This window comes from Pipra filicauda, unplaced genomic scaffold (assembly GCF_003945595.2).
Source record: "Pipra filicauda isolate LSUMZ 115617 unplaced genomic scaffold, ASM394559v2 scaffold63_size3267554_pilon, whole genome shotgun sequence".
In the NCBI taxonomy this organism is placed as follows: domain Eukaryota; kingdom Metazoa; phylum Chordata; class Aves; order Passeriformes; family Pipridae; genus Pipra; species Pipra filicauda.
The window spans coordinates 1,507,177-1,914,875 of record NW_024104798.1 but is presented as its reverse complement, the minus strand read 5'-3'; the positions used below and the strand labels follow the sequence as shown (position 1 = coordinate 1,914,875).

The 407,699-nt window shown below is 41.0% G+C and overlaps 2 protein-coding genes and 1 long non-coding RNA gene across 5 annotated transcripts; 2 read left to right on the top strand and 1 right to left on the bottom strand.

Moving 5' to 3' along the window:
* Positions 1–15,118: 15,118 nt before the first annotated feature.
* Positions 15,119–50,382, top strand: LOC120324654. Its single transcript, XR_005566140.1, has 4 exons — positions 15,119–15,167; positions 21,067–21,190; positions 22,341–22,436; positions 50,292–50,382. It is a non-coding gene; the product is annotated as an uncharacterized LOC120324654 (long non-coding RNA).
* A 4,614-nt stretch (positions 50,383–54,996) lies between these two features.
* TAFA1 (TAFA chemokine like family member 1) lies at positions 54,997–274,995 on the top strand. The gene is made up of 5 exons (XM_027723039.2): positions 54,997–55,751; positions 57,849–57,969; positions 229,703–229,843; positions 267,261–267,385; positions 271,154–274,995. The coding sequence occupies exons 2-5, from the start codon at positions 57,852–57,854 to the stop codon at positions 271,169–271,171; spliced, it is 402 nt and encodes a 133-aa protein (XP_027578840.1). The 5' UTR covers positions 54,997–55,751; positions 57,849–57,851; the 3' UTR covers positions 271,172–274,995.
* A 58,386-nt stretch (positions 274,996–333,381) lies between these two features.
* Positions 333,382–405,923, bottom strand: TAFA4 (TAFA chemokine like family member 4). 3 transcript variants are annotated; one of them, XM_039388363.1, is made up of 6 exons: positions 405,783–405,923; positions 380,807–380,942; positions 377,679–377,794; positions 343,394–343,549; positions 339,211–339,294; positions 333,382–335,343 (listed from the first exon to the last, which is right to left on the bottom strand). In XM_039388363.1, exons 2-6 carry the CDS (start codon positions 380,884–380,886, stop codon positions 335,246–335,248), a joined length of 534 nt encoding a protein of 177 aa, XP_039244297.1. In that variant the 5' UTR covers positions 380,887–380,942; positions 405,783–405,923; the 3' UTR covers positions 333,382–335,245. The 3 variants fall into 3 exon arrangements, with proteins under 3 accessions (XP_039244297.1, XP_027578844.1, XP_027578849.1); XM_027723043.2 differs by lacking the exon at positions 405,783–405,923 and adding an exon at positions 405,322–405,422; XM_027723048.2 differs by lacking the exon at positions 405,783–405,923 and adding an exon at positions 405,322–405,422 and having other exon boundaries at positions 335,251–335,343; positions 339,170–339,294.
* Positions 405,924–407,699: the final 1,776 nt, after the last annotated feature.

Sequence of the window (407,699 nt, the reverse complement as noted above, 5' to 3'; positions counted from 1 at the left end):
TGCTCTGATCTTCTGCCTGTCTGGTTTATGTAACTGCTACACTCTGCTGCAGGAATTAACCTTTATGGTACATCTATACATTACGCAGAATAAAGGGTGTTAATCTCAGTGGGGGCCTTTGGACAGTATCATCCTGCAAGGAAGAATTTAATCTGTAACATATCTGACCCTGTTGTTTTCAGTGCTTCTCTGCATCCAGAGAAAAACTAATAACAACGGGAAATAGACTCAGTTGTCATAGAGGAGATGTGAATTCTTAAATATCTGCCTGCTCTCTTTCATATTTTTAAGACTTAAAGGCTCATGGGTTTTTTTTCCCCTCTTGTGTTAAATGAAAACATCTTTATTTGATATTCATCATTCGACAATGGCCATTTTATCACCTAGACAACATGAATAAAAGTTATTATTCTTACTCATTAGTCACTCAGTCAGGGAAGAGAAAAATTGAGCTTTTTAGAACATTTTACTTTTCTGTCATTTTAGAGTAAATGACACTCCTAAATGATGGCCAGTCAAACCTACAGAATCTATTAGTAACTTGATAATAAGTGTGAAGGGATGCTGGGACCCAAAGGAGTCTTAAAGTGGCATTTATCAGGCATGTCACATCATTGCTACTGGTAATAAAAGCATTTTTGTTTTATGCTGCAGCGTCTGTAGAGAATAATATTTTTTGTGCTATAGCCAAAAGTGATATTGCTACATTCATCATACTGTTTGATATGAAATAGCCTAAAAGCACTGGAAATTGGCTGTCATTATTTGTTTCTTCCTTTTTTTTTCCCTAATCAAGGAGCGTTCTACAGTGATGGGAAAAGTTTTCCTTGTCTTCAGTACAGACACACAACAACTGTAACATTTCTCCATCAGAAATCTAACCCTTTGTTTGTAGCACCATCTTAAAGACTTAGTGTCCTCTCAAGAACATTTATGATTAACTCATTTCATTTTCATCTTGTTTTTCCTTATGAAAATAAGTTTCAGTGTGTTTGGTTTGCTGTTACAGTCTTTCCTGGCAGAACCTTTGTTGTCTGTAGTGAAAATTTGGTGTGTTTGGGGACTGTGATATGATAACTTTGGGTGTTGGCTTCCAACTATAAATATCAGAAAGTAACAGATGCCTGTGAAAGTGATACAATTATTTGGTTTTCTCTCTTTATTCAATATTTTAAGGAAGATAATTTGAAGAAGGACACAAAGGGAAATTATGAAGATCCCTGTGCTATAGCACTGTTATAGAAACCCCTGGTGAAGGGATAGTGTACACTGCTTATAATGCTGAAAATTGTTTTCCCTGCTGGCATAGCTACTGATGATATAAACTAAAGTCTTTTTAAGGGGATTCTTGAATTATATACATTTTTTTTTTCAGTCCAGAAAGACACAGTGAGACCAAGCTAAATGTTTCAGTGTAGCCTTGGCTGGCAGCACCGTGGGAAACTGTTACTGAGCCATGACAGTCCATGACTGTGATAGACTCTGTTCTTCCTAAAAAGTAAAACATAGCGGTAGCAGTAATTAAATGTTAAAAGTGGGGAAAACAAACGAACAAACAAACAAACAAACAAAAACCTCCCCCACAGAGAAACCCAGAAGAGTTTTTCTTCTTTTCAGCTTCCTTCCTTTGTAGGAAAAAGATTCACAAGTTACTTTGGACTGATGGGTCAACCCTGTGCTCTCTATTCCCTGCTGCTGCAAATTTTCATGGGAAAGCTTGTGCTATTTCCTATGGAAATGTAAGGCTGGGATAGACAAATGCATCACAGGAGCTCATTTAATAGCAGAGAGGAAGCATCACATTTATCATATTGAATTCTTTCCCTCAGATATTCATCATTTGCATGTAAAAATGCCATCTGATTTTCCCCCTCATAAACCCGGTGTGATGTTTTCCTGTTGTTGTTATTTTGGTTTGGATTTAAATCTGTCGCTTTTCAAAACTTATGCTTTGTAAGCCCCACTGCACTTCAAAAGTGCAAAAAAAGAGATTTTTGAAGGACTGGGAAAGTTGAGATACTCTTTGTTGAGTGTGCTTGTGCAGCAGAGTAGATTTTATAACTACTTGAGTCTGTTCTGGTGCTGGGGTTGCTCTTTGAAGATGAGTTCTGCCCTGACCATTTTTTTCAGACTATAGGATTTGTCATATTGACTGGCTCTGCTAAGATCTGGCATGTCTTATTAACATTCTTCAGCAAAGCAACCCACTCTGTCTGAAACATGTAGTCAGGCAAGTCTGTTTGAACAGCAAGAGCAACCTTTGCACTTCTTAGGGGCACGATGGTGCCAATATTGTGAATAGCTCTCTTCACTTCCCTCACATTAATCTTATTCTGTCTTTATAATGTGCTGACATATCAGCTGACTCCATGGGTTGTTCAGTCCAGTGAGAGTATGATGCTATGACAACTTAGTTCAGGTTTTTAGAAATTCATTCAACCAGACAATAAAAAAAAAGCATAACATGCAGAAATGTGGAAAAGCACCAAAAATGCAGGAATGCTGTACCATTACTATGGATCTACATTTAAAATGGATGAGCAACTTAGGCCTGCCTTTTCCTCACTTCTGATGTAATTATTACTGGTTTTTGCACAGCGATTAAGAATTTGCAGATGAAACAAACTGTCACTTTGTGGTCAAATATGTCAATCCTAGAGTATGGTGCTAAGGAATGGCCCTAAACAAGTAAACTAATTTGTAAATAACACTAATTGATTGAACTCAAGAACTCTCTGTATGAAGCTGTTCAGCCTTTCTCAGGATACCACATGCCTCAAACTACTGGCTGAAATACCCATCTGTTGCAACAACCTGCAGAGCAAACTGAGAAATCCCAGAATCATAGAATAGTTTGGGTTGGAAGGGACCTTTATAGGCCATCTAGTCAAACCCTCTGCAATAAGCAGGGTCATCTTCAACTAGGTCATGTTTCTCAGACCCCCATCCAACCTGACCTTAAACATCTAGGGTTGGAGTATCCACCATCTCTTTGGGCAACCTGGGCCAGCATTTCACCACCCTCATCATAAAAATTTCCTTCCTTCTATTTAGTGTGAATCTACCCTTTTTCAGTCTAAAACCATTACCCTGTCTCCTATTACTACAAACCTTATTAAAAGTTCTGTCCCAATATCTCATAAAAGCCCCCTTTAAGCACTGAAAGGCTGCAATAAGGTCTCCCAGGAGGGTTCCCCAGGCTAAACAACCACAACTCTCTGAGCCTTTCCTCATAGGAAATGTGTTCCAACTCTCTGATCATTCTATGAATGCCTTCACAAATAAACACTCATATCACCCTGCACAGACTTATTTTCTTCTATTTTCCTTTTTCCCAGCAGCATGTCTTTCTGAAGCTGTTTCTGGCAGAGAATGGTTTGTGTGGCCTTAGGGTGACACTTTTGGGTGCTGTTTTCTGCCAGTGGCTGTTTTCCCAAGCATTCCCTATCCCTTACTCTGGTTGTATGTGCTGATTTATTTCTGTAAAGATAATGTATATACACTATCAGACAGTTCTGTAGTAATCATGTCTCAGCAGTTGTCTTTGGTCACCAGTAATGAGAAGAAAGGGATGAGCTCGAGAAAATGCTCTAATTAGTTCCTGTAGATCAGAACACTTCTCAGCTGAAATAAGCCATGTGTCTTCACAGAGCTAATGTCACTGCACTGAAATGTGGGGATTTTTGGAGGAAGAAAATTGCAGTATGTTTTAATGGACAAACCAAAATAATTTTATTATGCAAAACAAACAAACTGCAATAGACCAAAGAGAGGAAGTTCAGAGTTTGTATCTGAAAATCTCAAAATCAAATATGCTTGTATTTATGTATTTATGTTATGTATTTATAGCTCATATTTAGTTTGCTGTGCTCTGTGCTCTATGGCTATTTTTCAGACTGAGTTTCTTAAGGTCTTTGCAAAAATTCTCCTTTTGTTTATTTAGTCCTCAGTGTCTTTCTTGCTGGTTTCAAACATCACTCCCTCTCTTACCGGGTTTGAACTAAGCAAATTGACCCACTTTTCCTTTTATTAGTATTTGCCCGCAAAGCTTGAGGTATTTGCAAAGAATCCGTGAATTTCTTGTACAAGAATATGCTGCTTCTGTTGCAAGCAGAGACAGTTTTTGTGTGAGCACAGTGAAATTTCACCAGGAGCAAGCCACAGATGTCTTTCACTGAGGCAGCTTGCCATTTGCTCAAGGAAACAGTTTGCAGCTCCTAAAATTCACTTCTCTCAGGAGCAGCTGCCTCAGTCCCCTCTGTGTGCTGTGGTGAGGAAGGCAGGTGTGTGTATTGCTGTCATGCACTGCATACACACATCAGTATGTGCATGCATTCACCTTATCTACCTATACCCTCTTTAGACAGAAGGAAAGCAGAACAATGACTTTTTCCTGCCCAGCTATTTCTTGGCATACATTTACCGCTTTGCTCAAGGTGCTTCCCCTGCCTGCCTGAGTTGTGAGTCAAACAAGGACCATCTAAACCAGCACATTGTCTCTGACACTTGTCAAAAACTGATGTCTGGGAAGGAGTAGAAAAAGGAACATATTTATGACTCTCCTCCCAGAACTCTGGCCAGACTCCTGCACTTCTTAGTATGAGTTTTTAGAAAACCTGAATGAATTTTGATTCCATGAACTTACCTGTCTTCCCTCAACCCACTCTACACTGACACTGATGTGATTTTTCCTGGTCACTCGAGCAGGAGAGAAAGGCAGCCAGGAAGTGTCTAAAGGTCATCAAGCCTATCTTGTTTCATATTTCTGTCTGCAGAGCAGGTGTTTCCTCTTCAGTGAACCAATGGAAGGAGACTGGTATCCCTCTGTCTCATCTTTCCTGGCTCATATGGCATTCCTAAGGTGTTTCATAGTTTGGATTCCACGGGGAATGGAGGCGGAAGAAAAGTTCAGAAACTCACCAACAGGTTTAGTAGAATTTAATAACAAACTCAAAAATGAAATCAGATCTATTCTGCATGTCAGAATTGTAATTGTTGTCCTTTTGTTATCAATGGGAAATGCTTTTTTCTGATATTTGGCTGAATGTTTTACTGTTTCCATTCAGTCGGGTTGTCTGTCCTTAAGAATGGCTTACAAAATTGAGACATAGCAATCTTATTTCATCCAGGCAAGTGAAAACTCTTTGGATTTGGACAAACATCTGAATTCTTAAATTCTTCATTCTTGTGAAACTTTGCATAAGAACTGATACCCTAAACAGTTCAGCTAAAGTAGAGTCAAAACTGGAAGAAGGCTAGAAGGAGTATCTCTGAAGTTCTTAGTTTTTACTGGATGTTTGTTAACAAGACAGTTTCCTAACCAAAGGGGAATGAAGGATATCATTAAAGCTCATCAATTTATACTGATAGCATATCACTGTATTTATTATCCATCCTTACAGAGTTCATTCATTAATTTGGTAGAGAACAGAGCCAGATGCACTGTGTTCTGTTAAAGCTGTGAGTGTTAAAATGTCACTCATCCATAAAAAGAAAACCACTGAATGTTTTTGCATGTTCACCAGTTTGCTGCAGTCTTATATTACTTGTGAAATGTATGTGATGGCATTTCTGGGACAATCCTGCATGCAAGAAACTCAGCATTTCCATCTTCTCGAAGAAGCACATCCACTGGTGACATTAACAATGATGCTTAAACCAGCACTGATAAATTAGACATTACACTTCCCAGCCTAACTCTGAGTGATTATGCTTTGAGAGACACCTCAATTTCTTCAGTTGTTTCTATAGCATCTTTGTGTTTGTGTATACAGTCTGTGTGTGTGTGTAGCTCCAAATCAAAGCTGATGAAGGTGGGAGGAATATAGAAAGATGGAAGAGTAATGTTTACAGGAAAAGAGCTGAAAAAAGGAGATTTTTACTTATCTGGACAGGTAGATTGCTGTGGAAGGCAATATTTGATGGAAGACCCATGCAAATGTCAGGCAAGAAAGCAATACATTCTGACAGCTATCAGAGGTCTAGCAGAAAGATGCCTCTGAAAAGTAAAGTGAAGATCTACAGCAGCAAACATCTCCAGTGTTTCCTGTGGAGTGGAGATGTGGCAGGTATGACAGTAGAAATTGGATGATTTGGTACAACATGTCTAAAATCTGTCTGGACCTGCAAAGCAGGGAGGGAAATTGTTAAGCAGATTTTTTTTGCAGATCTACCAACCATATATTTGAGCTAGACATTGTACAGGGAAAAAAAAAAAGGATACAATTTCTAGTGAATTCATTGCTTTTCTATATTACTCAAAGCTTGAATAAGCAAGTTGTCAACTGTAGCTCACAGGGACAGTGAAGAAAATGGAAGACAAGGCTATGACAGGTTGGGGTGTTGGAACTGAATACAGAGAGGGAGAACATCTGTGAGCTGAATTTGAACAGAGTCCAGACAACTGAGATGTGAACATGTCACCTCCCAGTCTCTCTGCACAAAGGAACTTACATGGTCAAAAGTCATCTGGTCACACAGAAAAGTGCCCTATTACTGCAGAATGGTTTGAAGAGGTACAGTGTTATGACCTTTCTACTTGGGAAGACTGATACAGATATAGTAGCTCGAATAACCACTGCTGCAGTCATTCTTGTATCAAAAATAAATCAAGATTCGTGCTTATCTTTCTGGATAACAGTTTATATTCCAGTGGGAAGGTGTCTGTAAATCAATCATGCTTCAAAGACCTTACCCCCTTGTTTAGCCCATTCTCCTGGGTAAGCAACAGATGATATAATGCAGTCCCTGCAGCTTACAAAGGATCAGAGCCTGCTTTCCTAGTTGTAGGAAGAGGGCAGTGTTTCTTTCAGTTCTAAGCTTGCCTCTTCAAGGAGGAAGGGGCAGTACGAGTGAAATATCAAAGATTTTAATCAGGAGGAGGATTTTTATCCCATGTAGAGATACTTCAGACAGGATAAAGAATAAATATTCAGTCTTGCTCACATAGGGAAATATCAGAACCACAGATTTAAGGGAGGAAGCATGTATCTAGCCTAGGTATGTTTCCTGGCACTTAATTTTTGTATCTACATAAATTCCTGTCTGCTTTGTGGGTAACTGTTTGCATCTACCCATCTGATTAACCCTTGGAAAACTCTTACATACAAGTGGAGGCAAGAAGGTAATTATTTAGAGCAGCATTTTGCATCAATTCTCTTCAGCTTAGCTATGGATGGGTTTGTGTAGACACTAAGATATAGGTTAGACTATATTACTAGATTATGTGAGATTTAAGTTACTCAAATATAGTCTCAAAGCATATGAGTATTTGAAAATCTGATTCTAAGTATAGTGCTGTATTCCATTCCATTCATTTCCAATACTAGTCATCCAGGCTATTTGGTAATAGGAATCTCAAAGCCTAAATACTCAGGCTGAATATTCCTTTTACTCTTGAAATTCCTGTCCTTTGAAAACCAGTGTTAAGCAGAGGTTGCTGAGTAGTTTTTTTTGTCAGATGAGCTACCATGTTATTTATACCACTTTATCCCCCCTGTGCATCTAAATCATCCCTGACTTAAAGATCACTGTTAAATAGTGTATTTTTATAACATAAATAGGAATGATTGCTATCTGGCCAAGTGGAACTGAAATAAAATCCCACAGTTTGTGATAATAGCTTCACACTGTGTCCTGAGGGCTGGTGAGCCACTGCAGCTCTATTGATTTCAAGATATTGCATACAAGTTCTTAAAATGTGTTATTAAATAGGATTTTCTCCTATTATTTGGTATAAGTAGAATGTGAAACACCCCACAAAATGCCACAGTGAAGGACAGCTGAGGAGGCAGGTGAACATGTCAAGAGTCATTATAATACTGGTGGTGCTCACCTTATTCTAACAGGGCCAGGTTTGTGTGAAGCACAGCCACAGCAGCTCACAGCTGGACCTTTCTATCTCGTTGCATCCCAAGTTCATACTCCTTTGACTCTTTCTTGAGATTTTTTAATCCTGCAATTTAAGGGAAATGAATTTCAGCCACCGGGTTCTGCATTGCTTTCTAATAGCTGTAAAATCGCCCAGGTTCTTTGGAAATTACCCAAGAAGCATGAACTACAACAGACCTTTGGAAAATATTGTTATAAGTTCCAGATGCTCTTAGGAGTGTTTCCAACAGCCTTCAGTGATAAAGCCTGGAAGCTTTCCAAAACTGGTAAGTGCATCTAATTCCCTCCAGGTCCAATAGCTGCTACAACCTCCCTCTGAGCCTTGAGCCATAAGCACATTGTATTTTTGTTGGGTAACTCAGACTCTTCTTCAGCAGATGATCAGAATGTAATCACGTTAGCAGTGAATTTTACATTAAAGCAATCCCAAAAATACTACCAATCACTTTAAGTTTATGAACCACATCTCTCAGAAATGAACCTGAGTAACGGGAATTGTGTGAGAGTCAGATAATCCTTCCAGCTGAAGAGAGCTGTTCTAGCAATTGTTTTAAGCTGTTATTGTGGGATGAAAGCACTGCTTTAGCTGTCCAACAGTAATAAATGGGGCTTTTTCTTACAGAGCATTTCTTTTTCTGACCATCACTTGATCAACTGTGTATTTTAATCTGATGCTGTAATGGTTTACCTCAGTTTTTCTGTTACTGCTTTTCAGCCCAGAGGCATTTTATTTCATTTACTTATATTCCCTATTACTTCCCTATTATGCATTTCCCATTATGATGATCACTATTGTTTTGAATGGTTCTTGGTCTGAAAGATACTGCAATTATTTTATCCACATGAATTTCAGCCTTGATGGGGTGCAGAGCAGGATTGCTGTTTTGTACAATAGGAGGCTTTATGTGTTAAATCCTTCCCTTTGACCTGTGCCATAGAGCATTCAAGCCTAATAATGTAAAATATCTGGCTGTGAGCCCATGACTGACTGGGTTGTAAGAACTAACCAAGTCCACCTGCCCAGTCAAGGCAGAGCTGGGGGCAGTAACATCAACTTTGACAGCTAAATCCAATTGGACTATGTGTTGGGAAAACCAAGAGCAAGTATCTATTCAGCTTCAGAGCTCAGCAGAGCTGTAGCTGCCAATCTGAGACTTTTTTCACTGGATGGGACAACCTATGCAGATGCAGGTTTGTGTATGTACAAGTCCAAAACAGCAGAGACTTCAACATTTATCTGGGAGATTAGATTTGGGTTGCAAGTGCACCTAAACCTTCCATCTCTCTGCCTGATCCTGGTTGGTATGTCTTCTATTTGCAGAGATACCAGAACATTTTGTGAAAGATTCCTAAAACTACTGATTTGCTAAGTCAGTGCATCAAATGAACCAAACCCAGCTTATCTAACAGACCAAAAAGAGATCTACTGAGTCTGCTGATTCCTCACAAACCACCCAGTTATCCCCACCATGGTGACATCCACCATCCAGGTGACAGGGGACAAGCTGGGGGCAGTGGTCTCTTGGTCTTGAACAACCCATCCTGTTGTGTAGGGCACAATCCCATGGTTTCACTGACAGTTTAGGAGCCTGAGCATCCATGTAGACAAGCTTCCGAACTTATAGTCCACAAGGGATCTTTTCACATCATGGATTGTGATCAGTTTTCTTCGAAAGGATTTTATCTCCCTGGATCTATATGAGATTCTGGAGAGGTTTTCTTGCTCCAAGTCCTTTTCTGGCAGAAACTTCAGGACAATAAGATAACCTGGCTCTAGTCTCATACAGGTGCATTTTTAATCTCCCCTTATAGGAGAACTCTAAAAATCACTAAATGCTAGAAAAGAAATGATGAAAAGAAATCTCTTATTGTAACTTTTTAGGGATTTTTACTTTCACCTGCTTCCAGTAACTCATTGGTGCATGAATTATTAGGATTTGAAGCTGTGTACTCTGCTTGGGATTTAGGTTTTAAATATGGACAGGTTTCAAAATGGAGTGTTAGACTGCACCAACAATGTTTTTCATCACACAAACTCTAAATTTTGTGTGTAAAACTATATTTTCTTGCAATTTTTCTTGAGTGTTTGTGGTGACTGTAATGTCACCATCTGTTCAAGAAAAAACAGCTCAGATGTGTCAGAGAGATTAAAGCCCTATAATGTTCAAAAATTTCATATTATGATAAATCTATTTGTTTTCATTTAATATATGTCTATACTGTTTATTGTTGATAGTCAAAATGCCCAGCTATAAGAGTCATATGTGAGAAACTCAAGACTAACTGGATACTTGCGGTGAAATCTTCCAGGGAAGTTGAAAGCAGGTTGGTTTTGGACTTCAGTTTGAAATGTTTCTGAAATTAGGTCTAAAAATTACCTGCTTATTTTGGGCCTCTTTAATAAAACCCTTCAGTTCAGAACAGACATTGCCTTGTCTGATCAAGTTGTGTTCAGTCCATTCCTGCATTTCAGCTGCAGCAATCATGAACCTTGATGCTTTAGTAAGAGTGATGCTTCTATTTTATCCTTGCATGAGACAGCCTATTAGAGACAGGATTATACCAGGTTTAAAGTCTCACACCTTGGCACACGCAGTTTTTAAGTCCAAGTTTTGTGACTGAACAATTAATTGTGCATACTTGTTTTATCTAGTGACTTTAGGGTCAGTGACCCCTTTGAAAAATTAGTCATAAGATTTTTTTTTTTCTGCAATAACTGTTTCTATTCTTAAAATATTTATAATGGAAATTATTTAAAGAGGTCCCTTTATGTAAAGGGATATTTGCCAAACTGCATGGGAAGCAGTGATTATGAGATCTATTTGTAAGTTGCTTGTTTCTGTAAGAGAATCCAACAGGATTTATGTCCCCTTTGGAAAGCAAACTAGAACTTACAAGAGGAACCAAATCTGACTATATTTTGGCAGGATCCTCTTCTGGCATTCAGATCCATTAATCTGCACAATCTTATAGTTTCTAAACTCTTCTACTCATTCAGTGTCCAAATCACATATGAGATTCCCTCTGCCATGAAGAGTCCTCTTCTTTGACAGTGAGAATTCGAATCATAAAATCGTAGAACAGCTTGGGTTGGAAGGGCTCTTAAAGAACATCTTGTTCCACCCCCTGCCATGGGCAGGGGCACCTTCCAGTAGACCAGGTTGTTCCAAGTCCCATTCAACCTGGACTTGAAGATTTTCAGGGGTGGGGCAGCCACAGCTTCTCTGGGCAACCTGTGCCAGGGCCTCACCACCCTCACAGGGAAGAATTCACAGTATCTAACCTAAACCTACCCTCCTTCAGTTTAAAGCCATTCCCCTTGTCCTGTCACTCCATGCTCTTGTCAAAAGTACCTCTCCATCTTTCTCTTGGAACCCCTTCAGGGACTGGAAGGTTGGAGTGAGGTCTCCCCAGAACATTCTCTTCTCCAGGTTGAACAGCCCCAACCCTCTCAGCTGAATGCCCTCCCTTGCCAAGGCTCCAGAATTTGTCACAGTGTTAAATATCAAATGACAGAAAAGAATGAAACTCTGGTAATGGTGATACTGGCATCAGCAAAGAGCACTGACAGCTCTGTGCATCTAGTGAGGTTCTCAAGGAACCTCAAATCTTCAAAGTTCTATTAGGATCTTTCCTATTCTGCCCCAAATAGAGTTTCAACCTGCACACTGTGATTTTAAATACATTTTCCTGCCATTGTGGAGTTGGTGAAGCTACTGCAAGTTCAGAAGCAATTGTAGACATCAGAAAGGAGCGTGAAGGTCTGAGTGAGGAGCTGTCCAGCCTTGCAGAGGTTTTTAGATGGCTAAATATCTCTCTTAGGCTGACTTTTAAAAATGCTTTTAAGGAGATTTACATAATAGTTCCCCTCCAAGTGCAGAAGGAATATGTCTCAAGATTAATGTTGCAGAATTTATAAACAATGCCTGTACTGATGACTGATGCCTGACTATTGATGGCAACCAGTCAGAGGGTTAGTGCTCAGATTATTCCAAGGCTCTTCTCCAGAAGTGTTTTCTTACTTTGTCTTCTGAATCTGGCCACTATTTGATAGAAGACCCTCCATAAGAAAACCTGTTTTACTAAATACTGGCATAACCAAATAGAAATGGAAAAGATACACGAACAGAAATAGGCTTTTGCATCTAATGAAGATAAGCAGAATATTTACCATAAGCACCTCACTAGAGCTATCATATATTGTCACTCTCCTTCAATAAACAGTTGGAACTTAAGGCTTAAATTCAAGAAAGGTTTAACAAAAGCACTGGATAGTATGAAGATTTGACTAAATTAGCTAGGTAATAAATCTGCCTAATTTCATTCTAACGTAAACCAGACATCAACTTCATAAATGCAAGGAAATGCAGTAATTTTCCCTCAGGCAACCAGGCCAATTTGTGGGAGTGCTGTGTGGGTAAGGAATGGATGTACCTTGTTTGCAAGTATATGGTGTTGAAATAGTTCCCCTCGTTGTTTATACAGCAGATTCAGCAGCTATTCTGTGTAAGAAACCTGACATGTACTTCAGGATCAGACATCATTAGAAGAAACAGCTATGTTTTAGAAAAATCTGTCTCACTTTGGAGAAGAATTAGTGCAACAGAAACGATCATTTTTTTCTAGGTGGACGATAGGGTTGGCACATTCCTGGTGAAAGGCAATGGGTGGGATTCAAACAGCTTGTAGGGTTTGGAGGTCAGGAATGCTCCTGAGACATTGCAGATTTTGTCAGCTCAGCAACTCCTCTATTAAAACAAATAAACAAAGAAAAAACCCCACAGTTGCAATGTTACTAAAGTGCAAATTTGTATGAGTTGTGGTATGTAAAGTTCAAGCTGAAACATAAAGCATGCTTCAGCAGTTTACATTAAATGCAATACTTCAAATCTGGATACTTTAGTATAGCTACAAAATGAAAGTAGGAGATGATAATCTTCAAAATCCCCAAGGCTGCTTTTTTCTTGAGCAATTTCAACCAAGACTTTAATCAGGACAAGTAAATGGGTGAAAAAGCCTTTAGGCATATATAAAACAAACCAAAAATCATAGTGACAAATCTCATGCAATGGACAGGATCGGATGATACATGCAACCCTGTCAAAATCCTTTTTTACACTAAATTAAACAAGTCTCTGGGCATGTGAGCTCAAGCATGTGAAGAAGCGAGCAAATGTTTCCAGAGAAGTTTTTTCATAACCTGTTGAGTTTGTTCTTTTAGTTGGCTTTAGCATAAGATGCCTAAAGCTGTCTAGGGTACAAAGTAACAGGTGCTTAAAAACTATAGAGTAGTTATGGAGAAGGCAAGATCTGAGGTCAGATCTCTACATTTTAAAATAGTTTTTTCTCCTGTCATGCTGTCAGTCATATCTCTATTAGTGGTTGGTACCTAAAACCAGAAGGACTGCATAAAGAGTATAATGGTGTAAACCAATTGTTCCCTGATGTATAAAGGGGGAAAATAATGTTTGACCCCTGTGAGCTGACTGGCGTATGTCTGGAAGTATGAGATTTAATTAAACAGATGGTAGCATACATTACTGCTTTAGAAATGTGATTAATCATTATAAATGTTCTAGGTCCTTTAAAAGAATGACTAGAGCATCTGGCTATGCACACTGCAACCGTGTACACCCACCTGACAGGAATCCATCTCCATAACATAGATGATACTTGTGTTTATGTTAATTATTCTGAATCTTTATGCTTCGGTTGAACGGACAAGTTCTGGCACATTCTTTTAAATAAGGCAGACTCATTCTAAAGTTAGACTGCATTGAGATTCTTTCTGCTGGTAAATTTTAGCATCAACAAAAAATATGTAGCGAAAAAAATCCAACCCTAACCCACCAGTTTTCAAGAAGCCTGGAGATGAAATTTGATGTAGAGTTTTAGACTAGGAAAAGGCAAACTGCCTTTGGCTGCTGTGGGGATACTTTTCTTCACTGAATCATTTGGTCAGTCAGAAGCCACAACATGCAAATCTCAGGCAAGTGCATTAACATTATTCCTGACGTATTCTGGGTGACTGTGATCACCAGCTCTTTTCAAAACAGCTCTCATGTTACACATACTGTTGATCCAAATTTATCAGCAGTCAATGAACAGAAGAACTTCCTGGCTGCAGTTCTCTGCCTTTCATGTATGTCACCCTAACACTCCTTACCACAGACCAGGTGTCTGAGGAGTATTCCTTATGCAGGAGCTTGACAAGTGCCCAACAACCTGCCTGTTCTTCTGAGGAGGAAGCATCAATTCAGGAGGAGCTTGCTACTGCTGGTCAGCTCCTTCTGGTGGATACCTTTGTTTATGAACTTGGTGATTTATTTGCTTCAAATAGATATTATATTTTTTAGTCTTCTATATTTATCCACATTCCGTCATTTAGTTCCATCTGCTGTACATGGGAAATGGAGTCTTTATTTTAGAATCCAAACTGCTGTCAGCTTGAGGCTTTCAGAGACTGAGTGTTTAGGGATGGACAGAAGCCTTGTTTTCAGTCTGTTCTCTGAAGTGCATTCTACAATTCTGTGAATTTATGTCCTTTTTACTTAATTCATTTGTGTTCTCTAATTGCACATTGCTGGCTGACATCCAAGTTACACAACAAACATGCAGGAGATGTTTGGTGCCTTGCAGGATGGGGAGGTGTCCATGCAGCTCTCTGAGATTCTTCTTCTTGGGAACGTTTAAATCATGGTCAGAGAAATAAGGGGTAAGACAAGCCTGAGACTGAATGGCAGCCATCAGGACAGAGCCAGTGTTGAAAAACAAGTACTGTAGACTTAACTGATAACCCACCTCTGTAGGTGTCTATACGTTTTCATTTGCCAAAGTCACATTGAGAGCCAGGGGTACTCAAAGCAGCCAGTTTGCTCTGTTTCTCTTGCTCAGCAGATCAATGGATTAATACTCTCTATCATTTTCATATGACTCTGAAAGGCTTACAGAAATAAACTTGCTGTAGAGGATCACCTTCCAGTTTCTGTGCATTTATAAATGCCATCTGTTCATATCTGAGAGCTGGGTGTTATGGTAACCTGAGTTTTTAAACTTGAGCTAATTGCAGAGTACATGCCCATACTCAGGGAGCACATATGCATGTGGGTGAATAATGCTGGCACAAGGATGGGGACAGGGAAAATCCAGAATATGGGAAGCCTTTGAATGATCTCTCTTTCCACAGTGGTCCGGTTGGAAGCAAGGAGGTCGTCTCCTCCACAAGCCCAGCAAGCAAGGAATGTTACTTGTAGTACTGCCAGATGCCCAGAGGCCAGGTAAAAATGACTCTGCTTTTTTTGACCATGTAAATTGAACTTTGGGGAGAAGATGAGGGCAGGGTGAAGCCTCTATGTCAAAATTTTACTTTTCATGTAAACTTTGAGATACCTTGTGTGTGATTGAATGTGAAAGAGCCACCAGTTCGTTCCATCTGTACAAAGAAAAGCTCTTGATTACTGTGGCCATGGAGTGAATTTGAATCACCCTGCACAAAACTCCATGTGCATTTACTGAACTTATAAGGTTATTCTTCATAGAAAGTAAATTGGCATATGTACATAGAATTTTCCCAAATGCCTTGTGCTTTTTAAAGTGGCTTTCAGCATGTGGCCATGTAGATCTAATAGAAGTTAATAAAACAATTTCCAAAAGTTGGACAGGTACACAGCCTCGTTCCCCAAAGTGGACTCTGGTATTAGCTGTATCCTGCTGCTGTTTTCCTGCTTTGTGTGTCCATTAATTATGGATCAATTATTCAATTCTTTAGGAACTCAGGTGATAGCTGGGCTACTGAGTTGTGAAATTAAAGCAATGCCACAGTGAACAGGAAAGAACATGCATTTACTTCAGAACCATCCTCCTTCTATACTAATATTCCTGGGACAAAAGCATTTTTCTTCAATCAATAGTTAAGCCGATTCCTGTGATTGTCCTTTTCCCCACACTGCTTCCAACTCTTCTAGCATATCATTTATCAAGGCCTTCTTTCTGAGTAACAATCTTTCTATATCATTTATCAAGACCTTCTTTTTGAGTAACAATCTTTCCACATTTTTTAATGGCACAATCAAAATCTGAAAGCCAAATGCCTGTTATCATCACAGACACAATTCACTCTGCTCTGTGTTTCCTAAACAAAGCACAGCACAATTATCAAAAGGACAACTTCTTTACAAAGTGAATCTTGAACTTCAGTCAAATTTAGCCACTGAGGATCAGCTCAACAAATAGAGTATTAATTTTCTATTTGACAGGCTGGAAAAAGTGTCAATCCAAACCAAGAGCAGCAGCTTCTCAGCTACTGGGACCAGGAGGAGCAGCACCCTCCAACACAGCTCATTTTGCAGTCACTCTCTTGCTTATGATTTCAATTCAATTCCTTTAATATGTGGCTGGTGAAGTCAGTTCCTCTTTACCTTTGGGGAGTGAAATTTCTGGTGACAAGTCTTTCATTAGTAAGAATTGTTTGCTTTTGAAAAATGCTCTCTAGTGTAAGAACCTGAATAAATTTGAACACAAATATTTACACAAAATCAAACTATGCTAACAAATGAAGATAATGGCCTGTTTTTCATTGCCTTACCCTTTGTTCAGTCATCTACATCAATCAAGTTAATCAATTAAGCAAATTACAGGAAAAAATCTAAGACTTTATAGCTTTTTTGCATAGGAAAGAAAGGGAAATTAAGTTGATATTGTTTTCAAATATCTGTCCTTCTGCTAAAGTGCCAGGTCTTTACAGAGTGCTGTATTCAATGCCCAGCCTCCCTGCTAATAACTGCTGTATTGTAAGTTATGTTTAATAATGCAGCATGAAGTCATGGCTGTATACATAGGGAGGAATGTCTGTGCTGCTGAGAAACAACCTGCTGGTGTCAGAATTCTTTAAAACCTCAGGACAAGGGGTGTAAACCAGTTTGTGCCAAGGTTTCCTCCAGTTCTATTACAAAATGCTGCTTCTGTGGTATGTAACAAAGGGTTATTCACACCACCCACCTGAGGCTGCCTTGGACGTTTCAGCAAAAGGCTGCTTAGAGCACCCAAATTTGGGACCCAACCTTAGTCTATGGTTAGTGAAAAAAAATTAAGGGCTTCTATTTCATTTCTGACACCAAGGTTAGACATCAGATGCTGTGCACATTTAAAAAACTCTTTACTCTCTAAATCTTCCAGTTGCAAACATTTCATGTTTGGCTCTTGCCAAATCTTTCAGCTTATCTTAGTGTTCAGTCTCGAAAGTATAATTTAAATTTGTGACCCAGAAGGCCAGGCTATAAAAAAAGTTGATTTTCTTGGGTTTTTTTCTTGCTAGGTTACCTGGCAATTCCAACTTGAGTAAAGCAGAGCCGTGGCCTGAAAGACATGTTTGTGATTCAAGTTTGTGTAGGAATAAAAATGATTTCTGGACTTCTTGGGGTTGGTTTGGTTTGGTTTGGTTTGGTTTGGTTTCCAGAGAGGCTATCATGACCTTCTGTGATGGGAAACATTGTCTTCTCTCATATGGTCTGTGAAGGTGTGAAGTATATAAAATGAAAGCTCAAAGTGTCTCTTTTCTACCTTTTTTTTGGGGGGGTTGCATTTTAAATGGCAAGACAACTTACTTCAGGGTAGTCACGTAGCAATGTTTTTTGGGTTGTGCAAGTAGCCTGCAATACTGTGCTGTTTTGTCTGGGCTTGTACATATGATACTTTCAGTTCTCCCTGAGTGGGAAGCAAGAGTGTGCTCTAGGAATTCAGAGCAACTTTTTGGTTGCATGACTGACATAGAGTTACAACATAGAGAATTTTTTTTAATTGAAATCTTTAACCTGTGAAAAAACTGGGCTGAAAGTTAGTTTGTCAATTTAGAAATGAAAGGGTAAAGCTTCCCTTCGTTTATTTTGAAAACTTCAGCCTACACATATTTGCCAGTTTCTTCCAAAAAATACTGCTCAGGTGTAATAGCTGCCAAAGGATGGTGAGATGGTGCTCTGCTCTGGTGGTTAGTCATTCATTGACAAACTGCCTGCTTTTGCCATGAGATATATATGGCTTTTAAAGAAAGAAAATTTAGGACCTTAGACTAGACAAGAGCAGCATAATGTGCTATTTCTCCATCTAATGAAAATGTCAGCTTCTGTGGCCACTCTTCCTTCTGCCCAAGAAATTCTGTGCCTTTGAAAGGCAGGAGTGTTTTATACAGGACAAATCTTATTAAAAGGACTCTTTCCCTCCTAATGGAATATTTCTTGAGGTCTTATATTATCTGTCTTTATGAGGTTCATCCCCACTCTCAGGGTCAGACTCATCCATCCTCATTGGTGGCCATACTAAGTGTCCATGTGTGGAGGTCCCTAGAAAGAAACAGACCTGGAGGGGACCTGAGCTTTGTTCATTCCTATGGTCTGTCTGGAAGGAACACCAATAAACTCAAGACCAGTCCCCTTCAGGTTTCAAATTCATATTCATGAGGTGAATACAGGCATCTTCAACTTACCTGTGCCATAAGGCATATTGATCCTATGGATGAGTTTGCCCAAATCTGCTACCAAACTAGAATTCATCTTGCAGCACAGGCACAGCAGGATCACCTACAGAAATCGGTTGGGAACTGCAGGAACCAGGGACTGCAAGCTAAGAAAACTTGCATCTTTAGACCTCAGTTCAGCAGTCCTTTTAATGGGGCCAATCATACCAGCTTCAAAAAGCACCTTGAGCAATTTAGATAAGCTATTTAGTAAGCAGCACTATTAATAGACCCTCTGACAGCCAAACGGGGATAACACTTCTCACGGCTATAAATTAGAGAGTTTTTTCCCTTTCTCATGAGGAGTAGTGGAATAGTGCTACCAACCATGGCAAACACATTCCCTGATTGCTTTTTCCTTTCTGTCTAACTTCAGAATGCATCACTTCGGGGACTGTGTATCACTTACTGAATTGCTCCTGTTTGCTCCCCCTGCTGCTGCCTGCTCTGTCAGCAGTCTGGGATCCAGCCGGTGACATTTTTCACTCCTTGCCTCAGAGGCACACGGTGCTGTCCTGCCCAGATGCTCGTGCACGCCTTCCTGTGAAGTCTAATGATAGAGCTGTTCAGCTGAGTGATACTCGTAGCAAGAGGGGCAGGACTTGAGGAAGAAAATCAGACAAAAAGCAGCCTTGCCTCAGATGTTGAAGACAATTGGGGAAGAACTTGATTTCTATTTAAAGGGCACTTCTGCTTTGCCAGTTCTGAAGTGCAATGTGTGGAAAGGAGAGATGATTATGCCACACAATAGGCTGCATATAGACACAAAAGAAGGCTGAAATTAAAACAGATTTCATCATATAAGGCATGATGTAATGATTTCTGTCCTGCTTACAGCCATAACTGAGAATAACAATTAATTACATACCCAAACAAAGAAAATAGTTGAGGCTGCAGGTAGTTCATAAGTAATAAAACCAAAGCCAATCTAAAGGCCAAGAGGCTGAGTGCATTTTCTACTTTATTAATTAATTTTGATCCAGACCAGAACAGACTAGACTAGAAATAACCATCCACCTGCTCTGAGCACCCTGCCAATTATTTCAAACTACAGACCCAAATTGCAATATGAACAGCTCCCTGCTTCTAAGAAAGCACAATACCCACTCAGATATTCCTACCTCTGCTTTTCCACCAGCACTTTAATTCATTTCTCTTTCTCCCAGTGCCAGGTCAAGTAGATGAATATTGCAAGCACTGCTGGTAGATGCAAAAGCAAAGTATTCTTTTCTTTTCCTCACTTTTCAATGAAAAGTAGGGAATGTTGCCTAAAGTGCAATGAAAATACGTTGCAGTGTCTGTTTTTAGAAGCAGGCTTGTAAATTATTAGGCTTTTGTTCCTTGTTCTGACTTTTCTTGAGAGACTGCTTTTTCTCTTCTTTTCTGTGCTTAGCTACTCTGTAATATTTTGACCTAAGAACTTCCTCTCTGCTCTCTTCTACCTTTTAACTCACTAGAGCTCGAGAGGATGAGTAGCAATATTGCTTTTAGCAGGAGAAAGGTATCTGAAAATCTGCCAGTGTTCTAGCTATTTAACCACCACATCTTTCTCTCTTTTAATCTCAATAGAGGTTAAGTTCAACAGTAAATCATGTATTATCCTAAAAGAATGAACACCTTAATAGTTAAGATTCTTAACAATTAATTTAACAGGTGTTGCTATTATGTAGATATAAACCAAGCAAACTGTTTTTTCCAAACACATGAAAGTGTTTCTGTGTTACAATAGTTGTGAAGCCATAGGTGAAAACCTACCACCCTGGAAATCAATGGCAGAACTTCTTAGAGTGCCAGTACCTAGATTTTCAAACAAATTAAGTGCCCGAATCCCTTTGGAAAGCTCAAATCAGTCACAGGCAATGCCACCACAATATCCAGATGGTTTGGGTGGGGTCTGTAAATCAGTTTACAGTCTGCAGAGTAACCCCATGGCAGTGAGAGCAGAATTTAGCAAAGGACTGCTGAAAGAGTTTAAGAGATTCAGATGCCCATATCCATAATTCCTCCTTCCACTCCTGCTACAAATATTATCCATTCATGCCTCATCTGACTTCCCACAGCTGGCTGTGAGGCTGCAGACACACATTCTCTTCTGGAGTATCTGTGCTGCTTGAAGAGGTTCTGCCCCCAGCCCAAACCCATCTGTCTGCTCTCCCTCTTGCTCTCTCCCTAGTTTTCAAGTCACCTGATATCCTCCAAGTCTTCCAGCTGTCTGTCCAAATCTCTCTGATGTTACCAAGAGCCACTAAAGGCTGGGCCACAAAGTAAGAAATGAGGAATTCTTTCCTCGAAAAGGAAAAACATTTTTTTTCTTTTCTAATCAAGGAAAAAAAGTGGAAAAGATGACATCTATTTTTTTTTTCATCCCAAAGTCCAGGACAAAAGGTGGATTTCTCCTTGGCTTCACCCTATTGTTTCCTTCATGTTTTATAGAACAGAAAAGCCAGCATGGTAAATGTATGTTGTATTTCAGATCTGATCTGAATTATGCTGCAGGGAAACCCATCCCTTCTCCAGGGGATGCACAGGATCCCCAGGGATGAGAGGCTCTCTGTATCTTTCCCTCTCTCCCCTACTTCAGTATGGAATCCTTAAGTTTTGGTACAACATGTGTCATACAAGCTCTGAGCTGAAACTTGATGCGCATATTTTTTGCTGTTTCATTTCAGGAGATGAGCTCTCCTGGTACATAAATAAATCTGAAGGTGACTGCACCAGATGAAATATTAATAAAAACTCCTCCTTCCCACTTCTCCCATATCTTTGGTGATTCTTCGTGTCCAGGCAAACCAGGTAAGTGACTTTCTGAGCTGCAGCAGATGCTCCTTCTGCCCTTATGGCTCCTCATAAGCCCCTGCTGCAACTCCTGAGCCCTGGCTGGCTGCTCCCAGTATTTCTGGTCCCTGTGTTTGCTGCAGGCTCCCGGTGCCCTGCTGTGCACAGCTCCTCCCTGCTCACCATATGCTGTATTCCCTGAAACCTCTTTCTGCTCAGGTTTAGTTACTCTCTTGATCAGGAACAATGTTCCCCTTCCCAAAACATTCACCTAATAATGCCCTTTCAAAGGATTTTGCTGCAGAGACTGTGAATAAACAGATGCTCTCACAGGGAAACTGAAAGTCTTTGCTTAATCAAAGGGTGTTGCGTGGCCTATTTAATATTAACAAAATTGACTTTTAAGCATAATTCTCAGAGAGCTTTGATACACAACTTGCCTTCTCTGTTTCATAAAAAGGCTGAAAAGTGCTTCAGCATTTCTAGGCCGTTGCCTTCTGTTGTTTGAGTAGCAGCAAACAGTTTTGTGTTGCTCCTAAGTACCTTTGCTTGGATGCAAAAGCATATTTGAAATGGTATCAAGACCTCCTTTAAATTTCCTATCCAATAAAAGGGGAGGAAAAAAGGTATGGATGTGGTTTCTAAAATTCCATATTTGGTGCCCTTTAAGTTTTGCAATCCCATGTTCTTGAGATTCCTTACAGACATATTGTAAGGTTTAGAACTGACTAAAGGTGAACTTTATTAAATAAATTCATTATAATGGTATTTCATAGGTTTGGGCTTGCGATTAGTGGATTTAAGACTAGAAGAACATGATCATATAAATCGTCTTATTGAAGTTAACAGGGCTGTTCTTTGAAGAAAAATGCCACTCAGCAGAACACTTAAATGTATGCATAGCTCTAAGCATATGTTTAAGTTCAAATGAAGTCAATCTTTTGGTTTTAAGAGGGCTCGACTGTGCTTTTTTCCTTAAAACATTTATATTAATATACAGGGTGGTTGCTGCAGTAGCCTTGGGGTGTCATTAATGTTTTAAAAACAATAGTCTTTCTAAGCACTCATGAACATTAGATAAGAGAACTACTATTAGTTGGCAGCAAGCTTAAGGCCTTAAAAACTCTGTCATCTGATAGTTTATTAAACATTCATATGTATTTTACAGATGCAAAGATGAGCATTTAACTGCATCCCAGTTGCTGAAGTACTACTGCCATGTGTTGTAAATAGAAAGTTGCCAGAGTGCAGTTCAAGAATGGTGGTAAGGAAAGGATTTGCTATTTCTAGTGTTTCTGCCTACATACTCAGAAAAAAAAATATTGTGGATTTGCTCTGAAAGTCATTTTCCTTGGATTGTTTTGGAATATCCCTTCCCTTGTAGACTAATATGAAGGGATGGGAAATCGCTTCCTGTGGTTATACTTCTCTGTGGTGGGCACAGCACAGCGTGATGAAGGAGCATTGCTGACACAGCAGCCACTTCAATGCATCTCCCTTACAGCAAAAACTGCACTGCATAGGGGTAGTTTGAAGGCAGAAGTTAATTTATTATATTTCTGTAACAGAGGCACCTAATGTCTTAATTACAAGAAAGTGATACAGAACTAACAGGAACATTCTACATTATTAAACAAGGGTATGGAGGTTGAATGTATTTTTTTCTCTATACACGTAGGGCGCTGTATATACAAAGGAAACTTTTAAAGTAAGCATTCCAAATCTAACTCTCAAGGTCCTTATCATAGGTAATCTATCAAGAAATGCAAAACAAACAGCGCTGTTAATCCCCCTGCTTCATAAGTGTATCTGCGAGTTACTTGGCAGCACAAAGCTCCACAGAGCACCATTTCCCTGACTGAGGGAGAAAATCATCCCATAATTCTTTCTCCCCCTTAATTTCCAAATCAATTTTTACAAGAGACTCAAATTGTTTGATATCTGCAGCCACCACTCTCTCTAAAAGTGAAGGATACTGCTACTGTCCTGTTGGTGGCCATAGTTCATACCTTAAATTGTCCCCAAACCTACTGACTATCCTTTAGTAAGGAGTTTCATTCACATCAAAGAACTGAATGAAACATTATATCAAAGGTTATAGTCCCTTTGGCCTAAGGATCCTTTTATCTAAAGTAAGAATAATGAATGAAAAAACAGCAGCAGTGATGATTGAACAAATCTGGCCCCTTCATATTTGAGCAAACCTTCCTGGTCATCATTTTACATGACTGAGATTAGCCATGTTTTTGCAAATGACCAGGTACATTCATAAAACCAGGGAGAGGGAAGGACTGTAATCACATAACCCAGGAGCCCTTCGTTGCCATCTCTCATCTGGAGCCTGAGCTCTGCAATATAACACCTCGTTGCTGTTGTCTTGAAAAACAACATTCTCATTTGCAGAAATGGGCTGATAATATGATATTTTTTTAAAGTTCTGTTCCACATAAATGCACAAAAGTAGCAGGTTCACATCACTGTACTTTCTCCTGGATATGAAACGGTGCAATTCAGAAGAAATTCAACACTGCCTCTCCTTTAAAGCCATGTACAGATACACATGAATTGAAAATAGCAAAAGTCCTTCCTTATCTGGCTGTGGGTATTGAGAACCAGTACAATGGGTAAATGTTGATTAAATGTCAGATACACTGCACTGGGCAGTGCTTTAGTTAGTGGTTTCTATATATTCAAAAAAGAGATGCATACTTTCAATTAAAAGCTCTGTGGAAATAGGAAGACAGTAGTGCTCTTGTCAATAGAATGCAGAGAAATACCAGAAGTCCCATTCAAACATTTCCAAGCTTTTATACAGCAAAGTTATGCAGCTCTCAGAAATATATAATATCAGAAATGTAAGCTTTTAACATTGTTGTTCTGTTCCAGTGAATGGCAGTAAGTAAGATATTTATAAAGTTTTGTTTTGCCACTCAAGAACCCAGTATAAAACCTATTAAATTTGTAATTAGAAATATATTTTATTCTTTTTCCAAATTCCAGTCTGTACTCTGGAAGTCAAGATGCAAACTTCCTGTCACAGGCATTGAGAATAAAGAAGGCTCTTTGCCAGAGTAGGCACAAATTGATACCTGAATAGCTTCATTTTTTTAATGCATTTGCACAAGACTAAAACTTATTAAGCAGCTTATAGGATGCTGGTGCAAAGGAGGTAACTTCCATTCCCCTCTTCCCTCTGATCTGGTTCTCAGGAGCTGAGAAAAAAACAAAATAGTTTTTGTCATAACAATCAGCAGGATAAGGTGAGTGGTGTCTGAAGAGTGCACAGGGAAAGGTGGTGTTCTTACATGTTCTTTTCCAACTTGAACCAAAGTTTGACTTTCCCATACAGAAAATTCTCACTGAGCTGGTGTAAGGGAGCTGTGAGCAAGTTATCCTCTGAATGTTCATGGGTGGTTTCACCTAGAAAAACAGAGATTAGATCTAGTCCACTCACAGCTGGATTGAGTGGACAGAACTGGCTGGGCATTAATCCTTAAAATACACTGTGATATGCAAAAATTAGGCAAGTGTGATCAACCAATATGGCATACATATGCTCACTATTGCCAAAGTTCAGAGCTGTTGTGGTCTAAATAATTATCCAACAGAAAGATGGAGATATTTGTTTTGGAAGATCACCTCAATATTTGGCACTGTACTTCTTAACAGATTATTTGAACAGCATTTGGGAATCAATCTATTGTTTTATTTAAATTAAAATTTACAGAAATAATGTAAAGTTGGCCTGTGAGTCTTCTGAGCATTCTTACAAATTTCTTTTGTTTTCAGTTCTTCCTTGAATTAAAAATAAAGTTCCCATGAATGGAAATTTCCTCTGGCAGTTGGTATTTAGAGAAGCACTTCTATAGCTGCAGCTTAGCGTGGATGTTAAGGAATAACAGAAACTTTTTAAATTATAGAACTAATTATCTACACGCAGCTGATCAAACACTTTGCACTTCTAGCTGTGAGCACAGCTCACCACATCTGTTGGCCTCTCCCTGGGTGAGTCTGCGCTGCAGTTGCTGCTGTGAATGTTATGGAGTGGAGACACACCAAAGGCAGCATTAAACTAACCAGCCTTGGATTTGTTAGTGTGACAGCACAAAGCTTAGTGGTGGCTTTTTGCCTGGAGTCTCACCCAGCCACTTGCTGGGTGTTGGAGCCAACAGTGAGTTTTGGGGGTGCCACAGAGCTGGGCAGCTGCAGCTGCTGTCAGCTGTGAAGGCTAATGCTGCTTGTCCTTCACAACCTCTTCCTTCTACTGTTTTTTGGTTTGTTTTGATTTTTTTTAAGTTAATTTAGTTATACAGAAAACTCCCTGGACCTACAGATTGAACTTAATGTTCTTAGAGGACAAAGGGATGACTGTAAATTGGCACAACATCAAATAGGGAAAGAATCCAAGCAGACTTGAGGTAGTTTATCCCTCCATGAAAAAATTGAGTATCCTTGACTTGTAGCTAAGTGAAAGAGGAAATTTGTTGGGATAGGTCCAGTGTTGTCATGAGTATATTGTATTGTGACTATTATTTAATATTCAAAATATCCTTTTCTCACTTAGGTTTTGAGGACTTGTAGAGTTGCAGAACACAAGCACTATTAATGTACAATGTACTTACCCTCAACTATCACACAAATGGACTGTGTGTTAGACTGCAGGAATAATCTATCTGAAAACACAGAGATTTCCACATGCAGGACTGGAAATGCTTTCATCCATATGCCTTGGGAAACCCTCCACTCCTATCTTGTGCATAGTCACTTACTTGTGCTGCATGTCCAATAGTAATCCATATATCCATAGTAATAAAAAGGCATGTGGTGTTCTGTTCCATGTTTATGGATAAGAACAGTGCTAGAAAGCTTTATGATGCTCCATATTCTCTTTGAAAGTAGAAATGAAAAAGCAGTTGAATCCTTTTTCTTCAGCCTCCTGCCATTCTTCCCCTTTCAGGATTAGCAATTGTCAGCCCATTGTTTAAAAATCCCTTGTCCTGGTGCTGTTTGCAGTGCCCAAAGCACTTGCTTTATCTGACTAACAAAAAGCTTCTTTTTATTGTTACTTTTCCCTCCACTGGGTGAGAGAATAAGGGCAAGTGATTTTTGATTTAACCTCCTGCTGCTGAGTTTTCAAATTTTAAATTGTTAACAAAAAAGAATGCATGTTTTCAGTGCTAAAAGCTCTGATTATACCACAGCACAAATTTATAAAAATCAAAGGCAGGCAGAGAATAGCAAGCTAGAGATACGTGACTCTCTATCTGCGGGCCTCCTGTAATACAAATTGAACTTTCTCAAGAAAGCAGCTGCAAAGAGAGAGACTGTTTTACCAAGTCTTAGACTGTATCCATTTTTGATAGATTTAGTTAACCTACAAGGGAACAACAGTATTGACATATATCACTTTGAAAAATGCCAGCTGAACGAGGTATTTTTGTTTCCTGGGTTACATGCTGAAGCCGTGTCATTTATTCTGCTTTTTTTTCTGTCCCTGCTAACACATTCTGTTCCTGTATTTTATGATTATATGTTCACTCTCTGAACTACCCCAGAGATATCGATTACATTTTTGGAGAGTGAACAGTATTTCAAGCAGCCTATAGGGAACTCTCACTTTTGTTCCTATTTATGTAATTGTTTGGACTGGAAATATAATTAGATGAGTAAAATTATTATCCTAAGGCTCCTTTAAACCTGGTGAATAATTTTTGGTTGGAAGATTTCTGGTTCCGTAGTTTTCCTCACCTGACATCACACATGAGAAAGAATTGCTCCTAAAGAAAAAAACTGATGAGATTAGTTAAATTTGGGTGTTGCCTCAGTGGGTTTTTCCTAAGAATTAATCACTGCCTAGGCCTGTGCCTTCAGAGTCTCCATCCTGGAAGGATAATGAATATTAAGGAAAGGAACCTTTAGGTTTTTTGAGTCTTCATTAAAACTATGGATACAGTTGCCTGCTGAGGCACCTCATGATGCAGACCCGGCTTTGGGATTTAAGGTTCAGATCTGTTAAGATTCGAAGCATGACCAGAAAACTAAAACAATATGGACAATGTCTCCACTGCTTTTACTCACAGCCTGTCTGGTGAGAGGAGTTTGGGTCAGGCTTGTCGAGAACATTTGATGTGAACAAAGCTTTTACACGAGAGTTGTTCTGCTTTCCTTTCATTCTCTTTTCTTCTATTTCCTACATGTATAGGGCAGAGTCTGCTCTCGCTGTGGTGTGCTGACACCCCATCACATTTGGGTGCACGAGGCACAAGCACTGCTGTGATTCACACTGGTGTGGCTCAGGACTCTGGTTTGAGCTTGCAGCTCCTTTCCTGGGAAAGCCATCACTTGTTATTTAGGAAGGGAGTTGATGGTGTTGATGGCAGCTCGGAGCAGCTCTGCTCCCAGTCCGGTGCCAGAACACAGATGTGTGACGTGCCATATCCTTAACAGATGGACATGCCATATGCCATTAAAAGTGGTTATCCAACTTTCTCTCACACTGTGGGTGAACAGCTCTTCTCTTTTGCATCAAAGCCTTAACAGGCAAAAAGCAAGTTAGCTCCTAGAGGAGGTAAGAAACTCAAAGGAGGATTTTGCAGATGTATCCCAGAGTTTCTCAGTGCAGAACATTTGTGACCCTTTCCAGGGTCCGTCTGCCTGAGAGGTTGCTGTACCCATATTCCTGGCTGAGGGAGTTATCTACTCTAACTCATAACCCTGGGATTACTCTAATGCACATCCAAGTCTGAACTAATTTGCTTTGCTTTTCCTAAGGCAGGCCTGGAGCGTGGCTAATGTGGTCATGGAGCATCTGGAATGGCTTGGCATACCTGAGGAGCAAGCTCCCATCTCCACCGAGCAAAGGCAGGGCTTACAGAAATAAACTTGGGTATATAACTGAACTCGAGGAAGGAGTAGTTCCAGGGGAACTTAAAAAGGAGTAGAAAGCTGCACAATGGCCTAAAAACAGCTACACACATGATTTATGTGCTGATTAGATATCTTGGTTAGGTGGGACGCTTCCCGGCCAGGCTTCAGGTATTGAGCTGTTCCTGTGTTTTCAGCTCCCACTTGGTTTTGGACCCATGAGTGATGCTGCAGAATTGTGTGGTTAAGTAGTTTGATGGACTATTGTATAGGTCCTTTCTGATATTCAGGAGGAAAAATTATTGCCATTCCACCAGTCGGTGGTGGCCTTTATGAGAAAGCTGAGATGATCCATGTTTTATCACTTCAAGGTATGATCTGTGTCACAAAAGGGACTAACCCCATTTTGGTGAATGGCCAAAAATGTTTACAGTGGTAAAAAATTGCAATTATACTGAGAAATGTAGCTTTTATAAAATAATTTGTCTTAGAAGACAAGTCTCCTGTGAATAGCATAGACTTTTGCTGGAAATATGCCAGAGCAAGACTGTTTCAGAGCTGATTGGTTTAACTTTCCTCTCACTATAAATTTAGTTAATTCAAATGAATGACTGAGCTTTGATCTGGTTGCTATTTTTAGGTGGAAATGATACAAAATGGGAATCAATTGGAAAATATTTGGGGAAAGTCTTCATAGGTAAATTCTTCTTAGACCCAGGCCAGCTCCTGAGAGTTATTGTTTTTCTGTCCCAGGTTACTCAGAAACCTGGAAATGTGGGAGGATTACAATGAATGGCTTTGATTTGGAGAGTCTACGGCATAATGTGAGACATTAAAACCTGCATATGGAATTGAATAATGAAACTACATACAGATTGAATAATGCTGAATCAATACATGAATGGAAGTGTGTGACAGGGGTTGCTATGGCATCTCCCTCATTTAATAAAGGAATAAATAAAGGAATGGAAATCTCCATAAATTGTCTCGGCAGAAATTAGAGCTGTTCCTAATGACTCTAATATATGCAGTAGCATCTTTGAAAATTAATTATCTTCCTTCATAAACAAGAATGGGGGGGGGGGTTGATCATCTTTAAAATTATTTTGTCTAAATTTATGCCAATTCCAGTTGAACAGTCCCTGAAGCTTCACTGAGGGAGCAGGGAAGTTATGAGTAGAGATCTGTATGAGTGTTTTGTTCAAATACTTTCTACTGTGTGCTGGAAGTGTAAGAGGACAGGGATAAATACACCACAAAATACAGTTTCTTGGAGAATATGGAACCTGAGTCTGAAAGCACTTGGGCCATTAATTTTATTACTTGACTTAACAGACGAAGGGTAGTAACAGGATTTACTTGGTGCCCCCAAGCTGGAAAACCCACACTTATATTCCAATTGTGGATGTGGGGCTGCCAGACCACATCCTTCCATGTTTAAAACCAGGGTGTACACGGAATTAATAGAATTACACAATTTGGGTGTGGAGAGATGAAAGGGCAAGCAAGTTATATACAATGAATAATTAATCTCTGAAGTTATGATCCGGTTTTACTTGTCAAACATTGATTTTCTCATTTAGCCTTGCTAGGATGTGATAATATCACACACATTTGAACAGTTTAGCCTGATCTGTGACTTTCAGGGTATGGTGTTTAATTATGTGTAGTCAATCACGTGCTGTAGTTCTTCATGTTGAACAGGAAGTGCTGAAGCTGCACATCACATCTTGTAGCTGTTCAGATATGTAATCTACTGGCAACAAATATTTTCTCAGTAAAATCTTTTATTGGTAAAATCTCAATTATTTTAGCAAACAGCAAATGAATAGCAAAAGGACATGTTATGGCAAAAGTGAATATAAAGAAAATTTGGATGAAACTTCTTAATATGTTTTTTTCTTCTGTTTAAAGGTTGAGTGGTTGAGTGGAGGTTTCTCTGTGCTTGAGCATTTGTTACCCCTTAAATGTATCACACCCACCACATCTCCTACTGTTCCTGGAGAGTGTACCAACCTTTAAATGAATAATTTAAAGCTAAGTTAACTTTCTGGAGAAGGAGTCTAATGAATAGATGTAACTGATGCCTGCTAGTTATCACATTCCAGGGTACTTGATGAATAAATTATCTTTTTTTCCCCTAGCATGAAACAGTCCTAATTTTTGGAAATGCATTTGCTCAAAATATCCCTCAAAAAATGCATGCAAAATCAGGCATTTTTATGTGCAAAAGACCTTCACTCACTTGAGTCACAGTCAAGTTTGTACTTCAACAACAAAATGTAAAAACCAAATGACAAATGATTAATGCTTTCTTAGGAGAAAATATCATTGTTTGTTTGCAAAATCAGACATTTTTATGTGCTTGATTTAAAGCCTACCAGTCACATGAAGGTCTCCCACTTCATGCAGGTCAGGCAGATGAAGAATACGTCTTTCCCCAGATCTTTGTGAAAAGAGAAAACAACTCTTTGATATTCAAAAGTAGTCAAAAAAGATCATTCAAATGGCTTCATATCTCTTGCTATTTACCTCAATTACAACACAGCAAAATAGAGAAAATATATAAGAAAACCCTTCACCTTATGAGCTGTGGGCCCATGTGACATCCCTGTTACAAAGGGGGCTGCACTTTCAGTTACTTACAGTCAGTGTATTGCTGGAGTTAATTAAAAGTATAAATAATTTGCAACAAGGGGATGAATGGGGTTGGGAAAATTGTTTGTCCACATATTGATTGCAAATGCATTTTTCAAATTCCTCATGGTCTGATAAATCCTACAGGTGGCAAAAAAATTTAGGCCAGTTCATTAGCTGAAGACTCAGCACCATTTGAACTGAATTCAAAATTGCTGAGCAGTTTTGCCTTTTTGTGGCTCTGCTCTGTAAATCAGCAAACAAAATTTGGCAGCTGAGTACTTTATTCCCAATAATAAACTATGCTTGAAAATGTACTTGCTCTCTTCTATGGATTTGCACAGATGCAATTTTCTTTGGCATGGTGTCACTTTTCTGCCAAACTGTATTTTGAAATTTAATGAGAAGCTAAAGGATGCTTATTGACTTATTAATTGCTTTTCACTTATCCATTAGGCTGCATATTCACCTTTTTACAAGAAGATATGCAAACACCTTTTGGCCAAAATTATACGGTAGGAAAGGTTATAGCCACCCTGATTCACAAGGGGATTTTACATGTGCCCCAGGTAGGGACAAATAAACAACTGAATTCACTATAATATCACTTCACGCAACTTTCTCTTGCCACTAGTTAGGCCTTAATATACTTCGAAGGTTGCTCTTCTAATTTGAGCTGTGTGAGACTTTGGCTGGAGGCTACTTCTGTGTCCCAGTGATAAAAGAAGACATAAAACAACCCGGTGCCTGATCATGCTCCCTGGCTGTCAGTGAATCATGTTTAATAGCATCTCCATTGCAGTTTTGGCCAATTTGCTTGCAATGGCATCCTTTTCCATGGGCTTGCTGCTCAGCAGGCCCTGAAGCAATCTATGAATAACTTCCCAACAGATGCTGTTTATGAATTGAAGCAAATGGCTTCCCTGTTTCTCTTTTTTCTCACTTCAATAATTTTCAGTTACATTACGATGAATATTTATAGTCCTATAGCAGTGCATAAAAATGGGAACAAGCAGACCTGTGCATTGTTTCATACGTGAGTGCTGTTCTAATGGCTTTTGGCTCAATGGATTTAATAATGTTCTGTTGATGGACTGAAAAGGGAATGCAAATTGTAGATCAGTCACTTCCATTCACAGTGTTAGCAGGCTGGGCATTGATGGAAGACTGTATTAGGAGCATGTACAGAGCATCTTATCTTCTGGAAATAACACACCCCCTAATACAAACCTACAATACCTTTCTACTCAGCTTTACCTCCTATGAGTAATCCCAACTAACTTCACTGTTAAATGCAGGATTTAAAGTACTGCAGCCATTTCTTAGTGGGTGTGTTGGGTTTGAGTGGCCAGATTTTGGTGTCTTCTGTGAGAAACTGCCAGAAGCTTCCCCTGTGTCTGACTGAGCCAATGCCAGCGGCTCCAAGAGAGACCCACCACTGGCCAAGGCCAAGCTCATCAGTGACAGTGACAGTACCTCTGGGATAATGTATTTAAGGAGAGGGAAAAAGTATCTGTGCAACTGAAACTGCAGCTGGAGAGATGAGGGAGAACATGTGAGAGAAACAGCTCTGCAGGCACCAAGGTCGGTGAAGAAGGAGGGGGAGGAGGCATCCAGCCCTGGTCAACCCAGCACAGTGAGTTTGTCAGGCTCTGGCTAAAATGTCGTGTGATTTACCATAAAACTAATGGTTAGTGGTAGAAGTACCCAGTGTTTCAAGTAATTAAGTTGGAAAGTGCAAAGGAGAAACTGGTTTGTTATCAGCCATCATTCTTTAACAGAACAGAGCAAAATTCTTGTTCGATCCTAAAAAGGCCGGTTTACAACATTTTATAATTCTGTAACAGTTCTTCAATGTTGTTTTGCCAAGAAAAGTGGTTAGATTTACAACTGTAGATGTTTATTGAGTTTTTTCCAAGGGAACTGCTCTTGGTGCTGCTTCATTCATCTCCAAATGTCTGAACTACTTGTCATTTCTATTAAACAATAGAGAGGCTGAAGAAATAATGCTTTTACTATCACAGTAATTCCAAGATTAATAAACGCCTCTAACTTACTAGATACACTTGTACAAACATATTGTCTATAAATCTATGCTAGATACAAAGCATGCATATTTAAATACAGAATATGTCAAATTGTGGCATTTTCCAGTGCTCTATAATAAATTAATTTGTACAATAAAAATAATTGGAGATATGAATGACCACACACATTACTCACACTGCACATCTTTAACACAGCAGTTTATTCCCTAGCACAGAAGCTGGAAACAGGAAACAATCTGAACAATTTCTTGTAGCCTAATATGATGGCACTCATGTGGATTGCAGCTTTTAAAAATCCACTGTAAATAGGGCACACTAAATAAATATGACTGTTGTGCCTATGAAACTCAAGCTGTGTGATTTCATCACTTTGGCTTCCCATAAATGAATAAAAAGCATATACCATGTTAACTTATATCATCAATTGCTGTCTCAGAAAAGTAAACTGAGACGTGTACTATGTCCTCAGTTCTAGGCCATTAAGTAGCAAAATAATACAATTGCAGCCATACCAACCTACACTTCCAGAAACATTTCTTTATCAATCTGAAGCCTCTGCTAAAAGGCACGAATTGTAGAAGGCTGGTATTTGTAATGGACAGGATGATTTGACATTCGAAAATGTTCATTTGTTCCGTTTTTCACCAAATCAATAACTTGAGGAGCTGTCATGTTGGGTTGTTGAGGAGGCCAGAGTCAGACACCAGGTTTAGGTCTGGCTGCCCACACTGGGTGATGGGCCCAGACCTGGGGCTGTTCAGAGAGTTTGGATCCAGCCTCCTCCCTGCATCTCTTGACCCACTCGTCTTCTTCTTTAGCCTGTACCATCTGCAACAATTTCTTTATAAATTCATGGCACTTTTTTCCTGCTTCTTTTACAATGTACCTGCGTCTTTCTCACGTCTTTGCTGGTGTTTTTCCTGGTCTCCTCTAAGCAGTCCTGCACACGGTATAGAGTCATAAACAACTCCTTCCCTTGAGACTAAATTTAATTAAGAAAGGTACCAAAACCACAGTAAAGGCCTAATTTGCATTTTTCTGTATCCTTTAAGAATGAAAAAAACACAGTAAAATGTTGACTAGATATTCACAAAAATGTCTTCTTCCTGTCAATCACACACAGGGGTTTTTTATTTAATTATTCCATATAATTTATCTTCACAGTTCCCTCTATAATTCATTTCCACAGCTCCTTGCTTCTTGGACAGGTTATTGATCTACTGTGTACAGAGGAGGTTTTTTAAAGTCAGTCTTTTAATAATAATTACCTATGCACGAAATCAAGGAGCTTTTTAATGCAAGCAGTTGTAAAAATTTGATCAATGTGGGCATTACAGCATTAGGCCTTAAATTAATTGTTTCAGCTTACAGTTTAGGTAACTTTGACATCACTTTAATATGTGATCTTTTCAGAATTTTAACATGTAGGAAATGCTATCTTCATAAATCACTGTCAGCTAAGAAAGCATAAAACAAAGTAAATGGCCTGAATGATTTTCCAGTTGCAACTGAAGACTGAACTAGCCACTGCCCTAGTTTACAGCCCCTAAGATAATGATTTAATATCTCAAAAATACCAGGGAAAGCAGTGAAAAAGCTCCACCCACAGCATTTGACAGAAATGTTTGTAGTGTGTTACAGAAGCATCACTCGTAAAGTGCCACTGGGACACAGCAGAGATCAGCTGTGCTGAAAAGGAAGATTGAGTCTATATCTAGGAACTCTTTGCTTTAGTTCACCATACAAATTTTGTTAAGGAATATATCAATTAAGTTTTCATTAAAAAGAAGAGGTTGTGATTCTTTTTAACCACTGGATTAAAATTAAAAAAGTGTAGCACTATTAGTCCCTCCTTATTAACCTCAGTTGGGGGTGGTAAATAGAAGCTTTCTCAGACTGATCACAGATCATTTGTTTTAAAAGCAACACCTGAAGTAACATCAAGACAGTGCACTGTGGGGGTCGAGTGTGAACACATTTTGGATCACACACTGGTCAGCTTCCCACTGCTCCTCAGGGACCATTGCTGTGAATTGCCCTCAGGAGCAGGGATAATGGAGCAGTCAGTGAGCCCCAAAAGATGGAAGAGAAATGGATGAAATGGATGTTCTTTCCAGGGGGAAGAGATATGTATATAAAAGCACATATATTCCTTTGAAGTGATTTAATGGTTTGCATGTTGTGAACTTGTGTACAATTAAACAATCCTGATGCTTAGTGTTTCTAATGAGTTGTTTAATACTGTGGGCCTTCAATTTGCCACACACCGAGCAGGCTATAAATACTGATTTCTATAAATTATTAATAAAATCAACATCTTTTATCACTTTCTTGCCTGACATAAACTACGATGAGCTGAAAGTCCCACAAATGCTTTTAAGTGGTTCCCACTCTGCCCTCCCAGCATACATGAAGAAAATATTTGTTTTTATAAAACAGTGGAAGTGCTTTTTCTGTGGCTAGAATAAATTTCCTCAGTGTTTCTATAGTGGATACTAATAACCAAAGTGGCTTTGTTATTACCTAACAAAAGGCTAACATGCTTCATTTATAAAAAAATTGTGTCTTTTCTCTTGTCTGTTCCATCTCATCCTTGTTTTCGGCTATAGTTAATTATTTTTCTCATAGACAAATTAAACCCCATTAGTACTAACAAGGGAAATTCAGATTAAGGGCTCAGGGAGGCTTGGATCTTAGTGTTAACATTGTTGTGTGAGCAGGAATTTATCAATTTGGGATTAAAAATTAATCAACAAAAATGTTTTAGGAGCATGATTCATAGTCAAACCAAAATACCAGAATGTTTGTTTGATTCCATAGAGAAGACAAACATCTTTATCTTAACTCTATGGGAATTGCATGGGAAAATCAAAAGGAATGTATCTTTAACAAAGCCAAATTTGAACCATCACGTGTGATAATTTATTTTTTTTCTTTTTCTCTTTGCCTTTCCCAGTGTGAAAGGACTCAAATGAAAATAGCCAGATAATATCACAGATGTTTACACCAATCACTGGTTATTGCTTATCCAAATGATGTTTTAATACAAACACACAACTGCTCTTTCTGCTTTATAGATGTCAAAATTTCGTTTCAAATGTAATAAATGCAGAAGTGTGAGCAGATGTGGCACTGACAGTTTGCTTTCTCCACTGGGCTGTGTAGCAAGCTCGAGTCACATCTGCATTTTTAGAATATTTGATTCTGTGACTTTTTGACCCAGCCTGGTGCTCCTCAGTTGGCTGCTGAGGCTGGTGTGGATGGGCTGTGGCTGTGCAGGAGATCTGGAGAGCTACTGCCAGCTCAGAGCTCTGCAAACAGCAGCACCTCCCGTCAGGCAGCTCCTGGAACCACAGGCACCTGATTGACTTCTTGGAGAGCATTGAGTAAACTCACTTTTCCAGCCACAGAGAGTCCCTGAAAACTGTGACTGTGTTTATCCCAGATTTTTCCCAGTGTTTGCCATGGTCCTGCAGCATCCCTGACTGCTGCACCACTTTGGTTTCGGTCCCAGCTGTGCTCTGATAAAGCTCTTGGAAAGACTGGCTGCCAAAAGCAGCGGGACGGGAGTCTGCAGCCTCTGGCATGGCTGGAATTTCAGAGAAGGATTTTCTTGTCAGGTGGAGGTGTTTCAGGGCATATTGCTGTATGGTGGCCAGGAGAGTCACCTAAGTTCTGTCTCTCAAGGATCCCATAATCTATGGAAATGGGCAGCCTATAATTCTGGGAACCAGGCAGAGAGAAATCCCAAGGAAGAAACTATTTTAGTGTAACAACAGCTGAAGCCATAAACCACTGTGAAATAAATACACTTTATAAACATAAAGTGAAAAAGTAGTCCCTCACTAACAGTTTTTATGTGATTTATGTCTTTAATTTATTTAAATCAGTGACCCATCAAATGCAGAGAGAAAATTAGGAATTCAGCAAAAATTTCGGCAGCCACAAGGAAATACTGAGGTTTTATTTGTTCTCCTCCTGCAGCTGCTTCTCCATGTTACATGAATTTATCTCAAAGTGAAGCATGGTGAGGAATCATCTTGCCAGAATATTATTGATCTGTGATTTGGGTACCAGGCTCACTACCCTGTAGACACTGTAGATGTGAATGAGAAAATTTACTCCCTCTCACCCCCAAATTTTTTCAGAGAGTACTTTGTTTCAGATATATCATTCTGTAAGCTTTTCATAGCAGTTTTGTGACCAAATATGTGCCACTTATAGTACTTCTGGGATTTTTCAGTAGACCAGGAATGAGTCAGGATGCTTGTATTAGTCAGCTGGTCATGGCTTGAGAGCTGCTGATATCCGTGCACAGGGCCCAGAGGGCTCCACATGTAACCAGGCTGGGCTCTGAAGTGCTGAAGGGAAGGGGTTTCTCTTTTTTTCATTCCTTTCTTTTTTTCCCCCATTGGTTACACAGGGATTTAGTTCAGGCTCAATAAATTCAACAACAAGTACCGGATCTTCAGCTGCTGTAAAATTTCACACATTTGCTTCAAAAGCAGACGCTGCCTTTCACAGTGGGAATTTTCCTGCTATCTTGGGTATACACAATTTGCAAGTGCTGAAGTTGGAGTGTCCAGCTCTGAAACTTTGAAAAAGATACTGAGATTTTCCCTGCATTGCTGCTCTCCGCACTCTGAGCAGTACTCTTCTCCTTGTTTTTACTGTCTTTGTTGTTGACTAGTAAAATTATTATTTTTACAGGCATTTTCCAGAATTATGTGACCATATTATGCCCATGGCATTTGAGAAAAACATAGTCCATGTATCAGGACAAAGCCAAAAATTCACAGAATGAGATTTTCGTTAGCCAGCTCTACTTGATTGTCTTTTAGGACATCATAGTGTTTGTAACAATCTGGCCCTCCCTACCAAAATCATCCAGTTGTCTCTCCATATTTACCAGGAGAAATATATCAGTCATTAAGCATTGAAAAAGAGGGAGTTTCAGTGTTCCCCAAGATACTGATTCCTTTTGAAGCCTCTGAGCTACAAACAACCTGTTTGCCCCTGCAGCAGCCACTTGGTCAGGATATTGGTGGTCGGGGAGGAAGGGCTGATGGGATAGGGTATGAGTGTGGGCACATGGCTTGAATGAAGCCCCTCCCTCTGTAGTTGCCTCAATAAAAAATGTTCACTTTTGAAGGCTTGGAACTGTACAAGTACTACCTGGAAAAGCTCTTTTATCTTCCATAGAATAGGGTTAGTTCAACTCATGAGTGCATTTATTCCTTAGGAAGATATCTTTAGGATTAGACTCTTTGAAGTGCAACAAATACAAGTTGCACTTTCTCAAGGCTATGTCATTATGTGTAAGAGCTCCTTCTGGAGTTTAGCCATTTAAAATATTTTTAAAGTATTTTTTTGTTAATAGAGTGAGCCATAAAGATGAGATAATGGCATTCGAATATTTGTTCTTGCTCCACAATGACTACCTTTTTACCTTATCTATGTCAAGGAAAAGCTCCTACATTCATAATGCAAATTTTCTGCAAGTGGTTTTTAAGAGCTGTGCCCAGCTCTGCACAAAGACAGCATCTTCCTGAAGGGCCATTGAACTCTGCTCTGTAACATTCTGTGATGGTCACAGAAAGTTCTACCTCAGCAAGACAATAGAATGAAACTGGTGATTTCTGCAAGACAAGGACCAGTAGCTGCTACCTGTTGTACCCTACCACACTGTACATCACGTGAGTGGTACCCAGCTATCCCAGGTGTACCTGTGCAATCTCGGTCTAGAGGTGTGTACTACAGCCACTGGGCACAGACCTTGGCAGCTCCACAGTCCTTCTAATAGGCAACCCATGCTGAGAGCCATAGGAGACAGGAAAGGCATTCTAGTTCATCAGTTATGCCAAAATAGAACCCAGAAATATTTAACCGAGGTTCTAGCATGAGTGGGAGAATCCTTATGGTGTAAGATCGGATACTGAAAAACACACACTGCCCTATCCTTATCCAGGGGGGGATCAAGTAGTGCCTTTTGAGTCTATTGTCCTGACCTCAGTTTTTGTCTTTATTGTCACAGAAGCTTTTCTGATTCTTTTTTTTTTTATTATGTTGGAAAAGACCTGTGAAATCATAGAGTCCAACCTTTGACGAGACACCACCATATCAACTAGATCATGGCACTAAGTGCCATGTACAGTCTTTTCTTAAACACCTCCTGGGATGATGACTCCACCACCTCCCTGGACAGTCCATTCCAATGTCTAATGACCCTTCCTGTCAAGAATTTCCCTTATGACCATGTGCTATTCCCAGGCTTTCTGATCCAGGCTCCACTGCCTGGTGTCATGCTGCTGTGCTGACAGCTCCTTCTAGAGTTCTGATAGTGAGGGACAACAGGCATGGCATGCAGCTGTGCCTCTGCAGTTGTTAGAGCCAAGTTTAGATGAGATTTAATCTGTATCAGGCGTGGACACTCCCTGCATTTGTGTCTCAGTAACAGTATTCCCTCATAGATGGTGTATGCCAGGTTTTTCTGAGTCCTGGGAAGACAGATGATGCCAGTATAACACCAGATCCATCATGATACAAGAGAAAGAGATCCATGATGTCTGATCTCCTCTCGGTAACACTGAGCCCCCTACAACCTTTGTAAACTCACATGAACTAGTAGAATGAATATAACAGACCAACTCTTTGCATTTTCAGCTGATGCTTTTGACTTCAAAAGCTTCAGAAGCTGAATCTGCAGCACCATCAAACCATAACTCCAAGAGGAGTCAATAATTCTCTTTCCAATGTCATCTCTATTGACCTCAGAATGAGATTTGCTTTTGCCATACTCTGGAATATGGAGCCCTCTAATGTCAAGAAGCTGCACTGGGTAAAATGTGTCCTCCACAGCTCAGCTCCTCACCTTTGGGCAAGTTGTGGATACTGCAGATTCATTCTACTGTGCTGAAACACGGGATGATATCCTTGGTGAATGAAAGACATGTATTATGTATGCTGGCTCCACATGCAGTCTTTCAAACTGCTCCTGTTTCTACTCTGGTAACAGCTGACTCCACTGGTACTTAATCAGGCCTGAACTCAGCATTGTATCTTTAAGAAACTAATATTTTTCTAATTATAGATGTTTTTTACAGCAGTGGTGGCACACACCATTCCAACAAATGCTGATGGGAAAATGAGGTAAATAAACACATTGTGTTGCATGACAGTTTTATTTGCAGAATGGATACAAGGCAAATTTCTGGAAGAAGCCGGTAAGTTAAAGTTAGAAATTAAATCCTGCCAAACCCATAAAGTTGGGTAAAATATGTGACTACCAAAGAAACAAAGAGTATGAAGAGATAGCCATGCCACTGAACCTCAAACATTGTCCAATGGCCAAAAGCAAAAGTAAGGCTGTATTAATAGTAGATAGTTTAACATGTAACAATGAGAAAATCTGTAATAATGGCTTAAAAAGCCAGTCTAATTTTCCATGACCCTCCATAAGCCCAGTAATACTCATTAGTGTCTACATGAATTTGTTAAACCTCCTCAGCATTGAAAAAACATGACTTCATTCAATTTGGATTTGTGTGCATCTAAAACTTTACATGCTGCAGCTTCTCTGGGAGTGACAATAACTTATATTTTAGGATTAAGGAAACACATGATATATTCCACATCTCCAGAACAGTAGCTAAATAGTGTAATCTGCCACATTTCAAAAAGCAATCAAATGCACAGATCCCTGCCCTTTTAAGCAAGCAAGCTTGCCTGTGAGAGAAGCATTCTGAATTTCATAATCAAATGAAAAATGAGCTGAATGCAAGTGAGGCTACGAGCTGATGCAGCTTCATTACAATAACAGGGTCATTAATAGTTATTGATGATAACTGGGATAAACTGTCAGATATCATCCATGTGACATGAACAAATGATTACTACACGGAATTCTTTAAGGAAAGAAAAATCCTTGGGTGAACTTGCAAGCTGGGAGAGGAGATGCAATAAAATACAGAAACAGGGTGTTTGCTTTAATTTTGGACAATCTGTATTTGAGTAAGGAAGCCAGCATCCCACAAGGACCCTCCCTGGCACAGCAATGTTACGGATTTCAGGAGTAAGTTGTGATGAAACGCCCCTTTCGGCTCAGGAGCCTGCGTTCACCCCTGACTGATTTCATAACGCTGCTCAAGCTGACACGCTGATTAAAGGAAAGTCATTCCATTTAATCATTAGGTAAACACAATGCAGAGTGCTTGGTGGGCTTGGTGAGTGCGGAGCAGATCAGTTATTGCTCCTCAGGTGCTGATAGTGCTATCGGGCTGGATCAGCTCCTGCGTTATCAGCACCCTGCTCTGCCCTGAAGAAACTTCTTGAAATCGTAAACAAGAAGCCTTTGGGTATTTGCTTTTCTCTCTTTCAAATACACATAATCGCTCAGCAATACCAGCATGGTTAAATTACCCCTAGAGCCAAATGACTTTGAATTAGATTTGTTCTCTTAAATACATCAGTCCCCCCAGGCCACTGGTACCTGTGGAACTCAATGCACCAAAAGATCTCTGCTGGGGAGATATTTTGCCACCCAGTTACAGCCTAAGGTGCATGTAGTGCATAACCCCCCCCCAATAGCTCATGCTATGATACACAGACTGTGTATTTCTCCAGATGAAGAGGTGGCTGAGCCCACCCACACCGATGTTCCTCTGAAGGCCATCAAAGAGTCTTCTCCTGTGTCAGTACTGTCACCCCTTACTGAACAAGGACATTTTTAACTTAGGTGTATGACTTTCAGTTTTCAAGGCAGGTGAAGGCATTTCAGCACTAGGGTAGGATTTTGCAGAGCACTGCTATAGATCCAGCTCTTCAAAGCAATGGCAACTTTCTATTGATTTCCATGAGAGTGGAATTAAAGTACAGCTTTCCAAACCCCTTCTGTGCAAAAAATGCAGACTTCATTTTAAGATTTAGGAATCAGAGGATCATAGAATTTCTTGGCTTAGATGATCATCTAGTGTCAACCCTCCTGCCATGGGCAGAGATGCCTTCAACTAGACCAGATTGCTCAAAGCCCTGTCCAACCTGGCCATGGTGATGCCATGAGGGCTAAGCTAAGCCAGACTTAAGCACTGATGGGCATCCTCCCTGTTATCTCAGTCTTGGCCACAGAGAACTGCTTCTCTCCTTGCATTTGCACTGGCACCTTCTGACCTGAAAGCCCAGGGGAAGTGATGGGCAGCATGCACAGAGCTGGAGGGGAAGGCACTGCAGCACAGTCAGTGGTTTTCCTTGGACAGAGCTGATCTTTCCCTCAGACTCACACAAATATGGAGCCTTGCTATGCTGCCTTGAAGGGGCACCACACAAGAGGACGTGTCTAAATCCTTCTAAAAAGGATGTTCTGTCATTCTACAAGAAACAGCCTCCAAAGGTCCCTCAAGTAGGAGTTTTGAAAAGGCCTAACTTTGCAAATTAATACTTTTCAGGCAGTTCCTGTCATATTTATTATTATAATTACTATTACAGCTATTGGCATTTTTGCCCATAGTTGCTCATGCATTTTCACAGAACGAGGATAAAATTGGAACCCAATTAATTTTTCCAATTCTACTCTCACACCTTTGAAAACCAAGAAATTCTGCAGTTGTCACCAGCCTGCCTATTATTTTGTTTGCTGCTTCCCTCCTGAATAGTGACATCAAGATGAGCTTATTTTTGATACCTTGTTGTCATTTCTCTTTGTTTTCTGCTTGCAAGATGCTGATGGCTCGTTGCAAATTGGAGAAGGCTCCCAGCATGTCAGCTGTCTGGACAAACTGTGGGAGCAGGTTAGCTGGGAATAAAACCTCCCAAAGACACCGGTGTTACTGTTTGCATGGCTTTACCTCTTCAGTTTCCAATGACTCTGACTTCAAAGAAGTGCTTTACAAGTTCCTACATTCAGAGCTTTGTAGATAAAAATATTTGTTTCATCTTCCCATCAGGTACTCTCAGAAACAGCCTTACAACAGCTGGTAAAGGGGAGGGAGGCATTTTTAGTGTTCTGATTCCCTTAAAGCAGCAACACCTTGCAAAACTGCAGGACAATTAAAGGTGCTGTGATTTTTCTGCTTATCATCCTTCCTACCTTGTGTATTCCAGTTTAATACATCCTCACAACTGTGATTTTGCATGACCATACTTAACATTTTGCCTTCTGAATACAAAAAGATGCATTTCCTGGTCTGCCTGGATACTGTGCCAGGGAGCGTTGTTTCCCACTTGATAACATTTGAACGTTCTTGGGAAACACTGGTCCATTTGTTAGAATTTTGTTCAAATAAAATCTCAGTCAAAAGTGCTGTAGGGCCTTTCACATGAATCTTTCCAATGGCCTTGTTTAAACCATGAATTTTCTTCAGGGGCTGTTGTATTAACTTATTTACTTATTATTAAGGACATTGAAGATTGAGAAAAATAAAGGCAAACCTGCAGAGTGCTGAGCTGAAAGACATGTATCCTAATCACAGCATACAGTAAGGCGTAGAGTGTGTTATTAGGATAAAAGTCTGACCATGAAAAGTGACAAAACACTCATTACCTTGAGAAAGATCAGCATTTCTCCAATGTCTCTCTTGTAAGAACAGAGGTTCTCCTTCTTTGGCTAAACCTTGTTTCTAATTAAGTCAATGATTTCAACCTCATGATGAACTTCATCTATTTTTTCCCTTCCACTAAAAAATTAGACTACTTTAAAATGAACTGTGAATTCTACGGAAATATTCTGGTTTAGATAAAATTGGCATTGAGTTACTAGGCATTTTTTTGTCAAAAAGACAATGAGATAATGGCACTGATTTTACAGTGGTGCTGAGAAAATTTACCATTCAGGCCTGTGTCTGAGTCTCCTGTTTGCTTGATTCATTGCAGATTTTCCCCTCATCGGATGAGTGGCTTGACCATTTGATTTTATTGTTGGTTTCTTTCCAGATGCCAGAAGTACTGAGTATTTAAATATATATCTGGAGTTCAGCAGGAAATTGAAAATTGATTCTCTACAGCAGTTATCTGAGATATGGTTCAAGTTCTCACTTCAAGTTAGCCAGAGCAAAGAGCTAAGGCAGTCTCAGGGGAATGCCAGCTTGACAGATATTCTGGAGTGATTTCTGTGGTATCTTTGAAGAGAAATTCTGAAATTATGCTTTTGTTTAAAGAAGTCTCCTGTCTACTCTCAGCTCTCTAAATAAGCATGGAGGGTAAGAAGATAACAAAAAGGATTTTGGGTTTTTAGTAATACACAGACAGCTTTCAGTGGAGACATGAGTGATGAACTGTCAAATAAGGTGATGATCAGATCCAGGCTCTTTATGATTTTCCTTAGCAATGCTGTGGCATGGCCACAGGCTGTAGTCACAGCTCAGCCTGCTCATGTTGGATATCACAGATGTAGCTGTACAGGGGGTGGCTTCTTCCCAAAGTATTAATCCCTGGATTGCAATAGGAGCCAGCGGGTTGGACAGGAGAAAAAGGAGGACACAAGATGACAGCCCACTGCTGGAACTGGGATATCCACAGAGACAGTGTGTGGATGGCTGTTCCTGCAAGCACATCCACTGCTGAGCAGTGTTGGAGACTCGTGGCTCAACCTCTGCCACAAAACTGAATTTACCCTCCCTCAGTTCCCCAAGCAGTTCCCAGGGCTGTCCAACGCTGCTGAAGCAGAAGAGGCTCCAGTAGAGCCAAGTCCTTCCTGTAAAAGTAAGTGGCATGTAAAAGTCCTATTTTTACCAATGTTTCTATGAATTTGATATACTGGCAGAGATGTACTGACTCACAGTGGTAACCTTTGGCATTCTGAGATGTATATAAATGAATGCTTGAAACAACACTTGGGAGCAGAGTTGAGAGATGTTTTTCTCAGCGAAATGAATTAAACTAACCTTGGGTAAAACATTTGCAAGAATATAATAGTGACTTAGATACTTCCCTGCCTCAGCTTAAGGTGTCTCCAGCAGCACCTGCAGTGGTTGCCTATCAAATGTCACTTGGCCTCCAGAACCTGTGATACATGAGAGCTCAAACCCCTTTTATGCTCTGGCAGGAGAGTGAGTGCAGTAATGATTCACTATTACAGGCCAGTGTTAGTTCAATACAGATTGATTTGGTTCTGTATCTTTTTCTTTAAAATGCATCTCCACACAAATGGGTCTGGTGTGTTCAAGCTTCCTAAATAATCATTTCACCAAAATTCTGTAATAAATAAATTACCCTCAAAAATCTACTGGAATTACAAATAAATCAGCAGATTCTCTGTTCAGCAGCAGCAATAAATCCTTCTTCTATCACAGCATACAGTGTTTACATTTGCCTAGGGGCTCTAAAACATTATGAGATGAAATGATTTTCCTGTTCCTTGGTGTCTGACTACCATAGAATTTAAGTGTTTCGTGAATTTAATTGTGAAGAGAACAGTTTAACATTTTTCAGACCCCTGTGGGAAAATGGAAGGAGGAGCCAACTGAATATTGTGCTGCCTGGAAAATGATTCATATTTAAAATTTAACAATGATGACTGTACCGGGGGAGATTCAGAAGGGCAGCAAATGACCCCATGCCCATTAAAGATCTGTGCAAACTGGCAAAAGAAGGATTTGGTATCATAAGTAGGGCCTAGCCTTCTGCTTGTGGTAGAGTTTCATTCCAAGTTGCATAAATATCTTTATTTATGCAACATTAAGCCAATTTTCAGCATTTTCCTGGAAATCTATTAGTTGCTTTCAGGCTCTCTGAAAGGTATCTTATTTCATTGCAGGAGAATTCATCTGTCATGCTCTGAAGAGAGTGTTTATATCTCTAGCAACTAAAAGCTTGCAAAAAGGCAGCTGCAATCTTTTGCTGGAGCAGAAGCAGAAGACACAAAAACTATTACTGTTTCTTAGATGTAAGAAGAATTCTATTTTCAGTGGAAGAGATTGTCCTGACTTACCTTGATTACTGAAATCAAGGAAAACATAACTTCAGTCTACCAAACCATTTTTGTAGAATTCAGGGAATGAGAGAGGGGATTGCTGTACAAGCTGAGAAAGAAAACAAAACTACTAGTTTTATCTCCTTTGAACACACAGCCCTTTATATTTTCATTTTCCCATCTCTATTTTTTTTCTTGGCCCTCTTTTATTCACTTTCTTGCTTTGAAAAAAAAGCAGGGAGGAATTCTATGCTATTGTGTATGATCCCTTATTCTGACTTCCATGCTTGGTGCACAGAAGTCAGGGTGTGACATGAACAACAATTTGATGTACAGAGCCTGCCATGACAAAAGATTTTTGGATTTTATTCAGGAGTAAATGACAACAAAATCTTTGAAAACCTGAGAAGAAGGTGGGATAATAAAAGGGATGTGTGGGAGAAGATGAATATAAAAAAAGGATCAAAACAGATAAATTTCAGTTGGCAAGTGATAATATACTCTTCAGTTTCCTAGAGTTAAAATTGTAGCTTCCAATGTATTTTAGTGATGGATCCTGCATAGGAAGTTTAACGTGAATTAGCTGCTATAAATTTGTTTTCTAACAAAAAAAAATAAAATTAAATATCATCTATAAATTTTGCTAATGTGCTTGGTAGAGAAGCAAAATCAGCAGCAAGAAAAAGAGTACTGCTGACAATTTCAGTGAAGAGGACAATCAGTCAAGTATCATGTTCATCACTCCTTATTTACTGTGATAATTAGATCCCAACATTCTGCACTGCGACGTGCATGACTTGCTTTGTTCAAGATGTTGCCCACATTATGTGTTTGGGAGTTGTCTCCTTCCCTTGCCACCAACTTAAAATACATCCTTTTAGTGTCCATGCCCTGGAATTGAGTGCTTCCACAGTTCCTGATGGTCCCAGCACCTCTCAGCACCAGCTGACACGGAGACAAATGAATCTGCTTCCAGGGACACCACAAAGGATTCCTTTGGTCCACTATAACAAATGCCTGGGTACATCTTCAATAAATTCTCTTTATCACTGAAAATTAGCAGTGGTGTGAGAGGGTCTCTTGAACTTTGTAGCTACAGCCAGGGCTAAGAATGACAGAATCTGACTGCTGGGAATTGGAAGAAATAAAAGAGTAAATCTGAAAGCAGAACAGCCCTGAGACTGGAGCATTCCTGCATCTCTCTTAGGGTGGGACTGTGCATTAGCAGATGGCAGCCTAAAAACAATATGTGCTGAGAGAGCTCGAGATGTATGGCAAGATTTTCAACACCTACGCAACCGCTCAAAGGAGTATTGTCTGTCAGGGGTGGTGCAGGGATTTACAAGTTGCTTTTGTGTGGATTTCTGAAGCTGTTATCTGCACACCATCAGCCAGGAGACGTTGGAGGCAAATTCAAGGCAAATTTTCACAAAATGGAATACGATAACTAGTCACAATATTAATCCATAAGCTTTGATGTGAGCGTTGTAAAACACATATAAAGCAGCCCAGACCCCTCTCATTGGTAGATCAGGGAGTTCTGTTGGTTGTGAGAGGCAGCAGAAAATTGCAACTGAAGAGCAAATCATGATCTTGCCATCTGCCTGGAAGGAACTATTATATAGGGTTTGCTGTCAATCAACCAACCTGTTTTGAAGCAAAGGAAGAACAGTACATGATTTTTTTTTTCCATGCTCATTTCATGCACTAATTCCTTACTCAGAAACTATTTCCAGCACACAGGGCTCTGTTTGCAGCTCCCTGCCCAGCCCTGCAAGCAGGGAGATGAGGTGTGGAAGAGAGTGTTTTTCTTAAATAATGACAAAGCTCATAGCTGTGACAAGGAATTAAATCTTAAGGTATTGTATTTGTTAAAGTGATGGCATCAGGGAATATTGGCTGCTCTATATCCCATAATCATGATAATTCTCACTTTTTTTTTGTTCCAGTGTGAGAGTTTTCCCCAGTCTCTCATTTCCTCCTCTTGAAGGGTGTATTTTGTGTTGCTTTATGATTTTTTTTTTGGTTGGTCGGGGGTGGCTTTTTTCATGAACATACCTAAGGCAAAAATTGTTGCTGTCTACCTGCTTCATCTTTTCAAAGATTTTCCTGTGAACTCTAGGCTATAGTATTGCACAGCAGTGTATTTCATCCATAACTAAATTTCCTTATGTAGCACCTCTAACCTGAGGATCTCCAAGCATGCTAAAATAGGTGTGTGAAAGCCACACCATGCCCCTGCAGAATCCAGGGCATTTTAGAAGTAATAAACTGAAGTATAATTTAATATCATAGAGTGAATCCGTTATAAGGGTTCACACTGCAGGGGACAAGCAGCAAAGAAACCTCTCAATTTGTTAATAGTTTTTTTTTTTCCCTCCACTGACTTTCTTTGTGATAAACTGGAAGCAAAAACATGGGTTTGCAAATAAGCTATTTGGTCAATCCCCTGGTGTAATGTAAGAGCTGAGATTTGCTCTGCAGCTGAGGCTGAGACAGAGTTAAAGGACTTTGAAGTGCTATTTTCAGGGTGGCACCTGGACTTAAAAAAACCAGAAATGCAACACTGCAGAGCTGATCTGGCCTCTTGCATTTTCCTTTGGCAGAGGCACCAGCCAAATCTTCTTTTCCAAAAGAGGTGCTGGGCTATGTCAGGATGTGCATTTGCTGTGTACTGGAGCACCCAGGCAGACCTGGGTGTCTGGAAACATTTCACAGCCAGGAGAGGCATTGAGCTCACAGCAGAACTCCCTTCAGAGTTCCCTGGCACACAGCACAACCACCCTGGCCTGTTTCCCAAATCAACCCAGTTGTGCCTTGTCACTGGGATTTACTATACTCAACAAAAATTTACTATAATCAAAAAAACCCTCGCACCTGATAGTGTTTTGAACCTTCAAACCAGCTCCTCCCTGTGTTCAGGTGGTTTGAGTTTATAAAAGCTCCCAATAGGAGGGAGGAAGAGAGAGGAGTAGAGTGATGGTGTGCTTTAGGCTGTTTCTGAAGTGAGAGAAGCAGCCAAAAGTCCATGGAAAAAGTCTTTGATCTACAGTGAGACAGAAACAAGAACTAAACCTGCCTGTGACCCCAGTGTTTTTGGGGTTTTTGAGGTTGGTGCTTGGGAACCAGAATTTTGGAACTTGTGGAGTGGTTTCCTGGTTGTGTTTCTGGTTTGGGCTTTGAGCTTTCATGGTGTGTTGGGGAAGTTTTGCTCTTCACAGTGATGGGAAGTTTGGGGCTGACTGGGAGAGAGTTGATGTATCTTTGATCTTTTGTCTGTGTAGCAACTTTTTTGTCTGGCACCTGGCTGCTCTTCCTACAGTTTTCCCTGAGTCAGGAGAAGGTGGGAGGTTGACTGGGCTGGGGGAACCTGCCCCAGTGCAGCTGGGCAGGAGATGGGGTATCAAGCTGGGAGTGACTTGCTGCAATATTATAGGGAGAAATTTGTTTCCTAGATAACCTTGTTTCTATGCTGATGCCTGAGATATGTCAAATTTGACAGAAGAGGCTTAATTTAACTGCTGTTGAAACTTCTTTTTTTTTTATTACCTTGGCATAATGACAGAATCACAAAATGGTTGGAGATGGAAGGGGCCTCTGGAGATCATCTAGTTCAACCCTTCTGCTAATGCTGGTGAAATAATATTGGAGACCTATTGTTTATTAAGTTTAACTGAAATTTAGGAACATAGCAAGCAAGAGGGAGTGAAGATAGCCCAGTGACCAAGTCTGAGCTCACCACAGTGATTTTGCTTCCCACAGTGCTAAATGGCCTTGCTTCTCTTGGATTTATTTTATTTATGTTATGAATATTAAAACACCTGTACCTTCTCGCAAAAATTGACTTTTCAGCAGCAAAAGCAAATGCTAAACCTGTGCTTGAAGACTGATGTTTGACATAATGAAAGAGGTAAATCAAATGCCAAGGGTCCCCTCTGGCTATAGGTACACTCACTTTCAGTTTATGCACTCTGACCCGTGATTTGCCCACTGTAGATGGGTCTTGCATGTAATGTGGTTTTAGCTGGTCTGGAAAGGCAACTACAGGCCAACAAAAGTAATAGTTTGTTTTCAAATCAGAGCTATTTCAACAGCATTTTATGTAATGGGTTCACCCTGACTAATCTAAGAATGGGCTGGAGGCTCTTGAGTTTGTGCTATGCAGAAGTTGAGAATCCATGTTGTGGATTTTCAGATCAGAATGATCTCTCCAGCTAATGTATGGCTGATAAAGGATAACAATATCACAGGAAACCATGAACTGGCATCACTCAAGCACTGCTTTAACATTTATTTCTCTGCTTTTTGGTATATCTGAACTGAAACTAAATGCAGAACTTGTCTCCATTATGTGATGGTTATGTTTACCTGCCATGATATCCAGAGCCCACTCATGTTTTTCTGGTAATACTTTAAATATATTGAGTGCTATTGAATTTTTTTTTTTTTTGCATGATGATAATGTACTGCACAGATAATTTTTCTTGTTAATCCTTAGCAAATGCTGATCTTGTCATCTTGTCAGCTAATGACAAGTTATAGATAAGGGTTGAGACTTTTTGTGTGTGTTGTCCTACATACTTTAAAAATAACTAGGACAAAAACTTTTTTGATATAAACTTCCCTGACAAATATAGATGTCTTCTTTTTTATTTCTCTCCTCTCTTAGGCATGGAAAAACTGCAAAAGGCAGAATTGTTGCCTCCCAAACACAGTATTTGTGAAGACTAGATGTCCCTTTAACAAGGAATAACAGCATATTTAAGGTAGGCTGGGAAGAATAATTGTGAAAATCCTTCTTTTTGTGCTCTGCTCTCACTTATTCCTTTTGTCAATATTCAGACTTGTTATTTTATTCTTTGTTTTCCCGTACAAGCTACTTATTGTGCTCTTGTGGTTTGGTTTTTTTTTCCCCCCTAATGGCTTTGGTTATGTCATCTCCCTTAGTTGGATCTTCTCTGTATATTTAGGGGTGGCTGATAAAACTGCTGCTTCTGCCAAGCAAGTTTGGTGTGGCTGAGGCAGCAAGGAGAGAAGTATTGCAGTGATGTGGCAAAAGACAACAGGGTGGAAAGGAGCTGCCAGGTCTGGGTGCCAAGTACAGCAGGTGGAGCGTCTCCACCGAGTGTGTTGTGCTGTTCCCTGTTGCTGTATCCTTGGCTGGTCCTCCATACCCATATGTCTGCACCTGTGCTGGAAACAGAGCAAATTTCCCAGCCTCCTGTACTTGAAGTGGGATGACAACTGCCTGAACCAGCCTCTGGGTTCCCATGGTCAGTGGTTTCCCTGAACATGTTGTTCAGCTCTGCTGCTTCAGGCTTCTGGTGTGTGTGGTCTGTGTTGGCCAGCAGAGGCTGTGGTCACAGCTGGAAAAATCATCAAATATATCCTTGATGTTTTTCCTTCTTGAAAGATTGTGTACCTTCCTAGCTAAGCTTTTCATGGTCAGCATGTTTACCTCCAGGAAAAGCAGTGCATCTTCTCTTGCCCCTGGAAAAGCCACAGGAGAAGAAAACATGATAATACAGACAAAAGGATTTAATGCTGTCATGGTAGATATAGGAAGGGCAGGAAAGGAAAAGGGTTCAGCTGGGTCCCTGAGGTTGGACCAGACCTCCTACAAGAGAGGGAGAAAAGTGATGGGGACTGGAAGTCTCAGGACATGAAAGGTTTTCCTTATAATATATAAAAAATGATCTGCAGGGAGTGGAGCACCTGCATGAGCACAGGGGAAGTGCACGTAGAATGTCAAACATTGCTACACTCACACACATTGAATGTGGCTTAGAAGTATTTTAGGGCAAAGCTGCATCCACAGCTGATGTCCAGGGAACCCTAGAACTTGTACTCTCCCTGTACCAAAGTAATTCTGCTTTACTCTTCATGCTTCTTGTTCCATTGGGGAAAAAAAGAAAAACAACCAAGAGCAAGAAACACAGGGAGGCTTTGGGCCCTGGCTGAGGATTTCTTGGCTGGTTTTACTCTGGGCTTCGTGGTTGCTGTTCAGGCAATCACATGTAGGCAGCTCAGTCTTCACACACTCAGCTGCTGGTTTTCCACGTGGGCTGGTTCTCAATGGAAGAAGGGCTGTGTGGGGAGGTGAGGGGGCCAAGAAAAACTTCTGCTCTGTCAGATTTTTTTTAAAAAGCTTCCACAAATGTTGTGAACCAAAGACAAAAGAGTAAGAAATTTGGCTTTTGGTGGAATTAAGGTAAAACTTACTGTGAGACTACACTTGGCTCACCTGAGTAGGAACACTTTGGTAGCGAGGAACTGCAGTGTACAGTGCCTGTTGCCCAGGCAGCAGCCAAGGCAGAGTTTGGGATATGGAAAGGAGCTTTTTAGGGGTGGGTGGAAGCAGCTGGGAGGGATGGAGAACACAATCTGTGAAAAGCAAAGCTTCATTGTCCCAGAAGCACTAGAACTAATGAGCTTTGCATTTCCAAGGTGGTGAGCCTTCTCCAGACCCTGTGAAATACATGCCTGGGATGTGTTGTGTTCAATCTCTACATGGGGAAAAGGGGTGTGTGGGGGAGGAGGAGAGAGAGGCAGAGGAGGCAGAATGCAGAAAGTAGAGGCCAGAGGCCCCTCTTTGGGTGCAAGCACCAATCTGCTGTCTGCATGAGCCTGCCTTAGTTGCATATGCTCTCCTTTTCTGTGTGCCCAGAAAATTGTGAAAAATAGAGGTTCAGGCAGGGAAGAGCATTTATTTTTATTTGCCTATTTTTGTCATTCACTTGGCATCTCTAAATGAATGGTGGAACCAGGAGGGAAAAGGCTATTCTCCCTGTGCACACAGCCCTTGTGTGTGAGGCAGACTGTCTCAAAGACAGTTGGATACCTGCTGACCTCTTGCAACCCACCTTCACCTTGGAAATATCATGCCAGTGTCTGCTTTTGGCAACTGTGCCAGCAACCCCATGGAGTCTTTCAGTCAGAGCTGTGGAAAAGCAGTTTTCCATGCTCTCCAGCTGGGATAGCTCAGCCTCTGGTCTCTGTTCTTTCCTCTGTGTGCCATGAGGTATCAGAGTGGGGGTGGAAGGACCTCCTTCTGACACTTCACCTCCCAGCAGTCAGGCATAGGCTGTGTATCCCAAAGGTTGTTCTGTCCCTCTGCAGGGCATGGATTCATCCTGCCCCAGTGCTGGTGGGAGATGCCATTGCACAGAATGGTTGACACAACCTTTTGTCCTGTCTCCACTCTATCTAGAGACAAATTACTCTTTCAGCCTTCCCTTTTCATAACAAAGGATTTTGAAATGTGTAGACTGCTCACTTGTGTCTTATTTTTCCTTCCTATTTTCTCTTTCCAGTGTGTCAGTAGCCCCACAATTGAGTACAGGCCCAGGGGCACATGTAAAATATCATCCCCTCCCTGTCATAGCCAAGTGAGGAGGCTGAAATAAAACCCCAAAGCATCAGGTGAAGATGACACTGTGCTTAGCAAAGAGGGTAAGAGGAGTTGTTTTGTGTCTTGTTGGTCCACTGAAAGTTAAACTTGGCAGCAAAGACATCAAAGCAGGTGTGAGGATGCTTCTGCAAGATTTGCCAAGGACTCCTGTGTTCCTGTTTGATGCTGGGAGCCAGGGCAGGGGAGAGGCAGCAAGCACAGCCTGTTTAATATTCTCCCTGTCCCTCTGATCTCCCCCTTACCCTGCAGAAGCAACATGTCCCATGTTTCTGCAGAGCTTGTCCTGAGCAATAGCAGCATCTGTCAGGGGTTAGGTGGCATTAGCCTTGTGGAGCTGGGAGTTAGCAGCGCTTGGCAGAGTGACAGTTGTGCTGTACCTTACATAAATCTGTATCTTGCATAAATCTGTCTCTACCTAGTCTGCCCAGGTGTATGGTCACAATTTGTCTGATTCTTCTTGCTGTCTACAAGGCCTTTCAGTTTCTTAGAAGATTATCTTTTCTTCTTGAGGCCCTTCTCCCTCATCTTTCTTCACAACTCCCACCTCCTTACCCTTTCCCTTCTATCTTTCCCACAAGTCCTAAAGGGAACATATTTTAAACAGGTGTTATTTTAAAATAAATTCCCATCACCTGCCCTCTTCAGTGCTGCAGAAAGCTCCCAGTATGCCCATGGAAAGGGGGAAAGTCTTGAAACTCCCTATGGCTTTGGCAGCAAACCCCAGCAGCCCTCTATTCACCACCTCCTGATATGGGCTGTGCCTGATCCCAGGCCCAGGTATCTTGCTCATCAGTACTTCATGGTACTTGGTTGTCTGTCATCTGCTTTTTTTGACTCTTCTAGACCCTTCTCAGGCCAGAAAATAGTAACTGCCCCAGTTCTTGGCCTTCCTCCAGTGTCTGAGGGAATTCTTCAGGAAAACAAGAAAACCTTTATTAAGCAGATCATTACATCCCCAACCACACTGGTCACCATGAGGCTTGTCCTGAGCCACCCTCTCTTTCCCATCTCTGCTCAGGGACCTGGCACGAGCCCCACTGTGGGGAGGGTCTGTGTGCCAGTGCTCTCCTGTGTCACTGTCACACACCTGCCACCCACTGCTTTATTGTTTTAAGGCTATATTAAAGAGCTGCTCTGAACACTGTGGCAGAGACCAGTATAATGTTCCTGTCGGTCTGCAGGGCCAGGTTCTTAGTATGTATTGCCCAATAAAGTACAGCAGCTCTGAAGGAGTGTGTGATCTGTCAAGGAAACTCATTGCACCTCTCAGTGAGAGTCTCCACTGAGATATATGTCCTTGGGTGCTGAGAAGGAGGTACTTAGGAGTAAGGGTACTCATTACTGTTATTATTTACTATTGTTTGGTGCCTGGTGCTGGTAAGCAGTGCAGGTGGCACACACTTCTACCACAGCTCATCAAGGGGGGAAAAAAAATCCCACCTTGTGCTATAGCACACATCCTGAGCTCTTAAAATAAAAGTTTCTGGTCTATCTCTAAGCCTTATTTCTTTTGTAGGCAGAGGTAAGAGTTGCAATGCCAAGTGAATGGTATGTACTGAGTCCATACGGTGGCTCTTTAAAAAATAATTACATATGGTGCAAGAGGGAGAGGAAACCACTCCATTCCTGTAAATGGCCACTTAAGATGTGGAGAATAAATAACTGTAATAAATAATCTGGTGTAGCTGAGCTTTAGCATTTAGGAATAAATCAGAACTCTTTCCCCATTGTCTGCCGAGGTGCATTGGAAATGGAGTTGGAAGGACAGATTTCCCTCAGAGTTGTGGCAAGGTGTTGGAAAGCCCATGGGAGCGTGTAGGAATCTCCTGTACTCCCGTGTGTTTTGTTGCACTTTCCCTGCACCACCCTTCCCCGTTCACAAGCATGTGCTGCTCTCTGTGAAAGAAAGGAGACTCCCTTAAGTCTCGCTTGCCTCTTGTGAATAAGTGCAAGAACAACGCCGGGGAATAAAGCCTCTGCCGGCGGAATTAACGCGTCCCCAGATCGCTCCTTGGCTGTTCGGTCCCTCACCTCTCCATCAGCTCTGCCTTCCCACCGGCGCTGGTCCACCCTCCTGCCCATTCATTCGCGCTGCCTCTCGCAGCCGGAGCGGCGGCTCCTCCGCGCCGGGCACAGTCTCAGTGCCGGTATTTAAATGCAGCTCCAGTCGCTGGCGAGCGCCTGGCTGGGGCTTGTCACCGAGGGCTGTGTCGCTTTAAGGCATGTGATACTTTCCCGAGCAGGGATGTATTGAAATAGGCTCCGGTACTTCCAGCATCGTAGAGCAGTGTCGGAACCACCGCCTTCCCCGCACTGCCCGCGCCGGAGTCAGGCTGCTCTGCCCTCACACACAGACTGCTCCTCGTCCTTAAGTATCCTGGAAGCTGCAAATTATCTCAAGATCACTTCAAAGGTCTCGTCAAGCAGAAGGTGATGCTAGGAGATGATTTAAAGGTGAAAATGAGAAGGTTTCCACCCCTCAAACCTTGGCCACTTTTCTGACGGCAGAGTCTGAGAGCTCAGATGTCTTCTTTACTCTGGAAACAGGATTTGTAACGAAAAAGAGATTTTTTTTTTTTTCTACTTTTAATCCTGATAAAGAAGATTATTGGGAAGCTATAAAAAAATCCCTTATTGTGATACAGATGGATTTAAAAAAGTATTAGATCTTTCCGATGAACACTACTAGAGTGCTCTGCTCTTGGTTGGATTACTCAGGTAAGGAGCTTCTTCAGGATTTAAGATTCAGAAAGCAGATCTGGAACTCATCAGATAATAAGTGGAAAATACTCAGTGCTGTGTTTCTTTACTAATGATAAGATGATCGGTATGTGAAAGTGTATATGTGACAGCACCTTGCTTACAAACAAGTGCGTGAAGAAATGTTTGTGAGAAATGCTGGTGTTTGAGCAAAGGTAGTTTGAAATAGTGCAGTTTGAGAGAGGTTTTCTGTACAAAGAAAAAAAAAGCTAATAATTAAGGCTGAGAGGGTTAAGTAAGTCTGCTGTCCATGTGCTAAGAATATGATGAGGAAAGACACAGGAGCATTTAGCAGGCTGTGGAAGTTTGGCTTTGCTTTGCTCTTTGACTGGGATTCTTAAAGTTCAGTTTAAATAACCTGAATAGCTGAAATATCCCTATGTGAGAGTTCACCTTTCCCCTCTTACCTTGTGGTATAAAAAGCACAGGAGCACCAAATATGACAAGAAGGCGTTAATTCCTGAAGACACTGGAAGCCTACTGGGAGCTCCCTGGTCTGAGGGGGTTGAATCTATTTTGCAAGATAAATAGGTCTAAAAAGAGAGGAGAAAAAGTGCATTATATACTGCAAAGCAAACAGCTTGAAATGAAATTAATTATACACTAAGCAGTGCATCAAGCACTCAGTACAGAGAAAGGAAGAGCCTCATGCTGATCAAAATAATGTTTTGGTATTCTCTATTAATTATGCTTGTCAGTTTATGTGGTTCTTTTTAGCTAATTAGACTTAAAAAGCTGTGCTGCTTTAAAATCAGGGGCAAAAAAAAAATCATATGCATATATTTTATTACCACTGTATTTCACTATTTTAATACTGTTAATTTTCATACTGCAGAAATCCCCCTGATATCACATACAGACTTTTCATTTTTTAAATTTTTTATTTTTTTATTTCTTTTTTTAGCAAAGGCATGGTCTTTCCATGTGAGAGATTTAATCTTTCAAAGTCTTTCTTGCTCTGTGAAAATGATGTTCAGCTGATTGGGTTATTAGATAGAGAATAGCATCCCGTCATTGGCTGAACGAGGAGAGTGCCTGAAGTTTGATTAATTTGGCAATATGAAATGCAGCAGAAGGTGTTGTTAAGGGAACTGGACGATGTGTAGCGTAGCTGAGCCTTGCAAACCTCCCAGTCCTTGCAGGCATTGAGAAAGAGCTGTTGAAGTTAACAAGTCAGAGGGAAATTTAGCCAGTTAGTACAGCCATGAACACAAGTATGAAAAAACATGGTTGTCTGTGTTGGGTGGCCAAGTACAGCAGCACCAACAGACAAAGAAATTGCTCTTTCCCTCTGCAACGGGAATATCATTAAAATTTTGACACAATCTGCTTTGAGAAAGCATCAAATCTATGGAATCCATCTGAAATTCAGTCTGACCATACTCTGGACCCTGTGCACGCACAGGTCGAACAAAAGGAAGCTGATTTCATCTGAGGATTAGAATGTAATTTTGAGAAACAATTGCTTTGTTTGGTAGACAGAAGCATGATTAATAATTAATGCTTGCAAAAGTAAAGAAACAAACAATAAACTGTTAGCTTCTGGGTCAGCATCAGCCATCCAGTTTTGGGAATGGAGTATTTTTGCAATTCATCTTGAATAGCTGAGGATTTTTATGCCTTTTTGTAATGTGTTTAAAGTAGCTTTGATGCTGCCTGGGCATCATGTGTTTCTCAGCTGGCACTGTGATTTTTTTTTTAATTTAATGTATATTTTTTTAACTCCCTTGTAAATGCAACTATGGATTAGTGTGGGAATGTTTTCCAGCCTCTTTTTACATTGTGGCTTTTTTAGTCCTCAGATTATTACAGTTTGATTTTTACCACTGAATTATTAAAGTTATCCAGGCTCCTGTGTGATGTCTTGTTACCTCAACTGTCCTTTTTGGGCATGACCTTTGCTGTATAACAATTGCATCCTACGGGGGGAATAATAATCAAAAGAAATTTAGCGAAAGGAGTGAAAAAGGAAAAAAAATACTGTTGTAATGGAATCTGACTATTCTGTGTGCTGTGAGGCATTGGGTAATAACGTCTGTCTAATATTTTGTTTAGAGAATGGCAGTGGTCTCTGCAATGTCCTGGGTCCTGTATTTGTGGATAAGTGCCTGTGCAATGCTGCTCTGTCAGGGGTCCCTCCATCACACTTTCCAGCAGCATCACCTGCACAGACCAGGTAGGACTGAGCTCAGCTCTGGGGTGCCGTGAGATTGCAGGTTCTCTGCCCGTGCTCGTGTCTGTCTTGATAAATGACTGAGTAATCAAAAATCTTTTTATCATTTAACTTTTATGAGTTGCTTGCCTTTATATTGCACAGCATCTGTTTTTTTTGGTCAGTCTAATGTGTGTTGCTGCTCTGCCAATCCGATGTTGGAATAGTCATCCTTTAATGTCATCTTCTAACAATTTCCCAACACAGGCATCCCATTTTGGATAACTTTTCAGTTTCTGTGTCCTTATCTCTATCTCCCCTTCTCCTCACCTGGTGAAGTTCTGGAATGGGTGTGTAACTCAGACATTGTGACAACACAGGTTTGGATAACTTTGCAGTTATCTGACCCAAACTGGGTATGGGTTTGTTACTTGAAACGCTGGCACCAAATCTCACTCATAGTCACCTGTGTTTACTGGAGGTCAGATGTTTGCATAAAAGCACTTATTTTAAGGTTCTCAAGTTTACCTCTGAAAATTGATGGGGTCGCAAAAGTGCAGCCCAGAGGAGAATTTGGGACTGTCTTTCAATGGAGTTAAATGCCTATAAATCAGAATAAATCAGAGTGGAGAACAGAGCTGACTTTGACTGTTGGATCTGCAGGGACAGCACATCAGTGGTTTTATTGTGTTTTTATTAATAGAAATAGATCACGTAAGTTTTTCAACTGTTAATTGCACTTCAAAGAATGTGCTATGCTAAAAATTGAGGTGTTGGCATATTCTAGCACAGTATTATCATCTGATTAAAATTAGATGGGCCAAGAATGTCACTTAAACTTGGATCCAAAGAAAGGTAGGAAAGGTTTTAAGAGACATAGAAATGAAAGATGGAAAATCTTAACTCACAGTGATGAATCATTTAACAGTGTGGCAATTAATACTTGAATGTTTTTTGATCTCATGACATCCCTTCAAAGACAGATGGTCTTGAATCACAGGGCTTTAGTAACCTTAAAACTCAAAGTTTCCCAAGTACGTTTTTTGCCCAGAAGTCACAGATATTGGCTTTGTCTTGCTTTCTTGTAATAAAGCATATAATGTATAGAGGAATAGAGCAAAATCTTTGCTAGCCTAGCTCTCAGTACCCATGTTAAAACATCAGCTTAGCCAAAAGTATTTACTAGCTGACACTGGAAGTTTGAGAGTGTTTGAAGTTTGAGTGGTGAGGGTCTTATTTGGGACTTGCAGAGATTTATTACAGTGCAATTGTCAGTAATGCTGCTGGTTATTTGAGTCTGTCCCTAGTGAAGGAAACGGGGAAAAACCAGCCCAGCTAAACAGATATGTAAAAGGAAAATGTAATATCGTTTTAGGGAATCAGTTGAAACAAGTGACATTATGAGAAAAAATGAGAGCTGGGCACATCCAGAGCTCAGCAACATTTGCCTAAGCTTGAAAAATCACTTTTTTTATGAAGCAAGAACAGCAAGACACTGAATGCATACCAAATGTTGGGGAAATGTGAAAAATGACAAAATCTTTCACTCAGAGATGTGCTACAGATAGAGTGAAGGTTTTACAGCTGCCTCATCACCTACTTAGAAGCAGCCAAGCTTTCCCTCCTGCGAGCCTGGCTCAGGCAGCTTCTCCACACCCTACACGAACAAGATTGATGGTGTTCTGATCCCAGGCAGCCAATTTCAGTCTCTCAAGAAATAATCCACTACACTGACAGATGAGTGGAATTTGACATGATGTTCACCTCGAAAATTCAGATTGTGCTGCACCTGGGAAGTACCAGCTACTGAGTGTCCTTTAGGGAAACTGTTAGGTATTTTGGACAATTTCTGCTGTCACAACAGAAAATCAAGACAGTGTTTTTTATAAGGCCAAGAATTTTCAGTCTGCCAACTGAATGTGAAAGGTTGTACATAAAAGGGATGGAAATATGTTAACTAGCAAACTGAGTATTTTAATGTATTCAACTGCAGTCCCTGAGCACACCCTATTTTTCATACTTATAATATTAGGAATGCGTCGTTTACTTTTGGTTAGTCACTGTGTAAGTAAGATTAAAATGTTCAGCCAAATAAACGTGAATAAAAATGGATGCAGATGAGCCGGGATATAATTTCAGTAATTTAATATTTGGTATATGAAACTTCAACTTATTGAATCACGACAAATATAGCTGTAATCAATAGCATGCTCAGCATATCTTTTCTTTCAGTTTGTGGTCTTCCATAGGTAACGAGATGCTCTAAAATAAGAGAATTTGAGCAGTTCAACTCGATTGTGGGGCCACTGTGGTACAGGATAATTAAAAAGGCAGGTTTCACCCCATCTTGTGCTTCTCATACTTGATGAATAGAAGAGTCTCACTGAGCACAGGAAGGTGCAGGTAAAAGATAAAATCCTCTTGGTGTGTATTTAGCATAATAAACTTGAAATGAACTCAGTGGATTAGCACAGTGAATGTATTCATCTGGACTACTGCAGTAATCCAGTTTTGAAACTCTGGAAATCAAGGGCAATATATAAAAATGTTAGTTTATCATCAGAGATTTCTGAACTTGTTCTTCTTTTTTTTTTTTCCCCTGAAACTTTCTTAAGTGTCTGAATGGGCTGAGCTAGATGTCCACGCACTGTGCAATCACAAAAGCTTAAAGCCTCCTTTTAGTGTAGTATAATTTTTCATTTTTGTAATTCAGTACTTCTTTATTCAGTTAGATGGCTTAGCAGAAGGTATGAACCTGGAAACAAATGTCATAAACAGCTCTACCTGACAGTGTTTTTGATTGACTGTAGCTTTATTTTCTGTGAAACATTGGCAGGTGGGCATAGGTAGTAAGGGCATGGTGAATATTGCTTGCTTATAAGATGAACGATGCTATGTTATTTGTGCTTGTTCATTAATTCTTCCTTGTCTCATTAACATGCTGAGAAGTTTGAATGCTGTTGTTTAGTACCCTTAAGTATTGGTGCCTTTTCCTTTTGACTTGGATGGGTGAGGAGGAGGAGACTTGAGAGTAAACTGGCAGAACACCATTGCAGTGTAATTCCCCTTGGGTAATATACATGGCTTTCTGCAGGTTTTTTATGACAATATTTCATTTTCATGAAAATCATGTTAGGCAGAGGATGTGTGAAAGCATTCACAGGAAATAACTTTATGTGGAAACAAATCTCCATCTTTTTTCCAAGCATGTCATTTCTGTGTGATTTAAGAAGAAACAGTGGTAATGAAAAGATTTCCACACTGGCTCTTAGACTCTAAGATACACAGAGTTGTAGAGCTGTTAAATTGGCCTGAGGGTTAAAGTGGACAGGTTGTGATTTGCAGAGTTATCTGAGTGCCTGTGATAGTTCATTGATCATCTGATTGACAGGATTGACCCTGCCCAGAGGTAGGAAGTAGATGCTGGCATTTGGTGAGACAGCAAGATATCGGCAAAATACAGGATTCAAGTTTAAAAAAAAAAAAAACAAAAACCCACAATAAACAAACACCACTCTTTCAATCATGCAATTTTTGACAAAATTTTGGCTGTGTTCCATAATGAGGTATTATATGCATCAGCTATTTAATCACAGTGCACAACATTGGCCATGTGTTCCTTTTGAAAAGACATAGGATTCACCTGTAAGTTTGTGCAAAATGAATTAGGTACACGTTAAGTTAATCTTGTACACAGTGTAAAGATGTGAGACAGACACAAGCAGAAACATGTACCTACTGTAGCAAATATGTCAATTAAAAATAGGCCTATTCAGAGGAAAAAATCATGGAGAGAATCAAGGCTGGAATTTTATGATGCTAAACATAAAGTGCCTTTTATTGTGACAGTAGTTAATGATGTGCCCATTAAAAATCATCTCAAGAAATGTTTCTCTGTACTTCATCTCACGAGGTGGAAAAATCGGTCTCAAAGCAATTCTGTACAAACTAACAAGGAACATCAACCAAAGGATGCTCTGAGCATGTTTCTCAGTAGACAGCATTTTGCAGAAAGTGGAGTCTGTGGCTGTGAGCAAAAAATGTCTTAGTTCTGATCTTGGCCTTCCCACTGATTTTTATAGCCTTGGGGGAAATTGCATATTTTCACATTTCAAAAGGTCTGCTGTATTCATACGCCCCATATATGTGGCTATTCAGTTTAAAACAGACTGGGAAGAATGTTGGTTTGGATCTAACTCCTCGGAAAAGTGTAAATAAAATGTGTTGTTACTTTGTAGAACAATTGAGATTTAGAAGGTGAATTCAACAGGATTTTTGCTCCTCGTATTGATAGAAGCAAGTCTGGGACCAGGTAGTTAATATGTAAAAGTATGCAGTTTCTCTGATTACCAAGAATTGTGTTTCATTAATCACATGGTGTGAATGCAAACTGTTGCCTTCAGTACACAACGTCCAAATTGCCATGGGGCAACATAGCCAGTGTCCAGCAGATCTTGTCGTGGGCATCAAAGGTGACAAGTAGTGTTTCTTGCTGTATTAATAAAAATGAACAAATTTTTAAGCCCTAAGGTCTGATTCGGTTTTCACTTACACCAGAAATGCACAGGGAGCACAACAGTGTCCTGGTTTGTTCATGATCAGAAAAACCTGCTCGTAATGAGCTGTTCCAGTCACTCACTGGAAATCATCTCTCTTGTGATGCCTTTGTTATACACACCTGGCCTTCACAGGCTGTTTTTGAGAATGTGAAGCTACCAACTGCTAAGTAAAGAAATCCAAGTTGGAGGTACCTACTGTGTTCCTGGTCACATAAAAAATATGTGTGTGTATGTGGGCATGTATTTTGTGTGGACAGAGAACTGATGTAACAACTCAACACTTAAGGATGATGTAGGGTTTCTAAGCAGCATGATAGCAATGAACTGCCTGCTGTGCTTGTGTGATGCACTTGTTTATAGCAGCAGACCTTATCAGAAGTATTGTACCCTGTAATCTAGGGGGTTTTATGTGGGTTTTTTTGTTTGTTTGTTTTGTTTCGTTTTGTTTTCTGAGAAATCAAACCTCCAAAACAAAACTGGCATGGCTACAGGGTGTGCTTGCAGGCAGTTAGCTGTGGGGTTTTGGGGGGGTTTGTAAGCTGTTATTTAAGACACAGAAGCCCTTTGAAGTAAAGGGGGAAAAGTGTAGGTAGGTAGTGCCAGGGAGCAGCCAGAGCTCATGGGATGGTCAAAGGCAGGAGGAGAAGGGAGTGCAGCTGTGAGGCTCTCAGCAATTTTGCAGGTGGAGGAAAGCTGTCACCAGTCATGCTGCTGGATGTGATGCCTTGTTACTTCTGATCCAGGGAGATGAAGCAACCTGAGGGGGAGCAGGTGTTGCAGCTCAATGGACTGTGAAGAGCAGCATGGCCAAGGTGTGCAGTGGGGCACTGAGCAACTGCTGTGCCCAGCAAGGCTCTATGGGAGCTGCTGGAGGAAGGGCTGCATTCCCTGTGATCACCCTCGCAGCACACCTGGTGCAAAAGAGCAATGGCAGGGTGCTCATGGTGATATTTGGAGAGATGTTATGTGCCTCCCTCATGTGTGGTTCACACGGGCAGTGCCAGTGCCCTGGTTCTGTCCCCTTGCTCTGCCTTTTCCTGCTGGCCATGCTCCCGTCCCCATCCTGTTCCACTTCAGCTGTCCCTAAGGCCCCTCTGCAGGCAGACACTCAGGCAGGTGCAAAGCACATCCCTCTTGGTGTGACAGAAGCTGTTCTAGGGAAATAGGGATCAAAAATCACCTCTTGCTGCACTGGCCTCGGAAGCACCTTCTGCTCCCACCCCCTGTGCTGAGCCTCCAGCTCCAAGTGCAGCCCTGGGGCCTGGGTGAGTCATGCAGGGGCTATTTGGAGCTCGCTGTCATGGCATTGAAGATTGTGGGGATTCATACTATGGTGGTGAAGTCCCAAGGAAAATTTGGCACCTACAAATATAAGCCCCAAAAGCAAACTGTGTTGCTCTGTGCTGAAGTATTTCTGCTGATAGCATCAGAAACCCGCCTTTAATGATTAGCCTATTTTATCCAAGACTCATTTATATTTTAAAAGGCAATATCCAAGTGCATTTCCTCATAAGACAGATGTGTTTTCTCCCATTAAGTTTCATATTGTTTTATCCTATCTTGTCTATAATCTTCGTGGTTTCCTTCTGAATGTTTTTGTTTCCGCTATGTTGTGAAACTAAGCTTTGCTGTGAGCAAGATTTATTTTCCTGGTGGGATTCAGCATTTTTTGCTGTTTTCAGATGCTCTATGCAGATTCTCTCCAGCTAAACTTATTCTTTTGCATGGGAGTGATGCTGGAGATTTCTGTTCGTGGAGCCCTAGGTAGGGACCACAAGGGCTGCAGCGCCACTGGATTCTAAATTTATGAGACTCAGTCAGTGATGCACAGTGGGGAATTGGGGGTGTAAATTAAGCTGAATGGAGTTGCAAAGCCCAATGTATGTATCTGTGACTCATATTTCTACGCTCTATTTAGAAGATTGTTTTCTGACATCTCTCTCTCACCTTCTATATCTGTTTTGGAATAGCAGTTTTTCCTTTTTCCTTCACAGTGGGTAAAGAAACCAGTCCCTGCCCTTCTTGAAAGGTCAATTCAGTGACAGCAGGTGCAGGATCACTGTTGCTGTCATGCTAATCAATAACTGTGTCCTAGTATTCCATTGTAATCCTTATATTACTTTGAGAGAACAGCTTCGCTTGGGAACTGAACTGATGGCAGGAATGGAGGATTTGAGCAGTTTTTGGATGATGTGAAAATGATTCCTTGAGAATCACCAGGTGAAGTGCAGTACACAGCCAATCTGTTATCTGAGGTGGGTGCTCTTGTTGTGGTGTCTTGTCTTTGAGCTACAAGGTGAATAACCTGCTTTCCACGAGCAGCTCCCCCCAGCCACATGTGCTGGGTGCTTCTTGAAATTGTGCATAAATATTTCTTCCATGAGCAGTGAAGTTTTAGTGTATATCATGCACCTTAACTCTCACTAAATGAATAGGCAATTAAACCCCAGCTTAAGTAGTGATCCTTGTCTCTTGATTACTAGGGGAGCTGTTGGTTCAGATCAAAGAATGCTTTTAATTCATCCTCTTGCATAATCCAAAGCTCCTACTGGATTAATTTTGTTTTCTGTAAATGACAAATCTGAATCAAGAGCCTTCATTGTGAACCTTTTAAAACATGATGAGCAAAATACACTTTGCAGTTAAATTGTGTGAAAGTTATATTAATGAAATGAAGAACTTGATTGGAAAACTCCTGTGAGCATACATGTCAGTCTGTTGGAAAATGGGGAACCTGGGGTTGTGATTTTCTATGCTGTAAATAATGTCAGCAGCCAAAGGCTCTATAGATCAGCCTGAGTGCAGGCAAGAGCCTCAGGATCTAAACTGCACACACTCTGATAAAACTTTCTATTATTTTTTTTGGTGTCCTCATTAATGCTCTCCAAAACTGCTGTTAAATATTTCTGGCAAGCAAGGCTTCAGTGTAATTGTACTGTGTTGTTCAGGATTTATTAATTATAATCTTTTCTTGCAGAGTCTATTTATATTTGATCATGACATTAATTGGTTGCCAAAACAAACTAGAGTTAATGGTGTTTAATTAAGTGGCTGGGAGCAAGCAAGGACAGTTTATTTGGAAAATCGGTTTCATTGATTTATATGTTTGTTTCTTAAAAGAACATGCACAAATGAAAGGAACCTTTTGGTTAACACCTCTTTCCCTACATGCTGCCCAGGAACCACCAATAACACAACTGTGGCTTTGAACAGATTCAAGAGTTGAGAAGTATCTCTAGTGTATATGTTTGCCTAGATAAACGTAGTAGGAAGTAAATGTTCACATTCTGAATCATTCTGAATTTAAATAAAACCTAAAACCATATGGAAATGAGATCAAATAATACTGAAAATAGAAGTAGGGTGTTCAGAACACTGTATTTTGAAAAATGCATCTCTCGTCTGGCTAAAGGTGCTGTGGGTAAGGAGGGTATGGTAAAACACTAAAATATGACAAGGCAAATACCTCCTATAATTTTATTAATACAGTATATCATTGTATTTCTATGATATAATAATTTCTATGTTTTCCATCATATGTTTCAAAATTGACTAATTTTACAGTTCAGAAGCTCTTGAACTTCTGTTTCCTGTTTTAATATTAAAATTGGAACTGAGTCAAAAGTTCTGAGGACTTAACATCCAGGGTCTTTCTGTTTTGGTCAGTGGTTTCACTGTTTGTTTTGTTTAGTGTTTTTTTTAATGGAGAATCAGTTTCCTAAGTTGAAACCGTGATTGAAAAAGTAGTTTGATATCTTTATGCCTTACTTTTGCCCTGATATTCCTCATTGGCTGTGTAAGGTATCGGTAGCTACCCAAAACAATTCATCAAAATCCTGTGTGAAAGTTTAACTTTAGATCTGCCAGTGGCTGTTTCTTTCCCAAGGGGAATCAAGACCTCACAGACTTCAAATCTGAAACCAATGTGAACATGAGGAAGGTCCTGTGTGTCCTTCTGGCTGGTACCAGCTCTTGTTTTGGTTTAGAGTAGCACTGAAATGAAAGAAAGTCTAGTATTTACAGAAGTTGCCTTTTTTTTTTTTTTTTGACAAGGATACAGCTTTTATTAAACAGCAGAGATCTGGGGGTGGGGAAATCTTGCTTAAATCATAAGCTATCAGGGCTACACTACCACTGTTTACTGTGACTATCATTAGTTCATTAAATCCCTCTTTTTGGTTACTTGCATGGGAGACTTTCAAATTTGGGGAGTCAGTCAGCCTGAAGTTGCTATTGTGTGTTAAACAAAAAAAAAGGGATGAGTTGAAGCTAACAGAGGTTTTTGAGTTTGCAGTTGGTTTCAGTGTGCCAGGGCAGAATCTGACAGAGAATGACTGTCTAAGCCAGCTCCCACATCTGTAGTATAATTATTTCTGTAGTAATATCCTCTTTTTGTGACGTTTTAAAATGCAGCATTTTTGGTCCCTTAGGTAATTAGAAACTGTCTTTCCACGGCTGAAATCTCAGCGCTTTCTCCATCAAGTCAGCTGCCTGGGTGGTGTTTATCTTAACCTTGTTTTGAGTTTCTCCAACAAATAGATGACTCCTTTAGTTCTAATTTAGTTTCTCTTGGTATTTCTATTATCTCTTTCTAGTTGACAGGAAAGGAAATCAGATGTGCATCGAATGAAACCATTTGTCATGGATTAGTGCATGCAAATGCCTTGATAACAGCAGTAGACCAAAGCTGTGAGTGTCTGAGTGCTGACTTAGGAAGAGAAAATTAACAAGGCCAAACCACCACTGATAGCTGTCCCTAAATGAGATTATTAATGCCTAGGAGCAAGACGAGGCTTTTCTGTGCCCTCCCTTGACATTTGTCCCCGTACTGAAATCTTTAGACATTAGGGAAATGGATGGGGAAGTGTCCATGGGAGTTCATGGCTTTCCCAGGACTACACACCAACAGGATCTTCCCTCTGTCCAATAAAACCTGTCTGTATGCCCAGCAGAGGGGAGGGATGGGGGCTCATAGCTGGCCAAAAGAGAAAATCATAAATGATCCTCCAGCGTGTGTATCCCTATCACAGCACACTGGGAGTCAGGAGAGCTGCCAGGCAGGATACTTAAACGAATCCTCTTGAGGAGGAATGTATCTTCCTCAGTGTCTTCTTTGGAAATGTTTTGCATTTTCCTCTTTCCCCGAGGGCAGAATTGGGTAATTGTTTAATGCTGATCTCCTACTGTTGATAACAGGCTGAATTGAATGAGTTGACAGCAGTTTTTAGATATTTATCTCATGCTTGTCGTTGTTACTCCAGTTCCTTTATGAGCCTGGACTCTTTTCAGTCCTAAAAGGTGAGCTCTGCGGAGTTCCCCACTCAAAGGATGGTGTGAGGAAGAGCTGAAACACAGTTGTAGGAAGGGAATTTTGAGACCCCCTGAGTGGGAGGAGACTGTGAACAGTGAGCATCCTGAGCACATTGTATTTCTAACCATCCCAAACCACCCTTGGGAGATCACCAAACACAGGTGCTGTAATTCAGTGTAAGGTCCACAACCTAGGCAGATAACCTGCTGTTTTCTGTAGGTTTTCACCCTGTTTCAATCTCTTTTTTTTTTTCCTCCCCTTAACTGTTTTGTGTATTTCTAGATTTGTCTCCTTTCCTTTATATCAGTTTCCTTTATTTTCTCTAAATCTTCCTTTATGTAAGCTCTTATGGCTCTCAATTTTGGAAAAGGCTCTCTGAACTTCCTCCTCTTAGTCAATGCACCTTGATGTGATGTTTAAACAACAAAATTCCACTTGATTTCATCCCAACTAGAACACCAGTGATATTTTAATGAAGTAAATAGTTTAAAACATTTCTATTTAGAAAGAATCAAAATGTAGCTATTTCACCAAAACATTTGAAATGCTAAAATACATCTACTTCCTGATGGTGACACCACAGTTAAAGTGTTTTCTAAGAAAAATCGGGAAAAATATAATTTATAACCTTTTTCACTCATAGGAAATACTGTTGATCAGAATATTCCAATGGAAAAAATTTCACAGCTACTTTGTGCCTGTCTCTACAGAGTGTATGCAAGGCAATATTACTATCATAGTGGTTTTTTGTTTTCTTACTTCCTCCCCCTCTGCTTTTATGCTTTGATTTTGTGTATTTGTATTGGAACCAAACCTTCATCCCTTATATCCCCCCAAAATTTCTCCCTGTTTCCATGCTGCACTGTAGTCAAGACCCCTTGCTGAGGTCATGATGTTACCACAGACACAAGCAGGTTGGTCAGACAGGGTGATGCAGACTCTGGAAAGCAAATTCTTGACTGAGCAGGACCAGTTCTGAAAATGAACAAATGCTGGTGATAAAAATAGGTGCAAATTAAAGGGAATGGGATTCTGCTTCAGTTGTAAATTATCTGATGGCTTCCTCTAGTAAAAGAGTTCCCTGACTTTTTAGAGTGCACTTAATTGGCTGTGAACTGCCTGTTGCTGCAGCATTTAGTGGTGATGTACCTTCTATGAGCAGGGTGGTATCGAGCAGTTCTTTGTACCAGTCCTAATCCTCTGAGGTTCAGGCTGTGCAAGTCCCCCCTAAACCCTGTTCTTATGTAAGACAAATTCTTTCCTATGTTCCTTTTTTGTTTTCTAGTCTATCAAAGGAAAAGGTGTAATCTGTAGTGTCTAGAGATGGAAACAAGCTACAAAGCAGTATCACATTTACACTGAAGTCCTTCTGAGGAGGATCGTATGTCTTTAGTATGCTGCTCCCTACATCTGAGGGGCTGTGTTCTTTAACAGGTGAGAAGAGATTATCCCTTAGTCCTGACAGAATCTGTGAATCAAAATCTGTTAGGAGAAAAACTCATACAGAGTTTAAAATGCAAACCTGCTTTTAAATGTAACTATAGCAAAATAGTTTTCTCTGAATAACACAGTATATGAATTAGTATCTTAAGATTCAGAGATCTTACTGTAAACTGTGTCCTGTCTGATTTTCAGGTGCTTTAAAGTCCAGATTTTATATAGGAACCCAACAAAGATATGAACAAAACTCAAATATGCCTTTATCAGGAGAGATTATTCCATGTTCTGATGGAACATACAGGTCTCAGAACATCATCATTGCTATACAGACAGAATAGTTTTAGGGGACCCAACCAACAGTGGCCTTTCTGTTTGGTCCTTTTCTTTCTCTTTCTGGTCGACTCAGGGACAGTCGATCCCCTGTGCAGCATCCAGCACTGGAACAGACCATCTGAGAGAGCAGATCTCCACCATGATCATTTTTATGGCAGCTGAGATGTAAACAAATGAGGGTTTGTTACTCTGTTCCTAACTTGGTCTCTCTAAGTGAGAGGGTGGCTGCCAGACACTGTCCTCCCAGCTCGTACCCAGAGCAGGCATCCCATCCCTGGTGCTCTGTCCTTGGCATGGCTTGATGTGCAAGTGCAAGTGTTGCTGTGAGCTGGGTGATGGATCATGGAGCCTCTCAGCTCCCTCTTTTCATGGAATCAAGTGCTTTGCTGTAAGCCAACTTCACACTGGCTTAGCTTCCATGGTGGTTAAGCTGTAATCTATCAGACTGCCCTGGCTGGGAGGTGTAAAGAGCCTTCAGTTCACTTACTGCTGCTCAACTGACAAACAAGTTGTGCTGTTGCAAGGAATGTTTCCTGTGTCCAGGCTCTCAGCTGAACAGGCAGTGCAGGGTTTATTCAAATGTAGACCTTCCCACTTGTTACTTAATTGCTTCTTTTAAAAGATGAGATTGGGCTTTTCCTAGGACAAAAAGGTTCCTCTTTAATTATGTTTCTCACTTGAAGACTACACTTCCCACCAGAGTTTAGTGCTGTGTTTCCAATCCTTCACAGGCAGTGTAACATGGATTCTGCATAACTCAGTGCATTTTTTTGAAATGTGTCTGACTTGCAAATATTAACTGCCTGCTGCTATCTCAGTGCACTTGCAGGCCAGCTACAGCAGCATGAAAACTTTCATTTTCTATAATTGTAAAAAACCCCCACCTTAATCATAATCTCTTGCTTGCTTCTGAAGACATAAATTGCTCCAGGGAAAGACCTAGTTCTGTCCCAAAAGAGGACTGTGATCTGGGAGTCCTGAATGGAAAAAAACCTGTGAATGATGTCTTGTTTTGTCCAGTCAAAGGTGTGAGAACATGCACACACTTGGGATAGATGCTGTTAGGGTCCTGCATGTCATTCCCCACTAATGACCATTTTTGGGCTGCAGCTGTGGAAGCTGACTGCAGAAGTTTTTCTTCTCACTTGTTGGAAACTGGGAAAGGTCTTCTCCATAATTTATCTTTGTTTTGGCAGCACAGAAGCTCAGAGGTTATGTAGTTATTGACCAGTATTTTTGTTCCTTGTCAGGACTCTGTGCTTTCATAGAGGCACAGCATGAGTCCAGTGTACCAGTCCAGATGGGGGCCACCAGCTTGGACTGTGGAATCCTGGCAAGGGATCCTTTTCCAGAGGGTCCTTTTCCTCTTGTGCAATGGCAAGATGACTGAGCATCAGCTGATGCCCACTGCCTGGCTTGCAGAACGTATTCAGAGGCTCTTGGTAGGCTTTGGAATCAAACTAGGATTTGATTCCATCTGTACTGATAAATTAATGTGAAAAATGCTCATTGAATCTCTTGTGGAGATAAGCTTTCATGTGCTTGAGTAATTGTAGCAAATTTTCTTTTCTATTGTGACAATTGTTTGTTTATTTTTGCAGTTTGATGGAATACAGGGTAACAGTCTACACTGTGCAAAGCAGTGTTCCTTTTGTTGTGTGACTAAAGCAGTGTAAATAATATAATTCTTTTCTATGTGACAGCCAAAGCAAGATATCAAGTGTTGGTTTGGTGCAGTATTTACATTCTGAAGTTAGTTTAGAACAACTCGATTGTTCTTCTGACTAACTGGAAAAGAAAAAAAAAAGAAAACAAAATCTGAAACAATTTGACAAATTTATAAACACTGAAAGAGCAGCAAGGAGAAATCAAGATTAAATTAATAAAAAAAGTCTAGAGATTGTACTTCTTCTTTCCTTACATAGATTTAATTCAGAGTATCTCTGACCAGAAACCACGTTCTGCTGTAGAGTTGACCCTTCATCTTTCTTCCCAAAGTAGAGCTGTGGAGTTAAGATATGACTGGTAGGGAGAGTAATTTCCAATGCCTCTTCAGTTTTCCATTTCAAATAAATAACTAAGAGAGCAGGGGTGGAACATCAGGATTTTTCTCCTTCACCTGCTATGAGACAGCAAAAAGAGCCAGTCCATTGCTCTCAGTCTTCCTGGATAAGGTGCTGTTTTATGGAAGGTTGGATGGGCTTTGAGACAGCCCCTGACCCTGCCAAAAACTGAGGAGATGAACAAGACAGATCTAAAATCCCTGTCCCTGAGGCTGAGTGCACAGAGCTGTGATCTGAGCTGGTGGTGGCAGATGCTGCTCATTGAGAACTAAATGCGTGTGAAAAAGAGGCTTCAAAAAACAAAGGATGTGTATTAAAAGCACAACTTCTTGCAAAGTTTACCCTCTTTGGGTAAAAGCACACTTTGGCTGGTTTTGCTTCTCTTGCTTTCAGAAGAAAGCTGAATCACTGCCCACTAATTCTCAGCGTGGTGCAGGAGGCAAAGCCTTTCTGCCGTTGTGTTTGAACACAAGGCTTGACCTGCGGCTTCCCTTCTGCTCTGTTTGTGTTCTGGATGAGGCCAAGGCTGCACCAGCCACAGCACAGCCCTGCTCATGGCCTCTCTTCATCCATTCAGAAAGAAGCAGGAGCCCACAGAGAGGGAAAGCAAAGCTTTGACAAACCGATGTTTGTCTGCAGTGCTGTTGTGTTTTGCTGACTTCAGTCGTCTCGACCTTTGCTAATTGAATGAGCCCATTTCACTGGTCAGGGTGACAGTTATCCGAGTCAGACACCAGTACTCCTTCTCCTTTAATATACATCTGCAGCAGTTAGTTTGCTGTCCTTGAAGAAACACAGACTGAAGTATAATTTTATTTTGAGAGTTGCTTCTGGGAGTTTTTTTTACAAAGTATTAGAAATATGTTTCTTTATCTCAGTGATAGCATCTGCTTTTGTCATTTTTATGTAAACTCAGCTCTGATTTGCACAGCACCACTGTTCTCCTCTTCCAGGGAAAGCACGATTGTCTATCAGCAGTGAAGCTCTGTGCAATCTAATATTAATCATTGACTCCAGCAGTTGTTTAAACTGTATCTAATTGTGCCTTTTTCATTGCAGGTTCTTGGGAGGGTGGAGGGGATTGTAGTGGGATTCCTACCTGGATATATTTGTTTTAAAATAGTAAATGAGTTACTTAGAATAAATGAGTTGAGGGTTATGTGTCAGGAGACCTTTACTGAAATATGTAAACTTGTAACAAAAAACCAAACCAAACCCCCCCAAAATAAGCAAACCACACATAAAACAAAGAAAAAAACCCAAAAAAAACAAACAAAAAAAACCAAACTCCAAAGAACCACAACAAACTTCTGATGGGAACAACCAGTTTTAGCAGGATCCAAATGTTGGTAAAACAGAATGAGAGGTTGAGTGATGGAGTAGCTTTGGTAACCAGCTGGGGCCAACCCACCCCACCAAGGTTTGTTATTTCTTCAGCAGCACAAAGCACAAACCTCTTTCCAAAGCTTTGTGATTTTTGTAGAAGGCCCATCCCAGTTCTGTGTGATGGCTTTTCATGTTGTTACCCAGCTCAGTGGATGATCTGTAGCTGTCAAATCTTAGAGCCCCAAAGTTCTGCTATCAGAAATAGAATGGGATGTAAAACACTTAGGATTGGTTTTGATGGCCCTTCATGTGGAATAGAAAATGTAGATTCATTTCATAGCTGACAAAGAGCTGATTATTTATGTTTCTTAGAAAACAACTAAGAACGTCCAAGAATCTTTTTTTACCGTTATGGATGACTTTCCTTGTATTTTCACATCGTTCTTTTTGAATCATGACAAACTGAGATTAAACAACAAACAGCCCTGAGATCTGTCATTTTTTCCCAATGATTTGCATAGGATGGTGCCCATAAATTATAAAGGCAGCTACTGGATACTGTGAATGTACAAGTACTTTATTTGTGATAGAGTTTTGAGAAACATCCTGTGAATTGTATCTGTGGAAGATAAAGGTGCTATCCCATAAAAAAGGTGCTTAACATTTTCAGGATGCTAAACCACGAGGAAAGAGTGCTAATTTCTTTTTTTAGTATGAAGTTTTATGCTGGATTGTATCACTCTCTGCTCACCTCTCTTCTTATTTCTTTTAATGTTAAAAGAACAAAAATCCACCCAGTTTAGGCCATCCTCTGTCTGAAGCATCTCCTCCTTCTGTAAATGGGAAGTTTGGGAAAGACGCTATAAGAAAAGGAGGCTTAATTTTTCTCTGCTGCAAAGCCTCCTTATTTATGTCTGCTGTTATTTTATGCATTTCCTTTCATTACTCCTTGAGGAGGATAGAGGAAGGGGGCAATGTATTATCACTCAAAATCAGAATGTGTGGATATGCACATGGCCAGGCATGTCCAACCTTTTTGTTCTCTGTCGTGCAGGAATATTCACTACAAGCCTCTGTATGTAGTGCAGAGTCCCATTTTTAGTGCACAGAGCTGGTTTCATTCACTTTCTTCACATAACATTGTCCTTTCTCCTCCCTTATTTCTTGTCTGCTCAGTGTGGTCCATAGTGGGGATGTTCACAGCAGCAGCGTTTGTCACTCTCCTGGGTAACTCAGTGCCAAAAGTTTCCCGTCGACTGACCGGGTCTTGCAGTCAGTTGTTCAAATCATCACAAGGGTTTGGGGTCTGGCTGTATTCCTGCTGGTCCTGATGAAGACTGCAATGTTTTCAGTTGTGCTGTTGCTGAGAGCATCTTTCCTCATTGTACAAGTGCCAGTCTGGAATGAGATGTTTCCCCTGGGACTGTGGCTTGTCACGGACCAAAGCAGCGGGAACAGCACTGTAAGGGGCAGCAGAAAATCCCTGGTGCTGCCTTGACTGGGGAAATGGATGTTACTGCCTTCTTCAGATACTTTTTCCCACACAGAGAGAATTTCTGCAGTTCCCCAAATAGCAGTGAAAACATCTTTGTAGCTGCAGTGACAAGGTGTGGCAGTCACTGCCCTGGCCAGGGTAGCAGCGGCAACACAAAGGCAGTGCAGGAGCTCAGCATACCCTAATTTTCCTTGTTTCTTGTCCCTGCAGCCGTCAGGGCAGTCTGGCTTTGTCTGCCCTCAGGGCACAGCTCTGTCAAGCTGTGAGTGGTGAGCTGTGGACCCAGTGGAACAGACACTGTCCATGTCTCCTGCAAAGGCAAAGCCCCACTGACCTCAGGGATGACAAGGTGCCATCACAGGTATTCCTTTAGGTTATATGCACTCACTCCATGGACTGGAAACACTTCTCAAATTCCCTGTGGTTTTGTTTTTTTTTTTTTTTAATCTGCCTCCCCTCACCCCAATAAGGAAGCTATCCAGTTATCCAATTCTAATGTTTTTGGTTTTACTTTCTGTGTTCTGGTGGCCACAGCTAGGCAGACCTCCCAGGGATCATGTTGTCTAAATGAAACACTTAAAATCATAAAGGACAGATGTATGAAACCTGAGAACAGTATCAATTATCCTGCCTTTTTTCATCTCTAGAAATGTTTTTCTTATTATATTTTGAATTAGGATTCCTGTAACAAATTCTAAAATATAGATATCGACTCAAGTGCAGAAACTGCCCAAAGTGTCATTAAGTCCACTATGACTGTTTCTGTCAATATTTAATATTTGGGTAAGTGCAATTCATGCTGTAAACAAAGCCATGGTAAATTGGGGGAAGGTAGTGCTTGTATGTCCAGAACTCAGCTTTACATCCATAGCCTTACTATAAGCCAATTAATTTCCTGCTTCGCTTTTCCCACGTTCATATGGATTCCTCCCATGGAGGTTTCAGGCACTATACCCTTCTGTATGTGTGGTAAGATTAAGAAGCTTCAAATCCATAAAATCAATCCACTTGGTGATCTTCTGATAAATAACGCCTGAGTTTATAGTTTTTTCAGCTTTGTAATTCGGATTTACAGCTGTTTGGCCGCCTTGGCGGGCAGAGGGGTAAATCTCCTGCCCTCGGGAGCTTCCAGCTTGGCAGCACCTCTCCTGTGTGTGATGCTCAGAGCCTGGCAGAGAGAGGATGCTCCTGTCCTCCCCAGGAGAGACCAATGATTCCCTGCTCCTGGTAGTTGGCTGTGACTGGGGATTTGAGGTAGTAACAGGTTTTCTTTACAATAAGCATGCCAAACATTTTGGTTCCATCACACTTCTGGCAGTGATAGATATATTAATTAGCATTTTTATGGCATAATAGTCTATAGCCTTAAAATGTCAAATTGTGAGCACATTTGTAGATTAGGTTTAACTATTAGTGCTTTTCCAGGAATTTATATGTAGATATGTATTATTTCTTTAATAGCAATATTAAATCATTGTAGTTGAAGAGTTATACATCTGTTCTTTATTCATTTTTCCCCTTCCACCAGAAACATGCAGACATCACAGCATCTTGCCCAGCTGTCAGTATTTGAAGAATTTGAAGATATTTTCTCTTTTTAAGTCTCTTATGTAGTTTTATAATATGGAGGAGTGGAGGATGTAAAGGTTTCATCAGTATGATTTCCCCTAACTTAATTTATATTTCTTAATTTTTCAAGGAGGGAAACTTCCATACCTGTCAGGAGAAAAAAAAGAGGTAGACTATGAAACATTGTCCTTAATGGCAGCAATGAAAGTGTTCTGTGATTTGGGATGTTAGAGCAAGTCTGCTGGGAAATGGATTAGTAGGCCAGGAGAGGGTATTGTGATCAAAATGCATAGTAAATTAATTTACCTCACACTCCTGCAATTTATCACATAGGTATCACCTCTACACGTGTAAAGATATATGAGTATGGATGTGATATTGCTCTAGTGCTTATAACTTATTCCTGGACCTAAATAATTTAACACTCCTGCTTTAACCTTATTGAAATATTAAAACTCTGCCATTCCTTAGATTTGCCTTTGTTACAACTGTTACATTACATTTTTGTGTCATTATGACACCGGTTCATAATTGCAGCCCAGACAGGTCTTTGGCTGTTTGAATAGAGAGCAAAGCTGGTTTTGGCTGGTAAATGCTAAGCAATTTCTTGATGAACAAGGACACACTTCATAAAGAAGGAGGAATGACAGATTCACTGACATCAGGAGCCTTTTTTAAAAGAAGGTTTTCATTTGCTCACTCTTGCAACTTTTGGCTTGCAGTCATTTCCCATCTCTAGAGCAGTTCTGAGTGGTTTTTCAAGTTGCTGTAGTTATGCTGCTCAATTAGACTTGGCTGGTAAACAGTTCATTAAAAATATCTACTTCAAAGCAAGATGAAAGAAGTCTGTCAGAGGTTTTGATGGAGAATGGAACAAAATAAAGATCCATCTATTGTTGAAGGGCCTCTAGGTCGGGAAGTGGAGGTGGTGCAGCGAAGTTGAGCATGGGAAATTCACAGTTATGCCCTGGCCTGAATTAGAGGGGGGAAGACTTTTCCTTTTCCACTCTTGTGCCAGGGTAGTGCCCTGACAAGGGGCTCTGCTCTCTCTGTGCCTTTGACCAAAAACTGGCTCGTTCTTTAGCACCTCTTTCCCGTCAGACTGGCTGCCAAGTGACTCTCCTCCTCAAAGTTTAAGCTGTACAGGGGATGTGCTACCAGGTGACAAAAAGATTTCCTAAATAACAGTCACAATTAGCTTAGGGACTGTGCTCAGTTCAGTTAAAGTGAGCTGATCCCTGTTGCTCCTGGAGCTGGCAGGTAGAATGCTGCAGAGGAAAGGGTCTGCTCTTCTTCTGCCATCCCACAGCCTCTTTCCAATGATTCCTTGACTCCTGTTTGCAGAACCCACAACTTCTTCAGCTGGAATCCCTTTATTGCCTGCGTTCCTCTAATTAATTGCTTATCTCCAGGTCTTTTAAAAATCTGTTAATTGGTGTATGTAGCTGTCTGTTTCCCCTAAAGTCTGAAACCATTTTATGTACATCTTATCTAAGTGTACAATCAGCTAAATTAATACTAATTACAGTTTCCAAGGCTCTCTTGATTTCATTTTCTGAAGAGAGAAAAGTTTTCTTTATGGTTATTTATGGGTAGAGGTCATGAATATCTCCGTATTAATCTTTTTTGATTGCTAACACCTGATAACTCAGATTGCTTCTTCCTACAGTATTTTTTGTTCAATTAATTTACTTTTACTGCTGGATCTAACACACATGCTGCTGTAGTAAATCACCTGCTAATGAAAGTACATCTCTTTAAATCAGTTCAGACCTGCCTTGTTAGACTTCCCCTTGAGGAAAAATGTGTACCTGAAAACACTTACAGAAAATTCAAATAAAAACCCAGTTACTCAGATATTTCATTTTATCTGAAGTTTTTGGAGTGAAACATTGTCACCTTTAACTTTTTTGAGATGTTGACATCAACATGAGTGGTTCTGACCATCCTCTGTATATTTTTTTAAGTGTATTTTTTTAGCATAGAATTATTAGTGTTTCCTGTAGGTTTTTGTTTATTTAAGTCACAGACCTCAGAAACGGCACTAACAGTGTGAAAATACAACACATCAGGTATCAGGGCAGCAGAACAAGGCAGATTCCATCACCTGGGATTGGCTGCAGGGAAGTCTGTGGGAAAACAAACAAAACCATGAAGGTGGCACTGTTTCCAGAAGATCAAGGAGTGATGAGGTGGTGTAAACATTGGAACTCAGACTACAAAACTGGCAAGAAAAAGGTGATAGAAGAAGTTGCTAGTCTTGTGTAAGGGTAAATCCTTCCCAAACAAGCAATTGGCTCTCGGTTGAGTTTTCATCCCAGTGTTACTCCATGAGCAGGATGGAGTAGGTACCAAGTAAGACCACGATGATTCAATGGCATTTTAACAGCACTACCCAAAAGACTTAGGGCAGTAGGTAACTGTGTTCTAGGGTTATAGATAAAAGCACCTTTGGGCCCTCTACGAAATGAAATTCATTGATGGCTCCTGTGAGGGATTTCAGGTGAGCCAAGTGACTCATCAGAGAAAGGAGTAAATGCTTAATCAGGACATTTCGTCTTAACCAGGGCAAAATTAATCTCTTCCACTGAGGTAGAAAATTTGTTATGACAGCTTTTGTTCAGGTCCGTGAGAGTGAGTGGTGTGTAACTGGGTCTGCAGGTGACAGAGGTTTTTGGGCAGTCAAAAGGGAGGAAGGGTGTAGTGATCATAAATGGAGTCCAAAGCAAGAGAAGCACTTTGCAATGTGTCAGTCTATTCATAAACCAAGAGTATTCTAGGATTCAAAAAAACTGGTGATGCTTGCACTAAAATCTGCACCTGTTTCCCTGGTGTCCATGACATCTGGCTTTTAAGTCTGATACAATATAGCTAGAACAAAATTCTTCTCTTATCACAGCTGTAGCAGGACTCCTCATTGTGTCAAATCTCAGTTTTCTGTACTGTCCACTGAGAATATTTTCATCCTGCCTGTAACAAAAGTGTCATGCTGGCCGTGTCTGAATCATGCTGCATGAACCATCTAAGATGCAATCATTGAAGTTTAGATGTGCAACCAGAAGTCTTATTAAGGCTCTTGTTTCATACCCTGATTATTTCCACCTTCATTTTTTTGTTCTTCATAAGTTTTGTTACACTGTGCTAGTGTCTATCTGCAATCATGAGGCAAAGAGTGTCCTTAGCCTGTACCTTGTCTTCCCTCTGTCCTGGTGTCCCCTTTGCTATTGCATCAATTGTAAACTATCTGTTTTGATTTTTTTTTTAAATATCATTGTAGGTCTATTCCCAGCAGTTTTATTTCCTGTTTATTGTGTTGAACTTGCTTTCGTGGGTACCTTCCATTGTGCAGCTTTTTGTGTTGTTCATTCCCACAGTACTTTCTGTACCCTTTCAAAGCACCAAGCCTTTTGGTATTGGGGTAATGGATTAGATGTAGCAATTGGTCTGATATTCTGTAATAATTTCTCTATAACTGTATAAAGATAGACTTTCTTTAGATATCTATCTTTAACGATCTGTACTAAGGACAACAGATAAATTAGTCTTAAACTCAGGTGACTGTACCTGATATATGAAGGCATGTCCTGGGACTTAGTGGTTTGGGTACCCAAGCACAGGCTTGTACTTATCGAGGTTTTCAGCCACAATAAGTTTTCACAGAGCCACAGAGTTTTCAGGCATTTAGTTTAAAGGATCCAGTTGCATCAGGGTTTCATTTCAGTGGGTCTTAGTTCTCTGAATATCCCCTTCCCCTAAAAAGAAGATTTTAGACATGTCCACACAATGCAAAGGAAACCAGAGGTGTCCTATTTGGAGCCTATACCAACTTAAGAGCCAACACAGGTGCATCAGAACATGCTCACTTGTATGCTGTGTTGATTTGGTATCATCAGGTGTTCAGTGTAGACTAGTTTTCAGCCATTATATCAGCTTAGGGGATTATAAAACCAAAATTCAGTGTTTTGAGCATTGCCTTAATTGCACACATTTGTTCATGTTGTTTCTCAGATTTTGTTAATAAACAGTTATCCACAATTATTAAAAGGTGTAGCTAAAATTTGATATTGGCTGACTCACTTGTGCCTGTGACCAGGCATAATATGGAGTGCCTGGGTTTATTAATCTGAACCAAATTTTACTCTCTGAAAGAAGGAAGATGTTATTAAAGTGAAGTATATGTGTATAACCAGGCTATTGCCTTACAAACTGTGGTGATAAACCTGGGGCTTAGGTACTCCTGAAAATATCCCCTATGGAGAAGGACACACATTTGTTTATAATAAGTCAGGGACTCAGAACAGGATTTCTGCTGGTGTTTTTAGCCCGTGCCCTGGCAGCAGTCAGCAAGCTCTTAATTAGCATCTAAAGCCAACATTAGGGCCTCAAGGGTGACCTTCAGTAGAGGGGAGCAATCAGACACTTTTAATTTCCTAATTACTGAGTGGGGCTAATGGATGTACGCCGACATCAATTCCACAAAAACTATTCTAGTTCCTCTTGGGTTCCTCAGACTTCTTTGTGTGTATTGATTGCATCTTTGCCCTGAAAAACATATAGGCAGTGTGAAGGAAAGCTATTTTGGCTTGAGGGGCTGTGAGATCAACACTGTCACTGTATACATAGTGATTTAAATGCAGTATTCCAAACAGAGGTCAAGGCACTGTGCCCATCTCCACTGAAATAATAGTTATTAAGTGTGCCCTGGTTTTAAGGAAATAAATGTGAAATAGGGAGTTTCCTCAGAGCTGAGAGGTTTAAATTGCTCCAGTGAATAGCAGACATAATACCACCAGTTACAAGGAGCAGCTGAGGTCGCTTGATTGCTTCTCCTGGAGAAGTGGAGACTGAGGGGAGATCTCACTGTGGTCTTCAAAATCCTCACGAGGGGCAGTGGAGGGGCAGGCACTGAGCTCTGCTCTCTGAGGACCAGTGACAGGACCCAGGGAATGGCCTGAAGCTGAGTCAGGGGAGGTTTAAGTTGGATAGTAGAAAAAGGTTCTTCACCCAGAGAGTGGTCAGGCACTGAACAGGCTCCCCAGGGCAGTGGGCACAGCACCAAAACTGTCAGAGCTCCAGGAGCATTTGGACAATGCTCTCAGGCACATGGTGGGATTCTTGGAGCTGTCCTGTACAGGGCCAAGAGTTGGACTCAATGATCCTTGTGGGTCCCTTCTAACTCAGGAGAGTCTATGATCAGTAATACTTATTAAAACAACTCTCCAAAAAAAAATAAATTAATATTTTTCAATGGTTTGTACAGAGAGCATGTTCACAAGCTATCCTTTGCTCACTGTGGACTGTTTACTAAATAAAGTGACTTAGATGTAGAAGCCAGCAGGTTCTGGGGTTCAGACCTTGCTGTCAGCTGCTGCCATGGATCAGGGACCTGGTGTTGGATTCAGAAGCCACACAATGAATTATTTCCTCTGCAGCACTTGGATACAGAGTCCTTTCCTCTCTCTAGTTTTCTACACCTCTTGGTAGCATAGCTCAAGCTTGTGTAGTGACCTGAAACTAAGCAATTACTGTGCATAGAAGTACATATATTTACTGGTGTAAAATGCCAGTAACTGTGCCATATAGCAACTATGCCACTTCAGAAATTGCTCTTCTAAATCAGTTTGACATTTGATGCCTTTAATGCTTTTCACCAATTTTGCATTATGAAGAATGGTAAATAACTTCTTGGTCTTTCCATGTCATCTGCTATTTTTCAGTGTCCCTCCCCTTTATTTGTTCCCGCTGGAAATTAAGTGTTTAAATTCATTTAGTGCCCTTGATTCCCTTTGGTCCTTTTACTGGTCTCTCCCTCTCTTGTTTTTCCTACTTTGCCATTTTTAGGGTGGAGATCTTAAGTCATACTAAAAAAGAGTAAAATTTAAATACATTCCTCCTCTACTTCCCCCCCCAAACTATTATATTTCTAGCTCTTAAAGTGATAGATGTTATGGCTGAACTGTCATTTTTTTCCAACCTGACATTGTTTACCTTAGAAACAGCTTGGAGAAGGTAGAATTGACTTATGACTTCAAGTAGAATTGCATTTGTTTTGTTAACTCTTGTATCATTTAATGATTTTTTTTCCCCTTTAAAAAAAACCAACACAAAAACAACTCAAAAAAAAAATCAATTGCAATGCAGTTCAACAAATGAAAATAACAATTAATGTTGGCCTTCAAAGTGAAGCAGGGGGAGTGAATGCTGGTATTCCCTCCAGAGCCCAGTGCTATTTTTCTTCCTTTGATAATACCAACAAAGTGGAAGCAGCTTGGGCAGATTTGTGTGGGGAGGTGTAAAAACTGTGGGAGTGTGGAAACAGCAAAATAAATTTATCTTCATCCCACTACAGTGTGTCATTGCAGCTGTTTATTTCAGTAGTTGTTCCACATAAAATTCCAAAGCTTCTCCAGTGCCTCAAAGTGGCTGCAGCACAGGGGTGTTTTCAGGTAACAGGAACAGTGAGTCTGATCACTGCCCGTATTGCCACATGTGCCCCAGACAGATGCAGGTCCTGCTGCTTCATCAGCACACAAAAATCTACTGCCAGGAGCTGTGCCTGTAAACAGCAAAAAATGTGAAACCCTCTGAGGAGGAGCTTGAGGTCAGAGGATGCTCTTGCCTCACAGATTTGGAAACCCACATCCTGTGTTTTTTTTTTTCCCCGTGTCATTGCTGAAGGGAACATTGGGACAAATGTTGAAAAGGATTCCCCTGTTTCTCAGCTGTCTTCTCCCTCTCACTGGGAAAGTGCCACAGTGAGTCACTTTTAAAGGCAAGAGGTGACTCCAGTAGTGTTGCTGCTTCTATTGACTGTATACAGGGAGAGCTCCAGCATCTCTGCCTCTGCAGGGTTGTGTGTTTTGGCTCTGATGTAAATTAAAGCCGTTATCTCTTCCCCAGGTCTCCAAGGGCACCTGGGAGTTGTTGCATTGGAAAGCAACCTCACCATCTGCTCCCGGCTTCTCATCATCCCTGGCCAGAGACAAACTTTTACCTGAGTTGTGACTCTGGGTAGAAAGGGGAGAGGAGACTTTGGACAATTAAATACATGTTCTTTGGTATTTATTAAAACATAGTAACTCTCATATTTAAATAGAAAAATAACTGTTGCAAATACAGTTTTTTCCCCTAAAGTTCAGCTGCTGCTATATGTAGTTCTGGTGCTCCTATACTTAGAAATGCTTAACATAAATTATGACCTAATTAACATTTGCATGGTAATCTAGACTTCCTACAGCTTATTCTGCTAATTAACACATGACAAATGATCAGGAATTAATATTTCATTGAAACATAACTTGTCCAAGAAAGCCCATTAATGCTGTGGAGAACATTTCATTTCCTTATAGTTTTATAGCTGAAAAGTGTTAAGACTATTATATAATTTTGTAATTAAAATTATTTTTATTAGAAAAATTGCTGTAATAACAATGAGTGCAGGTGTTTTAATTTTTTCTGAAGTTGTGTTTAAAATAGATGAATACATGTCCTGACATGATCAGCTGGGCTAATTAGGGTTAGGGGTAGTTTGGATTGCTGTCATTCCCCACTGGACTACAGTCAGCTTCCAACAGGTGTCTGTCCTCTCCTTTCCTGGGGAGATTGGTTACCTCCTTGAAGGATATGAAGGTCTGAACTCTAACTTCTCATCTTAAATGGATGGCAAAGTATGGCTAAAGCAGAGAGCTGAGTCTTCAGAAAAAAATAGTTCCTTTAGATCTACAGGAAAAGAGCCTGAAGACTTAAGTAAATGTGTATAGGCTAGGGATAATTAACACTTAAATAATAATTAACTACTAGCTCACACAACTAAGAAACTGAAGTTTTAAATCAAGGTTGTAATTAGGGTTACATGATCAATGCAGCACAAAAATACAATGAGGTAGTTCCTTGAGTTCACAGTGATTAAGAACTGGCCACTTTTGCCATGTCTTTTCAAGCATTCCTGTTTCTGAGCACTGCTTATCCAAAATTCGAATACAACTCCGTCTCCTTGGGCTGAAACAGTAAGTTTGATTACCCTTTAAAAAACTCCAAAAATCAAGGATAATCAAATGAAAACACATTTTCTTCTGCTGTATCTCTCTGTAAATACGCCACTTAAACAACAGATATCCTTTTGCAGGAATATAAACCTCACCTACACTGTTTGTCCATCAGACACATGTCTACAGGCACCACTTGCTCCATTTCTTTTGGATAATATGTCATCATTTGTTCACTAAGCAATAAATCCTTAGTGGTTAATCAGTCAAAATGCCTGTTGGTTTCAGAAGGAAACTCAGCTGCTTGCAAAATATGGGATCTGCTCTCTAAGGAAAGTGCAGAAAACATGCACATATTAGACTAACATTTGCTTTGTTTTAAAGTCAAATTAATTTTTCCTTGCCTGAAGCCGAGAAGGAACTTAATCATATAGAGAGCCTGTAATAAATCCTGCTTGACATATGGTATTTCCTCATGAGCTTCCAAAAAGGAGGGGGAGGCAGGAGGCACACTGTTCAGGGACAAAGGCCTGGTAATTTCTCGAGCACCAGTTGAACTCCGACATTTTGTGTTTGCTTTTGTGCTCGGGCTGTGTGTGCTTTTCCTGGAAAGAGCTCCCGACTCAGTTTTGTTGCGCGAGGCCGCTCGGCGCTGCCCTCGCACGCAGGCGCGGTGCAGAGACACACACCCCAAATTCTGTCCCATAGATCAGCAGTCAGCTCACCTCCAGTGTATAAGGTCAGTGTTCAAGGCTTCAGCTTTACAGCTATTGTTTTATAAAACTTTGAATACTTATCTAATTATAAATTACCCATAGGCTTTTTAAGTCAACCAGCAGTAAGGATATTTGGGTCTATGGATTTCTGGTTCTGGGGTTATGAACGCCGACCTAAACAGTTCAACGTGCCCAAACTTCTGTAAATTAAGGATGAATTTTTCAGAACTCTGATCATGAGGAATCATGACTGATCAGGTTGGAGAGTCTGTTTTCTCCCTCATCGAGTTAAAAACACAGTGAAACGATATGGGGGGGTTGGGACAAAAGGGAAGGATTAGGTTTGTATCTGAATGGTGGCTTTCCGTAGCACATCATCTCAACTACCAGTTAGGTACAGAAATGCTGAGAATCCTTGTGTGTCATTCCACCATGGTCTTCTTGGGAGAGGCCTTAGTGAGTACTGGGTATCACTCATTTTTGCTTTAATATTACAGTGAACTGAATGTTGCAGAGTCGCATCTTTGAGTTTGTTATAACAGTAACTGTTAGAAGAGTTCCCTTTGTCCAGGGATGGGAGTGCAAATAGAAATTGGTAATATTGATCTACCAACAGTGATGTATTTTACAGTTGAGTGTGAAGCATATCACCCCTTTGAAGCTCTCTTTCTTGTTTGGCTATTTTCCCTTTGTTCTAGTCATTTTTTATTTTCTAGGATTGATGCCCACGATGCAAAGAGAACTGAATGAAAAGCCCTTCAGAAATGTAGCAGTTCATGCCTGTTTACATTCTTCTGTTCTACTTAGAGATACTCAAACACATTTGACCCTGGAAAAAGGCTTCCTTTAGGGCTTTTGATTCACTGTGACATATTACGTGTGTCTGCATTATGCAGGTGCCATCATGGCATTTGCCCTCTACTGTTCTGCTGGAGGAGAAAAGTAATAATGCAAAATTTCATGTCATTTACTTCAACTGTAGGTAATCTTTCAGCGCTCCCAAAACCCAGATGTGCGTATTTTTTTTTCCCTGAACTTCATAGAAAACAATAAAAGATTGTTTCTATGGAAGGGCGACAAAGCTGGTGAAAGGACTAGAGCAGGAGTGGCTGAGGGAGCTGGAAGTGTTTATCCTGGAGAAGAGGAGGCTCAGGGGGGACCTCAAATTCTCTTTACAACTACCTGAAAAGAGGGTGTAGCCAGGTGAGGCCAGGTCTCTTCTCCCAAGTAACAAGTGACAGGATCAGAGAAAATGGGCTTGTATTGTGCCAGGGGAGATTTAAATTGGATATCAGGAAAACTTTCTTCATTGAAAGGGTTCTCAAGCACTGGGATGGGCTGCTCAGGGAAGTAGTGGAGTCACCATCACTGGAAATGTTCAGAAAATGTGTGGATGTGGCAGCTGGGTGTATGGTTTATTGGTGAATGTGGAACTGCTGGGTTAACAGCCAGTGGCCCAATTTTATAAAGCAGTTTCCCTTGAATTCAAAAGGAAATATCCTGAATGTGTTTGATTTATGACAAAAGGTCAAAAGTCTGAGATGCAGGAGATATGGCACAACACCCACGGACCTGGGGATGGCAGAAATGTCAGTCAGGTTCCTGATTGTTTTGCAGTAAGAGTGATTTTACGTCCCCAGTGGTCCTGGGTCTTCCAAATATAGGATGATCTCACACTTTTGTTCTTCAGTTTCTTCAGACTTCTGAAGAGTGATTCTAACTTGGCCTCCTGACTGAAAGGAATTGTGAATCATTAACTCTTGGATTATATGGTTATTTTGAATTGAATTATTTTGGATACAGTCTCTGATCTGTATTGGTTACTCAGAGTGTTTGGAGAGTCAAATACCTTGGAACGGTTTTATTTCTTTTACACAACAAACAGCAATGTCTTGTTTCTGCATTGTTAAATCCTAACTCCCTTAGATCTGCAAGGAAAACCACAGCCCTGACTGCTTCAGAAAAGGTTTTACTACTTTCAAGTTGTTTGAAGCAAAACCCATTTGCAAATAAACAGTGAGCTGTTAACTGTGTCCTGTAAAAAACGCTGGTCAGTGCAGTGAGGAACTGCTCTTCCAATTTGTCTGTCTAAATGCAATTAGATGCTGCAAGACTTGCTGTAACAAACTGCTAAATTGTCACTGTCATCTACTGAAAGAGACACCTCAAGTTATTGAGGGCACTGTTCATTTCCTCCTGGCAGATAAGGGATCTGCTGGGCTGTCAAGTGTCAGTCGCTGTCAGGCGATGCTGCGATGTGCCCGGACTTCAGAGCGTGCACGGACGGTGCTGTGGTGGCATTTTGACTTATCCTTCTGCCTGGGTTTGCTGCCTCAGGGGTGCATTTGCAGTTTCAGCTTCCCAGAGAACGACTTCAGGTTGTAACAGGTGGGGGCAATTCCTCGGGGGAAGAGCAGAGTGGGAGCGGGAATTTAAAGGGGTGAATATTTGGGTTTGGTTCTTTTTGTGAGACGGGGCACAGCTCAGTTCCCTGGCTGTGGTGAAGGAACAAGTTGTTGTTTTATCATTTTGGGTCTGTCTGCAGGAACTGGCAATCACAAGATCATTTTGTTTTTACTGCTCAGATTTGTGCTTTGTTCTAAATATCTCCATTTACCATCACAAAAGTTAAAAGGAGGGAGAGAAAAAAATGTCTTTTTTTGTTGAGTTAGCTGTAAATGCATCATGGGACACTCTTTTCCTATTGAGAACAGAGGCCTTGCTACTTGAATTTGGTCCGTCTGCAGTGTTGAACTCTATTACTTGTTTTACCTTTTTGCTTCTCATTTCTCTTCTGAAATGGGAAGAGCCCACCAGAGGCTGTTTTCAGCATTAATTACTTGGCATGATTTGAGATGCTGAGGAAACTCATGGCAGTTCACACGCTTCATTTTGGGCTACTGCCTCTCTTACTGATTGATGTTGCTCTTTCCTCACATACTAATTTAATGGGGAAAAACACACCCCTTTTCCAGTTTGTTGTTAGACTGATTTTTCTTTCTGTCCTCTCCCCTCCAAAGCATCTGGAAGCAGCTGTCTGAGTGCCAGGCCATTACCAAGGGAAAGTGGCTGTGCACTGCTGCACACGTGCATTCCTTTCTGACGTGTTCAGCTATACTGATGTTGGAAGGCAATATTTTGGCTGCTGGAGCTGATATTTACATTTAGAGCTGAACTGTCAGTTTGCTTCATGGTTTGGAGATGTGAGGTTGTCCATCCATAGACCCGGCACGAGTGTTGGAGAGCCCTTCTGCTCTCACCCATCGCACAGGGATTTCTTTGCAATGAGTCATCCAGTCACACAATCCAAATGTTTATGGTGTCTGTGTCTTGGCAAGGCCGTCTGCGGTGCCCCAAACACAAATCCATCAAACAGATTGTTGCAGAGCAGCCATGTGTATTAACTCTGTTTATCAGATAATTAATTTTGGTAGCAGGGAGAAGGGATGACCATAATTTACAGTGCAATTCAGGGCCACGTGGAAGAAAGAACAACTCTGTAGTATTGTGGGCTGCGAACAGGAATTTTAAATACTTCTTAGTATCTCACTGAATATAGTAAATGCATTAGGCAACCTTCTAACCAGAAGGTCATCCTTATGCTAACAGGGGAGTCCAGTTCATGTCCTGTTTCTGGCAGGACAGGACTAATTTCCTCCTGTAAGTGTCTCTTTGGTAATGGATGGGGTCTAGGTTTTTGTCTGGGATTTTTTTTGCCATTTTAGTATTCCATAAATTTCAAGAGGCAATATTATCAGTTCTCTGGCAGCAGTCATATTTTAATATTCTTAAACAATATACTATTTATAGGTCTGCAGAAGAATCAAACGTTGTTTTAAGCCACAAATTCTGCTCAGACTAGGAGATATGGAATTGTCTCAGACAGGTCCTGAACCCTATAAATGTATAATCAGCCCCACTGCTATTTACTGGATGCATTTTTTTGCTGAATGCCCTGCCAGGGACTGTGAGATGACTTCACCTTGTTTTCCCTGCTCCTTGGCAGGAAGGAAGGAGCAGAGATCACCTGTATCTTCTCCAGAGCACATGGAGTGCTTCTGCATTCTCCCCCTTAGCAGCTGCACAGATCCAAGGTGCAGAGGCAGGAAGCATATTTTTCCTGGCTCCTTCTTTATTCCCTTAGTATTGTCAGATTGAGCACTCCCATTTGATTAAATGTGTACAACATGAAAAGCTTCATCTAATTTTTTTATCATTGGGGTGACCTCTATTTATCAATAGCTCCATAATTATTGATATTGCATTTCCTGCTGGGCAGGTAACATCCTTTAAAATTTATTCTTCCTCCTTGCAGTTTTCCTTTCCTTTTCTACAGTCTCTTGCTAGAGGGGAGAGAACCAAACTGAGCATTCAGTTTTATTTTCCAGTTCAGCATCCCTTGTGCTCCTGCAAGCAAAGTGCGGGTCACACTGCAAGCACCAGATAAATGGCTCATTTTACCTCATCACAGAGTGAAATGTTCTCACTCCCTTTTTTCTGCTGTTACAACGTGTTTGGTGTGTTCCATTTGCAGCATTTGTAACAAGTTCCAGCGTGATGACCTCCTGTGATCCTCTTGGCAGTGTTTCCAAGTGCTGCGTTGTTAGAGCAGAAGGGGGAACGGGCAAAATTCCCTTTCCTGCTTTAAGACTCTTCAGAAAGGCCAATGCCTTTGGAATGCACTGCATTGTCAGTTTGCCTTTTATCTTGGGTAGCTGTGATGGGTTGCACAGATTGTTGTGAACAAGTTAAAGGAGTCAAGGCTTACACCAGTTAGTGTTTTAGACTGAAAAGCTGACTGTGTACTGGGAAGGAGCAGGAAGTGGGATCCCTGGGCTGGGAAGTGATGCAGCTCAGGTTCATGCAGCATCCCAACTGACTCCTGCCTCTTCCCCTCCACAGGTGTGCACAGCCACAGGCTTCCAACAGGATATCAGAACTTGGGCTGGCTAAAATGTGGGATTTCAAATTTTAATTTATTTTTTTCCCATTTTTTATATTCTATTTATTAATTTTGCAGTAATTTTTTACAAGTGCGTGGTGGTTCAGTATTTCATGAACTCGTCTTTCATGTTGTATCTTCGCCATGTTGCTTTGAAAATCATTGCCTTGCATTTACCAAGTCGCAGTGCCCTTTATCAGAGCAAAGTGTCTGCTTTGAACTGCAATGAAGGATTTGACACTCGTACAAAAATCCTACATTAAGACATGTCCACAGTAAAGTAATGCAGGCTGTTGATACCATCATGTTGGAAAAGGTGCGAATAATAACCATGTAAATTGTAAAATGTATTATTTTGACAGTTCACTTACAAATCCTTACATTTCATTTTTAAAAATGCCTAATTGGCATTTTATTCCACAGTATCTTTGTTGATAGAATTACCAGAATTTTTTTTTTTTTTTTAACAAAGACCATCATTTGGATCCAAGACCCTACAAATAAACAGTGTATCCTAAGGAGTAAAATGCCCTTCATGCCTCTCAGGTCCTTACCAGAACTTTGGAAGATTGGTGTTAAACACACTTTCAATTCTTGCCAGCTCTTTCTCAATCAGCCTCTATTGTGGGAGAGAGAGAAGGGAGAGCTATTCTTTCCTAAAGCCCTTTCATGATGATCTGAAATCCAAGACTCAATCAAGTCTTTATATACCAGGGAAGTGTGTGGTGGATGCCAACCTAAATAGATGAGATGAATTATTTATGTGCATATTTGTGAGATTGACAGTAATCGGTCAAAGACGACAAATCTATTTTGCAAAATGTGACCCCAGAGACAGGATCAAATGCAGGGGCTGGGCTGGGGCCCCTCAGCTTGGAGAGAAGGTTGAGGGGGACATGGACATGTCTTGCCGAGTCACAGTGGCAAGAGAAACAGCCAATGTGGAGCTGTTCATCCTGTCCATGAAAATTAGAGCCGTGGGTGCCAGTGAATGAGCAGGAAGCTGATTTTAAGGGAACATTTGTCCTCTTGGATGTCCCCAGTGTAGGGGTGTAGGGGCTGGGGAAGGAGGAGGGGATGGGATGGCACAAAGTGGCAGAGGCCCACAGGGCAATTCCTGTCATCTTGAAAAAGTCCTCATTCTCCTTGTTTTCCTGCTTTTTCCAAATATTCTGGGAAAGGAGAGGGACATATGAATTTGAGCTGAGAGAGGGAGGGTTCTTCAGCTGTTTTCTGAAGAACTAAGAAAATACCATCGTAATAATGTGGAAAAAAAAAATCCTACGGTTTTTCCAGCTCTTCTTGTTTACTTCCATGACAACAGTCGTGGAAACTCAGCTCTGGTTGTCACCAGAACCAGGCTGTTTCTTTTGAAGAACTGAAGGGAATGTCAATGATATGGGCAAATACTTTTGAGATTGGTTTGCAACAGGCTTAGCTTGTTTCTAGAGCCACTTAATCTCAGATTATCCAATACAAAAGATTAATCTTCTGCTTAGCTTCCAATTCGTCTCAGTATCCCACGTCCAAGCTTTCTGTAAGGAATACAGTGTAATACTCTAAATTTTGGTGTAATAATATAATGGGGAATACATGCATAATGTATTAAACCCATACATAAGCAAATACTGGCTGATATTTACCAACATTTGCTTTGTGTCCAAGTCAGTCTTTTCACCTCAGTTTGTATTGATCTTTCAGCCTGATTTCCCATCTTTCCCATTGGGGTTTTTCTGAACCATTCGTTGACCTTAATTTTGTCTTTTGGAGCTGTAAGAATGACTGAAGTGATGCTATTACTTTGTTCTTTGGGGAGCTGATGGTGACAGTGGCAGCTTTCATTTCAGGTCCCCAGAAGCCTTCAAGTGTGTGAACTGATATTCCCTTATCTCTCAGGTCAATTCCAAAAAGAAAGAGCAGTTAATCCAGAAACTATATCACCCCCAAAAGGAGAAGAGTGTACAATGGAAGTACACTACATGTTGGTAGAGCAGACACCCCTGCTGCCTTTTAGAGCTTCTTATTTCAAATGACATGGATACAACAGCTTTACACTCTGATAGGGAGCAAAAATGTTAAAATTAAATGTGATGGAACACTTTCCCACTTGTGGGGATGTCAGGAACTTCAGCTGCACCCTGAAGAATGAGAAGGATCTTCTTGATGGGACAGCCCCTAAATCCCAAGGCTGTATTCAGTGCCCGAGAGGTGGGATTCTCTGATGCTTGCACACATTTCCAGTTTGGCACTTGTGGCTTTAAGAACCATATGAAATATTTATGTGCTGTGCAAATGGAACTGCTTAGTTACTATTGGATACCTGTTGTGGTACAAGGCTGGAATCGGAATTACACGAAGCCTGAATCACAAGCTGCAAAACCAACTCCTGAAAACAATCCCATTTTATTCAAAGAAACTGATCCTTTAGTTTGAGGCTGGAGGAAATTCCTAATTCTGCCCATTTCCAGAGGGATTGTGCTTTTGTCTGGATTTGCTGTAGCAGGAAAGAGATGAATACTCAGCAACATGTTTTGTGAGAACATAAAAACCACATCTTCACTGGCATATTGTATATTCTTAGATCTACTGCAGAGAGAGGAGCAGGTCACAAGGACCATCCTGATAGCTTTTAGCTGAGTCACAGTGTGGTTATCAGTAAACTGATAAACCACCACACTCTGCAAGATTTTTTTTTTAAGAAGAAGTAATTACCTTATTTCTTCCCTGAGAGCTGAAAATGCTGAGTGTCTTGCATGTTATGTTTGGTGCTTTAGAGGACTGGCTCTAAAGGTGATGTAAGTATATATTAGGGTTAATTTTAGGTGTAAAGGCCCATGGAGAGAGGCTAAAAATCAGGACACTGAGCTGATAATCTCAGCCCCACAGCTGTCCTACAGCACCTGACTAATTTGGTGGTCCTCTGAGGAAACTGGAAACAGGGTCACACCTACAGACTTATGTGGGTACATAAAGATCCAGCAAGATGGTACCAGAAATCTTCCTGAATCTGTTTCCCTATAAGTCAATATTTCACTGTTGCAAATCTGGCCCTCTGGCTGTGGCTCTTCCCTCAAGCCCTGTCTAAAATAATCTCGTTTTGTGGTAGTACTTTGAGTTAAATTTCTGAGTTATATCTTCTCTTTGGAAGGTTTAAATTTTTTTTTAATTATTATTTTTTATTTTTGATACTGTGAATTATTTCTTGCCTATCCTGACGTGTTTTTTCTCTTTGCAGCCCTGCAAGATTGATGGGCTTGTTGTCATTTTGAGAGTAATGTACAGCTGTCAGTGCCACTTGCTCACTCAGGGATGAAGGGACCTTTAATAATGAAAAATGGTTAATAACATCAGCTTTTAATGTCTACTATCTGGAATTAGAAATCTCATGAAAGCTTTTACATGCTTTCAAATTGTGGTCGCTTAGTCCCTTTGTACTTTTACGTGCTAGAAATCTAACAACTATCCCCTTCATGCCTGCTGAATACACAGTTGGCTGACAGAATGAAACCACAAAAATTGGAGCTCCTCTAGCAGTTGCTTGAAGATAAATTTTCATTTATATTACTTGGTGATTCTAATCTTTGTTTCAATTATAGTAACAAGTTGATAATATGATATCTGGGCATGGATATAACCCAAAATTTATGTATATGTAAATTTAATAGGTAGATCTACCTCTTTATCTGATGCAGAATTATTTTCCTGGATATTAATTGTGTATAAAAAGTGGTGCTTCTGCAGAATTTTCGAAACCAATTAATGCATAGTGTCACAATGCACATCTTTGGTCACCTCTCAGTCTGTTCATAGTTTGTTGTGCCATAAAGCTCGGTAGTCTCAGCCTCTTTTACCTGAGTTGCCAGATTTAGATCAAGCTACCCTGGAAAGCTCTCTGGTGTCTCTGTCAGTGAGGAACAGTGGGTGGGATCAGTCTGACCAGAGGTGCAAGATCAGATGCTTCTGGATTCACTCTTGGATCTATTGGAGGGCTGAGGGGCAGTATCCAGTGGCCCTGCTGGATTAGCAGATGGAAACAGGTTCCCTCTTTCCCAGAATGAGAAGTAACTAAAATAAACCACTGGTGTACGGGAAGTTCAGTGAAAAGTTGTTTTCTGAAGTTTTTCAGATAAATGTCAATATATACCTGGTACTAAGTTACACCAGGGATTTAGTTGAAGCCAAAAGAGAAAATCACCACTGTTGACTTCAAACACTCTAAAATTTTTTTCATGGTGAAATATATTGCTTGTGGTAGTATGGTTTAAGCATTTCAAGGAGTCTACAGACATTAGGATGACCTTCCTAAATTCCTTGGGAGTTTACTATCTGCAATGGAGACGTGTCCAATGAATGCCAATTAAATATTTACACCAAACATACTATTGCACAGATAAAGTGCTCACCATCAACATCTCAAAATTTATCTACAGGGGCTTCATTCTCATCACAATTATTTGCTGATTCAGACGTAGGCACAAACAAATGGTATTTCAAATTTTTAATTGTGAGCGCTGTGCATATATATATATATATATATATATATGATGTGTAATGTTATTCTTAAATAATTGGGAGCAAAATATCCAGCTGAGAGTAACAATCCATTGTAGAAACTGATGTTGGAATCTGGCCAATTGCAGTAGGAGAGAGCTGCCACTCAGAAAACCATTGAAGATTGTTGGGTAAATGAAGGTATCTGCTAATTGAAGGCAAATTGAGGACATTCATTCACTAATTGTGTCAGTGTAGGATGTGAATTTAGGCAACAGCAGCAACAGAAATAATGCACGATGTTAAAAGTGACTTTAAAGCTACCAAGTGATGTATCCTTACGTAGTTTCTTCTCACTTTGGATTTGGAGTTAAATGCAATTTACAGTCCAGTGCTTGTAGTGAAAATTATGTTTCTTTTAAGTTGCAGCTATTTTTGTGCTTTAAGGGTACAGCTTAATGTCTACTTAGTAAGACACAGCTTCCCTTTGAAATGTCTCTTGTCAAAACTAAACATTCAGAAATTTTCAAACAAACATCAGATGAACTCACTGTGATTAACACTACTGTGTTGAATATAAAGTACTCTTGGAGGTTTCGTTTTACTTTAACCCAGTATCTTGAAATGAATGCATTCTGTGCAATGAAAATGTTTGGGGGCAAGAAAAATAAGTGGTGAAGGAACATGACTAGTGGCAACAATTAAAATGTGAGAGTAAGTGCATTCACTATGCTACCACATAAACTTTATCCAGGTTAAGTAGACTCAGTTTGCACCTGTTTGCTGAGCACTGCTCAGTTTCAAGATTTGGGCTATTTTCTGTCCTGTATTATTGCTGATTTAATAATATATATATTTAAGCAGCAGCTATTACCTCTGGTTATACGGTCCAGGTGAGAGCTGGGCCACAGTGGGAGAGCTCAGGTCCATCTGCACTCCCCAGAGAGGTGCATCTTTAAGTGGAAATGGGGTATGGAAAGACTGGTAGGGGAAGACAGGATGTGGCTGAGAAAATGTTAAAAAATCATAGTGGGAAGAAAAGCAAAATAAATCAAACTAACACATAGAGAAGTGAAAAGAAGACATAGCACCCTGGAGGCAGGGACATAAGAACTGAGATTAAATTAAATTGCTATAAAGTATTACACCTGGAATACCCCTACTATCTAATCACAAAAATAAAACAAGGTTTCCAAGAAGACCAGGATTGACATGGAAAGGAGAAATGGAAATAAAAACACAATGTCCTGAAAAGGAAAGTCATGGCATGAGCAACTTCAAATATTTCCCCTGTCATAACTCAGGGGTAAGACCATCTGTCCTTTCAGAAGGCAGAGGGTTTTGGGTTTTGTTTTTTTTGTCTGAGAAGGAATGAAGTAAAATATTTGGGAGCAATGCAGTAACTAAAATCAGTTGCATACTTAAAATCAAAATATTTAGGGTTGTTTCTTGATTTCTTCTTCAGCTTGAAATGAAACTGAACTTCAAATGTATTCATGCTTGGTGATGTCAGTCACCTCCTGGAAAAATCTGTTAGATACTGGTTTAGGTTTGGGGGTTTTGGGTTTTTTAAGAGCTTATTAGCCACACAATACAACATATTTAAACAAAGAGGGTGGCCCAGTAGGAGTCACTGGCTAAAAAAAAGCCTTTGAGTGCCTAGCAATCAGATTTCACTTGACCAACACATTAGGAATTGGAAAATAGACTTGGTGGTTCGTCTTGGTGGCTGTTGGTGGCTTCAGGTGTGGAGGCTGCAGTGGCACAGGTGCTGTACATGAGCCAGTGACACTCTGCATTGCAGGGGTTTTGTCTTTGGTGTCTGATAAATCCCAATTCACTTCGTAGGATACGCAATGGGAGTGGAAAATTTCCTCTGTTGACCAAAGTACTGTTTTGGGGAGGGGAAGGGAGAGGGGTTTGTTTGAGGTTTTCTTCCTTACAGATCTTATTAGTTGAAAATAAGCACAGTGCCTGTGTCCAAACTCCACAGCTATTAGAGAAGGTTGCAGAATTAACCCATTTCAGTATTACTGGGTGAGTGGTGGTCTTTCACAAATGATGATGGGTATCTTCTCACAAAGAGGGTCCTGCTCTGTGTGCTCACCTTCCCCTGCTCTTTTCCATTCCCTCACCTGTGGGTTTGTCACCTGCAGTCCCAGTCTTACTTCAGAGAGCCATTGAGGGCGGGTACCTTCATAGAGCTCCTTGAGAGGGCAGGCACAGACCTGGGATGGTGAGGGATTCTTTACAAATTGAAGATGCTTTGTGCATGACAGGTGAATTTAAACTCTTTTTGAAAGCAGAGCCTTTGTGAAGGGACTGTGGGCCAGCTTCTACATCCCTTCTCATCCTTGCCACTGCTCTGCTCCCTAAACAAGACCTATTTTTTCAATTTTTCCTCCCTGATATGCAGCACAAATATAAGCCACACAGGCTTCCTTTCCCAGGAGCATCTCTCCTTAGGGACAGACAAAAATATAACTGTGAAGAAACACTACCCCTGTCGCTGAAGGTACGTCACAGCCCCAGGAAAGATGCAATCCTGCAATCCTGGTAGCTCTGCATTTGCTGGCTTTAGTCTGGTTGATGTGAGGAAGGCACAGCATAAATTCCCACTCTGCCCCCTCTGCTTCTGGTTGTGCATTTTGGTTGCTGAGCTGTTACTGATCTGCTGGGGTGAAATCTGTGCTCTGCCCCTCAGGAGAACTGGGCTCTGCATAAGAACCAGCCACACTAAAGCACAATGAATTTCACTCCTATACAATTAATCACTTGGTTCTCTAGGAATAATATAGATTATGTGAACTTGCATTAAAAAACCTCCTCCTGACAGTGCTGTTTAGAAATATGTCAGCTTCTGACATAAATGCTTGAAGTCTTTGGTTGGGAAACCTGCCTTTCCAGAATTCTTTTCTTGCTAGAAGACAATATCAAAGGTGGCATCTTAACCTCCTACTAATTTGCTTCTAGTCAGTGAAATTATGAGTCTAGCTAGGTTCTTTTTCCTTGTAACTGGCACTTTAAGTTAACATCTACTTTTTATCCCTACATAAAGCCAACACCACATAAATGCCTCCTGACTAGTTGTGTGTGCATTAACAATACAGCTTCTTAAATAATCTCTTCTCTAAAAAGCACTAAAATCTATTGCTTGTAGAGTTTCCAAATACTTAGTCTAAAAACCATGAACAATGAGGATCTGGGGTTAAAATCTACTGGAAGTTTTGTTTCGAAAAAACCCAAAGAGTAGTTTTGGGAAAAATTGCAATGGAAGAGTGACACAGCAGTTCTATTCCTGGGATGTATTCTGGGTTGCATCTGCTGAAGGTGGTCACAAAATAAGTTTATGCAGCTCAGAGCCAGACACGTCCTTTCCCGTACATCCATCAGGAATGGGGCAGAAGTGCTTCTCACAGTCTAATCACTCCAAACAAGCATGCCCGGAGCAGACAGGATTATAGGGATATTAGGAAGGGCAATCAGTTTAATACTGGTACTATAAGAGAAGCCAAGAACTTGATGTGCCTTTCAACTCAGAATTTGAGTTTCTGGCGTTTGAATTTGGGATGTTTCTCAGACTGCCTGGAAATCACTAACTTGTGACATAGAAACCCAAAACAGAGTAACTGATTTTTCAGTGCTTTGAAATGAGGCTGTTTGTCCTCTCTTTACATTCCTTTTAGAGGGCTAGGGAGAAGCAGAATAATTAGTTTGCAGTGCATAAAGCATTCACACGGTGAAAAGAGGCAAATGAGTGCCTCAGGGAGGATGTGGGATGCACCTGAATTAGCCTGGGTGCCCGATGTGAATGATAAAGCTGACCCCAGCCTGGCACAGGGGCATTAAACACCCATCGTCACGGAGAGATCAGGCAGTCACACTGCTGTTTGCTCCAGTAAATCACCCGGTAAATGAGAAGCAAGCAGGTGAACGGGATTTACACAGCGCTGCTCTGTCATCCTTTTACACGAATAGGCACTTAAGACGTTTGGTGCGGTTATGTCTTGCTCCCCTGGGAGGCTGGAATCATTTTTTGTGGGGGTAGTTTAGTTCAGCTCTGAGGAGGTTTGTCTGTGCCTTTATTTTATGGCTCAGCAAAAGCTGCTGATCTCCGTTAGCCTGTCTTGGCTCGCAAGCACTTGCTGTTGAGCTGCATGATACCTCTGTTTCCCCAGCAACTCCATTAATTCATTTAAATCTTTCTTAAAAAGTAACTTTTGCTGTCTACTTCAGGATAGGGAATTGTAAGGAAATTACAAAATCAATATACAAAACAAACACAAACTACATTTAGAGAGACCGCTGCCAAAACAATGCGTGTTTGTGTTCCTTATCTAAGAAAGATTTACTTTTTGCATTGTTCACTTTCTTATCCCTGCATCTGTTTCTTTATCCATCATATCAAATGTAGGAAAAATTGCCAAAGCCACTGAGATATGAGTTTCTGCATATATTTGGTGTGTGATGGATCCCTGTTATTTTATTCATCGATCTATGTCTTAAATATAGATCAGAGTTTGCGTGGTATATAAATTGTATGGTGCATTTATATGGATATTTAGGAAGTACAGAGAATACTTTGAAGAGGAGAATTCTGTATGGCTGGACAGAGTGCTGGGCAGAGACTCAGCTCCCAAGTCCAGCCGAGATGATTTATGCAGTCACAACCAGCAGAAATAGGGATGTCTAAATCTATTTTGTTAATGATTAACTAGGGGATAAATATTGTAATTCAGGGAAATCGTGATGTTTGGTGGATGCACAGCTAAGTGCTCTGCCTTTGGCTCTGGTTTAGAAAACATTGGCACGGAGATGAGAGGAGTTTCCCCCACAGTGCTGAACTCCCACTGCCTGCCCAGTTTGATTCCTTAGCACTCTAAATAAAACCCCCAGGACGCTGGCAGAGTCTTGAAATTTCCTTGGAACTCAGGGAAACATGAAAAATAATGGGAAGTTATGGGCATTAGCTTTTAATCTACTGACACAAACCCTTAAAAACCAAATCCTTTCTCTTTCCACACTGTATGACAAAGCCTCTTGGGCTGCAAGAGCCCTTCCGGTCTGGACCTTCGTGGTGGCTCAACCTGTGCCAGACTTAGAAGATGTGTGAGGTTCCTTCTTGTGCTGAGCAGATCCCAGGCCTTGTGTTGTCCATATTATCTTCCTAAATGCTGAAGAGCAGTGGCCAGGGCACTGGCAGTCTGCCCCAGGAGAAGTGGCAAGAGCCACCTCTGCTCTGCATTTTACAGGTACTCCCAAGGAAAGCAGTGAGGGACAGGCTGAACTGGTCTCTCTGGTAGGGAAAGCTGGGCTCTGTTGTCTCTGCATCCCCTGTCTGCTTCTAGGGGATGAAAATTAAACTTGCAGGAGCGTATCAATCCTGAGAAAGTTGTGCACAAGCCTATTGCCTGTAGTCTGCACAGGGGCCAATTTCACCCTGCGTTTCTTCATAGCCCAAGGCTGTCAGCTCCGTGCTTTCCCTGAGCCATGAGGATTCAAAGGAGAAACAAGATAAAGAAAACAGCTTTGATTTTTATATTTTTGCTACCACCACCAAGCAGCATATAATTAGCCTTTCTTTTACATATTAAAGCTAGCCTGATGATGCAATATCCATTATAACTCTAAAAACTTAATCTTAAACGGAGCAAAAAAAACCCCAGAGGAGGATCATATGCCTAGAAATTAGCATAGGGTTTTTTCCTCTTTAGAGGAATGCCTGAGTGCATGGATGCTGAGAGGATGTGACTCACACAGAATGAGAACGAGTTGTTCCTCAGCCTCTTGATATAGTGCCTGTGATATCAAATCAAGTCCAAGCCCTGATTTGAAACTCCCTTGGAGGACCAATTATTAATTGGATGTGAACTACTTTTAATGATGGAAGGACACTTCTTTTAGTGCTGTATTTATGTGAAAAAATGGAAAAGCAATTTTATACAGGCAGTAGCACACTCCAGGGCATGCAGCCACAATCCAGTAGATGTTTCCTGACTGCTGGATTCACAGCTGAACCACAGTGTGCTGAGTACATGGGCTGCACATTTCATCTCACACAGGGCTCAGTCCCGTGATGCTGCTGTTAGTATTTTGTACAGGCAGCTTCCATCTCAGGACAGGAACATTTTGCCACGTTTTTGGTAAGGAAAGACTAGATCTCCCTAGAGTTTCCTCTGTTCAGTGCATGTGAAGAACAAGTTGCTGACTGGCCCTCAACTGCCCCTTTCATCAGACCCAAATTTTTACCATATAGGCTGTGCTGCCCATTGCACCTCTGCATGTGCTCATTCCCTCCCTCAGTACAGTATGCAGGTCTTGGCACCATCCTGCTGGGGAACGGGGTCAGGCAGTTGTGACTCATTCCCGTGCAGCTCCCCTACTTACTGGCTGCAACCATATCGTGTTTTGGGTTACCTTTGCTTCATACAAGCTTTTTAGGAGATGCCACCTTCCATCCTGTACCACGTTACAGTGCAAGAAAAGCACTTTCCACCCACCAGTTACAATCAGCATAAAAAGTTTGTCAAATGACTCATGGGTAATTGTTACTCTGTCATAGACAGCAGGTTTTGCTGTTGTTTTTTTTATTGCCCCTCTTATTAACCAGCTGAATAGTGGCTTATAAAAACTAACAATTAGAACCCCCCTTCTTCAATGGTCATAACAAGTACCAATTTGAATTAGAGCACTGCTTTTGAAAGAAAAAAAAAAACACACCACTTGGCCTTTGCCTTATTCTTTTTACTTTTTTCAGAAATAATCAACAAAGTACCTGGCTATTTAAAAACCTTTCATTCTAAGAACTTAGTTACTTGCCTACCATAGCCTCATTATTTAACTTTAACAGAAGTGTTTTGCTATGCAAAATCTCAATACCCTTTCTACCTACTGCTACCATTCTATCTGAGAACCCTCATACCAGTTGATTTTCTGACTTTGTTTTTATGGTTTAAGCAAGTTTAGTATTCTACCCTATGCTTTCTGTGCTCTGGATGTCCTCACAGAGTTGTTAGCTAGGGCAGGCTACATTTATAATTTGCTTCCCAGTAATTTTCTTCTGAGCAAAAAGCCCTAAAACAATTATTTTTGAGCTAAAGGTCTTGGAATTTTCATTTGTCTATCCAACAAGAAAAGACTTGATCTCAGGGTTGACTGCACCCACCTCATTCTCCCTGTTCTCTAAAGCTTTCTGTACCCACATACTCACAGCTGCACCTGAACACCTTTCAGTGTGTATTCTGCAGCACAGTTAATATCTGGCGTGTATTTTGGTTCTCACTTGCTCCTTGGGAAGGGAAGTGTGAGCTGCAGGGTTCCCAGACTGGCTTATGCAATGCAAACATTTCCCTCAGTTTGTTCAACTCAAGGGATTGGTTTTGAAAGGGAGATGTTGAAGGGACTGTAACTCCTGTGTCAAACTGGGAGGGCTGAGCATCTCCCACACATGAACCCACTACTCCTTAGAGCAATTTTTTTTCCACAGAGTGAAGTCCTCAAAAATGGGTTGCAATCTACAGACACCTTGAGTTCATGCATGTTGCAGGAATGATGAAGCTCAGGAGTGTCAGGAGGGAGCAGCACTGTGTGTGTCAGTGCCTGCTGGGTGGGCTGTCCAGGGCTTCACGGCTGTGCCAGGAAATTCCTCCACTGTTTGATCTGGTTATTTGGAGAAACTGGTCATAGTACCTTGCTGATACAAGTATTTCACTTCTAGTCTAGTTAGTTTGGTGGGCACTGGGTGGTACAGCTTCACACCCTGGTGTAGGCAGTCAATTGGAACTCAGGCTGTTCAAGCAGGGGTTTGAACCTTTTCGGGGATATCAGTGTAGAAAACAGAAGACTAACCTGATTTACTTACAATGGAAACTAAAGGCGTTGCTGCAGCTTCCTTCCTCAGTGGGATTTCTCTGACCAGACCTTTCTGCCCAGGACTTTTGCACCAGTGCAGACCTGGCCAGGTTGGGATTAGAGGCCTCATCTCAGCATTGAGGGGGACAACACAGGGAGCAACCCTTGTGTGTGCAGTCACTTGTAGCCTGGGGTTCCTTGAGTCTTATGGAACTCTTCTCTAGACAGTAGAACTCTTGAATCCTGTTTCATCTTGGTCACAAAGGAAAACCTCCAACCAATTTCTTTGCTTCCTCACTGGGAGTTGAATAGACCTCGTATTAATTGTGACAGTGCTTCAATTTTCCATTAGTATATGCTGTATCATTCTTTCATGTCAGTAATTCTTTGTTTGGTCTGCCTCACTGCAGGAATTTATTAAGAATCCTTATAGCCCAGATTTAGACATGCTTAGGCATGATGATTTTTCATTTATTGTTATAGAATGAACACTGCAGAGCAAGCAGGAGGCTAACCATTTAACACCAAGTGTCTTATTAATCAGCTTTTGTTTATTTAATTTAATAAGCAGCTTTTGATAGCTGTGAGAATCTGGTTGTATACTTAATTTAAGCAGCACTTACTGCTTGGGTCTTTGGAACATACAGCTTCAGCTTTCCTGATACTTTGCTACTGTATAGTGGCCTTTGGATCTCAAAAAATATGTTTCATCTTTTCTCCTTTTTCACTTGAAAAAGGCAGTAAGTATTCTTTCATTAAGATGCCACTTTCTTGAGCTGCAAGTTTAATACTGTTTTCTCCTTAATTTTGGGAGGTATGTGTAGGCCCCAACACCAAGGGAATCGCTTGCTTTTTGGCATCAAATCCAGAGAAGCAATTGCTGGAAATTCCTGGTTTTGAAGCCTGTCTGGTCCTTTGGGAACTTATAGAACCTTCTTACCATCTTCCCCTCCTTCCTGACAAAAATGAGCTTTATCACATCTCTGCCTTTAATAAACCCCAAACTATTTCAAAACCACTATATCATGTGAGGGTCAGAATCCACCTCTGAGACCACTCTCTTACAGTCCTCTAGTCACATCTTCCATGGGCTCTCTCACACACTTGTTTTCAGAGCCATTTAAAATTCTTCCCAACGTGCACTATGCTGCATTCCTGTGCCTGGCACTGCACACCTTGTCTCCTTAGGGATTTGAGGTCCAGGAGATGATTGTCACTCTGTTCTCCTCAAAATTGCCCAGGACAGAAATCAGAGACCTGCAGGGTAACAGGGCTCTGGGAAGCCTTTTTCTACTTTCATTTGCATTTTGTGTAATCATTACTTATTTATTAAGTAATTAATCTGGATTTATTTTTCTGAACTAGAGGAATGCCATATGGCTTTGTGTCTTCCATTAGTTCAATCATGTCACATTAACAGGATGGGTTTGCATGTGCAGCCTGTAGTTCCAAGTGGCCTTGGGCAGTTTTTTCATAGATCCAGTAGCTGAAGCTGAACCTGATTTTATCCAATGGAAACTAAAGAATTCTCCTTAATAACCAGTGCAGGATTCAGTAAGATCTTGATAAATTGAGGACAAAACATTACTGACATAAACTCACATACATGTGAGTTTCATGATGTTGTTTTTCAAGCAAAAAAAAAAAAATCTTCAGTTACTCACAAAAGTCATATTTTTGTAGTTTTGCAGCACTAGATTGACATGGAGACTGTGTATTAAATTTAATATCTATACATATACACATGTGCCTAATTCTATTCACAGTGCTGTGGGCTACACTACTTTATTTTGAAAGACTATTCAGGATTAAGTCTCTAACTTCACAACTCCTCACATAAATTATTTAAATAGTGTCAAGGTTGGGAGGGGAGTTTCAGCAAAACAGATAATTGTAATTGTCTTGGTGAAATATATATTGACAACATTAATGTTTGACTATTTGATAAATCCTTTGGGGAAAAAAAATGTACTATTTGCTGTAATTGGCAGATCCTAATGCAATCTGAGGAACACAGAGTGATACAAGACTGCAAAGTGCTTTATGTCCTTGGCTGTGGCCCCCAGTACTGCAGCTCTACAAGTAGCCCTTATTGCACTATTCTGATGCCTAAACAAGAAGATAAGTGAAGGACAGTTATTGAGTGCTGAAGAGCTAAAAAAAACCCATCCCAAAACAATAATAGCAACAAAACCCTCCAAAACGGTTACACAATTTGTTATATTGCCTGTTAAAAACACCTAACACCCAAAATTCTATGCTTGGCAGAAAGCCAGGGGCAAGGTTCAATTTGATTTTCAAAAACATGGGTATGTAAGTAATTGACAAAGCAAGCTTTTAAACCCAATTTGAAAGGAAAGAGGGAGAAGAGTTTTGAAGCACATAATCCAGCTTTCAGTTTATTCCCATGCTTTCATTGGATTTTAGGGCTGTTCAGTAGTTCAGTTGAAGTCATTAGGATCCTAATTCTCTTAGGTACTTATTAAGCACTAAATTGCTGCTTGTGCCAGTTCTTAGTAACTCATTGTTCTGAAATGAAAAGAGAAAGAGCACAGATTGAGTTGTTATTTTTCCTATTGTGTTATCTGGCAGAACAGTAAAATCAGCACTTTACATCATTTTCCTCTCTCTGCCCTATAATCAGCACGTAAGACATCTTTAGTAATGACGGAGATACCTCATCTGAATGGGAATACTTCAGTTTCTGTTCCCATGACTGTTTTATCCTTCAAGGAACAGGCAGTCACGCAGGATTCTTGACACCCAGCTCCCTCTGTTTCCAGATTTCCACAGAAAAAGACCACGGTGCTCAAGAGCAATGGCATGTTCCTTTATCCAACAACAGTGGGACTTTAACAGGTGTTTCCAAATAGGATCTGAAACAAAGACCTCAAGCACTAATTGGGAGCCTCAGCTCTTCCTTGCAAGTGAGAAGGGCTGTTGTGTGCAAGCAGTCATGGAAAGGTATTTTCCTATGTCCATCAGCTACGAGAATGGACCATCTCTTACCTGCTATGCTCGTGGGGCATATATGGACATCTAAAACCCATTTCTGATGCAAATAATGTCAAAAGGTCCACAAGTTAATTATCTCTGAGCATTACAGTTCCATAGGGAGGCATAAGCATAAGGCCAAATGCTGCTGTGTGCATCAGACACAGCAAGAACAGCAGTAATGGTTTGGGCACAGATAATGCCAAAGTGAGAAGTTATCCCACTGCTGAGCCTTGGGTACTTTGGCTTTCCCAAAAAAACAAGTGGCCATCTGCAAATTAACCCGAGATGGGTCTGCTCTCTAATGGAATAGCTGGTACACAGGAGTGTCAACAAGTGCTCCTTGACAGAAGAAATTCTTGATGAAAGATGCCAAAAGAGTCTCCTGGGGAAGGGGAGAGAAATGAAAAGCTCTGGTTGGACAAAGAATCAAGCAAAGGGTGATACCAAGCTCCCTTCCTGGGATAACAGGCGGGAACTGATCCTGAAAAGAACTAGGACTAGTTATCCTTTAGTGACCTGAAGGGATGTTGGCATGAAGGAGCTATTAAAGGGCAGTGGAGGCAGAGGAAAGAGACTCCTCTTAAGTGAGAAATGAGTCATTTGAGGAATGTGTTGGTTTTATCTTTTTTTTATTTAATTGCTTTTCTCTCTGTTTCTATTAGTTAGATATCAGCTCTGAAAAATGTGCTGTTGGGGCTTCTGGGAATTCATCAACAGTATTTTGAGTTTGTTTGTCTATTGTTTTTATAGATTTATCAACAGAAAATCATAGAAGAGTGCAAATCAGAAATATCTCTAATTGTGTGTAACTTTTCAGTTCATTTCCGTGTGTATTTCTCAGTCTTATTTCCACAACACTAAATGCACGTATGTGCTTTATTTTATTGTGTTTATTCATTGAAAAGCTGTGTTATAAATAGAAAAGTGCTTTCCTAAATGCCATCTTGGCAGAATTGTAATGTCATGTCTCTGGCACTCTCAGTAATGCCAATGAGAGTATTTACTGCTGCCAGTTCCAAAATATAAGCCATAGGGTGCTGTTTCCTGCCTAATTTCTGTATTGGGCTTCTTTATCCCAGATCTCTGTAGAACTCCTGTGAGAGCTCCACCTGCACCTTTGGAGCCCATCCCTACTGTTGCTGAACTTTCCCTATGAAAAACCTCACGCAGATCAAATTGCCTCCTCTCCTCTGGTGCTGCCTCCAAAGTCACACCTCAGAGGGCACCAAGTGCTAATCCAGGCTCGGTTCTTCCCTCTGGTTTTCTTCCCATCCATCCCTTGTATCTTTTATTTATCTTACTCTTTAAAAACATTTCATTTCTCCTCTTCTAGACATGTTGTTGTTTTTCCCTTTTTTCACATCCCTCACTGGGCTCTCAAAGGCAAATCCTCATGTTTCACCTGCCCTGGCTCTCCCTCTCCCACAGTGGTTGCTACCCCAGTGACAACCACCTTCACTTCCTCACCCTCCTCCTCCTCTCCTCCTTTTTCCTGGCTCTCCAGTTTCATTCCAGGGTGGTGTCTGGAAAACAGATTTGCATCACTTTACCCAAACTAGACAAAATGACTGTGCAGCTCTTTCTGTTCATAGCAGCTTATTTCGGTTTACATCAAAACTGCTCTTACACTATACTATGGTGGAGCTGCACAGAAAAGAACCTTTTTTCAACGTTTAGGAAGCCACCAAAGTGTTCTGCTGGCTGATCCCTGGTGGCTCTTGGGTATCCAGATATGGGAGTGTGTGGACAGGCTCTGGGGGTTGTGGTTCAGCCCCTCTGTAATTTGCTGCTTCTTCCACTGGTTTGTTTTCAGTTGAAAGAGGCACTTCCCTTCCAAATCACTCATCTGCCCTGGTCTTGCCACATGTTTTCTATCTCTAAATGGAGTTTGCACCATCTGGACTCTCCCCCTCTTAGAGGACAGAATTTATAAATATCGTGATGGGTTTTCTGTTTGGTTTCCTCGTGATTTCCTTCTTTTAGGAAGAGCGTTGAACGAGCAGAGCAGCCCCCTCATGGATGTTAACTGGGTCACCCTACTCAGCACTTCTCCTGACCCATCCTTTCTACCTCAGTTTGTGTGCTTGAGCTGGGCTGGCTTCCTTGGTGCTGCTCCAGCCTTACAACACTTTATGAAGATAGCAGTGAATGATGCCGTTGGTTTCTCCTCGCTGTGGTTTGATTTTCTGTATTTTTAGCTCATTAAGGTTGTAATAAAATTTTTTTAGCTCTTATCTATTAGTTTTCAGCTTAGATATCATCCTTCTCTTGATTTACTTTAACCTGGGTGTCCCACAGCTCTAACAGTACCTTCCTGAGTTTTTGGGAACTGCTGAGGGCTTGTCTCCAAAACCAACCAAGCCTTTACCCTCTACGATCATACGAAGCAGTCCAATTTACCTCATGCTCATGCCTGTGGGTGGAATGCAATGCCTTCATTTGTAATTATAAAATGTACATTTGTAGCCCCACCCTCAGCTTTGGGTTTTCTGGCTTGAGCCAGTGATGGTTATTTCTCACATCCCTCAGTTTGATACAGAGGGCAACTGTTGTTTTGTCTGTAACTCTGCTTGTGAGGAGAATAGAGAAGGCAGCTCTAGGCACGTGTTCATTTGCAGAGGGATGGATCACCCAGGCAGAGTCCAATGAATGGGTTTGATTCCTCCTTCAGCCCTAAACATTTCCTGCCTCACTGAGCTGTTCTGCTAATCTTGCTGCTTTGAGGGGTTTAAAATAGGTATCGTCGCCTTCGGCTTAATTAATTAAATTTTCTAATTGTGCTCTCTTTTTACTGCTGTAGGAGGTAATAACTGCTGACTTAATTGGGGTAATTCAAGAAAAAAAATCATCTTGGTTTTATTCCTGGGTTCTGGGGTTTGTTTGTTTATTTAAGGCTTCCTTCAGTATAATACCCAAAACATTAAATTGCTTGAAACTGTGGGGAAGGTTCTGCCACATACAGCACAGGAAAGATGCTGAGAATCCTGGGTGATGTGGATGCTGGCTCAGATCTGGCTTCCTAACAGCTGGTAATGATGGATTTCATTCCACTGCTGGGAGCTCATATACCCCACACTCCTTTTAGGATTAGTTTGCAAGATGAGGACCAAAGGTCATTTAAGCCTGATCCCAATTTGTAACGACTTTATTGTTCCTCTGGAATGGATATTGGACAAGAGAAACAGGCCCATCAGGTGTGTTATGAACACAGGGTGTGCACCACAATCCAAACTTTGCAGTTGGTTTAACAGATGAAACCACAGCAGAAAGATCCACTTGAATGGTTTGAAGATCATCATGTCTCTAAGTATTGTCCTTATTTTCCAGAGATGTTTCATAAATATTATGTTTCAGAATTGCTGCTTTGGGAAGGGGCCATTGAGAGTTTGTGGATATTTGGCAGTGACTGGAGCCAAGGGGCTTCAGGGCTTCCTCTAATTGTACCAGCATAAAACCCCCTTGTTTCCCTGGATGAGGGTTACTTTCTTTGTGGTTTTTGTGCTTCCAGGGTGACACATTTTGGGTAAAAGGGAGCAAACTTTGGCAGGTACATTCATTCTTACCATAGTGATGGAGCTCAGGCTGTGCAGGGGTTTTCCCCCATCCGCCACGCCCACAGCCACGGGCATTTATGTCCCAGCACCGTGGTAAAATTACAAAGGCTGTGTTGCGTGGCCCAGGGGGATTATTTGAAGGCTGTGCTTCAACCAGCTCTGTGGTAGCTGTTATCCCACTACTCTGCAGGATGATAGAAAGGAGCTATCTAGCAGGGATGTGCCTTTTTTTGGTAGCACAGATTCTGAAAAGAGCGACATGTGCTTTCAGTAAGATGATATTACAGTGTATTATTGAACAGCCGAGGCTTGGGACTCTTTTGAGGAATGCAAGAGCCACATCCCCAGTGAATATCGCCTTGAGGGCTCAGGAGAGAACACTCCCAGACTCAGAGCTTTGCTTTGAGCCCGGGTAAGGTGTAGAGTACAGGAGGCAATGCAGGTGAGAGGGGAATTAATTTGCTGGAATTTCTGTGCAAAGTGCAGTTTGAAGCATTAGGAGTCTTTGAGTAACCACTGTTGTTTGAAGAGACGAATCTCTAATTTCAGACTTATGTGTGTTCAGGACAAAGAAATGTTGGTTCTTTCTGCAAGTCAGCATCAATAGCCAGCTGGAACCTAAAAATGTTTCTCTTTGAATTTGCAATTATTATTTTTAATTAAACAAAAAAAAAAAAAAAGAGGGACCTCATTTTGTTTTAAGTACACATTCTGCAATATTTGTGATACTATGGGAAAGAGCATACTATGCACTTACAAATTACTGCTCAGTAATTAGCTTCTTTGATCCTAAGAGTGAAAACATCCCACCTGTGATACAAAGTGGCTTGCAGAGTCTTTAGAAAAAAGACTTTTGCTGAAAAAGCCTATTCTCTGCTGTGTTACGCAAACAAATTACTTTTTTTTTTCTTTTAGAAGGACTGAAGTACGAGTTCTTTTTCTTTTCCTGGCTTGCTAAAAATGTGTGATAACAAGTTGACTTCTGTGGGAGTTTTGCATGGGTAAAAGCTGAAGGATCAGTCCCCATATTGTATGTGATTTTGCCCTAGTAATTATTCTTCACTTGAACAGCTTCTCCATGGCAACTGCTTCAAGTAAGTCTTGTATCACCACCTATTTAAAAAAAAAGAAAAAGACTTATTAAGATGTATGTTTTAAATTTTTTCACCCTATAAAGAGAGACAGAAAAAGGAATAGGGCACAAGTAGAAACATATGGGATTTGGCCCAAGAAGCCCTTTCTTCCGCATATATCCCCACCTTTTCTCTGTCTTAGAAGGGGAAAAAGAAAAACAAGCACATACCATTAAAAATAAATTCACTACCTTGCCTTTCCACGTCCCCTTCCTGAGGCTCTGAGACATTATGGCGCTGACTTGATCAATCATCCCACATCCACCCTGGCAGTTTCTTAACACAAACTTTCTTCTTCCGTCTATTTTTCAGCCACAGTCTGCTTTCAGTCTGGCAATTAATTGTCCCACTGCTCCAGTCCCACAGTTGTATTCCTGTCAGAAGGCTCAGCTGAAGGTCAGGGCCAGCTGGTTTGTACCCTCTTGCTAAAAAGCAAAAGGAGCAAAGTAATCTGTGGCTGGATATTCTCTTTCACACTGGACTTACGGGTCATTGGTGATGCCTCCGTGTGCAGTCCTACTCCTGAAATAGGGTTTTTTGTAATTTTTTCTGCTAGAGCTCAGAAAACTCATCTGTTATCAGCAATAAAACAGTCAGGAAAAAACATACTATTATTTTAGACTTAATTTTCTATTTTTGTATGACGACTGTGCTCTCTAACTCCAAGAGCAAGGGGTTAATAAAAGATCACTTCTCTTTCTAGTATTCTGTTGTTGGAAGTCACTATCTTCTGAAATAGTACATCCCGTTAGAAGGATTTTTTTTTTCTTTATTTGTTTTCAAATGTGGGGTTATTGTAGGCTGGATGTTGTACTTTGTGTTCAGTTCCTTATGCTGTGCCACATTTTAAAGGCTAATAGGGTGAAACGGGGTCCCTCTCTTTTCTGCTGAACACATAAATATGGAAATTCACCTGTCCTGGTGACATGATTTTTGACACAATGCTGACTGACAGTCTTGATAGCAGCTTTTCACCCATGGCTTTTTTAAACTGATATATATAAAGGCCCTGTTACACGTGTTTCACCTGAAATCCCACATGATGTGGCACGCAGAAGATGTTATCTAATTGGTCTTAGCAGAATTACACCCCATGTGAGAGCTACCTTGTCATCTTTTAGGTCGCCTCTGAAAGTTTCTGCAGGTTTATGTCTGATTTTAAAATCACTGCTCTTGTGACAATCATCAAATGATGATGGCTTTTTGCTCTTTTTTTAACGAATCCAGGATGCCTGGCTCAAAGGGTGTGTGAATGTGGCACTTGGGGATGTGGTTTAGGGGTAAACGTGGCAGTTCTGGGTTAACAGTTGGACTCAATGATCTTAGAGGTCTTTTCTGAACTTAATGATTCTGTGACTGACACTGGCTCTGAGTTTTGCCTTCTGTACCTACTCACCCCTGTGCTTACATGCTACTCCCATCCTCCCTGTGATGCTTTCAGAAATCCAGTCTATAAAGAGTTTTATCTGCAGGACTAAGATGGCAACAAACCATGGTAGAAACTGGGAAGAGTTTGCTGGAGGATGAGAACATAATAAACCAGCTTTCTCATTTAACCTGATTTATCACTGTACCCTGAGCCACAAAACTCATGCAAGTCAGCAGGTGCAGCTCAGTTTTCTTGTTTTCTTTGCAACTCACAGTGTCAAAAAAGAGGCCTCATCAGGCAGCATCCCTAAGTTTGCTGGTGCCCCATAAAACATTACCTTGTGCTGTTTTCTGACAATCAAAGAAGCGAGAGTGGTTAATAAAGCTAAACTGGGATTTTTCAGTCAAAATGTTGACAGCCATTTTGCAATTGCCATCTTAGCTCTGACATCTTGGGGAACAGCTTAATAATTAACGTTGCAGTGGAGATTGTAACTGCCTGCCAGTTCTGACTATCACCAAAACAACACACAAACTCTGTAGGTGTAGCAGAGGTACCTCAGGTGGGCTGGACATCAGGCGCTGAACAGCAGCTGTCATGTTTGATACGGTGCCATCAGATGGAAGAAACTCTAACTGAATCTTAAGCAGGATGCATCTATTAGGTTTTCATTATATATGTTCAGCTTGAACAGTTACAGCGACAGTTTGATTGTCTTTTGTTGACATTAAAAAAATTAAGCCAGCAATTAAAAAATGAAATAAACAGAACTAGCGGTGAAAAATTCAGGGATGTTTTTTAATGTGTCTTGGCTGTAGTAGTGGTTAAATAGTGATTAATGGTATGCTGTCAGTCAGGCTGGGAGAATAATTTTGCTCTAAAAAGCTGTGAGACAAAATTTCTTCTTACCCTCAGTTCTGCACTACCTGTTTTGTCACTTAGTCTAATACCAGAGTAATTAATTCCAAAGACCTATCTTTGAAAAACAAATAGCCCTGGCTTCCTGCTGAAAATGATAGATATCACTCCACAGGGAGGCTAAAAAATAAAGAATAGTTTATACATATCAAAGAAATTTGGACCTTTTAATTGAGAAGTATCTAAATTCTCCAGGTACTCTCTGATTAGTTATGTCATATATAAAATTAATGGGTAGAAATGGGTGTGATTTGGTACGATTCTTCACTGGTTGTGCCAGTCTTTTGGTCAAAAAAAAAACCAAAATTACAGAGGGTTCTCTGCAGCATTGGCCTTATTGCTAAACTTTTAATAATAATAAACAGAAAGTAAACCTAACCTCTGTGTTTTATGACTTAATGTGGTTCCATGGGCCAATGTGAAATGCATACTGGTGTCCTGTGGAACAGCAGGTGGGATCCTTGCTGGTGGGATCCTTGTGGTCCATGGAAAGCTGTCGCTGACGGTGCAGAATTCCCAGTGCAATGCATTTCAGGCAGAATCAGTTTCCCCACATGGCAAAGGGAGAAACCTTCCTGCAGCAGCAATAAAATGATTGATGCTGCTGGTTTTTATTACAGCTAAGTCTTAAAACATCCATTTATCCTCTTTGCCTGTCCCATGCAGATTTTAGACAAAGTGACATCTTCTCCATGAGTCTCCTGAGCTCACTGCTCTCCCCGAGGCAGGGCTCCTCAGTGCTTGTATTTTCCTCAGGATACCTATCTCTTTGCCTGTGTAAGTAGGATACTGAATAAAGTGTTCTTTGGTGGGGAATTCAGCAAGCTTATTGTTTCATTTATTGCTGGATTTGGATTTTGAGCAGAGTGAAGCAGAGGAGCCTCAACTGAATGCTGAAGGGAAGGATAAGTATTGCACAGTCTGCACTGCTGGCTGAACTACACACTGATTTGTGCAGGGGCCTGAGGAGCAGGGGACAGGGAGTTATGGACAAGTTGTGCACAAGATTAATGTCATGGGGTTAGAGCTGACAACAACTTGGGTTGTGCTTTCTAAGGCTTTTTTGACTTTGTAACTTTAGCACTCGTCTCAGCCCTTTTGCTTATGAAAGAATATCTTTAGAGACCTTCCAGCAACTTTTCTGACATAACTCCTTCTAGTTAAAAAACTTTTCCCATCCAAACTAGATCTGGTCACCCAGTGTATTACAGGAATTTTGCTTCCTGATTTCAGCTGCCTCTGGGATATGGCTATCCAAATGTTGAAGAAAGGATTTGTGTGTCAAATCAAGAGCCAGGGCACAAGGGAGAAGGAGAACAGGGTGTAATTTCCGTGGTTGGAGGCCAGAAGAGGAAAAGTTGTCATCCCTACCTTGCTCTCAGATAACAATGTACACCACCTGTTCCATAGCTTCCTGTGAGTGAATTTTCCTTTCTTTCCTCTTAAAGCTGTTCATATTTGAACCATACATGTCCTGGAAAGGTGGTATTAAGGTAATATCATAGAATCACAGAATAGTTTGTGTTGGAAGGGACCTTTAAAGGTCATCAAGTCATGATATGGCACATGTGTTTCCGTCAGTTGTTTGACTAGCAAGAGATATCATAACATAGGTGGCTAAAGCCATTTTTGTACCCTGCCAGGTCATCTTGTCACAATTACCATCTAGTGAACCAGGTATTATGTCCCCCCTCAGATTACAGCATCCCAGCTCTTATTACAAATTAATGGCACCAGGACACCAGACTGGATGGGAAAAACTCATTTATCGGGAGTCCAGCTGACAATTTTGAGTGTTTAAAAACAGACAAAAAAGGTAGAGCAGGGCTTCATATGTGTGTTAATATCCTCTAAACTTAAAAATTCCTGCTAAATGTGATAAACCTAACACATGCTGCTGTCAAATTCCATTTCTGGAAGGTATATGAGTAGACTACAGCTTAATGTTTTTCTCAAGGTATGTTTGTTTAAGCTCCATTACAATGTAACTGTAAAGTCTGCTGTCTACATATTTTTATATATATATTTGTATCCTATGCCCAGATTTAGGTAGTACATAAGTGAAATTCTGTCATATATTAAGCATTTAAAACTGATCCTAATTTTCAAGTGTCTATTAGAATGCAAAAGGAATCATGACATTTATCTTGCAGACTCTTTCTTTTGAGATATAAATGTAAAGAAATTTTACTTGCTGGGTTGGAGTTTCAGGTCGTGCTGAATTTATGCTTGTGCAGCCTTTTCTGAGGGAAAGAGCCTTTGCTTATATCTTAGAAGGGATGTGAGATAATGGACTTCTACACTGAGACATTTGTACTTCCAGAAAAGCTTTTACTGACCAAGAGCAATGCCCAGGCACTTCTGTGGCTTAGATAAAGTTAATTGGTGAAGAGGCAATCCACATTACATTGAAAGTGGAAATGCAATGTTTTGATAACTTTAGAAACTTCTTTCCTTCCTAAAAATGTCCATTTGAGCATGCTGAGGAAAGTATACTGTTATATTGGTACTTAAAATAAATCTCAGAGAAATGTATTAGCAGGCAGGATATGTAATTGTGCATGTTGATTAAATTAGATGGCTGTGGTTGTTGGAAGATATGGAAGAGAAATCCATGAAGTGAATTCTACATGTATCTGTGTGAGCAACATAAATCTTTACAAAATAATGGTGAAGGGATTAGAGTGTGCTGTGAAGTCAGAGTTGAAAAATAATCCTGCAAGCTACCTCCTTTTCAGTTAATGAAGACATAGGAATTTTTGTAACATACAGAAAATCAGGACTCTGTAATGTGTTGATTATCCTCTCATTAAAGATTATCCTGGACACAGAAATGGAATGCAAGTTAGCTTTATAGGGGAAATATCGACTAGACAGGCTGCTAACACAGAGATTGATTTTATTGTTTAGAAAAGCAGAATATTAGGATACATGAGTGTTTCTTTTTTTAACGAAGATGCTCTGCTGTCAGCAGTGAAATATTACTGCAGGAGAGTTTTCTTTTTATACACAGTGGTAAGAAGTATGGCTTCCTTTCTCGGCACTTCAGCCACAGATGCTATCAGCAAGACCATCTGTGGTGACAGATTTGTGTTATATCACTTAGAAACTAAGCGAAGCTGGTAAAGCCTCCTACTACAGGATATAAGTAGCTCCTGCTAAGGCTGGGATGTATTACTCTTCTGTCTTTCTTCAGGGGGCAGAGGAGTGGGAGGATTGTGTGGATAGAGGCTCACAATAGCTTTCAATCATGTCCTCACTGAGTCTTGAAATGCTGGTGTGGATCTTCTGGGGCGACTTCTACACCAAGCTCCTTCCTCTGGGTCCCCACTGGGGATAGGCCTGGACTCTTCTTGCTCACTGTGGGTCACTGGCAAACCAAACTGGTCTGTGTGTGTCAAGGGGAACACTAAATCCATCCTCAGTGGAAGCCTGTGTGTAAGTGGTACAGACCTGGCCCTCACATGGCCCATATCTCCTGTAGAGGAACGAGACTGCAGAAAGGACAATGTCGCCTCAAATTGTCTCCTTAGCATTTCATTGTCCTAAAGATGGTGACATTTGGGGTCATGGTGGGCTTTTTACTGCACAGTTGTAATTTTTTTCATCTATTAATCTTTGAAATGTTCTTAATTGGTGTTCTGGGATTTCCCAGGCCAGGTTGGATGGGGCTTGGAGCAGCCTGGTCTAGTGGAAGGTGCTCCTGCCTGTGGCAGAGGGGTTGGAACAAGACATCTTTAAGGTCACTTCAACCCAAACCAGTCTGTGATTCCCAGAGGATGACAAGTTTTGGCGAACACTGTTGTTAGCAAGTGACCATAAAAACCCTTTAAGAACTGCTGGGACTGAAACCGCTGCATCACACAGGGCAAACTGGCCACACCAGGGACAGATTTCCAACCATGAGTGGAAAATAAAGGAGTGTTGATGACATGTAGTGTCACACTTCATTTCTGTGCAGTGAGATGTGGTACAAATAGGTGTTTGGGCAAAACCACTGCAGAAAGATTTGTTGAGCCAAGAGTGGAAACCTTCAGTCTTCACATCTGTGACTGTTGAAGGTGTTTGGAGATGTATTAGATTGGAAAGACATTCACATCTCCATAAGCATAAAAGAAACGTGGGTTTAGACTGAGAAACAATTTTTGCTGCTAATAATATTTCAATAACCTTGCTCTACACTCAGAATCAGTGGGGCATACTCAGATACCAAGTGAGCACAATAGAGTTCATCAGTATGAAAGCTCTCCAAGCATCTTGAAATGAGAATTACAGGCTCCTCAGCCTATAGTGTCATTCACTCATTCCTCATGTCAAATTCTAACAAGTAACAACAGAGCTAAAGGAGTTGAGCACCTTTATGGGAGTTGGCATTTCATGATCTCAAGTTCCCCACCTACAAAACAGAAGAGATCATCCATTTGGTCATGTAGAGAAGTGGCCATGTCTTCTTTCAGTAATAGAATCCATAAAACAACCAGAAATAAAACTATGGCATTTTACAAAGTCTAAGTGATAACAAACACCTACTTGTCAGTATAAATTTGCAAAATTGTCCTTCCGTTCTTTTTAAAATAAAATCCTACTGATAGCTTATATTTTAAAGACAGCAAAGAGAATTTCCAACAGATGATCTGAGGAAATTGTTTTTTATCTTTGTCTTTGGAAATCTAGACTTGCTGCATCTCCTCCACAATAATTTTGCGGAGGGAAATCATAGCACAGTGTTTCTGGGTACTCTTCCTGTACACAGTGCAGCCACCTAAGATTTTCCAGTTGGTAAAATAAATATTGAAAGAGTCATAAAACGAACAGCTCTTTTTTTGTGAAGTCAAGTATTTCCTGAAGGATAAAGAGTCTATCAGTTAAGTCCCTGGTTGGAAGATATAGCAGATACAGTTCACATGTGGCAACTTGCCTCCTGTTTATTTTTTCCCTTATCCTTCCTCCGTTCTTTCATCCCTCTGAGTGTTTGGATTCTTGTTTTACAATGACTTAGAGTAATGCACCCAGAATAGCTGGATTGATTGCAGTGGTTACTGCACGTATGGCATCTCCAGTTGACACATTGCCTCTGGGCAAAATCTCCACTCAAGTTCTCCTCTTCCTTCTTCCAAAAGTCCCAAGACAAGACTACAGGGTAGGAGTAATAAGAAGAGGTTGGTAAGATCACCCAGTGGGCTAGTGAGAAACATTTGTAATGAATTATTTTCCCTTTCTGATTCCCCAAAAAATATTTATTGCTTTTAAAAATGTTAACTGGCCGTCATCCATTTTAAATCAAAATGGGACCAGCAGCAAAGACTGCAGAATTTAATTTTTTTAATTATTTTTTTTCTTTTTTACACGTTAAAAATATTGTCTACAACGAATATGCTTTATTAAAAAAGAGAAGAAACTGTGATTGGTTTTACTTCAGGATCTGGGCATCTTCTAGTCTAAGCCCCTGCTCACAGCAAGGCAGGTAGCACAGGCTTCTCAGGAGCTTGTCCAGTCAAAGGCCCTAATGTGGGTGAAATTAAATTTAAATTTAGGCAGGAGTTGCTGCAATAGAAAAGGTCCTGCCAAAAAAGAAAGGAGGCGATCACTATGCCACATGTAAAAACAGGAGAAAGCCAAATCTTTGACACAAATTCTGCTCTGTTATGTCCTTGTCATGTCCTTGAAGCCTGAAAATCCACCTACTGGATAGCTGGGGTCAGCCCCCAGTTCTGCAGCTGAGACATGATGGTTCTTCTGTAAAGAAGAATACTTTATTAACAATATGTTTAAGTTATGTCAGCTGTCAGCCATTCATGAACTTTTATTGACAGCTAAATAGAACCTGAATGATTTGGGCTTTTGGCTGTCATTCAGGGAGGCTTTTGCTTTCAGGTCTGTCTTAACCTGCAAGTATGTAATTTGTTTCATTTGTGGTGCTGCATAGCAAATGAACCTGGGTCTCTAGTGCTCAAAGGCAAATGCAGTAATCATCTGCATGACTTGATTCCTTATTCCAGTAATATGAAAATTGTCAATTATGGATGAATTATGGGTGCTACTGATACCTGTAATTTGGTTTTGCAGTTTTGTAAACACATGCAGCTGCATTTAATTGTATTTTACTAGTCATGTAATTCATTAAGGTGCACCTGCAGTCACCTAAGACACAGATATTAATGAACTGAAACGCTGTATTTCATTGTCTACTATTTATATTGACATTTCTTACAACTGTTTGTTTTTAATCACATCTGTGTATCTGAGATGCGATATTAAAAAAAAATTAAATGATTGTGAAATAAACAGACAGCATAGCTAGCTGCTGTATTTTAAACTTCCTGAAAGTACTTGCTAAATGATTAATTTAAACAATTGCTTTTCCATGCAAAGCCCAAGACTGGAGGAAAGCTGTAGGATTGATTTTTGCAACAGTTATTGTGGGAAAGATGAATCATTAGATAACTGATTCCAAGGATGTGAGCTGCTGAAGCCCTTACTCTGTATTTCCATGCTTGAGTGGTGATGGATGTTCAGCTCTGCCTGAATGCAGTGCCTTTACCTTTCATCTCCCAGTCCAATCTCTTGGAGATGTTATCTTCAGGTTCAGGAACACACTTTTAAAGCAGGCATTTTGTTTTGCACAAATATGGGTTTAATATGCACAGCCTGTTCCTCCTCTTCTACTCCTGGATATTCCTTTCATTTGGATTAAAGCAAAAAACAAGTAGATTTATTAGCCATGTAACCAGTCCTTGGTTCAGTGCATTTTAAAGAAGGTACAGAGAACACTGAGAATCAGATCACGCAGGTCATATCCCAGATTTCATTTTCCCTTCTTCCAGCATTTCTCATTTGGCCTGCTGTTATGGGGTAAAAAATGGAGTTTTGTGCCTTCAGCAGGCCTGGGGTAAACTCTGGCTCCGTAAGGAATTGTCAGAACTTTGCTGCACAGGATAAAGATGGAAAAGGAAGCGATAGAGAGAGGTTCAGTTACTATCTGCATCCCTGGGAATGTTGCTCTAAGGCTCCTGTCCATGTGGGAGCACATGGGAAAGAGTAATGAGCCCGTTACCTGCAGGCTGCTTAAGGAAACACAAACCTTTCCATCAGGACAGGAGACATGCTCTGATCTCCTCTCAGTGTCAGTCTCTGCCTGTTCCAGCTCTGTCTGCTACCCCTTGTCTCTGACAAAGTACCACACTCAGGGACCTTCTTCCCATCCTTACTTTCTCCTTGAAGATTGTTTTGTTTTCCTTTTCCCCTCTACCCTGCCTCAAAGGGTTGTTCCCAGTTCATCACACTGTTACACAGATAAAAGAAGCCACTAAAGTTAAATAGCATAATAGCCAAACAAAATCAAGTTATTGAGTCTCAGAAAGATGTAGACTTGCTTACCACAGGTTACAAATGTTGTAGTTCCCATGCCTGAATCAAAAGTATTGTATTTCTTGAGAAAAAAAATCTCTTTTCACTCAAGAACCTGTTGGTTGATTAAGGATCTTTCCTGGAAACAACATTAACTTGTATGTTCCATTTTCAGTGAGATATTTTTTGTCAGGAAAGTTTTCCCAGCTCTAGCCATTAGAATACTCTTCCTGCCTGACAAAAAGTAGTTCCTCTGCCCTGTAATATAGGTCCTGGGAAAAAAATAGAGTCCTTTCCATACATCTTGACATTTTTAAGGATGTGTAAAATTTCTGTTGCAGGTTGGGGGGGAAGGGTGTTAGTTCTGTATTTCAGAAGTTTCTGTGATCTGAATGAGTACGATGACATTATGCTAGAAAATGTCTCCTGGCCTTATAATGAGATTTTGTGATAGATGTTTTTGCAATTGCAATATTTGTCACAAAATGGACTAATCCCATCGCTCAGATGAGGTACTTTGTGGTTTGGCACCATTTAACAGCACACTGATGGTTATTGTAAGAGCAAGCTAAATATTCTTCAGCCTATCTAGGATATTGAGTTCTACCAAGCATCACACCTCCATTTCTGGAGGTTCTTTACAGACACAGTTTCCAACTAGGAAAATGTCAAGCAAGATGAAATGGAACCTGAATAGCAGGACTTGCATAAGAGGACACAGGCTCCTCAGATAGAAGAGGCAGATATCAGGACAGATGCCTTCAATTAGAAGGAATTAAAGATTCATGTTGTAAATAACTTCAAAAACAAACAAACAAACAAACAAACCCCAAACAAAAACAAACCACAGGAAAGAATAATTTGATTATGTCTGTCCTGACACATTTGCAAATGTTGACATGTCCAATGGCAGGAATATTTGCACAGGAACAATCAAAGTACTCGTGTTCTTCTTATGCTGGAGTCTAAAAAACAGAAGAAGAAGAAGCTAATTGCATTTTTCTTCTCTTTCTTTGTTATGCCCATTAAGAACATTGTGAACAACTGAAGCAGAATGTATAAAAAGAAAAATGAACTACCATTTTAGGGGAGAGGACTGGGCGAAAGGAAGGGTGGACAGGAATTTGCTGTACATCAGATTGGGGATGGCCTTGTTCACGAGGGGAATACTGGTCAGAAACCTGAGTTAATATGGCAGCTTGGCTGTTTGATGATTTTCTTCTACTGACTGTTGAAATGAAGTATTAAAGAACAACTGAAATACAAGAAAATGTTAAGAGTAGGCTACTCTTTGCAATCATTGTTTAAGTTGTTTTATCTACCAGACCTTACATTTAAGCCAGCTCCAGTTAGGGTTATTTTCTTCCTTAGACTCAGATAAAATCTACTCCAAAGTTTGGCTTTCAGTGGCCTTTGGAGAAGTTCTTTGCGCTACTGAAATCTTACCCACTTCACTGTGTGAGGAAACAAGATTTAGCCCTCGTCTCAGCCTATACTCTTCATTTGAATTTTCTTTTAAATGAGATGCTTTCCAAGCCACATAGGTACCTAGATCAGAGGTAAAACATCTCAGTCATTAAACAGTTCCTTGTCTTCCTGCAAGTCATGCAGTGTTGAGGAATGGCTCAATTAGTTTTGAGTTTGCAAACTGATTTATTCTCTGCTCCTTTTCTCTCTGCCAGGGAATGGACACTAGTTATGACAGCAGTTATCTTTGTAAGAAAATTCCACACAGAGAAACAAACTTGAGAAATGAATGGTTTTATGACAAACTCACAAAGTTGTATGGTTGCATTTCTTTTGATCATTGATTTGTACACAGTCTGAAGTGTTAGAAGAGAGGAGAGGTGTATGTAACTCTCAGCTGACCAGTAAGTGCCACATCTAATTGATTCTTTTGTGCCAAGTGGAAATTGAGTTTTCTTGGCTCAGAAAATGTGCCTGTTTCTGGAATTTGCTACAATTTAAACCACTTCTGTTTATGCTCATTGTTGTTATTGCTACATAGCATTGTCATTTGTTTTTGCTGTTGATTTCTAAGCACACTGAATTAATGAACTTTAGTTTATAACCTTAATGCATGTTTGTATAACTGGTTTTTGCTACATTGAACATCCACTCTTATAGCTGATGTCTTTTATTGCTGAACTCCACTCAAACACTTCACTAATGTAAGCTTATCCAGATCATGGAATTGCTCAATACACAATACAAGTAATTCAATGTTTGGTTTCCTGTGATACATATCAAGGACAATTATCCTAAACTGGGTTTGTCTTGAACAAGGACAGAACTATGATTATTTTTGGTATCTATAGAAGTCCAAGGGGTACTAAAATATAATATTTTTTTTTTCTTTTTAAACAATACTGGCAAATTCAGGATGCTACAAGAAACGCCTTTTACCAGCTTTCAACTTCTTGGTCTCCATTGATGATTTCCTGAAAGGCTTTCGGAGCAGAACTCACAGCACAAGGCACACAATGGCTATGTATTAAACACAGTTTTAATCTGAAAATAAGCGTGGAATAGTTTGTAGTTTAATTGGTTTGTGGCTTCATCTGTCTGGAGAAAGTAGGAAGAGGGTATATAACCCCCCCTCCATTCTGCAGCTTGGTTAAACCTCCTCTCCCATCGAGCATCCCAGGAGAAGGTGGATAGCTCCAAGGGCTGGGTAACACCTTGGCTCAGCCCTCCCACTTGCTGGGTCAAAATAGCTGAGCCAACACCTGCATGAGGGGAGGCAATAATTTAGTCCTGTTACAGGCCAGCAGTAAATCACTACCCCTTCCCTCCCACGGGGAGTAGGTGACTGTGATTCAGAGAGGAGCCTCTGAGTCAGGTGGCCTCCTGGTGCTCTCGTGGGATGTTCACTCCTGGTTTAGGAGCTGTGATGCAGAAGAGTCAATGCTTGACTAAATGTTGCTTCACAGGGCTAGTTGCATCCAGTCTGAGAGAAAGGTATGAGGAACTGCTTTGCCTTTTGGTTCGTAGAATCATAGAATAGTTTGGGATGGAAGGGACCATAAAGATCATCTCATTCCAACCCCCTGCCACAGGCAAGGGCACCTTCCACTAGACCTGTCTAACCTGGCCTTGAACATTCCCAGGGATGGGACAACCACAACTTCTCTGGGCAAACTGTTCCAGTGCCTCACCACCCTCACAGTAAGGAATTTCTCCCGTATATCTAATCTAAATCTACTCTCTGTCAGTTTGAAGTCATTCCCTCTTGTCCTGTCATTACATGCTCTTGTAAATAATCCCTCTCTATCCTCCAGGTAGGATCCCTTCAGGTACTGGAAGGCCACAATTAGGTCACACTGAAGCCTTCTCTTTTCCAGGCTGAACAATTGCAGTTCTCTCTGCCTTTCATTCCTTCTAAATCAGTGTCTCATCCCTTCAGTGGTAAAGAAAGGTTTAATATCCTGAAGCTGAAAATCATATCCACTCTTTTCAACTGGTTGTTTTGTAAAGAATGTGCTATGATGCATAGGAATGTGATCATAGTAAAGAGTGTGCCTGCAGAGATGTCATAAGTGTCTTCTCGTGCCTGCATTTCAGAAGGCAGCACTACCAAAGATAAAGGAGGAATCTGAAATAGCTGAGGTGGTAGGAATATTCTGGCAATGGACTTTCCAAAGAAAAGTATATTTTCTCACAAAACTGAAAATGCCCATCATGAAAAATGTCAGTTTAATGCAAATTAATGTGGGAAAGAGAATTGGAAGTTTTCTCTGGTGTATCCCTGAAGGCTCTCCTGAAGGACTGCACCGTCGCCATCACCACCTGTCTGCTGGAGGGAAGGGAATGTGCAAGATTTTTTCCCCAAGGCAGGAATTTCAACTATGCTTAGATGGAGCTCGTATCTTTTTTTTTTTTTTTTTCCCCTGGAAACACTTACTGAGAAGAACAGGGAATTATGTTTCTTTATAGTGAGTTTTTTAAGTCACTTATTCTCCCCCTCTTTTTTATTCCTCTGCTTTCTGGCCAACTAAGCACCTTGGCCAAATAGGAACAATCTGGTCAACAGCTTTGTTCTGAAGGTGTCATGGGTGATTCTGTTACTGCCAGCTTTCCAAATTCTCTTTCCTAGTATAGAGTGACTACTGAGGAACAAGCAGAAGTGTCAGGGTTGTAGTAGTGTAGCAGTACTGCTGTGGGTGAAGAACTTGCTCCTCTGCATGTTGCTTTCTGGTTAGGGTCGTTTCTTGACTCAGCCTTTTTCTGAGATTTTTGAAAAAGACAGTGACATATTCTTGTTTCTGACCACTTCTGCTCCATGACTAGCAAACATGCAGGAATAAGATGACACATTTAGAATTCACCCAAAACCCCAAGAAATTAATTTTCTTTCTCCTTTACTGACTGTTACTCACTGACTGTTCCTAGACAGTCAGTCCTGTCCCCCTCAAATGAGACAGTGATACAGTTTCTTGTAAATATATTACTTGTGAACACTTTATTAGCTAAAATGAAAGTGTGATCAAACCCCTTCCTTAGGCAGGAGTGAAAGCAAATGAAAGAACAGGAGAGATTCAGGATTTTGCTATGTCTTAACAGTAAGTGACTCAGACTTGCATAAGGTAACTTTTATTCCGTTTTTTGCACTCATGTCATGACATACTCATGTCTTGTTCTCTCTGTAAGGTGCCTAGGGTACTTGTGAAAAGGCTGTCATCAGTGCCAGGGAGAGACAAGTGCTGCATGAAAAGTGACAGTGGAAGTTTTCCTGCTCCACCAGTGTCTTTGCCTTCATTTTTTTTTTTAGGAGCCATCTAGAGAATAAAAGCCATACCTCAGCTATTACGGCCATTCAAACAAACCTGACTATAAATATCTCTGCTGGCTCCAAGTATAGTGCAGTTTTTCCCTGGAAGTGTTTGTTCAATCAGTATCTCCTGACTGTCCCCAAGCACTGATGAGTCAAGTGTCTGTAGAGGAAGGGCTGTTCTCCAGAGAAACACTTTCCCACGGAGCTGGAAGTCTTGTGTCTCTTCCCAGCTCTCTTAAAGACTTTTGGTGAGAATTGTGGTCATGCTCCTCTCCTAGTGTCTTAAAAAGAATGGCTTGCACCTCTGAAATCATCTGACTGTTGACTGAGTAACCAGAGTGTTGGTTATTGCTGGTACAGGTGTGGGGAACCAGTGGTGGTCCTGCAGATGGTTGTTGTAGGATGGTTGTTTTGCCAAAATATTGTGCAGTGTATCCATGCAACCCCCTTGCAGGTTATTTGTTAGATATTTTCAACTTTCCTTAACCAAGGAAATTATTTTTACCCTCTTCTTCTGTTACCTGTGAATGAATCCCTTAGTTCTAATCTTCAAATTCAGGTTGAGCATTAGACTAAAATATCATGGTAATATAACTGCTTCATATAAGATCATTCCACTTCATAAAAGGTGTGTTCTGATGGTCTGGAAATAATGTTATAAAACAGAAAGACCTCAAAAACACCAATGCACCATCACTAGAATTTTGTTATCTGAAAAATACTTGAAGTGCCTTTCTGCTGTGCACTGTGTCCAGAATCAAAATGAGGAAAGAAAAATTTTTAAGATAAATTGGTTTGTGAAAAATTTATGTGCACTTTACTAGTGCAGGCAGGATGTAATCTGCTTTGTATTGAATCTGCTTTAAAAAAAAAACCACAATGATAATGAGATTTTTTAAAGGCACTTTTAAATTCATGCTGGCAAAAGACAAATAGTCATGACTTTTAATTTCTATAAACTTAACAGCTGGGGACAAAATAAAGCGTTATTAGCTTAAGGGGTGTAAGGAAGTTGCTTTTGCTTCAAGGACGAAATAAGTTATTCTATTCTCAGTGTTATTCATCTAAACTGCCTGTCTGTTCTTTCTGCTGGTACAGCCAGGCCAGTGAATGGTTCTGTTTATGCTGCTTTTACTGTTAGCAGTGAGAGAAGAGGGGCCACAGACATCTAAGATGTGTGTATTCCTTGTCCTTGGTAATGCCTGTAAAAACATTGGTTATGAAGGAACTGTGCTTCAGGGGCAAGTTGCTCTGCTCCTAAATGGGATATTCCTTGTATTCAAAATATAAACTGAATTACCAAGTAGTGAGGAGCTCCTTAACCTTATTTTACTGTATGGAAAAATATTATTTGTCTCTTCTATCATGAAAACCATTAATAATAAAATGTTTATCCTTGTCAAACTGAGTTCTCACACTAATTTTAATTGCATCAAGTACAATTTACAGTTATCAGATGATAAATAACAGTTATTTTTATTTATCATTGTATGTATTGTATGCAACCGAGAAGAAATCTGTATGGTTTTATATTTCTTTTTTTCATTATTGTTATAAATTTATTGGTAATTCAAAGGCCAACCACAGTTTTTCTGTATTCTTGTGTGTCTGCTCATTCTTTTGCCTGTTGAATACAATTCCACTTATATTAGTGATTTTTTTTTTTTTTTGCTATGAACATCTTTGATTGCCACCTGCAGACTCCTCCTGTATTTTCCTGGATTTCACCATAGAAGTTGCAGAATATATTGTGTTAATATAAACCACAAGTTCATGTTTACATAGTGAGGAGTTTCCCTTGAGTCCTGAGTCTTTACTAACTGATTTGTCATAGAGGTGAAGGGCACAACCTCTGTGTTTAGGAAATCAATAGCAGTTGCCATTTCCATTAAGGAGTCTTGGCTGGAGTTGTTCTGTCTTACATATTACACTGCTATCAGTATGTACTTTCTTTTGCTCATGGCCTGAAGCTAGAAAAGGGGACAGACCAAAAAAAAGGTAGGTTTTTCTTTCTCAAATAAGCATATCCTCTCTGTAGAATTGGGAAGGACTGATCTGAAGATGGCTTGAGCAGAGAGGCAATACAGAAAAACTAGTGTGAGTAAATGTTTTAAAATAATGTACTTATACGTGCTCAGCTAAACCAAAACAGTGAAAAAAGTATAGTCTGACCTTGTGTAGAAAAATGAGCAGGAGTGCCAAAAACCAGAAAGATACATCCTTCTGCAGGGAAGATTTCTTAGTGCATTATAAGGGTAGAAAACTAATACCTCTCAATAGCTGTTGAGTGGCATCTGTTGGCATCTCCAGGAGTCTGCAAGAATGACTAGTGTTTGAAACAACTGTAGGTAGAGCAGCAGCAAAGAACCAAGTTTGGGAGCAAATTTATTGCTGCCATTGTTTAGCTACCAAATTATGGCTTCTATGAGGCCTCACTGGGGTAAAGGCTCTTTATTTGTACCTGTTGCTGTCCTTTTTCAATACTTCTGATGATCAAGAGACATTTTATTACCCTTGAAGTGCAGGAATGCACACGAGTGCACCAGTGTGATGGTGTCATTACAAAATAAACTTACATCGCTGTAAATTCTAGGGAGAAAGTGGACCTAATCCAACCATAAATGCTCCTGAAGTCAGCATGGAAAATTGCAAAACACATCTTTTATGATTTTGGATTAGCACTAACCATTTCCTCTAGGCAGAAGTGTCATTTAAAAGAGATTAAACTGCACATGACAAGGATAAACTTCACTTCTCCTCCCAGGGTGCTACTCAGAGCTTACCTGTTTAATACCAGTGTTAGTACCCTCTTTTCTCACTGGAACATTAACTTGATTAGACCCTGAGGCGGGACTAGAGAGAAATGCTTGTAGGGGATACACCATCAGCAGTGCTCCTCAGGACAGTGCCAGTACCCCAAGGCTGCGGGAGCCCGGTCCAGTCATTCTTGTCTACAGCATCCAACACGCAGTTATGGCAGGAAAAGATTTGTCTCCCAAGGCAGTGCTAAGTTCACAGCAGCCACAGTGGTGTGGAAGTGGGTTTGGGAAAATTCACCAGTTCTGCTTGTGTTACATGGTACTTCTGCCTGGAAGAGCTTCTGTGCTATTGTTCAGTCTTACACACTCTGGTGTAATCCAAATACTCTGCCTTTAAACACTGACCACCAGCAGTATGATGCCAGTGCAGAATGCTGCATTCACAGATGGGGTAATCTGAGGGAAGATACATTTCTATCAGAATTATTAAAGGAGCATCTGATAGCAGTGTTTCAGTTAAGGTTTATTAAACACTCTCCATTTTATCCTCAACTTTCAGGGATTTATAATTTTGCTATAAAAATTCACTCAACCTTGAAACTTGGCATCCATCGTTTCATTGCACGAGACATTTTTAAAGACACAAGAGCAGAAATATTCCTGTTCTGGCAATGGCTTAAATGGATATTAACTTTCAATCCTGCTATACAGCACATAGGAAAGTTGAAAAAACTGCTAAAAATTACTGTAAAAAGAAAAGCTTTTTCAGCAATATAGCTTGGATTATCCACTGAAATCTTGGTATTTTGAATGTGATCTGGTACATTTTGAGGGTTGTTGTCCAGTTTCAGAGACAGCTGCTTAGATGCAGATACCTCTGCACTGTACTTCTTGCAGGAGCTGGATCCACATTCTCTCTCTTAGCAGGACCAATGTCCCATGCAGGAAGGGCCTTTACAGATAGGGAGGATGCCCAAGAGCAGACTGTCCTAAAAACTGTGTGAACTGGATGGGAAGTCCTGTGTTACATGAAAACCTGACACTTTTAAAAGGTTGGCAATGGGCACAGTTGCACTGAGATTGTGTGCTCTGGAGAATTACTTGAAAAACCTTTCTGATGGTTAAGACTTGAAACAAATTCCTTTAGGGTCATTGTAGGATCTCCATCATCAGACCTCATACTGGACAGACTGAGCAAGGCGTGTGTCAGTAATGCCTTAGGTACAGTCAATTCTGTCCTAGGGCAGAGGGAGAGACTAACTCTCTCACGTGTCCTCCAGCCTATTTTTCACTCATTTCTCATCATAAAATTTGCTATATCCTTTGTCATTAGTGCTGCCTAGTCCTCTCCCCATTCACCATGCAAGTGCTTTACAGGTGTCTTCAGTGGGCCCTTATTTCTTAGTGCAGAGAAAATTGTTTTGGTCTCAGTAGAGGTCTCCATTTTCCTGTCCTTTCCCCGTAACCCGTCTGGGCCTGGTGTGCCTTCTTGATTTCACTGGCATTTAAACCGCTTGACATCTTTAGCCCTCAAGGATGCTCTGAGCTGTAAAGGCTCCTTGCTGAAACTGCTGTTCTGGAGTTATAGGTGATGCACGATTGGTTGGCTGCTTCGTGCACTAAAGAAATCAAGCAGCGTGTAGCTTCTCCCATTAAAAATTAACACTCTGCAGTAGGCAGGAAAGACCTTCAGTGTTGTTGTCAAGGAGCAAATAATGGAAAAACACCACCTTTTTTTGTTGAGGAGTGAAGGGTGCTTCAAATTAAGAGCTGTCTCTTTTTGTATAGCTAATACCTCCTTGAAACTGATGACTGGACAAGGAAACCTGGGAATGTTGGACCGTGTGTGTGGTTTGCTTGGATGTTGCTCCACAGTTCATATCCACACTGCTTTTACCTGATGTGGAAAATGCGTGTCAGGAATATGTTAAGAGATGGATAAGTACCCATGTGATTGAAGAGTGCTCTGGATATCCTTTCATATACTTTGTGTACATGCAAAGCTTCACACGGCTGCAGATGGCTAATCTGAAAAGAGGCCCGGGGGAAATTTGGCATAGAGTACATTTGTTAATGCAAATAACAATAATTCATGTGGGAAGGAGTGAAAGGATCATTTAAATGGAGCACTGATTCCCAAACTTCTCAGACATCTGTGAATATCCTGGGTTAAGAGGCTAAGCTCTTGGTGGGGGATTTGGTATGTGTTTGGGGTTACGTGAAGGTGAATTGTGGGATGTCAGTGTTCACATCTATTTTACACACTCAGCCTGCAAAGGGGGATTTGCCACCTGCGTGGGGTTCTGTTGCCCTGGTGTAGCTGTCTCAAGCTGTTCTTCACTCTGCAAAACAGCAATGACTTGAAGCCTGAGAAATGTCTGTAGAGTGGGATGCGGTGATCGGAGCAGACCAGTGGAAAGCAGGCACGTTTCCTCCGTCTGCCTGAAGCAGCATAATGTTTTTGGCAGGGTCCACAGCGAAAGAAATGAGAGGGGGCATTCTGTCCATCCAACTGTCACTGCTCACTGCCCACCTCCCTGGTACATCCTCCCTCTTTGCTGTGGCACCATCTAAATGCTAAATAGCAGGGCTGTTGTATGTCTGTAAATATGCATCACTCTTTTGTTCCACTCCCTGCTGTTATCAGATGAGAAAGAAAAGTAGTTATTAAGTAATCGAAGATTTAGGAAAACTGTGAAGCACTGTCATGTAAAGAAGAGATAAAAAAATGATATTACAAGAATGAAAGGTTTGTCTTGAGAAAGTCTCTAGAGTAATAGAAAATGAAGTCTATCTATTGAACAGGGTTGCAGTCAAGGGGTCCTTCAGCTCATCTGGAATGTGACAGGGTACAAAAGCTGGTACTCATAGTCTCTGTCTAATTAGGAGTAACTGCAGTAAATAAGTGGTGTAATGAAGACCAGTTAGAACAAATGCCATTAATGAGAAACACATATTAACATTGTTAGGATGATTGTTGGGTATTGCTGTGTAGTTGCTAGTTTTAATTTTAATTTTCAATAGAAATTATGTATTGTCAACCACCCAGCTGTCCAGTACAGGGCAAAAGTAGGTAGCCAAGACACCTGAATTCAGGCTCCCCTGGTTACTTTTCCCATGTTGCACCGTGCTCCTCTGGAAAGTGTGTCCACAGCCTCCAAAGCACATCCGTTATGGAAAGAAAAGAGCAATGTCACTTTGAGGCAGATCCACAGGGTTTAGACCAACTTTCCATTTCCTCAGTTAATTACCAACATAATCTCTAGATAATCTCTTCTCAAGTCTATGAAGATTGGCTGCCTTTGAATTCAGAGGACACTTGGTCTTTTTGGATTGTAGCCATAGATTAAACTTCTTCAAAGTGGAGATAGCTGTACTTTCCTGCTGTTGATTGAAACACGCTGCTGAACACTTGTGAAGTTGGATAACCCCTCCAGAAACACAAACAATTTCTGGCCTCCCCGTGTCCTCCCAGCTCAGAGGTGCCAAATCCCATTATAACTCATTTCTGAGCAGACAGTCAATCGTAGCCTTGTTCAAAGTGCAAGAGGATTTTCCAGTGTGGCTAGGAATGCTTTATCAATAAGAAATCACACATTATGAAAGAGCTATTTGCACCAAATTTGCACAGTCATGACCACAATTGTGGTGTTATTGCAGCAACCTAAAGAGGGGAATTTTCTAACTGGTATTTTCTTAACTATCTTCATCATGACTGAACTCTTACATCTCCCGTGAAAGGAGAGATGTCCCAACTGCAGGAGATGTACCACTGTCGTTTGCACACCTCTGCTATGCAGAGCACCTTCCTACAGACACTCTCATAAGGTTTCTCTGATGTCACCTCTGTGAGCTTTGCAGAGGATCAGAAAACTTTCAGAGGAAAATTAAACAACAAGGGGGAAAACTTATTTAAATGAATAAAATCCCTTTATCCTGCATGCTTTCCCTCTATCACCCACATCATCTCTACAATTTTGTGAAGGTATAGATTATCTAAGGAGCCATTTGCCTACTGCCTGTGTGTGGCAGAGAGTGCAGGCTCCCCTGCATTTCTTGTGAACAACATAAAACTTTCAGGCTTGTGTTAGGCTGTCCCTCAGTAGCCTCTAAGACCATTCCTGGCCCTGTCATTCTGGCTCTGCACTTCTGATCTCAATGGGCTCACTAAAAATTACTGAGGACTGACAGCATGGACCCATTTTGTGTTTGCTGCTGGAGACTAAAAATGCTAATTTTTTTAAACATTTAGCAATTTATGAGACAGCAAGAACATCAAATGCTTAATATGTGTTTTCCTGTAGGGCACAAATTTAAATTAAATTTTACTCTTTCATGGGCCTTACATTTCTGTACTATCTCACATCCAAAAAAATGCAGATACCTGAATAACTGAGTGGGTGGGGTTTGTCTCTGGTTTAAGATCACGTCTCTAGCATCAAGTCTGTCATTTAGTTTGCTGATGTCTATTTACAAACTAAACTCTGCCCATATCTGAATGTAACACAGTAAATGTCTGTGTGGTTTCAACACAAGATATGACCCACTCAAATATCCATACAGTAATTTCCCATGAGCTCAGAGGAAATCATTCCATCTCCCAGTGGACATCCAGCACCATTTTCTATTGTACTTGAATTTTCTTTGCTTGTGATATTGCATTTCTCCCCCTCCCCAGACACACACAGTCATTCCAGTTTCTGGTAATAACTTTCTGATCAGGTTTTCTTTGTACTCTTCAGCTTTTTGAAAGCTCACTATTGGGGTAAATTTCTCTTTCATCTTCATGTAGCCTTCTCCTCCCCATTTATTCTGAAAATGGTAAAGAAGAAAGTCGCAGTGCAAACACAATTTGCTTGCTTAGTTTTAAATTATAAATCCCCCATTTTTCCAAATTCTTCCTACAGGGAAAAAAACCCCAAACACCCCAACAGTTATTTTTATCTTGTGACATTAAAATCTCGAATTTCTACTTATGAAGAATAAGACAACTCTCTGCTTCACCAACTGTATGTTTTTTTACAAATGTCAGACTTAGTATTAGATGAATGAATGCATGCAAATATAACTGCATACTTAAATATGTGCCATAAGGGCATCTGAAAAGACAGAATTGGGGTTGACACTCTCTGGATGGAGGGAATGGTGCAAGATTTGCTTCTGCCCCACTTAGGCCTGATATTGTGAATGCTATCTGCAAAACAGAATGGCTGAAGAGTTTGCTAATCAAACCCTGCTCTCTGCCAAAATACTAAAGAAGTTACTGTGGCTAAAATGTTTATAGTTCTGGGAGATGTAGAGAAGTGGGCGAGAAATACCTTTCAGAGAATGACAGTGATTTTGGTTTAAGATAGGAAGCTCAGACTTGGCTTTCCACCACAAAATAAATAGAAAATGGACTTAAATACAACCTTTGAAGCCACTGACCAAACAGTCAGTAACATGTCTGTTATTGTTTGGTGCCACTTGCAGGTACTCACACCTACTGTGCCTGGGGAGGGGGGGCAATCACGAAGGAGATGTGCTGATAGCACTGGGCAGCAATTTAGCACCATTGACACTTGTCTCTTATTTATCCCATTGCTCCCTGTCACTGTGTTCAGCCAGGGGAAGAGAGGATAGGGAATCATAGAATCCTAGGATGGTTTGGTTTCAAATACACCTCAAAGATCATCTCGTTCCATCCCCCTGCCACAGGCAGGAACACATTCCATTAGACCAGATTGCTCAAAGTCCCCTCCAACCTGGCCTTGAACACTTCCAGAGATGGGGAATCCTCCCCTCAGCAGCAGCATTCCAGTACAAAACAGCTCGAAAACATAAAAGTTCAGGCCACCCTTTGACCGTGTCCCCTCTTCCCCCACCACGGAGCTTCTGTTATCTGCAGGCTGGGAGAATCCCTGTGAAACTGTTACAGTCACACTGAATTATATTTGCCCTCTTCTCCTGCCATGCTCTTTATTTTGCCAAGGCTATGAACAGCATCCCAAAATCCCGTGAGCTGGACCAATTGTACTAAGGACTATTCTTTCTGTGTCCAGAGAGAGCAAAGGCTGTAGCAAGGAAAGGGCTTCCAGCTCAGCAGTCGAGCTCTGCTGGCACCGGCGCAGCCACGTCAAATGCCACCAGATAAAACCCTAATCCAGGGTTAGGTGTAAAGCCAGAGGTTTCAGGCAGGGATGACAGCTGCCTTTTGTTTTCTGAAACGAGGACTGTGAGCAATTTCGAGTTTGCAATCTTGCAAGAGTGTCATGAGTGGATTTAGTGAGATTTTGGAAAGCAGTGAGTATGTATGAAGATATAAAAAAATTTCACTATTTCTTTTGCTGAGCTTGTTGACTGTAAAACCTCCCTGCTCCTCTCTGCTTTGCTACAGAAATCTCAGTTTAAAATAGAATGTATGCTTTACATCTATATATGTGTGAGTGTACACTGAACAAACAAAAAAGCCATTAATTACCTCCACTTGATGATAAATAATATCTTAAGGGAGAAAAGACACTTTTAAATTTCCAGACCAAACATGATCAGATGTGGTTAAATTATAAGGTGAGCCAGATTCCAGGTGATGTAAACTGGTATAGTCTCAATGAAACCGAAAGAGAAGTTCAGACCAGAAACAGCTAAAAATCCAGCATGTTTTATAAGCAAGTTTCAGAAATAAACTGTTTATCCCTCTCACTGTTAGAATATTTATTGTAGCAGGATATTTTCAGGCAGTAAAAAGAAGCAGCTCCCAAACTTGCTAAAAATAGAGAAAAGACTTGGGCGCTGCTAAAAGGTATTATTTTTTTACTGAAAGGGGTTTATTACTTACATAATTGGCATACAATAGAAAGCAGTTCACAATAATGGTATTGTTCATACTTCTGTAATTAAGATTGTATCAGTATTTCAAGGGCATAATACCCAGTTAGAAAAATGCATGTAATTACAGCATTAATTCCTCATGAAGTCGATCTTTAGCCAGTTTTTATGGGGAAAACAGTGCTTTGGTCGGTGACCAGGTAGAGGGATCCAAGGAAAATCACTCTGGGTTCCAGTGTGGCATCAGGTGTTTTGCATTCCTCACATAATTAAAGCCTAATGTGGAAGCGATGCCTTAACGGACTTAACCAGCAGAAATGCAAATATTAGACCGACTTAGTATGTTCCACTTTTGCAATTTATTAATTGCTGTAAATATGCAAAGGTATGCAATTAAAAGAGCAAATGAGTATTTCTAATTAGGATGGAATGGCAGCACATTTCATCAAAGTAGGACACAGTGTGCTACTTAGCTGTGTATATGTTTTTGCCAATTAGTCAACAAGGAATTCTCGTATGAACAATTGAGCCTTATGTAATTGGAAAACGAGCACTAAAGCACCAAAGTCCAAAAACAACATTTATATTACCCTGTAACACAACAGGGTACCTCTGGCCTCCTTTGCATCTGGGGAAAGGGATAATTCATTGACAAAACCTGAGCCTGTGTGTGGGAATGTGGCTTCCTCCAGGCTGTCTGTGCCTCACAGTGCTGATGGGGCTGCCCAGGAGACGTGGGGAGAGCCCTGCTCACAGCCAGGGGAGCAGGGCACGTGGGACTGGGACAGCCCAGGGCAGAGCTGCTTTCTGACCCCTCACATTTGTGCTCTCGGGTGGGTCTGTCAGCACTCGGAGCACCGTGGCACGTGTCCACAGTGCCTGTCAGTGTGACATTGAGATTGGATCCTGGCTTTCCTGGCAGTCCCAGCAGCCTATTACAGCCAGTTTATCCTCAGTGGCAGAACACCACACAAACATTAACCAGCACTTTCCTAGAAAGCATTTAGAAACAGGCCCAAGCTGGAAATATAATGGAAGTATAACTCTTGGCTAAAATAATTTTGATCTGATCTCCTCTGTAGAGCTGCATCTTTGTGCATGTGTGGGAGAGGGGCAATTCCACAGGTGGCCATGTGTGGGATGTGCCAGTGCTGCACAGCCACTTGGACCATGGCAAGTGACCTGCTGGCAGGCTGGGGTAGCTGAGCACCATGCTGGGGTACAGCCTTCAATCAGAGAGATACCAAATTCCTGTGCTGAACCTCACACAGTGGGGAAGCAAACCAATTTTCTGTGCAGTCAAGAATATCCCAGTGAATACTCCACATTTTAGGTGAGGGGGCACTCAGAGCAGGTGGAGTTCCTCTTAATTGATGTTGTTAAATGCACAGTCCCGTGGGAAGATTCGTGTTTGCTGATTTAGCAGATTTGGAAATTTTTAGACTTTGGGGTTCTTTCGTTCCTTCATGGAAATAGGGGAATAGGATTAGAAGGGGAATAACTTCATTTCTTCACTTACATCTTTGGGGGAAGCTGTATGGAAAAGGAGGCTACTGGTACAAATTAGAGCCACAAATACATCAGTCATGATGTCATTTCATACCAAAGTGGGGTTGGCAGGAAGAAGAGTTTAGTCTGCTTGTTGTGGGGAGCTAAAAATCTGAAACTGCTTTGGAAAGACCTTGTCCAGGCAATGGAGCACAAAAGGGATGAGGAGAGGAGTGGTGGAGTGCACAGCAAATACCCCGACCCTCATGGAAGCTACTCTGAGCAAGAATGTGCCTCTAGTCCTTGTAGTGCTCTGATGGGTTTGGGCCTGCTCTTCCCTTGCTTTTGGATCAAGTTGCCTTGTGTTTGTGAGGATTTACAGTCTGTGTTGTGGAATCAGTGAGTTTAGGGTTTCCATTTGGGGAAAGGAAAAGCCATTTCTCCTTTGTATAATAACTTACATGCACTTAGATGCAGGCTGTACTTAAAGAACCAACTGACCGTCTCTGTGACAGATGAAGTAGAACATTCTGGGGCTGCAGAGTAAGATAATATAATTCATACTGTAGCGGGCAGCCTCCTGCCCTGAGCCCTGACCCCTCAACAGATATTCTTCCCATAACCTCCTGAAATATTCCCAGAGCCTCTTTCACGGTGAAAGGTAACTTGCTTAGTGCTTCTCGTATGCTCAGAAGGCACTGGCCTGTAGCTATAAATAATTACTGACTACTCACACTGCCTAGCACAAAGTTCGGGTTTGAACTTTCATTCAGATACTTCTGTGCCTGTTGGTGGTTGCTGTATGTGGTAAAAGTTGTACTTTCTACATTCAGCCCATTTGCTCCAAGTTAAAGCCATTCTGTCATCTGGTTGAGATGCTCAGACAGGGAATTAAGTTGGGGGCTTTTTTGGCAATTTGTTTTTTTTCCTGTCTTTCTTCTTTTCCTGAGGATGGTTGCTCAAACCTTGGGTTTTTTCCAGAAGAAAGGAGTTAGTCACCTAACTCCAGGTAATCAGTGGGTGAGTGTTTAACTCCCTTGTGCTCCACTGTGAAACACAACCAAAGGACTGAGGCCTGACTTACAACTGCCCTTCACTGTTCTCCTCGTGAGTTAGGGATGCCTCTTGGCACCTGGATGAGTCAGGAGTGGGGATGAGCAGATGAAGCTGGGGAACATCTACAGGTGTCTCTGTCCTGAAAGCCTCCAAGCCCTGGCAGCCACCCCAAAACAGGACATTGCCCTTCATGCCACCTTTGCAGACAGCAAAGCCTGTGATGGTCCAGCCATGAGTGATCCTCTCTGCTGAGCTTAGTCCCTCCAGCTTGGCCTCCATCGAGGCCACTCACTGATGCCACTTGTATGAAAGCTTTCCCACAGCCCAGGGGGCTCCACCTCTGTTTCCTTTCCAAAGAACAATTATATATGGCAAAGACAACAAATGCCCTCTTGCATCATGGCTGGGTCTGACGTGCTGATCTGCGTGCTCACAGATTGTGCTTCAGTGCAGAGAACCATCTTCTCCAGCTTCCAACAAACCCCAAGGAGTTTTGCATCCGGTTATTTGATGCTGTTATTTTGACAGACTTCCTACCCAAAGTGCTTTGCATCACTCAAGCTTGCCAGATACCGAGCTTCATATTTGGAGTGAGGGTAACTTTCCTGATGTATGGAAGGTGTTTAGTACTTTCATTTGACCTTAGCTTTAACTTACTCATATTTGTCACTGGAGAGAAGGGTGATTAGGAAGATCTATGGCCCTCTGTACTGATTGCAGACAGTGGATGTGCAGCACTGTCAGAGTGGGCAATTGCTGATAGAACTGTTTCAAGTTCTATCACTTTGGATCTCAGGCTCACATCTCTGTCAGCTCTATGTGAATATCTCCTAGCACAATTTCAATATTTACTTCATGCAGAATAGAGAACATCTGGGATTTATGTGGCTGCTCACAGGAGTAAAGAAAAAAAAAGAAGTGTTTCTGGGGCTTTGCCTACAAAAGATTCAACTTTCTGAGCAAAGCTAAATGGTGTTTGGCAGTGCTATAGCAGAAAATTAGAGTGAAAATGGTATAAAGACTCCTGTTAGTACCAAAAGAACTTGCATTCTGCAGAATTTGGCATAGCAACATCCTGCATTCCCAGAACTCTCCCTATGTATTTGAAAATAATGAAGTGAGAACAAATTGGGTTTGTGGAGTATATTATATGTGCCAGCAGGCTTGTTTGTGTGTGTCTGAGATAAATGTGCATGTGCCTATGTGTATATGGGGTAATTGTTATCTGCTGAGTGGTGTGTGAACCCCTTCCCTCCCCCCTGTATACTGTGAATAACAAAGAAATACTGGGTACTGCCATTTATATGTCTAGACTTGGTTTCCATGTAAAGAGGCTAATGCTAGCTAAGACTGAAATGGTCTTCTCTTTCTGCTACTTTTGAGGCATTTGGGAATATTTTTATATCCTTTTTGCCTTTAATTGCCATTGTCCCTGCTTCATCCTCTCCCTTGTTGCCACTTAGTCCTTGCTGAACTGAGGAAATGGCTTTTCCACAATGTACTGTAACTATTGAGATCTTTGATTATAAAAGGTACCTGCTGTTTCTACTGCCTCCTGTAACTGTAATTTGCACAGGGGAGGAATGGGGAAGGCTGCATTGAGGAGCTGGCTGGAGCCTTAGGAAATCCACCACCATGAAACCCTGCTCTCCTTTGCACTGGGGGAGGCTCTGTCTCTTCTGACCCCTCAAAGGTGACTATTTTTGTCAACAAAATAGGGCTTCTCTACAGTGATAGGGCTTTGTTATCTCAGAGGAGGTCAGCTGAATTTCAGGACAGCACAGCATCTTCCCAGGTGTTTGATGCTGTGGTAACACACACTCTACTGACAGCCTGCATCGGAGCTGGCACTCGGTACAACAACAGCCCAAAATGCCGCAGTAATTCCTCAACAGTTCCACTCTTGCCCTTCTGTTCTTTATTCCATGAATCCGGAGTCCTTACCTAGCTTGGATAAAGTTATTAGCATTGGGCTATGCCTGAGCCTTTTAATCTGTGTGAGGTAAAGATGCTCAATGCAAGAGTTCTTGCAAGAAGTCACAGCACCATTCTGGTAGCTCAGACCTGCTGATATTATGCATTTCCAAATCCTCATATCTACCCGAGCTCCTGTGTGCATCATGAGTCAAACTTCAAGGTACCACGTCAGAAGTTTTCTCTGCTTGTTTTCCTTTTCGATCCTGTAAATTTTTACAAGCATTTTTTGGCTTGTACACTCAATGTTTTTTACAACTATGCAGCAATCTTTATATCCAGAGTTCCTGTGTGTCTTACTGACATTTGTCCAGGTCAGGGCACTGCAGGTAGGCAGTAAGACAAACTAACCCTTTAAACGTTGACAATATGGTATATGCTCTGTGTATTTATCGCTAAACCATAAAGCAAGCCCTGGACTTCATGAAATATTTGGATTTACTTTGCATGTCTGGAAAGTCAGTCATGTATGAAAGTGCTGAAGTACTGCATGTGCATGGAGCATCTGTGTTGTACATACACATTAGGAGTGATGCTTCCCGGGGGCATCTGTGAGTATGCAAGATATGCACAGGCTAATGATTGCAGAGCAGGGTATTTGGTCTTCCAGGAAAGCTTGCTTGGAGCATATTTCACATGGCTCCATAGCAGGGGGGATCCCCCACACTAGCCCCTTCTTTCAGAGTGGTCTTTCCTGAAGGAAAACCAGCCACATTTGAAAGTGGACTGGTCACCAGGAGGTGACAAAAAGTGTGTAACTTATTGAGAGAAAAGTCTATAATCACAAAGGAAAATTCCTTCTTCTCTGGAGTTTTCTATAAATACATCATTGTACTTGGGGGTTATCTAACATTTCTGTAATTGCTGTATCTCAATATTGCAGCAGAGTAATTCTGCACTGTAGGTGCACATAATACAGAGTGATGGTGTCATTAATCTCAGAGGAACATCAAAAGTCTAAACTGTATCTAAGCACTGCCAAATACCACTTAAGTGTTGTCCCTTCCTCTTAGCCCTCTCTTCTGCTTTCCTAATAACTCTGATACTTTTTTTTTTTGACACATTTCTCCATAAGCACAGTGGGAAGAGGTACCTCCCAACATGAATCATGGTTTGTACAGACTTCCATGCTTGGAGTTTAACATCAATTTTACCTTAGGATAGTTACAGGTTGTCACTGTGCCTCACCTAGGTATATTATTTCCATATCATTTTTGTGTGGATATGGTGGTATTTATTCATACCCAAATAAAACCAATAAAGCACATAGCCAGTGCATATTTTATTACTAATGTAGCATTTACAGCACTTTATTGTTAACATAAAATAATGGTACACATATAAAAAGCAAATGTTTCAGCATAAATCACTCTAAAGTTTCAGCCAGCATGACCATCTCACATAATGTTTCCATTTATCAATCAATATGTCAACATGCCTTGATGCTTCAGATGTAAATTATCATCTAAGGTGCCTTTAGCTCCTCAAAATGTCATCCACTGAACTGAGCTCATTCAAGTTCACCCTTTAACTTCTTCCCTGAGATGCTCACTGTCCATCAAATAAGTGGAGGTGGTCAGAGGTTAATGAATCTTAATTGGACTTCATTATGGGGCAATAGCACCTCAACTGTCTAATTATGTTGTGCTACTGAAGAGCAATGTCATCAGCAGGGATGTGATGGACTGGAAGCCATGGATTATCAGGCACTGCAGAACTCCATGACATGTTGTGGTTCCCTGCATTGTCCCCACTGAGGTGTAAAGCTTGGTGCATATTAAAAGAGCCACATTTCAGTTTTCAGACAAATTTAAAAAACATTTGTAAGTGTGAAGGCTTCTGACTGATTGAATTATGCTGTAAGGCAAGCCCAGTGCTGTATAACTTCTATCATTACTATGATCTGGTGTTCTTTATTGCCTGTAATGCCAGAAGAGAAATTGTATTCCCTCACTGCAAGTAGGGCAAGGCAAACTGAAAAAAAATCCTTCACTCCCAAGTTTTATGGTGTTAATTTGCCACATATTAATTTTCACGTATCATTTGAGAGCAAACAAAGAATTAAAGTCATTCATTCAGTAATAAAACTGTTTTATTCAGAGTTATAATTAGGCTATATTATTTTCCGTTTCCCTTTGGAGGATTGGAGGCCATGAGCAGAAAAAGATTGTACTGCTGTCAAAAAGTCTGCTTATGCACTGGCTTTTATCAGAAATGCTTGTAAGATCCTAGTGAAGTTACCAGGGCATTGCAGGACCAAAATATAGGGGAACTATGAAGTATTTTGTTATATTGTAACTAGTGGTGTTTATGTTTCCCAAAGTTTCATGGTCTGCATCAGGTGCAATTTGCCATTTTTTAGATGTTGTCACATAATCACTTTGTCCTTTTATTTAAAGCAGGAGCCAGGTACGATGTCTGGTTGCTAGAAATCATATTCCATGAATAAAAGTTGTAGTAAAGAGCTTCCAAGCAGCTCTTCACAGAGCTGTGTAAGTAACTGATAGGGTTTGGGGTCTTATTGGGCTTTTGGGGTTTTGGGGGTGGTTTTTGTGGTTGTTTTGGGGTTTTTGTTCTGTTGTGTTTTGGGGCTTTTTTTTTTTAATTTTAGTCATTCTGGAGCAAAATATTTTTTCTTAGTAACAAAAAAATGTCAGTTTAGGTTACCTGTTTGAATAAAAATGACAGTTTTTATTTCTAAGGATTTTAAGTTTACTTATTTATTTATTTTAATATTCTGGGTGTTTTTATAATGACTAAAGCAGCTTTTAATATGAAACAAACAAAAAAATATTAAAAATCAAATTATGAAATGAGCATTTCAACTTTTGAAAAATAAACACGTCTTTGGCCCAAAAGCCTTTATGGATATCACCCCAGAAGGGTAATTCTGTGTGTGTGTTCTATTCACTTTTTAATTCTCCATTTCTTGGGCCATTCATTTTTCATTATTTTTTTCTTTTCACCTTCAGGGATTTATTTTTCTTTGAGGGGAAAACCCAACACTCTTCACTCCTTACATTATCTTGGGCTAAATCTTGCTTAAGAGTATGTGTTGTCTCTTGCAAAACCAATAAAAATTCAACCTAAATGATGACAAACAGTAGGACTACTCTAAACATCACTGCAGATATAAGTGTACTTTGGCTGAAGAAATGTCCTCTTTCTTCCTGGCATTGCAAATGGCAGCTAATTTAAAATTGTTTCATAAATAAATGATTTTCAGCCAGCAAAAGAGCACCTTCATTTCTGAGCTGAAACTGGTAATTTTCTTGTGGACTTGCAGTTGTTAGGGAAGGAAGCAGAGTTATATGCTGCTGTCTGCACCATCAGGTATCCTGCTTTGAATCCAATAACTGAGCTCAACAGCCTCAGAAGGGTATTAAACATCAATATCCTTTCCTCAGCGAGCACTAATCAGTTCCATCTCTACAGCTTTTTGGGATGAAAAGGGGCTGTTTGGTTGCTGCAGGATTTATAATATTTATAGCTACGTTTTATGTTCTGTTTCCACCTGCCTTTGTTTCCACCTCTCTCATTTGCTTTATTTACATGAGGTATGTGTGAGCTGATTGTAACACTACAAATTGGATCAAGGACCCGACCTGTAGGATGTATCTCTCATAGGAAAGGCTTCACTCAAGTTTCAGTGGTTTCACTCAAGAACAGTTGTGCATCTATTTTTATTGCTTGTTTTCAGCTTGTAAGGACAGATCCTGGCACTGGGGAAACTCATTGGCACAGCAATGGCCAAGGAGTCTTCACCTCTCTGGAAGTGCTCAGACCTCAGGGCACCAGAGTATTTCTGCAGGGAGCCTGCAAGAAACCTGGAGAGGGACTATTTACATGGGCGTGGAGCAACAGGACACAGGGAATGGCTTCAAACTGTCAGAGGGCAGGGTTAGATTAGATGTTAGGAAGAATTCTTCCCTGTGAGGGTGGGGAGGCCCTGGCACAGGTTGCCCAGACAAGCTGTGGCTGCCCCATCCCTAGAAGTGTCCAAGGCCAGGTTGGTCAGGGCTTGGAGCAAGCTGGGCTAGTGGAAGGTGTCCCTGCCATGACCAAGGAGTTGGAATGAGATGATCTTTAAGGTCCCTTGCAACCCAAAGCATCCTGTGATTCTGTGATTGATAACTCAGTGGGACCACAGTCCTGATTAGGCTGTGACAGCACTCTTGTAATAACTTGTCTGTTTTCCATTACATCATCTGAAAACTTCATTCAGATAAATGATTACATGAAGAAAACAGAAACAAAACCAAAACCCCCCAGGCACATGTGGTGTATGAAAGCAAATCTCAACCCCTATTAATTTTTAGACTGTTAAAAGACACTTTCCTATAGAATAACTCACTACTATTGTCCCCAAAGTGTGAAATATAATACAAATAGCCAGTGGCAGTGAGGGATATATTTGCTGTGTGTTCAGGTAGGGTTCATCTGGTAGAGTTCTATCACAATCTGATGGATTTATGACACTTCAATCAGAAGTACAACACTTGTGTGCATGTGCTCTGTGCCCGCAGGGACAACACAGATTTCAGGGAATGCAATGAGCATTCCAGCAACAATCACAGTTCAGGACAACAGTGTCTTCACATTGGATATCAGTGGCAACATCTAATTATAAAGAAGAAAATGTCAATGCTTCCTCTTTATTACTAACATTGTGGCTGCATTAAATCTAACTTTATTTGACAGGGTCTACTCAAAATTATTTCCTACAGAAATGTGCTATCAGAGAGCAAGAGTAAATCTTTGTCAAAAACAGCAAGTAGTAGCTGCTGTTAAGCAATTTTGCAAATATGGTACCTTCAGGCACATGTACTATATTTCATTCTGCATTTTCTGATATGACAATTAGCCTTCAGAGTCAAGATAAAAAAGATTATGGATGTAAATATGGCTATTTCTTTTCTTTTGGTCGATTGTGTCGGATCACAGCCAGATACTACTTCTCAGCGTGATGAGTTTAAATATGTTTTACTCTTTTCTTAAGGAAAAAAATGGAAATTGACAGCAGAGTACTTAACTGCTGAGATTCATATGCTCACTTTATGTATATATAAAATGTAATTCAAGTGGCTGCAAACATTGACTAATCCAAGAATTCAGGCTTATTTGAGTTTTCTGTAGAGAAGCTTAGATTAGATCAAGTTGATGAGTTCTTTTGAGTTGCATATTACAATGTCATAAAAGACTAACTGAATTCATACCAAATGAGAGCTGGGCTCCTGCTCTCAGCACTGACAAAGAATAGAATCAGGATTTGCATCTTCTCCTCACAGACAGCAAACCTCCTCTTTGATTATTAGAGGAGTTTTGGCAAATTGTCTCACTCAGCAGCAAAATAACATGAAAAAGTCTTATTATAGAGTCAGTCCTTGTACATGGATTTTATTATTGTAATTTTCTAAATGTGAGCCATTCTTCATCTTTGCAGCCTGGAGGTGGCTTGAAAACCTGTCTGGGAAATTCAGTAACAAATTTGTCATAACAGTATTCTGAAGAAGAAAGCTGCAATCATAAAAATACATATAGCTAAAATTAGTCACTTCAGACTCATCTTTCATGAAGTTTGACCCTGAGGAGCTCTGCCAAAGGACCAGCACAGCCTGAGCTTGACCTGGTGCTTTGGTGGAACCCAGTGGGCTTGTTCCTGAATGTGCCAGGGAAGGGGTGAGCCCTGGCTCTCTCTGCCCTCCTGCTTGTGACAAGGGAGGCAGCAGAAATTCTTGTGGAAAAGGGGCAGTCTTGAGCACAGGCACTGCAATTAGAGACCTTTTCCTTTCTACCTACACCAAAAACTTGGCTGCATTATTTTTTGCAGCTTATTACGTGAAAAACAGACATATCAGTGGAAGGAACATGTGTGATAAAGATATGGAATCAGGAGTTAAATAAAGAGAACAATAAATATTGCTGAGATTATGCAGTTGGCAAAAGAGCTGGATGCAGTTAAAAATCCTGCAGATGAGTCCAGTAAAGATGAAGTTCATTGAAGGATACTAGGCAGGCATCAGAGAACTGTGTTCCAACCACAACAAAAACTGAAAAGAAAACACCGAGATGGCCACAGCAGGTGTATTTTATAGTTCCAGCACTTGTGAGACCTGCCAGAGAGCACTATAGACTTGTGGCAGCAGAGCATTTGAGCATAAAAGGAGCATAAAGTTGCCTTGGCATTCACATCCAATTTAAAAGAAAAGCACTGCTTGGATACCTAGAAAATACGTATCTTCCAAATATTTCATATGGAGCTTGTGTGCTAATCAAGAGGACATTCATGGAAGAAATCAGTGAACAGCAGGCTTGAACAAATGCTTTCCCAGCTCCCAAGCAGGAATTATTTTTAATCATAAGTCATAAACCATCCATTGGAGTAACCCCCTGATCAGTGTCTTGCTGTCATGTGAGTTATTTCATTGATTTCAGTAGAGCTATTAAAGATAAGCATGTGCTTAAGTGCTTGGCAGGGTTGAACAGTAAAGAGAATACGTTATTTTTTGCAAAGATACTGCAAAACCTGCACCCATTTGCAACTTACCTCCCATTTTATAGTTCTGTCCTTTAAGGAAACATTGAGTCCCTGAGAATAAGAAAGAAGTCATAGACTGAAACTGCACCAAAACAGAGGAAGACTGTTTTTCCTTGCAGATGACGTGCAATGACCTCCAACAACTTTAATTAAAGAGAAAATGCATATAGAAGGGAACAGTACAAAGCTATAGCAAGGGCTGATAATTTAGTTCAGCATCAAAAGTCAGTAAAGCAGTGTGCTTCATGAAAAGCAACTGTCAGTCCTTGGACAACATTACAAAACATGCTGTGATACACTGAAATATTGGGGGGGGGGAAGGAAATGTCTGACTTCTTCAAACTGGGCACACAGTTCATATTCCTTTTAACCACCTGAGGGAATTAATTAATGAGGAGAAAATACCCACCACAAACCCAAAGTCCACTGGATGGCTAATTGCAGGTATCTGCTTTGCAGATCACCTGCTGCTTTGACTGTTTTTATCCGGGACTGCCATCGTTATCTGCTGCTGACCTCACCCTGTGAAACCACTGTACAGGCGGGCATGAAACTCAAGGTGCTGTAACCCTGCATGGCATTCACCTGGGCTGGTTTTACAGTCATTAATTCAGGGCAGGTGATTACCAGAGAGCAGCCACCTTTCCCTTTGCATTAACTGCAAACCTACAGAATTTCCATCTCCATTAACGGGATGAGGGTGGTTGGGCACTGGAACAGGCTCCCCAGGGCAGTGATCACAGCACCAAGCCTGACGGAGCTCAAGAAGTGTTTGGACAAACCTTTCAGGTATGTGGTGGGATTCTTGGGGCTGTCCTGTGCAGGACTAGGAGCTGGATTTAATTATCCTTCTGGGTCCCTTCTGACTCGGGAGATTCTATGATTCTATGAACAGACACGGGGCTGATCGACTTCTCCTCTGACACGGGGTTTCATCGTGTGTCTGCGCCTATGGCTGCTCCTTTCATTAATTTCACCTCAGTCCTCCTTAAAGACATATTTGGGGACTTCTTGCTTCCCCCTTATAGGGATGGAGAGGCTCGAGGTGGGTGAGGGACACTGTGGGGGTTTACTCCTGACCTCTCCACACTAGATTTCAGGTGCCAGCCACAAGAAGCTGTAGCAGCAGTGAGTCTGTCTTGACTTCACCTGCAAATGTCTTCTGCTGCTGAGGTTTTTCACCTTGAGCAAACATGTCATTCAAGACAGTGGTAGGACATGCAAATGTAGATCCCTTTGTAGATTTTTCTCTAATTTTCAGGAAAAATCTATGGATTTTTAATCCGACACTCTACTCTGTATTTACATATTGACTGTTGGAAACTTCTCTGATGTGTAGTGACGATCAGGACATAGGAGCCTGCCTGAGGTGCATAAAAGTCACACAGATTCAAAGAATTAAGGGGATAGCAGTGAGTGGCTCATGGACTAACATCTTTCCTGCTTTGGTCCTGTGAAGAGAGTCCTGCAGGTGGAGAGAGAGATGTTTGTTTGGATAGAAAGGGATGGGTAGTGCCGAATGAGGGAATTAAACTGTAAGTAATCAGGTTGGCCAAACTATCTATCCTTAGTGCCTGAAGGGTCCTGCTGAATTCAGAGCATGTTTGCTTGCTGGCAGGTCTCAGTGGAGATACCCTTCCCAGGCATTAATGTAACTGATAGCATCACTTGAGTGGTGTCAGCTGAAGTGATATTTCTCTTCCCTTCACCTAATAGAGACTGAAAGGACTCTGAATTCCTGGATTTAGTTGTGTGAAACTATCGGGTGTTTAGGAAGGAAAAGGAAGATAAATGCAGGAATCAAAACCACTACAAAATCAACACAGTGTAGTTTAAAGATCAGTTGTGCAGGGTTGGAGCCTGCCCGTAGCAGACCTGTCTAGTCCAGGCTAAGGAAGGACACAAGTCTGAAGAACTGCTATAAAAAACCACCAAGGCTGAAGCTTGGGCTCTTCCCTATACTATGCTTAGCTAAAGGTATACATGAGTAAAATATTCTAGTGTGAGTTGGACTTGATGGTTTTTCTACAATTATGCCTAAAGTATGTAATTTTGAAAATATGGATGGCTTGATTGCAGACAAGTAGATGGAGAGATGTGTGGAGAATCGGAGCAGGTAACAGCACTGGCAAGAGTTGCTGTACTCTGCTTTATTTACAATGCAAAGTAAATATGTTTTGTTTGAATGTCTCAGTTCCATACAAAGTATGACTGCAAATCCTTGGCTGAAACTGAATAGTCAATAAAGTCCTTGAAGTATTTTTTTCACCTTTTAATATATGTATTGTTAATCCATTAGAGTTTACAAATTAAAACACAAAATAAACACTTTTATTTCTGCTAAATAAAGCTCAAAAATCTGGTTTAATTTCAAATTTTGATTCTATTCCCAAGCAGTTCAGTGGAAGTTTTACTAGTGTAAGGATTCAAAAATGAGCTCACTGATTGCAGCCTCACTTCCCTGGTAGGCACAGTGATCTCAGAGAAAGTGTTCTGGCTGTTAGTGTGACATCTGTCATAGTACAACTGCATTTCTTGTTGAAGTGTGTTTCATCTAAACTGTATCATTTAGCAAATAAAAACCATTTAGTAAGATACAGTAGACGGATGCTGAAATTGGCCTATTAAGGATGCTTTAACAAATGGCATAATGAAATTCTCTGCAGCTGAGACACTACGCTTAATATGACTCAGAATAGATAAAGTAAATAGTGACTAAGAGTAAAAGCACTTTATAGAAGAAAATTATCATTTAAGTAAGGTACTTTGCAGATGTGAGGGATTTCTGCAATACACTTCTCTTTCTGCCAGCATTAAAGGTAGTTTTCTCTCAGTAGTGACTCAATGTGGAGCAATTTGTTTCATAACTGGGGAGTTTAAAACGTAGTTTGGAGGTTTGCTAAAATGTCTCAGACTCTTCATTTTGTGATGCTTTGAAATAGGCTGTGTATTTATGAATGATTTTCTCCTGAGTCTTTATTAACCAACAACCACAAGTCCCTCAAACCTTCCAATACAAACTCCTGTGTGTAGTAGATTTTCTTGTTGCCTGCACAGTATTTTCACATGCTGCAAGAAGCCTCACAGACAGATACTCCAGTAGAATTCTGGCCAACTAATACACTGTATGATTTAAGGTCAGATTTCAAGTGTAGGTTGGAGCTATCCCTTTTTTTGATTATATATAATAGTAGGATGAGTGTGCTGAGTCTGACTGGGTTACAAATGTGTCTGTGTTATAAAGATGTATCTGTTCCCACTGCCATAGGAACATGGTATCAGTAGCCTTTGTAGCCTCACCTTGATAGCAGCTCTTTCAGAAGCGTGGAGACCATTGTCAGTTCTGTATGAACCAGGTTTTGATTTCCAGAATCAAATTTATTCTAATTTTGGCCTGATACATGTTCTGATCAATGACTCTGAAGTTATCCTCATGTATTAGGGTTTACCTGTAAATAATAAAGATATTTGACTAAGTTTATCTGTAAATAATAGTCAAGTAAACGTTAAAAGAAAGGCTGGGTGTGGATCATATACAGTAACAATCCGAAGTCTAACCTTAATCCAAAGCCTAATGAAGTGAGAGATGCCTCATGAGCAGTTCTTCACAGTCCTTTGAAGTCATCATTTTCTTCTGGGCAGAGGAACTGCTCCCAGGTAGGGTTCCTGGCAGGGAAAACTTTCCCAGGTAGAAAGAGGTGGAAGAGACTGGCATATATAAAATGATTCTAACTGCTTAAGATGTGTTCTGAGATCCATGAGTCCTGAGTAATTTTTAAGTAGGTAACTTACTTGATTAATTAGTTTTCTGTGGTACATGCTATCCGTGGGCAGTTAGGAAGCCTTTCTATATTATCATAAAGCACTTTTATTTTGCCAGATGTTATTTTTGTTAAATACACTATCTATTGAGCAAGTGATTGCAGTTCCTCCTACAAGGTTTTTGTAAGTGCTGCTGTATGTTTTAGTAGCCAGTATAGTTATTGTAAGGTTTAATGTTCACAGAGCTTCTGAAACAAATGGCTTTTCAGTGTCCGTATTATTTTATCATATCAGTAATAAGCTATTAGATGAATATGGAACAAGTTTTATGTGACACAGCAGAGAAACAGTATTAATTTTCCATACCATTACATTCTCATTTTGAATTAGCAAAGGTGTGACTGAGAACCATTTCTAAAAATACATTGTGCCATATATTGCTGTATGAGGAATGTCTGATTAGGAGTTGTTGCAGCTACAAAGAGGATAAATGAAACTTTACTTTTAGAAGAAAATTCCTTCTTTACATATCTATCTCCTGCAGAGGAGAGAGTGACCATGCTGTTTAAATACTGGCCAGGTGGCCTGAGGAAGTCCTGCAGTAGCCCCTTGCAAGTTTGATTTCATTTCTGTCAGGCTGAACCCCATAAAAAGGTCACTCTGAGCTCTTCTCTTACCCCCTGCTTTCCCCTGCAGCTGATGTGGGTTTGTCCTGCTGCCTGTAACACGTCCTGCTTGTGGCTTTCCCCTGGAGAGGGCTCCGTGGCTTGCACAGGGAGCGTTCCAGGTTAAGATTAGATTTAGGGTTAGGGAGATTTTTTTGAGGGATTCAGTTATTAATACAGAGAGGTTGGAGCCCAGAATTCCTCACTGAGAGGTTAAAATCAAATCTGCTGAGTAAAGTATTTCAGGCTAAATGGAATTTGGGGCTTGGGCTATCAGCACATGAGGAAAACTGTGTTTAAGGGAGAGCAGAAGGCACGTGAGGAGGAGGGCAGGGTCTGCCCAGGTGAGCATCCTTCAGACCTCACTCCACGCAGCTCTGCATGTACTGGTCCTGCCCTCATGCAGATATCCACAAACCCCACCTCAGTCTCCCCTCATTTCCCATTTGCATTGCCCTGTGCCTCCAGAGCCAGTTGTGTCCCAGTTGGTGTTGGCTCATCTGATTTCCCTTCCACACCTCAGTACTTTGCATTTGTCTTCCACGAGTTTCATTTTCTCGATTTCCATCCGTTTCTGCAATTTATCAAGATCACTTTTCTAAGCCCGTCCCTGAGAGAATTCCCTGCCTCCCCCAGCCTCTTGTCAGCTGCATGTTCAGCAGTGGGCTCTCTTTTCTAATTATTCACTGTGTAAAAAAGCAGTACCATTGCCACTGATAAAGCACAGTAATCATTCCTTTGCAGCCTGCAGAATTTAACAAGTGTTGCACTTCTGCTCTGAAAGGCTATAAATGGGCTTAAAAATCTCCAGAAGGTGTATAATTATTTATTTAAATGTAGCAGTTGTATCGATTCCTGTTGAATCCAATTGATTTTATTCTGGTGAAAACCCATGTGACTGAAGAATGCAGCCCTTTTGATAAATTAATAATTGAATGTAATGAATTCTTAATCAGAGCTCTTGTTCTGTGTTTGGTGACACAAGGTGCAAAGACCCCAATTAATTCCTCCCCACCCTCATTTCATTCAATGAGCAGTTTCCACACCAAATTCAGGTTTATTACAAATCTAGCAGAAGAATAATATTAGATACGTTGCTTGTCCATTTAGTTTGTAGAGTGAACTATATATTTGCAGTGTTTGAGGCTTACTGAAGTTGTTTCGGTGGTTTTTTTGTAACACACATATCGGTTTTTTAGCAAAAAACTCTTTTATTCCACAAGTGTCAGTTCTACTACATATGTGCTACCATTGTGTGTGAAGATGACCATTCATTCACCTCCAAATTATGAATAAAAGATACAAGCATTCTAAACAGTTACAAATCAGATATTTACGTGACAAAAATAGGGCATGAAAAAAAGGCTGAAAATCAGATCTTGAACAATGTGTGTAACTGGAAGTTATCCCTGGTCCAAAAATATACTGGTTTAAACCAATTTAAACCAAGGGAAGCCTTGCCCACGTTACGGAAGAAATAAAGCCAAATTCACTGCACTCTGATGGGGTTTTTTCCATTCCAACATCCCTGTTTGCTCTGAAGACCCCATTTACTGCAGCTGCACACATCACTTGCACTCATGGTCTTGACTTTTCTTCTGACTGACCTGGCGGGGAGAACTCAAAATATTTCCTGGAAGGTGGGATTACAGGCAGCACTGAACAAATGATCCCTCATTCTCTGATCCTCCCTCAGGTACCTGGTGCCTCACTGGCCCAGTGACCAGCCAAAGCTGCTACTCAGTGTCATCTCCTTGCCTGAGGAAGTGGGAGTCCTCCTAAGTGTCCTTGATCTCACCGTAGGATTTTTAAGTAGAACTACCTCATTCCTAAGATTCTTTTTTCCCTGAATTATTTTAAACCAAGATATTCTCTAAAAGGATTTATAACTTACCATTAGAAATCCTCTTCATTACTTTTTAGCCCTTTAGGATTTTGTCAGGATTACTAACGGGATTTTTATCACTAGGGAAATATGGCTTCAGACATTATATCTTAAAAAAATAAATCTGAAGTATAGACTGTCAATGAAGCAGTCAACACATTTATATTCTATGCAGAACAGCTTGTCTTGTAAACCAGAGGATTCTTTAGCAAGGTCTTTTAATTTTTTATGTGTCAGAATAAAGCAAAATTCTGGCTGAGAAAAACCATCTGTACAGATGACAGCTTGGCCATCGTGGTTTACTAGTTTGTAACAGGTATCTGTCATATAGTTTTAACCATGTTTTCACAGTGTTTTGCTACAGCTGCATTCCTCATTCTGGTCCCATACTTCAATATATTCTTAAATCTAACTTTGCTCAGTTATTCATTCAAGATTACAAGAATATGCCTAATTAATTCAAGCAGCCCCTCAAGTTTTCCTACATCAAGGCCTCTCATGTGTAGAGGATGAGAAAAGAAGGAATTAGGGACATTAGGCCTATACTAGACCCAAAGAGCACTGTAGGGTGAAAAGCATTCAAGCTCTGCCCTACAGTTATCTCTGGGCCTACAGACAATGCAGAATTTATGGGGTAAAAACTTGGGTGGGCTGGAATACAAGGGGGAACTGTATGACTTTATTTAATGGCTTCTCTGCAAGGGCTTCTTAGTCTTAAAAATCATTATCATCATCCTTCCTAGAGGGAGGGTGATCACCAGGTTTTTCCAGTCACAGCTTACCACGGCAGCTCCCTGAGGAGCAATGGAGGCCGTTCATCAGCAGCATTTATGTGGAGACCTGTCCTTGTCTTGTCTCCATGTTATACATCATGTATCAATATATTTGGGGAATGGGAGTCAAACTGGGAAGGAAATGGGCCTGTGGTAGTGTTTCATTGCAGAAGGAAGTGTGTTAACCTTACATACTGTCTTCAGGGATGCAGGAGCTGAAATCCACGCAGAAGCAGATTTTACTTCTAGAAATGCTTCCTGATGACCAGAAATCTTTCATTGGTTGTCAAATAAAGGAAGGAAGAAATACATTTCCTTCCTTCTCCCTCTAAAACTGCCCTCTCAGGGCATGAAGAACTCTGTGTCTTTGGTGGGTTCCTTCTGCCTCTGTTCATCCCAGTGCAGACCACTGAAGAAATGGGAGAAAGGAAAACTGTACTGTCATAGCAGAGCAGTTCCACACTGGGGCCAGAGGAGGCCCTTAGAATAGGTGGTAGAAACTCTGAGTTTCTGAAAGTGTTTTTCCAAGTCAGTTTTGCCCAGGAGGCAGATTCCCATGGTGGGCCTCTGGGCTCTTGGTTCACTGAGGCTCTGCATGTTCTTCTTGTAAACTGATCAAAACCATTTTCTAAATAATTACTTAATTTAGAAAAATCCTGTGGGTTTTTTCTGCTGTTTGTTTGTTTTGGTTTTTTTCTGATCAATAAAGAGCATAGTTAATTAGTTAAGATGCATGACACTGCAGGGGTTAGTGGGTCATGTATATCTTTCAGAGCAAATAACTCTGGGGTTTTTTTATTTAAAATTATGTGTCTGGGGATGTACCGTCAAGGCCATTTTAATTTCATATCAACTATAATTATTTGAATGACCTTTAATCTATTATATCTTAGAAAGTCTAAAAGGCATTAATAAGAATGAAATCCTGTGAGAACAACCTTTCTAACCATTCACAGGATTACCCTTAGCAAACTTCCAGTGCTTTGGGAAGTGGGAATGGACTTTTATTTCTGTAAACCTTCTGCATCACTTAAAAAGTTTGGATCACTTAACAACAAGTGAAGATTAATTAACAAGTGCAAAATACAGAGATTCCTGGGAATGACAGGAAATCCACGCAGTAATAATCATGATCCATCCAGATCCAAATGCCGAGGGCTTTGTCACACTCTGACCCTATGATGTCCATGAGCTGCATGCTCATCTTCTGTTTATAGCAGCATTTTAGATGTTCTCCAGCTTATCTTCCTGAAGAGTATGAAGAGCTTTTGAAAAAAAAAAAAAAAAAATGCTCACAATAAAACACTATTAATTTTTTAAAGCTATGAGTACAATCCTCACAGCTGGGAGCTCTCTGCTATTTACAGCACAAGTGATCTGTCTGTTTATATATTTATAGCAGGCCAGGTAGTGATAAATGCCTGAGGGCCAGGGAGCAGCTCAGCTCAGCAGGCACCTCCATCACCAAGTCCCTGGAGCAGAGTCCCTGCTCCCCCCCTTCGCCCAGCCCAGGTCACCTTTGTCCCTCCATGAACTACATGTTCTGCTTCTGCACCACTAAATTATGTAAGTCAGAAATCATGCAGTAGGATTAAATGTGTGTGATCTTTAAAGAGAAATCCATGTCAGGTAACTCTCATTTCCATCCTTGGCTCTGACCCTTCAGGCTTTAATCAGTTTTCCTTTTCAAGCTCATCTTTGAACCCACAAAGACTCTCTTGTCAAAGGCGAGATATTGTATCTAATCACTCTATTTCAAGAGCTGAGCTTTAAAATTAAAATACCAGGTGTTCAAGTTCACGATAAGGACAGGAAAAGTCATCCTTAAAACAAAACTTAGCAAGGCTTTTTTTCCTACACCTTCCATGGCATCCCCGAGCCCACGGCCCAGCCTGACATCCAGAACCAGCCCTCAGCAGCACCGTGAGGGGCAGGCCCAGGGCACCTCCTTCCCTGAGTCAAATCTCACAAGCACCAACCTTGGCAACTCGCCTCGTGCACGTGGTTTGTTTTAGCAGGGGAGCAAACAGTTTAATTGCTCAGCTTCCAGGCCCTGACCTCAACTAACCTTAATTAATTAATTAAGTATTGGCACAAGTCATCAAGCCTGCAGGTGAGAAGAGGAAAAAGCTGCTATTTTGGGACCTGTTCTAGGACCTTTTCATTTGGGTTTGCCAGAGTTGGGGAGTGGTAAATGTACTTTCTATCACTGTTCAAACTAGATCTGGTGTAGCTGAGGTCAGGGCAATGTAAGCAGAGCCAGGTGTTGGGGCTGGAGAAGAAAAGGTTCCGGGGACACCTTAGAGCCCCTTCCAGTACCCAAAGGGGTTCCAAGAGAGCTGGGGAGGGACTTTGGACAAGAGCATGGAGTGACAGGACAAGGGAGAATGGCTTTAAGGGCAGGGTTAGAGATTTATTGGGAAGAAATTCTTCCCTGTGAGGCTGGTGAGGCTCTGGCACAGGTTGCCCAGAAAAGCTGTGGCTGCCCCATCCCTGGAAGTGTTCGAGGCCAAGTTGGACAGGGCTTGGAGCAACCTGGGCTAGTGGAAGGTGTCCCTGCCCACGGCAGGGGGTTGGAATGGGATGAGCTTTAAGGTCCCTTGCAACCCAAACCATTCTGTGATTCTGTAATTACTTTGTACTCTCCTACAGCACCAATCATACAGGAGCTCATGTGACTGCCGTCACCTTGGGGAGGCTGATGTCCACACCTCATCTGCTGAACAGTAGAATTGACTTTCTAGAAACTAAACACAAACCAAGGCAAAAGGGCTGCAGCTGGAATGAGTGTCAGGTACTGTCCCATGCAGGGATGGGCAGAAGGTTGTCTGACAGAGACTGGATCATTATAGGGCAGAATTACCGCCAGATAAAGGATTTAAAGTCCCTCCAGGCAGTCTGGACAGTGAGGAGAGAAAAGTCTATCCAGAGGACAGTTCAGGAGAGGGGAGTTAACTGGACAGAAACCCTTGGTTCCAAGCCCCTGTGCCGCCCTCCTGGGAGCAGCAGCCCCTGCACACATTCATTTCTGTGGCGATGAATGCCAAGGGGAGGTGGAGCAGTTGCAGCGATTGCTGTCGTACAGCTTGGGGTGGCTGTAACTCAGCAGGACAGAACCTTTTTTGTCTGCAGGCTCAGATTTGGGATATAATCGCTTCCTTTGGGAAGGAAAACGCAGCTCTTTTGAATAATTTATGTTTTTTTCCTTAATTATTCAATAATAGGCACCCATTCTTTGGTATTGAGATCCCAGATAAAATGCCAACAGTATATTATGTCTCTAAATCTCATTTTCAGGAGTAGTTTAAGGCCAAATTTTCAAGGTTATAAAAGCATCTTCAGATAGAGATAGCAATTTTCAAGACTAGTAATTAAGCTAGGCATCCAATTCCCTAAGAGCTCAACCTCTGTAGGCATTTAAATGTATCTTTTGGCACCTAATGACCTTGGCATCTTTCTTAAGAACAGAAAACGAAGGCAGTTTGGATGACTTCCTTTGGCTAAATTGCAGTGGAAGCTTCTATTAAGTAGGAAATGCAAAAAAGGTCTTTTAACATGTTTATTTTGTTAGCTGCTCTCTTATGGTACAGCAGAAAAGATGAGACTTGTAAAAAGCTGAAGCAACAACCAATCTTCTTGTTTTGGGGCTGAACAAATAAGTAATGCCATGTTTTTCTTCTAGCTCATTTAAAATTTTATGTCTGAGACTGTGCTACCAACTTCATGTGGCATCATTAGACTGCATTTGCCGAAAATAACTTTACACTATTCATTTCTTAGAAGTCTGAAATGCAACTAACAAATGCTAAATCTTTTAAGCATAGTCTTCCCAGCTGTACACCACTACTACTTGCTTTGGCAGATCCCCAGCACGGCTGGGAGTCCTCTCTCTACTTTCAGTCCTCAAAATGTTTTCTGGATCAGAGCTTTTGACAAGCAGAGTGTGGGAGTGTCACGTTCGACAGCTCCAAATCATTAGGAAGAAGCAGAAAGTAAATCAGCATTCCTGTACTGACCAAGGTAGTGTTATATTTGCTTTGGTTAGTTGAGATCCTGATCCATTTAATAAAAGATTTAATTTAGATTAATGTTTAAAAGTGTTAATCTAGGAGTTTTTTACATAGACAATCCTTTTTGCAATGAAATATTGCTTTGGTTTACAGATCTATATACATGTGCATATTTTATCTATTTTATGGTTAAGAACTGAAATTGTAACAACTTAATAGGATGGTTTAATAAACAATAGAACGTAGTGGAATTTTTGAACCTTTGATTTCCATCGGGCCGCAGTTCAAGCACCCCACTACTTCATCCTTCCAGCTGCCTTGTGCAGAAGGAAATCCTGTCCCCTCCCTGACTTTTGGGGACAGTCAGGGAGCGAGAGAACATTCCCAATTCCCCCATCCAGCACAGGGAGCTGGCTCAGGCCCAGGAGCTGCATGGCCATGTCAGCAGGCACCGAGAGCAGAGTTAACTCAGCTGCTTGGCCTCAGCATGGGGATCAATGCATTGGATATTATCTATAATATGGATGTGCCCTAAGGCTCAAGTCTTTAAATTTAATTAGGAACTTAAACAGGCTGATAGACTTGCCTGAGATCACAGATGAGGACTGTGACCAAATGCTGCCACCCTTGTTAGTCCCCAGAAAGGTAGAGAGCATTTCTGGAAACGGCAAAGTGTGTTGGACTATGTTTGGATTCTGGGAAAAGAAAATTATTTAATTTGCAAAAGAGAACAGGGATTCACATAGCCCTAACATGAACATTAGCTACCTCCCACTGAGCATGTGCTAACCATACTCCCCTCTAACTTTTGATACTGTAAGCTTCTATCTAATCACTTCCAAATAACATTTAGGGCACTAATTATTTACAGAAATTATGTGGTAAATAACTGTGCACAACAAATATACTTGCTTGAATGATAATCTGCTTGAGGATAATTCACAAAGAGGAAAAATATAATGTTTTTTTTAATGGCAAATTATTCACTACTATGAGGTGATTTGCAGTGAAATGCTGATTTTTGCCAGATACTGAGCTGCATCCAAACTTATTAAATACTTCCAGAAAGAGTCATAAGAATATCGCATGTCATAGTTAGTGTTTGTGTGTAAAACTCTGGTAAGGACTGCTTAGCATGAAGGTTTGGCTCAAGGAAATCAGCCAATACTCCAGACCGGTATTAGATTTTCTTTACATAAAAGAACAGCATAGCCTTGCTAACTTTAACTTGCCTAGGGAAACTAGGGGAAAGCAAATGAAATGACAAAAATAATTTTTTGCCAAGCTCTTGCTCCAGAAGATCCTTTCACAAACATCAGCTTTTCCAATAGGTTTTTATGGTGCTGAGATAAACAGCAGCAATTCCTGGTAGCTGAATTTCCCTGTGTGTTACTTGACAGCTGTCAATCAAGCACTGCAGAAATTTACTTCTTTGTTATATATGTTTCATGAAAAAAAATAGGAGAGCATTCACACAACCTGAGTGGACTTCATTAGCATAATGACAATAATGTAGCACTTCCAGAGACAAAAACAGCTTAAGGGAAATTTAACTTACCTTTCAGCCCAGTGTCTGCATGGAATGGGAGTTTTCTAACCGAGGAATTGAATCTAAATTCCTAAAACTCTAGACTGACAGTGGAAGTAGGACAGGGAATAGAGAAAGGATTACTTCATGTGAGGGGTTATTGCCATTGAAGCTGAGCAGGACACTTGGGAGATGCCTGCAAACAGAAACTGGCTTCTTAGCTTGACCACTTCACCTTCTTGCTGTTTGACTTGGTCTTGATGAAGATGGTCATAGCTTTTGCCTCTGTTTTACTTTGCTGAGGATACTTGCCTTGACATATGTGAGATATATATATATATATATAAATACATTTATAATATACTGGAATAGTTCCGTTAATATTATCAGGATGCACATACTACAGCATGTGTGGCATATATGGTTTTTGTCACCAGCTAAGTCAGCAGCACTTCTAAGTTGTTACTTATCACCAGCAACAACAACACTGGTGACACCAGAGCCCTGCACAGTTCAATATCCGTGGAGTCTTCAGAGTTCCACAAATTTCACCCTGCATGAATTGACGTGTGGTAAAGCCAGTTTTTAAGGCTTTAAGTACATTGACCAGCCTGTTTGTGGCTTTCCATATTGAAGTGAATACAGAGTTATGGTGATTTTTCCCCAGCTGAAGACTGAAAACCTGGTACCAGTGCTTTGAAATTGCTTTTCTGCTGCAAGACTCCAAGGGAAAAGCTTGTGATAGGAGGCCCAGCTTTGAAAATACAGCAGAATTCCTTTTCTGTGGTAGCTAGGGAACAGGCTTGAAAGTCAAGCTTATCCACATATGAGCTTGAAGATGTGCACATTTGAAATGTGTAAATGTGTATTTTGAAGTTTTTAAATATAAATTCATATAATCAAAAAAATCTATATTTGTGTTTATATGTTACACATATAATCATATATTAAAAAATTCAAGTCGTGCTAAATCATAATTTTTCAAGAACCAAAGTTTTCTTGCTTGCACGAGACATAACCTATAGAGTGTGCCAAGAAAAATACCACAGTCTGTGTGCCAAGGCACTGGATTTTTTGCTGTTTTAAGGAAGTTAAATATAACTCATTTCATAAGATGTTGTTTAATGAAAATGCTTGCTTTCTTTCGCACTGGTGCTGTTTATTTTTGTCAAACCCTGGCTGGTTTGTTAAATATCACTAAATGATATTTACAAGTTTGCAGTGCTCCCACGGACCAGGTGCAAAGACTTTTATGTATCTATCTATACATTACACATATATATACTCTTTATTATATATAATCAAAAGGAGAAATTAATGACAAATTCCCACCTACCCATCGTGAGACACGTCATGCACAAATGTTTTCTCATTTTATCTCTGTTCAGTTCAATGCTCAGGGAAATGGATCAGGCAATACAGCCCAAAAAACTGAATATCTGGTGGCTGTCTATGACACTTTCCAGCAGATTAAGGTTTACATACCTTCTCATGGATTCATCTCTTTATTTTACCAGAAACTTCGTCTCAATTCCCAAACCAACCCACAGCTGCTGATGTTTGAGTTTCATCCTCTTTGCAGCCCCAGCCATCAAGAACCTGTATGTGTATTTCTACTGCAATAACTCTCCATGTATTTACAAATATCAGCCATAAATATCTTCCCCTTGCCCATAACTTCATTTATCACCCTTTTGCAGCCACATTTTAAGTGTTGATTTTGTAATTGGACTCTCTTCCGATGGATTGTGCTTTGAGAGGCAAGTTACAATACCACACATGGGGGTACATCTTTGGGTGCCTGCCTGGGGAGAACCTAAGGGAAGGACCGCAGACACCAAGGAGAGACACGTGTTGCATTCACCACATCAGTGAAAAATTCTTAATTCTTGCATGAAAGGGTTGTTTCTGTATCAAACACCAAAGCTCAGTTTATGACAGCAAGTCTAATTCAAGCCACGTTTTTGAGTTCAGTCCACCTGAGCACAAAGACTATTTGACTGATAGAAAAAATGTGTGATCTATCTGTCTCTAGGGTGCCATCTTTTCCCATTTTGCCTTTGAGCTCTCAATTCTGACACAACTGAAAACAAGGGGTCAGGTTACTGCTCAAAATGGAATGATTTTATGCCACTTACTAATGTGATTTCCTTGTAGGCCATCCAAAGAAGATGGAAGAGCTTGACATGCTTTTATGCCCCTTGAAATGTGGGATTGAAGACCATATTAGCATACACATATTTGCTGTGTCTCTTTCTTCTAATGTACAGCTAACATATTCTAAAACTAGTCTGAATCAGGTTTCTCACAGAGTAGGAATATGCTTATTTGAAAATTTTTTACCTTGATTTCTGACATACAGTATCTGAGCTGTATTTTAAATTTAGTTATGAATAGATATGGCTTATTGATAGCCAAATGATACCCCTGATGCTTTATCTCCCTGTTATTTTGACATTTTACGTGTAATTGGTGATTGTGAAACTTGAAAATTATCAAGATCTGATACAAAGAGAATATATTGAATTTTGCAGCACTAAAGTGGAACAGAAACATATCCACAACCATTTTCCTATATTTTTTTTCCATAATCATTTCACGTGGGTGTTTGTCTTACAGAAACTGCAATTTATTCTGCATAGCTCCTTTCATCCAGAAGAAATGGACTACAAAGTGTTTTATAGACTGTGGTAATTTAACTTACAGCGGTAATATAGGCACAACATGGCAAACAGACCTTCTAAACTGGCAGAGCAATTAATTCATGCTGAACATTAAGCACCTCAGTAGTCCCATGATGAAGTCCACTTGGAGACTGCTGACAGACCATTTTAATGTTAATCACATGCTCACAACCTTTGCCATATCAAGGACTTCATTTACCAACACTCAAACAGTAAGCAGCTAAAGAAGGAGAAAATAGGGAAGACAGTAAGAAATCATTCCCAGATAGAAAGTCTTACACTTCAAAGGTTCCTGAAATGGCCACACTTCCTGATGCTTGAGTGTGCCAAGATGTTACTGTTTCCATTTGGATTTGTCATGGATAAGAACAAGCCTTGCTCACTCTTTATGGTTGCTCTTGTGGCATCACTATGTTGAGTTCTAATACTTTGAGCTCATTCAGAATAGTCACGTCCCAATTGTTTCACACAAGCAAATAAAGATGCAAATTACCACAAACACAGCAGAGAGGGTAAGAGTCAGCGTTCATGGAGATGGGGCTGTCACCAATCAAGGGCAAGGGAGGAAATTCCCTAAAATTATCTTTCTGTTTAATGTAGGTAGGTGAGAAAACATGTCCTTCACTAAGTGTGATTGTTTATTGATGATGTTAGAACAGTAGCACTTTGAGTTTGGGGAGCAAAGGGAAGGAAATACAGTGCATTGGGATTAGATTTGATCCTCTTAGAATCCCGTGATGGAAAGATTTCAGGCATTGTGTGAGATTTGTGCACAAACAGTTGCTGCTGAGACATTTCCGAATTCTTAAGAGGTTTCAGAGATAGAAATAGTTTGGGATCTGTTTTGCATCCTCTTGTATGTCTAATGGATATTTTGTGGATTTTTCCTGTAAGGGCTTTGGATGACAGATTGTCTTCGGTTTCAGTGAGACAAATTCAGTCCTCTTGGCAATTTCTTTCTTGGTTATTTTTTTATATATAAACATATACATTTTTAAAGCTACATAAATTGATCTGTTGGGACAAAAAAACCACCCCAACATTTCTTTTCTTATCATTATGAATATAAGTGCATGCTGAAAGAAGTATCACACAAAATGAGGGATGGAGAGGAGATGCATGCTGACTCTATGCTGACAGCAGTAAAACTTTTGCAGAACACACTGAAACTTGTGTCATTAGAACTATTTTATTGCAGCTGGGAATAACAAGAACTGTGAGAACTGAACATTAGAGACAATAAAAACAATGCTTTTTTTTCCCAGATAGGTAAATCACATTTTGAGAGGTAATTGATAAACTAATGCTACACAGCCAGCTGTAAAAAAATCATCCATCCCAAGAATGATGTATATACCTTCCTCAGTCACAATCCTAAACCTCCATCAAAGATCTAATTTCCTCCCTTTAGCAGGGGAAAATACAAGCCTTTATCAAACAGTAATCCTTTTAACAGAAATGCCAATTAAAGCTACCCTGTTCTTTATACTATGTGGGTTCTTACCATCTGTCTTGCAACTCTGTACTGTAAATAAGAAGGAAAATAAAAGGATTCTCAGTTTATTGTAGCTTTAACTGTAGGAAACAAAATTCAAGCATTCCCTTGATGTCAACAAATATCTGTCTTGGCACCCAGTAGAAACATGACTGTACTCTTGCACTTCTGCTTCAATTAATGAGTTTGGGCTCAGTGCTCAGGGTGCAGAGCTGAAAGGCAGAGACTTGGAACCTTTAATCCAGGGCTGGAGAGGCTTTTCTTCGCTGAGGGCAAACAGACCTTTGAAACACCTTTGGCAGACCACACAGCAACCCCTAACAGGAGTGGCAGCAGCTAAGAGAATATGCAACAAAAATTGTGGAAATGAGGGCTGAGTGCTGGGAGTTGGAATTGGATGATCTTTAAGTTCCCTTCCAGCCCACAGCATTCTGTGATTCTATGTAATTGTAATGTTCCAATGAAGTGCAGCACTTTGTACCACTGATTAAAGGCTCCTTGTAACAAATCAGTAATTTCTCATGAGTTACATAAAGACCATGACTTCTTATTTGGAAATGGGGTGTGTTTTCAGAGCATCAGAGTCCTCTGCACTTTTCTATTAGTTGCATCAGAACAAGGTCCTGAATCATATTTCAAAGTAAAATCTCTGCTTTGCTTCTCTTTCTCTATCATACTACATAAATGCCTACCCCATGGCTCAAAATCAGGAGATATGACAGTGAAGGTCATCCAAAACAATAGCAGCTTAAAAATGAAATGAGAGTCGCTACTTCTCTAAGCTGCAACCTGTTTTCAGAATAGCACTATGAAAATAATATAACACTTTGTTAAAATGCTCAAGCTTTCTTTCTCTAATGTGTAAGCTTATTTTATGTATTCCATGACCCCTTTTCTTTGATTTTTTTAGCAAGTGGTTCATAAGTTTATTTCCATGTCCTGTGGGACTGATGTTCTCACATGCTTTTTCTGTTCTGGCAATGGCCTGATCAGTTGGCCAAGTGGAAATTGTGCAGAAAAGCTGCAAGGCTCCAAATTTACATAAACTGATTAAAAATGGCATTAAATGTTATTAAAAATGGGGTGCAGAGATTTGGGGTTATTCCTCACTGTGCTAGTTCTGTTTCCTGGAGGTTCCCCTGCTGTCTGACAGTGACACATGGTGGTGGTCCCTGCTGTGGTGTGGGAGTGAGTGTGGCAGAAAGGATTTCACAGGTGGCCCTTGCTCAGGCTGTGACATTAATACTGGTTTTGATAGGTGCATCTATGGACCCACAGTGGTATGATGGATTTAGCAGCTTCTTTTGGCACAATTTGCATGAAATTTTTATAGATTTGTAAACATGAGGGCAGGTTGCGTTCGATTGTGTGATCAGGGAGAAAATTAAACATACAAAATTGCTCATTTCAAGTGAGACAAAATATATTTTTTTACTCAAAATATCTCCTTTTAACCCTTTTTTTTTTTAGATCCAGGCACATAGAAAATATTTGTTGCATCAGGCATTAGCCTGAAAGTCAAGAAAAAAAGTATTTTTTTTCCCACCTGCACATAATGAGAGACCCAAATGCATTTATTCAGGACTTAATTAATAATGTTCTTATTGGTATTATAAATCTTAACAAAATAACCTTTTGTTGCCCTAATTTTTCCTGTTCTTTCAGCTTTGTCTCTGCTAGTCTCATAGTTTTGCAGGTTATTATTTCTACTTCAGATGCACCTTGTGCAGACCCAACCATATGTTCCCACAAATGCTTTGCAGGTCAGCACCTTCTCCTCTGGGACTGGAGTGGCAATACTTCAGCTCCCTTTGTGTTTGGGGAGTGAACCAGGAGGCTTCCTGCCAAACGACTTCCCATCCTTTTAATAACTCCTTTAACTCTCCCATCTCCAGTTTGATGGTTTCTGTTTTACTGCAAAGTGAGCTTTCCTCTTAAAGTTAATGATACCCTTTGCTCTCTAAGTACATAGTAAATTGGTCCCAAGGAGTCTTATGACTTTGACTTGTTGAAACATCCACCCCCGTTCCTTGTACAGCTTCTCTCATATAAAAACATCCTTACCAAGTTTGTGACAGTGGTGGAGTTTCTGTGCAGTGCTTGTGATTGTGTCATTATTATTTAAGAATTTGCATAACTGCAGTGGTGAGACGTGTTTGCTGCTACGTGGACACATCCAGAACTCCAATGAACACCTAACACAGACAGAAGTTTTGTTAAGGAAAAAGACATTATATGCAACATGGAAATTACTTTCTCATTAAAAAGTTCTAAGAAATAGAAGAAAAGCAGAATAAGCTATTCAAAATAAGATTCAATGCGTTGAAATAAATGAATCCTATCTATCAGATCATACTTGCTTTTCCGAAACAGTAGCCAAAATTTTGCAATAAACCTGAGGAATATCAGGTGCTTTCCAGACAAAACCAGTCTGAAATATCAGATCCATAATCTGGTATAATTGTGCTGCCTTGGAAAGCTAATGGTGTATAAGGTTCAGTGTTATGTGATCCTAAGTGCCAGTGAATGTTAGGATGTTCCTAAGCCAGAATCCATGAATATGTGTAACTAAAGATAACCAAACCCATGCTATATTGGTCTCAGGAGAATATAAAGGACTTCAGTTCCCTTTCCAGTAATGTGTAATAATGCACCAATAATTTGTGTAAAATGTGAACCAGAATATCTTCATGACAAAATATTGTAGAATGTCTAAAAAGTGTGTCTTCCTATGGGAAATTTAAACCAACTCAGAAAAAAATTCAAAAGGGCAGATATCTCCTTCCAAATGCTTTAACTCCTGCACAGGACACATAAGGTTTAATTGCACAAGAAGTTCATGACAATTGCTACAGGTGTCAATTCAGACAAATGAAAATAGAAATTGTAGGTTCTCTGGCAGAGTACCTGTTCTGGTGAGCCATGCTATTGTCCTTTTGGCAAACTGTACCCTATCACTTGGCACTCATAAGTAGGAATTAATTGGAATAATTTACTATATAATAAGGAAAGTAGCTTTCTTGTGTAATGACTATAAATAATACCATACTGAGAGTTTTGTCAGTTTTTCTCAACACCCCTTTCTGAATACTTTCCTCTGAATGGTCTGCTTGGTCTGTCACTCATGAGGTTTTTGAAATAAAACAATCCTCCTCAGTGTAATTACTAAGGCCACTGTTTAAATAACTCTGCTGGAGTCGCTCCATCTGTGAACGGTGTGAGCTACGTAAAATTATTCACTACACATGTGAAAAGAAAGGGAGAGACACACAGGAACATTGCAGATAACCTCAGGGCTTAGCAGTAGGTCTACTACAACTAAATAAAAGATTTTCTGAAGGTGACCTTGTGGATGTTCATTTCTTACTCTTGTCAACAGTGGACCATGATGACAAGGCGGGCAGAAGGTAGTAATGAGACAGTTTGATTGATCAGTGAATGTCAAATTAATTCAGCTGGAAGCTCGCCAGAGCAAAACACTGAACTGCACGGTGGAATAAATAGAAGAGTGGATTTGATACTTTGGCTAGAACAATGCCCTGAAACCATTGAAAAGGTGTCTCGGGCAAGAAAAGTTAAAAAATGAATTCTGTAATGAATTATTTGTCATTCAAAACAAATTCGGTTTTACAACAGAAGATAAAAACTAGAGGCAAATCTTAGCAGCTTTGCCAAAAGGAGAAGTAATATCTTAGAAAAATGTTAGTGGGACAGATGACGAATATTCATTTATCTTTAGGCAATCTGCAAATTCAGCCTTTTAGATTAAAATCAAAGGAACCAGTGTGGAGTATTTAGTAATTTAAAACATAAGGGAAAAGAGTCCTTTTTTTTTACCATGTTTTGTATGTACAAGCACGTATCATTTTACAGAGCTTCTTCAGAATCAATCTTGAGAAGATTGGTCTATTAAATATATTTATTTGGATTTAGTTGCAATAATTTATGAAATGTTTATGGTCTTGTGTATACACAGAGGAAACCCTGGCTTTTTGAGCCAATGGAAAGCCTCCCTGACTTCACTAGGTGCTGGGTACTACTGCTACATGTACAAGGAGTAATTGTCCCCACTGAAATCAGACTTTTATCTGATAATCAAATATAGTGGCTATTTTCAAGCTTACTTAATTCAACCTATTTTACTCCTATTAGCACAAAACCCCAATATTCATCTCCTTAACAATACTTCTCCTTGAGAAAAAGTATCCACATAACTTATGCCTCCAAATAGCATCTTGCTGCTGTCAGGCAGCTCCCTTTCCAACGTGGCTGCAGGCCCAGAAAACCTTCCTGCTCTTGAATGTACTTTTGTTTGGCATAATGGGGTTTGGAGCAAGGGAAGTGGTGGGGTTACTGAAGTTATCAGGGCAAGAGGTAGGAAAAGCTCCAGCACAGCCCTATCAACTGTAGCATCCCATCCTGCTTTTCCACAGAGCTGTTTCCTATGGATGCCCATGCTTTTGTCAGGTGTTGCCTTTACAGTTATCCTTCTTTAAACCAAAAAGCTGGCGCAGTAAATGTGAATCTGCACCGTAGATATGCCAGCACAGAGTTCTATCAGCTGCTGGCAGCCCATAATTATGTGGCTGCACGTTGCTAAATGTTTTTTATCATGACATGAGTAGCATTGTCCTTATTTAGACTGCAAAGGTACCTTCTGATGTGAACTTATCCTCGAGTGGGAATTTGCTGCAGTTTCCCCCAGGACTGGTACTTGTGCCCCAAGTGCAAGATGTACTTTTACCAGTGTAGAAAGATACCTAACTGGGCTTCATTATCAGCCCTTTATGCATCTGCTCTTCTGCTGCAGGTACAAGAATTTTTCTTCCAAGCCTAATGCTGATGTTGAAAGCACAGAGAGAGCTCTTATAACTAGGGTTAGTTCAGTTGCTCAGTGTCTACTGGGAATTTTCATACCATCACACTTGTAAATTAATTTCCTTTGGCTATTCTGTGTTCCACTTGTGTTAATTTTCTATGAACATTTCTACAGTATGGTTTTATCAATTAAAATATTCATAGAATGACTGTTTCTAAACCAAGACATATTTGCAAGGTCTACTCTGGTGCTTGCTCATGTCCTCATTCCAAAATCACAGGGTGCTCGTGAATTGTGTGTAAGGAATTCTTGTTTTTAGAAGTGCCCACTGAAAACAATAGCAGCTTAGTGAGAAATGTTCCTTCAGTGTTACAAGAGTCTTAGGGCTCAAAATATATCTGTTGAAGACCAGGAAAGGCTGATGGTAAAACTCTCTGTGCAGTCACAACTTCATCCCCTTCAGTGTATATACTATAAATCAGGTTTTTATCTGGAGGGATAGAAGCAAATTCCTTGGGGAGAGCTGCCTGTTTGCACCACAGGACTGGCCAGACCTGAAAGTTTGACACTGCAAAGGCTCAGACACTGAGGGTTTATTCTGCACAGTGCAGGGGAAGCAATGGGTGGGTACACAGTTGTGGGACACGGGTCCTGTGGATTTTCCCCACAGGCACCACTCACAAACCCGCTGGTGCCAGCACAGTTATTCCATCGCAATAACAGGACTGCTGTGAGCACATCTGGGCCTCATGGCACAGGTTGGAGGGTGGAGAGGAACAAGACATGGGAATTTTGCCACCACCTTCAGTGGAAAACAGATTGAGGTATTGTCTTTTTATGCATTTATCTGCAGTGATTAATTTTTTAGGGAGTTAGGGCAGCCAGCTGCCACTGAGTGGTCTGTTCCTAGGCTCCAAGTGTTCGATAACTTCCCAGCTGGAGGAGCCTTTGTCCTCACCTCATGTCTTTTTTTGGTCGTTCACGTTATCACTTGATAAATATCTCATGACCCGACGCTCTGTTTTACCCAGACCTGCACCTCAGAGACCTCCTCACAACTTCTGCCGTCCCAAGCCCAGGAATGTAACGCTTCAATAAAAAAAAAAAACCTAATGACTCGAAGTGACATGCAGTGAGACCTGAAATACCCTTGGTACTGTGTGTCAGGTACATTCACAGGCTGCGGGGTTTAATGGCTTGCCACAGTTCCACTGAAAAACTTAATTTTTTTCATCTGAGTAGAAATTTGTCTTATATAGAGAAATAATTAGTCAGCCTGATGGAAGACAGAGCTTCTTGATGTGATCTCTGTAATTATATGATGCCTACTAGGTTCTTAGCTCATTCTTTTTCTGCAGCTAAAAGTGTATCAAAACACTTCTCTGGGCACTTGCCCTTGGTGAAAACTCCCAGTTTTTTAATAGTGGCCAGCATACCCTGTTAGGGCAGTGAAATAACCTATGGATGAGAAACTTCCATGCAAAAATTTAGGCACCCAGTTTGAATGCCGTGAGTTAGGAGTATGATCTCTGATGGGCTGAACCACCTTCAGGAGGTGCCAATTTGTTTCCACCATGAGGGGAAGCTCGTGAGTCATTTCTGTGCCTCTGCAAAGTGCTTAACAACATATCCTCTGCAAAGGGCCACAATTTTGAAGTAACCTCTAAAATTGCACAGCCCATCTTTCCTCCAGGAGCAGACATTTGCACATTGATAAATCTCACTTGACTTTATTTTGGCACTGAAACAGACTCCTGTTTTTAGGGACACGGATTCGCTACACGTGCATGGGAAAGCACAGTACTGCAGCTACACTTCCAAGGATTTCCACAGGGAAGTGGTCACTCAGAGATTTGGATCTTTTAACTCTCTAGGCAGGAAACCTGCTGCTTTTCAAAGTAATAATTTTGTTGTCTGAGTTTGCTCTTCCATTGAATTCAATGGGAAGGATCTCAGCCTACCCACTGGTTTGAAATTCCATCTATTCTTTCTTGGAATATTAATAAGTATATTTTTCTCCACTGTGATAATGCTATTTAACTCTCCAGTTCATTTACAATAATATCCTTCCCTAATATTTATTGTACGTGTTGAAAACTTTTCCTTGATCTTAATTTCTAAATAATGTCTGAATGTCCATATGATAACACTTTGATTTTCCAGCTCATGTCCATTTCTCGGTAATGCAGCACTTGAATGCACAGCCATGGCTCTGAACTTTAAAGAGATATCACAAGACTAGAATGAACCTGAAAGTTGCTTTAAAAGCCTCTCTTATCTTTAAACAATTCACACAAAAAAATCCAGTGCGAAGCATTACATTTATTAAAGATTATTTAGCATGTTTGAAGAGCTTTCCAAAAAAGCCACATATCTAAAACTTAGTCACATTTCTGTAAGCCTGTGCTGTTGTTTCTGACATGATTTTTATTAATGTGAAAGGAAGGGAAATGGGTTTTGATTTTTCCCAAGGGAAATAGCAGGTTTTAATGTGGTGAAAGGACAAGTGTTTGCTGAGATTTCCACTGCTGTGACTCATTTACTTGTCCCACTCTTTCAGTAATTAGCTTGGAGGAGTTCTGTTTCTGCCACTTGGCATTCCCAAATCGTCTGAGGGGAATCCTGGTGCTTTCTTTTTGCAGCAGCTGCAATGAGACAGGTTCTGGGTCAGTCCTGAACACAGACTTTGGCCTCGTCCCCCACTGTGCCGTCAGCCCCTCTCACAGGGCGGGTTCCTGTTCCCTCCCCTCCCTGCTAATTAAAGTGTCGAGTCCAAGCAGATGGATTTGGAGGTGGTGTGCTCCTGCCGGGGATGTGGTGTCTCAGAAGGGTCACCTTTGGGAAGGGAACATTTAAAAACATATGGGAGGAAAATGCCACTTGGGAGGTTTTTGACACCTTGAGTTTCCAAATTGGCAGTTGGATATGAGGAGAGATTACTGCAGGGAGGTTTTCCCCTTCTTCTGAAAATCCTTTGCCACATTTTGCAGTACAAAGCAATTTTTAAGTGCAGGGAGGGTGAAGGGAGGGAAGCATTAAAGATAAGAATTATATTAAGGGAAGTGGCCAACTTTGGAGCCACAGCAGCGTGACAAGATTGAGGTAGAAGAGCAGAGACTGATTTTTGATGTGGGATAATTTGACTTAAGACCATGACTATCACTCCCAGTTTTACATATTGTAATGAATGCAGGCATGTGGCAAGAACAGTTTGGGAGCATCTGATACATGAAAGCATGAATATCATATTAGGTACTTTTAATAGCTGGATTTTTGGTGTCTTGGGCTGTTTTTTAATAATTTCCATTGTTTTCATTCTTTCTTAAGAAGCTATAAGGGAGCTTCTGAGCTCTACAGAGTGCATTGGACACGGAAATGTAAAAACCAGTTGAACTGTTTCTATACTTTATGCTAGTAAATGATTTATTTTGTACAAGAGCAGCTTTTGTAAAGCTTCTCTCTAATTAAGCTACTTCAAGCGCCCTTTTGAGCTCAGTGTATTTTGGCCCAGGTTCCAGATCTGCTCAGTGCAGAGGAGGAGTTCCAGGGAGCAGATTAGGGGTCTCAGACACACAAACTCCATCTGCTCCAGCCCTGACTTCAGTTAGAGCATCTGAAGTTGCCCCCAGTTGCTCTGTGTCCTCAGAGACTCCCAGCTCCCTGGGAATTGGGAAAATGATTTCTACCCATTGTACACATTGTTCTCAGCTGGGACCCTACTCCATCCAGGTGTACTGTGGTTGGGATGACTGGGAAGAAATTGTGGCCCTTCTAGTATAATCCTACTTCACCATCACATCTGTCTCCTCTCAGCAATACCTGGTAGTCCCCAACAGCTAATTCATGTGAGATGAGTGGGTACTGCTCTCTCCAGACTTCATTACAATTAAGTAGTTACAAATTGTATGAAAATTTAGTCAGCATACTGCGAAAGTTTCCTTAGGATATGCTTCTGAAGGAATACTTTCATAACAAGCAGAGAAGAAAAAAGTGATAGTTTCACTGAATTCAAGTGGAGATCCTTGATGTGCTGATATTCTTGATAGATTTCTGTCAGAAGCTCAAGTTCAGCTGTAACTATTTCTGTCAAAAAATATTTGAGCTGCAATGTTGGGGAGGCAAATACTAATCTTGGGATTGAAGGAAGATGCCTTTATTGAACAAATGCTTATAAAAATCAGCCACGGAGCAGTTCTAAATAAAATTGATATCTGCAAATACCATATTAACTTTAAAAAAAAAAAAAAGAAAAAGAAAAAAGAGAGAATCTGTTTTCCTTACTTAAGTGAAATCAAATGGGTGGTAGGATGCCCTTCTGTATCTTGTTTGCTGACATTTGAGACACTTAAAGTCACCTGTGAAGGATTCTTGCCTAAGGAGGGGTTGCACTTAAGCAGCTCTGGAAGAAGGGCTGGTGATTTGAAATTGTAAAATTACTAGAAGAAAATCTTCTTACCTGAAGAGTCAAGGACAAACCTGGAGCTAAAGGGAATTGAATCAGAATTTTTTGGTAAATTACACTCCCAGGCTACTTTAGAAGAAAGTTTTACCGACGTAAGGAAAAATAACTCCTTGAGCTTGATGCCTACCATTTCCAGGATAGCTGGTGAGTACTTTTATTGTGAATGTGTGTATGTTTTTATGACTTGTGAGGAGATTCAAAACTTTGATCTGGTTTAACAAAATAAAATCATAGCAGGAAAGCTGAGGGAGTTGCAGAGAGGCCACGGGGGAGCTTTGTCAGTGTTGGTGGCTCTGCTCAAGAGTGTCCCTGCACAGGCTGTACAAAGAGCAGCTTTGCTGGAAGTGAAACTTCCAAACAAACGTCTCTTTCTGATCTCCAGAAGTCTGCTTTTGGATAGGGCTCCAAAGATTCTTGGTAGAATTCCCCAAACGTTCAAGAAGAAACATGCTGGTTTCTGATGGAGTTTATTCTGTCTCTAACTACTGACAAATTATTCTTGCCAGACACATCTCACACCTGAGCATGGGAAAAAAAGCATACATCAAAATGTTCTTTTTCTCTCTTTTTTTTTTTTTAATCTTAAATAAAGTAAATGAAGAGTATTTACTGTAAAATAAATCACCAGAAAAAGAAGCTTTCAGTGCCATAGTACCCAGTTCTCTACCATCAATATCCACAGAATGATATTGAGCTCTAAAATACAAATGTTAATGAAAAAGAGGATCTTAATAAAAACAGCTTTTTCATATTTAAGGGGTTTTTTGCCTTTTTTTTTTTTTTTTCCAAGTTGCACAGTTATTGCTTTGCAAAAGCCATTAAAGGCTCCTGTGACTGCACTCTCTGTTGGAGAAGGATGTCATGTCTAAAAATGTTGTCACCTTCAAAATACTGTGAAAGTCAGGACCAAGTTATTTTAATCAGGCAGTGCTAGAAGTTGTGGATAGAATCATAATGGGAAAAGCAACATTCACCTTTCTGCGGCCGATGCAGTAATCTCAGCTTCTCTGGGGAAAGGCTTGGGATTCCATGGATGGTGAGATTAGTGTATTACTAAAGTGTTTGACAGCAAGAACAGCCACTATGTTAGCTCTCTAATGCATTAATAATGCTTAACATTTCCCTTTTTTACAAGTTTGTTGTACCCACACCTCCTTCACAGCAGTCAGCTCTAGATGGCTTGAGAGATGGGGAAATAGGAAGGCTTTCTTAGGAAAGTGATTGATTGGGGTGAGATTGGGGCTCCTGTAGGAAACAAAGGTAGCTGACAAGCTCATGCTGTGGAAAATGCCACTGAACACCAGAGTGATTTTCGTAAAGGAAGAGACTTTCTGGTTTGAGACAGATGTGACATTGTACAGGAAAAACCTGATGGTGATTCTCAGAGGAAGGGTTAATAAGAGGGTTGTTTTGTAGCCAACATAAAATTCAGCTTGCATCAATGGTGTCTCCACTTGGAAAGCTCTATTTTTTTATTTCTTCCTGCAGGGAAAATCACAATAGGTGAGAGCTGGAATAAAGGAGATTTCTTATCCTTTCTTTTCCAACTGATCCCAGACCTCACAATTTATGCCTTGTGCTCCTTTCTCTCCCTTGCTCCACTCTCTGCCCCCACCAACTCTGAATTGTTAAACTGCTTCCAGTTTGGCTTTTTCACAGGCTTTGCTTTAAAGTTGTATCTTACTTGTGGAGATTCCATCCCAGATTCCCTGTACTTACTTATTTATGCATGAAAGCTGCTTCTCAGCAAAAGCACAGACCTGAGCAGGAGGTACCGTGACATGGCCAGTGTTTCCACTACCTAATAACAGGATTGCTGGAGGGGTCAGGCCAGCACAGCAGAAGCAACACACTTCACACAGGGCCTGGGTCGCAGAGGAGAGCTCTCCTGGGATTTATTTGCAGTGTTCCATTAACAGCATTACCATCTCGAGTCTCCTGCTGTGTGTTGCTTGACTTCTGCTCTTAACTGAGACCCAAAGAGCATCATGTACTCACACAGCCTTCGTTATCCTGGCTACCTTGGCTCCTGCCTCCCAAGCCAAGGCTGACAATTTCTATTCTATTAGTGACCAGCTAAACAGGCTTTCATAGTCCTCCTAACTGACTTTTTGGGAGAACTGAGCTTTACCTCTTCTGTCTGGCCAATTTGCTAACAAGGCTCAGCCCTGACAGGCTGGAGAAGGATTTTCATGGCTTGGCTCAGCTCAGAGGCTTTGGAACAGCTGCCATAATACCTGAGGGCTGCTGTCAGTGGTTTCGTCTCTCCTGTGAGAGCCTCCTTGTGCACGTCCAAAATAGGCACTTTTCTCATTGAAAAAGATGAGGGAATGCTCCTTCACCATGCCCCAAACAACCTCTTCCCCTTTCCTCCTATTCTAACAAAACTATACAAGAAGCAGTGTATGGCAAGGAAAATAATGAACCTGTGCGTGGTATTTTACTCCTACTTTCTTTATGTGTATACTGTGTCAGGTATATTGAAAGGAATGGGATTTATAACACTATTATGGTTCTGATAGTTGGTCCTATCTATAGCTAATCTTATTTTTTCTCTGAGCTCCCCTGTCCTTTGCTGCACTCTGATTTGATTATTTTTTTAATGTAGTGATATCAATCTCTAGGAGGCAATGTTATGTCACAATTAGAGTTATTAGGTGGTGCTATATATAAAATGAGGCCAAAGTAACTTGATAGTTGTTTCCTTTTTTTTTTGTAGCTATAGACTCATTAGAGGAGCCCCATCCACTTGTGGCAGGCAGACCAGAGCACACCTTATTAGTGCTTAGTATGAGAAAATCCTGGCATGCAGCACCAAAGGTTAGTTACAGATGTATTTCGTGATAGATCTAAAGCTCTCTATATTAAACACTTGCTCTAAAGTAAAGCTGCTGAACCATGGCTCTGTATTGCAGTACATTAAAATGCAATGATAATTACCCTCATTATGAAAACATCTCCTCATAGCTCTTGCAGTACTTGCTTCAAAAATGGGGAGTACAAAAGGGGGGAGTACACCAGGGGTGCAATCCTCAGAAGTCGGGGGGGTGAAGGCTGGGAGAGCAGAATTACATCTATGGACAGCAGAAGTGGTGAAGAATGTAGCTCCCTGACTGAATCCTACTGCAAAATGCCATCTCTCAGAAAAGGTCTAATTCAGCACTCGCTAGTCACAGATTTCCCACAGTTCTCCCTGGAATCAGCACTCAGAGTCCCAGTGGTCCCTGTTTGCCTTACACAGGTCTGGACTGACCAATTAAAGGTCAGTTTTGTGTAGGTGTGTGCTTACCTGGTACTCCCTTACACACCAGTACTGCTTTTGGGAGTTTTGAGGTGACAAAGTGATAGGTGGCTTAGCTGGAAACAGAACTCATTAAAAGTTAGGTTTGTGTTTCCAGCCTGTCCGTGCACACAGGGGAAAAAAATAGTTCTTGTGTGTAGTGTGTAACCCACAGGATTTGGTTTGAAGAGCTGTATTAGCCTGGAGACAAAAGAAGGAAGCCTTAATTAGAAATAAAACAAGTAGACTTTCAACCATCCTGAATTTGGTGGGATACAGAAGAGGCCTTGAAGTAAGAAAAGTCCTTGATCTATGGAGTTTCCACAACTGCCACTGCCAGGAAAAGCTGTTATATTGAGAGAACAAAAACAGGGTATATCTCCCCACCCTGAGCAGTGTGGTAACATTTTCTACAGTGAGCTTCTTAGCAGAGGACAGCAGTTAGATAAGGATCAACATCTGATCCTTACAATTCAGTGGAAAACTTTGCTGACGTCTGTATGTGTTGCAGTTTGCTGTTCATTCGTAGCCTCCAGGAGCCACACGAGCTGAAAACCAGTCATTTGGGTAACTGTGGTAATTAAAAGAGATGTAAACTTTCAAAGTAGCTGACACTTAGTCATTACACTAAGCTGTCATGCTTGACTGAGCTAACGTTAATTCCGATATCCCATTATATCTCGCTGATATCAGTTTAAAAGATATCTGCTGTGTTTCTCCAGCAACTTGCAGCTACAGTCATAAAAGTATTGATTGCAGTTTGCTTTGACAGATGTGAGATGTATGTAAGAGAAATCGTGCCATAGATATTCTTTTACTTCAACTGCTCAATGCTGTATGGATTCCAGATATATCCTTCTGGATTTCACTGGTGAAATCCTGTGGAATCTGCCTGAGAGGTGCAAGACTGAAGAAACACCTTCTTCTCAGCTGCATTTTTAGTTTTCTTGGCATAGATCTCTTTGATTTTTGTACCTGACTACAAAGGCGATGAGGAATGGGAGAAAAAGCGGGTTCCAGCCAACTTAGCAATTTTCCTTGAGCCTTCCCACATCCCAAGTTATAAACCTCAGCCAAAGTGAAGTCTTCTAATTGACTTCAGCAGGCTTTGATGGAGGGGCTGAACACTGAAATTTTCTATTCCTTGGGAATTATCTACATACTTAAGAGTTATTTTATCTTGTCTTCTTGCTGGCATCCTACTGATTTCCCAATGGTGAATTATTATTTTTAAGACCTTGTTAATTTTCAGTAGATTCAGAAACCCCAACTGGTGGAAGCTGCTGGGAGCCATGAGGGAGCTATGGAAAAGTTCTCACTTGCAGGATATAAACTTTATGGAAGTGAGTGAGGTGCTCACAACAGACTTGGTTCTTATGGGTGGCTGGAGGACATGAAGTTTCTGTGTTCAACCCTTAAATGATTTTTATTTTTTTTTCAAAAGTATCCTGCCCTTTGCTCTCTTGTAAATAAAAATAATTTTTATTAGAAAATGCATTCTCCATTTCTTCTTTTCTACATGCAGTTTTGAACCAGTTCATGTGCCCACCCTGAAGCATGAGGAAAATTGTGGCAATTGCCCTAGGATAAGAAAACATAAAGAAAGAAAAACTTTTTATTTCCTTTAAAAAAAAAAATCTCTAAAAATCCAGCAACTTGAAAAACCCAGTAAGCCTAATTACAATGGTCTCTTTCCTTAAAATCACATGCTAGCTTACAGCATTGCAGGAAAAAAAAATGGGAGCAGGCCCCAAAACTTCCATGAGAAGTGAGAATAGTGAAATGAAAGGGCAAAAGAATTATTCATAGTTTATTTCTCTATGTTTGGCCAAAAGGACTGTGGCTCTGAGGGCTTTCATGGAGACAGGCATGCTGGCATTATGAAGAAAAGGCCAAAGTTCAGCTCTATCTAAAGATTCAAAAGCTGTCATCAGATCAATGTATGCCTTACAGTGGAGCTTGAAAAAATCGTTTCTCAGCTAATATCCTCAAGGACAAGATGTAGTTTGATTTGGCTCTTCCAGGAGGCATCTTGATTGCTTTGGAAAGCAATATTTTAAAAAGGGGGTGAGGGAGGGTGGTGTGGAGTTTTATTTTTAAAGCTCTGCAAATCACAGCCTCAGTCAGCCGTGAGGATGGAGACTCTCCTTCTTTCCTTAGAAAATGAATCTTGAATCTTCTACTTTATGCCTAATTGGGGATTGTTTTAACGAGTTTCTGAAAATCAGTCTGCCTTCCAAAATGGTTCAGGAGTTGTTTTTGTTTGAGTTAGTGCTGCCTTCTGTTTGTTGATTTCTACACTGCAGCATAGAGGGATTTCGGACCTTTTTTGTCAACCTTTGAATTTGAATCATATGAGACAGGCCCTTAATGCTGTAAACAAATTAGCTAACAAATCTTATAAAAACCTGTGTGGAAAGATGCTGGATACAATAATCCCACAGTTCAGTGTTTTCCTGTACTGAGACATTTTGAATACCAACAATTTTCCTTTTATTTTTTTTTCTTTTCCTTCCCCAAACCTGATTGACACAGAAAATGAAAATGGTAAATAAATGTTCATGCTAGCTTATTGAAGGAGGTGCACAGGCTTTTTGTGTGCATCCCACAGGTTATTTAATAAGATTTGTGCACAAGGCTCCCACACAGTGCTCACCCCCCGATGGGCAAATATACATGTTAGATGGCTACTTCTAAATGCAGGAGCCTAAGAGGCCTGAAGCCTATTTCTTTATTCAGCCTTTATTAGTAGTATGGAAGAAAAGGATCTCACATTTTGAAAATCTCAAATCTTCTCCCCCAACCCTACCATGGCAGCTCCAATTGATCACATCCAAATAATTGCTGATGGAGAAGTGCTTGCTTTAAAACTTCTCAGGAAAATGCTTACAGATATGTTTTGGCATGGGAATCCCCACAAAGATCTCTAAAGTAATAGGCAGCAGTTTTCTGTATTTTGGCCTGATTGGATGTTTGGTCAAACGGCAAATTCAGGCTGTGCTCGTCATTGACTTCATTCATGAAACAAAGTATTAAAAGGGTCCTGGCTGCCCCCTCTTTTCCCTCAGAAAGGGAAGAGATTCAGTGGATTTAGTTTAAAATGTTTTAAAGTATAGCCTTGCAGAAACTAAACCAGGGACAGGATTTGAACACACCCATAATTGGCTGCAGGTGGTGGGAGAGCTGTCTCAGGGACAGTGGCACCCATTTTTATCTCTAGATTTATTACCTCGAGTGCTTCTGCTAGTCCCTTTGTTTGGTTTGCTCCTCTAGCTGCTAATTTTATGGATTTTTTTGGTATTTGGTGGTTTTTTTCTATTAATGGGAGGAAGTCATTTTTCTCCAGTTTTTCCTCCATCTCAAAAGACATAGTGGAAAATGTGTCTCATAATTGGAGTGTCTGGAAGGTACATCCAGTGTGCACAGCTGAACATCAGCACAGGGAATCAGAAAGAGCAGCTCCTGTACAAAAATCCTGTTAACCAGTTAAGATACTGGTGGACTGTTATATTGGATCTGGGCAAGCCAAATTTGCAGAGTTATCATTTATAATGTGAAATGCAAAAATTCATGCAGCTTAAAGGAAAAAGTAGGAGAAAATTCTCTTCTCTTCATATATGTCAATACAAAGCCTACAGTGACACAAATCAACATTGACTTTTCCATCTCTATACTGAAGTGGATTTCATCTGCCTTTTGGTAAGATGTGGAAACTCCTAGCTACTCCAGGGTGTAAATTAGCACAGAAAATGTGTCTGTGAGAAAATCAAGCACATGTTTTTAATGCCTCTATTTCCTATAGGAACTTGGAATTGTATTTATTTCACTTAGAGAAACTTAGAAACATGTTCTATTCTGGCAGGGTTGAGTATCAAACATATCCATGAAAGTGGGCTGGTTACACCTCTAGTCCTGACTTTGTCAAATTACCTCAGGATGTAGCTTCCTGAGTCCCAGGAGCTGTGTTTTTGTCCCTCTGTCACCAGGCATGAGCTCACAGTAGTGTCCATCCTACTGAAGAAATCAACCTGGCGTCCAGCTCAAAGATATTAAAGATACTGAGAAGAGAATTTGCCACTTAGCAAGGCATGTTTTTATAGTCATTTTTCTGAGTGCGTCTTCAGCTTGTTGGCTTAAAGGATGCTTGTCCTCCAGATCCTGTTGTTTTATCATTTAGGGAAGTAGGAAAACAGATTTTTATAGGACTCAGTAGTTTGAATGAAGATACACTCAACAATAAAAAAATGCACCCTTAAAGGCATGGGAATCTTTCGTTTAGTGTCCTGGGCAATGATACAGGGCTGATGGTTGTAATTGTTTATCACCCTTTAACGTGATCGATACAGGAGCCAACCCCAGGGCTCTCCTTCAATGCCATTGATTGGAGCAGCTCCGACTGACAGTGGCTCCGTGTACGTTACAGCTCCAGCAACATATTAACATGGCTTCTGAATGGCTGAGGAGATTTAGACTCAAGGGATGCTATTCTTCACTGATTTACAGCCCTTGCAGTGTTCCTGAGGCTACGTGGAATGTAGATCAATGGGGAAGCTGGCGTAGGTGATCAACTATTCCATTACAGAGAAACATTTCCATTTTGGTGTATTTACAGAATAATGTACTTGGCTCCTCAGCTGTTACCTCTAAAGAGAAGTAGGGGTGCAACGGGGATAAAAAATAAAAACAACTACTTGTTCTTTGAACACAGTCACTTACAGAGTCATTACTTACCTTTTTCGTAGTGCCTGAGTCAGCACGAGTGCTGTACAAACACTAGAAAAGCATTTCTGGCAAACTCCCTGTCATCTGACACCAGTTCTCTGCATGCACCTTACGTGTATGTTCTGCACTTGCTTACTTGTACCTGAAGGGTTATTCCTGTGGGTGAATTGTGAATCCTCCTGCTCAGATTGCTGTCCTCCAGCAGGAAGGTCCTGAGACCAGTTTGCTTTGAGCAATTTCAAACTGCAGTTGGGCAAAGTGCTCTCATTGGATCTATCTAATGGTAGGAACTTGCAAACAGTTGATTTCGTGGCTGTGCTAAGCCTATGACACAGGCACCAGGGCAGGAGTTTGATGGTTGAGGATATGTTTTATCTGCTCTGATCTGGGAGCAGATTCAACCTTTGTTCCCCCAGGATCACAAAACAGAGTTGTGTTCTTTCAGCTTAAAGGTTTATTCTGTAATTTTTTTATTTTTTTTTTTTTTTTTTTTAGTTTTCTTTGACAGTGAGTACAAATAATGGTAGTAAATTTCCTATCTAGAAACAGTTACCATTACACCCTCTCTCAGGTCCTCACCACTAATCAAGCTGAATGAATGGATGGTAATGGCTCAGTTCTTTATTGACAACCATTGGGTTTCTCCTCAGCCTATGCATGATGCTTGTCTGTATTAGTGTTGGAGTCCACCAAATAATCTACTAACACCTCAGGCTATTCACAGACCACCTTGAAACACTTTTAAATTATGTTTGTGGGAGTCTAGAAAAAAATGACTGTTGGAGTTGAGGGAAAAAAAAAGCTCCCCTCTTACCCTACCCAGTATAATTGTTTTTTGAGCACTGGACAATTCAAAACAATGAGAATATTGTTGTGGTGCCACTGGCAGCCACTGGTTGTGAAACAGGTTTGTACATGCATGGCACTGCCAGGGCCTTGGTTCATACGTCAGTAGGATGCCATTCTTCCCCATGTCCCAAGGCAGTTTTCAACAGGTCTGCATGTTGTCACTGCAAAATGTCCCCTCCTTGACCACTGGGAGATGCAGGTCTTGCACCACATGCACATGTTAGAAGAGAGAAAATGGCTGGGAATTTGCTGGTGCTGTTACCACCAATCTTGGCTGGTAACAGAATAAATAATGAGAGGTGCATTTGCCCACACCGTGGATGCTGATGTAATTGTGATTCCTTTTTACTGTGTGCCTTTTCAAAGCTGGCCCATGTCAAAGTTAGAGACGTGGTACAGAGTAGCCCAGAGCATGAAAAAGCAGCTGCCCTACATCAAAAGAGTTTTGTTTCTATTTTTCTTTTCTTTGTTCTTCTTACCTCCTCAAATCACTAATCACAGGCACAGAGATGCAATCTGCCCATGGCTGTATCTACAGGTTCTCCCTGATCTGGAGTGAGAGAGTACACAGTGGGACCTGAGATTAGAGGTTTTGCCTTAGTTTTATATTTCATTCTGGGAAAAAAACAAAAACCAAGAAACAACAAACTAAACAAAGGACTAGTCAGAGCCCCAGATAAACTATTTCTGTGCACCTACACCTTGAAAATAGGTTGTTTTCCTACTTCTTTGTGTTGGTGTCTCAGATGTTAATTGCCTAATTAACAAGCTGACATGATCCCCACTGCTGAATAACTGAGCAAATTAGGATAGTGCTACATGTGTGTTACTTGAAGGACATGCTTCAGTTGGGATTTCCTTCAGCAGCACGTATCTGTGGAAACCTAATGAAACTGCTTTGTATTAAGTGCTTGTGATGATGTTTCTGACCTTTTGTGCTTCCTCTCCGTTCTTGGAAAAAGCACCTGCATTTTGGACTGACTTGCCGTGCATGTAAATCACTGTAAGTGGTGAAATGACTTTTCTTGATTTGACAGAGAGCACCAAGTACTGTGCTTTTGTTCCCTACTCTACTGAATAAGAGCTGGCTAACTATGCATACTGTGAGAGCTATTGTGTCATGCTGTTAAAACCTAAGGAGTTTTTTATTGGACTTTCATGCTAAATAACTTTAAAGGTACCGCCTGGTGTTTTTATATAAATTATAAATGTTTTAAAAAGACATCAGAAAAAATACTTTAATAGCACACTTTCCCACTGTGGTGTCTCACGCTACGTAAACTTTGGGTTATGACTATTTATTCCTTATCCCACCAATGACGGTCTGTTACATGGGATTCAATTGCAGTTATTTATTCAGCTTGAACAAAAGATTTCTTTAGATATTTGGTCTTGTAGCTTTCATTCTTATTTTGTAGGTTTGGTGGGAAACACCCACAAATATGATCTTTGCTGCAGTACCCCAGATAGTAGTTGTGAGACGTGGCATAAAGACCATCATAAAATAAAATCACTGCAGTTTTGGAGAGGAATACGGAGTTTTCCATGAGTTTGATCTTGCTCAATTTTACGTGGAGCTGTGAAACTACCAGCTCTGGTATTTAAAACTGCATGAATATGAGGAGTGCAGACCTGCAGCAGATCTGGAAGGTCGGGTTCTGCAGGGTGGTTCTCCCACTGAAACAGGAACCCAGTGGCTGATGCGTCTGCTGAAGGCTCCCTGGTAAATTCGTAAACCGTGGATACAACACACCCCATCACCTGAACCCCTGTAAGTGTCTGCAGCCCTTGTGGCGACTCAAGGTAACAAACATCTGCTAAAAGCAGTTTCCCTGAGGTTTAAGGGGATCTGTATCAGCTCACACTCTCTGCAGGCAAGGAGCACACCCAGGTGCTCCCCTGCCAGCCTCGTGTGACCAGTTGGGCTCCAGTGACAACTTCGAGTCTGATGTGCAAGTCACTGATTCTCTTTGGTGATAAATGTCCTAGGGTCATGGAGTGTTTCTTATTTCCCTTTTACGTGAGGGATTTGCTTGTTATCCTTCCTCCAAGGGTTGTTTCAGAACTGTCTCTGATAACTCCTAGGACAGGAGAGGCAGAAAACCTCCCTACTCCAGGCGAAGGTGGTGAGTGAGCTCCTCAGGGCTCTGCGGGCGGCTGAGGGCAGGCAGCACCACTTCTCACCCCAATACAGGCACGAGGGGGAGTTGTATGGGGTTTTTTTTTTTCATTTTCTGTATCGAGCTGTGCTGCCCTGGAGTGAAGAGTTGTGTTGGCACTTCTGAAAATGGCAGAGAGAAAACCAGGCTGACAAAATCCACTTGCACACTTGTAGGTGATGTGTGACAGGCTGGGCCATGCTGTCCTGGGAAAGGTTGCATGTTCAGTGTTCTACCCCTTAAACAGGGCTAAGGCACTGCCACAGGGCAAAAGTTTCTTGCTTTTTAAACTTAATTGTTTTATCCAGGCCATCTTTCTTCCTCTGCTTTTCTGCTTTCCTCATTAATGCTGACTTCAGCATAATCCCTTGTAGCCCTTCTAATGAATGTATGGTCTTTCATAGAAAAGTCTTCATGTGTGCTGGGCTTAGGTACATAGAGTTAACTGCAGTTAGTTAACTGCATCAGGTAGGAAGTAGGATACTTTGATCCATCATTTCCAACGTGGCCCATAGCCTCCAGGTGGAAGTTGCCTGGTGGTGAAGCCGGATCATTTCTACACTGCTGAGTTTGTTGGTAAGGTCACTGGTGAACGATAATAAAACTGGAAGACAGAGAAAAGCTTACTCCCAAATATTTGCATAACACTGGCCGAGGTGGTTTTGTGATTTCAAGATCAAAGGAGATCTGCAAGGTAGCTGGGTATTTGATTCTAAATAAGGAGTTTTCCTAGAACAGGTATTTATTTGCTGCACATAACTCTTGTGATCATCACCTGTGCATGAGTTTACAGTGCACTGCAGATCAAAGTAGTATTTCTGATGGCCTTGAAAACCACAGCCTGGAATGAGATAATATCTGCAAATGATGCGTTGTAACTGTTGACAGGGGGAAACTGTTTTGCAATCTAGTACAGCAAAAATAAATTAAAAAAGCAATCACAGAACTTGCAAATGTAACAATCCTGCAAATATTATTTCTCTTTGCCTTCCTATTTATTCATACATTTGTAAATGCCAAAATGTCTTTTATCTGCCCTTTCTCAAGGGCAGATCCCTAGTGTCATAGTAATTGAAAATTAAGAATTTACAGTATCGTAATTAAATTCTACCCTTTGAACTCTTGTAGACTCTAACTGCATATTAACAACTTCCCACTCAGATCATGAGTGGCAAGAAGTATTTTGAATACCAACTGCTGCAAGATAACATAACAAGCTCTGACAGCTCCCTAATTGCCAAACTACCCACTAGTTAAAAACTCTTTCATACTGTAGCGATTCTCTTCCTTGCACATAAGTCAAAAGGTATAACTAATTTGTCCTTTAATTGATATCTATATTGCTGTTTAAATAAAGGGCACATACTCCCCCAATATACTTAAGTATTAATTTGTCACCTATGAACCGAATTTGGAAAATAATTGGAATGACTGTAAAGAATTTTTTCATTGATTTTTATCACTTTTACCAGGGAACATTTATGTCTGATTTGATCATTAGTCATGTTTAGTGATTGGCAAATCATGTAAAGTGATCCTAAGCAAAGCTGAAGTTCAAATGCTTCTGTACCTATAACAAGATTCCCACTGGTGCCTGTCCCAGTGCTTATGGCTGGGTTGCCAAACAATAAATAATTAAGCTTAAAAAGAGGTCGCAGAGCCACAATGTGGGCAGACATCACCTGGAGAACAGCTGAGGGAACCAAGTCCTGCCTGCAGTACAACACCCTGGCCCTAGTCTGTAAGCCCATCAGGCTCATGCTGGTGGCTTTTTCCCCACATCAAGGATGGGGTGAAGGCACTGCTGAGCTCAGCCACCCCAGACCCCACCACAACTGGCCCCCTGCCCAGCACTCATTGCCACCTCTCTTCTTTTCCTGTTGCTGGCTGCAATTTAGGGGGAAAAGAAAAGGAAAAAAAAAAAAAAAGAGGTTCTGGTGGCTTGCCAGTTTGGAAGGAAGAGTGGGAAGGTGATATGGAAGCTGCTGTAACTAGATTTTCAGCACAGACACAAAAAGCGAATTCTGGGTGGGTCTGAAGGTGGAAGAGGGTAAAAACAGGATGTTCTGCTCCTAGGAGTGCAGTTATTTACAGAAGAGGCGGGGGCATCCAGAAGATGCTCCCAGGACTGCTGTGCAGCCTCTCTGAAGGAGGCAGCTCGCAGAGATCAATACACGTGTCTGCCTGAAGCGCTGCTGGAGGAATGTGCCTCACTCCCAGGGCTATTAATGAAAATGCTGTGGGTTGCTGAACAACTTCTGTCTTTCTGTTCTTTAGCATTTTGTGATCGTGTCATGATTGAAGTCTTTGCTTAAATTGCAGACAGAGGAGGTGGGAGACCACTAATGATGCTGGTTTGGGGACATTCCTCATGCTGTGTAAATACCCCTCAGAGAACTACTGTAGGCAAAGATAGTAAATGCTGGTTTTATTTCTGCTTTTCTCTTTTGTTCAATACCTGGCATGAATTTAATGGGAATTTTGCACTCAGTGCATGTAAATACAATGGGATATTTTGATGATGATGACTAAAATTCCCTACATTATTTAGGTAGCTAAAGATGCAGACAAGTGCTTCTGAGAGCATCACTCTGTGCCTCTCTCCATCAAAGCTCCAGCAAGAGAAGAGGTTCAAATGAACTCACACATCCTAGCTGTAGCTTAAATTTACTCCATCCTTCTCCTCTGCCTCTCCTGATACAGAAAACAGACTCCATTTCTGACAAAAATCTTTTCCCTTCAATAATACCACATCCTTTGCATGTATTCCTTTAATGATCACCACTGAATTCAAACTGCTTGAATTCAGTCCCTGAATGGCACAACAGATCTATGCTCTTACAGCACACAAACAAATTTGAGTTCTCTGAAGCACAAAAGAAGCCTCAAAATGTTTTTCAAAACTTCTTTTTCATGCTTCAGCTTCTCAAAATGGCAGCACAGAACATTATTGATCTATTTAAGAAGTCTCCCCATAGCAGAAAAATAACAAGGTACCCAGAAAAAGAATAAGGTGACCTGAGTGTAAGTTATTCAAGAGAATCATTAATTAAAACTTTAAATTATTTTAGCAATCATTTTTTTCTTTGTAAGGAATTTCTGGGTCATGCTTTTTATTCTGACCAAAGCAGAGTCTGAGCTACCTCCAACTCAGAGCTGTAACAATGAGGAAAAATGTAATTTATAAGAGTGCCTAATTAAAAAAAAAAAAAAAAAAAAAAAAAAGAAAAAAAAGGCATTGTGGTTGTATGTGTCATTAAAATAGTTTTAACTACCTGCATTGCTAGTAAGAAATTCCTTTGTATGCTTACTTTTCCACTGAATTGAGAGAGAAAATATTGGTACAATCTAACAGGAGAAGAATGGCTGGCAATTTTTGAGATTTTGGTAAACATTTGCTCATGCCACGTCCCCAAAAATCATTAATGAGTAAGCCAAGAGCTGAAATATAGACCTGACACAGATTACAGTGTGGAGAGGAAGAGATGATGCTCACTCAAGTGACCTATAGGTGGATATTCTGGGATGAATATTATCCCAAGTGCACGTTACTATTCTGTACAGTATGTTTGTTGTATGTGATGTGTGCAGGTCCACTGGTTTGGTTACAGAAAATCTAATGAAATTCATCTCTGTGCCTCCCAAAAGAAGGAATATTTCTATGTAAAGCATAGCAGAAAGTTTATATTCATGTAGTTTTCCCACTGCTTCTGTGTTTGCTTTGGACCATTTTGAAATCTCTTCCCTTCTATAACTGTGGGTTGTTTGAAACTCCTCGTGTGGAAGATGTGTTGCCTTAATGTCTTTGTGGGGTGACAAGCTGGTCATGGCCCATCAAAATAACTCTCAGAACAAAACTGGTAGAAGCAGGTGGAGGGAGGGAAGTGAGCAGATACCACTGGTTTAATGAAAAAACAATTCTCTCTGCTTCTCTGGATACAACCACCTGGCTTTTTGTATCGACTGCTGAAATGTTCTGTAATTGTGTAAAAGAGACCTCTAGACAGAAATCTATTTTTTGTTCCTCCTCTCCTTTGTATTAAGTGAGCTCTTTTGTAATGTTACTTTTTATAGCCTATAATCATGGTAATTATGTTTTGTTGAATCTTTCACAGTAGTCTAACATTTAGTAACATTTATCTCGCTGTGCTGGGACTTGAAATCTTCCCTGCCATCAGATGCTAATACAGTTATATTGTTGTGGCAGTATGGGAGCTCAGCCTAAGTGCAGTTGCTACTTGTTACTATTGTTACCTTTGGCAAATTACTTCTGGTTATTACAAGTAGCTGAAATCCGAAGGTCAGTGTTAAGCAAACCGTGAAGAAGATATGAGCAATAGATATGTTTGAATATCCAAGTAAAACACATAGTTGTTGAGATTGCTAATGCATTGGTCAGCATCCAGCAATCAACAGGGCTTGCTTTCTGCACTGTGATCATTGCAATTATGATTTTTTGTTGAAGATCCCCTTGTGTGCTTTTCAATAGAATGTGTATGTGTCCAAAGCTAACTCAACCAAAGACATTCTCCTAAATGGCAATATTGGTATAGTCTTGCCAGCTTATTTCTATAAATGCTAGACTAGAAAGGATCCTGGTATCATCAGATCAACAAAGGGAGGTATCTCAGAGAAAAGAAGTTTGGAGTACAAATATTGTGGTTTCTGTGACATACTCTGGGAGAGGGAAATGCATATCCCTTTCTCTCCTTGTCATCTGCTCACTTTCTCTCTCACTTTATGACTGGTATTGCACTCTGTGCTGTAAACAATCACCATTAAACTCAATTGAGGCACTTCTAGATAACAGCAGAACTTACACCAACTGTTTATTTCTCGTTATGTTTCTCCAGCCTGGCTTGCTGCCATCATTCCAAGGTAATATCCTCAGCTGGCAAAAATCAGCTGAGTAAATTTGTGTCAGTTAGGCTGTAGCATGTAATAAATGTACTTTTATGAAATGTCTGTCGAGTTGTCAGGTGCTTGAGCTGGTTGTTGAGAAATCACAGATCCTGGATTGTCAGTGAGAAAGACACGATAGGCCCTAGACCACGTCTGCTACTCATAGCTCAGGAAGTTCCAGCATGGACCTTGCTGGTTTCATGTTCACATAAGGCTGGAATAAGCTGGAGTAAGACTGATCAAATGACTGATATTTGGCTAAAAGCATTGCTGCTACTTCTTTTACTCTTCCTGGTACAACCTTCTCTCAGATGCTCATTAGCTGGAAAATATAGTCACTACAGTCTCTGCCCTGAGGCGAATCCTGTGATACACCCTGTGCACTTAAGAGGGAGAGATTGCTTCAGCAGGAGAGCAAAGTGAGCAGTGATGCTCCTGCCTTCAAGAGGATGACACAACAATGGTTCAGAGCAGTATAATTTTGAGCTTTTGTGGGTTTTGTGTGACAGAACTGAAAGCCCTTTGAAGTCTTCTATCTGTATTTCCAGGTGGACCCAACGAGTCCACGTTTCACCCCAGAGGGGTGGCTGGGGGACAGTTCCTCTTAGCTTTGCAAAGTAGGGCACTCAGAGCAGCACAAAAACTCAGAGAGGGCTGACCTGACGTCTTGTGTAATTGTAAATTGTATTTTAAACCACTGTAAAGGGAAATGGGTTTCAATGAAGGCAGGTTGCCACATGTGGCATATACTGTGCCATGAGTGTTTAACTCGATGACCCTTGTGAGTCCCTTCCAACTCAGCACATTCTGTGGGAAGAAGTGTCTCATCACCCTTTGCAACTCCTCCAGGCATCAACTGGCATCTTTTCACCAAGAGGTTGTTCCTCCTCCAGGCTTCAGGCTTTTATGAGCTTGTCATCCTTTCTGTCTGGAGACACGACCACTTCTCCCTATAGGTTTTGGGTTTGACTCAGTGAGAGGGAAACCGAACTTCATGTTCCCTGTAGCTGCTGTGGGGAGCATGAGAATTTGTGACCTGCTTGGCAGCAAGGTGATCTTTGGAGTAGAGCTCTAAGGCAACACAACAGAGGGAGCCCTGAGATGTAGTGTAACCATGGTAAATGATTTTTTTTGTTGCTGTTAGGACATTGTTCGGCTGCCGTTGATGCTGTTGCTGATGCTTTCAAGAAGAGCCCGGTGGTGCTCTGGGATATACAACTTTCTTTCCCCCAGAATAGCTGGCTTGGCATGAAATCTCCCAGTGCTCTGTTCACCAATAGGGTCCCCGTGCCTCCAAATTTTAAAAAGGAGCAATAATGTGTGCAGCATCTGATTGTAGAGCTTTGTGCTGCAACAAACTTGTAATGTAAGAAAAGTCATTATTGATTTCTAGTGCTATTCAAGTTTCTTTGCTTTCCCACCACTGTGCTTCAGTGCTTCTGACAAGCAATTGGCTCTCAGGTTCTGGAGTAGGAATGAAAAAGACAAATTCAATACAAGATTTGAGCATCAGTGTAAGGATTGGGCACAATTCAGGTGCCTGTGTCTGAAACTGCAACTCTGGAAGCTCATCCAGCTACCCACTCTGGGGATACCTAAATGCTTTGGTTTAACAGCATGCCTCAAGTGACTGGAGAAAATGTGCCAGTATTTCTGGAAGCAGGGTCCAGAATCCAGGGCTTTTACATTTCCAGAGGTAGTTATCAGCTTTCCTGTTATCTGCACTCCCCAGGGGCATTGGGATGCTCTGCCAGTGGTTTAGTGACCGGGGTGCTCAGCAGAGGTGGGTGATGAGGACACCTGGGCCTCTGCTTTGCTGGTTGAATACTTCAGCTACAAAACTTCTGTGCAATAAGAAGGAAAGCTCCAGCAGCATCAGCTTTAGCTTTTTAGCTTTAAAAGCTAAAGGACTGATTGGAGCCCATGCTCTGAAAGAAGGGCTATGGATACATGTGTTCAGAGAGGGCCCTGCGTGAGACTTTACCACAGAAAAGAGCTGCGAGTGGGGCATTTGGCAAGTAGGGGTTAAGTCTTACATCTGACCCAATTCTGCTGATGTCTGGCTGGCCAAAAGTACTGATGTCAGATGCTCCAAGCATGGCATGTTTCATACTCATTTGAATGTGTAACTGTAGGAGTTGTAGCACTGAAGTATTTTACTAGATCTGTTCAAAAATTTATAATATTTTTCTTGCATTTTATCTGTCCAATAAATTCTTCCTCCCTTCATGCTTTCTAATGGTTCTCTTAAAAACATCTGAGAAATATTATCTACCTATATATCATTGAAGGACAAATGCAAGTTGCAGCATCAGCCATAATTATTCACTTGTGTTTCTTGAAATGCCACTTTTAGCCAGTTTTGCACATTTTACAAATGCCTTCCATGCCAAATCATCCATGGAAATACAAATCATCTCAATTGTTAAATTCATTAACCTAACAAACTGTGGACTAAAAGCCACATTTAAAGCATGCATCCTAAATAGTATTCTCATTATGTGGAATCAGATTAGTCCCTAATCAAATTTGACTTGGAGCTTGGAGCAAAAGGTAATGGAGTATGACCCCTGATGTAAAACAAGGATAGGTGAAGTAAGTGTCTAGCACTGTGATACCTCCATTTTGTGCTGTGCCAACTAATTCCATCCCTTCTGAGCATTTTCAACATTTTGTAAACAGATTTGTACTTGTTTAGCTGCTTACCTCAGCTTCTGACACACACATGACATCTGCTAAGAAATTTACAGATATTTGTCCCAGCAGCTTGATGTTTTTGCACATTCATGTCACTGATGTAACTTTAATAGCATGGACCAATAATAATTATCAGGTCTATTATTGTTGTGCCAACAGACTGAGCATTGATGGGACACCGTGGTTTGAGACAGTACAGACAGAACAGAAGAACGTCTCTGCTTCAGAAAGTTTGCTGTATAAATAGAAAAGGCAGAACAGGGTAGAACATGCAAACAGAAGGGGAAAAAAGGCTAAATAGAGACAAATGTACCAGTCAATTATTTCCCTCCCAGAAAACTGCAGAGAGATGAGGACAGAGATTCACAATAGAGAGGAGAGAAAGGACAGAGAACAGAATGTACCATGAAGAGGTGTGCATCAGACCCAGGAGTGGGATGTTGCAGTCTTAGTGAACCCACTCCATTGCCCTATTTATTTCATGCACAAGTATTCAGCATGTTTTTAAAAAATCAACATCTGTCCTATAATTATTGTAAATCACCTGCATACAAATGACAAACAAAGGTCTGTGTTGAGGTTTTCTGCTGTCTTTTAAATCCTTCCTTTTTGAAAAACTGGGGTTTTTTTCCAAGGATGCTTTCTTAGAGCATCCTTTGAAACTGTCCCGTTTCACGCGCTGCCACTCGCAATTCTTTCATTTGTCAACTACTCATTGACTAGTTAAAACTGTAGCTATTCATGTGGTAAATAAATAAATATAATAAAAAAAAGATAGTCCTTCTGATGCTCAGAAGCTCCAAACAAGGACTGTCAGCTCTTTGGAAAGCAAGAGGCAAATAGTTTTAAAAGTGTGGTCAAGGACATGACGTGAGGTTACCGCAAAGCAATTTAGCAGATAAGAGTGTGTGCAACGGTGCTGGGGTCATTGCAAGCCTGTCCATGTGCTGTCACCAGGCTGATTTGTGATGGAGTTTCAGATATCTAAGATTTGTGGCTGTCTGTCTGCAGCAGTTAGTGCTCTGTCAAGGTCCCGTGCATATTGTCCTGCAGCAGGGCAATATACAGCCCCTTATTTCACCTGCTCACAGCAATGGACTTGACTGACTGTAGCACTTTTGTTGTGTGACTCTAAAAACAATCTCAGCAAGATGTTTGGTGGGTGTATGTGTGTCACAGACACCTCAAATCCATCATTAGTAATCTGGTGCAGACCAGTCTTTGTTAATGAAAGGGTGAGGACTGAATTAGTGCAAATTACAGTGGTTTTTCATAACTTGCACATGAAACTAAGATCACTTTTTCTTTGTTCCCCTGCAGAATTAAAAAAGTCATCCATTTGCTTTTCCTCTTTGCTGGTACTGTCTTTTCTTCAATCTTCTCCAAAAAAATTTGGAAGTTAAAAAAAGCTACTCAGACCTGACTCTTCAGACAGGCCCAGTAAATGAATGGGATGCCAGGCTCTCTTATGATTCTCCTTTTAAAGATACAAAAGTTTTAGATTTTTTACTTTTTGTCCCTTTTAAGTAAATGTGAGTTTTGATTTTGACTTCAATAAGGTCTGTCTTTCTTCTTCTGGAAGAAAATGTGGTTATGTAATTTGAACTGTATCAAAACCTTTCTGCTTGCTAAAATAAAAGACCCTGTTTCTGCCAGTTTAACACTTACCCACAAGTAGCCTTTGTGGTGACTTCTGGAGTGTTATTTCTTATCAGAATCCAGGCAAGAATTTGGCTTCAGTAAATTGCTTTGAGTTGAGAAGCAGAACACAACATGAGATTGGAAAAATGGTGGGGATAGAAAATAGTACAAACCCTGAGTGAACACAACCCAGTAGCTGCTCTGTAGCTCGTTCACAGCTCCTGACCAAAATCCAGGTTGCACCTGGAGTATCTGGTTCAGTTGCCATATCTGCTGGGAGAAAACTCAAATTACTTTCTTATCCCACACCTCTGTGTCTTTTACCATATGGTCATTCCCATCCAAGTCTTCACCCAGTCCATGAGAAGCTGCTGTTTCAACACACAAGAATTCTTGGGAATTACTTACCTGTGCTGCAAAGGAGGATGCACAGCTCCAAATCCCAGCATCAGCACGTGTACGAGGCATAAAAACTGTCCCTGCAGGCAGACACAGGGTAATATGTCATCAAATAAGAGAAGATGCATTTTGAAGATACAAGAAGTTTGCTTGTTCTTTTGAAAAATAGAAGTGTAATAAGGAAAGTCTCCTCTTCCCGTTGCTCTGCCTCTTTGAGGTGCTAAGAGGTGTTTTACTGCTTTCTTTAGAAACTGAACTGATGATACCTTCAGGTCTTGGCCACTATTTTACTGGCCAAATAATAAATTAGTTGAAAAATAGGAGCTAGCTGGGGAGAAAAGAATTTGGGTCAAATCTTATAAATAGCTCCTGATGAAAAATACAGGAACAAGTGAGAATTGAAAACCAGTTCATGGGAAATGCCAAAATGTTTCATTTCAGCACTTTAATGATTCAACTTCTGAACTTTTTGCTTCAAATCAGCATTTTCAGTTAAAAAAAAAAAAGAAAAGCTCTACATACAAAAAATTGAATCAGTGATTTGTTCAGGAGTTAAATAAGCCGAAAACATAATAAAATATTTTTTTTAGGTTCAATGAAGCATTTTAGATTGTGCCTATTTTAAATGCAGAGGTTTTGTTGTTGTTGTTGTTGAAATAGTATATATATTTTGACCTAAACCAATTTCCTTCTCAAGCTGGAAAACTGAAGAAGCTATTTTTTCTCTCTCCTTCTCCTTGTTCCAGCATTCTTGAAGCCCTACATTTCTTTAGCAGACTTTTTGAGAGTGGACAGGCTTTCCTGGAAGCAAATCTATCTGCCTGGGATTAGAAACAGAATTTTTTTCTGCTGAAATATTTTGCACATGTGTTCTTCCTGGGGCACACTGGAAATACTTTGCAGAACACTTTGCTTGGACATGCACTCAATTCTATGTGTATTTTTGTTAAAGCTTTAATTATTATGGCTAATGTAGGATTTAAATTCCTGTAGTATTCTGTGAGCAGTGCAAATATATCCTTTGCCTCTGAACTACAGACTTGAGAGTCAAACGATCTGTGTTTACAAACCACTAAAGCTCTCAGGTTAGCACTGGTTAATCAGGTTTACAGCAGAACCCCTGCAATCACATCCACGTCTTTTCCAGCTAAGCTGGCTCCTGGTTGAAAAATGCACCTCTAAAAGCTGCACTGATGCTTTCAGTGATGTCCAGACACTCTAAAAGTTCAGTGCCACACTATGGTATCCTTATCTCTCTCTCTAGTATCCTTATCTCTTTCAATAGTATTGAAAAATACTTCAGGACTGTGAAGAGCATGGAGTTGCATGGAAGGAAAAGGCAATAATTGAATGTTATTGCTTAGGATTCAGCTGTTCAAGTGTGTGTCACATCTATTGCTTTGTTTGCTCTGTGTAACTTGCACACTCTGAAAATGGGAAAAAAACCCAGTACACGTCTAAGGACATCTCTTGAGGTCCTCTTATGATGGCTGAGAGCGAGAGGTGGAAAGGAAGGCTGGATAACCGAAAAGAGGGCAGCTGCTGCTGTCCTAGTTACAGTATTTGCCTTTTAGATTTCTCATCTGAGCTGGGACTGAGTGTACTGGGGGATGTGATGCAGGGAAGCTGAAGTCAGCTGGGGTCCAGCATCGAGCTCACAGCCCCACCAGGCTCAGGCTCAGACCCAGAGGGTCTGGCATGAAGACAAATTAGCCCCAAAACTCTGATGTCAGTGATGTTGTCTCTGTTGCTCTTCTCCAGCATAGCTGAGCTCTAAAATGCAGCTCCTAGTCATACAGATGAGTGCTGTGGCTCTGGTGAGCCTCACCTGGGCGTTCATGTGCCTTCACAGCACAGGATTCCTTTTAATTCAGTCTTTGTGCCATCTTGCCATTTTTCTGTTTGGGAAGAGACAGCTCCATAGCTGAAATCAAATTTCTGCCTGCTCTCTACTGTTCTGCTGAGATTGTGAGTATGAGGAGGAAAAGGGAGGAGAGAAGAATCTAGACTTTTGTGACATTATGGGGGAAGGAAATAGATTAAGACAAAAAATAAGATTTGAGTGAATTTACTGTAAGTTAGAGTAAAACATTTCATAGATATATGAATGTTATTATCTAGATCAAGAGTGTTATATGGAAATATCATTTAAGTTTCATGCCCAAGTCCCAGTTTAACTTCTGCTAAGTCAATAGAAAAGATTGCAGAGTGTTGAATGTAAGTGAGATGTAGGTCTATAAACGAGGTTTTCTTTTCACAGGGGACATTGCTTTGCTGCTTGTACTCTTTGTTTCTTAGGAATGTCTCTCAGAGGTACTCCCTCTCTCATTTCTCTCATGTGATTAATGATCTCTTTTTAAGCTTTATTATTCAATTCAGCTCGCTAATCCAGTACACATGTGCATAGTACTGAAAACCTGAATTGTCACCACATTCATCCAGGGTGGTGTATGTAACTTGCAACTATCCTGGAATCTGACAAATCAAATCATTTTAATGAACCACAGCAAACAGTTCGTGTTGAAACAGCTGTAAGCACAATATGCAAATCATGTTTACTGGTAGCTTGTGCTCCAGAGAAATAATCTTTATATGACTGCTTTATTATTTACAGTAGTTCCAATATTTAATTTTAGTCAACATTGACAGATGCCATCCATGTTAATAGTTGGGCTGCTATATATGGAAAATGCTAAGCATATGCAGAGATCTCATGTTTGTGAGTTGATAATGTGGTTGACAAATGGGTTTAACAATATCCACTCATTTCTGAGCAGTTGGCTAAAATTCACCTGGGGTCTGTGGCGACAGAGTGAAGAGGAAGGTCAGAGGAATATGAATGAAGATGAAATAAAAGAATTACTCCAGAGAGCAGTGGGTATAATAAAAGCATGACAGAGGATGATTAATTATATTTTAGAGTCAGATAATTCCCAGAGAATATGCATGCATGATAAAACTTCCTAACCTTTCGAGTTGTAATTAAATGAGAGATACACTAATCTGACCAAGTAGGGACTATTCTATCCCTAAAACAGCACTAATGCATATATTAAAAGTGTGTTATTTTGAATAAGCAGTCCTACCTGGCATGAATAAAGTCAGAGGCAATAATACAAAAGACAGAACTGAGAGTAAAAGAGCTAAATTAAAAGAGAACTAAAGGAGATTTTGAGATGTTAATTGCATTGTGTAAGATGCAAGGAACAGAATTAGTAGGAACAACTATGGCTGGAAGATAGGGATGAAATCCTCCAAAAATTTTCTCTACTTTTCATCCTGTGGCCTTTGTTTTGAAGATGCTCACTTAAGTCTTTGAATACTTGCTGTCAATTGAGTTTGATGACTCTGTCAAAAGCAACATGAAATCAGGTCTTGAATGGTTGGCAAGTTGATTTAGATAAAAAAGAATTGAGTGTAAACTAGTTCATATGTATTCAGTGAAAGTAACCATGGATCATAAAGAGCATGATTTCTCTTCCATTGCTTATTGCAGTTCAAAAAGTATCTGAAACTCTTTCTGGATCTTGACACCAGCAGAACTGCTTCTTTAAGTGAAATCTCAGAGCAGGTAGGCAGGAGCTGTTCTGGATTGCATGGGGATGGACCTTCAGATTGCAATTATTTTCCACTTAACTCTCTTCCTTAGCAGCAATTACTGAGGTGCTGGAATCTCAGATACAAAACCACAGCGCTTTAACTTTTAATTAACCCAAAAGGAAGAGCTTAAAGACAATGAGCCGTGTCCCCCTCTTTAGTGAACTTCACTTTGGTAGGAGTCAATATGTCCATTTATAGTTAATTCTACAAGAGCTATTACAACCCCCCCTTTTCCTACCTTGCTTTTGAGTGCACACTCTTGAGTGCCATCACATGGCACATGTGGGACAACCAGAGGATCAGACCCAGCCAGTGTGGGTTTAGAAAAGACAGGTCCTTCTGTCAAGTCACAGGAGTGACTTGATCTTCTATGACAAGGTGACCTGCTTGGTGGATGAGGGAAAGGCTGTGGATGTCACCTACCTAGAGATTAGTAAAGCCTTTGACACGGTTTCCCACAACATTTTCCTGGAGAAACTGGTTGCTCATGGCTTGGATGGGAGAACTGTTCACTGGGTGTGAAACTGGCTGGTTGGCCAGGCCCAGGGAGGGGTGGGGAATGGTCCTACATTCATCTGGGGCTGGTCACTAGTGGGTGACCAGGGCTCAGTACTGGAGCCAGACCTGTTTAATATATTTATTGATCATCAGGAGAAGGGACTTGAAGGTGCCCTCAGCAACTTGGCAGATGGGAGTGTCGATCTGCTTGAGGGCAGGAAGGCTCTGCAGAGGCATCTGGACAGGCTGTATCCATGGCCCAAGGCCAGTATGAAGGTTAACAAGGCTGAGTTCCAGGTCCTGCACTTGGGTCACAACAACCCCCTGCAGCACAGCAGGCTAGGGCACAAGCGGCTGGAAAGCTGCCTGGTGGAAAAGGACCTGGGGGTGCTGGTGACAGCAGCTGAACATGACTTGGCATGTGCCCAGGTGGGCAAGAAGGCCAATGGCACCTGGTTTGAAGCAGGAATAGTGTGGCCAGCAGGGCCAGGACAGTGATTGTCCCCCTGGCCTGAAGAAGAACAGGCCGCCCAGAGAAGTGGTGGAGTCACCATCCCTGGAGGTATTTAGAAGATTTGTAGACATGGCACTTAGGGACATGGTCTAGTGGTTTGGCAGTGCAGGCTTGATCTTAGAGGTCTTTTCCAACCTAAAAAAGTCTAGGATTGTATAATAGAGAGGGTTTGTAAACCACATTGTCAGTGGGTTGCACTGGTCATTGAGCAGGTCTGTGTGGCTACTGAAACACTCATCTTGTTCCCAAGGGAAGGCTGGTTGCAACTTTCATGCTCTCTGCTGCACTTCATGCTGATTTTTGGAAGGGGAGACTATGAAATTGGGGTCATGGTATTTTGAGATGGATGTGCTAGAGATAGATGGTCTCGATCTGCCTTCATCAGAAACTGGTACCAAATGGGTGCAATGATGATATTTTGTCTTGTTTATCTTCTGTGCAATGTTTCCTGGAAGCCCAAAGCTGTTCCACCCCTCCCTTGTGGTTACGGCTGCAGGTCAGATAAAGCAGAGATGCTCCTTTGGATGAAATGCAGAATGTTATCTTGGGCTGGTCTTCTTATCAAATGCTTCATTAAGAAATCAGGGTGACTTCTGGTAGTAAATTCGCATAGTGAATTAGGGATTCTTATCAAAAGAAGTAATTATGTTGGGTCTTCAATTTATCTTTGCAACTAATATATGAATAACTACATAAATAATAATTTGCAAATGACTCTTTTTGAAGCATATCAAAGTAGGAAGCAATATATTGAGGTGACTGGTCACACCATAAAAGAAAAAAATACAAACAAAACTAAACCCCCCAAAAAACCCAAGAAGAATTGAATTTAAGCAGGAAAATTTCCTTTTTAATGGGTCTGGATGTATCACAGAAGCCTGAGCATACAGCAAGGTTTTATATTCATGGCCTGCTTAACGGCAACCTATCGTTTGGCATTAAAATTGGAATCTGTGAAATGGTTAAGTGCAAGTTTAATCAAAATGGATTGTGGACCTACTCATGCATATTATTCTAACATTTTTTCAGCTTTCTGAGCTACATTTTTCCTTAAGTTTTAAAATAATGCAGTGAATTATGCTGATTTCACCCTGATCTCACGTTTTTTACTTTGCAGGCTCGATCAGCAAATTTTAAATCAAAGCATTTCCTGTGGCTTCTTAGATTAAAACAAAAATAAATAAAAAAAATGCAGCTCAGCTGTTTATATACAAACATGCAACAGTTATAATGAAAGAATTACCCACAATGCCAGTGTAACTATAGTAACCAGCATTCACAAAGATCTATATTTAAGGGTGGTTAAAGCCAAATATATATTTGTTTCACAAAGACAATATCATTCTTGTAAGAGAACACAACAGCAAAAAAGGGCCTACAGATGCAAACATTAGTTAAGTGTGGAGTTTCCTATGAAATAAACTCTGCCTTTGCTTACAGTGTGTGTACTCCCAGGCTTCTCCAAGCTGCCAGAAGATAGAGGCACTCAAAGTGTTATCTCAGCACAAAGTCAGCTGAAACCCCAGTTTCCTAAACCCCCATCCACAGCAGTGTCCACTGGCAGAGGTCCCACTGCAGAGTCCCAGTGCCTTCAGCAGGGTGGTGAGGGACAGACACTCTCTAACCTGCAGCAGCTCCTGCACCCTCACACTGCTATAAACACAAAAACATAAAGCATTTGACTCTGGCAGAGCTGTTATTGATTCTAAGCAATGGAAAAAGAGAATAGTAGAAAACAAAGAGAAGGCAGCTAGAGGAAAAAATAATGAGTGGATGTGCACTGTAATCAAAGATCCTTTAGAGTTTTGATACACTTTATGATGATGCTCTGTTAAGCAGAGGTTGGGGTTTTTTTTAAAGTCTATGGCTGATTGCAAGCAAAAATAACTACTGATCAATAGAAACCTCCACTGGGAATGGAACATTGCCTGGAAATGATCTTAGCAAAACTGTCTGGCTTATTGCCATGCAGGTTTATGCAACTACTCCTTCATAGTTGTTTTAATTCTTCTTGTATGCAGAAAAGTCACAACTGGCCCACGTCCAGCTCTGTAGCTTGGTAGTTTCAGGGAACGTGAGGGTACAAAAGATGACTCTTTTCTTTACTTTGGCTGCTTTTAAACACTGTGATTTCAGCTTTGTCCAAATATCCCACACTGAGACTGCAAAGTATTCAGGACAGTGACAGTGTGTGGTGAGCAAAGGATGGGAGAGAGTTGGGAATCCAGGCACCTTCTGAAATAGGAGGTATCTTGATGATCCCAGCAAGAAAGACTCACCTGTTATAAAGAGAAAGGCACAACCATCCTGCAAGCCCTGTAGATCTGACACAGAGGGGGGAAAAAAAATCATTCCCAGCCCCAAACCTGGTGAGTGGGGAAAGAACAACAGGCAGAGCCTGGGAATGCATGTTCTCCGTGCCCCCTCCTTTGTTAGTCCCCAGCAGCACCTCTTCACAGGGCTCTCCACTGATCCTTCAGAGCAAGATAGGAGAAAACCCTCAGATGTTCTCTAGGCAGTTGTTTGCTTTATAGAAAGAAAGCAAAATAAATATGACCGGGTTTGTCTGAGATGAGTGTTTTCAAGCCTGGAAATACAATACAATGCTGGTCAAGGATTCTCAGGGTTCAGAATAATCTGAACCAGTGTTTGTTCCAGTAAAACTTAAAGCACACTGTGTTTTTCACAGGACCCAGCTGTTATAATATCCTGTAAATAATGACTGTTGTCAGACTCGTGTGTGCATATCCCTTTGTCCCCAAAGACTGGCTTCCTATTCCCAAATATATGTAGGAAATATTAGGGTGTAAAATGGGCACCTGAAAGGTTCAAATCAAGCCCCTGTGTTGTGGGTTAGGGCACAAATTTACCAGAGTTTGGATGCTGAAAACAGTTTCCACTGTGGAGCAGCACGTGGGGTCCTGGTAGCTGGTACCTTCTCCATCTCCCTGGTCTGACTGATGTGGTGCCCAGTCACTGCTGCCTTGGCTGCTGATATCCCCTGATGTAAGGAGGCTTTACCTGCAGTGAGAAGCTGTGTCCACATTGTCTCTGTGACTTTGAAATAAAGAGCAATATAAAGCAGCTTGAAATCAACTGATGAAGGAAAAGGAGAGAAAGTAAACATGGATACGTGCAGGGAGAGCTAAGGGTTGGAGGTGGAAGGACCCAGTTCATTAGTGCATTTCCATCAGATCTGAAGGAAAATTGAGTAAAACTGCAAATGACACATAAATAGAGAATTGAAAATACAAAAGTAGGCAACAGTAGAGGCAGGATGGAGTACTTATAATGACATCTTTACAACATAAGATAGAAGTTTAACATCTAGTTCCTAAATCAATAAAGAATTAAAAGATGACATACTTTACTCCAGTCAAATGGCTCTTTGAACTTCAATTTCAAATAAAATGAAAGCAGGTTGCCATGACTACTGAGTGTTACCGAGCATCTTCATATCTGCAGTAATTGCTGAATATTTGTAGACAAACAGTAGACATGTATCTTTCCCTTGAAAATTCGGAAGCTAACTAGTTGTTGATGTGAGTCCCCTGGTGTCTTTGTGAATAATTGGCTCACATTAAGCTACATTTATCTCTATCCACACAAAAAGAGAGCTATTCAAACATCGAGCATACACACATCAAGCCCAAATGTCATTGTATGTTAACATACAGTATAACTTAATGTTACAGAGTTTCCCCATTTAGATAAATCAGGGCTGCTGACATGGTTGACATGATTTTATGAAGCTTGTCTTTGGGCTGTTTGATCTTTGCTTCCTAAACTCAATAGCTTTTCACAGAGAAGTGGATCTTTTCAGCACAGCTGTGGAGTGCATGGAGAGTATTGGCTTTCTTGGGCTTGTCAAGGACCTGTCACAGGACTGTTTTGTGCAGAGTTTGCCCACAGTGTCTCCTTTCGTCTGGTGGGTGGGAAATCACATCTAACAGGCCTTGCTTGTGATTTTTTTTTCCTTTTACATTTGTACTGACAATTGCAGTTAAACTGTTCACATGCAAAATGAGATGTGGAATTTCCACTCTCTTCATATATTATGCATATATACTCTATTTCCTTTGCCTGCTAAATGCAGTACTTCACACTGTCATAGAACTAACTGATGTTTAATCCTGCATAAGCAAGCAGTGCCCCCAGTGAGGCTGATTCAGACACCCATAACTTTCAAACACATTACAAAATTCAAATTTTGATTAACTTGTAATCATCTATAAGTAACCAAAGAGGGGTGTGGTTTTGGTTTTTTTTGTTTCGTTGGTTGGTTGGTTTTTTGCCTGCAGCATGCTCTTGAGAAGATCTGCTCCTAAAACTGTATGGAAAATACTTGAAAGAAAAAAAAAATCTTTAATAATTTTTCTACTTTTCATCCAATTTAGAAATATAATTAAATGTTGGGGAAACCAAAAGAACTGTTACTCCTCTCTCTCTTTTCTTTTAACTGCATCTCTAGTAGCACAGACACGGAAGTAAATAGGAGGAAAGTGGTCTGGAAAACCAGATTTTGTATTGTTGGACTTGTTTGGACAGTTCTTTCTGTCATAAAGCATCTGAAAAAGAATTAAGAAAGCCCAGGATAATAGGGCACAATTCAGTAAGGTACCAAGAGGTTTAAGCTCAAAGTCATGCAAGAAAATCCCTGAGAAATAAATGTATATGGAAAACAAACTCTGGAGGAACGTGGAAAATGATCAAATGTTCTGGGGGACTATTTCCCCTTCACTCCAGTAGTGCATGTCCTGTTCTAGAAACCAGGATTTCATATTCCTCATATGAAATTTTTGAACCTGTACATATGTGTTGCTCACCAGCAGTGAAAGCAGTAGAGTTCTTGGTACGTAGCTGTTATTAACAAAATTACAGAACTCCAAATCAGAGATCTCTTAAAACTCCCGGCAGTCCCTAACAGTACAGGTCTGGATCAAATTTTACAGCAACTCTCTTGATTCACAATTACCCAAATTCCAACTTAGACTGTACTTAGTTCTGGAAAATAATTTAACCATCTACTGAAACCTAGTAGTAGTGAAATTATTACCTGCAGCTTGCTACCTTAAAGTCAGAAACCCTATCTTATTTCCACCATCTGTACTAGGATGGGTCCAATTTATTTATTCAGGACTTGAGGTCTATATATAAACCAAGTTTACACCCTACTCTATTTGCATAATTCCAATCAACTAGTAGTAGAAAAGAAGGGCTGCATGAAAGTCTTTGGCCTTCCTACCCGAGCTCATTATGCCTCTAAAGGGCACTTGGTTACTCCTCTAATCACTTGGACGCTTTCTGTCAAGCTGTAGCAGTCTCTGTTCACATTCCACTAGTTTCAGGTTCTCTTTCTTGAAGTTTGCTTAATTACATGAGTAGAATTTCCTTCCCCTTGCACAGCCTTTGGAGAAAGCTCCACACCTTCAGCCTCAGCATAAAATAACCCAGTCATCCCCAAGTGATATGTATTTTATTGGTTTTCTGACTGCAGTTCTCTGCTCTTTCTATTTACAACCTCTTCTCTTTCTTCATCGAGCCCATCACACCTCTGAGGTGAGGCAAATGGTTCTTTTGAAGAAGAATAGTTTATACAATGTTAATTATTCTGCATTTTCTTCACAATCCTGGATTTTCCCTGGTCACCCTGCAGAAGGCAGCTTGGATAGCTCCATGTATATTGTGCTTTCCACAGACCCACATCATCCCCTTTTAGCTCTGAGGGCCACTGGACAACTTTTGCTGGCTTTTTTTAGGCCAAGAGAAACTCAATCCGTTGTGCACAGAGCTGAGCCATGAAACTATTGCACCAATATGTGCCAACACCAGTGTTTCACATGTGTGACTCTGGTGTGACCAGGGGAAAAAAAGTTTTCTCCCAATTACTGCCAAAAATGTCATACCCCTTTCCCTTTTCATAATAAATGGCCTCTGCTAGATCATTTTAATGAGCACAATTTATGGTATTCTGAAGTTTTTTCTTGTATTATATATTGACCCCAGTGAATTAGATGGCAGTATAATTACATCAAATTCTAGACTTTGTCTCCAATGTATATGAATAATGGAAAAAGGAAATAAGCTGAAGAAGGGAATACATGGAATTAATTCTTTGAAGGTCCACAGACTTAGCATTTCAAAGATGTGTAAATCTCCTTTTTTTACAGAGTTATTCCATTGTCTCAAAGCTTTTTAAGGTCAGAAAGTGCCACTAGAATCCCATTCTCTTGTGTAGCAAAGGTCACAGGATTTCATCCAGCTGTTTCAATGCTGAGCCTTGTAAACTCTGTTGAATAAGCATATTTACTGAGGCAGAAGTGAATGAACTGGAGAAATGAACTGAGTCTGCCCCTCTCAACCCGGCAAATCCCCTCAGTCCTGTTCCATTTTTACTCAAAATGCCAATCTTTTTATAAAGAAAAGTATTTACATGCACAGAGATTATGTCACTTCTGAGGAACTAGAATCTAATGTGTTCTTTGTAGAGAAGAAAACACATATGATGTACTCCTCTGAATACACATGTGCACACATTTGTCTCACTCTTTCTCTACTTGCCAAAGTGTCTCTGAGAATAAATAGTGTTAGTTCTGCAAGCATTTGTAATCCCTCCATCATGATCATCTCTACATCTATAATCAATTTGTTTTAGGCAATGGAAACTCTTCAGAAATTTCATAAAAGCTTTATAGATCAAATTTACAAGGTGGAGAAAATTCTAAGTTACGTTTTTCCTTTGTTCTGGAAGTGCTACTTGTGTGTGTGGTTTGTGCTTATTTGTATAATTTCCTGGGAGCAAACCTTTGGTAAACTCTTTAGGATGTCTGCAATTTATCTCTCTGCTAGCCTGAAATACTGCAGTGAAAAGCAAATGCTTGAACAGAGAGTTTGGACCAGACGACCCACTGTGGTCCCTTCCAAACTTACCCCTTTCTGTGATTCTGTGAAGCCTTTGGGCCCCGGGGGACTCCTTCCCAACCAGGGAGGTCCTTGTGCTTTGGTAGGGGCCAGGCTGGGATTTGAATGGTGTCAGGTGAGGGGCTTTTTCTGTAACCAAGAAGAGCAGAAGCTCAAATGTGACTGTCCTGCCATCAGTACCGTGCTCATGAGCTGCTGCAGAGGAGCTCACAAACGAACGTAATTTAATTTTGATGCAGAAGGGATGATAGATAACTAAAAAAAAATGCAATGTAGCAGCTACGCTGCCAAATTTATCAGTTGTGCATAGAGAAACATAAGAGAAAAAGAAAAAAAAAGGGGAATTCTAGACCCTGAACCTATGTCTGCAGAAACTCCTGATAAAACTCTAATTTTCATACTTAGGATAATTTCAGTACAGGTTCAGGTACATGAAAAGCTTGAAAGCCTGTAAACTATTTTGTCCATACCTAAATAGGTACCATATATTTCTCAGGCATATTATTACACCATATGGCACTATATGTAACTATAGGTAACACATTTGAGAGATGAGTTGTCCCTGCAATGTCCCCAAAAGGTTTTAACTGTGGCTCATCCTGGAAATAGGGATGGGCTCCCACATCAAGCAGGTGTGGTGTCAGTTCAGGGGATGTTTGTGTTGATATTTTGGACTGAAGCTGCATTGCAAAGGCTGTCAGAGTGCTGCCAGCAGCGATCCAGCATGCTCAGGAGCAGGGCTCCTGCATTGGAATGGCCTTCTGAGTCACAGAAGGGTTAAGACCTCTAAGATCATCAAGTCCAACTCTCAACCCATTCCCACCACCACAGACACCATTAAACCGCGTCCTCAAGTGCCACATCCACAGCTTTTTTGAACACTTCCAGGGATGGTGGCTCCACCAGTGCCCTGGGCAGCCTGTGCTAGTGCTTGACAACCCTTTCTGTGAAGGAATTTTTCCTAATATCCAGTCTAAACCTTCCCTGGTGCAACTTGAGGCCATTTCCTCTCATCCTGTCACTTGTTCCCTGGGAGAAGAACTGCAGTGGTGTGATTGTCTATAGAACTGGCTGCAGTGGGCGAGAGGGGAACCAGATCATTCCGTGAATGCACAGGCTAAGTTTAGCTACTGCTGCAGAAGCTGACGTCAAGGCTAAGCACTATTTAAAAAAAAAAAATTCTTCTCTTGTTTTAAGCATAAAATCTTGTTGAAAATAAGATTTTCCATGTCTTAATTGTAATACAGAAAGTGTCTTTTATTCTTCCTATGCTTGAGATAGCAAGGTAATTTCAGAACTGAAACTGATTGTCTCAGACATTCATGACTCAAATATTTAATCTAAAGGGTAAAATTCCCAGAGTACTTCTCTCATCATTCCTCAGTTCTATAGAGAATAAAAGCTTCAACCTTATATGATGTGATATTATTTCCATTATTGGTATTATGCTGGAGGCAAATATCCTTCAAAAAGCAAAATCCACTTCCCCAGCGTGCAGTAAGTTGAGCACCACAAAGGCCCAATCTCTCCTTTGCACTGTGTTCTGGAGATGCCTTGTAATCTGCTGAGAATTTAATAACAATTATTTTACTTCTTGTCGTGGAGAGCCTTTAAGATGTAATATAAAATATTCATCTGAAATCTGGTGTCTCCAAATTTCAGGGGCGATTTAGGACTGAGGGATGAGTTTTCCAGCTAACTGTAGAGTTTTAGTAGTATTTTGCCTCTCTTTATATGCATCTGTGTACCTCTCCACATGGGTGTGCAAGGACTTCCTTTGGCACCACTCTGATTTACTGTTCTGATATATGCAAAGGCCGTGATAAGTAATAGCTTACTCCTAAGCAGTTCATACATTTTTGGAGCCCTGCCTCAGGAAGTGGGAATAAAAGTAAGCATTTGCCTGTGTGGTAAGCAAAGACATGGAATTAATTTTTTCCAATAACCCCTCAACTTCTTTATGTCCTTAATAACGCCTCCAAGATTTTCACATGGTCTGAGTCCAGTCGCTCTCATTTGAAAGTGCTAAGAGCTGCTAAACAAGAACTTCTAAGGAGCACACAGTGTAACATGGCAGACTGTAAAATATTCTGTGACTGAAAACAGTGGGTAATATAATGCACCTTATTTGTAATACAGAAGGGACCACTTAATGATATCAAATTCCTCATGTCTCTTTTTTCAGTTCTTAGCAAGTAGAAATCCCATTGACTTTATCACCTTAGTGGGGCTTGCAGGATTTTATCCGTCCTGTCTGGTATCACAACAACATGAATATGGATCACTGTCTGTATTTAGCGTAATACAAGGGAATATGCCTTGTAATTATGCTGTAAGGCTGGGAGCTGTGTGTGCCTGAGCCTCAGCCACAGTTGTGCAGGCAGGAGATGGATGCAATATCTCTACCATCGATCATTTCTAAACATCAAAGGAGATGGTGGGGAAGATTGTTACTGCAGCTGCACAAAGCAGATGCTGCTCCTACAGAAGGAACTTGTGCAAATATGTGTTTTCATAAGGGGAAGGGTGAGGACTAGAATAAATACATGAGAATTCAGGGATACATGGCTGATAATTGTATAATGGTACATCCATGGAGCAGCAAGATCAAAGATTAGACTGAAGCACTGAAGTAGACAAGGTCTTTGTATCACTAAAAATGGTAGCTTTCTGTATCCAAAATATCTTTGAAAAACATTATTTCTTGCATCTGAGTGTCACAACTAATTTGTAGATGACACATTTGGGCTTTGATCAAACAGAGAAACAAGGGAATTGAAGACCAAGAATAAGCAATCATGACTCAGGACTGTGCAACAGACTGAGAAAAGAGAAATCACAACCTGTGCCAAAGAATGTGAGCATTAATGTGTGCTTAGTCTGAATTTTCCATGGCAGTTCGAACCAGGAAAATGAGAAGAATTCAGGCTAGATGCTGATCAGTTGCACAAAAATAAACCTGTTATGACACAAAAAGGGGGATTTGTTTCACAGTAGTTCGAAGGGTTATAATACAAAGTTTACACCTGAGCTTAGATATCCCCTTACAGTCAAAAGCTTTGCATGATATAATGCACAGAGTGCTGCTGCCAGGCAGCAGATGCTTGAAAATATTGAAAAAGTCATGTAAATAACACATGACAACTAAATAAGCTGTATAAGTTATATATATATATTGACATGCTAAGAAAAAGACCTAAAAGACACCCATAAATAAGAGAAACACCAAATTGTGTTAGAATAGGGAATAATTTTGCAGGAGATGATGCATCTAATTTATGGCAATGTTAGTTTTGGGAACCAGATTTTAAAACATTGAATTTAGATCGAATAGACATATCAAGCAGTAATAGATCCACATTAGTTATGGATCCATTTCAGGATTCTAATTTTAGTATTTTCAATCAGTAGAGAACAGAAAAATAATACAAATATTTATTAGCTCTGATAAAGAGCACAACTCTAATAAATTATCACAAGAGGTCAGCTCTACTATCTGGATGTAAGTGAAATCAGAATTCAGTGGGTGAACCCAGATTATCACCAAAGTGTGATATTTCATCGTAGAAAATGATCTGTATATGTAATTTTTTACCTAACTTGCAAATAGCTAGTAAATGTCAGAATATGCCAGATGACATTAAGAAACTTATTCAAGCAAAGATGGTTTAAAACATTTCTTAGTGCCTGTGGTGCTTTTAGATGGAGAGTAGAAGACATCACTCACTTTCCTCTTGTTTTTGTGAAAATAACAGCAGGTAGAGGCAGAGCAGTTGTTCAAATGTACCTCCAGCTATGTGCTAACTACACATATCTTTCAAGATAGTCAGAGACTCCTGAGGAAAATACAATTGAATTTTAAATTCTAAGCTAGCTGAACTTTTATGCATATATATGTTTAAGAATGAGAATGTGTTTATACACATGCACACAGATTTTAGAGATATTCACTCCAAGTATGTGCAAATACATTCTTAAATGACATTATAATCTCCACTTAAGTACAGCATATGCCCTGCTCCAAAGTCAATTCCTAACATTTCTCTCATTCTCCTTTATTTGCTTTTTTCAAAGTATGTTGTAGGAGTGAAGTCACACTCAGTCTCTGATTTTTTAGATGAAAACAGATAATATAATTTAGCATTAATTGGTGACCCTTTTATTATCTATTGCTTGGTCTTTTGAACAAACATGATACTGGCTACTGTTGCATGAAAGGCATAATAACAATTGCTGTTTGGTGACTGGAAATGAGTTTCCACAGCTTTAGAGAGCTGGCATTTTAGTTATAATTCGGTTAAATATTTTATTTTGCATTTATAGCATTTACTTGCAGCACTATCTGGCTTTTCCAGGGACAAAGAGTCTAGGAGACATCAGCATTCAGGAATATTTGTAGGACCGTGCAAAGATTAAAAAAGAATTAGAGGAACAGCAAGAAAGCAGCAGATAAGTAATAAGAGGCACAGTCACTCACAAAATGAGGTTGCCACCTGTGATGGGAAGAATGACTAAATGTTGTGCTCCATCTGAAAAAAAACCTCTCAGCCACAAACAGAAGGGCGAGTTCTGATTTTATTTGGTGAATAGTCTACAATGACTGACACCTTGCAAATAAAGTTGGTGAATCAAAAATATCTAATTAGAGATATTACAGGATAATCTGACGAAGTTCTGGGGATGGACTATATCAGTTGTGTGCACGTTGCCATTAAAAATCTTTATATTTGGGTGAAAAGGCAACATCTCCTGCCCCCTGGACCATTTCAGAAGGTGCTCACAGGGAGTTTATGGGGCTGGGGAAGCAGCTTATCCATACTGAGAAACACTGACAGCTGAAGAGGGTCCCAGCCCCAGTAGGAGAAGGTCCTGCAGGGAGGTTTGAAGTTTGCAGATAACCTTTCAAGCAATGTGGGGCATCAGTTACTTTTAATGAGACAGGGCTCTTTCTCTGGGCTTAAAATAGTGAATGGGTGAGACACTAACAAGGTTCTTGTTTCTCTTAGTTAGCAATACAGTTAGTACTTTATTATAATAAAGACTACTTTTTTGACATGTTCTACATGAGCTTTAGAAGTCATTGGCTAAATCTGGAAAGCAGTGAAACCAGCTGAAAAACATCCACTTTTTAAACATTTTGCATTCCTACCCAGCTCTTGTAGTAAAAAGGGAAAATTTCATCCAGACAAGGTAAATGCAGAAATCCAAGAATCAAGTGCTTTCTGAAACTTTGTTTTCTTTCCAAAATAAAACAAGCTGCCAAATAACTTCCAGTCATTCTTGCTGTGGCAATAGCCTTTCTCAAATAAATTGATGCACTATAATTTATTGACTCATCCCAGTAGAAAACTGTCTCCAGCCAGCCAAAGAACCTCTCCTTTAAGAAAATACAGTGATTTTAAGCATAGAACAGGGAGTTATTTGGCACTATGTTGTCCACAGTAGATCACTAGGAAGAGGTGATACAGTTGTTTATAAAGCAGTTAGTGTTGGTTAGTGTAGGATCCACACTGCTAAAAATGCTCTTTCCCAGGAATGATCGGTGCTTGTTCTTTGTGTAGGGACGAGTACAACTCTAGATTGGGAACTCTAGATGATTACATAACATTATTTCAAGTGAAAATCAGATTTTAGGTGTCTTAGAAGAAATGTTTCTGTTTGTTCATGACGTTGTATTTGAAAAACTTTGAGAATTATGGTTGTATAATTTTGTCCAAATATGTAAATACATCATGCAGGACCAAGGAGTTTCACCATGTTATAACTGATGCCTATGAATTTTCTTAGGAAAACCATGCAACACTGCCTTTATTAGAGTATGGGTTTTGTCTGGATCCCTTTGGCTTCAGCAGCCAGGGGTGTTGATCTGGTGCTGCATGTTCCTTTGAACATTATATTTCATCCTTTCTTTCTCTTCCTTGAACTATTTTACTAGAAAATGAAAACAATAAACCCATTCAATCTTGGAGGTTAACACACGTGGAAGGATATTTCTACTTGACAAATTTAACTAAGGAAAGACCCAGATTCCTGGGTGTGTGGTGGATACACTTTAGAGACTTTTTGATTATGTCCTAGTAATGGAATAATTTACAGCCCAGAACAGGGGGCAAAGGAACAAATCCACAAAATGAACTTTTAAATTCTACTTACCCTCTTTCATTTAGAGGTTGGAAACCTTCACCAGAGGCTGAAAAAAGGCTGCACAGAGACAATGAAGGCAACTTAATTTCATGCAGTCCACATCCCATAAACAAAGCAGTTTTCAGTTTGAACAATTAAACCAGATGAAGTCCTGTCCACATTTGCCAATTTCTTCAGTGGGACCAGGATTTTACCTTGAGATTTTGTGTGGTAGACAAGGATCAAATCTCCTGTCAACCTTTGCACTGTGAGCTGTCCCCATGAGATAGGTTTCTTTTCAGCTACATTAATTCCTGAGAAGCATCTCAGAAAGATACTTTAGTGGATTTTTCTACATATTCTCAGAATAGCTGGGGAAATACAAAGTGAGCCAGAGACAGAAATGTCTATTTTCTTCAAATTCACGATGCTACTGTATCTGAACTTCAGCTTTACTTTTCTTCTCCGTTCCACTTCTGTATGTTACTGACATCTAATCAGTAATCAGTTAATTATTGCTATTGATTCTACTGTATTATCAAAGAGACAGCTATTCCCTTCTGCTTTACCTGTAAATTATGTTTAGACACCCAATAATTATTTTGATAATAGTGGGTATAACGATGAAGAAATACCTCTTTACTCCATCTGCAACACGGGGCTTGAGACTGAGAAATTGAAGCTGAGTTGAGCTACAGATGTTTATTGGTGTTTCTGTTCAGTTAAACTGATGTGTGTGTGACCTGCTGCAATCAAAGGAAAAATCATAGTGGACAGAAGCTTGTTTGTGAAAAAAATCCAAGCGCAGGGGCATTAACCTCTTACTGTATTTGGGAAAGGGAATCAACATCTCTTATCCACAGTCTAAGGTTTTAAAAGCTATATACAAGGGCGATAGCATTTTGCCTTTTCTCCAAATGCTCTTTGATGATTGGCATCAAGAATCAGACAGTGTGGTAGAAAGACCTTGACATATCCCTTAGTGACATACAACACCTTGCAGGCATGGATGTCGTTCAGCAAAATTGGCTTTCCATGAATAAAATTCTAACACTTCCACACAGGACTCCTGATATCAAGTATCTGCCCTCCACCACCTCAGCTGTAATACACAGCCTTCCAACAACAGCCTGAATTCACAGCTCACTCTGAAATATTGTCACTCTGACAATTAAGTCTGTGAAGCTCGTGGCAGTAATAGTAAAACACAAAGTAAGCAGTGCACAGTCTTTAATATTACTGAGGAAAACTGTCAGAGTAGCCTAGTGGAGTTAGAGATATGTGGGGATGTTTGTGCATGCATTTAATGAACTGAGCTAAAAATATGCTATGAAACACATTTTAATGCTCGGAAAAAATACGGAAAGATGTACTGCTCATCCATAATGAACACAGATTTTCTGTAATAGACTCTGTGAGTATAACACGGAAAACTCTCTATATCTGCACACAGACCACAGTCAGGCATGCTCAGCACAGATAATTGTAGACTTGGAGGGATGCTGATGTGCACAATTGCCCACCCCCCCCCCCCTTGCATGTTCATCCAGAGTTTTTACAGGCTGACCTGCACAACCACTGCTAAAAAGTGTGTGTAGTTTGTGGTCCCTGCTGTAATATGAAATTCTTTCTCAGTGCATTCAGACCAGTCTTAAAGTTAAGACCTCCTTATATTTAGGGAGCCAAGACCAAGCAAAGTTAAATAAAGCCCGTGTAACAGTTTGTGTACGTGTGGGGGCTGTATGTGCAAATAATGGAACCATCATCAGTAAAGCCTTTGAAGCACTAACACTATTTTAAAGTATTCCTAGAGGCACACAGAAATGCTTGTTACAATTATCTCTTATTTTTAATGTTAATCAATTAGCACTAAGATATATTTACCATAAATTAGATTTATTAAAGGTTTGTTCAGTGATCTGGTACATTTGGAGAAGCATGGACTAAAAAATTTTCATGAAGCACATGCAAAGACTTGACTTAGAAAGGCTGATACAGTCATGGGTGATGGAGAATGTATAATAATGTATAGTTTTAGCCCTGGGGCCTTACTCTGTCTGTATATTCAATGGGCATTCAAAGTGCCATTTAAAGGATCACATCAGGGCTACAGGTAGCCCTTGTGGATGTCCCTCAGTACAGGGCTCTAATTAAATCCCAGCTACTCGATTCAAAGCCCCGATTCATCTCCTGAGCAGAACATCTGCTCGCGCGAACACAACCCCACGTGTGATGTGTTAACAACACTGTGCTCTGAGAATGAATAATGGATCTGTGAGGGATCATGTAAGTGAAGAACTAGGGAAGGTGATGTTGTCAAGATGTAAACTGTAGAGAGACAAGAGGACCCAGGGGAACGTGTGCTGAATTGTTTCTGGGGACAAGCAGAGACTGCAGAATAGTGTAACAGGAGTTCAAACCCAAGAGGAAAGGAAGAAAATGGAAAAAGAGACCAAGAATGATTAGAAAGCAGAGATAGAGTAGTCCCAGGGGTGAGTCACCTGGTGACACCTCCTGCCCTTGTAGTGCGGAGGGAAAATCACCTCTCTGGTGGAGCTGCAAAGGGTGATATATTATAGAAACATTGGTTATAGGGAAAAAAAATGTCAGAGAAAATAGGTGTGCCCAAACTGGTGACTACTGCAAATCCAGCACACAAGGATAAAGATGGGGTGGGAAATACTGTGTTAGTTACTGAACTCTTGAAAGTCATTGTGAATATTTAAGATATGTCTACTGACAGATTTACATCACCCCTTCTATCATCAGTGCAAAAGCACCAGTGAAATCTAAAAGAGGAGCCACATAAAAGGTTTGAGAGACAAGGAAATAGCTTTATACAAGCAAAACTGACATGTTGGTGACCATGTACAGTAGAGAAAAACTCATGAAAAGGCATGAAATGGAACACGGAGTAACAGTTCTATTTGCAGCTCTTTTGATGAATGAGTGCAGATACCAAATAAATTTGTAAAATTGATGCAGGGAACTAGGTTTAAAATATTTATTAACACAGTGTGTAATGTATGTGAAATGTGTGGCAAACCAACAGCAAAACAGACAAAAAATACTATGGGTATTTTTCTGGGTCATTTGAACATCATGAATTTGCTTATGATTAAAAATGCTCCCAAAGGAATAGGAGCTCCTATTCCCCAGAAAATAAGTGTGCAAGCAGCCTATATTGTAGTTGTCCCATTTCTGTGCCTCTTTAATGTTCCTTTGAAGCCCTTTGTGTTTCATCTGTCAGAACGAGTGCAGAACAGATGATGGATAATTGTTCTGATCTGGTTTGGCAGTATTTATGTTCCAGCTTTGTACATGTTTAAGGGCCATTTAGCAGTGAATCTGGGATGCTCTGAGGGTCTCTCAGATGCGTGGGACATTCATCCTTAGCTTGAAGCGTAAGAACAAAGAAGTTTTGGAAAAGATGTGGCTGGCAGCAGAAATCAAAGAACTGGGGAATGTGCATGACAACTTTGACATTTCCTGCCTTGTTCTGTCCTGTAGCAGTGACTCTGGACAAGGCTTCTCAAGGCAAGCTGTCAGATGGTGATGAAATAAATAAAACTGGGAGTGTGTACTTGTGGTGGTATTTCATAGCACCAGTTAGAGAGAGAACTTCAAAACTGATGTGATTTGACTATAAAGAGGATACAGACGGAGATTTGCTCTGGATAAGAGCAGAAAGAAATGGAAATGCAAGACCTGCAAAGGGATATGGAAGTCCCAACATGTGATTTATGTTTGGTATGTGTGTCCTAAATAGCTTGGTGGTTCTTTACAGTGGGTTACTATTTTCAGATGACTAGAAGAATGACCTCAGGGACATTGGGGCCATCTTTGGGAATTTAAAAACAGCCATAGTGGGTCAGGCCAGGAATCCAGTATCTTGTCTTCAGTATGAGTTGCAGCACATGCCAAGGCAGAGCACAGGAGTGATAAACCAACAGGGGGAATCTCCCCCTGGACCTTCCCAGTTTTCAGTAGTTTGTGATTCAGGGATTGTGTTTAATAACCCCTAAAGGAATTTTTTTCCATTTGCTTTTCTAACTGCTTTGTGAGCTCACAGAAAACTTTCAGCTCATGTGCCTTGTGTGACCCTTATTTGTTTGAGCCTTCAACTACATGTTCTGTCATAACTCCTGGATTTGTTGCTGGAAGACACAGCGAAAATTTGTATTTTCCTGACATGTATCAGTACCCTGATTACACACTTCTCTTGTTCAGCACTCCTGAATAATATTCTTTTCCAAAAAGTCAGTCTTACTTTGGTTAGAAACATTTAAATTTTGTTCTTAACTTACATTAGTCACCGCAGTTTAAAATTTACATTTTGGGCAAACCTAATCTCCTCATTAGGGGCTCTGGGGGTTGCATCAATGAGCTGCAGTTGACTTTTCTCGTTCTCTTCTATTCACTTTATATTGCTATTTTACTGAGGTTGTTTAACAAGTATATTGGCTTCGTTGTGAATATGTTTCCTTTAAATCAAGAACCAAAAGTATCGGGGGGTGTGTTAGCTTAAATATTCATTTTAAACCTAAATTTCTTCAAGAAGCTTCAATGCAGTTTTGCACTTTTCTTTTTTTGCTTTGTTGTGATGCCCAAGTGTTCACTCTCCCTCTCTTGAGGATCAGAAACACAACCATAAAACCAAGAGCAGTTGATTGGAAAGCCATATGTCAGACAACTGGCCAGAGGGGAGCAGAGCCATCATCAGTCCATCATGCTGATGATCATCTGATGAAATTCACAGCAGGATTAAAAGAATTTCTTACTGAGTGAGGGTCAGTGAGTGAGCAACAGCAGCTAAGAGCTTGTTTGTCTCAGGCATTGATCAGTGCACATTTTCAATCATCTCAAATATCATCCCTTTTGAAGCAGTCACAGTTAGGAATTTATTTAGGACACAGAACCTCCAACATAAACAAGGATTAATCTTGGAAGAAAACTCACAGAGACAGCAGCTTTGTGCCATTTCTTTTGTTTGTATAATTAATGTTCAACATTAAGTGTTCACTCAGCTGATACATGCATGGTACCAGCAAAGTAAATTCATTCAAATGCAAACAGTTTCTCTTGAATTGTTTTTGGAGCTATACAGTACATTTGTTCAGCTCCTTGGTAATACTCTAAAAGCTAATTACTCACAAGTATGCAAATACACATCAAGAAGTGCCAATTGGGGTTTTTTGATGCTTTGGGTTGAAAGAGCCCAAGAAGAGAGAACCATGACGTTGCTGAATTACCGACAGTGCTGTGTTTTCTATTTCTTGTTGTAGCTCTCTGCAGTAGCTTTTCTGTTGTCAATCTCTACAATACTTTCTTTATCCAGCCTAGTTTTAAAAGAATTGGAATCAATGCTTCAAGTTCATGCAAATTTTCAGCTGAAACAAGTCAACAAAACAGTGATAGTGGGGAGGAGTCCACGGATGCTCAAGAGTTTTGATATGTTCAGAAAGCAGCAATCGGTGGAATATTTATACAAAAAAAATAGCAGACCCACAGACAGCTTACCTACATCAACTGGGGATGACAACTTTGGATTGCTGCAATGAAAACAGGAATGAAGGAAGCAGGAAAGAAAAATGAGAAACCTGGGGCAACTCTGTCCTGTTGTGCCTCCTCCCAGCCCAGCTTCCTCTTGTGCTGTGCACTGAGCTGAGAGGTCTTGGGGTTAAGGGTTCCCTCCCTGACTGTCTCTGCTGCAGCTCAGGTCCAGGAGCTCAAATGTTACAGGCCAATGTCCTTTCTGCTCCATGCCCTCTCCACTGGCACCGTTATCCCAGATGTAAACAGGAAGATACAGAAATTTGCACTTCAGTTCTGGTTAGTTATGCCAAACATCTTGGTATTCAACTGTGCCAGCGAAATATCTGCACTCAAGGGCTCTCACCAGTCTTGTCTGAGTGCAAGGAACCGTGAGCTCAACTTTGCTCCTTGTAGGTCTTCAGCAGGAGGATGGGAACAAGAGTTATTTCTGGATGCCACACTGCTGGTACTCCATGATGCTGTTCCCCGAGCATAACCAGTGAGCAGGAAGACAAAGTCTAAGCCTTCCAGATCTAGCCAGAACCTTAGATCTTTCAATGATAAATCTATACACTTAACAGTTATAGACTGGACAATGTCCAGTAATTTATCAAAGCCAGAAAATTAATAATAATAATAGTAATAGCAGTAGGAGTAGTAGGAGTAATAGTATTAACAATAGTAATAGTAATAAATTAATTGTCTTTATATAAGGGAACTCTTGGTTCAGGCTTTTAAGGGAGCAGTCAGATTATTAAATCCCTCAGTCAAAACTTGTGCCCAGCAACCTCAGTATCCTCTGACATCACAATAATTCAGGACCTAGTGCTATCTCACTGAGTTACAAAATTTCTCACAAGACCATTTCCTGGTCTGAGAAAGTCCTGCCATCAGGTTTCTGTTCTAGCATCATTAATTCACTAGTCTATCTCTCAGTATGAACCTGGGCTTGCATATCAGTCCCTCAGAACGGTCTTTTAGTCTAAAATTCTGGTTCCAGCATGGCTGAATACTGTTCATTGATGGGAAAAAAACCCTGATCCTGAAAGTATTAACATATATATTCAGGTATTGGAGATGTGATTTGTCCCACAGAGAGAATTATGATTTCTAAATAAGGGCTGCAATGCATGAGACTGTGAGAAGGTGATTGCAGTATTAAAGGAGGCAAAGAAATAAATTAACTTTTCTAATAATTTCAGTAACTTTACTTGTTTGATAAAGTGTGTAAATTATTGTAATTTATTTAGATGAAATTTGTGTATTTTTCTAGGAACACTGATTTATCAGAAAAAGAATTTTTGTGGTGCTTTCTGTGGGTTTCTTTTAGTGGTGATTGAAATAAAACCCACGTCCTAAAGCTATTATTGCAGCAACATGGATTTTCTGGCTGCATTACTTGTTCACAGATGGTTAGCCTTTGACATGGCAATGAGATTGTTCACTTCTGCAAGATGTTAGCACAGATCAATAAGAAAACTGTCTTACAGAGAGAACACCTGTTTGTCAACCAAGCCTGCCTTAAAGGTGTTTCTGATATTACATTTCTCTTTGTTCAGTGGAAAGTCAGTAGTTTTCCTGGCTGCAGGGTTAAATTCCCTCTTTTTTTAGTGTGCACTTTGGTAGGAGAAGGCTCACAACGGAAAAACAGGGAAACCCACATCTTCACAGTGCCGGATATCTTGGCAGGTTGGGCTGAAAACTCTGTTCCCTTTATTCCATTTTGGGCCATAGGCATTGCAAGTGCTAGTTTGATTTTCTTGCATGCAAAAACACATCTTTCAAGTTTTAAAATGAATATTTGATGATGGCTCTATCCAGGTTGAGGGTTATAGGAAACAGACCCTCCAACAGTTTACCAGTGATAATAAAATATTTGTTACAACAGGTGTCACTGAAGTCCAAAACTCATAATAAAAAGGATCAGAAAAAATTGCAGGCCCAGGAAATAATGTGAATGGAACTAGAAAAAAAATCTGAACTAATATATCTGGGGAAAAGAAGAATTCAGGTATTAATGCTAGAAAATCTCTAGCTGCTGCAGTGGAGATGAAAAAAATAGGAAAGCGATGGCATTTTCTCCAAGCCCAGGAGGTAATAGTCTCTATCCTTGTTGGGAACACTGCTGGAAAGCACAGAGAGCCATTTCAATTAGATATGGCATTCCTCTTCCATCTCAGACTGTTGGCTGGATTTTCTGTTGCATAGCATCTGTCTCTGTTTCTACCCCTTTTTTTTCATTCCTTGTCTACTTCCACAGTGCCTACGTGCCTAAGCAGTAACAAATACCAAGGTATCTGGTAGTTTATACACTGAGGCTTAAATATTCTTGAAACCTGATTAACTTGTGTTGGTTGTCTATGGTTTAGTTAACAGTACTGAAGAGCAGAGTGTAGATAAATGCTGGATTGGGAAAATAGGACAGATTTCCTCTCAAATGGAGATAATAATGCTCATCAACTTAAGAGCTCAGAATTTTTATCACTGTTAATAATAGTGTAACTGTTACATTACTAAGTGGAATTTTAAAAACATCAGTGTTGTCAATATGCTGAGAAGAGCTGTGGACATCATTAAGGTGATGGAGGCAGGATTATGAGGAAAGATGAAGAGAAGCAGCAAATGCACAGCTTGTCTAAGTGGTGATAATGATGATGGGGGATGTGATGACCATCTAAAACATATCTGACATCTGTAAACGTGGAACAGGGAATAGTTGTGTTCGGTTGGTCATAGCATTACAATTAGGGTTAATGAGGAAAACTGAGCAAAAGAAAACAGAACATTCTTGTGATGTTCAGCCTAATGGTAGATCACATTAAACGCTAGAATGGGATCTTCAAAGGATCCCCTGTTGCACCAGCAGAAGTCCAATTGCTTAAATAATGGGAAAATAAATCGAGCAAGATGCTCATGAGCGTGTGGAGGAAAACATTTCGATACTGGGAACGAACTGGGCAAGATGACCTCTTCTGCTTGTAATTACCAGAAAGAGTTGGCAGAGAGGTCCTATTTCTAGTTTGCAGGCTTTTCTAATTTTTCTTTTTATTTGTAATGAGAGGCCAGTTTATAGTCAACACTATCCAAAACTTTCAAGACTGGAAATGCAGGCAGCTGAACTGAGGGTTCAGAGCATTAGGGTAGTTTCTCTGGTGGCGCTCACCTGGAGCTGCACACCTTGGATGCACGTGAACCCCCTGGGGTGGCACTTGAACCTGAGCAAAACCTTTGGGGTTGAGTGAAATGGTGTTTTTCCAACTAGCGCAAAAGTGGACAGAGCTGGACATGAATCAGGACAAGTCTATGAAGAATGGAGGGAAGGAGAACTGTTTTCATGCAGTGCTGTGTTTAGCACAGCATCTGCAGCACATCAGACTGGCTCCTTCTCCTCGGGAAGCTGCAGTACATGGATAAGGACATGTACATGTATCTTTTTCTTTTTACATGATTGCTTTGAAATGTATCACTTGGTTTATTTTGGACTAAAAGTTGAATTTATTTTTATCTTAATATAAAATGGTTCCTTTGTGATCGTAAGAGACTTCATCTTTCAAGACACTTTCTCCTTTTTGATGAGGATGGGAGCACAGCATAAAGTTTATTGGCTGTAGTGCTATATAGAAAGAAACTGGAAATCACTAACTAAAAGTAGTTGCATCACATGAATTATAACCCATCCTGAGACAGGGATTTTATCTTGAATTGAAATTTGTTGATGTTGGCCAATGAAGTGTCAATGTTTTTCATCAAAAAGGTTTTAGTTTTTAAAAACATTCTGTTTTAAAAACGACTTTTAATTGAAAAATCTGATTCCAAATTCTCAGAGATAGTGTTTGGATTAATACTGATCATCACCAAGGGTAAACAGGGCAGAGAAAAATAAATGTGTTTTCTGCCTGGCCTCTTGGGTTCTGCTTAACTGCAGAGCTCCCTGCATACTGCTTCTGTTTAGCTAATAAAAAATAAGTAATTATGAGTTTCAAGCCAGTGCTGTAATGTGTCACATGTTGCTTTCAAAGTAGGAAATTATTTGCTCACTAGATTTCATGTATTTCCACTCAAGTATGCAGCCCTTTTTATTCACATTATAAGGCAACAGAGTGAACTGAATTGGACATGTATTCAAAGGAGCAGTACAAATCTGAACAGGAGCCAGGTGATCAATTATTAGGAGGTAGTACTGCATTGTGTTGTTCACCAGGAGCTTCCAGAGAGAAGAGAAAGAAATTGTCAGAGAGAGAAACATTCAATGCAGTTACAAAAAAGGTAAAGGGAGAAAGACTGGGGAACCAGAATAAATCAGGGTTACAATTGTAAGCAGGGAGCTGGAGCGGAAAGACAGAGCAAATCAAGGTGACAGGAAATAAAATATTGCCCATCAACAGAAACAGGGAGGAGAGACATCAAAACATGGGGACTTATGCAAAAACAAACAAACAAACAAACAAACCAGCTCAGGATAGTGACTTTGGGAAAATGTAGGGGAAAGGAGGTTTGGGAAATGTTTAAAGTAATATGGAAAAAGAGAAAATCAGTCAGACTTGCTTTATTTGAGATGAAGGTCACCAGAACAGAACAAAACAAACAAAAGAAAATAACAGGAACCAAAGGTTATCATGAAATAAAATATTGGCATTGTCCTCTCCCTTAAATTTCAGTGAGAAGGCAGCCACCCTTCCACTCAGGCCTCCTACAGAAGTGGCTGCACTGATGAGTTAAATTTTGAGAACATTGTAGTCCAAATCCCACATCATCCTCTGCTTCCTCCCTCCCCCTCAGCAGTGGTTTGGTCCTGACCAGAGGTAAAACAGCTCAGTCATGCTTAGGCTGGAATAGAATGGATCATTTTGAGAGAGGATTTTTTAACTTGTTAATTCATAACCACACTATAGTAGTCTGAAAGTTAAAATATTGCTGTTCACATACCCGGTCCCTAACATTTACTGAAGTGCTTGACTGTGCTTGAAGCTAAATAAGGTTCAGTAATGAGTGTGCTATAAATTCCTTAAACTGGAGACTACCAGCTTCTTCTGCTATGGATAATGTATGCAGTGTAAAATGCTTTCCATGCAAAAACAACTGATTGCTTCTGTGCCTTTGGTTCAATCCTCTGTCCTTCTGTACCATTGTGCAGCCAGCTCCTGGCAAAGGAATCCTTTTGTAGTCAAATGCAGGACCAGCTGCTGGTGGTCACGGTGTGAATGACTCTAGAAATATAAGGGGTGGGAGAATGGGCTCACTTGTCCAAGGAAAAATGACTAGGAAATGATTGCTTGGCATTGCTCAGCTGCTGCAGAGGACAGGATTTACTGCTGCTGCTCATAGCACTCAACACCTTACAGTGACATTTGCTTCCAAGTGCTGTAACTTGCAGTCCTTTGTTTTCCTTTTCATGGATTTTGTAAGAGGTGGTCAATCCCACTGATGAAAATGTTGCTGCCACTATAGCAAGGCAACTCATCTGTAAGAGATCCCATTAAAAACACCTCCACTTTGATCCCACCTCAACATCTCAGTTTTATGCTTTGGCCAAATTCGTTTAGAACAGTTCCTTCTTGTTATTTTATTTATTGCCATTCTTTGGCAGATTAATGCAGCGTCTGCACTGGTTATAATTCTCTCTATCAGTCTGTCTATAGTATCTCTGCAATCCCAGCTCTTCATCACTGTACATTCTTTATGGATCACATTACTTTCACCACTCCTTATCTAACCACTTCATAAAAACCACCTCACACATTTATAAAGCATGACAAGAGCATTACCATAAACTATGTTGCTGTGCTCAGTAAACACATCATAGGTTCTCCATAGGCTAATCACCTTAGTGGATAAAATTACCTGGGGATGAATTTATCTGCAGCCATTGTATCAAAGGATGAACTGTATAGAACAACGTTGTTCTGCTTTTCCACAAGAATTTAAGATCTCTGCATCATTTTGTCAGGACTGAAAGACTGGATTTGAAAGTTGGTTATTGCCAAGCGTCTTTGTAATCAGTGGATTAATTTATGAATATTTAAAAGAAATCCTAAAAGTGTGAGATTTTCATATATCATCTGAAAAAATAAAGGGTGTGTGTTATGAGTGTAACAAGCAATTTTGTGCCTCTTTTGAGGTTGATGGGAAAATTAATGCAGTTTCCCAGTTTTGAAGAGTAGTCTGAAAATAAAGGCATTTAATGAAAGCATTAGTGAGTTTTAGAGATCTGTAAACATTAAGGTGCTCGGGGAAAGCCTGTTGGGCAAAAGTGAGACTCAGGCAGGACCAAACAGTGCTTGCATAGTTGACATAGAATAATTTCTAAATCCTTTCTTAGTAGCTACTTCTCATGCACATTTCTATAGTAATTTCTCATCAGCAGCTGTGACTAAATCGCTTTTTTCTTATCGACTTAATTATTCCATCCAAAGAGAGAGTTGTCCTGTGTGTCTTTTCTGAGACTCATTTAACTTAACTTCAGTTCTTCTGATGCCTCTTGCTGGCAGCATTTAAGAGAACAACATTTTGAGGCCACAAGAACAATATTCTGTGGTTCACTCAAATTTTATTGTTAGGCTATTTTCAAGTTTAATTCCACTTTGGATTTTCACTGTTCTCTGGCAAGGAACTAGAGATGTCCATATTGGAAATGTTCATTTCTGTTCAGCATTAGAAATGTTCATTTCTCCACAGCTTTGATACCTAGAAATTTGTTCTGGGCAAGAATTGTGCAGCTGCAAAGCAATGATCAGAATAGCACAGCAGGTCTTTTTAATCTCTAGTTTATAGTGCTGCCTGTAGTTTAAGTTATAGGAGGAGCACTGCTTGAATGCAGACATATTACATCTATTTTGTCCAAACTTTTTTTTATCTTCTCTGACATGTCAAACATTAAATTTTCCAAACCACCCAAGTGACTGAGAGCAAGATTCTTTAAAAGATACTTGCAGTTTTTATGCTCTACCATGCTAGCATACATCATTTAGACCAAGACATCCTATTTACAAGTGATATAGACCTCTAGGAGTGTCATATCTCACTGAAGTCAATTAAGTTTAGAATCACAATGCTTATTACTTTTTGATATGGGACTTATTTCTCAAAAATAACATTTTTCTCTTTTTGAATTAAGTCCTGCCTCTTCATACACATCTCTTAATGGCATTCCAGAGCTGTAAATCCCACCAAGACTTCTAATTTCTAACCTCCATTTCTCAGAGTTGCCGTAAGTTGATCTCCCCTTGAAGCAAAAAAAAAAAAATCTCATTAAAAGACTGAAGATCCCCACTAAGAGAACATTGGATTCTTTCCCGCCTCGTGAGTTACATATCTGCTTTCTGTAGTTCATCAATACAAGAACGCTGAGAGCACTTATTGCAATTCCCTCGCCACAGCCCCCGTGACAAAAAGGCGATCGGCCGTGCGGGGGTGGCGGGGAGCTCTGGCGGGGCAGGGGACGCGCACAACGGGTGGGGTTTTCTCGTCCATCCTGTCGTTTTTGTGTACGCCGTGCACGTGCAAAATCGTGATTAAAACTACCCAGAACTCCGCTCCAGCAGCAGCCAGGAGCAAGCTCCTCATCAGCATTCCTGCCCAGCCCCTCTCGCCCCGTGGTCCCCTCGCCTTCCTCAGCCGCGCCGGTCCCGCTCCGCTGCCGTAGGAGCTGCAAAGTGCCAGAGGCAGGACCGGCTACGGGGCTGCCTCGTTGTTCTGGATACCATTTTTTCCTTTGATTCATCTGGAAGAGATTTTTTTTTTTTTTTTTTTAAATGTGCATGAGAATAAGGTCCTGTGCAAATTCCTCAGGAGATCAATTTGCAAGGCTCTTTGGTAGGAAAACCTATTCTCTGGTGTGTATATTGGTTTGATATGGAAATCCATAAGCCAGCCCTAGATCCAATCATATCCCATATGTTGGTGTGCTCAGGGTTTTCTTTGTGAATTCAAGAGTAGAATCCATACCATTTCTCCTTTACAAAAAAAACCAGCATTTTTAATTTCTGTGAATAAACCAGTTTGTGAGGATCAGAGTCTATTCTCGGTGTAAGTATAAGAATCTGTAAATCTCCCTGATAAAAACCCTCCTGTGGCTGATGGCAGAGAGCATTAGTAGAAAATTTTAAAAGACTACAAATCCATGTGCTAATTAGAGCTTTGCATATCCCTGCTTCCCCTATTATACTGAAAGGGAAATAAAATACAAATGAAAAAGAAAAAGAAGTTAATATTGAACTGAAATATTAAAATTCTTCTGAACAAAATATTTTAAAGATACTGTTTTCTTCTAGAAGTTCCTTTGGTATGGACTTCTGTAGAAAAGCTTGATTTCATAAAAATGGTCTTTTCTGTCAAAACTGCTCTTAGAAAGTTAGCTCATAGCACCATAAATAACCAGAGATGCCTGTGCTGAATGCACATTGCCCCTCTTAGCTCATGAATTCTGACTCCAAAATAAGAACTTTGGCTCAGTATGAAATGAATTTCCAGGTGTAACTGACCTGCTTTGTCCAGCAGCTCTTCTCCAGACTCTGACATGAGTACAATAACATTATTCTCTGACTGGAAATAGGGGTGTTGCACCAAAGACAAGGAAATTGGGGCCTGAACCTACAGGATGTTGCACCATCCACCTGGAGAGAGTCCTGTGGGCTCTTAGCTGGGCTATGACCTCCATGAAGTCACTCTTTTAAGTGACCTAAACATCAGAAGAACCTCAACATGGTTTTGAAGTTTAACACAAGGTGCATTTCCAAGGGAAAATAAATTTCAGTAGCCACTGTCCTCAGGGAAATACTTGTTCTGGTCTTTTGTAAAAAAATAGCAGTTTCTTTAGAGGAGATATCCTGTGTCTCCAGAACCCTTTCATAGCAGGAACATTTGAGAAAATAATATCCCAACCTAAAACTTAATGACCCACAGTGGGAGTCACATTGCTGCTGTTGCATGGTCTTCCCCAAATGAAAATAATATATAGATTGCATAATGAACAATGAAAATACTGAATATTAATGAAAATATAAATAGAAATTTAGGAAACAGACCACTGCAGTCTATTCTGATCCACTGGGGGAAAAAAAAAATCTCATATATAACTAGGAAGCTTGCAGAGAATGTGTGGAGCATCACAAATTCTCACAGTTAAGGTAATTCCATACATAATGAGCATTCCATTAATCTATTTGTACCAGTTATCATAATGGGAAAAAGTTAAGCATGGTGTAATGCTAACATGCATTACTTAAGTCAATTTTTTGACGATACCTTTGTGTTACATCAAGATCATGGGCCAAATTCAGCTGTTCTGTGGCCTTATTGGAACTGAGGGCACTCTGGCAGGTGAGGTGCAGTTAGCCTTGACCTCATAAAAACCAGTGAAAACCATAAGCCCTCTCTGATTGCTCTGCAAATGCATCCTGTAAGTTTGATCCTTTTCCTTCTGGAGCAGATGCAGAAAGTCAGTGGATTACATGTAAAAGAAAAATTGGAGTGTAATTGCACTGTGGCTATGAGGAGTCTTTTATTTGTTCACTTATGAAGCAGCTCGTGGAGTAGCATGGGACTTTGTTTTTCCATCTGTTACATATTCCTGTCAGAAGCAAAAATATTATTTTGTAAGTACCATAGTAGTGGCTTATTATTTCTTAAAGTAAAGTATAGTATTTTCCCCTGTGCACAGTGCAGTCTGTAGTTCTGGCACATTAGCTGGCATAAACATTTTGATTAAAGCTTATGAATGTATTAATTACACCTGGGAAGTTTCCAGAGCTTATTCAAACTGAAAACTCTTTAAACTGCAGCCCCCAAACCTGAATTCTTTACAGTAAATGTACAAATGCCTGTCGCAGAGTTGTTTTTTCTTTCCCTTGGATGTTTGTATAAAGACACAAAGTGGCAAGGGGGCAAATTCTTTTACCCATTAGTTTCTGTAAGCACTTTGTCAGAAAGACTGGAAGTGTCTGAAGAATTTTTACTGTCACGCTGTTCAATGTTTGCTTGAAGTCTATAGAACTTTAATTCTCTTTCAAATTTTCTCTGATCTCCTACTTCTAGCAGCATCTTCATATACTTAGGCATTTATCAGAATAACATATGGGTGTATGACATTAACATGGTGATAGCACTGGCACAAGGACTGGCTAATTGAAGCTGTATAAATAAATACAGTTATCATAAACCAGCTATGGTCCTAATGAACTGTCTGGAAGTGTTGATAGGATTGGTCCATATGATTCCTTTTGCTTGTATTCCCATAGTGAATGGCTAATGGTGTAACAGAGTCAGAATTGGCCAGCAAAGCCTATGAAGTTGTTTGGGTATCACTGTTGTGTCACAAGTAACACGAACAAGTTCTTACAACAACCTTCATCTGGATTAGGCTGTGAGGAGCATTGACAACGAGCCAGAAGCAAACATAACAGAGGATCTGAATTCTAAAATCACTGGGCATATGACCCTGAAAAGAAAGGCATCTCTTATCTACCAACCGTCTGTGCCGCTGCCAAACAGCGCGAGAAGTCTCACCTCGGCGATGCCGTGCTCCTGCATTCGTGCACACACACACTCATTATGATTGACCTGCCCTAGGAAGGTCCATTAAGTGGAACTCATTTCAAGCACAGATGGTCCTGAATAGCTTAATGTCTGTCTGGTGGCCAGAATAAGTGGTTTCTTGATGGCCTTAGACTTCTGATCACATACATGCAGCCAAGAAGGAAATGAAAACATGTTTATCATTTTGATAAACAACCTCCCTCATTGCTGCAGGATGCTCCATGTAACTCAGCAGAGTCAAATACTATTAAATTGTCATCACTGTCAAAGAGAGAACGTATAAGTTTTGTTACCTGAGTCATAGTTAATGACTTCCAGAATGTATAACACAAATCAGCAGTGCTGTTTGCCTTTTTTATGTTTGTTTACTGATAAGTTCAGGCTTGGCTAGAATACAGAGGTGAGTTATAATTTTGAAGTGCAAAATATGCTTTTATTATTACCCCTCAGCTAGAGATATAAAAAACAGAGATGACTAGAAGATGGCTTTTTGGCTTCTGCCAGGCTTGCACTCAGACCTTATAGGTGATTAGATATTTTAAATCACAGCCTCCCACAGCGGGCTCATACTTACGATAAAATATTTCACTCTGCAGTGTGTAAACTCAAGGTGGCTTTATAACAGAGACAAAAAAGAACACAGTTCCAGGAGTTTACTCTCCTCCAATTAGAATTAAACTATTAGCAGGGGTAACAAACAGTTGTCCCTGTTTTACAATAAGAATGCTGTGTTGTTTCTACAGTTTTGTATTTTAAGCCTATGCAGAAGAAAGATTTCTGGAAGGTCTGGAAATATGAGCAGAGTTGCAATGACACAGAGCGTTGCTACCTGCAACATCCCAGAATCCTTCCTTGCAGCCAGTTCTGTCCCTCTTGCTTTGGTAGGTGTCACATTTTCTTCATGCAAAGTTGAGGGCATCCTGTGCACTGAGTGCTCAGAAAGGATCAGCTGTTCTTACTATCAAGTCCTGCTAATGTTTGGTGTGAAGAGGATATAAGTCATATAAGGATGTTTTCATTCATCTCTGAAGCTTCTTGAAGGAAGATCAAAGCTCTTCCTGATCTGCAAGTTCCTATTCCATTTCTAATCTTTTTCTGATTTTCTTGAGGCAGGAGGGAATTATTAAAAAAAAAAAAAAATAAAAACAATATATATTTTTCTTGTCAGGTGGATAAAGCAGCCACTTCATGAAATGTAACTGTCAACAAAACATTTAGAAGACACTTACTTAGAGGATTTTAGGGCCCTTTCCTCTCCTTTTAAGTTCAATGGCAAATCCCCTATTGACTTGAATGAGTTGGATGAGGCTGTTACTGTGGAATCAAAGCCAGAAGCTACCACAGCTCAAAAGACCATAAGCTTCCAAAAAAAAGACATTTCTGGGTTTTGTGACAAGGATTCAAACTTTTCTGCACTCACAGCATATCAGGTCAATAATTCACATTCTTTTTTCAGGACTCCCAGCACTGTAATATCTCACCAGGTCTTCCATAATCCAGATGAACTACTGAGAATAAAAAAAACACTGGCTCAGGAGCTGACGTCCTCAGATGTTGGTATTAGAGCATTTCTTGGTGCTCTCCATCCCCTCCCCCCAAAGAAGAAGTAGGAAATAAAAAGTAAAAATCACAGAATAAAAAGGTACTTTGCTTATACATCTGAACATCTTAAATGGTTTTCAGTGGAAACTGAAGACTGATTCATGTTCCTCTCCCCACTCTAATTAGTTTCCTCATTTATACACTGAAATAGAGCTTTAAGTTGAACGTCCCAACCCCAGTATATTTGTGGTATATGCATTCCTGTGAATAATGTAGTCAAGGGTGTGCTTTTTCAATAAGGTTTTTTCCTAGTCTCACTGTGTCCATTTGTATCTGTCTAGGTACCTCTATTCCCATTTTGTATATGGCTTTTTAAAAGTCTGACATGTATATGCATCACTGGTAAAATGTATACCAGCAAAACACATTGCATGCAATGCTACTCAGCAGTCATTCACAGGCCAAACACGCCTGAATGGAAAAATCTGATCCCAAAAACAAATTTTCCAGGAAAACAGGGTGTGTACCGTGTAGAACTTTCTCCATGTGAGATGAATTTTTTTCTTCTGTTGTCAGCACTGGGAAGGATCTTCCTATTATCATGATTATTATTATTATTTGCACATAGTTATAGTCCATGCAGATAAAACTTCCAATTAATGTACTTAACTGTCTAGCAGTTAAAAAAAAAGTGGTTTTTCATTGCCTTTATAGTTTCATTATGTTTTGCCCCTCCTAAACAGCTATACACTTTGAGCTAAATTCTTTATTGCTTCAGCAACTTCAGCTTCCACATAACAATTAAAGGTGTTATAAAGCTCCTCCACCACATCCCATTATTTTGAATAGATAAGCAAATAAGCACGACTAGCTCATGTGGTTATTAGTACTCATACAGCAAATTAATAGAGAAAATTAAGCATTTAGGTTATTCACAGATATTTACCATGCAGTCTATGTAGTCTAAAATTAGAAATACTTATTACTGTGTACATTATCTTTATTGTTGGGGTTGCAATCAATAAAATCACAAATCTTTCTCCTCCTAGGGCACGACCATAAGATGGATTGAACCAATGAGGGTCTTTTCATTGCTTTCAATATGATTTGGATGGGGGAACAGGGAGTTTATGTGAAGGATTACTTCATAGCAAATGCAAACATTTGGGGCTGAGTTGATTATCACAATTCCTCTTACTCCTAAGAGACACTTCAAAGACCGTTTGTCAGATGATGGCTCTCTGTATTGTTGGGATCTCTCTTCTCTGACACCTATTGGCTTTCAAAAAGCTTGTGTCAGCAGGCCAAATGCTCTTGATAACTAATACATGCAGCAGCATGTCTGTCCAGATGACTTAAATATTTACTACATAGTCTCATGCTTGCAGACTCATCAGTGCTGAACCCCATGACCACATAACCCAAGCTCTTTTGCCCTAATGGATGTTCACACACTTCTGTCCACTGACTCACCCTGGAATGTCAGGGGATTTAAAATTTAATATTATAAAACCTTTCCACACTTTGTGTGTGTTCATTCGTAGCTGTTGTACCTCTTAATGCCCCAGGGACACCTTATGACACCACCATATGACTTTAACATTCAGGCAAGACATTCCTCCCTGCCCACCCACCCTAGTGCTTCACTACAGAAATGTCACATTTGTAGAATCCCCAGGTAACAGGACTCTCTCCTGAGCTGGGAGATGCCACTGAACTCCCAAACCTCTACCAAAACCCTTTCTTCACAGCCAGACCTGGATCAGCATCTCCACACTGCTTATCCTCCCACCTGGCTGCAGGGTACTCTGGTGTTTAAAAGCTCTCGATATTGTTTCAAAAAGAGTGAAAGCCAAAGACATGAATAACGTGGTATAGCAAAAGCACTGTACTGTTAGCAATTCATAATGGCATGAAGAAATAATGCTGTTCTGGAAAAGCTTCTTACACATCCTGTGCTTTAGTGGGCTGTGCATGAGGTTTTGTACTAAGTTTAAACAAATCCTGCCAAATTTATGCTGCCGTTTCATAAAGTGGCCAAATATCTGTGGGGAACAGACTGACACTATTAAACACTCAGTGATTATGAGCTAAATACAATCTTAGCTGAGGAATGGAGAAATTACTTGGGCAGTGCATTAGTGCACTGTGGTGTTTGTCTCCTTGCACTGCAGTGCTGAGGTGAAGGGGAATGGCACACCTGACACGTCATTTCTGCGCTCAGCATATGCCACAAACACCAACTATTCACAGACCCAAAGCCACTGTCTATCTGTCTATCACACCTCTGTGTTCTCCATCTAATAAAATATTGCAAATGCTCATAAAGAACAATTAGGGAGAAGACAAATTAAGCCTGGTGATCTTGCACACAATGGGAATGTTTCCTGCCTTAAAACTGCCAATTTAGTGAGTGGAGTAGCAAAGGGAAGTGCTGTTGGGCCACACTGTGATTTGGATAGAGTCATTGTCATTCCCTAGGGGCTGAGTGCTAGCACAGAATCAAATATTTGGAGAAAAATCTTATTTCTAGATGAATTCCCTTAGTCCCTCTCCTTGTACGAGAGAACATTTGTGGAAGAGGCCTCCATAGTTACAAGCATAAAATCAGTCAACAGTTGTTGCACATTTTCTGTGGTATTTCACCTACATTTCTTCAAGCCCAGACCTTGACACAGTCATTTTTAGGACAAAATTATGTGGATGTCAGAGAAGCTTCTAATATAAGACAGGCAAAGGACATTTATCTACATTTTCTATTGAAAATGAGGTGTAGCAATACCTGGCTGATTTGGGAGCACAGTAATGGGAGAAATAACATCATAATCCCACTTATATAGAAACCAGGCAGAGTCACAGGCAGGAGCATGCCTGGGTGCTTTGATTAGTGCTTCCTAATCAGTGTCAATATTCTCTTTTTTCTTCTTTTCTTTTTTTTTTCTTTTTTTTTTTTTTTTTTGCCAGAAGGAGGAACGTGTGAAGTTATAGCAGCACACAGATGCTGTAATAAGAATCGAATTGAGGAAAGATCACAAACAGTAAAATGCTCCTGTCTACCTGGGAAAGTGGCTGGGACTACAAGAAACAGACCCTCCTGTGTTGATGGCAAGTACCTCCTCCTGTATATATGTCTCTGTGTACTATCCAGTAGATAGCTGTTAGTCTATACATTATGCATAGGAATTTTGTCGTGTTCTTTATTTAACAAAACACAAAACTCTATAAGCATGAGTATATATTTAGACCACCTTCCTGCTAATTTAGTGTGTGGTTCTGTACACGAGTCATGTTAAGATTTATCAAAAAACTGGGAGTATAGTACCCAGTATAGGTACTTTGATAAGTATAAGAGATTCTGGGGCAGGATCAAGCCCTTAATAAATAACTGGACAAAATTATCCGTGGTGTCACTTCATGGGGTCCTGTCGGTGCCACATTATTTTTGATTTGTAAATATTTCAAAGGACAACTACCATTCATTTTGATTTCATTTGGAAAGTCAGTGGCAAAATAAGATAAATAAATGAATCTTGTGTTCTTGTCCTGAAACAAACTTTAAAGAAAGCTGGAAACAATCTTTGTCTTTTGAAATCCATGGTGCTGTTGCTTGTCACGGGGATTTTTTTGGTGAAGGAAAAGCACCATGTTATTTGTGTCTGGGTTTCAAATCAGGTGTTTGGGTTTCATATCAGCTCTAGTTGCACAGGGTGTTTTCCTCTCTGGGGCTCCCCTGCCGTGGCTGCAAGGTGAAACCACTCAGCAGCTGGGGAGGGAAACAGGGCTTGGAAGTGCTTAGCAAAATATAAATCACATAAGAAGATGGGGAGTAAGTGGTATTAATCCCATTAGTTACCCTTCCCAAAGAAGCTGCTCTGTGTTGCAGAATCCCTCTATACAGCAGCTTTGTGGAGTATCTTGTAAAAAACCCCTTGCTGTTCTTTATGGTCAATGTCCTGTGCCATTGTTTGTGCCAAACCCTGGCCCAGAGGTGCTTCTAAGAGCCACGGGTAGTTTTTGGCTGCAGCTGAGGTGGGCTCTGCACTGAGCTCTCCTCACCCTTTCCATGGCTGGACTCCTGGGGGTGGTGGTGCATCTGCAGGTTTTGGAAGTGCCCAACTTTCCCTCTTTGGGTCGGTCATTTGGCATTCAGCTGCCCTCCAAGTGAGCGAGAGGGGGCAGCTGTGCAAGCAAACACTGGGAAAAATGTTTTCCTCTGGGTACCTTTCCTCAATCATGGGCTGCAAAGGCACTAGAATGGAGCAGGGGCTGGTCCTGTTGTAGCCCAACATTACAGGAGCATTGGTGGGTGCTGTGGAATGGAGGGTTGTACAGGCAAAGCTCAGTCTTGCACATTTGACACCTAAAAGATGAGAGTTGGGGGTACCTTGGAGCAATGAGACCCTCATGTTTTCACAGCAAATATTTGTGGCATGTGCCTATCTGGTTTATGTATTAAAGATACAAAAGAAATGTTTTATTTCCAAAACACTCTCAAATTTTTAAGCTATGAAGCAGTATTTCATGGCTTGTTACACTGGGAATGTGATTCGTCTTCTGAACTCATGACTAAAACCATGCTATGAATGCACCTGTGAATGATTACACTTTAATCCACATTCTGTCATTCTGTTATTGCTTAATTACCCTGATAGAAAGAATCTTCTTTTTCTGCTAAGCACACTCATAAAACCGAACGTGAAATCTACAGCTGGTCTGAACCAAAGATCAGCTGTACGAGCCTTGAAGAATTTCATGTTCTTCAGCAGGTCATGAAAAACAGAGGAAGTGGACAGAGCAGAGAGACACCATTAATTCAGCTCTCATAACTCTGTTCAGAGAAGAGAAGCTCAAAGAATGCTTTGTTAAGAAAAAAGTCGGGTGCAGGTGTGGACTGAAGCCTAATTGCTCTGTCAGGATTACGATAAAAAGAAATGTTATTGTCCGGAATTTTGAAAGGAGTAAGGATAAAACAATGACTAATATAAAAGTGTAAAGCAAGTCCCATTGAAGTCATTGGTAAGACTCACTGTGACTTCAAAGCTGGAAAATGTGAACTACAAAGGAATGTCTTCCCCTTTCAAGTTTAGTTGTGGTAGTCAGCCCATAGCTGCTTTTGTAGAAGGCTGGTGAAGGATTCAAAAGCCCAGTATGCTGCTCGTAAAAATTAATCCAAGGGACATTATCTTTGGCCTTTGTTTTATCCCAGGCTTTGCTTTGTGACTTTTGACATACTGACCTTAAGTCAAAACTTTGTCCTATTTGGTTGGTCTGTTCTTGCTAAGGCAAACCCCCAAAACTTCCCATGGGAGTCCCATTGACGCCAGTACTTTAACTCACACAAAGATTTGGGATTTGCTGTTTCTTTTGTACACGAGGACATTTCAAAAGGTCATCTGCAACTTTCTACCTTCCTTATCTACCATATTATAAGGGGATTAAGACCATTTAATCTCACACTAGGTTTTACACTATGTAAATGTATATGATTTCAAGCCACAATGTGTTAGTAAGAAAGCTTGCTTGGGTCCATTAACTAAATATCCAAAGGCGTATGGGTACGGCAATATACTCACATCCAAACAGACTGATCACCTCTGAGAGGTGACAAGGACTGGGACACCCCATGTTGGCAATTTGGCTCCCATCTGTGGTTGATTATCACCTCGAGCCACCTCCCCCTGATGGCTACCTAGTATGAAAAAGCTCAGTATTGCCCTGTTTGTACCATTGGCCAAACTATGACTTATTGGGATTGGAATCAAGCTTTTGGTGCTTCCTAGTTAAACTTCATCAGAAAACACCTCATCAAGGCTCATGCTTTGACAGTCTGAGTTCATGTTACAGAACATTGCCTTCCACTCCTGCTAGATATTGCTCCAGGACACAACTGGGTGGTGTGTGTGAGAGCTGGCTTTGTTTTCTGTTTAAGAGAGAAGTACATCTTTACATTATGTGGGATGATGATTTCTTTCTGTTGCTCATGCATAAAGTGGAGGTATTCCTAATCTTCTGCATTACTCCATGAGACCTTTCTTCTCCTGCTTTTCCTTCTCAGTACAGAAAGCATAGTGAAGCCCTGATGAAAAAAATGTGACTTTTAAATACCATTAAAATTGCTCTTTTAACCTTTTCGAGATGTACTCAGCATATTTTCAAAATATTTAGATATTATTCAGGGACTTGCCTTCACGCTGCCTCCTGAAAAGGCATTTTGCCTTTGTTTTTGCTTTCTTACAACCCAAGACACTTTCTTCAAATAAAGGGCTGCAGACTGCTCCATGTTTGGTGGTTTTACCAGGTCTTGGCATCATACAGGGTTTCATAACTTCAAAATAACTTTGTTGTGACAGTATCAAATGTAAAGGTTATATCAAAACTGTCACATTTGGGTCAGGACTGTAATGTCCACCTCTCATTCTTCATTGACCTAATCTTCATGCAAAATTGATGTCACCTTTCTAAATAGGCTCAGGTTTTCTTCTGTGACATCAATAGAGTTGGCTGTGTGAGCTAGAGAGCAACAATGAGCAAGTGGCAGCAGGGAAGTGATTAATACACTTATGTCAGGGGTTTTTATTATCCTTTATGGCTTGCCTACACCTGACTTGCAGTTTTCTTTGGTTGCTTCCATTAGCAAAACAGTCTTGTGGCCACTTGGTTTATTTTTTATTTTATTCTGTTTGTTGTTTTGGGCTTTTTAAGCAGTTCATTCTAGTACTCTATAAAAACCATGGATGTTTGATTGGACACAGGAGTCTCCACCTTTTCTATGCTCTAGGGTGAAAGAGGGGGAGAACACAGGCCAAGTGAGCCCACAGGGTTGCTGAGTAAGTATTAACAGAAGAGCTCTGACAATATTCTCTCAGTCTTAATACTTCATATCATTACTATAAAAATGTAATAGAAATATAAGATACTTATAATTTACGGTCACTTTTATACTGGGAATGATGTGCTTTGTACCGTATCCTTTAAAGTGGTATTGAACCATTCTGTACAGTCAGTAGGTGGTTATGTCTGTATGTTCTTTGAGGCCTTTGAATAATATATAATTTGTTCATCTATACTGAAGTTTACTATGTTACAATGATGCTCTCAGACACACTTTTTTAACGTTTCAGTTTTTCTGTTCCCTTCCCTTCAATCTTCTTCCAGTTTATTTTAAGCTCTTTCGCAGGCAACCTCATATTTCTTGCATAATTATCTTTGAAATTTGTTGGATCACAGAGTATAGAATAACAGAAAAGCACCTGCACTGGCTTTTGAAATCACAAAGGGAATTTCATGCAGGTTGTGTATGTTGCCAGTGCTTTTAGGAAGTGAGGTGGTTTTAACACTGGTCGAAACCAATGAGGAAAAAGGAAGTTGCTACTGAAATGCTGTGCAGCATCTCTCCTTCTAAATTATTCCTTGCAGAGATCTGAGGTGATCTGGTTCCATGTTGTCTGCAACACAGGATTTGAAGCATTTGCTCTCAGACAACAGAAGCTGTGTTTTAGCTCTCCATGGTCTGCTGTTGCCCTGTTTTATAGTAGTCATTCATCAGGGGAAAGGGAAATCATTCACTGATAGAGAACAATAAAATGAAATTAATCCAGTGTTTCCCTTTCTCACAGACTGGCTTTGGATCACCTGAAATTTCAGATAATTCCACAGTGTATGAAATATTAACATGCAGGTACATACTTCAGATTTCTATTAGTTTGAGGATAATCCATCACTAGCCACCATGTGGCCCTGTGAATTTAGATCAGACTTCATCAGGAGGTCTTCATTATCAAACCAAACACAAGTCCTAGTGACCAGTGGGAGCACCATGACTTTTAAAGCCTCTCTGGGCCAACACCTCACACCTCTCCAGTCATGCTGCTGGATAGTTGGTACTGCTCATCCTCATTTTTCCATGTGCAACAGTGAGAGCAGAGAGAGGACATCATTCACCAGCACATGCTCCTTTTGTTGGCATTTTCCCTCCTTTCTCTCACCCAGGACCTACAAATGGAAATGTCATATCTGGTATCTGGTCACTCCTTAGGCAGACGGTAAGTGCAGCCACGCTGTTGACATGAGCTAATTGAGTTTAATTTTTAAATCATGGATAAGATACCTACTATAGAGTGAGCATACAGTCAGGAGCACTGTGTTCCTTCAGTACAGAGGTGCAGCACAGCCCCTCATGGGTCCCTGAGCTGGTCCTCAGCCCATGGATCCTCCCACAGCAATGGTGCTACCCCAGCTTGCACCATTAAGAGATGGGCACGGGGTATACAGACACTTCCTGGCCCTCCCTGGACTGAGAGCAGGATTTGAGCCTTGTAGAGTCAAATGAAAGACTCCTATTGACTTTGGGTCAGGTCCTTAGTAAATGCTTTGTTAGAGATAATCCTGTATCTATCAGCACTTACATCAAGTGAAAACAGTTCACAGTCACAAAGCCAATAGTTTTCTATTTATCTAATGTGTACTTTAGGTGGTATCACCAGAAAGCCTTTTTTTTCCCACTCTGTGAAAATACTTTCAATCAATTCTTATTTCTTGAAGAATGGGGGAAAAATGCTTTTTGAAATCCAAGGAGTCAGCTTCTCATCCCTCTAGCTGTGCTTCGGCCTAGATAAGAGGAGATCTCAGGGTTCCATATTATTAATGCACTGTCTGTATGAATAACGAGCAGCCTTGGTGAATTATTCCACACTCCTGGGAAAATCTATAGCCCTGTCCTTCTGCGGCACCACTGGAACTGAACAGTAGGCTCGTATTTATTTTTATTTGGTGAATTCAGATGACTTCATTTGTAGGGAGGGAAAAAATGTATCTCTTCCCCACTGACACCCATTTAAGTAAACTCAAAAAAAAAAAAACCCACAGAATATCACAAGAGCTATTAAAAAAATGAGAAAGAGGGAGGGAGAGAAGCCTTACTGTATACTGGAATATATTAAGACTTTTCTTTTTGTCCAGAAACATGTCTTCTTGAACTGCCCTTGCAGCCACCCTGAAATCACAGCCAGATCCTGAGAGGTGCTGACTGCAGGGGGAGCAAAAGCAAAACTGGCAGTGATGATGCAGAGTAATTAGTTCATTTACCAAGGCACAGCAGCTCTCATTACTAGTTTGTCTTCTCATCTGCAGGGCAGAGGATGAAGGGAGCAGAGGGGAGGTAAGTGCCTGACCCTGCCCATGGTGGGTGAGTTTTTGTGTCAGAGCACAGTATCATCTCCTGAACCCACACCATCAGCGAGCAGCCTGAGGAGAGCAGAGAGGCCCTGAGCAAGTGTATGTACAAGCAATCTCTGTGTGGGTATATGTACATATATCTATGCTTATATATATATATATATATATAGGTGTTTCTGTGCACATGCTGCAGACCCATCCTGTCACAGGTGGTGTTACAGCACCCAGTGCTGTTCGAACACATATGGGTGTTTTCAGTGATTAAGGTACACAGGAGGAGGATGTTCAAGGATCACATCTGCAGCCTGCCTGAGCCAGTTTGCAGTGAGGGTTTCCCAGTCAGGCACTTCCCCATCTCCCAGCGAGGGCTGTGCTGTTCATTCCACATGCAAACCTCCACCAGGCATTAGGGAGAAGGAGACAGACGATCCTGTGTTTCTGGGGTGAAGATGGTGCAGCTAATGAGATCTTCTGACTGTGGGTTTATGTGAGTACATCTTCATCTCAGCTATAATTTATCTCCCTACCTGTGTCTTATATTTCTTTCTTCTCCAATTGACATTGTGGTTTCCTGCACAGCAAAGCAACCACCCTTTTTAATATCGAGCCTATAGAACAGCTGACTAATCCACCCCTGATGAAGTGCAGAGAGCTTACTTAAATCCCAATTTCCACAGGAAAAACATTTTCTTTTTCTACTTAAGAGGGAAAAAAAGACATGTCATGGCACTGTCTCCATCCACCTGAGGGGTGGTCATTTTTCCAGGCTCCAGCTGACAGATTTCAGTGCTGTCACAGAGGGTGCAGAGCCCTCACAGCCAACCAAGGTGCACAAGCAGCATCCCTGTGGTGAAATTAGGGATTGGTATGGCCATGGAGCAGTGTGAAGACACACAGGAACATATAATTACTTCACCTGCATACAGGGTAGAGTAACCTTTCTCTCAAATACTTGCAATAAGCCCACTAGAGACTAAATGGAAAAACAGTAGGAGCTTTCTCCTCTGATGGGTAGCATTAAGTGTTAATCACAGCACTGAAAAGAGCCTGGTGAGGGATTTTGATGCAGGGAGGGCAGCCAGCCATGCCAGTGCGCCAGGCACCACAGGGAAAAAGAAGCTGGATGGGAAAAAAAACCTAGATAAAATTCCCTTGCAGGGGTGATGCCACAGGCAGGACTATGCAGGTGAGAACCATGAGCTCAGGTAACAAAACGACTAGGAATGCTGCCTGGAGAGCATGGAGAACAACCAGGAAAAGGAGTTTCACAGCTTTGCATACAGAGGTCTACCTCGTGGAGACCAGAGGAGGGGCCTCAGCCCCCTGTGAACTATGTGTGAATCTACAGGTGGTGGATGTAGGGGCCAGAAAAGCTTCAGCAATGCTAAGGGAGGCTCCTCTCACAACAGCCCAGCACCCAACAATGCTGAGGGAGAGATTTCCACGTGTATCTGTATCTGCCCCGCGGGGCTGCAACAGAAAGTACTTTGCTACCATTTACTGCATATGTGTGGAGTGATGTTCCAGCTGACACAGGATGTGTGCTGTCTTAGGAGTAAAAGGTTTAAAGCTTTACCCCCTGCCTTTAAACAAGCACTGGGTCCATGTTTGCCTTAAGCAGCAGAGCCCACGTGCACAGTCCAAGCGCAACATCCAAAGCGCTCTCAGAAAGTGGTTTGACACCCAGGGGCAGATTTTCAGCTGGTGTGAACTGCCTCTTGAGATCCAGAGAGATCTGCTAGTTTGAGCCAAATGAGGACATGGTTTGTTGAGTTTAGGAAAATGAACAGAATGGTGACTGGCCATTAATCTTTGCTCACTGTCTTCAGGGAATATATGGGAGCAGTGTCCAGCTAATCAGTTGCCAAGGGGAGCTTAGGGAAACATTAGGGTCAGGTTAACATCTGTGCTGTATCCCCTCACACCAAATCCTTGCAGTAATTCCAATGATCATCTATCTCTGCAGGGAAGACCATATTACTAAATGGCTAATTCTGCATGAGTTCACATCATACATCTTTTCTGCATCAAAGACTGTGTTTGTGGTGCACCAGGGCTGTGAAATGCTCTGTGTCTACAGGGGTCTCTATACACTGCAGAAAATATATGATCAGACTATTCTATTAAGCATCAAGTCTTTTTTAATTTTCTGTCAAAGCTACCTTCCATCTATAAACATGGAGATAGTTCACAAGGCTTGAATGCGGCTTGTGGGGTAGGGATTTGGCCACAAAAGAAGTGGATGCTTAAGGAAAAATGAAAAATGCTCCTCCCCAGTGCACTCTCTTTAAATTAAGAGACGAGGACCTGAAGTTATTGCACACTGAAATTTGGAAGAGACGGTGACCAAGTCCTTGAAGGAAGCAAACAAATCGTTAATCTTTTGACTGATGCAGAGAATTCAAATAGGAGTCACTAATTTAGCACTGAGATTGTCCATTGTGTTGAACTACACGAATTAATCTGGCAACTGCGACTGGAGGCGGGCAAGTCAACAAGTGTTTAATTGATTCCAGGGAATCAATTATCCATACAATTGATCACAGGCACATTTCCAGTTCCTCCTCTCAGAATACAACCTGTATAGTCTGTAGGACCCAAATCCCCCAGCAGTTTGTCAGCCTGTAGCCTGTTTGGGGTGATTTTTATGCATCAACATTGCAGAATTGTCTTAAACTCAGGAGTCAAGTAAGTATATTGTAAGCAAGGAATTTATTTGAAATCTTAGACTTTGTGCTGAGGAAGTGTGCTACTCAGCACATACATAACCTGCAGATTTTGGAACAGCTGTCTATATGTAGGTGTTAAAGAAAGCATTATTCCTCCTTGGGAGTTGTTTCCATAGACCATTCAGTTTGCTACAATAACTGTTCAAGGTTAAGCAAGATGGAGTATGGAAACTTCCAATAATGTTTAAAAAGTGCTGCCTCTCCCTTTTGAACCCATCATGTAAAAGAAAGCGGTGTGAAAATGAGCTGTGCTCCACAATTTAAGCATTCTGCCCTGTGTCATTGGTACATAAAGACCATTCTGCAGGCAGATGAATGGCTTTTAATATGTGGGTTTGTGTAATCACTTCGTTTTGATTACAATTCCTAGGCAGCAAGCATACAACAGAGTTTCCAAGATGCATGTGCATGGTCAGTACATTTTTTTTTTTATCTTCCAAATGTGCCCAGGACTCATGAACAGGAAAGTGAAACATCAGCACAAACCATCACTCAGGAATGAAATTGAGAAGCAAATGACACTGTCTTAACTGAGGACAAAGGCAAATCTCCCATTAACTGAAATGGGAGTAGAAAACATCTCTCTGTATTGGTTTTCTTATTACAAAATGCCCTCTTCTTTTTCTCCAGACCCCGCCATGAAATACCATCAAATATGGTTGTATGTAATATAGTTATGCAAATAACAAATGAACTCTATTTCCTTTAGAAGTTTCCTTTCCTCCTCTTGAAAATTGCTAACTGGATGAACACATTTTAAAACAAGAGCACCTGTAGTCCCTGTTGAATGTAAAACCTCAAGTCCATTACTGTAGTGAACACTTGTATCACATTAGTTATCCAAGGACACAGGTACCCATTGCTCTGAGCAGGGTGGGGGAAAGGACAGTGACCACTGCTTTGGACCACAGAGCACAGGAATGAAGCAGTAAAGGAGAAAATCTGCATAGTTTTTGGCAGGTTGTGTTTCCTCTGGGATTCAGCTCAGCAACAAAGGCCCAACCTCACCATTGCACTGGTGCCATTCATCTCTCTTGTTTGTCCATCGATGAATTCGGCTCATCTGAGTGTCAGGCAGGGAATCAGGTGAGGAATTTGCTACAGAGCCAGAGAAGGATAACGCTTCTTTCTAGCACTTTCTAGGGACTGGTCCTTTCCTTGGGTGGATGTGCAGTTCCAGCCACTCTGCTTTTAAAAAAGAGGTGAATTATCTTGTGGGACCAGGTGTGGAGAAAGGCTTTGGCTGCTCAGCAGAACAGGCAGCCCTGTTGGAGAGAAGAGTTGTAGGGCAGCAAAGCAAAGGATGGAGTGTGAATTTGTTGTCAGATCAGCACATGGGCACGAGGGATGGAGAAAGGCTAAGAAAACACTGGGGGATTTAATAAATTCCTCACCATTGAATGTTGCTTGGAAATTAGAAAAACAGCTAGCTCTCAACCAGAAGAGGTTGGAAACAGCTTCACAGTAGGGATGACAACTGGTTTTGAAGACTTCCAGTGTCTTTTGCCACACCCATAAAATGCAAAGTAATTAGCATTCCTTGATCAAATAATACCTCAGCATACTGAGGTATGGGTAGACCACAGACTAAAAGTCAAGACAAAGAGCTGTAAAACAGACTCATAACATTCATTTATGTGTTAGAGACAAGAAAACCTCTTGCAGCCTTTAGTTACAATTTGACTTTATTTCATACAATATTTTTTTATTGTTTGGTTGACCAAAATTGGTTTCTTTTTTTTTATACATCTATTTGCAATAACCTGATGATAAATCAGTTTTAGCAGTGGAACCAATTAATTCTCCATTGTAAATATTGACTTAGAATTTTTTAATTTATTCTATTGTTGGAGATAGCAGTCCTGGACTTCCCTGGATGAGCAATAATAAGGCAGTATTGCAGAATCCATTTCTACTACTCTTTTGACATAGCACTTATAAGTTTTGTGTGATCATTGCAGAAAAAAACAGCATTTGTAAACACAAATTAAGTAAATTATAGCTTTGCCACCTGGCTTGCATTCTACCAATGACCCCTGGTGCCCAGAGGTGGGGATTCTAGCAAAATTTATCCACCTGAGTTTGCAGATTTCCCAGCTGAGTTGCTCATTAACAAATGGCAGGATGGAAACTGTGATCAGAAATGATCTGTGATTACAATGGACATGGTCTAAATTTGTTGTGTGTAGTTAGGTTTGATATATAAAATGAAAGGGGGGAGGGTTTGAAATTCCTAAAATTCAAATGTAATTGCAAAGCACCCAGCTCTGTGTCTTAATGTTTACTGGCACTGAAAACCTTTTGAAACCCGATATAACTTCCTATCAAACGAATAAATTGACAAACCAGGTTAAAAGCTTAAGCTTCGAATGTAACAACCCTTATGCAAAGGTCTTCAGGGAAAAGATCTACAAGTGTGTGCTGAATTGTATCATTTTATTTCTGAAATCATCAGGAACACTCATTGCTAACTAGCTTTGGGTTAGACCCTTTCCATCTGAACCATTTTCATTTTAAACTCATTATTTATGGTAAGCATAGCTACACTCTTCATGCATTTTGCATATTCAATTTTCAAGCCAAAGTATAGGAGCTGCATTTGCTCCCGTGCTCCCAGCAGGTAATCAGCCTCCTGCAATATCAAACCTTATGTCACAACCAGTAATAGGCTGAAATAGTCAAAGTCTCACAAGGACTGTGCCTGCCCAGTTCCTATTAAAATTAATGGGCACTGGGCATCCACTCCCTCTAGGCAGCTTTGGAAATACCAGCCAAAATGTAGTTGTAAGTATTAACCTTTAGGAAGTTAGTGTTGGCAGCTTCCCACTGCTCTGTTCTAGTTTCCAAAATCAGTAGCTCTGATGAGGCGTGAGCCCAGCTCTGGCTCGGGGGGACCAGCTCCTCGGGAGCAGCTGTGGGCGATTCCCACCTTCAGGCTGTTTTGGCTGAGCAGATCCTGAGGACTCAGAAAGGAAACTGTGAGGCTGCTCTGCTCCTCATACCAGGAGTAGCCTGCACTGAGCACAACTTTTTTTCCTGGTCATCAGAGGCGAGGAAGCCAGTCCCATAAAGGTCAGTAGAGGCAGTGTGAAAACGCTGCCCTGACTGATTATGATGCTGTAGTGAAGTCTGGGGCAGAAATGCCACATATGTTACAGCCTAACTTTTAAAATAACTGTATTTGGTATAGGAAAAAACTGTCTGTTAATGTTTTTATATATTAAACCCTGTAAGGAACTTTGCCCTGCTGATTTAACCTTCTTTAATTAGTTGTCTTGTGATTCTTTTTTTCCTTTCCTGTCTATATTTGCAAAGAAAAATAGTCTGGCATTTGAAAAGAAAAAGAGGATTAGAATAATTTATTCTTGGATTAATCTTAAACTAATAGAAACAGCGATATAAATTCATGTTTATAAACAACTTCCAGGCCTCATGTCTAATCCATATAGATGATGATATTGGAGCAGCATGAGAGAAATAAATTTGCCGTGCTTAGACTGAAAGGTTTTCCAGTTAGCAAAGTCTTCAGTAGTGTGTTTGAAATGTTACTGCAGTAGCTGAGAGCAAACTGCCCCCTTTGTAATTTTTTTCCCTAAATCCGGTCTGGATTTTTCCCCATTCCGCATCCCAGGCCTGATCCAGTCCAGGTTTTCTCCCTGTCTGGATTCCCTCCCTGATCCAGTGCAGGTTTTTCCCCATTCCGCATCCCAGCCCTGATCCAGTCCGGACCAATTGCAGGCTCTTGGCAAACATTCCAATACTCATCATTATAATCCCTATCAATTCTATTTTCCTCCAAGGACAAGAGTTCCCATATGAAAATCTGAAAGAACCAATTGTGAAGACATTTAATATGAAACACAGCAAAGTTTACTCAACTCATTGAGTGAGACTCAGAGGAAATAGCTCCCCTTTTAAATAAAGCTGTGTGATTTAGTGAAATTTCTGCATCAAGAATTGTTTATGTTGTATATATGTATGTGCAGAGAAATCAAAAATTAGTATTTAGGTTTAGTTGGTTTCTGATTTGACTTAGAATGCGTGATGATAATAATTTGACACACCTAAGGTAAAATTGCATGCAGAATTGTAAGAAACAGCATAATTTATTTGCTATGCATGCATGAATTAATCGTGAACTCATGCATCTGTCTGCAGGGAAGACCATATTACTAAATGGCTAATTCTGCATGAGTTCCCATCTTTTCTGCATCAAAGAGTGTGTTTGTGGTGCACCAGGGCTGTGAAATGCTCTGTGTCTACAGGGGTCTCTATACACTGCAGAAAATATATGATCAGACTATTCTATTAAGCATCAAGTCTTTTTTAATTTTCTGTCAAAGCTACCTTCCATCTATAAACATGGAGATAGTTCACAAGGCTTGAATGTGGCTTGTGGGGTAGGGATTTGGCCACAAAAGAAGTGGATGCTTAAGGAAAAATGAAAAATGCTCCTCCCCAGTACACTCTCTTTAAATTAAGAGACGAGGACCTGAAGTTATTGCACACTGAAATTTGGAAGAGACGGTGACCAAGTCCTTGAAGGAAGCAAACAAATCGTTAATCTTTTGACTGATGCAGAGAATTCAAATAGGAGTCACTAATTTAGCACTGAGATTGTCCATTGTGTTGAACTACACGAATTAATCTGGCAACTGCGACTGGAGGCGGGCAAGTCAACAAGTGTTTAATTGATTCCAGGGAATCAATTATCCATACAATTGATCACAGGCACATTTCCAGTTCCTCCTCTCAGAATACAACCTGTATAGTCTGTAGGACCCAAATCCCCCAGCAGTTTTTCAGCCTGTAGCCTGTTTGGGGTGATTTTTATGCATCAACATTGCAGAACTGTCTTAACCCAACTCATGAACTCTCAGTATCATATGTCTCAAATGTTATCACGGTAGCTGGAGAGCAAACTGTCCCCCTTTTAGTTTTTTTCACCAAATAGTTCTAAAATAACCAAAGTGTAACCAACACACTCAGCTAGCAGATTGTTTGTGGATACAAAATACAGTCCTAAGTCAAATAAATTGCTAATTATGAAGCATTTGCTAGGCTCTGCTTTGCATAGTATGAGATAGGGAACAAATATAAAGCACTGGTCTGTATTAATAAATGCTGTTAAAAATGCAAAGTCATAAGTGTGTTCCTTCAATTTCAACAGTGCATCATTAGTAAAAACCCTGTAATGACCACTTGGATCTTAATGACTTGTTACACTGCATCTTCACCACCACTGTGAGTGCCAGCTCTGTGTTGTTGGTGAACACCTCTACCGTTGTAGGAAGCACTGATGTCATTTTGCTGAATTTTGCTGCAGTTTTATTCTAGTGTGCTTATTTTTACTGTCTAATAGTGATGGACCTGGAAAAAATGTGTAGCCAGGGACATCAGCAGTGCTGGCAGATCGCAGAAGAAGCAGAAGGGCCAGTCAGGGCCCTTCCTGGCCCTGCTGAATCCACAGATTTTGGGTAGAATTATGGGCAAGGCTTACTACAGTATCCCTGTGCTCAGGGCATGGATCGTGCTCTTGTTCTGCCAGCTTTTCCTGAAATATTAGGTTCTGTTGCATGTAGCTTTCTGTAGAATACAAATCAGCCACGTTAGTGTGTCCTGCTTGTACAACATATTTTGGTTATGTCTACCTTTGTGTTTGCTCACTTCATTCCATACTACCACATGTCAAAGAATGCAGATACTGCTGCTTCCTACATAATTTTTCAGCCAAAAATGACAGGTGCCTGGAATTATTATCATATTGTTTTTGTTTGGTTTTTTTTTTTCACTAAGAAAACAATGCCATAGATGTTGAGAGGTTCTTCCCAGGAGTTTTGCAGAGAGCAAGGGGTCTGTACTTGCACTCTGAAGTCTAACAAAAAACCACAATCTACTAGTTTATGCTGCAAAACAAGGCAGGCATCCAGCAAGGGCAGGGACACAGGCATTGTGTAGTGAAAAGAATTAAAACTGGGCTGTGGGCAAGACAGGAATGAAGAGAAGTCACACTGCAGAGTCTGAGCAGACTTGTTGTGTAGGTAATACTGGATGGATGCAGTAAATAACCACAAAAATTTGGAATTTTTTTTTCTTTCTTAAAAACCTGAAAGAATGTGCAGTAAATAAATAGATGTAAGACATGCACTGTTCAGATCAGTGTTACTGTACCTGAGAAGGATGAGATAAAAACGCAGAACATGGGGGGCAGACCCACAGGGTCCTGTTAGACCATCAGTCTGGGGAAACCCTAAGGTAAAAGGAGATATTCCTACAGCCTGCTTTTCATTCCCATCCAAAAATACTCTTCCTTTCAATTTCTCTTTGGTGTCAAAATAAATGAAAATGTTTCATAGTGATTAATGGTGTGCTGGCTACACAGTGAATGCCAGTAGGGATAGAGCTGATCAGCGAGGAGGATATTTTCAGAAAACCTCATCATATTTTGTTTTGACTTTATGCTGACATGTTGAATTTTGGCAAAAAAAGTGATGAAATTCAGTCAGCTACATAGGCATGTGTGTGTGCACTCAGACACACACGGGGAGAGTCAGTCACTCGATGACTCCACTCTTCTGGAGAAATGCTCTGCTGCTTTACACATGCTGGGCTGCTGGTGACAATTTGTATCTGGATTGTCCTCTCCAAGGATTATGTGTGCAGGACAGGACTGCAGGAGCATCCCTGCGGCCTCCAAGACCACCCAATATTGTGTGGCACTGTGGGACCCAGCATGTGCTACCTCTGAGAATAAAAGGAGGTGGCAAATGCCACCATGTCCTTGTTTTCTTTAGGAAAGAGGCTTAGTTATTTAAAAAGTGCTTACATGGTTTTAGAGAAAGGACCAAAAAACACCTGCAACCTAATACAAATCAGCTTGGTACTTCCAGGTTTTGACAGAGCTTGCTATACATAAAGCCCATGCTGCATGTATTCACCTAGAGACCTTAACTGTTATGTAGAAAAAAGAACAAAAACAGCACAAAATTGTTTCTTTCACTACCACTGATCTCTAGTTTCCCACTTCAATTTGCCTTCTAGATTAAGGGCAGGTGTTTTGTACTGCTGTGTATGTGAGATGTTTAAAACTTGCATGTGATTTCGATTTCCAGGGAGTTCTGTGAGGCTGAGGTTGTAGCTTATCTAATATTTTGACAAAGTCCACGCTCTGTGTTGCAAAAGTCAATTTAGTTTTAAGCTGTTGTTTTCACTACTATGGGGAATACTCCAATTTTTAATTATATTTTATGTCATTTTATTATTTTTAAAGTATTATTTGCTTAAAATTTAGTTGTTTGTCATTATTGTAATTTTAGTGGAAGGGACACTGGAGAAACCAAGCCTTGCTGGAATAGATTGTTATCCAGTGTAATGTATTGATCAGGTCAGGCAGTAAATTAACAGGAGCAGAGCACCATTAATTTTGAACTTAATTGCCTTCTACTCTTAATTTCTATTGGATATAATCAATAGGTGCCAGAGGAAAGTTAAAAGAGTTATTTAGCAAGCTGCTATTTCCTGCAGCATAATGGAAAACTAATGTTTCATCCTCTAGTTGATGCAAATAATTTGTAGTTCAAGTGTGGCCACTTAAGCATTTTATCAAAGACTCACTTTTAGTTCTGTCTTGATTAATCTTCATCCCTCCAAGAAAGAAACATGATTTAGTGACACAAACTGTTTTGGTTTCTCCTTTGGTCTTTGCACTTACACTGGTGCTGCGGCAGCACCGTTTCCCTCCGGGTTTTCTCCAGCCTGTATTCCCAGCTCACACACTGAGTGTCTTCAGGGGGATTTTCTCAAGCCAGTAACTTTCAGTCCCGTTTCCTTTTCCAAGGAAATGCAATGTTACAGCCAGTGGAAATGAAGACCACAGCCTTGGTCTTGACTTTTCTTCTTGGTTCTTTTCCCAGCTTGTTTGGGCAAGTTGCTCATCTCTGTTTTCCCTGCCTGCAAAACACCAATGTAATCAATCGCCTTCACCAAGGTCTAGTGTCAAGCTGATGTGTTGTACTCTCTTCCTGGATTCCCTGTGCTGATGATACACTTTGTTCTGTACTCCAGCCTGCTGTTCAGTTTGCTACTCCTTCTGTCTCATATTTCCCTCTATAGTAATATTTCAGATACCCTTTTTAACTTGCTGCTGAATTTCAGCATTGCTTATCCTGTTGTAATCTAAACCCAGTCCCTTATAAATCAATATCTCAGTGCTATTATTATTTTTACACCTCTTGGAGCACTCTTTCCTTTACCTAGTCTTTTGCTAATAAAATGCTGCAGAGGAAACCCCATGTTTCAGGTGGCCCCCTGCCAAAGTTGTGTGCCCTGTGTCACTGCTCTGTGAGAGTACAGGGACATTAAAAATCCATTAAATGGTGGGTAGACATCTGATGCAAATTAGGGAATTATTGCAAATTTTGGTGGGCCTTGGAACCTGTATTACTGAAGCAGCACATGGAATTAAACAGGTCAAGGTAATTGTATCTCATATTTTACAATAGTGTCAGTTCTGTGCCAGTGGTGCTACTCCATATTTATAACTTTATATTGACATGAGGCAATTCACAGTCAAGTTAATGGGAGTTTTCCAGGACTGTTGATTCAGGTTCTTGATGAGAAATGAGTTTGCTCATCTTTACAGCAGAAATAGCAGTTAGAGCTGAGAAGAGTGTACTTGAGATTTTTATGAAGAGGAGCATAATGATGTACCAAATGAACAGACCTTCATAGAAGTCTCATTTTCTAAGAGAGTTGACCTATACTTGCTCTGAAAACTAACTATCTTCAGGGAGTGGCAAGTTGCCCTCCTCAAAATAGTGTCAGAGTTAGTGATCCTTGCACTTAAATCTTGACCTATATCTGTCCACAACTCTCTCCATTATGAAATGAAATGTGGGTAACAGGTATTTTACTGTGAACACATTTGTTTTCATTCAAGTCCTGTATATATTTAAAAAACATTGCTTGCTGTCTATGCAAATTCAAAAACTGCCAAATCATCAAAAGAGCTGAGTATGAATTTACCTCTTTGACAATTATTCCTTGTCACATTATTCTGGTTAAAAGGGAATTCATCACCAGGGAGAAGAAAAAATAAAGCCTCTTGACAGTTACAAGAAATTAACTGTGCTTACAATAATATATTTTCCAAGGGGAGGCTGGAGGGCAGAGTTTGGCAGTGCTGAAGCTGTACCACCTACAGTGACATCCTGTGACCATCATTGGCCTGGACTTAACCTTCACAGAGGGAGGACTTGTTCATCTGTGTTACAGATTAGCTGGCTCACAGGCTCAGCTCCCCAGTGAGGCTGAAATTCTCCTGTCTTGGCTTTTCCAGTGTTGCCCACCACATCACTGGTCCTTGTATTAGGAGGAGACAGAAGATGTGGTGTTGTGCCTATTGTATGTTTAGGGAACGGAACCACAAAGCCCAAGTGCCCATGGAAGCCTGTGGCCAAAAAGGAAATCGGACATGGGGCTAATTGAGTATCTCTGGCCAGAATGGTGTCAGCAGTTATAATAGCACTCCCCATTTCCCACGAAGAGCTTCTCCGTGTGTTTCACACTTCTGCCAAGAAAAAGATAAAAAGAGATTTTTCTCTGTCTCACTGAGGAGAATCCTCTTTTCATCCAAATGAATTATGCTGTCTTGGAGGCGCCAGATTAATCTGTCTGTGATACCCCTTGTGTATTGCTTCTAGACTAACACATTATCTGCATTTCTTCTTCCATGATCTGCTGGTACAAATGAAAGCTAACACACATGGTAGGCTGGAAAGATTGCCACCCACTGCCATGAAAAACTCTACAGGGACAATTCTGCCCTGCTGAAGAAGAGAGGTGCATAATAAGACATTTGTGTTAAGCTTGATTATGAGAGTAGTTTGGCACAGTTAAAGCTCATTCTCTGACTTGCTGTCATCATGAAAACTTTGCAAAGTATAGATTATTGTGTTATTGGTATACACAGCAGGACAGGCAGACAAGGTAGGAAGTCTGAGAGACACACATGAATTAGGATTAAATGGAGCAAACTAATTGTCAATCAGATCTAGTCACCACTGAAAGGAAGAAGATGGAAAGAGACAGGATAAAATTTAGTGAGATAACAGATCGCATTTCTGGTTAGGAAGAAGTCCTGGGTTATGAAATGCTGGTGGATTTAATGTTCAATTCTACCCTTATTTGTCATGCGCATTGTAAAGCTTATTTGCAGTCATCACCTTCTGGTTGCATCAGGGCACTGGCTTTTTGTTTTTCTTAGGGTACTTGATTTTTTATAGCTTAAAGCCTTGGCAAAAGTTTGTCTGTGGTAATATACGATTCATACCATGGTTAGGCTGGGGACTGCAATTGGTGCTGCTCTGTCTACACTCTGCTATGTTTGTGGAAGGATCAGGATTGGGGCTGTGAGGTTTTTCTAGTGATCCCTCAATCCAGAAGTGTATTTACACCATTTTTATCCCTAGAAAGTTATCCGCTGCTCACAACTCTCTTCCCTGAGAAATATTCAGATGAGACATTTTGGAAAGCAGACTTATTTTGTGTATGCTGGTATCTGGGATATGCTGTGTGTAGTACGAGACATTATACCAGACAGTAACTCTAGTTACCACCCAAAACCTCCACAAACAACAACAACAAACCCCCAAACCCCAAAAGAAACAAAATAAAGTAACCTGCCAAAACCCCCCAGTGCTTCAGAGGCTTTATAAGATAGTTCTGGGAGTTTCAGGTAAAGATAATATATTCCTTGCATAACTGTTCAAACTGAGTGTGATGACTCTATGCATAAATTGTTTTCAATTCTGTCTTGTCACTCATTCTAAAGTTTCAGTGGAGTTTCTCAAAACATTGAGAAACTGGCAGGTGTAACATGTCTGGCTTCCACTGAAGGGGAGCTGAAGGGAAGCTTCAGCTTCTGGAAGAAGCTTTGCCATTAGTTTCATGACCAGCAGAACTGACAAATTATGGCTGCAGGAAAAGTGTATAACATGATGAAAGTGGAAAGGTCTTTATATTGCATCTCTGGAAATATGAGTGTGAAACCCTGCCATGTTATATATGGACACAGTTTCCAACAGTTTCAGCAAAACAAGAAGATTTCCAGATCTTTGTCTTGAATTACAAGCAAGTGCATTTTATAAAGATATGCTCAGCATTGCCATAAATAACAATTTCTCTTTTTGCCTTTGGAAGCCATCATCAGGAGGTGATGGCATCACCTCCTCATTCCTATCCTCCATCAACCCACAGAGCCGTAAGAGCACGCATGTAAAAATGCATAAAAATGTCAGCCTTGCAATTTAAATGTCAGGTCTTCAATCTTATTCCAGTACATTTAGACCCTCTTTTGCATACAGTGTGGCTGGCTTCTTACAATTCTAGTTTTCTTCAAAATTACAGAGGATGCTTTGATGGCTCTTTCTGATAGTCCCATTTGTTACTCTACTCCTGCAGAGCAAAAATGTAATGCAGCGAGCTGTGCTGAGAGACTGGTCCCAGACAATCCCTCAGGGATATTAAATACATGGTTATATAGTCTTTGTGGAGCTGATCCAGCTCCCTTTTGCCTCACTGTATTTTAGCAAGCTCTTACTAAAATGCTGCTGGGATTTAGTTTCACTGTGATATATCCCAGCATCTCTGCATGGGGACATGATGTTGCAAAGGTGTGTCCCTGTTGCCCATCTCTTCCAGTGTCCTGAAAAGAAGAAAACACAAACTTTATATATATATATGTATATATATATATATATATTTGTGTGTGTAATCCATTTCACATCTATCTGTTTGTCTGGCTTGTTTTTTCTCCCATCCTTTATCATTCCTCAGGTCTCTATCAAGAGAGGCCATTTGGCATCATGCTGAGTGATGATCTGGGGATGTTGCAGACTGCTGGAGGAAGACCCAGAACACAAACCCTCCAGGCTGCACTACTGAAGTTGCAGACATAGTCTGCTCCTCCCTCTCTCTCTTGGGTGCAAACTGATATTTTGGATCTCACTTTCGAAGGCTGAGGGCTTCCAGCAAGCCATCTAAATTCCATGTTTGGGCACATAAATAACTTGCCTTCAGTGGTTTTCTAAATTAAAAATTACAATTTAAAACAAAAAGTGCTAACAACTATACAATTAATTTTCTCATATTCATCCCATTTGAAAGTAAGACCAAAAACAGTGACTTGAAAGAATAAGTTTATATAACTCATTAGCTTTGGAAGAATTTCCTTCCAAAAAGTAATAATACGTGTACATGTGTAAATTAAGAACTCTCTCAGGAGTCAGATTTTTTTTAGTATTAAGAAAGCCTTACTTTTACAGCTATATAAAATGTTCTGGACATTCCTAAAGAATTCATGAGTGCTTTTTTACTCCACTGCCCACAGAAAATGGAAAGGATTGCCTCTACTTCTCTCTCTCTGAAAAAGAGAACACAAATACAACACATCATTTCCACTGAAGTATCAGGGATATTTTTACCATTTTTGCCCACATCCTTCAGAGCAATTTGTACAATCCTTAGTGATCCAAGGACAAGAATGTACTTCCCCTTCTGCCTGCCAATGTCAAGGTAGGGCTTGGAATTGCTTTGAAATCCTTGCAGTGGAAGTGTTGAAATGACACAGGAAACTACTATGGTGTGATGATGCACCACGAGCCCCCCAGGCATACTAGAAATGCCTTTGGATCTCAAAAGCTGTCCTAATTTGACTGTTTCTACCTGCTTTTTAATGAAAAAATGCTGACAGTGTTCGAATAACTCATTTATATTAAAATACAAAATCTTGAAGCACGTCAGCCATCAAAGACACTTCCTTGCAGAAACCGTTCTGCATTTCCCTGGCCAGGGCTGGTGCTCCCTGCGAGGCAGAGCTGGAAGGTCTCCCCATGAGCTCCCAACACAGAACTGAAGTCTTGAATGCTCCCTGGCCACGAATTGAGCCTCTGAATGCACGGTGGCTGAATATTCATTTTGTCCATTCTTCAAAAAAAATACTTACAATTTAAAGCACAAGAATAGCTCCATTCATGAGCCGCGATGTGAGACGAGCCCCCGCCACCGGAGCCGTGTCTGCGTTCCTTAATAAGAATACAGCAAAGCTGACACATTACCACGCATAAAAATAATGAAAAGAAAGATACCCAGCGAGACAAATTACCTTTTTGTCATGAAGTGATGTGGGTTGATTATAAGCACAGGTATTATTTCTCTTTGTTGCTCACTTCTTTGTGCAGACTGGGACAATCAGGGCGCCGCGTGTACCTGCTGCAGGGCTGGGTGATACCAGGGTTGCAACACTTGGAACAGCAGATACTTAGGGTAAAACTTTCCCCTGATTCGAGCTGAACTATTCATCACACACGTAGCTGTCATTAATCTTACATGCAGAGCCAGGCTTCTCATATTTCAAAATCTTTGGAGAGGCAGCTTTTTAATCTATATTTGGTTCTTCTTTTCTCCCCCTCTGAGATTGATTTCTCTTTGCATATAATGCTGCAGTAGTTTCAATTTAAACAGAACCCTGAAATAAAATAGTTGAATATAAAACCCTAGCAAAGAGAAAGGAAACAATTATCTTGAAATTCATTTTTATTTTTTTGGAGCTAAAAAACTTCAATGACAGCACTGCTGACTGCAAAAATTGACATGTATTGTAACTTCTGTTTCAAGCAATGGATTATCTTAATCACAACAAGAGGGCACATACTCCAGAATGAGGCCATAAATTCAATTAATCTCAGTAGTAATTCTCAAAGCAACCCATTACAATATAATGCAGCACCTTGAAGTATCTAAATTACAGCAGCTGAAGCTGGTTAAAGACCAGGCAGATGCAGAAGCTGCCCAGAAGCTCTTGGTGACCAGTTCTACCTTCTTCTGCTTCCTTTCTGACACACCATTCCAGGCAAAAGGCAGATCTGCTCCTATGAGCCAGGAAAATGAAGAAAAAGGACAACAAAACAAAAATGTCAGGGAAAACAGGAGAAAAGACAGAATGGCTTTGAGGGCAGCAAGTATCAGAGAGTTAAGGTCTAAACTTATTCTCAAAAATACATGAACTATGACAACTGTGGGTTATGAAGTATCTATCAAAAATTTCTTGTGACCAAGAGCAAAATTTTTAAGTGGTTTGCATATCTCTCTGGGTTCTTGAGATAATAATATAGCTGTCTGTTCCTTATTTTGTAGGTCATTTATACAGCTCATACTCTAAACCCTTCCCTGTTCTAATAATCAAAAAGGATGTTATTGGAACCCCAAACTCTTTGTCATTTTGCAGAGCTGAACCTGGACACGTAACATTATAAATTCAGCAAAGTGTGTCACTATGGGAACTGTTTCTCCTGTCAGACAGCGTTGGGAATGAACTGGAAACTGTTTAGACACGTGTGTGTCTGTGTGTGTGTGTGTGTGGAGTGTGTCTGCCAGGCAGGCACACACATAAACATTCAAATGCAGATATGTAAATTTTACCATTAAGGGTTTGCATTTCTTTGCTTCGCCATTTCTTCTTATTTAGCTTCATTTAGCACAGATTATCTCTGTAAGCCTGGCAACCAGTCAATTACTGAATTCCTTTCAAAGCAAGGGAGAAGGAAGATTACAAAATTCATCAAACTGGCATAAATCACCATATCTTCCCCACCTGAGGATCTGACCCTCTAACAGTAGTTTCTTTCTTTCTTATAAAGGTAATTATTCTATTAAAATTAATAGCAAAATGAATACTGCTGCGACTGAATTACATGGGATAAGCGTGAAATACTGTGATCTGTTCTGCTATGAATTAGTAATTACAGTGTGCCCAGTGAAATTTGCATACTTTCCTCTCCTTCCCTGCTATCTGCCTTGGTTTAGTTGCTAACGCTCTCTCCAGGGCTGGAGCTGGAGCTGGCTGGCAGTTTTTGCAAAGAGGAGGTGTTTGCAGAACATAGCACCCCTGAGCTTTAAGATAGCAGAAGAAGTTACAAGATAAGCTTGAGTTTGTTTGGTATTTGAAATAGCTGTGATTGCCTTTCTAAATGTGGTGGAGCTCTTTTTTTTTTTTTGTGCTTATATAGATGAGGTGAGAGGGGAAAAAAAGTCTGTTTCCTTTCCACCTACTATTTCTGTGTGAAAAGTTTGCCTTCATGACATGACTTTGAGCTGACGCTGCCTGGAGCAGTGAAAGTAGTTGGTATCTCAAAGGGATGGCACCTGGAATAATGGAGAATCCAGTACAGGGGGAGCTCTTGGACCTGCAATAGCTCCTGTTTTGGACACACCTTTGCCCACCTGTTTGCACTTAGGTGGTTTGTGGGAAGTTTAAAGTTAACCTTGAAGAGGGTAAATGATACAGGGACGAAAGGCAGTCCCAGTGACATATTGAGAAACACATCATGGGTCAGGAATAGCAATTACTTATCAACTAAAGGATGGCAGTAAACAACCTCTTTGCTTTGGTGCTATAAGGTGATAGGGCAGAACTCAGGCATCAGGCCCGGGCTGGTTTCCCAGGATGACAGAGAGCCAGCTCTGCACTGGCAGGGAAGGTTTTGCCAGCAGCCTTACAGCCCTGGGTACCTGCTCAGCTCAGGGGGCTCTTCACCTCAGCAGGACCTGAATACCTCACATTTTAATGGAAAGGGGTATGTGGGAGAAAACTGAGCTGGAGAGAACTACTCCCCTTCAACCCTCAGTGGCTGGAATCTGATATCCTACAAGAGCTGTGTGCTCAACTTAGCTCCAGAGGTGGAAAAAGGAAATCATAGCCAGGCAGGCAGGCTGGGAAAGCTCTATCTGGCTGCATTCCTGTGAAGTAATTGCTTTTGTTAATAGGATTTTATTGTTATTAACCATATTAGGATGGTCACAGGCTGGTTTAGATAGCTAATGCTTGATTAAATAATGACCTGTTGTAGTGATAAATGAAAACTTGCCTCAATGAATGAAAAACTTGTTTCTCTTTCCTGAGAATAGTATGCAGCAAAAATTGCTCAAAAAAGGAGAAAAAATAAGTGAGTGAAAAAAGGACTTATGTTGATATTCTCAATTAATATATTTTGTTTCTTTGGATAGACCTTGACCTTGGCAATCTCCAAGTTAATAGAAGGTTGTTCTTTTTTCCTCCCTAAAATAACCTGTGCACAGCTTAACCAGCTAAGTAGAAGCATTTTTTCACCCCAAGAAAGCAGCGTTAGACAACTTACAAAAAGGTCATATAAACTTTTGATGCAAGCCATTATTTTTAATTCATGTGGTCTATCCATGTTTCCTAGCACCTGAACTGTCCTTTCTGCAAATTACATTCCTTTTGTGAATATAAACAGTTTATTAAAACTCCTATATTAATTATTTAAATGAGTTCATAAATATTTGAGGAAGCCCATGCAAAAGGTTCTCATAATAAATTATCATATTCTACCTTCATTGAAACTTAAATTAAAGAACTCTGAATGTTGCCTTCTGTAAGAAAGCCACTTCTGCTGCCTGTGGTGAGAGCATTTTGTCTTAGAAGCAGCAAAAAAACCATAAAAACCAGCACCTAAAGGTCAAAGTGAGATAACAACCTTTGTATCTTGGAGTTTGTACTAAATGTGACACACAACTGAGTATGTGGCCATTCCATTTCCCCTGCTCAGTGTTTTATGGGGGAAGCCATCAGTTTGCAGCCCCCACTTTGGGATCACAGGTGTGGAGACTGAATTAATGAGCAGAAGGGGAAGGATTGGTCATGAGGAGAAGCCCGGGGCAAGTGAAAGGAGAAATCACTCACACAGATCGATTGATTGAATGGGAAGTCAGATACTGTAAGTGGTGCTGGAAAGAATATCAATCCTGCAACTCCATGGCAGATAAACCTGAACAGTGCAAGGGGATTTCTTACACGAGAGGAAATGGAAAGGAAAAAAAAATAAATAAAATATGGCAGCAGCTGGATAGCAAAAACTTCCCTGGATAAACCTTTTCTGGAAGTTCTTTTCCAGATGGAAGAAAGCTTCATTTCAGAGTTCTCAGTTCTTCAATGTTGACTGGTAAGGTGAAAAGTCACTTTGTTGACACTCCCATCTTTAGAGTCCCATTCTCCATGCACATGGTCATGTCTGGCTGTCAAGGACATTGCACATTATAAATATCAGAATTGGGGATTTGAATAGTCAAACATCTTTCCTATTTGATCAAGTATTTTTGGAGGTGAATATTTACCAAAAAACCCCAGCTTGTACTGTTTTAAAATGCTTTAAAACAACGAAGGGAGGGAGCATTGCAAAAGCACAGAATTATAAAGTTAAAAAAAATTAAGAACTTTCTTTTTGCTTTTCTGGTAACTATAGCAATTCTCAGTCTCTTTGTTTAGCTATTTGTCTTTGCAGGGCTTCTGCTTGCATGCATTTTGCAATTGGCAGAGCTGAACATATTCTGCAAAGCATTTTACACTAATTCATGCTCAGATTTGTAAAAGAACTTGCGCTGGGCATGCTCAGGCTCCACTTCCATTCATTTTGTATGAGCATTAATGAGATCAAGCAGAACAAGGACAGACATTTGTGAAAAACAAAATTTTAAGCTCCAATTTGTAGTGATGAGAATAGAGTTTATGGCTTCAGAGCTAAGAATTACCTGACCGGAGTGGGCACGGAATTCTTGGAGTATCTGAAGTCTGCAACTCACAGCTCCTTCCCTCTGCTTGTTTTGTCAAGAGCACATCTTGTGCATTACAATGGAAATAATGAACCCTGTCTGACCTCAGGATTATTCACTCTAAGGACAACAGGGTAAGGTTCTTGTATAAATTATTAGTAGCGAAGACTTACCTGGAAGCGAAATCCAGGGATGGCAAAAAAGAGGAAAAATACCCCTGTAGTGAATTTTGATCTTTTAAAAGAATGCAACTCAGAGTTAAATTGAATGGAGGCAAAAAGACATGAGCTGTGCCAATACCAACGCAACCATGAAAATTCAAGTGCCCATTAACAGACTTCTCAGCTCTGTAAAAGGTTTCAGAGTAAATAAGCATTATGAGCACTGAAGGAAAACATAATTTCAAAGGAAAGCTTGTCAGTTAAGGTCAGTTTAATATCCACTCACGAATTTCTCTGTTTGTAAGTCTTGCTGATAAGCTTTTATAATTGAGTTACTTCTCTTATTCCATGCGTATTGAAGCAGTAATTTAGCTGTGATATGAGATACAAAATATCGTGTGCTCAATTCATCAATTTTTGTTCAGTCTCGCAGTTCCTGTTCCGATTGCACTGGCATTGTTGCACTGAAATATCTCCCAATCTATCATGTCAAGATTATGCATTATGTAATTTGTAATAGCAGCTAGGGATTTGTTTACAAAAAACAAATGTTCCTTTAATCTTTAAAAGAAAATTAGACTTGTCTTACACCACAGAACAAAGAGAGGTGAATGAATATAACACTTTTAATAAATCAGTAATTACATTGTGTAGTGGCAGTTGGCTCATTTAACTCAACCTTTGAAAACAACTTCCTCCATACAGATTTTAAACTGTGCTCTTCTGGACTGTGGAGATTTAAGTGCTCTATAGGTGTGTTATTTATACCACAGCAATCCCCAGTTCATGGAAGAGAATTGGGACCATATTGTCTTTTCCAGGAGAGAGAATTGCAAGTTAACTACCTCCTAAAGAAATTTGCAGGCGCTGTCTTTCAGCACCACCGTGCATAAAGTAGCACGTACCCCGTGCAAGTTCATAGTACCATCATTAGGACAGTAAAACCTCTCCTAGTTTTCATTTCACGTGGAATCATCTCCACAACGAGAGCACAGGGCACCTGACCCTGTGCAGTGAGAGTTTTGGTTGGTGGGGTTTTGAATAAACATGTTTCTGTAGTTCTAGTGGACTGATAACAGTTGGTGGGTACAGACAACAGCAAAGGGCTGCTCCCATCCTTTCCTGGAGCATTTTGGGTCATCCACGGGTTGTGTTCATCAGGGCTTTGACCTGCATCACTTCACTCTGAAAATCAACCAGCTGCATGCAAAAGGCAGCTGTTGAAGGCTCTTGCTCTGCTGCATATGTGTCCATTAAATAATAGATTTTCACATATTTTTTTAGGCTGAAGAACACAACATTTGGGAGGCAAGAGAACCTACCAAGAATATATTATGAGGCATCAGGTCAAGCACAGATGAACTTCAACTAAAACTGATAAGTGTTTTAATCACCAGCTGTGGAGGAGTTAGGCAGCCTTACTGCCACTAGACAGGACAAAGACTTGTGTTGGTGGGTGTTTTGGACATAAGTTTGACCACACCAGCAGGGGTTTGCACTGATGGGAGCCTTTTAGGACATTAGGTGCTTATAACAGCTCAAAATTAAGGGGTATTTTGCTTCAGGAATTTTCCAGCTCTGATTATTACCCTCTTTCCATCCTTTTTAATGGAAGAATAGCAGATGGCTTCATGTATTTCACACCTCTCAGCAGTCTCTTTTTCCAAAAATTCTTTGATATCCAGATTTTAGGAGAAATATAGAATCGTAGAATCATAGAATGGTTTAGGTTGGAAGGGACCTTAAAGATCATCCAGCTCCACCCCCGTGCCATGGGCAGGGACACTTCCACTAGCCCAGGTTGCTCCAAGCCCCGTCCAACCTGGCCCTGAAAATTTCCAGGGATGGGGCAGCCACAGTTTCCCTGGGCAACCTGTGCCAGGGCTTCACCACCTTCACAGGAAGGATTTCTTCCTCATATCTAATCTAAACCTACCTTCTTCCACCCTTTTACTGCTCAGTTCTTTTGTGTTTACAGTTCTTTTTCCCCTTCTCCTGTCCTCCCATGCTTTCTTCAGCAGCAGGCACCCATCTGACAGCCCTCAGTGCTACAGAGACACCTGCAACACAGCCACACCTTTCAACATTTTCTAAGCTTAGACTTTCAGCCTTAGGTCTTTAAAGCACAAAGAACTTAGTATTTTTCACAGAGGAAAACAAGGACAATATAATAGCTTGCATTTCAAAAAGAACACCAAACAGCATTTTTCACTGGAAAAACATACACAAGCAAAAAAAAAAAAAAAGGTATTTTTCACTGACTAATGACACATAATCACATTATGTGCTATTAAGGTCTGAAGGTTCAATAAAGAATTTTCCACATTTATTTATTTACAGGAATGTTCTCTGTTGACAGGAAACAAGAGAGAAAGACTACACAATTTATACCTAAGCTGTACACCAGAATTTAATTTCATAACTGATAACTCTCCAATATATTATGCATGCTTTGTTATGCCTTATAAATGCATTACAGTTATATAATTTATTCATTTCCAGTGTTCTTTCATAGAGTGCTTTGCTGCTAAGCTGTGATTCTGGCACCTCATTCAGTCAAAATTCCGTAATAGACTTTCACCCTTCAGAGCCCAACTCGCAGCTTTTCCCTTCCACATCCCTAAACCCAACACCCACAGCACAGGGAATTCACGTTTGAGCAAATGGCAACTTTTACAGGCACCAGATTTGGTCTGAAGCCTACAAAAACTAAGCGGGGTTTTCTTTCCTGTTTCTCCAGTAACTGTTGGATCACACACTAAACACAGATCGCTGGTTTCTCGTGCAAAACCAGGCAGTCATTGTTCCTCTTGGGTGCTGGCAGCCACCATCATGAGGGACAAAGTCACAGCAACTGTATCTTTGGTTCATCACAGCCAATTCCCAGCTATGCTGGTTGTGTGAGCAAGTATCTCCACAGCAGCATCAGCATCACAGCCACTCATCATTCGTACACTCATACACAGATATATATATGTGCACATACATACATATATTGATATAAATATATATGACTCAGGGTCCCTCCAGCCACTGGAGGAATAGCATTGCAAGGCCACTCTCAAACCTCTGTGTACCCCTCTCATCCTCATCTCACAGCTTGGTTCTCCTCTGTCTGCATTTCAATTCATTCATTTACTTTATTAATGAATTATTACTAATGAAAGATTTACATTGCATGGAGATGTGCTTCTTCTTTGATGGACACCAGTTCTCAACTCTGGTCTGAAACATGTCTGTGAATATTTATAACTAGCTTCCTATTGTCTTTCCAAAATGTATAATTATGCTGCAGTTCATTGGCATTTCATTAAATATATAACAATAAGATTAAGTTTTCACTAGGTTATCTGAAGCCATTCAAATAGAGTGTAAATAACACTGCTTCATTGCACAAATATTTTATCAGCCTGCACTCAGCTTTGTTTTGCAGCAAGGGGGTGGATTCTGTTCCAAACTTCAGTAATAAATAGCAGCAATGGGTCTCCCTAACCTACAAAAGATCAATTTTGCCCATAGGGGCTGGAAGGGGATCCTCAGTCACCTGTATTCATTTCAGCTCCCTGAATGTGGCATTTCATGTTCTCATTAGTCTCATTAGCACTCATTAACACCAGCAGGTTGCTCTCAAATGACCCACTGTCTTTGCAGAGAGGTTATGTCATGTCAAACACCAATAAACTCACACACATAAAACTACAAATAAAGATGGGTGGTTTGATGCCTGCCTTAGATGTGTGTTGCTGTGCATGAATTCAGGAAGTTCCAAGAAAAAATAAAAGACTGTGTCCTAGAACTCTGGAAGGTCATAGAATACACTGTGCACTTTTGGGGAGACAAGTTTATCATACATGATTTATTTTATCATTTCATGTCCTTTCTCTCTGCCACAGATATCTGCAAAAATCTGTTTTGTTGAGACTTGCTCTGCCTTTCTTTGCAGAAATCAAGTTTCCCGATAGATAACACAGTGGAGGTTCAGTTAGAATATCAACTATGATCCATGACTTTCACAGGAAAAAATGTCAAGCATTGGTCCTGTCTGAGCTCAGTGGAATGTGGAATAATTAAAGCTTAAAAAAGCCTACAACACCTCCTGAGTACAAATTTATCAAATGGGGATGAGGTTGAGAGTCAGCTGCCAGCATGACTGATCTGGGACCTGCTGACACCTTTGGAAAGGATTGCCACAACCCACTGACCTCCAAGCCTGACAGCTTCTGCTGGCTTCATTTTTTTATTACCTTAAAATCTGAGACTTTGAAAAGATCTCACAAGTTGAGCCATGAGGGTCCAAGAAAAGTTTTGATTGCCGTTCCCTGTCCTACACATTGCTGCTGAGATCCATCCGACCCAGAAGATGACTATGCAAATTCTACAGTTCTTAAAATATGGATGTTTTATCTGTGTACCTGGCTAACAAAACAAGGGGTTTTTTACCTCTGAACAGCTGGGCACACTTTATAAGCACTCAGAGGACCTGAGTACTGTCACTGTTAATGGACTCATGGAAGTGCAGATGCACATTCACTCACCATGAAGGTGCCACCCATGAGAAATTGTGGTCCTACTTCAGCTATGGATGCCCCTCAGCCATATGTCTAAGCAGCATTTGTTTCCAGAGGTGCAAAGAAAGGGACATGGAAAAATGACAAAGCTACAGCATCTGACACTCCCAGGCTGAACAGGATTAAGGACTAGAAATTCCTTGGCAAGGTCTAAGCTATTTTGTGTGAAATCTGCTTTTTAACAGACCATCTCTATTCAGCTCAAAGTCAGGCATGTGCTTAAAAACCTTCTGGCAGCACACAGACTTCACATAATTTTAATGTTATCATTTATTTTCGTAGTACCTAGGAAAGCCAAGCTCAGTCCAAGACCCCATTCTTCAAGTTGTACAAATGCAGAAAAAGGGTCAGTCTCAAACTGCTGCAATACAGTATTAAAGTTCAGCTGGTCAGTAAAGACAGAGGGGAACATACAAGGAAATACAACAAGAATAATTAATCCTCTTACGTAAATAAAATTACACTTGGAAAACTGGGATAGCAAGGATATGATTTACCTCTAGTAACAGAGAAAGTGAGAAACAGAGCTGGGCTTAAAAAAGCTTTGAGAGTTTCTGCTTCTCAGGCCATTAGCCAACACCACCTCTATTAGTCATGTTGTTACGAGGGAAGTACACAACATACTCATGTCATTTTTCCTAATTTACCTAACAGTATGTCAACTGCTAGGAAATGGCAGTGTAAGTGGTTTTTCACTAGTGAGTCTTCTCATGCTGTCGAATTAACACCCTTTTTTGCTGGTTTATGCAAATCTTAAAAGGAAATCGTTCATGGATTCTTTTCATCTAATCTGCCCTTTCATATTTAATGGGTATATTTCAGTGCATCCCACAGCGTTGTTCAGACATGTATTACACTCTTTAAAATACCCTGCTCTGGCTGCTGAATAGATTCCAATGAAAAAATCAAGAAATCTAAATGGAAAAAAAAAAATCTTCAATTCTTTTAAGTTTCTGCCAGTGAATTAATAAAACATTGTTCAAAAACCTGGAGAATATTGCAAAGATCAGTGGGTTAAAAAAAAAAAGTAAAAAAGTTTAGTATGCTGATCTCTTTTTAATGTTTACTACAATTAAAAAATATTAAATTAACTCAGCAAGACTGAATGTGAGGCAATTAGGGATATGAGACACCACTTGCCAAACTGATTGCCCTGTGCTTGCATTTTAAACTGGAGAAATGTCCATTTTCCCAGAGCTATGAGAGGGCTGTTATCAAAGGCAGCAAAGCATTACGCTGCAGCAGCATTATATTGATACTTCTAAAATTGAGTAATATTGAATTAAAGCAGAGAGTTTGATAGCTTGGACTCCCTGTAGGAAACACCCTGTATTTTTCCTAGATAGCAACATTCAACCTGAAATCTTTTGTTTCCGATTTGTATTCTTTAACTTTTCAGGTTGCTGCTTTACAGCTCCCAGAGTAGCCTCTATTTCAGTCTGTTTATGAAACACATAGCCCTTCATATGACACTTTCTTTCAGTACAGTTTTCTCATCCTCCCAGAATGTGTGTTCTCACCTCCATCCCGCTCCCCACGGCATCCCAGTAGTAAAAGAAACTACGTCTCGTTCAATTCTCTGGGATTTTGTTTTATAAGGAATAGGTGAGCACAGGGTTACAGTTTCTCCCATACTAGTTTATATCTATTTATTCTGAAAAAAAACCCCTACCTAAAAGACTTTACCCACCTCTTTGCTATTGCCATTGCCAAAATCTCCATCAGCTCAAGAGTCTCTCACAGGGAGTTTGAACTTTCCTTTAATCTAATCCATTTAGAAAATGACTCACAATTTATTCAATAAAGTGGAGAAAATTGATATCTTTTCATTAAGCTGACAAAGTCTTTTTCACTTCTGACATCTGTGAAATGTGTTCTCTATTTAAATTTTATTTATATCAATCTTCGCTGGTGGAAACTAGATTAAAATGGAATGTTCTATACTTACAGTGGAAACTTTCCCATCCTGCAATGAGTGTCATACTGGTTTTGAAAACGAACTCTGCTGCTTATTCCTTGGAGTAACACGATACCCATAATCAGGAGGAAGCGCAATCTAATATCTCCATTCCTTTGTATTCTATTTCTATACAAACAAAATGTGTACACTTTATCACAGGCAAAAAGAGAGCTGCTGTGGCTTCATAATGGCAACTGCAGAAGCAATCTTGGAACATTTTAATACATAGCATGTTCCCTCTAAACTGCTGAAAAATGCATGATGATACTTTGTTCTGTTTTCACATTTCGGGGTATTCCATAAACATGAATTAAAGTTATCTATTACTCTGTGAGGACTGTCATATTGTTACATTGTTAAATATAATGTCTTTATACTTATCATCATATGGACTTTGTCATGTTGTTAAAGCAATCTCCTAAATACAAATGCAGAAAATTTAAAGGAGAATTTTATCGTGGAAAAAAACACCTTTGCTTTTTCTATACACACTGGGGTAGCAAACACGACAAAAGCAAGTGCCTGTGAGTCTCTGGGCTGTGTGCACACATTTTCTCTGTCTATGTCCTGTTAATCACCTGTAAGAGGGCTTTGAACAACTGAGTAGATTCAGTTTAGTGCAAGAACTTGAAGACTGATAAATATGAAACATGGTAAGTTCAGGAGTTTCAACAGGCGGTTTTAATCAAAACCATTGTCTATTTTTTCCAAATTTGGCTTGATCTGAGAGGAAAATTATTGAATGATTAGTGTTTCCGTGTTTATTTGACCTTTTAGGTGTAGATGTCTGAAGTCGTTCAGTGCATTTCTACTGCCCCTTAGTAGAATACACTGTTACTGAAATTCAGGGGGAAAACATCCCCCTCCAGCTCTTTCATACATCAAACCTTCGTGCTCCAGGTGCTGCACAAGAGCAAGTCAAAACACGGTCATTACCCTTATGCAACCTGCAAAGGTTCTCATGAACTTTGAAGGCTGAAAACCACTGAATCCAACCTAAACTGGCAGTTCTCTGCACTCAGCTAAGGCTTTGGGCATTATGTTTGGGAACAAACGTATTTTAAAATGCAATAGAATTGTGTAAACACTAGAAAATATAAGCTGTTCTATTCCCCTTTCCCTATATTCAATCTGATCCTGAGATTTCTTATCTGTAGCTTATTTCTCTGGAGCACATGATTAGCAAATGCCATTTCAACCAAATGCTTTTTTGTGTTAATCCGTGCAGACTAAATACATCAAAAGTTAAATATTTTGATCAATTTTTTTCTATAGCTTTGCAAACAAAGATTTATTAAAAAAAAAAAAAAAAAAAGAAACAAGCCTGTGTGAATTGGCTGGAAAAGAAATCTTGAGAATTTTCTGAAGGAAGTTGCTTTTCTCCCCAGCCCCACTGGTTATATGTCCGGATTTTAATATTCTTATAAAAGGGGCATTTTCTTGAAAATAACTGAAATATAAGCAATCCCTTATTTAAGCAAGCAGGAGCTGGGGAGCAAAAAAAAAAAAAAAATACACAACTAAAACAAAATACAGGGAAAGCAGGAGTAGTCAAGGCTTTTCTACATCACATCCTTTTTCTTTCCCCATGGCTGAGGGTATTTGTGTCAGTCAATTCAGCCGTGCATGAAGAAACTCTGTGCTTCATGTATTCCCCAGACAGTGAGAAGAACACAATGAAAACCACTCCAAAACATTACAAGTGTCTAATTCAGCATGATGTGAGCACTCACAGCCTGTGCTGCCTGGTGACTAATGGGAATCTGGGATTCTCATCCAGAATTAGCAGTTCAGGTCAGAAGCTCACGTTCCTCAGGATCTGGGAGCTCTTCAGTGTAAACCACCCTGAGGGAAAGCATCTTAACTTGAGCAATTCTCTCTCTAACACAACTGCTTCAGCACATCTCAGAGAGACATAACTTAAACACTGAGAAGCTGCATCATATTCCTTGGGGAAAGTTCACCCCTCCTCGTACAGGTGGACCCAAATCTCAAAGGCTGCAAACTGTGATTCATTTTAAAGCTTTTCCCTCCCTCTTTGAACAGAGCTGGAGGTGTAAAACTTTGAAATCAAGTAGAACTCATCAACAGTGCCCTAGAAGGACAACTGGTCCTAAAGATTACAGGGCTCTTAATAGAAGACCTATTAACACAAGACTCAAAGAAAGTAATTTTCATTGGGTTCTGGCTGCTCTTGCCACAGCATGGGGCTGAGGACGAGACCACAGTGAGCTTTGTAGTCCTTCAGACTTACAAAGGATTTTGCCTACTTACATATTAGAGACAAATAAGAGCTTTTCATCTGCAAAGGGCCTAAGTTTCCCCCACTATAAAAGGAGCTTGGTCTCCAGCCCAGGTGAGGGTATTCACTGAAGGACACTTGGGTGGCCTTGCTTGTGATTGCACTGCAGTGTGCTCACAAATAAATAAATACATAAATAAGTATGTGTACTAAAACCTGCACACCACTACATGAAGCAGTTGCCATGAAGGTTCAGCGCTGACTTTGCATTTGATTATTTTTCAAGGTTGAGGTCTGAATACTTGGGCTGCATTTAGCAGCATCAATAAGCAGTTAGATCATTTTAATTGCCATGAACAGCTTTGCTTCTTCATGTTGCCTCTCAGTCTGTATTCATGTCATATCTCTGGTTTACACTGTAAACTCCCTAGGCCAGGGCGTTCAGGTTTGTGCTTTTCAGTACCCAGCACTGTAGGATCCTTCTCCATGGTTATTTAATCCTATGGCACTGCTGCACTTTTGATTCCATGGCACAGGATTCTTCTCACACATCCTGAGGATGCTCTGCTCTGATGATTGCTGTGAAGGCCAGTATTTAGCAGGATATGGTTTTTCAGTTTGCCCACTGCACAATCTATTATTAGAGCACAGATTCAGCCCTCGTGCCTTTTCATGCCTAGCAAAGAGAGAGACATCTCTTTTCTCTACTGTAAGAAGCATTAATGATACCCTTCTGAAAAAGGTGTGTGAATAGCATCATTAAACTGCCTTGCAAACACAGGTGCAAAGAACTTCTTTTTTGTGTTGCATATATGGATAAATGATATATTACATTATAAAAATCAGGTATAATCTGTGGGAAGAACCAGGAAAGACAACACAGAGAGCTAGAGGATCATTGTAGGGCCCCTTCAACTGAACTATTCTATTAAATTCTATATTGAAGAATTTAATTATAAACTCTGAAATGTCCTTAAATCAATGCATGCACAACAGGGTATTTTCCAGAGCTGAATGGTGAGGTATAAGGTAGTCAGCTGCTTCCAAGGTATTTTGTGAGCTTGAAGCAGCCATGTGGGGTGATATGAATGGGTTAAGCATCTCTAATTGAGTGACTGTGCAGAAAGCTTTGACAGGCTTCCTGAGTACAACCATGAAATTAATTCTTGCCAGAGAAAACAAACCACAGACAGAGCCACTCACACTCTAACTAGTCACAGTTGCAAGGTGAGCTAAAGTTTATCAGCATCCCCAGACAAAAAATGTCATTAAGATACAGTTAAGGATATAGTCAGATACCAATTCCCAGGCAAGAAACTTCATTAAGGTACATTCAAGGTTGTAAACATACGTGCCAATTAAATTCAAACAACAAGGTCCAAACACTGACATTATTTACAATATTAAATATTTGGAAATTAAAAGTTACTGCTAGAGATAATATGGTTTCTATAAAATTCATAATCAGGTTTCAACAAACAACTTCTGCTACTGTTCAGTATTACCTTGCCCTCTATTTCTAGTTGTGATGCTCCCTGCCATGGAATACTGGGAAAGCTAAAAGTCTCCATAGGTTCAAAAAATTCTGGAGAGATTTGTGGTTAAAAAAATAAGCCAGCTGAAAGTACTGAAAGCAAAGCAGACACACTTTTATCTGGAGCAGCCTGAGCCACAAGTCCTGAAGATCCAGAGAATATTCTGAGGAAAAATCTCTTAAACTTTCCTTGTACTTATATATGTCCATAAGGATCAGATTGGCACTCACAGAGACAGGCTGTTAGGGTGGATGGTCCTTGGTCTGCAGCAGTATTGCTGCCATCACAGCTTCCCCTGCAGTCACAGCATAACAGACTGGATCTCGTGTGTGAGGAGGCTGTGGAAAGCACTGCACTGTCTTAGGCAATGCAGGATGCCAAAGAAGTAATTAAATATGAAATCCTTACAACTAAACTCCAGTTGAAGGGACACTCTGCCTTTTAAATGCAGTGTTAGACCCATGAGACATTATTTAATTAGATTTGTTCATTGTAACTCAGTTGCAAACATTGTGTTTTCTCTTTCAGCTTCTATAGTGATTGGGAAATGGTGGTGTGAGATGGAGCCCTGCCTAGAAGGAGAGGAATGTAAGACGTTGCCTGATAATTCCGGATGGATGTGTGCGACTGGCAATAAAATCAAGACCACCAGAGTAAGTTGTCTTTCTGTCTACACCCAGGAGGTCCTATTAGGAAAGGGAATCACTAATGATTGCTCGCCCGTGTCTTTTCCATCATCATGTCTGCTGTAAAAATCTTAAGGATCACTGCACACCTCCCCAGTCACTCGATGCTTCTGGCCATAATTTGGTGAAAATTCAGATGGATCAGGCTGGTCAGCTGAATCCAGGCTCAGTAATCAGCAGGTTGGAGCAGCTGAATTGCCAGGCCACTTTCTAAAAGACATTTTTACCTCTAAGAAAACCCCTAATGCCCCTCACTGAATCCCTTTCTGGTGGCTAAAGGGAAGAATATTATCCTACATCCATTCCTTGGCTGTTCCGGGCCACATCTGTGGTAGCAGCTGTACAAGGGCTTTGAGACAGAGGACTCAACTCACTATCTGCATGTCAGGTCTTACTTCAGAGCAGCTCTAGCCCCATGAACCCATTAGTGACATGTTCTTGAGATGCTGAAGGTTCAGGTAACACAAGCCAACAGGAGATGACAGCTTTCACCACACAATGCCAGGAAAACACAGAGATGGGGCTGCAAAGAGAGAGAGTGTGAATGAGCTGCCTAAACTTCTCCCACTAGGAGATTGCCTTGGGAATAAAAGTGTTTTTCAAAAATAGACTTTAGCTTTTCTTTCTCATTGAGCGATGTTTTTTCACAACCATTTGCTTAAAACTGCCACCTATACCTGTATTCAACAATTTTAATTAACTCATTTTCATACTACAATTGATTTTTTTTCCCCAAGAAAATTACACGATTTTCAACTCAAAGTATGTCTTATAGGTATATAAATTTTAATTTTCTGTGAAGTGGAAAATATCTTTTGAAACCTGATAAATAATAAAAAAGGCATATTTTCAAGACATTTTTCCCTGTTTATTAAGAAATTCTACATATACCCAGCTGTTAATTCACAGGAACATGCTTAGTGTCATGATTTTCTGACTTCTTCCTTTTCCTGCAGTCCTAACCCTAGTCATTTTTCATGTCTTTTAGGCTTTCTGTTGAAGGAGGAGATTTTACCCTAACTGACCCCCATGCCATCTGAATTCTTTTCTTTCCCTCCCTATGATCTACACTAGGATGAAGGATTTGTATTGCACCTCCAGCTTCTTGAGCTCTGCCTCCTGGCATGGCTAATCACACCAACACATTCAATTATTAGGATATCTGCTAATTTAGGAGATTTCCTTTGCAGAAGGCAGGAAGTGACTCCCAAAAACAGGATCCATATTGTCCCTGTCATCTCCTAGAAATATGAAGGAAACATGGAGGGAACTATGATTTCATGACTCAGTTTCATCGTTGTTGCTGCAAATATTTCTGTGCTCTCAGCTGGTCATGTCACAGTGCAGCACCACTGGAAGGTTGTGCTCTAATGTATGTGCCTTGCAGGGCAGTCAGAAAATCCCAAAACACAAACTTACTACATGTCCTTTCCATTGAGGCAACATTTTTTCTCACTGAATTGGGGAGTTAAAATGGAAGAAAGTGATGTTGAAGAAATAAGAAGCAACATGAAGTATCTTATGCAATAATTCATTCCTTCTGCACTCTGTCTCTAAGTTATATAATTTAGGAATTGCATTTGCTTTTTTCAAGTCAAACTGTCCTACTCTTAACTCCCCCAATCCTCATCATATAAACTAGTTTTAGGCGATAGAAGTGATTGCTAGAAATTTAGGAGCTTCATTAATATGCAGATGTATGGTCCAATCTATTCAGTATGCATTATTGTATTTCATTTAAATTAAATACTTGCAGAGTGAATGCTCAGAACTGAAAAAAAAAATATTTCTTCATTTACCCACAGGAATGATTTTAATTAGCTTGTGAGGGGAGTACCTTATGGTGCTGCTTCCAGTAGAATTTTGCTTTGTTGCTTTAAAATATCATTACAGAACCCGACTGACAAAGGCAACATGACATGATGTGCTTAGCAACTGTCTCTTGCATTTTCTGAGTAAAAATTCTACTTCGTAGTCCCTGAAACTTTGCTGGAATCTGCACTGCTGTGTCAACTCTGGCAACATAAATGTAAAGTAATGGAAGCAATCAGATCCTGAAACAGACTTTTTTTCCTTAGTTTGGCCATTTCAGATGGCAGCAGAGGAAGAGACTACAGTGCAATCTGTACTGATCACAGTCCAGGCCGCAAGATTGGGCCATGTGTGTCTACTTTATGTAGGTAAGGAAGTTAAGAAGGCAGAAAAAAACAAGACAAGTCAGTCCACAACCTAGTTATATCTGTGGTGATGAGCCAAAATTGCTAGAGCAAGTCTGCACAGGCTGTAAACTGTTTTAATGAAGACTCTTCCTTACACTAAATACATCTATGTTGGGCAGCTGCTGTCCTGACAAGGAAAACATTCACATTTGTGAATCTCAGAATTAAAATACCCATCAGTATATTCTTCCAGGCCCACAATAAATCACATATAAGCATGTGTGCGTGTATATATTTATGAATACATTCATATACATAGGGTGATTAATACTGATTAATGTCAGAAGGAGGTGGACAACATATCCAGTGAAGTCTTTGCCAGCACATCATCTTTCTGTTTAGTCCTCTAGCATAGCTCACTAATTAGGTTTTTAAAGCCAAAGATATAGAGCTCTCAGCTTCTGTAAATCAATTTGTTTTCTACTGATGGTCAGGCAGGTGACAAACAACACTGGAAAGAAATCATTTTGTCATTCAATTTTTTTAATCTCTAGTCACTCCTTTTTTTGATTGTTTAGTTGGTTTTTTGGGGTTTGGGGTTTTTTTTTTGTTATGTTGTGTTTTTTTCTTTTTTAATTTAAGAACATAACTTTCAGTGCTTTCCTTAAAAACATGGGGCCCTTGGAGCTGTACTAGGACCTGCTTGGAGATTGCATCACCACATTTCAGCAGAGCAACGGGCACAAGGGGAAATAGAAGAGCAGCATCTCAGGCTGGATGTTGCTGATAATCTGGAGGATGGATATTAAAGCGTTGAGCACTTGAGGACTCGCGGAGCAGCTCAGCTCAAAGCACCTCTCCAGCTTCACAGCCTGTGCCCTGCATTACAGCCTGCCCACCCCCCAGTTTCCAGAGAAACACTTGATTTTCCACACATTTTTCCATCAGAGAAATGCAGGGCATTCTGTGGTTCCCTGAGGCACCTGAGCATCACATTTCTCAGTAGCCTCTGCTCATCTCATCCCGCAGCAAAGAGCACCTTGGCACCAGGCCCTTCTGTCATTCCCTTCCCCTACTCCAGGGGGAAGGGAATGACAAACTGAAAGACAGTAGGTTTATATTAGATATCAGGAAGAAATTCTTCCTTGTGAGGGTGCTGAGGCACTGGCACAGGTTGCCCAGAGAAGCTGTGGCTGCCCCATCCTTGGAAGTGTCCAAGCCCAGGTTGGATGGGGCTTGAAGCAACCTGGCATAGTGGAAGGTGTCCCTGCCCATGGCAGGGGGTGTAACGAGATGATCTTTAAGCTCCCTTCCAAACCAAGATGTTCTGGGATTCTGTGATCTCCTGCACCACCAACCCAGGTAGTTGATGCACATCCAGCATCTCCCAAGGCACAGGCAGGAGTTTTCTTGCAGCCCTGACAGAAAAGACACACACACACCTAGTACTGCAATTTAAACTCAGCTATATCACTCACCCTTATGCCACAGAGCCTGGGTCTTTCTTTCCCAAAAGAATACATTAAAAAAATAGCATATTTTACGTAACTGACTCTTTTGTATTTTCTCACTGCAGATCCACCCGAGGACTTAACAGAGCACCCACGTCTGCACGGAGGCAGTGAAAGCCCTGCTGATGGATGAGGACAAAGTATGGAAAGTTTAAAACCATCTCAGCATTTACAAGCCAAATGGATTTCTTATTTGCACTTTGACTGTTTACCAGATAACAACAGTGGCTTTACTGTGTGAAAGAAAGTATTCGGTGGAAATAATGCTCCTGATTTTTGACAGCTGAAAATAAAAAAATGAAGAAAATGGTTCCTTTGCTAAAGTTTCCGAGATTGCGAAGTACAAACAACAGTATAAGTTTGGATCTACAATTTACTTTATACCAGTTAAAGTATATATATATAGAAATATATATATATTAATATATGATATTTTGAAATAAAAGCCTCGCTCTTCAAGAAATTGAATAGTACCACACTTTGCTGCAGCTGCTGTAATTTTTTTTTTTCCTTTTTTTGTAATGGTCTGGAAGTTCCCTTCCTGTTTGAGAGAGAAATGTGGCAGAGAAGAGGCAAAGCAAACCTGCTGCGGTAAAAGGACGCCGAAGAGCTACACGAATCCTACCGATGCGGCATCCAGAGCTTCCTGTTCCCTTTGGCAGAATTTTGAGGGCATTTGTTGTTTCACTTTGTGTTCTGGAGGCTTTTCCCCCCGTGCAATACTAGCATGCTGGCTTTGCTTCATTAACCATACTTGATTGATATATAACAATGATAATTCTATCCTCTTCCAAGAAAATATTTTTAGAGCTGTTAGATATTCCACGAAGAAGAGATGGACAACTATTGAGTGAAGTACAGTATGTATTAAAAGTTTATTTGGCAGAGTTTGGTAGACTGTGAGCTCCCTTCTTATTAAAGATGTACTGTACGTACAATGTCTTCAGACTTTGTATAGCTCTTAGAGACTCCAGTAAAAACCCAGTAACCACCTCCAAAGCTTTGCATTGTTGGCTCACTAATTCATTGAAACAACAACAAAGCTGTTTCTTTCCAGACCAACACGTGAGGGGAATTTTGCACACGGTTTGCTTTTTCGGGAGCCCATTTGCCACTGGTGAACAAGCACCTCAGCTGAAGCAAATGCCTCTGTGGACACCCCGAATGCTCAGGCACATCCCGACACAAGGGACTGCCTGGCTGTGTGCTCTTATCCCACAGCACACATGGAAGAACTACCTAAATTTAAGTTTCCCTCGTTGCAGGTCAGGCTAATTCTCATTGAGAGCATTTGCCACCAGCTAAAAGTGGACATGTGGGCAATTGCATGGCACAGCAAACACAGGACAGTTTGTGGTAAGCACAGACTTGTGACTGAGCCCTGTTTTCATTTCAGGAATAGTTTCCTTCAGTTTAGTTGTAATGTTTCTTACCAAGGAGAATTCAGCTGAGCTGAGATGCTCCCCAGCAAGGATGTGTCCACAGAGACATGGACCCACTCACTGTGAGTGGTTTGAACTCCCATTTCTAGCTGAGCTGTTGCTGTTCACCAGGCAGCCTGGCTCCTGCACTGCTGAAGAAAGATCAGATCTGAGGGTTGAAATGTGCAAGCCTAGTTCACATTCCCAGGCACTTTTGTGAGCAGTTCAATTAATTCCAGGGGGGTTTATTCATGTGGAAAAGTGTCTTGCTGTCACGCATAAGTCTGCGCAATCTACCCTTGAGTCCGCCTAATGCTACCAAATCAAAGAGGAATAGGGAATTGTAAAACTAGTTTTATCCAGTCTAGCTTCATTTCTTTAATATTTCCAATTTTCTTTCAGCCTACTTACCTGTCTCTCACAGGACCCCTTTGGCCATGCTGATCACTTTTAATCCAATGTGGAGGAAGTGCTGCACTTCCCAGCCTAGATTTGGTCGCAATTCTCCCACTAACTTTCTTTCTCCTTCAGGGCAACCACTTCAATCCTGATGCTTCAAGAGGCAGAAATTGTCACTGTAATTACACTGTAGGTTAAAGCAGCTACATGACGTGTCACGCCATACTCCACGCCAGCTTTCCATGCTGGTCTTTGCCTGATGCTCACAGTGGAAAGGGATAAGCTGTTTCCAAGTAATTCTATTTATCTCCCGTTCAAAAAGAGATGAGTGAAAGGTATGCAGGAAAGAAAAAGGCTACTCAGGAAAGAGGTAAAATCACCGTCCCTGGAAGTGTTGGCAAAACATCTCAGTGTGGCACTTGGGGACGTGGTCTAGTGTGAAGACGGCAGTGTGAGGTTAACGCTTGGACTCGATGATTTTAGAGGTCATTTCCAACCGTAAACATTCTGTGGTTTCTTCTGTGCAAGGAAAGGAGCATGAGCCTCACTACCAGTTGTAGATCCTAGCATGCAGAGACAAGCCTCCCTGGTGTCCCATGGACAGGCCATGTATTTTCTGGCTACAGCCACCTCTACAAACCACAGAAGATACCTGAACCCTAGCCTGTGTTTTAGACATAGACTGCCATGTGTCCCTAGTACCATTATCTCAATTCAGAGGGGAACACTGCCTGCCCAGTTACCCACATGTGTGGTCCCAAACGGGATCATCAGACCCCCTCCAGGCTCACCTGCCACAGGGAGAAACTCCTCAAAACAAATCCTTAGCATTTCTGAATTTTACTTGAACAGCGCTTTAAAAATCCCAAGACCCTCTCAAGCTCAGAAGCCCTTGGTGCCCAGGGAGATAGACCCTGCCACCAGGAGGTAAGTCAATCCAAAGCCAGGATATGTTATCACCCCTTTACCAGATGGAACTGAGGCACCCAAAGCTAAATGGCCACTCAAGATCACACTGGAGGGCTGTGGAAAATTTGAGCAGAAACTGAACTTTGGTTTCCTTATTCCCGGTCTCCTGATACTCCATAAGAGGACACACACAGAGCAAACTGTACACACGGCCTCCTGTACCCTTTGCCAAAGCCCGAGGTGACAGCACTGGGAGGCATTTACCCCAAAGCAGTGCATCCCACAGGGCTCAGACTGTGAGTAGATAACAGTGCTTATGCCTGTGCCTATGAAATATGCCTGTTGAGATTGGGAAATATTAGACTTGCTAAAATACAAGAAGGAAATGTTGTCATTACCAAAGGAAAGTTTCTCAGAGATGTTTATGAATTTTTTCCTTGCCAGTAGGCAGCCTCAAATATCACCCCACCAAATTCAGTAAACATCTGCGTCTCTTTGAAGTTGCTGCAAAATCTGCTCGTGAAGTGCAGCACTGAGAAATTGCTGTTTTAATTAAAATGTTTTAGAGGGGAATTAAGGCCTTTGCAAAAAATAACGAGTAATAGAAGATGAAGTCAAATTAAGAGTCGGATGCAGCTAACCTTTGTTGTTTCAGGGAACCAAACTGAAAACAATAATCAAAAAGATTCAACCAGCCTAGAGTCACAAAGATTCTGTATTTCAGGGATATGCAGTGTGTAGCAGGAAGATGTCAGAGCTACTTATCTTGGCTGATGGAAAGCTGATGTATTTCAGTGGGGGAGTGAATGGGTCCCACATCCTCATGGGAAAGTGACAGTCATGCCATTCTCTGCATAATATTAAAAGGTATTTATGTCAACAGAGGAGAAAGTTAAAGTTCCTGCTTTCTGGCAGAAGTCTAGACAGAGACATGTCAGGAAATTAAAAAAAAAAAAAAAAAAAATATTTGTAAATGCATCAAAGATAAACTTAGATTTATGTCAGTGTTTCTTCAGATGTATGAAACCAAGTTATGTAAATCTAAAATGTACGAGTTGGAAAAAAATACTGCAAAAAAAAAAAGTAGCCACCATCTGCCTATTGATTCAGAAAATCTAGATTATGTGCTTCTGTCCAAAAATCTCTGGTAATAAAGAGCTCAGTGTGGTATGACTTGATATTGCTTTGAATATGCTATATGCTATATTTGAAAAAAAAAAAAAAGACCCATGGAGAAAGTCCACTGCTATAGGCAACATTATGAACAGCATGATGTGCACCCAGACTTGGCATTACAAGAGAAAGGACCATGAAAAATTACTGAAGGTGATGCAGTTATGAAGAGTGATGTTCTTATCAGACCTATTGATTATTGACAGAGTTTGCAGGTACTTTCAGTGGTGTATTGCTTGTATGTTTTCCTATTATAAAATGATTAGTTACCTTCCTAACTCTCCTCATTTGCAACTTTTCTGTTTCACTATATGGTCTCAATGTAATTACAGATCATAGAGAAGTTGTGGAGGAGATAAACATACTTTGGCTTGGAAAGCACATCCATTTCATCTGAAGGTGGCAGGCTTTGTTTCTTCTTCAGTGGCACAATGAATATTGTAGCCTAAAATGAACTTCTCGTATATCAATACCTCAGTCACATCCCAGTAAGCAGGGTTTAGAGCCTGACAGAGAAATGGGTCATGCTTCTTTGCTTGGTATTCTATTTTTTGTCAGAGAAAAATAGAAACACACTCCACAAATAATCTTTCAGGTAGACAGAAGGAGATGTGTGTACAGGGCAGCTGGTTTCAGGCTGTCAACACTTTTTCTAGTTCATCGATTTGAATTCAGATCATAGGCCTGACACATATTTATGGTTTCTTCTCTGAGAGGCTCACACAGTCAAAACACTTAACTTCACAAATATTTGTACTTTATAAAAATATGTGCTCTGAGAAAAAGAAACTGAATCCTCTGCTTTCCAGGCAGGAAACCAGAACTCGTAAGACCTGGGACCTGCCCAAGGTGATGCTAAAAATCTGCAGCAGACACGGCAGCAGACCTGAGGACTCCTGGATTTTAGGTCATCATTGTAGATGGTTCACACCAGTGAAATTTGGCTGACAGCAGACCCTGGCTTTTAGCTCATGTCACAGCAGAATTAGGGAGCCTGCAGTCAAGTGTGGACAATCATCTGCAAGCACCAACTGATCAGAGCTTGTGCACCTCCCTTCAGCTGGGATTTTCAAACCACTGATGCATGGAAGACCACCAGTAGATCTACTCCAACATCTTTTGCTCCCACAGGGACACAGTCCTGTCCTAATTTGGTTTCATGGCTCCATAGCAGAAAGTGCTTTGAGCCTTTCAGATGAAAGCAGAGATGGAAAAAGGCACAGAAATGTCTGTGCTTAACCCTGATGGGCTGAGAAACAAGCCTGGGCAACTTTTTGGCCGCCTTCTGGGGGTCACAACTGCTGGAAGATGCCCACTCAATAGAATGATTTTCATGTAAAAGTTGACTTTGAGCAGAGAAAGCACACATTCCCTCACACCAGAAAAATGCCTGCAGCAGACAACAAGAAGCACAAATAACTTGGTCTCCCCTGAAAATGTGAACACTGCTGCCAGGGGAGAGAATACTAAGTCATGGGGGGGCCGGGAAATTGCTTTCTTTTTGACAAATATTCGTCTGAGGACACACTTGGCAGATCTTTGCTGAAACCTTTTGCTGTTGCTTGACATGAACCTCTAATTGCTGTGTGCAGCTCAGAAATGTGCAGAGGAAACCCCATGACAGGCCTGGATATGGCATCTTTTCATCCAACACTCATGGTCAGATTATTTTTATTTTCTCATCATGTAGCAATATGATCCAGTTTGTATGACCAGAAACAATATACATGTTTGAGCATCAGGTTACTGACCTGCTTCCCATTATTTGTCATCTGTTTTCTTTCTCAGATAACCATCCTTGATTCACTTAGAATCTAGGGGAAGGCCCAACTAGATATGAAGCAAACTATGCACAGCCCAACATATTGCTCAAGGGAATATGCAAGTTCTTCCTCCCACCTGCCATTCCTCTTCATTTCCTATTTCATTTCATTTTCATCTCATCTCATCCCCTCTCTTTCACACCACTCAATTGCATTCATCCATCTCTATTAGTCTTCTATTACCACTGCTGCCCAACAGACTAAAGAAAAGACCTATTTTCAGGGAGCTGTTCCCAACAACAGTGATTTATGTCATCTTCTTTCTTTTCCTTTTTCCTGTGTGCTTGGGAAGGCAAGATGCCAACCCGTGCCAGCAGCTCCCATATTTCACTTCTCACACCAGCCACCCCCAGCTCAGGGCCACAGGGTCCATCTCAAGTGTGTCCTGTGTGCAGAGAAGATACTCCTGGTGTTTGATTTGCAGTAGAGGAGTTAATTGTCAGCTCCTCACCTTCACTGAACCCATTCTGTTTGTTGTTTTTCTGAAGGTCTCCTGTACCTTGAACAGAACCAAGAACTCAGCACACTGACTATTGAGGGCTTGCCATCAGTTTATGCCTCTGCAAGAGGAGAATTTACCACTATTGATTAGATCAGACTTTTTTTGGACTTGAAATAGAGAGCAAAGAACAGGCCAAGTTGCTGTGAAATGCACAGTGTGGGATCCAAGCACAGACACAGACACATCACAGAATCATAGAGGTTGGAAAAGACCTCTAAGATCATCAAGACCAGCCATTAACCCAGCACTGTCAGGTCCACCACTAAACTGTATCTCTAAGCACCACATCTACATATTTTTTGAAGCTTCCAGGGGCAGTGATTCCAACCACTTCCCTGGGAAGCCTTTTCCAATGCTTTTTTCCTGAGCATTTTTTTCCTGGTGCTCTTTCAGTTATATTTTCTTTCTGAAACATCCTGCTATCTAGGCTAGTGGAGCCTACATAGTATCTTGTGTAAAACAGACCGGAGTTTTTACAGATCTGGCCCCAAGTCCCTAAATCCCTACTAGTTTCCCACAGACATGATTTAAAGCAGAGAAACAGTTAGGAAGTGTTACAGGCTAAAGACAATGGTTTCTCTGTCCTTCTCTGTTTAAAGGAATATTCCCTGGAAGTATCTTTGAAACAAAACATCAGCCTTCAAAGCATCCTGCAACCTGAAGAACTTCAATACTGAATTAATGCCAAAGATCAGCTAAAAATCTTAAAAGGAAAAACGCACTTGGCTCTTGAATTCAAGTCTGTCAAAATCTTCCACTGGCTTTGCTTCTGGAACAGGAACTGAGAGGTCACCTTGAGATCCATTTAAGTCACAGTAATGAACACAAGCAGGGAAGGAGACGTGTCACAAAGATTTCACTGCCCCTCAGTGAAACCTCCAGGGACTCTCCAGCTTTTCTTTAATTCTGCCAGTGTCAAGTTTAGCATTTAGCACCAAAGGGGCTTCACTGGACTCACTGTAAGCAGATTTGTATTCCACCAACCTTCCCTGATCTCAGTCTAGCCTGAATTTGACTGATTGAGCAGGTGTGATAACAGCACTCAAGACTTTGCAACACAGTACAACAGTCCAAATAAAGCTTTTCTGCTGAGGAAGGTCCACAATCTCATAATTTCCTGCTCTTTGAGCAGAGTTTGACAGCATAGATGTTCAAAGCTGCTCAAGAGCAACAACCAGGCTGCAGTGTGTTTCCTCAGCATCTTGGCTGTTTTCCCCCTTTCTGTTTGGCCACCAGGCTCAAATACACATAAACTAAGTAGCAACTACTAGTGCAACAGAGAAGTAACACAGTCTGGGTATGTCTTTGAGAGGCAGCTTCAATGAGTGTTTCACTCACTTGGCTTCATTTTCTTCTGGCCTTGAGTTCCAAGATCTTATGGCCTCAAAAGAGAAAAAAACCAGTGACTAGATGGAAAAAAGTTGGAAAATCACCATATCCCTAGTTGGTACATCCTAGCACTGCCTTCTCCTGAGCTGGTTCTGGAGAGAGGGAAGGCTCATAAACACAAGGGCAGGGGGGAATTCTGGCACCCAAAGCCTAAAAACTCTTGCTAGCCTACAGCAGCCTTTTCTGCTCCTCTGTGCTGAAATGTGATTGTTATAGGAATATTATGTTCTCTATCAGCTTTTCTACTCTCTCACCATTTGATTTCTAGACGTTATTATAGCCTATCTCCTTTTCAGTCCATCTCCACCCTGGCTTTGTCCGAGGCAGAGAAAATGATACTGTGCTTACACAAAAGCCTATTCTTTTACTTGGCATACAAAACAAGAGAGATGATAAGAGCCTGTTGGTTTTATTCAGCAAAGCTAATCTCATCATTAGCTTCACTGTGGGATTATAAACAGTATTCCACTCTACTCCTCTAACTGAAACACCTTTTTTATATCACTTTTTTTTTTTAATGTCAGAACACTTTGATTTGTTTACAGTTCTAGCTCCTGTAACTTGCTTCTATTTCTCTGATTTGAGCAGAATTGGAGATTTCCAAATAGTGGACCCAATCCTACCATTTTTTCCTAGAGATGTCCACATAGTCTGTGACTTCCACCTTGCAATGCTCTTTCCAGCAGTGTCTTGTTACAGTCAGCACCAGCCCTGGGCAACAGAAACTGAAAGATCCAACTCTGAATTGCTATTTCAGGTATTCACATATTAGACAAATTAAAATGCATGTTAGATGGTTTAATATTTGTTGCTAGTCCTCATCCTTTAGGCACTGACCTCAGTGGAGAGTATGGCAAAAATTTCAGCAATACCCAGCAAGGTGAAGAGAACAATAGGGACGAGAGCAAAACAGGAAAGAGTTACCTACACACATAGATGTACCTGCTGCCTAGAAAGATTCTCCAGGCTGAAGTCACTGAATTCATCCCAGAGGACTGGATAGCAAGGGTTGATATTTTTTGACAGTTTCTCCCAAATTACCTCAGTTTCCCTTATCAGTGGATTTAACCCACAGTATTTGCTGGTTCAGAATGGTGCTCTGCAGCCCCACAGCTGAGCTAAAAATGTCTTCTTCCCCCAATAATAATTTTTATTGTGGCTTCTGTGACTGCTCGTTGCACATGATCTATGAAATCTTGGAGTTAAAGATGTCCCTCAAAAGCTCTCAAGTGTGCCACAGTGGCTCTTCCCAACAATAACATCTCTACTGTGCATCTAGCAGCAAACTACAACAAATATATGTGATGGGACCACAATACATCCCTTTTCCCACCATGGAATAAAGCTGCAAAGGCAAATAAGGATGACAGGATTTCTTACAGTCAGTGCTGTTGAAGATCTGGGGGCAAAATTAGGAATAGCAGCCTAAAACTGCCAAAATAGTTTAGCCCAAAACTAAAACTAGTTTAACACATAGTTGTCATTGATTTCTAGTCCTCATACTCTTCCCTTAATATACTCCACACATCTCCCTGAAGACTACGGTGACTCCACCTTTAAGCAACTCTTGTGGCTTTACCATTTGAAGACTTGACACTTGCAAAGGCATCCCAAAAACCCATCATCACCCAAAACGAGTGTAGACCTGGTCTGTGTTGCTGTCTCCAGCTTCTCTTTCACCTGCTGCCCTTACACTCCCAGCAGAATTTTACCAGAATAGCTATGAGAGAGTTGTTCTTCACAAATTGCTGTCAGACATGAAAGTCATCTTATGCGTGAATAATTGAGGTACTCATCTCTACCAACAGCCAGTACCTTTCTGTAGTCTTCATTAACCCCCCAACAGTCCTTTTAAAACTGATCTAATTAGTGTCTTGCAATCAAGGTGGTGGTTTGGGCAGAAGACTTGAAAAATAAGAGTTTACAACTGGTAAAGTTCTTGATCAGGATTATCATTATGTTTTCAAGTCAACCCCTAAGCTTGCATAATGAGGATTTCTGGGAAGATACGGTCTATTACACAGGAAAACCAGCTGTTCACCATTAATTGACAGCATCCTTCTCAGGCACTTTTTCACAGACACCTAAAATCAGGATTTCTGAGCACATACGAGCCTAGCATTAAGCTAAATGAAAATTGAAGAACTGACCTGAAAGCAAAGATTACCAACCTTAACTTTCAATTTGTCAGGACCTTGCCATGCTTTAAACACTGGCTGCTGTACTTGAATTACAGTTTCTACCTGCAGCTCTTGATTTTCTTCACTGCTTTACAATGCTCTACAAAACTGGGTGTACCCATGGAAAATACCCCAGAGACATTAGAGGTAACTTTCCTCAGCATTTAGCACTCAATGCCCTCAGACACATCTGAGCCCACCAAACATAACCCAACACAGAATCAATAAGGTTGGATAAGACCTCTAAGATTCTCAAGTCCCACCATTAACCCAGCACTGCCAAGCCCACCCCTAAACCATGTCACCAAGTGTCACATCCACAGATTTTTTAAATACTTCCAGGGCTGGTGGTTCTACCACTTTCCTGGGCAGGCGGTTCCAGTGTTTGACCAGTGTGAATTATTCCAGCCACACAGTTTCAAGCTAAGCAGTACAGAGGCAAATCAGACTCACAGGAGGAGCAAATTGATATTAAAACCCCTGTCTGGACAGCAGAAGATCCATATCTCACTCATGACTTACATATAAAGTGAGTATATACAATGGCTATGCTGATCATTTCCTTAGGATTTAGAGAAATGAGCAACTTTAACTTTACAGACTTCATGGTTGCTTGATCTCACTACAGTAAACAGCTCCATATTTTTCCTTTTCATGTTTTATCCCGAAGCAACAGAGCATTACATTAATTGACTTGTCTTATTAATTCAATAAGCTGCTTCCAAGATGAAATGCTTAGCTATGCTTGCTTGTTTTTGGCACTTTTTGGTTGTTGGAAGAAAAGCTTTAAGGCTAGAATTGCTCTGATGTTTTCCACAGTTCACTGAATAATTTTATGCACTACTGAAGATTTGCCACATGTGGAATTACTGCAAACTGCTACTTTTTCATCATATTATAATTTAATTCACACTTTTAGTATGATAAGAAAACATTTAACAGTTTGCATATTTGAAAAGTATATTTGTTCTGCCATAAAGTTGTGGTTAAGAATTCATTATGGGTCACTCCTTTCTAGGATTTATAATTTGGACTTAAGATACATTTAGAAGATTAAAGATGACATAGAAGCCACCCCATTCAAATGAATTATATGCAAGAAAATTCAGGGAGAAAAAATTGACCTTGCTGTAAATATAGGGCAAAAAAAATTTACTGTGAGCTTGAGTAAGATTGAGAACTTCCTACTATTTCAGCAAGTTATTGGAGGGGAGGTGAATGTATTTTAAGCTTTAAAACCCCAACATTCCTTAAGGGGAAAATACTCATCTAACTGTGTGGATTCTTAGATTTCAACTTCTTTAGGAAACATGAACTCTGGGTTTGCCTTTCAGCCTTTTATTTCTTGGACGTGGAGTGGAACCTCACAGTGAAGCCTCTAACGTGAGGTCCCTGCAGGATAACAGGGAATGTTCTCCCTCTGGCTTCCCACTGCAAGGGGCTGTGGGACTCCCACCCTCTCTGATGAGGAAAGGGACTGAGTGAGAGCCTCTTACAGAGCTCCTGGAGACAGGGCTGCATTCAGCTGCTCTGAGGGTGAAACCTGGCCTTGGCTGGTAGAGCCTGGCAGGGAGTAAGGGCTGGACACAAATACAGTGAAAATCAGATGCTGCAAAAAGAAGTCACTGGACAAACAGGTCAGTTCTCCGTGCTCCTGGGAGTAGGAAGGCATGACTGCAAAAAATGTCCTTTATACCCTCCCTTCATCTGCAACAGGCAAGATTTTGTTCCCCAGCAATAAGTCTGGCAGCTCTGTGCTCAGAGGAGATGCTGGTGGTCGGGGTAGTGACTCCCAGCAGCCCTCGTGTGGGTTGGTGCAAAGGGTGACAAACCTTCTCACCCCAGAGCCACGTGCAATCCCTGCTGCAGCAAACCCCACCTGGTAATCACAAGGGTTTGAGTCAAAATAAAGACTTTGCCTGCAGTGAGGACCTGCTTTCAAGGGAAGGTTATTGTTCAGGTTTCTGCCCTTAAGAAAAGAAATCAAAACATAATTTATGCTCAGAGTGACCCGTAGGTGTTTGGACAACAATTAATGCCCACAGTTATGGTAATGCAGCCGGACACACAACAATTGATCTTTTCCTTGAAACATTTTACTCTTACAGCCACTACCTCTAACTCTTCATTATGTCTTCCCATACTCATTACTTTTCAAAATTATCATACTAAGCAAAGCTCAATGCACTGCTTAAATGACTAAGGAACATCTGGTGAGCTGAGACTACTGGGACTCCTTGGACAGATAAAGTTGTAGCACTTTTCCTCTGTATATGGAAATGCATTGTAAATTAAATCTGAAAATTGTCTGAAAAGGCAGAGGTCAGAAAGGAAGTGGAGAAACACCATCATTTGTGCCAAGGTCAAATTCCATGCAGCTCAGCTTAAAGTCAATGTATTTTCATACATACAGTCACAAAGTATAGTACTGTCCACTCATTATTTTGTATTTTAACACTTTTCTAAAGGTGCTTGCAAAACCATATTTTGGCCTTCACAAAATACATGCCAAATATAGTATAAAACAGACAAATCTTGTGACTATGAAAATATTTCTCTCTCAACCCCTTTTTTTCCCTTCCATTTCTTTTAAAAATACGTGGGATAATACTGAAATCTCAACCTGTATCTGCCTAAGACTGAACCACTGCCTGCTGATATACCTTAGTTTAAAAAAAAAAAAAAAAAAAAAAAGAACAAGTTGTGCAGTGGACCATCTGCCATGAAACATAAATGTCTTGTAACAGCAACGAGCCGAGAGCCATGAACCACTTAGCCTGAGGGAGAAGATGTTTCAGCAAGGAAACCCTCAAAGAGACGGGTGACGCTCCCTTTCAGCTCCAGCTGCTGTTGGAGCCCAGCTCCCCACAGCCTGCAGAATTCCTGCCCAGCCTGATGGCTCCTGCTGCGTCACCCCTTCACCTTTGCATTTATGCAGAGAGACTGAACCCTTGGGAAGATCAGAGTCACTTTTGTTAGTGTTACTCTGTGGTCAGAGATCCTCCCCACACCGCTGTGCCAGGAGATGATGTCACTGTACCTGGAGGTTATCACCATCTCCATACCAGGGACAATCCCTGACCTGCTGCCACAATTTGTCTGACACAGATTAGGAGTTCTCATGTGTTGGTAGACCTAAGTTCCTTGTAGGAAGGAAGTAGAGGGCTGGTGGGACCATGGTTTTGTCAATCAGAGCTTCTCCTGGAAGTGATTCCATAGATGTGACAAGTCAGCATTGAGCCTGCTTTTATTCATGTCGCTTATGAGACCATGAGTTTGCAGAACATTCACACACATTTTGGCTTTTGTCTTTGTATCACAGAAGGGCAAAAGGCAACTGGGAGAACACAGCCTACGTCTCTCAAAGAAATTTTACCACCATTTTCTGCCAACCACACAAAAACACCCTTTAATCCATGTGTATCTGTACATCAGGACTTACTCCAGCACACCTTACAAGCACAGCCCAAATTGTGAAACATGACAATAGTATGAACCAGTAGGACATTTCCAGCTGTTTACTCTGGAACAGAGCTAATAGCAAAAGACAAGCAGTTCTCAGCACAAGATAGGGTTACCTTATGTCACAGCAGCTAAGTCATATCATTTGAAAATAGCAAAGGGAAAAATTAGGAAAATGTCTTTCAGAAAAATCCCTGCTCTTTTTAACATTTCAGGGACAAGCAGCAGGAACGTGACACATTTGCCTTGTTGATGTAATGATGGTATTGAGTGTAGGGAAAGGTTGAGTGCTAATTGCTTACTGGGTGATCAGTGATATTCCAAGGTGGATGCAAAGGAAGAGGTTGAAAGGGGAAAAATTATTCTTTGGAGTTCTCCTTTCAAGAAATCATTTAAACAGAGGCACGAATGGAAGGAGTGGCAAGACTGAAACTGCAGATGGCTCCAGTGTCAGGGAACATTTATCTGAAAGCCAATGAAGATGTGACAGTCTACTTTCTTCCCAAGCCATATAACTTCATCTGGATGAGTGTTTTGAGACAAGACAACAGTGGATGTGGAAGGGCACATGTCCCATTTGGCACAGGGGTGGGGACAGGGAGAGCAGCCCTGTCACTATGACACACACTGCCTGCCCGCTGCTCCTCCCGGGCAATCATCACCCAGGTAATATCACCCAATGGCTTGGTTGTATCATCCTTCTGACTGCCCCAGCCTCTTCCTCCTGCTGTCCCCACTATCCCCATGGGACTCATCAGTGTGGCTGATCCCTTTGTGGACCTGCTGTGGCCATCCATTCCCAGAGCTCCCTCAGCAGTGTGTGCCCGTGCCTCCCTGCCCTGTGTGCAAATTTATTTCCTGGAAAAATCCGCTTCATTCACCAGGTGCCCATAGCCCTGCTTTTGAACGACACATCAGCTGCATCTCCCTCTTTCAGGGTTTGATAACCCCTACCCATGTCCCCCTCAAACTTCTTCCCTCCAAGCTGAGCGCTCCCAGGCCAGACCCTCCATTTATTGCTGTGTTTGGAGACATATTTATTTGAAGTTACTAGCTCAAAGTCCATCTGAGGATAATCCTCAGCTTTGTGCCTGCAGATTTCTCTGCACCTGCCCCATCTCAGGAGACCTTTACCTTCCTGAGGATGATGCACCCCTGAAGCCTCTTTTTTACCTGCTCAACATTCAGATCTGTGATATGGACCAACAAAATTTCTACTCTTTTGAGTAGGGCTCAATGCAGCTGAGGAGAAAGGAGAGCAAAGATGCTGGACAAAATACATCTGCTGGCTCAGGAATGTCTGACACTCAATTGGTGGAGAATCACTCTGGCAGTTCCTGTGCATGAAATTATCTGACATAGCTGATATTAATCGATGCTCAAGGGCAAAGTGACTGGTATTAACCTAGCTGCCCTTTCAATGCCATAAAAAACAAGTCCATTCCTAGGAGAAGGGAAAAAAGCTGGAAACAAAGTGCTTAAAAACCTGCATTTGTCAGACTGATCCTGTTTAATTAAACAGGAAATTGCAGGGCAACTAAATCAATCTTTACAAAGAAAAGCTGTTTCTCTGTTTATAGAAGAGCAACTTGTGGTGATTTATCTTAAAGAATGTAATTGCCTAATGATTAATAGTGACCAGAGATAGTCAGAGGGAGGAAATGAGGTACAGGAGTGACTTCTCTTGGTGTGTGCTTGAATCATGGCAGAGCTATATGCCCCTACCATAGAGAGTATTAAACAAGCAAAATTTCCTGATTTATACCAGGAAACTGTTGTTCATCTTCTTGTTTTAATACAGAAGTTATCACCACTGGAGAAATCCAGGTATGCTGATAGATCTTTGGAGATGTGGGTCCAGGTATGCATTTGTTTTTTTCTTTCTGCGCATGGTAATTCAAAGTCAGATTTTCATCTTCACAGCTCTGATTGGGCCCACAGCCTTTTTAATGCAGAGCTGTAAAACAATAGATGTTTTCTACCCAGACTTGAGACTTCATAGAATGATAGAATATCCTGAGTTGGAAGGGACCCACAGGGATCGTGGAAGTCCAACTCCTAAAGAGACTTATTTTCCTGTGCCCTACTTAAGAGCTGACTTCGAGCTGCTGCAACACATGGTGAGTACGTGAGGCTCTCCAAAGCAGAACAGATCTGATGTGCTGGTCTACAGGCAACCTCTGTCTGTCCCCAGGCTGCCTATGCCTGCCTGTAGGCAACCTACAGCTGTTTACAGGCTGCCTATAGCTGCCTGTGCTGTGCCAGTGCTCCAGGGACTGGAACTGCAGGTGTGTGTTTATACACATCTCTGTATAGGCAGAATGTCACTGGAGAGCCTTAAATCTGGATATATTTTGTTTATCATAGAGACACTATGAAGAAGCCAGAAACAGCTCTTAGTGTTCTTAAAAAGAGATAGGAATTAATACCTGAGGTACACTTGGCCTTCAGCTAAATCTATCATCTTGCTTAAAAGGACAGCATGTGCTGTTCATAACACAGTCCAGGTCTTCTTACAGCCATTCGTCTCAGCATATCCTCAAAAATATAGATCACTGGTGACAGGATAGACAAATGAGCATGTCAGGATTATTTTTTCATTGTATTTATTTACTTGTGTACTGAAGAATTGCAGCCTGACTAAAGCAGTGCAAGTAGACAGTGGGATGATGTGATTGTCCAGAGAACAGGTAGTTCCTGGATAGTTTCTAACAAAGCTGCTTTATTATACCACTAGTAGAGTACAACTTTCCATTTAGGAATCCTCACCTCTCACAAGGTCTCTTCATGAATTGCCACTCGGTTCTGCCATTGTCTACCTGATTTGTGGTTTCCAGGAATGACTGTTGGATGATACGACTGCTTTCATTATAAATAAGGGTTATTTTAAGAGTCCAAGTCATAGACTTGTGGCCCTTCTCTCTCTGAGACTTGTCTGGACCATGTCAACACTAGTAGAGAGTGAGCAGGTGGTCTTCTATCCCTTTTCTGCATCCTGGCATGGAAACCAGTGGGTTTCACAGCTACGTGGTACCCAAGTGAGCACCACAGAGGAGTGAAGTGTCCTAAATACTTCTGCAGTCCCATTCTTGGGAATTGCATCCTGGTTCTGAATTGTGCCCTGGCTGCAGGACAACTGTGATAGAGGCAGGAACTGAACCCAGACTAGCTGCACCTTAGTGCAGGGCCTCAACTGCTAAGTATGACTTTCCATTCCAAAGCGTGTCCACTCACAGCTTTCCAAGAGATAAATTAAATTTGCTGGTCACTAATGATGGTTGGTGGGGCTCAGAAATGTGGGTTTCTCACACAGACAATAACAGATGCTATGATTGCAGTCCTGGTAGCACAGTAAGACATCCCCCACCTCCAGAGTTGCATTCAAGGGTTGATCAAAGTAATGCCTTTGAATTTAAGTAGGAAGCAGATGTTGCCAGTACCTTCTGCAGGGAAGGCAAAAGGAGGCACCAACCACTTATCAAAGAAGCAGCACACCCTGGGCTGCTGAGCACAGAGCCAGGCTTCCTGAACAGCACTGGGAAGAGGGCTCTGCTCAACTCAGAATAACTCAGAATAAAACCCTCTCTCCTCACCAAGCAGATTAACAGATGGAAACCACTTGCATTCACTTGGAACCAGCAAAGGTGAGAGTAAGATTGCAACCTTTTAACAAGCTGTAGCTTATGAGCAAAGGCAGGCAGAAGTCTCACAAACCAGCTAGAAAGCCCTGAGTAGTGAAATCTCATGTTTTAAAATATGAGGATTGTTTATTGTTACTGCAAGGTGACTTGCACTGAGATGAAAGTTTGAAAGACCAGTGACATCTCTGAAAGAGGTGTCTTAAACTCAGCCAGAGTGCAAGGGAACTAATATTACAAGTGTTTCACTATTTTTCTGTTGTAGCTGAACCGAAGCAACATCCTGCTCGTTTTCTCAGCTCAGTCATGCTTCATCTGCACCTCCAGTGGGACAGTTCTGATCCAGACAGTCCACGCTCTCTCCCAAGGAAAGTATTTTACCAGCATTTCAGTCCCTTACATTAAAGCAACACATTATTCTCTCAGCTACATATTTTTCCCCACTTCCTTTAAATGAGTCAAGGAAAATCTGCTGTCCATCTCTTGCAGAAAGGAATCCATCAGGCACTAACCCATAACCTTTCTGTGCTCTACTGACCCAAAAGCCTGCTGCTTAAGGCAGACTCACATTTTAGACCATCTATCTCCATAATTTAGGGATGGTCACAAAACATTGTCCAAGCATATCCCTTCTTTTTTCCCACAGATCATTTACTAATTATTTATAAGCAGCATCTCAGATACCTGTTTGATGAGTGCTTTCGTTATTATGCCTCCTCGTGAAGTAACTCAGCAAGACTAATATCCAGAGATTGCAGTATAAATTCCCTATTAAATCCTAACCCTTGTAATTACTCAATCCTAAATACTCTCATTTCTTCCTCTGTAGGGTCCAAAAATATCTAGCACATGAGGATCTCACAGCCACCCTCACTGATCCCCTGCCACCACTTAATTGAATTATAACACCATAAATAATCTGGAGGCTATCTCAGAGGTACCCCATACAATTTTCAGGGATGCTGCCTGGTGGGTGACCTATTTGGAGAGGTGCAGACAGATTTCTCAGGATTTTCTTCAAGCTGATTATCTCCATATTCCCTGATGAGCCTTTGTTGCAAAAGCATTACCAAAAAAAAAAAAAAAAAAGGTGCTATTTAATTTATTAACAGCTAGTCCCAAACCAAATTCCCAAGGGGGATAAATACAGAGCAGATAAAGCTAAACTTCTGGAACTGAGAATGCCGGGACAGCAAATTGTTTTAAGATGGGGATCTGAATTTTGCAGCTAAAGACCATCTTGAGGCAGTGAGTGGATTATGGAGGCTGTGCAGGGATACAAATGCATGAGGCTCTTATTGCCAAGTACCTTCTGGCATCCACAGACATAATCTCCCCAAAAAGAAGATTTTCACCACAAAGAGATATTTGACATATAAAGCCAGAAACAAGGTTGCTTATTTAATTAAAACTTCCAAGGGCACTAATGCTTAAGCTATTGGCAGCAGTAGGTCTGCACTTCAGGTAGATGGAGTGCTTGTGCTGTATTGTAGCCCTGCATCCTCTCAGCAGAAGGCATTCAGAGAATTGCTCTTCTCTTTGCTGGCCCAGCTGCTGTGCGGGTGCTGCCTCACTTATCAGACAATGGATGTGGTGCCAGAGCCGTTTGCAGCCTGGCCCCGCACCCACGAGAGCTGCTGTACTGAACAGAGCTCTGCAGAGCAGAGCTACACAACACACAACCCCTTTCGTTATCAGCCTGTGCCAGTCTGCACAGGTGACACCAGGCTGAGTGGTGCAGCTGACACACCCGAGGGACAGGACACCATCCAGAGGGACCTGGACAACCTCAGAAAGTGGGCCCATGGCAGGTTCAACAAGGCCAAGAGCAAAATCCTGCATCTGGGTTGGGGCAACCCCCAGTATCAACACAGGCTGGGGGACAAAGGAACTGGGAGCACCCCTAAGGATAGCCTCCAATAATTTGACTCTTTCCCAGCATGACCTAAAATAAGACACTCTGTAACCTGAGTGCATTCACACTAATTCAGATTAACACATCTATCGAGACCTTACACATTTGATGTGGTTACACACCACGAGTGGTTACAGGGCAGGTTAGAACAGTTCCAGGATTAGTGCTGCCTCTCAGGGAGACTGTCTAGCACCACCGCCACAGTGCTTTATTTGCTTAACCACACAAACTGCTGGGGCAGGTCTGCCACAGACTGCCTTCCACTGTGTCCTCCTGCTGCTCCCACTTGCATTACTCCTACCTGTCCTCCACGTACATGGCTCCAGCAGGAAGGGATGCTCCTTGGCTTGCAGCGACATGGTGGCTCTTGCTGCCATGGTATGTAGCTGAGGGGTTTGGTTTCCTCTCTTCTTTCTCCCTGGCCCTGTGTCTGCCTCTCTCAGTGCTCCACATGTGGAAGCAGGAACATGTGTGTGTGCGCTTCCAGAGGATCACAAAGGTGTTGAGACTCGATGTTTTTCTCAGCCCCTCTGCTGCTCTGTGTGTGTTTTTGTGTAACCAAAAGCTGTTGAAGCCTGATGTATTAATATGTAATCCCTACACTGGGAAGCAGCTAGGTCTCCCTCCCACTGCTCACAAAGTATCTTTACATCTTCCCTGCTTCCTAGGGAGGGGCTAGGGGGAAAAAAGCCAAACCCCAGGCAGGGGTCTACTCTTTCTGCCTTCTCATCAAGCACAACTCTCTGCATGTGTGAGGTCTCACAAGGGGTGTGAGCCAAGCCTTATCCTCTTCCCAACTTTCAATTAAAGAAAGAGTGAGCAGGGAGCCTCAGCAAGCACCAGCACCACACCAAAGCCCAGAGCTGTCAGTGTGGCTGTCTGCAGCAAGCTCCCAGGAGCTCGCTACTAATACTAAGAAAACAAGGGCAAAGAAACCCAAAACAAACCCCCGAGCCCGAATTTCTGATTAAATAACACTGAAGTGCCTAATGTAAACTGCTGCATGCCAAGGCACCTGGAAGGTGGGCAGAGTATCTGTGCTGGGAAGCCCCAGATGCAAAAGCATCCTCTGCTCTCGGCCAGGAGACAGGAAGAGGACTTGCTGCATCACCAAATTCCCAACAGCAACAGGGTCAGACGCATCTGTCTCATGAGGGAGAATTAAACTAGGTTACCAATTTAAAAAATATAGTCACCCTGTTAAAGAAAGTAAGTAAATACCCTCCACCGAGTGATTGATGTTCTGGAAGTTACACAGCCTAATGAAGAGCACTATGAGCTGCTGGCATTATTACATTTGCTGTGACCTTAAAAAAGAATAGCTCCAGCTGTCTCCAGAGTACGGAGTTGTATGTTCTTGGATTTCTAATACTAACGGGAGCACGAAATCCGGCACTGATTAAAATCATAGAAGCTTTTGCTTCTACACCAAGGAAAGAGTGAGAATGGGTTGTATTACAGACATTTTGACAGAAAAAATATTTGCTTTCTCAGGGGGAGATATAATGTGTCAGTCATCTAGTCAGAGAGGAGACAGGCTGGCTTCTACTCCAGCTCAGTCTCAGTGAAGTCTGGTTTGATTCTATTACACATCTCACAGTGCATGAGCCCAGGCTCTGAGCAAACACCTCCAAGAGCCCCTTTGGAGATCCTCCTGATGCAGATGGAATTGGTTGGATAGGGGAGAGTGGGCAGGATTGCAATAAAAAAGGGTCTCTGGTAGCAGAGTGGCCCAGGAAGGCCCCATCCATGAGGAGCAACTCATGAATCATCCACAAGGCTTCTGTGGTGAGGCTGTGGCACTTGTGGGGCTGTGGAACAGCAAAGGCTTCAAAGAATGTCCCTGCAGGTTTTCTCTCCACCTTGGTGCCATCTCCATGCTGTCCCACATGGAAGAAAGAGATTGCCAAGAGCCTCCTGTACCACCAGCCCTTCAAGCATCCCCATATCACAGCCCTCATATCATAACTAACAACAATTGTTGGGTTTGTGCCTCAGATTCCCAGAAACCTGCCTGTGCAGCCATGCCTGTGTGAACGTGGGTTACACTTGCATCAGGTTATTTAATCTCCCTGGTCTAAGAACATTTAGCAACAGCGTTACTGTGAAAACAGAACAGATTCAACAAAAACAGCTTCAGAGACAGCAGCAAATTTCAGTTGCATTTCCATTTCTGTAATGAGACTGAGGCTGGGTATTGTGCTCTAACATCAGTATTCAACAATAAGTGACTAATTATACCAGAAATGAAACACAGTCAATACATTTCCAACTTCATTGGCTTCCAGTCGGGGATTTATTAAACAAAAAAAATTAAAAATAAAGATGAGGTCTGTCTGTTTGAGACTGAACTAGAAGACTTAAATGCACATTTTCAGAATTTATACTATTCTTTCATATTTAATCTTTCTTTTACAGGTGTGGTTATAAGCCTGTAGGTGATCACAATGCCTAACTTTTAAAATACTCATTTGTTTTAGAAGGTATCTGGGAAGATTTCAGGAAAGAGAAAGTTAGGTTTCACCTGCTTTCTCCTAGAGAAGATGAATACAGTGTTATAATTAAATGTATTTATAGAATGGTGTCTGGCAAAGCGTATTTCTCCTGTTGTTGAGAAAACAATGGTGGTTTTTCCTCTTTTGTTATATTATCTAGAAAATTAATTATTTCCTTTATCCATTGTTTTTAACAAAATTTTTGTGCTTCTATCAATATGAAATGTCAGACTGAACCACACAGCTATTTGCTTTGAAGTAAGCATAATATTACCCACAGCTCTATTCAGAGTACCAAAGAACATAATAGTGTTAACTATAATTAGATTATTTTCCAGAGAGTTAGAAAGATTCATTGTAAAGCAGGGGTTTTCATAAGGAAACAGAAAGACTTACTTTACTGAAACCATCAAATAACTCCGCACAAAATAGTTTTGGAGAATTAACTCCCTTTTGTGTCTGGGCTTTAATTATTGTCTTTTTTTCCTTGGTAATGCATGGATTCTAATTATCACATTTTAACAACATAATAGATGACTCAACAGACAAATGTGGTTTCACACTACAGTAATAGCTTATCCCCTCGCTGCTCCAAACCTCCTGGGCCCATAGCACATATTACAACTACTCTTGAGGACCACCCGCTACCTTCTGCACGGCCCAGTAGCACTGGAGAAACACTCCCTTCCCATGCCATGCACGGCATCCTTGCCAGCACCACTCAGGGGGCAGCATTTCACTCCTGCCCTGGACACAGATGGTACAACATTCTTGCTAAAACAGTTTTCTCTTAGCTCACTGCTACAGGCTTAAAAACACTTAGTGAGACATTACAAGGCTGCGTCTTCCTGATACGAAACAGGCCATCGCAAGAAATCATGTCACCACTTTTCCCACTTATTTCTGAGAAAGCGGAGAATTACGGCTTAAATTCCTTTATTCCAGAAAGTCTCTGTAATTTTTTGTTGTCTTTTCCACACCTGAGGTCTGTCTCCTAATGGAGGTTTCGTGGACGACTCATCTGGGATCTGAATCAGAGACCGAAGCCTCTATTGACCTGTTTGGTAGGAAGTCAGTGCTGATCATCATTGTATCTGACAAGTTTTAAGAAATCCCAGATAATCAGAAGCTGTTAAACTACTTGCTGTTATACACCTGGTACTTTTGGATTTACAGGATTTATAGTGGCTGTTTCATCTCCAGTTTCCTGGAAAATAAAGGAAACTCAGGAAATCTTGAAACGCGAATTTAAACAAAATTTCAACACAAACTTGAAGGACTCTGCACGGCTCAGTGGCCATTTTGCTATGGAAGCAATACTGTTTTTTGTGAATTAAAATGATTTCCAGTCATAAAGACCTTTTCATTTTCAAGAATCCCTAAACTAAGGGATAGGCAAGTGCCACCTATGGGAAACCTCATCACTGTAGTTCTGCACAGCTCATCTGGAAAGCAAGAAAATAAGCACATCTCACATCCAACTGGACATTGTAGCTGAATGAAATTCCCCAGTATTGGCCTGGGTCTCCAAATAAATTTCTTTTCAGTTCTGCTGAGCCCCCATGCATTTTAGCTCTCCATGAACACTGGAAGGATCAAGCTCACACCTTAAAGGTTTGCAGAAAGGGAATTTTAAGTGAGAAAACACTAGTTATTGAGCCACAGAGTTGTGCATCCAGCTGGGTGGTTCCTGACAGTAATTGTAGTCAAAAAAAGGGAGAGGAAATTTTAAATTTTTTCTGTCAGACCAGCAAATAAAACTATGTCTAAACCAGGAATTAATTTGCGAAACTCATCAATGTGCCATACACTCCTGGCCTCCAGCACGGGTAAGTGTAGCCTTGTAAGGTCTCTGGGGGAAAGGCTGCATCTTCCCATGGGTTAATAAAACATCCCTACTAGGCTATGAAGTGCTACACCATCAACTGCTGAAAGACCTTTGAGTTCTCTCTGTTCAAAGAGCTGCAGAAATTGATAACAAACATGGTTAGCAATGGCCCTTGTTTTGGAAAAGGTGTTCAGTGGTCTCTACTGATGTATTTCATATCCCTCCCTAGAGATGACATTGCTCAAAGCAGAGGAACCTGCCCTGAGATTTTGGACCAGCACTGAGAGCCACTTTATTGAATTATACGGTTGATTTTACCCATATCACAGGCTATTCTTGGAGGTCTTCCATTCACAATGGACAAGGCCCAAATTAGCTTACCTTGCAGGACTTCTGTCCAAGCTTCTGTGGCTGCAGATATGTGAACATATTTGCCTCAGAGAGCTGAGACCAGCAGGAACTGTAATGATGCTACTGCTGGCAGCGAGCTAAATTTCATGTATCAGCACTGGGACTTCACAGTAGCACTGGCGTGGAAATTGGATTAGTAGCTCCAACTAAACAGAGCTTAAGCCATTATAAAGTCAGTGGGAGATTCTGATTGACCTCGGTGGGCTTTGGATCAACTCCCAGGAAGAATATGACTGAACTAGCCAGTGTTACTGTAATGTGTTGCTCCTGGAAGACTCCTTTGTCCAAGGCAGCAGTGTTTTTAATGAACGACTTTCCAAGGGAGAGCCTGGGATACTGGGGGGATTGGCTGGCTGGTTTTTGAGGACAGCTTCTTGAGTTGCTGGCTCTTGAAGACAAGTGCCAGACAGGGAGCAGACTGTCTGGTCTAGTCCAATCTTCCCTTTACTATGATCTAGTCAACCCTAGGAGTTACTAACTGCATTTTCTCAGAATTGTTTTCCCACTCTTGAAGTCTCTGGATGGGGCCTCAGGAGAGTGGAGAGCTGGAGGGTATTTCTAAGCACTAGGCAAGTTCTCCTCACTGTTCCTTCTACTCTCTCTGTAAAAGCAGAATCTGATGCCACTTGAGATGCACAAATGGAAACTGCCATCTAAACCCTGGGACAGTTACTTCTTTTTGGAAAAAAAAGAATAAGTATAGTGAACACATTAACTTGGACCTTGACTCTCTTTTTCCAAACCTGTTATTAAACTGGGGTTAAAAAGTGGTTTAGGGGCACCAGAAAGCATCACTCCTTGTACTATACAGAAAAGAAAGAAAGACATGGTCCAAAGCCTGCCATTAAATGTTTCTCATGATTGCTTGTTATTAGAAGGGAACTGCAGATATGCTAATACAGTGGCTCACTACAAAAAACCCTGTAATTGGGACAAGGCAGCCACAAAGCTTCCCGCAGCTGGCAGGAATTGTGACTGTTCTCTTTGGCTTTAATCATGGCTTTTAAAGCAGATCAGTAACAGCAACAATTAGCCTTTTAGATTGGTCTCAGAAATTACCATTTTTAAAATATGGTGACTCTGCAGGCACAAACCAAAAAGCTCTGAGCTCTGCATAAAATGAGCAGCCGTACACTCCGACTTGTTTGCCACTTGTTTTGCCCCTCCTTTGTTTCTGCTGAATTGTGGTTCTGAAAGGCAGATAGGAAACTTGCACAGATTCTCAAAAGGAAATATCCTTAGTCGCCTCCTTTTCCTCAAGCAACCCACCCTTCGAGACAGCTTCTGCTCGGAAGGACTGCCTGGCACTCCAGCTGTGTGCAGGGGAAAGGGAGGCACAGCCACGTGGTGATGCAGACAGATCTCCAATAAGATTGCTGGTTCTTACTTGGCAGAATGACTTTGGTTTTTACCTGGTAGGAAAAGATTGAAGCAAAGCCATTCTGAATGGAGACATGAAAGCACAGTGAAGAGAAAGAAATGGAAAAACTTTCCATCCAACGAAGGACCCAGAAGATCCACATCCATGGGGAAGATTTCAGAAGCCGTGTAGGAATAAGAACAAGCACCCCATAAGAGCAGATGGTGTGTGTAGTTGCTGTTGAGAGGGTCCTTCAGTGCATCTCCATGAACAGCAGCAGGGTCTCAGCCTGCCTGCGAGGCTGGCAGGAGCTCATTTTGCTCATACCTGCCTTTGCTAAGCCACTCAGAAGTTTTTGCCTGCACAGCAAGGTTACTCAGTGACCCCAACATCTTTTGTGAACTCTCTGTGTTATCTGCAGAAGTCCTGGCATACAAAGCTGGGTATCCCTATCTAAAATCTCTCTCCCTGCTCTGTGTGGGATTACAAATGCCTCATACCTTCTAGGAGGGTTTGCTAGCACAGCAACACAAAGGAGCTTTTTCAAGTACAGATCTGGCCTTTGTGCCTCAGGGCTTAATTCTCTGATGCTTGGACTGCTTTGTACCACTCTGGCTTACAGAGTCTTTAAAGTACAAGTGTAAGTGCACTTCGATGTATCTGCGTGTCAGGTGGTAACAGGATGTTTCTTGCCTACCTCAAAGAGCAACGGAGCAGTGTTATCAACCAACACTTCCACGGGGCTTTGATTTCCCTCAAAAAAGCACTGTGACATTGGCACTCAAGGCTTGGTCTTACTGAAGCCTGCTGCAAATCCCACACGTGATCTTCACAGCATTGCATCCCTGTCAGACCAGCGTGCCAGCTGCTGGCCAACTTCTTTAGTCCCAAAACTTCTTTGCCTTTCTCAAGCTACACATGCCCAAGGCAGCGGAGGGCTGGGAAATGAAACACAGCAATGGAGATTCTGTGGCAGAGGTGAATAGAACACAGCCTGCTTATGACATCCTCTTTCTATGAAAACAACAGAAAGATGATGTTCACTGAACCAAGTTTTCCAAGCAATACAATTATAAAATGGCCAAATAATAAAATACACGTATGTAAGAAATACTGACAGACCCCAGCACGCATCCAGCTGATGTAACTGTAAACGATTCTGACATTTCCTTGCTTCATTTCTGTCACAAAATTGTTGGGAAATCTAGAAAATCATCATTTTTCAACATCATAATTTGCCTTTCTCTATACTCAGTCTAGGCCTGGGAAGAAAAGAGTACAAGCCTCAATTACAGGAGACTTTCAAAGAAGCAAGGGAAAATCAGCTTTATGGAGCAATCCTGCATGATTAATAACAGGTGGAGCTTAGGCTGAGCCTTTCTTCCCAGTGGGCTCCACGTACATGTGGACAGCAGTGCAAAGTACCTATTTTTTACTTCAAGCCTGTCATTCACCACATACATTCAATCAAACGGCATTGAAAGGTGGAAGTGCTGATTTTGTCCATGATGGCTGATAATGGGTTTAACACCTCTCTGGGGAAGTGCAGCAGGAATTGGCAGGAATATAAACCTTATATTTCCTGAGGTCATATTTTGCTTTTAAAATGGGACTTTTTGCTGCTGTAAATAGGGTGAGTGCCGAGACAGAGCCATCATTAAGGTTTGCATGTTCCACATTTCACATTACTACACTTGTCTACATCAAAATCTGCACATAACAGGCACAGCAGGAATCCGATAAACCAAATGCTTCTGAAGGCAGTTTAACACTGGGCTTTCATTTATTCCCACCTTATGAAGTTATTCATTGAGGCAACGTGCATTAACAGCAAACCAAAACCTACCTTCACCAATGAGAATGTGGTGAGGAGAAATGCTATTGTAGTAACTGTGAATGATTCCTATTACAAATAGCAAAGCAAAGGATAATGTGTTTATTTCAAATGCCAAAACTGGAAGTTTTTCCACTCCATAGAGGGCCAGGAAGCATCTTCTTGTTTATGTATTTGCAATAATTGACACCAGTATGGAGCACAGGCAAACGACTTGGGACTGGTCCTGCCTCCTCCCTACTCATCACATTTGAGGCAAACATCCTCTTCAATGCTTTGTCTTCACTCCATGTCTTTCTCCTCTTCCAGTAGCATCTCCTAGAAATGCAAGCACCAAACACAAATGGAAGCATTTTAACAGCAAATTCAGGAACACTCTCCTGTGACAAGAGCAGAGCCTCATTCAGAGCGGGATGACGCTGATGGATGTGCAGTTGCTGAAAATGTATCAAGTGGGTGCTGCAGCCTTGATGTTCTCCTTTTATGCCATTCAACAAAATGCACTTGTTTTAATTCAGAATTTCTGTCCTTGGGAAAATAACGAGCTTTTCCCCTCTTTCCCATCCCAAAATGGGATGGAAGACATTTCGAAAAGCTGTTTTCAGGAACATCGTACTGTAGGTTGTGCAACAACTGCCCTTGCTGGCTCAGGGAAGGTGAAGGTGAAGTTTTGTGTCTAGTTTAGCCCGTTAGTTCTGTTTCTCCGTGTTGCATAGAGGATATGTAGCTCTCAGAGCACGCAGGCTGCAGTGTTTGGTGGGAAATTATCTGTTTTATTGGGAGGTTCTGTACCACCCACACTGTTTTTTCCATGGCTCACCCAGCAAGTCCAACAGGCTGGAGGCTGAGCTGCCACAAATCCAGCTGTTGCACCTGAAGCTCACCGGGGTGTGGATGCACATCTTCTCTTTCAAGAAGTAGCTCTCCAGAAACCACATGTGCCCTAAGATAAAACAGGCATCAAAACATTAAATTAGCAGTTTATATTACACCATCAACTCCTCACTCTTCAATAAAAAAGAAATAGAGATAGAAATGTTCTTTACACAGAAAAAAAGAACACCAGTACAAAGACGTGTAGCTTTATGGATGTCCTTTAGATCATCAAGATCTCATAAATATGTTTTCTTTATCATGATTCAGGTTCTATAAGCAGCTCTTGTCTAAACTTTGCAAAGTTATTTCCCAGAAAACCTTTTTTTTTTCCCCAGAAATAACTGATTAAAAATTTACCATCTTGTAAAAAATTCAAGAAAAACTGTTCCTTGTAATTAAAATTTTAATTGATATCTGCTTGAATATGTTATCCGATTCATTATTGAAATTCTATTTTTGCTAAGCTTTTTTATTAAAAAAATCAGGGTTTCATTAAAAGAAATGTGACACATCTGAATGTCTTCAAATGAGAATTATTTTGCTTAATGAATTGTGTGGCATTCAAGCCAATCTCATTGTCTGCCCTTGTAACTGATAAAGCCATGCGGTACAGCCTCTCACATGTATTCTAATGTGATATTTGGCACACTATTTTTACAATTGCTGTAAGGTGACAGAGTTTCCCAAGGTTTTGGGATGAGGCTTATGGATTTGCCCGGGGCAGTAGTATATATGATACAAACAGATCAGTCAAGCAACCATGACTAATCTTTGCAGGGAACAATACTTCATGATAATATCAACTCTGAAGAAAAATCTAGCAAAATTTTCCTAGCTGGAATGTGGAAGCCACTTAATTAATGGAGAATATTTAACTTGTTGATTGAATGAAAGAAAATGTTTTAGAAAAATAACTTGGAAAAAAAAAAAGACAATTGCCTATTTCTGCTTAAGATGCTCTATAATTTCCAGACAGTGTCTTGCTAATTGCAGAAAACACATCATATTCAAGTAATAAATCAGCATTTCTTAAGTCAGCCAAAATAGCCTTTAAAATTCAATGGGGCAAGGCTGCTTCACTGCAGTGCTGAAACCACAGTTTCTCAACAGCAGCTCCCTATTCAATGCAAATATCTCTGCCAAGATTTGGTAAGACAAATAGGAAAGCCGGGCCAGAAAAGAAGGAAATGATGAAAGAAAACTTTGCTGCCAATTAGTTACAAAATGTTTTTAAGACACCTCATTTCAAGCGTCTTTTGCCTCCTACCACATCTCGCAGTAACTCTTCCAGGCAGGCTGGATTATGCCAATGAATGATCAGCCTGGACACACACACATACACACCTTGAAGGAGGAAGCAGGACCTGCCCACGGAGCAGTTTGCAGATGATAGCTCTTCCCAGGGATCTGTCTTCCTCCTTACTACGTTTTGCCTCATTCTTTCTGTCCCATCTCTGATTTATGTCCCTTTTTCTTTCCTTAGTCAGTCTCTCCCTCCTGCACATCATCTCCTCGCAATGTCTTCCCAACTGGGAGGAAAAAGTGATTATTCAGTAGCTGCTGCTGATCCTCACGCTGACACTCACGCTCCATCACTTGAAGGGTTTTTCAGGGTGATGATTTCCAGCCCTCCTGAAATTGAGTAAAAATTAACACGTAAAAACCCCAGGATTTGTGGTGGGCTGATCTGACCCCAGGCAAAACACGGCTCTGGCTGAGGCTGTTTTACATCTAATCACAGCAGAAGAGCAGCTCCCACCTGGTCTTATTTGTAGTTTTTTTATCTCACTGTCCAGTTGAGTCAATCAATTGCTGCAAACTGTGTTGTGCTGCAGGGGAAAGAATAATACAGAAATATTCAGCCAAACTGTACAAAAAATTCTTCCTACTGCTGTGTATATATGTTGGAACAGCAGCCTGGCCAGGTAATGTGACTGGTCCTTGATAAGACTGTCACAGCTCTTCCACTTTGGGAAGAAAAAAAAGTAATAAGAGCCATCACTCACGTCACAGATTGTCTATGGAATAATTAACCCCTCCAAAACAATTATATCTGTAAAAAGTTCCTTTTCCTCAGAGGGAAAATCCTTATGGAGACTGTTCCCAATTAAAGTTTAATATATGCCTCTATTTCTTCAGGAAAAGGGTTGTTCTAGTCCCCATTGGAACCACTCAGAAACTTTAATGGTCTTTGAACCAAGCCCAGTGACAATGTGTCTTCATTAGTGATAGGAGTGCTCCCTTGTTTCAGGTGTGTTTGAGGTTTGGATGCTTATCCATCACACTGTGGCATGCTGGGGACAAGAAATTGGGCATAAACTTGCACGAAGAACTGAGATTTCCTACGACTTGGCCACTCCTCATGTCTGCTTCAAGGGCTGAGTGGAGGATGGTATATTTGGAAATGTTTGCTCTGGTGACACTGTTGGGACCAGTCCCTGCCTCCAATTTCAGCAAGTCTGAGAGTGGTTTGGGTTGGAAGGGACCTTACAGTTCCTCCAGTTCCAACCCCTCTGCCATGGGCAGGGGCACCTCCCACTATGGTCACTCCAAAATGGGCCTGAGCAGCTCAGCACCAGTTCTGGATGTACTCCAGTGTCCCCAGATGCCAGCTGGTATCCTCTGGACCATCAGTGGAGGAGCAGGACATATTCTCCTGAGCCACATGCCCATTCCAGCTCTGCAGTAGTCACTATTGAGGGGCTGGAAGTGCCAGGGGAGGGGAAGGAAATGAATAATTCTGCAGCCATCTCCCTTGATTGGTACCTCTGCGAAACAGCTTCAGAGTGACTTCCATGTCAACTGCCCCACAATAACATCTGAGGTTCCTGGGAGGAGTATGGATTTTTTTTTTTTAATTGAAATATTGTTTAATTTCTGTGCCATATTAAGCAAACTACTGCCAAACTGCTATCCTGGGAGCTCTTTGCAGGATCCCTCTTACCAAATGCCTGGAAAAGTTGAAGAGAAATTCCTGCTGATTTCCATGGGCTCTCATATCAGCTCTTCCATGCTTCTGTCATCCCTGCTTACATTTTCCTGTATATCCCTTTATTTTTCTCAACAAACAGGGTGCAGTTGTTGATCACCATTTTCCTTTCTCTCACACACAAACTCACTTCTCTCCCTCTCCCTTTCATCATACAATCTTCAATCTTTTCTCTTACTCTCTTTTAGGTATTATATAAGCTTTTCGTTGTATTATCCCACTACTGTTCAGTAAATGACTCTTCTCAATTGCATCTGTGCTACAAAATATCTGCAATGTGCTGCTTACCTGAAGCTCCCTCTAATTCTTCCAGTGTTGTGCTTTCCAAAGCTTTGTTTTCTTGCCATGGTTGTCTGTGCAGCATTTCACACTGTTCCCTCACAGGATTTCATTTCTCAGCTCCTCCAGCACTGTAGGGTTTCCTTCCCAAATATCCATGGTTCTTCTTGGCACCTACGTGCCTGTAGCACCTTGAAATGATGAGGGAAACTAAGTCAGTTGTGAGCTGCAGATACACCCAGAATAAAGGGGTTGTGCCAGCCTTTAAATCACCAGAGCATCTAAATGTTTGTTAAAAAGAACAATAAACACTCTCTCATCAAATGTAGTACTCGAAAAACTATTGGATTTTAATCAAATGTGAACAAATGCGGAATGGAATGGCTCCCATTCATCTTGAGGCATGCTAATTCTGGTCCCAAATATTGCTGAAACAGAGATGAATGGGAGCTACTGGCACCCCTGGCAGAGGCAGCTCTTGGCTACTGATCACTTTTAAAAGAAGCTCAGACTCTAATGCCCACCCATCAAGGATTTTTAAGGGGAAGCCTGTGCCTTGGTGTAATAGAGACATTAACTTCTTAGTATAAATATGCAGAATTGAGCACCCATCTTCCTCCAATTTTAAAAACTTTTTGTTTTGGCCTGTGCTTCTATCCAATATCCCACCTGGCAGGGGAGATACCATGATCAGTCAAGGTGGTTTTACCAGGGCAAGGCTCATCCTCTGCTCTCCAGGTGTACTGGGTTTTGTGCTGGGTTTTCTTGCAGTTGGTCCAGATGAACATTGTAGTACCCTTCCAAATGAACTTTTTCTATTCCATTCCATTCCATGCTGATAAATAAGGAGATACATCCATCTCAATGCAAAACATTGCAGCTGACCCTGAACACCCAACCCAGATATGTCATACACTTCAAGGACATTCTTACCTCCAGATCCACATCTGCTGATTTTATTTCTAACAGCTTTGAGCTTTGGGTCTGCAGCCTGCTCTGAAATACATTTTGGAGATGGAGGGACGGTGGAACACTTGCAGTTTGGGATCCAGGTGAAATAATTTGAAGAGTAATCTGGCGAAAATAACTCTGAAGCTGCTTGGACCACACAAGAGGCCCAGTCTGAGGGATCCTACTCAGCATTCCACTGGGCTCTACCAGGATGGAATCTCACCCAGCTCTCCCAGCTTACACACAGAGGGCTGCAGTCTGAGGAGTCATTTCTGAAGCCACTGTGCTTCTCTTTGCTCAAAGGAAGCAATACTTGTGGACTACAAACCAGTAGTTGGATTTTATGATATCTAAATTGCTTATCAAATTTCTGAACTCTGTGAGAAATATGAGAAACACATGTGAGAGTTCCTTGTGAATATACAATGAAATTGTTCTGTTCTGGGCAGTAGAGCTGCTTATCAAATAAATGAATAAAAAAAAAATTCCTTCTTAACATGGAGCTTACATCTTTAATAAACATTAGTTTCATGTTCTCATGAGAATCCTATTACACAAGTTCCTTCACTGATTCATGTATTAATACCATTTTGTATTAAGTTGGTACATAATTGATGATATGGAAGTGTTTTCATATAACAACTCCTTCACTGCATAATATAACCCACTTATCATATTTTCAGCTCAAAATTCAGAAAGTTCATGGATGCATTATACCCTGGAATGAACACATTAACTATATAAAAGTACAGTATATCATTTGCAAATTGCATGAAACTAAAGTAAATATACAGTGCTAAATGCTGACTTTGATACAGATCAGGTTGAAAGGCATAAATCAGCTAATAGAAAAAAAATTTACATGCTCAGTAGAATGGAAAAAATCCCCTGCAGGAAACAAGACCCAATCTAGTAATTTGGGTGCAATGTGTAGCCTATATGGCTGTGATTAGCACATACATTACCCATTCAGGGACAAAACTCTCCCCCAAAAACACAGCCCTGTCTCACAGTACCACTCACAAGAAGCAGGTGGATTCCCTGAAGAGATTTATTTGCCTTTTAGGTTTAGGGTGGGTTTTTTGTTTTCTTTTGCCTGCAGTTGCATAACAGGATTCAGCAATACTTCAATATCTAATATGGTGAGATTACAAAAGGCTCAGGAGGCTGCTCTGTTTTATAAAATCTATTTAAAACTAAGCCCAGGAAGCCAGAGAAGGAAACCTTCTACCTGGCAAACAGTGCACCAGGGCATGACAACACAAACCAACATTCCCTGTGTTGACTTACAAGGTTTTGTTTTCATCCTTTAGAGCTCATCTTACAGACGCTCAAGCAAAATGTTCACCGACAAAAAAGGTGATGGTTTGCAAGAGAGACACTTGTGCAACTTCTGCCCTGTGCAAACAGAGGGAGGGTTCATTTCTGTGCTGTTACTGTAGTCAAGGTGTCTGCCTCAGCCTAGCAAAGGGACCATGTGAGATGCCACTGCCTGTCATGGACTTGTGCCAGCACAGAATTGGCTCCAAGTTTTCAGATTCTGTTCAATTCCAAGTTTTCTCCACAAGGGGAAATGGCTTTACAACAAAAGAGGGTAGATTTAGATCAGATATAAGGAAGAAATTCTACACTGTAAGGGTGGTGAGGTCCTGGCACAGGTTGCCCAGAAAAGCTGTGGATGTCTCATCCCTTGAAGTGTTAAAGATCAGGTTCATGTGGCTTGCAGCAATCCAGTCTAGTGGAAGATGTTCCTGTCCATGGCAGGGGAGTTGGAACGAGATGATCTTTCGGGTCCCTTCCAACCCAAACCTCTCTATAATTCTATGTTGAACCATTAAAAATGTATCCCTATTGAATCTCCTGGCTCTTCCCCCTCCACCAGAATACTGACTCATCACTTCTGTGCTGTTAGAAATGGTCCTCAAGACTCTGGGTCACCTTCCAGCACCCTTGGGCAAGTGACAAGCCGCACTACCTGACCTTTTACCTCCCTGCCCTCAAAATGACCTGTCACTTCCCAACTCCGTGGTTCCTCTGGGCAGTAAACAAGCCTTGCTCCAAGGACAGTGTGATCCATTATTAATTCAGCATCACTAATGTCTGGGACTTTCAGTCCAAGGCAGAAATAAAGACTGCAGCACAGGCAGTCCAGAAGTGCAATCAGAACAACGTTTGTAATTTAATAGAGCTACCTGGAGTAATGCTATAATCTCAAACAGCCTTCATAAGTTGTTCAGAGAGAGATTCCCTAAATCCTCAAATCAGCTACAAATATACAGTTGCATTACTACCATGGATTTAAGTGCCTTTGAAGTCAATAGAGAGATTCTTTTGGATTTTTTACAGGCTTATGTGGTTTTTACATACATATACACACACATATAAATATATATGTATTTAAATCTCCCTAGGGCTTTAATCTGGATTGAGAGTCCCTGAAGCACTCATAGCTGAGACCCTAAGGAAAAGCACCATCTGAAAGCTGTCTGTAGGATTTTATTATAATGTCTTTTGAACAGAGTTTTTATTCCAACCACCATTTTATTCAACCACCCTTTTTCTTTTCTTCTCCTTTTTGGCAAAACTATAGTTGTCTCTTTTCTGTAATGTAGACATCACTATCTCAGAGCATGTTCCCAAGGAGGCCAATTTAAAGACCAACAAGAAAATCACCCATTTCATCTGGACAGAGAGAAAATTATATTTTTCCAGCTGAAAAGGAAAAAAAAAGAATTAAAGAAAAGGGAAATCCTGTTGTGTAATCCTAATCAGGTTTGCTGGACAAGTCAGGGAAAGATTGAGGTTTGTCAGCATGAGGATCACGAGTATGGGAAAAGCTTACTGAGCTTTATTTTCTTGTAGAATTGCACTAATTTCCCCAAAGCTCCGTTTTTCCCTTGGTACAGAAGCAGGGCCTGACCACGGCCAGTTGGATGCTTGCAGTGACCTACAGAGATTCACCCACATCCTCACTGCTACCAGTGCCACTGAAGCTGGGCTGGGTCACTCATTCCTGTTTTATCTTGGCCATCTTGCCCCCTTTCTGCCTTCCTTCTCACAGTCTCCCATCACACAGTCACCTCCTCTTCCACCCTGTGCTGAGCAATGTTCCTCCTCCTGCCTTTTCTCAGCTCCTGCTGCAGGAGGCTGAGAGATGACACCAGGTCAGCACCTCTCCAGCATCACCAATAGCTTTGAAAATGTGGGCTGTGAGGTAACAACGAGCAACAGTCCTGGCAGTCAAAAACACCATCAAGCAAGATCAGACCAGATAGCAAAAGACAGAGTTTTCAACCCGTTTCTGCTAGAGGGCTCGACAGAGCTCCAAGAAGACAAAGAGAAACGAGGCGAGAGACAGGTTAAAAATAAACAGAGGTATCTTCAGAGGGCACAGATCAGATCAAAAGCCTCTGACATTTAACTCGACCGACATCTGCGAAAGCATTTCCAAACCAGAGAGCAACTTGCTGTGGGAGGGGGAAGTGCTTCAATGAGGAAAAAATCCATATTTTTTTTGATTCAGTAAATATGAAGGTATTATTATATATTTTTGTTTCATAATGATTTGGGGATGGGAGATAAAAAATAAATTAACAGCCTATTTGACAGGCTAAGGGCTGATTCTCACCTCAGTGGTCCTGCCAGTACCTGGCAGCAAACCTTTTCATGCAGGTCCAGGATGGGCTTAGCACACCAAGTCCAGCTGCCTGCACTCAGCAATGGCCAAAAATCCCATGGAAAGCCATGGCATCAGCATGGATTTGGCCTGCTCTCAGTGAGCTCTGCCTGGGAATCAGACAAGGTTTAGCTCCCAGAACTAGGTGCTGCTTCTGTACAAACACAGGGAAAGGTTAATAGAAGAATTAGCTGAAAACCCAAGCGCGTTTCTGCAACCAAATAATCTACGATTTTGCTCTACATTTCTTTGTTTCAAAGCAAAAGCAAGAAAAAAACCCAATAGAAACTGCAAATGTAGACCAAGAATGAAAGGCTAACTTAAAGGTGTGTAGTGGATGAGTAAGAAGTAAGGAACCTCAAGCTTCTTTAAATGCCTTTCTGTTGCTAATTAAAATGCTGGGCAGAATTTCCCATGGGAGGAATCATGGAAATTGAGCCTTGTGGCATGATTCTGATAGAGGGTTAGGATGCAAACCCTTCCCTCTGAGATTAAATCCTCTCCCACACTTCCTTGCACCATCCTGCCTCACCTCAGCTTCCCACACTGCTGCCCATCCCAGAGCTGAAACCCAAACAGGGGTTGCCCTGGAACCCCCAGGCTGCACCAAACCAGGGCTGTGAGCTCATAGAGTTCATTAATTCAGGATAAGGCAATCTGGGGACAAGTAATGGGTCAAATATGGGTGATTTACTTCTCTCCATGGTGAATTCACCTTGTAGAATCATAGAATCATTAGGGGTGTAAAAGATCATTGAGTCAGTGAGCATTAACCCAACACTGCCACAGTCACAATTAAACCACATCCCCAGGTGCCACACCCACATGTTTTTTGAACACTTCCAGGCATGGTGATTCCACCACTGCCCTTGGGCAGCCTGTTCCAATGCCTTTAGTTTTAAAATCTTTTAGTGCCAAAGTGTTTCCTAATATCCAATCTAAATCTAAATCCAATCTAAATCTCTCTGGCACACCTTGAGACCATTTCCTCCTGTCCTATCACTTGTTACCTGGGAGAAGAAACCAACACTCACCTTGCTACAGCCTCCTTTCAGAGAGAGAGAAGGTTCCACCTGAGTCTCCTTTTGTCCAGGCTGGACACCCCAAGCTCACTGAGTTGTTTCTCATCAGACTTTGCAGGGCAGTTTGTCCCAGGGGTGTGTCATGTGCTGGTTTCTCCAGCTTTGCCACTTCAGCTCAAGTCCAGAGCAGGAGACACCTTTGGGAACACCTTTGCAACCTTCTCTCTGTTCCCAAAACCCTGACCCAGTGCAGTCCCTGCCACCACAGCCCCTCTCCCAGCCTCCTCCCTCCACAGCCCCGCTCACCACCAGTTGCAATGCACAAATCCCAACCCCCGCACTTGCTGGAATAATCTTGTGTCATGTTCACAGGGATCAGACAGGATTTATTTCTAGATGAAACCCGGCTGATAATATAAAGCAAGTTATTAATCCACTCAGACCGGCCACCTAACACCCAAAGCCTGTTACTCTTGCTTGCTGGAAGGAGGTATTTGATTGAATCAAGAGGGATTTTGTTTAGCTCTGTCTTCTTGTTTAAGTCAGAAGCTACTTGAAATGTGGAGCTGGGTTGGTGTCCCTGCATCCACCACCCGACTCTTGGCTCTTTGTTACCAGTGACTGAACCTGTGAGCTGAGACTTTGAGGTAAGAACAGGAACAAAAATCAGGATTCACGTTCCGTGTTACACTTTCATTTAGTGTCAAGATGCCAGCACTAGAAATAAGGCCAACCCTGATTATTCATGTAATTTTTTTGTCTTGAATATTCATTAAATATCTTTTCCTTTCAGGCTTTAAGCTCAGTTCCCCTGCCCCTTCCCTGGTTATGGTTCACCAACTCTCAGTCTTCCCCTGTCCCATTGTTAGGCTGAAGCTGATATCCCCCAGTACCTCTCTCTGTTGCCCCATTTTTCAGCCTCCCCCTCACTGACAGACCCATTCCTGGGAACAGGACACATCCCCACACTCCTGCCACAAACCCCAGGGAGAGCCCCATGCCCACAGGATGCTCTCTGGCACCCTGCTGGGGATGGGGAGGAGGCAAGGCAACAAACTTAAGCATTTACTGCCGCTCCTGGTCATGAAAAGTCCTGCACATTAAGAAATTCAGACTGTGCAGGGTGCTTTGAAGATTGGAGGAGTTTTTAGCAGTTGTGTTTTTGTAACTCTGTGCTGAAAAACTCTTGATTTCTCCATAGAAGTGGTTTAGATCTGTCAAAACTCTGTGTTTAGCTGCTGTTTTAACCAGCAGGGACTGGATTTTCTCTCCTTTTCTGTCAGAGGGTTTGATGAGAGAACTGGTATCAAGAGGATCAGCCAGAGAGTGATGATAATGCTTTTAGCATCTGAGCCAAAGCCCACTGCCTTTAGCAAAAGCCTTTCCATTGACTTCAGCAGGGTTTGATCAGCCTGTGCCTTGCCCAGGACAGGGCAGGTTTTGCTTTGAACACAGCTTCAGTGTTAGACACAAAGTTTCCAAAGGCCACTGTGTGGTCCAGTCACAGAAGTCTGAGAACAGGCAGAGCAACAAGGGAGAATAAAAGAATTTTTTTTCCTCAACATTTTCAGTTCCTCAAACACCTTTCTCACTCTGTTTCCCGTTACATTTCTTTTTCAAGTATTCCTCAACATCCTCTAAAGGATTCAAAAAGACATCAACTCATTTTTAACTGAGAGATGTAAAACCCAAAAGATCTTGTACAAATAAACAAATCAAAATGAGAGGAGCGACAAAAGTAAACACAAAAAGATGATTAAATGTTTTGAGAGGTTGACAGGGAAGCATTAGTTTAACTCCTCTCTCACACAACCTAAAATTGGCTAAATGCAAGGAACACAATTCTCCCTGTCTCTATTTATTGCATTATGCATAAACTCTGCTACCCGGGGAGACGAGCAGATCTTGACATGCTGTGACAAGCTGCCAAAGTTTCTGCAAACAGGAGGTTCCTGAGCAGCCACACCAAATGAGGGCAGCCCACACGTGCTCCTAATGAGGCGAGCGTGGAGCTGTGCAGAGCACCCGCAATCTGCCTCCCTCGGCTCCCCGTGCGAGGCACTCCAGAAATACGGGAACAAATGGTGTATGGAAATGCCTGGCAGTGGGAGCAGCACTGGGGTAACCGATGTGAACTTCCACATCTCCCAACAGCCTTTGTTGCTGCCTTGAATCAGAATTAAATGAGCAGTCGCGAGCCTGCGCCTGTGGCTGTCCAAGGGTTTAAACAAACATACTCATTAAGATGCTGTTTTACTCCGTGTATTTTTTTGGAGGGGTAACACCATTGTCTCTCATTTCCTTCTTAGGCTTTCTGCCTTGTTACATGCTAAAAGCTGAAAGCTAATTAGCTGCTTGCATAAAATGCAGGAGGGATGAGGGAAGGTGTGACAGAGACAGGTGGTTGTCACGGGGAGACGTCTCTTCCCATAAATGTTGGTGTCCATTCACAGGCTCCAGAAAACCTCGTCCCTGAGAAAATATATGCCAGCTGCAAAGCACGTGATACACACTCTGCTCCTCTGCAGAGGCTTCCCCTTTGCACCCCCAGTTAATTATAACTTTGAGGAATAGAAGCTACGTGGAAACTCATTTCTCTTTAAACGAAACCTGGCTAACGCTTGCTTTTTACTGGAACAATTTGCAAATAAACAAGCTCTGAAACTTAAAAGGAATCCTAAACTCCATTAAATAATACAGTTCCTTCACAGGAATTTCTCCTGGGAAGGGATGTCTTCGATTCAAGTGCCATGTTATGACAAGCATGACAGACTTGATAGCGATCTGTTCCAACTCATGACATTGCTTAAATTAGGTTAGATAGAATCTGTACAGGCTTTCGAAGGAAAGCTCCTCTGGGTGAAAGCACTATTATTTTTGTTAATGGCTGTGAATTATGATTTTCTTCTCCTAGGAGTCATAAACTATGTTGCTACACAGTAGTACATCATGTAATGTATGTAATACATGATTCCTTTGTAGGAGAGGAAACTATTATATTTGCATACATTAGAGCCAGAGTTGTAATCAAAATGTGTTTTCCCACTTCCTGCATTGAATATTTATGGATTTCTTTCCCACTTCCCCTTCTGCTGCATGTTTCCTCCTTGACCTGGTGTCTTGCTCTATCTTATTCACACTGTGGAAGGGCACATGCTCATGGCATGCTCCTGTTGCTCTGCAAACACTCAATGACTGGCTTGCTTTCAGGCTGCTCTCTAAGCCTCACACGTGCTCCCATGCATATGCAATCACAGTCTCAGCCGTGTGAAAAGACAGATGGAGGCAGAAAGCAGCTCCACTGCAGTGCTGTGGGCTCAGGAGCACATCAGGGCACTAGGCAGCTGCTGACAGCACCAAGGACACTTGGAGGCAAATGAGGGGATTTTAAGGTTGTAGCAACACCTGAGCAAGCTTGAAAACACCACAGCCAGTGAGTGACACTTTATACCTTCAAGGGCTGCCAGACCAGGGCTATGAGAGAGGACAAACCAGCCCATCCTCCTGTTACAGTCCTCTCATAGCATCACATCTCAGTACTGCCATCAGAGCAAGGTAGAAAGGCACAGGGTGATGCCTTCAGTGCTGTGCTTCTGTTTCCAGTACATTCCATAGAGTTGTTTCCAAGGGCTCAGATCTTCAGAGGTGCTCTTGAGCTCCTAAGTCACTAAAGTTTTACTCAGAAATTCTGTTCAGTAGCCCACCAAGCAAACCCATGCTTATGTCCTTCCACACCTTTGATAATTCATGTCTTGAATTTAAAAAGAGGAATTCAAGTGAAAAAGCAGATCACTAAATGGTAGACTTAAAGGATTTGTTCTGAGCTGACATGAACATACCTGTTTTCCCAACAATACAAAGCAAACCAAGAGAAGACTGACACCCATATGCAATTTGCAGAGAGGGGCTGGAGGCATCCTGAGCAACTTGGACAAAGAGAAGCAGCAAGTGCACTGGTTTTGATGCCACACATGAGCACAGAAACGAAACAGCAAAGCTGGAAGACTCTCAAAGGGATCAAGAGGCAGAAAAAATTCAAGTTTCTTTTGATGCTACAAAGCAACAAGGAGCATATAAAGTTCTAAAAAACACACTCGGATCTCAAGCACACAAACCCACACTTGGCCCATTTTGCTATATACAGTACCTGCAACCTGTGTAACAGCACATCTCCAGTTTCCCCTCCAGATAACATTTGTACAAGTGTCTGGGGTTGGACACAAAAAGAGAGGTTGGGTGAGACATCCCCCACCAGCTCCTGAAGCCTTGCTGAAACACTCAGACACGGACAAAAGCAACCGATTAGGGATGAGCTCCCAAGCACATCGGTGCTGATCAAAGCAGAGCAGACCTTCTGGATGTCCATCATGCTGGCAAGGCTCAGCCAGGTTAAGAGAAGGTTTCACATCCATGTGTCAAAGGCTTACAGTAATAACAGGCTGCACATTCAGAACTGAGTTATTGCTGGTGCAGGGAGGTTAGAGAGAAACCAAGAGCATTTCTTACCGACTCAAACCCAATTTAAGCTCAGGTTTCCAGAGTGACACGTTGTTATTTCTTAGCTGAGAGATCATTCAAGGCAAACTTCAACCCCTCAGGCAGCCTGTGGGCAGCCCAGCACCGCAGTGAGGGGCAGGGGCTCATGTTTGCAGGATGCAGGAGCTGAGAGCACTGCAGGGTTATAGGCCACTGTCACTGAAAGGACACAAAGATCTCTGTGCTGCCTTATAGAAATATTCCCTGTCTCAGAGCAGATTTATTGCTGGGCAGCCAGGGAAGAGCTGCCTTTAATGAAAAGGAGCAGAGAGAGGGTGGTTACAGTGTGAGATTCCTGAGTGTGTGTGGAGGAGAGGGCATTACATGGTACTCCAAGGGTTTTAATACATGACCAAAGATGCAGTTGTAGCTAAAAGATGTTCAGGTGCCTAAAAATGCAGAGAAACACATGGGCTCAGACCCCTGAGGAAGAAAGCTTTTTCTGGGTAGGACTTAGTGGAATTTCCAAGTCCTCCCAGTCAAGGGAAATGCAATTACAGGAGCACAGCACTTCTCTGCCTCAGTGCTTTCTGCATATTAAGGATGCAGAAATGCCTTTGCAGAACTGGTTTTTGTGCTAAAGAACACTTACAAAACTAAAAGAGAAAAAAAAATTAAATGGGTTGTTGCAATTCCTGAGCCATTGGGACAGGCACAAAGCAAAGAGTATCAGGTGGTTTTACTTTCTACTTTCGAATTTGTGACAAGTTCACAGTAACAAAAACATGGAAAGCATCTTGAAATAACTCTGGCCTCTCTCTTCCCACGTGGGACACTAGTCACAACTATCTAATAATTATGTTACAGTCATTTGCCACCCTGAGATGGACAGACACCATCACTTTGTTCCTGCATTCATCCTGGAAAAATCACTGTAATGCAAACAAGGAAGGAACATACTTTAAAACACTATTCAAACTCACAGTCCCTAAAGGAGGGGGAATCACATACTATTGAACAGACATGAGTCCTGGTTTCCCACTCAGTTCAGGCCAGATGCCATTACAATCCCAATGTGTGGGAAAGTTTGTAATTGTATTGTATCATGATTTTTCAGCTGATGAACAGCAGACTTCAGCCTGCAGTGCTGTTAATCTTGCATCTTTATGAAAACAACATTCTTTTGAAAGAGAAGTGTGTATTTATGGCTGATAAGTGTTATTTGATCATTTTCGTGAAATTAAATATAAGTTCATACTGCATGCTCTCCAAACTAGTCTATAAAATTACACTTAAAGCTAAAATTATATAAATCATAGACAAACTGATACAGTCCTCACTCCTTAAAAGCACTGCATGGGTATTATTTAACCATGATGTATGCAAATAAAATGCAAATTAAATAGCAGTGGGTGTGGTGTATATGCAAATTAAAAATCCTCCCCAGTCCCAATTTCCCCTTCATGAACTGCCTACAGCTATAACTCAGAATTTATGAGTTTCACAGCTTCTAATGCAGTCTCTGTCATTGGAATGAGGCAAAAAGAATGGAAAATGATACAAAGTCAACTTACTGTCATAGGCCCCATTCCTGTTCAGGGGTTTGGCCTCCCAAGGAGGTGTTTCTTGAAGATGGGCAAGCAAAGCTTAGCAGGGGAAGGTGTGGGACTTGTGAAAAACACCATCTACAGGGGGCATCTGAAGCTTTCTGTGTTCCCAGGCGAGAGAGCTGAGACACTGAGGGCTGGAATTCATGCATGGAAGGCAGCATGAACAAACAGCTGCCCCACTGCTCCTTCCAGCAGCTCATGGCTACAGCTGACCAAGAAAAACCCCTTCAGCTGCTGTGTACCTCATACTCACTGTTCCAGCCTACATCTCTCGTTTCCATCACATGTAGCCCAATCTCCTGCAGCACAAATTGCTTTCATCAGCATCTCCCCACGGTTTCAACACAATCTGTCTCCTTGTTTTCCAGCAATAATGTGAAATGACAAATTCCATGAAGAACTCTATCACACCTCTACCTAGAGGGGATATTTTTATGTTGCCAAGGCCTAAATGCCTAGATTTAATTTTTATAAAAATAGAGCCCAATTTTTTGGACAGAAAATACTCCCTATTTCAAACTAAATTATCATTTTGGAGAGTCTTCACCCCTAAGGTGAGAATGGCTGTAGAAATGACCTGTGCTTGGGGCACGAGGGTCAGTATTTTTCTGGAGGAAACATGACAGTCATCCTCCTGACTGACCTACCTGCTACTGACACAAGACATCCAACACTGAAAGAGAAATGCTCACAGCTTGAGCTGAGCCCTACAGATGGGTGTTCTTCAAATCCAGCCTCTCCCACACTGTTCCCAGTGGGAAACTTTCCATACACTAGACTGACTAAGCATTACAAGCATTCTTCTCCATCTTCTCCTGATATTCGAAGCCCGCCTCACCTTTGAATCCCTTTAAAATTTTCTTTTGAACCATTTCTTTGAGCCTTCTCTCAAAGGCTGTGGGGACTTCCACCCTATGACAGCCCCACTCTGTTTTTCTCAAGAGCCTTCCAGCGGCTTCATTTCCCTCCAGGGCCCTCACCAGGGAACCAAGGCATCAGATTTAGTTTCAAGAGACTTGATAATAGAGCAGCTGTCTCCCAGACCTGGCAGACTCAGACTTAACAGAGGAGTTTTCCTTCATAGGTTCAAAAGCAATAGGATGAAGCAGCCCCAGAGTCCCTCCTTCACTTTCCTCCTTTCCAGCTCACATACTGTAAAAGACATTTGGTTATTTTTCACTCCTTCGTCGGATTTCTTGCATTTGTCATCAAGATCTTTCCCTGAGGACAAACCTGTAGACACTCTTTTCTGAAAACTGTTCCCATCACCACCACAGCAAATCTGAAGACCAAACACGGGTGTGTATTGAGTACGAAAAGGGGGCACCAGACACAAACTGAAAACTCACTTCAGAAACAGCCTTTGGAGAGCAGCCACCCCGTGAAGAACAGAGACTACCCCACACAGAGCAGGAGGAGAGGAAAGGACAGAAATGGAGGTTTTCCTGATCCTACTGATTGAGGACTTGGGAGATGAAAACACACCAAACAGGTCAGTAAGTCTGTCCAGCTCAGAGGTCTGCCAGGACTCCCAGCTGTAGCTCCCCATCTACAGCCCTGGCAACTGAGTGTATTTGCTGAATGTTACTACATTTTCTACTTCTATTAGGCACTCACAAGCCACACAGCCCATCACAGCCACGTAGAAGGGAAACTTAATATACAGAACAGAGACAGGCTTCAACAAACAGAGGATTAAATAATTAATTTTGGTTCTGAGAAAGCAGCTCCAAGAGGCACAAAGGAGAGCCTGCTTTTTTCTTCAAACCAGGAGAAGGTAAACTTCGTGCTCCTGGAGACTGGGAAAGTTGCCTTTCCCTCTGTGAACACCTTTTGGAGATAGCACAGTTTCTCTGAGTCCAGAGTAGCACTAGAAAAAGGTATTTGAAGAGCAAATCAAGGAAAAATGCAGCTTTGAGCACAATGTGTGTGAAGCCCCATCCACTGCAAATAGAACACCCTAATTTGTGACTGCAGACCTTGGAGTAACGGGATGATCAAAGGCAGTGTCTGATAACACAGTACTTGTGACTTGTTCCTGTCTGTTCTGTTCCCACCTAATTATCCCTTCCTGAAGCGAATGGAAAATAGTTTAATCTGTTTTTACAAAGCTCATTCCATCAAATTAGTCAGTGAAGTACACAGCATTTTCACTGCTGGCAAAACCCACACCTAGGAACTACTGAAGGCAGTAAAACCATCTCTCAGTGTCTTGTTTTTCTGTTTGACAATCTCAACCAGTTCCTCCAAGGGGAGAGAACAAAATGTGCAGGAAAACGTTCAGCAGACACCACCTTCACCTGGCACATGAATCCCTTGGCTTCCACTTTCAGGTGCAAAGGATGGTGGTGAGCATACAACACATCCCTTCCTTTTTTCCCTACAGACAGCAAGAAACAAACAAAAAATACCATGCACCTTTTCCTCTCCCTAGTCTGCTCTCTGCCCAGGGGAGCACAGGATTTCCAGCACTGATGGTTACAGCTCACCAAGGCTGCTGTTGGACAGGATGCCATCCCTCAGCCTTCCCAACATTTCATAACGAATGCTCGCTCATACCAGGCATTATTTAGCTCCAGTGAAAAATCACACAGCTTCCCAAGGATGGAGAGAGCATGCAACATTTGGATTAGCAAGGTTATCCACTATTTAGGAGTGCCTCAGCCTTGGAGGGTAGCAAAAAGGAGCGGCTCCTACCCAAGGAGTGGTCTCCTTGGAGCATTAGCTGTTGTGCACTTTGGGAGCCCTCGTTAGCAGTCAGCACTTACTTTGTCAGCTGCTGTTAGGCTGCACCTGTGCTTTGGTCTCCTGAGTCTGTCAAAGTAATAATCCACTTGACATCTCCTCAGTCTGCTGTACATCTTATGATTTTATAGCTTATTCCTTTATAACATCACTATATACATCCACTTCAGGTGGGCTGACCTGGAGAGGCAAAAGCTGCTGTTGGATAACTACACCCATAAATTCAGCTCAGTCTTTGTGTCCTGCTGATCCCTTTCCACACTGAGCCTAACCCAGGTCCAGCTGAAACTCCTAAGAAACCTCTGGCAATAGGCATATCTCTCTTTATCCTGTCTTCATGCTTCTCTGACCAAGTAAGCTGTAGCGTTACTAAGCTTTTCTTATAAAAACAATCCTTCCTTATTTGGAAATAAATGTGAAGCAATGAATTAGAGAATTACAGAAGACAGACCCAAAAGGGACCTGAAAAAGGTTACCCACTCTGTTCCCCCAGTCCCAACAGAGGACCATATCTACTTAAACTATTCATGAAAGGTCTTCTTTAAGCTCTTCTGAGAATTTCCAGGAGTGAATCCTGCTGAACTTTATTTAGACATGATTTTTTAATTATTCCCTCAGCTTAGTCCTTGCACACGTTTTCATATAAATCCTAGCTCCATGAAGTGAATCAAATCAGAGATCATTATTATTGGGGGGGGAGGTCAAGGGGTGTAGTTTGATTTAAACTAGTGTGTAAAATCCACAAGACCCCGTCAAAACAAGTTGGAGGTCTCTTTGTCTGCACTTCCCAGTCTGAAAAGATTCCAAACTATACAATGCAAAACACATGAAGTTGGAAAATATCCTACAGGGAGAAATAATGAATAAAACAATTTGATGCCTTTCCAATCTGACAAAACAAAGAAACATTCTGAGCAGTGGTTCTAAGGGATAAAAATCATTGAGCTTTTCACTCTATGTGTTAATTTATGCTTTACATATTTTAAGAAACAGTGAATTTTTAACTTGAAAAGCTGGTATTACATCTCACTATGAGTGACACTCAGGCAATACACAGAGAAGCACTGGTAGATCTAAGCACTGAGTGTGGAGCATTTGCAGTTACTACCAACACTTGGTGGTTTAGCAAGGGATGGTGCTTTGCTGAATTTTTTTTTTTCCTAACCACAGATAGCCATCTCCTTCCCATCCACAGCTCTGGCCTTGGTGACATCACTAGGAGGAAGGCCTTTGGGCATTTGACTCTGTCACCTTACAAGAACACCCAACTCTTTGAACTATAGTTTGTTAAACCAGTTGTACCTAGTTAGGGAAAAAATGCAAATCTCCTTATATAGAGTCCAAGCCAGACGCTCCAGGGCTCAGAAAAGGGAAGAAGTTTCTGAAATAACATTGCCCTAAACCCTCTTATCTCTCAGAAGATATTTCTTTCAACTGCACCATTTGTTGAATCAATTCTGAAGGCATTTGCTCATTCTGCAACACCATTAAACAGAAGAGAAAGGGGTAAAAAAAAGCCTAACACTCTAGCAGCTGACTGAAAGATCAGATCCAATAAAACGAGGCAGACTAGGCAGGATTTCAATTTGGTTGCTGTATTTAGTCCTGATTGCATCACTGAGATGTTACTCAATGATGCTTTTGACTCCTGAAAAGACAGCTCTTTCACCTTTACTTCCTCTCAGTAGAAAGTCTTAATTCATACTCTAGGATATGTTCTAGTGTGTACCAGAAAAATGAAGAAGAGGGGTTAGCAGTTCTTCAGTTCCAGATACAGAAAGCATTCCTACATTGAATAATCGGAAATAAAAATAAATTTAAAAAAAACATACAGCAATCTGGAAAATAAGATGATCGACAGCATATTCTCCTCCAAATAGAAAGACTTCTGACTCTCTCAAAGAACTGACAAATCAATTGCCTACCATCATGTGTGAACTTCACACAGAGACATTCAACTTAGAAAACTGCATAAAATTAGTCCTATTTTGAAAATCATGTTATTATTTCTATTTTCTTATGGGGCATCATATTTTCAATAAAATATCAGAAATCTTATATTCTAGAAGCACTAGAAATCTCATACACTGTTAGAATTATTACCAGCTAACAAGAGCAGAGACCAGAGGTTAAACTACACACTAGCATGGGTTGAGAACAACTGAAACCAGTTTGCCTTGTCCTAGGTGAGCAAACCAGTCAGGAAAAAATTCATTACCTATTCTCTACTACTGTTTAGGTACCTTCACCCTAGCTATTCCCTTTATTCCTACTAAGAAGGTCACTCCATGAATCTGTAAGCCAGCAAAACAAAAAGTTGTGAAGAAGTGTCAGCTTATTAATCATGTACATATGGCTCTTCTGGAAAAGAAACTTCCACCTGCAACCGAACTGATGACTGTGTTTCTCTGCCCATCACACATGCCAGATCATCACAAGTTCTGAGAAAAAAAGGAAAATAAAAATCAGAGTCATTATATGTGAAAGAGATTGATGTCTTTCCTGCCTGATAAAAGTCAGAGAAGAATAAAAATCCCTAACATAAAAAGAAGTAAACAATACCCTTTTCAAAAAAAAGGCAGCATTCAAAAAAAAAATATTCAAAAAAGCAAGCCTTCAAAGCCCTTCTTTCGATGATAAATAATTTCTTCGACCTTTTCAAAAGCTGATCCTTGACCTTGAAGATTCTTGCATACTTTCTCCTCTTACCATCTCCCTGCTGCCTGCCAACAGTATCACATTGGCCAACATCCACAGAGCAGAGGGATACAGCCCATGAAACAGGACAGACAGCTCTGCTGACACCCAGGGATGTTCTCGTGGTCACCACCGTCCTTACACCCCTGGGTCAGTCTGCAGCCTTTGTATCAAAGACTGAAGAAACCACAAATAACAACGTGCTCCAGAAGTGGACAGCTCATCCTCAACATGCTTGCTGTCACTGTTGTCCAGCAAACCTAAAAGTGGAGGCAGGTTCCGTTCTCCCATCGTTGAACAGCCCATAGACATCCACATAATCCTTCCTTGTCTCCGTTAATTAGGCAGGATGACTGGGAGAGAAGGAGAAGGTGCTGCAGGCTTGGTTACCAACAGTCAGTGTCCTCATTCTCCACAGATACAACCACTGACACCGACAGTCGCCAGGACACCTCCGGTGAAACAGCTCTTGGAGAGGAGCAGATGGCTTGAACTGCATCCAAGCAAGGCTGAAGTGAATGAATCCAAGCACAGCCAAAATGCAGGATGAGGAGAAGGATTTCTTTAAACAGCTCATGGAATCATTGCCTCCCCCTCTGTGGAAAAGCACTCTGTTCACGTTTGTCAAAGCTGTGCCTTGGGTCTGACACCTTGCAAAGTCTGGCTGCTTAGGTGGCATCAGTAATCCATGAATTTGTCACCTCTGGGCTGGATTATAATAACTCAGCATGTTTTGAAACTCATTGTGGAAACTGTACACCAGCTCCAGCTGGTTGGGAATGGGGAACAACTGTTTATTCTATGGCCTGTGTTGCCAAGGGCATATCTGGTTTGTGCTCAAGTCTTTCCCGCAGCTCCCAGCCAGTATCTGATGCCAACTTAAGGCCCTGCTCCTATTTTCAAAGCAATTAGTGTCTCAACTTCCAACCACATCAAAGTCTGAATTTTCATCCATGAACCTCCATGGTAACTGTATGTCTTTGAGAGGTCTTAAAGCTCAGAACAAAGCATCTAGGAGGGTTGTGACAAAAACAGGCATTTTTTATCAATAGCTGTGGAATATTTTTCTAGTGGAGACCAAGCAAATTCAGATTCTGGTACACTTCAGGCATGTTTCTTCGAGGTGGATTAACTTCCTAACTTGAATGCACAACTCAGATAACCGTTTCATTCCAAAACTCATTCCAATTTCCACATCACATCAAATGTCATGAGTTTCTACTCCCTTTGTGAAGAATTGGAAGAGGGTTTACAAAGTCCATTAGACACTTAAGGTTGCCACTGACCTTGCCCACAATGTACAGATGCTCCAGCAGTTTAATACTCTTAGAGAAAGAACAGAAAAGCCAGAGCAAGAAGAATGTGCTTAATGCAATTTAGTCTGTGTTTTAATATCCATCCTTCAGGGTTCTTTTGATGACAGCTTTATCTGAAAGAAAGTTTAAAACTACTTTCATTTGTGACACACCTACCTTCTCATATATGAAGGTTTTCCAGCTTCCTCAGATGAATTCTTTTGTTCATTCCTCTTATGAATTGCAAGGAGATTTGGGAAGCCTGTTATTTACTCCTCCTCCAGCTCAAGCACCTGGACAAGCATCCAGGGTGATGTTATCCTACCTAGCACGCCAGCATGCAGGAAGACTGCTTTTTCTCCAGTATTGACGAGTGGAATTACCAGGTTTATTTCCTTTGAAAGCTTGGGTTTCTGGCTCTTCATAATTTTAAGAATTACAAAGGGACAGTCTTTTGCACATGGACACAATCTTATACATGGTATGTGTGTTAAGCAGACTTCAAAATGCAGTTTCCTCGGGAACTGTATTTTTTCAAAACGCTGCTTTCACCAGCCTCAACTATTCTCCTCCTGTTTTTTCTCCTTCCCAGTACATCCCTCTCCCATTGAACTTTCTCAGCATCAAGGCCTGCTGGTGGTAAATGTGATTATCTTGCTGTTCCCACCAGTGTCCATGACACCTCTTGTAGAAAACAAACTCAGAGTAGCACAGGCAATCCCTCACATTCATCATGTTCTGCCCTTACACAGACAAGATTAAAGGCCTTTCACTAATTAAAGATGGAAGGATGTCATTGAAAGGCACGGGGCAGCTGGGGAAGGTGAGCTATCCAAGTGACATATCTATGATTCTCTTGTCTCTTCTGACCCCTTCTTCCGAAGGCTACTGTTTGTAAATCAAGATTAATGAGAAGAACGGCACTTAAGTGCACCTGATCATAAATCTGGGAGAGTTAGTACACTCTCTGACAAGATTAATATATTTTATATCTGACACTGTCTGTGAAATGCTCTGTGTTCAATTTATTACCATCTCAGACCTGAAAGTGGAGCACAGATTTCCTTGCAGGGCAAATTCCACTTTTTGCAGAGTGCTACATTTGCAACTCTATATCCATTTTCATTCCTCTTGAGGTTGTTTGCATTATGACATAAACTTTTAATATAATTCCAGTATAATTATACATAAACCAACATATTGGCAAAAAGCCACGGAAGAGTGCTGTTGGTTAGATTGTTAAGACAAGTTGGGAAGTTTTTGAGTAAACATCAGAAAATGCCACTTTGCCTCATTCAAAACATATTGTAAATGACATATTGCTCATAAATTTGTTACTTAAGAAAAAAAATTGTAACCTAAACTACTTTTTAATATGCTTTTTTTTTACTTGAAACAGACTGCATTTCATATAGACCTGCTTTCTTTCTTTGAAATTTATAACGATCAGCAAATACTTCATTTACATTTTAAAAAGTCTGAACTCAAACTGCAGTAATTGCAATTAACTGAAACAGGTTTTTTCAACTGAGCAAGTTCCTTCCTCTGAAATTCCCCCAGCTGATGAATAAAAATTGTTGAGGTTTTGGTTTCCTGTCTTAACTTGAAACTAAAACATTTTTTGAATCTTGAATTTCTCGGAGATTGGGAAAACAAATTCCACTGAGCCATAACAGTCACAAGAACTCTGTGAGAAATTGTAGCAGATCTTCAGATGTCCATAAATTCTTGATCAGTAGGCACATAATACACAGAGCTGAACCTGCTCCCCCTATTACTACAGACTAGCCATTTCTAAAGCCCTTTTGTTGCCTTTTTGTCACCAGAACCACAGAAAAACTTCTGACATAGTATGAACTCTCCAAGATATTCTCAAGACACAAGATCAGAATCTCACCCATAAACAAACCAGTTACTCCTGTTTGTGCTCCAGCTCTGCAGCCAGGACTAATATATAGCAAAGTTCTCTAATCTTCCACGGTATAAAACACCCAGCAATCAGAAGCTTATTAGCAGATAATGATTTACTTTCTACCCACCAGCTATTTGCAAAGATCATCCACTCTCCCCGTCTGAAGTATCATCAGGGTTTCTCCATAAGTCTACTCCATTTATCATTAGGGGGATTTACACTGTAAACAGGACAGCTGCATTACTAAGTTTAATTATACCCTGAGAAGACAAAGCACCGTGTGCCCACACATTGCACTGGAATTAGAAGTCCAGGTAGAACAGAAGAAAGACTTTTAATTAAACAAAATCAGTTACCTTTCACAGAAAGCCTACAATTTAATTTAAGCACACACACAGGAAGAACAGGAGGTCAAGCACCTTCCCCATCTTGTGAACCTCAGGCCCAGTGATTGTCAAACACAACACAGTAATTCCTGCACACCTGCCTCACATTTCTCTTTAGGAGTACTTCATTCTTTTCTTGGCTTTCTTTCCTTTAATTAGGAGTAAGGAAAAGGTTGTGGTGACTTCATAGCATGTCACATTTAATCTGCATAAGGCCCCACCACACGTTGGGGGGATGTGTGGCAGGAGTTTTTAATAAAGGATTACAGAATGCACCTGCTGTGGCTGAAATATTGCAAGCTTTTTCTAAGCTCTGGGAGGCCTGCATTAGGTCAGCTTTGACTTGAACATTTATTACTTATCAACCTTTGGCATTGGGATGGAGTCTGGAGCACAGTGATGATGCCAGCTGATTTAAATTGCCAAAAAAGTGATCAGGTTGTTTGCACAAAACCAGAGAAGTGTTTGTCTTAATGGCTGTTGCAAAGATGGGCAGAATTCCTCTGCCCCAGACAATATTGGTTTTTTTTTGTTCCCAAATGTCATCAGATAATGACTTTGATGCCAACAAGTTAATTGCAAAAGCAAAGCAATGAAAATATATACTGAACCATAGTCATGCATTTTTTACATTTGCTTCAATTTAATGTAATGAACAGAGAGTTTTGTGAAGGAAGATTGCAGATGCCATGGAAAACAAATGCTGTTTCTGAGCATAACCATCACCCAGTCAAATGATCTGCCAACTATCCCCTTTGCTTGCACCACTTGCACTGCTCATTGCTCCCATCTTTCACAGGGTGTGGGACATGGGGGTCAATCACTTTCTCCCTCTGAAGGATTTCAGCTCAGAGCTCACCAGGATACACCGCTGCCATTTGCTGAAGGTCTGGGACAGACATCCTCACTCCAATCAGCTGAAGCAGCTCCACATTGCACAGGCAGGTCCAGGATTGCTGGGGCAGATGGAAGCAGCACCTGCACACTCTCCTACATGTTTGAGAAGCCTCCTGCTCACACTTCCATTCCATTTGCTGGCTTTGAGGTGATTTTAACTAAGAAAGGCTCACCGTAGACCACTGCTGGCATGTGCAGCCACACAGCCTGGCTGAGCAGCTCTGACAAACACAGAGCAGCAGCCAAAAAACGAGCAGTTACACAGACCACTTCACCTGAGTGTGCTCAGCAGCAGGGCTGCGGAGCTGGACCAAGCATGTCGAGGAAACAACCACCTTTGGAGTGTTAGATGTCTCCTTTTGAATAAATCACTTGTCAGTTCACTGCTCACAGCTGCCAGTGTGCACCAGACTATTTACTGCATCCAAGCCCTTTCCATTCTGATGGTTCACAATAGAAGAGAGAGACCTACTGAAAATACACAGAGCAGTGACAAGTGTTAATGGGGCTGCTCTCCTGCTTTAGAGCAATTCTATTAACACATTATACTGCAGCTGAGGGTAATTATTTCCAAGGGAAATGGTTGACCATGACCCATGGCAGCCTCTCATAATGGCAATTAAACTCGTATGTGACTAATATATATAAGACATTAGCTGAAGTTTGAGGAATTATTAAGATTTGCAGAGACGTCTGCAGGGCCACACAAGATAGTCTCTCTGGGCTGCAGAAACAAAGTAAGAAAAGTTCTCGTTGACTTATAAGTCTGAATAAATTCATGTCACATTTTTAGTAATACTTTACTTTCAGTTGTAAAGTAGTACCTCTGCAAATCTAACATTTTATTTATTAAAAAAATGAAAATAAAAGGGTCGCCACTCTTAATATGTAATTAAATATTACATTTTGCCTTCAAGTTAACACTACCTCAATCTAAAAGACTGAAGAAGATTCAAGAAGTGCACACTCTCAGGCACATTCTTGGAGCTGTCCTGTGTAAGGCAAGGAGTTGGACTTTCATGATCCTTGTGAGTCCCTTCCAATACAGGTTATCCTATGATTCTACCACTGAAGATCAAGCTAATTTAGAAACATGAGAAAGTGGCATAAAAAATGTATTTAAATTCCACTGCTTCTCATCTGGTATTGTCTGTCTCTCCCTTACTGCAACCTGATGGCAGCACAACACTGTTAGTTCAGTCCTTCCCTGCCATGCAAATAAGAAAAGTATTGGTAAATGGGATACTCCTTGTTCCTTTGCAGTTTCCAAGTGGCTAAGCCAGTGCTGGAGACTTATGAAAGCCAGCAGCTGATTACTCTGCCGTTGGAAAATCTCCACCCATCTTCCTCCTGACACTGGGCTCTCCGTTATATGCCAGTCACACATTCATTTCCCACGGATCCAAATCCATCCCAGCAGGGACTAAAAACAGGGCTAACGGCAAAAGTGACAATGCAAGTTCTGCTGTGCCGCGCACGCTGCAGCATTAGAATGTAACAGCCTTTCCAGCTACATGAAAGGATGAGTTTCCACGGGTTTTCACAGTGGCTTGATGTGATCTCTACCATCACAGAGAACTGAGACAAGTACCAGAGACCTACCAGGCTCCCAGACCTCTCAGGATGGCTCTGCCGTGTCAGGATGGCAGATGGTTGCAGCTGCAGAGCAGTTGTCAAGTCTTTAGCCCTTTGTGGAAAACCATTCTGCAGCACCTGTCTGTAAGAACTGAACACTGTTATGAAGAGTTTCCCCCGCTGCATAATACTGCAAATGTTCCTGAAGAACAAAATATGCTGTTTTGAAGGGAAAAACTGCTCTCATCTATTTCTGTCCATGCAACAGCAGTGCCGGAGGCTTTAATGAGTATCTCTCCACTGCCTTTTGAATGTGTGTTTACACACAGTTTGGGTAAAAGGAGGGGAAGGAAGAGGAGAACAGAAGTGAGGAAAATTTAGATCTACATCTTGGGTTGAATGAGTGTAAATGTAGCTTTTACCATGCGGCCAAATTTTCCACTGCCTGTGAAGCCTCACAGTAGCTGCACACAGTCAATATTTGATAGACAAATTGGCAAAGCCTCTTACATCTTCCATTACCTGCTTACAACACAGCAGACTGAGTTGTAGGCAGGCAGGCTACAGGAATCCACACCAGGGAAACACTGCTGTCTGGCTTCTCCCTTGGACCTGTGCCTTGGGGACAGAACGGGAACAGCCTCAGCTCCTTAGCTCTCACTGTCAGAAGCAATAAAGAAGGGAGAGAGACAATTGCTTTCAAACATTGATGGAAAACCTTTGGGCTCCATCATTCATGCAGAATTTCTATTGATAAAGATGCACAGTAGGACATCCACTGCATTTAAAAACCTACCTGCATTTATTCAACCAGCTTGGCATCATTTGTGTGTCACGGCCTGCAACTGGATCTCAAATACAATTTCCACAGCAAGACTCTGATCAACAGCAGAACCAAATCCAGCATTCCTCTCAAACAGAGGACTCTCTCTCCTAGTCTCCTGCTTGGCCACTTCCAGAAATCAACTGAAAGCTGAATCCCATAGATGCAGAATAGGACATTTATAAACTTGACGGAGAAAAAAAATTGTAAAGGACTTTGTTATTCAGCAAATAGTAATTTGTCCTAGATTTGTGGATATAAGGAATCACACCCCAGAAAACACTGTGTGGTGGTAGAAAGGCAATAATTTAGTTTATAATTTCAGAGGCTACTTATTCATATATATATATCTCAGCTATAAATATAACTACATATAGAGTAGGGAGAACACCTTTAGCAGGGTATGTAATGTCATTCCTTCATTTAAAACACCTCTAGAGTCTCGAAAGCAATCCTGAATTGAGACACTTGTAAGGAAATAAAAACTATTATTTGAGAGTACAGAAAACATTCCTGCTTCTTTCAGTTTGTCTGACAGAACGTAATTCTACATACCTATGGATCAGCAGATCAATGACCCAGGAACATAACTCTGTTGAAATATTCTTGACATGGTGAACATTAATGGATCACAATAGGCCTATAGGGTCTCACCCATCAGTGCACCTGCAGCAATTCAGCAGACTGTAGCATCTCTAAAATTGCCATCAGTCCATTTAACCACAAGTCTACCAATCTACCTCTCTCTAAAGGAGGAGCAAAGTCTGATTTGATTTGACAGACTGAAATAGCCTCATCAGATCTATTAACTAAAACATCATCAAAGGTCCTTGTGGGTGCTTTAGATCGTATTGAAAATCCCACACCTTTTACATTCCATGAATGGAGAACTCCAATGGGATGCTGGAATGGATAGAACAAGATTTCATTCATTACTTAATTTCAACACAACACAACCTCCCCACACAGCCCAGCCAGCCTTCCCAATCCAAGACTTGTGCCCTGCTGATCCACAGATCTTTGTTCCTCCTCACTGCTTGTCAGGAAAGGAACAGAGGGCGAAGAACTGCATGGATGTCTTTATGACCTTCACAGTGAGGAATTTAACCTGGTGGGCAAATAAATGCAGCAAGAGCAAGGGCACAAGGGGGGAAAGGCAACAATCAAAGCTCTACACAACTCACACTTTGAGGATTTCTCTGCAAAAAATATTTACAGATTTTGGATAAAACCTTGCTAAATTAGAAACAAAAATATTGACACATTAATCATAGATAAACATGTTGTACCACAAATGCAGCTCTGTGAGTGAAGTCATGAAAGATATTATAAACAGCTCAAAAAATTTCTTTTTGCGTATTTCAATGTTCCAGATCTGTTTTGTTGCTAGACTTAACTTTCAATAATGAAGAAAATAAAAGGTTTTGCTAAAAGAATGCAAATGTCCCCATTATTCATAAAAGAAAGACCTTTTTCTGACGTGATTACCCTAATCTAATTAAAAACTGTGCTTGTCAACATCTTGGAAAATTAACTGTCTTCACACAGGGCAAATGCTATCATTTGGAGAGGTCACAATAAATTACTTATAAACAAGAAAAAAAAATTAGTTCCTTCTCTAAGTACCCAACTCTTTACAGACCTAATTAAAGAACAAAAATCAGCATCCTGAAGTGGCTCTGAAATGCCTCCCACTTGCAGAATAGAAGTCTGTGTGTTTAAGGGAGCAACACGACACATTTGGGAAAGAGATGGAAAGCATCAAATGAATAATATAAAAGATGAGAGATGGGATTTTATGCAAATGCATTATTAATATCAATGCACCCCAACACTAGAACAGAGAGTGCATCATTATTGTGGAAACTGGGGGATTGGCTTTGTTGTCATTCAATGCCAAAAATCAATGCTCAGTATCCTTTTCTCCTGACACTGTTACAATTCATAAATTATTAACCTGAGTCTTTTGTAAAAAGTTCCTGTTTACAAGGTTACTCTGTAAGTTAAAATGTTTGTTTGCCCTCAGATCTCTACTGTAAAGCATCTGTGGGTAGATTTACATGATGAAGTTGATAGATTTGTATTTTGACAGTACATCTGTCATCTTCGCTTCATGTGTCAAGAGGTCAGGTGTGCACTTGGTGTTATCAGGTGGCTCATTAGTGTCCTGTGGGATATGCTACCTTGTCTGCTTTACTTTAAGTGACAAAAAATGTTCTTTTTAGCCCTTGCTGCAGGAATTCACATCCCCTTTGCAGTTGTTTGTGTTTTCCTACTGTCGGAAGATTGGACAGAATTCATGGCACATGTAAAGAGAGAATGTCTGGAGACACAGCGCCATGTGGAGGGAAAGATCAGTCCTTTCACACCCCCCCTGATCAGTCTGGGCTGCTAAGGGTGCACCCCCATGGCCTCTTCTTTACAGGACCAAAAATACATATTTAGACACTCAGCACAGTCACATTACAACTTGCATGGTCCCTGTCAAAAAACATGCATTAACCAGAGCCAACAAGCCCTCAGTTCACTGCTAACCACTGACAGACACCCGTGCTCTCTATAGGGACAGGGCCTAATCCTCAGGCTGTGAAAGCCATAGGATACTGTAGAATGAAGTCGTTTTCCTATTACTTTCCAAAGACTCTGTAAAAGTTGTTGAAAGCAGCAGTACGATTCCTCTCCTCTTCCCGCAATATTCCTCACGGATTTGCTAATGCCTCCTGCTGACTGCGGGCACATCTTCAAAAGAGAGATAGAGAACATCATTGTGCATTCATCTGGGCCCGTGTGAACTCATCAGCTCCAGGAGTTTCATAGGAATCCGAGTGACAGCAGAGTTTAGTCCTGTGAATACCAGAGCTGTTTTACAAAGCGCCGATGTTATTTTGTTGGGAGTTAGAGTAATGCATTTTACATTGATTTTACCACTGTAGTAGATTACTTGGTGAGCTACTTAATTTAAAGAGTAAGCAAACACCTGACAATTTTGCTTTCAAATCACTTGTTCTAGTAAATCTTAAGCAAGGGGCATATTTGTCAAAATACGTGGTAAATAAAAAAATTGTGCTCCTGTAACCTGGAAAATAATTCAGTGCCTGATCTTGGGTGGATCTGCATAGTACTGGACTGCAAACAGATTATGTATCTAATATTGTGTTACCTTTTGGCTACTTTCCCACTGCTGCAATGTTCATCTCTTTCTCACAGTGGCTGATGGATAGCACTATAGATGTTCCTTTAAGGTGTATGAAAATTATTTTTCAATTTATTGTGGTTCTCTGAGGTCTCAGCCGTATGAAGGCCACAGGTCAATTGTCCTTGAAATGCCTCTTGGGTATCCCTTTGTATCAATAACATGATGTATCTTGAGGTAAAGTTATCCTACCTACATTATCTTGTCACTCTTCTGGGTCACTGTAGAGACTATTTGTGGGATTGGATGAACCTTGTCCCTCTTATGTTTCTTTTTATGTCTGAACCAAACATTCCTTCTGCTCAGAAGACCCAGCAAGAAGTTCCCTGGCTGGAAGGCATTTCTGTGAGAAACCTTCCTGACGATACAAATCAGGGGAGAAAAAAAAAAATAAGAAAGTGCATCCACCCACAGCCTTGAATTGCAGAGAACACAAATGAGGATTCTATAGCCAAGACCTATGAGTAGAATCCCCAAACCTTTACCCAGTGCAAACATTAAAGAGAAGAAAGGACACTGGATTTCTACAATTTATACATTTTTGTGTAAATTCCCTTACCACCCTCTGGAACCCCATGTTTCATCGAGTGAAACACAACTTCAGTGAGTGAACAAAACATTTTTGATCCTATTTCTCTGCTGGAAAGTCTTCAATGCCTAAGTACCAAGGATGGAAGTTGAGTCAGTTCTGCAAAATTTCACTTACAAAGATAAAAACCTTTTATACCCCAAAATGAAGAAGTCGCTGCTAGTGCTGGATTATCCATTGTCCCTAAATAACCACTGTGTGGCAGATACAATGCAGGTTGTGGCTGAGACAGGCAATATATGACAGACTATACATGAGAGAGTTAAGAGAGCTTTAAAAGCTGCAACTTTCATACTAGTTTGAGCTACCTCACTTTACTCCATATATCCACAGACCACAAGGAATGATGGTACCTTCATTTCAGCTAAAGACCAGCATCTTGTTAAGATCACTGCTTAATCACTTGTGATCTGACCATGCCCTTAAATACCTTCCAAAATGGAAAATATTGGCCAGAAGACATTTGTAAGTCTCTGAACTTCAGTCCCAGAAAGGTGTCCAAAGACTGAAGGTACAATCATTTTCTTCACAATATGGAACGGGTGAGAAGAGTGAAGCCAGAGCTGATTTCCCATTTAAGTCTCCCTCATGTCTGCACCTTTTACAAGTCATTACACCTCAAAGGGACCTGAAATACATATTCATTTCCAGACCCATCTTGGGCTGATAAAATACAACACTGGCTTTTCACAGGCTTAAGCCTCTGTATTCAGTGTAACCTGAAGTGATTTTTCTGGCAAAATTTCATCGACTATCATTTTGTATAAATTATTGTAATAACAATATGCTACCAATAAAATATGCTACCAAAACTGTTCTTCTTTTGATTCATGTAGTCTCTATGTATTAATGAGAATGTTACACACACATGCACAGCAGGGTAGAGTAGCCCCTGAAGTGTTCTAATTCAATATTAATTTCTCCTGGTGGGTGACTTTGTCCTCATAACAATAATAAAGCTGTGGTACTTTATAAAATGCTAAAGGTCTCTTGAAGGTTGGTACAGGCTGTTGTTCTAACCCAGTACCTTTGTGAAATTCCAACCAAATTAGAAAGATCTGGTAATTGAAAGGTACTCATAAAAGGTTCTAGACTCTAAAGTACAACCTGTAAACTCTGCCCAGGCACTTTTTTGTCTGGTTGTTTTTTTAAGTAGCTTTCTGCTGCTAATTCATCAAGGCGAAGTCATCATTTGGAATAAAACCTCCAGTTTTTATCATTGTTTAGTTAATTCTGTTCTTGCACCTGTCATTCTAGTTTCTCAGCTAAGCACTAAGGGGAAAACAGGTACATACTTCATATTTTCATGCAGTGAGAATTCCTGCAGCCATAACCTTCCAAAAACTGTCCTCCCAAACTGAACATAACCAACATATTCTAAATTCCAAGGTGAGAAGATCCATTCTGAATCTGCCCAGAATTATTACCACAATGCATTGCTGAGGGACACTGTGCTGCAAAAAGCAGTCCTTTAAATGACATTACTACAGTTTAGAGGCATTAATTTATGCTAAATAGCTAAAAGTTTGTTACAGGATCATCTCTATTTCAATAGATACAGAAGTACCTGTTGTTATGACAGAACTCTTAACTTCTACCTCAGGGTCTTTTCCATCTGCCAGCAAATTGTGAGTCTTCAAAGCCATTTTCTGTTGTTGTAGGTTTGTTATAAACTAACCCTTGAGAAAATTTACAGCAAGTGTAAAAAATTTATTCACTCTCTTTAGATCAAAATTCTAACAAAAATCCTTGAAGATAACAGACTTAGAGGTAAATGGAAAATGGAATAAAATCTGTCATGGGTTTTACAGAGTTGCAGGATACAAGAGAAACCTTGCAGGGATTTCTATTAAGAAATTTAATTTCTAGATAAATAAAATTCCACGTAGCTAGTTTAATCTCTATATCAAAGCATTTATTTTGATACCACAGATATTTCCTTATCTAATTGGAGAAGATAACTATGGTGATCTGGAAATGGCTGAAGAGGGAACAGTGGCACTTTCTGCTCAAAGCGAGACAGGACAGAGATCCTCAGCAGTCAGTCCTGGAAAAGTTCAAGCACAGCCTTGCAAGGAAGCATACGGAAAACCTCAGCACAGGGAACAGGCTGCACCTCATGCCCTCAGCCTGGGAGTGTAACAGGGGTTGACATGCAGCAGCACAAACTTCAAGGCCACTTTTGAGTTGGGATCAGTAGGAACGTGTGCTATCAGCAAGGAGCGTGAGCTGAGAAAAGCCAGCCCAGGATATAAGTCAAAACCTTGCTGACTGAGAATTGCTGGCATGATGTAGCTAAAAACTACACAGGCTGTGGAAAGTGAAGTATTTGCAGCAGAGACAGGGAAGTGCTGATGACACTCCAGAAAACCAGCAATGGCAGATGTCAAATCAAGTGCACAATTCTGGCAATCCGTGCTCAAAAAAAATATTCACTTAAATCGCAAGGATGCAAAGAGGGCTACAAAGACAGGCAGAGGGGGAGGAAAAAAAGTGATGAAGAATCTGTGGTTATGTTATTCCTACTGAAAAGTCACCTGGGTGAAAGGAAATACGTCAGGGTCATCCTAATGAGGGATGAAAAGAACACAGTTAAGAAGATAGAAGTATAATCAGGATATGAATCAGTTCAGTTTGGTTATTAAGATTATATATCATCAGAGAAGTGAGTGTCTGCAATAATCTCTGTTTGAAATTGCATGGCAAAACGTTGTCACTTTTGGAACAAGAGGATTACTCTGAACCAGAATAGGACAGTGTCTGTCCAAACAAAAGCCTGGACATGATGACCCACAAGATTTAGCCCCATAGAAGCTTAACAGTAGGATGCAAACTGAGGCTTCTGAGAGATGGCAAATATGCTGCTTACAAAAACTGCTCTTCTAGAACAAGTAGGTAAACATAAACCAAGTCCTTTCCAGAGAGAACACACCAAGAATCTGGGACACTGATCTCTTCCACCAATAGAGCTCCTGGCAAAGACTTTGATTTTTCTGTCGCTCAGCAGAAGGGCAGTGCTGGTGTCAGATACCAGACAACAGCATCAAAAGAAGCAACAATCCTCCAAAAAGAGACAGGCACACGTTACAGCATTTGTGCAATGAGTCAGAAAAAGCTGTAAATCAAGCCAAGATCCTGTGGAACAAAGCTGCTTTAGGAATATAAAATCTCTGTCACGGACTGAGGATCTAGGAAGGCAAGTCATTCGTTTGGGTTGAATTTCCCATGCTACCAAATTTATGTTGTAATTTCCCCCCTTCCTCAGTGGCAGCTAAAGCACCTTCCAGGTGGCTATTACAAGGCATGTAACATACTGTACCCCTTTGGGGTAAGACTTAATTACACATAAGTAGTTTTGGTTCTGCTCTCAATTCTGCCACAAATTCAGTGTATGATCACTGGAAAGTAACTTATTTTATTTGTATTTATCTTTAAAAAAAAAAAGAAAAAGAAAATTTTTCTCTAAAACTCTTGTTTGTCCAATTAGAACACCTCAGCAATGGTTTTCTAGAGGTTTTGTAGAGCACATAAATAAATAAATAAATGCATACATAAATGGCAGTTATGGGTCAACATTGTACAAATGGCAAATGAAAATGATTTTCCCTAATGACACCATGAATATATACGCACAGAAACTATAGAAATAGTAAAGGTAACTTTAAAATTTAATCAGAAAATCAAAACAATGGAAAAATATTAGGAATGTAGAGCTCATCAGGGCAAGCAGAGTCAATTAACTGTTCAGCTGTCCAAGCACAGAGCAGAAAATCTCTTTTTCGCTTATCACCGAGTACAATGACCACTATGATCCCAGCTGTAATCAAATACATAATTGAAAGAGAACTAAACCAGAGAAATCAAAACCAAAAAACACAGGGCCAGATCTGACTGACACACCACTGACTCCAGTGGAATTAACTGGTTGGATGCTCCCACTCACTCCAGCAATCAGAAGTTAACAATTATTACCCTGAACAGCTTCCCACTGCTGATGGGACCTTTGCCATACACCAGAAAACTTATGCACAATGACCTACATTAGTACAACACACCTTTTTTTTTTTTTTGCTTTTATGTCTATATAAAAATTAGATGTGTATTGTTACCCTAATATTTACATAAAGCATAACAATGAATTCAGTTGCTGGGTCACCAGCAGTTCATCTGCACAAGAGCCATCTGCATCACTGCATTTCAGGCTGTTGCAATGCACAAAATGATGTCACAGGGAACAGACTGGCTACAGCTTCACCTCTACTCACTGTTCTATTTATGAAGACTCATGACAAAAAACTGTAACAGGCAAATAAGGAAAACAGCATGAAATGCATCTACAATAATAGGGAACAATTATCTGTCTTGAAACGTAACCACTTGGAAATTCAGTCTGTCAAGGAACTGGACATTTAATTATTATAATCATTCTAAACAGAACTAATTGAAACTGAAGATTCACTTTTATCTAGACTTTTACTTATGAATTTTAAGTATGTTACCTATTAGGATATAACCAAATCTATGAAAATCCAAACAAATTACTCCCCTTACAGTAAGCCTGCCTTATGCAGCACAAGCCTGCCTTCCTTTTTTTTTTTGAGGCATCTGAATGAATATTTCTAGCTAATGGCTAAATTCTTTTCCATATCTAGATTCAAAGAGGCAAGGAATATGTATACTTTGCTATTCCCCTAGAGAACAGATTTATTTTAGGACAAGAAAAACTATGCCTGCTTTCAAATTTTATCTCTTCCTCATGCTTTCCTGCCACCACTTATGAATGTAAAAGTTAAACTACCTAGAACTATCTAAGGAAATAAATCTAATTTCACAGCTATAACCAAAGTATACCCTACAATAATTGCTACTGATTCTGTAAGTTCCATCTTTTCACCTTCATACAACCTTGACAGTTACTAAATTACAGTTGAAAATACACTGACATAATTTATTAACATGGTCCCATCAACTGACTTAGCATTGGGATCAGATTTGTATTTTTATGTTGTACTGCATGTGAGAAATGCCTCAGACAAATCCATAGAATCATTTAGGTTGAAAAGACCTTTAAGATCATCTGTACCAGTTCTAACACCAGCATTTTCTTTCTATGCCCCCCTAGGTTACATTCATGACCTAAACTCATTTGGAACAATTTTACATATCTTAGTGTCATTAAGAAGTGTCCTTGATGCACCACAGAAGTTCAGGTGTGTGCTTCCATTAATTCCAGTTCGGTCTAAGATCTTTGGGAATTCAAGATGCATGTCAGGTAGAACCAAATATCCTTGATTTTCTTCTTGTGAAATTATAATGTACCACTCTATAGTAAAATCCAGGTTTAGGAACTGCAGCCACAGTTGCAGGGAGAAGCACTGTCCTTTTTGCTGACTCATTTTTCAAGTTCAAAGAATAAAGTCAGGAACATCATGACAAAAAGGGTCTCTGTGCAACAGCCAAGGAACAGCTCCATGTGCCGTAGTTCTGGTAGTGACCCACAGGTTTAGTCTTTGCTACCGTGTTACCTATGAAAGAAGAAGAAAGAGTTACCTACACAGAATGGACCAAACAAGGATGACAGCAGGTGCTTTGTTGCTGCAAAGGAACATGAACACATCATGAATGAACATGACCCAGCCAACCTTTACACCGTGCAGAGAAGCAGAATCTCCACACAAATGTTAATTACACTGATGTTCAATAGCACAAGGGAGATCTACAGATAAAAAAGTGGCCATTCACTATTAAATTTGGCACTGGCATCTCATGGAAATCTCCTATTTTCCTTTGCTTCCTTTGCTTCCTTTTCATCACCAATGCCTACAGCATGAGTGTACATCCCAAAAGACCATTCATGCAAACAGCTACCCATTCCCAGCGGTCCATCTTGTGGATGGGAGGGAACCAGGGAACAGACAGCACATGGTCTGCAGAGGGGAAAAATTGTTCTTGCAGAGGAAATCTCTCCCAGACAGCACTTCTCCCATAGGACCCCACAGCCTCTTCCCCTTCAAACCAAATGCACACTCAGCCAGGGGCTGCAGAGACCTGTGTTTAAGCCTTAATGCACACACAGGCACAAACCCAGCGGGGTTTGGGTACAGAGTGAGGAGGGTTCCTGTTGGATTTCCCACCCTGGAAATGGATGAGGACAGGCAGCCTGCAAGGAGGAAAGCTTTGTCAGCTCTGCTCTGTAGTGTCTAGACATGTCACAAAACTGAAGAGAAACTCAGTGTAGAGAAATTTTTATTTCCTTCCCCTGAGGGAACTGATGGAAGATACGAGCTCCTCAGCTTTTCACATTTTAACTGTCCCACTCAGCCAGTAACTATTCATCCAAATACTGAGCAGCATCAGCAGTCTCCCATGCTTCAAGTTCCACAATTTTTACTTATTTTCGTGGAACGAAAAGATAGAGGACTTAAAATTGATTAAATGGCATTTCCTCTTTCAGCATATAATTAACCTGTGGAAGCCATTGTCCCAAGTAGCACTGATCCCAAGGTCTTAGAAGGCTTTAAAAATTGATTACAAATTTAAATGGTAATGAGATCATCTCTGGTGCATAACAGAAAAAAAAAATTAATACAGAACGGATCTCAACTCTTTTGTTTTATACATAAGGCAACTATTACACTGGAAGAACTTCACGTACGTGTACCTTTTCTGTAATTGTCCCAGAAGGTTTTGCTGTGTCTGATTTAAGCATCCCAGTTCTGAGACTCACAGGTGGCTGTAGGGTTTGGGCTACTGGTCTGACAGTTCATAGTCCTCTTTGTGTAAAATTTTAATAATACACTTAATAAATATTTCGTTGGTTGATCTGAGACAAATCTTTGGTTCATTTTCAAAATAAAAAACTAATTTATATCATACTTTCCTTTTCTCTGTTAACAAGGGAAATTTTCTTTCCATTCCATTTCCCTTCCAATTCAAAAATAGTGAACTTGAGTGCCACAAGCTTCTGTTCTGAATCTGAAGTTACCATTGCTCATGGTATTCGTGCAACAACTATATCTTGGTTGACAGAGAAAACTACCCACAAGACAGGCAAAATACCTGCAGGGGAAATATGGGTGCCAGGACAGATTCTGTAGCACAGCTTTTGCTGTCTAGCAAGCAGATATCTACAAGTGAGCTTGTCATCCAGGGTTTCCCTGGTACAGGAGAGAGAAAGAAATACTCATGGGAACATTCTTGTGGACGGGCACAGCCGTGCTGTGAGATCACCCATTTCTCCCCATGTGACTTGGGAGAATCCTAAAAACTCAGCTTGGCTGGAAATATTCCTGCAGCTGGGAACAACAAATCCCAATGAATCCCCTTAAATTCACACCTCAGCTCAAGTGCCAGTTGTTTACTTACCCTAGCCCTCAGAGAAATCTCCTATGGTGATAAAAACCAACGCAAAATGTACTCCACATCCCAGCAAAATAGAGGAAGAGTTTAGTGAAACATTTGCCCTCATATTGCTACACCCTGCCCTCTCTTAGCCCCACACAAACTCACTGGAGTTGATGAATTTGCACAGTCTAATTCAGGCAGGATGATTTGTCCCGCTCCAACTTTATAAAGACATCCCTAAGCTCATCAGAATGCAATACCACAGGCTGTTCTTCACTGGCTGCAGTACTTGTCATGGGTAATAAAATAAACGATCCATGCCAAATTCAGCCTTCTCTCAGTAAACTCCCACTGACTCAGGCTGCCTCTTTTCCCTGAGTAAGAGCAAAAGTCATGAACACGGTGTGTGACTCATGTGGTCAGTTGATCTCAGTGAACTAAAAGGCAAATTTTCCCAAGAAGGAAGAGGCAGCTGCATGAATGAAGACTTGACACCTCAGGCCTTCAGTCATGAGTGACAACATAAAGCTCCTTGTTCTGCCCCTCATCCTTCTGGTATCTGCTGAAGGTGTCAAGGATATTTAACGCTGGTTCACTCTTATCCAGTAAGGTCCTTTTGGTATGAGTTGCCAGCTCTCTTCTGGTATTTCCAGAGATTTTCTTACTCAATATCTAAAACTCCTACTCTGCTGGCCTGACCCTTCAGCGTGATGCTACAACACTACCCCTTATACAAGTAGTTAAAAGTCAGTGCCTGAGAAAAACTTTAAAGGCTGAGGGTAACCTTTATCTTGCAATAACTGACTGCCAGTTATCCACACTGATTCCAGAGCATGCAGGCCAACTTTCGGGTGTATTATCCACCACAGGAGAACAGCAGGACCCAGGCACACTATGGACTATATATTTGGTATCTGATAAATAAAACTGATCACAGGATCACAGAGCGGTCTGGGTTCAAAGGGACCTCAGAGACCACCTAATTCCAACCCATCTGTCATGGGCAGAGATGCCACTGCCTCTGATCTTCAAAACAGGAACAGGCTTTTTCAGACTGGTTGGCTTGATCAGATTTTTCCAGCGAGCCTGACACTGTGCAATGTCAGTAACTGGGCTTCAGATCACTGGTATCACACCACAGCTGCCCAAACCTTCTAATGTTCCCTCTTTCATCCAGAAATTAGTGCAGTTTTCATTCCTTAGAACAACCATTATTAAACAACATTTGGTGACAGTATTTGCTTATTAATTCAGACTGTAACCTAATCAACAACATTCATTCTCAGCTAGAAGAGGCTGTAAAGGGAAAAGCTGAGCATATGTCTCTCCTCACTATTGCCTGCTAAAGACTCCTGGTTTATGATATATTTAGACATGCAGTTTGTGACTTGTTGAACTTCAATGCACTGAACTCATTTTAAATTGTTAAGCAGACAGAGGAACATGATATTTACTCTCTGCTAGCCATTAATTAAGAAATAAGATAGCATAGCAAAGGGTTGTTTTGGGTTTTGTTAAAAAACAGCCCATCTACAGGATGGTCTGTAATTAGAAATTATCTGAACCAACCTGATTTCCAGTAGTGCTCAGTGTCACACAGTTCCTACTGCCATCAGTGCAGGTTCTCAACAACTCCCAAGTCATGCTGGTACTTTCAAAAGTTAAAAGGGCTTTCCAGTAGCACAGGAATTTACCAGTGTCACCTGAAGACCTTGGAGCCATGTACTCCATCTGCAAACTGAAAGATTGATCCTGGAACGTGATTATCCCTCTAGCACTGGTCACAACGGAATAGTTTCTCTGCCCACTAGAGACTGAAGCAGGGCCTTTTTCAGTTTGACTCCAGGAGTAAAGGGATTGTTCTGACCCAGTGTTTCCCTCTCTGAGAGCAATTACATTAATCATTGCTTTCCAAAACAGTGTAGAGGCCAGTACTGGTGCTCACACCCACAGATGTAATGCCATAAGCAAGAGCCACCTTTAAATATAGGCGATCTCTGTACTTGCCTTTGTGGTTTTGACTTTATTTCCACTGCTGCAAGACCAACCTGAATAGTCTGGTAGTACTTTACAGTCCTCTCCATCCAAACAGGGGTTCATATGACACCACCACTTCTGTAGGACAATGGAAGCTAGAAACAGGAAAGAGAAAAAGGACAGAATATCTTTTATTACTATTGATTTTAGCAGGGAGGTTTGTCTGTGCCATCTTCAGTTGCTCGGTTTCAAAAGGTAGCACCAACAATTACTGTTCTAATAGTGAATCACACAGGGTGCTTTTGAGCTAAAAAACTTCTCCAGCCCTCAGAAGGGTAAATGCCATATGCAAATGGTGAAGACAGGCAAGCACCACCAGAGACTGACTCCAGTGTTTGAACTGACCTCTGGAAATGCCTTTCCATCTCCACTGACTACAAAAAGGACTTGCCTCCTTCATTTACATGCTTCAGTCAAGTACCTGCTGCAAGGTGGAATGAAGCTGAGGCTTCTTTTTTAATCCAGATATGCATATGCAAGACTGGACATAGAAATGCCAGTTTCTCCCTTCACTGGGTGAGAAAATAGAATTGCACAGAGATATAACCACATGAGGTCTGTCAGCAAATAGTGCAGGTAAGAATGTGGAAACCACTGGCAAGCATTAGATTATCAACTAAAAATCTACCTGCAGTTACACTGCCAGTTTTTCAATATGTTTTGGAAGACTACAGTAGCACACCTTAACTGTGTGAATTTATTAATTTTCTACCCTTAAGCCAATTTTTATTAATAAGACCATGCCTGTTATTTTTACAAATGTAGTCATGACTTTATGAAACTGCTGGTAAAAAGATATAGACTTTCCCACAAACAGCTGCAAGCATCTGCATGCACTTCTCAGTTTTGCAATGTTCATGGGACTTACCAAATCCCTGAAAATTATCATGAAATATGTCAGTTAACAATCCTACATAATCTAGATTGAATTTCAAAATAAAATATGGCTTAAAATGCTGATTTAGCTAGTCTGCATTATTCTATTATGTGCACAAACTGCTGAAATGCCTGCTTGAAAGGACAACACACTCAAAAAATGAACAAAAATAACAGTCTACTTCAAGTAAAGCACTTCTTTCCTTTTAATTTTAAGGCATATTTGTACTTCTGCAACCTTTAAATTAGGGTGACATGCAGGCAAGCTGACATCAGGATATTGCTGAAATGTTCATTCAATTACTTTTGTTTTGCATTTTCAGTCAAAGCCTGTGTGAAAAGCACTGTGAAAAAATATCCTTCTGGAACAGTAGTTTGGCTTTCATAAACTAATTTTTCAGTCTTATAACATTATAAAATAAGTGTGAATTTTCACCAGACATTTGGGTCTCAGATCATTTGCATTAATGCTGATTGATTGTTGACAAAGGGGGTGAAACTTGACTGTGCTTCCAAGGAGGTGAGGGATCACTCCCACTCCAGGCATATGGTCCAGTCATCTATTTTATCCATTTTATCTCTGCTACTTTCTAAATTTATTCCAATTTCTATACCACGTTTATTTTAGGTAAATGCAGAAGCCTGAGGGCACATGCAGAGGCCTCTGAGGAGGCAGGAGATCCTGGCAGCAAACCAGCTGTGATTTCAGAGCTCTGCCTCAAAGCCAGCAAGTCCCAGAGGGCCTGGCTCCATCACCACAGCTCTGCACAGGAATGCTGGGAGAAGGGATGCAGTGACACACTGAGGCTTTGCCTGCACTCTGGCACGGGAATGTGCTTTCATATACCTGAAAACATAAGTTCAACTTCAGATCTGGAAGTCACCTGTTCCCTGCAGGCATCTAGAATCCCTTGTGCCTCAGTTACTCCTATAGCTCCTTTAGTTCCATGGTTTCTCATTGGATTCCTGAGGATCAGGCTGGCAAAACTCTAGTTACTGGCTGTCCAGAGGTGTTTTCCAGAGAATGATTTCTCCTTGGAATGCCCACCAGCCCCACAGAGCCAAGAACATGCTATCTCTCACTGCCCCACTGGGCAGCAGCACGATTTTTGTCAACTTGTTTGGCAGTTTTTGTGGGGCTCTGTTTTTTTAAAGAAAAAACAAACAAACAAAAAAAAAGCCCCACACACAAACAACAAACCAAAATAAACACCTGTGGCACAGTCTGAAATAAAAGCCAGGAAATTTTCCTTCCTTTCTGCTTTCCTTCCTCTCACAAGCAGCCAAACTGGTGCAGCTCAGAGGCAGGTAACCTTCACTGGAGGAACAAGGGGGGAGAGATGGGGCAGAGAGGCCGAAGGAAAACTTCCTCAGAGAGCCCTGCTTTTGGCACCTTAGGGATTTCTTTCCCAGGCAGAAAGAGGGGTGAGGACAAGGTCACAAAGGATGGAGTGAAAAAAGCTGGTGTGCTGGGGTAGGTAGGGCTGGGTGATTTAAGGTAGGAACTACAGGTACCAACCCCCATGTGCGTGATCAGCAGCAGAGGGACAGTTGCTGACCTGGTGTAAATGATCAATACTACTGGATAACACCTGAAGTTAAAAGAAAATAAAATACTACCACAAGCCAATTGCTCTATAAAATCTTTTCTTTTGGTTAGAAAAGTAACTCTATGCTTTGGGTATATCCTTCCCTTTAAACACAAGGCAAAATATAGGCAAATTAAGCAGGTCTGCATTCAGGAAAGATGTGCTGAAAAAGAAAACTGAGTGTCTCTATCAGACTGTAATATGCAAATTCAAGACACAAACTGTTTCTGGCTTTCACAGTGTAGAAGCCTACTGAAGGATATGTATAGAGTGGGAGAAAACACATCTAATCCTGGGGCTAAGGAAAGATGGTGAGTTCTGTAGCTCAGAAACTATAACTGTAGTCCCACATGCCTGCAAAAATAAGCGAAGTCTGCTAAAACATTACCCTAAGGGGTGAGGGGGAATCAAAGGCTTCTACTGGAAAAATCAAAATCTTACATTCATAATATTTTGTTGCATTTAATTTCAACTATATTTTAAGAAAAAACAGCTACCAAATTCCTTCAGCAATTATTGATTGAATCAAGCTTCTACAATATTTATAGATTTCTGCCATAGAATGACAGTTTCACCTTTGGCATCCTTAAATTAGTTTAGAATAATGCCCGACTTCTATTACCTGTTATATGTAAAAGCATTTCTGCTATTTGATGTGTCACCTAAAAATACAGAAGATATTTCTGATGTAACAAGAAAATCCCCTAACAAATTGCACAGTTAAAGTTGATTGTATTCCTGAATTACAAGGCATGAAAAGACTAAGCATCTAAAAAATAGAAAATAAAAATCTACTTTCTTTAATATCTGTTTTGAGAACCTCATAATAAGTTTAAAAAAAAAAAAAAAGAACAGATTCACATGTACTTAGAGTTTTATGTTTGAAATCAAATATTTCTGAATGCTAGATTAAAATTGGACTTTGAAGCTTTTGTTTTATACCTAACTGAAATGGTTGCAATTTTATGTGCAAAAGAATGAAAACAGAAGGGTCTTGCTTACAAAGCGGAGGATTCTGGTAACTTTGAGATTAAAAAAAAAAAAATAAATCTGTCTTGGAGTAGCTTTACTACATTAAAAAAAAAAGAGCAGCATCCTGTCCTTGGAATAGACTAAGGCAACTGGGCCCCATTTTTCATTCCCCAGGGAGGTGTCCTAGCTCAGACAGTGTCCTGTGCAGCCCTGTGCTTGCTTCACTCTCCAAACTCTGAAATATTCAGGATTGCCACACATGGAACTGAATTAACTTGGGGCATCATTGTAGCACTGGTGTCCAGTGTAAGAGCCCATTAGGCACATTAAATGGTGAAAAGAGAACAGCTCTCAATATCAGCTGTCCAAGCACTATCTGCATGCCCAGCCTTAGGGTTGCATTTATTATCTGTTGAGTTTTAACCAAGCTACTCTCTCTTAAGACACCTGGAAGAGTTAATACCATAAGCTCGAATTTCTGGGCTTATGCAGTTTTCAGACTAGTTTTAAAGGAGAACTCTTGTGTGAAAAAATTAAGGAGCTTTATTGGCACACACACAAAATGGACTAGTACATATATTAAGAGGATTAATTACACCAAGATTTATGCACAGACTCATTATCATCAATGCACAGAGATGTTTCCAAAATTAACAAAAGGAAGGATTACGCTTTAGAGGCAATGGGGGGGAAGTCAAACATCAAGGAGACTAAACTCCTCAAACAATGAACCACGAGTGAGCAGGAGGCTGCTTACCTTCCACACACGAGGGCTGGGCCCGTGTTGTCCCAGCCACCTGCCCCGGGAAGCAGGAACACTTCACTGTCTGGGATCGCTCCTCGATCCGGTTCTTATTGCAGCAACGGTGCACGGCCACAACCTCACATGTCCCCTGCTTGACCTGGTGCTGGCCTAATAAATGCAGAGACAAGTGATGGAGAGCAAAACAAAACATCAGCATGTAAAGGAAGAGACACTTCATACAGTCCTGCGAGGTACTCAATCTCCCCAGCGCCAGCTTAAATCCCAGAAAGACAAAGAGGCAAAGCACCTTGTAGGACCTGGCTCGTTCCCTGAGTTTATCCTATTCTTACTAACAAAGATTAGTTCATCATAAATCAATTTTTCAGTCTATCTTCCCTGGCCTTTACAGAGCCACGGGGAGAAAAGGAAGTTGGAGTAGTCAATTAGATAGGAAGAAAAGACATGCAGACAGAAGAAACTCTTCCTTCCTTTGGCTTCCTGTCTTCCATTAGGTTTGATACTCAATTCTTTCACTTCATAAATGGACACAATGGACAGGATAATGTTTAATGCAGGAGAGAGTTATATTAAATAGTAGGGAAACTTTCCAACACAACATGTAAGTACTGCCTGTTGCTTGCAGACAACAAGAACGAGATAGGCTGAAAAGCTGCCATGGGCAGTCAAGTCCTGTCAAAAAAGAAAAGGAAAAAACCACACCCAAACTATACGGATTTCCCAAGTTCCCTCCTAGATCATTCTGAATAAACCTGTGATAAATGTTCTATAAATATTCTAAATATTCTATGCTCTTGAGTGCATTTCCTCACAATTCACTGTCCCTTATTTCTCTGAGGTTATTTTCCCCTTCCTCTCTTTTCCTTGCTCTTGCCTTCACATCTGACCTCACTGCTCCTTGCACCTGACCCTTTTCTTCCACTGCCAAACTTACTCTGTGTCCTGCCTAAAACCCTTCCTCAGAAACTTCACAAACCCCTCTCCTCTTTGCATAAGTCATTTCCACATCCTCAGTTCCCTGAACAGCCTTCAAGTGCTTCATCTTGCATTTGTCTTGTCTTATTTAGAGCAGAGCTTTGGAAGGCTCTTATCTGTGTTTGTAAAGCACCTTGTAAATTAACAGCACTACAGAACAGGGGGAGTTATTTCATAAGTGAGCTAGACAGAGAGACAAGGCTGAGAATAATAAAATAGTCACCATCAAAGCAGTACAGGCTCCTGATATGAGAAGAGACAACAGCACAGTTATTGGTGTAGGTGTGGCTGATATCAAAGGCACAGAGACTGAGGAAAGGCAGGGGAAAGGGAGAGCACTCTTCAGGAACAGACTTTTTTTTGGTTTCTGGATTTTTTTTCTTTTTTTACAAAATCTGTTACTAATGTCAGACAGAGTTTATTGGCAGACCTAATATCAATATCATAATAAACATGGAAAAAATGAAAAAAAGCTACTAGTCCCTTGGACAGCAGCTTCTCTGTAAGTCAATATGGAAAACAAATACACAGAAGACAAGGTAAATTGGTCACTTCATTCCAAATTATGGTTCCACAAAACACTTCACATGACAATGCCTGGAGTTAATAAGGTGGCATGGGGTTCTGACAGAAAAGATTTTGTAAAATGAGGTTGTTAATTTAAGAGAGTGTATTTATTTCATTATCTGTGTATTAGATCTACAGCCTGAGTCAAAACTCTTTGGAGTAAACAGAAAAAACTTCCATTGGTTTCCTACAGTGCTTACTGTGGTGGTCCCTGCATTCACTGGAGTCAACAACAAAATTTCTATTGACTTCAGGAGAGCAAGGTCATTTTGGACTGTCTCTTGAGAAGGTGATTTTATAAGGGAGGGGAAAAAAAAAGCAAAAATTTTTAACTGCCCAGGTCACATATTTGTGTTTGCCATGTATCTCATCTGAAAGACCAAGTGGCCAGGTCTTCATTTTAATTGAAGTCATTAGTCACCAGATATCAGATGCCAAGATAAAAGCCTTTTTTCCAGAAGGTACATCATAAGGATGGACTAGATCCAGCTCCAACACTCAGCATGTAGCTGCAAGAATGTCTGTTTTCAAGCTCAAATCCTGCTTCCCTCAGGTGAAGAGTCCTGTTAAGCCAATACCAAAAGAAATCAAACAGGTTGGCCCTGAGCATACAGCCCCAAAAACCTGGGGCTCTCTTTCAATCATGTTGTTTGAATTTTAAAGCAGTGACAGCTCTGCCCTGAAGTACCAGGAGCCAACAGACACACTGCTGTTTGCAGAAGGCAAGATTAAGTTCCCTCATGAATGCACCCTTTGGTTTAGTAGCTGTTTTGCTGTCACTTATTCATGCTTTGTAGCTACACAGGTAGGTGAGGGGAGGCATCCCCTCTTCATCTGCTGGCAGAGGTGGGGTGCTAAGGTTTGAAAGCACCCACAGGAAGACAGAGCTCTCCTCCCTTGTCCCTAGTGCACAGCTCTTAAGGAGTAGAACACTAAAGGAACTAAAAAGCCACAGACATCTGCATGCATCATTTGCATTAATTGGATTGCCCTTGTAATAGTCTTTCCCCTCCTACATGTTCTCATCAATATTTCCTCCTGCTTGTTCACACATATCCTAACACTTTTTATTCTGCTGAACACCATACACATTTCTTAATATTCAGACACATCTGTGAACAGGTGCTGAACAAGTGCTGAGGGTTAATGTGGTGGCTTCTGGTCCTGTTTTTGTCAGTGTTCAGCAGCCTTGAGGATAAGCACTCCCATTTGCAGAGTGGCTTTTACGTTTAAGAAAACTCACAGAATATCTTAACCAACCATCAGCTCAGTTCTATTCCTGCCCATATCCACTGAAGCCTGTTGTATCTGCATTCAGGTGCCCAAAGGCAGCAAAAGGAAGGCATATAAGAATACTCTCCTGCATGTTTTAATATTCATCTTGCACTAAATAAACCTTCATCTCAGGTTTAAAGTACATTTAATGTACAGCTGAGAGTGTACTGACAGAAACACTCAAGAACAGCCTTACAGTGTGTTATAACTCAGGGAGTCCCTGGAAGCCAAGACATTTGAGGAGCAAGGACTGAAGAGTTTTTAAAATATGAAGATCACAGTAAGTGAATTCTACACCAGACACATCAAGAAAGCCATTTCGGGGAGAACTGCAGTGAGAGAACGGGACAAAGCCAGTCTGTGGAGAGCAAAGCCCATAAATTCATAGCTCATCACCTATAAACCTATTCAGATCTGCAACTTTGGGGCTGTCAATATTTGCAGTTGAAATTCAGTTACACCATCGCATTTAAATACGAAAACTCTCCAAAGAGAGCTACATTCTATCAGCAACACTACCAGAGAAAGGTTCCTGTCATGGAACACCTCCCAAATATCAAGGACAGAACATCTGCCAGCCTGGCACTGCAGAGGATGGGGAATGAGTGTTGGAAACTGTGGGGCTCTGGGTTACCTCTGACCAGGAGTTTGGCACGTGTGTTGTTATCCATATCCCGATTTCTGTACAGCTTAGCTTCCCTAGAAATACCAGTGTTATTCAAGTTCACTAAGGACACTTTCCTTCTTTCTCCATAAAGGGCACAGACTGAATGGGACAGGACTTCCTAATGGAAGCAACCTCCAGGACACTCCCTGCTATGAATTTTCCTGCCTTCCATTATGAGATATCTACAGATAACAACAGGCCTCAGGAGCCCAAGTCCAGAATGCCTCTTAGTGAGACCTCAAGGAGTGGCCAAATGAAGGTTCTGTGACCAATTCTTTGTTGTCTGTAGGGTTTTCAGCCCAAAAGGATGTACCGTGCAGAGCTGCGAGACAACCCCCAGAGTACTCAGAGCACACAGCCATCATCTCTGAAGAATAAGAGAGTACAAGCCAGGAGGTTATTAGGCTTTCACATTACAAGCCAGCACAAGTGTTGTGAGTAGAGTTGACTCAATAATCACCACTGAACTGTTTATTCTCAGTTTAATACTTTTTTTCAACTAATATACTAGACAAGACAGTATTTTCACTTTCTTCCTACAAGTCAGAGGGCAGATACTCAATTAAAGGTTCTAAAACTCTTTGAAATGCTCAAAGGAAAAGAGGGAAATACAATTATTGTTAATAAAATATCAAACATCGTAGTGTCGTGCTTCAAAACTACAAGGAACTTATCAAAGAAAGAGGAAGGCTTTCAGAAGGTTGTTAACCAATTCTGTCCACATCCATTTCGTCTCTGTGACTAACCCTAATCACTCCCAAGGAGTGCTGTTTCAATGCAATATACATGCAGGCAGCATGCCTCAATCAGAAATTCTGAACAACCTCCTCTTTTTCTACTTTCTTGGCTAAGAAACATAAGGAAAAGACAGATTTAAAGGGAATTTTTATCTCTGTTTCATAAGCTGCTACCTCTGAGGAAGATGGAAACTGTACTGTGGAGAGCAGCACATCTAGGGAGTAGGACAATATGAGCCCAGCTCAGCACATTCCTCAGAAAGCCTCAAAACCAATGAGACTGGTCTGCACAAAATCAACTGCATCATTTATTTAAAGGGTAAGAGGATGGCTGTCAATAGGAAGATGAACAGCTTTGGAACCAAACATTGCAGACAACATTAAGAGAAACACTGATGCTGTTTGGAAGAGGAAGGCACTCTGAAATGTTGGTGCCAGTTCATCATCTGTTCTGCCTTCATTTCATGCTGGCTTTTGCTTACAAATATGTGAACTTGCAGAAGCACACACCAAAAGGCAAATATTGTTAGAAAAACACATATATTAATGGAAATAACATTTGCTATTTTTCATATTATTTACCAAACATATTTACAAGACCCTCTCCAGCTCACGGGGTGCTTTGGGGTTTTTTTTCTGGGGGGGGGGGGGGGGGGGGGGGACAGAGAAGGGGTGTTTCTAAAGATAAAACTCTTCTCAAGAGAAGAAGTTAGAAGTCATTGAGGGGTAAAACTAACACACCATCTTCTAGGCTGAGAATTTCAGTAGAGCTTTTCTCTACTACCATTCCATCAGCCACTGGATTTTTTTCAGTTTCACATTCATGTCACAAGGTTCTGACTTAGATGTTCTTCCTCCTCAAGGATATAGAGTAGATTTATGTAGATAGATAGATACATATACATACATACACTTTCTCATAAATTGTCTCTGCATATAGAAATCAGTCCAATGTCACTTTTAAAGTTTAACTTTTCAACTTATTGGCAGTAAGAGACTGCTCAGAGATAGTCCAGAACTGCCATGAAAGCCCAGTTCAACTGCTCTAGAAATAAACAGAGAAGAAATATCTTCCCATAACCACCTGCCCATGATAGAAGGCAAAGTCAGATGTTACACACAGACGAAAATAAAAAAAAAAAAGAGCAAGGAATCCAGTTCACTATTCATTACTCTCACAATCATCAAATACACAGCAGTATTGTGATACGTAGAGCCAGTATCTGTAGCAAAAAAAGCAAGTAAAGATACAACAGTCTTCCAGATGAAGGAACAGAGGTTGATGCTTCCACAACATGCAGGTTTTAAACCAGACTTTCTTTCTCATAGGCCATAAAGTTACAGCTTTTGTTCCAATCAAGACAGTTGGGCTTCATCTCTTGCAGAAAGCAGGAGTGTGGTATGTGCAAAATCACAATCAGCATTTGAACTGGAACCTGGGAACCAGCCCTGAACCACTTTAACTTGTGCAGGGTGAGAAGTGACACCTGAGGTAAAAAACAACTCTCAAAACAAGCAGCTAATTAGGGAGGAACCCTGGGGGTACAGTAGATATAGCTGTATATTTGAAAAAAGGTGAATGACCCCAAACACTGATAATGAGACCCAAAGAGTTAATAAAATCAAAAGCATAACCCTTCAGAGCAGGTGGAAGAACCTGCTGACACAGCTGCAGAGAACCATGTAACAGTGAATTCTTTGGTGAGTGTCAGAGGTCACATCCATATGGAGATTAAAATCCCCTGGAATAAGTAGCATAGGTGACCTTAGATCAGACACAAGCACTGAGACTTCTCCAAGGGATGAAGCATTAAATCTAAGCAGTCAATAAATCAAAACAGCTGAGAAGGTGCTGTAAATAGGAAAGGGAGGAGGAAAAAGCTGCTGCAAATGGAAAGGTGGATGAAGGGTGACCTGGAAGCAAAAACAAATTAAAACATGAGTGTCTCTACCCGCCAGAGTGCTACACTGAAGTCAATCAATAAGGAGTGCCTTTCAGCTGGGCAGCAATATTCATCCTGGTTCAAGCACACATATCACTTGTACAAATGAAATCTAAGAGCCTGAAACTTCATAACACACCTCAGACTAAAGCAGAGCTAATCATTTTCTGGGGGGAACTTTCCACTGTGTGGCTGTTTTAGGCGAGGCAGAGAAGAAAATACCAAGGAAAGATTTGGTTTTCAATCATAACTTGTAGCAAATGAGCCACACTGTGCTCTGTAATATAGAAGTATTTCCCATGTGTCCCATTAACATTCACTCTCGCTATTACATGCGGACCACTCTTTTTCTCTCATTTATTCCTTCCTCCACAAATTTATCATGAGAGAAAGGGAAAAAGAATGAAACTATTCTCTAGAGAGATTTCTGCTTGCCTGAAGAAAGCAGGTACACACACATCCATACAGGCCAGACTTACAGCTACTCACCAGTTTGTAAGCAAAAATTAAATTTTCTGCCTCAATTGTGAGAGCTGTTGGCCTCTAAAAACAGGGCTGTTCTTGCCATAGGAAAGCAAAAATAGCATACTTGGGACCACAAACTGGGAAAGACTGTCCCATCCACATCAGTAATGAAGCCATCCTGACCAAAATGTCACTAATGCAGCCCTTGAAGGCACCAGGATTTCACTGTCCCCGGAGCCTGCAGCCATTGGCAGCTGCTCTCTACAGCCAAGATCAGAACTGTGCTTGTACAGCTTATTACTGCTCATCTAAGGCATGTCAGAAGTTCATTTAGTAGTACGATAATCTTTAGGAAATTAAAAAAAAAAAGAGACATAAAAACTTTTAAGTCCGTCTCTGGCATGCGACAAAATATATTTTGAAGATTGGGCCTTGTGCCTTTCCAAGCATTCCTCCATCACCTGAAATACCTAATGATCATTTGGGGCTTAATTGTGTAAAACAAACATTTGTAATCTACTAAATACCAGAGGTACTTTTAACCCAGTTCAAGGTCATTCATCAGACTAGAATGGTATTTGTTTAGAGAATATGAAACACTAATTGTCATCTAAGCCATTAGGCTCTGCAGATTAAGTAAATGGAAGATGCCAGAAAACAAAGTAGATGTTTGGGAAAGAAGCATTCTCTTAATTTCAAGCGAAAATTGAACCTGTATTCTCATGTCCAAGTAGAATCAGTAAAACTGGAGAGGGCAGCCAAGGAAATGTTCCATTTCAGTGCTCAAAACAACTCACATTTACAAGGTACAAAGAACTTCTGCTTTTTCTGGGTTTGATTTTTTAATACAAAGGTGTGTTTCCCTCCTTAAATTAAATTAATTTTGTTGGACTGTAAAGTAATAGGACTGCACCTGAATTTGGCAGTTAGAGGTAGGCAAATAAATTCATTAGTTAACCCTCATTTGAGAATCTGCTCCAGAAAGATACAGACATAACCATTGTCATTAAATGCTGTGGTTTATGAAAGTTCTTCTGGTTGTCCTGTTTGAGTCTTAATTTAAAAGACTGACTTTGGCAGTCAGTCTCTTTACACTAATTGCTCTGTGTTTATTAAAATCATACAGCACCATTTGCTGCTACTGGAAGAATTGTCTTTTGCAAAAACCAGAACCAGCAGACAAGGCTGTGAATTTGAATGACAGATTTCACTGCCGAAGTGAGATGAAATTTCCATGCGATAGGTAAATCAGGCAAAGGGAATTTTGAGGAACATTACGTGCAATCAGATCAGCTGATGCACTGGGGCACCAGGCCATCAGCTCCTCTGCTGGTCTTTAATCCCTGGAAAAAAACCTATGTCTTGATCACCACTGATTAATTGTTTTCAAACTTTGTCTCATTTTACATCAGGTTTTATGCACCTATAATGATTATCTTGGGTTTATCTAATGGAAAACTCAAGGAAAGTATCACAGCAGTGCAAGTATAAGATCCAGCTGCCAGTTAAGCAATAACAGGTCATAAAACTAAATTGCACAAATGCATTTTTAATTTTGAGTGGCATGAGGACTTTTAAGTGGTTTCAGCATGTGCAGACTGTATCCAACCTGGCTGAACAGTTAATTGAACTTAAGCTATTTTAACTACTGTATCCATAAGTGCAAAACATAAGTGAAGTTTTCAGAATGTCAGACATTTTTTTAGTCAGCATTGTTGAATGATGATGATATACAGAAAAAAAAGAACACTGCAGAGTGCCACCACTTTATGCTACACTGTAACAGTGAAAGAGACCATAAATATATATAAAATATAGTCACAATGAAATAAAGTGAAAATCAGAACCTAGTAACAGTTTCCCATAGGCCCACATTTAGACTCATGACCCTGACTTACACTGGTAATGACAGAATAATGATTTAAAAGGTCAGAATTCAGAAGTTGTGAGGGTCTGCACGTTTCCTGTTTCATACTGATGACTCTCTGTCAAAGCTTCACCGTTAATACTTCTTTTTCTTTTCAAGATTCTGCAGATCTCTTGAGCCTCTCAACTTTCGATTTTTCATCTGCTTTACCTAAGAATAAAGGTTCAAGTCTAAAATTTTAACATTTCAGTTGCAAAGAAAAATCCCAGAGAGGTGCAGTTCAAAGAGCTAAACTTGGACATCTGTGCTCAATAACTGGGTACAAGCATAAGTGGGTGCTGCCAAAACACACATACTACACTGGTCCTTCATCACATTTCCTCCATGTTATGTGTATTATTAACCCTATGATCCTATACAGCAAAAGTTGTTTTTATGGTCAGTATATGGCTTGTTCTACCCAAATTTACCTTTTTTCATTTGGTGACTAGCGACAGTAAAGATATTTCACCAAAGCTTACAATGTGAGTTGCTATCAAAAAGCTGTATGAAGCAGTAAAAGCAGAGTGCTAACAGGCCCTTCTCAGAAAGGGAAGAACTATATGTTAAAACATTCCTTTCCTGCTCCACACATCCCCTTCCAAGCATGCAGGAACCCAACTCTTCTTCCATTCTTATTAAAACTGACAGTCCTTAACTGTGATTAGGGAGATTTTCCATCTTAATTCAGCTTGAAGTGAAAAGTTAAAATATAACTTCAAAATGGTACAGAAGCCACCGTATCCTGTAATTTGTACAGGAGGAACAAACTGGAGAGTAACATCAAAAGCCTCCCTCCATACCATGCCATAGCTTTGACAGAAAGAGACTACAACTCCTGGAGAAAGTCTGACAGTCTGATCCTCAAATCTTATTCAATCCTTACTGTCATCACTCAGAGGACAAAGAAGGCTCTTGACTCTTGTAGATTATTGTATTTGGAGGGGGGGTTTCTACCATGAGATGGAAATTTGCTCCCCGATATCTGAGCACATTTATTTTGTAATGTAGCAGCTGCAATAATAGCATTTCTTTACACCTGTACATAACCAGACAGACACTGGCTTTGCTCCAGGACACTTGACAAAGCATATTTAGAGTGGAGGCTCAAAGGAGGTAGAATTGAAGGGGAAGTCTCAAATTCCCAAGGGCTTTTAAATGTCCATCCAGTTCTTATGTTGACAATGAAATCTACTTTAAATCAATGGAAATAAGATGTTTAAATAGCAGGAAGAGTCTTGGATACCTTTCTAGGTGTTTGGGGGGGGAAGTCAGGTAGAAAAGAGGACTCACTTAATTCACCACAGAAGAGAGGGATCGCTCTTTTATCAGGAAGACTTGTCACAACTGCAGAAGTGGTGTAGAGAAATTGTCCCTCGAATGTACCCCAGTAAGCCTGTCAGATTTGACAAACTTTTATTCTTACCAGAAAACAACAGGCTTCCTCACCTGGTGAATTTTCCCTTGGCCCTAATGAGACTATCAGCAAATGCAGAGATGAATTAGAATAGTCATTAAGGAGCCAGAGCATAAAAAATGAGCCACAGGAAAGGTCAGAGCAACGAGGGTGAATGAAGAAGAGCACGTGCCGTGTCACAACCACTGCAGATGTGAAGGAAACAACCAGGGGAGAGAAGCAGATGTTCCTGTTAAAGCTGTGCAAATTTGATGGCTGCTTTCAAGGATAATGGAGCAGCCATAGGTGGCAGGAGAGGGCATGCCATTAACTTACACAGTGCTGGTTAGGCTCCCCCAAGAGCCATTGACTTTAACAGCAATGTTCCACCATCTCCCCTGTCTGAGAAAGTTTAAAGGTGACCTGGTACAGTTGTCATTAGTTCCACTCTTCCCACAAAGATGGCATTCTAATTTAAACAGTTGGATTCTCTCTCTTGGAGACCTTACATTACAAAGTAGAACTTCTAACAGGTTTCTTCTGATCCTATTCTCAAAAAAAATTTCAAATCAACAATTCATGCTGGTTTTTTTTTTTTTACTTTTAAAAACTGTGCTGACTTTAACTCCTTGAAAAACAGTTTCTGCTAGTGTGGTTGGCTTCTCTTGACCTCAAAACACACATTGCCTCACTTGCAAGATAAACTGTCAGAATGGTAACTGGTTTTGAAAATCCATGGACATTATGAGATTATACATAGTGTCCTTTTGGTACTTTCTTCAGCTCAATGTCTCACCAAGGACCTGGCAGGGAGAACCAACAGGCATTGTTTGTGATAGCTGTCCTACAGAGCAGCAGCTTCATAAAGGCACATTCCTCTGCAGGACTCCTTGCTTAGAGGTCCTGAGAACCCAAGAAAAGGTCAGATTAATCTGTAGTGAACCACAGCAGTGGGAATCAGTGACAACTGCATTGGTGCCGCTGTCAACAATAAGCCATGAGGTCCTTCAGTCTGTACAAGACACTCACTGGACAGGCCATGGAAAAAGACTTCCCTTCCACCCATGCCTGTTCAACTCAGGCTATTTTCAGAGCTTCCTAGGACACTGTGTGTGGTTGGACTGCCTCCCTCACACTGTCCTTCGAGCCTGTAAACATCAGCTCCCACCAGCCTCTCCTTTAAACGTGAACTACTGCACTGCCTCCCTCTGCTGCCCTCCCTGCAGTGCCCACAGCAGGCAGAGGACTCGTGTCTGACAGCACCATCAGTGCCCAGCAGGCAGCTCTCAGCAGCAGAGAAACTGGTCAGAGTCACATTAATCTTACTCAGTCAGCACAACACAAGGAACAGCAGAAATTGTCTCATATCTAGATAGGAGAGAAGGAGACAGCTAGAGAGAAAAATCACACTCGCAGCAACTTTTCTTTGGTGGATATGTACTAACTAACAACTCTGAAATCTCCAGCTAATTTCAAACTAAGCACCTGTCTGATGGCACTGCCGAACACCACCAGGCAGATCTGGATTAGGAACAATGACCTTGAGGTAAAAGGCTCTGTATCTCATTACTAATCCTTCGAGGCTTCCTGATCTTTTGTGATTGCATCTTGTAATTACCTACAAGTGCCTCTTTTGAGCACAAGAAATTACAAGAGTTTCTTTATAGTGACTATCCACCTTCTGAGCATGCAAACCTGACCATTTGAGATCAAACAACATAATTAATGAATTGTTTTCTGCACTATCACTTCCACAAAGAGAACTCAATTGTCAGCACACTGACAGTCCTGGCTAGACCAGTTTAATACTACCATGGCAAACAGAACTTTTGAGGAAAATAATTCACCCACTTGAACTGCCATGCCTTAACTTCTTTAATGAAATAGTCTGAGTCTTGTAATGTAAAAAGATCTACATTTCTACATTAATAAAAATATGAGTTTTGCTTAAAAAATTATTATAAAATTCTATTGTTAGGGAACAGGCATGGTTGTATTCAGCATGAAAACACTGAAAAACAAATGGCTTTTCAAAAGTCTTTTGTCACTTTATATATGATTTATTGCATGCAAGCTTTCTGTTTAAATAATTCTAACAAAATCATTTACTTTTTACTTCTATATTACATGTGAAATTTGTAATAATTTTAATTGCAGTCTCCAGCAAGTTGCTTTTGAGAATGCAAAAACGGTGGTATGGAAGGTAAAGGAAAATTTCCCTTTATTTTTGGGCAAAGGTTAAGGGAGAGATAAAAAAGGTGGAAGACTTAAAGGATTCTAAAGTTAGTATAAAAAGTTATTAGGTTTAAAACAAGAAAATACAGTAAAAGATACATTCTGCTGTGAATCACCGGCCGTGATACGGCAAGATGCATCTAGGATGAACATTCTAATTCATTCTGAAATTGATGGCAGATGGCCTGAGGTTATCATAAATATGTACACTTTGGAAATAGCCTTAGCTGAGAAGGTATCCAGCTTCAGCAACATAACCCCAGAGGAGTTCACTTACAAACATGAAAGCGGGTTTCTCAATATCGTATTCCAAGCATTCTGTGCTCTGAGAAGCTGCAAAATAATGATCTATCTTTAATCACAACTCAAAACTACGCAGCAACTAGACCAGTTTGCTGATAGTCACCATGTTCATAATTTGATCTGACCATGTATAGAGTATTCCTAACTCCAAGTTATACAAAGCACTGGTTTACAGGGCTCAGCACCAGAGAGAATTAGACCTTCAGATATTAAAACCATCCAACAGCTCACTTAAGATATCCTGCTTTTACTGAAGGAAATTTGACATGCAAGTTTCCTAAAAAAGCAGGGAAGTACCAGAACACACATCCATTCCTGGCACCTACAGTTCCACATGGGGTGACTAAATGACACATTTCAGCGTCACCTTTTCCTCAGGGACTATTTTAACTTTAACACATCCTAGAGGCAAGAGCTGAACAACTAAACCATCACAAGGATGCAATTTCCCCAGGTACCATGACAACTCCAATGAAGGTAAAATCTATGTGAGAGTCCCTGAGCCACACGTTCTGCATTGGCTGAGGATGGGACACTTGAAGAAAAGTGTGATAGTCATAGAAACTTCAAATCATAGAACAGTTTGGATTGGAAGGAACCTTAAATATCATCTCATTCCAACCCACCTATCATGGGCAGGGACAGCTTCCACTATTCCAGGTTGCTCCAAGTCCCATCCAACCTGGCCTTGAACACTTTCAGGGATGGAGCAACAACAGCTTCTCTGGGTAACCTTTTCCAGTGCCTCACCTCCTTCACAGAAAAGAATTTCATCCTAATATCCAATCCAAACCTACTCTCTGTCAATTTGAAGCCATTTCCTGCCACTACATGCCCTTGTAAATAGTCTCTCTCCATATTTCTCACAGGCTCCCTTCAAGTCCTCATGAGGATTTCTCTGCTGCCTCTCCACAAAGCCCACTCAGGCCACAGCACACAGTGTTCTGATGGACCCAGCTGGCAAATGATTCCCAGCAGAAAAGCCTGGAGAAGCTTTCAAGTATGGCTTCCAACCTGCAACAATGCTGCAACAATTCAGCACCTGAAGGACTTAACCACTGTATTAAGCATAAATTTCACTCCCTTCCTGAGCTTTAGGTGTAAGTGCCTTAAATGTCAAGTACCTCAGATATCAATAGTGAAAATCTCAGCCCACCAACGCCGTCCTGTTAGCTCCAAAGGCTGCCCTTTTTCCCCTCTTCTTGAAATCTATTCAGCCTGGGAGGTGGGGTGGATTTGTTCCCAAGATGCCCTGGCTCCACATTCATTCTTTCACACAGGCAAGGCATTGAGAGCACTGAATTGCCACCTGTGGGTATCTTTTACAATCGAATGAACAGCAGGGTGTGTCGAAAGAAGAACTCAGCTCCCTTCCTACTGAGAACTATTTCCTTTTTCACCTTGTGCTCATTAAATTTCACTAACTATTAGACATGAAATCAGATGTGTTATTTGGCAACAAACCTGACATACACTTGCAATGGCCTAGAAAAAACAGCGTCATTTATCTCCTTCAGGAATGCATTTTGCACTCTGAGATTAAAAGGTGCAGCCTCTGGAAAATCATAACTTGTTTCTCCTTTTTTTATTTATTTTAAATAATTGACATTAGGAACTTTAGTAATACATATTGTTATTTAAAGCACTGAACTTGGGTAAGAGAGAATAGATTTCTAATGTTCCTGACAGTTCAAACCAGAGGATTTTTTTTAATTAACTTTTTACATGTCCACCAAATTTCAGTAAAAATTCCAGTAGAGAAGAGGGGAAATCTGTTAATCTAGACACTATAAAGCCTTATAATACTACAGTGAAAAAACCAGACATATTTGTGCATGAACCATCTTGTCAAAATTGGGAGTACTTTCTTTAAAGGAATTTCTCACCTAGTATTTCTCCTTCCTAGTATTATGAGGACAGTGTTATGACTGATCATGATTCCCTGCTTAAAGCACAGCTGAGTTTCAGATGAGAGGTAGATGGCAATTACTGGGATGAATAGATTCTATATTAGAGATTAAACATGCTGCCAGTCTAACACATTCTCCTTTGTCAGATTTTAAGTAATTTTAAGCATTTGGATAGAGGTGGATTATTAGGTAGTTTATGTCTTAAGGCACACAGGCCATTTATAGGGACTCACTGTTAGATGTAGAAAACAGCTTTGTTTGCAGGATTCTCTGAATGGCTTGCCCAGATACCTTCACACTACAAAGCTGATGCTTTTACTGGAGCTGAACAGGGTCTGTTTTTCTCAGCTGCCACCTCAGACCATGCAACAACACAGAAAGTGATGAATTAAAATCTTGAAAGAAGAGCCTGTAGCAGGGGATGACCAGTTTCCAGCTACAGGCAGAGAGAACACAGAACCCAATTTCTTTTCATAAGCAATCAGGCCTTGGGTGTAAAAGTAAACACAACATGGTTTATGTCTTGTCTTCACCAGTTCTGAACTGAGACAGGCAATTAGGCAAAATGAGAATGGACTCAGTGAAACAATTTGTTATTTGTTTATTATACACTAACATCTGATAGAGACTCCACAGAAACAAAATCCCTTCCTGGAGGTCTTTGCCTTTCCTTATAACTCATCACCCTAGAGACTACAGATAGCACTGATGCTATTTTAATCCACTAAGCTGCCTTTGCTCAGCTATGTGGCAAGTCTTATGAAACTCTGCTCTGTACAAGGCAAAATCTTCTCTCTCCTGGTAAAAAGTCCTTGAATTTGAAGGTTTGAATCTATAGCAAGCCAGACTATGGCAAAATGACTAGTCATAATAGTAGTGCAGGATAATGCCTTCTATTTCCAAATTTTAGGTTTTGCTGTACTATACTAGTGCACATCCAGCAGCTCTTGTCACCAATAATTACTATCCCACAGCAACTACACAAAAGTACTCACCAATTAACTAATTTCATTTTGACGGTTTTAGAAGCAGAAGAGGAGAAATATTGATGTCTCCGAAGCACAGTCAGCAGCTGACACGCGTCTTCTTTCTATCCAAGGGAGCTGCTGTCAAATGAATTGCTTAAAAAGGTGTTTGAGGTGGTTCTACGGAACACAGCAAGGATGCATTGCAGAGCCTTCTGCAAGTATTAATTCTTGTGGCACTATTAGGATTGGCACAAATGAAAAATACTCCTTGGTGGTGAGAAATGACAACTTGAGAAAAGTACTATTTATAGATGGCCAGTATTTTAAAGGCTGAATAAATTTTGAGAATAGAAATTGCCTCTAAAAAAATAAAGCAAATCTTGACTTTTTCAGCAATATGCACTAAATATTTAATAAGGGATCCTGGAGCTCAGGAAGGTTTAAGACACTGCGTTAGAATATTGAACTAATAAGCTCCTCCAGTAAGCCTCTAAATACGTATAGTTAAACACTACCTAGTTTATTTTAATTATTTAACACAGAGACTGAAGGAGGTTAATGCGACCCAGCGGACTTGTTTATGTTGAAAACTATTGCCTCTCCTTACTCAAAAATCTGCATGCTGAGCTGCATCATAGCACAGAGCTACCAGGGAGCAATAAGGAATAGAGGTTTACAGCTGCTTGCAAATGTCCAGATGATAGTATTTGCACCAGGGCCGTGACTGCATGGAGGCACAGCATATAAAGAAAGTCAGGCCCACTGATTTTATTTACATCACTTGGAAAACCGCTACATTGAAGTTAGAGGTATAGCTGAGAACACCCTTGATGACGGGGGATATTGCTGGTTTTCCAAAACTTAGTTTTAGAAATATAAAAATCCCCATCATTTACCATTCAGCTCACAAGTCCTAACTGCTATTGGTCCTTTTCTCCCTTCAGACCGTGGATGACATGTCACTTGGATCTTCGGCCTTGTCCTCCAGCTAAGACAGCAGAGAAAGCAGCCTTCACTAAGCCACTGAAAACAAAGAAATAACCCAAACCACTCCGAAAAACCCAAAGGACAAAGGATAGTTTCCAAATAATAAGGAGATAAAACCAGTTTTGCAGTATTCCTCATCAGCTCAAAAAGAAAGAGGTGAGGGAAAGGTGTAACCACTCATGGCCCCACCAAGGCAGGAGGGAATAATCCAATTTTAAGTAATGCCAGCTAAGACCAAATGTATTTACCTGGACACCTCTTCTTTAAAAAGACTGAAAGCTAGACGTACATAAGTAAAAAAGGACGTGAATGTCATTTTAACTGGGTTCCTTGTTTATCAAAAGACATCTTATTCAAAAACATTTGTTCTCCTCTGTCCTCAGGAACACCAGCACAAGATGAGGCTTATATTCCTTCTCAAACTGCACATCTCATGCACAGCATAACATGCCAATGAACAATATGAGTTAGCTCTGCAACACCTCCATTTCAGAGCAATGCTCAGAGACATCATTTTGATCCTACAGTCTGGTATTTATACAACAAAGGTTGGTAAAGACTAAGAAGAAAAGCCACTGAGAGCAGAAGTCATGGGACCCGGAGGATAAGCTGGCAGAAGGAATGTTCTGGAGTTCACTGTGCTAATGGAGTTACATGTGCTCAGAAGGGAACAAATAATGAAAATTTTGCATGTGTGTTTCCTAGAAACAAAGAATCTGCTGTGCTAGAGCAATCCTATCAGCAGATCCATGCACCAACATTGCTCTGCCAATGGAGATCTGCTGGCTTAAGACTGCAGAATCCTGCCCAAAGGAATGATTAGCACCTACTTCAGCTTCTCAAGAGACCAGCCCTGGCACCTCGACCCTTTGCCATTCAGTCTCTCTTGCCACCACCATCACCTTCTTTGAGGTTATAAACATGAAGGACCATGTCTGCCCTTTGTTTCTAACTCAGCTGCCCGAGTGAAAGGTGTGATATTTCTAAACCTTTCTGAGATCCGGGTGCCTAAATTCCACAGCCACTCAATTTCCAGCATTTAAATGAAGTTGGGTTTTGTGCTTCACAGCTTTGCCTTCTAGAAAAACAAAACTTCATGAAAATTACTGGTTTCACAGTAAAAACCTGATTTTCAAACAAAGCTGAGGTAAAATGATTCCAAAACCTCCGAGTGAGATCAACATCACCTTCAATCACCTAAAATCTCAATACTGGGGAAATCAGCAGGGCAGAAACAAAGATGGAAGCTCATCCACACAAAAAGAACATTTAAAGATAATTAGTGATTCAAATGTTTTATCTGAGAATGAACCCAGGGGGCACCAGAGTCTTTTTTACCCTCAGTCCTGAATAAAAATAGCACACTTAAGTCTTAATTTTGTTGGCTTATTTTTCCTTTTCTGCAAGATTTTCATTAGTGCTTTCCTTTAAAGGTCTCCCAAGACTCAGTTATGTGCCTGGAGAGCTTTTAAAGGAAAAGAGCTTACTTGCTTGGCATCTCTTTCCAGCCCCTCTTAGCTCTAATTACAAGGTACAGATTAAAAAGACAAATTAGTTTTATCATTGCCTCCTTGGCCTTTTGGAAAGGAAAAAAAACCCCAAAACATAAACATAATCCAAAAGAAAACAAAAATCAGTGGAGCTTCCAACCTTAGGTAAAATATTGAAGTCAGCAGCTTGTACTGGGAGGGGGGCTGGGAGGGGGGGGAAGAAAAGATGAAATCCAATTTACAAAAAAATTTCAGTACAAAGCTCACATGCCTTGTGGCAGCCTTACTTGAGTACAAAGTTGTGCAGCATCCAGGTGACATAATTAGGTCACTGGGGGCAAGGCTTCTTAGAACTATTACATAAAGAAATCCATAAAATTTCTCAAATTAGACTTCCTCCAGGTTTCAAGGAGGTTCAGAACAGCAACTCTGCAAGCAACATGGAGTAAGTCCTTCTTAGCAACACAAAGCATTGCAGTTGTATGATCTGGCTGACTACTTACTATCCTGTTCTCAGTTTGCAATTATTTATGGGCCCCTGCTAAATGTACTTTGTAACTTTGGCACTGAACATAATAAAAAATTAAAGAGATGCAATAGGTGAACTACTATTGGTGTTTCCCTGTCATTTCAGGATGAGGAGAGGCATTGCTCATAAAATAAAAGTGGCTAATAAGAGTTGGACTTCCCAGATAGGATTTTCACAAGTGTCTAAAAGAGGACACAGAAGCACTGAAAACAGTGACTTTTCCTGCTTGACATTTGTTGATGATGTTTAGTGGATGATATTTCAAATGGATGATACCTAAAAACGAAAATCAAAAGGAACTGAAACCAAATGGACACCCACACATGAGAATAGCAAGGGTTGTGCCAGGAGGGACAGACTCCAGTTTTGGGATCACAGTTCACACTGACAAGAGCTTCTGCTGGCCCAGAAGTCTCAAAAAGTTATTAGGTAGTCAGTTAGAGGGACTATAAAATAATGTCTGTCCTGCTCCTTGAGAACTTTAAGTCCTTCAGGGTTAAGAAGTGTTTGAAATGCAAGACGTGCACATAGTTCCCCTTTTGGAAAGAACAGGAATTAAAGAGTCTCAGTAAGGACAGAACTCTTCAGCCATCTCCCATTCTCTGCAACAATCCCAGTTCCATTTACTCTCAAGCATTTCATAATTAATTCAGAACATGCTGGACTATTGGATTGACAAATATCATGATATACAAGAGCAAACTGAAATGGAACTGGCTAACTAAAGAGGAAGGAAGGAACAGCTTGCTTCAGACAAAAACCAAAGCATGGTTCTTATCACCTATAGTTAATCCCAGTACTTGGAACAAGACATCAGCATAGGGATATACTTAACAGGAGCCTTTCTACACAACTATTACAATGACGTAAATTATCTCTTCGTTACACTGTATCATTTCATAATGAATGGACAGGACCAAATCCCAGTATACTTCTGTGCTGTGCCCTTAAAACTCCCAAACTCCCCTAAAACTCCCCAATTTCAGACAGATTATTTCATGTGCCTGCCAGCTGGAGATGTGCTGTCCTCTCCATGGATCTTCCATCATCTGTCACCTGGAGCATACACAGCACACTCCCACAGGGCCAGTCACAGACCTAGATTAATAACGCTAATGAGCTACCTTTCCTGAATGGCACAGTTCACCCTAACTAGAGGATCTCTTTATTTTAAAAAAAATTTCCTTCAAAGCAATTTTTTCTTTAGGCTTTTAAGACAACCAGATAAATTCAACAGCTGGGACAGTCCTGTAAATCAAACAGCCCCAATTCCCATAGCCCTGCATCAGATAATACATTCAGCCCATGCACATGGTTGGCGTTGATAAGTTCAAAACAGGTTTGTGTCACTGTATCTGCAAGCAAGTTCAGAAAGGGTGAACAAGTTGCCAAAATCTTGTTTTACTCCAAGATTAAGGGCTGTAACAGAGGTCAAGCCTGTACCAGCTCCAAGCTTGTATTTTTCTCCATATAGAAATTTTCTTTATTATCTCCACATCCTTGCCTAGCACCATCAATAAGACCTGTGGCTGGGATTAAAGTCTCTTCTACGTATCCAAAAGGAACTACTGTGGAATTACTGTTAACAATACAGTGACAGGGTGTCACTGCTACAGAACTTATAGGTCCTGCTGCTCTGTTGTCATCTCTTATTTCCTGCTTGCAATAAACAGTGCCATCTTGATTTTACCTACTTAATGCCATATTCACTCCCTATTAAATACACGTATTTCCTCTTAAACTTAGAGCCACCTCCAAAGAAAGGAGGTGTGATATTTCCTAAAATACATCTTGCTGTCATTTCAGCTACAGTATTTACTAATAGCCAAGAACAACCAAAAAGAATGCATTGACTCTCAACATTTAGTTGCAAGAGACCAGATGTTAAAAAATTAAAAAGCTCTGTTCTGTTGACTGAAGTTCAGGCTCTACCTGGACACCCAAAAAAGTTACCATCACTAGAATTTTAATTTTTGTGGGACTTTTATGCTGCAGAGTCCTGCAACTGTACCGATCTCTTTTCTTTTACTCTACAGACTCTACACACAAACAGCTGAAAAATACAGCACTGACATTGGGGTGAACTGCCCACACTTTCATCCTAATGGATTGTTAGCCTTGGAGGTGAGCTGGATCCCACTTAAATGCTGGCACACATATAAACTATTGCAGGTCTGAGCACTCAGCATAAAATCATGACATTTAGTTATGAAACATTTGCTTATGTACCTCTATGTTGTAAAGGTAGAACGCTACACAAGATGTTGTTACAAACTTCAAGTAACATAATTTACATTTTAAATAGACTCAAAAAATCAGATACTGCTTCAAGTAACATGAGGAATGCAAGACTGCTCAAGGTCAAACCTAATTACAAGTTGATGAGGATCATTTTTTAGGCAGTAGGAAATTAAATTATTTGTCCATGCTATCCAGCAGTAAATACCTGCCTGTTTTAATTGCCATTGATAGAGCCTAATAAAACTTGGAAAGCAAATGCTCATGCCCAGTTTCATTTCCCTTTCCAGGTAAAGTTCTACCTGAAATCAGTGAGCTGAGCTGGTCATATCTGCAGTGTGACCCACACCAGGTCCATGAGCACATCACCTACTCACTGCCTGACCTCACCCTGGCTCTTTGAAGATGTGGAACAGCAACATGTGTTCTTGGACTCTGAGAAAAGGAAACTGGGGACCAAGCTGCGCCTCTCCTGGAAACACGGAGGTAAATAACAGAAGATTAAGCAGAGAGAAAGTCACGTAAAAAGCTGGGAGAATATGTTCTAACTTAGTCCCACTACTCAGGCAGAAAAGGAATCCGTGGCTGTGTTCTGCTGCTGCCATCCAGTGGGGCAGCTGAGCAGAGAGCACTTGAGCAGAGATCGATGGCTAACGAGGGCTGAGGTGAGGCACTGTCAGATTGATGCTCATTCTGCACCTTGCTGTCAATGCCATCTGAGACAAAAGTTTTCAGAGAAAGTAAAATAAAGCAGATGCTGAACAAGAAGTCGTTGTAACAGTCTGCTCCTTCTGGGTGAGGACAAAAGAGGCACCTGCACTCCAGCTTTTTCCTGGTGCTGACTGTGAAATCCCTCTATGGACTTGATCTGCTTCGATCTCTGCAGCTGTTTAGCTGTTTTAAGATGCTGGAGCTGACAGAGGAATAGTTACACAGAGCCCTGTAACATGCGGGATCTCAGCTTGTACCAGTACAGATTTAAAGTCTTCAAATCTAGAAATTTCATTGCAGTTAAAATGGAAGTTCAGCAACTACCTTGAATACACACATTTGAAAAATCCTACTGGCCGCTAATCTGCCATGATAGGTATCTAAATATCTTGTTAAATCTGGCTTTAAAAGCCTGTATCTGCTTCGTTTCAGTACTTGGGAGCTCAGAATATAAATGTGTAGAGCAAAATGAGACTGATACTCTATCTACTTAGCATTCCCTCACAGATAACAGAGGGGCTCAGAATTTGTAAATGATAGCATAACATTTTCATTATCAACATCATTACTTGGCGGATGATGAAGCAGAGGCAGTGACAACAATTTAAAGCCAACTTAGATTGTCAAGGTGCAGTTTACAGGGCAATTTATGAGGAAGATAAATTTCTGATGCTAATAGGACTCTACAGTAGGACATCAATAGGCAAGAACTCCTCCAAATCAAGGAGAATGGGAGGGAAGCAGGGGGAAGTGGGTTGACTTGAGACTAGGAGATAGGAAAAGACAAAGCTTTCCTCAGCAGTTTAGCTGCACAATCAGCACTCTGCTTTGTGAGACTGTGAGATGCTGATGAGAATGACTCTTGTTTCTCTATGTCTGTATTTTTCATACCTTCATATTTACTGTAAAATTACTACAAGCAACATAAAATGATCACTTAATCCACTTTTAAGTTAATCCATTTTTAATCTATCTTTAAATCCCACTACACAGAGTTCTCCCAAGAAGCAGCAGTGGTGCAGCAGTCAACAAAGAAGGGGATGATGCTTTTCTTTGGTGTATGGGAGACAGAAGCGAACTGTGGTCCAACAAACATCACTTACCAATACTTGACACTCAAGTACATCATTGACAGAATGGAAAAATCGTAATTCATGTTTCATCTGGTTTGACTAGTGAGCCTAACTTTGCTTATCTTGTGATTTGTGTGGCACTTGGAAAGCCTGACATGCTGTGTCTTCCTTGCACAGTTAACCTTCCTGAAAAGCAGGATCAGAATCCTTCCACCCTATAGCAAGGCCTGGATTTTATGAATAATATTCTACTGGAATCATGGGCAAAACTTAGAGCTGCCCTGTGATTACACAGTATACATTGTCCCAGGCACCAAGTCAGCTTTTACTGAGAATCTGCAAGTGTACCTGCCTTTATTTTCTGCCATGTGTTTAGTTGAGCTCTGTCTGAGCAAAAGACCAAGCCCAGGACACTCTCAGTGCTTAATTTCAGAAGGATTAATTTAGGATAGTTACGTGGGGACAGTTGTCCCTGATTTGCCTCTATACCAAAGCACAAAAAGCCCATTTACCTGCTAAAAAAGTTAAGTGTTGCACTAAAGCTTTAGTAATTTGCATGCAAACACAAACATTGCATAGACAAGACTTGCAAAGCACCTAACATGAAGAATAATCTGAGCCTTTACACATTTCTACCAGCTTACTGCTAAACTGCATTTTAAGCTTTAACACTTGTTTGATTACAGGAGAGAAGACTTGACTGAAAACGTACAGTACATTATTTAATCTCTGATTCTAATCAAGAGGTTATGTAATCATTAGCACAGACCTATTTATCTTCCTCTCATTTCATCATTCAGTAATTTAAATGTTATTTTTGAATTTCAATTGGCTTATCAAGTGCTCAGTGACATCATGAGAAACTGTCTCCACTGAAAGTGATTTCTGCCTTTCTTCTTCCTTGAAGATTGTCATGTCCTGTTCGCTCTATCAATCATCCCTATGTTATCTTCCTTTCACAAAGCAGATAGCTGAAGTCATCAGATTTATGCAAAAAACAGTCAGTAGCTCTCATTAACCTAGAGAGAACTTTGCAATTGGATGCTCTTCTTGACACACACTCTTACTGAAGCACAGTGCGTTTTGTGCTGTTTTATTTTTATATTCATCAATTCTTTGTTTAATGTTTTATTTGTGGTATCTTATAACATCAATGCCTCCTCCTCTGCTGGAGGTCAGTATATGCTACCCCTCCACTCCAGACACCTTGGTGTTACCTGGGCTTTTCATGAAACGAGGATCAGCTGATTCATACACAATGACTGTACTATCACATCACTCACCTGAGACAGAAGGATCCCCCATCCCCACAGGCAAGTGGCAAACCAGTTCTTAGTGGACACACTGATATAAGAGCAGTGGCAATTAGAAATATCCATTGTCTCAGTACAACCCTCTGCTGATGCTGTCACAAACCAGACCTCTTTCCATTGCTTGTCCACTGACCACATTTATCATTACACATCTTTCGGTTTTCCCTTGATCAAGGAATGACCTCGTTAATACTATTTATTACCTAACAGATCTCAGAATGAAAGCTCATGTCATAGCCCATTAAAAAAAGAAAAAATACAGTGAGCAAACGCTGATAACTGTAAGAATAAATGCCATTCCTTTGCACTGCTTTTTGACCAACTCATCTGACAGACTCTGGACCAAGAAACACTGGAAATAATTTCGGGAAGGAGCTTACCGGTCACTTGTCAGCTCTGACAGGTGAGTACCTTTGCTGTAGCTGCCAGCACAGTGCAATGATGGTATTTAAGTACTGCTCTGTGTTGTTTGCATAAATAGTAGCCCAGCCAACAAGTCCCAGGCAAGGCAATCTAAATATGACCTCTGGCTCTGTTCTGCAACCGAGTCCAATTTGCTCCCAAGACACGGAAACATTCACCATGCACACGTGCTTCAGCCCCCGTCTGTTAAATGTGAACGACCACACTTCTCTTGTAAAGCAGCTCATGTTGCTGAAAAAACACCTTGTATTGCTTTGGTTTCAGTGAGTCTGGCTGCCAAAGGAGTTACTCCAGCATATATCACATTTAGACTGCCCAATCTGGGGGCAAAGACCCTTTTGGTTTTTTTGAGAGGCAATACAGAGAGAATGCTGAATCACCTGATAAACTGGTCATTCTGCAGCCATAGTTCTTTTTAATGTCATTTTGATGCAGTTCTTGTTTCAGCACAAAGAAAAATGGAAACGATTTTGCAAAAACCCCTACTCAGGTCTTGGTTTTGATCCAGAATTCAGTTAATCCAAATCCCTTGATACTGGGGAAGGGTCAGGAAAATGCTTTGCATAGTCACTGCTGGATTAGATTTGTTCCCCCAGAAGAAGACGTGTTTTCAGAGTAAACTCTCATTTCTCTCTAGCTTGGCACAAACTACCATGTGATACAGTCTGATAAAAGGATGTTTCACTACATTAGCATAGCAGACTTATTTGTCAGTTGTAGACTAATTATCTTGGTTCCTTGTTTGGGGACTGTAGCATCCCTTGCAGTAAATTACATTTTGCTGAGGGCAGCAATTTTTTTTTTTGTATTTCCAGTAATAATAATGTCTGGTGCAGGGAGAAATATAAAACATCTGTTACAGTATTCCCAACTGAAATGTCAAAATAGGGCTTTTCCCTACACAGTTCAAACAACCACAAAAATCCGAGTATAGTTCTGATAGTAGATTTTACTGTGTTCCCTCCTCATTTCTGAAACTTTGGAAGAAGAACAAAATCTGAAAAATTAACTCAATGCAAGTAAATTATTAAACTCTATTAACAGCAGGCACTTCCAGAACCAGACAACTCATCTGAACACGCAGTCAAGCAAGTGACAGTCCCAAAAGACAACTTCCAGAGCAATCAGACTTCTTTTTTAAGCAAGATGTACTTAGATACTCTGAAAATAAAATTATCAGTTACATTTTTTTTCCTTGGTAACCCAATAGTACCAACTCCAACAGGGTGCATGAAGAGAACAGAGGGGATCTCTTTCTACATTCAAACTCTTTTAGATGAGAAATTTCAGTTGATTGAGTTTGGAGGGGTTTTTTTGTTTTGGTTTATTTTTTCCAATTGGAGGAATACCAACATTTGCTGAAAGGACTCAATAGACAGAAATCTTTAGCATATTCACAGTTTGTGCCAGACATTCATGTTGCTGTGGTGAGTTATGCCAATTGACATAATTTTCACTTTTCTTAGATTATATTTTGACTTGGTTTTAATATTTTCATTAAATTATATTTTCTAAAGACAATCTAAGTAAGTAGCAAATGTCAGTGAGGACATACAGTTTTAAGATCTTCCTTCTTATACCCTCTCAAGAGGGCACCTTCTCAACATGGCAAGCCAGAAGAAAACAGGCACCATTCCTTTGGACAAGTTATTTATTGTGCCTCACTCAAAAATGAGGCCAGGAGAGCGTTTGCACAACTATTGCTTATTCATGAAGTGCAATAATCTGGTTCCATAACTTTCAGTCCCTCAATATACTTTTTAATATATCACCAGACAGTGCAACATATCAGTGGGATGGGGGGAAATGTGACAGAAAGCCTTGATACTTTGAAATTGTGTGTGGCATGTAGCATAGATAAAAGACATGTAAATACATATTTATAAGGAAAATAGGTATTTCCATGCACTTTTTTAAGAGGTTTTGTCTTTCATTGTGCTGGACATTGAAGCAGGAAAAGCTCTGGATCCATTTGGGTGCCTTACAAAGGTGATAGTTATGAGTGAGGGACTGTCACACTGTTCCTCTCTCCCCTTTTGTGCTGTTTGTTGCTCAAAGATACTCACTCTCTAACCAAGAGGGCTAATACCACCTTCAAGTCCTTGAACCCCCTCATCTTTGTGTCCCATCCAGGGACAGCATGAAGCAGGAAGGACAGTGTGGTCCTTGTCAACTTTATTTCCTGCTATATAGAGGGAAATCTCCCAAGGGAAAAGGGAACTAGAGAAGAAGGGATATAAGAGAGTACAAGAAATGCTGTAAGCTTTTTCACCCAACCTGAAAATGAGATGCACACAAAAGACTACCTTGATACATTTAGATTTTGGGTTACAAGCACTCACTTTGCTATCAGGCAAGAACATCCAACATGATGCAACACCCTACAAATAGCTGCTAACACAATCCTCATCTGCTACACAGAGATCCTGCCATTCCACACGAGCTAATTTGCAACAATTTGTCTCTGTGCCAAAAAGAAAAAAAAAAAAAGACAGTAAAAGAATTCTGCTTATTCCAAAATATTCACCGCTTCTTAAGATGTTACTTTAAGGAAACACAGATATAAACCAGAACTGATATCAGGAAGATGCAAGCAGTAAATAACACTAAGAGAAACCCTGCCTCAGACTTATGTCTTCATTATGTCTTAAAGTAACAACACAAGTCAAAAGACTACTGGTCATCACTGGACTGCAAGGCATATGGATGATGTCCATCAGGGGGAAAAAAAGGTGGAAATAAAGAAAGGAAATAATTAAATAAAGGCTAGTCACACACTAAGCAATAGAATTGTTGATCCTAGAATTCTCCACTCATAACTTCTGTCATTTCTGGAGGTATTGTTAGAGATTGCCACGCTGGAAGATAATGAATGTCAGGTGCAGCTTCCATCTCCAGTCTGATGAGGAGAGATTACCTTGCTGAACCCTACAAGACATGTTTAATCTCCTGATTTAGAATCCATTGTCCACTATCAGTTGTCACTCTCCTGAAGGAATGCAAGAATGCTGCCAAGCACAGAAAAACAGGCAGCAAAGGGCTACCGGCAGCAATCCAGAGGTGCTCTGCCAACAAAACACTTAAATGTTAGTAAAGAATAAAAAAAGTCCATCTCCAGGTTCTTCCATTATTAATTAAACATTTTCTGGTTCCCAAGAAGAAATGCTTGCTTAAACATGTCCTTGAAAACAGACAGATCAACACCATAAAGTTCAAGTCAAAGGGCAGCTTCTCTGGCAGGGGAAAACACTGTGCTTGGCACGAGAGCAGAGCTGAGCACTTCTTCATGGGGTCTGAGTGGACTGGGCACAGGTGGGGTATGTTGGATGCTACAGCCAAGGATGGCAACTAATTTCCTGCTCTTAAATACAGGGTGAATGTTTTGTACCCACTTATAGCCAGGCAAAGGAAAACCAACACAGAGGGTCAGCACATCCTAGTCTGCCTCTGAACCACGCTTCCCCTGGCAGCACAGACAAAACCAGACACGGAGCTGAAGTCACCAAGTCAACAGAAACTGCTACCCATTTCCATGGACTTTTATTCAAGCCTGTGCAGCCACTCATTTGGGATGAAAGGCCTTACAATTCCATTGAAATGGGACTGTAAGTTTGGGACAGGCCCTGTGCTGCCATCACAATTGATGTAAGGCTGTGGCAGTGCAGCCCAGGCACTGAGCACAGACGAGCCGATCAATAGCAGAACAGGCCCTAAAGCACTTTCCATCCCTCAAAATGGCAGTGATTTGCAAAGCATTGAATGATGAATTCTGTAAGAATAACTGGCTTAAGCGTTAATAAAGTCATAACTATGAAGTCTAACTTTTCTGCTGGGACCAAAAACCATATGACATATCCGGAGTAGGCTGGAAACTAAATCACAGAAGAATCACAACCTCCTGCTTCAGTGGGGTCAGGACTTCATCTTAGGCAGGTCTTTTAATCATTTCAGAGCAAAGAATTCAATGCAAGTCCTTTATATTTCAATCTATTGCCTTCATCACTCGAGTATCCATCCTCCCAAGGACTCTGCGTGTTGACCTCCATGTAAACCCGGAACAAAGCATGTTCCACTTCTTGTTGCATCACTTCACCCAAATGAACACCGAGGACAAGATATTTTCCATTTTATTTGTGGATTTACACCTATCTGACCATTTCTTTCTCCACATATTAACACAAGCCTAACCATTTTCAATGCAAAATTTTTTTCTATTATCAATTCTAACTTTGGGAGAGGTACACTAAGAAAAGAGTAAAGAAAGCTTTCCTGGTTATAATTTTGGTCAATGGAATACAAAGATTATCATTTACTGCAGATGGCAGCTATATTAAAAAATTATGCTGTCGATGTAAAATAAATAAAATAAAGGCTGTATTTTCACATTCTTTTTCCCAATAGCTTTAAAATAAGGTCACTTTGATGCTGCAGGAAAGAGCTTGGTTTCAGCCTTCTGCTCTACAGGTTGATACACTGGGCTTCAGTATTTGCATTAAATGAGACTCCATCTTATTTTAGTTACAGAACTTGTCCCCCCCACTTTTGAAACAGTGAAATCTGACACAAAACCTGCTCAGTCACCGGTTTGCCTGTAATCTTCCTCCACCCCATCTCCCTGGAATATACACATCTTTTCATATACAATCACATTCCACTCACAGTGTACATTCATGAAAAATGACACCAGAAGCTACATTTTACCCTATAAAAGATTAAATCAACACTGACTTGGTGTCATATATATTAAGAGTTCCAATCATTATTTAAGAAAAATAAAAAGAGAAAATAATAAGAATTTCATATGTGTTTGGGTTTTTTTCTCCTCAAAAGCAAACTTCAAAGAGAGAATTCTGCTCCTTTTGACTTAAAGGGAACCTATTTCTCAACTGAATTGCTTTCCCTACCTTATTACTTGAAGAGATTACAGTCAGGGCTGTATATTGTAGCAGCCCTATATTTAGAAGCTGGATAATAAACCACATAAATAGCACACTGAATAAAACATTAAGACATAAAAGGAGTTAAATAGAACAAAGGGCTAAAGCTTATTGTGCAGTAACCATGTCTGACCCGTTGAAATACTAAGGACTCATAATTTTAGTTAGCAAAACGCAGAGTTGGGGTTTAAATCAGTGCAGTGGCTTCGTGCTAGAGCCCCTTCCACGGCCTTGCAGGGCCCTCTGGTGGAACTGGGAATCCAGCCCGTGGCTGCCAAACAACACTGCTAGGAAGAATGACGTTCCGAACCAAAAATAAGAGAACAAGAAGACTGAGTTTTCTGGTCTCCCTGTTTCCTTGAAAGCAGCAATATTTCTAACACTAAACTTCATTTTTCAGACACACCATTTTCCCTTAAGCAGATTAAATCCTGGAGCTTGTGTAAATAAGGAATTTTTCCTCTGACTCCAGTGGGGACAGAATCTGTCCCTAAAGTTCTGAAAGTAGAGAAAAAAAGCCCTTAAAGCTGTGAAAAACTGCTATCGATGGGGAACAATCCAGTCTGCTACAGGACCACCTGAAACCAAAAGCATGATCAAGAGGTCTGAATTCCAGCTGATGATGACAGTTCACACTCAGAGTTAAAAAAATAAGGAGGTTTGGAGGGTGCTGCAGGCCAAACCAGTGTCTGATACATTCCTCAGCATGAGCTGCTATTTTGTGTATAAAGGAATAACCTTCTGCTGGATGTTCCCATAATCACACACACCCAGCTGCCACTCAGCCCCTGAGCCCAGTCCAACAGCATCACTGAACTCTTTATTCATCCTTCAGCAGAAGTGTGGTGTTCATTTCTTCGTCACCTGATGCTTGATTGACTGATAACACACCCCACACTGACACCTCATCAAGCTTTTACCTGTTCTGGGCTGCTGTTCCTCCCTCATTCCCTACCAGAGGGCATGAGGTGTGTACGTCCCAGGGTGTTAGAAGGGTCACTAGGTTTGGTGGGGTCATGTATATTTGCTTGCCACTGCCATTTCTAGACCTCTCCCTTTTAACCTCTGATAAGCCCATAAATAAAACTGTCTGTGATGCAACAAGGGGAAAACTCCAGGAAACAAAGTTGCTACTTATTCTTCCAGATGGTTAAAAGACCAAGCTGTCCCAGTGCACCCACACACCGTGATTTATCCCTGTCATCTGCATCATCCTGCAGCTGCAGTGAGCAAGCAAACCATTCAGGCTATCACTGAACTCTTCATTTGAAATCACAAAGAAAAGGGAAGTGTGAACCAATTTGGCTCTGCTTTAAGCTACAGATGTTCATTAAATATATAGATTCCAGGCATATTAATAATAATGGACTTCTCAAAAATCTAGACCTTTCAACAAGCAGCAGGCAGTTGGAAGCACTTCAGGTGAGCATCACCATGTAAAACAAGCAGCCTCAAAAAAGCCAAGCTGCACTGGTAATTCATGGCAGAAACTGCTCAGCTGGCAGTACCAACTGGTGTTCTGCAAGTCCAGCCTCCACGTGAGCTGACCTGACAAAGTCTCTTTTCAATGCTGCTTTATTTGTGGATTTTGACTTACAGCAGTGAGGTGGAAACAAATGTTTTCTGCTACTAAATGTATGTTGCTTCATCCAGAACAGCATAGAATTGATCATTATATTGGTATTAGGTAGTCCAGGAGCCTGAAATACTACCCAAAAGCTATAGTAAGGTTGGTGCTTATGCTTCCCTTGGCTATTGTTAGTGCAAAAGAAAAACTCTTCAGAAAAGCAATTCAGAGCAACAAAGTCAGACGAACATTCTGACTTGTCTTCTCCACACAGACGTACAGGGAGGGTGCTGGAATAATCTGCATAAGCAACATCTTCAACGATCCAATGGTAATGAGAAGGAACATTTCTTCCCTACCTTTTGCCTGGTTAACTCTGCCAGTCAAAGCAATTACAGTGTTCCAATTAAAAATAGGCTGCATCCTCCAAGCTGGGCTTGAGATCCAAACTTCTGCAAAGCAATGGTAGGATTGCCTGGGAGGATTGAACAGTCTCTTTCCCCCCTACCAGTCATTTGATGGTGGTGAATATTTCACAGAACAAAAGAAAGAACCAGGTCTGCCTCACACTTTATTACAGTGAAGAGGCCGCCTTTGTCAAAGGGATCGCTCAGTGGTGTTCTCTCCCACTTCTCAGAAACAAGATGGTTATTGGGTCCTTAAGATCTAGTCTCTGTTCCTGCTTGAATATTGCAGAGACAGCTGTAGAATGTTATTCTTTCAGGCACCATCTAACATGACCCAAGTCAATAATTGTCTTTTATCGGATTAGGCTCCTTAAAAATGGTAGTATTTTGAAAAGAAAAAGTCAATCTTCATTTTCATCTTAAATTCTATTGTCTGCTCTTAGTTAATACAGTTTCTTGGCCGTAGTGAGTACGCATTTGATTCAAAGGCACTGATGGTGTCAAGCACATCACTTGAGACACACTGATTGCCAGGAGCAGGCACAACATGTTCTTAAAAACCAGCTCCCCCCAAAGTATCCCAGGCTCAGCAGCTCCTGCCTCATAAGCAGCATCCCACCTCAGCATGTACCTGTCAGGTTACAGCTGCTTGATCCAAGGGACACCAGACAAAGCATTTGTCAAACCCAAAGCTTGAATTCATCCCTCTTATGTGCTTCAGGACCTTTTACTTTGAAAAGGGTTAATGCTGCCTGTTGACTGCAAAAATTTTATCTCGATTGTCATCCAAGAACATGCTAATTTTATTAAACAAATGAGGTTAATTATTTGCTTTCCACAAAACAGGTTGTGCTGAAAGCTCTGAATTATTTGTTTTCCTGACGAACAAGGACACGTCTTGCTCAAACAACAGATTCCAGCACAGATTTGATCATATGTTAGAAGGTCTATTTAGGTGTTGTGTCAAACAGCAAAGATAAGGTGAGGCTGGGAAACACTGGCCCCTTGAGGAGAGCTCCTCAAGCCCTCTAAATGTTCTGTGGTACCAAGTGTCAGACATAGAGAGCTGGAGAATCAAAAATGGGATGACTGTTTCATCTACCATATGGAACCCTAAAGGGATGGGGGATGGCATGAGGGAAACTCACATCTGGGGAAGAACAAGACACCATAGTCTAAAAAGGTGCATGATGGCTCCAGCTTCAAGGGTGCCCATTTGAAAAATAACTCCACAATTGGACCAAACTAGTCATGAAGAGCAGAACCTTTCTTTAGCCTCCCAGAGAAATCACAGTGCACAAATCTGCTTAACAGTAGAGCAGCCTGGCTGTGTTTTATGGAACCTCTTTGATAGGGTAGAAAGAATTCCTGGTGTCAACTACAGGTAGGCAGTCAAGTATTCTGAAACGTTATGTAAAAAATATTGTCATAATTTACATAATACATAATAAGTGTTCATCATATGAGCCCACAACACAAGATCACTACTACCCTATTACAGGTATTTCCCTTAATTACAAAAGCAAAGTGCATCTTGAAAAGACAAAAATATCATTCCCTCTGACAAGACTCTTCCCTAAATGACAAAAGCTGCAGAAGGCTGTTCTCAAGTCTTTTCTGTGTAGTCAGCTCTGAAATGCTTTGCTAAGCAGCAGTTGTTTACAGGAAAGGTCAAGAGGGCCTAATTAACTTGTCACTGTGCATAAACCCCCTTCCTCATTGAAGTGATTGAACTAGTTTCCATAAAAGATCCCTGCAAAGCAGTAATACGGATCCTCCTCCAACACTGTGTTCGCTGGAATCACTCTTTGGGCTTTTGCTACAACATTCCAGTTATTCTCCATAGCCTGTGATTGCATTTTATGGCAAACACATATGAGTGCTGCACAGCACCTGGGAGCACAGAGCTGGTGATGGGGTGAGGCAAGGAGGTGGTTTTGGTAGCTCTCAGAGACACCCACTGCTGATGGGCTCTGAGCACATAGGTACAGACAGAGCATCTCTGTGCAGGACAGTCAGTCCTGCTTGCCAGGACTGAAGACATTTTGGAGAGCACATGAGGAGCCTTCAGCTCCCACCTAGATGACCACTTGAAGCAGCCAGGAAAAAGATCAATAGTTTGTCTCATCTGGAGGATGGAGCCTTAAGAAATGCATCCCCACTTCCTAGTGCTGAGCTGGAGTGGATGCTAACATTAGACCTGGAACCACAAGAGTCTGGCTCAGAGCTAAGAACATTACATATGGACTCTAGGACTAATTTAAGAATAAGACTGCATCACAAACAGCAACATTTGCTGAAGTCCCCAAGCCACCATGAAGGTGACTATGGTGCTGAGAATACAGGCATCATCATGGTGTTGCAGTCAGGCTTTTGGCCTCTCCTGAGAAGTGGTGCTCAAAGAGGTATTTTGTTAATTTATCTCTCTCCTGGGATCAAAGGTGACACAATCTTAGCACAGTTATCTCATTTTATTTAGGACTTGCACAGATACTTTTTCATTGGCTCAGGTACATCTCTCTCTCTTTCTGCTTTCAAGCTGATGTGTCTGCATGATCCTAACAGAGATGTGGCTCCAGAGATTCAGTCTGATATCTCTCCATCAAGCCAACCCAGCTTTCTGAGCTATTTCAGTCACTTGTAATGTGATAACACATTGTTCCTCATAGATAATTCCCTACTACAATAGTACATCCCCTTAAATGCAAGATCTTTCTGGTTGCCTCACTATGCAAGTTGGAAAAGAAGGAGCACATCACAAGCTGGTCTAAAGCACTGTTCAGAATTTGTGTTACTCAGTGAAAGAACTGACTAAGATAAGTCTGAAGGCTTTGATCTATTGCCCACCAAAGCCAATGACACCGCTGTAAAGTCAGTTGATAACGACAGGATTAAGAGGGAGAAGATAAAGATACATTTCAAAATGTCTTCGGATACGGATAAAGCAAAATGACACAAACAAATCCCAATACAGATAAAGCAAAATGACACAAACAAATCCCAAAGTCCTAGCAGTCATGAAGTCACTCAAAAAAAACCTGTCTGGTGAGCTTCAGTACATAAAATTACTAGAGAAAAACCACGAAAATTTACAATAACTCATTTTTTTCTTGGTGTTATATTTTTAACCTATTGCACTGATTATAACATGCTGTCAACAGCCTCATCAATTATCCATTGCTAAAAAGTGGGCTCTAGCATGCTGCAAGTGGTATTAATTGGTCTCAGTAGCACATAATGAGTTTAAAAGCTCCTACCTGTGTGCCCCCGGGGATGGTGGCTAGAGGCGGACAACAATTTACAGCAGACCATTAACACATAGACCAGAAAGAGCCACTCAGAGAGAAGCATTGATTTGGCACAGAATCTCATCCTGGAGGCAGAAAAGGAAGCAGTTGAGTGAAAGAACAATGTATGTAGGGAATAACATAAAAATGATGTGGGGAAGGAAAGCTGAGACGATGCTGAAGGTTAACCAATATGGCTTATTACAAGACAACAGTGACAAAATCACATTCATGATTTAGTTGGCATCAGTTATTTGTTAATAATGTTTCATAATTAGAAGCAAAACAATGTCTATCACACATCACATTACCCACAAACACATATTTATATAAGACATTATGAGCGCAATACATTTCTATGAATCTGAGATAAAGGGTGGGTTGTTTTTTATTAAGATCCCTCCACACTCAAATGTAAATATACATATTTATAAGCTGCGCTACTATTTTTAAACTGCACTTGCCCCAATCATAGAAAAAAAAAATGTCATTTTTACTCAGCACTTCTCAGGACACATTTGTTAAAGGTACCAGCTCCCATGTAGTCGTGTGCAGGAACTGGCTGGGCCTCCCAGTCACACAACATCTGTGAGCTTTCCTTTCCAGTAGGTTTGTTGAGGGTTAAACACTCATGAAACCAGCACCTCAGGCAAATATGCAAGGACTCACTTCTCTGCCAGGGTGTTAAAAACCGCATTTCACTTGTTCTAAAGAAAGTGCATGTTGTTAGTCTTAGCGTTAGACCTAAGATCACAAATCCTCAGTAATTTTTCAGCAAATATCTACAATTAAATCCCTCAATAGCTTATGTTTTGCCATTCATCATATAGAAAGGGAATCTAATCATCTTCTTAAACTCAGTTACGATGATTTATTACTTGTGTGATACATAAACAGGCATTATGTAGTTGAACCCTTAGATACCATGTTTCACACTTTCAGCAAATTCTGTAAGCAGGAATACATCAAATTAATTAAAGGCAATTTATAGATTTGCATAAATTGAACTAAATACTGCTTTCATAGCAGTGATGTTAGTGTGCAGGGAATCAACATACTGGGATTTCAACAAGCCTATCACAAGCATATTTATTTGCACCAAAAAGTCCTTTGGGAACTTCTTCCCCCTGTGGATTCCAGTTCTGATTCTTCCAAGTATGTGCCAAATAATTTTTTTATCGGTTTATCTTTAAAAATGTCTGAGACTATTCAGTTAACCCAATATTCAAGTGTTGAATATAGGGATAGTAAAAAAAAAAAAAAAAAAAAAAAAAAAAAAAAAAAAAAAAAAAAAAAAAAAAAAAGGAAAAAAAGAAACAATTCATGCCTTAGACAGCTCTACTGTCACAGCCAGGTGAAGCACTTGGATGTTGTTTAAGTTTGATAAACATCTACAAACAAAACCAAAGCAGAGGCCATGTTTCCTCATTTAGTAGTGCTTGTATAAGTTTCACTTTCACACTTTGTAAAACAATATTGTTCTCTTATTGTGAATCTTAACAAAGCCCAAACAAACCACAAAAGCACTTACTAATATCAAAAATTAAGAGACAAAAAGTCTGCTGCATGTAAACATATCTTAGCAACAAATACTGTTTTATACATTGGTGCAAACCCCAGCATCTTCAGCTGTCCTGATAGACTTTACTCCAGCCTAAAAACTTCTTTTAAAAATTACACAACTAGCATTAATAAAGAGCTCGCCATGTCTACAAATCTCAGAAAGCAAAGATTACATGTAAAGAATCCACATTTTAAGGACTGATTTGACAATGTGGTACCTTTTTTGGCTTTAAGAAGGTGCTCTATCTCAAGCCCAGCGTTGCCACCCTGAATGCAAATGAACCAGTACAGGAAGGAACACACTGAGGATCCTTTACAGCTCAGAAAATAAAGACATCACTAGTCCTTGCCTACCCTGTGAGTGCCCTCTTATGGAGCACTCCCAGGCTAATTCAGAGCAGCTGAACCTAATTCACCTCTTGCATCCAGCTGAACCACATAATGCCACTGCAGCTAATGGGATTGAGTCACTGTGAAAACAGCATAAATGTTATTATTACTGGTGATCCAATATTAGCCTAAGAAAACTGCCTAGTAAGTTCTGAAATCAATGTACCATTTCTTTCCCAGGTAACTGAACCTCATTTTCTTGAGGAGAGAGACGAATTTAATCTTAGTTTTCTTGCTCTCTCCATGAGAAACATACATGAGCTTGCAGCTCATGCACCAGTTATCACTAAATAGGATGTCATCATCTGCTCATCCTGCAATCCCATCTGTCTGTTGCTCTAAATGCAAACACTGGAATCTGATCCAAATAGCAGAGACTCCAGTTCTGGTTTCACTCTGTGGTATCATAACAAAGGCAGGAACTTTCCTACAGATTTCCTGAGGTGTGACTGAAAGCAGGATTTAACCCAAGGAATTAAATACCACAGATCAGGCACTTTGAACGTGCCATTACTGGTAGGAGTTAATGGAAGGGACAGGTATTTAGTCTCAAATCATGCACTGTGTGCTTATCAGCTGCTATTTCAGCAATTAAGTGAACCCAGGTTTTCCCACTGTTCCCACTGCAGGAGCAAAACTGGTCTCAGTAGAGATGGTTGTGTGCTGAAATAATTTCAAAAGCTTTCCCAGATTATGAAACCATGCTGTGATGTTAGACAGGGAATGTGGAACCAGGGTTCATCAGGGTAACAGGGTAACCTTACCCCTTTGCAAGAATATTCAAGTCCAGGAATAACTGTATCACTAGCAAGCATCAACTTAGTTATATCCAAACTGAAAGGCTGCTAAAAGCATCCAGTACCAGACAAATGATACATTTTCAGACTTTGGTCTGCCTTGCAGGTAGACAGGACTCAAGTTCTCAGCCTGCTAATGTAAAGAAATACAAGAAGATCTTTGAAAAGGCAGGAGAAAAATGAAATTTGGCAGACAGATGCAGCAAGGGGTGCTGAGCCCTTCAGCATCAATGGGCTGCTGCTTCCAGAAATGTCAAGCCTTCATTCTCTATTGGATTCAAGTGGATATTGTTGCTCACCAGAACAGCAAATCTTCAGTGTCATTTGAAAGATAAAAAGTGCTCTTACCTTGGGGACTTTGTAAGAATTTTGTTCCAGTCAAACACAATTATTTCAGTGTGTTTTTCATAGTTATTCCAGATTCCCATTTGCGGCAGCAAATAAGACTTTCTGCATCTCAGAATTTTTCTTTCACTTTGGGGACCTAGAAAGAAAGTCATATTACACTGCAATTAACGTCTGGAGTGGTGCTGTGAAATACATCTCCGTAACCAAATTCATTGTTTCACAGTGCCATCTACAGTGCAATCCAGGGCAGAAGACAGCAGTTGTATTGCTCTATTCTTTCCAAGAACACAGAGAAATTGTGGTAAGGCAGCTCTGAATTATCACTGCATTAACTAAAGGCAGAGTTCACTGTACTAGGAATCACAAATAGAACATGCAGCTTGCTGGGGCTTTATAACCATGTGCCCTCTCGCCACCCAAATGCTGTGAAAGCTGTAAGGTCTAAGACTCCACCATAGTGCAAACACATTTCCACATGATTACATGAAGCCTCTAACAGTATGAACCAGAGATTATTAGAGAAAGGGGAAAAAATCTTTCATTGTCTTCATAAAGGTTTGGCCAAGGCCCTGGAGTGTGGCTGCCTCAGGAGCAGAGGGTCACATCCACAGGAGCGTGTCTGTGTGATCAATGCACTGCTGCACCCTCTGACACTTCTGTCTCCCCTTGCTTCCAGCATCACCTCTCACACCCAGCCCACCTGTACCCAGAAGTTACCCTTTGAAATCATTACATGGAGACCCTTGTGCAGCAGTACTGACACACATTCCACAGAATAACCAGCTCAAACACTCCCTTTTATAGACATTTGAGTCTCTTTGCTTTTGTTGTTTATATTTGTTCTCTCACTTCTATCCCTGGGCGCAACTTGACCTTCTGCTATAGAAAGCACGACACAGTGCAATTTGTGAGAGCAATAATAATGTGGTCTTCACTATGGAGAGGTGACAATAACCTTTTCTCATCTTCTCCACCACTCTTTTCATTTCACTCTTCTTTTGATCAATTAGAAATTTGCTTTTAAGAAACACAAAATTACACCACCACATCGGAGGCCAAAGCATCTCTAGGGTCATAAAAGCACATAGGCAGACACCTCTCAGAAGCCCGTGGCTCAACACACTCATAGAATCACAGAATGCTTTGGGATGGAAGGGACTTTAAAGATCACCTCATTCCAACCCCCTGCCATGGGCAGGGACACCTTCCACTACACCAGGTTGCTCAAAGCTCCGTCCAGCCTGGGCTTAACAGCTCCTTTTTGTTCAGAATGCCATGAGAAAATAGAGTAATTGCTGGCATTAAAGAGGTGCCAGGCCAGCAAACTATAATTAATCACATTTTACTCTCTCTTTGCTTTCCAATGTGGAGTTTCAAAGTGAGCCAAAATCACAACACAACAGTTGTAATTAAAACAAAATGTGGACAAAGAGATGCCTTAAGACAAAGCACTACCATCCTGCATTAGTCCTTTCTTCCACAAATACACATAAAATAAAAAATAAAAATAAAAAAAGTGTGTCTCAAAAGGCCTATTGAGAAGAACAAACAAAGAGGCTTTTCAATATAGCATTGACTGACTGAAATGGTTATGTGGTACATTTTTACCCATTTCATAATAGGACAGGTAGATAAATATATTCTTACAATGCTCTTGTAGAAATCAATATTGCAATACACTAACCTGGGTTTTAGTGCTTATCTGTTCCATAATTTTTATTAGAGAGGAAAATAAAACCCTGTGTAGATGCACCTACAGGTAAACACTAACATTGCTGTAACCTGTTCTATAAACACATGTTAAACACTTGTAAAAGACAAGGAAATATTGATTATTCCAGCTCATTCTAATTAAATGGAAGCAGCAAAAGTGACAGATGATACAGCCACCAGCATATCTTGAGGCTTTCTGATGCCTTCCAGGCAGAGATATTTCTTTTAAAAATAGGGTTGTTTGAGGGGAGATTAAGGCAAACTCCTGAAACCAGCATCAGGTGGTTTATGTCAATAAAGGAGACAGGTCAGAACAGAAGCAAGAGCCTCACTTGGTTAATAAGGGTAAAAGGAATTCCAGGTTTTTCATGGCAAAGCCATGTTTTCTGTGTGTTTTGTGAACAGTGGGTTTGCTGCTGGTCTCTACCTCATCTTAGGGCACTGCATTACTTTGGAAAGCAGAGCTGTTCATTTGATTTTTATACAATGACTAGTCAGTGGGCAACTGAATCCCATCTCCATCTCCACTAAATATATAGAAAAGAAGGAAGAGGGAATTGGAGAGGGGAAGGGCTCTCAGTATTTACACCTAGGCTGGCCATGAACAGCTCCTGCTTTGCACATGAGTCACCCCGGAGGCTACACAACTCCCCTGTGTCAGTATTTAGGGCATCCACATGCCCAAAACAAAGACTACGGCTTCTGTGACCAAGGAATTGCCATGGTCAGATCTGATGTGCCTCAGTCTCAGCACAGTCTGTTCTCTGTGCCTCTGCACTTCAGTAAAATCAGTATAAACAGCATTTCCCTATGCCAGAGAAGTGTTTCAAGAACAGAAACAATAAAGGCTTAAAGTTGTTTGAAAACTGTATGGGCGCTGTATAATTCCTTTGACAGTAGGAATAAGATAGGGTTTTAAATTAGGTGCATTTCCTACCAATATTTACATGTTGTAAAATGCTTCTTAAGGCTACTTTCTGTAAAGAATAAATTACCAAACCATTTTATGGAATCATTCATAATAAGCTATTAAATAATTTAGAAAACCTTCTTCCATTAAATATTTAAAAGGCTTTAATTTCTCCATTCTCAGTAATTCCTCACTTATAATACAACAGTGCATCCCTCAAAAGACTCCTCTTCTCTGTAAAGCAATGGGTGAGAGAGGAAAGCAGTTTGGGGGCCATGTACTGTACAGGGGGATTTGCCTGCCTGAGCTTAACCCCATTTTCAGCCTGGTTAAAATCTTACCTCCTACTGAACAAGAGAACAAGAGAAAACAGAGCAACATCTGCATTTCGTAGAAGGGGGGGGAAAAAAAGATCTAGTCTGGTCACTGTATGTATTTGAAAAGTGCTGCTATTTGAGTTTAAGGGGAGCCAGAGACAAAAAAAAAAAATCAAGAAAAGAGTAAGAGTGAACACCTTCTTGGCCATATCCCCCACTACAAACTGGCTAACCCAGAGCTACATTTCAGGGCTAAACCTCTATGAACAGGTCAGGTATTCAGCAATAGAACTTGAAGGGGGCTTGTAAGAAAGAGGGGGAGCAATTTTTTACACGGGCAATCAGTGATAGGACAAGGAGGGACGTTTTCAAACTAAAAGAGGAGAGATTTAGACTAGGTGTTACATAGCTGTGGCTGCCCCGTCCCTGGAACTGTTCAAGGCCAGCTTGGACAGGGCTTGGAACAGCCTGGTCTAGCAGGAGGTGTCCCTGCCCATGGCAGAGGGGTGGAACCGGATGATCTTTCAAGTCCCTTCCATCCCTAAGCATTCTGTGATTCTGTGATGATGTTACCCCTCGGCCCGCGGCCACTTTGGGGCCGTGAGCGGGTGACTCACTTTGCCGGAATAGAGGATCGTTATCCCGGGATGGAGGATCGTTATCCCAGGATGCAGGATCACTATCCCCGTTCCAGGATCGTTATCCAGGTTCCGGGATCGCTATCCCAGTTCCAGGACTGTTATGCTGGGATGCAGGATGGTTATCCCGGGATGCAAGATCACTATCCTGGGATGCAGGATTGCTATCCCAGTTCCAGGATGGTTATCCCAGTTCCAGGACTGTTATGCTGGGATGCAGGATGGTTATCCCGGGATGCAAGATCACTATCCTGGGATGCAGGATTGCTATCCCAGTTCCAGGATGGTTATCCCAGTTCCAGGACCGTTATCCCTGTTCCAGGATCGCTATCCCGGTTCCAGGATCGCTATCCCGGTTCCAGGGCCGTTATCCCTGTTCCAGGGCCGTTATCCCGGTTCCAGGGCCGTTATCCCGGTTCCAGGGCCGTTATCCCGGTTCCAGGGCCGTTATCCCTGTTCCAGGATCGCTATCCCTGTTCCAGGATCGCTATCCCGGTTCCAGGATCGCTATCCCGGTTCCAGGATCGCTATCCCGGTTACAGGGCCGTTATCCCGGTTCCAGGATCGCTATCCCGGTTCCAGGGCCGTTATCCCTGTTCCAGGATCGCTATCCCGGTTCCAGGGCCGTTATCCCTGTTCCAGGATCGCTATCCCGGTTCCAGGGCCGTTATCCCTGTTCCGGGATCGCTATCCCGGTTCCAGGGCCGTTATCCCGGTTCCATCCAAACGGATTCTCTCCACCGGCGGGGCGATGCTGCCCCCTGGCGGCCTCGCGCCGCCCCAGCGGCTCCCCCACAGCCCCGGCCCGCCCGGCCATGAATAATTTAAATCGGAGCTATTAAACGCTTCCAGCTCTTGTCTGTACTCGGAAATCTCATTAAATCCCGTCCGCACAGCCGCTCCGCCGAACCCCGCTCATTGTTCCCCGCCGGAGCCGCCCCGGTCCCCAGGGATGCTCTCCCCGCCCGCCGCGGGGCCGCTCGGCAGCGCTTCTCTGCGCCGGCACGGGCTGTCCGCGACAATTAGGGCTCCTCATTAATCACATTAACACGTCTCTGTCACAGGTTCCCTCCGCTCAGTCTCCCATCGGGGTCTGGGCACCGCAGGGAAGTGCTCACGGGCACGGGCTCCTCGCAGGTCTCCTCTGGGAGCCCTGTCAGTCCCCAGGAATGGGCTGATACAGGGAAATGATGCTCTGGGACTCCAAATTTAGTCACTCGACCCTCACCCAGAAAGCTCTGCATCAGGCCACGTAAACTCAGCTTGATCTGACGGCTTCAAGCGTCAGTAAATCCATCTCGGCCAAGTTATTCCAAGAGTTAATTAACCTCGCTTTAAACACTGCACCTTGCAGCTTGTACCTCCTGATGTATTCCTGTTGTTTTCCCAGCTGGCACATCCCACAGGGACATGTCAGGTCTTTAAAGGCCTCAGTTCTGACAGTTCTTACACCAAATAAGGGTTACACTGGGTGGGAAGGCACTGTGCAAACTGAGGAAGGACACAAAGTTACCCATGTAGTAGGATCACAGGATCATAGAATGGTTTGAATTGGAAGGGACCTTAAAGATCATCTTATTCCAACGCCCTGCCATGGGCAGGGACACCTTCCACTTAGACCAGGTTGCTCCAAGCCCTGTCCAACCTGGCCTTGGACACTTCCAGGGATGGGGCAGCCACAGCTTCTCTGGGCAACCTGGGCCAGGGCCTCACCACCCTCACAATAAAGAGCTTTTTCCTAATATCTAATCTAAACCTACTTTCTTTTACTTTTAATCCATTCCTCCTTGTCCTGTCATTACATGTCCTTGTAAAAAGTCCCTCTCCATCTTTCTTGTAAGCTCCCTTCAAGTACTGGAAGGTAGCACAAGACCAATCTCAGTGCAAGAAAGTGAAACTCTTTGGGCCCAGTTCCTCGACCCTTTTACTCCCAGAGTCAACATCTACTTTTCTGCTTCTCTGCAGGTATCTCTGAGGGAGGGAGGCCCTGTCACATCGAGCTCCACACAGCAAACTGAAGTGAGAATGCTCTTTTGACAGCATGAAAATCAGCTAAGCAAGCTGGCAGCAAGCTGCAAGTGTGCGTCCTTGCTTTTGAGAAAGCCAGGCAGGTATCCTAAAAACCATGGGGGAACTGCAGCAATGCCCAGTACCTCTCAGATTCCAGCACACTCCCAACAAACTTCATGTGCAACTTTTGAACATCACATTCCATTTAGACACCACTTTCTGCTGGTGGCAGCTCAGTCTGTCACCACTAGTTGGCCCTTTCCGCAGGAATATTTCAAAATCTCACTTTTAACAGCAAGTGGGGGAGATGGGGAGGAAAAGAAAACAATACCAAATGAAAGCTAAAGGAAATAAAACCCACAGCCTCCTAAGAAGGATGAATTGAACTGCTATTATATCCACATAGCATGAGGTATCGACCACACCAGCAGCCAGACCGTCCACACACAGACAGACATCCTGTGTGCCACATGTTTGGGGGGAACTGAGTCTGTCTTCAGCAGCATTTGGAGTTCTCTAGGCTGTATCTGTCCTCACCACCTCCTTTAAAGATGAGAACAAACCTTCTGTCTGTAGTGGGCATGTTAAGATGATGTCCTGGGAGAAATATGCCTGAGTCACGCTAATTCTCTGCTCCAGACACCACAGCCCTCCTTAGCTAATAGCTCGAGTCACAATAGGGACGTGAGTGGATGATCTCTGGAAAGGTTTTTCGGTTGGACTCATTTTAAGTGAGAGTTTGTGGACTCTAAATTTGATTCAGTAGAGCTCAGGTCACACAGAAGCAGCAACAGCAGAATCAGAAAACAAATTCAAGTGAGGGACTGGAGGTGAGACCTAGAGGACTGCCACAAAACCTCAAGTCCACACAGTATAGGGAGCAGTTTGAAATGAGGCTAGTTCAGGTCCTTTCCAGGCAAGGAAACAGTAACTTCTTCATATACACCAGCTCCAGTGTACATTCTGGGGACCTGTGGTCACCAGAACTCACAGCTTGCAACTGTATATGCACAGCAAGAATTAGACTTGAAAATGAAGCACATGAGTCATGCTGGCACAAATAACTGATCACTTGCGGTCCAAAAGAATAATCTCTGAGTATGAGATGATCATCTGAATGAAACAGAATCTCATTTAGAAAATTAATTTTTGGGAAAACGTTTTAGAATCTGCTCTCTCAACTCAAAGTGAGTTCTCATCTTTCCTCCAGCAAAAAGTTCACCAAGACCAACAGGACTGCTCAGAGAGTAAAGTACAGCTATTCTACCTGTAGAACAGAGGCAGAATAGACCCTTTTCTCCATTCAGCATTAAAAAACCATTCTGCCAAAGTAAATTCCTGAAGAGAGAGGTATCACCATCAAGATTTCATTTTTAAGGTTGCACAGACTTACCAATGTGCACAGCCAACACAGGAGATCTCATTACAGCTCAGCATTTCAACTCTTTTCAACTATCTTTATCAGAAAGAATTTTTCCTTGTGATTATCCAGCTACTTTCAGTCACTCACAGCAGCTCAAAATCTTCACCCCCCCAGAGCAAAGCCTGCTTAAGAGATGGGCAGGCTTCAGGCACTGTGTTCAAGGGAGAGCAGGAATTGCTTCAACCCTGTTCAAAGAGGAGGGAGAGCAGAGACAGTGCCCTGCTCCACTCCCAGCTGACCTCCCAGAAGCAGAGCAGTACTCATCTAAAGCAGAGAGCACACCAAAAAAATGGAGAGAGAAACGCCTTTGAAAGAAGTCTCTTCAGCAGGATGTTCCAGGCACAGCAAATACACCTTTTCCCCTACTATAAACTTTGCCTGCCAGGTAGCAAAGCACTGAAGTTGTTGTACAGACTGTCCTGAGCCATAAAACACTGTTTTCTATACCCTGAACTGACGGAGGAATTTAATTTCTTCCCTGGAGTGAAAAGATACCTGACCTGCTCTAGAACAAGTCACTCAACTTTCTTCCCACTCACCAGGGACCCAGGTGAGCTGGTAGGTTATTTTGCAGAGATCGCTCAGAGGAGGGACAAATGGATGGGAGGGCTGAAGGAGCAAAATTCATGTCTGTCTGTGCCTGTGGATGATGCACTGGGAGGTCCCAGACCTGTTCTGGGTGCAAGAAGCAGATCATCACTGACTAAGGGTGGCCATTCAAACTAAGAACAAGTAGCAATCACAGGGAAATAACATGAAAATTAAGAGAGTCAGCAAGTGCAAGTGGTAAAGAAAGACTGGAGTAGCTGTGTTTGTTTAGTCAAAAAAAGACCTAACTGTCTCCTTGAAGAGGTTTATTTTAAAGAAGGGCATGATTTAAAGAAGTGGCTCTCTGTAGCTACTGCAAATAGCATGAAAGTAAATTCAGTGTTCTGCACAGATTAAGTCGTGTATATGAGGAGAAACTTTCTGTGTCTAAGGGTGGAAAAGTAGTGGTACAAGCCAATCAAAATCTCTTGAAGCCTGGATTCAATTGGATGAACATGTGGGGTGGTCAAGGCTCCCTTCTTCCTCCAAAGGGTTGGATGACATGTTTGCTTGGGGTATGTAACAGGAATCCATCTCCTTTATGCCTTGGAGCAAAAAAAACCCGCTGGAACATGTGAGGTAGATAGTCACTGTTCAGTGTCATCTCCAGTACCCTGAATGCAGACACTCATCAAATCAGAGGTTAGTGGAGGAAAATTGTAGCAGAAAGAAACCTCCACATGTTGTTTTTTTCATGCAGGTGGGTCAGTGCATGCTATATGTAGATATCTTTCTGGTGGTTCTCAGGGTCCTTATACAACCAAATTTGGTTCTTTCTGGTTCTACTGCATTAGAATATTATATTCTCTTGTTATTCCCAAAACCACCTTATTCACGGTAAATAGTTACAGCATGTCCACTCATGCTTCCCTAAGCTGTATTAGGCCCTGACTGCAACAGTGTCTGTCCATTCCTGTGTCATCCATGTAACCTGGTCTCTGCCTTTGTTTCAATGCCTGAAATGCTCCAAGAGGAAAACACAGAATAGCCAGTTTTGCTTTTAGAACACAAACATGCTTGATGAGCAGTGGATGCACACTGGCTGATGAAGAATCCCAACTGTCTGGGTATATGAGATAATTGTTCCACTTGGGACTCATTATCTAATTATTAAAAGATTCTAAGGAAAAGCATTTCATAAATACAGCACTAAATTTCCAGAAGTGCAATTATGGGCTGAACACACATTTTTTAACACCTGTGTTATCCACTACATAAGCCAATAGCAAAGTACCTTGTGCTGTGCTGTCTCTGCCAGGCTCAGGGCAGTATGTAGAAGAACTACTAGCAAATTGAAAGGTAACATTTTTTGTATTCCCATTTTGGTACCAAAATAACACAGTCAGCTTGGGATTGGTTTAAAATTCTGCCCCGTGCAGAATCTTTTGTGGTAATAACAAAGAATTAAACTTGTACAGGAGGGGAGAGGCACAGGCCAAAGAGCTTTAACCCAACTTTGATGCTATGGGTTCAGAGCTTTTTACTCAGTGTTAAAAAACATTCTTTGCTTATCAGAGTTATTTTAGAAAACCATTGCTCTATTGAATAGGAGAATTCCAGAACTGGGTTCCTGATCCACTAGTTCAGGAATTGCTAATTAAAAGTATAAAGTGTTACATCATCGAATGACAGAGGCAAAATACTGCTTATAAGTTAGAAAGCCAATTGTGTGGCATGAAGACTTGGAGCTGGGTCAATAAACAACTGCACTTTAAAGGAGATCCCAATCTTATTCAGTCTGGATTCAGGTTAAATGAACAAAAGCATATTCAGAGCCAATCTCAGAGCTGTGTTCACTTTTCTGTGGTTGGGCAACATCATGCTGGATGGAAGCACAGACCATCACACAGAGTGAACCTGCATTGTGCACAGTCTGTACATGGACTGACTCCACCTCCCTCCAGCAGGACCCCATTTTTCTCCTTTGTAACCAGAAAAACTCCAAATCCCAATATAAATATATAAGGTAACACTCTCAGCAATTTTCATTTCCAGCAGCACCAGGGACTTAATTCCCTGGTGCAAGAGAATTTCGCAAGTCCCATAAATCACATTTTGCTCCTCACCTCCAGAAAGAATTTCCTTCATCCTTCCCTATTCCAGCCCAATCCTTCACGCCTCTTCCCCTGTCCCTTCTCAGCCCTCTCTGTTTCTTGCTTGCATAGCATCTTTCCTGACTCCTCTGGGAAGCTGACCTGCTTGGCAGCAGCCTGTCTGTGAGCATCAAGAGAACAGTTGGGAGGCAGGGAAAGAGACCCCACCTGAGTTTCATATTGATCAACAGGGGAAAAGGTCTCCCTGTTCAGAGCAGGTTAATCATCCACTGGATGCCGTTTTCATCCTTTCACAGGCACAAGGAAGCCAGGTAGAGCTCTGGCTACTGTTGCAATGAACAAGGAGAAAACCTCAAAAGGTGCTGAGGGACTGGTAAGAACAGTCCCAGACACTTTTCCTGTCGCTGCACTACCAGGACAGGAGAGCAGCAGCCACAGCAAGCTGGTAACTGCTCTTCAGAAACACTAATAGGTGTTGTTAGGGTGGTACTTCCCCCTCAAGCACCTGAATAGTCAGAGGTTCCTCCTTCCAGTGCCTGTCACAGGTGATTCAAGAGCACGTGTCCATACAGGAGGCTCAGCCAGTTTCTCTGGCTGAAGTATGACCACAGCCAGGCTTTGAATGAGTAACAGCCTCCTCATGGCTAAAGCTAGAAACTTTCTTCTTTGCTTTTTTAAAAAAAAGAAAAAAATAGTAATCTTCCTTTTCACAAAGCTCAGAGAAGGCTCAAATTCAGGCTTTCATTTCCCAATCTTCCTAGAAAGGATTTTTGCTTTTATCTTGCCCCTCCATTCATGCAAAGGCCTCTTCATGATCGTGTGCATGACTGATGGGAGGAGCAGGGGGAAGGGTAAGTGGTATAATTTTGATTATGCTTTGAAATGCTCAGGGTTGGAAATGTAGCATGAGATTCCCCCCACTTTCTGTGCCTCACTTGAAGGCAATTATGAGTGCCTTAAAGACATGAGATCCGTGAAAATAACAAACTGTTGATTGTTTATTTTCAGGGTAGACAACAATCAGCTTTTAATCAGTTTCTCATCACTGCTACAGGTGAGCTATTAACTCTCTTATAAAATAATTAGAAAACAGAAAAGAAAAATCTTCTCCAATTATTTTCATCCAGGAAACTGAGATTTTATGAAAAAAAAAAGTCTCAAGATTCACAGAGAAAAAAGTTAACTTGGTGACATGTTTAGTTCAATCTTTTAGCAATGAGATATTGTTTGACAGAGGCTGGATTGTGCTTCCTGAGCTTGTATGATATTATGGATATTGGCATCAGATTAAAAATCAGTATTTTCAGCCACCTTGGTGGACACTCAGATATTTCTGCCGAATCTTTTTTTTCAGGGAATGGATTGCAGAAGTCTTCCATTTCTCTGATTTCTGACTATTCACAGAACCTTGGCTTTCAGATCCCCACAATACACATTTTTTCCACTTTTGAGTAAATGATCTGTGAATTTCTGTCCTGGGGGAAAAGGTACTCAAACTTAACTACAATAAAGAGAGCAACCTCCAAATTTCAATTATATTAGAACTAGCAACAGGTATGAAATGCCTCAGATACACAACTGAATAGTCACTTCATCTTACATACAACCTTACAGAAGTTTTCCTAACCAATAATCCCATTAAAATATACCCTGAACATGCCTTGTTTACTATTGCCATGTGTACCCTTACTAGTACACTGGTTCTAACTCAAATGTAACTCAAACAAGAGCAATCATGAGCACTTAGCAAGGTCCTGAGACAGCTGCTGCTGTCCTGCTGTGCTGCTGTTGAGCTGCAGACCAACAGACATTTGCCCTTCAGGTGGTGACCAGACCGTGTCCTGTGTGTGTCCCTGAGAGGCAGTTACACAGTAAGGAGCCTTCAGTGAGAGACTGGGGGACAGACATGGTTGGTTGTTCTCACATTGCAGGGAACTGTCCTCCAAGCCAAGCAGGGATGCCCTTCTTGATGGCAGGCACTAGTCAGAGACAAGTTCTCAGACCCAGTAAGAGCTCACTGAACAAAAACATAATGGGTTGCAAAAACCCGGTCGGGCTGGGTTATGGGTTCCAAGGGATGACTCAATAAAGAGCATGTGAGGGCTGAGCTAATTAAGTTCTCCCCCACCAGGACCCCAGTGGCTGCATCTTTTTATTTAATTTCTCAATTGCCCATTGGAGATGAATTGTGATTCCTTTAAAAAGGGATTCTCCTTGTTCATCGATCAGTGTCAGACCCATTTGACCTGCTCGTGTCTCTTTAAAGATTGATGAACTGGAACACAAAAGTGAAACTCTCTCGCTTTAACTGTTCCCACCTGAGTTTCCTGCACTGTGAGATACATCTCTTAAGAGGCCTATGGAGTGGTTGCATCATCGATTCAAATTCTAGGGTTACTGCACACATTTCCACAGCCTGGCACAAGGCAAGGCAGTCACACAGGCTGGAGGAAGGCCAATAGCAAAGACAGTCACGGGACTGGTTTAGATTAAAAACTGCTGTCATTAAAAATGTGCTACATCTCAGGGACCAGAGCAGGAATTTAAGTCTTCTACTTTAATGGAAACCTTAATTAAAAAAAAAAAAAATGGAAAAAAATCACTCAGTGGCAAGTGTTTTGGCCAAGATTAGCAAGAGAAGCTGCAGAAAACTGAACCTTCACTCACCAGAGGGTACCACCACATCCAAAAAGAAAGGTACAGACTTTTAATTTAGAGCTGTTCCATTCACTAGGCGAACCCTATTCATTTTCATGTAGCTATCTACTGTCAATTTAGTCTAATACTTCATTTTTTAACCATGGATAAAGTTCTGTCCATCTCTATCCTCCCCTAAATGGCCAAAATTCATCCTCTGTTCACAGAAAGTGTTTGGTGAGCCAAACCCAAAGGACATTTTCTAGAAAGTGCAACCACCCTAATTTTGCTCTCATGGTCCTTTTTCTTTTTCTAAGTTGAGGCCTTTGGGCAAATAGAATAAATACTTGGGTACTTATGGGTACTTATTTGTTCAGCTTCATTCAGATTGTGTGATTTGGAGGAGATACTTGTGAGTATGAAGTGTCTTACAGCAGCTTCTGTACGTCAGAAAGACAGAAGAACCCACTTGGAATACTGACACTGCTGTGTAAAACAGAATAAATGGGCAATGGAGGGTGTGGTTTATCATTTTAAATTATTTTTGCTCTCCAGCCAAAGACAGTTGGATTCTTAAACCATTATTTTGTCCTTTTAAATTTGACTGCTCAATTGTACCAGAATTCTTAATTATTTCTCTGCTTGCAATAGCACCATCCAATTTATTACCCGACAATAGCAGTACAGCATAAATAATCTATCGCCTTTTTAACCTGAAGGTCTCAGCATCTGGTCTTCAAGAATATGAAAAATTTCTTATTTAATAATGGAATATTCCTACGACAGTCATCCTAACTGGAAAGTATTGCTTTCTGAAGCTTCCTGTTCTCCACTCAGGAGAAGTTAGCAGAGCTCTCCGAATGCAGCACTCAAGCCTGGCTTCAGTTCCATTGCAACAGTCTGGACACAGGTTATCTGAGATTCCTTGGAGCTTTTATCCACCAGAGACCTCTGGCCCACTGGTCTCCTGAGATGCATGTCCCAAAATACAGAACCACAACCATATGCTGTCTGTGTGTTGTACAGTGTGGAGCAAAAATGATGAATTAAAGGGAGAATCCAGAGGTTGCTCCCTTAGCACAGAGGACCAGTAACAGTACCTCTGCTGTGCCTGGGTAAATTTCAGCTGGATTTGCACAAGGAACAGGATTTTTAAAAAAACAATCTCCCAGAAAGATCTTCTGGACACCGTGTAATAAAAATACAGACAGACTAGGCTTGACAGGTTTGCAATTAATTTGCCTTGGCTCTTATTTACATCTTGGATTCTGACAGTCTTGTTCTGGACCAGAAACACTCCCATCCATTACTCCTAATGGAGCAAAATCCACGGCAAGTGTTTGTTACTCACTCAGTGACAGAAGTAATGTGTTTAATCAAAAGCTATAGCAAGACAAAGTGAATAAAACAAAGTAAAACAAAGTAAAGCCTGAAGCTTGGAGGATACCAATGTCTCCTCAACGCTTCACAGTTTGCCAGGGCATTACCGGGTGGAGTAGGAAGAATAAAATTTGCCTGCCCAAATCACACACTGTATTGTCAAACCATCCCAGGGAAGCTCTACAGAAACATCCCAACAGAGATTTTATAAAGTCTCTCCCCAATCCCTTCCTATAACAGGTATTGCCTACCTACAACGTGCCCCTTTTCTCATCACCCAGATGAGTCATTTCAAACAGGACAGCCTTGAGTCTAATGAGGAGAAGGTGAAAAACCTGAAAATCTTTGTGAACCAGCTTTGTCTTACCCTGGATAGCTAACAGAGATGTCTAGAAAAAACAGCCTTTTTTTAAAAAAAAAACCTTCTAACCAGCCGTTGGACAATGCATTTGCAACAGAAAGGCAGTGACCCAAGGACCTGAAGCAGAAGCTCAGCCGTGCTTGTCAAATCATGTATTTGTAGCTGCACTGAGATTGGAGACTCAAGCTTGAAAACCAGCACGACTTGGGAGTCACTTAGAATTTAAGCATGAGAATTGTGAAAGTCTTATTCTAGGCACAGCACTATACACACAATTATTCCCACCAGAGGATCCACCAGTGGAACGGGTGTGGGTGCCTGCTCCGTTAATGTGAGACCAAAAAAAACCCCACGGTGTGCGGCACAGAGGAGCCCTTCCAGCACAGGGCTGTTTATCTCCTCCTTTAAATAAGATCAACTACCACATCTTAATAGAGCAGCTCCTCCTAACAGCTCCTCCCCTACACTGTGCACCCTGATGATGTCTACTCGATATTAAAAGCAACACTGGAGGAAAGACGGAGGCCCGGAGACGTCCCTTTTATCCATCATGTATCATTTGTAAAGCTAGTCAAAAAATAGCAAGCAATTTAGCCTGGAATTTTGCCAGCTCGGATATTCATAGCACATGTGATCAAAGAGCAGAATTTGCCAGTCACTGGAAAAACAATCAGGCTCGTAACCTGACTTCCACCGCTGGAGACAGAGCCTGTAAACATCACTATTGATCAGAGCAGAACTATTTTCATCAGGCTGCGCTGCTCTGGACATCAAACATCTGCAGATTCAATGCCTACATAAGCTGAAGTTGGGGCAGATAGTTCCAAGAATTTAACATTCCCTATACATGAGCGATTTTCAAAAGAATAAGCAATTGAAGGCACTATGAAATTACACTGAAAAAATGAAGAAAAAGGTATCATAAATGGATTTTGGGTAAAACTCCAGGTTATGTTGCAGCATATTGACATATACAACAAATTAAAACAGCTAATTCATCTTACTACCTTCCACTGATAATTTTTTAATTAAGTTACTTATCTTTATCTACATATTTAAGAATATAGATCTTTCATTATTCATCTCTTAAAGAAAATCAATGTTGTCCTGATTTGCTACAGCTCAAACAAGGGAACAGTATTATCTATGATAAGACTGACTAATAGAAAAATATTTCATTAACTTTATTAGCAAGCCCTAAGAAAATGCTATTGAGCACATTTTCATACTCCTGAAAGTCTGAATTATGAACCAAAAGCTTGACAGTGTTCAGTATGACTAAAATATACATCATGATAATTTTTCAAAATGCTTTTAAATAGAAAAAGGAAAAAGTAGAAAACTATTATGACAGCCCAATTAAATGTTTTAGAAAGTTCAGCCCTAATACTGGGTTATATTATAAATGTCGCTATCAAAAAAGCTTCATATTCTGTTTTTTATTCTTTATTACTTATTATTCTGTATTTTATTTATTAGTATGAGACGGGAAGCTAATCTGTAGCACTGGTTAGATGCAAGTGTCTAAATGGCTATCCACTACACAGTTTTGAAATATTTGCACATCAAAACTAACTCTGGTTTTACACTTGGGATTCTAAAGCTTTATAAAAGACACCGTGAAAAGAGTAAACTTGAATCTCAATTTCTGGAGGAAACAGACTTTTTCCAGTCATTTTAAGTGTCCTTTTCTTCTCAAGGTGACCTTAACTTTCAGATTTGTAAAATGGTTTCCTCCTGTGTTCAATCCTACTGTGTAATAAGTTTTAAAAATGACTATTTATCTTCTTTAATATATTAGTCATATACAGCAGGAGAAGCCTCTGTGGGAATTTTTGCTATCGAGTTTGCTCAAGCTTAAGTCAATGCTGATTTACAAGATATAACTTATGCTTAGTAACAAACAATCATGGATATATTTATTGGAATAACATCATTCCATTCTCCTTCAGCAGCTTGTTTCGTTTATCAGTTGCAATACTATAGATTGGTGGATATTTACAGTGACCGAGGCAATCTGAAAGTAATGCTTTTATGTCGCCCATCTTATTGTACTTTTACAAGCCTGAATCGCTGGCATTTGGGAAATAACTAAATCTGATGGTTCTGAAAAATGTAAATGAAATGCAAATGAACCGGGCAGGTGTATGTTATATTTATTTCTGAGCAGGGAGAATCGGCGCATTGCTCAGACACTGCCCGTCGCAGAAGTTGTATTTAAGAGAGTTTAAATTTTTTTAGATCTTGCCTTACTAATCACGACCTCAGCTGCTTGCACCGTGTAATGACAATAATGAATAAACATGCTGTGCTTATGAAGAACTAGAACCTAACAAGCTGATCAATTGTTAATTCTATAAAGTGACTAAAACGTGTCTCCACTATCAATAAGTAAATCAGCTTCTATTTGCAGTACTAATGCACCTTGTACACACCCTCCAGCTATCCTGCCCTTCTCTGTAATAATGTAATTATCAGTTTGGTCATATTTAAGTATAACCTGAATGAGATTTGATATTATTGTGGTCTTGAGGGTGGAAAGATAGAAGGAAAAACTGTTTGGGTATTTAAAGAGACATTGCATTTGTCTGGAGGATGCGGATTTTCCTTTTGCCCTCCAATTAGTTATACAAAATTATTCCTTTGAAAACCAATTATTTTACAGCATTATTTTTAAATCATACAGGCCATTATCAGATAGACATTCCAGAGAAGAAGGTCTTTTTATTATTAATGCCCTTTTGCTCTAAGCATCTGTAACAAAGAATTTAAACAAAAGACAATAATACTCATTAACTGTAACTGAAGATGTTTCTGCTGTAGAAAAAAAAAGGCATTTAAAATAAAACCTGTTTGGCTTTACTCAGTCTTTACTTTTCCTCTTACATGAGGAAAACACAGAAGGTATATCAGATTTTTAGCCATAATACAATTAAGCATATTCCATATATGCAAATTATAAATAGCTGCCTGTCTCCACTGCATTTCCAAGCAAGATTTAGGAGTAATAATTTGTTTACTCATTGTTGAAGAACATGGTCAGGAAAAAGAATGCCTAATACTTACAAAACCCAAGAATTTTGCTTAAATGACACATTTTCCTTCTCATTCTTACAGCTATAAGCAAAGACACTGGGTGAATGCAGCTACCTGTTCATCCACCCAAAACCACAACCCATCTGGGGTGCAACCTGTGAGCAAACTGCACCTGGAGCACTTCATAGCTGAATGATACACACTGGCAGGATGAGTAATTGTATTTAAAGTGCTGAACCCTTTTCAGAGCTATAAACAGTAATTATTCTTAAAGGTTTAGGATTTCTGTGACTATTCTTCCATTGTTAAACTGACATGTATACCATAAAATTACATTAGAAACATCTACAGGAAGGAAATGTTCTGGAGGGAAATGCTCTTAAGTATGTGGATAAGTTCAATACCAATTAATTTCTAACACTATGAACTAAATGAACCTATTCATTTCTCAGGTGGAAGGTTACACTAATTCTGCCAGAAATTGTCCTGCTTCACCTCAGACCCATCCCTCCATTTCAATTTGGTGTAGAAAAGGAGGGATAGTCCATTTTACCTACTATTCTCTTACTATAAGACAGTCAGTGCAGGTTTTTTAAAGTAATTATGTTCTTTTAATGGTCCATGAACAGAAACAGACCTATTACTAAACAAAAGCAGAATTAATCATTTCACCAGCACACCAAAAATATGGGTATAATTTAGTACTAAAATAATTTTTTTCTTTTTCCCCCTTCAGCCCGTGCTAAGCCCAAACACCCATAATTGGTATTTCCACAGTGAAACTGTTACTCCAGTAGTTACTTTCAGCTAAACGAGCCAATGTCAAATACTCTCCCATGTGCCTCCAAATAATGGGTATTAACTCAAAGGTTCAGAGACACTGTTTAACGGAGTTAGAGGAATACACACATATGACAATCTTTCTATATTCCACAAAATGACTAATCCTTTGTTTAGATTCAATAACCTATTTTATGTGCGGGTCCACTCACTGCTCTAGATCTGTGTTTGGGGAAAATTTTATAGCACTTGACTTCTAACCATGGTGCTTCACAGTCATTAAACTGACAGTGCTCAGCACAAATAGTAATGCAGTGAACACGAGCCTGCCAGACAGTCAGGATCAGGCTTTCACAGCTGCCTGTATTCATGCTGGGACAATTCCAGTGAAACCAGTAAAACGCTCTTGGAGTGAGGCACAGCTGCACATATACAGAGACAAAAAGGTTTAGTTTCATAACATCAACACCACCTGACCAATGTTAAATCCACTGGCTTGTTGCATCCTGGTTTTCCTTGGGGAGGAAGCAGTACTGTGGCCCCAGAGCAGAGTAGCCACAACAGCCTTCTCTCATGAAGGTTTCCTTGCCTTTTGTAGGAACAGGGCAAATGGATATCCCGAGTACAGCCCTGGCATTGCCACAGCCCCTGGCAAGGCCAGAGGAGGAGGTAACAGCAAAGGACAAGACATGACCACTCCTTCCTTCCTAGTAACCCTGTCTGCTGAGCATTTGCCAGCAAACTGGAATTAAACAAGCAAGGAACGTGAGCTGCCTGAATGCCCAGCGAAGGGACCAGCACCAGCACCTAGAGCTTCTCTATATTCTTTTCAGAATTATCACAGAATGATATGGGCCGAAAGGGACCGTAAAGTTTCAGCTGCCTCGCCATGGGCAGGGACACCTTCCACTAGCCCAGCTTGCTCCAAGCCCCATCCAACCTGGCCTTGAACACTTCCAGGGATGGGGCAGCCACAGCTTCTCTGGGCAACCTGTGCCAGGGCCTCACCACCTCCATCATGAAACATTTCTTCCTAATATCTAAATTTCTAATACCCTGTAAACCTGCTCTCTTTCAGTTTAAAGCCATTCCCCCTTGTCCTATCACTACATGCCCTTGTAAATTATAGGGAACAGAGTCCCAAAGACTAAATTAAGCAGGGCATAATAACCCCAGTACTTGTGTCATAGAATCGTACTTCCATTAAAGAACTCAACCACACCTGTTTAATAGTTCAAACATAACAAGAACTTTCATTTAGGAGCCCAAGCTGAGTTAATTTTGCCAGGAAATCATAATACAGATGCATTTTATTAATTTCTGAAATACGGCATTTCTCTTCCTGTCTCCAACATTATTAGCATCTTACGGTGGCTTGAATTAAAAAAGAAACATTTATTTTATCACCCTGGTATCAACTCACTGCAATATAACATTTTTGAAACAGGAAAATATCACAGCTTGGCATCATAAATTCAACACAGCAACAAGATAAATCCTTCCCATTAATGTAAACCGCTGTACTTCACAATATATCTGCATCTGCAATGCACTTCTGTTTGCTGATCCGACTATCATAAACACACATAATTCTCATTGAATAATGGAAGCAGCAAAGAAATCCGAGGGTAACTGCTCTCTAGACTAAACCAGCCCCAGCCTGGTCCTTCAAACAGATTCACTCATGCAGGGATGTTCCTGCTTTTATATGACAGCATAAAATACCATCATCCCCACAACTGGAATCTACATAACACAGCAAATGACACCGAGGGGCAGTCACTCCTTAATTACACATGCACAGAATGTGTGCTGGAAGTTTTATTAACTCACAATATATATAAATCCCAGAGATGCATATAGGAGAGACGAGGTACCTTATCAATTAAGAGTTTCTGAATTTCTCACTGAATACCTGAGGTGACACCGAAATGACTCAGAAAAGAGAGAAACTCATTTAATTTTGTCAAAAAGAAAAATCACTAACCCTTCAGTGCTTCCTACAACAACTCAATTTCCACCTTTTCCCCTTTACACTGAGATTAACACTCAAACTCACGCCAAATGGGAATCTGGCACACAGTTTAGGAAATGCAAACACATGAATTAATAACCTGAATTATGCAAATATGAACCCGAAATTTGCAATTTGTTTTAAAAAGCTGAAAGGACTCCTGTTAATTGGTTTATCCACATCTAGGCATTGCTCAAATGCTTCTGGTTTAGTTACTAGCTTCTTGCAGGTCAGGAAAAAAAAAAGCCTACAAAGAGGAGCTAAAGCATCAGAGTTCTGCTCCCTCCTTTATATGGAGAAGGTTTATTGCTTCCAGAACCAGAAACAGGCTGTTTGCAGTTAGACCATGTCCTTCAGCTCAGAAGGATGCAGCACATGGCTGAGCTGTGCTTGGTAAAAGTTGCTGGAGAACAGAAAGGGGAAAGAGCTCTGCATCGAGTATCAAGGACTAAGTTCTTTAACCATCTTTTACCATCATGTAACACCAAGGATGGGATTGCTGCCCCTTAATATATTTATCCTTGTTACATCTCACAGCACACGTAACACAACTGTTACTTTAAAAGTGGGAGGGAGAAAACTCGTACTGAGGCTGTGCAGAGGGAAATATCCTTCTAGTAGAAAGGCCTGACCCCACCAGAGTTTTCATTCCATAGATGTTCCCTGTAAAGTGTAACTGAAATTGTAACACAACAGAAGGGGCAATAAAAACAACAGGTCACCTTTGGAGTCACAGAGATACCCAATACCACTTTCCTCGTTTGAGCTTTACTATGGCACAGTTGCACCAAGTCCGAGAAAATCAGCCTTTCAGCTCACAGCCTTTCCAAAATAACTGCTGGAAAATACAAAATAGAGGAAAATTGGCGAAATCCGCAGTGCTTTGTTCCTCCTTATGAGCCTCCTCAGAATAGCAAAGAGGCTTGAGTGGCACAGTCCAACAGAAATCCCCACTGCTTGCAAGTATTCAGGATGCTTTGCCACTGCAAAGCAGCCCAGCTCGAGCTGCCTGACCTCAGGTGAAAGTGTGCTGTGATCTTCTGATCTGCAGGGTTGGCACCCGCTTCAAAGCAACCGCTTGCATGATGGTTATCACATTTTTCAAAGGGAAAAAGAGATGCTGAAGGAGTTCTACTAGACCTCGAGAAGGGGCAAGGAGTCCCAGGGCCATAAACTGTGAGAGTGAGACAAGGAAAATCCAATACCTTGGATGAAAAGTATTTATATAGGAGAGATCTTTATTCTGAATGTGCTTCCAAAATCCAGGAAAAAATAGGATGCTCGAGGCTCTCCTCAGGAGACTGAAATGAGGCTTAGCACTCCAAGGTACCTTGTTGATCCATATTCATATTGATAGTGAGTTTAAAACAATAAAAGATTGGTCTTAGAGTGTTATTAAAGACTGACATTCCAAACAAAACCAGTTTTTGCACCCACAAATTCAAGCTTAGTTCTAGATTGAGCTTATTTTTTTCAATGGCCAACACAGGTGGCAATAAACATAATAATTTTAAGATTTCATAAGAAACTTTATTTTGCTTGAACCTGAGAATTAACTGCTTTTCATCAAATATTTTTCCATCAAATGTACATACAAAATATGTACCTTTTTTTTGTAACACTTGAGGAGTACTGGCCAAATTCTGCTCTTTTCACTCACAGCCCCCTCCTTAATTGGGCAGCTTTGCCTGAGAGAGGACAGCAGGTGCTGGCCTTCAATTAATAGAAAATTGGCAAGGGGAGATCAGGGGCTGCTCACACGTACCAGCAACCAGTTGCCAGTTCATATCTAATCCAGAGCAGTCACATCTGGAAAGCAGTACCAGGTAACACCTGCACCTGAGCTGTATGACCAGGAGAACTGGTAGATTTAATCTAGTTCTTAAGGGTCTCAGTAAAGTCAATGTGAAACTTTTTATGCAGTTAGAATAATATCCCAGAATTACCAGAGCTGGATCAGCCTTCTAGGCAGCTGAGGAAAAGGGCCACGGAATAAGTGGCATGAACCCAGACAATCTCTGCACCCTGGCAAGGCAGAGGGCTCTTCAGTGTTGGACTAAAATCTATCACCAAGGCTCTTGTTTCATTTTGCCTGTGTTTTTCTTCAATAATTAGGAGCTTTTTAGCCATCAGAGTACATCAAACCTGTACCTTCCACAAGTACCAAAGTCACTCAGACAAATATATCAAACATCAATATGAAACTAGAGGGGGGGGAGGGGGAGAAATCTGCTGCAGCATCATCTAAAACATAAGACACTAAGTAATAGCATTAAAAAAAATCTATTTCACACAGATGAAAATCATTACAGTTCTCTAGAGACCCTCTCTCTCTCTGCAGCAACCTGTGTCATTTCCTAGCTGGTAAAAATGTGCCACAGGATATCAAAAGACTGTAACGTTCTTCTAATTTTAATATTCCTCTAATCCAATAATGGCTTGTTTACTGCTTTCTAATTTAAAGGTAATTCATTAGATGTATCCTGTCACGTCTTATTGGCAACGAAGGCATAAGGATCACACACAACTCTGAGGCATGTCAGTCATATTGCTAACAGTCTGTGTGGGTCCCTCAGTGTAGAGGGCTCTCGATGCAACGGCACTGATAGGGGAACGTGTGTGCGTACCTACATATAAATTACAACAAAAAACGTTAAAAGACTTGAGGGATGAAGTCTGTATGCAAAAAATTTACTCTCAGCATTAATAATTCTAGCAAACAGGAAATATTTAAGGTAATATAAGCGATTTGTCTGCAAATATTTGTGATAGTGACACAAAGGGTCTTGCACAGCCTGTGGGGAAGCCCCTGACTGACCTGCAGGGGACTTGGATGAGTCTGCTGCGAATGACGACTGTTAAGGAAACATTAGGCAGAAGAGGCAGCCTGAACTCCGAAATGCACATTTCAGGAGCCAGACCATGCCAGGCAACATCTGCTGCAATTCTGCAAAAGCCACCCAAGACAGCTGAGTTTTTTAGCAACCCTAGAGCAAAGGAACAGGAACTGAGGCCGAGGGCTTCAGACCTGCTAGACCTTGGCAGCACGGAGACATCGAGGTCCCGGGGTGAAGCGCAGCAGGAGCCGCAGCAGGGAACACTCACTTTCCTGCCTCACCAGCCGCGGTAGCATTCACCTGGCTGCACGGCTTCCCTCCTCACTCCCCTGGCACGGGGTCTGTGCCAACCTCCACGTGAGCAGCTCTACTCCAAGCAATAAGGCAAAGGAGGCAATTTACTACAGGTGAAACCACTGTGTGCTCAAACATGCTGTTCTGGTAGTTCTCCTGACACAAGGGCTTAGAACTCTGGCTGTTTATACTGTCAGAAACCAGCTCAGTCACATTATCTCTCTCTGTGCCAGGGAACTAATATGTCCATATTCAACAGTCTCTTCCCAAGGACTGAAACCTTTAACCAACCAGACTAACTACAGACATGAGGCTGTTTAATGAACGGTGACTGTCTCAGAAGAGGACACAAGACCGAGAAATACAGTCACACTATGCTAGGAAACCACCAAACTTGCATTATTCCTTAGGAGCATGGTAGGATCACCACATCAGTTTGGAAGACAGTTTGGGTCAGTACGTGTCCAAACCCATCCCCTCATTGGCTGTCGGTGATGTCATGCCCGTGCATTAATCCCCGGTGACTGCAGGTTTAACATCACACGTATCACCACATCATCTACTAACGACAATGACCGCGCGTCTTGGAGGAAATTACGCGAGCAGAGAACAAAGCAACTTGTTGAAACAGGGAAAGTCGCATCTCTTAAGTGCTTATTTCCAGCTTTTCTTTTGTCAAAGTGAAGTTGCTGTGGTCAGGATATAACACATGCCTCGCTGAAAGGAGAGGGTACTGTTGGAGCCCTCTTTAAAAGAAAGTAAATCCTCGAGATCTCCCACTCAGAAAGATGAAATTGCCAGTGGTGAGAAACCAACTGATCTGGGAAATGAAAGTATTTCAGGAGCCACGAAATCGGTAGCTGAAACTATAAACCTTTTTATAAAGTAGGGGGGGAAAGAGTGGTATTTGCAGAGCAAGCTTATCCCTTTTCTAGCGACACCTCCATCACTAAAATAACGGTGGCAGTAAATGAATTGCGTGCAGACACACTAGTAGAGAGGTATATTTAACATCAGTACTTGGAGTGTTTCGGACTGACACTCACACAGTCACTCTCCCAGCGTCGGAGCCTGCCCAGCCCGCGGGGTTCTCTCCACACCTACTGAGAAGAGCAAACACCCCCGACACCTGCGGCGCGGGGGGTGCCGGAGCAGGGGATCCCGCTGCCCCCGGCCGGGCAGCCCGCCAGCCACGCATGGCTTCTTGGGGAACAGATAAGCCACTGTTAAGCCACCGCACTCCCGGTAATTGCGCTCCGAGACACAAGTTACACGGCAGACGAAGCGATGTTTCTCCCGGCTGCCTCCCCCCGGCGCGGATCACACACACCCCGCCCGGGACGCGCGGAACCGACCACCAGCCCCGGCAGCGGTGGGGACACAGCCCAGCCCAGCCCCTCCCGGACGGGAGCCCCAGCTCCGGCCCGGCCCCGCATCGAGCCCCAGCCCGGGCAGCCGGAGGGGATCCCCGGCCGCAGCCCCGCACCTCCCGGCCCCGGGCTCCGCTCCCCGGTACCGCTCACCTGGCCGCCGTCTCGTCCGAGGAGCGGCTGCGGAGGCAGGAGCGAGGTGCGGGGAAGGGGGAATTACCCACGAGGGAGCGGGGAGCGCACCCGGCGTTCAGGCTACCAGGAGGATTCTCCGCACAGACTCCCGCACGTAGCGGCGCATCGCCCAAAGTGGCTTTGGAACTCCCCTCCCACTCCTCCTCCTCCTCAGAGACGGGGTTGGAAGCGCAGTGTCACGGCTTCGCTGCCTCTCCCACCTCCTCTCCCCCCGTACCTGACCCCACCGCGCACGGCGAGCGCAGAGCCAGCGCTGCTCGGGCGAGGTGCCCTCTCCTCCTTCCCTCTCTTCCTCCTTCCTTCTCTCCCTCCCTTCCTCGGCTCCGGGCAGCGGGATGCTGCCGGGGAAGATCGCCCTGCCTTCCAGAGGCAGAGCCCTCCCTCAGCCCGGGTTTTTAGCCGCCTGACGGAGCCCTGACCTTATTTCAGCATCCGAGTGGTCGCTGCTCAGCCGAGGGAAGAGACAGGAGACGTTTTCTAGCTCGCAGCCGAACCGGAGTTCGCAGCATCTTTGGGAGACAGCCGCAACTTGAGAAGGGTGCGGGGGGTCAGGACCACAACCTCCCCCCGCCTCTTACCGCATGTCTGATCGCTGCTGCCCCTACCCCACAGTCCTGTGGGTTATCAATAAATCATCGCCTTCGCAAATTTAGTTTAAATGGGAAAAATGAAAGATGGTGTTTCCCTGGCTACAAAACCGGGGTCACTTCAACAGCTTTTCCAGCAGCCACTGGGAAACGGATTCTGCTTCTTGCTCTGCCGCTGACTCTGTGCAACCTTTATCACCTCACTTTACACCCTCAGTTTCTCCCGTAGCTCTGGTGCTTGCCTAAACAGTGATGTCCAAATACGTGCTTCTGTGGGAGTCATGAATTTAAATATGTATAGAGTCCCATTTCTGTGAGAGAGGGCAGTGTCTCACCGTAAGTGACCGTAGGGCTCAGTGCAACAGTAGGTTCATCTCGGCTATATTACCTAAATCCTGGTGTGATACAAATCATCATCCTCCCAGACAAACATTCCTTAAATTGGAAGAAACACTGAAAAAATGCCTTGTGGAACAGGGCAGGCTACTTTCATCATAGGAAATCACTCGTTGGCTGCTGCTGTGGAATTGCATATTGTCTTTCGAGTTGTCTTTGTGCAACTTCTCTAGTGCACAAGTGAAAAACAGTAAAAATCTCAGCAGCTTTCACACCACCATTCATTGTAAATTAATAATACAGGAGCAGACTCTCACATCCTGGATAAATTCATTTAGCCTGAAAGAAAGGGTCCATATCCCCTTAGCTCTCCCTCATCTCATGTTAGCACAACTCAGCTATGCTCTTTTAATCAACAAGAGTTATGATACAGTCAAATATCCATCTCATTCCTTATATGAGGAGCTGTCACCTTCTTGCCTACTGCTCCTGGCATTTAACACCCCTCCAGACCTCTAGTGAGCCTAGAAAAGGGGACACAGAAAAGGCAGAGAGAGGAGGGAGCTCCAAGGTTGCATATAGAAATGTGAGAAGCAGATCTGGGGGAAAGGGAGAGAACTGGATGTACTGATGGGAAAGGGAATGATTTAGAGGACAGGAGACAGAAATCAGCAGAAAAAAGGTCTGTTCTTTCTGCCTGGAGTACAATTTGTTGAAAGTAGACTGGTCAGGACATCAGACAGGGATTACACAGGATCAGCACCCCCTGGTATGTGGAGATGGAGCAGTTTACCAGCTGTGGGTGCTCTTACAAGTGGGCTGCTGAGCCACAGGGGACAGGAGTTCACAGCTCTCTCTGGCCTGGTGCTGTCCTGTGCTCACATTTCCTTCCACAACTGCCATCCCTTAGTCTCAGTTTTCCCATCCAGACAATGGAGGCAGCCACATTTCTTGTGCAGCATTGCTGTCAAAATGAATTAAGAGGTCCAAAGAGTACTTTGAAATGCAGATATTATGCTCACTGGTTTTAATGCCTCCAAAGCGGTCTCCAGATATCTCTAAATCCTCAGGATATCCCTGATCAATTCCTGTTTTACAGATGAGGAAGCCAAGCAGAGGGACGGATGCTTTAGTCCGTCTCTTTTATGTCGGGTTCTGAGGGTCCCCCTGACCTTGCCATGGCTCAGGTTCCCAGTTGTTGGCCCACAGTGTCCAATCCCCATCCAAAGCCACGTTTTGCTGATGACACAGAACAAGCACCACAGATGCAGAGCCTTCACACCTGGTTACTAACCCCCTATAAAGCTATTTCCTTTGAGAGGTCAACGCCCAGGCTTGAGCTCCCATCCCCTCCACCTGGTGTGACTCACATATTTATGGCATCCACTGTGCCCTGCAGGACCCCCCTCCCAG

Excerpts from the sequence above, each read along its gene's own strand:
- TAFA1 (XM_027723039.2), top strand. The coding sequence starts at position 57,852 with ATGGCAGTGGTCTCTGCAATGTCCTGGGTCCTGTATTTGTGGATAAGT. Across the intron at positions 57,970-229,702 it reads GCATCACCTGCACAGACCAG|AAGGAGGAACGTGTGAAGTT; the intron begins GTAGGACTGAGC and ends TTTTTTTGCCAG. Across the intron at positions 229,844-267,260 it reads CAGACCCTCCTGTGTTGATG|CTTCTATAGTGATTGGGAAA; the intron begins GCAAGTACCTCC and ends TTTCTCTTTCAG.
- TAFA4 (XM_039388363.1), bottom strand. The coding sequence starts at position 380,886 with ATGGGAATCTGGAATAACTATGAAAAACACACTGAAATAATTGTGTTT. Across the intron at positions 377,795-380,806 it reads ATTCTTACAAAGTCCCCAAG|GATGAGATTCTGTGCCAAAT; the intron begins GTAAGAGCACTT and ends TTCTGCCTCCAG. Across the intron at positions 339,295-343,393 it reads CCAGCCCTCGTGTGTGGAAG|CTTCCATTGTCCTACAGAAG; the intron begins GTAAGCAGCCTC and ends TCCTGTTTCTAG.